General features: G+C 44.6%; 1 long non-coding RNA gene across 1 annotated transcript; it reads right to left on the bottom strand.

Moving 5' to 3' along the window:
- Positions 1–181047: 181047 nt before the first annotated feature.
- On the bottom strand, positions 181048–497016 carry LOC142246073 (uncharacterized). Its single transcript, XR_012724862.1, has 3 exons — positions 496929–497016; positions 257873–257982; positions 181048–181211 (listed from the first exon to the last, which is right to left on the bottom strand). It is a non-coding gene; the product is annotated as an uncharacterized LOC142246073 (long non-coding RNA).
- Positions 497017–576716: the final 79700 nt, after the last annotated feature.

Below are 576716 nucleotides of genomic sequence, written 5' to 3'. Positions count from 1 at the left end.
CCAGAAGTGATGCATCCATTAGATCCGCCAATCCTGGCGCTTCGCCCCAGGTCATCCCGTTGCCCTGATGCAGTGGCAAACTGGGTAATAAATGGGGTTGATACCAGATGTGTAATGTCACCTGACATCAAGCCCAGCAGTTGGTGATGTCATGGCGTCTATCAGATACCATCTGTCAGTAATAAAAGTAGAAAAAAATATAAACGACAAAAAAAATTGAAAAAACACTCTCCAAAACATTCCCTCTTTCACCAATTTATTGTAAAGAAAAAAAACCCCTCCTGTAATCCATTTTAGAAGTCCCACGATGACTCTGGATATTCTAGAATATGGGGGGCACGCTCAGGGAACGTGTCCCCCATTTTCTAGGAGTGCAGACCATCCATGTGAGGAGTGTGGGTGCAAAGAATCTGCACCTATTCTCCCCGGGTCACAGCAGCAGAGTGCATGCAGCCAGCGCAGCTCCACAGCCGTTCTCTGGCAACACAGGAAGCTAAGCTGAGTCTGACAGCCGCGCTCTGCGCATGCACTCAGCATTCATTGTAAAGGACAAGGGATGCGGGGGATCAGTGCTGTAAAAAGGTAAAAACAGGAGGGGAACACAGGGAGACACCGGTGGGGATGGGGGGACTTAGCTGGACCCGGGGAGTAGTTTTCTGTTGCATGTGTCATGGCATATGCGAGAGAAATCAGAGGAAGAGGATGAAAGCGTGTTAGTGTGTGTCCTGTCACCTTGGATGAATCGAGAAGGGGCAGAAATGCAGTGAGGCACCTTCTACAGGCTGTGCACATACTGTTTCTGCCTTTTCCCATCCATTTCATTTCATTTCATTTCCTTTTCCTCAGTCACCACAGGTCACCGACAGGTCCAACATGAGATTATTCTGGTTTCCCATAGACTTGCATTGGGCGTCGGATATTCGCGAATTCTCGAATAGCTGTGAGGTATTCGTTGGATATTCGGCAGAGCGAATAATAGGGTATTTGATCATCCCTATTTATGAAGCTAATATTTCTGCCACTTGACTAGCTGAGCAGAAAAGCAGTTTTAGCTGTTACATGCGGTAAGAGGGCTCCCAGCACAGCAGGCCTAAACCTCACTCACCCCCCACCTCATAATTTTAACTTAACTTGCAACCTGAAAATTCTGGACCAGACTCTGTTTAGTGCATGGCCCATGCCTCACTGCTGTGCAAAGACACTATGGGTACTAGGGCTGGACTGGAACTAAATTCAGCCCTGGCATTTGGGGGTGCACAGGCCCACTTTTTGCGTGGTGAATGTGTAATATCTTTGTGCACTTGTAGATTGTGTAACACGACCATATAACATGTAGTCACAGCTGCGTCCAGTATTACAGCTCAGGCCTATTAATTGCTCTTAGTAGCAGGACCTGGTGAAGCCGCTATTTTCCCTACAGAGCTGGGTCTCGCAGATAATGAAGAGGATGCTGCTCTCCATATAATGCTGCGGTCTCGTCACATGGCTGATGGGCAGTGATACAAAATCAGATTCCCCTGAACTAATATTGATGACCTATTCTGCAGATAGGTGATCAGGGAAGCTGTTATTGTCACTGGTGATAATTTTGGACGCATACCACTTAGGGAATGTGCAATGACAATTTTGGGGGACAGATCCCACCATGGAAACTACCATGAAAAATACTGGAATGACCATATGCATCTACTCGCTGTGCTCAGGTTCAGGATTTTGAGTATCTTTTACCCACTTCAGGCTTCTAAAACCACCAAGTGATTAAAAGAAGTGACCGCGCCATTCTTCTGGTGTTTTCCACTCGGAAAATACTCTGTATTTTACAATGCAGATCAAGGGGAAGGCTCGGAAGATGCCGGAATCTACAACTCCCAGCTTGTCCTTAATAATGGTAAGGAGATGCTGGGAGTTTTTGTTATCAGACTCCGGACCATACAGAAACCACAATACTGATAAGACGCAGGCAGGATCACAAATAATCATTACATCCATGTACCTTTATAAGTGGCATCTTCTGAGTCGATCACTTTTGTCTCCACGCAGTAGAGACGCCATGATGAGGTTTCGTGCCCACTGCTCGTCTCTGAAGACTTCCCTCTTTATTCTTCAGCAGCACTTCCCCACACAGCACCTTTAAAAATAGAAGTATCATTATACTGCCCCATAAATATAAATATCTTCCATGCTGTGCCCCTTAATAAATAATTGCTGTGGTTCCTTCACAAAATATCCCCCCACACTGCCCTTATCCAAAATACCTCCCACACTGCCTCTCTCCTTAATATACCCTCACGCTGCCTCTTTCCATAATGTCCCCACACACAGCTTTTCTCCATAAAGTCCCCTCCACACTGCTCTTTTTATAATATACCCCCACACTGGTCTCTTTATAAAAGTCTTGAGAAAACATTGTCCTGACCCTACAAGAGCAAGTCTCAGAAGAAGAAGAGGACTGAGATAGGGTGCAGCTGTGGGCTCCCGGAGACCATAGAAAGTGGCTAGTGACCTGCTTTCACTGCCAGCCAAAGAGATATGGCAGGCCTTAGACACAGAACTGACTCTACACACCCCATACCAGCCACAGAATAGAGGGAAGGTTGGGAGGATGGGGCAGTGTAGAAGGCAAGGACATGAGAGTCTTCCCCTTGTATTGTTCAGTGTCAGACACACCCCAGCAGGTTGAGACCCTATGAAATCCTGTTTAGAAGTAGCGCCAGATACTTCAACTAAGCTTGTTGTTTGTTTAAACATTTGCCTAATATGCGTTTTTGAGTTTTCTCCTCCAGATCCAACCAGATCTAGATTTTTCTCTCTTTTCTTTTTCTCTCTTCTCTTTTCCTCTCTTCTCAATCTTTCTCTCTCTTCCTCTCTTCTCAATCTTTCTCTCTCTTTCTCTCTTTCTCTCTTTTTCTTTCGGACGAAGATCCATGCATTCCACTACAAAGAGATGTTGGACCTGCCTGAGACCAGGAGATGGCTGTCTTCCCTCTTCTACCCGATACTTTGTGCCAGGACGATGATATCTAGGCCTGTGGACCAGAAGACGACTGTGCATCCCACCTTTGATGATGTCCCACCATTACCGCCTGAGGACTGAGGAGCATGAGACTTTGAGTGAAACCAACCCTGATAAATATTAGCCCATTAGAGGACTAGTGGGAAGATTCATCCACAAGGGATGGGGTATCTCGTATGTGAGTGAGGTAACCATCGGCATTAGGACAGATCAATAGACTCGGGAAAAGTAATGAAAGACTTTTTGGCTATCTCCAAAGGGGGGACTGTTATGGACAGTATTATGAATTATTATAAGTATATAAGAGTTACATGGAGATATCCATAAAGAACAGGATTTAAGATGGTGTTTGAACTGTACCCCACATATCTCTTGGCATAAGACTCAGACAGACAGTCTGGGCTATTCTTGTGACCAGTGAATCATGCTGACATTGCTTAATATAAATGAGGAACCAAGCACATTACAGTAAATTGTATATCACAGAATAAGCTGTTCTACTTTATCCAATAGGAAACGTGTTACGTATTCTTGGCACCTAGCCAATAAGATTATATATATCCGTACAACTTCCGTATTAAAGTCAGTCTTACTTTCTATTCATATCTGAGTATGTCTCTGGCGTGTGTGAAAGATAGTGGTTATGCATGCTACCACGAGTGACTCATAATTTGGACTGCAGACAGTTTAAGAGGGATGCATGATTAGATTGCATTAACCTAAATTATGGCCTTATCAACCCACCCACACGATACAATGCACCCCTGTTACCCCATCCCCCCACACAATAAAATGCACCCCCCATTACCCCTTACCACACACACACACACACAATACAATGCCCCTCCCCCATCACCCCATCCCCACACACACAATACAATGCATCTCCCATTACCCCATCCCCACACACAATACAATGCACCCTCCATTACCCCTCCCCTCGCACATACACAATACAATGCCTCTCCCCCATCACCCCATTCCCACACACACAATACAATGCACCCCCCATTACCTCTCCCCCCACACAATACAATGCACCCTATTGCCCCTCCCCCACACACAATACAATGCACCCCCCAATACCCCATCCCCCCACACAATACAATGCACCCCCCATTACTCCATCCCCCTACACAATATAATGCACCCTCCATTACACCTCCCCACACACACAGACAATAAAATGCACCCTCCATTACCCCCTCCCCAGACATGATACAATGCACCCCCCATCACCCCCTACACAAACAAAATACACTACCCCATCACTACACACTACTGCCTCCCCCCTCCCTAGACTTGTGCATGTTATTAAAGAAGCATTGACTTGTGCATGTTATTAAAGAAGCATTAATCTCTTCCTGGATCCATTGAGTCCTTGGCGCGGAATTAAGACCCTTCTTCTATCACTCTCTGTTATCAGCCAACTTTGGGACTGCTGCCTGGACCTGGATCTTATATATGCCTGTATAGTGGTTGTGACTGGCACAACCATTATAGGTGAGTGTGTTTTTATTACATATCTTCCTCCCTTTTTGGGGTAAGACCCTATTGCGCTTTTCTTTCCACAGTTTCTCATCCCCCCTCCCTCGGAATATAGTACTCCCCCTCTGCCTGTCACAAAGCTGTGTTCCTTCACAAATGTTCCCCATTATGTGTCCTCAGCTGCTCCTCACTCATCCCCATTAATTAAACTTTTCTCTTCGGCTCCTCCATGGAGCGCTTACCGCTGACCGATGTCTCCTGAGTGACGCCCGCAGCACTGTGATGATATAAGCAAGGTGCTGATCTCATCACGTTGCTGCACGTTGGGGGCGGGGCCCAGTCCCGCCGCACTGTTCAAATATATTTACGTCTGAAAGACGCAAATACATTTGAATAGGAAGGAGGAAGCTGCGGTCACTGGCACCGGCATCGCCGCGATCATCAGCAGTGTGTGCATGCCGGGCACAATTTAACTCAGCAGGGTTGGCACAGCACAGCACGCTGCCTCCTGGTCCTGCTGCAGCTAGTGTATGCATGCATATACAGCGGCCCACTACAGGTACCGGCCCATGTGGCATTTGCCAGAATTACCCTATGATCAGTCCGGGCCGTATGGGTACTCTGGGGCATTTGTTGAAAGTGTCCCAATGTCTGCCCTTAATTTTTGGAAATGTGGAGCCTCCAAGTTGGGTCTCCAAGTTGTGTCTTGTCTGTTGCGGCAGAGGAAAAGGTATACTCCTTTTTCTCAGCCACCTATTCATTTGAAAGCTCTAAATTCAGTACCAGACCCTGTCTGTTGTATGCCCCATGTCTCACTGTTGCGCCAAAAAACTATGAGTACTGTGGGGCAATTGGTGAAACTGTCCTGGTGTTTGCGCCTAATTTTTTTGAAATGTGGAGACTCCAAGTTGGATCTCAAAGTTGTGCTGCCTGTATTGGTAGGGGTCTCAGAGCAATAGGCCTACTCCTGTCACTCATCCACCTCTTTATTTGAAAGCTGCAAATTCTGTGCCAGAACCTGTATGTCCCTAATTTTTGGGAAATGGGGAAGGGGACTCCTAATTTTTTGTCCTTGTTGAGTGTTGCCTGTAGCAGTAGGGCTCCAAGACTGGAAGGCATGCAGCTACCTTTCACACATCTAACTCTTTTATTACCCTTAAATGGGTCTAGCAATAACAGTCTCTGAAGCTAATGTTGGGGCCACCTGAGTGTGACTGAGCAGAAATGCACTTTGAGTTGTTGCATGAGGTATGAGGCGTTAATAGTTTAGGAAGCTTATGGCTGTGCTACAACAGTGTGGCTGAACTTTAAAACAGTTTCAACTGTTTTGGCAGCATATGGGCTCCCCTAAAAGTGTACGTGAAAACAGCGGTCGATCGTTTCCATGGTAACCTGAGGCCATCATGATTTTACTGACAGGTATAATATATTATAACGCCGGTTCATTTCAATACATTATAACAACGATCAGCGTATTAATGGTTATTGTCCCATATTGGGACTAAGTTAAAATTTTTAAAAAGCTTAAGTATTTTAAAAGTTCAGAAAACAAAGAACAAAAAAAATGAAAAAATATTATACCAATAAATATTTATATTTGTGTAAAAACTAAAATGTCCCAAAAAAGTACGTACAAGAAACCGATTTAAAAAAAAAAACCAAACTGTGACACTAGTTAACCCTTTTAGTGAACACCATTAATAAAACAACATATTGCATTTTCATCATATAACTGACAAAAATGTTGAATAAAACGGGATCAAGTCATTTGTAAATAAAAATTGTTTAGCTGAAAACGTCATCTTGCCCTGCAAAAAAACAAAAACAATTTACCATACAGCGGTCACTGTTTTTATGGTGTTACAGTAATAAAACATAAAAAAATACAATATAAATGTGGTATCACTGTATTTGTAATGACCAGATGATTAATGCTGTGTTATCATTTTTACGACATGGTAAATGATGCACAAAAAAATCCAATTCCTGAACTGGTGTTTCTTTTTGATTCTGCCTCAGAAAAATAAGAATAAAAATCAATCAAACAATAATATATGGCATAAAACAGTATTAAAATAAACTCCAACTCATCCAGCAAAAACCAAGTCTTACACAACTATGTGAATTTTCACTCAGCAACAACCATTGATGCTTGTTTCTGGAAAACACCCATGGAGTCAAAATCTTTACTACGCCTGTATATAAATTCCTAGAGGGTTATAATTTCCAAAATGTGGTTACTTGTGAGAACGTTTGCTCTTCTGACACTTAGGGACTATCTACAAGTACATATCAATAAATTAGAATATCATTAAAAAGTTAATTTATTTCAGTAATACAATACAAAAATGGAAGCGCATATATTACATAGAGTCATTACAAACAGTGATGTATTTCAAGTGTTTATTTCTGTTAATGTTGATCATTATATCTTACAGGCAATGAAAACAAAATTCATTATCTCAGAAAATTAGATTAATTACCACAAAACACCTGGAAAGTTTTCCTAAGCATTTAAAATGGTCCCTTAAGGTGGTGTCACACATAGCGACGATGACAACGACGTCGCTGCTAAGTCACCATTTTCTGTGACGTAGCAGCGACGTCCTGTCGCTGTCGTATTGTGTAACATCCAGCAATGACCTGGCCCCAACTTTGAAATCGCCGGTCGTTGTTGAATGTCCTGCTTCATTTTTTGGACGTTGCTATCCCGCTGTAAAGCACACATCTCTGTGTGTGACAGCGAGAGAGCGACGAACTGAAGCGAGCAGGGAGCAGGAGCCGGCGTCTGGCAGCCTGCGGTAAGCTGTAACCAGAGTAAACATCGGGTAACCAAGAAGCCCTTTCCTTGCTTACCCGATATTTACCTTAGTTACTAGCATCCACCGCTCTCACGCTGCCAGTGCCGGCTCCCTGCTGCCTGCATATGTAGCTGGAGTACACATCGGGTAATTAACCCTATGTGTACTCTGGCTAGGAGTGCAGGGAACCAGCGCTAAGCGGTGTGCTCTCACGCTGCCAGTGCCGGCTCCCTGCTCCCTGCACACGTTGCTGGAGTACACATCAGGTAATTAACCCGATGTGTACTCTGGCTAGGAATGCAGGGAACAGGGAGCCGGCACTGGCAGCGTGAGAGCGGCGGACGCTAGTAACTAAGGTAAATATCGGGTAACCAAGAGAAGTGCTTTCCTTGGTTACCCGATATTTACCTTAGTTACGCTTCCACGCATCGCTGCTGGCTGGGGGCTGGTCACTGGTCGCTGGTGAGATCTGCCTGTTTGACAGCTCAACAGCGACCATGTAACGACGCAGCAGTGATCCTGATAAAGTCATATCGCTGGTCGTGATCGCTGCTGCGTCGCTATGTGTGACACCACCTTTAGTCTGGTTCAATAGGCTACACAATAATGGGGAAGACTGCTTACTAGAGATGAGAGAGCCTCTAAAGGCTCGAGTTCGGTTCGTCGAACGGAGGCCGCGTTCGAGTTGGCTCGATGAATCGTTTGACGAACCTCTCGAACCCCATTGAAAACAATGGGAGGCAAAAAAAAAATAAAAACACATTAAAAACACCTTCAAAGGTGTCCAAAAGGTGACAAACAACTCCCAAGACACCACAAACACATGGGAAAGTGACAAGGACATATACTGTTTTATGCAAAAACAAAACAGCTGGACAAGTTAAAAGAGGAGGAGACACAGATATAGGCATGTCCTGCCCTTCTAAAACTAAGTAAAACACAGTAAGGGGACTCCAAGCAGAGTCTCCCTTTTTTCCAAAAATTGGGCCCCACAGACATCCTTTCAGTGGCATCACTTGTGCCCCAGTTGCAAACTTGACAGGTAGATTTGCATCAAGCACATTCAAAAATACGCCATCCTTAACTGTCCCAAGGATGACACCGGGGTAGGTAGCAAAGTCTTTGCTGAACCATGACTTGTTCATCTTGGCTCGTTTTTAAAAATACAGCAAGGGTTACTCCAAGCAGAGTCTCCCTTTTTTTCAAAAATTGGGCCCCACAGACACCCCTTCAGTGGCATCACTTGTGCCCCAGTTGCAAACTTGACAGGTAGATTTGCATCAAGCACATTCCAAAATACGCCAGCCTTTACTCTCCCAAGGATGACACAGGGGTGGTAAAGTTCTTGCGGATCCATGACTTGTTCATCTTATGAACGTTAGTCTGTCCACATTGTCACTGGACAGAAGCGTGCACTTATCTGTCAGCACACAACCAGCAGCACTGAAGACATGTTCAGAGACAACGCTGGCTGCGGGACACGACAAGATCTCCAAGGCGTAAGTGGCGAGCTCAGGCCATTTTTCAAGATTGGAAGTCCAAAATGAGCAAGGCTCCAGTTGCAAAGTCATGGCATAAATTTTCATTTGGAGATACTCCTGTATCATCCTCTCCAGCCGTTTACTATGTGTCAGACTTCTTGTCTCTTGTGGCCTTGCATTGGATGGTCTAAAAATATTATGAAACGATTACATAAAATTGCTGTTACCAGCACCAGATACGGTGTTGCTGGTACGGTTTGACTGATAATGACAAGACAGTCCCATGTTTGTCAAGTTACAACTGGGAGATTCACTTCATGCACCACTGGTGTTTTGTGGAAAATCCAATCCCAGATTGGGTAACAGCTTCTGCTGATACTCCTGCATACGTACGTCCCTTTCTATGGCTGGAATTATTTCTCCAAATTTGGACTTATACCGGGGATCTAATAGTGTGGCAACCCAGTAGTTACGTTGTAGTTAGTACAGCAAGAAGGCGCTCATGTGTCTTGCGCATCTATGCGGACCAAGTCCTCGCTGTGTTTGTGGCGGCGAGGTGATAACCTTGCTTTCTTCCTCTGATCTCTCCCCCCAACCTCGTTCAACCGAAATTTGACCAGGGTCTCCCTCATCTGCTGAATCTTCCATGTCCATCGAGAGTTCATCCTACATTTCTTCCTGGGCTCCTGCACCTTCCTCAACATTTTGGCTGCTACCATGCACCCTTGTTAATACCTCTCCTCCACCATCCCATGCCTGCCACCTTGGTGATGCTGAACGTCTGGACCCTTTAGATGTTGGCATCCCTTGCGCATATGAATCCTCCTGTACTTCCTCCCTTTCTCTTGTCCTACCACCTGACTCCGAATACTATTTAGCGTGTGCTCCAGCATGTAAATGACTGGAATTGTCATGCTGATAATGGCATTTTCAGCGCTAAACATATTTGTCGCCATGTCGAAACTGTGCAGAAGAGTGCATAGGTCCTTGTTTTGAGACCACTCCAGCAGTGTGATCTTCCCCACCTCTGGTTCTCGTTTGCCCAGGCTATTGCACCAGGGCTCGGCGAGGCTGCCACAGTCGCTGCAACATGTGGAGAGTCGAATTCCAGCGTGTCGGCACATCGCATTTCAGGCGATGAACTGGCAGGCCGAAAGACTTCTGGAGTGATGCAAGTTGGTCAGCTGCGGCAGTCAAACGGCGGAAATGAACAGAGAGTGACCATGCCCTTTGCTGAAGCCCATTTAGGCCGAGATAGTGGGTTAAAAAATGTTGGACAACAAGGTTCAACAAGTGAGCCATACAAGTCACGTGTGTCACCTTGCCCCGACGAAGGGCTGCACCCAGGTTTGCAGCATTTTCGCACACGGCCTTCCCTGGCTGCAGGTTGAGTAGAGACAACCATTTACGAAACTCACTTGCAAGAGCTGACCACTCCTCCGCTGTGTGACTCTTATTTCCAAGACATTTCAAGGTTAAGACCACCTGATGGCGTTGAGCTCTGCTGCCAGCATAGTAAGGAGGTGTGCAAGATTCCTTGTGCACAGTTACAACGCTGGTGGCCTGACCAGGCAGGCTTGGGGTGGAGGTGGAGGACCCAGATGAGGTTGAGGAGGCAGAAGCAGTGGAGGAACTTCTACATACAGAGGATTGACGCACAAGTCGTGGGGACGGCAAGACTTGTTCAGCAGACTCTTCTCCATCTCTCACCATAGTTACCCAGTGCCCAGTCAGCGATTTGTAACGCCCCTGTCAATGCTTACTGGTCCAAGTATCGGTGGTGAAATGCACCCTGTCACACACTGAGTTTCTCAAGGAAGCGGTGATGTTCTGTGCCACATGCTGGTGTAGCGCAGGCACACCTTTATTGGAGAAGTGGTGGCGACTGGGCATCTGGTACTGGGGCACTGCCACTGACATAAGGTCTCAAAAATCCTTTGTGTCCACCAGGCGGAAAGGCAGTATTTCGGTAGCCAAGAGCTTACAGAGGGTGAAAGTCAACCTCTTAGCTTTATCATAGCTCAGAGGAAATGGCCTTTTATTGGTCCACATCTGAGGGACCAAGATCTGGCTGGTGTTTGGAGACGGTGTGGAGTATAATGTCCCTGGAAAACTGCAGGTCTGTGAGGAAAGTGCATGTGGAGACATGATGTTGCCTTCATCCAACGTTGGTGCTCTTGATGTCTGAGAGAGCTGTACACCAGCACTCGTTTCACCTTCCAAACCAACTGATGACCTGCTAAGCAAAGTGCCTGTTGCAGTTAAAGAGGTGGAAGTCTGCATGGAAAAACATGTGTAACAGCTTTCCCCACAGTCATAGAGGATGAAGAGCACGCGGATGCACTTGAAGGGGCAGACGGTGGTTGGCCCGCTCTGCTAGCCCGCATTGTATCATGGTGAGCTTCCCACTGGGACTTATGCTTGTTATTCATGTGATGATTCATGGAAGAAGTTGTCAAACTGGTGAGTTTTGGCCTCTACTTATAGATTGGCAACCAATCTTACAGACCACATGATTTGGGAGATCCTTTGTGATGTCAAAAAAGGACCAGGCTGGGCAAGGCTTGGAGCCCATGTGACCTTGAGAGCCAACCCGACTTGTGCTCAGAGGCAGAGTGGTGGCTGAGGATGCAGTTGTTGGCGTGCTACCAGTACTCAGACTCTGTCTAGGAAGGCGCAAGTTAACTTCGTCATCAGTCGCATTCTCCTCCCCCGCCTCTGGTGACCTCCTTGAGTGCCTGCCATCAAGCGTTGTGTTTGCACTTCCCTCGCCCTCAGACCTAACCTCTTCCTGCCCTGACTGAATAGTTAAGTTGTCATCCCAATCAGGTATCTGTGTCTCATCATCATCAGTATGTTCCTCATTGTCTCCACCAACAGGTGTTACAGTTTGGGAATGAGGGTCTACATTATGCTCAGAAACTTGGTCATCAGGGCCTAAATCTGAGTCATAAAGCTTATGGGCATCACTGCAGATCATTTCCTGGTCTGTACTCACTGTACCTTGGGAGCAGACCTCTGATTCCCAGGGTATAGTGTGACTGAACAGCTCTGCAGACTCAGCCATCTCTGTTACACCATACTCTGCAGAGCAGGTGGAGACTTGAGAGCTGGGAGAAAGCAAGTGCGATTGGGGTGACAACTCAGAGGACTGTTGTTTTTTGGATGTTGAAGTTGAGGTGGAGGAGAGGCCACTTGTTGGAGTACTTAACATCCATTCTAGCATGTTCTTTTTTGTGCATCATCTACCTTTGTTACAGTTGTGTGGTTCCGTAAAAAAGGTAGCACATCAGATTGTCCACGGAAAGTTGTAGACATCTTAATTTTGCTGGAAGATGGCCTTTCTTCAGCAGATGTTAATGTAGCTTTCCCACCTACCACACGGACACAAACCTTTTTTCCTTTTCCAACACGCCTGTTCCCCTTTCCACAAGCATCTGTCCTTTTGCCACTCATTTTGTTAGCAACAAGATTGGACAGATGTGGTAGCAAAAATGGAGAGGTCGTGTACAATGCAGAGGTGGTCTAGCTTTATTGACAGCTGAAGAACCAACACTGACTATCCCAGTCAAATTTAGTATGCCCCTAACAGTGGCAGCACATTTTGCTATGCAATTAGAATTGCGTAGCAAAATGGACAGGTGTGTAGAATGCACAGGTGCTGTACCGTGATTGCCAGCAAATGAACACTAAGGTAGTATTCCAGACACTTTTAGGATGGCAGAAAAAGAGTCAGCTCTTTGAGGAAATAAAATAGCGTGGCAAAAATGGGCAGGTGGGTAGAATGCCCGGGTGCTGTGGGTCAGTGGACAGCAAAGGAACACTAAGTTAGTATTCCAGACACTTTTAGGATGGCACAAAAAGTGTCAGCTCTTTGGGCAATTAAAATAGCGTGGAAACAATGGGCAGGTGGGTACAATGCGCAGGTGCTGTGGGTCAGTGGACAGCAAAGGAAGCCTCTATTTCTATCCCTGCTAATGCAAAAATGCAGCAAGGAATTTCCTGAGCTGAGGTAGCCAGACGCTGTTATCTAATACACAGCGTTTGCACGGACCTGCCTAGCAGCTATGGCTATGAACGCCTGTAAATCAGCCCTGAAAAGGGCTGAAATAACCAGCAGTCCCTAATCCCTAAAGCGTTGTTTAGATTGCACTGTATCTATATAGCGCACACAGTAGGAGCAGCAGCGTGAGTGGTGACTGTCACCCACACTCAGAAGACAGATAATGGCGGCGAAGGGGAAAATGGACATATTTATAATACAAGGACATGTGACAGGCACAGCCTGTGACACATGCCCTTGCTTGTCTGGCAAAAATCCACTTAGCTGTGTGTGTGTATGTGATTGGTTGATATCCTGGCCCGCCCCACTGCACGCGCGGTTAGGGAAACAAAAAATGGCAATCGGCATTATCTCAGCACTCAGCAGCAGTACAGCCCCATTCCCCCAGCACACTATACGCTGAAATTTGGTAATAGCGTGATTCACAGTGACTCACAGTATTACAGTGAAAAGCCAGCTAGTAACTAGCTAGGCTTTTTGTTGATCGAACCATTCTCGAACGTAACTCGAACTGTCGAGCTTTTAGCAAAAAGTTCGAGTTCGAGCTCGAACACCCCCCCAAAATCACTCGAATATGAAATTGGCGAACCTCGAACATCGCTCATCTCTACTGCTGACTTGACAGATGTCCAAAAGGCTTTCATTAACACACTCCACAAAAAGGGTAAGTCACAAAAGGTCATTCCTAAAGAAACTCTGTTTATAATGATCGTATAAAATATATGAGTTTCCTTTTGTATTGAATTACTGAAATAAATTAACTTTTTGATGATATTCTACGTTATTGAGATGCATTTGTATATGGAGTCCGCACACTATTGTATAAAAATTTGTTCTCTAGTAGTCAAATAGTGCTCCTTCCCTCCTGAGTCGTGTGATGTGGTTAAGCATTACTGTACAGCCACATATGGAATATTGCTATGTTCAGCAGAAATTGTGTGACAATTTCTTTTGCCCCTTTTATTACTTTTCTTGTGGGAAAATGGAAAATCTGGGGCTAAAACTATTTTTTTGAAGAAAAAATGTAATTATTTGATTACCACCCAGATCTATAACCTCTATGATGAAATCGATGAGACAAAGTAGCTGCCTGTCGTTGAAAGGTAACTTCATTTAAATAGATCCACCGCACACAGAGGAGCTGTCTTATAGGAATGGATTGTTTGAGTTGAGGAGGATGGGATGAAGAGAAATGCAACAATGAGTTCGTAGCTGTACTTTTACGAAAGATATCAGTCTGGAGAGATCCATCGATCAATTTACAAATGGATATACAGTATTTAGAAAATCAATGGATGTTTGACTGTACTTCCAAGTTAGTCTAATATTCCTGTCATTAACATTAAGAAGTTGCATAAAGTTCTCAAGCCAAGATGTGGAGCCCTGCCAAACAAACAGCCCATCGTCTATATAGCGCATCCACAAGATGATGTTCTCATGACCATTAGTTTCAAAGACAGTCTCCCTTTCCCACAGGCCCAGGAACAAGTTTGAATATGAGGGCGAGCAGGCTGCCCCCATAGCTGTTCCCTGGATCTGTAGGGAGGAGCGGTCCTTGAACACATAAAAATTTTGACCGAGAATGAAGCGGAGGAGGAGTACAATAAACTTCTTTAACTTAGGGTTAAGATTGGTCATGCTAAGAAAAAGTTCAACCGCAGAAATGCTCTGTGGATGGCCCATAGAGGTATAAAGGGACTCCATGTTGAAGCTCACCAGCCACATATCCTCCTCGAGAATTACCTCATCCAATCCCTTCAACATATCATTTGTGTCCTTTACAAAGGATGGTAAAGTTTGGACACATTGTTCGAGAAAGAAATCAACAAATTGACAAATAGGTTCACAAAGACCCCCAATGCCAGAGATAATGGGTCTCCCAGGTGGCATTCGAGGGTCCTTGTGAACCTTTGGCAGCAAATTAAAGGTTGGAATTACCGGATGGTCAGGAAACAGTGAGTCTGATTTTAGGAGTGATGGCATGGGATTCTACGCTATCATCAAGTAATGAATTGAGTTCCCGGGAAAAGACAGACAAAGGACAGTTGATCAACCATTTATAACAGAGTTTGTCATTCAACAGTCTGAGAGCTTCAGCCTCATACATCTGCACTGGCTAGAGTACAATATTTCCGCCCTTGTCTGCCAGATTGATAACTACATCACGCATTTGTAGTAAGGATCAAATAGCTTGTCTCTGAGCATGAGACAAATTATCATGACAAATACCAGTAGAAAAATGAGACCGTTCATCTTTGACAAGGCAGACAAAGATATCAATCTGTGAGCACCCATATTTGGGCAGAAAGTGTTGTGAATGGCGGTGCAGATGCATGGGGAGGGAAGTATTTAAATTCCCATCCTGTTCCTGAGACAATGTCTCCAAATCCCTCAGGGCCTGTAATTCCACCTCAGCGTTAAATAGGGGAGGATAAGTAGAAAAATTTTTCTTAAGGGTAAGCAGCTTCCTAGTAAAAAGCTGTTTACCCTACTAAAAAGCTGCTTAAAAGCATCAAAAAAGTAAAACACAGGTGAAATAGACAGACCCCGTGACAATACATCAATCTGAGGTTGTGTTCAAACATGGCTAGACAAGTTAATGGGTCCTTTTCCTTATAATGTATCTGTGTGGCTGAATTCTGTCTGCTGAAGTTTCTTGTAGGAATTCAGGACCATGTCCCTCTCCAGGGACAGATTGTTTTTCTAATAAACAGGTACTACATTCCTCAGAAACCGATGATGTACTAGAAACGAATTAAGAGCGCAGACTGTTTCTAATTTTTGACTTCCATCGGTATACTTAACATGCTTTATATATTTTGGCATGCTATTAAGGTGAGTTGGGAGTTCTTTCTTCTATTGTCACTAGAGATGAGCGAACCGGTCGCGGTTCGGCTCGAGTTCGGTTCGCCAAACGGAGGTCTCGTTCGAGTCTGGTTCGGCGAACCACTCGAACCGCATAGGAAACAATGGGAGGCAATCACAAACACATAAAAACACCTAGAAAACACCCTCAAAGGTGTCCAAAAGGTGACAAACAACTCGCAACACAACACAAACACATGGGAAAGTGACAAGAACATATACTCATGCGAAAACAAAAGAGCTGGACAAGGAAAAAGAGGAGGAGACACAGATATAGGCATGGCACACCCTTCTAAAATCATGTAAAACACCGCAAGGTGACTCCAAGCGGAGTCTCCTTTTTTCCAAAAATTGGGCCACACACACACCCCTTCAGTGGCAGCACTTGTGCCCCAGTTGTACACTTCACAGCTAGATTTGCATCAAGCACATTCAAAAATACGCCATACTTAACCGTTCCCAGGATGACCCCGGGGTAGGTAGCAAAGTCTTTCCTGATCCAAGCTCTGTGCATCTTGGATCATTTTAAAAAATAATGTAAGCAAGGGTTACTCCAAGCGGAGTCTCTCTTTTTTCCAAAAATTGGGCCACACACACACCCCTTCAGTGGCAGCACTTGTGCCCCAGTTGTACACTTCACAGCTAGATTTGCATCAAGCACATTCAAAAATACGCCATACTTAACAGTTCCCAGGATGACACCGGGGTAGGTAGCAAAGTCTTTCCTGATCCCAGCTCTGTTCATCTTGGATCATTTTTAAAAACACAGCAAGGGTTACTCCAAGAAGAGTCTCCCCTTTTTCCAAAAATTGGGCCACACAGACACCCCATCAGTGGCAGCACTTGTGCCCTAGTTGTACACTTCACAGCTAGATTTGCATCAAGCACATTCAAAATACACAAGCATTTACTCTCCCCAGGATGACACATGGGTAGTAAATTCCTTGTGGATCCATGACTTGTTCATTTTGATGAACGTTAGTCTGTCCACATTGTCACTGGACAGACGCGTGTGCTTATCTGTCAGCACACACCCAGCAGCACTGAAGACACATTCAGAGACAACGCTGGCAGCTGGACACGACAAAATCTCCAAGGCGTAAGTGGAGAGCTCTGGCCATTTTTCAAGATTTGAAGCCCAAAATGAGCAAGGCTCCATTTGCAAAGTAATGGCTTCGATGTTCATTTGGAGATACTCCTGTATCATCCGCTCCAGCAGTTGACTATGTGTCAGACTTGTTGTCTCTGGTGGCCTTGCAAAGGAGGGTCTAAAAAAATTATGAAAAGATTCCATAAAATTGCTGTTACCAGCACCAGATACGGTGCTACTGGTACGGGTAGACTGTTGAAGATGACGAGACCGTCCCATGTTTGTCAAGTTACAACTGGGAGATTCACTCCCTGCACCTGCACGGTTGTTTGGTGGAAAAGCCGAGCTAAGATCGAGTAACAGCTTCTGCTGATACTCCTGCATACGTGCGTCCCTTTCTATGGCTGGAATTATGTCACAAAATTTGGACATGTACCGGGGATCTAATAGTGTGGCAAGCCAGTAGTCATCATCACTTCTAATTTTGACAATACGAGGGTCATGTTGGAGGTAGTGCAGCAAGAAGGCACTCATGTGTCTTGCGCAGCTATGCAGGACCAAGTCCACGCTGTTTTTGTGGCATAGAGGTGCTAACCGTTCTTTTTTCCTCTGACATCTCCCCCCTACCTCTTTCAACTGAAATTTGACCAAGGTCTCCCTCATCCGCTGAGTCTTCCATGTCCATGGACAGTTCGTCCTCCATTTCTTCATGTTCTCCTGCACCTTCCTCAACATTTTGCTTGCTACCATGTGCCCTTGTTGATCCCTGTCCCTCATGGTCCCATGCCTGCCGCATTGGTGATGATGAACGTCTGGACCTTGGTGATGTTGTTGTGTCTTGCGCATATGAATCCTCCTGTAGTTCCTCCCCTTCCTGTTGTCCCACCCCCTGACTCCGAATAGTGTTTAGCGTGTGCTCCAGCATGGAAATGACTGGAATTGTCATGCTGATAATGGCATTGTCAGCGATAAACATATTCGTCGCCATGTCGAAACTGTGCAGAAGGGTGCATAGGTCCTTGATCTGAGACCACTCCATCAGGGTGATCTGCCCCACCTCTGCATCTCATTGGCCCAGGCTATACGTCATGACGTATTGCACCACGGCTCGGCGGTGCTGCCACAGTCGCTGTAACATGTGGAGAGTCGAATTCCAGCGAGTCGCCACATCGCATTTCAGGCGATGAACCGGCCGGCCGAAATACTTCTGGAGCGATGCAAGTCGCTCAGCAGCGGTGGTTGAACGGCGGAAGTGAGCAGACAGTTTTCGTGCCCTGTTCAGAAGGCCATCTAGGCCGGGATAGTGTGCTAAAAATTGCTGGACAACAAGGTTCAACACGTGAGCCATACAAGGCACGTGTGTCACCTTGCCCAAGCGAAGGGCCGCACCCAGGTTTGCAGCATTGTCGCACACGGCCTTACCAGGCTGCAGGTTGAGTGGAGACAACCATTTATTAAACTCAGTCTCTAGCGCTGCCCACAACTCAGCCGCTGTGTGACTCCTACTTCCAAGACATTTCAAGCTAAAGACCGCCTGATGCCGTTGCGCTCTGCTGCCAGCACAGTAATGAGGGGTGCGTGATTCCTTCTGCGCAGTGAGAATTTTTTTTTTTTTCTTTGGTTTCTCTTTGTCTCATGGCCAGTGTGAACATGGTCTCACAAGTTCCATGTATACCATCTCATACTCCGGCTCACTTTTTTGTTTTTATGCAGTGAGAATGCTGGTGGCCTGACCAGGCAGGCTTGGGGCGGAGATGGAGGACCCAGATGAGGTGGAGGAGGCAGAAGCAGTGGCGGAACTTGGACAGACAGAGGATTGACACACAAAACGTGGGGACGGCAAGACTTGTGCAGCAGACCCTTCACCATCTATCACCATAGTGCCCAGTCAGCGACATGTAACATCATGGTCCATGCTTACAGGTCCAAGTATCGGTGGTGAAATGCACCCGTTCACACACAGAGTTTCTCAAGGAAGCGGTGATGTTGTGTGCGACATGCTGGTGTAGCGCAGGCACACCTTTCTTAGAGAAGTAGTGGCGACTGGGCATCTGGTACTGGGGCACAGCGACAGACATAAGGTCTCTAAAATCCTGTGTGTCCACCAGGCGGAAAGGCAGCATTTCGGTAGCCAAGAGCTTACAGAGGGATAAAGTCAACCTCTTAGCTTTGTCATGGGTCGCAGGAAATGGCCTTTTATTTGTCCACATCTGAGGGACAGAGATCTGGCTGCTGTGTGTAGACGGTGTTGAGTAGGGTGTCCCTGGAAAAATGCAGGTTTGTGAGGAAAGTGCAGGCGTAGACATGATGTTGCCTTCATCCAACATTGGTGCTATCGATGTCTGAGAGAGCTGTACACACGCACTTGTTTCCCCTTCCAAACCAACTGACGACCAACCAAGCAAACTGCCTGTTGCGGTTACAGTGGTGGAAGTTGTGCGTGGAAAACCAGGTGTGACAGCTGTCCCCACAGTCCTAGAAGATGAAGAGCGCGCGGATGCACTGGAAGGGGCAGGCGGTGGATGGTTCGCTCCGCTAGGCCGCATTGCAGCACGGTGAGCTTCCCACTGGGATATATGATATTTATTCATGTGACTATTCATTAAAGAAGTTGTCAAACTGCTGAGGTTTTGCCCTCTACTAACAGAATCACGACAAATTTTACAGATCACATAATTTGGGCGATCTTTTGCTATGTCAAAAAAGGACCAGGCTAGGCAAGGCTTAGAGGGCATGCGACCTGCTGATCCACCCCGACTAGTGCTCAGAGGCACAGTGGTGGCTGATGATGCAGTTGTAGACGTGCTAAAAGTACTCTGACTCTGTCCAGGAAGGCGCAAGGTAACTTCATTGTCAGTTGCATCCTCCTCCACCGTCTCTGTTGACCTCCTCGAGGGCCTGACTGTGGGTTGACAGTAGGTGGGATCTAGAACTTCCTCATCAATTGTTGTGTTTGCACTCCCCTCACCCTCAGACTGAGCCTCTTCTTGCCCTGACCAAATATTAAAGTTGTCATCCCAATCTGGTAACTGCGTCTCATCGTCATCAGTATGTTCCTCATTGTCTATTACAACAGGTGTTTCAGTTTGTGAATAGGGGTCAACATTATGCTCAGGAACTTGGTAATCACGGCCTGAATCTGAGTCACAAAGGTTCTGGGCATCACTGCAGACCATTTCCTGGTCTGTACTCACTGTAGCTTGGGAGCAGACCTCTGATTCCCAGGCTATAGTGTGACTGAGCAGCTCTGCAAACTCAGCCATCTCAATTCCACCATACTGTGCAGGGCGGATGGAGACTTCAGAGCTGGGAGAAAGCAAGTGTGATTGGGATGACAACTCAGAAGACTGGTGTTTTTTGGATGCGGTAGTTGAGGTGGAGGAGAGGGCACTTGTTGGACCACTTGAGATCCATTCAAGCTTTTTCTTTTTTTGGCCATCATCTACCTTTGTTCCAGTTGTTCGTGTCCGTAAAAAAGAGAGCACATCGGATTGTCCATGGTAAGTAGTAGACATCTTACTTTTGCTGGAAGATGGTCTATCTTCAGCAGATGTTAATGGAGCTTTGCCACCTTCCCCACGGACAAATACTTTTTTTCCTTTTCCAACACGCCTCTTCCCGTTTCCACCAGCATCTGTCATTTTGCCACTAATTTTGATTGCAACAAGATTGTGCACTTAAAATGTGGTAGTAAAAATTGAGAGGTGGTGTAGATTGCAGCGGTGGTCTATCTTTATTCACAGCAGAATAAACAACAATAACTATCCCTGACAATGCAACTACGGCCCTTAAACTGGCAGCATAGTTTGCTAGTATAATGGCTTGGTAACAATGAGTTTGAGTGTGCAATGCAGTAGTACTGCAAATAGCTTTGCACCAGTGGGACACTAATGGAAGTCCAACAGCCACTTTTAGGATGCCATAAAGTTTACTCAGTTTTTGCTAGTATAATGGCTTAGTAACAATGAGTTTGAGTGTGCAATGCAGAAGTGCTGCACATAGGTTTGCACCAGTGGGACACTAATGGAAGTGAACAGCCACTTTTAGGATGACACTAGGTTTACTCAGTGTTTGCTAGTATAATGGCTTAGTAACAATGAGTTTGAGTGTGCAATGCGGTGGTGCTGCAAATAGCTTTGCACCAGTGGGACACTAATGGAAGTCCAACAGCCACTTTTAGGATGCCACTAAGTTTCCTCAGTGTTTGCTAGTATAATGGCTTAGTAACAATGAGTTTTAGTGTGCAATGCAGAGGTGTTGCACATAGATTTGCACCAGTGGGACACTAATGGAAGTCCAACAGCCATTTTTAGGATGCCACTAAGTTTATTCAGTGTTTGCTAGTATAATGGCTTAGTAACAATGAGTTTGAGTGTGCAATGCAGAGGTGCTGCACATAGGTTTGCACCAGTGGGACACTAATGGAAGTCCAACACCCACTTTTAGGATGCCACTAAATTTACTCAGTGTTTGCTAGTATAATGGCTTAGTAACAATGAGTTTGAGTGTGGAATGCAGTGGTGCTGCAAATAGATTTGCACCAGTGAGACACTAATGGAAGTCCAACAGCCACTTTTAGGATGCCACTAAGTTTACTCAGTGTTTGCTAGTATAATGGCTTAGTAACAATGAGCTGAGTTTGCAATGCAGAGGTGCTGCACATAGGTTTGCACCAGTGGGACACTAATGGAAGTCCAACAGCCACTTTTAGGATGCCACTAAGTTTACTCAGTGTTTGCTAGTATAATGGCTTAGTAACAATGAGTTTGAGTGTGCAATGCAGAGGTGCTGCACATAGGTTTGCACCAGTGGGACACTAATGGAAGTCCAACAGCCACTTTTGGGATGCCACTAAGTTTCCTCAGTGTTTGCTAGTATAATGGCTCAGTAACAATGAGTTTGAATGTGCAAAGGGCAGGAGGGTACAGTGGCAGGGTTGTGGGTCTGGGTAGAGGAAAGGAAGCCTCCTTTTCTATCCCTCCTAATGGGGAAATGCAGCGAGGAAATCCCTGACCTTAGCTACACAGACGCTGTCATCTTGTGTAGCTGTTAAAATCTGTTTTCACGGACCTGACTGTTACTTATGGCTCTGACCCTGCCGGTATTAGCCCTTACAAGGACTAATAGAAACTTCTATCCCTATTTTGTATAGCGCTGTGTATAGAGTGTACACAGCAGTATCGGAGACAGGAGCTACGCCAGCGGTGACTGACACCAAGACGCAGAAGGCAGATAATGGCGTGCTGGAGGAAAATGTCCGTTTTTATAATGCATGGACATGTGACATGGACATCCTATCACACATGCCGTTGCTTCTCTGGCTAAAAGTCCACTTAGCTGTGTGTGTGTCTGGGATTGGCTAACATGCTGGCCCGCCCCACTACACGCGCGCGCTTAGGGAAGGAAGACAAGGAAAAAAAAAAAAAAAATGCGATTGCCATTATCCAAACAGCAGTGATCTGAATGCGCTGTTCCCGCACACTATACGCTGAAATTTCATAATAGTGTGAGTCACAGAGTGACTTTCACTATTACAGCAGAAAGCCAGCTAGTAATTAGCCTGTCTTTTTGCTGCTAGAACCGTTCTCGAACGTATCTAGAACTATCGAGCTTTAGTAAAAAGCTCGAGTTCTAGTTCGATCTAGAACAGCCCCCAAAATCACTCGAGCCGCGAACTGGAGAACCTCGAACCGCGCTCAACTCTAATTGTCACCCTTTTTTCATGCCTATATCTTACATCATAGCTGGTGGGCCGATCCAGTATTTACATATATCTTTCTTTACTGCTTCACTGTTGATTAAATAGGGCGCTATTTTATGTGCCTCCAATCTTTGATGTTCCCCTCCGGCCCCCACCTCTATGTTCTATGCATATATTCTTGCATTGCGGTGGGTGGGATGGCATAGCATCTTTACATACTTCCCTGCCATGATGCGGATAATGGGGTTTTTCTATGTTACTGGGAGATGCTTTGTCCATCCCTTTTTTTGGTGACATGCTTTGTCCTTCGTGTCACAGTGGGTGGGACCATATTTCTGTACTGCTTCTTTCCAGCACAGATGAGCTGCGTGCATGCGCTGCTCACGTCTCCTGTGGTGGGGGCCTGGGATCGGTTACGGGCCAAATGTGGGGATGACGCACGTCCTCCTCTAGTTTGCACCCGGGGTGCTCTACGGGCTTCACCGCGGGAGGCGGGGCAGCATGACTTAGAGTGCACCGATTTGCTAGTTGGCCCCTGTATATTCATACATAAACCCCAGCACAATGAACTTTGGCCATGCTTCCTGATGAAGCCGTGCCCAGTGAAACGTGTGTCAAGGCCCTGTTCCGCCATCTGTCTTGGCTGCTGCATTGGCGTACATCATGTCTCAAGGTAATAATATGCTTATATGTTAATACCTGGTTAGGGATGAAGCACTTTTGGATTTGATCTTTATTCATTTATTTGTATATGACACCTTACTCTCCCCCTTGGCTTATGTGATAGCGAATTCTAAGCTGTACCTTGACCAGCAGCTGTTACTGATGCTGGTCAAGGTAACAAGTCTTGGCTTTGGCTTTCAATTAAAGCGCACCAATCACCAAGATTTTCCTATATAACCTAAAGCCAGTGCTATACTGGCACTATCAGGCTGATTCTATACATATCTTTAGTTGTCAGCTAGGATGTATAGGTTTTGAAACACAAACAAGTAAAGTTTGCAAAATGAGCAGCTTTTTGATTGGCAGCTGTCGATCAGCTGATAGCTGGGGTTGGTATTCATAGTGATTCCCGCTCCCTGCCTGTCTATCCTCCCCTGTTATTTATGCTAATTCATTATAGAATTGTTTTACTAAGTGACTAGAAGGACCTGTGCTGATTTCATACCCATGTGACCAGAAGGAGTGGGGCCTCAGCCAGCAGAAAAATAATGTTGATTCCTGGTATCAGCTATATTGGCTGTGGCTCCATCCCTTCTGGTCACATGGGTATAACATCAGCACAGGTCCTATTAGTCATTCATTAAAACGATTCTACAATAGATTTAACATAAATAACAGGGAGAGGATTGCCATACGGGGAGGGGGGGGGATAACTATGAATACCCACCCCAGCTATTAGCCGATTGGCAGCTGCTGCCACATAAAAACTTCTCATTTTTGAAACTTTACTTGCTTGTGTTTCAAAACCTATACATCTGAGCTGACAACTAAAGGTAGGTGTAGAATCAGCCTGATTGTGCCAGTATAGCAGTGGCTTTAGGTTCTATAGGAAAATCCTGGTGATTGGTGAGCTTTAAAATGAAAAATCCCTTTAACTTTCAGTCTGTTTCATAAACTGTTGTTTCATTTTTTTCTAGACAATTTGGTAGTGCAGTATCTGCTAAACAGTTCTAAATATATTGAAAAAAATCATCTAATTAAATGGTTAAACTAAGAAAAACTTTTCAATTTGTTTTTTCTTTTAATTACTGTGCTTATTGGAAAAAAAATATACACAACGTACTGTAAATATGCAATATTGGTTCTGTTCTTACATTAATGTAGGAATATTTTTTGTGACACTTTTAATTTTAGAATAGTCATTTTATGACTGTGTTAACTGTATTCTACATCTGTTAAACACAGGTGAAAGAGATTCAGGTCAAAGAGAAAAACAATAGAGGAAAAGTAAAATTCCCAATAGTTGCATTCCTGGCACTGTCAGCAGAATTCAAACACCAGAGGAGCTAATGTAAGCCCGTCAGCATAGTAAGACAACCCCTCTTCTCCCACCATCTGCAGAATGGAAGCGGAGCTAATTGACACCTGTAGTTTGCTGATGGCAGCAGGACAGCAAAGGAGGAAAAAATATCTTAGTTGTAAAAGTTGAAATGTGTGATATACAGTATGCAAACTTTAACACAATATAATGCCATGATATCTAAACATAGATTCATTAATCCAGTCATAGTTCTATTAAGTTACCCAGCAATTATCTGTACTCTATGGGGAAATACAGCAGTAAGAATCCAATTACAATGAGGTGCCACCATGGGGATAAATAAAATATCATATGTGTATGCACAGCTTAGGCTCCTTTCACACATCAGTTTTTTGCTGTCAATCACAATATGTCGATTTTTTAAAACGAACGGATCCGTTTTTTTCTCATCGACTTGTATTAGCAACGGATTGCGTCTGATTGCCTCACGTTTCATCCGTAGTTCGACGGCTCAGTCGAAAATTGTTTGTCCGGCGGACGGAAACAATGGACAAAGTAACGTTTTTTGTCTATTGTGAAAAATCGGACAGCGACTGATCCATTGCCATCCGTCGTTTAGTATAATGAAAGCCTATGGGTGCAGGATCCGTCGTAATCTGTCAAATGACGTAATTCAGCGACAGATTCCGTTTTTTTTAACTGTGCCTGCTCCAATTTATTTTATGTAGTATCAAATAGCCAGCCAGTCAGATCCGTTGAAAAACGGATCCATCGCATCAGTTTTTCCACAATCTGCGACGGATCCGTTGATCCATCGAACCAACTGATTGTGACTGACATCAAAAAACTGATATGTGAAAGGGGCCTTATTCACTTTACCACTCAACAATTGTCTGTTTTTCGTTTTTTCCTCCCCTTCTTCCAAGAGTTTTAACTTTTTTCATCTTTCTGTCAATTTAGCCATATGAGGGCTTGATTTTTGCTGGATGAGTTGTCCTTTTGAATGACAACATACATTCTGCCACATACTATACTGAAAAATAGGAAAAAAATTCCAACTTCGGTGAAATTGCAAAAAAAGTTCAATTCCACTATTGTTTTTTTTTAGGTTTTTCATTTACCATGTTTGCTATATGGTAAAACTGACCTGCGAGTATAAATCCCAAGGTCAGTACAACTTCGTAGATACCAAATATGCATATATTATTTTATTTAAATGATGAAAAAAGTCAGAAAAAAAGTTAAAATAAGAATTCTTGCTACTTACCGAGAACCGTAATATTCTCATTGTTCGAGATTTGGGTCTGTATAAAGGCTTATTTTTGCATCCTGAGCTGACATTTTTAATTAGACGATTTTTGTGTAGATATGATTTTTTTCATTGAATCTTATTGCATTTTATTGCTATGTTGCGGCAACCAAGAAAACATATTTCTGGAGTTTTTATTTCTTTTTCATTACATTGTTTACCAATCAGATTAATTTATTTTATATTTTGATATAGCTCAGGCATTTCTAAATGCAGCAAATCCAAATATGTGTTAGTTTGCTTTTGTATTGTTTTATTTTCAATGGAGATAACGAGAAGGGGGTGATTTCAACTTTTGTGTTTTTTAATTTTTTTAAACTTTTTTTTTCCACTTTTTACTGTTTTTACTAGTCCCCTTAGGGGACTTGAAGCCTGTATTGTCCAATCAATTCTGCTTCCTCAGCAGCACTCTGAAAAGCAGAAATGCTGGTCTCCTGTGAATGCAGCGCTCAGCTGGGGGTCAAAGTTTGAGTTGCATTATTGGAAAGTAAAAGAATTTAGGTACTACAATAGCTCAGCCAAGTGGCAGACTAATTAACATTACAGAGAGGAGTCATCGAGTGCTGAGTCTGAGTCATAATAAAGAGCTCACTGGAGTCTGATACACTGAAGTCATTGGGAGATATATGCCACTTATGCATCTTATCAGCTGTGTGAACCTCTATATGCCTCAAAAAAACTGTTACTCCAGTTGGGGACTGGAGTAACATTTCTGGCATGCAAAATGCTAGAGCTTTTGGTGAGCTTGACAAATGGGTATAACCATGTTTCAACCTCCTCTTCTCAGTTCATTTTGGCTGGACTGCTTCAAATTAGCATGAAAAAAAAACAAAAGTCACAACATCTTTCAACAACCCCGTGTTGCGCAAACACTTTGTGACTTCATAGTATATTATGCTAGTTTTGTGATGAATAAGTTGCATAGTGCAAAAAAGTTACTAACTCTCTGCTAAATAAATGACTGTAAAGATCCAAACATTTTATGGCCTTAACAACTACACAAAATCTTTGCACCGGTAGCTGCATGGCATAGATTTCCATGGCTGAGCAGCTGCCCACCAGTCTTATATCACAAAGCCCTAAACAAAGTATCTGATGGAGTACTGTTAGGCTCAGCACCACTAGACTCTGGAGGACTGAAAATGTGGAGGGACAAATCATGGTTCTCCATTTGGTAGTCTGATGGGCACTAAATAGTTAAATTGTTGTATCCTAGACTGTGGAGCAGGCACATTTAATAGCCAACAGGTTTTCTGCCCATGTGCAGCTCTGATTGGCTGGGTAGCTTTGGGGTAGTTCTCCTGCTAGCCCCTCTCCCCACTCAAAGCCAATTGGATTTAATTCCTACCCCATATACAACTTTGGCAAAAGAGACCACTTCCAAATTTTTATTTTTCAGATTTTTCTCTTTATAGGTATATTTTTGAGTAAAATATAAATTGTTCTTTTATTCTATAAACTACTGATAACATGTCTCCGAATTTCCAAGCAAAAAAATTTTGTATATATTTTTTGAAAATGAGAAATGGTCAAAATAACAAAAAATGCATTGCTTTCAGACACCTCAAATAATGCAAAGAAAACAAGTTCATAATCATTTAGAAACAACAATACTAATAATGTTTTAACTCAGGAAGAGTTCAGAAATCAATATTTTGTGGAAGAACCATGATTTTTAATCACAACTTTCATGCGTCTTGGCATGCTTTCCACCAGTCTTTCACGCTGCTTTTGGGTGACCTTATGCCACTCCAGGTGCAAAAATGTAAGCAGTCCTTTTATGTTTAATGGCTTGTGACTATCCATCTGCTTCTTGATTACATTCCAGAAGTTTTCAATGTGGTTCAGGTCTGGAGATTGGGCTGGCCATGACAGGGTTTTGATGTGGTGGTTCTTCATCCACACATTGATTGACCTAGCTGTGTGGCATTGTCCTGCTGGAAAATCAGTCCTCAGAGTTGGGGAACATTGCCTGAGCAGAAGCAAGCAATTATTTTTCCAGGATAACCTTGTATGCAGCTTGATTCATACGTCTTTCACAAAGAACCTGCCCAATTCTATCCTTGCTGAAGCATCCCCAGATCGTCACCAATCCTCCCCCAAATTTCACAGCCGGTGCAAATTACTGTGGCTTGTACACCTCTACAGATCTCCATCTAATGATTAGATGACAAGTTGTTGGGCAAAGCTGAAAATTAGGTAAAAAAAATTCAGCAAACATCTTTGCGAAGGACGTATGAATCAAGCTGCATACAAGGTTATCCTGGAAAAACAGTTGCTTCCTTCTGCTCAGTCAATGTTCCCCAACTCTGAGAAAACATCAAAACTTTTGCATGGCCAGCCCAATCTCCAGAACTGAACCTCACTGAATACTTCTGGAATGTAATCAAGAGGAAGATTAATAGTCACAGCCATCAAACAAAGAAGAACTGGTTACATTTTTGCATCAGGAGTGGCATAAGGTCACCCAAAAGCTGTGTGAAAGACTGATGGAAAGCATGTCAAGACGCATGAAAGCAGTATTTAAAAATCATTGTTATTCCACAAAATATTAATTTCTGAACTTTTCCTGAGTTAAAACATTATTAGTATTGTTGTTTCTAAATTATTTTAAACTTGTTTTCTTTGTATTATTTGAGGTGTCTGAAAGAAATGCATTTTTTTGTTATTTGAATCATTTCTCATTTGCAGAAAATAAATCAATTTTTTTTTGCTTGGAAATTTAGAGACATGTTGTCAGTAGTTAATAGAATAAAACAACAATTTACATTTTTCTCAAAAACATACATATAAAAAGAAAACCAGAAAAACTGAAAATTTGGAAGTGGTTTCTTAATTTTTGCCAGAGCTGTATATATATATATGGACATCAGAGGATCCACTTCCTCTTCTCCCAGTGTCCTTGGATCCGGTGACATCTCTCTCCCTAAGTTATGTTCATTTATCACTATGTGGTAACAATTTATATTTTATGATTATTTTATTCACAGATATTTGGGCAATTAAAGTTATAGTGGCATAATTGATAGTGAAATACCGGTTCCTGGAGAAATCCAGATCGGCTTGGTTCTTGGCATATCCTGGAATGATCGTGTATTAAGATTCGTTTACGCTTTCCTTGGTAAAAAAAGAGGAAAGCTGTGACCGATTTCCACCAAACAATTGGGTATTTTGTCATTATTTCTATATATATATGGGGCATTGATTTAGTAATAGTGAGTTATTGACAGCACAGTCTACGATTGACATATGCCATGAGAACATTACCTGCCTGACTGAATTGTGCAAAGTGTAAAAGTTTGGTGGAGGAGGAATAATGTTGTTTCTCAATAGTTTTGCTCATATAGTGAATTTGTAGTCAAAATTTCCAGGCATTTTTATTGATGAGAAGGAAAACAGATTACAGTTGAGTGAAAACTCTGCATTATTATAACGGATCCAGTTTAATACTATACATTACTTTTTATTTATTTCAATGTATTATAGTCTTGCTGACTCATACTGGTAAAGTAACTTAAACTGATTAACCCTGATGCATTTGGTGGCTTTCAGCCACTTCCTGAAAAGGTGTCATTGGTAGTCAACGCTGGACATATAAAAGAGCCAATTTATAATAAAAAAAAAAGAAAAAAATTACATTTTTGGTGCAGTTAAAAGCTTTTGGGATTATATTAGCAGTTACATATTTTATAAAAGTTGAAAGAAGAATCCACTATGCTTATTACATTCTTTTTTTCTCTTATGTATCTTTAACACTTTCTTCTCTCTACATTATGACATTTTCAACTTTAACATGCTGGATGTCCGGTATTTTGTGCTGGGGTCCTCCAGACCCCATAACAAAGTAAACGTGATCTGTAAGAGATTAAGAAATTCTTATATTCGCCTCACCGGCCCTTCTGCCATCCACTGTCACCTGTTAGGGCCTCATTGCATCTTCTAATCCCTGATGCTGTCATTGGCATTCCTGGGTCTCTCACAAGGATACAGAACTTACAGCTCTGACAAGATCTGAAAGTGTTCTGCATTAGCCTAGAACATGACATCTTCACAATGTCATGAGTTATATAAAAATAAATAAATAAAACATTTGGCGTAAGGTACACCCATACTATGATAGCCAGCACAGATAAAGCATATGGCTACATGCTGCAGCCCCCATCTGTGTGCTTATCTTGGCTATGTATCAAAATAGGAGAAACCGCATGAAGATTTTTAAAAGAATTGTTTAAATAGCACAGTGCCGTCCTCCCCAATTTTGATACCCAGCAATGATAAAGCCCGACAGATGGTGGCTGGTATTTTCAGGATAGGCAGTCCCATGCATATTGGGCCCACCAGTCTAAAATATTGTGAATGTCAGTTATGCTGTTGCTGCTGTGGGGCTCCCTCTTGTGGCCAGGAATGGTTTGACAGAGACCAGGTGTTCTTGAGCAATGGCCGTTTCCATTGCTAACTCTGCCTATTTAAGCTTTAGTCTCCTGGCTGTCTGGGCCGGTTATCACTTGTTCTGTGCTTCACCAGCCTTTTCATCTTGCTCCAGACCACTTCTACCCCAGATAAGTGCTTGTTTCTTTCTTATGTTGTTTTTGTTCTTTTGTTCTTATCTGGGTTGTCAATTATTGCAGTTATTGTCACTTTATTTGCATGCAGGAATCTTCCCTCTCTGTTGCTTTGCTGGGAAGCTCCCTGCAGCTATGTTTGGAGTATTGCTACTATAAGTCCATCTGTTTGTTGCTTCTTGAATTTGTAATTGTTCCTGTTATCTGTTCATTGGTTTGACGAGAGCGCCTGATATAGGACGGAGTGCAGATCGTGCGATCTGAGGACCTTTTTGTACTATCAGGTATTTGGTTTTTGTAGGGTTTTTCTCTGGCCACCATCAGCCCCTTTCCTATCCTTTCTTATTTAGTTAGTGGGGCCTCACCTTTGCTAATCCTATCCTCCATTTGTGTATTGTATTTTCCTTTATCAACGTAGTCTTTGAATGTGGGGGGGCTTGTTATACCTTTGACAGTCTATTTTTGAGGCAGAGAGTTATTTAACCTTCATTCCTTTAGGATAGCTAGTTCTCCGGCTGGGTTTGCTGTGCATAGGATGATAGTTCACCCCTCATTTACTTCTAGTGTTGATGGTTAGTAAGGGGATTGTGGCCATATTAGTATCCAATGCTCTTGTCACCTGTTTTGCTAATGATACATTGTGATCTTCCATGGTTCCAGATCATAACACTAAAAATAGCAGCCTGCAGCTGCCTGGAATTGCCACATCTATTAGATTTAACAGTCGTCGCGCTTTACCCGACTCTTCCTAATAAATCTGGTGTGGTGGCAATTGGGGTAAGAAAGGGATTAATAACAGCTCACAGCTGCAAATAAGCCCTAGATTAGTAAAATTCATGAAATGGGCTTGGGAGTGGGAGTCGTCTATTAGATCTCCCATTACTATTCTGTAAGTGAAAAGAAATGAAGAAAAACACAGAAAAAGTCTTTTATTTGAAATAAAATACAAAAGACCACCCTCTTTCATTCCTTTATTAACCCCAAAACACCCCTGCAGGTCCGATGTAATCTACATTCGCTCCCATGATGATTCCAGCTCTGCTCCATCTGAATTCACACTGAGCAGCCATGGAACATGACCACATGCTGAGAGGCTTAGGCAGAGACAGAATGAGCCACTTGTTAAGCAGTGATGTCACTCAGGTGATTTATGGTCACAGCTGGAGGTTATCACTGTCCTTCATCTGTGACTGCAAATAGCCTGAGTGATTTTACTGCTGATTGCATGGCTCATTAAGTCTCTGCCTGAACCTCTCAGTGGGCAGTCATATTCCATTATTGTGCTTTGTGACTTCAGTTATGTAGCAGAGCTAGAATCGTCATGGGACCTCGTGTGGCTTATGCCTGAACTCCAAGGGTGTTTTGGGGTTAATAAAGTGGGGAAAGAGGGTGCTATTTTGTCTTTTATCTCAAATAAAACATTTTTGAGGGTATTTGAGTAGAGATGAGCGAACCGGTCCCGGTTCGGCTCGAGGTCGGTTCGCCGAACGGAGGTCCCGTTCGAGTTCGGCTCGTCGAACGTTCGACGAATCGAACTCGAACTGCATAGGAAACAATGGCAGGCAATCACAAACACATAAAAACACCTAGAAAACACCCTCAAAGGTGTCCAAAAGGTGACAAACAACTCACAACACAACACAAACACATGGGAAAGTGACAAGGACATATACTCATGCGAAAACAAAACAGCTGGACAAGGAAAAAGAGGAGGACACACAGATATAGGCATGGCACGCCCTTCTAAAATCATGTAAAACACCGCAAGGTGACTCCAAGTGTAGTCTCCCTTTTTTTCCAAAAATTGGGCCCCACACACACCCACCCCTTCAGTGGCAGCAGTTGTGCCCCAGTTGTACAATTCACAGCTAGATTTGCATCAAGCACATTCAAAAATACGCCATTCTTATCCGTCCCCAGGATGACACCGGGGTAGGTAGCAAAGTCTTTCCTGATCCCAGCTCTGTTCATCTTGGCTTCTTTTAAAAACACAGCAAGCAAGGGTTACTCCAAGCGTAGTCTCCCTTTTTTCCAAAAATTGGGCCCCACACACACCCACCCCTTCAGTGGCAGCAGTTGTGCCCCAGTTGTACAATTCACAGCTAGATTTGCATCAAGCACATTCAAAAATACGCCATTCTTATCCGTCCCCAGGATGACACCGGGGTAGGTAGCAAAGTCTTTCCTGATCCCAGCTCTGTTCATCTTGGCTTCTTTTAAAAACACAGCAAGCAAGGGTTACTCCAAGCGGAGTCTCCCTTTTTTCCAAAAATTGGGCCCCACACACACCCACCCCTTCAGTGGCAGCAGTTGTGCCCCAGTTGTACAATTCACAGCTAGATTTGCATCAAGCACATTCAAAAATACGCCATTCTTATCCGTCCCCAGGATGACACCGGGGTAGGTAGCAAAGTCTTTCCTGATCCCAGCTCTGTTCATCTTGGCTTCTTTTAAAAACACAGCAAGCAAGGGTTACTCCAAGCGGAGTCTCCCTTTTTTCCAAAAATTGGGCCCCACACACACTCACCCCTTCAGTGGCAGCAGTTGTGCCCCAGTTGTACAATTCACAGCTAGATTTGCATCAAGCACATTCAAAAATACGCCATTCTTATCCGTCCCCAGGATGACACCGGGGTAGGTAGCAAAGTCTTTCCTGATCCCAGCTCTGTTCATCTTGGCTTCTTTTAAAAACACAGCAAGCAAGGGTTACTCCAAGCGGAGTCTCCCTTTTTTCCAAAAATTGGGCCACACAGACACCCCATCAGTGGCAGCACTTGTGCCCTAGTTGCAAACATGATGTTTTGATTTGCATCAAGAACATTCAAAAATACAGCCTAATTAACCGTCCCCAGGATGACACCAGAGTAGGTAGCAAAGTCTTTCCTGATCCCAGCTCTGTTCATCTTGGCTTCTTTTAAACACACAGCAAGCAAGGGTTACTCCAAGCGGAGTCTCCCTTTTTTCCAAAAATTGGGCCACACAGACACCCCATCAGTGGCAGCACTTGTGCCCTAGTTGCAAACATGATGTTTTGATTTGTATCAAGCACATTCAAAAATACGGCCTAATTAACCGTCCCCAGGATGACACCAGGGTAGGTAGCAAAGTTTTTCCTGATCCCAGCTCTGTTCATCTTGGCTTCTTTTAAAAACACAGCAAGCAAGGGTTACTCCAAGCGGAGTCTCCCTTTTTTCCAAAAATTGGGCCCAACACACACTCACCCCTTCAGTGGCAGCAGTTGTGCCCCAGTTGTACAATTCACAGCTAGATTTGCATCAAGCACATTCAAAAATACGCCATTCTTATCCGTCCCCAGGATGACACCGGGGTAGGTAGCAAAGTCTTTCCTGATCCCAGCTCTGTTCATCTTGGCTTCTTTTAAAAACACAGCAAGCAAGGGTTACTCCAAGCGGAGTCTCCCTTTTTTCCAAAAATTGGGCCCCACACACACCCACCCCTTCAGTGGCAGCACTTGTGCCCTAGTTGCAAACATGATGTTTTAATTTGCATCAAGCAAATTCAAAAATACGGCCTAATTACCCGTCCCCAGGATGACACCAGGGTAGGTAGCAAAGTCTTTCCTGATCCCAGCTCTGTTCATCTTGGCTTCTTTTAAAAACACAGCAAGCAAGGGTTACTCCAAGCGGAGTCTCCCTTTTTTCCAAAAATTGGGCCCCACACACACCCACCCCTTCAGTGGCAGCAGTTGTGCCCCAGTTGTACAATTCACAGCTAGATTTGCATCAAGCACATTCAAAAATACGGCCTAATTAACCGTCCCCAGGATGACACCAGGGTAGGTAGCAAAGTCTTTCCTGATCCGAGCTCTGTTCATCTTGGCTTCTTTTAAAAACACAGCAAGCAAGGGTTACTCCAAGCGGAGTCTCCCTTTTTTCCAAAAATTGGGCCCCACACACACCCACCCCTTCAGTGGCAGCAGTTGTGCCCCAGTTGTACAATTCACAGCTAGATTTGCATCAAGCACATTCAAAAATACGCCATTCTTATCCGTCCCCAGGATGACACCGGGGTAGGTAGCAAAGTCTTTCCTGATCCCAGCTCTGTTCATCTTGGCTTCTTTTAAAAACACAGCAAGCAAGGGTTACTCCATGCGGAGTCTCCCTTTTTTCCAAACATTGGGCCACACAGACACCCCATCAGTGGCAGCACTTGTGCCCTAGTTGTACACTTCACAGCTAGATTTGCATCAAGCACATTCCAAATCCACAAGCATTTACTCTCCCCAGGATGACACAGGGGTAGTAAATTCCTTCTGAATCCATGACTTGTTCATTTTGATGAACGTCAGTCTGTCCACATTGTCACTGGACAGACGCGTGCGCTTATCTGTCAGCACACACCCAGCAGCACTGAAGACACGTTCAGAGACAACGCTGGCAGCTGGACACGACAAAATCTCCAAGGCGTAAGTGGAGAGCTCTGGCCATGTTTCTAGATTTGAAGCCCAAAATGAGCAAGGCTCCATTTGCAAAGTCATGGCATCGATGTTCATTTGGAGATACTCCTGTATCATCCTCTCCAGCCGTTGACTATGTGTCAGACTTGTTGTCTCTGGTGGCCTTGCAAAGGAGGGTCTAAAAAAATTATGAAAAGATTCCATAAAATTGCTGTTACCAGCACCAGATACGGTCCTACTGGTACGGGTAGACTGTTGAAGATGACAAGACCGTCCCATGTTTGTCAAGTTACAACTGGGAGATTCACTCCCTGCACCTGCACGGTTGTTTGGTGGAAAAGCCGATCTAAGATCGAGTAACAGCTTCTGCTGATACTCCTGCATACGTGCGTCCCTTTCTATTATTATTATGTCACAAAATTTGGACTTGTACCGGGGATCTAATAGTGTGGCAAGCCAGTAGTCATCATCACTTCTAATTTTGACAATACGAGGGTCATGTTGGAGGTAGTGCAACAAGAAGGCACTCATGTGTCTTGCGCAGCCATGCGGACCAAGTCCACGCTGTGTTTGTGGCATAGAGGTGCTAACCGTTCTTTCTTCCTCTGACATCTCCCCCCAACCTCTTTCAACTGAAATTTGACCAAGGTCTCCCTCATCTGCTGAGACTTCCATGTCCATGGACAGTTCGTCCTCCACTTCTTCATGTTCTCCTGCACCTTCCTCAACATCTCGCCTGCTACCATGCGCCCTTGTTGATCCCTGTCCCCCATGGTCCCATGCCTGGCGCCTTGGTGATGATGAACGTCTGGACCTTGGTGATGTTGTTGTGTCTTGCGCATATGAATCCTCCTGTAGTTCATCTCCTTCCTGTTGTCCCACCCCCTGACTCCGAATAGTGTTTAGCGTGTGCTCCAGCATGTAAATGACTGGAATCGTCATGCTGATAATGGCATTGTCAGCGCTAAACATATTCGTCGCCATGTCGAAACTGTGCAGAAGGGTGCATAGGTCCTTGATCTGAGACCACTCCATCACGGTGATCTGCCCCACCTCTGCATCTCGTTGGCCCAGGCTATACGTCATGACATATTGCACCAGGGCTCGGCGATGCTGCCACAGTCGCTGTAACATGTGGAGAGTTGAATTCCAGCGTGTCGCCACATCGCATTTCAGGCGATGAACCGGCAGGCCGAAAGACTTCTGGAGCGATGCAAGTCGCTCAGCTGCGGCGCTTAAACGGCGGAAGTGAGCAGACAGTTTTCGTGCCCTGTTCAGAAGGCCATCTAGGCCGGGATATTGTGTTAAAAATTTCTGGACGACAAGGTTCAACACGTGAGCCACACAAGGTACATGTGTCACCTTGCCCAGGCGAAGGGCCGCACCCAGGTTTGCAGCATTGTCACACACGGCCTTACCAGGCTTCAGGTTGAGTGGAGACAACCATTTATTAAACTCGGACCGCAGAGCTGTCCACAACTCCTCAGCTGTGTGACTCTTATTCCCAAGACATGTCAAGCTAAAGACCGCCTGATGCCGTTGCGCTCTGCTGCCAGCATAGTAATGAGGGGTGCGTGATTCCTTCTGCGCAGTGATAACGCTGGTGGCCTGACCAGGCAGGCTTGGGGCGGAGGTGGAGGACCCAGATGAGGTGGAGGATGCAGAAGCAGTGGCGGAACTTGGACAGACAGAGGATTGACACACAAGTCGTGGGGACGGCAAGACTTGTGCAGCAGACCCTTCACCATCAATCACCATAGTTACCCAGTGCCCAGTCAGCGACATGTAACGTCCCTGTCCATGCTTACTGGTCCAAGTATCGGTGGTGAAATGCACCCGTTGACACACAGAGTTTCTCAAGGAAGCGGTGATGTTGTGTGCGACAAGCTGGTGTAGTGCGGGCACACCTTTCTTAGAGAAGTAGTGGCGACTAGGCATCTGGTACTGGGGCACAGCGACAGACATAAGGTCTCTAAAATCCTGTGTGTCCACTAGGCGGAAAGGCAGCATTTCGGTAGCCAACAGCTTACAGAGGGATAGAGTCAACCTCTTAGCTTTGTCATGGGTTGCAGGAAGTGGCCTTTTATTTGACCACATCTGAGGGACAGAGATCTGGCTGCTGTGTGTAGACGGAGTTGAGTAGGGTGTCCCTGGAAAAATGCAGGTTTGTGAGGAAAGTGCAGGCGGAGACATGATGTTGCCTTCATCCAACGTTGGTGCTATCGATGTCTGAGAGAGCTGTACACACTCACTTGTTTCCCCTTCCAAACCAACTGACGACCTACCAAGCAAACTGCCTGTTGTGGTTACAGTGGTGGAAGTTGTGGGTGGAAAAACAGGTGTGACAGCTGTCCCCACAGTCCTAGAAGATGACGAGCGCGCGGATGCACTGGAAGGGGCAGGCGGTGGATGGTTCGCTCCGCTAGGCCGCATTGCAGCACGGTGAGCTTCCCACCGGGCCATATGATATTTATTCATGTGACGATTCATGGAAGAAGTTGTCAAACTGCTGAGGTTTTGACCTCTACTAAGAGAACCATGACAAATTTTACAGATCACATAATTTGGGCGATCTTTTTCTATGTCAAAAAAGGACCAGGCTAGGCAAGGCTTAGAGGCCATGCGACCTGTTGATCCACCCCGAAAAAATGCTCAGAGGCAGAGTGGTGGCTGAGGATGCAGTTGTAGATGTGCTACCAGTAGTCCGACTGTGTCCAGGAAGGCGCAAGGTAACTTCGTCATCAGTTGCATCCTCCTCCACCACCTCTGTTGACCTCCTCGAGTGCCTGACTGTGGGTTGACAGTAGGTGGGATCTAGAACTTCATCATCAATTGTTGTGTTTGCACTCCCCTCCCCCTCAGACCGAGCCTCTTCTTGCCCTGACCGAATATTTAAGTTGTCATCCCAATCGGGTATCTGCGTCTCATCTTCATCAGTATGTTCCTCATTGTCTATAACCACAGGTGTTACAGTTTGTGACAAAGGGTCAACATTATGCTCAGAAACTTGGTCCTCAAGGCCTGAATCAGAGTCACAAAGGTTCTGGGCATCACTGCAGACCATTTCCTGTTCTGTACTCACTGTAGCTTGGGAGCAGACCTCTGATTCCCAGGCTATAGTGTGACTGAACATCTCTGCAGACTCAGCCATCTCAGTTCCACCACACTGTGCAGGGCTGATGGAGACTTCAGAGCTGGGAAAAAGCAAGTTTGATTGGGATGACAACTCAGAGGACTGGTGTTTTTTGGATGCGGTACTTGAAGTGGCTGAGAGGGCACTTGTTGGACCACTTGAGATCCATTCAAGCATTTTCCTTTTTTGGCCATCATCTACCTTTGTTCCTGTTGTTCGTGTCCGTAAAAAAGGGAGCACATCGGATTGTCCACGGTAAGTAGTAGACATCTTACTTTTGCTGGTAGATGGTCTATCTTCAGCAGATGATAATGGAGCTTTGCCACCTTCCCCACGGACAAACCCTTTTTTTCCTTTTCCACCACGCCTCTTCCCCTTTCCACCAGCATCTGTCATTTTGCCACTCATGTTGATTGCGACAAGATTGTGCACTGAAAATGTGGTAGTAAAAGTTGAGAGGTGGTGTAGATTGCAGTGGTGGTCTAGCTTTATTAACAGCAGAATAATAAAGAATAAATATCCCTGACAATGCAACTACGGCCCTTAAACTGGCAGCAAAAATTGCTAGTATAATGGCTTAGTTATAATGAGTTGGAGTGTGCAATGCAGGTAGAGGTGCTGCAAATGGCTTTTCACTAGTGTGACTAGACAACAGTCCAATAGCCACGTTTAGGATGCCACTAGGTACACTGAGTGTTTGCTAGTATAATGGCTTAGTTATAATGAGTTGGAGTGTGCAATGCAGGCAGAGGTGCTGCAAATGTCTTTGCACTAGTGTGACTAGACAACAGTCCAATAGCCACGTTTAGGATGCCACTAGGTACACTAAGTGTTTGCTAGTATAATGGCTAAGTTATAATGAGTTGGAGTGTGCAATGCAGGCAGAGGTGCTGCAAATGTCTTTGCACTAGTGTGACTAGACAAAAGTCCAATAGCCACGTTTAGGATGCCACTAGGTACACTGAGTGTTTGCTAGTATAATGGCTTAGTTATAATGAGTTGGAGTGTGCAATGCAGGCAGAGGTGCTGCAAATGTCTTTGCACTAGTGGGACTATAGCAAAGTCCAATAGCCACGTTTAGGATGCCACTAGGTACACTGAGTGTTTGCTAGTATAGTGGCTTAGTTATAATGAGTTGGAGTGTGCAATGCAGGCAGAGGTGCTGCAAATGTCTTTGCACTAGTGGGACTATAGCAAAGTCCAATAGCCACGTTTAGGATGCCACTAGGTACACTGAGTGTTTGCTAGTATAGTGGCTTAGTTATAATGAGTTGGAGTGTGCAATGCAGGCAGAGGTGCTGCAAATGTCTTTGCACTAGTGGGACTAGACAACAGTCCAATAGCCACGTTTAGGATGCCACTAGGTACACTGAGTGTTTGCTAGTATAATGGCTTAGTCATAATGAGTTGGAGTGTGCAATGCAGGCAGAGGTGCTGCAAATGTCTTTGCACTAGTGGGACTATAGCAAAGTCCAATAGCCACGTTTAGGATGCCACTAGGTACACTGAGTGTTTGCTAGTATAATGGCTTAGTTATAATGAGTTGGAGTGTGCAATGCAGGCAGACGCGCTCTGCAAATGTCTTTGCACTAGTGGGACTATAGCAAAGTCCAATAGCCACGTTTAGGATGCCACTAGGTACACTGAGTGTTTGCTAGTATAATGGCTTAGTTATAATGAGTTGGAGTGTGCAATGCAGGTAGAGGTGCTGAAAATGTCTTTGCACTAGTGTGACTAGACAACAGTCCAATAGCCACGTTTAGGATGCCACTAGGTACATTGAGTGTTTGCTAGTATAATGGCTTAGTTATAATGAGTTGGAGTGTGCAATGCAGGTAGAGGTGCTGCAAATGTCTTTGCACTAGTGTGACTAGACAACAGTCCAATAGCCACGTTTAGGATGCCACTAGGTGCACTGAGTGTTTGCTAGTATAATGGCTTAGTTATAATGAGTTGGAGTGTGCAATGCAGGCAGAGGTGCTGCAAATGTCTTTGCACTAGTGGGACTATAGCAAAGTCCAATAGCCACGTTTAGGATGCCACTAGGTACACTGAGTGTTTGCTAGTATAATGGCTTAGTTATAATGAGTTGGAGTGTGCAATGCAGGCAGAGGTGCTGCAAATGTCTTTGCACTAGTGTGACTAGACAACAGTCCAATAGCCACGTTTAGGATGCCACTAGGTACACTGAGTGTTTGCTAGTATAATGGCTTAGTTATAATGAGTTGGAGTGTGCAATGCAGGCAGAGGTGCTGCAAATGTCTTTGCACTAGTGGGACTATAGCAAAGTCCAATAGCCACGTTTAGGATGCCACTAGGTACACTGAGTATTTGCTAGTATAATGGCTTAGTTATAATAAGTTGGGATGTGCAATGCAGGTAGAGGTGCTGCAAATGTCTTTGCACTAGTGTGACTAGACAACAGTCCAATAGCCACGTTTAGGATGCCACTAGGTACACTGAGTGTTTGCTAGTATAATGGCTTAGTTATAATGAGTTGGAGTGTGCAATGCAGGCAGAGGTGCTGCAAATGTCTTTGCACTAGTGGGACTATAGCAAAGTCCAATAGCCACGTTTAGGATGCCACTAGGTACACTGAGTGTTTGCTAGTATAATGGCTTAGTTATAATGAGTTGGAGTGTGCAATGCAGGCAGAGGTGCTGCAAATGTCTTTGCACTAGTGGGACTATAGCAAAGTCAAATAGCCACGTTTAGGATGCCACTAGGTACACTGAGTGTTTGCTAGTATAATGGCTTAGTTATAATGAGTTGGAGTGTGCAATGCAGGCAGAGGTGCTGCAAATGTCTTTGCACTAGTGGGACTATAGCAAAGTCCAATAGCCACGTTTAGGATGCCACTAGGTACACTGAGTGTTTGCTAGTATAATGGCTTAGTTATAATGAGTTGGAGTGTGCAATGCAGGTAGAGGTGCTGAAAATGTCTTTGCACTAGTGTGACTAGACAACAGTCCAATAGCCACGTTTAGGATGCCACTAGGTACATTGAGTGTTTGCTAGTATAATGGCTTAGTTATAATGAGTTGGAGTGTGCAATGCAGGTAGAGGTGCTGCAAATGTCTTTGCACTAGTGTGACTAGACAACAGTCCAATAGCCACGTTTAGGATGCCACTAGGTACACTGAGTGTTTGCTAGTATAATGGCTTAGTTATAATGAGTTGGAGTGTGCAATGCAGGCAGAGGTGCTGCAAATGTCTTTGCACTAGTGGGACTATAGCAAAGTCCAATAGCCACGTTTAGGATGCCACTAGGTACACTGAGTGTTTGCTAGTATAATGGCTTAGTTATAATGAGTTGGAGTGTGCAATGCAGGCAGAGGTGCTGCAAATGTCTTTGCACTAGTGTGACTAGACAACAGTCCAATAGCCACGTTTAGGATGCCAATAGGTACACTGAGTGTTTGCTAGTATAATGGCTTAGTTATAATGAGTTGGAGTGTGCAATGCAGGCAGAGGTGCTGCAAATGTCTTTGCACTAGTGGGACTATAACAAAGTCCAATAGCCACGTTTAGGATGCCACTAGGTACACTGAGTGTTTGCTAGTATAATGGCTTAGTTATAATGAGTTGGAGTGTGCAATGCAGGTAGAGGTGCTGCAAATGTCTTTGCACTAGTGTGACTAGACAACAGTCCAATAGCCACGTTTAGGATGCCACTAGGTACATTGAGTGTTTGCTAGTATAATGGCTTAGTTATAATGAGTTGGAGTGTGCAATGCAGGTAGAGGTGCTGCAAATGTCTTTGCACTAGTGTGACTAGACAACAGTCCAATAGCCACGTTTAGGATGCCACTAGGTACACTGAGTGTTTGCTAGTATAATGGCTTAGTTATAATGAGTTGGAGTGTGCAATGCAGGCAGAGGTGCTGCAAATGTCTTTGCACTAGTGGGACTATAGCAAAGTCCAATAGTTACGTTTAGGATGCCACTAGGTACACTGAGTGTTTGCTAGTATAATGGCTTAGTTATAATGAGTTGGAGTGTGCAATGCAGGCAGAGGTGCTGCAAATGTCTTTGCACTAGTGTGACTAGACAACAGTCCAATAGCCACGTTTAGGATGCCAATAGGTACACTGAGTGTTTGCTAGTATAATGGCTTAGTTATAATGAGTTGGAGTGTGCAATGCAGGCAGAGGTGCTGCAAATGTCTTTGCACTAGTGGGACTATAGCAAAGTCCAATAGCCACGTTTAGGATGCCACTAGGTACACTGAGTGTTTGCTAGTATAATGGCTTAGTTATAATGAGTTGGAGTGTGCAATGCAGGTAGAGGTGCTGCAAATGTCTTTGCACTAGTGTGACTAGACAACAGTCCAATAGCCACGTTTAGGATGCCACTAGGTACACTGAGTGTTTGCTAGTATAATGGCTTAGTTATAATGAGTTGGAGTGTGCAATGCAGACAGAGGTGCTGCAAATGTCTTTGCACTAGTGGGACTATAGCAAAGTCCAATAGCCACGTTTAGGATGCCACTAGGTACACTGAGTGTTTGCTAGTATAATGGCTTAGTTATAATGAGTTGGAGTGTGCAATGCAGGCAGAGGTGCTGCAAATGTCTTTGCACTAGTGGGACTATAGCAAAGTCAAATAGCCACGTTTAGGATGCCACTAGGTACACTGAGTGTTTGCTAGTATAATGGCTTAGTTATAATGAGTTGGAGTGTGCAATGCAGGCAGAGGTGCTGCAAATGTCTTTGCACTAGTGGGACTATAGCAAAGTCCAATAGCCACGTTTAGGATGCCACTAGGTACACTGAGTGTTTGCTAGTATAATGGCTTAGTTATAATGAGTTGGAGTGTGCAATGCAGGCAGAGGTGCTGCAAATGTCTTTGCACTAGTGGGACTATAGCAAAGTCCAATAGCCACGTTTAGGATGCCACTAGGTACACTGAGTGTTTGCTAGTACAGTGGCTTAGTTATAATGAGTTGGAGTGTGCAATGCAGGCAGAGGTGCTGCAAATGTCTTTGCACTAGTGGGACTATAGCAAAGTCCAATAGCCACGTTTAGGATGCCACTAGGTACACTGAGTGTTTGCTAGTATAATGGCTTAGTTATAATAAGTTGGAGTGTGCAATCAGGTAGAGGTGCTGCAAATGTCTTTGCACTAGTGTGACTAGACAACAGTCCAATAGCCACGTTTAGGATGCCACTAGGTACACTGAGTGTTTGCTAGTATAATGGCTTAGTTATAATGAGTTGGAGTGTGCAATGCAGGCAGAGGTGCTGCAAATGTCTTTGCACTAGTGGGACTATAGCAAAGTCAAATAGCCACGTTTAGGATGCCACTAGGTACACTGAGTGTTTGCTAGTATAATGGCTTAGTTATAATGAGTTGGAGTGTGCAATGCAGGCAGAGGTGCTGCAAATGTCTTTGCACTAGTGGGACTATAGCAAAGTCCAATAGCCACGTTTATGATGCCACTAGGTACACTGAGTGTTTGCTAGTATAATGGCTTAGTTATAATGAGTTGGAGTGTGCAATGCAGGCAGAGGTGCTGCAAATGTCTTTGCACTAGTGGGACTATAGCAAAGTCCAATAGCCACGTTTAGGATGCCACTAGGTACACTGAGTGTTTGCTAGTATAGTGGCTTAGTTATAATGAGTTGGAGTGTGCAATGCAGGTAGAGGTGCTGCAAATGTCTTTGCACTAGTGTGACTAGACAACAGTCCAATAGCCACGTTTAGGATGCCACTAGGTACACTGAGTGTTTGCTAGTATAATGGCTTAGTTATAATGAGTTGGAGTGTGCAATGCAGGCAGAGGTGCTGCAAATGTCTTTGCAGTAGTGGGACTATAGCAAAGTCCAATAGCCACGTTTAGGATGCCACTAGGTACACTGAGTGTTTGCTAGTATAATGGCTTAGTTATAATGAGTTGGAGTGTGCAATGCAGGTAGAGGTGCTGCAAATGTCTTTGCACTAGTGTGACTAGACAACAGTCCAATAGCCACGTTTAGGATGCCACTAGGTACACTGAGTGTTTGCTAGTATAATGGCTTAGTTATAATGAGTTGGAGTGTGCAATGCAGGCAGAGGTGCTGCAAATGTCTTTGCACTAGTGGGACTATAGCAAAGTCCAATAGCCACGTTTAGAATGCCACTAGGTATACTGAGTGTTTGCTAGTATAATGGCTTAGTTATAATGAGTTGGAGTGTGCAGAGGACAGGAGGGTACAGTGCCAGGATTGTGGGGCTCTGGGTAGAGGAAAGGAAGCCTGCCTTTCTATTCCCTCCTAATGGGGAAATGCAGCGACGAAATCCCTGACCTTAGCTACACAGACGCTGTCGCTGTTTTCAGGACCTGTCACCTATGGCTCTGACCCTGCCGGTACGAGCCCTTAAAAGGACTGATGGAAAGTGCTATCCCTATGCTGTCCAGCGCTGTGTATGGAGCGCATACAGCTGTATCATCGATAGCACTCAGGACGGAGCTGCGCCAGTGATATCTGACACCAAGGACGCAGAAGAGATAATGGCGTCCTGGAGGAAAATGTCCGGTTTTATAATGCAGGGACATGTGACATGGACATCCTATCACACATGCCGTTGCTTCTCTGGCTAAAAGTCCACTTAGCTGTGTGTGTGTCTGGGATTGGCTGACATGCTGGCCCGCCCCACAAGACGCGCGCGCTTAGGGAAGGAAGACAAGGAAAAAAAAAAAAATGGCGATCGCCATTATACAAACAGCAGTGATCTGAAGGCGCTGTTCACGCACACTATACACTGAAATGTCATAATAGTGTGAGTCACAGAGTGACTTTCACTATTACAGAGGAAAGCCAGCTAGGAATTAGCTGTTTTTTTGCTGCTAGAACCGTTCTCGAACATTTCTAGAACTATCGAGCTTTTGCAAAAAGCTCGAGTTCTAGTTCGATCTAGAACAGGCCCCAAAATCACTCGAGCCTAGAACTGGAGAACCGCGAACCGCGCTCAACTCTATATTTGAGTTTTATCTCTTTTCTCTTGCAGATTAGTAATGAGGGGGTAACATAGATGACTCCCATTACTAATCTTAGAGCTTAGTGGCAACAGTGAGGTGCGATTAATCATTTATTACTCCAATTGCCACCGCACCATGGTAATCGGAAAGAGCAGGGTAAAGCGCTGTGGCTGCAGGCTGCTCTTTTTAGGCTGGGGTGGCCAAATAAGCATAGTTCTCCCCAGCCTGAGAATAAGAACCCCCAGCTGTCTGGCTTTATCATTGATAGGTATAAAAATTGGGGAGGATCGCACACTTTAAATTATTACACTATGTAACAAATTTGAATTTTTTTGTTTGTCCTTGTGTATCAAAGGTGTTTTCCCAATCACTAATGACTAAAGTGAAAGGAAAATGGCAAAAATTCCCCAAAACATTTGCTTTTGTGGTCAGAACATTGATAATTTGAAATCTATGTTTTCTCGAACATTCGCAAAACGTGCAGTGTTGTATAGATTGCAAGAAGCGGTTTCCTTCTTTTCTTTGCCTTTGGGACAGCCAAGACACCAATCAACACTATCACAGGCGGGACTGCCACAGAGGAATGAGTTTTCTTTGGGAAAGAATAATGTGAAGTGGGAGCCATTGGTGGGGATTGGAATCAACGGCACAGGTTTGCCTGAGCTTTCTGGGCCCCTCTGCTGCGAATTGCAGTCCGCAGCCTCCCCAGAAAATGGCGCTTTCATAGAAGTGCCATCTTCTGGCGCTGTATCCAACTCTTCCAGCTGCCCTGGTGACGGGTGCCTCACTGGGTAATAATAGGGTTAGGGCTAGCTGTATATTATGAACTGGCCCTAAGCCCGAAATTTATGGTGTCACGCCAATATTAGACATGACCACCATGAATTTCTAGTGCCGATAAAAAGAACCACAACACACAGAAAAATATTTTTATTATAAATAAAACACAACACAATAAGTGACACCAACTTTATTGAAATAAAGAACCCCCCTCCGCAGTAATCCTGGGTCAAGGGTCCCGTGCCGTCCAATCCGGATCCGATATCATCTGATCGATTTGCTGGAAGGCAAAGCGATCAGATGATGTGTCAGGTTCAAGGGCCTTTATCACATGACACAGCAGCTGATTGTATAAACGACTTTTATACAACCAGCTGATGCATCAGTGCAAAAAAAACCAAAACAAACTACACACTTCAGTCCGACAGCATCAGATGATAGTTTAGCCGGCCGGGTGGTAAAAAGCTGGCCTCACCGCTCAACTTATAGTGTCAGCTGATTCCGTCAGGTGACCGCATCAGCTGATCATCGCCAGGTCTGAGAAAGAGAGAGAGAGAAAGAAGAGAGAGAGAGAAAGAAGAGAAAGAGAGAGAAAGAGAGAAAGAAAAGAGAGAGAGAGAAAGGAGAGAGAGAAAGAAGAGAGAGAGAAAGAGAAAGAAGAGAGAGAGAGAAAGAAGCGAAAGAGGAGAAAGAAGAGAAAGAAGAGAAAGTAGAGAAAGAAGAGAAAGAAAGGAGAGAGAGAAAGAGAGAGAGAAAGAAAGGAGAGCGAGAGAGAGAAAGGAGAGAGAGAAAGAGATAGAGAGAAAGAAAGGAGAAAGAAAGGAGAGAGAAAGGAGAGAGAGAAAGAAGAGAGAGAAAGGAGAGAGAGAAAGGAGAGAAAGAAAAGAGAGAGAGAGAAAGGAGAGAGAGAGAAAGGAGAGAGAGAAAGGTGAGAAAGAAAAGGGAGAGAAAAGAGAGAGAAAGGAGAGAAAGAAAGGAGAGAGAAAGGAGAGACAAAGGAGAGAGAAAGGAGAGAGAGAAAGGAGAGAGAGAAAGGAGAGAGAAAGGAGAGAAAGAAAGGAGAGAGAGAAAGGAGAGAGAGAAAGGAGAGAGAGAAAGGAGAGAGAAAAAGGAGAGAGAGAAAGGAGAGAGAGAAAGGAGAGAAAGAAAGGAGAGAGAGAAAAGAGAGAAAGGAGAGAGAGAAAGAAAGGAGAGAGAGAGAAAGTTAGAGAAAGAGAAAGAGAGAGAGGGCTGATGCCCGGCTCCTTCCCTCAGTGCATAATTAAATTATAAATATATTATAAATATAATTTAAAATTAAAAATAATAATAAAAAAAAAACTTTACCAGGTCTAGAACTCACGACCTTATCCTTCTTAGGTGAGCGCTCTAGCCACTCAGCTATTGCCTCCAATGTGAAAGATAGGCAGATTTATTAATCTTGAAGTCTGGATTGCTGAAGTCTCATCTAACCACGTGATTCACTTGATTGCTACGTGGAGCTCATACAGAGCACACGTGTTCTGTAGCAGAGATGACAGTGTCGTGTGGATTACGTCGGACCTAGAGGGGTATTGGAGGATTTTAATAAAATGGTGAAACTGTGTTTTTTTGTCTTTTATTCCAAATAAAGGATTTTTCGCGGTGTGTGTTTATTTACTTTCACTTTATAAATAGATAATAATTATAATTTAAAAATAAAAAAAGAAAAATTAAATTCTTTACCGGGACTTGGACTCCCGATGTTATGCTTCTTAGTGGGCGCATTATCCACTAGTCTAGTGCTCTAATGATATAGGTAGGCAGATTTGGTGATCTTGAAGTCTGCAGTGCTGACTGAAGTCTCTGCTAACCGCGTGAGTCACTTCATTGCTACGGTGCCACTACATCTTCAGGGAGCAGATCTGACGGTGTCGTGTGGATTACTTCGGACCTGGAGGGGTATTTTTGTGATTAATAAAGGGGTGAACCAGGGTGTTTTTTGTCTTTTATTCCAAATAAAGGATTTTTCGCGGTGTGTGTTTCTTTACTTTAACTTTCAGTTTAATCATGAAAGGTATCTCGGGGAGATGCCTAGCATGATTAAACTCATTATTACCCCGATTGCCACCGCACCAGGGCAATTCGAGATGAGCTGGGTGGAATCCCCCGGGACTGTCGCACCTAATGGATGCGGCTATTCCGGGCGGCTGCTGGGTGATATTGTTAGGGTAGTGGGCTCCCGATAACATGGAGCTCTCCATCCTGACAACACAAGCCTCCAGCCGTGCGGCTTTATCCTGGCTGGTATCAAATATGGGGGAACCGCATTTTTTTTATTTATTTATTTATTTTACTGCACGATATAGACTCGCCCACCGGCGGCTGTGATTGGTTGCAGTGAGACAGCTGTCAATCAGCTTGGGGACGTGTCTGACTGCAACCAATTATAAGCGCCGGTGGGTGGGGAAAGCACGGAATAACTAATTGACTAATGAAGCGGCAGCCATTTTCTAAAGAGGAAAAGATGCAGCAGATTTATGACAGACATGGAGTGAGACGCACGTGATCGGTGAGTAGGAAAGGGAGAGGGATTGTGCTGAGGATGCAGGACGCATGCAGATAGCAACATGTGCACATAACCTTACTGTGAAAAGCCACGTTTTTGGTGATCGAACTGTTCTCAAACGTAACTCGAGCTGTCGAGCTTTTAGCAAAAAGCTTGAGTTCGAGTTCGATCTTGAGCACCCCCCAAAATCACTCAAACATGAAATTGGGGAACCTCGAACATTGCTCATCTCTAGTCATAATATGGGGGACCCTATGTCAAATGGTTTTATGTATTTATTTATTTTTTACCACGATAAACCCGCAGACAGTTCCTGTGATTGTTTGCATTGAGATACTGTCACATAGGCTGGGGACACATCTGACTGCAACCAGTCACAGACGCCAGGGTGTCCAGTGGGCAGGAAAAGCAGTACATATGAATGAGCAACAATGAGTGATACCAGAAGTGACTGAGCGGCTGCGGGAGCAGTTACAGCCTTGGTAACTATGAAGCGCTTGATTCATTTTTAATATCTTTATTTTTCCTTTATTTTATTTTACTTCTTGAGTGTGGAATCTGGATCATTAGCCAAAATTCCATGAGAATTCTGGGCCCAGGCCTGACACTCAGGCACATTTGAAACCGCGCGGATCCAGGTCTGCGCATCATTAGTCATGATGTGACTTGAGAAGTACCATTCCAGATCTCATCAGAACTGGCCTCAATGTGAGAAGCTCAAGAATTTCAGCTTGTGCGGCAGGGATCAGTAGATTTCTGACTATGAGAAATGGAGGGACTGTGAGGTGAGCGACAAGGTGAGTAAAAGGATGTTTTTTATTTTTTACATTTTCAATGGCCCATTATGATTAAGAAAAATACAAGTCACCATCTGCCATTTAGCTAAATCCCTACAGAATCAAGATTTTTAAAAATCTGCATTTTGTTGAATGCAGATTTTTTAAAATTTGAGTAGAATTTAATTCCACTCAGATTTATTTTCTCATCACTAGTCTTCACCTCATTTTGAATATAGTGGTGAATGAGATTTTACACTGGTGATCAAAATTAGAGAACAACACTCAATTTCCTAAATGTTAAGGTCATTGTGCAGTTCTATGTGATTATATCCTAAAATGAGTAAAATAGCAGTATTTTAAGCTTATTTGATACATTTAATTTATTGTAAAGCCCATAATAAAAATGTAAGTGAGATAAATGAAAAGAACACTGATTAAAATTAGAGAACCGTTTCAGATACCTGTAAATTATTGGTGTTAGTCTGCCACCTGGTGCTACTTTCCTTATTATCCAACTAACCCTATTTAACCAGCAGCCTAACTTTCCAGTTTCCACTGACTGAAAAAATTGGGTGCCTTTCCAGCTATAGCAAGAGAAGTTGGTCATTCATTCATTGCAAGTCTGTTATTTAGAGAATATTGTATCTTTTCAACATCACAAACTCTTTCAAATCTCCCAGGAAGGCTGGTCGCCCTTGAAAGACAAATGCAAGAGAGGACAGGATAATGTGAAGAATCACCATGCGTGACGTTTAAGAGCATTTGGACTAAAGCTCACTCGGCAGTAGCTAAATCACTCATTAGCAGAAAGAATCAAAAGGCTAGACTCACCTTTGGTAAGGACCATGTTGTGTTGGCAGAGGAGATATGGTCCACAGTTCATTTTAGTGATGAAAGCAAGCTTAATTTATTTGGGTCTGAAGGGAAACATTATGTTCATCAACAAACTGGGGAAAGACTGAACCCAAAGTACTTTAAGGAATCAGTGAAAGGGGATGGAGGAAGTGTCATGTTTTGGGGAATGTTTTCTGCAGCAGGAGTTGCACCGCTCATATAGCTACATGGCAGAGTGAATGCAAGAGTGTATCAGAACCTTCTTCAACAACATGTGGTTCCTTACTTGCATTCATCACTCAATCAGCCAGCAATTTTCAAGCAGGAAAATGCCCACTGTCACAAAGCAAAAGTGTAAAGCAGTTCCTTGAAACAGAAAACATTGAAACAATAACATGGCCAGCCCAGAGTCCTGATCTTAACCCAATGGAAAACTTCTGGAAAATCCTTGGTGACAAAGTTATGGCCAGGAATCCTACAACAGTCAAAGAACTGTGGTAGAGACTGGAAGAAGAGGGGGCCAAAGTCACACCGGAACAGTGTGAGAGACCAGTGATTATAAATGAGCAATTCTGCCAAGTATAGGATTGGTTAAGAATTGCTGATCACACCTGAGAATGCGATTGGATTAATGATCCTAGCTGATCCGATCATTGATCCTAGCCAAACCCATTAAATTCAATGGCAGGCAAAAGTGATGTGTGGTAAATTGTGTAGGGAGCTATAAAAGGAAGAAAATAAAAAAAGGGTTGAAACAATGCATACTTACCACGTCCCTGCAGCGCTACTTCCAGGTCTAACAATTATCATTAATGCATATTCACTGCTTTCCCCTACCACTTGAGTCTCTGATTGGCTGTTGTTGGACCATGCCCACACTTTGAGACATCTGTGATTAGTTGGAATCACACACACTGTCTTTGTCCTTAAGCTGGTGATAAATAAATAAACAATTGCTGTAGGGTCCCTTTATTGATAACAGTGCAGATAAAGCCACGGCTACAGGCTGCAGCCCTCAGTCATGTTCTTATCTTGGCTGTGTATCAAAACAAGAAGAACCCTATGCGGCATTAGTGATGACATTTTTTTGCCATGAGGTGTAGATTGGGTACAGGAATATGGTGTAAAAATTTGAGTCACAAATCTGCATCTCTTGCCAAAAAAATGCACAAAAACATTTTTTTCTTCAGGAGGTGCAAATTTAGTGCTTAAAAGTCTGCACTAGATTTCAGCTCCAAATTTGGACCTCCTGGAAGAAAACTGCACTACAACGGCATCAATACCGGTTTTGTGTATTTTTATGCCAAGAGATGCAGATTTGGTGCTGAAATGTTTACACCACATTCCTGTAACCAATCTGTACATCCTGACAAAAAATTGCATCACTACCGCATCATATCACAAGTGGCAGTAATGAATTTTTTGCCAGGTGTGAAAAAAACGTTCCCCATCACTAATCCAGGGCAATTTGGATGTGCCAGTGAAAAGTGCCAGGATTATCACATCTAATGGATGCGACAATCTTGGACGGCTGCATGCTGCTATTTTTAGGCTGGGGGCTCCCAATAAGCATGGGTCTTTGGAGCTTGAGAATTCCAGCTTCCAGCTGTCAGGCTTTATGTTTGCTGGGTATCATAATTGGGGAGGACCACACTTTATTTTTCATGAAATATTTATTTAAATATCTTTTTTTTAAGAAGCCACATGTAGTTCCTCTTATTTTAATATTTTAATACACAACCATGATAAGCGCATGACTGGGGCTGCAGCCTATAGCTGTAGCATTTATTTGTGTTGGTATCACTACAGGAAGGACCCTGCATTAAATATTTTGTTTATTTATTTATTTACGTATTTATCACCAGTATAAGGACACAGATAGTGTGTGTGATTCCAACCAATAGACGCTGTCTCAGAGGGTGGGGGTGTGGTCCAATGTCAGCCAATCAGAGACACCAGTGGAAGGGGAAGGGGAATGCAGTGAATAAGCATTAGTGATAATTGTCGGACCCTGAAGTAGCGCTATAAGTAACTGCTTTTACTTTATTTTTTTTTACAGTGGCCAATCACAACCTTGCCAATACATGACATGGCTGTGACGGGCAGGGAGAGGATGGTTTTTGCCATCCAATCATTTACCGATCCTTGGCAAGATCACTGACTTTTCCGGTAAATACTTAGATGTCCAAGCCTTATCCTATCCGGCCAAAGATCGTACAATTTTAACATTTTCTGACTAAACTTCAAATTTTGATCAATGTACTGTAGATTACATTATTTCTGAAAAAAGCAAGTGATCATACATTGTTCTCTAATTTTGATCTGCAGTGTATATTGAAGGCTCCAAATTTGAATAATATTAGTTCTTCCAAATGAAGAGAAGGCAAACAACTAGAGAGAAGACAAAATTCCTATTTAAAACTGAATCGTTTTTTGACATTTATTTAAAATAGTATGTTTTTGTATTAATGTATCTAATTATTCTATAAGTTTATAATTTGTATTGATGACTTTATTGTCATTATTTTGTAAGTAGGTCTGATAATAGCTGGTTAGTTTTTAAAAAAATGTGAATTGAGAAGAGTGAATGGATTCATAATGAATCACATTTGTCACTAATTTTTTAATTAGCTCTATTTTCCAGACTTTATTTGATTTTCATGAATCCAGCAAAATGGTAACCAGCTGGTCACCACTTTGCTGAATGACACATAGAATTGAGAAGTAGGTAAAAAAGGAAAAAGATTATATTTGCATGTCCTCAAATGTCCTAGGCATATCCTTAACTTGTCGTTATGCTGCAGCTCCTCTGATTGTTCTTTCTTCCAATCATTTCTTCCTATAATTTTTTTTCATTTATTTTAACAACTGTTACACAACATAATAAATGAACGCAAATTATACCAAAGTAGCTTACATTCTGAGAACTGCATGAAATGACTCTAATAATATATGTCTTTCAAATCTATATATATATAATTGCTTTATTCTGTCTGTCTGTCTCTCTGTCATGCTTCAAACTTGTGTCCTTACGGTGACACAAAGCTGATTGGCTGCTGGGCTCGCCATGGCCCCTCCCCCCCCCACGGATTGGCCTCTCGCCCCGACTCTCTGCAGGCCCCGCCCCCCTCACGCAATGCACGCTCGCTCTGGCCCAACTGACATGGAGCTCCGACTCCCAGGTGAGTACACACACACACATCAGATCACACTCACTCTCACACACACCTCACACATCACATCCACACACTCACAACATCCTGGGATATCGCTTGCTTCTACACCGGCTCCGTCACGATCCCAGCAGCGCCAGACATAACCTTGCGATGCTGGGATCTTGACGGAGCCCGTGAACGCTGGTAACCATTATACACATCGGGTAACTAAGGTCCCTTGGTTACCCGATGTGTATCATAGTTACCAGTGTACACCGGCTCCGTCACGATCCCAGCAGCGCCAGACATAACCTTGCGATGCTGGGATCTTGACGGAGCCCGTGAATGCTGGTAACCATTATACACATCGGGTAAGGTCCCTTGGTTACCCGATGTGTATCATAGTTACCAGTGTACACCGGCTCCGTCACGATCCCAGCAGCGCCAGACATAACCTTGCGATGCTGGGATCTTGACGGAGCCCGTGAACGCTGGTAACCATTATACACATCGGGTAACTAAGGTTCCTTGGTTACCCGATGTGTATCATAGTTACCAGTGTACACCGGCTCCGTCACGATCCCAGCAGCGCCAGACATAACTTTGCGATGCTGGGATCTTGACAGAGCCCGTGAACGCTGGTAACAATTATACACATCGGGTAACTAAGGTCCCTTAGTTACCCGATGTGTATCATAGTTACCAGTGTACACCGGCTCCCGGTACACATGTACAGGGAGCCGGCATTATACTCCTCTCCCCCCAGGACTACTCCTCTTATTACAGTCCTCCTATTATACTCCTCTCTGAGTATAATAGGAGAACTATTATAGCATGGGGGATGTAGCACGATGGGGGGTGCGCAGCATGGGGGATGTAGCACGATGGGGTGCGCAGCATGGGGGATGTAGCACGATGGGGAGTGCGAAGCATGGGGGATGTAGCACGATGGGGAGTGCGCAGCATGGGGGATGTAGCACGATGTAGAGTGCGCAGCATGGGGGATGTAGCACGATGGGGAGTGCGCAGCATGGGGGATGTAGCACGATGGGGAGTGTGCAGCATGGGGGATGTAGCACGATGGGGAGTGCGCAGCATGGGGGATGTAGCACGATGGGGAGTGCGCAGCATGGGGGATGTAGCACGATGGGGAGGTGTGCAGCATGGGGGATGTAGCACGATGGGGAGTGCGCAGCATGGGGGATGTAGCACGATGGGGAGTGCGCAGCATGGCGGATGGAGCACGATGGCGGGTGCGCAGCATGGGGGATGTAGCACGATGGGGAGTGCGCAGCATGGGGGATGTAGCACGATGGGGGATGTAGCACGATGGGGGATGTAGCATGATGGGGGTGCGCAGCATGGGGGATGTAGCACGATGGGGAGTGCGCAGCATGGGGGATGTAGCACGATGGGGAGTGCGCAGCATGGGGGATGTAGCACGATGGGGAGTGCGCAGCATGGGGGATGTAGCACGATGGGGAGTGCGCAGCATGGCGGATGTAGCACGATGGGGAGTGCGCAGCATGGCGGATGGAGCACGATGGCGGGTGCGCAGCATGGGGGATGTAGCACGATGGGGAGTGCGCAGCATGGGGGATGTAGCACGATGGGGGATGTAGCACGATAGGGGATGTAGCACGATGGGGGGGTGCGCAGCATGGGGGATGTAGCACGATGGGGAGTGCGCAGCATGGGGGATGTAGCACAATGGGGAGTGCGCAGCATGGGGGATGTAGCACGATGGGGGGTGCGCAGCATGGGGGATGTAGCACGATGGGGGGTGCGCAGCATGAGGGATGGAGCATGATGGGGAGTGCGCAGCATGGAGGATAGAGCACGATGGGGAGTGCTCAACATGGAGGATGGAGCACGATGGGGAGTGCGCAGCATGGGGGATGGAGCACGATGGGGGGTGCGCAGCATGGGGGATGGAGCACGATGGGGAATGCGCAGCATAGGGGATGGGGCATGATGGGGGGTGTGCAGCATGGGGGATGGAGCACGATGGGAGGTGCACACCTCCCCCCAACACACACACACACACACACACACAGGGAACCACAAACACCGCCATACACAGACACCCACACACACAGACAACGCTGCACACACACAACACCCAACACACAAACACCGCGGCATACATAAATATACGCACATACCGCACACTACACACATTGCACAAAACATACCTCCCCCCAAAACACACCACACCCACACAAACCGCGCAACACACACACACACAACGCGACAGACACACAGCGCTCCACAAACAACGCAACACACATACAACACCGCCCTCACCCCCCGCCACACTTAGACAACACCCAGAACATGTACAGCGCCCTACACAAACACTTGGTAACTACACACAACAACATCTATATATATATATATATATATATATATATCTATATCTATAACAAAAATCATACATGAACTACACAATACGTAAATTCTAGAATACCCGATGCGTAGAATCGGGCCACCTTCTAGTAATACATATAAATGTCATAATAGACATTTAGATATCCTGGATCCATCAATGGCTATATCAGGCATGTAGATTAACAACTACAAAAACACAACAGTAACCTAAAAACAAAAGCTACAACTGACTGCCGAGAAGGATTCGTAGTGGCAGACATATTCCTACTTGTAATGGGGGAGAACTAAAATCTTCCAATGCTCTTTAGATGCTCGGACTAGCTTGATGCGAGTAATGAGCATTATAGAAAGTCAATGATTGGCCTTTTCAGCCAGCCATAAACAGAGCATTTCCGGCAGGAAGGAGGGCAGGGTTTTTTATTTTTGTCCCTCTACACCAGAGAACCTTGTTATTTGCCCTGGGAGAGTCATTCAGAGACTGTGATTTGCTCTCCCTGGGGTGCCTGCACACGTCATGCAATCAAACAGCCTGTGATCATTGTTTTACAGGGATAATATCAGAGCACCCTTGATACTATGCCAAACTCTGCGTGTACCTGAGCTCCCCAATGCTCGATTGAGTAATGAGCAGTGAGGAGCACACATGCTCATCACTAATCCCTACTATTTACTCTTGAGTACTGGAAAAATCCATTAGGTCATAAGACTTAATTATCTCTACTTATTTGAATTATTTAGGTGGTTATAGGATTAATTAACTGGTGTATCTGTTTAGGGGTAAGGATTTCCAAACGTCCCAGACCTTGAAGAATTTCTGCAGATGGGCCATATTCTGGGTCATTATCCTCACATATGGGATAATTGTATTAACCATAACTATCCAGGACTGTAGAATTTTTACAGGCAAGTTAGATTTTTTTTCTTGAGGAAAATACTCATATGAAGATCTCTTGTTCCTTCCTCAAGAATGTCAGACAGATTATGGGATCAAGAGGGTGGGAATGGAAACCAAAGAGGAGAGCAAAGGCATTACTTCCTGCCAGAAAGAGAAAATATTTGTACATGCCCATATCATATGCCAAAAATTGCACTCATTTTGAGGTGGGTAGTTGTCCCATCCAAAATAACTTCAAAGAGGTCAATTATATTGGTGGATAATATAGAGCTGAATGATTTTATTATTAATGGCAGGAGAAACAAGAAAAGGAGATTCTGATGTCTCCTCCCACACCCTCATCCTGATTAGAAGGAATCAACAATTTCCATCTAGCTTTTTCCACCAGATGATTAAATGTGCTGTCAGTAGAAAGCATATAAGTATATAAAGAAGACATGAGACCTTGAGGGCCTTATGAATTGGAGGTGGAAATGTGACGCCCTGGCCAGCCAGGTAGTCACAAATAGGGCCCCGCATTACACCTGTGCCTCTTAGGTAACACACAGCCAAACACTAAAACCCTAATCACCCTCTCAGGGCTTGATGGACACACCAGGGGGCGGAACCAGTTGGTTGGAAGATGCCCACCTAGGAGTCTCAGACAGCCTGAGGCGGGAAAGTAAAGACAACAGTTTCAGAGTTCAAGTTGGAGAGGTGTGTGGGCTGGAGCTGTGTGCAGCTCCAGCAGAGGAGAGAAACCAATTTGAGCAGGTGCCAGGGTAGGAGCACTGGTACCTTTGGCTAGGAGGCAGACGGCGGTCTCCATCTGCAGGAGCCGGGAAGACGGCTCGGTGGAACCGAGGTGGACTGGGACAGGGTTGTAGCCCGCCGGTACCGACCCGGGGAACCAACCCGGAAACCGGAGCACAAAGGGGGGTACTTAGACCCTGAAGCTAGGTCCAGAAGCTACTCGGGGCTAGCTAATTAACTGATTGAGGCAAGGACTCGAGATCCTGTCCCACCCAAAGTCCCGACTGAAGACAACAGCCCAACGAGGGGGAAAGAAAGCCACCGCCACGGGCCAGCGCCTGCGGGCAAGGGCTCCTTATGCGGGCTTCACACGGTACGATCTATCGTGCGATTGCACGAGCGATCCTACCCACCCCCATTGTTAAGTCGTTAAACCCCCATCACACGTAATTACCTACTGAGCGACCTCGCTGTGGGCGGCGAACATCCACTTCGTGAAGGGAGAGGGACGTTCGGCATCACAGCGATGTCACATAGCGACCGGCCAATAGAAGCGGAGGGGCGGAGATGAGCGGGACGTAAACATCCCGTCCACCTCCTTCCTTCAGCATTGCCGACGGGAGCCGCGGAACGCATGTAAGCTGTGTTTATCGTTCCCGGGGTGTCACATGGAGTGATGTGTGCTGCCCCGGGTACGATGAACAACCGGTGCCATTAAAAATAAACAATTTTTTAAAAATAAGCGACAAGTACACGACTCACGATTTGTGAGCGGTTTTGTGTCGCTCGGAGGTGTCACACGAAACGACGTCGCAAGCAATGCCGGATGTGCATCACGAAAACCGTGACCCCGACGATGCATCACGCGATAGCTCATCTCGTGTGATGCCCGCATTAGGCGACCACAAGCCGGGAGTGGACTCCTGAAGTTTCAAGAACAGGCAGCTCACTATCACACACAGGTGCGGGAGAAAGACAGAGACCACCAGCCGGGTGGGGGACCAGACTGCAGCCGGCTGTGGGCACCGACCACCATCACCTTGGTTTACCAGAGACTCGTGTGTTTACTAATAGTGAGTACATCAGCACTTTCCGGTCTGCCATCTCCCAGCACCGCAAACCAAACCCAACGGGTCCCGGGGCCACCATCCCTGCCCACGAATGGGTTAACAACTTGCTGCTGAACATCTCTCCTGGGTGCCCCGTAACTGCAGCAGTGGTGTCCACCTTCACCACATCCCGTTGGTGGCGTCATGAACTTAACACGGCTCCGGCCGTACACCTACGTCCCCAAACAACAACCCCCTTTTTAGTCAAAGTGACCGCGAGACCCCCGGGTCCGGAGACCCTCGAGCCACCCACTGAAAGTCCGGATCCAAGCGGCTCAGCTGCCGAGCATGGGGTGATACAGAAACATTATGATTTGGGGGTGTTTTTCTGCTAAGGGCACAGGACTACTTAATCAATGGGACAATGGATGGAGCCATGTCCCGTAAAATCTTGAGTGACAACCTCCTTCCCTCTACTAGGACAATAGAAATGGGTCTTGGCTGGGTTTTCTAACATGACAATGATCCAAAACCTACAGCCAAAGCAACAAAGGAGTGGCTCAAAAAGAAGCATATTATGGAATGGCCAAGCCAGTCTCCAGACCTAAATCCAATAGAAAACTTATGGAGGGAGCTGAAGCTCCGAGTTGCCAAGTGACAGCTTCAAAAACTTAATGATTTAGTGATGATCTGCAAAGAGGAGTGGACCAAAATTCCTCTTGACATGTGTGCAAACCTCATCATCAACTACGGAAAATGTCTGACTGCTGTGCTTGCCAACAAGAGTTTTGCCACCAAGTATTAAGTCTTGTTTGCCATAGGGATCAAATACTTATTTTTTTTTAACAAATTCAAATAAATTTATATAATTTACACAATGTCATTTTCTGGATTTTATTTTGGATATTCTATCTCTCACTGTTAAAATTAACCTATCCTTAAAATTATAGACTGTTTATGTCTTTGTCAGTGGGCAAACTTACAAAATCAGCAAGGGATCAAATAATTATTTCCTTCACTGTAGCTGTTTCATATACAATACAAAGTTGAGGCAGGTAAATAAGTTAATAGGCAATGTTTCTGTCCTTAAATTTCCTCTTTACATCCAAAAATTGAGCCTTTTGATTCTGAAGATCCATGGAGAATTATGGGAACACCGAGACCATAGCATTTTTATAATTAGGAGAACCTTTTTGTCTAGCCAGATGAAGAGCAGTGTCTCTATCACTGCAATTTTGAAGTCATACCAGGAAGGGTTTGGGAGGGTAAGCTCTTGCTGAGACTCTGTGGGCTCTCTTTACCACAAACACACAGGAGAAAACGTCTCCCAGATTAAGCTTTAGCCAAGTCTACAGGATTTGTTCAGGTTGCTGGCCCTCTGTTCTTGTGGGTCCACCAATAATTCAAATGTTGTTGTAGTGAATCTGTGTTACAATTGAACCATAACACTCTCATGGGGACTTACAAACCAGGGAAAATGTAAATCCAGGAATTCACAGGTCCCAATAGAGGCTAGTACTTGTCCTTGACCTGACCCTAGTTTGTCCCTGCCTGACAGTGGAGGTTGACACTCTAGATCATACAATTGCACCCCCATTCATTGACGGCTGACCCTGAGTGTCTGTAACTGCATACTAAGCTATCAACAAAGTGTAACACAAAGCCAACAAAAAACATAAATAAAGTGAACACAATCAGAAGGTAAGACACAGTGTTAGGAATGTGCAACACAGTTGTTTAGGAACGGTGGAATAAATGAAACCAAGGAGAAAAACAGAATACTTGAAAACTCTCCCAAACTTAAATGAAACAAAATAGGACATAACTGGAAAGGGATTCCCACAAACAGGGAATAGCAATAGCAATATCTCAGTAAAAAAAACCCCTTCTAACATGCTGTATATAAGAGCCCAGGACACTGTGCCGCTGTGTAGAACATAAAAAACACTTTCTAATACTCACCTAGAGGGTCGCTCCAGTGCAGACTGGTCAAATGGGTGGTGCTGTTCTCCGGGACTGGCGCCTCCTCTTTCAGCCATCTTTGTTCTCCTTCTTCTGAATTCGGCGTGCATGACGCAACCTACGTCATACACACTCGCCGACACTGAGGTCCTGTGCACGCGCATTTTGATCTGCCCTGCTTTTGATTGTAGGACCTCAATACCGGCCTGTGTGCATGACGTAGGACACATCATGCACGCCGGCTTCAGAAGAAGGACGTCCAAGATGGCCGAAAGAGGAGGTGGCGGTCCCGGAGAACAGCGCCACCCATTTGAGCAGTCTGCAGCGGAGCGACCCCCTAGGTGAGAACTATAAAATGTTTTTTATGTTCTACACAGCGGCCTAGGCTGTTATATACAGCATGTTAGAATGCTATATGTAAGAGCCCAGTGATGGTGGCCGCAGCTTATAGGCCCCAAATCTGGTGACAGGTTCCCTTTAACTTAGGAGCAAATATATACCAACTTTGACTCCTCCAAAATGGATTCCAACCCTGAATCTGACTCCATTACTCCACCTCTGACTCCACAGCCCTGGTATTTATGCACCTGTGTGGCGCCCTGGACAAGCCGGGTCGTCACAGCACAGCACCTACACACCCCACACTCCCGGTCAGGCACACCGAAGTCAGACACAAACCCTTGTTGCCTTCCTCCAGGGGCTGATGTCCACACCAGGGGGTGGGCAAGGCGGTTGGCCCCGCCCACCGAGGAGTTCACAGTCCTGGAGGCGGGAAAGCCAGGCAGATAGAGTTTTGAGTAGAGGTGAGAGAGGAGTGAAGTGGCAGTTAAGCAGCCTGAAGTTGGTCCGGGTGTTTGGCCGGGACAGATCAGCAAGGTTGGCAGACAGTGGTGACCGTCTGCAGGAGTGGCCTATTGGAGATAACCGTGAGGACCGTGGATGGGCGGTGGCCCGGCGTTACCGGACCGGCACGCAAAGAGAAGCCAGCACCACCCGGCAGGGGCTTACTGACCCCGGCAAGGCTAGGAGTCACCGTGAATTTGCCAAATCCGTTAGCGAAGGGAACCTCCTGGGTTTCCCAGCAGCCAAGTCCCGTCAGAAGGCAAATGTCCAACCGAGAGAGGGAAACACAGTCACCGCCAAGGCTAAAGTTCCCAGGGCCAGAGCCTGCGGGCAAAAGGGGCTCCTTCAGCACCCATCCAAGCTGGGGAGCGGGTTACCGGTGGGAACCCATTGAAACCGTTACACTACATAGGCAGGGAAAGGCGGTCACCATCAACCTGCCGGGAGGAGAAACACTGCAGCCGTCTGTGGGACCCGCCCATCCAGCCTTGTGTTTTACCGAGAACTGTGTCCTCATCATTGGCTGAGTGAGTACCACCGTGCCGTGCGGCACAGCGCTGCCCCCGCGACCCTGCACCTCGCCAGGCCCCGTAACCCGCCTGCCATCCATCCTTCCCCCCTCACCGGGCCCCGGGACAACCAACCCCCCTACCCACGGAGGGGAGAACCAACATCCAAGCTGCTCCCTGTCATCGCTCCCAGGATCCCCGTCCAGAACAGCGGTGGTGTCACAACCTCACCACAACCGTGGGTGGCGTCACGGACAATATCCCTAAACCCAAACCACCCCCTTTCACTCACGGGCGAGAAACGCCGCTCGAGTCCCCGGGATCCGGCCCACCGCTCGAGCCACCACCGAGCAGCAGCAGCAGCCGGACTCGAGCAGTGGGAGAGCGCAGCGTCCCCTCCTCCGCCCGCCACACCTGGAATGACAAGATGCCAAAGTTCAATGCAAAGTTTCAGGAGAGGAAGTAGATTGTGGCTATATCTTACGTGTCCCAGATTTATGTGCTGTATAACATACACAAGACTTTCTGCACCCTACATAGGCTTTTCATAGGTCATCCAGCACTATATTCTTTATAATCAGACCCTTGAATGGAGGAATTTTTCCTACAAAGGGACAGAGCAGCAGTACTAGGATCCAGCTCCCAAAGAGTCCCACTGCCTTCACTCTCCACCTCTGAGAAGGCTGGAGGAATGCAGCATTACTCACTGCCCGATATTAAATTGTCTATTAAAGCTTTGGATAGTTTAACACTAGAAGTCCTAGGAATTTCGAGCTCCATAGGATTCCAATGGTAGAAATGTCAAATGACCCCTCTCTGGGACTTCTAGTGTTAATGGAGAGAAAATTGACCACAAGGGATCCACTCAAAGGCTCTCACCTCCCCTGTAATGTATCAGCTGGAAATCAAGATGGACACCCTTTCCTCCATGTGTATAACTGCCATTTTTATTATACCCTGTTTTGTTATATACTGTCTGATCATGTATTTTTCTCATTTCTCTTATTGTTGCAATGTGAATAGCTTTGCAACTTTATTTATGTGAGACTTATAGTTCCTTTAGATTTTATTCTTTCTATACATTTTCTTCAGAAAAGAATTCTACTTTTTTCTCTTGGTGCACCAGGGTTACCTATTATATATAACTTCCGGGAGAGGCACTGCACATATCAGACTGTAGCCTCTCTGTAGCAGCTCCTCTGAAGATGGGTAAGAACCATGATTCCTTAATATGCGCTGTAGTAAGATGGTCACCAAACTCTCTCTTCAGTTCTCCTCCGTCAGAATGATGTAAAAGCCGCGGTCATCCCGCAGCCCTCTGTCAGCTGGATCTCACTCTACCTCAGCAGCTCCTCTAAAGCCAGGTGTGAGGGCCGGGGAGGATTGGTAGGCCCAGGAGGTGGATCCTCTGGACCGAGCACCCCACCTGGAGGGCAGGGTACACGGTAGCCGGAGCATTAGCGTGGCAGGAATGGGAAGAACCAGGTCACCAGGGTCATGGAGCCCATAGGACAGTACAGGAACAGGTGCAGGTATCAGGAAGCAAAGACAGGACCAGGTCACTAGGGTCACAGCGTACTTTAAGGCAGTTATACAGGAAACAGGAACAAACGGACTCCAGCACCTATCTCACAAGACAAAGCAAAGAAAGACAAGTGATGATCAGGCCCCGCCCACATGGAAAGGCCAGTCTTATATACCCAGCACAGCCTCAGGTCATTTCCTGTTGCAGCATTGCTGGGCCTATAAGACCAGGTGAGTGGGCATGGACCGGTCCTATACAGAGGCATCAGTCAGAGTCAGACTCCTGAGACCTGGAACAGGACTCAGGGGAGCAAGACCGGGAGCGGCAGGCGTGACCGGTGGACGCATGGACTGGACCAGTGAGGAAGGAGCGGTGGTGCGCTGGCGAGGCTGGATCAGTGGGTACAGAGCAGTGGTGCGACACAGGTGCGACCGGATCAGTGGGTATGGAGCGGTGCCTGGATAGTGAAACCGGCTCAGTAGGTAAGTAGCACTGCTGGGACACCGGGAGCGTGACAGTACCCCACCTTGAAGCCCCCCCTCTCCGTGGCCGGGACATGAAGGCACGCCGAAGAGAGGCAGCAATGTACTTCTGGGACAACCAGGATCGGGCCTCAGGACCGCAATCCACCCAATCGACCAGGCAGGACTGCTTACCCCGGACCATTCTCATGGCCACTATATCCCTTATCGGGGAACCCATGTCAGCGGCAAGGGAGGCAACGGAAAGGGAAGGAAAGTCAGAAGCAGGACTGGAATCTTGGACGACCGGATCGAGCATCTCGGACCGGGTACAGGACAGTGTCTCATCCTCAGTAGCCGGTGGACTCAAAGTCTCAACTCCAGAAGGCAGTGAAATCAAAGTCTCAGATGCCTGGGGCGGTGGAACATCACTGGATAGCGTCGTCTCTTCTTCAGGATCCTGCAGCTTGACTGAGTCAAGTGCCAGGGACTGAGGAACAGGCTGCAAGCAGGTTTCGTGGCACAAGGGACTCCAGCGGGTAATCGCGCCAGAGCGACAAATAATAACAGGGTCATGGAGCTTCAGTCAGGGCAGGCTCAACAGGAGCTCAGGAGCAATCCTCGGGATCACATAGAAGGCAATGGTCTCTGTATGCGAAGTGCCAACCTGGAGGTTCACGGGCTCGGTTGTATACCGGACAGGCTCGTAGAGCGGTTTGCCATCTACGGAGGCGAACCAGAGGGGCTTCTTCAGTGGAGTGACAGGGACCTGGTATTTGTCTACCGTGGCCTGGTGGATAAAGTTGCCTGCTGCCCCGGAATCGATGTGGGCCTCTGCCGAAAACCGGGTCCCCTCTGTCGTCACCTGAACCATCTGTTTAACTGGGACTGAAGGGATTCCGGTGGCAAGGGTGGCGGTTCCCACCATCCCTTGGACCTGGGGTCTACCAGGTTTCTCAGGGCATGTTCGAAGCATATGTGACCCATCTCCACAATAGAAGCACAGGCCCCGGGCGAGCCGTTCTGCACGGCGTTGCTTGGCTTGGGTCAGACGGTCCACTTGCATGGGTTCTGGTGACGATTCGCGGAAAGGCAGGGACGAGGGTGCGGTAGGTTTCTGCGAGGGCAAGACGTGGCGAGGTGGTCGCTTCTCCTGGACTACCTACTGGGCATGCTCCAGAAAATGGAGGTCAATCCGGGTGGCCAGGGAAATCAAAGCATCCAAGGTGCATGGAACGTCACGGCCGGCGAGTTCGTCTTTAATACGACCAGAGAGACCCTCCCAAAAGGCCGCCATTAAGGCCTAATTGTTCCAGCCCAGCTACAAAGCGAGCGTGTGGAACTGTATGGCATACTGGCCGACTGTTTTGGTCCTTGGCGTAGCCGGAGGAGTGTAGAGGTCACTACGGTAGTTCGTCCAGGTTCGTCGAAGGTGCCCCGGAAGGCTCGTAGGAACTCCTGGATATCGGTGGTCATCGGGTCCTCGTTCTCCCACAGGGGGTTAATCCAGGCCAGGGCTTCACCTTCCAGGTGTGACATCAGGAACGCCACCTTGGCCTGGTCTGAGGCGAACAAGTGTGGGAGCAACTGGAAGTGCAAGGAGCACTGGTTCAGGAAGCCTCGGCAGGACTTGGGATCCCCTGCGTAGCGAGGCGGAGCAGCAAGGCAAAGTTGCGAGGCCGTGGAGACAACTGGTTCGGACCTGGAGACTAGTTGCTGCGTGGACTGAGACGTGGCGGCGGTCTGCAGCGCATATAACCGGTGGTCCACGGACGTCATGAACTTCAGTATCCAGTTCAGGGTTTCGCGCTGTTGCGCCAGCTCCTGGCGCAGCTCAGCCAGCTCTGATTTCTGTGCTTCAGCAGAATCCAGGGCCTGATCATACTGTGAGGGCCGGGGAAGATTGGTAGGCCCAGGAGATGGATCCACTGGACCGAGCACCCCACCTGGAGGGCAGGGTACACGGTAGCTGGAGCACTAGCATGGCAGGAACGGGAAGAACCAGGTCACCAGGGTCATGGAGTCCCATAGGACAGTACAGGAACAGGTGCAGGTATCAGGAAGCAAAGACAGGACCAAGTCACTAGGGTCACAGCGTACTTTAAGGCAGTAATACAGGAAGCAGGAACAAAAGGACCTGAGCACCTAGCTCACAAGACAAAGCAAAGAAACACGAGCGATGATCAGGCCCCGCCCACATGGAAAGGCCAGTCTTATATACCCAGCACAGCCTCAGGTCATTTCCTGTTGCAGCAGTGCTGGGCCTATAAGACCAGGTGAGTGGGCGCGGCCCGGTCCTATACAGAGGCATCAGTCAGAGTCAGACTCCTGAGACCTAGAACAGGACTCAGGGGAGCAAGAGCGGGAGCGGCAGGCGTGACCGGTGGACGCATGGACTGGACCAGTGAGGAAGGAGCGGTGGTGCGCTGGCTAGGCTGGATCAGTGGGTACAGAGCGGTGGTGCGATGCAGGTGCGACCGGATCAGTGGGTACGGAGCGGTGCCTGGATGGTGAAACCGGCTCAGTAGGTAAGGAGCGCTGCTGGGACACTGGGAGCGTGACACCAGGCATGTGCCCCACACATCCAAGATTATGATATGGGTCCGGGAGAACCATAGAAATGTGAGTGTGAAGATCAGACGTTGTGGGTTTTATCACTCTCTTAGGCAGGTTAACAATGCAACCATTTTTATTTCTTCACTACATGGTCTAACAGCAACCATAGTCCTTATGCCCCTCCAGATGATGAATATCACAACCGTTGGGCGTGTATCCAGCTTAAGCAGATAGAATTAGTACTTATGCATCTCCAGTTGATAGATATCATGACCATAGTGCATGTATCCAGCTCAAGCCAACAACAATAGTCCTTAGGATAGTTTCTAAATTCAGACAACGGATATCAAGATCGTATCATATTTATCCAGCTCCAAACTCTGTAGTTCATTCATGTGCACCAGGACCTATCTGCAACAACAGATCCTCTCCCCTCCATGTAACAGCACCATCTAATGACCACTAGGGATGAGTAGAACCCAAACTGTAATGTTCGAAGTTCATACCAAACACTGGGTATCCTGGTCTCGGACCTGAACATGAACTTTAAACTGTATGCCTGGTTCCTATTCAGGGTTGTCATCTGAATAAAGTTTGTTGAAAGGTTGCATATGAGCCTTTCAGCAAGTTTTTAAGTTGAAGGCACTTCCGGAGACATGTTAACCATGACAGTTATTGGCATGGCTCTGATTGGCTGGCGTACCATGTGACTTGGTCTGTATAAAGGCCGGATCATGGGCTGCACAGTAATTTTGCTGTGAATAGCGCAGGGATAGGATGCTGTTAGTGTGAGGGACAGTGTTAGGTTCCAGTGTGGCATGCTGTCTTAAAAGGCACTGTGTGGTGACTGTGCACCAGTTTTTGTGCGCCCAATCTCTGAAAAAGTTTATAGTGCACTGCACCAGGCCCTGCGTGGCTATTTATAACAAACTCTAATTGGCCAATGTGCCCCAGTTTCTGTGGGCTGAATATCCTAAAAAAAGCTATTGGTTTACACTGTGCCCAATTTTTTGTGGGCTCAATCTCAATTTTTTATCACACTGCACCAAACTCTGTGTGGTCAATCTAACAAGGACTTTTCTGATGTCATTGGTCACACAACCAAGTTCATCAGGCTACTGAATGCATTCAGAAACAAAAAGAGGTGTGGGAAAACAAAAGAGGTTGGGGCAAAAATTTGAAGAACAGCACTCCCTAAGATTTAACCCAATAAGTGCTTTCTGTGCTTTATTTTATAGAAAAATGAATGAATACTCCAACAACACTAGAATTTACAATAAATAGTAGCAGTACAAACCATTCATCACTAATTTATTAAAAGCTTGGAAAGCTTTTTTGGTTTTACCAATTTTCTACTGCAAATTTGCATGATATTTCTCTTGACTGATCTAATCAAAAAGTGTTCAGATGTTATACATTAAAAGCCAGAGAGATTGCAAGATTTTGCTATTATTAACTCTTTCATGGCATATGATGTATATTTACGTCACATGTCATGTCCCTTGCGAGCCCACATCTTTCCCGCAACATGACAGCTGATTTGATCAGTTGACATGTGCCCGTAAGAGCTGCGGGTGGTTTGGAGATCAGCTTTTAAGCAGTTAGATCCCGCTGTCAATCTCTGTAACGTCATCGTCAGCTGATTACCACTGCGTCTATCTTGATTATTATTTGGTGAACGTCTGCCGGAAATAGGAAATCATAATTTCTGCTATATAGAGCAGTGCTCATGCTGATGCCCTGCTCTGTACAGCACAAGCAATCAGGTGATCCCAGCTTCAAGTCCCCTAAGGGGACTAGTAAAAATAATAAAAAGTAAAAAAAAAATTAATATAAAAAACCCCCACAAAAGTTGAAATCTTTTGACCCACTAAAAATAAAACAATTAATAAAGACACGCCTTTGGTATTGCTACATTCATAAATGCCTAATATATAAATATATCAAATAAATAAATTTGATCAGTAAGCAGCATAACGAGAACAAAAAAATGTCTTTTTGGCCTCCGCAACATTATAATAAAATGCAATCAGAGGAGATCAAAATAGTGTATATACCTTAAAATGGTATCAATAAAAACGTCAGCTTATGGTGCAAAGAATGAGTCATCACACAACCAGAGATCCCAAAATTTGAGAACTTACCAGACCATGGAAATGGCAAGAAAAACAACTTTTTTTTGCAAATTTCTGAATTATATTTCACCAGTTAATGAAAAAAATGATATATGGTATCTACATACTTGTGCTAACCTGTAGAATCACACTGCCAGGTCAGTTTTATCATATTCTGAATATGTTTAATTGAATGGTGTCTTTGAAAAGTAAAACAACCTCTCATTCAGCTATATTACTGGAAAAATAAAAATGGTATTGCTCTTATGCGGGCGTCACACGAGACGATCTATCGTGCGATGCATCGTCGGGGTCACGGTTTTCGTGATGCACATCCGGCATTGTTTGCGACGTCATTTCGTGTGACACCTCCGAGCGACGCTGAATCGGTCACAAATCGTGAGTTGTGTACACGTCGCTTATTTTTAAAAAGTCATTTATTTTTCATGGTGCCGGTTGTTCATCGTACCCGGGGCAGCACACATTGCTCCGTGTGACACCCCGGGAACGATGAACACAGCTTACTTGCGTCCCGCGGCACCCGCCAGATATGCGGAAGGAAGGAGGTGGGCGGGATGTTTACGTCCCGCTCATCTCCGCCCCTCCGCTTCTATTGGCCGGCGGCTGTGTGATGTCGCTGTGATGCTGAGGATGTTCGCCGCCCACAGCGAGGTCGCTCAGTAGGTAAGTACATGTGACGGCGGTTTAACGACTTTGTGCGACACGGGCAGTGATTTGCCCGTGACGCACAAATGACGGGGGCGGGTACGATCGCTCATGCAATCGCACGGTAGATCGTACCGTGTGACGCCCATATTAGAAGAAGGAAAGGAAACAATAAAACAAAAAACGGAAAATGGCCACAGCATGAAGGACTGAAAAGGAGTTTTTTTCTCATCCTGTTTACTTTAGCCTGATCTGAAAAACTCCATTAAGATAAAGGTTGATGACCCTAAAATCGGTACAGAAAAGGATTATGACATCTGTAATCATGAATTTGTTGTTGCTAAAGTGGGCATTTGAGGAGTATAATTCTTCCCTGAAAGGTGGAAAACAAAATCCAAAAATAATAAGAAAAAATGAGTGGAACAAGTATTATAAATGAAAAAATACATATGGCTATAAGTGTAAGATGAAATAATAACCACCATTTAAACTAAGCATATATAGTAGTGACAAATTGTTCATAAATTGAGTCCTTGTCTTTTCATTTATGTATATCATTCATTTTATATCTAACTAATATCTAATCTGTATATATATATATATATATATATATATATATATATATATATATATATATATATATATATGTATATATATATATATATATATATATATATATATATATATATATATATATATATATATATATATATATATATATATATATATATTCCTTTGCAAGTTTGCGAACTGCTTTTGAAATTTAAAGCAAATTGTTTAGGGATAGTGCTGCCCCACATTTTTGGAGGTGTTTTTGTAGTTTCTTTCTGTTTCCAGTGAATGCAATTGTTTTAATGAACATTAGACCCATTTATACAGGTTTGCACTTCATGTTAGATATCCATGCTTAAAGACTGGTTTACAGTTGTATTTTTCACCTGGATTTTCAGCTGAAGGAATTTTTTCTTGTGGACCATAACAGCGCTGAGTTTAGCAGGATTGTCCTCCCCCATGCCGAGGATCACAGTCTTATAGTAGGGGTGAGCTGCTTGTTCATGTTTTTGCAAAACAAAATCAATGTCATCCTTGATTGGAAAGCTAAAGCTCTGAGGCGTACATAGAAATCATAGGTCCACAAAGCAAATGTCTGAATGCCCCCCCCCAAAAAAAATAATAATTTAAATAATCAGCAGCTGTTCTTTAATCCAAGCATGGATATATTAGACGCTAAAAATTGTCCAAGAAAGAGATTTCCTTGAAATAGAAGTTCCATAATATATTATGCCATGTGCCATTATACATCAAGCCATAATAAGTCGTGCTATTGTGACGCCCCAGGGGTGATGATCCTTTTCAGGGACGCCACAAGGTTTCTTCAATATGGCAACAGGTAATGTCAGTTTTGTTATATGTCGTGACGCCACTCACGGCTTGCGGTCAGTGATGTGAATGACCGCCGCTGCAGGTTTTAGGAGCGTCTGGGGCTGATGGGGTCTGCAGCCAGATGGTGTAGCCTCCCATGAGTGAGGCAGGCCCCAGGGGATCGGGTAAGCAGGGTAACGGGTCACGGAATAATTCAGGCTCAGTCTAAAAAGTCTTTCAACTGGTTTTTACTCACTTCAGTTGTTATGGTGAGCTGACCCGGGCGATGCTGCGATAAACCAGGTAGAACCAGGGCTCCTTCGGGTAGTCTGAGGGTAACCTATTTGTTCGCCTTCCAAGCACTTCTTTATTCAGATAATCCCTGACTTGAAGTACTATGGGGGTCTATCCAGAGAGTCTCAACTGCCTTTTCTCCCCTGTATTTGGCCCGTTTGCCAGCAGCGTATACCAAGAGAGATGGCTTCAGGCTCTGTCTCCTTATGGGTGCCTGCGTTGCTGCTGAGGCTCAGACTCTTAAAAGTTGGTGAGGTACTTGTAGTTCCCCTCACCGACAGGTTTAGCAGATAGTTAAACTGGAGTCTGCTCTAGGGACCTGTTCCCCGTACGTGCCTAGTCACCAGGAGCTCCATACTCTAACTACCAAGTGACCGCTCTCCTCCGCCAATGGTTACTACCCTCGTGCAGGGTCTGACTAGTGGCCGCGCGCATATCCCCTAGCGACCGCCGCTCACCACTACCAGACTGGCTCGCTCCACTCCTTTCCTGACAACCTCTGCACTTTAGCACCCAGCCTCTCCACTACACTTCTTGAAAAGAATTGAAGGCTAGCCCTCTCTGGAGACTACCCAAGGGTCCCCTCTAATGGTGTGGAAAAACTGGTTGCTATGTGTCTGTGCGTACACACCTCATTCTGGCCCTTAGGATTACCTGGAAGTACTTTCCCAGCATGGGTGCAGTACTCAGTGGCGACTGACCGGGTCAGGGGCACACACTATCTGACATAATATATTTTACCATGTGCCATAATAAAAAAGAAATAAACTATTATACTCACCTTGCTTCTGCTACTCGGTGCTCTCCTCTGATGCTGACCACTGACTTCAGCACATAAGTGGTGCAGCAAATGATATCACTGTCATGTGTACCCACTAACACCAATGTCAGCTGCAGGCATATTCACTGCTCCCCATGCCCCGGGTTATGGGCGTGGAGAGCATTGAATATTAATTCTCGTTAATAGCAGCACACATGATAAGCCAGCCACTGCAAAAACCCAGCTGCTGAGTGATCAGGTGTGCTGCTATTAAAGTAAAGAGAATGCATATTCACTGCTCCCCATGCCCATAGTCCTAATCACCTTTCAGCACCAGCTTCAGTGCAGTGAAGTGGGCGGGATTATGGGCGTGGGTAGAGGTGAATATCAATTTCTTTAAATGGTGGGCACATTTGCAGTGAAGGGATCCTACAGGTCTCTATGCTGTAATGCATTTCAGCTAAAAGCATGCCCTCAGATGTACATCCAGCTGAAGCAGGAGCTGGGCGATGAGCCACCCCACCTCACGGGATCCATACATATCAGTCACATGGCATGCCTCCATTGGCGGTATGCCACTGTTAAGGCTCATGAATATCAAGAACTACATACCAATAGCTTATTACTAAGAGGACTAACAGAGCTAAAAGAAACCCAGAAAGTGACAAACCGCTCTGCCCTTAAGTCTTTTAAATATGCAGCTCTCCAATTATTCAGCAAAAAACAGGTGATAATTTATCTTTATAATATAGTTCATGATTGGCTATGATAAATTTCTTTTTACTTTATAAGAAATACAACCCACTCAAGGGGCTGCAGCTGCATCTGAAATAAGCAAATGCAACTAAGTCTAAAATTTCCTCCAAACTCCTGTATTTTAAATTGGACAAAATAAATGATAACCTGTAGATCTCTGGAGTTTCACTGGGCCCTCAACTAATCTTTAGAATGGGTCTTGACAATGCCCCATTGAAATAACATGGTAAGAATAAATACATTCAGGTATAGACAATTTAGTGTTGCCTTCTTAATCGATGGGGTCTCAAAAGGGAGACCTCCAGGGTTCAGTTAGTCAGCACCAGTGTCGGGATGCACTTCTGACTCACATTTGGTTTCTGGGAATTATGTTGTCACAGTATTACATGGATTAATGCAGTAACATTACACTTACTGAGTCTCTATTTTATTATAAAAATAGAAAATACAATACCAAAGAACCAAAACAATCATACATAACCTGGAAGAAACAAAAATACAATAACATAATGCGTAGTAATAACTAATAAAACAAATTCCTTACCTGGCCATCTCCTTTCACACAGACCACAAAAGGTTATCCAATCCAATAGTTTCCCAGTGGGAAACTTTCAACCTTTCCATTCAGTAACTTCAGCCACTCCACAAACTCCCCAGCAGACCATACCTCAGCAGAGTGGACAAGAGGTAGTTATGATCAACCTGGTCAAAGGTTTTTGCCTGATCTAGCGACAGCATACACTCTTTCCACAGGCCTGCTCTACCCTGCTCCACAGCCTCCCGGACACCAAGAACAGTGAAAAAAGCACTACGGCCAGAAAGAGCATAGTACTGGGCCTCTGAAAGGGGTCAGAGAGTAAATTTCACAAGCCTGTTGAAAAGCACCTTAGCCAGAACCTTTCTGTCCATATTTAGAAGTGCTATGGGTCTCCAACTCTCAATGTGCGATGGATACTTAGCCTTTGACACAAGAATGAAAGCTGATCTCCTCATTGATTTCAGCTACGTTTCCAAGGAAAGACAGTCATTAAAAACTCGACTCAACAAAGAGACCAAAGAGTCCTTAAAGATTATAGAAATCGGATGTTTAACCATCCGGGCCAGGCGACTTTTTTACCTGAAGCCCATCTATTGCCATTCTCACTGCCACTTCTTTAGTCTCTTCCACCAAGACATCAAGCAAGTGGTGTACTCCTGGCCTAGGGGTGACCTTAGCCAGGAAAGCCAATATCTTTTCCAGATGCAAGCTCTTTCCTCCCCAAGAGATGAGCGTAATAGGATCTGACGATTTCCAGGATCCCTGATTTGGACCTCATCAGAGATTCTCTACCATTCTTCGGACCCATAACCATGTTACTACTCTCTGACAATCTTGCAGTTTCTGTAAAAGTCAGACGAATGGCACTTCCTGAAATCCCTCTGAAAAACTAAACATGTGTGCCTATTATACTGAGACCTCTTAAGTAAGGATTTCACTCTAAAGATTTCCGAACTGTCACCTTTAGCCTGGACAAAGTTTTGAGTTTCCTCCTCAGGTTCTGAAACATGTGTTCCTTATTCAGGCTCCTGAGGTTGGAGAGCTGTCGGAATAACTTTGCCACTAAGAGCTTAAACATCTCCTACACTCAGACGTGTTGTTGTTCCTGTCTGCGACCAGGAGGAAGAGCATCAACATAATAACAAGCCGTCCAGGATGGTGACAGTAGCTTCCATAGATGCGTCCCAGGTTCTCCCCTGTAAGACGTTTGTTTCCAAAGCAGAGAAGAAGCGAGTTCTTCTGTGGGGTCATTCCTCCAGGCTGGCTGGTCATGCTGGACAGAAGAAGTCCTCGCAGCTGATCGCACAGCATTATTGGTGGCCTACATTTCAACAAGTCATCAATGAGTTTGTTTTGGCCTGTCCTTCATGTGCCCACAACAAGATCCCAAAGAAGCTTCCTGCTGGGCCACTACTTCCTTTGCTGGTGCCGTCTGCCCCGTTGCACCATATTGGGATGGACTTTACTACTGTTCTGCTGAAGTCCCCTGGTTACACGGCCATATAGTTATTGGTAGATAGATTCTCAAAAATGGCCCATTTCACGCCACTGACCAGATTGCCCTCTGTGCCAGTCTTCACTGAGCACTTCTATCGAACACATCTTCTGGTTGCATGGTCTACCACTCCACATCATGTCTGACAGCGGTGTCCAGTTTACGTCTTGATTATCGAGAGTCACCTGTAAGCTGCTGGATGTCACCCTGGACTTCTCATCAGTCTATCATCCACAGTCCAACGGTCAAGTGGAATGGGTGAATCAGATTCTGGCAAACTTTCTGTAGCACTTCATCAATGAGCATCACAGTGATTAGGTCAAGATCCTTCTGTGGGCAAAGTTCTCGAACGACAATCACATGAGTGAATGCTCTGCCAAGTTCCTTTTTACATAGTATATGGACAATTACCTAGAATCCCTTTCCCAATGGCGTTCATCTCCAGCAATTCCCTAGTCAAGACATTTTCTTACATCTGGGTGGAGCAGTCTTCCATTTGTATGAAGAGGCACACGGACAAGAGATGCCTAGATCCTCCTTTGTTCCGGCCCAGAGACAAGGTATGAATCTCTTGTAGATGCATCTGTCTCAAGGTGCCTTCCTACAAGTTGGGTATCTGCTTTATTGGTCCCTTCCAGGTGCTCCAGCTGAATAAGTGAGGTGCTCTACAAATTGAAGTTCCCAGCCTCCCTACGCATCCCAACTCATTCCATGTGTCTCTCCCCAAACCTGTCATCCTAAGCTGTTATCATTGGGATCCTGATACCTCACATCCTCCAGTCAGCAATAAAGACAATTTGAGGAAAAAGCAATCCTTGCTCTAAAAAAGGTCAGCGGTAAAACCTACTACCTGGTAGACTGGAAGGTATTTGTCCCTGAGAAAAGGTCATGGGAGCCAGGAGAGAATATTAATGTATCTTATCTCCTTAAGAGATTCCAGGAAAAAGGAGGGCATAAGGAGACACTGTAACGCCTATACTGGAGTCCCCGCGCTGTCCTGCCCCTTCTCCCAGTGGGTATGTTGGTTCCCTCATCTGACTGGATGTCCCATCCCCTGGCCATGCTGCTGCCTCCCATAACCTTTGTGCACCTGACAGGCTTCTTGGTTATGCCTGAAGGGCGTGTGTGTGGCCACACACCTTTTCTTAAAGGACCAGAGTACCTTAACCCAGAAGTGCCTCTAAGGGGAACTGAGAGGTTGCTGATACTTAAGTCACCTTTCCCCTAAGAGAGGTGCATGGGCAATGAGTCAGATACCTTGCCACTTCTCAGGTCCAATAGCACTATTGCTGCTGTGTCTGCTGCTGCTGTAGTGCCCTATGTTCTGCTGCTGATCTGAGTCTGTTTCTCAGTGTGCTGCTGTTATCCCAAGTGTGCCACTGCTGCTACAATCTGTCACGCCAGCTGTCTACCACGATACCTGCTGTCATAAGTACCCTCACTGGCTGCTGCTGCCACATTCATCCATCCATCCATCCCAGTTAAAACCTTTACTCCTGCTGCCACTGTTACCAATCATCAGAGACTATATCTCCCATACCCCTGGGCCATCCGTCACAGCACCAGTCTTCCCAAGTGGCACCCGATTTCACACTTGCAGCGTAACATCCTCAACATTAGAGGTTCTGGTGAAAACCAGGTGTGGTTCCGCAGTCAAGCACTTCTGAGTTTTCTTTGTGCTGTGGCCCAGTGAGTCCACTAAATTCCCTGCTTGCCCTGCAAACATAACACTCAGATTGATAAGCATCTTTAAAATGAGGAATTTCTCTGTTTTTTGCAGAGAAAGGAAAAGACTGCATGGGTAACATTCGCATTAGTTGTAACTAATTTTTAAGGAAAATCAAGATAAGTTGGTGGAAATTCTCCACAAACATAGAAGAATCTTGGTTGTAACATGTTCTTAAAGATTAATTACTTATATTTGCATGTAGACTTTTTTCTCCAAAGATGAGGAACAGTGACCAAGGAGCAAGGAGAGAGATTTCACCAAGATATTGTGCCCAAGGGTAAAAAAATATCAAGCAAAATGAAATCCGTCAATGCTTGCAGAATACTATTGTACAAATATAAGAGGAGATCTGATGAAGGAGTATATCATGCAATTGGCGCTACCAGCCCGAGAGCAACAATGCCATCCCCCACTCACCTGTCCAGTTCCTGTCCTGCTCAAAGGCTCCCAGGTTTCCTCTATGGCTCTGTCAGCACCCCGCTGCCTCCTCTGCAGAAACGTTATCGGTCTGCTCCGTTGTCTCCTCCTCCATGCTTTCTTGCCTGTCATCTGGCTTACGGGGTCTGCACATGTGCAGTAGGGCTTTGCTGCGCTCCCTTCTCTATTCTTAAAGGCCAATCACCACTTTGACCCAGAAGGCCTTCCTATAGCCTTGAAAGATACTGAGTATTTAAGGCATCCTCTCCCATTAGTAGGTGCCTGTTCATTGTGTCCCTAGTCTGCCCACACTAGTTGTCAGGTTCCCATGCTCTAACCTGCATACTGCATTTCTCTGTGACTCCATTCCACCTATCAGTGCCCATGTACCCATCTGTGACCATTTTGTGTTCTCCAGACCCTCCAAGCTCCTACCACCTGCCTGTGACCTCCAGTGCCAGATTGCTCCGCACCACACCAGCCTTGATCACCTCCGCTCCAGCTACTGGTCTCCATTTTGTGGCGTCAATTGCTTATGTATTAGGGTCCCTGGGGCTGCCTCCTGGTGAACACTTACCAGCTTGTGTACCTACCTACACCTCCGATGGTAGTGGTGACAATTTGGTAATCGCCCAGGTTCGCTCCTCTAGGTCAGTGAAAAGTACCTAGGACCAGTGGACCCACTTCCTCCCAGTCTGGTACCAAGACGTGACAGTGTACAAGAGACAAGAAAAAAGAGCTATTACTGAATGAGGACCAATTTTTTTGTGCAATTTCTTTAACTGTTTATAATTTGTAATAGCGTTTAGACATGTTTTAGTTATTTAATTGTTGCTACGTTTTCTCTAAATAAATATCAGAAAATTGCATAACAAAATATTCTGTGCCTTTATGTTTGCAAAAATAATGTTTCAAAGAACTGAAACGTTTATGTATTAATTCTATGTAGCAATAAAAGGAAATCGCTTTAATACCATTGAAACAATAGCCAAGTAAACATTTTCATTGTCAGATTTGAATTCAGGAGGTCAAAATCATTAAGAAATGTCTCATTTTATAAATGACAACATTTGAAAATATGTAGAACCAAGTAATCCATTCTGTCTCTATTTTTTTTTTTGCTTGGGGTATCATGCAAATATGCGATAGGTAACTTTTTGTGACATTATATATGCTAATTTTGTCACATTAATGTTTGTCTATTTATGTATGTTCTGTCTGACTATTTTAAACTGAATCCAATAAAAGTATATGTTTTATTAGCACCTCCTTTTGGAAGTCCAGTTTTCTCCTTTGCTTCTTCACCAGTTTAGATAAATGCAGTTTTCTCCTCATGTTGGTGATATTTGGATTTCTGGTAACATTTATGGAAAATGCTAAAATTTCACGCTACAGTGATATTTTATGATGAGGGAATTTAAGTAGAAGCAAGCAATAATGATTTCCTAATCTCAAACAATTTATTGAAATAAAAGCAAAAACAAAAATAGTGGGTATACTCTCCCCACAATGTAAATGTCTAAATATCTTGTCATATGATCCTGTGCATTAATTACAGCTTGACAAGGACATCTCATGCTGTTCACAAGTCAAGTTAGTGTCTGCTGAGGCATGAAATCCTACTCTACTTGACAGGCTGCCATCTGATCATTGAGGTTCTGGGGTACATATTTCCGATCCTCTAAACGGTGACTCAGCTGATTACATAGGTTTTCTAAGGGATTCAGGTCTGGAGAAAGTGCATACCACTCCATTGAGGTATCCCAGTCTCCAGCAGATGTTCTCTAATGATGCAACGTCAATGAACTGGAGCATTTTCATCAATATAGATGAAATTACGCCTGTGTTGTTCAGGCATAATGACTGGTTATTCAAGTAGTAAGGGTTTGTCAATGTACCCTTCACAAGAGGTAGGGTAGTTATGTATTTTCTAGGAACACCTGATCACACTTTAACACCACCACCAACAAAGGCTCATCTGGCGACAACAGTGGCTGATGCATAGCATTCTCCTTGATGTCTTCAACATCATTGGTGGCCATCATTTCTGCTCAGAGTGTATTGTCTTTCATAAGGGAACAACACTGAAGCCCACTGTTCCCTGTCCAGCAAGATGCTGATGTCTGTGCCTAGAAGTGTGGTCAGGTACCCTTGTAGGTAAGCTAGCATGCAAAACCTGTTTTCACACAGACTGTGTCAGTGATTTGAGACTGGGACAGAGGTTCACCTTCCAAAAAGACAATAACCCAAAGCACACTGCTAAAGCACCACTAGAGTAGTTTAAGGGGAAACATGTAAATGTATTAGAATGGCCAAGTCAAAGCCCAAACCTTAATTCAATTGAGAACCTGTGGTCAGGCTTGAAAATTGCTGTTCACAATAGGAAACCATCCAACTTGAACAAGGTGGGGCAGTTTTACCTTGAGGAATGGGCAAAATCCCAGTTTTAGGATGTTGAAAGCTCATAGAGACTTATCCAAAGCGACTAGTATCTTTAATTGTCATAAAAGCAAACTCTACAAAGTACTGAATTTATGGGAGTGAATAGCTGTACACACTTAAGTTTTGAGTTATTTTGTCCTATTTGTTGTTTGCAACACAATCAAATCAAAAAACATATTTTCACAGTTCTTTACATGAAATGATGACAGGAAAAAAAAAGTGAAATTACAAGCTGTGAGTTAGCAAAACATGCAAAAATGCCATGGGGAAGGGGCTTTTAAGGCACTGTAGATGAAGGAAATATCATTTTTCATAAAGCATCTATCTGCGCCAATCTCTGCCTCTTAGCGGACAATTGACTATTTGCCATAATAAATAAAATACTCCTGTAGAACCCAGGGATATGGTGTACTCGGTTCTGTGCAGTATCTCTATTGGGATTGTCACTATGGTGGCCGTTACCCGGTTCCGTGCCCTGGGCCCTTTTTGTAATGAGGATATTTACAGGGGATTGGTGAATAAAGTTTATCCGTGATGCCACTTGCGGTGTTGCGGTTATATGTAGGGAGCCGCTGCTGCAAAATGTCTCTACTGGGGCTGATGGTATTAGCAGCTAGTATGGTAGTCCCTCCGCAAGTAGGGTATTGACCCAGAGGATGTATGGTGCAGTGGGTGTTGGAAGCAGGAGTCAAAACAGGTATTCAGTGCAACTGGTTTATTTACTTGGATGTTAACTGGTTGCCCAAATCCGGCTGGTTTCGCCTCCAGGTCCCTTTTCGTCCCAGTGCCAGTCTGGTTCTCTGGTACCTTCTGCCCCTGCACCTGTCTCTGGTAAGTGGGTCCCCATGGTAAGGAACACTGGGGGTCCCCGGTCTGTAGTTTGTCCATTTTTGTCCGCCTGACGGTAGCGTGAACCCTGTGGGATTGGAGTCTCTGGTCCTGTCTCTGGTTCTCCCTTTGCTATTGAGTCTTCTGATTCTTTAGGGTCAGCAAGGTCCTTGATGGTCCCCTATTGTGTGCAGGTGTTAACAGGTCGGCTTGAAACTCTTTCCTGTCCTAGGGTCCTGTACCCCGTCAGTGCGTTGTTCCAGAAGTACTCCACCGTACTCCACCGGCAACTTCATTCAAAGTCACTTCATTCTCCCCTTTACAACTCGGGTGTCAACTCTAGACTATTACTGACTACTCTCCACAGTCTGCCCCTACCACCTGGTCAACCAGTGGACTGGAGTCGCTCCACCTCTAGATGGCCACCCATTGGTCCCACCCTAGCTAGGTACCATTGTATGGGGGATTGTTGGGGAAAACTGGGATTACCTGGAATTTTGGTGTTACCGGCACTAGGGTTCTGGGTCCCTAAGGGGGTAGGTCCTGCATCCTTTGTGGGGATGCAGTATCTTGTAGCCCCCTGATGGCTTCAGGGGCGCTACACTCAACGCTAGCACTGTGCTGTTATACAAAGTGATTAACCAATCCTGAATGCATTTCTTACTATAAATATTTAGATAATTTTACACAAGAAATTTGGATTCACAGTTTTCTCTACCTTTTCCACAAATCAAGTTTATGGTCTGCAACCTTCAATGGCACATCCACATCTGGAGACCAGTTTCTTTCAATATCAGCAGACAACAGGATTATAAATGTGGTAAGACCTGCCCTGATTTTTTTCATGTTTATATATATATATATATTTCTTTATAGAACGTCATCAATGCTTTTCCCCAAATGCAGATTTTTGCCTTTAATATGGGCCTGCCCCTTTTTATCCTCCTCATGGCTTAGTGTATTTGTCCTTTATATTCCCATTTTCACTTCCAATTATATGTGTTTCTAAATTGGTATTGTTTTGGATATTAGTTGGATATTAATTGAGGTACAAAGGTAGCACTACACTTTTCTTAAAGAAACTTTAATTTTGGACAGAAAAACAATTGCTCTCTAGTGGATGGCTTACAGACTACCAATAATTAATCAATGGAGACCATTGATTAACACTGTTACATCAAACTGGAAAGTTGTATCTCATAGTATGGACTGTCTGGCTAAATTCCAAGGGTCTCACATTTGATTCTGAAGTACAATGGCAGTACAGCTGTTCTCTGTTTTTTTTGTCTGTTTTTTTTGTTATATTTATTTTTGTGTGGGGTTTTTTTCCATTCCTTTTCTGTGCTCTTTTTTTATTCTCTAATTCTTATTAAAGCCTGCAAACCAGTGTTTTGGAAAATGTTCCTTTACAGCATTCTCTTTGAGGATATGGGTTCTTTTATACAGTTCAGATGTTTTGTATTAGCCCTAGCATTTATTTCTGTAATGAAAAAAAAAAAAACAACAACTATATATATATATATATATATATATATATATATATATATATGTAAATATATATGAATATATACATATATATATATATATATATATAAATACAGGTATATATATATATATATATATACATATATATATGTATATATATATATATATATATATATATATATACACATACATATACATATATATATATATATATATATATATATATATATATATATATATATATATGTATATAATATATATACTCTTGGCTGTACCTTTTGAATTTGGATTCTTATATGTGAATGCTAATTCAAATTATAAAAACTTTAAATTCTTTGATTATTGGTTGTTTTTTCTTTACAAAAATGCTAAAACAACACCCCTCCCAAAAATAAATAGTAACTGTTCCTGATGTTTTTCTTTCTCTGGAAGTGTATCTGTGATTTACTTGAGGCTGAGAATCCTACATAATGCAAACGTGATTTGGGCACCCATATTAAAATTCTCTTTGACATTGTTTTATATTGAATAATCTTCTAAGATATATTGATAATGGAAACTCTTAAAGATATGGTAGGTATGTGTCATGCTGTACAAAGGGCTAGTAAGACATAGTACAGCGTATTCCCCACTAGGTGGTAGCAGAGTAGTGAAGGAGAGCCAAAGTAACACTGTAACAGAAAGGCAGCTGAAGTACAGCAGAGTAAATTCAGCAGGCAGTTCACAGGCGAACCACCAGGGGAGAGTAGAGTAGTCAAACAGTAAGGGTCAAGCCAGGAAAGTCAAGTCACTGCAAAGGGAGGATCAAGATCAAGTCAGAAACATAATCAAAGTCAGATGCCGACAGATCAGGTATGAAGAGGGAAACACAAAGGGTGCAGGGAATGGAAGACAAGACCGAAGGGTGAGGTGACACAAAGATGGGAAGAAGGATGAACCAAGATGGGTAAACAACTGAAACGAGCGGGAAGTCCGGGACTAGGACAGATGAATGAATGGAAGAGGGTACAGGTCAGGGCATGGTAACAAGGAGTCAGATCAAACAGGAGATCTCAAAAGAGCCAGTCACAGGCTGCAGAGCAAAACTATAACCAGCACAGGAATGCAGGTTCAGGGACCAGATATAGTGTCTCCTGAAACCAGAATGAGGCTAATGGGAGTTAACCTCTGACATGACCAGGACGGGTCTGGGAAACTCTGAAGAAGGGAATACCGGTCCTGGATAATGACAGTATGGTTGTATCTGTCTGTGGAATGTCTTTAAACTGTAACATTTAAACATCATTAAACTGATTAAAAACATCTCAAAGTTTGTCCAATGATTTAACTTCAGCTAAACAAATGGCTGCTATCCTCTTATGAACAGTTTAAGTACATACTCATTACTTAGTTGTTGGAGCCATTTTTATTTGTGAGATGGAGAGATATTCACTAATTTCATAAAGATTTATTTATCTCTATCAACAATCTCCTTTGAGATTAAAACTATTCTCAAAGCTTTCCTGAAATAATTTCAGGAACATAGTTAATCAAATGTAACAGTTCTGCTCTCTCCTACAAAAATGTGGCTTCTGGTCTAGGAAATCTGTTGACATGACAGTAATTACTGAAACATGGGCAAACAGCCAAAACTGCATCTTGCAGACACTGAACTAAAAGTGTCTGGGAGCTGTGGAGCAAAAATATATTACTTTTTGCCAGATTATGTGACAGCTGAGAATTCTGTTGGTGACAATTTGTTGTGCCATCTAAAAATATGTAAAGATTTTAGAGTTTAATCCCTGCTGGTATGATAGATTAAGATTAAAAGAAAGAGATGTTAACATCTCTATTATGGATTTGCTAATTAAAAAAATATTTATTTATTTAATTATTGGTTTTATTTATTTATTTGCATACTTATATGGATACAATGATAGTGGTATATAAAGTTGTCATGAAAATTATTTAATTCTTATTACAAGGACTAGGAGCGAAATTTACAAACTTTCTGCTGGTTGCAATAAACTAATATAACAAGGACTATTTAAATAACTCAACACAATAATAGATGTGATGTCTGCAAAGTCAATACAAAATGCCACTTTCACTGCCATTCCATAGTTATTCAATTCCTTCATGACAAACGTATTTAATAGTGATGAGCGAGTACTAAAAAGCTCGGGTGCTCGAAGCTCGGGCCGAGCCTCCCAAGATACTCGTGTACTCGGGCCGAGCAACGAGCCCAATGTTATCCTATGGGAGACCCGAGTATTTTTGTGAAATGACCCCCCGGCAGCATGTAGAAACCCTAAAAATGTCACAAAAGTCTCAGAAGAGTGCTCAAATGACATGGCAACAGCATGGGGAAGACCCCTTGAAGCATTTATCACTCAAAAGTCACAGCTGTGAACAATTTTGTCCGCGTTTCACGCCATTTTTACGGACTCACCAGAAAACCTTCCAAAATGACCCCAAAATGATTTTTCATGGCAGAAATGTTAAGGGCACATACCCAATAGTGAGATAGAGCTGGTGTATGTTACTTTTTGAGATTAATACATGAAAGATTTTACGTGAAAACATTGTGTGGCACTCCGATGTCCTTGAGAAGAGACGTACATGAAGGCCTCTTGAGTTTAATGTGCCCATTTTGAGGAAGTGAGTCTTTGTAGTATTTTCCTTTGCCAGGGCAGTCCAAAATTGTGAGGTTCACCAATGCCCCTGCATACAGACGTGCATGAGGGCCTGTAAACCTGAAGTGCCCATTGTAAGGAAGTGGGTCTACTGTAGTATAGCCCTTAGGCAGGGCAGCCAAAAATTGGGAGGCTCCACATTGTCCCTGGATAGAGACGTGCATGATGGCCTGTAAACCTGAAGTGCCCATTGTAAGGAAGTGGGTCTATTGTAGTATAGCCCTTAGGCAGGGCAGCCAAAAATTGGGAGGCTCCACGTTGTCCCTGGATAGAGACGTGCATGATGGCCTGTAAACCTGAAGTGCCCATTGTAAGGAAGTGGGTCTATTGTAGTATAGCCCTTAGGCAGGGCAGCCAAAAATTGGGAGGCTCCACATTGTCCCTGGATAGAGACGTGCATGATGGCCTGTAAACCTGAAGTGCCCATTGTAAGGAAGTGGGTCTATTGTAGTATAGCCCTTAGGCAGGGCAGCCAAAAATTGGGAGGCTCCACATTGTCCCTGGATAGAGACGTGCATGATGGCCTGTAAACCTGAAGTGTCCATTGTAAGGAAGTGGGTCTATTGTAGTATAGCCCTTAGGCAGGGCAGCCAAAAATTGGGAGGCTCCACGTTGTCCCTGGATAGAGACGTGCATGAGGGCCTCAAAACATTAAGTGTCCATTGTCAGGAAGTGGGTGTATTATATAGTATAGCCCTTACGCAGGGCAGCCAAAAATTGGGAGGCTCCACGTTGTCCCTGGATAGAGACGTGCATGATGCCTGTAAACCTGAAGTGCCCATTGTAAGGAAGTGGGTCTATTGTAGTATAGCCCTTAGGCAGGGCAGCCAAAAATTGGGAGGCTCCACGTTGTCCCTGGATAGAGACGTGCATGATGGCCTGTAAACCTGAAGTGCCCATTGTAAGGAAGTGGGTCTATTTTAGTATAGCCCTTAGGCAGGGCAGCCAAAAATTGGGAGGCTCCACGTTGTCCCTGGATAGAGACGTGCATGAGGGCCTGTAAACCTGAAGTGCCCATTGTAAGGAAGTGGGTCTATTTTAGTATAGCCCTTTGCCAGGGCAGCCAAAAATTGGGAGGCTCCACGTTGTCCCTGGATAGAGACGTGCATGATGGCCTGTAAACCTGAAGTGCCCATTGTAAGGAAGTGGGTCTATTTTAGTATAGCCCTTTGCCAGGGCAGCCAAAAATTTGGAGGCTCCACGTTGTCCCTGGATAGAGACATGCATGATGGCCTGTAAACCTGAAGTGCCCATTGTAAGGAAGTGGGTCTATTGTAGTATAGCCCTTAGGCAGGGCAGCCAAAAATTGGGGGGCTCCACGTTGTCCCTGGATAGAGACGTGCATGATGGCCTGTAAACCTGAAGTGCCCATTGTAAGGAAGTGGGTCTATTGTAGTATAGCCCTTAGGCAGGGCAGCCAAAAATTGGGAGGCTCCACATTGTCCCTGGATAGAGACGTGCATGATGGCCTGTAAACCTGAAGTGCCCATTGTAAGGAAGTGGGTCTATTGTAGTATAGCCCTTAGGCAGGGCAGCCAAAAATTGGGAGGCTCCACATTGTCCCTGGGTAGAGACGTGCATGAGGGCCTCAAAACATTAAGTGTCCATTGTCAGGAAGTGGGTGTATTATAGTATAGCCCTTAGGCAGGGCAGCCAAAAATTGGGAGGCTCCACGTTGTCCCTGGGTAGAGACGTGCATGAGGGCCTCAAAACATTAAGTGTCCATTGTCAGGAAGTGGGTGTATTATAGTATAGCCCTTAGGCAGGGCAGCCAAAAATTGGGAGGCTCCACATTGTCCCTGTGTAGAGATGTGCATGAGGGCCTCAAAACATTAAGTGTCCATTGTCAGGAAGTGGGTGTATTATAGTATAGCCCTTAGGCAGGGCAGCCAAAAATTGGGAGGCTCCACATTGTCCCTGGGTAGAGACGTGCATGAGGGCCTCAAAACATTAAGTGTCCATTGTCAGGAAGTGGGTGTATTATAGTATAGCCCTTAGGCAGGGCAGCCAAAAATTGGGAGGCTCCACATTGTCCCTGGGTAGAGACGTGCATGAGGGCCTCAAAACATTAAGTGTCCATTGACAGGAAGTGGGTGTATTATAGTATAGCCCTTAGGCAGGGCAGCCATAAATTGGGAGGCTCCACGTTGTCCCTGGGTAGAGACGTGCATGAGGGCCTCAAAACATTGTTCCCATTGCAAAGGAGCGGGTCTCCTGACGTTGTAATGTCCATTCTGCAAAGAATGGGCGAAAAAATTTACCACTGGGGGTATACCTGAAACAAAGGCCTAAGTATTGCAATTTGTAACGGTCATCATCATGGTGGCGCATGAGGAGAAGGAGGAGCAGTCCAGCGATTATCCAAAGTCCAGAAGTGTGTACCCATGGGTGAGTGGAGGTACATGGCAAACTTTAAATTCCACTCTCATTTGCTGGTGGTGTGGTGAAGTCTGGCCCAATCCAACCCTTGTTCATCTTGATCAGAGTCAGCCTGTCAGCATTTTCAGTTGACAGGCGGGTGCGTTTATCTGTAATGATTCCACCTGCGGCACTAAAAACACGCTCTGACAAAACGCTAGCAGCAGGGCAGGCCAGGACTTCCAAGGCGTAGAGAGCCAATTCATGCCACGTGTCCAGCTTGGATACCCAATAATTGTAAGGCACAGAGGAATGTCGGAGTACAGTTGTTCGATCTGCAAGGTACTCCTTCAGCATCTGGGCAAACTTAGGATTTCTTGTGGCACTACCCCGCACCTCAGGGGCTGTGGTACGTGAGGGGCTGAGAAAACTGTCCCACATCTTAAAGACTGTTCCCCTACCTCTGGCGGATTGGACTTGTGCCTCTCTCGGCTGTACGCCTCGGTTGTCCACTGATTCCTGACCTATGCCGCTAGCGTTTTGTGAGGGGAATGCTTTGCCTACTTCCGTGACTATGGCCTTCCGGAACTGCTGCATTTTGGTTGACCTCTCCTCCACGGGAATAAGAGACAAAAAGTTCTCCTTGTAGCGTGGGTCTAACAGTGTTACCAACCAGTAATGATTGTCGGCCAAGATGTTCTTAACGCGAGGGTCACGAGACAGGCAGCTTACCATAAAGTCAGCCATGTGCGCCAGACTCTTAACAGCCAGGACTTCAGTAGCCTGACCAACAAGATGACTGAACATGCTGTCCTCCTCCTCCTCCTCCTCCTCCTCCTCCTCATCTACCCTGTCCTCTGGCCAGCCACGCTGAACCGAGGATATGACTGGTGTGCATGTCATATCCTCAATTTGGCCGGAGAGTTGCTCCATGTCTTCATCCTCCTCCTCGTCATAGTCCTCCACTGCATGTTGTGATGAGACGAGGCTGGGCTGTGTGTTATCACCCACACCCACTACTGTTTCTTGCTGCAACTCATCGCGCTCCGCCTGCAATGCATCATGTTTGTTTTTCAGCAGAGACCGTTTTAGAAGGCAGAGTAGCGGTATGGTGACGCTAATAATGGCGTCATCACCACTCACCATCTTGGTGGAGTCCTCAAAGTTTTGGAGGATGGTACATAGGTCTGACATCCATCTCCACTCCTCAGGTGTTATGTGTGGAGTTTGACCCATTTCCCGACGGCTTAGGTGATGCAGGTACTCAACAACTGCCCTCTTCTGCTCACATATCCTGACCAACATGTGCAGAGTTGAATTCCAACGCGTGGGGACATCACACACCAGTCTGTGAGCCGGAAGATGCAAACGGCGCTGAAAGCCGGCAAGGCCGGCTGAAGCAGTAGGTGACTTTCGAAAATGTGCAGACAGGCGGCAAACTTTTACCAGCAGATCAGACAGCTCTGGGTATGACTTTAGAAACCGCTGAACCACGAGGTTGAGCACATGGGCCACGCATGGAACATGTGTCAGCTGGCCTCGCCTCAAAGCCGCCACCAGGTTCCGGCCATTGTCACACACGACCTTTCCTGGCTTTAGGTTCAGAGGTGTGAGCCAGTGATCTGCCTGCTGTTTCAGAGCTGTCCACAGCTCTTCTGCATTGTAGGGTTTGTCACCTATGCAGATTAGCTTCAGCACAGCCTGTTGCCGCTTCGCCGAGGCAGTGCTGCAGTGCTTCCAGCTTGTCACTGGTGTGGAGGGTACAGTGGATGAGGATGCGCAGGAGGAGGAGGAGGCTGAAGAGCATGACATTCCGGAGCTGTAGAGTGTGGGTGAAACACTGACTGAGGTAGGGCCTGCAAACCTTGGTGTGGGAAGGACGTGTTCCGTCCCTCGCTCAGACTGGGTCCCAGCTTCCACAATATTAACCCAGTGTGCCGTCAACGAGATGTAGCGGCCTTGCCCACAAGCACTTGTCCACGTGTCTGTGGTTAGGTGGACCTTGGGTGAAACAGCGTTGTTCAGGGCACGTGTGATGTTTTGTGACACGTGGTTATGCAACGCGGGGACGGCACACCGGGAGAAATAGTGGCGGCTGGGGACCGAGTAACGTGGGACAGCTGCCGCCATCAGGTCACGGAATGCTTCTGTCTCCACCAGCCTAAAAGGCAACATTTCCAGCGCAAGCAGTCGCGAAATGTTAGCATTTAGAACTGTGGCATGTGGGGTGTTGGCAGTGTATTTGCGCCTGCGTTCAAAGGTTTGCTGAATGGATAACTGAACGCTGCGCTGGGACAAGGACGTGCTTGATGATGGTGTTCTTTCTGCGTAGGCAACTGCAGGTGCAGGAGTGGAGGAGGCTTGTTCGCAGGCAGCATGGACAGGGGATTGGCTCGCATGCACAACCAGCGAAGACGTAGCAGTGACATCAGCAAGCACTGCTCCTCGACTCTGTTGTACTTCCCACAAAGTCGGGTGCTTGGCTGACATGTGCCTGATCATGCTGGTGGTGGTCAGGCTGCTAGTTTTGGTACCCCTGCTGATGCTGGCACGGCAGGTGTTGCAAATGGCCTTTTTTGAATCATCTGGATCCAACTTAAAAAACTGCCAGACTCGGGAAGACCTAACATTTGTACAGGCACCTTGTGTCGTCGTGTTGTTCCGGGGAACGGTTGCCTGACTTCTGCCTGGGGCCACCACCCTGCTTCTTACTGCCTGTTGTGATGCTACGCCTCCCTCCCCCTGTGCACTGCTGTCCTCGCTCTGCATATCCTCCTGCCAGGTTGGGTCAGTTACTGGATCATCCACCACGTCGTCTTCCTCTTCCGCACCCTGCTCCTCCTCCTGACTTCCTGACAATTGTGTCTCATCATCGTCCACCACTTGTTGAGACACGTTGCCAACTTCGTGAGAACGTGGCTGCTCAAATATTTGGCCATCTGTACAGACGATCTCCTCATGACCCACTTCAATATGAGCTGGCGAGAGGCCAGAATGTGTGAATGGAAACGTGAACAGCTCTTCTGAGTGTCCAAGTGTGGGATCATTAATGTCCGAGGAGGACGTGTACTCAGCCTGGTGGTAGGAAGGAGGATCAGGTTCAGAAATGTGCGGTGCAGTATCACGGCTACTGACACTTGACCGTGTGGAAGACAGAGTGTTTGTGGTGGTGCCAATCTGACTGGAAGCATTATCTGCTATCCAACTAACAACCTGTTGACACTGGTCTTGGTTCAAGAGCGGTGTACTGCTGCGGTCCCCAAGAATTTGGGACAGGACGTGCGAGCGACTAGATGTGGCCCTTTGTTGTGGCGAAATTAGAGCTTGCCCACGACCTCGGCCTCTGCCTGCACCACCATCACGTCCACTTCCTTGTTCCTTGCCAATGCCCTTGCGCATTTTGCAATGCTGTGCACTGCTGACGTGTATATTCACTACTTGTGCGTTATATCAAAGTTTCTGGAAATTGCACACAAGTGCACCTGTACGCTGCCACCAACAGGCACACACGTGCGGTTTTAAAAACCAAGCACGGACGCAATAAGAACCTAACAGGTTTTTTTGGGGAGCGACAATTACAGACAAGTCAGACACTATCTGGACTGTTTTACACTGTGTACACCAGCCCCAGATATGATGAAGGCTGGTATACGGTCACCACTACCCTGCCTGCCTGCCTGCCTGTATACTGGTACAATAGTCCTGACAAGGACTCTTTTGGTCACTAGCCTGTATTCAGACCTGGCTATACCCTGCCTGTATATAGCAACAATAGTCCTGAGAAGGACTCTGCTACTGTACTCCGACCTGGCTATACCCTGCCTGCCTGTATACAACTAGAATAGTCCTGAGAAGGACTTTTGGTCACACTGTTTGCAGCCCTGCAACTGAAAAAGCTATAAAGGGCCGCAAAGCTTTCCCTGAATCAGCGACACTCTCCCTGCACTCACTGTCTGGATAGCTGTGAGCAGAGCACAGCGCGCCGGCCGATATAAAGGCTCGGTCACGCTGTGCAGGCCGGCCAATCACTGCAATTCCACAACTAACAGGGCTGTGGCATTGCAGTGGTCTGCCAGCCAATCCCTGCATGAGGGCTGGCTCTCAAAAGAGCGCCAACATGCAGAAATGAAGACCACGAGTACAGCACGAGTATCGCGAGATTACTCGGTCCCCGCCGAGCAGCCAGAGTACAGCGATACTCGTGCGAGTACCGAGTAGTTACAAGCATGCTCGCTCATCACTAGTATTTAACACTTACTAGAGAACCCTTTGGCTGTTACGACCAGCTGCAAATATGATGCAGAGTCAGACACCAGCTTATGGCAGTGTTCTCTACCAACACTGAAAGTACAAGTTTGGGCCTCATTCACACATTGATGTGGAACAAATATGTGGTATCCATTTTTTTCACACATACCACAAAAATCCATTATAACCTACAGTACTAATCACAAGTCTGTGTTTTCAATGAACTGTGTTTCTCTGCAAAACATGGAGGCTTATTCTTTTTTTCTCAGGCATTAGAGAGGACAAGGGCCATAAAATTCTATGGGTCTGTGAAAAACATGTAGAGCACAAGGATAGCATCTATGTGCCATCTGTATGTCATCCATGTGAAATTTGTTTTTTAATTCATGTGCCCTGAACTTTATTTGAAACTAACTGTAGTAACCGGTCATTGCCCGGGATAGTAACTGTCTCTCTGTCTCTCTCCCAGTCTCTGTATGTGTGTCCCTGTCTGTCTGTCTCTCTGTCTGTCTCTTTCCTTGTCTGTCTGTGTCTATGTCTCTGTCTGTCTGTTTCTATCTCTCTGTCTGTATTTGTATCAGTCTATCTCCATCTCTGTGTCTGTCTCTATGTGTGTGTCTGTCTGTCTGTCTCTTTCCCCATCTGTCTCTTTCCCCATCTGTCTATTTTCCAGTCTGTCTCTTTGCCAATCTGTCTCTTTGCCCATCTGTTTCTTTGTCCGTCTGTCTCTTTCCAGGGCTGACTCTTTGCCCGGCTGTCTCTTTGCCCAGCTGTCTCTTTTCCCATCTGTCTCTTTGTCCGGCTGTCTTTTTGCCCAGCTGTCTCATTCTCCATCTGTCTCTTTCCAGGTCTGTCTATTTCCCCGTCTGATTCTTTCCCGGTCTGTCTCTTTCCCAGTCTGTCTATTTCCATGTCTGTCTATTTCCAGGTCTGTCTCTTTGCCCGTCTGTCTCTTTCCAGGGCTGTCTCTTTTGAGGGCTGTCTCTTTCTAGGTCTGTCTATTTGCCCGTCTGTCTCTTTGCCCATCTGTCTCTTTCCAGGTCTGTCTCTTTCCAGGTCTGTCTCTTTCCCCTTCTGTCTCTTTCCAGGTTTGTTTCTTTCCAGGTCTTTCTCTTTGCCCATCTGTCTCTTTCAAGGTCTGTCTCTTTCCAGGTCTGTCTCTTTGCCCATCTTTCTTTTTTCCCGTCTGTCTCTTTGCCCATCTGTCTATTTGCCTGTCTGTCTCTTTGCCCGTCTGTCTCTTTCCTTATCTGTCTCTTCCTTTTCTGTCTCTTTCCTTGCCTGTCTCTTTCCAGGTCTGTCTCTTTCCAGGTCTGTCTCTTTTCCTGTCTGTCTCTTTCCAGGGCTTTCTCTTTTTAGATCTGTCTCTTTGCCCGTCTGTCTCTTTACAGGGCTATCTCTTGCCAGAGCTGTCTCTTTTCAGGGCTGTCTCTTTCTCCGTCTATCTCTTTCCCCGTCTATCTCTTTCCAGGTCTGTCTATTTCCAGGTCTGTCTCTTTACCTGTCTGTCTCTTTGCCTGTGTGTCTCTTTGCCCATCTTTCTCTTTCCAGGGCTGTCTCTTTCCAGGTCTGTCTCTTTGTCCATCTTTCTCTTTGTCCGTCTTTCTCTTTGCCTGTCTGTCTCTTTCCCCATCTGTCTCTTTCCCCATCTGTCTCTTTCCAGGTCTGTCTCTTTCCAGGTTTGTCTCTTTCCAGGTCTGTCTCTTTGCCCGTCTGTCTCTTTCCCCATCTGTCTCTTTCCCCATCTGTCTCTTTCCCCATCTGTCTCTTTCCCCATCTGTCTCTTTCCAGGTCTGTCTCTTTTCAGGTTTGTCTCTTTCCAGGTCTTTCTCTTTGCCCGTCTGTCTCTTTCCCCATCTGTCTCTTTCCAGGTTTGTCTCTTTCCAGGTCTGTCTCTTTGCCAGTCTGTTTCTTTGCCCGTCTGTTTCTGTCTGTCTCTTTCCACTTGTCTCTCTGTCTTATCTGTCTCTCTGTCTGTCTCTATCTCTGTCTCTTTCCCCATCTGTCTCTGTCTGTCTGTGTCTTTTTTCTGTCTCTCTCTATCCGTCTCCCCATCAACAACTTATTACCTCACACATAAGCTTCTTATGCTAACAGTTTATTTTGTTCCTATAGCAACCACTGACAGTTGCTATTAATAACCTATAGCTCCCACCTCCATTCAGTTTAATGTAGGCAGGATTTTTGGAGAGTAACTGTAAAGCACGGGGTTACATTTTCCTGCCCAATCATAGTCTATGACATTCCCTGAGTCACATGGAGTGTGTGTGCAAAATTTCGTGATTGTAAAGGTGATGGTGCAGATTCCTTTATCGGACATACATACATACATACACCCATACACTCAGCTTTATACAGTATATTAGATTAGTTTATAAACTTGGGGTATATACTTCCTGTATGGAGAGTTGGAATTTGTGCAGGGCTGTCTCTTTGCCTGGCTGTCTCTTTGCCTGGCTGTCTTTTTGCCCGGCTGTCTCTTTCCAGGACTGTCTCTTTCCCCATCTGTCTCTTTCGAGGTCTGTCTCTTTCCCTGTCTGTTTCTTTCCCCGCCTGTTTCTTTCCTGATCTGTCTCTTTCCCGAGCTGTCTCTTTCCCGGTCTGCCTCTTTCCAGGTCTGTCTATTTCCAGGTCTGTCTATTTCCAGGTCTGTCTATTTCCAGGTCTGTCTCTTTACCCATCTGTCACTTTCCAGGGCTGTCTCTTTCCAGGGCTGTCTCTTTCTAGGTCTGTCTCTTTGCCCGTTTGTCTCTTTGCCCGTCTGTCTCTTTCCAGGTCTGTCTCTTTCCAGGTTTGTCTTTTTCTAGGTCTGTCTTTTTCCCCGTCTGTCTCTTTCCAGGTCTGTCTCGTTACCCGTCTGTCTATTTGCCCATCTGTCACTTTCCAGGTCTGTCTCTTTCCAGGTAAGTCTCTCTTTGCCCATATGTCTCTTTGACCGTCTGTCTCTTTGCCCGTCTGTCTCTTTCTAGGGCTGTATCTTTCCATGTCTGTCTCTTTCCAGGTCTGTCTCTTTGCCCGTCTGTCCATATGCCCGTCTGTCTCTTTGCAGGTCTGTCTCTTTCCAGGGCTGTATCTTTGCCCATCTGTCTCTTTCTTCATCTGTCTCTCCTTGTCTCTCTCTTTCCAGGTCTGTCTCTTTCCAGGTCTGTCTCTTCCCACGTTTGTCTCTTCCCACGTTTGTCTCTTTCCAGGTCTGTCTCTTTCCAGGTCTGTCGCTTTGCCCATCTGCCTCTTTCGAGGTCTGTCTATTTCCAAGTCTGTCTCTTTACCTGTCTGTCTCTTTGCCCGCTCATATCTTTGCCCCTCTGTCTCTTTGCCCATATTTTTCTTTCCAAGGCTGTCTGTTTCCAGGGCTGTCTGTTTCCAGGGCTGTCTCTTTGTCCATCTCTCTCTTTCCCCATCTGTCTCTTTCCCCATCTGTCTCTTTCCAGGTCTGCCTCTTTCCAGGTCTGTTTCTTTCCAGGTCTGTTTCTTTCCAGGTCTGTCTCTTTGCCCGTCTGTCTCTTTGCCCGTCTGTCTCTTTGCCCATCTGTCTTTTTGCCCGTCTGTTTCTGTCTGTCTCTTTACATGTCTGTCTCTGTCTGTGTCTCTGTCTGTCTGCGCCTTTTACTGTCTCTTTCTCTATCCGTCTCCCCACCGACATCTTAGTACCTCACACATAAGCTTCTTATACTAACAGTTTATTTTGTTCCTATAGCAACCACTGACAGTTGCTATTAATAACCTATAGCTCCCACCTCCATTCAGTTTAATGTAGGCAGGATTTTTGGAGAGTAACTGTAAAGCACGGGGTTAAAATTTCCTGCCCAAACATAGTCTATGACATTCCCTGAGTCACATGGAGTGTCTGTGCAAAATTTCGCGATTGTAAAGGTGATGGTGCAGATTCCTTTTGCGGACATACATACACACATACACACATACACTCAGCTTTATATATTAGATTTATAAACTTGGGGTATATACTTCCTGTATAGAGAGTTGGAATTTGTGCATGCACCATATGTGTTTTTTGGTGGGTCATCCTTTGTGTTTGCACCATGTGTGACGTGTTATGACTGATCCCTTCCACACAGATGGGGATCAACAAACCAGGGAACATTATAACCACAAGTCCCTACAAAAACTAGGAGTTTCCCAAACCTGACCCTGTTTTTTCCCTGCCTTACCACAGAGGTTGGCGCCCTAAAGTTATGCAATGGTGCTTCTACTCAACATCAGCTGTCCTTAAAAGGGGCTTAACATGCAGCGACATCGCTAGCGATGTCGCTGGTGAAAGAACCCGTCCCTGTCGTTTGTGTGTCATGGGCAAATTGCTGCCCGTGGCGCAAAACATCGTTAGAACCCGTCACACAGACTTACCTGCCTAGCAACGTTGCTGTTTTGTCGGCGAATCGCCTCTTTTCTAAGGGGGTGGTTCGTGCAGCGTCACAGCGACGTCACACGGCAGGCGGCAATAAAAGCGGAGGGGTGGAGAGCCGCCGCAGGAAAGTTACGCCCACCTCATTGCCGGCAGGACGCAGGTACGGTGGTGTTCGTCGTCCTTTGGGTGTCACACGTAGCGATGTGTGCTGCCTCAGGAACGATGAACAACCTGCATCCTGCACGAGCAATGACATTTGGGAAATGGACGACGTGTCAACAATCAACGATTTGGTGAGTATTTTACATCACTCGTACGTGTCACACACAACGACATCGCTAACAAGGCCGGATGTGCATCACAAATTCCGTGACCCCAACGACATCTCGTTAGCAATGTCGTTGCATGTAACGGGGCCTTTAGTGTCCTGTATTGTGCCATAACCTAATGTTAGGGTCATTTAACAACTCACAAGAATTATACAGTATGTAAAACAATAAAGACTGCAACTGACCCTTCCGGTACCTGTAGAGACTAAAGCCAACATCGCAGTCCCTAGTTGTTCTTATGTGAGCTGCAATAGCCATACCACAGATTAAACAATGGCAACTCAGGCCTATTCTGCCGGATCTGCTGTCAAATGTTTCACATTCCTCCCAAGGAACGGAGGCCAGACCCTATGCAAATTACCTAAAGAAGGAAATGTGTGTTGACGTAGAAGGTGATTTTAGAGTGAGTACAATATACAAGAAACGGTGTATATTGCTAATGCATATGACGCCAACTTACCAACAACAGATAAGTGCAGAGTAAAACACATAAACAGCCGAGAGAGGTATCCTAGCTGGTCTTCCATTGACTGGCATAAACAAACAGAAATATGGCTGTATATCAAGATGAGAATATCACTAGCAAGAAAAGAAAGCAGGGGGGAAGTATTTAAAGCAGCACCTTAAATTGGATTGGGAAAACAAATGAGTGAATTAATACAATTGTTACACTAGTAGAAATAAAGCAAAGACAACAGAAAGTAAATACCCAAAGAAAAGGTGTATCTGCTGTGGTCCACAGAGAGCCGACCACAGAGCACAGACTCAAAGGTTCAAATCCAGATGTAGGACAACTATAAACTAAAGCGGGCTTTACACGCTACAATATTTCTAGCAATTGCTAGCGATATCGTGCGCAAAAGCACCCGCCCCCATCAGGCATGCGATATCATGTGATCGCTGCCTCAGCGAACATTATCGCTATGGCAGCGTCACACGCACTTATCTTGTCGGCAGTGTCGCTGTGACTGCCGAACAATCCCTCCCTCAAGGGGGAGGTGCGTTCGCGTCAAGGAGATGTCACCGTGACATCACTAAGCGGCCAGCCAATCAATGTGGAGGGATGGAGATGAGCGGGACGAACATCCTGCCCACCTCCTTCCTTCCTCATTGCGGGCGGGACGCAGGTAAGATGAGGTTCCTCGCTCCTGCGGTGTCACACACAGTGTGCTGCCGCAGGAACGAGGAACAAGATCTATAAACAACCATTAACAATTTTTGGTTTTAGGACGACCTCTCCATGGTGAACGATTTTCACCATTTTGGAGGACGTTTAAGGTCACTGGTAAGTGTCACACACTGCGATACCGTTAAAGACGCCGGATGTGCGTCACTAACGACGTGAACCCAACGATAAAACATTAACGATATCGTAGCGTGTAAAGCCCCTAAAGTATAACACAAATTAACATAAGAGAAGTACATACAGCCAGAAGTTGAGACACAGGGCTAAAGACTAGTGATGAGCGAGTACTAAAAAGCTCGGGTGCTCGAGGCTCGGGCCGAGCAACCCAAGATACTCGTGTACTCGGCCCGAGCACCGAGCCCAATGTTATCCTATGGGAGACCCGAGTATTTTTGTGAAATGACCCCCGGCAGCATGTAGAAACCCTAAAAATGGCACAAAAGTCTCAGAAGAGTGCTCAAATGACATGGCAACAGCATGGGGAAGACCCCTTGAAGCATTTATCACTCAAAAGTCACAGCTGTGAACAATTTTGTCCGCGTTTTACGCCATTTTTACGGACTCACCAGAAAACCTTCCAAAATGACACCAAAATGAATTTTCATGGCGGAAATGTTAAGGGCACATACCCAATAGTGAGATAGAGCTAATGTATGTTACTTTTTGAGATTAATACATGAAAGATTTTACGTAAAACATTGTGTGGCACTCCGATGTCCCTGAGAAGAGACGTACATAAAGGCCTCTGAGTCTAATCTGCCCATTTTGAGGAAGTGAGTCTTTGTAGTATTTTCCTTTGCCAGGGCAGTCCAAAATTGTGAGGTTCACCAATGCCCCTGCATACAGACGTGCATGAGGGCCTCAAAACATTAAGTGTCCATTGTAAGGAAGTGGGTGTATTATAGTATAGCCCTTAGGCAGGGCAGCCAAAAATTGGGAGGCTCCACGTTGTCCCTGGATAGAGACATGCATGAGGGCCTCAAAACATTAAGTGTCCATTGTCAGGAAGTGGGTGTATTATAGTATAGCCCTTAGGCAGGGCAGCCAAAAATTGGGAGGCTCCACGTTGTCCCTGGATAGAGACGTGGATGAGGGCCTCAAAACATTAAGTGTCCATTGTCAGGAAGTGGGTCTATTGTAGTATAGCCCTTAGGCAGGGCAGCCAAAAATTGGGAGGCTCCACGTTGTCCCTGGATAGAGACGTGCATGATGGCCTGTAAACCTGAAGTGCCCATTGTAAGGAAGTGGGTCTATTGTAGTATACCCCTTAGGCAGGGCAGCCAAAAATTGGGAGGCTCCACGTTGTCCCTGGATAGAGACGTGCATGATGGCCTGTAAACCTGAAGTGCCCATTGTAAGGAAGTGGGTCTATTGTAGTATAGCCCTTAGGCAGGGCAGCCAAAAATTGGGAGGCTCCACGTTGTCCCTGGATAGAGACGTGCATGATGGCCTGTAAACCTGAAGTGCCCATTGTAAGGAAGTGGGTCTATTGTAGTATAGCCCTTAGGCAGGGCAGCCAAAAATTGGGAGGCTCCACGTTGTCCCTGGATAGAGACGTGCATGATGGCCTGTAAACCTGAAGTGCCCATTGTAAGGAAGTGGGTCTATTGTAGTATAGCCCTTTGGCAGGGCAGCCAAAAATTGGGAGGCTCCACGTTGTCCCTGGATAGAGACGTGCATGAGGGCCTGTAAACCTGAAGTGTCCATTGTAAGGAAGTGGGTCTATTGTAGTATAGCCCTTTGGCAGGGCAGCCAAAAATTGGGAGGCTCCATGTTGTCCCTGAATAGAGACGTGCATGAGGGCATGTAAACCTGAAGTGCCCATTGTAAGGAAGTGGGTCTATTGTAGTATAGCCCTTTGGCAGGGCAGCCAAAAATTGGGAGGCTCCACGTTGTCCCTGGATAGAGACGTGCATGAGGGCCTGTAAACCCGAAGTGCCTATTGTAAGGAAGTGGGTCTATTGTAGTATAGCCCTTTGGCAGGGCAGCCAAAAATTGGGAGGCTCCACGTTGTCCCTGGATAGAGACCTGTTAGGTTCTTAGTGCCTCCGTGCTTGCATTTAAAAACCGCACGTGTGTGCCTGTTGGTGGCAGCTTTCCGCTGCACTTGTGTGCGTTTTGCAAAAACTTGGATATAACGCACAAGTCTAGTTAATACACATCAGCACAGCATTGCAAAATGCGCAAGGCCGTTGTCAACGAACAAGGAAGTGGACGTGATGGTGGTGCAGGCAGAGACCGAGGTCGTGTGCAAGCTCTAATTTCGCCACAACAAAGGGCCACATCTACTCGCTCGCACGTCCTGTCCCAAATTCTTGGGGACCGCAGCAGTACACCGCTCTTGAACCAAGACCAGTGTCAACAGGTTGTTAGTTGGATAGCAGATAATGCTTCCAGTCAGATTGGCACCACCACAAACACTCTGTCTTCCACACGGTCAAGTGTCAGTAGCCATGATACTGCACCGCACATTTCAGAACCTGATCCTCCTTCCTACCACCAGGCCGAGTACACGTCCACGGACATTACTGATCCCACACTTGGACACTCGGAAGAGCTGTTCGTTCACGTTTCCATTCACACATTCTGGCCTCTCGCCAGCTCCTGTTGAAGTGGGCCATGACGAGATTGTATGTACAGATGCCCAAATATTTGAGCAGCCACGTTCTCACGAAGTTGGCAACGTGTCTCAACAAGGGGTGGACGATGATGAGACACAATTGTCAGGAAGTCAGGAGGAGGAGCAGGGTGCGGAAGAGGAAGACGACGTGGTGGATGATCCAGTAACTGACCCAACCTGGCAGGAGGATATGCAGAGTGAGGACAGCAGTGCACAGGGGGAGGGAGGCGTAGCATCCCAACAGGCAGTAAGAAGCACAATTACATAACGCACAAGTCTAGTGAATACACGTCAGCACAGCATTGCAAAATGCGCAAGGGCGTTGGCAAGGAACAAGGAAGTGGACGTGATGGTGGTGCAGGCAGAGGCCGAGGTCGTGGGCAAGCTCTAATTTCGCCACAACAAAGGGCCACATCTAGTCACTCGCACGTCCTGTCCCAAATTCTTGGGGACCGCAGCAGTACACCGCTCTTGAACCAAGACCAGTGTCAAAAGGTTGTTAGTTGGATAGCAGATAATGCTTCCAGTCAGATTGGCACCACCACAAACACTCTGTCTTCCACACGGTCAAGTGTCAGTAGCCGTGATACTGCACCGCACATTTCAGAACCTGATCCTCCTTCCTACCACAAGGCTGAGTACACGTCCTTGGACATTAATGATCCCACACTTGGACACTCGGAAGAGCTGTTCACGTTTCAATTCGCACATTCTGGCCTCTCGCCAGCTCATGTTGAAGTGGGTCATGAGGAGATCGTATGTACAGATGCCCAAATATTTGAGCAGCCACGTTCTCACGAAGTTGGCAACGTGTCTCAACAAGGGGTGACCGATGATGAGACACAATTGTCAGGAAGTCAGGAGGAGGAGCAGGGTGCTGAAGAGGAAGACGACGTGGTGGATGATCCAGTAACTGACCCAACCTGGCAGGAGGATATGCAGAGCGAGGACAGCAGTGCACAGGGGGTGGGAGGCGTAGCATCCCAACAGGCAGTAAGAAGCAGGGTGGTGGCCCCAGGCAGACGTCAGGCAACTTTTCCCCGGAACAACACGACACAAGGTGCCTGTACAAATGTTAGGTCTTCCCAAGTCTGGCAGTTTTTTAAGTTGGCTCCAGATGATTCTAAAAAGGCCATTTGCAACACCTGCCGTGCCAGCATAAGCAGGGGTACCAAAACTAGCAGCCTGACCACCACCAGCATGATCAGGCACATGTCAGCCAAGCACCCGACTTTGTGGGATGTACAACAGAGTCGAGGAGCAGTGCTTGCTGATGTCACTGCTACGTCTTCGCTTGTTGTGCATGCGAGCCAATCCCCTGTCCATGCTGCCCGCGAACAAGCCTCCTCCGGCCCTGCACCTGCAGTTGCCCACGCAGAAATAACACCATCATCAAGCACGTCCTTGTCCCAGCGCAGCGTTCAGTTATCCATTCAGCAAACCTTTGAACGCAGGCGCAAATACACTGCCAACGCCCCACATGCCACACTTCTAAATGCTAACATTTCGCGACTGCTTGCGCTGGAAATGTTGCCTTTTAGCCTGGTGGAGACAGAAGCATTCCGCAACCTGATGGCGGCAGCTGTCCCACGTTACTCGGTCCCCAGCCGCCACTATTTCTCCCGGTGTGCCATCCCCGCATTGCATAACCACGTGTCACAAAACATCACACGTGCCCTGAACAACGCTGTTTCAGCCAAAGTCCACCTAACCACAGACACATGGACAAGTGCATGTGGGCAAGGCCGCTACATCTCGTTGACGTCACACTGGGTTAATATTGTGGAAGCTGGGACCCAGTTTGGGCGAGGGACGGAACACATCCTTCACACACCAAGTTTTGCAGGCCCTACCTCAGTCAGGGTTTCACCCACACTCTACAGCTCCGGAATGTGATGCTCCTCAGCCTCCTCCTCCTCCTGCGCATCCTCATCCACTTTACCCTACACACCAGTCCCAAGCTGGAAGTGTCGCGGGCGGAGGAGGGGACGCTGCGCTCTCCCACTGCTCGGGTCCGGCTGCCGCTGCTCTACGGCTGCTGCTGCTCGGTGGCTCGAGCGATGGCCGGATCCCGGGGACTCGAGCGGCGCTCATCGCCCGTGAGTGAAAAGGGGTCGTTTGGGTTTTGGGGATATTGTCCGTGACGCCACCCACGGTTGTGGTGATTGTGTGGACACCACCGCTGCTCTGGACGGGGATCCCAGGAGCCTGTGACAGGGAGCAGCTTTGTTGGTATTTCTCCCCTCCGTGGGTAGGGGGGTTGGTTGTCCCAGGGCCCGGTGATGGGGTAGAGATGGATGACAGGCGGGTTGCGGGGCCTGATGAGGTGCAGGGTCGCAGGGGCAGCGCTGTGCCGCACGGCACGGAGGTACTCACTCAGCCCAATGATGATGACACAGTTCACAGTAAAACAAGTGGCTGGATGGACGGGTCCCTCGGACGGCTGCGGTTGTTCCTCCCTGCAGGTTAGTGATGACTGTCTCTCCCTGCACCTAAGTTCAGTGTTGGTAGTGATGGTTTCCCACCGGTAACCCACTCCCCGACCTGGATATGGGCCGGAGGAGCCCCTTTTGCCCACAGGCGCTGGCCCTGGGAGACGGTTGCCCTTGGCGGTGGCGGTGTCTCCCCTTCACGGTTGGACGGTTGCCTTCTATCGTGACTTGGCTGTTTGGAAACCCTGAGGTCCCCTTCACTAACGGATTTGGCAAATTCACGGCGACACCAAGCCTTGCCGGGATCCGAAAGGCCCCTGCCAATGGTGCTGACTTCTCTTTGTAAACCGGTCCGGTACGGCCGGGTCACCACCCATCCACGGTCCTTACGGCAGACTCCAATCGGCCTCCACTGCAAACGGTCACCACATCCTGCCAACCTTGCTGTCCTGTCCGGGCCACACACCCGGACAAACTTCAGGCTCTTTGCTGTCACTTTTCTCCTCTGTACTACTTTCCTCCTTCCACTTCCTTAGCTTAACTCTCACTGCCTGTGTTTTCCCTCCTCTTTGATGGGTGGAGACCAACCGCCTGGCTCCACCCCCTGGTGTGGACAACAGCCCCTGGGGAAGGCAACAAGCATTTTGTGTTTTGACTATGATATGCCTGCAGGGAGTGTGGGGTGTGTAAGTGTTGTGCTCTGTGGCCCCTGGCTTGTCCAGGGCGACACAGAAGCACTGCAGCACTGCCTCGGCAAAGCGGCAACAGGCTGTGCTGAAGCTAATCTGCATAGGTGAAAAACCCCACAATGCAGAAGAGGTGTGGACAGCTCTGAAACAGCAGGCAGATCACTGGCTCACACCTCTGAACCTAAAGCCAGGAAAGGTTGTGTGTGACAATGGCCAGAACCTGGTGGCGGCTTTGAGGCGAGGCCAGCTGACACATGTTCCATGCGTGGCCCATGTGCTCAACCTCGTGGTTCAGCGGTTTCTAAAGTCATACCCAGAGCTGTCTGATCTGCTGGTAAACGTTCGCCGCATGTCTGCACATTTTCGAAAGTCACCTACTGCTTCAGCCGGCCTTGCCGGCTTTCAGCGCCATTTGCATCTTCCGGCTCACAGACTGGTGTGTGATGTCCCCACGCGTTGGAATTCAACTCTGCACATGTTGGTCAGGATATGTGAGCAGAACAGGGCAGTTGTTGAGTACCTGCATCACCTAAGCCGTCGGGAAATGGGTCAAACTCCACACATAACACCTGAGGAGTGGAGATGGATGTCCGACCTATGTACCATCCGCCAAAACTTTGAGGACTCCACCAAGATGGTGAGCGGCGATGACAACATTATTAGCGTCACCATACCGCTTCTCTGCCTTCTAAAATGGTCTCTGCTCAAAAAACAACCATGATGCATTGCAGGCGGAGCGCGATGAGTTTGAGCAAGAAACAGTAGTGGGTGTGGGTGATAACACACAGCCCAGCCTCGTCTCATCACAACGTGCAGTGGAGGACTATGACGAGGAGGAGGATGAAGACATGGAGCAACTCTCTGGCCAAATTGAGGATATGACATGCAGTCATATCCTCGGTTCAGCGTGGCTGGCCAGAGGACAGGGTAGATGATGATGAGGAGGAGGAGGAGGAGGAGGAGGACAGCATGTTCAGTCATCGTGTTGGTCAGGATACTGAAGTGATGGCTGTTAAGAGTCTGGCACACATGGCTGACTTTATGGTAAGCTGCCTGTCTCATGACCCTCGCGTTAAGAACATCTTGGCCGACAATCATTACTGGTTGGTAACACTGTTAGACCCACGCTAAAAGGAGAACTTTATGTCTCTTATTCCCGAGGCGGAGAGGTCAGGAAAAATGCAGCAGTTCCAGAAGGCCATAGTCACGGAAGTAGGCAAAGCATTCCCCTCACAAAACGCTAGCGGCATAGGTCAGGAATCAGTGGACAACCAAGGCGTACAGCCGAGAGGGGCACAAGTCCAATCCGCCAGAGGTAGGGGAACAGTCTTTAAGATGTGGGACAGTTTTCTCAGCCCCTCACATACCACAGCCCCTGAGGTGCGGGGTAGTGCCACAAGAAATCCTAAGTTTGCCCAGATGCTCAAGGAGTACCTTGCAGATCAAACAACTGTACTCCGACATTCCTCTGTGCCTTACAATTAATGGTTATCCAAGCTGGACACGTGGCATGAATTGGCTCTCTACGCCTTGGAAGTCCTGGCCTACCCTGCCGCTAGCGTTTTGTCAAAGCGTGTTTTTAGTGCCGCAGGTGGAATCATTACAGATAAACGCACCTGCCTGTCAACTGTAAATGCTGACAGGCTGACTCTGATCAAGATGAACAAGGGTTGGATTTTGCCAGACTTCACCACACCACCAGCAAATGACAGCGGAATTTAAAGTTTGTAACGGGATGTTGCCATGTACCTCCACTCACCCATGGTAACACACTTCTGGACTTTGGCTAATCGCTGGACTGCTCCTCCTTCTCCTCATGTGCCATCATGATGACCGTTACAATAGTTAGGCCGTTGTTTCAGGTATACCCCCAGTGGTAATTTTTTTCGCCCATTCTTTCAGAATGGGCATTACAACGACAGGAGACCTGCTCCTTTGCAATGGGAACAATGTTTTGAGGCCCTCATGCACATCTCTATCCAGGGACAATATGGAGCCTGACGCTGCCACCGACAGGCACACACATGCGGTTTTTAAATGCAAGCACGGACGCAATAAGAACCTAACAGGTTTTTAGGAGCGACAATTACTGAGAAGTCTGACACTATCAGACATTGCTGACTGACATGTATTATTCACTAGACTTGTGCGTTATATAATAGTTTGTGCAAAACGTGCACCTGTACGCTGCCACCGACAGGCACACACGTGCGGTTTTTAAATGCAAGCACGGACGCAATAAGAACCTAACAGGTTTTTAGGAGCGACAATTACCGAGAAGTCTGACACTATTAGCCACTGCTGACTGACGTGTATTATACACTACACTTGTGCGTTATATAATAGTTTCTGAAAAATGCACACAAGTGCACCTGTACGCTGCCACCGACAGGCACACACATGCGATTTTTAAATGCAAGCACGGACGCAATAAGAACCTAACAGGTTTTTAGGAGCGACAATTACTGAGTAGTCTGACACTATCAGACACTGCTGACTTACGTGTATTATTCACTAGACTTGTGCGTTATATAATAGTTTGTGCAAAACGTGCACCTGTACGCTGCCACCGACAGGCACACACGTGCGGTTTTTAAATGCAAGCACGGACGCAATAAGAACCTAACAGGTTTTTAGGAGCGACAATTACTGAGAAGTCTGACACTATCTGGACTGTTTTAGACTGTGTACACCAGCCCCAGATATGATGAAGGCTGGTATACGGTCACCACTAGGAATGGCTATATACCCTGCCTGCCTGCCTGCTGCCTGCCTGTATACTGCTACAATAGTCCTGACAAGGACTCTTCTGGTCACTAGCCTGTATTCCGACCTGGCTATACCCTGCCTGTATATAGCAACAATAGTCCTGAGAAGGACTCTGCTACTGTACTCCGACCTGGCTATACCCTGCCTGCCTGTATACAACTAGAATAGTCCTGAGAAGGACTTCTGGTCACACTGTTTGCAGCCCTGCTCCGGAACTAACTATAAAGGGCCGCAAACCTTTCCCTGAAGCAGCGACCCTCTCCCTGCACTGACTGTCTGGATGGCTGTGAGCAGAGCACAGCGCGCCCGCCGGTATAAAGGCTCGGTCACGCTGTGCGGGCCGGCCAATCACTGCAATTCCACAACTAACAGGGCTGTGGCATTGCAGTGGTCTGCCAGCCAATCCCTGCATGAGGGCTGGCTCTCAAAAGAGCGCCAACATGCAGGGATGAAGACCACGAGTACAGCACGAGTATCGCGAGATTACTCGGTCCCCGCCGAGTAGCCCGAGTACAGTGATACTCGTGCGAGTACCGAGTAGTAACAAGCATGCTCGCTCATCACTACTAAAGACATGTTCACACAGTCGTATAAGAAAGACGGAAGAAACTGAAAGAAACTCAAAAAGGCTTATGAAACTAGTATAACTTTAAATTCCAAAAGAAACAAAATGGGAGAATAGTGGAAAGGGACACACAGAAAAAATTGCAGGTAAAAGCAAAAGCAGTTATTCAGCAAGATAATCCTAAACTGAGGTGCTGGGACTCACAAACATCCATCAACCTTGTAATATACAGCGTGGCTCATTTATATGGATACACCTAAATAAAATGGGAATGGTTGGTGATATCAACTTCCTGTTTGTTGCTAATTAGTATATGGGAGAGGGGAAACTTTTCAAGATGGGTGGTGACCATGACGGCCATTTTGAAGTCAGCCATTTTGGATCCAACTTTATTTTTTGCAATGGGAAATGGTCACGTAACCCATCAAACCTATTGAGAATTTCACAAGAAAAACAATGGTGTGCTTGGTTTAACGTAACGTTATTCATTCATTCATTAATTATTTTCAATTTTATGAACACTTATAAAATGTGTTCATAGTGCTGCTCATTGTGTTGTATTGTCAATGAAACCCTCTTCTCCCACTCTTGACACACTGATAGCAACACTGTAGAAGAAATGCTAGCACAGGCTTCCAGTATCCATTGTTTCAGATGCTGCACATCTTGTATCTTCACAGCATAGACAATTGCTTTCAGATTAAGATCCCAAAGATAAAAGTCTAAGGGGGTCAGATCAGAACACCTTGGTGGCCATAAAACCGGTCCATAATGACCAATCCACTTTCCAGGGCACTGTTCATGTAGGAATGCTCGGACCTGAAACTCATAATGTGGTGGTCCACAATGTGTTTATTTCTCCTTTAAGACTGGTCATTATTTTTCCAAATTATAAATTCACAGGGAAAATCTGTATTTAGTGAAGATAGATTTTGTGACAGTCGCTACTCATAAGATTTTATCTGCAGTACAGACCAAAGGTTTGGACACACCATCTCATTCAAAGAGTTTTCTTTATTTTCATGACTCTGAAAAATGTAGATTCCCATTGAAGGCATCAAAACTATGAATTAACACATGTGGAATGAAATGAAATACTTAACAAAAAAGTGTGAAAAAACTGAAAACATGTCTTATATTCTAGGTTCTTCAAAGTAGCCACCTTTTGCTTTGATTACTGCTTTGCACACTCTTGGCATTCTCTTGATTAGCTACAAGAGGTAGTCACCGGAAATGGTCTTCCAACAGTCTTAAAGGAGATACCAAAGAAGCTTAGTACTTGGCCCTTTTGCCTTCACTCTGCGGTCCAGCTCATTCCAAACCATCTCGATTGGGTTCAGGTCTGGTGACTGTGGAGGCCAGGTCATCTAGCGTAGCACCCCATTACTCTCCTTCTTAGTCAAATAGAACTTACACAGCCTGGAGGTGTGTTTGGGGTCATTGTCCTGTTGAAAAATAAATGATGGTCCAACTAAGCGCAAACCGGATGAAATAGCATGCCACTGCAAATACTGTGGTAGCCATGCTGGTTCAGTATGCCTTCAATTTTGAATAAATCCCCAACAGTGCCAACAGTGTCACCAGCAAAGCACCCCCACACCATCACACCTCCTCCTCCATGCTTCACGGTGGGAACTAGGCATGTAGAGTCCATCTGTTCATCTTTTCTTCATCGCACAAAGACACGGTGGTTGGATCCGAAGATCTCAAATTTGGACTCATCAGACCAAATCACAGATTTCCACTGGTCTAATGTACATTCCTTGTGTTCTTTAGCCCAAACAAGTCTTTTCTGCTTGTTGCCTGTCCTTAGCAGTTGTTTCCTCGCAGCTATTTGACCATGTAGGCCTGCTGCACAAAGTCTTCTCTTAACACTACCACTACTGGACTCGTGACACCTACTAGAACTACTGAATGTAGTCATTTTGACTACTACCGTGTTTTCGTTTATTTTTAGAGTTTCATTTGTGGTTATTTATTAATAATTATATTTTTTTAATGTATTATTATTGTGAGATCCAACAGTAATGCTTTGGAATGTTTTTTTTCTGATTTTTTTTCATATTTTTCTACAAATAACAAAAGTAAACTAAGCAAAACAATAATAATAGACGTTTTAAAATAATTTATTATTAAAGTGCACACATATAAATAACTACTCAAGAACAACAAGCAAAGAAAATATAAGTGAAGGAGAAGAAAAATGAAAATATGGCGCAGAATCTCAATAAAACCGACCAACCGTTATTATGAAGTACAACCGGTAACTTTCTAAACATTTTTTGATTCGCATTTCAGGCATCGTCTTTCAATTACAGTGGTACATTGCCCACACAAAGACTTATGGCAAGTCATACAATTTCCAACAGATCGATTATTTTTGCATTTTGCTTTTATCTGGCAACATTTTTTTTGAGACATCACATCTGAAGATGTAGCAACTTGGGACATGCCACCCTTTCCCCTAGATACAACATAGGGACCACTCAACTCTGTGACAAGCTTTTGCAAAAATGCCTTGCGTGACATTTGTCCGGTGGTCATCTCCTTGTATAATATCGAAGCATTTATACCCGCTAAGTCTAAGGTATTTTCAAATGCATGAAGCCATCTCCTAGTACCTGTTCTTGTGCTGTATTTGTGTGCCATCTGATCTACTACATCTACTCCATATTTTGTTTCATTATAAAACTTTACAGTTTCTGGAGTTTTTTTTGGAGATTCAGAAGCAACAAGAACATCAGGATGGACGGAACTCAGAATTATCACATTTTTGGTTGGCTTACCTTGATAGACGGTAAGTGTAAAATTATCTTCATTTTTATAGACTTTAGTACTGTACAACTTTTCTTTCATTAATTTTATTTCTTTGGGCACTTCTCATCTTATCTTGTTTAGCATTCCCACGATAGTCGTTCCCTGGCTTTCTAGCTGTTTGGCAAGTTTTACTGATGTAAAATAATTATCAGTGGTTACATTTCGACCTTTTTTCAAAAACAGCTGCAATAGTTTCATGACTACGTGGTCAGCTAAATAGTCATCAGCACGGCGTGAATCATCTTTACCCAGATAAGGGAAGCCATTTACAATATATTTACTATCCTTATCTACAGCTAGCCAAAATTTATGGCCATATTTATCTGGCTTGGAAGGTATAGGTATGAAAGGACACCTGGTTTTGCTTGGGAAAAGTTGTTCATCAACCGTAATGTATGAGCCAGGTTTGTAACAAGCAATGCAAAATAAACCTGTCCCACACAATAGAAAAGAGAGAAAATTTGTCGGTTTGCAGTCTCTGCGATCGATTGGATGTTCCATCAAATCTGAGGTAATGCATAATTTCTACAAAACGGTCCCTAGAAATTATCGCTTTGCATAATGGTATTCCCCAGTCATTTGACCATATAGTTGCAATAGAGTGATGGCTCGTGCCCGATAGTCCACGGACAGAAAATATTGCTAGAAATGCATCTAGCTCCTCATCAGAAAGAGTAAACTCTTCATTATTGTTCCGGCGTGCTTCTGCAATAGTACAGTTCTTTATGTGAGTCAAGATAAATGAATCAAAAAATAATCTCCATGTACTCAAAAGACTATCACTAATTATATTTCTTCTGGCGTATCCTGTAGGGCCGGGTGCTTCTCTAAGAATGTTTTGTTTTTCCCGCCTACCTGGTAAGTTTTCTCCAATCTCAAGAGGTTTCCATTGAATACCATCAGCTGAAACTAGTATTCCTGTAGATTCCCCTTCTGTGGTGTTGGTTGCATCGCCTTCGCCGCCATCGTCTTCTGTTGTGGATACATATCTGGGACGTTTTGCAGATTTTTTCTGTCCACGACCGGGAGGATGGTCGCGAGGCAACATCAACGCATGAGCCTGATCCCCAGTTGATGAGCTTGCAACGTCTGGAAAAAAAGTTTATGAATATTTAGAATTTTTGTTTAGTAACTCAGTGTGTGGAAGAACAAATAAATATACATAACTACTTACCTTCCAGATTTGTTTCTTCTGAGTCTTCAGATTCACTCGAAATGTTTTGAGGATTGAAATCTTCATCACTGTCCATATCAATTTGAGTATCCTGACATTCAGATTCTGATTCATCCTCTGGTATGGATTGCAAAATAGCCAGAATATCTTCAGGCTTTACCGCACGTCTTCTAGCCATATTAGTAAATTGGAGAAATTCCACTTGAGAGTTCACTGGTTCACTGCTGAAAAATAGAAATGAAATGAAAGCTATAAGAAATAATACATGTTCTGCCACCTTCAAACGTAGGTGGGTTGAATCAGTTGATAGACAGCTAAAGTCTTTCCTAAAATAATCAAATAATATGACAATAAAATGTTGTATATACCTGTAACAGTTTTCAGAGCTCTTATGTCTGCATCTGTTGTCTTTGTCTCTCCAAATGAAATGAAAGTAATTTAGTATCCAGACTTAGGCTATGTGCGCATGTGTGCGCTCTGCACCGCACCTAAAAGGTGCGCTTCAGAGTGCAGCTGAAAAGCTCCGTTCTGAAGCGCATGGTGCCGGCAGAGAACGTGCGCTCTGCATGCAGCTCCTGCCATAGACAGAGCAGGGGCTGCCGGCAAAGCGCACACAAGAAGTGACATATCACTTCTTAGAACGCGCACTTCGGGCAGCAGCCGAAGCGCTGCAATCTAAAATGCCACGTGCGCACGTCCCCTGCACAATCTCGATAGATTATGCAGGGGACGCAGGACGCATGCAGTTACGCTGCGCTACAAAGCGCAGCGTAACTGCATGTAATTACGCAACATGCGCACATAGCCTTACTGTCTACTGCTAGGACCAGAGAAAAACACCTCCCTTCGTTAGCATTAGAGATGAGCGAACTGGTCGTGGTTCGGCTCGAGTTCGGTTCGCCGAACGGAGGTCCCGTTCGAGTTCGGTTCGTCGAACGTTCGACGAACCGAACTCGAACTGCATAGGAAACAATGGCAGGCATTCACAAACACATAAAAACACCTAGAAAACACCCTCAAAGGTGTCCAAAAGGTGACAAACAACTCACAACACAACACAAGCACATGGGAAAGTGACATGGACATATACTCATGCGAAAACAAAAGAGCTGGACAAGGAAAAAGAGGAGGACACACAGATATATGAGTATATGCAAAAACGTCGATGCCATTACTGTGCAACTTGAGCCCTGCTCATTTTAGGCTTCCAATCTGGATAAACTGCCTGAGCTTGCCACGTACGCCTTGGGGATCTTGTCGTGTCCTGCAGCCAGCGTTCTCTCGGAACCTGTCTTCAGTGCTGCTTGGGGTCTGCTGGCAGATAAGCACACGTGTCTGTCCACTGACAATGTGGACATGGCTCTCAGAGGACTTTTCTTCCCCTGGGTCAGCCAGGGGAGGTGAAAGGCACACGTATTTTTGAGAGTGCTTCATGCAAAGCATCTTTTTCATTTTGAAAAGGGGGATCAAGTGATGCCAGTCAAGTGGGGTGTGTGTGGCCCAATTAGTGGCAACGAGGGAGACTGTGGTTGGAGTCCCCTCACTTTTGAAAAAAGAACCAAGATGAACAAGTCATGGCTCTCAGAGGACTTTTCTTCCCCTGGGTCATCCAGGGAACGTGAAAGGCATGCGTATTTTTGAGAGTGCTTCATGCAAAGCATCTTTTTCATTTTGAAAAGGGGGATCAAGTGATGCCAGTCACGTGGGGTGTGTGTGGCCCAATTAGTGGAAATGAGGGAGACTGTGGTTGGAGTCCCCTCGCTTTTAAAAAAAGAACCAAGATGAACAAGTCATGTCTCTCAGAGGACTTTTCTTCCCCTGGGTCATCCAGGGGACGTGAAAGGCACGCGTATTTTTGAGAGTGCTTCATGCAAAGCATCTTTTTCATTTTGAAAAGGGGGATCAAGTGATGCCAGTCAAGTGGGGTGTGTGTGGCCCAATTAGTGGAAACGAGGGAGACTGTGGTTGGAGTCCCCTCGCTTTTGAAAAAAGAACCAAGATCAACAAGTAATGGCTCTCAGAAGACTTTTCTTCCCCTGGGTCATCCAGGGGACGTGAAAGGCACGCGTATTTTTGAGAGTGCTTCATACAAAGCATCTTTTTCATTTTGAAAAGGGAGATCAAGTGATGCCAGTCAAGTGGGGTGTGTGTGGCCCAATTAGTGGAAACGAGGGAGACTGTGGTTGGAGTCCCCTCGCTTTTGAAAAAAGAACCAAGATGAACTAGTCATGGCTCTCAGAGGACTTTTCTTCCCCTGGGTCATCCAGGGGGACGTGAAAGGCACGCGTATTTTTGAGAGTGCTTCATGCAAAGCATCTTTTTCATTTTGAAAAGGGGGGTCAAGTGATGCCAGTCAAGTGGGGTGTGTGTGGCCCAATTAGTGGAAATGAGGGAGACTGTGGTTGGAGTCCCCTCGCTGTGTTTTACATGATTTTCGAAGGGCATGACATGACTAAGAGGTTGAGTTTCATCATCTGCAACTTGTTGGCAACAGAAAGGCTGCCTTTACACCCTTTTGAGACCAAGGATTTTCGAGACCTTATGCCCATTGCAGTGCCCCAAGAGCCGATGGCCAGTCGTCACTCCTTCTCCAAGAAAGGCATGCCCGCGCTACCACAGCAAGTTGCACACAACCTCACCGATTCCTTGAGAAACTCTGTGTGTGACAGGGTGCATTTCACCACAGATACTTGGACCAGTAAGCATGGACAGGGGAGTTATATGTTGCTGACTGGGCACTGGGCAACTATGGTGAGAGATGGAGAAGGGTTTGCTGTACAAGTCTTGCCGTCCCCACGACTTGTGTGTAATTCCTTCCTCTGTATGTACAAGTTCCTCCACTGCTTCTGCCTCCTCAACCTCGTGTGGGTCCTCCACCTCGGCCCAAACCCTGTGTGGTCAGTCCACCCTTCCTTGTAACTGCGCCCAAGGAATCCCACACACCTCCTTACTATGCTGGCAGCAGAGCTCAAGGCCATCAGGCGGTCAAATGTTTACTTTGAAATGTAGGGGAAATGTGAGACACCGCTGAGGAATTGTGGACGGTTAGCTCTGGAGAGTGAGACCGAGTTTCATCAATGGCTGTCTCCACTCAATCAGCAGCCAGGGAAGGTCGGGTGCGACAATGATGCAAACCAGTCTGCGACCCTTCTTCAGGGCAATGTGACACACGTGCCTTGTATGGCTCACGTGTTGAACCTGGTTCTCCAGCAATTTTTAAAACCCTATCCCGGCCTACATGGCCTTCTGACCAGGGCACGGTGTAACGCCTGCCTGGATCGACACACTCAGATGGGCTGTAAAGGATAGGTTAGAGGGAAGCCACTCACCAATCTGGACACCCAGAACCCTGAAACCCTTTAACCCCTATACAGTGATTTGGAATTACACAGGGCCCAAGTTGATCAATACCTGTGGAAGGCTGCAGTTCCAGAGAATAGTAGTCATGCAGGGTCAAAACATTAATTGAGGAAGAGGAACAGATTGGGATGGCCAGGACTTAATCAGAAAACAAGCAGAGGTGAAATGCGGATTGGCCAACGAGGTACATAAACAGCAAGCAGGAAAAGTAGTCACAGGTAACAAGCACACAAAATCATAAAACTGAACTGGGGGTAACAGTAACAAGAGGTTCATAGCTTTGTCTGGCAGTGGTTTGCAGACAGGAGGGGCCTAAAAAAGGGTGCGGTGTATTCCCATTGGTTGTAGCTGAATGATGGTACTTCATCTGTGAGATACCCACCACCTACATTCAGCCTGTGGTTCTGCATCTGTCAAGGTAACGCAGCCCAGTGGGTGAGCATAACCTGCATCCAGCTGCGCCGCTGGCATCGACTCCTTTCCCATCATCAGCACTATGCACGAAAGGAACACGTTGTCACCTGGCGACCGGAGTACAAATTGATTGAGTGGACTACGTTGGTGACTTAACAGCCGTGTGCGGCAATGATGCAAACCTGTCTGCTGCCCTTCGTCAGGGCAATGTGACACACGTGCCTTGTGTAGCTCACGTGTTCAGTCAGATTCTCCAGCAATTTTTAAAATACCATCCCGGCCTACATGGCCTTGTGCAGCGGGCACGCTGCTATGTGCTCACTTTCATCCTTCGCACCCAGCAGCTCAAGAACTTTCATCGCTCCTGAAGTCTTAGGGTCTGGCGGTTAAACGCCTGAAATGCGATGTTCCGACATACAGGAATTTGAATCTGCACATGTTGCAGCGTCTGTGGCAGCACCGCAGAGCCCTGCTGAAATACGGTCTGACGTATACCCTGGGCTAACTTGATCCAGAGGTGGTGCAGATCACGCTGCTGGAGTGGTGTCAGATCAAGGACCTATGCACCCTTCTACACAGTTTACAAATATCGACGTAGATCTTTAGCACTGGCGATGCCATTCTCAGCGTGACAATTCTGGTCATCTACAAGATGGAGCACACTGTATGCATTATTCGGAGTCAGGTGTTGGTCCAAGAGGAAGGGGAGGAAGTACAGGAGGAGTCATATGCAGAAGGGATAATAGGATCTACAAGGTCCAGACGGTGAGCGGCACCTAGGCGGAAGTCAAGGGACGGTGGGGGAGAGGGATTAACAAGGTCGCATAGTATCTGCAAAAATTGTTGAGGAAGGTGCAGGAGCCCATGAAGAAATGGAGGACGAACTGGCGATGGGCATGGAAGACTAAGCAGATGAGTGAGAACTTGCTCACATTTTGGTTGTGCGAGGTTGGGGGGAGAGGGCAGAGGAAGGAGGCACGATTCTCACCTCTCTGCCACCAACACACCAAGGACTTGGTCCTCCTGGATGCACAAGACACATGAGCGCCTTCTTGCTGCACTACCTACAACATGACCCTCGGATTGTACGAATTCGAAGTAATGCTAACTACTGGGTTGCCACACTGTTAGATCCCCGGTACAAGACAAAATTTGGTGAAATAATTCCTGCCATAGAAAGGGACACACGTATACAGGAGTATCTGCAGAAGGTGGTACGGATTCTTAGATCTGCTTTTCCAGTAAACACCAGTGCTGCACAGAGTGAATCTCAACTCTTTGTCATGGATAGGAGGAAATGGGCTTTTACTTGTCCACATCTGAGGGACCGAGGGCTGGCTGCTGTGCTGAGATGGCGTTGAGTACGGTGTCCCTGCAGAGTTGCACTTTTGGTCATATACCAAATGAGTTGAAAAAGGACAGATGCTGGTGGAAAGGGGAACAGGTGTGTTGGAAAGGGGAAAAAAGTTTGTTGGTTAAGCAAAAGTAACATTTGATGAAGAAACACCATCTGTTACGGTGTGACTGGCAGATTTGGATAAGGTGGTATATACTATGTTATCGCTATATAACGAAAATTAATAAGAAAAGAAAGAGAAAGGTATATATCCCCATCAGCAGTCAATGTCCACCGTGCTCCCAGATGGAAAAGGAGAGGTTGGCAACTGGAAGGTTAGATGGAGGATACAGATCTGTGTGGCTATGAAACTAATAGTTGCCTGAACCGAGTTAGACGCCACTTGGATCTGGAGACTGGGAGCCCTGTTAGCGTCACAGGGTCCACACGCCCACCCAGCCCAGGAACTCCCTGTTAACATCACAGGGGCCATTCAGTACGCTGACCGTGTGCATTGGGGCCACACCTGTGGACAGCAGGCGCATCAGCAGCAGCAGGCCTGTTAATGCCACTGGGCTGCACAGCAGGAATTGTAGGACAGGAGCTGGTCTTAACCGTTATGCGTTACCAACTGTGGTGGCGGCCTGCATCGACGCCCGATCCCTGCCTACCTCTGGCCTAAAGCCGCAATGGGTTCAACACATGGATGTGTACTCTTTCGGAGCATAATAGAAGACTGCGCACCTCCTTGTTGGCTCCAGCCCGTTTTATAACCTTGGTCCGCCCCAAACCAGGGTGGACCACAATGCACCTCCTGAAGACAAAAGCAGAGTGACACGTCATGAGTGGCATAACTAGCGTCCTATTTGGAACCGAAACTTCAATAATGACCTCATGGCTGCCACGACACAAACACCTCACCAGTCATCGTCTGACCATCAATAATGAGGTGACAAGTCATAGGGGCGGGCCTCTGCAAGCCATTTGGGAGTGGCCTAGCCACATCGTCAGGACACCTGATGCCCTGTGGTCTATATGGGTCCCCCACATCAGGGGCAGGGCCAAAGAGTTCATTACCGGACCTAGTCTCTGATGCAGTAAGTGCCTGAGCATGCTCAGTTGCATGAAATACAGTCTCTGAAAAAAGACTATCAGCTTTAGCATGGTGTCTATGCACAAAACAGGACTTAGACCCGGCACGGAATGCAAGTACCTGTGCAAAGAGGCTTTTCGCACTAAGTGTGGGAGCATGCGCTGTATCCTGAAATGAAGACTTAGCCTCAGGAATGGCACAGTCAGGCTGGGCATACTAACTAGGTGAAACACTGTAGTTAGGCTGCAGCTGGGGTAAATCGGCACACGCATGCGCACTAGCTGCCTCTCCACACTTAGATGTGGAGGAGAAATTGCTCTTCGGGTGTGGACTTGGAGATGCTGTCTATGAACCGAAGGAAAAGCTAAAGGAAGCATCACTTTCTATCCCTCCGAATTATCAAATGCAGCAATGAATTACCTGAGTTTTCTATAAAATTAGCGTAGCAAAATGTGCATGAGGGTGTCATGCAGAGGTGCTGCAAATAGATTTGCACAAGTGGGACACTAATGGAAGTCCAACAGGCAGTGCTATGATACCACTAAATGGCAGTATTTTTTGCTAACATTATAGCTTATTAAAAACAGAGCAGGAGGGTGTCCTGCACAGGTGCTAGAAATAGCTTGGCACCAGTGGGACAATAATGAAATACAACAGCCAGTTCTATGATGCCACTAAATGGCAGTATTTTTTGCTAACATTATAGCTTAGTAAAAACAGAGCAAGAGGGTGTCCTCACAGGTGCTAGAAATAGCTTGGCACCAGTGGGACAATAATGAAATACAACAGCCAGTTCTATGATGCCACTAAATGGCAGTATTTTTTGCTATCATTATAGCTTTTTAAAAACAGAGCAGGAGGGTGTCCTGCACAGGTGCTAGAAATAGCTTGGCACCAGTGGGACAATAATGAAATACAACAGCCAGTTCTATGATGCCACTAAATGGCAGTATTTTTTGCTATCATTATAGCTTTTTAAAAACAGAGCAGGAGGGTGTCCTGCACAGGTGCTAGAAATAGCTTGGCACCAGTGGGACAATAATGAAATACAACAGCCAGTTCTATGATGCCACTAAATGGCAGTATTTTTTGCTATCATTATAGCTTATTAAAAACAGAGCAGGAGGGTGTCCTGCACAGGTGCTAGAAATAGCTTGGCACCAGTGGGACAATAATGAAATACAACAGCCAGTTCTATGATGCCACTAAATGGCAGTATTTTTTGCTATCATTATAGCTTAATAAAAACAGAGCAGGAGGGTGTCCTGCACAGGTGCTAGAAATAGCTTGGCACCAGTGGGACAATAATGAAATACAACAGCCAGTTTTTGTATGCCACTAAATGGCAGCATTTTTTGCTTTCATTATAGCTTATTAAAAACAGAGCAGGAGGGTGTCATGCAGAGGTGCTGTAAATAGCTTGGCACCTGTGGGGCACAAATGGAGTACAACAGCCTTTTTTTGTATGCCACTAAGTTGCAGCAGTTTTTGCTATTATTATAGCTTTTAAAAACAGAGCAGGAGGTTGTCATGCAGAGGTGCTGTAAATAGCTTGGCACCTGTGGGGCACAAATGGAGTACCACAGCCACTTTTTGTATGCCACTAAGTTGCAGCAGTTTTTGCTATTATTATAGCTTTTAAAAACAGAGCAGGAGGGTGTCATGCAGAAGTGCTGTAAATAGCTTGGCACCAGTGGGGCACAAATGGAGTACAACAGCCACTTCTTGTATGCCACTAAGTTTACTCAATTTTTGGTATTATAATGTCTTAGTAACAATGAGTTTGAGTGTGCAATGCAGGCAGACGTGCTGCAAATATCTTTGCACTAGTGGGACAATACAGAAATCCAATAGCCACGTTTAGGATGCCACTAAGTTCACTCAGTGTTTGCTAGTATAATGGCTTAGTAACAATGAGTTTGAGTGTGCAATGCAGGTAGACGTGCTGCAAATATCTTTGCACTAGTGGGACAATACAGAAGTACAACAGCCACGTTTAGGATGCCACTAAGTTCACTCAGTGTTTGCTAGTATAATGGCTTAGTAACAATGAGTTTGAGTGTGCAAAGGGCAGGAGGGTACAGTGGCAGGGTTGTGGGTCTCTGGGTAGAGGAAAGGAAGCCTGCCTTTCTATCCCTCCTAATGGGGAAATGCAGCGAGGAAATCCCTGACCTTAGCTACACAGACGCTGTCATCTTGTGTAGCTGTTAAACTCTGTTTTCACGGACCTGTCACCTATGGCTCTGACCCTGCCGGTATGAGCCCTTAAAAGGACTGATAGAAAGTGCTATCCCTATTCTGTACAGCGCTGTGTATGGAGCGTACACAGCAGTATCGGCGATAGGAGCTGCGCCAGTGATGACTGACACCAAGGACGCAGAAGGCAGATAATGGCATGCTGGAGGAAAATGTCCGGTTTTATAATGTAGGGACATGTGACATGGACATCCTATCACACATGCCGTTGCTTCTCTGGCTAAAAGTCCACTTAGCTGTGTGTGTGTGTCTGGGATTGGCTGACATGCTGGCCCGCCCCACTACACGCGCGCGCTTAGGGAAAGAAGACAAGGAAAAAAAAACAAAAACATACAGCAGTGATCTGAATGCGCTGTTCCCGTACACTATACACTGAAATTTCATAATAGTGTGAGTCACAGAGTGACTTATACTATTACAGCGGAAAGCCATCTAGGAATTAGCTTGTCTTTTTGCTGCTAGAACCGTTCTCGAACGTATCTAGAACTATCGAGCTTTAGCAAAAAGCGAGTTCTAGTTTGATCTAGAACAGCCCCCAAAATCACTCGAGCCGCGAACTGGAGAACCTCGAACCGCGAACCGCGCTCAACTCTAGTTAGCATAAGATAAGATAAGAGCCTACAGTTTTGCAAAAAAGCTCTATTCAGATCAGCATTACACAGTAATACAACCAGGTAACACACTGAAAATGTGAAAAGTAAACATCTGAATTGAACTACATCTATATGAACATCAGGGTAAATAAAATACAGTGAAAAAATTATGCACAAAACTTTACAGCAACTTACAGCAACTTTTAGTGACAAAAGGACAGCAAAATATAGCAGGTAGTCAAAATGACTACCTTTAGTAGTTATAGGAGAATGTTGAAATAAATGCACAATTTTTGCACCTAAATTATTTATTGCCACAAAATTTTTTTTAACATCATATTTGAGGAAATGTCACCGAGTCTCAAGCCGGAATTCCAAAAAATGTAGTCACAGAGGTGAAATACATAGTGCGAAGTAGTCAAAATGACTACCTCAGTAGTTCTAGTGTTAACAGTTCTTCTAGAAATGTGTCTGCTGCTAGAACTCTGTGTGGCATTGACCTGGTCTCTAATCTGAGCTGCTGTTAACCTACGATTTCTGAGGCTGGTGATTTGGATAAACGTATCCTCAGCAGCAGAGGTGACTCTTGGTCTTCCTTTCCTGGGGCGGTCCTCATGTGAGCCAGTTTCTTTGTAGTGTTTGATAGTTTTTGCCACTGCACTTGGGGACACTTTCAAAGTTTTCAAAATATTTCAGACTGACTAACCTTCATTTCTTAAAGTAATGATGGCCACTCGTTTTTCTTTACTTAGCTGCATTTTTCTTGTCATAATACAAATTCTAACTGTCTATTCAGTAGGACTATCAGCTGTGTATCCACCACTGTGTACTACCTCTTCAAGCTCATCAAGAAAATGCTAAGAGTGTGCAAAGCAGTAATCAAAGCAAAAGGTGGCTACTTTAAAGAAGAATATAAGACATATTTTCAGTTGTTTCACACTTTTTTGTTAAGTATTTCATTTCACATGTATTAATTCATAGTTCTGATGCCTTCAATGTGAATCTACAATTTTCAGAGTCATGAAAATAAAGAAAACTTGTTGAATGAGAAGGTGTGTCCAAACTTTTGGTCTGTACTGTATAAGTTTGAGAGAGGAGAAGGAACTAGAGGCAAAGTTTATTTTACCTCTTCCACTTTCTCTTCAATATAAACTCTTATCTAGCTTATTTTATCTATCTTATCGATATATAATCTTCAAAAGACTGATTCTTTTTAATCTATTCATTAATGAGCTTGTGAATGGGATTGATAGTAATGTCAGTCTTTGTTGATGACATCAAATTATGTAGGATATTAAAGACTGACCTTAATAGTACAATACTACAAAACGATCTGAACAAGATGTCAGAATGGGCAGATGACACGACCAGCTACAGGGCCTGGGGGTATTTGGTACTGGGCCGGACTAGTCCAGTGATGTTGCGGCGGTGTGGCCCGGTTCCATGACTCTGGCAGTGTCTTTCTAAAACAAAGGGGATTATAATTATGAGGATTGGGGTTGTAATTAGGACTATAAGTTTGTGTCGCCTCCTGTGGTACGGCAGCTTTGTGGGTTGCCACTGGCTGTGTATTCCCTGGGGCAGATGTTGATGGACCTAGATCTTTTTTCAACCTATGTAACTAGCGTATTTTTCGCTTTATAAGATGCACCTGATTATAAGACGCACCCCCAAATTTGGTGAAGGAAAAGATAATTTTTTTTTGTTCAGTGTTAAATGGGGTCCGTTTTATAATGCCAGTGTCCGTCTAACAAATCATATAGGGTATATGTCCCTCATAGCCCTATCCTAAAATGATCCCCCTTAATCTAAATATTGCCCCCTTATATTGAATATAGCCTCCCTTGTGCTGGCACAAGTCCCTCAGTGATGTCACATGTCCCATATTGATGGCACACATCCCCTATTGCTGGCACATGTCCCCTATTGCTGGAACATGTCCCCTATTGCTGGCACATGTCTCCTATTGCTGGCACACGTCCCCTATTTATGGCACATGTCCCCCTGTGCTGGCACAGGTCTCCTATTGCTGGCACAAGTCTCCTATTTCTGGCACAGGTCTCCGATAGATGGCACACGTCTCCTACAACTGGCACAGGTCTCCTATGGATGGCACATGTCCCCCTGTGCTTCCCATGGCCCCCTATGACTGGCTTATGTCCCCCTGTGCTGCCCATGGCCCCCTATGGGTGGCTCACGTCCCACTGTGCTGTCCATGGCCCCTAAGCATGGCACAAATCCCCCTGTGCTGCCCATGGCCCCCTATGGATGGCACACATCCCCCGGTGTTTGATATGGCCCCCTATGGATGGCACACATTCCCCTGTGTTTGATATGGCCCCCATGCTGCTGTCCATAGTAAAATAAAAAACTTTTACTTATCTTCTCCAGCGCTGTTCTCCCTCGTGTCTCCCTCCATGCTACTGAGGTCCTGCACTTTCTGGTTCTCTGTGCCGGTCATGTGATTGGCACAGCAGAGTGACATCATCTTTGCGTGCCTGATCACAGGGGCAGCAGGGAGACCGGGGAGACACCGAGAGATCAGCGCTGGAGGAGGTAAGTAAAGAGTTTTTTATTTTAGGATGGGCAGCAGTATGGGGGCATATCTAACACAGGGGGGCATGTGCCATCAAAGGGGGGCACAGGCACATATAATATGTGCCGCTTCCCCAGCCCATCACCGCGGTGCGGTTTCAGCACCACTGTGATGGACAGCGGCAGTGCATATTATATGAGCAGGAGCAGCAGATCTCCCGCTGCCTCCTGCAGCCTTCACCAGGATCCACTAGCCTGCCTCAGCCTCCAGCACCGCTCCAGAGCAGCCTTCACCTCCCCTGGGCCCTGCAGTATATAAACCGAATATTCAAATTACAAGACGCACCCCCTACTTTCTTCCAAAATTTGGGGGAACTAAAGTGCATCTTATAAAGGGAAAAATACGGTATATATTTATGTTATCAGTAGCAACTGTTGTCTCTTACCTCAGTCATTGGTATGTTTGCCTTTACAGAATTCAGGTCAAATCAGTGAATATAGACCTTCAAAAATGAACAATTTGTCCAGAAGTTGAAAAAAGCAAATTTCTTCGACATACTGTATATTATAATGTTTGTTATTTTCTTGTGTGCAATTGATTTATGAAATAAAAATTAAAACTATGATTATACTTTAATAACTTGTTAAATATATGGATACTTTCTGTTGATTAGGATCTTTAAAAAAAATATTTTATATTTAACATTTTAAGTGTCAGCTGTCAAGGTTTAATTAATTTAAAACTGTTAAATTTAGTTAATCTCACACTGTACAAAGGCTAGTAAGACGTAGTACAGCATAATCACCACTAGGTGGCAGCAGAGTAGTGAAGGAGAGACAAAGAAACACTAACAGAAAAGCAGCTGAAGTACTGCAGAGGAACTTCAGGAGGCAGTTAACAGGCAAACCACCAGGGGGCAATAGAGTAGACACAGTCAGGGTCTAGCCAGGAAAGTTGAGTAACTGCAAAGGGAGGATCAATATCAAAGTCAGAAAACAGAACCGAGTTAGAAGCCAAGAGATCAGGTATGCAGAGGGAAACACAAACAAAAGACAGGAGCGGGAGGTCAGGGACTGGGACAGGCAGACTAACGGGGGAGGGTCAAAGTCAGGACACAATATCAGGGAGGCAGAACAGATTGGGAACACTCACCAGAGCCAGTATAAAAGCTGCAAGACAGAAATATCACTGGCACTGATCCATAGGTGAAGAGGCAAGGGAAGTTAACCCCTGACATGACCAGGCCAGAGCTGGATGTAACCAGCAGCAGGGAAAAGCGGGCCTGGATCATGACAGTTTTGTTAAAAAAGCTCAATACTACAAGTACATTTCTTCACTTTTTACCTAGATTCGAGTATTCTTTAGTTTTCAAAGTAACATGCAGCTATAGTTTTTATGCAGTTGTTTAAAGTTTATTGACTGCTACAGTTTGAGTAGAAACCGATGACTAATAAATATATCGGAAAATTATCCACAGTTGAGATCACTATTTTGCAAATGTAAAAATATGGTTTATGTACTAACATAAATCTTTGAAATAAGAAAAAATTATTGATATTTTATAGAATGCTGGAACACCTATGTATATTTATTTTCATGCAATACCGATTAACAGTCAATAAAAATCTGCATTATTTTTGTAGCCCCTTTAACTAATAAATGAGACAACATTGGACTTGAATTACATTATAGTTTAGTTTTTCTATTTTTTAGGAAAACAAAAAAGGAGCAACTATAAGAAACCAATCACACACATGACCTACACAAATAGTGTCAGATGGAACTGATGGTAATAAATGAGTCAATTTAGTTCCCACTAGGGTGTCTGTCATTGTAACTAGAGTTGAGCGCGGTTCGCGGTTCTCCAGTTTGCGGTTTGAGTGATTTTGGGGGCTGTTCTAGATCGAACTAGAACTCGAGCTTTTTGCTAAAGCTAGATAGTTCTAGTTACGTTCGAGAATGGTTCTAGCAGCAAAAAGCCAAGCTAATTACTAGCTGGCTTTCCGCTGTAATAGTGTAAGTCACTCTGTGACTCACACTATTATGAAATTTCAGCGTATAGTGTGAGGGAACAGCGCATTCAGATCATTGCGGCTGGGATAGCCATTTTTTTTTTTTTTTTTCATTGTCTTCCTTCCCTAAGCGCGCGCATGTAGTGGGGCGGGCCAGCATGTCAGCCAATCCCAGACACACACAGCTAAGTTGACTTTTAGCCAGAGAAGCAACGGCATGTGTGATAGGATGTCCATGTCACATGTCCCTGCATTATAAAAACGGGTAGCTGCCCGTCCGGACGCCATTATCTCTTCTGCGTCTGGGTGTCAGTCACCGCTGGCGTAGCTCCTGTCTCCAATACTGCTGTGTATGCTCTACACACAGCGCTATACAGAATAGGAATAGAAGTTTCTATTAGCCCTTGTAAGGGCTAAAACCAGCAGGCTAAGAGCCATAGGTGACAGTCAGGTCCGTGGAAACAGATTTTAACAGCTACAGATAACAGCGTCTGTGTAGCTAAGGTGAGGGACTTCCTTGCTGCATTTCCCCATTAGGAGGGATAGAAAGTGAGGCTTTCTTTCTTGTACACTGACCCACAACCCGGCCACTGTACTCTCCTGCCCTTTGCACACTCAAGCTCATTGTTACTAAGCCATTATACTAGCAAACACTGAATAAACTTAGTGGCATCCTAAAAGTGGCTGTTGGACTTACATTAGTGTCCCACTAGTGCAAATCTATTTGCAGTATCACTGCATTGCACACTCAAGCTCATTGTTACTAAGCCATTATACTAGCAAACACTGAGTAAACTTAGTGGCATCCTAAAAGTGGCTGTTGGACTTACATTAGTGTCCCACTAGTGCAAATCTATTTGCAGCACCTTTGCATTGCACACTCAAACTCATTGTTACTAAGCAAACTATGCTGCCCGTTTAAGGGCCGTAGTTGCATTGTCAGGGATAGTTATTGTTGTTTATTCTGCTGTTAATAAAGATAGACCACCGCTGCAATCTACACCACCTCTCAATTTTTACTACCACATTTTAAGTGCACAATCTTGTCGCAATCAAAATGAGTGGCAAAATGACAGATGCTGGTGGAAAGGGGAAGAAGCGTGTTGGAAAAGGATAAAAAGGGTTTGTCCGTGGCGAAGGTGGCAAAGCTCCATTAACATCTGCTGAAGATAGACCATCTTCCAGCAAAAGTAAGATGTCTACTACTTACCGTGGACAATCTGATGTGCGCCCTTTTTTACGGACACGAACAAGTGGAACAAAGGTAGATGATGGCCAAAAAAAGAAAATGCTTGAATGGATCTCAAGTTGTCCAACAAGTGCCCTCTCCGCCACCTCAACTAACGCATCCAAAAAACACCAGTCCATTGAGTTGTCATTCCAATCACACTTGTTTTCTCCCAGCTCTGAAGTCTCCATCCGCCCGGCACAGTATGGTGGAACTGAGATGGCTGAGTCTGCAGAGCTGTTCAGTCACAATATAGCCTGGGAATCAGAGGTCTGCTCCCAAGCTACAGTGAGTACAGACCAGGAAATGGTCTGCAGTGATGCCCAGAACCTTTGTGACTCTGATTCAGGCCGTGAGGACCAAGTTTCTGAGCATAATGTTGACCCTTATTCACAAACTGTAACACCTGTTGTTATAGACAATGAGGAACATACTGATGATGATGAGACGCAGATACCAGATTGGGATGACAACTTAAATATTGGTTCACGTCAGGAAGAGGTTCGGTCTGAGGGTGAGGGGAGTGCAAACACAACGCTTGATGAGGAAGTTCTAGATCCCACCTACTGTCAACCCACAGTCAGGCACTCGAGAAAGTCAACAGAGGCGGTGGAGGAGGATGCTACTGACGACGAAGTTACCTTGCCCCTTCCTGGACAGAGGAGTAGTACTGGTAAAACGTCTACAACTGCATCCTCAGCCACCACTCTGCCTCTGAGCACTAGTCGGGGGGGCTCAGCAGGTCGCATGCTCTCTAAGCCTTGCCTAGCCTGGACCTTTTTTGACATAGAAAAAGATCGCCCAAATCATGTGATATGTAAAATTTGTCATGATTCTGTTAGTAGAGGCAAAACCTCAGGAGTTTGACAACTTCTTCCATGAATCGTCACATGAATAAATATATGTCCCAGTGGGAAGCTCACCGTGCTGCAATGCGGTCTAGCGTAGCGAACCATCCACCGCCTGCTCCTTCAATTAAATCCGCGCGCTCTTCATCTTCTAGGACTGTGGGGACAGTTGTCATACCTGGTTTTCTACGCACAACTTCCACCACTGTAACCGCAACAGGCAGTTTGCTTGGTAGGTCATCATTTGGTTTGCAAGGGGAAACAAGTGCGTGTGTACAGCTCTCTCAGACATCGATAGCATCAACGTTGGATGAAGGCAACATCATGTCTATGCCTGCACTTTCCTCACAAACCTGCATTTTTTCACGGACACCCTACTCACCACCGTCTACACACAGCAGCCGGATCTCTGTCCCTCAGATGTGGACAAATAGAAGGCCATTTCCTGCGACCCATGACAAACCTCTTCCTGACGTGAACCAATATTTAAGTTGTCATCCCAATCTGGTATCTGCGTCTCATCGTCATCAGTATGTTCCTCATTGTCTATAACAACAGGTGTTACAGTTTGTGAATAAGGGTCAACATTACCCATGATCTCTGTAAGCTCTTGGCTACCGAAATGCTGTCTTTCCGCCTGGTGGACACACAGGATTTTCGAGACCTTATGTCTGTCGCTGTGCCCCAGTACCAGATGCCCAGTCGCCACTACTTCTCTAAGAAAGGTGTGCCTGCGCTACACCAGCATGTCGCACACAACATCACCGCTTCCTTGAGAAACTCTGTGTGTGAACGGGTGCATTTCACCACCGATACTTGGACCAATAAGCATGGACAGGGACGTTACATGTCACTGACTGGGCACTGGGTAACTATTGTGATAGATGGTGAAGGGTCTGCTGCACAAGTCTTGCCGTCCCCACGACTTGTGTGTCAATCCTCTGTCTGTCCAAGTTCCGCTACTGCTTCTGCCTCCTCCACCTCGTCTGGGTCCTCCACCTCCGCCCTAAGCCTGCCTGGTCAGGCCACCAGCATTGTAACTGCGCATAAGGAATCACGCACCCCTCATTACTATGCTGTCAGCAGAGCGCAACGGCATCAGGCGGTCTTTAGCTTGAAATGTCTTGGAAATAAGAGTCATACAGCGGCTGAGTTGTGGGCAGCTCTGGAGACTGAGTTTAATAAATGGTTGTCTCCACTCAACCTGCAGCCTGGTAAGGCCATGTGCGACAATGCTGCAAACCTGGGTGTGGCCCTTCGCCTGGGCAAGGTGACACACGTGCCTTGTATGGCTCCCGTGTTGAACCTTGTTGTCCAGCAATTTTTAACACACTATCCCAGCCTAGATGGCCTTCTGACCAGGGCACGAAATCTGTCTGCTCACTTCCACCGTTCAACCACCGCTGCTGAGCAACTTGCATCACTCCAGAAGTCTTTCGGCTTGCCGGTTCATCGCCTGAAATGTGATGTGCCGACAAGCTGGAATTCGACTCTCCATATGTTACAGCGACTGTGGCAGCACCGTCAAGCCCTGGTGCTATACGTCATGACGTATAGCCTGGGCCAACGAGATGGAGAGGTGGGGCAGATCACCCTGATGGAGTGGTCTCAGATCAAGGACCTATGCACCCTTCTGCACAGTTTCGACATGGCGACGAATATGTTTAGCGCTGACAATGCCATTCTCAGCATGACAATTCCAGTCATTTACATGCTGGAGCACACGCTAAACACTATTCGGAGACAGGGGGTGGGACAACAGGAATGGGAGGAACTACAGGAGGATTCATATGCGCAAGACACAACAGCATCACCAAGGTCCAGACGTTCATCATCACCAACGCGGCAGGCATGGGACCATGGGGGACAGTGATCTACAAGGGCGCATAGTAGCAGGCGAAATGTTGAGGAAGGTGCAGGAGAACATGAAGAAATGGAGGCCAAACTGTCCATGGACATGGAAGACTCAGCGGATGAGGGAAACCTTGGTCAAATTTCTGTTGAAAGAGGTTGGGGGAGATGTCATAGGAAGAAAGAACGGTTAGCACCTCTATGCCACAAACACAGCGTGGACTTGGTCCGCATGGCTGCGCAAGACACATGAGCGCCTTCTTGCTTCACTACCTCTAACATGACCCTCGTATTGTCAAAATTAGAAGTGATGATGAGTACTGGCTTGCCACACTATTAGATGCCCGGTACAAGTCCAAATTTTGCGACATAATTCCAGCCATAGAAAGGGACGCACGTATGCAGGAGTATCAGCAGAAGCTGTTACTCGATCTTAGCTCGGCTTTTCCATCAAACAACCGTGCAGGTGCAGGGAGTGAATCTCCCAGTTGTAACTTGACAAACATGGGACGGTCTCGTCATCTTCAACAGTCTACCCGTACCAGTAGCACCGTATCTGGTGCTGGTAACAGCAATTTTATTGAATCTTTTCATAATTTTTTTTGACCATCCTTTGCAAGGCCACCAGAGACAACAAGTCTGACACATAGTCAACGGCTGCAGAGGATGATACAGAAGTAGCTCCAAATGAACATCGATGCCATGACTTTGGAAATGGAGCCTTGCTCATTTTAGGCTTCAAATCTTGAAAAATGGCAAGAGCTCTCCACTTACGCCTTGGAGGAGATTTTGTCGTGTCCAGCTGCCAGCGTTGTCTCTGAACGTGTCTTCAGTGCTGCTGGGTGTATGCTGACAGATAAGCGCACGTGTCTGTCCAGTGACAATGTGGACAGACTAACGTTAATCAAAATGAACAAGTCATGGATCCACAAGGAATTTACTACCCCTGTGTAATCCTGGGGAGAGTAAATGCTTGTGGATTTTGAATGTGCTTGATGCAAATCTACCTGTGTAGTGTACAACTGGTGCACAAGTGCTGCCACTGAAGAGGTGGGTGTGTGTGGGGCCCAATTTTTGGAAAAAAGTGAGACTCCGCTTGGAGTAACCCTTGCTTACATTGTTTTTAAAAATGATCCAAGATGAACAGAGCTGGGATGAAGAAAGACTAAGCTACCTACCCGGTGTCATCCTGGGGACGGTTAAGGATGGCGTATTTTTGAATTTGCTTGATGTAAATCTACCTGTGACGTGTACAACTGGGGCACAAGTGCTGCCACTGAAGGGGTGGGTGTGTGTGGGGGCCCAATTTTTGGAAAAAAGGGAGACTCCGCTTGTAGTAACCCTTGCTTGCTGTGTTTTTTAAAAGGAGCAAAGATGAACAAGTCATGGTTCAGCAAAGACTTTGCTACCTACCCCGGGGTCATCCTGGGGACGGTTAAGGATGGTGTATTTTTGAATGTGCTTGATGCAAATCTAGCTGTGAAGTGTACAACTGGGGCATACGTGCTGCCACTGAAGGGGTGGGTGTGTGTGGGGCCCAATTTTTGGAAAAAAGGGAGACTCCGCTTGGAGTAACCCTTGCTTACATTGTTTTTAAAAATGATCCAAGATGAACAGAGCTGTGATCAGGAAAGACTTAGCTACCTACCCCGGTGTCATCCTGGGGACGGTTAAAGATGGCGTATTTTTGAATGTGCTTGATGCAAATCTAGCTGTGACCTGTACAACTGGGGCACAAGTGCTACCCCTGAAGGGGTGGGTGTGTGTGGGGCCCAATTTTTGGAAAAAAGGGAGACTCCGCTTGGAGTAACCCTTGCTTACATTGTTTTTAAAAATGATCCAAGATGAACAGAGCTGGGATCAGGAAAGACTTTACTACCTACCCCTGGGTCATCCTGGGGACGGTTTAGGATGGCGTATTTTTGAATGTGCTTGATGCAAATCTACCTGTGAAGTGTACAACTGGGGCACAAGTGCTGCCACTGAAGGGGTGGGTGCGTGTGTGGCCCTATTTTTGGAAAAAAGGGAGACTGTGCTTGGAGTAACCCTTGCTTGCTGTGTTTTTTAAAAGGAGCCAAGATAAACAATTCATGGTGTAGCAAAGACTTTGCTACCTACCCCAGGGTCATCCTGCGGACGGTTAAGGATGGCGTATTTTTGAATGTGCTTGATGCAAATCTACCTGTGAAGTGTACAACTGGGGCACAAGTGCTGCCACTGAAGGGGTGGGTGTGTGTGTGGCCCAATTTTTGGAAAAAAGGGAGACTCCGCTTGGAGTAACCTTGCAGTGTTTTACATGCTTTTAGAAGGGCATGCCATGCCTATATCTGTGTCTCCTCCTCTTTTTCCTCGTCCAGCTCTTTTGTTTTCGCATGAGTATATGTCCTTGTCACTTTCCCATGTGTTTGTGTTGTGTTGTGAGTTGTTTGTCACCTTTTGGACACCTTTGAGGGTTTTTTCTAGGTGTTTTTATGTGTTTGTGATTGCCTCCCATTGTTTCCTATGCGGTTTGAGTGGTTCGCCGAACCAAACTCGAACGAGACCTTCGTTCAGCGAACCGAACTCGAGCCGAACCGCGACCGGTTCGCTCATCTCTAATTGTAACAGAAAAAAGTGCAGAATACAACAATTTTTCTTCTGGAAAAAATGACGGCACTTGCGATGGAGATTCTCATTGGAGCAAAAAAACATTTGAGTGAACCTAGTCTAGCAGCCTTCTACAACCTTCCATTGGGCAGTACTGTAGCCATATATTACTACAATTTAATGCTAAATATAAATTTCTACTGCTGAATTCCATAAAATCAAATGGAAATTAAAAGCTGCTATGCGCCATCAAATTATGAAGATATCTTCTACTTGAAATACCTGAATTTTATTTTTTGATTGAAAAGAATGTAATTTGGACTAAAAAAAACTTTTTTACAATTGTGGTTTATGTTTAAAGATTTGCACAGCAAGAAAAACTATTTCCCAACTTTTGATATGACTTAATTTCAAATGACATTTTATTAACTTATGATATAGAGTTAAAGGGCACCTGTCCCCAGATTTTTACCTATTAAACTAAAAGAATCGCCTTCTGCAGCTCCTGTGCTGCATTCTATGAAGGTGCATCTTGCCTCTGACTCCCCTTCCAGATCCCAAAAATTACTTTATAAAACTTGGCCGTTATTTATGCTAATTACCTTAGTTGGCCAGATGGGTGGGCTCATTTTCTGCTCCTTCCCCTCCTACCGCTGATCACCTTCCTCCTTCCTTGGTTGACGGGATGACGCCCTCCGTCATCCTCCTTGTCACATTTTCAAATCTCGCGCCTGTGCAGTTAGGTCGACTCATGCAAGCGCAGTTCGCGCTGCCATATCGCGGCCAGAGCAGAAAACATAGCTGCCCTAGCTTGCGCTGGTGAGCTAAATGCGCAGGCGTGAATTTATTGGCGGGTACGAGCGTGGCGCTGGTGAGGTCATGCTGGCTTCCTTTTCTAATTCATTACACAATATTTAATTTTATTTAAATTAGATAATACAAAAATGAGTACACTTGAAAACAAAAATAATTACGTCTAAAATTTTGGATGACCTACATCATTTTTAAGGACATCATCAAGTCTTCTAAATATGGGATGAACAAGTTGGAGACATGTTGCAACATCTTTTTCCATTCTTCAAGAATGACCACTTTTAGAGTCTGCATGCTGGATGGAGAGTGATGCTCAAATTATGTTTCCAGAATTCTCAAGTGATGTTTGATTGGGTTCAGATTTGGAGACATACTTGGCCACTGAATAACTTTCACTCTGTTCTTCAGAAATGCAACAGTGGCCTTAAATGTGTATTTTAGATCATTGTCATGTTGGAAAAATTAATGACTAACAAGGCCATGGATTGATGATAGCATCTTCTTTTTCAATATTGAGCAGTACATCTTTGAATTCATGATACCAATAATGAAATGAAGCTCTCCAACAAGAGCTGTACGAATGCAGACTCCCCTAAAGACATTGCAACTGCCATTTATTACTGTAAGCACCATGCATTTTTCTTTTTGCTTCTCACTCTTGCAATGGTATACAAGTTTGAATCCAACAGTTTAAAAAACATTTTCTTAAGCTTATCACTACAGAGTATAGAGTCCCAGTAGAACATCAAAACATTCCTCTGTGGATAATATAAGGCATCCCCTAAGAAAATATGCAAAACCAAAAAAATAAGATTTTTCCCAGATGCTAAAGTAAATATGCTTTATTAGACATAAAATATACTGTGCAATACCATAGTAGTCGTAATTTAAATATAAAAAAATATTCAAAAGGGGTTAAAAAGATGGAATATCAGGGTAATATAATTTATTCTCAATATTATAGAGAAACAGGGGAGGAAGAGAAAGGTATAGTGGCAGGTATATCCAAGTGTAATCATATGGATGTCATAATAATCATAAAGAACAAATAATTACCATTTCTTTCAGATTATAAGACACACTTTTCCTCCCAAAAATTTGGGAGGAAAATGAGGGGTGTGTCTTAAAATTTGTATGTTGCTTACTGAGGGGTCAAAGGAGGCAGGAGCAATACTATGTGGTATGCTGCTATGTGCAGTGCTGTTCTGTGTGTCAGGCGGCTCTGCTCTGTGTGGCACGGCTCTGTGCAGCTTGGCCCTGTGCAGCTCTGCTCTGTACGGCGCGGCTCTGCTATGTACGGTGCGGCTCTGCTCTGTTCGGGGCTGCTCTGTGCATCAGGTGGTGAGGCAGCGGCCATTCTGAAGATATCAGCGGTGAGGGCTTCAAATAATAGCGCCTAGAGTCGGCACAAATACGCAGATGGAGCTCTCGCACGCGTCGACTCTGGCAGCCATTAATTGAAGCCCTTATTGCTGACATCTTCAGAATGGCCAGTGCCTCACTGCCCCCTGTACAGTTCAAAGAGAAGTGTAGAAGTGGTTAATGCTGTGCATCAGCCAAAATGAAACAATAGAAGAGTTGATGAATAATATCTTTCTTTTTATTTCATCAGTCTACGCATTTTGAGGTCAAAAACCTCTTTCTCAGGATCAGTACATCAACAAAAAGCATAGCATATATCCAGATAGAAGGTGTATATACAATTGGTATAACAAGAAGACCGCCTACTTATAAAAAAAAATCAGCAAGCAGGTACTCTGTCTGCATGACATAGCAAAAACTCATTGTACAACAAAGTAACAGAAAATAACATTTTTATATATATATATATATATATATATATATATAAACATACACAATTATAAATCTGTATGAAAAAGAATAGATTTTCTTATATATACTGTTATTAAAAAATGTGTATGTCCTTCCAGAGGTTAGAACCTCTAAATGGACGGAAAACATCCATTGTAATCATAGCCTTCAGTTAGCGGTAAGTGCCATCGCTCTAATTGTGAAGATGTCAAAGGAAAAAAAGAAAAAGTAAAAAGAAAAATGAAAAACAGAAAAAGGAAAAGAAAATGTGTACTGTGTAAAACAATAAAAATGAAATTCCCAGGAAGTGGATAGAACTTCTACGGTGAAGTGAACGCCTGAAAAGGGGCTATTGCCGCCTTAGTGATAAGCGTCACATAGAGAAATCCTCTATGTGTGATTGTGTGAAGATAAATTGGGAGAGTAAAATGTGTGCCAGGAGTAATGTTCCATTAAAAGTGAGTTATTAAAAATAAATCATAAAAAAGTGAATTGTGAAAAATCTCATATTACCATATGTGCAAAATTTAGAGAAAGTATGTCAGTGTAAAAAATCATTAAAGATCATTGAAACTGATGTAACTGTGTTGTGAAGACCGAGAAAAATTCTTTCGTAATATATTCAAATATATTTATTAAGAATGAATATATAAATAAAAAAAAGAATATATAACTAAAAAAAAATATTTTAATGTTAAAAACATATTAGATCCACAAAAGGAGCAATGTAGGACAATGTAGGGCAAAGTCCGTGTGTACTATGGGCTCAAGAGCAGAAACTGCAGTGGAGCACAGATGTAGAGAGGTCACATCAGTTCAGACCGTGGGGGAAAAAATGAGTACGCATGCGGTGCACAGGTAACTCGAGTACAAACCTCTATGCAGTGTCTTCAAAGGGCTAAATAGTGTTGGTGAGTAACCGAAAAGGACTCGTGTGTTAATACAAGTTGAAGTTATGACAGTCTGCAGTATATACCACTGCATGACCCAAACAATATATAAAGCAACGGTGAGTTCAAGATACACATAAATACATACCCTTTATGCCAAAAAAGAACGATGATTAATATTATTAATACAGTTTAAAAAAAATTGCTGTTTGGATGATAATTTTAAAATACATACTAAGATTTTATTTGATCGTTTTACAGAGAAGGACTACCCAAAAAAACTTTTAAGAAATGCTTTTAAAGAAACGAGAGATATTAAACAGGAATATTTAATTTTACCCACTAATAAAATTTTCCTTTTTCTTTTTTTCCTTTGACATCTTCACATTTCCAGCAATGGCGCTTACCGCTAAATGAAGACTATTATTACAATGGATGTTTTCCGTCCATTGAGAGGTTCTAGCCTCTGGAAAGACATACACATTTTTTAATAACAGTATATATAAGAAAATCTATTATTTTTCATACATATTTATATCTTTTTTTTAGGTACATATGAGTTATAATTGTGTATGTTTTTATATATATATATATATATATATATATATATATATATAAATATTATTTTCTGTTACTTTGCTGTACAATGAGTTTTTGCTATGTCATGCAGACAGAGTACCTGCTCGCTAATTTTTTTCTATCAGTAGGCGGTCTTCTTGTTATACCAATTGTATATATCTTCTATCTGGATCTCTGCTATGCTTTTTGTTGATGTACTGGTCCTGAGGAAGAGGTTTTTGACCTTGAAATGCGTAGACCGATGAAATAAAAAGAAAGATATTATTCATCAACTCTTCTACAGTTTCATTTTGGCTGATGCACGGCGTTAACCCCTTCTACACTTCTCTTTGAACGCTCATCCACGTGGGGCTGCAGCAGACGCCATTATCTCATGCTTGTCAGTAGTTGTGACTTTCACAACCAAACTAGGCGAGTGTATATCTCCTATATACTGCACTTGTTCATCTGGTGTTACACTAATAGCGCTTCTTAATTTTAGATTTGCCCCCTGTACAGAGCAGAGCCGGCCCACAGAGAGCAGAAATTGAAAAAAAATTGAAAAAAATCCAGCACTCAAAGCTTTTAAACTGAAATTATTTTTCTTTATTCATTGATTAGAACACAATTCTGTGTAATTATTAATTTTGACGTTTCGGTCATCCGACCTTCATCAGATTTACACTACAAAAGAGATACATAAAGAAATTTTTAAGTATACAGAAATGGCATTGTACAATCATGGTAACAGAAAAAGGCAGAAATTTTCACCTAAATAAAATACATTAATCATAGAATGTGACATGCAAAAAATGTCAACACAAAAAGATATGAAAAATAAAGAATCTGTCAGTTGAGCCGCTTCACTGGCAGATATAATATCCTCCTGGAGATACAAAAATTACAAGTAAAATACAATATATTGGAATCATTGAGAAAAGAACCAAGCAAAGACCAAAAAAAAGTATGTCCTGCTGATTCAGAATTTACTTAGCAAATAAATGAAAGAACAAAAGTAAATGCACTGAGACACTAATCCAATCAAAAAACAAATGATAAACAGAGATAACATGCAATAACACTCACCAGAAAGGGCTCTTGATATGATAAGTAGATTCTGAACAAAGGGAAACACTGCCCATCTGGGTCTGCCGTCTGTGTGATCTGACAGTCCAACACCCAGGTTTAAATAGACCGCTTAATTGGCACAAATCAAGATGCGGAGCGTCACTTCCGGTCCGAAGGCCGGAAGTGACGATCCTGGCTGGCAGTATGTAAATCTGAATGGTTGGCAAATATAGATACACGCAGACAGCCGCTCATCACCGCGGAACGTCACTTCCAGTCCGCAAACCGGAAGTGACGATCCCGGTTGGCAATATGTAAACCTGATGGTTGGCAAGCGCAAATTCGCGCTGACTGCCCACACCGCACACTACATAAGGAACAATGTCCCCTTATTATAAAAATAGAGATAATGGAACCCCACTGAAATTGTAATAGATAAGAAATGTTATTAATAATATGATATGGAAACAAATAATGAAAGGGAGAAGACTAAGGGAATGGTGTACGTATTTGGAATAAATGTATTAACAAATTAAAATTATTTACCAACTATAATTAACCCTAGTATAAAAAAGGGACATGTATACAGGAATTAAGGGATTTTATGAGAAGGGAAAACAAAAATGGGAGGGAGGGGGGGGAAAGAGAGGAGGGGGGGGAAGGGGAGGGAAGGGGGGAGGGAAAGGGGGGGGAAGGGGGGGAAGGAAAGGTGGGGATGGGGTTGGGATAAGGGGAGAATTGATATATAAAAGGGAAACACATAAGAACAGATAAAGACACTATAACTAGGGAAGAAAATAAAGAAATGTCATGTTACAGAAGGGGCAGAAAAAAAAGACTATACCTAAAGGGACCGGCCATCATCAAGTCAGTGATCAACTCTTCTGTGAAAAAAATGGAACATAAATAAATGCAGAGCTATAAAAAACTAGAGGTATCGAAATCACGATTAAGGCCTTTGGGCTCCAAAGTCTGAAGGGTAAAAATCCAATACGCCTCCCTTTGTTTCAATCTTTTAACCCTATCACCTCCTCTTCTATATGGTAAGACCTGTTCCAAAACCTGGAACCGTAATTGACTAACACTATGTCCCTGTTTGTGAAAATGAGATGGAAGTGGTAACGTCAATCTCTCACACCTAATGGTGGATTTATGTTGTGATATGCGTTCTTTTACAGTCTGAGTGGTCTCGCCTACATAAAGTAGGCCACAAGGACACTTAACTACATACACAACATAAGATGTTTCACAGGTAAAGAAGCCTCTAATTGGGTAACCCCGACCACTATAGGGATGCAGAACTTTGTCACCTTTCAACACATTACTGCATTGAGAACAACTTAAACATGGGAAAGTACCCCGTCTCTGAGTATATAGGTGAGTTTGAACGGGTCCAGTCGTACTGGTGCCCAGATCAGCTCTCACTAATTTATTGCTGAGATTAGACGGACGTCTAAAACAGGGAAGGAAAGGTGATTTAAATTCTTCCACCTCCGGATACCCTTTACGCAAAATGTTCCAATGGCTTCTGATAAACTTATGAATTTTATAAGAAAAAGGATGGTAAGTATGAACAAAAGCCAAACGTTTGTCTCTAGTCTTACCAATAGAGGATTCGGTGTTCACACTAGCACTGTTCAAAACCTCCTGCGGATAACCCCTCACAAGAAACTTAGTCCTCATCTCCTGTAATCTGGTATCTTTGATTTCTTGTTGATTAACAATCCTATGTACCCTAAGAAACTGGGACTTGGGTATAGAATTCTTCATGGCTTTAGGATGACAACTGTCATATGCAAGTAAGTTATTCCTGTCGGTGGACTTTATATACAGATCAGTTTGTAAATGTCCATTCTCCAATTTCGTGACAGTGACATCTAAAAAATTAATATGAGGTAAATCGTAGTGTATAACAAATTGAAGTTCAGGCCAAATGCTGTTAATGTAATTATGAAACTCCATGATGGAATCCAACGGGCCCACCCATATGCAAAAAACGTCGTCAATGAATCGCTTCCAACACCTACAGTGCTCCTGGAATCCCTTATGTGAATATATGAATGTGTCTTCAAAATGAGACATGTATGTATTTGCATATGGGGGTGCCACGTTAGACCCCATCGCGGTCCCCTGTTTTTGTATATAATAGATGTCCCGAAACAAAAAGAAATTTTCGGTTAGCACTATCTGTAATAAGTCCAGACAGAAATCACTTGTATCACTCGAAAAATTGTGTTGTAACAACAACTCTCGTACTGCTGACATACCCTTCTGATGTACAATAGACGTATATAAACTCGTCACATCCCAAGTCACAAGAAAGGCATCGGATGGAATAATATCAAGACCACGGATCACCTCTAAGAACTGACCAGTGTCCAAAAGAAATGAAGGAATATGTTTAGTCAAAGGAGTAATGATCTTCTCAAGTAAAATAGCCAAAGGGGAGAGGATAGAATCTTTGCCCGCCACTATAGGTCTACCAGGAGGATTCACCAAGGTCTTATGAATTTTGGGAAGTACATAAAAAACAGGAATGATCGGATTCTGCTTTTGTAAGAAGTCATATGTCTTCTGATCAATAACTCCCTTTTGTAGATAGTGGCTGGACACCGTTCTAATCCTATCACGGATCCTATTTGTCGGATTACTTGTCAATATCCCATAGACATTACTATCACCCGATTGTCTCAATATTTCCTGTAAATACATAGACTTATCCATAACTACCAGGGCTCCGCCTTTATCGGCTTGTTTGATAATAATGTCCTTATCCTGCATAAGAGATGTCAACGCAGTTTTATCCTTATTTGAAAAATTGGAAGGACAATGTAATGTTTTATTGGACAAATCCTTGAAAAATGACGTAACATCATGCTCCAATAAGCCTATGAACGTTTCCACTGGAGGGTAATTTTTAGGAGGCATGAAAGTGCTCCTAGTTTTAAGTCCCAATCCCTTGATGTTAATGGCAGCAATGGAAGTAGGTTGTGTCAAAGGTCTCAAGCCTATATCAGATAATGAAGAAAAATGGGCCTTAATGCGTAGATTTCGATAAAATCTTAATAAGTCCATTTGTAACTGGAACGTATTGAATTTATAAGAAGGGCAAAAAGATAAACCCTTCTGAAGAAGACTAATTTGATCCAGTAACAAATTCTTAGAAGAAATATTAACTACAATGGTATCCGGCGTACCTGGGATCTGGTGACCATCGTTGTTCTTGTTGATTCGGTGGCGTTGTCCCCCCCGCCTAGGTTTCCTCTTTGACCTCTGCGACTTCTTTGACCTAAAAAAAAGGGGTTTTGGTCGTCTGGTATAGGAAAATTCTGATTCCGAAGCCGAATTATCACTAGAGGAATATTGAAACCGTCTTGGAAACACTCTGGAGGATGTATCCCGCCACCGATAGACTCGGTTATTTTTATAGTCCTCAGTATCCCGTAGAAATTTTTCTCTCTTGATTTTTTGACTTACAATTTTATGGGTTTGTAGATCCCTTGTAACTTGATCTTTCATTTTCGCCAGATCTTCAGCAGAAGAGGTGGAGCTTAATTGTTGCTCAATCACAACAATCTCTTCACGTTTAGTAATAATAACTTGATTTAAATAATCCAAGGTCAAGGTCATTAAATCAAAAGAACATTTGTTAAGAATCTGTTCAAATCGATTACAAAAATCAGAGTTGTCACTGAAGATGGTCGGTCTTACACCAACCCGTAGTCCTCTTGGAATTCTTTGAACACGTACATATTCTGCAATAGTGGCACAGTGCAATTCCAAATTTTGTAGTTTTCTAGATTCCTTCTGAAAATCACAAGTTCGAAGCTCAGAAGTCGGAATATGCAGGAAATCACTCTGCACTGTGGTACGGCTCATAATATCTGCCATTTCATCAGCAGTATACGAAAACGCCACATTGGCCATTTTAATAGAAACATTTTTTATATAGTATTTCCACAGAGAGCAGAGCCACACTGCACAGAGCAGCCCTGCACAGAGCAGAGATGTGCCGCACAGAGTAGTCCCACACAGAGCAGAGCTGTGTCCACAGCCCCAGCACAGAGCAGCCCGCACTGAGCAGAGCAGAGCCGCACAACACAGAGCAGCCCTGCACAGATCAGTCCCGCACAGAGCAGAGGCGCGTCCACAACCCTGGCACAGAGCAGCGCCCACAGTAAGTAACTGAGCCCCCCTTTGTACCACTTGAAGGATCTTCATACTCCAGTACTGCCCCTGCCTACTGTGACCCCTGCTCTACTTCTGCCCCCCCCTGGTAAAACACTACTGGATTATTAAACGGACCCCATATTTTGTTTTACTCTTTTTTATTCAAAGTTGGGGTGCGTCTTATAATCTGGTGCGTCTTTTAAAGCAAAACATACGGTAAGTAGGAGATAATTGCATATATTGAAGAAAATATATTAGAGATCTACAGATCAGACCATATATAAAAATAGACAAAAATGTAATAAAATTAGTGGAAAATAATAATATATTCTGAACTAAAATATAAACGCATCATTTTTGTTTTTGTTCCCATTTTTCATGAGCTGAACTCAAAGATCTACAACTTTTTCTAAGTAGATAAAAGGGCTTTTTGTTTCAAATATTGTCTGCAAATTTGTTTATATGTATAGACACCATCACGTGTTTCTTAACCAGTGACACTAGAACAAGGCCCCCTGGGAAAATATGCAAAACAAAAAAACATATTCTTGTTTTGCATATTTTCCCAGGGGGCCTTGTTCTAGTATCACTGTGTTGAGAAACCAGTGATGGTGTCTCTGCAGTGTTGGATGTTGATCTCCCCGAGGTCAACCATCTTTACCTATATAGTCTTCTACTAGGCATTGCTCCCACTAGCTAGTTACCTACTCCACACTGATGAGGGGCAAATACCCAGAAAGAGCTGTCTGTGGATAGATACCATGTTTTGGTATATGCGGTTTCCTTGACTGGAGACTGCCCTTCCCGTGGTTGTTCCTTCCTGGTAAAAGACCTGGCTGTGATGGTGTCTCCGTGGCATTCTTGTTTTACTAACTGGTTTTCTGACCTCCCTGGATTCCCTAAAATACGGTAAAACTGCACATTTTAGAGTGGTCTTTTTTGTAGCCAGCCAAGACACACCTTTACAATAATCAGCATCTTGATATCTCAACAAAGCAAAAGTGATTACTGACACAGATTTAGACAAATTTGTAAAAAAATATTTAAGAGAAAAAAGCCTTTTGTGTACCTAGAAAAAGTTAGAGATCTTTGCGCTCATCTCATGAAAAATGGGAGCAAAAACAAATGTGTTGTATTTTCTAATTTTGTTCTGTATAATTCTTCATTGGATGATTATTAGTTTATTTTCTACACTGTACAGACCACCAAAATTGTGCTGGCTGATGCCACAGTTGAGTAAGCATCGGGGTGCTTGGGCACTCTTGATACTCGATTAAATATCACCATTCTCTAGTTCCCGCCGTGCATTTTTCATGGATTCTCACAGCCAATCAACATGTGGGATTGCATGCAATAGATGGTAATTCTGTAGCCATGTTGGCTACTGGCATTTCTGTGATTAGCGGGTCGCATCACGTAATCGGGTCTTATACTGTATATTGTAATGCTTGGCTCACTTTAGTTTAGGGTAAGTTGATGTAAAAATAAGAACTAAGAGTAGAGCAGGTATCTTTGCAGGACCTTATTGCAAAAACAGTTATTCTATACTTATACTGCTGCTAAAACCTAAAACCAAAATCAGGGCTTATTATTGTATTTTCTTGTAGTAAAACCGCTGTTAAATGTATTCACTGTAGGGATAATTTCTATAGGAGGGATAGTTTGGGATTAGAGCAGGCATATGTGCGCCCCCGTGTCAACAGCTGAGCTGCTCGGATCCAGATCTGCGGTGGCTCGAGGGGCGTCCGGACCCGGGGGTCTCGTGGCCACTTGAATGAAAGGGGGTATTTACAGGGGTTATGGTAAATTGAGAGTTTGTGATGCTACCCGTAGTGTGTGATAAGATGGAGTAGCACTGCTGCGGCTGGGAGTACCCGGTGTAGTGGAGTGGGCAGCCAGGTGTTTAACCCCTCCACGGGTAGGGGGAGGTAAGGGTCACTTGCATACTCAGTTCAAAAACGCTGACACCAACAACTTTAGTAAACCAAAGTTCTGGACATCACTGCCGCTGAGGGGGAGCACGTTTGGGTCCCGTCTCTGTTGGTGTTGTCTGTTGATCTGTGACCTTTTCCCGTGGCACCGTGTTTCTTTCTGGTTGGTCCCTGTAGCCTAAAACTTGTCGGGTCCCACTCCCCAGTATGGCTAGCTTGCTCTCAGGGTTCACGCTTGGGATTTCTTGGACTGTATTTGTGGAAAGTCCTATCCCTCTTGTTGCGCTAGTACCCCGATTTTGGAGCAGGTGGAGAGCGGATCTTGAAGGCTCCGTTTTTGTCGGGCGAATTGTCAGGTTGCCTGAAGCTATTCCCTGACCTAGGGTCCCGTCGTGCCCTGGTCCCAGCCCGGTGATGGTACAAGGCCGCCGGCTGTCCTCCACGACAATGCCATGCCCCTTGTTATGATCCCCTGTGACTGGGGGTCTAGCTCCTACCAGGCCCAGACCAACGTCTGCTACCTAGTAGTTCCAAGGAATCCAGCTCCTGACCTCCTCTCACTTTCACCTCCAACTCTACACTCTCCCTCTCAGACTGACTCCTGCCACTCCTGTCCTCCCCTTAACCAACCCCCCAAGTTGGCGACCCTATTCCACTCAGGCCGTCCACTGGTGTATCTGGTGGGTGTGGTGCAGAGTGTTCCTAGGATTTTGATTAGCTGGTTTTGGCAACACCATTTTTTAGGGACCCGTAACCAAGGAGGAGATGGATAGAAGGTGGATACAGATTACACAATACCCTGTAATGACGTGATAGGCCAGGGCGTCGCACATATAGGCAAGGTTTATTGCAAAATAGTCCTTATATATTTCGGTAAGGGAACACCTGGCGTGTGGCCCAACATAGAGGGACAACCAGGGAAGATGTAAAGGAAGGCCCTGGTAAAAGGGAGAGTGATCACCACCTAACACACACCTTTAGCTCATTCCTGCACTCCCTAATGTCCCTAGAAGGGTCCCTCACCCATATATCATCATGTGCCTAAGCCCTCACTGACTCTAAGCTTACCCTGACTAAGATGTTGGCTATTGGGAAACTAATCCCACTACTACAATAAAACAATACAAGGAAGCTAAGACAAATCAGTGGGGAAAGACACAACAAAGAAAACACCTTGTTTTCTACAGCAGAAAACTTTGCAACTTCCATTAAAATGACATCTCAGCTATGCAGAGATGAGCTCCTTCAATGTGATCAGTATAGAGAATATCTATCACCGGCATGGAGTAAAGCCAGGAGTGGGTATATATAGCAGAAGGCTGTGATGACAAAATTCTGCACTTGTGAATAAGGCGAAGAGTAATCTTAAACAGCAGTGAAATTGTCCTTCAGTATCAAAAGAAAACAAAGAAAGAAAACAAATCTACTCCAATAATAGGTGTAACCTGTGGAGGCAACACACTTGTTGCAGTACCTTCCCTTCTACAAGGTGCCTCTGGAACCTCAGGGCCAGCTTTGTCTGGAAGTGACATATGAGAGAAATGCAGCAACCTATTGGCATTAATGTCCAATGCTGGTACCCACATCCTTTCTTCCAGACCATAAATAGAAATGAACAGATCCATGGATATTTGGCTTTGCCGAGTCCAAAGGACTTAAAAGAAAATTTTGGTTTGAGAGCCTAATTTGACCTGAACTGACCCCAGACAAAAAAAACCCCAAAACATACAACTCAATGGGGATTAGAAGATCTGTGCTGTAAAATGGTCGTGGTAAGGGCTAGGGGGCTACAAAAGGAAGATGAATGGGGGTACAAGTTAGAGAATTAAACATACCATGATTCCTGGAAGGTAACAGTGCAATTAGACTCTTTTCCAGTCTCACTCCATAAGCTTCATGAATATTCACTGCTTTCTCTGCCCACCCTCTGTACCAGCGTCTGTGATTGGTTGCAGACTCCTATACATTCTCCCCACCCTCTGTGTCGGCGTTGGTGATTAGTTGCAGTCAGTTTCCTGTATGGCAGTGTAAAAATAAATAAATAATTAAATATAGTGTTGGCTCCCACCCTAGTTTAAATAACCAAGGAGCGATAAACAGATGGCAACAAGTTGCAGACCTGAGTTGTCAGCTTTACCTGGCTGGGTGATGCTAGTTGATTTTTTAAAATTGTTTAACCCTACAATGCTACCATAGAAATCTGCTATAGAAAACAAGTGACCTAGCAGGCCTGCGAGGCCCCAGGTGTGCGTTCTAGGGTTAAATATTAGGGATGATTGAATACTTCGATTATTTGGCTTGGCGAATATTTTCCGAATAGGTCGCCGCCATTTGACTATTCGCGAATATTCGATGTGCAATGTAAGTCTATGGGAAACCCGAATAACAACTATTCGGTAATATTTGGGCTTCCCATAGACTTACATTGCGCATCGAACAGCCCAATAGTATTCGGAAAATATTCGCGAAGCCGAATATTTGAGGTATTCGATCATCCCTATTAAATATATGAAAAAACTTCTTATGCCACCCCCACTTTTTTATATCCAGCCACGGTAAAACTGAAACATGAAGGCTGGTATTAAAGGCCACTTTACACATAGAGATAAATCTTTGGCAGATCTGTGGTTGCAGTGAAATCATGGACATATTGTTTCATTTGTACACAGCCACAAACCTGGCACTGATTGTCCACAATTTCACTGCAACCAGAGATCTGCCAAAGATTTATCTCTGTGTGTAAAGTAGTGGCCTTTACAGGCTTGAAAGATCCTTGGTATTGGTCCCTGTCAGCCAAAAAATACCAGCAGGCAGCTGCACCAGAATTGGTAATGAAAGGAAATGGAAATCCAGCAATCCAAACTTCATGAGATAACACATTTTGGATTGTGCAGGATCCTTAGTCATAGTGAATATGACTAAGGATCCTGTGTGATCCGAAACATGTTATGTCATGTACTTTTTAATTTTTTTTTTTCATTTGGATTTTAAATGGTGAAAGAAAGCTATTTTGAGGGGATTAATGGATTTCCATTTCCTTTCATTACCTTTGTTTCGTCCTATGGCCAGCTGAAGTCTCTTTCCATGCAATCTTCATTCACTGCTTGGATTGAATATGGGTGGTGGATCGACTGCTAAGTACCTTTTTATTTGTGTTTCCCAGAATTGGTGCATTCATAAGATTACTTGGCTCTTAACAATTGCCCTGGTGCAGTGGCAATCAGGATAATATATAAGATTGATATCCAGTCAGATTTGTGAAAAATAATAGCAGCCATTAAGCCCTATTTTATTAATGGGTAGTGGTCTATGATACACCCCATTAATACTCGTTTAAGTCAAAAGAATAAACGCAAACACAATAAAATACTTTATTTGAATAACATAATATATACAGACCCTCTTTTACCCCTTTATTAACCCCAAAAACTCCCCTGTAGGTCTGACGTAATCCACAAGATATCCCACAACAATCCCAACTCTGTTAGAGCCAGAAGCTCATTGTAGACTCCAGGAAACATTGACAGCTGTGGGCAACATTGCTATGAGGTGCGGTGATATCAGTTTGCTCACCGGCAGCCTCAGCTGAATTCTTATGGTACCAACTGTGACTGCCGGTGAACCCGTTAGCTGATTGCCGGACAATCCCACAGTTAGGTCACTGGAGATAACACTATGGGCACCTCTTCCGCCCTTAGTGAAAGTTGAACCTACTGTCAGATTGTGTCCCACAATCCAACAGTCCAGCAATTTGACAACAGGTTAAACTGATTATTGAAATAGCTACTAGACAGTATTCACTTAGTAGATAGGCAAATAGCAATGTGAATAAACCATAAATAACGTATTAAAAAGTACTTTTTAATAATGAATCGCTAAAAAAAGGTCAAATGAGGACCCTATGATAAAACAGACAAGGACAATTGTACATAAACAAGTCAATAAAGTAAGTGACCTCAAGTAATTGATCACTCCTTGGGTACAAGATCTGTTCATCACTATACAAATAAATGGCCCTATATGTAGTAAGGGACCACCTGCTGTCTATTATGAACAGGTACAATAGAAGGTAATAAGAAGGGAACAGTCTTACCCAGTCCGCCGTAATACCCCCTCTTTTTTGTAAGTGTACCAATGCTGGATGATATAGTTCAGTCAAAATCGGATAACCTGGTCCTCTTCCTTGTAACTCAGGATCCACAACGCCATACCACAATAAAACACACTGTCTCCCAACGTGTTTCCAAATTCATCAGGGAAGATATATAATTAGTGATTATGGTCAAACATGACCCCTATGTATGGCACATACTGTAAACAAAAACATGTAGATATCATGTCAAAAGTCCGTTCTAGCAGAGAATAGGTAATCATCCGGTGAACGTCACATCAACTTACTCTTCAAGACCGCAGGTATATACTGGGCAAAGCGCATCCACCATACCGCGGAATGTAGTTTTAAGTGTGCAAGTCACCCTGTGCGGCGTCTGGCGTCATATCTGCCTACTTCGAGGGACCCACCCCCAGGTCACATGATCACGGTCAGAACGAGTATGTCATAAGGTAAGGATTTCATTGTGTGCAGGACCACGCCTGCGCAAACACTGATATAATGTCCATAAGCAAATGGCTGCATGTAGTGCCGATCTAGGCACAATAAGCGCCGCAGTATTGGCTCATTAAGGACAATAAGCCATACCAAGGCTACACACTCAGGGTGTGAGCAGTCCAGATAGGATAGACAGATAATCATTTCCAGCAACAGAAATACAAGAGGGGTTACATGGTGAACCAGAGAATGTACATCCCAAAAGAAGGGGACAGAAAACAGTATACTGTCAGCCCAATGGTTAGCTATAATGTTAGTCAAACCATATCAGTATGAATATACCATAAAAACAGTCGGATCTGGAGAAGTGGAAAAAGATGGAGAAAAATATCCATATAAGAGTTGGAAAAAACCACCTATCCCTTAGTATTTCAAACAATGAGACCACGAGGGGAAAAGGTATAGAAAGGGGACCGCCACCAAAGCCCTAGATTTAAGGGTAGCCCTAATCAAATAGCAGTAACCCTACCTAGTTGTGTAGGTCGTCACCCTAGAACAGGACGGTGGATGGTGCCCCCACTCGGATGACGGCTCTCCCTCCTATATCTCCCTATCCTAATCTTCCAAAAAGGGTGCAAAGGAGAGGATGTCATTAAGACCTTGAGGTTTAACCGTTTTAAGCCAAAAAATCCACTTGGTCTCTTGTTTGAGGATCCTATTGTCCCAATTGCCACCTCTAGAAGAGGGTGCAATGACATCAATACCCTGAAAGCTGATTAGTCCAGAGTCTCCTGCATGTTTCTCCAAGACATGTCGGGCTAGAGGGGTGTCATTACCTAAGCGGATGTCACGGATGTGTTCGCCTATCCTCCTCCTGAGCTCCCTCTTAGTCTTTCCAATATACTCCTTGAGGCAGATGCAGGTCGCTTTATACATAGCACCCTTGGTCCTACAATTAATGAAGGACCAGATCTCATATCTCATATAACAGGTTAAACTGAGTGTGAACTCCAGTGACCAGTGACTTGATTGCCGGATTACGGGACATGGCGGCACTGGCAGTCAGGTCACTGGAGTTCACACTGGGGACTCCCTGTTGTCCTTAGTGAAGGTTGATCCCACTGATGGATTGCTGGACTAACGTATTGCAGGACACAGCCACAAATCAGTCCAGCAAGCCGGCAGTGGGTGCAACATTCAATGAGGACAGCGGTGAACTCCCAGCATGAATTCCGGTAATCTGATTGCCAGATTGTTGGACTGCTGTGCGGCCATGTCCAGCAATCTGGCAGTCAAGTCACCGGAGTTCACACTGAGCCTCCCCACTGCCTCATTGAGCTCTGTTGAATATGCTGCTGGATTACTGGACTGTCAAATTTTTGGACACGGCCTCACAGCAGTCCAGAATTTTGTCATTGGCTTAACCGATAGTCACAGTTGGTACCATGGAACCCAGCTGTGGCCTCCGGTGAACTCAGTGATGTCACAGCTTCCCACAACTGGGTCCATCGCAGCTGTCAGTGTTTCCCAGAGGCCATAGTGGGGTGTCATGTTTTCCATCACTGCAGACTATGCATGTAGCTGAGACCGGATCGTTGTGAGACATCGTGTAGATTACATCAGACCTGCAAGGGTGTTTTGGGAGTTAGTAAGAGGGTGAAAGAGGGTGTTTATTTCTTTTGATTTAAACGGTTAGCAATAAGGGTTTCTCATTGACCCTCTACTCATTACTAACTTAGGGCTTGATGGCAGCTGTGATTTTATGCAAGTCACAGCTTACACCAACCCCATATATTACCCAGATTGGAACTGCACCAGGGCAATTGGGAAGAGCCAGATAAAGCCTTAGAATTAGCACATCTTATTAATGCATCAATTCTGGGGTCGCTGCAAGATAGCATTTTAGACTGGGACAAGCCAATAATCATGTAACCCTGGCAATACCAGCCCCCAACCTGTCATTATTTATATAAATCGTTTGCATGGCAAGCTTGGATCCCCACTATTTTTATAACCAGCCACAGCAAAACTGACAGGTGAAAGTTGCAGCCTGTAGCTGTTGCTTTACCCGGACTTTTAATAAAAAAGTGGGCGGGATTTCACATCACTTTTTTTTTACAGTGGTGCACTTATCCATTTATAGCTATGCCAATACTTGACATGGCTGTGATGGGGTCGGAAAGTTCCCACAAGGAAAAGCTAGCTGATTGGCTGATTGACTGCTCTGCAAGCTTTATTCCAATGACAAACGTAACTAGGAACCGGACATACAGGTAAAAATCTGTATTCGTGTTTGAAAGCCAGACTCCTGGTGTTCGGTACGAACCCCTTTACAGTTATGTTTTGCTCATCCCTATTCCTAACCCTTACAGTGTACCAAGTATTGGAGAGAGCACAATCAAAAGGGGACTTAACAATCCGAGCCACCTGAAATTCTAGGTTATCGTCCACAATAACTGGAGGCGGCAGACACGGGGGAAGTTCAGAGGATGCAACATATTTCTAGAGCAATGACCTGTGGAATATATTATGTATTTTAAGTACTAGAGGTAACTCAATGTGAAAAGCCAAGAGGTTAATGATGGGGATAACTTTGTAAGGGCCATGAATCTAGGACCCAGTTTCCAAGAAGGAGCTTTTAAAGTAATATTTGTGATTGATAACCACGTGCAGTCATTCTATACAACGAGAAAGGAGAAAATTGTAGTCAGCTCACCTAATAATCCTGATCTCCTCATTTGACATTGCATGGATACTCAAGGCAGTGTGAGCAAATGCAAAATATAAGAAAACTTCCAGCGATGCAAGAATTCACTCATTCTAAAGAACTTCTTATAACTTCAAGTAAGAAAACTATTTATATACTGTAATGAAATAACCTTTAAGTTTTAAGAATTTCCTTGGTTTGGGCCGATTCTTGGCATCGCTGGAGGTTTCCTTATTTGTTGGAAATGTAGTCATTCACACAAAGGTCCGAACCTGGCAAATGTTTTTTTATCAGCCATGCATTTCAAAGTTATGAGAGACTCGTACGCAGTTTACGAAGTATAAGGAGTTGTAGAATGCGCGCAATTATTTCAGGTGGACAAAAAAAATCAACCACATCCTGATGCAACTCTGGTCACCAAAAACAAAGAGAAAGGTGGTCCAAAGTTGTTTAACTACTTGAGTGACCAGAAAGAACTCATTTATGATATTCACCTAATGTAATAAGATGCAAACTTAAAAGGCACAAATAATTTCCCCGTAGGACAGGCAACAGGTGCATCTTCATGGAGTGTGGCAACGGGGGCATCCCGCCGAACCTTCAACACCTATCATGTCAAACACACCTGTCCAAGTGATGCAGAGTTGATGGTACATATGGGGATAGGCTTCACTAGAATTCTACAAGGGAGAACATGAGTCTTGGACAAAATTAGCATGCATCATATTGGGCCCCACCCCACCATCCAAAAGAACAAAAACAATTTCAGTTTTCGTAGCTATAACAACTTGCGCAGCTAAGATAAACTTATGGGACGGCACGGTGGCTCAGTAATTAGCACTGCAGTCTTGCAGCGCTGGGGTCCTGGGTTCAATTCCCCCCAAGGACACCATCTGCAAGGAGTTTGTATGTTCTCCCAGTGTTTGTGTGGGTTTCCTCCAGGTACTCTGGTTTCCTCCCACATTACAAAAACATACAGATAGGGACCTTAGATTGTGAGCCCCAATGGGGACAGTGTTGCCAATGTATGTAAAGCACTGTGGAATTAATAGCGCTATATAAATGAACAAATATTATTATTATTATTATTCACTTGGAGGAGAAATATACTCCCAGGCTGTAATCCTTCACCCAGGCTGTAATCCTTCACACAGCCTAAGGTCAAATGTTTTTTAGATGGATTATTTTTTGTTTTTTTAACCAAAGGACAGGCACCAATGAAATTACCCTTTTTCTCCACAAAAGAAACAAACCTCCATCTTGCAATGGAGACCCTGACCGACACGAGACTGCCCCTATTTACATAGGTTCATCTGGAATCAAAGGTGGACTTTCACTTCCAGGGAGATCTACAGAAAAAGGGGTCAACACAGGTACTGTATTTCCCAAAAACCTCCAAAGACTCAGGTGCATCATATATAGTCACAACATTTTTTAGCCTTTCAAATAGGACCTGTTAAAAATGACTTCTAAGAGTGGGGTCATTCCACCTGGTGTCAGCGGCTCATCTACTGAACTCTGAACAAAATTCTTCTGCTGAACGACCCCCTGCCAAAGCCTATGTAGCATTTGGCTACAAAAAACTCATCTATTGACTGAAAGGACTGAAAACTGGTCAAAAGGGAGAAAGTCCTGACCCGAGTATAACAGCATGTATTGCTATGCAGCTGTCACACTCAGGTCTGGAATACAGGATTTGGCTCTTGAGCAGGGCAGTTCACAAAGGTAAAAATTGTTGTAATTTATCAATGATAGATTTTTTTGTATTTAATTTTTGCATTTTTTTATCAAAATTCTCAATTTTTTTTATACATAATTATTTTTTGTGTCAGGTGATGTTCCTTGTAGAAACCTGCATAGGCTTTAACTCCATCCAAGTACTGGGAACATAAAATGTGATGTAATGTTTCTTTACAGGTACCATAATCCCTGTTTTCACTATCAAGCATATTAAGTAGTTAGATTAGGGAACAGATGGATTGATCTTATTCACTGCTGTTGGATACATCTTCTGGAGCTAGCAACATTGAAGATTACCTTTCACAATGTTTAGCGTGTTAAACTGGTCATATTATGGAATAGTGATTGTAGACCTAAGTAAATTGTATCAGAGATATTAGCTTGTAAAGTTTAGGCTGTAATTTATCTATAATAGTTTAACTGTGTGTTACCAAAGATTTGTCTTTGGTGGTGTTACTTTTTTCCCTGCATGAAATTGGCGAATCATAAGAAGTTAGTGTTTTGTAGGGATCTCACTGATCTATGCAGCTATTGAGTAAAGTTACAGCAAAGCTGAGTTATGTATTATTACAAACCCTTCCAGATCTCATCTCACAGTCAGTTCTAGCCTACTCTCCACTCTTACTGCCATGAGATGACATCTGGAAGAGTTTGTAATAATAACCACAATGTCCACTCTTCGGAGTATAATGAGCAGTCCTGGTAATGTGTAATGCGTGCACTGGTACTGAGTCAGAATTCTGCAGTAATATTCAGTGACTGCAGACTTTTATCAGATGACCAGACAATCCCTTTAAGCTCTGAAGCTTCCCTGGTATTGGGTGCAGGCATACAGAATTTTACAACTGAACTCTACAAAATATGTATAGATCTTTAAGTTCTGTATCACAAAATGATTCTCAGATATCTGCACAAATATATTTATAAAGTAGTCAGCAGTGTATATTTGAATAGTATCTTTTTTTTTAAAAAAAAAAATGTTGCCCAAGATTGAATATTTAATCTTCTGATGCAATTTCTATAAACAGATTTGTAATAGATTGCTTTACAGTATGTGCACAGAACTATGTAAAACTATATGCAGAGATTAATTAGTTTAGACATGCAATGTGTCATCAAATAAAAGAAAACTAATAAGTTACGGTTGCTCTGTGTATTCCTTTCGCCATTAATCATATAAACACATATATTTTTCAAAGGCAAAAACCTGTTTCAAATTCTCCAATGATCAGGCCTAGATTTATGGAGAAGCACGGAGAGTTCTAGTGCCCTCATTTTAAATGCATCTTATGAATGTGAGATAAACTGTACATAAAATGTTACAAAATGAACCATAATACTAATACCTCTAGCCATATATTATGTAGGTACCTCTCATTGTTCCAAAACAATTCCTATGAAGGTGTGCTGTGGTATATGACTTTAGCAATAGATCCCTTTGGTCATGTACATTGCGAAAAAAAGTTCTTTATTAAACAAATTAAATTTTTCATCGTATTACACAGATATTCCATCAGAATGAGATCTTAGAGACAAGTCACTGCAGTGTTACTGTTTTGTTCTTGGTTTTTAAAACATTTTTTCATCCTGTATGTGTGATGGCCTGGACTATCAGGTCGTCACAGGGTATTGTGCAATCTGGCCTTCTGTGCAATATCCACCTCCTCCTTGGTTATGGGTCCCTAACAACATTGTGTTGCAACTACATTGTGTTGCCTACAACAGCTAATAAAATCCTAGGTACACACTGCACCACACCCACCAGACACACCAGTAGACAGCCTAAGTGGAATAGGGTCGCCCACTTGGGGGGTTGGTAAGGGAAGGTCAGGAGTATCAGGAGAGTGAGAAAAGAAGAGTGAAGTGTAGGGAGTAAAGGAGAGAGGAGGTCAGGATCCGGGCTCCTTGGAAGCAAGTAGGTGGCAGATGGTGGTCTGGGCCTAGTAGGAGCTGGACCCCCGGTCGCAGGGGATCATGACAAATGGCACGGAACTGTCGAGGAGGACAGCCGGCGGCCTTGTACCATCATCGGGCTGGGACCATGGCACGACGGGGTACGTGGACCCTAGGTTAGGGAGTAGCTTCAGGCAACCTGACAATTTACCCGACGAGAATGGAGCCTTCAAGATCCGCTCTCCACCTTCTCCAAAATCGGGGTACTAGCGCAACGAGGGGGATAGGACTTTCCACTAAAACGGTCCAGAAAATCCCAAGCGTGAACCCTGAGAGCAAGCTCCCACAGTTGGCCACACTGGGGAGCGGGACCCGACTAGTTCCATACTATCGGGACCAACTGACAAGTGAACTTAGTGCCAGGAGAGAGGTCACGGATCACCAGGCAGCACCATTGGGGACGAGACCCGAACTAGCTCCCCTCTCAGTGGCAGCGGTGTCAAGAACTTTGGTTTATCCAGTTGTCGATGTCAGCTTTATGGACTGAGTGAATACGCAAGTGAAGCCTTCACTCCCAACAGAACTCCCAAAACAACATCACCGAGTCCCGGGGAATTCCCCCTACCCATGGAGGGTTCCAACACCTAGCTGCCACACTCCATCGCCCCTGGGTACTCCCAACTGCAGCGGTGGTACTCCATATTACCACAAACCACAGGTGGCGTCACGAACACTAAATATAATCCCCTGTAAATACCCCCTTCATTTCAGTGGCCGCACGACCCCCGGGTCCGGACGCCCCTCAAGCCACCGCGGATCCGGATCCGAGCAGCCCGACTGCTGACATGGGAGCGGCACATATGCTTCAAATTACAACCTGATCTCACATTCCCTAATAGCTCATTATGTTGTTAGGTTGATTTCTAGGGTAAAAGTCACTGGTTTGAATCGAGGAGCAGCCATGAAGAAGATTTAGCAATAAAAGAGAAACAGCATCATTGTAACGTCTTTCTGAGGCCAAAGACTCCAAATGGTTACCTTGGACAGACTTGACACAAGTCACTACATTTGGAAGAATCCAGAGAAACCCTGGCAACCTTTAACCCCTATACAGGTATCTGGATTGACCACTTGATTCAGTGGACTGCTATGTATGGAAGGGCTGCTATCAGGAGGTTTGAACCAGAGGTAGGGAACAGTAGTCAGAGAGCTGGGTCAAAACCATGAAGGCAACAAGTTACAAAATAGGTTCAAAATCGTCAGGCTGGCGAAGGGTCAAATAACAACTGAGGTCAAAAGAAAAACATCAATTCCAACAAACACAGAGCATTCAAGGGAAGCACAAACTATTTCTATAGCTTCCAGTAGAAAGCTGGAAGCTTTAGTATTGTGTGGTACCTTCTAATAGGGGCTGATGACTTCAGCTGGACTGCACACACCCAATCTGTAAGATTGGAAAGTATTGCAGATCCAAGCCACTCTAACATTAGTGGAGGGACAGAACCTGTCAATAGATTCTGGTTCTTACATCTTCTCTATCACCAGCACTGCCCACTGAATGAATCCAGCAATGCCTGATGATAGAAGCCGACATTGCAAGACCAGGTTCTGTTGGAGATGTGATACTTATTCAGCTTATCGATATTAGTCTCTTGGCCAAGAAAATTGATAAACTACATCATGTAAGAGAGAAGTCAGTTGGAAGAATACTAAGTGAAGTCCATTTATACATTCAAAAGCCAAGAGATGGACATCCAGGCAAAATATCGGAATCAACAAAACAGCTTATGATATGGTCTATCAGTTCTGGCATAACAAACATGGCAATATAGGTGGCTTGTATGCTTTGTAATAGCGCGATCACAGACGTCCATGCAAACATAGTGTGACGCATGTTACACAAGTCTGGAATGCTACCCCGAAAAAAAGGTGAAGAAGTCTCGATTTCAATATTGTTATCAGAAACGTCGGCTTGAGTTTACCAAAAAATTCCAAAACCTAAAGAGTAGAAGATTGCAAATGAGTGATTTAGAGTGATTAGATGAAAGTCAACAGACTAGACTCTGATGGGTACTTGTAAGTTTGAAAGAAACAAGGGAAAAGGGGCTAACAGATCAAGAAATTGAAGGAACTGTGGAGGAAACTTAATTATATGGGGCTGTTTCTATTGTGATGTGACTACAGGTGTCATGCCAAGTAGGAGTGGTCTCAAGGGGAATCATGCAACACAGCAGGAACACCTTAGTAGTATTATGCTGGGAAGGGAAGGACCCCTTGTGAGCTACACAACAAAAAGGGAACACAATACAATGGCAATGCCTGGGGCTAAGGAAAGGGAAGCGGCGACACCTCTTAAAACTCCACTAAGGCTGATCAGTGCACTCGCTAATGTCCCTAGATGGGTCCTTGCCCTGTGCGCTGATCACATACCTAGGCCCTTGTTGGCCCTGAAATCACTCTGATTAGTGAAGATGCTAGTTTCACCACTGCAAATAAGACACTAGATAGGTAAGACAAACAGATGTGGAAAGCCACAACAAAGAGCACTCCAAGGTTTTCTCAACATAAACTTTGCGACTGTAAGGGAAACTTCTCACATAGCGAGATCGCTAGCGAGATCGCTGCTGAGTCACGATTTTTGTGACGCAGCAGTGACCTCATTCGCAATCTTGCTGTGTGTGACACTGAGCAGCAACCTGGCCCCTGCTGTGAGATCGCTGCGCGTTACACACAGTGCTGGTTCATTTTTTGGACGTTGCTTTCCCTCTGTGAACCACACATCGCTGTGTTTGACAGTGAGAGAGGAACGATCTGATTGTGCAGGGAGCAGGGAGCCGACGTCTGGCAGCCTGCGGTAAGCTGTAACCAAGGTAAAAATCGTGTAACCGAGCGAAGCCCTTTGCTTGGTTACCCAATATTTACCTTGGTTACTAGCGTACACCGCTCTCAGGCTGCCAGTGCCGGCTCCCTGCTCCCTGCACATGTAGCCGGAGTACACATCGGGTAAATAAGCAAAGCGGTTTGCTTATTAAAGCGATGTGTACTCTGGCTAGGAGTGCAGGGAGCCAGCGCTAAGCAGTGTGCGCTTGTAACCAAGGTAAATATCAGGTAGCAAAGCAAAGTGCTTTGCTTGGTTACCCGATATTTACCTTAGTTACCAAGCACAGCATCGCTTCCACGCGTCGCTGCTGGCTGGGGGCTGGTCACTGATCGCTGGTGAGATCTGCCTGATTGACAGCTCACCAGCGACCATGTGGTGACGCACCAGCGATCCTGACCAGGTCAGATCGTTGGTGGGATCGCTGGAGCTTCGCTAAAGTGTGACAGTACAGTACTATTGTTGAACTCTAAACAGAATTCCTCTTTGACCGATCCCCCTGCCAGAGCTTACATAGCTTGGACTCAGAGAGTGTCACTGGTGTGTTGTAGGTGGCCAAAAGTCCTGTCGTGTCTGGCTATAGAAAGTCCCAGCACTTGGCTGTGCAAACTGCTCTCTGACCTATTATTTCTGCTTGGTTTTCATCCCTTTCCCTTTAGGACCCTGCGGAATTCCTCAGCCATTCAACTGCTGTTCAATAGTACTTCCCTTATCTTTATATACCTTCACTTTATTACTTGGTGCTGGTGATACCTTATATGCAATTATCAAGTTTTTAGCGCAAGCAGTTGGCTTGCATATATTGGGAGAATCTTGGTGGTGGTTTCACTTTTCTCCCTGAGTCAACTGGAGATCAGCTTTTTGTTACTTTCCCTTGTTTGTTATCCCTGTGTGTCCTTAGCACCTAGTGGGGTTGACAAAGCTATCTAGGGCCTAGGTCAGTATAGAGCCAGATATCCAGCTCAGTGCATAGGTGCAGAACCTATGTATGCGGATGAGGGAACCTAAGGCCCAGTGTTAGGCTTTGTTAGGGGTCATGTGGACAGCGTACCCAATGGCCCCTGTGTTGTTAATAGGGAGTTCCTGGGCTGGGTGGGTCTGTGGACCCTGTGATGCTAACAGGGTTCCCAATCTCCAGATCCAAGTGTCGTCTAACTCGGTTCAGGCTACTATTAGGTTCAGAGCCACACAGCTCTGTATCCTCCGCCTAAACTTCGTGTTGCCAGCATCTCCTTTTCCATCTGTGAGCACGTTGGACCCTGACTGGAGATTGGGATATATACAACCTTATCCTAATCGGCCAGTCCCCCCGTTACAGATGGATTTTTCTTCAGCAAATGTTACTGTTGCTTAACCACCAAACCCACGAACACAAACTTTTTTCTACTTTCCAACACACCTGTTCCCCTTTCCACCAGTATATGGCCTTTTGCCACTCATTTTGTATATTTACTAATTTGCAACTCTGCAGGGACACCATAGTCAACGCCGTCTCAGCACAGCAGCCAGCCCTCGGTCCCTCAGATGTGGACAAGTAAAAGACCATTTCCTACTAGCCATGAAAAGCGTTGTTATTCACTCTGTGCAGCACTGGTGTTTAGTGGAAAAGCCGAGCTAAGATGGCGTACCGGCATCTGCTGATACTCCTGCATTCATGCGTCCCTTTGTATGGCAGGATTTATTTTGCCAAATTTTGTCTTGTACTGGGGATCTAACACTGTGGCAACCCACTAGTCAGCATTACTTCGAATTAGGACAATCAGAGGGTCATGTTGTAGGTAGTGCAGCAAGAAGGCGCTCATGTGTCTTGCGCATCAAGGAGGAACAGGTCTTTGCTGTGTTTGTGGCGGAGAGATGAGAATCATGCCTTCTTCCGCTGCCCTCTCCCCCCAACCTCGCACAACCGAAATGTGAGCAAGCTCTTCCTCATCTGTTGAGTCTTCCATGCCCATCGCCAGTTTGTCCTCTATTTTTTCATGGGCTCCTGCACCTTCCACAACAATTTTGCTGATACTATGAACCCTTGTTAATCCCTCTCCCCCACCGTCCCATGCCTGCCGCCTTGGTGCAGCTGACCGTCTGGACCTTGTAGATCTTTTTATCCCTTCCGCATATGACTCCTCCTGTACTTCTTCACCTTCCTCTTGTCCCAACACCTGACTCTGAATAATGCTTACAGTGTGCTCCATCATATAGATGACCAGAATTGTCACGCTGAGAATGGCATCGCGAGTGCTAAACATCTTCGTCGACATTTGTAAACTGTGAAGAAGGGTGCATAGGTCCTTGATCTGACACCACTCCAGCAGCGTGATCTGCTGCACCACCTCTGGATCTCTTTAGCCCAGGCTATACGTCATAACGTATTGCAGCAGAGCTCGCCGGTGCTAGCACAGACGCTGCAGCATATGCAGATTCAAATTCCAGCATGTCGGCACATCACATTTCAGGCAGTGAACCGTCAGACCGAAAGACTTCTGGAGCGATGCAAGTTGTTGAGCTGCTGGGTGTGAACGGTGGAAGTGAGCACATAGCAAGCGTGCCCGCTGCAGAGGGCCATGTAGGCCGGGATGGTGGTTTAAAAATTGCTGGACAAACAGGTTCAATACGTGAGCCATACAAGGCACATGTGTCACATTGCCCTGAAAAAGGTCCGCACCCAGGTTTGCATCATTGTCGCACACGGCTTTGAAGTCACCACCGGAGTCCGCTCCATCAATTTGTACTCCAGTCGCCAGGTGACAACGTGTTCCTTTCGTAGATAGTGATGATGGGAGAGGAGTCGATGCCAGCGGCGCCGGTGGCCGCAGGTTCCGCTCATCCACTGGACTGTGTTACCTTGAGATATGAAGAACCACAGGCTGACTGTAGGTGGTGGGTATCTCACAGCTGAAGTACCATCATTCAGTTACAACCAATGGGAAGACACCACACCCTTTTTTAGGCCCATCCTGTCTGCTGACCACTGCCAGACATAGCTCTGAACCTCTGGTTCCTGTTCTGCCCAGTTCTGTTTTGTGATTTTGTGTGCTGACTACAGCTTGTTTCCTGACTACGTCTCCTGCCTGCTGTTTATGTACCTCGTTGCCCGATCCGCAATTGATCTCTGCTTTTTTTCTGATTAAGTCCTGGCCGTCCCAATCTGTTCCTGTTCCTCAATTCATGTTTTGACCCTGCCTGACTACTACTCTCTCGGACTGCAGCCTTCCGCAGGTATTGATCACCTTGGGCCCTGTGTAATTCCAAATCCCTGTATAGGGGTTAAAGGGTTTCAGGGTTCTGGGGTCCTGCTTGGTGAGTGGCTTCCCTCTAGCCTATCCTTTACAGCCCGTCTGAGTGTGTGAATCCAGGCAGGCATTACACCATGCCCTCTGCAGAAGGCCATGTAGGCCGGGATAGTGGTTTAAAAATTGCTGGATAACCAGGTTGAACACGTGAGCCATACAAAACACGTGTGTCCCATTGTCACGGCGAAGGGCCGCACCAAGGTTTGCATCATTGTCGCACTTGGCCTTCCCTGGCTGCTGTTTGAGTGGAGACTACCATTGATGAAACTCGGTCTCACTCTCCAGAGCTTACCGTCCACAACTCCTCAACGATGTGACTCACATTTCCCAGACATTTCGAAGTAAAGAGTTGACCACCTGATGCCGTTGAGCTCTGCTGCCAGCATAGTAAGGAGGTGTGCGTGATTCCTTCTACACAGTTACAACGCCGGTGGCCTTACAATACAGATTTGAGCAGAGGTTGAGGACCTAGACGAGGTTGAGGAGGCAGAAGCAGTGGAGGAACTTCTACATACAGAGGAAGGATTGACACACAACTCGTGGGGACATAAAGACTTGTACAGAAGACCCTTCTCCATCTCTCACCATAGTTACCCATTGCCCAGTCAGCGACATGTAATGCCCCTATCCATGCTTACTGGTCCAAGTATCTGGGGTAAAATGCACCCTGTCACACACAGACTTTCTCAAGGAAGCGGTGATGTGTGCAACATGCTGGTGTAGCACTGGCAGGACTTTCTTGGAGAAGGAGTGGCGACTGGGCATCGGCTCTTGGGGCACTGCGATGAGCATAAGGTCTCGAAAATCCTCTGTAAAAATGGTTGGAAAGGCAGCATTTCTGTACCCAACCGTTTTCAGATGCTAAAAGTAAACCTCTAAGCCATGTCATGCCCTTTGAAAATCATGTAAAACACAGCAAAGGGACTCCAACCACAGTCTCCCTCATTTCCAAAAATTGAGTCACACACACACCACTTCACTATCATCAGTTGTCCCCCAGTTGCAATCTTAAAAAGATGCGTTGCATGAAGCACTCTCAAAAATACACCAGCCTTTTGCCTCCCCTGGATGAAACAGGGGTAGAGAAGTCCTCTGTGATCCATGACTTGTTCATCTTGGTTCTTTTTTCAAAAGCAAAGGGGACTCCAACCACAGTCTCCCTCGTTTCCAAAAATTGGGCCACACACACACACCACTTCACTAGCATCAGTTGTCCCCCAGTTGCAATCTTAAAAAGATGCTTTGCATGAAGCACTCTCAAAAATACACCAGCCTTTCGCCTCCCCTGGATGACACAGGTAGAAAAGTCCTCTGTGATCCATGACTTGTTCATCTTGGTTCTTTTTTCAAAAGCAAGGGGACTCCAACCACAGTCTCCCTCGTTTCCAAAAATTGGGCCACACACACACACCACTTCACTAGCATCAGTTGTCCCCCAGTTGCAATCTTAAAAAGATGCTTTGCATGAAGCACTCTCAAAAATACACCAGCCTTTCGCCTCCCCTGGATGACACAGGGGTAAAAAAGTCCTCTGTGATCCATGACTTGTTCATCTTGGTTCTTTTTTCAAAAGCAAGGGGACTCTAACCACAGTCTCCCTCGTTTCCAAAAATTGGGCCACACACACACCACTTCACTAGCATCAGTTGTCCCCAAGTTGCAATCTTAAAAAGATGCTTTGCATGAAGCACTCTCAAAAATACACCAGCCTTTCACCTCCCCTGGATGACACAGGGGTAGAAAAGTCCTCTGTGATCCATGACTTGTTCATCTTGATGACCGTTAGTCTGTCCACATTGTCACTGGACAGATGCGTGCGCTTATCTGTCAGCACACCCCCAGCAGCAATGAAGACACATTCCGAGAGAACGCTGGCTGCGGGACACGACAAGATCCCGAAAGGTGTACGTGGCGAACTCAGGCAATTTATCCAGATTGGAAGCCTAAAATGAGCAAGGCTCAAGTTACACAGTAATGGCATCAATGTTCACTTGCATATACTCATATATCTGTGTCTCCTCCTCTTTTTCCTCGTTCAGCTGTTTTGTTTTTGCATGAGTATATGTCCTTGTCACTTTCAAATGTGTTTGTGGTATCTTGGGAGTTGTCTGTCACTTTTTGGACACCTTTGAAGGTGTTTTCTATGTGTTTTTATGTGTTTTTGATTGCCTCCCATTGTTTTCTATGGGGTTCAAGAGGTTCGTCGAATGGCTCGCCGAACTGAATTCAAACACGGCCTCCGTTCGATGAACCGAACCGAACTTGAGCCTCTAGAGGCTCGTTCATCTCTACTTTAGATATATATACTATTATTATATGTAGACACCACCACTGGTTGCTTCACACTATTCAGATCCTTGCATTTTATTTATGCATACATTCATCATGTTGCATCTTATTTTATCCTCATTCATATCATATATATTTTGTGCCAAATACTTTCTATTGTGTTACACCATATTATACTCCTAGTAAACAGTGTGTCCACCCACATCCTGTCCACCGCCATTAACGTGAGAACGGCTCCAGCTATAGGCATAGAAGTGGTGTCTAGGTATAGTAAAGTAGCCATGTGCTATGCAATTAAACCACCTATAGCGCCACCTGGTGGAAAACAACGGAGTTAGCATTTTTATTTCAAAAACGAAACAGGGTAGAGAAAAAAGTGAATTAGAAAGTTTTAGGGCATCATCAATTCAATATAGATCGACACCTTGCATACAGAAATGCTATGATTAGAATGTGTAAAACTCACAAGGCTGCGGACGTGAAGCGATACCTCATAGAGTCCTTCCTACAAGTCATTGGGTATGGTGACTATGTGGAGTGGCCTCCGCGCTCACCTGACCTGACCCCATTGGACTTCTTTCGGTGAGGTCACATCAAATAGCAGGTGTGCGCAACCTCTCCACCAACATTGCAGGGCCTACGACGGCGTATTACAGATGCTTGTGTGTCACCCACAATATTGCACAACGTGCAGTAAGATACAGAATGCTGTCCAGAGTCCAGATGTGTATTGCAGCTGACGGTGGCCACTTTGAACAACAAAGTTAAATGAGCGCCATATGCATGACCAGCATTCATTGTTTTTGAGGGGTTATGAGTTTCATATCATAGCATTTCTGTATGCAAAGTGTCTTTCTCTATCTCATTCTGTTTTCGAAATAAAAATGCTAACTCCATTGTTTTCCACCATGTGACGCTATAGGTGGTTTCATTGCGTAGCACATGGCTACTTTACCATACCTAGACACCACTTCTATGCCAATAGCTGCCGCCATTCTCAAGTTAATGGCGGTGGACAGGATATGGGTGGACACACTGAATATTCTCTTTGCCAATTTCCTACTGGCAGCGATTGTATGCATACGCTGTTTTGTCTCCCTACAGCCTGTCCTGAGCATGTCTTTAACCAGCCAGGATCTGAGTAACGTGACATGTAATCAATTTCGTAATCCGCTCTCGTCACTCAGCTCTTCCTGTCGGGTGGCATGTATCATTTCAGCTGTAGTCTGACTGAACCGCACACGTGCGAAGCTTACTATCACAGCTTTTTATTGGGCAACCTAGGTAAATAATTCAGTCACTGCTAGAGTGAAGCCATGCCCCCTGACTAAGGCATCCACGCTGAAATGCGCGTCGGGACTCTGGCACCATTCCAGCTGTAAAAGAACATGCAAACTGGTTGGTCTTTTGTATCTTTTTGATATTTTCTGATATAGGTTTATGTAATCATTTAGTATATGTACTTGTTACATTATTTTGATTTATCATTTATAACCTGATCGCTTCATGTGTATTATAATGTGTTCCCCTCTACCGGTCTGAGGCACTTTTTCTTTAGTGCTCTCCTTGTTGACTCACTTTGTTTTATCCTCATTTTACAAGTATCTAATAAAATTATAATATTTTATTACTATCTAGCTTATTTGATTGACACTGAGGATTGTGGGTCCTTGTTCAATCAAGGCTTCGTCCACCTTCTACGGCAGTTCCTGTACCCCCTCTTTCTCCATCTCCAAATTGCAAACCATAACAATTGCAAGCTGTAAGCACTGCAAGACTGTCTTAGTAAAGCGGCAACAGGCTCTGCTGACATTAATTTATTTAGGTGACAAAAAGCACAGTGCCACAAAGTTGTTGAAAGGTAAAGCAGACCAGACAAATATGTGACTCTCACCACTGAACCTACAACCAATCATAGTCGTGTGGGATAATATTGGACTCTGATGATGGCTTTAAAGCTTGGAAAGCTCACAAATGTACCATGCCTGGTCCATGTGCTCAACTTAGTTGTTCAGTGCTTTTTGAAAACTTACCCAGATTTTCGTGAAGCTCGTTGTGAATATGCGCCACAAGTGTGCTTATATCTCCAGGTCAGCTATGGCTGCCACCGGTCTGACAGTGCTGCAATAGCACTTGCAAGTGCCAGCTCACTGACTGGTGTTTGATGTGATCACGCACTAAACTCCACATTACACATATTAGCAAGGCTTTGTGAGCAGCAAATGGACGAACTTGAATACCAGCTCCAACATGTCTATTGGTATTCCGGTCACCTCAGCACTTAGGAAAGGATGAGTGGACATAGATATCTGTGAGGTTCTACAAAACTTTAACAATTTAGCTAAAATAACTATTGCTATTTTACTTCTGTGTGTACTCAAACGCTTGCTGCTCACAATTAAAGAGGAAGCTTTGCTTGTTGACCAGTTGGAGATGGAGAAAGTACAAAGAGTGCTACATGCTTGCATGTACTGACTGCTTTCCCCTGAAATGTTAAGGTTAACACATGTGGACCCCAGGCTTTCTGTAAACTCATGGTGGCAGCTGTCCTGCGGTACTCGGTCCCCATCCATCAATATATTTCCATCCCTGCCTTACACCAGCATGTGTCCCATAACATCATTCATGACCTGACCAATGCAGTTAGGGTTCAGCAGCAGTATACATATAAAAGAACTGTAAAGCATAATACCCTGCCAATATGCCTGTAATCAAATACTATCCCTACTACAGCAGCTATCCTTACACTGAATGCACTTAAAAGCAGTATTTTTAGTCAATAAAATAGATGTAGGCCTAAAAAATACTTTTGGTTTTAGGTTGAAGAGGCAAAGACTGTAAGGCTAGCATCTCCGCCTACATGCCTCTAATACACTAGCCCTTCTCCAGCAGTTCTCCCCTCACTAACTGCAGCTAAGAGCAGTATTATTAGAAGATAGAATAGATTTGAATTAGCCATGAAAAGGACATTAGGGTTAACATAGCAGCAAGATTTGTAAGGTTAGAATCCCTGTCCACATTCCTCTAATACACTATCGCTTCTCCACCATCTTGCAATACACTTATTGCAGCTAAGAGCAGTATTATTAGACAATAGATAAGATTTGAATTAGCTCTGAAAAGGACTGTTGGTTGTATGTGGCATCACCAAAGACTGTAATGCAATGAACCCTACTTAAATGCCTCTAATATTCTATCCATACGCTAGCAGCTAACCCACTATACTAATTTCAGCTAAAAAGCAGTATTATATATATATATATATATATATATATATATATGGAAATCTATTTTAATTAGTCCTGAAAATAACTGTTGGTTGAATGTCACAACTGTAATGCTATAACACACTGTCCCTTCTCCAGCAGAAACTCTCCCTACATTATTTCCAGGTACATCCAGCATGGTGTCATTGATTCTTATACAGGCCCGATGACGCAATGCAGCCAGCCAATCAGTATAATTACAGTAGCCAACATGGCGTTACCATGATTGCCAACTAATTACCACATTTGTAGTGGCTGAAAATTAGCCTCAAAACATGCGAGGCGGGGACTTGAACATGGCACCCGAGTACTAGGATACTCGATTGAATATGAAACATCTTGAGCACCAAGAAGCTCGAACGAGTACCGAGCCGTTCAATTTGCTGGATTCGAGTACCAAACACCTGAGCATTTTAGTGCTCGCTCATCACTACTCATAACCTAAAGCTTTTAGGTTATGCGTAAGAAGGTTTTCTTTGAAATGCGTCAACCTCTACTGCCCCTTAATTTGTGGCTATATTTTTTAGGTGATGCATTTTTCCATGGCATGTTTTAAAACTGAAAAACTATGTTTTGCATTTTATGGATGCACTGAATCAATGATTGAATCTTTCACAGTTTGAGTATACAGACAGAGGCATAAGCGGAGAAATTTAACACTGTACCTCACTCAAGCAGTGTCCTGTCCCTTTGCTAGTGAGAGCAAGATGGCGGCGCCAATCATATTCCTGCGGTTATACAGGTCTGACACTTGGTTCACCAGCCAATCACATTCATTCCAATACTCGGCATGGTTATGATATCTGAGAAGATGACCACAGTTGAAAAGTTTGTTGATTGGCTGCGCTGCAGTCTTTCAACAAACTTTATTCGTCTTTGAACTCTGAACTCAACCACGGACTTCCATGAGAAGTCAGTGTTTGGATTTGATTGTAGTTGTCCGGTACGAACCCTGGACTTTACAGTTTACGTTAGTGAATCCCTAATTACAAGGTATTATAGAACTAATGTACAATTAGAGCTAATAAAAAAGCAACATATGATTTTTGTACAATCTTGATCTAACATCCCTACTTTAGTAGGAGAATTATGCAAAGACAATATTGACTTTATGTTTACTTATATGAATAAAATACAGCAATGTAAGTTGATAGGTATGTCTATGAAATGTTTTTCTTAAATATTTGCTATGAGAAAAAGTATCCATGATATATAACACTTTGATTAGAGGCTTACTTTGTCTGAAAAGTCAAGTATATCAGACCTGGGATTTCACCTCTGTTTTTAACCACAGGGTTCTGGTGCACACATTTATCTCTTCACTAAAGTCAGCTGGAATTATACAGTAAAAATTGACAATGTCAAGTTATATATACATAGTTTTTAGATTGTCAATGTATTTATGTCCTATCAGATTATCATTGGAAATTTTACATAAGTCAGTTTTGTAGAGAACATTTTAAGGAGGCATACAACTTTTCAGAATAAGATATAATCTGTGTACATAAGTAATACAAATTATAAAAAAAATATATGACAAAAATAATATAAGAGCAGGGTATCTATATATACAGTACAGACCAAAAGTTTGGACACACCTTCTCATTCAAAGAGTTTTCTTTATTTTCAGGACTCTGAAAAGTGTAGATTCACATTGAAGGCATCAAAACTATGAATTAAAACATGTGGAATGAAATACTTAAAAAAGTGTGAAACAACTGAAAATATGTCTTATATTCTAGGTTCTTCAAAGTAGCCACCTTTTGCTTTGATTACTGCTTTGCACACTCTTGGCATTTTCTTGACAAGCTTCAAGAGATAGTCACCGGAAATGGTTTTCCAACAGTCTTGAAGGAGTTCCCAGAGATGTTTAGCACTTGTTGGCCCTTTTGCCTTCACTCTGCGGTCCAGCTCACCCAAACTATCTCGATTGGTTTCAGGTTTGGTGATTGTGGAGACCAGGTCATCTGGCGTAGCAACCCATCACTCTCTTTCTTGGTCAAATAGCCCTTACACAGCCTGGGGGTGTGTTTGGGGTCATTGACCTGTTGAAAAATAAATGATGGTCCAACTAAACGCAAACCGGATGGAATAGCATGCCGCTGCAAGATGCTGTGGTAGGCATGCTGGTTCTGTATGAGTTCAATTTTGAATAAATCCCCAACAGTGTCACCAGCAAGGCACCCCCACACCATCACACCTCCTCCTCTGTGCTTCACGATGGGAACCATGCATGTAGAGTCCATCCGTTCATGTTTTCTACAAAGACACGGTGGTTGGAACCAAAGATCTCAAATTTGGACTCATCAGACCAAAGCACAGATTTCCACTGTTCTAATGTCCATTCCTTGTGTTCTTTAGCCCAAACAAGTCTCTTCTGCTTGTTGCCTGTCCTTAGCAGTTGTTTCCTAGCAGCTATTTTACCATGAAGGCCTGCTGCACAAAGTCTCCTCTTAACAGTTGTTCTAGAGATGAGAAGGTGTGTCCAAACATTTGGTCTGTACTGTATATATATATATATATATATATATATATATATATAATATATATGCGACTGGTCCCCCTATTTTGTCTTGTATTTATACACATCACCCAGTTGCGCACCTGTCCACATTGTAAAGGGGCTGCCAGTCCGGTTTGAAGTCAGGTTAGTACCAGCGTGGGTAACCAGCAAGGGAACCCCTGTTTCATTCTGTTTTTTTCCTATTGTATTATATATATATATATATATATATATATATGTATATATATATATACATATATATATATATATATATATATATATATATATACATATATTTCAAAAGTTAATGTGTTTCAGTGAAAGCAAGCCCCCTCATCAGATATTTATAGACCCTAAAAGGCAATGGTAAAAATGCAGATGTGAATAACAAGGAACCTGTGTCACAACATATACAGTGGATATAAAACATCTACACACCCTTGTCAACATGCCAGGCTATTTTCATGTCAAAAATCAAGCCAAGAAGAATCATTTCAGTACTTTCTCCACCTTTAATGGCACTATAATATGTACAATTAAAAAAAAACAAAACGGAATCTTTTCAGAAGGAAAAAAAAAGAATACGGATGGGCGAGTATTAAAATTCCCAAGTGCTCGGTATTTTAATTGAGCAGGTCAGATGGCTCAGGTGCTCGATTCAAATAAAGAGTATAATGGAGGTCAGTGGGAAACTAGAGCATTTTTCCAGCAGACCCTCCTAGAAGGTTTGGGATAGCCCTAAAATCTTTAAAATGGATGGCAACAGCGCAAAAATGGAATGTCAACAGTATGGCGATGATGCCTAGTTGCATCTCTGACTCCCAGGTCACTGCTGGGAACTATGTTGTCAGACTATTTCACCATTTTAGAGGACTAACAATAAAACATACAAAACTGACGAAAAAAATGATTTTACAGAACAAAAATTAAAGATAAAGAAACATTCTTTCCTTTATAATGACTGATATATAAGGCAAAATAAAAAGAAAAAAAAATGCCTCCTCCACTCCTTCATCAATGTTCAAACATAGCTTTATTGCTGCGTTTTTACTTTCAATGTTGAAAAAATGCTGCAAAAAGCTGCAAATACGCTGGAAAAATTGACATGCTGCTTCTTTCAAGAACACAGCAATTTTCTATTTTAGTCTGGGAGAAAAATAATGTGCAAGTCTCCTAGCTTTTGATGGTACTGTAAAAAATCAACTTTCAATTTGCATAAAACTCATGAAATAGACACTGCAAAAAAGGCAGCAAAAATGTAACATGTGAACATAGCTTTTATAGCCATTCCATCACTCATCTTATTTCCACTCCATGAATGACTACAATAGATAACTAGCGATGGGCCTAGCAAAAATTACAAAGTGGCATTGCAATAAAGCCATTAATAGACATAGACGGTTGTACTCTGGTTCTGTTCTGGTACCACTTTAAAAGCATTTCTGAATCAGAAACTGGGAAAACCTATGTACTCAGAGAGAGGCCTATGAGACAGGGAGCACCAAAAGAGGTGCATCTATGCTGCATGAAGTGCATGGTGAGTCTCTGTCCATTGCCATTTTCTCAGAGATTCATGTCCAGAGAGGAAATTTTAAAACCAGAGGAAATCTTACACTCCTGCACTTAGTGCAAGGCCTAGGAAAAATGTTAAGAGGGTTTGCAGTACACCCTGGAAGAGACTTAGAGGAGGGCTTCTGAAAACCATTGGCAAGCAGTGGAACTCCTAGACTGGTAAACTCTATACACTATGTGCAAGGGCTGCTAAAAATTAGAAGGAACTCTGATACACCCTGGAAGAGATATAGAGGAGGGCCTCTGTATATGTTTTTTTCCCCATTTGGAATGAGTGGGACTGGTAAACTGTGTGCACTGTGAGCAAAGGCTTCCTAATATTAGGAGGCACTCCACTATACCCTGGAAAAGATGTAGAGGAGGGCTTTGGGAAAACCTTTTTTTCCATTGGTAAGGAGTGGGACTCGTAGACTAGTAAAGCATATGCAGTATGTGCAAGGGCTGCCAAAAAATAGAAGGATGTACTCTGATATAGATTCACAGACTAAAAAACTCCTTTATTTTATAGAAATTAGTTTTATTAACAGAAGCAATTAGATACAAAATACTTCCACAATATATACCAAACAATATACTTAGTGCCAACTATACAATAGAAACATGTATCCCCCCTCCAATAATTCCTCTATATATTCCCCCTAAGTTCAGGAGCATATAAAAAATTCTATTCCTCAATAAGAAAGGGTTTTGATTAGTGATGAGCGAGTACTAAAAAGCTCGGGTGCTCGAAGCTCGGGCCGAGCATCCCAAGATACTCGTGTACTCGGGCCGAGCAACGAGCCCAATGTTATCCTATGGGAGACCCGAGTATTTTTGTGAAATGACCCCCCGGCAGCATGGAGAAACCCTAAAAATGTCACAAAAGTCTCAGAAGAGTGCTCAAATGACATGGCAACAGCATGGGGAAGACCCCTTGAAGCATTTATCACTGAAAAGTCACAGCTGTGAACAATTTTGTCCGCGTTTTACGCCATTTTTACGGACTCACCAGAAAACCTTCCAAAATGACCCCAAAATGATTTTTCATGGCAGAAATGTTAAGGGCACATACGCAATAGTGAGATAGAGCTGGTGTATGTTACTTTTTGAGATTAATACATGAAAGATTTTACGTGAAAACATTGTGTGGCACTCCGATGTCCCTGAGAAGAGACGTACATGAAGGCCTCTTGAGTCTAATGTGCCCATTTTGAGGAAGCGAGTCTTTGTAGTATTTTCCTTTGCCAGGGCAGTCCAAAATTGTGAGGTTCACCAATGCCCCTGGATAGAGACGTGCATGAGGGCCTGTAAACCTGAAGTGCCCATTGGAAGGAAGTGGGTGTATTGTAGTATAGCCCTTAGGCAGGGCAGCCAAAAATTGGGAGGCTCCACGTTGTCCCTGGATAGAGACGTGCATGAGGGCCTGTAAACCTGAAGTGCCCATTGGAAGGAAGTGGGTGTATTGTAGTATAGCCCTTAGGCAGGGCAGCCAAAAATTGGGAGGCTCCACGTTGTCCCTGGATAGAGACGTGCATGAGGGCCTGTAAACCTGAAGTGCCCATTGGAAGGAAGTGGGTGTATTGTAGTATAGCCCTTAGGCAGGGCAGCCAAAAATTGGGAGGCTCCACGTTGTCCCTGGATAGAGACGTGCATGAGGGCCTGTAAACCTGAAGAGCCCATTGGAAGGAAGTGGGTGTATTATAGTATAGCCCTTAGGCAGGGCAGCCAAAAATTGGGAGGCTCCACGTTGTCCCTGGATAGAGACGTGCATGAGGGCCTGTAAACCTGAAGTGCCCATTGGAAGGAAGTGGGTGTATTGTAGTATAGCCCTTAGGCAGGGCAGCCAAAAATTGGGAGGCTCCACGTTGTCCCTGGATAGAGACGTGCATGAGGGCATGTAAACCTGAAGTGCCCATTGGAAGGAAGTGGGTGTATTGTAGTATAGCCCTTAGGCAGGGCAGCCAAAAATTGGGAGGCTCCACGTTGTCCCTGGATAGAGACGTGCATGAGGGCCTGTAAACCTGAAGTGCCCATTGGAATGAAGTGGGTCTATTGTAGTATAGCCCTTAGGCAGGGCAGCCAAAAATTGGGAGGCTCCACGTTGTCCCTGGATAGAGACGTGCATGAGGGCCTGTAAACCTGAAGTGCCCATTGGAAGGAAGTGGGTGTATTATAGTATAGCCCTTAGGCAGGGCAGCCAAAAATTGGGAGGCTCCACGTTGTCCCTGGATAGAGACGTGCATGAGGGCCTGTAAACCTGAAGTGCCCATTGGAAGGAAGTGGGTGTATTGTAGTATAGCCCTTAGGCAGGGCAGCCAAAAATTGGGAGGCTCCACGTTGTCCCTGGATAGAGACGTGCATGAGGGCCTGTAAACCTGAAGTGCCCATTGGAAGGAAGTGGGTGTATTGTAGTATAGCCCTTAGGCAGGGCAGCCAAAAATTGGGAGGCTCCACGTTGTCCCTGGATAGAGACGTGCATGAGGGCCTGTAAACCTGAAGTGCCCATTGGAAGGAAGTGGGTGTATTGTAGTATAGCCCTTAGGCAGGGCAGCCAAAAATTGGGAGGCTCCACGTTGTCCCTGGATAGAGACGTGCATGAGGGCCTGTAAACCTGAAGTGCCCATTGGAAGGAAGTGGGTGTATTATAGTATAGCCCTTAGGCAGGGCAGCCAAAAATTGGGAGGCTCCACGTTGTCCCTGGAGAGAGACGTGCATGAGGGCCTGTAAACCTGAAGTGCCCATTGGAAGGAAGTGGGTGTATTGTAGTATAGCCCTTAGGCAGGGCAGCCAAAAATTGGGAGGCTCCACGTTGTCCCTGGATAGAGACGTGCATGAGGGCCTGTAAACCTGAAGTGCCCATTGGAAGGAAGTGGGTGTATTGTAGTATAGCCCTTAGGCAGGGCAGCCAAAAATTGGGAGGCTCCACGTTGTCCCTGGATAGAGACGTGCATGAGGGCCTGTAAACCTGAAGTGCCCATTGGAAGGAAGTGGGTGTATTGTAGTATAGCCCTTAGGCAGGGCAGCCAAAAATTGGGAGGCTCCACGTTGTCCCTGGATAGAGACGTGCATGAGGGCCTGTAAACCTGAAGTGCCCATTGGAAGGAAGTGGGTGTATTATAGTATAGCCCTTAGGCAGGGCAGCCAAAAATTGGGAGGCTCCACGTTGTCCCTGGATAGAGACGTGCATGAGGGCCTGTAAACCTGAAGTGCCCATTGGAAGGAAGTGGGTGTATTGTAGTATAGCCCTTAGGCAGGGCAGCCAAAAATTGGGAGGCTCCACGTTGTCCCTGGATAGAGACGTGCATGAGGGCCTGTAAACCTGAAGTGCCCATTGGAAGGAAGTGGGTGTATTGTAGTATAGCCCTTAGGCAGGGCAGCCAAAAATTGGGAGGCTCCACGTTGTCCCTGGATAGAGACGTGCATGAGGGCCTGTAAACCTGAAGTGCCCATTGGAAGGAAGTGGGTGTATTGTAGTATAGCCCTTAGGCAGGGCAGCCAAAAATTGGGAGGCTCCACGTTGTCCCTGGATAGAGACGTGCATGAGGGCCTGTAAACCTGAAGTGCCCTTTGGAAGGAAGTGGGTGTATTATAGTATAGCCCTTAGGCAGGGCAGCCAAAAATTGGGAGGCTCCACGTTGTCCCTGGATAGAGACGTGCATGAGGGCCTGTAAACCTGAAGTGCCCATTGGAAGGAAGTGGGTGTATTGTAGTATAGCCCTTAGGCAGGGCAGCCAAAAATTGGGAGGCTCCACGTTGTCCCTGGATAGAGACGTGCATGAGGGCCTGTAAACCTGAAGTGCCCATTGGAAGGAAGTGGGTGTATTGTAGTATAGCCCTTAGGCAGGGCAGCCAAAAATTGGGAGGCTCCACGTTGTCCCTGGATAGAGACGTGCATGAGGGCCTGTAAACCTGAAGTGCCCATTGGAAGGAAGTGGGTGTATTATAGTATAGCCCTTAGGCAGGGCAGCCAAAAATTGGGAGGCTCCACGTTGTCCCTGGATAGAGACGTGCATGAGGGCCTGTAAACCTGAAGTGCCCATTGGAAGGAAGTGGGTGTATTGTAGTATAGCCCTTAGGCAGGGCAGCCAAAAATTGGGAGGCTCCACGTTGTCCCTGGATAGAGACGTGCATGAGGGCCTGTAAACCTGAAGTGCCCATTGGAAGGAAGTGGGTGTATTATAGTATAGCCCTTAGGCAGGGCAGCCAAAAATTGGGAGGCTCCACGTTGTCCCTGGATAGAGACGTGCATGAGGGCCTGTAAACCTGAAGTGCCCATTGGAAGGAAGTGGGTGTATTGTAGTATAGCCCTTAGGCAGGGCAGCCAAAAATTGGGAGGCTCCACGTTGTCCCTGGATAGAGACGTGCATGAGGGCCTGTAAACCTGAAGTGCCCATTGGAAGGAAGTGGGTGTATTGTAGTATAGCCCTTAGGCAGGGCAGCCAAAAATTGGGAGGCTCCACGTTGTCCCTGGATAGAGACGTGCATGAGGGCCTGTAAACCTGAAGTGCCCATTGGAAGGAAGTGGGTGTATTATAGTATAGCCCTTAGGCAGGGCAGCCAAAAATTGGGAGGCTCCACGTTGTCCCTGGATAGAGACGTGCATGAGGGCCTGTAAACCTGAAGTGCCCATTGGAAGGAAGTGGGTGTATTGTAGTATAGCCCTTAGGCAGGGCAGCCAAAAATTGGGAGGCTCCACGTTGTCCCTGGATAGAGACGTGCATGAGGGCCTGTAAACCTGAAGTGCCCATTGGAAGGAAGTGGGTGTATTGTAGTATAGCCCTTAGGCAGGGCAGCCAAAAATTGGGAGGCTCCACGTTGTCCCTGGATAGAGACGTGCATGAGGGCCTGTAAACCTGAAGTGCCCATTGGAAGGAAGTGGGTGTATTGTAGTATAGCCCTTAGGCAGGGCAGCCAAAAATTGGGAGGCTCCACGTTGTCCCTGGATAGAGACGTGCATGAGGGCCTGTAAACCTGAAGTGCCCATTGGAAGGAAGTGGGTGTATTGTAGTATAGCCCTTAGGCAGGGCAGCCAAAAATTGGGAGGCTCCACGTTGTCCCTGGATAGAGACGTGCATGAGGGCCTGTAAACCTGAAGTGCCCATTGGAAGGAAGTGGGTGTATTGTAGTATAGCCCTTAGGCAGGGCAGCCAAAAATTGGGAGGCTCCACGTTGTCCCTGGATAGAGACGTGCATGAGGGCCTGTAAACCTGAAGTGCCCATTGGAAGGAAGTGGGTGTATTATAGTATAGCCCTTAGGCAGGGCAGCCAAAAATTGGGAGGCTCCACGTTGTCCCTGGATAGAGACGTGCATGAGGGCCTGTAAACCTGAAGTGCCCATTGGAAGGAAGTGGGTGTATTGTAGTATAGCCCTTAGGCAGGGCAGCCAAAAATTGGGAGGCTCCACGTTGTCCCTGGATAGAGACGTGCATGAGGGCCTGTAAACCTGAAGTGCCCATTGGAAGGAAGTGGGTGTATTATAGTATAGCCCTTAGGCAGGGCAGCCAAAAATTGGGAGGCTCCACGTTGTCCCTGGATAGAGACGTGCATGAGGGCCTGTAAACCTGAAGTGCCCATTGGAAGGAAGTGGGTCTATTGTAGTATAGCCCTTAGGCAGAGCAGCCAAAAATTGGGAGGCTCCACGTTGTCCCTGGATAGAGACGTGCATGAGGGCCTGTAAACCTGAAGTGCCCATTGGAAGGAAGTGGGTGTATTATAGTATAGCCCTTAGGCAGGGCAGCCAAAAATTGGGAGGCTCCACGTTGTCCCTGGATAGAGACCTGTTAGGTTCTTAGAGCCTCCGTGCTTGCATTTAAAAACCGCACGTGTGTGCCTGTTGGTGGCAGCTTTCCGCTGCATTTGTGTGAGTTTTGCAAAAACTTGGATATAACGCACAAGTCTAGTGAATAATACACATCAGCACAGCATTGCAAAATGCGCAAGGGCGTTGTCAACGAACAAGGAAGTGGACGTGATGGTGGTGCAGGCAGAGACCGAGGTTGTGTGCAAGCTCTAATTTCGCCACAACAAAGGGCCACATCTAGTCGCTCGCACGTCCTGTCCCAAATTCTTGGGGACCGCAGCAGTACACCGCTCTTGAACCAAGACCAGTGTCAACAGGTTGTTAGTTGGATAGCGGATAATGCTTCTAGTCAGATTGGCACCACCACAAACACTCTGTCTTCCACACGGTCAAGTGTCAGTAGCCGTGATACTGCACCGCACCTTTCAGAACCTGATCCTCCTTCCTACCACCAGGCCGAGTACACGTCCACGGACATTACTGATCCCACACTTGTACACTCGGAAGAGCTGTTCGTTCACGTTTCCATTCACAAATTCTGGCCTCTCGCCAGCTCCTGTTGAAGTGAGCCATGACGAGATTGTATGTACAGATGCCCAAATATTTGAGCAGCCACGTTCTCACGAAGTTGGCAACGTGTCTCAACAAGGGGTGGACGATGATGAGACACAATTGTCAGGAAGTCAGGAGGAGGAGCAGGGTGCGGAAGAGGAAGACGACGTGGTGGATGATCCAGTAACTGACCCAACCTGGCAGGAGGATATGCAGAGCGAGGACAGCAGTGCACAGGGGGAGGGAGGCGTAGCATCCCAACAGGCAGTAAGAAGCAGAGTGGTGGCCCCAGGCAGACGTCAGGCAACTGTTCCCCGGAACAACACGACACAAGGTGCCTGTACAAATGTTAGGTCTTCCCGAGTCTGGCTGTAATACTATTGTATGTATTGAGGATTTCGATTGCGTTAGGGCAATGACAACCAGAGACGAGTTCTTGGTGCAAGACGTTTATAATATGCAACCAGCAAATATGTACATAAACGGAACAAAAACACAGTAGAACATAAATACAGGAAATACCTTCCAGGGACGGAGCGAAAGGGAATTCCCGGGACCGCGCACCGGACTCCCCCAGGGAGACCACCAAGAGCGAACCCCTATACAGGGACTGTCTGGCAATCACCCCAGAAGCCCTAAATGCGCAGCAGCCGGGACACAAAAGGGCAATAGGTAAGTCCAAAAATGTCCGTACGTGATGTGAGTCCAGAGTGGTATTAAACGGAAGGAACCGGGCAGAAGTGCCGACCAAAGACGGCAAACGGAGTCCGGGCACAGCTAGATGATACCAGATGAAGTCCAGAGTCGGTGTCGGTTGTTTTCCAAGAGGATCCGAATAACAATCAGGAACCAAAAGCAGCAGGGCAGGAGCACACAGGAAGCAGTATACTCAGGCACTGGACTAAGTTTTAGGGGCGGCTTTTAAACAGATGGACAGGAAGTAGGGCAACAGAACAGAAAACTCCATGTTAACAAAGGGCAAGCTCTTTCAAAAGAAAACTGGAAAACCCGGAACTCTGACACTGGCAGTTTTTTAAGTTGGCTCCAGATGATTCTAAAAAGGCCATTTGCAACTCCTGCCATGCCAGCATCAGCAGGGGTACCAAAACTAGCAGCCTGACCACCACCAGCATGATCAGGCACATGTCAGCCAAGCACCCGACTTTGTGGGAAGTACAACAGAGTCGAGGAGCAGTGCTTGCTGATGTCACTGCTACGTCTTCGCTGGTTGTGCATGCGAGCCAATCCCCTGTCCATGCTGCCTGCGAACAAGCCTCCTCCACTCCTGCACCTGCAGTTGCCTACGCAGAAAGAACACCATCATCAAGCACGTCCTTGTCCCAGCGCAACGTTCAGTTATCCATTCAGCAAACCTTTGAACGCAGGCGCAAATACACTGCCAACACCCCACATGCCACAGTTCTAAATGCTAACATTTCGCGACTGCTTGCGCTGGAAATGTTGCCTTTTAGGCTGGTTGAGACAGAAGCATTCCGCGACCTGATGGTGGCAGCTGTCCCACGTTACTCGGTCCACAGCCGCCACTATTTCTCCCGGTGTGGCGTCCCCGCATTGCATAACCACCACGTGTCACAAAACATCACACGTGCCCTGAACAACGCTGTTTCAGCCAAAGTCCACCTAACCACAGACACGTGGACAAGTGCATGTGGGCAAGGCCGCTACATCTCGTTGACGTCACACTGGGTTAATATTGTGCAAGCTGGGACCCAGTCTGAGCGAGGGACGGAACACGTCCTTCACACACCAAGTTTTGCAGGCCCTACCTCAGTCAGGGTTTCACACACACTCTACAGCTCCGGAATGTCATGCTCCTCAGCCTCCTCCTCCTCCTGCGCATCCTCATCCACTTTACCCTCCACACCAGTCCCAAGCTGGAAGTGTCGCGGGCGGAGGAGGGGACGGTGCGCTCTCTCACTGCTCGGGTCCGGCTGACGCTGCTCTACGGCTGCTGCTATCGCTCGTTGGCTCGAGCGATGGCCGGATCCCGGGGACTCGAGCGGCGCTACTCGCCCGTGAGTGAAAAGGGGTGGTTTGGGTTTTGGGGATATTGTCCGTGACGCCACCCACGGTTGTGGTGATTGTGTGGACACCACCGCTGCTCTGGACGGGGATCCCGGGAGCCTGTGACAGGGAGCAGCTTTGTTGTTATTTCTCCCCTCCGTGGGTAGGGGGGTTGGTTGTCCCGGGGCCTGGTGATGGGGTAGAGATGGATGACAGGCGGGTTGCGGGGCCTGATGAGGTGCAGGGTCGCAGGGGCAGCGCTGTGCCGCACGGCATGGAGGTACTCACTCAGCCCAATGATGATGACACAGTTCACGGTAAAACAAGTGGCTGGATGGACGGGTCACTCGGACGGCTGCGGTTGTTCCTCCCTGCAGGTTAGTGATGACTGTCTCTCCCTGCACCTAAGTTAAGTGTTGGTAGTGATGGTTTCCCAACGGTAACCCGCTCCCCGACCTGGATATGGGCCGGAGGAGCCCCTTTTGCCCACAGGCGCTGGCCCTGGGAGACGGTTGCCCTTGGCGGTGGCGGTGTCTCCCCTTCACGGTTGTACGGTTGCCTTCTATCTGGACTTGGCTGTTTGGAAACCCTGAGGTTCCCTTCACTAACGGATTTGGCAAATTCACGGCGACACCAAGCCTTGCCGGGATCCGAAAGTCCTCTGCCAATGGTGCTGGCTTCTCTTTGTATACCGTTCCGGTACGGCCGGGTCACCACCCGTCCACGGTCCTTACGGCAGACTCCAATCGGCCTCAACTGCAGACGGTCACCACATCCTGCCAACCTTGCTGTCCTGTCCGGTCCACACACCCGGACCAACTTCAGGCTCTTTGCTGTCACTTTTCTCCTCTCTACTACTTTCCTCCTTCCACTTCCTTAGCTTAACTCTCACTGCCTGTGTTTTCCCTCCTCCTCGGTGGGTGGAGACCAACCGCCTGGCTCCACACCCTGGTGTGGACAACAGCCCCTGGGGAAGGCAACAAGGATTTTGTGTTTTGACTATGATATGCCTGCAGGGAGTGTGGGGTGTTTAAGTGTTGTGCTCTGTGGCCCCTGGCTTGTCCAGGGCGACACAGAAGCACTGCAGCACTGCCTCGGCGAAGCGGCAACAGGCAGTGCTGAAGCTAATCTGCATAGGTGACAAACCCCACAATGCAGAAGAGGTGTGGACAGCTCTGAAACAGCAGGCAGATCACTGGCTCACAACTCTGAACCTAAAGCCAGGAAAGGTCGTGTGTGACAATGGCCGGAACCTGGTGGCGGCTTTGAGGCGAGGCCAGCTGACACATGTTCCATGCATGGCCCATGTGCTCAACCTCGTCGTTCAGCGGTTTCTAAAGTCATACTCAGAGCTGTCTGATCTGCTGGTAAAAGTTCGCCGCCTGTCTGCACATTTTCGAAAGTCACCTACTGCTTCAGCCGGCCTTGCCGGCTTAAGACGCCGTTTGCATCTTCCGGCACACAGACTGGTGTGTGATGTCCCCACGCGTTGGAATTCAACTCTGCACAAGTTGGTCAGGATATGTGAGCAGAAGAGGGCAGTTGTTGAGTACCTGCATCACCTAAGCCGTCGGGAAATGGGTCAAACTACACACATAACACCTGAGGAGTGGAGATGGATGTCCGACCTATGCACCATTCGCCAAAACTTTGAGGACTCCACCAAGATGGTGAGCGGCGATGACGACATTATTAGCGTCACCATACCGCTTCTCTGCCTTCTAAAATGGTCTCTGCTCAAAAAACAACCATGATGCATTGCAGGCGGAGCGCGATGAGTTTGAGCAAGAAACAGTAGTGGGTGTGGGTGATGATAACACACAGCCCAGCCTTGTCTCATCACAACGTGCAGTGGAGGACTATGACGAGGAGGAGGATGAAGACATGGAGCAACTCTCTGGCCAAATTGAGGATATGACATGCAGTCATATCCTCGGTTCAGCGTGGCTGGCCAGAGGACAGGGTAGATGATGAGGAGGAGGAGGAGGAGGACAGCATGTTCAGTCATCGTGTTGGTCAGGATACTGAAGTGATGGCTGTTAAGAGTCTGGCACACATGGCTGACTTTATGGTAAGCTGCCTGTCTCGTGACCCTCGCGTTAAGAACATCTTGGCCGACAATCATTACTGGTTGGTAACACTGTTAGACCCACGCTAAAAGGAGAACTTTATGTCTCTTATTCCCGAGGCGGAGAGGTCAGGCAAAATGCAGCAGTTCCAGAAGGCCATAGTCACGGAAGTAGGCAAAGCATTCCCCTCACAAAACGCTAGCGGCATAGGTCATGAATCAGTGGACAACCGAGGCGTACAGCCGAGAGAGGCACAAGTCCAATCCGCCAGAGGTAGGGGAACAGTCTTTAAGATGTGGGACAGTTTTCTCAGCCCCTCACGTACCACAGCCCCTGAGGTGCGGGGTAGTGCCACAAGAAATCCTAAGTTTGCCCAGATGCTGAAGGAGTACCTTGCAGATCGAACAACTGTACTCCGACATTCCTCTGTGCCTTACAATTATTGGGTATCCAAGCTGGACACGTGACATGAATTGGCTCTCTACGCCTTGGAAGTCCTGGCCTGCCCTGCTGCTAGTGTTTTGTCAGAGCGTGTTTTTAGTGCCGCAGGTGGAATCATTACAGATAAACGCACCCGCCTGTCAACTGAAAATGCTGACAGGCTGACTCTGATCAAGATGAACAAGGGTTGGATTGGGCCAGACTTCACCACACCACCAGCAAATGACAGCGGAATTTAAAGTTTGCCATGTACCTCCACTCACCCATGGGTACACACTTCTGGACTTTGGATAATCGCTGGACTGCTCCTCCTTCTCCTCATGCGCCACCATGATGATGACCGTTACAAATTGCAATACTTAGGCCTTTGTTTCAGGTATACCCCCAGTGGTAAATTTTTTCGCCCATTCTTTGCAGAATGGACATTACAACGACAGGAGACCCGCTCCTTTGCAATGGGAACAATGTTTTGAGGCCCTCATGCACGTCTCTACCCAGGGACAACGTGGAGCCTCCCAACTTTTGGCTGCCCTGCCTAAGGGCTATACTACAATAGACCCACTTCCTTCCAATGGGCACTTCAGGTTTACAGGCCCTCATGCACGTCTCTACCCAGGGACAACGTGGAGCCTCCCAATTTTTGGCTGCCCTGCCTAAGGGCTATACTACAATAGACCCACTTCCTTCCAATGGGCACTTCAGGTTTACAGGCCCTCATGCACGTCTCTATCCAGGGACAACGTGGAGCCTCCCAATTTTTGGCTGCCCTGCCTAAGGGCTATACTACAATAGACCCACTTCCTTACAATGGGCACTTCATGTTTACAGGCCATCATGCACGTCTCTATCCAGGGACAATATGGAGCCTGACGCTGCCACCAACTGCAACACACGTGCTGTTTTTAAATGCAAGCACGGACGCAATAAGAACCTAACTGGTTTTTAGGAGCGACAATTACTGAGAAGTCTGACACTATCAGACACTGCTGACTGACGTGTATTATACACTAGACTTGTGCGTTATATAATAGTTTGTGCAAAACGCGCACCTGTCCCCTGCCACCGACTGCCACACACGTGCTGTTTTTAAATGCAAGCACGGACGCAATAAGAACCTAACTGGTTTTTAGGAGCGACAATTACTGAGAAGTCTGACACTATCAGACACTGCTGACTGACGTGTATTATTATACACTAGACTTGTGCGTTATATAATAGTTTGTGCAAAACGCGCACCTGTCCCCTGCCACCGACTGCCACACACGTGCTGTTTTTAAATGCAAGCACGGACGCAATAAGAACCTAACTGGTTTTTAGGAGCGACAATTACTGAGAAGTCTGACACTATCAGACACTGCTGACTGACGTGTATTATACACTAGACTTGTGCGTTATATAATAGTTTGTGCAAAACGCGCACCTGTCCCCTGCCACCGACTGCCACACACGTGCTGTTTTTAAATGCAAGCACGGACGCAATAAGAACCTAACTGGTTTTTAGGAGCGACAATTACTGAGAAGTCTGACACTATCAGACACTGCTGACTGACGTGTATTATACACTAGACTTGTGCGTTATATAATAGTTTGTGCAAAACGCGCACCTGTACGCTGCCACCGACTGCCACACACGTGCTGTTTTTAAATGCAAGCACGGACGCAATAAGAACCTAACTGGTTTTTAGGAGCGACAATTACTGAGAAGTCTGACACTATCAGACACTGCTGACTGACGTGTATTATACACTAGACTTGTGCGTTATATAATAGTTTGTGCAAAACGCGCACCTGTACGCTGCCACCGACTGCCACACACGTGCTGTTTTTAAATGCAAGCACGGACGCAATAAGAACCTAACTGGTTTTTAGGAGCGACAATTACTGAGAAGTCTGACACTATCTGGACTGTTTTACACTGTGTACACCAGCCCCAGATATGATGAAGGCTGGTATACGGTCACCACTAGGAATGGCTATATACCCTGCCTGCCTGCCTGTATACTGCTACAATAGTCCTGACAAGGACTCTTCTGGTCACTAGCCTGTATTCCGACCTGGCTATACCCTGCCTGTATATAGCAACAATAGTCCTGAGAAGGACTCTGCTACTGTACTCCGACCTGGCTATACCCTGCCTGCCTGTATACAACTAGAATAGTCCTGAGAAGGACTTCTGGTCACACTGTTTGCAGCCCTGCTCCGGAACTAACTATAAAGGGCCGCAAAGCTTTCCCTGAATCAGCGACACTCTCCCTACACTGAATGTCTGAATAGCTGTGAGCAGAGCACAGCGCGCTGGCCGATATAAAGGCTCGGTCACGCTGTGCGGGCCGGCCAATCACTGCAATTCCACAACTAACAGGGCTGTGGCATTGCAGTGGTCTGCCAGCCAATCCCTGCATGAGGGCTGGCTCTCAAAAGAGCGCCAACATGCAGAAATGAAGACCACGAGTACAGCACGAGTATCGCGAGATTACTCGGTCCCCGCCGAGCAGCCCGAGTACAGCGATACTCGTGCGAGTACCGAGTAGTGACAAGCATGCTCGCTCATCACTAGTTTTGATCATTGCTATAAGCACATCATAAGTCCACGAGGGGGACCTTAGTGATACTCAAGTGTCAATTAAGCATTACAGAAATATCCCTAATCAGTCCAATAGTCAAGAGTCCTACAGTCAAGGTCCCTAAGGGCAACACTTCACCATAACCTTTGATTCTACTTTGGGATATAATTCTGAAATTGTTGCTGATTACCATATACAAGAGGAGGTTGTAATATTGTCAACCTGTAAACCCCTAGTCGACCCGACGCATTTCCCCTCCCAACAGGAGGTTCTTTAGGGGCCATTCAAAAACAGAATGAAAACGGTATACAAATGATACATATACTATACAAATTATCCTCAAGCTATATAGCAAGAATAAATATGGTTTATGTAGTATCCTCTGGCTATATCATATCCTCAAATTCCAACGTTGCCAGGTGATGCAGAATTTCATAAGATACCAATATAGATGTTATGAGACAACTTATTTAATTCTAGTTATGTTGGTTATCACCTCGCCTGGAATAAAGTTGCAGATTCAGAATGGATGACGATGTCACCTATTTATGACATGTCCATTCATAATTCCTTTCTAAGTAAATTCTGACAATGCAGAGGATGAACTAAGGTCGCCTCCAGGAGATAATTAATGACTATGTCCGGTCTAATCAATTTCTAAAACCCGCATAATGTATACAGCCTGTAGCCCGGGCTCCTTGTGATGTTTGGAGCGTTCCCAGTCTCTGTAGAACCACGTGGAGGCAGCGTTCACTCTGATATACCCTGGAAGAGATAAAGAGGAGGGCCTTATGAAAACATTTTTTTAACATTGGTAAGGAGTGGGTTTCTATGTGCAAAGGCTGAAACATTTACATTTACACACCCTGGAAAATTTAAGAGGGAGGGTTTCATCATTTCCCTCTTGATATGGTGGGGGAGAAGGGGAAAAGCAGAAGGACACACAAAAAAGAAGAAAACAAGAACATTTTAGTTGACTTCATATTCAACGGCTGTCCTCCAGGGGGGTTGAGAAATCTTGGCAAATCTAGGACTTGTTATTTTTGATAAGAATCAGCCTGTCAGTTATTATGCCCCTGGCATCACTAAAAACCCACTCTGAAAAAAAATGCAAGCGACAGGGCAGAGCAGCACCTTCAAGGTGTAGAGGAACAGTTTATGCCTTTTATCCAGCTTGGATACTCAACAGTTATACGGTACAGCGGAATATTGGTGGATGGTGGTATGGTCAGCCAGATATTCCACCATATTCCAAAACGTTTTCCTCCATGTCAGAGTACCCCGCACATCAGGGCCTGGGTGCTGGGAGGGTCTAATTAAACTGTCCAAGACCTTTGATAGTGTTGCCCTGCCTTTCATGGTACTGGTGTGTGCATCCTCGGCCTCCATCATTGTCATTTGGGATTTTTTTTACAATTCTTCAGCTATGGCCTTCCAGTATTGCACCATTTAAGTAACCCTCTCAGCCACAGGAAGGAGAAGTGGAATGTTCTCCTTTTAGCATGGGTCGTGAAGTGTGATGTCTGGTTAAAAACTCACCAAGTGTCAGAACTATATCTAACACTGTTCACAATCTACACAATTACACAATAATGCTTTTGTGATGCACAGAAAGGTTCGGGCGTCCACCAGCTGTGCTCATACTAGTAATCGGGCTTGCAGGAGTTAATTTCTGCTAACCTGTGGATTGTAACTTTGAGATCAGCTAGGGCTGCCCTAGTCGGATGGTCATTTTAGGCTCTCCTATCCCTAGTGATCCCATCAGACCCCGTGATTTGTGAACAACAATTTAATTGTTGTTGGTCAAAATGCACATAACGCAAGAGTTACAGGAAATGCCGCAAAACATAAAATCAGCCATGTGTTCCAGACTCCCAACAGAGAAGAGTTCCCTGTCCCCACAAGGTGGATGACTCTTGATCTCCTCCTCCCACTCCTTCTCCTGCTTCTCCTCTTTAAGCCATCCATGCTGAACAGAAAACATGAAACTGGTGTGGGTAGTACAATCTGTAGTGCAAGTGTGGCGCCCCTGAGTCTTTCGTCACCACAGAGGTACTGCACCTCAGCCAAAGGTGTTGTATCCCATCCTGAGTAAGAAGGGGGTCATCTACCGGTTCACAGACAAAGCCTGCACACACCAATTGTTAGGTCACACACCGGGACAGGGTTTAAGGCAGGAACCCCATTAATACTGAGGAGCAGCGACCAGTATACCTGGTTATGGGGCCTTAAGTCCCATTCACTATCCTGGAGGGGTGGAGCCTGGCAGAGGGGAGTGTAGGAGGAGTCAGTGGGATAGTTAGGAAAACCGGTTAGTTCAAGTTTGAACGAGGCAGTCTGTCAGAGAAGGCTCATTGAGGGGTGCACTGGTACTCACCTTTGACCTGCTTGGGATCGGCGGAGGTCCGAAACAGTGAATCCCTGCTAGAGTTGAGCGATGTTTGAGTTGAACGGTTCACCAATTTCAAGTTCGAGTGATTTTGGGGGGTGTTCGAATCGTTCGACGAACTCGAAAGATTTGCTAAAAGTTCGGCAGTTCAAATTACCGTTCGAGAACGGTTCGATCACCAAAAGCGTGGCTTTTCACAGTTAGTATGTGCGCACATTGTATATCTGCATGCGTCCTGCTTCCCCAGCACAATCCCTCTCCCTTTCCTACTCACCGATCATGGGCGCCTCGCTGCACGGCTGTCACAAATCTCCGGCGACTTTTCTTCTTTTGAAAATGGCTGCTGCTTCATTATTCAATCAGGTATTCCGTGCCTTCCCCACCCACCGGCGCCCATGATTGGTTACAGTCAGACACGCCCCCACGATGAGTGATAGCTGTCTCACTGCAACCAATCACAGCCACTGGTTGGCAAATCTATATCGTGCAGTAAAATAAATAAATAAATAATTAAAAAAAAAATGCGGTTCCTCCAATTTTGATACTAGCCAGGATAAAGTCACACGGCTGGAGGCTGGTATTGTCAGGATGGGGAGCGCCACGTTATGGAAAGCTCACCACCCTAACAATATCAGCAGGCAGCCGCCCGGAATTGCCGCATCCATTAGATGCGGCAGTCCCAGGATTCTACCCAGCTCATCTCAAATTGGCCTGGTGCAGTGGCAATCAAGGTAATAACGGGGTTAATCAAGACAAGCGTCTCCCCGAGACACCTTCCATGATTAACCTGTAAGTGAAAGTAAAGAAACATACACAGCGAAAAATCCATTATTTGGAATAAAAGACAAAAAAACACCTTATTTACCTCTTTATTAATCCCCAAACAACAATCCAGGTCCGAAGTAATCCACACGATGCTTTCACCTCTGCTACATGAAGATGACAGGGAGCCCTGTAGAACACGAGCACTCTATGTCCTCTCCACGATGCACCTGAAGTGACCTGCGCTGTCACCAGAGACTTCACTTTGCAATGCAGAGGTCAAGATGACCAAAACGTCCTATGTTTCTCATTAGAGGCAGTGGCTCAATGGTTAGAGCTATTGCCTAGGGAACATTAGTTCATGAGTTCAAGTCCCAGCTGCCCTGGTAAAGAATTTCAATTAAAAACTATAAATATTATTTATGTATAATTATAATTTAATTAAATTTAATTATGCAGTGAAGGGAGGAGCCGGACATCAGCTGTGAGCCGCGTCCACACCTCTAAAATCGGAGCAGTTCACAGAATAAGGCTCTCCTCTCTCTCTTCTCTTTCTCTTCTCTTTCTCTTCTCTCTCTCTTTCTCTCTCTTGTTCTCTCTCTCTCTTGTTCTCTCTCTCTCTTGTTCTCTATTTCTCTCTCTTTCTCTCTCTTTTTCTCTCTTTCTCTTTCTTTTGCTGTCTTTTTCTCTCTTTCTCCCTCTCCTCTCTCTCTTCTCTCTCTTCTCTCTCTCTGTCTTCTCTCTCTCTTCACTCTCTCTCTTCTCTCCTCTTCTCCCCTCTTCTCTCTCTCTCCTCTCTCTCTTCTCTCTCCTCTATCACTTCTCTCTTCTTCTCTCTCTTCTCTCGTATTCTCTCTCTCCTCTCTTCTCTCTCTCCTCTCTCTCTCCCTCGCTCTTCTCTTTTCTCTCTCTTTTCTCTCTGTCTTCTCTCTCTGTCTTCTCTCTCTCTTCTCTCTCTCCTCTCTCTTCTCTCTCTTCTCTCCTCTTCTCTCCTCTCCTCTTCTCTCCTCTCCTCTCTCTCTTCTCTCTCCTCTCTCTCTTCTCTCTCTTCTCTCTCTCTTTCTCTCTCTTGTTCTCTCTCTCTCTTGTTCTCTCTCTCTCTTGTTCTCTATTTCTCTCTCTTTCTCTCTCTTTTTCTCTCTTTCTCTTTCTTTTGCTGTCTTTTTCTCTCTTTCTCCCTCTCCTCTCTCTCTTCTCTCTCTTCTCTCTCTCTCTCTCCTCTCTCTCTTCACTCTCTCCCTTCTCTCCTTTTCTCCCCTCTTCTCTCTCTCCTCTCTCTCTCCCCTCTCTCTTCTCTCCTCTTCTCTCCTCTTCTCTCTCTCTTCTCTCTCTTCTCTCTCTCCTCTCTCTCTTCTCTCTCTCCTCTCTCTCTTCTCTCTCCTCTATCTCTTCTCTCCTCTTCTCTCTCTCTCTTCTCTCCTCTTCTCTATCTCCCCTCTTCTCTCTCTCTCTCTCCCTCGCTCCTCTCTTTTCTCTCTTTTCTCTCTCTTTTCTCTCTCCCTTTTTCTCTTCTCTTTTCTCTCTTTTCTCTCTCTTTTCTCTCTCTCAGACCTGGCGATGATCAGCTGATGTGGTCATCTGACGGGATCAGCTGACACTAAAAGTCGAGCGGTGAGGCCGGCTTTTTACCGACCGGCCGGCTAAACTATCAGCTGCTGCTGTCAGACAGGAGTCTGCACAGAAGTGTGTAGTTTTTTTTTCACTAATGCATCAGCTGATTGTATAAAAGCCGTTTATACAATCAGCTGCTGTGTCATGTTATTCAGGCCCTTTAACCTGACACATCATCTGATCGCTTTGCCTTCCAGCAAACCGATCAGATGATATTGGATGTGGATTAGACAGCTCGGGACCCTTGATCCAGGATTACTGCGGAGGGAGGTTCTTTATTTCAATAAAGATAAAGTCACTAATTGTGTTGTGTTTTATTTCTAATAAAAATATTTTTGTGTGTGCTGTGTTTTTTTTTATCTGTACTAGAAATTCATGGTGGCCATGTCTAATATTGGCGTGACACCATGAATTTCAGGCTTAGGGCCAGTTGATAATATACAGCTAACCCTAACTCCATTATTACTCAGAGAGCCACCCGTCACCAGGGCAGCTGGAAGAGTTGGATACAGCGCCAGAAGATGGCACTTCTATGAAAGCGCCATTTTCTGGGGCGGCTGCGGACTGCAATTCTCAGCAGGGGTGCCCAGAAAGCTTGGGCACCCTGCGCTGCGGATTCCAATCCTTAGCTGCCTAGTTGTACCTGGTTGGACACAAAAATTGGGCGAAGCCCTCGTCATTTTTTTTTTAATTATTTCATGAAATTCATGAAATAATAATAAAAAAAGGACTTCCCTATATTTTTGGTTCATAGACGGGTACAAATAGGTAGCTGGGGTTTGGGGGCAGCCCGTAGCTGCCTGCTGTACCTGGCTAGCATACAAAAATATGGCGAAGCCCACGTAATTTTTTTGGGGGGGGGCAAAAAACTCCTGCATACAGTCCTGGATGGAGTATGCTGAGCCTTGTAGTTCTGCATCTGCTGTCTGTATGGAGGAGAGCAGACAGCAGCTGTAGAACTACAAGGCTCAGCATGCTCAATTCACTAGTGTATGCAGGAAAGCAGACAGCAGCTGCAGAACTACAGGGCTCAGCATGCTACATTCACTAGTGTATGCAGGAGAGCAGACAGCAGCTGCAGAACTACAAGGCTCAGCATACTCCATCCAGGACTGGATGCAGGAGTTTTTTGCCCCCCCCAAAAAATGACGTGTGCTTCACCATATTTTTGTATGCTAGCCAAGTACAGCAGGCAGGTACGGCTACCCCCAACCCCCAGCTGCCTATTTATACCCGGCTGGGAACTAAAAACATAGGGAAGAACTTTTTTTAATTATTTCATGAATTTCATTAATTAATTAAAAAAAAAATTGACATGGACTTCGCCATATTTTTGTGTCCAGTTAGGTACAACTAGGCAGCTGGGGATTGGAATCCACAGCACAGGTTGGCCCGAGCTTTCTGGGCCCCTCTGCTGCGAATTGCAGTCCGCAGCCGCCCCAGAAAATGGTGCTTTCATGGAAGTGCCATCATCTGGCGCTGTATCCAACTCCTCCAGCAGTCCTGAAGCCGGGTGGCTTCCTGGGTAATGATGGGTTAATACTAGTTTTGTTTTACTAGCTAGTATTAAGCCAGAGATTCTTAATGTCAGGTAAGTTTGACCTGGCCATTAAGAATCTCCAATAAAGGGTTACAAAAAAAGACACCACACAGAGAAAAAATACTTTAATAGAAATAAATACACAGACAGTCTTAGAGACTCCACGTTTATTACTCCCTCTCATAATTCCACGATCCTGGTCTTCTGTCTTCTTTATCCTTCAACCCATGCAGCTCTGCTACATCAGACAGTACTGCATGGGAGGAAGATGCTGCTGCTCCCCGTGCAGTCTAATCACTCAGTGAGAGTGAGCAGATGCTGCGGGCTATAAGCGGTGACGTCACCGCTGCCACCATTGCTAAAGTAATCTGACAGGCGGTTACTACAGCAACGATGCTCCGATAACGTGATTCCAATCCCGGTGCCGCAATTCACTGGCTGTGGCAGCCAGTCCGTGCATGTGGGCTGACTCTGTAAAGAGCGCCCACATGCAGGAACGGGGAAGCCGACCATGTGCCAGAGCATCTCGCCGGTACACGGAGATGCACAAATGAGCACCGCGTACCAGAGACATGCACTGACAGGACCTAGCATGACATCTAGCCATGTGACTAGTCTGTAGCCAATGAGATAATACACACGTGACTGGTCACATGCTATTTTGATGTCACGGAAGGTTCTATCATCAGTGCTGGTTACCGGAGGACGCAGTGATTATCGGAAGGAAAAACGGCTGGAGACAGAGTGCAGGACGTGTCATGGGGAATTGTGAGTGTAATGGCAATGTTTATTAACTGTATGTGTACATGTATAATGTGTTTTCATGTGTTTGTATTTGCCTGCCATTGTTTTCAATGTGGTTTGAAGGGGTTTATCGAACATTCAACGAACGTTCGCCGAACGGAGCCTCCGGTCAACGAACCGAACCGAACTCGAACTCTAGGGGGTTGCTTATCTCTAATCCCTGCATACCACGGGTAACCGGTCAGCGCAACTGTAAGACTAACAGTGAGTAAAACATCTTGACTGCAAGCCCTGTGTCATCTGCTTTGTCCTGCACCCCATCAACATCCACCATAGACTTTGCAAATGGTTGCCTCGGGGTACCCGCTCCACCTGTGGGGAGCAGAAACACCTAAGCTGCCACAACACCAGCCCCGGGAGTCCCGTCCAGCAGCCGCGGCTACAAAGCCGCAATCCACAGGTGGCGTCACGAATCCTATGCAAACTTTATTACCATCTCCCCCATACCACCATAATAATTGACTCCACCAGGGTCACGGGTTCGGGCCCCGCCACCGCTGACTACCCCGGACTAGTCCGGCCCGACACCGAGTCTCCTAAGGCCCTGGGGCGGGCGTGTCACAGGCAACCATCAGTTGTTTCTTCTACTCCTCACTAGAGTTGAGCGCGGTTCGCGGTTCGAGGTTCTCCAGTTCTAAGCTCGAGTGATTTTGGGGGCTGTTCGAGATTGAACTAGAACTCGAGCTTTTTGCAAAACCTCGATAGTTCTAGATCCGTTCGAGAACGGTTCTAGCAGCAAAAAGCAGGGCTTTTTACAGCTAGTGTGCAGGAGCCATCGCTGGCAGCCTGCCAGAAGCTGGTAACCAAGATAAACATCGGGTATCCAACCAAAGCGCTTTGGTTAGTAACCCGATGTTTATCCTAGTTACGTGCAGGAAGCCCACACTTCCCCGCTCAGCTCACTCTGCCCCCTCCTGCCCGCGGCATGTACACACACACACACACACTCACACACACTCATACACACACACACATACACATACACACACACACACACATGGTCCCGCTCGGCTTACCTGCGGTGATGAAGTCCCACCATCCCGACCTCAGCGCTGTCACTGTCCTCCATGGCCGCCGCTTGTCACATCACCTCTCGCTTCCGACCCGAGACTGACTAGCGGTGACGTCACGGGCCTCTCGCGATACTTGGTGTGAAGGCGCCGGTCATTGAGCTCAGTGACAGGGGCTGTCGGCAGTGCTGGAGATCAGCGCAGGTAATGTACCTCGCTGACAGCAGCACTTGTCATCCCCTGCAGTGACCTGGGCTGACCCATTGATGTTAGCTCAGGTCACTGCATTGCTCTCCTAGCCAATGGGGAACATCCTGCTCTTCATTGACTGGGACAGTGTGGATCGTCATGGCAACCCCTTGGATTACACCAGACCTGGATTTGTTTTTCATTCTAATAAATTGGTTAAAGAGGGAATGTTTTGGGGAGTGTTTTTTCAAATAAAAATGTGTTTGTCGTCTATTTTTTTTTATTACTGACTGGGTTGGTGATGTCGGGTATCTGATAGACGCCTGACCTCACCAACCCCAGGGCTTGATGCCAGGTGACTTACACATCTGGTATTAACCCCATATATTACCCCGTTTGCCACCGCACCAGGGCGCGGGATGAGCTGGGGCGAAGCACCAGGATTGGCGCATCTAATGGGTGCGCCACTTCTGGGGTGGCTGCGGCCTGCTATTTTTAGGCTGGGGAGAGTCCAATAACCATTGACCTCCCTAGTCTGAGAATATCAGGCCCCAGCTGTCTGCTTTACCTCTGCTGGTGATCCAATTTTGGGGGGACCCCTACGTGTTTTTTTTAAAAATTATTTATTTAATTTAAAATAACAGCGTGGGGTGCCCTCAGTTTTGGATTACCAGCCAAGGTGAGGTTGCCAGCTGTGAACTGTAGGCTGCAGCCGTCTGCTTTACCCTAGTTGGCTACAAAACTAGGGGGAATCCTACGTCATTTTTTTTTTCATTTTTTTGGCTAAATACAAAGCCATGGTGCCACATGAAAGGCACCAAAGGGTGCTCCATTTTTTCTCCACTTTTTCTCCATTTTTTCTCCACTTTTTCTACATTTTTTCTCCACTTTTTCTACATTTTTTTCTCCATTTTTTCTCCACTTTTTCTTCACTTTTTCTCCACTTTTATCCATTTTTTCTCCATTTTTTCTCCACTTTTTCTCCACTTTTTCTCCACTTTTTCTCCACTTTTTCTCCATTTTTTTCTCCAGTTTTTCTCCACTTATTCTCCACTTTTTCTCCACTTTTTCTCCACTTTTTCTCCATTTTTTCTCCACTTTTTCTCCACTTTTTCTCCACTTTTTCTCCACTTTTTCTCCACTTTTTCTCCATTTTTTCTCCACTTTTTCTCCACTTTTTCTCCATTTTTTTCTCCATTTTTTCTCCACTTATTCTCCACTTTTTCTCCACTTTTTCTCCACTTTTTCTCCATTTTTTCTCCACTTTTTCTCCACTTTTTCTCCATTTTTTTCTCCATTTTTTCTCCACTTATTCTCCACTTTTTCTCCACTTTTTCTCCACTTTTTCTCCACTTTTTCTCCATTTTTTCTCCACTTTTTCTCCATTTTTTTCTCCATTTTTTCTCCACTTATTCTTTACTTTTTCTCCATTTTTTTCTCCATTTTTTTCTCCACTTATTCTCCACTTTTTCTCTACTTTTTCTCCACTTTTTCTACATTTTTTTCTCCATTTTTTTCTCCATTTTTTCTCCACTTTTTTTCCACTTTTTCTCCACTTTTTCTACATTTTTTCTCCATTTTTTTCTCCATTTTTTTCTCCATTTTTTCTCCACTTATTCTCCACTTTTTCTCCACTTTTTCTCCACTTTTTCTCCATTTTTTCTCCACTTTTTCTCCACTTTTTCTCCATTTTTTTCTCCATTTTTTCTCCACTTATTCTCCACTTTTTCTCCACTTTTTCTCCACTTTTTCTACATGTTTTCTCCACTTTTTCTCCATTTTTTTCTCCATTTTTTCTTCACTTATTCTCCACTTTTTCTCCATTTTTTTCTCCATTTTTTTCTCCATTTTTTCTCCACTTTTTCTCCACTTTTTCTCCACTTTTTCTACATGTTTTCTCCACTTTTTCTCCATTTTTTTCTCCATTTTTTCTTCACTTATTCTCCACTTTTTCTCCATTTTTTTCTCCATTTTTTTCTCCACTTATTCTCCACTTTTTCTCCACTTTTTCTCCACTTTTTCTACATTTTTTTCTCCATTTTTTTCTCCATTTTTTCTCCACTTTTTCTCCACTTTTTCTCCACTTTTTCTCCATTTTTTCTCCACTTTTTCTCCATTTTTTTTCTCCATTTTTTCTTCACTTATTCTCCACTTTTTCTCCATTTTTTTCTCCATTTTTTCTCCACTTATTCTCCACTTTTTCTCCACTTTTTCTCCACTTTTTCTACATTTTTTTCTCCATTTTTTTCTCCATTTTTTCTCCACTTTTTCTCCACTTTTTCTTCACTTTTTCTCCATTTTTTCTCCATTTTTTTCTCCATTTTTTCTCCACTTATTCTCCACTTATTCTCCACTTTTTCTCCACTTTTTCTCCATTTTTTCTCCACTTTTTCTCCACTTTTTCTCCACTTTTTCTCCATTTTTTTCTCCATTTTTTTCCACTTATTCTCCACTTTTTCTATACTTTTTCTCCACTTTCTCTCCATTTTTTCTCCACTTTTTCTCCAATTTTTCTCCATTTTTTTCTCCACTTATTCTCCACTTTTTCTCCACTTTTTCTCCACTTTTTCTCCACTTTTTCTACATTTTTTCTCCACTTTTTCTCCACTTTTTCTCCATTTTTTTCTCCATTTTTTCTCCACTTATTCTCCACTTTTTCTCCACTTTTTCTCCACTTTTTCTCCACTTTTTCTCCACTTTTTCTCCATTTTTTTCTCCACTTATTCTCCACTTATTCTCCACTTTTTCTCCACTTTTTCTCCACTTTTTCTACATTTTTTCTCCACTTTTTCTCCTTTTTTTCTCCATTTTTTCTCCACTTATTCTCCTCTTTTTCTCCACTTTTTCTCCATTTTTTTCTCCACTTATTCTCCTCTTTTTCTCCACTTTTTCTCCATTTTTTTCTCCACTTATTCTCCACTTTTTCTCCACTTTCTGTCCAAGACCTTTGATAGTGTTGCCCTGCCTTTCATGGTACTGGTGTGTGCATCCTCGGCCTCCATCATTGTCATTTGGGATTTTTTTTACAATTCTTCAGCTATGGCCTTCCAGTATTGCACCATTTAAGTAACCCTCTCAGCCACAGGAAGGAGAAGTGTAATGTTCTCCTTTTAGCATGGGTCGTGAAGTGTGATGTCTGGTTAAAAACTCACCAAGTGTCAGAACTATATCTAACACTGTTCACAATCTACACAATTACACAATAATGCTTTTGTGATGCACAGAAAGGTTCGGGCGTCCACCAGCTGTGCTCATACTAGTAATCGGGCTTGCAGGAGTTAATTTCTGCTAACCTGTGGATTGTAACTTTGAGATCAGCTAGGGCTGCCCTAGTCGGATGGTCATTTTAGGCTCTCCTATCCCTAGTGATCCCATCAGACCCCGTGATTTGTGAACAACAATTTAATTGTTGATGGTCAAAATGCACATAACGCAAGAGTTACAGGAAATGCCGCAAAACATAAAATCAGCCATGTGTTCCAGACTCCCAACAGAGAAGAGTTCCCTGTCCCCACAAGGTGGATGACTCTTGATCTCCTCCTCCCACTCCTTCTCCTGCTTCTCCTCTTTAAGCCATCCATGCTGAACAGAAAACATGAAACTGGTGTGGGTAGTACAATCTGTAGTGCAAGTGTGGCGCCCCTGAGTCTTTCGTCACCACAGAGGTACTGCACCTCAGCCAAAGGTGTTGTATCCCATCCTGAGTAAGAAGGGGGTCATCTACCGGTTCACAGACAAAGCCTGCACACACCAATTGTTAGGTCACACACCGGGACAGGGTTTAAGGCAGGAACCCCATTAATACTGAGGAGCAGCGACCAGTATACCTGGTTATGGGGCCTTAAGTCCCATTCACTATCCTGGAGGGGTGGAGCCTGGCAGAGGGGAGTGTAGGAGGAGTCAGTGGGATAGTTAGGAAAACCGGTTAGTTCAAGTTTGAACGAGGCAGTCTGTCAGAGAAGTGACGGTTGACAGGAGTCAGTGAGGGAGTCTGTGACAGGAAGTCTAAGAGACAGGAGTGAAGAGACTTTGAGTTTTGTGGTGAAGACCCTGGGGCCCTGCTAGGCCCAGGTGACACCGAGGAAAAGGGTTCCAGAGTGCCACGGATGTGCAGCAGGCCTCCGTGGACTTGTTCCACCAAGAACAAAGAGGTGGAGGAATCTGGTCGCAATAACGGGGCTGGTCCCCAGGCTAAAGAAATAAAGACATTTCCTTTAGCAATCCGAGGGCTCGGGTGATTGCTGAAGGCAACTGAGGCCACAACCTGCCACCCATCCCCTGCAAGAGGGGGCAATAAAAGGACCGAGGTCAGCCACCCTTTGGACAGGGCTCGGTGGCAGAGGCGCAGGACAGTCCAGTGAAGGTCAGTGCTAGTGAGACAGCCAGGGAAGGCTCATTGAGGGGTGCACTGGTACTCACCTTTGACCTGCTCGGGATCGGCGGAGGTCCGAAACAGTGAATCCCTGCTAGAGTTGAGCGATGTTTGAGTTGAACGGTTCACCAATTTCAAGTTCGAGTGATTTTGGGGGGTGTTCGAATCGTTCGACGAACTCGAAAGATTTGCTAAAAGTTCGGCAGTTCGAATTACCGTTCGAGAACGGTTCGATCACCAAAAGCGTGGCTTTTCACAGTTAGTATGTGCGCACATTGTATATCTGCATGCGTCCTGCTTCCCCAGCACAATCCCTCTCCCTTTCCTACTCACCGATCATGGGCGCCTCGCTGCACGGCTGTCACAAATCTCCGGCGACTTTTCTTCTTTTGAAAATGGCTGCTGCTTCATTATTCAATCAGGTATTCCGTGCCTTCCCCACCCACCGGCGCCCATGATTGGTTACAGTCAGACACGCCCCCACGATGAGTGATAGCTGTCTCACTGCAACCAATCACAGCCACTGGTTGGCAAATCTATATCGTGCAGTAAAATAAATAAATAAATAATTAAAAAAAAAATGCGGTTCCTCCAATTTTGATACTAGCCAGGATAAAGTCACACGGCTGGAGGCTGGTATTGTCAGGATGGGGAGCGCCACGTTATGGAGAGCTCACCACCCTAACAATATCAGCAGGCAGCCGCCCGGAATTGCCGCATCCATTAGATGCGGCAGTCCCAGGATTCTACCCAGCTCATCTCAAATTGGCCTGGTGCAGTGGCAATCAAGGTAATAACGGGGTTAATCAAGACAAGCGTCTCCCCGAGACACCTTCCATGATTAACCTGTAAGTGAAAGTAAAGAAACATACACAGCGAAAAATCCATTATTTGGAATAAAAGACAAAAAAACACCTTATTTACCTCTTTATTAATCCCCAAACAACAATCCAGGTCCGAAGTAATCCACACGATGCTTTCACCTCTGCTACATGAAGATGACAGGGAGCCCTGTAGAACACGAGCACTCTATGTCCTCTCCACGATGCACCTGAAGTGACCTGCGCTGTCACCAGAGACTTCACTTTGCAATGCAGAGGTCAAGATGACCAAAACGTCCTATGTTTCTCATTAGAGGCAGTGGCTCAATGGTTAGAGCTATTGCCTAGGGAACATTAGTTCATGAGTTCAAGTCCCAGCTGCCCTGGTAAAGAATTTCAATTAAAAACTATAAATATTATTTATGTATAATTATAATTTAATTAAATTTAATTATGCAGTGAAGGGAGGAGCCGGACATCAGCTGTGAGCCGCGTCCACACCTCTAAAATCAGAGCAGTTCACAGAATAAGGCTCTCCTCTCTCTCTTCTCTTTCTCTTCTCTTTCTCTTCTCTCTCTCTTTCTCTCTCTTGTTCTCTCTCTCTCTTGTTCTCTCTCTCTCTTGTTCTCTATTTCTCTCTCTTTCTCTCTCTTTTTCTCTCTTTCTCTTTCTTTTGCTGTCTTTTTCTCTCTTTCTCTCTCTCCTCTCTCTCTTCTCTCTCTTCTCTCTCTCTGTCTTCTCTCTCTCTTCTCTCTCTCCTCTCTCTCTTCACTCTCTCTCTTCTCTCCTCTTCTCCCCTCTTCTCTCTCTCTCCTCTCTCTCTTCTCTCTCCTCTATCACTTCTCTCTTCTTCTCTCTCTTCTCTCTCTTCTCTCGTATTCTCTCTCTCTCCTCTCTTCTCTCTCTCCTCTCTCTCTCCCTCGCTCTTCTCTTTTCTCTCTCTTTTCTCTCTGTCTTCTCTCTCTGTCTTCTCTCTCTCTTCTCTCTCTCCTCTCTCTTCTCTCTCTTCTCTCCTCTTCTCTCCTCTCCTCTTCTCTCCTCTCCTCTCTCTTCTCTCTCCTCTCTCTCTCTTCTCTCTCTCCTCTCTCTCTTCACTCTCTCTCTTCTCTCCTCTTCTCCCCTCTTCTCTCTCTCCTCTCTCTCTCCCCTCTCTCCTCTCTCCTCTTCTCTCCTCTTCTCTCTCTCTTCTCTCTCTTCTCTCTCTCCTCTCTCTCTTCTCTCTCTCCTCTCTCTCTTCTCTCTCCTCTATCTCTTCTCTCCTCTTCTCTCTCTCTCTTCTCTCCTCTTCTCTATCTCCTCTCTTCTCTCTCTCTCTCTCCCTAGCTCCTCTCTTTTCTCTCTTTTCTCTCTCTTTTCTCTCTCCCTTTTTCTCTTCTCTTTTCTCTCTTTTCTCTCTCTTTTCTCTCTCTCAGACCTGGCGATGATCAGCTGATGTGGTCATCTGACGGGATCAGCTGACACTAAAAGTCGAGCGGTGAGGCCGGCTTTTTACCGACCGGCCGGCTAAACTATCAGCTGCTGCTGTCAGACAGGAGTCTGCACAGAAGTGTGTAGTTTTTTTTCACTAATGCATCAGCTGATTGTATAAAAGCCGTTTATACAATCAGCTGCTGTGTCATGTTATTCAGGCCCTTTAACCTGACACATCATCTGATCGCTTTGCCTTCCAGCAAACCGATCAGATGATATTGGATGTGGATTAGACAGCTCGGGACCCTTGATCCAGGATTACTGCGGAGGGAGGTTCTTTATTTCAATAAAGATAAAGTCACTAATTGTGTTGTGTTTTATTTCTAATAAAAATATTTTTGTGTGTGCTGTGTTTTTTTTATCTGTACTAGAAATTCATGGTGGCCATGTCTAATATTGGCGTGACACCATGAATTTCAGGCTTAGGGCCAGTTGATAATATACAGCTAACCCTAACTCCATTATTACTCAGAGAGCCACCCGTCACCAGGGCAGCTGGAAGAGTTGGATACAGCGCCAGAAGATGGAACTTCTATGAAAGCGCCATTTTCTGGGGCGGCTGCGGACTGCAATTCTCAGCAGGGGTGCCCAGAAAGCTTGGGCACCCTGCGCTGCGGATTCCAATCCTTAGCTGCCTAGTTGTACCTGGTTGGACACAAAAATTGGGCGAAGCCCTCGTCATTTTTTTTTTTAATTATTTCATGAAATTCATGAAATAATAATAAAAAAAGGACTTCCCTATATTTTTGGTTCATAGACGGGTACAAATAGGTAGCTGGGGTTTGGGGGCAGCCCGTAGCTGCCTGCTGTACCTGGCTAGCATACAAAAATATGGCGAAGCCCACGTAATTTTTTTGGGGGGGGGCAAAAAACTCCTGCATACAGTCCTGGATGGAGTATGCTGAGCCTTGTAGTTCTGCATCTGCTGTCTGTATGGAGGAGAGCAGACAGCAGCTGTAGAACTACAAGGCTCAGCATGCTCAATTCACTAGTGTATGCAGGAAAGCAGACAGCAGCTGCAGAACTACAGGGCTCAGCATGCTACATTCACTAGTGTATGCAGGAGAGCAGACAGCAGCTGCAGAACTACAAGGCTCAGCATACTCCATCAAGGACTGGATGCAGGAGTTTTTTGCCCCCCCAAAAAATGACGTGTGCTTCACCATATTTTTGTATGCTAGCCAAGTACAGCAGGCAGGTACGGCTACCCCCAACCCCCAGCTGCCTATTTATACCCGGCTGGGAACTAAAAACATAGGGAAGAACTTTTTTTAATTATTTCATGAATTTCATTAATTAATTAAAAAAAAAATTGACATGGACTTCGCCATATTTTTGTGTCCAGTTAGGTACAACTAGGCAGCTGGGGATTGGAATCCACAGCACAGGTTGGCCCGAGCTTTCTGGGCCCCTCTGCTGCAAATTGCAGTCCGCAGCCGCCCCAGAAAATGGTGCTTTCATGGAAGTGCCATCATCTGGCGCTGTATCCAACTCCTCCAGCAGTCCTGAAGCCGGGTGGCTTCCTGGGTAATGATGGGTTAATACTAGTTTTGTTTTACTAGCTAGTATTAAGCCAGAGATTCTTAATGTCAGGTAAGTTTGACCTGGCCATTAAGAATCTCCAATAAAGGGTTACAAAAAAAGACACCACACAGAGAAAAAATACTTTAATAGAAATAAATACACAGACAGTCTTAGAGACTCCACGTTTATTACTCCCTCTCATAATTCCACGATCCTGGTCTTCTGTCTTCTTTATCCTTCAACCCATGCAGCTCTGCTACATCAGACAGTACTGCATGGGAGGAAGATGCTGCTGCTCCCCGTGCAGTCTAATCACTCAGTGAGAGTGAGCAGATGCTGCGGGCTATAAGCGGTGACGTCACCGCTGCCACCATTGCTAAAGTAATCTGACAGGCGGTTACTACAGCAACGATGCTCCGATAACGTGATTCCAATCCCGGTGCCGCAATTCACCGGCTGTGGCAGCCAGTCCGTGCATGTGGGCTGACTCTGTAAAGAGTGCCCACATGCAGGAACGGGAAAGCCGACCATGTGCCAGAGCATCTCGCCGGTACACGGAGATGCACAAATGAGCACCGCGTACCAGAGACATGCACTGACAGGACCTAGCATGACATCTAGCCATGTGACTAGTCTGTAGCCAATGAGATAATACACATGTGACTGGTCACATGCTATTTTGATGTCACGGAAGGTTCTATCATCAGTGCTGGTTACCGGAGGACGCAGTGATTATCGGAAGGAAAAACGGCTGGAGACAGAGTGCAGGACGTGTCATGGGGAATTGTGAGTGTAATGGCAATGTTTATTAACTGTATGTGTACATGTATAATGTGTTTTCATGTGTTTGTATTTGCCTGCCATTGTTTTCAATGTGGTTTGAAGGGGTTTATCGAACATTCAACGAACGTTCGCCGAACGGAGCCTCCGGTCAACGAACCGAACCGAACTCGAACTCTAGGGGGTTGCTTATCTCTAATCCCTGCATACCACGGGTAACCGGTCAGCGCAACTGTAAGACTAACAGTGAGTAAAACATCTTGACTGCAAGCCCTGTGTCATCTGCTTTGTCCTGCACCCCATCAACATCCACCATAGACTTTGCAAATGGTTGCCTCGGGGTACCCGCTCCACCTGTGGGGAGCAGAAACACCTAAGCTGCCACAACACCAGCCCCGGGAGTCCCGTCCAGCAGCCGCGGCTACAAAGCCGCAATCCACAGGTGGCGTCACGAATCCTATGCAAACTTTATTACCATCTCCCCCATACCACCATAATAATTGACTCCACCAGGGTCACGGGTTCGGGCCCCGCCACCGCTGACTACCCCGGACTAGTCCGGCCCGACACCGAGTCTCCTAAGGCCCTGGGGCGGGCGTGTCACAGGCAACCATCAGTTGTTTCTTCTACTCCTCACTAGAGTTGAGCGCGGTTCGCGGTTCGAGGTTCTCCAGTTCTAAGCTCGAGTGATTTTGGGGGCTGTTCAAGATTGAACTAGAACTCGAGCTTTTTGCAAAACCTCGATAGTTCTAGATCCGTTCGAGAACGGTTCTAGCAGCAAAAAGCAGGGCTTTTTACAGCTAGTGTGCAGGAGCCATCGCTGGCAGCCTGCCAGAAGCTGGTAACCAAGATAAACATCGGGTATCCAACCAAAGCGCTTTGGTTAGTAACCCGATGTTTATCCTAGTTACGTGCAGGAAGCCCACACTTCCCCGCTCAGCTCACTCTGCCCCCTCCTGCCCGCGGCATGTACACACACACACACACACTCACACACACTTATACACACACACACATACACATACACACACACACACACATGGTCCCGCTCGGCTTACCTGCGGTGATGAAGTCCCACCATCCCGACCTCAGCGCTGTCACTGTCCTCCATGGCCGCCGCTTGTCACATCACCTCTCGCTTCCGACCCGAGACTGACTAGCGGTGACGTCACGGGCCTCTCGCGATACTTGGTGTGAAGGCGCCGGTCATTGAGCTCAGTGACAGGGGCTGTCGGCAGTGCTGGAGATCAGCGCAGGTAATGTACCTCGCTGACAGCAGCACTTGTCATCCCCTGCAGTGACCTGAGCTGACCCATTGATGTTAGCTCAGGTCACTGCATTGCTCTCCCAGCCAATGGGGAACATCCTGCTCTTCATTGACTGGGACAGTGTGGATCGTCATGGCAACCCCTTGGATTACACCAGACCTGGATTTGTTTTTCATTCTAATAAATTGGTTAAAGAGGGAATGTTTTGGGGAGTGTTTTTTCAAATAAAAATGTGTTTGTCGTCTATTTTTTTTTATTACTGACTGGGTTGGTGATGTCGGGTATCTGATAGACGCCTGACCTCACCAACCCCAGGGCTTGATGCCAGGTGACTTACACATCTGGTATTAACCCCATATATTACCCCGTTTGCCACCGCACCAGGGCGCGGGATGAGCTGGGGCGAAGCACCAGGATTGGCGCATCTAATGGATGCGCCACTTCTGGGGTGGCTGCGGACTGCTATTTTTAGGCTGGGGAGAGTCCAATAACCATTGACCTCCCTAGTCTGAGAATATCAGGCCCCAGCTGTCTGCTTTACCTTGGCTGGTGATCCAATTTTGGGGGGACCCCTACGTGTTTTTTTAAAAATTATTTATTTAATTTAAAATAACAGCGTGGGGTGCCCTCAGTTTTGGATTACCAGCCAAGGTGAGGTTGCCAGCTGTGAACTGTAGGCTGCAGCCGTCTGCTTTACCCTAGTTGGCTACAAAACTAGGGGGAATCCTACGTCATTTTTTTTTTCATTTTTTTGGCTAAATACAAAGCCATGGTGCCACATGAAAGGCACCAAAGGGTGCTCCATTTTTTCTCCACTTTTTCTCCATTTTTTCTCCACTTTTTCTACATTTTTTCTCCACTTTTTCTACATTTTTTTCTCCATTTTTTCTCCACTTTTTCTTCACTTTTTCTCCACTTTTATCCATTTTTTCTCCATTTTTTCTCCACTTTTTCTCCACTTTTTCTCCACTTTTTCTCCATTTTTTTCTCCAGTTTTTCTCCACTTATTCTCCACTTTTTCTCCACTTTTTCTCCACTTTTTCTCCATTTTTTCTCCACTTTTTCTCCACTTTTTCTCCACTTTTTCTCCACTTTTTCTCCATTTTTTCTCCACTTTTTCTCCACTTTTTCTCCATTTTTTTCTCCATTTTTTCTCCACTTATTCTCCACTTTTTCTCCACTTTTTCTCCACTTTTTCTCCATTTTTTCTCCACTTTTTCTCCATTTTTTTCTCCATTTTTTCTCCACTTATTCTCCACTTTTTCTCCACTTTTTCTCCACTTTTTCTCCACTTTTTCTCCATTTTTTCTCCACTTTTTCTCCATTTTTTTCTCCATTTTTTCTCCACTTTTTCTCCACTTTTTCTCCATTTTTTCTCCATTTTTTTCTCCACTTATTCTCCACTTTTTCTCTACTTTTTCTCCACTTTTTCTACATTTTTTTCTCCATTTTTTCTCCACTTTTTTTCCACTTTTTCTCCACTTTTTCTACATTTTTTCTCCATTTTTTTCTCCATTTTTTCTCCATTTTTTCTCCACTTATTCTCCACTTTTTCTCCACTTTTTCTCCACTTTTTCTCCATTTTTTCTCCACTTTTTCTCCACTTTTTCTCCATTTTTTTCTCCATTTTTTCTCCACTTATTCTCCACTTTTTCTCCACTTTTTCTCCACTTTTTCTACATGTTTTCTCCACTTTTTCTCCATTTTTTTCTCCATTTTTTCTTCACTTATTCTCCACTTTTTCTACATTTTTTTCTCCATTTTTTTCTCCACTTATTCTCCACTTTTTCTCCACTTTTTCTCCACTTTTTCTACATTTTTTTCTCTATTTTTTTCTCCATTTTTTCTCCACTTTTTCTCCACTTTTTCTCCACTTTTTCTCCACTTTTTCTACATGTTTTCTCCACTTTTTCTCCATTTTTTTCTCCATTTTTTCTTCACTTATTCTCCACTTTTTCTCCATTTTTTTCTCCATTTTTTTCTCCACTTATTCTCCACTTTTTCTCCACTTTTTCTCCACTTTTTCTACATTTTTTTCTCCATTTTTTTCTCCATTTTTTCTCCACTTTTTCTCCACTTTTTCTCCACTTTTTCTCCACTTTTTCTACATTTTTTCTCCACTTTTTCTCCATTTTTTTCTCCATTTTTTCTTCACTTATTCTCCACTTTTTCTCCATTTTTTTCTCCATTTTTTCTCCACTTATTCTCCACTTTTTCTCCACTTTTTCTCCACTTTTTCTACATTTTTTTCTCCATTTTTTTCTACATTTTTTCTCCACTTTTTCTCCACTTTTTCTCCACTTTTTCTCCATTTTTTCTCCACTTTTTTCTCCATTTTTTCTCCACTTATTCTCCACTTTTTCTCCACTTTTTCTCCACTTTTTCTCCACTTTTTCTCCACTTTTTCTCCATTTTTTCTCCACTTTTTCTCCACTTTTTCTCCACTTTTTCTCCACTTTTTCTCCATTTTTTTCTCCATTTTTTTCCACTTATTCTCCACTTTTTCTATACTTTTTCTCCACTTTCTCTCCATTTTTTCTCCACTTTTTCTCCAATTTTTCTCCATTTTTTTCTCCATTTTTTCTCCACTTATTCTCCACTTTTTCTCCACTTTTTCTCCACTTTTTCTCCACTTTTTCTACATTTTTTCTCCACTTTTTCTCCACTTTTTCTCCATTTTTTTCTCCATTTTTTCTCCACTTATTCTCCACTTTTTCTCCACTTTTTCTCCACTTTTTCTCCACTTTTTCTACATTTTTTCTCCACTTATTCTCCACTTTTTCTCCACTTTTTCTCCACTTTTTCTCCACTTTTTCTCCATTTTTTTCTCCATTTTTTCTCCACTTATTCTCCACTTTTTCTCCACTTTTTCTCCACTTTTTCTACATTTTTTCTCCACTTTTTCTCCACTTTTTCTCCATTTTTTTCTCCATTTTTTCTCCACTTATTCTCCACTTTTTCTCCACTTTTTCTCCACTTTTTCTCCACTTTTTCTACATTTTTTCTCCACTTATTCTCCACTTTTTCTCCACTTTTTCTCCACTTTTTCTCCACTTTTTCTCCATTTTTTTCTCCATTTTTTCTCCACTTATTCTCCACTTTTTCTCCACTTTTTCTCCACTTTTTCTACATTTTTTCTCCACTTTTTCTCCACTTTTTCTCCATTTTTTTCTCCATTTTTTCTCCACTTATTCTCCACTTTTTCTCCACTTTTTCTCCACTTTTTCTACATTTTTTCTCCACTTTTTCTCCACTTTTTCTCCATTTTTTCTCCACTTATTCTCCTCTTTTTCTCCACTTTTTCTCCATTTTTTTCTCCACTTATTCTCCTCTTTTTCTCCACTTTTTCTCCATTTTTTTCTCCACTTATTCTCCACTTTTTCTCCACTTTTTCTCCACTTTTTCTCCATTTTTTTCTCCATTTTTTCTTCACTTTTTCTCCACTTTTTCTCCACTTTTTCTCCACTTTTTCTACATTTTTTCTTCATTTTTTTCTCCATTTTTTCTCCACTTATTCTCCACTTTTTCTCCACTTTTTCTCCATTTTTTCTCCACTTTTTCTCCACTTTTTCTCCACTTTTTCTCCACTTTTTCTCCACTTTTTCTACATTTTTTCTCCACTTTTTCTCCACTTTTTCTCCATTTTTTCTCCACTTTTTCTCCACTTTTTCTACATTTTTTCTCCACTTTTTCTCCACTTTTTCTCCACTTTTTCTCCACCTTTTCTCCACTTTTTCTCCACTTTTTCTTCATTTTTTTCTCCACTTTTTCTCCACTTTTTCTCCATTTTTTTCTCCATTTTTTCTCCACTTATTCTCCACTTTTTCTCCACTTTTTCTCCACTTTTTCTCCATTTTTTTCTCCATTTTTTCTCCATTTATTCTCCACTTTTTCTCCACTTTTTCTCCACTTTTTCTCCACTTTTTCTACATTTTTTCTCCACTTTTTCTACATTTTTTCTCCACTTTTTCTACACTTTTTCTATGGTCGGTCTACCCATTAGCTCTGCCATGCATACTGTAGCTCTACACCTACTGCACATGTTACTTTATGATTGACATCTCTTTCGTACCAGAGCTGTCTAAGCCTACTCTGACCCCATATTTGTCATTAATATATTGTCCTTGTACTGTATTATGACATTTGTATCATGTGTTTCATTTCTTGCTGTGTTGCAATTTTTTTGCTGCATCCCAATTGTACCTCTACATTGTTCGAGTTTATGTTATTGTTCTCTCACTCTTATGTGATACTGATTATTGTCATTTTTCATGATTACATGCAGATAAGTCCAATCTGACGAAGGCTCAGGCCGAAACGTCATTTGTAACTTGTTTTGGACAAAAACATATATGCTTATGAAAAAAAATGTTTTTCTTAATACGGACCAATAAAGAGTGATTTTGCATTACTATCCGTTGTGACTTACTGACTTAGTCTGGGAGATTTAGAGTGCCGAGGTTACTCACTAATTTTATCTATTATTACCTCTGAGCACCTATATACCAGTGAGCAGAGCTTCCTCTACAGTAGTTCTCCTGATTAGGCATGCCCTTACCTCATGAGCAGGGCATTGCAGCTTTGGTAGCAACCATTACGACATGGACTCTGCTGCTGTGGACCCGAGAAGAGTGAGTGCAGATTCATTGCACCCACACTCCTCACATGAAGGGTCCGCACTCCTAGAAAATGGGGGATACGTTCCCTGAGTGTCTCCCCCCATATTCTAGACGGTCCAGAGTCGTCGTGGGACCCCTTTATTTTTTTTCTTACAATAAATTGGTGAAAGAGGAAATGTTTTGGTTACTGTTTTTTCAAATAAATTTCTTTTGTCGATTTTTTTTTTTGTTAGTACTGACAGTTTATGATGTTGGGTATCTAATAGACGCCATGACATCACAAACTGCTGGGCTTGATCTCAGGTGACTTTACAGCTAGTATCAACCCGATTTATTACCCCGTTTGCCACTGCACCAGGGCACGGGATGAGCTGGGGTGAAGCGCCAGGATTGGCGCATCTAGTGGATGCGCCACGTCTGGGGTGCATGCGGCCTGCTACTTTTAGGCTGTGAAGGCCCAATAACTATGGACCTTCCCACCCAGAGAATACCAGACCACAGCTGTCCGCTTTACCTTGGCTGGTGATCCAATTTGGGGGGGACCCTACTTTTATTGTGTAATTATTAATATTTATAAAATAATTATAAAAAAGAGCCTGAGGGGACCTCCACATTGGATCCCCAACCACGGAAAAGCTGCCAGCTGTTGTTTTCAGGCTACAGCCGTCTGCTTTGCCCTAGCTGGCTATCGAAAATGGGGGGACCCAACATCATTTTTTTTTTAACTATTTTTTAAATAGAAAAAATTAATGGGCTTCCCTGTATTTTGATTGCCAACCAAGGTAACGGCAGGCAGATGGGGGTGGCAACCCATAGCTGTCTGCTTTATCTGCGCTGAGAATCAAAAATACCGCGGAGCGCTACGTCATTTTTTTTAAAGATTTATTTTTACAGCACTGTGATGTCCAGCAATCAAAATACAGGGAAGCCCATTTTGTTTTTAGTTATTTAAATAAATAATTAAAAAAAATATATATGGGCTCCTGCTGCATTTTTTGTATTGCTAGCTAAGGGTAATCCAAGCAGCTACTGGCTGCTAACCCCCACTGCTTGATGTTACCTTCACTGGCAATGGAAAATCCAGGGAAGCATTTTTTTTTTTTTTGCCAAAAAACTACAAAAAAAGGACGTGAGCTTCGCCATATTTTTGTATGCTAGCCAGGTATAGCAGGCAGGTGTTGGAAGAGTTGGATACAGCGCCAGAAGATGGCGCTTCTATGAAAATGCCATTTTCTGAGGCGGCTGCAGACTGCAATTCGCAGCAGTGGGGCCCAGAAAGCTCAGGCCAACCTGTGCTGCGGATTCCAATCCCCAGCTGCCTAGTTGTGAAATTCATGAAATAATAAAAAAAGGGCTTCACTTTATTTTTGGTTCCCAGCCGGGTACAAATAGGCAACTGGGGGTTGGGGGCAGCCGTACCTGCCTGCTGTACCTGGCTAGCATACAAAAATATGGCGAAGCCCACATAATTTTTTCAGGGGGCTAAAAACTTCTGCATACAGTCCTGGATGGAGTATGCTGAGCCTTGTAGTTCTGCAGCTGCTGTCTGTCTGTCTGGAGAAGAGCAGACAGCAGCTGCAGAACTACAAGGCTCAGCATACTCCATCCAGGACTGTATGCAGAATTTTTTTGCCCACGAAAAAAAATGACGTGGGCTTCGCCATATTTTTGTATGCTAGCCAGGTACAGCAGGCAGCCACGGGCTGCCTCCAACCCCCAGTTGCCTATTTGTACCCGGCTGGGAACCAAAAATATAGGGAAACCCGTTTTTTTTTAATTATTTCACTTATTTCATGAAATAATTAAAAAACAAATGACGTGGGCTTCACCCCATTTTTGTGTCCAGCCGGGTACAACTAGGCAGCTGGGGATTGGAATCCTCAGCACAGGCTGGCCCGAGGTTTCTGGGCGCCTCTGCTGCGGATTTCAGTCCGCAGCCGTCCCAGAAAATGGCGCTCTCATAGAAGCGCCATCATCTGGCGCTGTATCCAACTCTTCCAACAGCCCTGGAGGCGGGTGGCTTGTTGGATAATCATGAGTTAATACTGGCTTTGTTTTACTAGCCAGTATTAAGCCAGAGATTCTTAATGTCAGGCACGTTTGACCCGGCCATTAAGAATCTCCAATAAAGGGTTAAAAAAAACACCACACAGAGAAAAAATACTTTAATAGAAATAAATACACAGACACATTAGAGACTCCATCTTTATTACCCCCTGACAGCCCTCCACGATCCTGCTCTTCTGTCTTCTTTCTAGTGTAGTAGTAGTGACGATTGTAGTGAGGAAGGATGAGGTTCACCAGCTCATCACTTGGGGCTGGGGAACCTCATCCTCACTACAATGCTCACTACAATCGTGCAGCCTTCACTCCGTGAGTGATCAGTGCTGGCTGTCAGCGGTAACAGCGGTAACGCTGACAGACGCGTTACCATAGCAATGGTGCTCTCGGAGCCGCGGTTAGCGGTGACGTCACCGCTAACTGCGTTGCTATGGCAACGGTGATCTCCGTTAATGACCGGCTGTGTCAGCCGGTCCCTAACGGAACGGGGAGTCGACCGTGTGCTAGAGCATGTCGCCGGTACACGGCGATACACATATGTGCACCGTGTACCGGAGAGATGCACTCGCAGGTCCTACATGACGCGTCATAGTCATGTGACCAGTCTGTAGCCAATGAGATAATAGCCACGTGACTGGTCACATGGCTATTTTGACGTCACGATAGGTCCTGCATCTCTGCTGGCAGTGCCGGTCGCCGGGAGGATTCAGCGATAATCGGATGGAATAGCGGCAGGAGACAGAGTGCAGAAGGGATCGCGGGGACCGGTAAGTGTTATGGCAATGTGTATTAACTGTTTGTGTACATTTATCATGCATTTTATGTGTTTGTTATTGCCTCCCATTATAGCCTATTGGTTCGAGTTCGGTTCGTCGAACGTTCGACGAACCGAACTCGAACGGGAGCTCCGTTCGGCGAACCGACCTCGAGCCGAACCGGGACCAGTTCGCTCATCTCTACTCCTCACCCTCCTCCTCCAATTAACAACTAATCCATGATGTGATGAGCGGAGGTTGTACTGGGGGTAGTATAACCCTGTGAGCTTTGTTCCTCTAGCTCCATCTGGTTAGTATGCAAAGCTGTTTCTGTAATTGTAAGCAGCAAACAATTGAATAGACACAGAAGCGGGAGGATTACGCTGATTATAGCATCATCACTGCTCACCATTTTGGTTGATTCCTCAAATCTTTGGAGAACCACACAGACATTCATGGCCAGTTGTCCATTTTTATGTGTGGATGCACATGGGCATGTTGCAGCTGGTATTCAACTAATGCCCTCTGATGGTCACAAAGCCTTGTGTCACAAGTGTCTCTCGCAAGTGAGAGATATGAGACAATTCTGTGATCTGAGCTTTACTCATTCTTGTGTGGATCAGCATATTAAACCTATTTGCTTTCTGTTGGCATTTCAGGAGTTAATGTTAGTTTTATCCTGCTAGCAGCTCCTATCAAAATCACCTCATGTGTAGTCAGTTTGTGACCCCTCCTAACTCCTTTAAATAGTCTCACCATGCTTCAGCTTCCGCCTGAAATAGAATCTTCTTTTTCTGACTACCCAGGTGACTGCACGTCTTTAGAAGCTACTGGATATCTGCTGGTTATATTACGTTTTTTGAGCCATGTTGTTTTAGCTTTTAAGTTTGTGTTGTGTCGTTGTTCCTCTGTCTATTTATCCGTATTATTTGTAGTGGTGGCACTAGTGCTCTCGCTGGCCTGCTCACTAGCCAGGGTGATTGCAGGGCTAGCTAAGGTATGAGGTATCCTATTTGACTACAGGTTGAAAGAACCTATATAGGGACATTAGGAGTTCAGGGTGCGGAGGTGGGGTTAGATGGTGTGCCCGCTCCCCTCTCCCTACAGCCAGGGTACTCCATTGTTACAGTGTCCCCAGTGTTCCTCTTGTTTGTTGAGTGTTGTGTAGTGCGCCAGACAACCATATGCCTGAGCACAACTGTCACATGGTGACTTTGGACACTAGCAACTGCGAGTATAACATTATTTCTGGCCATATAATCAATATGGCTCAGGGCCTGACTTTTGCACACCTTATGGAGACTCTTTCACAGGATGTGACGTACCTGCGATCCCAGGTGATGCAGAAGCTGCAAAATACAATAGGTCTTCTGGCTGTGGCTCATGTCCAGAATTAGCCAGTACCCAAAATTGGCCTCCTGGATACGTTTTCTTGGGATTGGAGCCAATTTGTTTCATTTAGGGAGGCTTGCAAGCTGTATTTCAAGCTTTTCCCTTGTTCCTCAGTGAGTGAGGAACAGCAAATGGGGATCATTGTCTCTTTGACACAGATAGATCCCTAGTCCTGGGCCTTCTCTCTGCTGACCAAGAGTCGGTCATTACAGTTGGTGGATGATTTTTTTGCAGCTTTGGCACTTGTATATGGTGACCTTGATGGCGTCTCCCTTGCACAGTATAAATGCCATAGGCTCCAGCAGAGGGCACTGCCGGCTGACGAGTACTGCTCGGAGTTTCAGAGATTAGCCACTGGCACTCTTTGGAAAGATCCTGCACTTAGGAGTAATTTCTGCAAGGGTTGTTAGTAGAGTTGAGCGCGGTTCACGATTCGAGGTTCTCCAGTTCGCGGCTCGAGTGATTTCGGGGGCTGTTCTAGATAGAACTAGAACTCGAGCTTTTTGCTAAAGCTCGATAGTTCTAGATACGTTCGAAAACGGTTCTAGCAGCAAAAAGACCAGCTAATTCCTAGCTGGCTTTCCGCTGTAATAGTGTAAGTCACTCTGTGACTCACACTATTATGAAATTTCAGCGTATAGTGTGCGGGAACAGCGCATTCAGATCACTGCTGTATGGATAATGGCGATCGCCATTTTTTTTTCTTTCCTTGTCTTCCTTCCCTAAGCGCGCGCGTGTAGTGGGGCGGGCCAGCATGTCAGCAAATCCCAGACACACACACACAGCTAAGTGGACTTTTAGCCAGAGAAGCAACGGCATGTGTGATAGGATGTCCATGTCACATGTCCCTGCATTATAAAAATGGACATTTTCCTCCAGCACGCCATTATCTGCCTTCTGCGTCCTTGGTGTCAGTCATCACTGGCGCAGCTCCTATCGCCGATACTGCTGTGTACGCTCCATACACAGCGCTGTACAGCATAGGGATAGCACTTTCTATCAGCCCTTTTAAGGGCTCATAAAGGCAGGGTCAGAGCCAGAGGTGACAGGTCCGTGAAAACAGAGTTTAACAGTTACACAAGATGACAGCGTCTGTGCAGCTAAGGTCAGGGATTTCCTCGCTGCATTTCCCCATTAGGAGGGATAGAAAGGCAGGCTTCCTTTCCTCTACCCAGAGACCCACAAACCTGCCACTGTACCCTCCTGCCCTTTGCACACTCAAACTCATTGTTACTAAGCCATTTTACTAGCAAACACTGAGTGAACTTAGTGGCATCCTAAACGTGGCTATTGGACTTCTGTATTGTCCCACTAGTGCAAAGATATTTGCAGCACGTCTGCCTGCATTGCACACTCAAACTCATTTTCACTAAGCCATTATACTAGCAAACACTGAGTGAACTTAGTGGCATCCTAAACGTGGCTATTGGACTTCTGTATAGTCCCAGTAGTGCAAAGATATTTGCAGCACGTCTGCCTGCATTGCACACTCAAACTCATTGTTACTAAGCCATTATACTAGCAAACACTGAGTGAACTTAGTGGCATCCTAAACGTGGCTGTTGGACTTCTGTATTGTCCCACAAGTGCAAAGATATTTGCAGCACGTCTGCCTGCATTGCAACTCAAACTCATTGTTACTAAGCCATTATACTAGAAAACACTGAGTGAACTTAGTGGCATCCTAAACGTGGCTGTTGGACTTCTGTATTGTCCCACAAGTGCAAAGATATTTGCAGCAAGTCTGCCTGCATTGCACACTCAAACTCATTGTTACTAAGCCATTATACTAGCAAACACTGATTGAACTTAGTGGCATCCTAAACGTGGCTGTTGGACTTATGTATTGTCCCACAAGTGCAAAGATATTTGCAGCACCTCTGCCTGCATTGCACACTCAAACTCATTGTTACTAAGCCATTATACTAGCAAACACTGAGTGAACTTAGTGGCATCCTAAACGTGGCTATTGGACTTCTGTATAGTCCCAGTAGTGCAAAGATATTTGCAGCACGTCTGCCTGCATTGCACACTCAAACTCATTGTTACTAAGCCATTATACTAGCAAACACTGAGTGAACTTAGTGGCATCCTAAACGTGGCTATTGGACTTCTGTATAGTCCCAGTAGTGCAAAGATATTTGCAGCACGTCTGCCTGCATTGCACACTCAAACTCATTGTTACTAAGCCATTATACTAGCAAACACTGAGTGAACTTAGTGGCATCCTAAACGTGGCTATTGGACTTCTGTATAGTCCCAGTAGTGCAAAGATATTTGCAGCACGTCTGCCTGCATTGCACACTTAAACTCATTGTTACTAAGCCATTATACTAGCAAACACTGAGTGAACTTAGTGGCATCCTAAAAGTGGCTGTTGGACTTCTGTATTCTCCCACTAGTGCAAAGATATTTGCAGCACCTCTGCTTGCATTGCACACTCAAACTCATTGTTACTAAGCCATTATACTAGCAAACACTGAGTGAACTTAGTGGCATCCTAAACGTGGCTGTTGAACTTCTGTATTGTCCCACAAGGGCAAAGATATTTGCAGCACATCTGCCTGCATTGCACACTCAAACTCATTGTTACTAAGCCATTATACTAGCAAACACTGATTGAACTTAGTGGCATCCTAAACGTGGCTGTTGAACTTCTGTATTGTCCCACAAGGGCAAAGATATTTGCAGCACGTCTGCCTGCATTGCACACTCAAACTCATTGTTACTAAGCCATTTTACTAGCAAACACTGAGTGAACTTAGTCGCATCCTAAACATGGCTATTGGACTTCTGTAAAGTCCCAGTAGTGCAAAGATATTTGCAGCACGTCTGCCTGCATTGCACACTCAAACTCATTGTTACTAAGCCATCATACTAGCAAACACTGAGTTAACTTAGTGGCATCCTAAACGTGGCTGATGGACTTTTGTATTGTCCCACAAGTGCAAAGATATTTGCAGCACGTCTGCCTGCATTTCACACTCAAACTCATTGTTACTAAGCCATTATACTAGCAAACACTGAGTAAACGTAGTGGCATCCTAAAAGTGGCTGTTGGATGTCTGTATTGTCCCACTAGTGCAAAGATATTTGCAGCACCTCTGCTTGCATTGCACACTTAAACTCATTGTTACTAAGCCATTATACTAGCAAACACTGAGTGAACTTAGTGGCATCCTAAACGTGGCTGTTGGACTTCTGTATTGTCCCACAAGTGCAAAGATATTTGCAGCACCTCTGCCTGCATTGCACACTCAAACTCATTGTTACTAAGCCATTATACTAGCAAACACTGAGTGAACTTAGTGGCATCCTAAACGTGGCTATTGGACTTCGGTATATTCCCAGTAGTGCAAAGATAATTGCAGCACATCTGCCTGCATTGCACACTCAAACTCATTGTTACTAAGTCATTATACTAGCAAACACTGAGTGAACTTAGTGGCATCCTAAACGTGGCTGTTGTACTTCTGTATTGTCCCACAAGTGCAAAGATATTTGCAGCACGTCTGCCTGCATTGCACACTCAAACTCATTGTTACTAAGCCATTATACTAGCAAACACTGAGTGAACTTAGTGGCATCCTAAACGTGGCTGTTGGACTTTTGTATCGTCCCATAAGTGCAAAGATATTTGCAGCACGTCTGCCTGCATTTCACATTCAAACTCATTGTTACTAAGCCATTATACTAGCAAACACTGAGTGAACTTAGTGGCATCCTAAACGTGGCTGTTGGACTTCTGTATTGTCCCACAAGTGCAAAGCTATTTGCAGCACCTCTGCCTGCATTGCACACTCAAACTCATTGTTACTAAGCTATTATACTAGCAAACACTGAGTGAACTTAGTGGCATCCTAAACGTGGCTGTTGGACTTCTGTATTGTCCCACAAGTTCAAAGATATTTGCAGCACCTCTGCCTGTATTGCACACTCAAACTCATTGTTGCTAAGCCATTATACTAGCAAACACTGAATGAACTTAGTGGCATCCTAAACGTGGCTATTGGACTTCGGTATATTCCCAGTAGTGCAAAGATATTTGCAGCACGTCTGCCTGCATTGCACACTCAAACTCATTGTTACTAAGTCAATATACTAGCAAACACTGAGTGAACTTAGTGGCATCCTAAACGTGGCTGTTGGACTTCTGTATTGTCCCACAAGTGCAAAGATATTTGCAGCACGTCTGCCTGCATTGCACACTGAAACTCATTGTTACTAAGCCATTATACTAGCAAACACTGAGTGAACTTAGTGGCATCCTAAACGTGGCTGTTGGACTTTTGTATCGTCCCACAAGTGCAAAGATATTTGCAGCACGTCTGCCTGCATTTCACACTCAAACTCATTGTTACTAAGCCATTATACTAGCAAACACTGAGTGAACTTAGTGGCATCCTAAACGTGGCTGTTGGACTTCTGTATTGTCCCACAAGTGCAAAGATATTTGCAGCACCTCTGCCTGCATTGCACACTCAAACTCATTGTTACTAAGCCATTATACTCGCAAACACTGAGTGAACTTAGTGGCATCCTAAACGTGGCTGTTGGACTTCTGTATTGTCCCACAAGTGCAAAGATATTTTCAGCACCTCTGCCTGCATTGCACACTCAAACTCATTGTTACTAAGCCATTATACTAGCAAACACTGCTGCCAGTTTAAGGGCCGTAGTTGCATTGTCAGTGATAATTATTGTTGTTTATTCTGCTGTTAATAAAGATAGACCACCGCTGCAATCTACACCACCTCTAAATTTTTACTACCACATTTTAAGTGCACAATCTTGTCGCAATCAGAATGAGTGGCAAAATGACAGATGCTGGTGGAAAGGGTAAGAGGCGTGTTGGAAAAGGAAAAAAAGGGTTTGTCCGTGGGGAAGGTGGCAAAGCTCCATTAACATCTGCTGCAGATAGACCATCTTCCAGCAAAAGTAAGATGTCTACTACTTACCGTGGACAATCCGATGTGCTCCCTTTTTTACGGACACAGACAACTGGAACAAAGGTAGATGATGGCCAAAAAAGGAAAATGCTTGAATGGATCTCAAGTGGTCCAACACGTGCCCTCTCCGCCACCTCAACTACCGCATCCAAAAAACACCAGTCCTCTAAATTTTCATCCCAATCAAACTTGCTTTCTCCCAGCTCTGAAGTCTCCATCCGCCCTGCACAGTATGGTGGAACTGAGATGGCTGAGTCTGCAGAGCTGTTCAGTCACACTATAGCCTGGGAATCAGAGGTCTGCTCCCAAGCTACAGTGAGTACAGACCAGGAAATGGTCTGCAGTGATGCCCAGAACCTTTGTGACTCTGATTCAGGCCGTGAGGAACAAGTTTCTGAGCATAATGTTGACCCTTTTTCACAAACTGTAACACCTGTTGTTATAGACAATGAGGAACATACTGATGACGATGAGACGCAGATACCAGATTGGGATGACAACTTAAAGGGGTGGTTCACCCATTTTTTTTATTTTCTGTAGGAGTTCTACTTACCTTTCTAGGCGTTTTCTCCATTTTCTTCTGTTTTCAGTTCTGGCACTGAGCGGTGCTATCCTGCACGCTCAGTGCCTGTCACATGACCCCTGGAGCTGTGGCCGCCAGCATCCTCTGACGTCCCGGCATTTCCGGGCTCTCAAACTCATCGGGTACGTCAGAGGAGGCTGGCACCACTCAGATTGAGTGACAGGGCTGTGAGCGGTGACTACCGCAAATCACAGCCCAGCATCGAGGGGAGGAGCCAGAGGACATCAGTGTGGAGCCGGCAAAGCGTCCTGCAGATGTTGAGGCACGGGGCGCCAATGTGCAGTACAGGGGGGGTTCTTCAGCTGAATCCCCCCCTGCACGTAAGTATCTGATCACACTCTCCACCCGCCCGCTCTGCTGCGATGTCAGGAGAGCGGCCGGTGTCGGGCAGTGTGATCATCTGCTCCTCCCAGCAGCACTGCAGGACACAGCAAGACACTGACAGGCATGTTACCGCTGTGCTCTGCCATCTGTTCTGCTGCATGGGACCAACTGTCTGCACTCTGTCACCTGTACCACAAGTCACAGAGTGGAGACAGTTGGTGACAGAGCACCTCTGCCCCCCCCTTTTTTCCCCACTCTCTTCTCTCCCCCCACTCTTCTCCCCCTCCCCTCTTCCCACTCTTTTCTGCCCCCTCTTATCCCTCTCTCCTCTCCTCGCTCTCTTCCCCCCTCACTCTCTTCCCCCCCCTCGCTCTCTTTCCCCCCTCGCTCTCTTCCCCCCCCTCGCTCTCTCCCTCCCTCGCTCTCTCCCCCCCCCTCGCTCTCTTCCCCCCTCGCTCTCTTCCCCCCCTCGCTCTCTTCCCCCCCTCGCTCTCTTCCCCCCTCACTCTCTCCCCCCTCGCTCTCTCCCCCTCGCTCTCTTCCCTCCCTCGCTCTCTTCCCCCCCTTGCTCTCTTTTCCGCCCCCCCTCACTCTTTTCCTCCCCCCTCGCTCTCTTTCCCTCCCCCCTCGCTCTTTTCCTCCCCCCGCGCTCTCTTTCCCCCCGCGCTCTCTTTCCCCTCCTCGCTCTCTTTTCCTCCCCCCCTCGCTCTCTTACCCCCCTCGCACTCTTCCCCCCTTGCTCTTTTCCTCCCCCCTCGCTCTTTTCCTCCCCCCCCCGCTCTCTCCCCCCCTCACTCTCCTCCCCCCCTCGCTCTCTTCCCCCCCTCGCTCTCTCCACCCTCGCTCTCCCCCCCCTCGCTCTCTTCCCTCCCTCGCACTCTCCCCCCTCGCTCTCTCCCCCCCTCGCTCTCTTCCCCCCCTCGCTCTCTTCCCCCCCTCGCTCTCTTTTCCTCCCCCCCTCACTCTCTTTTCCTCCCCCCCTCGCTCTTTCCCTCCCCCCTCGCTCTTTCCCTCCCCCCTCGCTCTTTTCCTCTCCCCTCGCTCTCTTCCTCCCCCCCTCGCTATCTTTTCCTCCCCCCGCGCTCTCTTTCCCCCCCGCGCTCTCTTTCACCCCGCGCTCTCTTTCCCCCCGCGCTCTCTTTTCCTCCCCCCTCGCTCTCTTCCTCCCCCCTTGCTATCTTTTCCTCCCCCCGCGCTCTCTTTCCCCCCCCGCACTCTATTTCCCCCCGCGCTCTCCTTCACCCCGCGCTCTCTTTCCCCCCCCGCGCTCTCTTTTCCTCCCCCCCGCGCTCTCTTTCCCCCCGTGCTCTCTTTCCCCCCCGCGCTCTCTTCCCCCCCGCGCTCTCTTTCCCCCCCACGCTCTCTTTCCCCCCGCGCTCTCTTTCCCCCGTGCTCTCTTTCCACCCGCTCTTTCTTTCCCCCCGCGCTCTCTTTCCCCCCTCGCTCTCTTCCCCCCTCGCTCTCTTCCCCCCCTTGCTCTCTTCCCCCCTCACTCTCTCCCCCCTTCGCTCTCTCCCCCCCTCGCTCTCTTCCCCCCCTCGCTCTCTTCCCCCACTCGCTCTCTTTTCCGTTCCCCCTCACTCTTTTCCTCCCCCCTCGCTGTCTTTCCCTCCCCCCTCGCTCTTTTCCTCCCCCCTCGCTCTTTTCCTCCCCCCTTGCTCTTTTCCTCCCCCCCGCGCTCTCTTTCCCCCCGCGCTCTCTTTCCCCCCCGCTGTCTTCCCCCCGCGCTCTCTTTCACCCCTGCGCTCTCTTTCCCCCCGCGCTCTCTTTCCCCTCCGCGCTCTTTCCCCCCGCGCTCTCTTTCCTCCCCGCGCTTTCTTCCCCCTCTCGCTCTTTTCCTCCCCCCCTCACTCTCTTACCCCCCCCTCACTCTCTTTTCCTCCCCTTCTCGCTCTCTTACCCCCCTCGCTCTCTTCCCCCCTTTCGCTCTTTTCCTCCCCCCCTCACTCTTTTCCTCCCCCCCTCGCTCTCTTACCCCCCTCGCTCTCACTCCCTCGCTCTCTCCCCCCTCTTGCTGTCTTCCCCCCCTCGCTCTCTTCCCCCCTCGCTCTCTTTTCCTCCCCCCTCGCTCTCTTTTCCTCCCCCCCTCGCTCTTTCCCTCCCCCCCTTGCTCTTTTCCTCCCCCCCTCGCTATCTTCCTCCCCCCCTCGCTCTCTTCCTCCCCCCCTCGCTTTCTTTTCCTCCCCCTCTCGCTCTCTTTCCCCCCGTGCTCTCTTTCCCCCCGCGCTCTCTTTTCCTCCCCCCTGCGCTCTCTTTTCCTCCTGTTCTCTCTTTCCCCCCCCGCGCTCTCTTTCCCCCCTCGCTCTCTTCCCCCTCTCGCTCTCTTCCCCCTCTCGCTCTCTTCCCCCCCTCGCTCTCTTCCCCCCTCGCTCTCTTCCTTCCCTCGCTCTCTTCCCCCCTCGCTCTCTTTTCCTCCCCCCTCGCTCTCTTTTCCTCCCCCCGCGCTCTCTTTTTCTTCCCCCCTTTCGCTCTCTTTTCCTCCCCCCTTTCGTTCTCTTTTCCTCCCCCCTTTCGCTCTCTTTTCCTCCCCTTCTCGCTCTCTTTTCCTCTCCCCTCGCTCTCTTTTCCTCCCTCCCTTGCTCTCTTCCCCTCCCCCCCTCGCTCTCTTCCCCCCTCGCTCTCTTCCCCCCTCGCTCTCTTCCCCCCTCACTCCCCCCCTCGCTCTCTTCCCCTCTCGCTCTCTTCCCCCCATCGCTCTCTTTTCCTCCCTCCCTCGCTCTCTTTTCCTCCCCCCGCGCTCTCTTTTCCTCCCCCCACGCTCTCTTTTCCTCCCCCCTCGCTCTCTTTTCCTCCCCCCTCGCTTTCTTTTCTTCCCCCCCTCGCTCTCTCTCTCTTTTCCCTCGCTCTCTCCTGGCATGGTCAGTACAGAAGCCTCTCCATCGTGGAGTGGTGAGAGGGAGTAATAAACATGGAGTCCCTACTGTGTCTGTGTATTTATTTCTAATAAAGTATTTTTCTCTGTGTGGTCTTTTTTTTTGTTTTTAAACCCTTTATTGGAGATTCTTAATGGCCAGGTCAAACTTGGCCTGACATTAAGAATCTCGGGCTTTATACCAGCTGGTAAAACATAGCTGGTATTAACCCCTTATTACCCAGCGTGCCACCTGCCACCAGGGCCACTGGAAGAGTTGCATACAGCGCCAGAAGATAGCGCTTCTATGAAAGCGCCATTTTCTGGGGCGGCTGTGGACTACAATTCGCAGTGGGGGGGCCAGAAAGTTTGGGCACCCTTCACTGCGGATTCCAATCCCCAGCTGCCTAGTTGTACCTGGCTGGACTCAAAAATTCGGCGAAGCCCATGTCATTTTTTTTTTTTTAATTATTTCATGAAATTCATGAAAAAAAAAGGGCTTTTCTATATTTTTGGTTCCCAGCCGGGTACAAATAGGCAGCTGGGGGTTGGGGGCAGTCCGTAGCTGCCTGCTGTACCTGGCTGGCATACAAAAATATGGCGAAGCCCACTTCATTTTTTTAAAAAAGTTTTCAGGCAAAAACCTTTATAAAAAAAATGCTTCCCTGGATTTCTATTGCCAGTGAAAGTAACACCAAGGTGCGGGGGTTAGCAGCCAGTAGCTGCTTGGGTTACCCTTAACAATAGAAAATGCAGCGGGAGCCCACAAACAATGTGATTTTTTTTTTTATTTTTTATTTTTAATGAATTTTTTAAAAAAAAAAAATCGACATGGGCTTCGCCCATCGAGCACCAGAGCATTTTACTGCTCAATTCATCCCAAGTAATCAGATGACTGCAGTGTCTGCCAATTACTTGTTCTGTGTCCCCCTGCATCCATTGCAGCGTGTACGGTGAGGTCAGTGGAGTTCACTCCAGCACTGGAGTCAGCTGATCTGAACTCAGCTGAACTTCAGCCTGCACACGCTGCGATGGATGCAGGGGGACATAGAACAAATAAGGTCTAAGCCACACGGCGAGAAAAACAGTGCAAGTGGAGTGCGATAAAACATCGCATTCCACTCGGACCAATATTAGCCTGTGTGTCAGCACACATGAGCGATTATTTTCTCCGCCCTAATTGGACCGAGAAAACAATCACAGCATGCTACAACTGTAATGCAAGACTCTCTCTTTTACCCATTCAAGTGTATGTGGTGAGAGAAAAATTACACTGCACTTGCGGTACACCGGTGTACTACGGAGGAGAGAGGAAGAGAAATCCCTCCCACCCCTCCTCAGTGCTGGGCCACCCCTCGAGTGCCGGTCCGCCCCCACTGCTGAGGTCTGCTCGCAGAGTCGGACCTCAGTCGCTGGGACACACGCATGACACTCAGCTCTGCTGTACTGAGCGTGAGCCGAGTGTAATGCGAGGGGATCGCAGTAATCCCCGTGTGGCCCCAGCCTAATCGGCCGACACTTGAGTCAGCTGATCTGAACTCAGCCGAACTCCTGTACACACAGCCCGTACACACAGCCCGCACACGGTCACATGTGATCGGCAGCAGGCAGCGACTGCTGTTAAGGCTACATTCACATGACCGTTCCGTTTTTGCGGGCCACAAAAAACGGTCCTTTTTTCATGGATGCATCCTAGTGGCATCCGTGTGACATCTGCGTGCCTTCCGTTTTTTTTGCGGACCGCAAAAAACGGAAGCAGCAAGAAAGATAAATAGATGAGTAGATATAGAGATGAATAGATAGATATAGAGACAGAGGGATAGAGGGATGAATGAATGAATAGAGGGCTGGATAGATAGATAGATAGATAGATAGATAAATAGAGGGATAGATAGATAGATAGATAAGAAATACATATATAATGTCCCACCCCCCTGCATATTCTAAGCTGGCACCCTTTTGTGACTTTCATGTGGCACTAAGGGGTGCTTAGCCTTGTATTTAGCCAAAAAAATAAATAAATAATAAAAAAAAATGACATGCGGTTCCCCTATCTTTTGTAGCCAACTAGGGTAAAGCAAACAGCTGCAGCCTGCAAACCACAGCTGCCAGCTTCACCTTGGCTGGTAATCCAAAACAGAGGGCACCCCACGCTGTTATTTTAAATTAAATAAATAATTTAAAACAAAAAACACAGGGTCCCCCAAAATTGGATCACCAGCCAAGGTAAAGCGGACAGCTGTGGTCTGGTATTCTCAGACTAGGGAGGTTCACAGTTATTGGACACTCCCCAGCCTAAAAATAGCAGGCTGCAGCCGCCCCAGAAGTAGCGCATCCACTAGATGTGCCAAATCCAGATCTGCTGTAATAAAAGGGGGTCCCACGATGATCCATACCATAGTCAATGTCCCAGTCAATGAAGAACAGAATGTTCCCTATTTGCTGGGAGAGCCGTGCAGTGACCTGAGCTAACATCAATAGGTCAGCCCAGGTCACTGCAGGGCATGACGAGTGCTGCTGTCAGGAATTTAGCAAAGTATATTACCTGCGATGATCACTGAACTCCTGACAGCAGCGCTGTCACCGAATTCAATGACCGCCGCCTTCACAAACCAAGTATCGCGAGCGGCCCTTGACGTCACAACTAGTCACAGTCTCGGGTCGACAGCGAGAGGTGATGTGACAAGCGGCGGGCATAGAAGGCAGTGACGACCACTAACGTCAGGAGGGCAGGACTTCATCACCGTAGGTAATGAACTTACTAACCTCCTGACGGTAGCGCTTGTCATCCCCGCGGCTGCTGACACTGCAGTGCGGGCTGCTGCTAACACTGCTGAGCGGGCAGCCGTGGGGCTGGGGCTGGAGCGGGACACTGACTGCACGGGCACCCAACGGAAGTCACACGGAAGTGCTTCCGTGTTGCTTCCGGGAATTTTGCGGACCCATTGACTTGTATTGAGTCACGGTTCGTTATTACGGAACAGAATAGGACATGTTCCATAATAACGGAGCGGACATACGGCATCCGATGTGGGTTTTTTTTTGTAGGATCGGATTCACATGGAAGTGCTACCGTGTACCATCCGATCCTACACAAAAGACATTAAAAAGATGGTCCTGTCTGTGGGGCCGCAAACAAACAGGAACTGACCAGGACAAACGTAACGGTCATGTGAATGAGCCCACCTGCAGCCATTGCAGCGTGTGCGGGCTGTGAGATCCAGCGCCGGCCGATAAATTCTGTGTAACGCTGCAGAAGGATCCGGTAAAATAATGGTTGCATGCGCTGCACATTTAATCCACAGGATCCGGTCACATGCGGTTTGCGGATGATACGGACGACACACAAACTAGGCAAGAGGGAAAAAAGCAATCTCATCACCCCGTCACTTTTTTTTCCCCAATTATTTTTTTCACATGTTGCGCAGACTAATAATCATAATTTCTGCACACACACACTGTATATACGCACACACACACTCACACACACACACACACTCACACACACTGTATATACACACACACATACTATATATACACACACACACTCACACACTGTATATACACACACACACTCACACACTATACACACACACACACACACACACACACACTCACACACACTGTATATACACACACACACACACACATACTGTATATACACACACACTCACACACTGTATATACACACACACTCACACACTATATACACACACACACACTGTATATACACACACACTCACACACTGTGTATACACACACACACTGTATATACACACACACACTGTATATACACACACACTCACACACTGTATATACACACACACACACTGTATACACATGCTCACACACTGTATATACACACACACACTGTATATACACACACACACACTGTATATACACACACACTGTATACACACACACACACACACTGTATACACACACACACACTGTATATACACACACACAAACACACACTGTATATGCACACACACTGTATATACACACACACACACACACACTGTATATACACACACACACTGTATACACACACACACATGTATATACACACACACACTGTATATACACACACACACTGTATACACACACACACACACTGTATACACACACACACACAAACTGTACACACACACACTGTATACACACACACACACTGTATATACACACACAAACTGTATACACACACACACACTCACACACTGTATACACACACACACACACTCACACACTGTATATACACACACACACTGTATATACACACACACACACACTGTATATACACACACACACTGTATATACACACACACTGTATATACACACACACACTGTATATACACACACACACTGTATATACACACACACTGTATACACACACACACACTGTATACACTTACACACGCACACTGTATATACACACACACACTGTATATACACACACTGTATATACACACACACACACTGTATATATACACACACACACTGTATACACACACACACACTGTATATACGCACACACAAACTGTATACACACACTCACACACACACTGTATATACACACACACACACTGTATATACACACACACTGTATATACGCACACACACACTGTATATACACACACACACACACTGTATATACGCGCACACACACTTTCTTCCCCTGGCTGTGCAGAGCTGCTGCTGTCTCTGTGATTTCTCTCAGTGCATCCACTGGGAAGAGGCAGGGAGGAGGGTTTGGGTGGAGAGCAGAGTGGGTGTATTAGACACAATGGGTGTGTTAGATAAGCTAGACACCGCCCTAGAGCCAAAAAGAATTCTGGGACTTGTAGGAACTGAACACAGGAAGTCAGAGGAGAGATTAACCCCATCCGAGCTGGTGCCAGCAATGAGCATGTGCTGCTGGTGCACAATAAAAGGTAATTTTGCTGAAAAAACATAATAGGTGTGTTGAGGGGCACATATTAGCAAGATTTATCAGAAAAAAAAAAATCAGTTTTGGTAACTGGACAACTTCTTTAAATATTCGGTCAGGGCAAGAAGAGGCTCGGTCTGAGGGTGAGGGGAGTGCAAACACAACAATTGATGAGGAAGTTCTAGATCCCACCTACTGTCAACCCACAGTCAGGCACTCGAGGAGGTCAACAGAGGTGGTGGAGGAGGATGCAACTGATGACAAAGTTACTTTGCGCCTTCCTGGACAGAGTCGGAGTAATGGTAGCACGTCTACAACTGCATCCTCAGCCACCACTCTGCCTCTGAGCACTAGTCGGGGTGGATCAGCAGGTCGCATGCCCTCTAAGCCTTGCCTAGCCTGGTCCTTTTTTGACATAGCAAAAGATCGCCCAAATTATGTGATCTGTAAAATTTGTCATGATTCTGTTAGTAGAGGTCAAAACCTCAGCAGTTTGACAACTTCTTCCATGAATCGTCACATGAATAAATATCATATGTCCCAGTGGGAAGCTCACCGTGCTGCAATGCGGCCTAGCGGAGCGAACCATCCACCGCCTGCCCCTTCTAGTGCATCCGCGCGCTCTTCATCTTCTAGGACTGTGGGGACAGCTGTCACACATGGCTTTCCATGCACAACTTCCACCACTGTAACCGCAACAGGCAGTTTGCTTGGTAGGTCGTCAGTTGGTTTGGAAGGGGAAACAAGTGTGTGTGTACAGCTCTCTCAGACATCGATAGCACCAACGTTGGATGAAGGCAACATCATGTCTGCGCCTGCACTTTCCTCACAAAGCTGAATTTTTCCAGGGACACCCTACTCAACACCGTCTACACACAGCAGCCAGATCTCTGTCCCTCAGATGTGGACAAATAAAAGGCCATTTCCTGCGACCCATGACAAAGCTAAGAGGTTGACTTTATCCCTCTGTAAGCTCTTGGCTACCGAAATGCTGCCTTTCCGCCTGGTGGACACACAGGATTTTAGAGACCTTATGTCTGTCGCTGTGCCCCAGTACCAGATGCCCAGTCGCCACTACTTCTCTAAGAAAGGTGTGCCCGCGCTACACCAGCATGTTGCACACAACATCACCGCTTCCTTGAGAAACTCTGTGTGTCAACGGGTGCATTTCACCACCGATACTTGGACCAGTAAGCATGGACAGGGACGTTACATGTCGCTGACTGGGCACTGGGTAACTATGGTGATAGATGGTGGAGGGTCTACTGCACAAGTCTTGCCGTCCCCACGACTTGTGTGTCAATCCTCTGTCTGTCCAAGTTCCGCCACTGCTTCTGCCTCCTCCACCTCATCTGGGTCCCCCACCTCCGCCCTAAGCCTGCCTTGTCAGGCCACCAGCATTCTCACTGCGCAGAAGGAATCACGCACCCCTCATTACTATGCTAGCAGCAGAGCGCAACGGCATCAGGCGGTCTTTAGCTTGACATGTCTTGGGAATAAGAGTCACACAGCTGAGGAGTTGTGGTCAGCTCTGCGGTCCGAGTTTAATAAATGGTTGTCTCCACTCAACCTGCAGCCTGGTAAGGCCGTGTGCGACAATGCTGCAAACCTGGCTGCGGCCCTTCGCCTGGGCAAGGTGACACACGTGCCTTGTATGGCTCACGTGTTGAACCTTGTTGTTCAGCAATTTTTAACACATACTATCCCAGCCTAGATGGCCTTCTGACCAAAGCACGAAAACTGTCTGCTCACTTCCGCCGTTCAACCGCCGCAGCTGAGCGACTTGCATCGCTCCAGAAGTCTTTAAGCCTGCCGGTTCATCGCCTGAAGTGCGATATGGCGACACGCTGGAATTCGACTCTCCACATGTTACAGCGTCTGTGGCAGCACTGCCGAGCCCTGGTGCAATACGTCATGATGTATAGCCTGGGCCAACAAGATGCAGAGGTGGGGCAGATCACCCTGATGGAGTGGTCTCAGATCAAGGACCTAAGCACCCTTCTGCACAGTTTCGACATGGCGACGAATATGTTTAGCGCTGACAATGCCATTATTAGCATGACAATTCCAGTCATTTACATGCTGGAGCACACGCTAAACACTATTCGGAGTCAGGGGGTGGGACAACAGGAAGGGGAGGAACTACAGGAGGATTCATATGCGCAAGGGACAACAACATCACCAAGGTCCAGACGTTCATCATCACCAACGCGGCGGGCATGGGACCATGGGGGACAGGGATCAACAAGGGCGCATGGTAGCAGGCGAAATGTTGAGGAAGGTGCAGGAGAACATGAAGAAATGGAGGACGAAGTGTCCATGGACATGGAAGACCCAGCGGATGAGGGAGACCTTGGTCAAATTTCAGTTGAAAGAGGTTGGGGGGAGATGTCAGAGGAAGAAAGAACGGTTAGCACATCTATGCCACAAACACAGCGTGGACTTGGTCCGCATGGCTGCGCAAGACACATGAGCGCCTTCTTGCTGCACTACCTCCAACATGACCCTCGTATTGTCAAAATTAGAAGTGATGATGACTACTGGCTTGCCACACTATTAGATCCCCGGTACAAGTCCAAATTTTGTGACATAATTCCAGCCATAGAAAGGGACGCACGTATGCAGGAGTATCAGCAGAAGCTGTTACTCAATCTTAGCTCGGCTTTTCCACCAAACAACCGTGCAGGTGCAGGAAGTCTCCAAATGAACATTGATGCCATGACTTTGCAAATGGAGCCTTGCTCATTTTGGGCTTCAAATCTTGAAAAATGGCCAGAGCTCTCCAGTTACGCCTTGGAGATTTTGTTGTGTCCAGCTGCCAGCGTTGTCTCTGAACGTGTCTTCAGTGCTGCTGGGTGTGTGCTGACAGATAAGCGCACGCGTCTGTCCAGTGACAATGTGGACAGACTAACGTTCATCCAAATGAACAAGTCATGGATCCACAAGGAATTTACTACCCCTGTGTCATCCTGGGGAGAGTAAATGCTTGTGGATTTGGAATGTGCTTGATGCAAATCAAAACATCCTGTTTGCAACTAGGGCACAAGTGCTGCCACTGATGGGGTGTCTGTGTGGCCCAATTTTTGGAAAAAAGGGAGACTCCGCTTGGAGTAACCCTTGCTTACAGTGTTTTTAAAAAGGAGCCAAGATGAACAGAGCTGGGATCAGGAAAGACTTTGCTACCTACCCCGGTGTCATCCTGGGGACGGTTAAGAATGGCGTATTTTTGAATGTGCTTGATGCAAATCTAGCTTTGAAGTGTAGAACTGGGGCACAACTGCTGCCACTGAAGGGGTGGGTGTGTGTGGGGCCCAATTTTTGGAAAAAAGGGAGACTCCGTTTGGAGTCACCTTGCGGTGTTTTACATGATTTTAGAAGGGCTTGCCATGCCTATATCTGTGTCTCCTCCTCTTTTTCCTTGTCCAGCTCTTTTGTTTTCGCATGAGTATATGTCCTTGTCACTTTCCCATGTGTTTGTGTTGTGTTGTGAGTTGTTTGTCACCTTTTGGACACCTTTGAGGGTGTTTTCTAGGTGTTTTTATGTGTTTGTGAATGCCTGCCATTGTTTCCTATGCGGTTTGAGCTCGGTTCGTCGATTGTTCGACGAACCGAACTCGAACGAGACCTCCGTTCGATGAACCGAACTCGAGCCGAACCACGACCGGTTCGCTCATCTCTAGTTATTAGGCAGGATGAGGGACTCTAGTGCAATATCAACAATCTCATAGTTACAAGTAGAGATGAGTGGAACTGTGGAAGTTCAGTTTGGTGGGTGCAGCAGGATATTAGATAAAGTTTAGTTTTGAACCCTGATTTGACTTGATCCCCGATGGAAGTAACTAATTGGACAGTTTGGTTCTCTGCTCACATGCATATTGCAAAAAACAGAACACCTCCAAGGGATGGTAAGCAGGGTTTTTTCATTTTTATTTTTTGGTGCACATTACATCTGAAAACGCTGATATTACCTTCAGTCCAAGCGATTCAAACAATGCATAGCAGCTTGCCCTGTGCTGGGCATTAACTTTACTCAAGCACAGTGATGCACATTCGAGTGGAAAGCATATGTAAAGCATCCGAACTCTGAACCCAAACTCTGTTTTTATGGTAAAGTCTGTGTTTGGTACGAACACAGAATACCAAACTTTTGGTTGGCTCATCTCTAGTTACAAGTCCATCTCCAAAGACCTTGTTGTTTCTTTGTCCACAATGCACAACATAATCAAGAAGTTTACAACCCATGGAACTATTGCTAATCTCCTTGAACATGGCCAGCAGAGAAAAATTGATGAAAGGTTGCAACGCAGGATAGTCCTGATGGTGGATAATCAACCCCAATAAAGTTCCTCAAAAATTCAAGCTGTCCTGCAGGCTCAAGGTGCATCAGTGTCAGAATGACCAATCCATTGAAATTTGAATTAATAGAAATGCTATGGCAGGAGACCTAGGAGGACTCCATTACTGACACAACAGAGAGATAAAAAGGCTAGACTGCAGTTTGCCAAAATGTATGTGAATAAGCAAAAATCAAACATCCTCCTTGGAAAGCATCTTGTGGACAGATGAGACCAAGACATAGCTTTTTTGTAAAGCACATCATTGTACTGTTTACAAAAAACTGACTGAGTCCTACAAAGAAAAAAAACACATTTCCCTACAGTCAAATGTACCGCCCCGCGTTCGGCCGCAGCCAAGCCACTCAGATCCGGGATCGTTGGTGGGTGGCTCAAGCGCCTCCGGACCCGGGGTCACTTCGCTCTGAAAGGGTGCTGGCGCTAAATAGCGGGTTGGTAGGTAGGTGTGCGGCCGAAGCCGTGTTTAAGTTCATGATGCCACCATGGGATTTGAGGAAGATGTAGACACCACTACTACAGTTACGGGGCACCCGGGGGAGATGGTTGTGCAGCAAGATGTTAACCCCTCCGTGGGCAGGGATGATGGCCCCGGGGCCCGTTGGGGAGAGCTGGGTGGTGCAGGGCGGTGCACGGCCGGATGGCACTGTTGTACTCACTGTTATTGACACACACAAGTCTCTGGTAAACAATGTTGATGGTGGTCGGTGCCCGCAGCTGGCTGCGTCTGGTCCCCCACCCGGTTCGGTGGTCTTTGCCTTTCTCCTGTACCGTGTAGTGTATGTGTAGACTGCCTGTGCTTCATCGATGGGAGTCTGCTCCCCGGCTGTGTATATGTCGGGAGAGCCCATTTGCCCGCAGACGCTGGCCCGTGCGATCTCTCTGCCTGTGCGGTGGCTTTCTAACCCCCTCGGTGGGCTGTTGTCTTTAGTCGGGACTTGGGTGGGAAAGGACCTATAGTCCAGACCACAATCAGTGAATTAACTCAGTCCAGTGGATTCTAGACCTCGTTTCAGGGTCTGAGTACCCCCCATGTGCTCCGGTTTCCAGTTGGTTCCCCGGGTCGGTACCGGCGGGCCACTACCCTGTTCTGGTCCACCACGGTTCCACTGAGCCATCTTCCTGGCTCCTGTAGGCTAGGCCACCGTATGCCTCCTAGCCAAAGTGTGCAAGCTACGACCCTCACACCTGTCAGTCTGACACAGGCCTGTACCACAGGCCTGGCACACAGTGTGTGAAAAATTGGTAAGTCCAGGTATTTATGCTTGAACAGAATTTCTTTATTTTACACCAATATTGTACTGCCCGCCCAACGTTGCGGCTCACGCAGGAGCCTTCACCAGGGGTCAAGAGCACTAAGACAGACATGATATACAAAGGAAAACAAACAGAAACAATATTTACAAAATGCATCATGACATTACATCAAGGAAAACATAAGAAAAATAACCTATAGGGGACTATGGGAATGACAAGAAACAATTGTCGTAGTGTGAGGGGTAACATGACAGAATCTAACCGCTAAGGAGAAAGTGGAGGAAGAGAATTTTGAGGGTATAGGGAGAGGAAAAAAAGAAGAGAACAAAGAAAAGGAAAGGAAGAAGATAAAGAAAGAACATGGGAGAATATAGTGGAAAGGAGAGGGAAACAGGGAAAAGAGAAAAGTAGAAGAGTATGCAGTAATCAAGAGGCAAAAAAAGGGGGGGGCAAAACATATTGAAGGACATACCGGGAAAAAGATTGTGGTAAAAAATCATGTAGGTACAATAGGACCTGTGAACAGGAGGAAAGAAAGAGAGGGGATATACATAAGATATCACATAGTATGACTCAGGAGGGAGGAGTGGTAAGACCAAGATTGACTTACTTAGTAAAGTCAGCTAAAGGGTTACTCCGGCAAGAGGAGATTGTTGCTACAAGTAAAGTAGACAAGGGAAACCCTAATGTGGAAACATATGGATATTATAAGTGGAAGGAGTTAAAGGGACAACAGAGAGGGGGATTGTATATAATGGTACATACCAATAAGGGGCTGGCATACAATATGAAGGGGCTCACACGGTAGACTAGGATACAAGGTGAATGCTGCCAAATGAAAACAGTGTCAGTAAAAGATAGTATGTTAAGAATGTTGGGGCAGGGTATAGGGATGAGAATACATACCAATAGGACATTGTCATATGTGTATTACAGTTATTGGTCATATGTAGTATGCCAAGTGAATGGTCAAGATGACGTCAGTGATGCTAGGGAAGAAAGGTAAAAATTGGCTATAATGGTATGTAAAAGTCAAAAAAGGGGAACAGGAGAGGGTAGGAACATACCTAGGAGCACTTTGGATAAGGGTGAGAGCACCAGGAAAAAGCCTGTAATGTCATCAGGAAATAAAAGTGAGTCACATGGAAAAGGAGATCAAAGTAGAGCATAGTAAAGCAGCATAGAGAAATTATCTTACCAAAATGGCGTGGTAGAGTGATCAAAGATCACTGCGTGGTGGGAGCCCAGGGACTGTGTTGGGAGTGAGCCTCTATATACAGGCACCTGTAATTCCATTGGTGGAGTGTGGGTCATTACTATCAGGTGTGGGGAAAGTCCATGGGTGTGTGCATGACGTGCGACCGACGCCTACCAATGGGCGGAGTATAGGCGGTCGGTGTATGCCTAGAGCCCACATGCAGTAGAGGCAGAGCAGGTGTGCGGGCGTGTGCGCGACGCGCGGCACCAGCCGCGCCCACCGGAGGGCGGGACATCGGCGGGCGCACGCGCGCCGGGCACACACACAGTGGGAGGTGTGTCAGGTGTGTCGGAGGGGGTGAGAGATGAGCGTATGTGTGACGCGCGGCGGCCGCCACGCCCCCGTGGGCGGGGTATAGGCGGGGGACGCGCGCCAGGCACACGCCCATAATTGTGATGGTAAATACATGACGCGATAATGACGTGCATGCGCATGCGCGTTGCACAGAACCCATACTACGCTCCAGTGTATAGAGCGTAGATGGGCGGCGTGAAACGGACGCATGCGCTGTGCAAGGAGTCAGTGATGAACAGCATTATCCGTAGTAACTCTTTGTGGGTGAGAAATCCAAGGTGAGACAGATAGGCAGCTGTGGAGCATGCTGAAGCGAAGACGGCCAGAGTGCATACTATAAGACTTGTGGAGGGTGTTCTAGGATATCTAAGAAAGAGGGATAGAAAATAACATTAGAAACATAAGTAAAATCACATACATGGAATTACATGAGAGATATGTTAAATAGGTACAGACATATTACTCTCAATTAACATTATAAACTGGTAAGATATAAACGAGTGAAATATAAAGGATATAATCATAGTACCAAAACTTGATACAGTATGCCATAAAGAAAATAATATAATACGAAGTATAGGATAATGTGATCATATAGAATATCAAAAATTGAAATGCAGAGCTGTAGAAAATACAAGGACGGATGAATACCATAACGTCAGGGATAGGTATCGTGGGTACGAAAGGACTCCTATAGAACCTCATAAAACATATAAAAAGCATAATGAGCAATAATAATTTCAGCAGACAATTTCATATTCCCTGTTGAGCCCCATGGGCTCCAGGGTTTTGAGTGTGTGGATCCAGAAGGCTTCTCGCAGTTTAAGTCTCTGGATCCGACTGCCACCTCTGCGAATGGGGGGGACATGTTCGATAACCTGGTACCGTAATTGGGCTATGGAATGGTTGTGTGAGATAAAGTGAGAAGGAATTGGTAGTAAGGTTTGTTTACAGCGGATTGTGGATTTATGTTTGCTTATGCGGTCTCGGATATGCTGGGTCGTCTCCCCAACATACCCGAGACCGCAGGGGCATTTGATAAGATAGACGACATGCGAAGAGTCGCATGTAAAATAACCTTTAATGGGAAATTGCTGACCGGTGTGTGGATGGGTGAAGGTGTGCCCCTTAATCACATTAGAGCATTGTGTACAGCCTAAACAGGGAAAAGTTCCATTCCTCTGTGTGGTCAAAGTGGACTGAAGATGAGAGGGTCTAGCAGAGCCGATGTCGGCTCTTACCAAATGGTCTCTTAGATTTTTGGATTTCTTGTGACAGAAGAGTGGAGAATGGCTAAATTCTGTAATAGATGGATACGACCGGGAGAGCAAAGGCCAATGTTGGCGAATAATATTACGAATGGGTGTCTTGAAAGGATGGTATGTTGACACAAAAGGAATCCTCGTAGGCATAGGGATTCTGGGAATGTTATCAATAGGTAGCACCTTCTGGTGGGATATATGTGGTGGATAACCACGCTCCTGAAATTTCAAGCTCATATCCACATGGCGAGTCTTTCTGGTCTCCGGGTCAGATACAATGCGGGCAATCCTATGGTGTTGGGAGAGGGGTAGGGAATTCTTCATGTGTTTGGGATGACTACTGGTGTAGTGTAAGAGGCTATTCCGGTCAGTGGGCTTGGTATATAAGTCAGTGATTATGTGACCATCTCTATCCAGTATTACAGTGGTGTCCAGGAAATTGATAGATATAGGATCATGATGTAATGAAAAGGTAAGGGTAGGGATACATACATTCAAGGAGTCAAAAAATGAAAGAAGTTCAGGAAGCTCACCGTGCCAGATGACAAATACGTCATCTATGTAGCGTTTCCAAGTCAGTACATGGGACTGAAATAGTGGAGAGTTGTAGACATGGCGGTCCTCGAACCAAGCCATAAAAATGTTGGCATAAGGGGGTGCCACATTTGACCCCATCGCAGTACCTTTCCGCTGGATGTAGTATTGGTCACCAAATAAGAAAAAGTTGTGTTCCAATACAATGCGTAAGAGGTCTTGGCAGAAAGTATGTTGCTGCTCAGAGAAAGGGCTGTACCGTTCGAGGAACCAGTCAACAGCCTCTATACCAAGGTGGTGGTCAATACTGGTATAGAGGCTGTTGACATCCATAGTCACTAGTAGGCAATTGGTGGGCAGTGTTCCGAAAGTATGTACATGGGATAAGAATTCTGTAGTATCCCTAAGATATGAGATGATGGAAGGAACCAGAGGGGACAAAATTTTATCAAGAGTGATGGCCAGAGGGGAAAGGATAGAATCGGTGGATGCAACAATGGGTCGTCCAGGGGGGCGGGTCAAATTTTTGTGGATCTTGGGTAAGATATAAAAGACTGGTGTAATGGGATTAGTCTTGTGGAGATACTCAGCTAGCTTTTTGTCAATAGTGCCGATCTGTAGATGATAGTCGACTGTGTCAGTAATAATACTTCGTATGTTGGAAGTGGGATCCCGTGAAATCGGGACGTAAGTATTGGCATCACTAAGCTGGCGAGTAATCTCAGAGAGATAGTAGGCTTTGTCCAAGACTACTATGGCCCCGCCCTTATCTGCAGGTTTGACAATAATGTGTGGATTATTCTTGAGACTAGAGATTGCACGTGTCTCATCAGGTGTGCAATTATGTTTAAGGTGATATGTGCCTCTGTGTATACTATCCACGAGATGGTTGATATCGTTAGAAACCAAGGAAATATATGTCTCCACTGGATGATGATTTTTAGGTGGAGAAAACGTACTGGGAATACGTAGACCCAAACCCTTTAAACAAAATGTGTCTGAGGACACAGGACTACTAGTATCCATGGGACTAGGTTGTAAGTTGTCAAAGTGCACCTTGAGGCGGAGGTTCCTGAAGAATCTCCTTGTCTCTTGATCTAAGGTGAAGGAATCGAAGGGTGGGGTGGGACAGAACGATAAACCCTTCTGGAGGACTGATGACTCGCTGGGGGACAGGGTGTATGAAGAAATGTTGAAGACCAGATTGGTCTTACCTGCGAGCGTGTCGTCACTGTTCTTGGAACGAATTCCCTTGCTCCGCCGCGTTTTCCTTTTTGCGGTCGTCGCTGACCTAAAAAAAGAGAAGAGTGAGCTTGATTTTGCTCGCTGTCTGAGCTGTTGGACGAGGTGTAATGTCCAGGGTAGGGTGGACGTCTTGGGTAGGTGTAGCTGGATGAACGCCATGTGTACACTTGGTTCTTAACGTAATCTTCTTGGTCTCGCTGGAATTTCGCTCGTTTGCGTATTTGTAGGTTTTTACGAAATTCAAGAATCGTGGATTCAGTTTTAGTTTTGATGAACGAAAACTCTGTGGATGAAAGGGTATTCTGAAGTTGTTGCTCAATGGTAGTAATGTTGGCACCAATATCAGTGATCTCCTTCTCTAAGAATTCTATGGTTAGTAATATAAGGTCCATAGAGCATTTGTTTAGAATGCTCTCGTATTTATCGCAGTAAGAGGTATTGTCCGAAAAAAGGGTCGGTCGTAGAGGGATGCGAAGTCCGCGAGGAATCCTCTTCGCCCTATGGTACTCAGCTAGAGTGATATAATGTAATTCCAAGGCGGTGTGTCGGCGTAACTCTTTCTCGTAGTCCTTGTTTCGAATCTCCTCAGTTGGGGTCACAAGAAATTGATTGGATACATGCACTTTAGATAATATAGCGGAAGTATCATCGTCATTATATGAAAATGTAGAAAACGACATATCCAGGAGAGTAGTGGAGAAGCAGGAGCAACAACCAAAAAATCAATGTAACAATAGAGTATGCACTCTGGCCGTCTTCGCTTCAGCATGCTCCACAGCTGCCTATCTGTCTCACCTTGGATTTCTCACCCACAAAGAGTTACTACGGATAATGCTGTTCATCACTGACTCCTTGCACAGCGCATGCGTCCGTTTCACGCCGCCCATCTACGCTCTATACACTGGAGCGTAGTATGGGTTCTGTGCAACGCGCATGCGCATGCACGTCATTATCGCGTCATGTATTTACCATCACAATTATGGGCGTGTGCCTGGCGCGCGTCCCCCGCCTATACCCCGCCCACGGGGGCGTGGCGGCCGCCGCGCGTCACACATATGCCCATCTCTCACCCCCTCCGACACACCTGACACACCTCCCACTGTGTGTGTGCCCGGCGCGCGCCGCCCGCCGATGTCCCGCCCTCCGGTGGGCGCGGCTGGTGCCGCGCGTCGCGCACACGCCCGCACACCTGCTCTGCCTCTACTGCATGTGGGCTCTAGGCATACACCGACCGCCTATACTCCGCCCATTGGTAGGCGTCGGTCGCACGTCATGCACACACCCATGGACTTTCCCCACACCTGATAGTAATGACCCACACTCCACCAATGGAATTACAGGTGCCTGTATATAGAGGCTCACTCCCAACACAGTCCCTGGGCTCCCACCACGCAGTGATCTTTGATCACTCTACCACGCCATTTTGGTAAGATAATTTCTCTATGCTGCTTTACTATGCTCTACTTTGATCTCCTTTTCCATGTGACTCACTTTTATTTCCTGATGACATTACAGGCTTTTTCCTGGTGCTCTCACCCTTATCCAAAGTGCTCCTAGGTATGTTCCTACCCTCTCCTGTTCCCCTTTTTTGACTTTTACATACCATTATAGTCAATTTTTACCTTTCTTCCCTAGCATCACTGACGTCATCTTGACCATTCACTTGGCATACTACATATGACCAATAACTGTAATACACATATGACAATGTCCTATTGGTATGTATTCTCATCCCTATACCCTGCCCCAACATTCTTAACATACTATCTTTTACTGACACTGTTTTCATTTGGCAGCATTCACCTTGTATCCTAGTCTACCGTGTGAGCCCCTTCATATTGTATGCCAGCCCCTTATTGGTATGTACCATTATATACAATCCCCCTCTCTGTTGTCCCTTTAACTCCTTCCACTTATAATATCCATATGTTTCCACATTAGGGTTTCCCTTGTCTACTTTACTTGTAGCAACAATCTCCTCTTGCCGGAGTAACCCTTTAGCTGACTTTACTAAGTAAGTCAATCTTGGTCTTACCACTCCTCCCTCCTGAGTCATACTATGTGATATCTTATGTATATCCCCTCTCTTTCTTTCCTCCTGTTCACAGGTCCTATTGTACCTACATGATTTTTTACCACAATCTTTTTCCCGGTATGTCCTTCAATATGTTTTGCCCCCCCTTTTTTTGCCTCTTGATTACTGCATACTCTTCTACTTTTCTCTTTTCCCTGTTTCCCTCTCCTTTCCACTATATTCTCCCATGTTCTTTCTTTATCTTCTTCCTTTCCTTTTCTTTGTTCTCTTCTTTTTTTCCTCTCCCTATACCCTCAAAATTCTCTTCCTCCACTTTCTCCTTAGCGGTTAGATTCTGTCATGTTACCCCTCACACTACGACAATTGTTTCTTGTCATTCCCATAGTCCCCTATAGGTTATTTTTCTTATGTTTTCCTTGATGTAATGTCATGATGCATTTTGTAAATATTGTTTCTGTTTGTTTTCCTTTGTATATCATGTCTGTCTTAGTGCTCTTGACCCCTGGTGAAGGCTCCTGCGTGAGCCGCAACGTTGGGCGGGCAGTACAATATTGGTGTAAAATTAAGAAATTCTGTTCAAGCATAAATACCTGGACTTACCAATTTTTCACACACTGTGTGCCGGGATTACCCTTCTCTATTGACTCTTTTTTTCCCGAGCACCAGGACTATAGCAGTGAGCACAACTTATTCTCTATTGTACCACAGGCCTGACCTCCTCCACTCACTGACTTAACTGACTTCTCAAACTGATCTGACAGTTTCCTGCCTCAGGCCCTCTGAACTCCTCGGTGGGCGTGCCAACTGCCTGGCTCCGCCCCCTGGTGTGTCCATAAAGCTCTGAGGGAGGTAACTAGGGTTTAATGTGGTATGGCTGGTGTTACCTTGTGTGGGACTGGTGTTGTGTGGGGCGCTATCTGTGACTACTTGGCTAGTCCAGGGCATCACACTCTCCTTTGGTTAACTACAGACCGTCCGCGGGCTGTCCGACCACCACCGTTTATTTTTCGGAACTGAAAAAGATAAAAACAGTGAACAAATATACTAACATATTTACAATCATGAAGGCTTCTGTTTCTTCCCTTGACAGGAGGCATGTCACTTGAACATTGCGAACATGTAAAACAACATTTTTATTAAACCGGGAATGGGACGGGACCGGGTCCTTTCAGTTGCCCACCCAAACAAACCTGAACCTTGATGCCGCCTCTAAAAACAGGTCAGCACCCCTTTTTTCCAGTTCAGGAATCGGGTTCGGGTCCGGGTGTTGCCCAACCGGGCTGGGTACAAAGTTCCATACCCGGCAGTCTCTCAGAGGCCCCACGTCCAGGGGACCCCTGACCTGAAGCGTAGTCACCGGTTGCAATGGTGATGGGACCTCGGCCTCCTCTGCCGCAGGCCCTTCCTCCAACCAGCCTTCCCGGGGGCTCCAGGACCTGAAAGGGTGGTCCGGGATTATTTACAAGCCCAAACGTTATTGGGTGGCCTGCAAGTTCTCGGCCATGTTCATTGTAAAACCCTTTACCGGTCTGCATCCACCTCTATCTTGGCCGGGCGGACTGCCGCGGCCTGGATCTCTTTGGGCATGGCCACTTCTGGGACTGATGGATCCACACCGGGAACGGGCATCTTCCGGGGGTGAATCTTCCACGGGAGTGGGATGGGCGCTGACCAGGTTACTGGCCGTCCTCGGACTGCTTCCATGGGCGGGTCCTCGCAGGCGGATTGTACGGGCTCCGCTGCCGGTGTCGGGGGAAACGGACCGAGCGGGGAGCGGCGGCAGCAGGTATGGGCGGTGAGGGAGGCAACATAGAGGGCAGGGGAAGACCGAGTCCCTTAGCCGTGTCGGCCGGTCCCTCGGGAACACAGGGGCGTGGGTCGCTTACCCGCTCCTCCAAAATTGCCTCCTCTTAATGTACCCGCATGGCCTCAGCTATCTCCTCCATCTCAGCCACCCACCGCTCCATCAGGAAGCGCACCTGGGCCTGCAGACGGCAACGCATCGATGTCATCCGGGCTTCCACCCACGCCGCTGTTCCGGGCGTTGGCTCCGGTGCTGCGGGCTTGCGGGATGGGTCAGCCATTGCGCCTTCATGGGGTCCAGGAACCAGAAGTGTGGCAGGGTCCTGGAGTCCCTGCCCTTTATCAGCTCGGTCACATGTTGCCGAATCTTCAGCCGCCCCCCTTGGTCTTTTCGCGGCACTTGCTTCTTCTGCTGGGCAGTTTCGCTTTCCGACCGCACACTTTGCTGCATGGCCGTGTTGCCAGGGGGCGGGGCTTTGGCTTTTCGCTCCCTTTCTGCGGGGAAGAAGACTCTGGCGGGAATGTTCGCGCCAAAAGATGTCGGATTGTGCAAATTTCGCAATGGATCACCGTTGACTTCAACTTCAAGGCGCACTTCACTAGGTAAGTGATTAGGTAACTATCCTGTTTTTGATGCCAGAAGAGTCGATGTGTACCGCCCCGCGCTCAGCCGCAGCCAAGCCGCTCGGATCCGGGCTCGTTGGTGGGTGGCTCGAGCACTTCCGGACCCAGGGTCACTTTGCTCTGAAAGGGTGCTGGCGCTATGTAGGGGGTTGGTAGGTAGGTGTACGGCCGGAGCCATATTTAAGTTTGTGACACCACCCACGGGATGTGGTGAAGATGTAGACAGCACTGCTGAAGTTACGGGGCACCTGGGGGAGATGGTTGTGCAGCAAGATGTTAACCCCTCCCTGGGCAGGGATGATGGCCCCGGGACCCGTTGGGGAGAGCTGGGCGGTGCAGGGCGGTGCGCGGCCGGATGGCATTGAGGGAGGTGACTAGGGTTTAATGCGGTTTGGCTGGTGTTACCTTGTGTGGGACTGGTGTTGTGTGGGGCGCTATCTGTGACTACATGACTAGTCCAGGGCGTCATACAAATATGGTGGAAGTTTAAAGATATTTTGGGGTTGTTCAGCTGCCTCTGGCATGAAATACCTTTACTCTGTGCAAGGCACTATGAAATCTGATTATCAAAGGATTTTGAGTCTCATGGTAGTGTCTAGTGTCAGAAAGTTGAGTTTGTGTCCCATGTCATGGATCTTCCAGCAGGAAAATGACACCAAACATACTTCAAGAAGCACCCAGAAATGGATGGAAAGAAAGCATTGGAGAGTTCTGAAGTGGCCAGCAATGAGTCTGCAACTAAATACCACTGAACACCTGTGGAAAAATTGTAAAATTGCTGTTGGGAGAAGGCACCTTTCAAATATGAGAGACCTGGAACAGTTTGCAAAAAATAGTGGTCCACAATTCCATTCCTGAGGTATAAGAAGCTTGTTGGTTTTTTTCGCTTTATAAGACGCACCGGAATATAAGACGCACCCCAAACTTAGACATAAAAAAAGGTAAAAAAAAGAAAAATGGGGTCCGTCTTATACTCCGGTGTTCTCTTACCGGAGGGGCGCAGCAGTGGTGGTGAAGCGGGGTCACAGGAGGCACAGGTTGTGCTGGCAGGCGCGGCAGGTCAGTGGCAGCGGGGTCCATGGTTGCAGGTGCCGTGGGGTCCGTGGTGGCGGCCGTGGCGGGTGAGCCGTGCAGCAGGCCGGTGCAGTGAGTGTCCGCGGTCCTGGTTCAGTGGTGGCGGCGACGGCTCAGTGGTGGGAGTGGCGGCGATGGCTCAGTGGTGGGAGCGGCGGCAACTGCTCAGTGGTGGCAGCGGCAGGGACTGCTCAGTGGTGGAGTGTGTCCGCGGTCCCGGTTCAGTGGTGGCAGCAGCGGCGACGGCTCAGTGGTGGGAACGGCGGCGACGGCTCAGTGGTCGAGTGTGTCCGCGGTCCCGATTCAAGTAATGGCGCCCGGAGCGACGCATGCGCAGATGGAGCTCTCATCCAAGGGCTCCATCTGCGCACGCGCTGACTCCCGGAGCAGCGCGTGCGCAGATGGAGCTCTCATCCAAGAGCTCCACCGGCGCCATCATTTGAAAGTGGGACCGCGGACAACTGGTAAGCTGCACAGCCGCCCGCCCCGCATGCACAGAGTGGCAGCCAGCAGGCTGCCCGCCCACCCTGCGTACAAGCCGCCGGGTACCTGTGCTTGCGTGCGGTGGCAGCCGGGTACCCATGGCTGTGTGCGGGCGGCAGCTGGGTGACTGTGTGAGGGCGGCAGCCGGCTGCCGCCCGCACGGGCACCCGACTGCCGCTCGCACACAGCACCCGGCTGCCGCCCGCACACAGCCATGGGTACCCGTCTGCCACCGCATGCAAGCACAGGTACCCGGCTGCCGACCCCACACAGCACCCGCTGCCGCCTGCACACAGCCACGGGTACCCGGCTGCCACTGCACGCAAGTACAGGTACCCGGCCGCTTGCATGCAGCCACAGGCACCCGGCCACCCGATCGCCTCAGACAGGACCCCCCCCCCTGCTACCGCTTTATAAGACGCACCCCCCATTTTCCTCCCAAAATTTGGGGAAGAAAAGTGCGTCTTATAAAGCGAAAAATACGGTATATAACCAGATTTCGAGCATCCACTTCAATTGCTAATGTCATAGAATATGATGAAAATGAAATACACTTTCACTTGTGTATATTTATAAAGCTCCCACTTTTTTATAATTTTGCTTTATACATATAAATTCCAGATGAGATAAATTATGTTATTCACAATAATTATCATGGCCTAAAAGCTTAACATCAGTTTTTGTATCAATAGCTATTAAAATAATCACCTTTTCATCTTGTTTGTTATTTTCTTCATTACAGGGATCTTGCCCTTTCTTCTCTTTTACTGCTAGCACGGAAGCACTTTGTTTAAATCAACCCTCATCAAATATCTGATTAGTAGAAATTGTTTTATCGATGGGACTTGCTAGGCATCTGTAAATTAGTTTAATTGGTAAAGCTAATAAATTACTATGTGTAGGAGTGTATTTATGGCACAAATGAAGTCACAAGTTATAGATTCTTTATTGTCACTTCTCACTGATTAATGCTCATTGAATTTGTGCACATTATGCAATTCTATATGTAATTCTAATATTACAGCCAATCAACAATATAATATAGTATATGCAATAACAAGAAACATGTAAATCTAATTAATAAACCTATTAAACAGATTAGGTCTACTTCAAACCATGTTTAGCTATACATTTTACAAAAAAAGCATGTTGATGGACAGTATGTAATCATACACAAATAAATGCCTCAAGGATTGAAGATAGCTACTCATCACTCCCATTAAATTACTACTCTAAAAAAATGTACAGATTTAAGCCTGCCATTGCCTACAGAGGTACGGTAAGGGTTAGCACACACGGTGAGTAATATGGAGCGAGTGAAATGTGATAAAAAAATCGCATTCCACTCTGACCAAAATTACTCTATGGGCCCTAATCAGGCCAAGAAAACAATGACAGCATGCTGCGGGTGGATTGCGATCCTGTTTCACTTGCACTCAAGTCTATGGGGGCGAGAGAAACATCGTACTGCCCTCGTATTACACTGGGGTGCAATGCGATTCTCGCATCCGCCAGCAAGGGATGAGATGAGGAGATAAACCCCTCCCTCTCCTCCACAGCGCCAGCCCTCCCCTCCGCAGCTGTGGTCTGATCCCAGGATTGGACCACTGTCACATGACACTCGGCTCCTGCTGTGCTACGAGCACTTGCACTAATCCCTGCTAGGCTGGAGTCACACGATCGTATGAAAAATCGGTACCACTCTCTTCCAGGAGAGTAGGTCTAGTGATATCCGTGTGCTAGTCCATATGTCATGCGAGTGTTATGTAAGTGGGTGCTTTTTTTCTCACTTGCCATCCATGTGCTGTCAGGGGGTGTGTTACGGTTGCTGCGAGCACTGGAGACTATGTCCAGATTTCTTGCTACTGCACATGTGCGAGCGCTGGAGACTAAGTCCAGATTTCTTGCTACTGCACATGTGCGAGCGCTGGAGACTAAGTCCAGATTTCTTGCTACTGCACATGTACGAGCGCCGGAGACTAAGTCCAATCTTGGAGCCATTGCACATGTGCGGGTGACATCATCGCTGACACGAGGTCACATGTCTCTGACACCTTCTATGCCGATTGGTCGCTGGTCATGTGCTTGTGACGTCTTGCTCGGTGATAGGCCAGCATGACGTCACTCCTGTCGTTCTGGCAGCGGATTGGCTCTGGTGTCCTCCATCTTGGATGAGGCACAGAGTCTATATAAGACCCTGACACACGCCGCATGGTGCTCAGTCCTCTTGGTTCATGCATATGAGTAGACGCTCTGTGCGCGTTCCTCTAGGCATTCCTCTGTCTATGCTAGGTGAGCGCTACCGGCAGGGTAGCGTTCTTATACCTTACAGCTTCGGCTGCTGTCCGTATCCTTACCTCTTAGGGGAGCGGACATAGGCAGGTGCCTGAGGCACATGGTCTGGCTGGGCCTTGTGATTCTACTCGTAGGTGGACGTTGCCGCTAGGGTAACGTTCCTTATACTGCGTCTGGCAGTTGTTCGTATCCTCGCACACTAGGGGAGCGAACAGAGGTAGGAGCTTTGTGCGGCTTACGCTGCTGTTCGTCTCTTTTGCACCACTAGAAGAGCGGACCTAGGCAGGTGCCATATCTAGTGGTTCGTGTCCTCGCACACTAGTGGAGCGAACGCAGGTAGGAGCTTTGTGCGGCTTACGCTGCTGTTCGTCTCTTTTGCACCACTAGAAGAGCGGACCTAGGTAGGTGCCATTTCGCACACATTGCCTTTGTCTCTGTGATTATTAACAGAGATCATTCCACACACCCTCCAAGTAAGGGAGGAATTGCTTTACTTTCTTATTATATCCTTCTGTGAGTTAACAGAGGTATTGCACTCTGCCATAGTCTGCAGCAAAGTCTTTGCACGGTGGACCCTGACTGTCTGATACTCCTTTCGGTTATTATCAGACAGCCCCCCGTAACAGGGTGTCAGTGTGCAATCAATTTTTTTTCACAGCAACTATTATTCATTTACAGTCATTTTCAGGACCATTTACAGTGTTTTTATTCTACATGATAGTAAAGTATCTATAAAAACAGACGCCACTAAGATGATCTGTGTGCTGTCCATGTGCTGTGCTTGTGGCGTCCATTTTTTTCTTACACCCGTCGACTTTATTGGTGAGTCTTGCATGATTCTGGCAATCTAGATGAGAATCTGGATGAGAAAAAAACTCACCATCTGCTCTCCTTCATTGAATAACATTGATCAGAGTGCAATGCGAGATTTTTTTGCACTGACCTCGTCCGAGTCATACGCTGGTGCGATTGTACCCTTAGGCTGGTGTCACATTAGCATATAGCTTCTGATGCGAGAGCAATGGATGTGATATGCTAATAAACCCTCTGCTCTCACTCTGCTGTGAGCGTGAGCCAAGAGTCATATGACTGTGATCTGATCTTGCGATTGGATCACAGCTGCGGAGGAATGGGAGGGATTAATCTCCCCATCTCCTCCATTGTCAGCCTGTGCGTATATACTATACAGTATATACTATATATATACTATATACATGACATCCGAGTGCAGTCCGATGTTTCTCTCGCACCCATAAACTTGTATGGGTACGAGTGACACGGCTCTCACAGACAGTCACAGCATGCTGTGATTTGTTCCTCAATCCCATTAGGGCGAAGGAAAATCTTGCAAATCTGAGCTGCAGCATTGTCTTAAATGGTGCCAAGTGCAATGCGAGATTTTCTCACATTGCACTCGTGTGAGTCATACGCCAGTGTGACTCTGCTCTTGACCATATAGAAGCGTATAGGGGCTGTATTGTAGATGCCTAGATACTTTTCTTTCCCTACATATAGTTAATATTATTGATAACCATGACGGGAAACAGTTCATGTTATAGTTCCAATCATTGGTGAATTTTACAGTAACCCATGATCCAGTTTGGTTACTCCACTACTGTGTTTCCCTGAAAATAAGGCTTCCCGCAAAAATAAGACCTAGCAGGAGTTTTCATGGAGATTTAAATATAAGACATTCCCCTAAAATAAGACCTAGTCACAGTTCAATAATGAAGTGTCCATGCAGCGGTAAAAAAGTTAAAGATACTGCAGGACACTTCATTATAGACAGCGGACACCCCCTAAGGAAAGAAGAAAGGAGAGAGAAGACCCCGCGATTATACTCATCAGATGCCGAGTGGGAGCATAGGAGCACATCAAGGCCCTGCGGTGGAACACACACACACACACACACACACATCAGATCACACACACACACAAGAACGAATACACACACACACTACAGATTGCATCCACACATTCACCACATCCACGATATCGCTTGCTTCTCAGCGCACGTAAGGACCTTGCTTCTCAGCGTGCGTAAGGATGCAATGCTGTGCACTGTGTAGTGAGCTTCCAGGACCTGCATCACATGGCCGGAAGCATGTGGTATCTCCGGATATTGTGAGTGTGTGCCCGTGATTGAACCGATTTGTTCGATTTCATGAGTGTTCTGATGTGTGAGTGTGTGTTCTGATGTGCGACTGTGTGTTATGATGTTTGAGTGTGTATTCTGATGTGTGAGTGTGTGATCTGATATGTGAGTGTGTGTTCTGATGTGGGAGTGTGTGCTCTGATATGTGAGTGTCTGTTCTGATGTGTGAGTGTCAGCCAGAGGCAGAGAAAGACGGCGTGCAGCACAGCTGCTGGGAGCGCCCACTGAAGGTCCACTGAAGGTCACAGGGAGGAATGATGTGGAATCTGATGTGTGTGTGTTTGTATGTGTATCTAATGTTGCCAATATGGCGGTGGCTGCAGCTGCAGCTGCAAATAGGCTGAGCTCAGCGGGCAGGATGGAGAGCAGCAGGCAGAGCCGAGTGGGCCCTGGAGGAGCGGTGAAGGTTCTGGAGTGTGGGGTTTGTGAAGATGTCTTCACTCTTCAAGGAGACAAGGTGCCACGTTTACTCCTGTGCGGCCACACGGTCTGCCATGACTGCCTGACCCGACTGCCTCTACACGGCAGAGCCATTCGTTGCCCGTTTGATCGGCAAGTTACAGAACTAGGAGACTCTGGAGTTTGGGGACTAAAGAAAAACTTTGCCCTCTTGGAACTGCTGGAACGACTGCAAAATGGTGCAAGTGGCCAGAGTGGAGCCTCGGAAGAGTCAGTGGGAGGCTATGGAGAGGAAGAAAGTCTGGAATCCATAACACAGCCCGGGCCCAGTGCTACGCCATCATTAATGCCGGAAACAGGGGAGGTAGTACATGAAGCGGCTAGCCCCTCATCCATGCCTATGCGGCTGCCTGCAAGACGAAGAGAATCATCCACTACCTCATGGTCAAGTGACCTGGTTGGCCTCTGCCAATCAATACTTGAGCAATATAATAGGCCAGTAATAAGCGGATTCTGCCACTTCCTGGACGATGAGCTCCGGAAGTTGAATGTTTCCCAAAGAGAACATGCCCAACGTATTATCATTGATGTATTACGGGCGGCCAAAGCTGGGCTCTTGACAGCCACGTCATCACTTGCTGTAGGGGAGCAGGCAGGGCCATGTTCTGGCTCCCATCAGGAGAATATCCATTTTTCCCCTCAAATTCCTACTAGCCTCACAGTGCCCACCAGCTTGCGAAGAGGCAGGTCTTCCCAGAGTGAAAAGCAAAAAATGGGAAGTTAACATGTGCATGGCTCATCAGCCAAATCATCTGAAGGGCCAAATTGAATTTATTTATTTTTCTTCCAAAATGAATTTGCAACCCAGCTGGGTATACTTTATTTTTGTATATTATGATTTGTGATTGTTAACATGTGATTTTAAATTTTTGATTTTTGGTGTGAAAAATAGTTTTTGTGTTCTTCATGTTTTGTAATAATGGTCACATGTATTAAAGGTCCTTGTCACGTTTCCAACTTGCAAGCACACACTGATGGTCCACATTTTCTCCTTGCGGCGGATCATTGTGGCCTTGTTCTTGCTGGGCGCTTTTAATAAGATGTCTTGCTCGATGTTCCAATAGATAGCGCCCCCCCTTCCTTTTTTTTTTTTTTTTTTTTTTAACCATCCCCTGTCCCGTGTTATTACTCTTGGCCAATGACACACTATATGATTTAAGCTAACACCAGGTCGGCAGTGGTCCCCACACATGCATTTGTCCCTTTTTGTCGTTTATTCAACGTTAACAACATATGTTTGCTGTGTGTGGCATGTGTGTTTCCAGGTCGCATTTTGACCTAATAGCAAGAAGAGAATGGCACTTCCTATATATGCGTCTAGGAGATATTGGGGTGCACTTCAGGTTCCAAAGCCAAACAGTGAGAGGTATGCAGGGCACTCCCAAGATGATTTGAGGAAATATTTATTCATGTGCGTAACAAAAACGTTTTCGGTCCTATGTGGACCTTCCTCAGTAGCACATATGTGAGGGAAAACGCTGTGTGGGCTGTCAGACGCGGAATCCACTGCTGTATGGGGGCTGCCATAGGTTGTTACGCACATGAATAAATATTTCTTCGGGTCATCTTGGGAGTGCCTTGTATACTTCTCGCATTTTGACCTAATGGCTGTGTCTGCCCATGAAGTTAAGAAAGTGTTTAACAAAGTCAACGTGTTTTTTTTATTGTTTGTGTGTGTGTTTTAAACAAGCCTAAAGGGGGCTTTACACGCTGCGACATCGCTAATGCGGAGTCGTTGGGGTCACGGAATTTGTGACGCACATCCGGCCACATTATCGATGTTGCTGCGTGTGACACCGATGAGCGATTTTGCATCGTTGCAAAATCGCTCATCGGTGACATGGGGGTCCATTCTTGATCATCGTTACTGCAGCAGTAACTATGTAGTTCGTCGCTCCTGCGGCAGCACACATCGCTATGTGTGACGCCGCAGGAACGAGGAACCTCTCCTTACCTGCCTCCCGGCCGCTATGCGGAAGGAAGGAGGTGGGCGGGATTTTACGTCCCGCTCAACTCCGCCCCTCCGCTGCTATTGGGCGGCTGCTCAGTGACGTCTCTGTGACGCTACACGGACCGCCCCCTTAGAAAGGAGGCGGTTCGTTGGTCACAGCGACGTCGCCAGGCAGGTAAGTATGTATGACGGGTCTGGGTGATGTTGTGCGGCACGGGCAGCGATTTGCCCGTGTCGCGCAACAGATGGGGGCGGGTACCCACGCTAGCGATATCGGGACCGATATCGCAGCGTGTAAAGTAGCCTTTAGTTAAACTTTCAAACATTTACATAGCTAAAACCAGTTGTGTCTTGCCGCACCAAGGCCCTCCATGTAACGACGAACAACATCCTTATGTTCTTGGGCTGCAGCCCTCAGCCTCCTTGTCGATGCCCACACATCATGGATTCTGGTGTATCCTGTAGATGGAATGGGATGGTTTAACCTTTTTAACATTTCTCAAACGGAAAACCTCAAAATTATCCCGTTTTTAAGGTACACTTACGAATGTGGGGACGGTCATGGTCCTCATCTGTATCGGAGGCTGAACTCCTCTCCCATCCTGCTTCCGTGGCCCCAAAGGCTAGGGGAACACAAAATCAGCCATATGTGAACACTGGGAATCAACCTTGACCAAACCATGTCGCAAGGATGATTACCACTGACAAGGTACTAAGCCGGCAACTCGCCTCGAGGAGAGCCTGCACCTATCTCCTGTATTGAGGCAGGTGAGTTACATTGTCCTGGAGAGGACCCACCTGTTCAGAAATGCCTACAATCTATAATGAACTCGCTGCCGCCCGACCACCGTGCGGAGCTGCCGCCCGACCACCGTGCGGAGCTGCCGCCCGACCACCGTGCGGAGCTGCCGCCCGACCACCGTGCGGAGCTGCCGCCTGACCTACACCCCACCTATTGTCTCCTCCCCATAATCCTATAGAATGTAAGCCCGCAAGGGCAGGGCCCTCTTCCCTCTGTACTAGTCTGTCTACTGTAACTTGTATATGTATTTTGTATGTAACCCCTTCTAATGTACAGCACCATGGAATTAATGGTGCTCTATAAATAAATAATAATAATAATAATAATGTCTGTGTGTTAGCCAGAGGCAGGGGAGGACGGCGTGCAGCACAGAGATCACAGGGAGGAATGGCGTGGAATCTGGTGTGTGTCTGAGTGTGTGTATATGAGTGTGTGATCTGATGTGTGTGTTGTGATGTGAGTGTCGGCCACATGCAGGGGAGGACAGCGTGCAGCATACCTGCTGGGACTGTCTGCTGTAGATCACAGGGAGATCTGGGAGCCACATAGACGGCCAGGGCTGGGAAGTATGACGATCCTGGGAAGGGGGGGTGTATCTGCTTTTTGTGGGGGTAAACCTACCCCCAACAATGTCTCCTTGAGAATAAGACACCCAGTAAAAATAAGACCTAGTGCCTTTTTCGAGGCAAAAAAAAAAAATAAGATAGTGTCTTATTTTCGGGGAAACGGGGCATATAGTCTGTCACCAGTCTGCATTGCTCATACAGATGCTGCAAAATATACAATGTCAAATTCCATGGGATTGCAACAATGCAAAAAAGGTGTTGCTCATGCAGACTGTTCTGTCCTTCTATAGCCAGGAAGGCTTGCTTTACTACCTAAGAACCGTTGTGGTGGGCAGAGAGTGTCCTAACCATAGGCAATTATTACTTTGTTAAAATATCATTACAAACATTATGTGGTGTAAAAAGTAACACAAAGGAAATACATTTTGAAAACTTTCCCAACAATCCAATATACCAATAGAAACAAATTCAAAATGTGTAAGAAGTCATGTGGTATATTAGTCAGTTATAAGAAACAAAATCAATCAGCAAAGTAAAAAAAAAATTGAATGGAGAAAAATACATGTGAAAAAGAAAAATATATTTATATATACAGCTCTGGAATAAATTAAGAGACCTCTGCAAATTTTTCAGTTTTTCTGAATTTTCTCTTTCTAGGTATATTTTTGAGTGAAATTTAAATTGTTCTTTTATTCTATAAACTACTAAAACATATCTCCAAATTTCCAAGCAAACAATTTTGCATTTATTTTCTGAAAATGAGAAATGGTCAAAATAACTAAAAAAATGTATTGCTTTCAGACCTCAAAAAGTGCAAAGAAAACAAGTCCATAATCATTTAGAAACAACAATACTAATGTTTTAACTCAAGAAAAGTTCAGAAATCAATATTTTGTGGAATAACCATTATTTTTAGTCACATCTTTCATGCATCTTGGCATGCTTTCCAACAGTCTTCACATTTCTTTTGGGTGAGCTTATTTATGCCACTCCTGGGGCAAAAATGTAAGCAGTTCTTCTTTATTTGATGGTTTGTGACTATGCATCTTCCTCTTGATTACATTCCAGAGGTTTTCAATGAGGTTAGGGTCTGGAGATTGGGCTGGCCATGACAGGGTTTTGATGTGGGGGTCCTGGCGCATTGACCTGCTGGAAAAAACAGTTCTCAGAGTTGGGGAACATTGCCTGAGCAGAAGGAAGCAACTGTTTTTCCAGGATAATCTTGTATGCGGCTTGACTCATACGTCCTTCGCAAAGTTTAATCTGCCAAATTCCTGCCCATTTTGTAGAGTAAGGACGGCGTCACATGCTACGATATATCGGGCGATATGTTCCCGGGGTCACGGATTCCGTGACGCACATCCGGTGTCATTAGACATATCGTAGCGTGTGACAGCTACGAACGACTGTGAACGAGTAAAAATACTCACCTTATCGTTGCTCGTTGACACATCGGTCATTTTCAATTTGTCGGTCCTCCTTCTGTGCTCCGGTTGTTCATCCTTCCTGAGGCATCGAACATCGCTCCGTGTGACACACCAGGAACAACAAACACAGCTTACCTGTGTCCCGCCGGCAATGCGGAAGGAAGGAGGTGGGCGGGATGTTATGTCCCGCTCATCTCCGCCCCTCTGCTTCTATTGGCCGGCCGCTGTGTGACGTCGCTGTGACGCCAAACGTCTCTCACCCTCCTAGAAGAGGATGTTTGCCACCCACAGCAACGTCGTCTGGGAGTTAAGTGCATGTGACAGGGGTTTAATGACTTTGTGCGCCACGGGCAACTAATTGCCCGTGAAGCACAAATGACGGGGGCGGGTATGATAGCTCGAGCGATCGCACGATAGATTGTACCATGTGACACCGCCCTAAGGTAATCTTCTCTGATTAGTCTACTTTTTAGCTGTGACCATCATCTGGTCGTCTAATGGTTAGACGGAGACCTGGAGAGGCGTACAAACTACAGTGTCTTGAACCCACTGTGAAATTTGGTGCAGGATCGGTGATGATCTGGGGATGCTTCTGTAAGTCTGGAATGAGTATAACTGTCATTGGTGATGAGAAATAAAATGTTTAACTGTGGATGAAATATGTTTTTTAGTTCCTTTATCTTTGGAAACATTTAAATGTTCAGTAAACATATTTTTAACTTCCGACTGGTACAACCATTAAAAAGCAACTGGAGAGAAATGCATCTAATGCGATATGTGCTATTTTTAGAATTACAATTCATACACTGACCAAAAATATAAATACAACACTTTTGTTTTTGCTCTCATTTTTCATGAGCTGAACTCAAAGATCTAAGACTTTTTCTATGTTCACAAAAGGACTTTTTTCTCTCAGATATTGTTCACAAATTTGTCTAAATATGTGTTGTTGAGCACTTCTCTTTTGCTAAGATAATCCATCCAACTCACAGGTGGGGTATATCAGGATGCTGATTAGACACCATGATTATTGCACAAGTGTGCCTTAGGCTGGGTTCACACATAGCGACAGCGACAACAACGTCGCTGTTACGTCACCATTTTCTGTGACGTAACAACGACCTTGTAAGTCGCTGTTATGATCGCTGCTTAGCTGTCAAACACAGCGACGCAGCAGCGATCATAACGTCGCTACATGCGCAGAGAGCAGAGAGCCACGCACACTGCTTAGCACTGGCTCCTTGCTCTCCTAGCTACAGTACACATCGGGTTAATTAACCCGATGTGTACTGCAGCTACATGTGCAGAGAGCAGGGAGCCGTGCACACTGCTTAGCGCTGGCTCCCTGCACTCCTAGCTACAGTACACATCGGGTTAATTACCCAATGTGTACTGCAGCTACATGTGCAGAGAGCAGGGAGCCGGCACTGGCAGCGAGAGCGGCGGAGGCTGGTAACGAAGGTAAATATCGGGTAACCAGGGAAAGGGCTTCCCTTGGTTACCCGATGTTTATCTTGGTTACAGCTTACCGCAGGCTGACAGATGACGGCTCCTGCTCCCTGCTCGCTTCATTTCGTCGCTCTCTTGCTGTCACACACAGCGATGTGTGCATCACAGCGGGAGGGCGCCTTTGAAGAAAACGAACCAGGGCTGTGTGTAACGAGCAGCGATCTCATAGCATGGGCAAGATCGCTGCTCAGTGTCACACACAGCGAGATCGCTAATGAGGTCACTGTTGCGTCACCAAAACCGTGACGTAGCAGCGATTTCGGTAGCAATCTCGCTATGTGTGAAGCACCCCTTAGGCTGGTCACAATAAAAGGTCACTCTAAAATGCCGATTTTTCACACACCATAATGCCACAGATGTTGCAAATTTGGAGGCAGCATGCAATTGGCATGATGACTGCAGGAACGTCCACCAGAGCTGTTGCCCATGAATTGAATGTTAATTTCTCTACCATAAGCCGTCTCCAAAGGCGTTTCAGAGAATTTGGTAGCACATATAGCCAGCATAACAATCCCAGACCACGTGTAACCGCACAATCCCGGGACCTCAACATCGAGCATTTTCACCTCCAAGATTGTCTGAAACAATTCACCTGGAGTGCTGCTGCAGCAATGCTTAACCAACAAATTTCTGCACAAAATGTCAGAAACTGTATCAAAGAAGCTCACCTGCATGATTGTTTCCCATATTAGGGTCTCCACCTGACTGTAGTTCGTCACAGTAACAGACTTGAGTGGGCAAATGCTCACATTTGATAGTGTATGGTATGTTTAAAAGGTATTCTCTTCATGGGTGAATCCCACTTTTCACTGTACAGAACAGATGGCCCACTGCATGTACGATGTTGTGTTGGTGCGCTCACCAATGCTCTCTTGTTTGCTGATATCAATGTTGTAAATCGAGTGGGCCATGGTGGTAGTGGGCTTACAGTATGGGCGGGCATATGATGTTGATAATGAACAGAGGTGCATTTTATTGATGCCATTTTGAATACACAGAGATACCATGATGATCATGATATCATGACATCATGATAATGCATGACCTCATGTTGCAAGGATCTTTATACAATTCCTGGTAAGGGAAAATATCCCAGTTCTTTTTTTTAGCCAGCATACTCACTGGACATGTCACCCATTGAGCATGTTTTGGATGCTCTGGATCAACGTATACAACAGCGTGTTCAAGTTCATGTAAATATCCAGAAACTTTACACATCAAATGAAGTAGAGTGGTCCAACACTCCACAGGCTACAGTCAGCAACCTGTAGAAGACGATGTGAAGGAGAGGTTTTCAACTGCATAAGGTTTTGGTTTCCCCAGATTCCCCCCAACACTGCTAAACTTCTTATTTTAGAGTAGTCTTTTATTGTGGCACACCTGTACAATAATCTTGCTGTCTAATCAGCATCTTGATATGCCACACCTGTGAGGTGGGTGGATTATCTCAGCAAAGTAGAAGTGCTTAACACAGATTTAGATACATTTGTGAACAGTATTTGAGAGATAAATGCCTTTTGTGTACACAGTAAATTAATTAGATCTTTGCCTTCAGCTCCAGAAAAATGGGAGCAAAACAAAAGTGCTGCATTTATATTTTTGTTCATTGTATACTGTTTAATTTGATAATCCTTCTACTTCCAATCCTAGTAGGACCTTGAATTTCCTGAACAATCATGTATTATATGCTTGGAGGATTTGCATGGTGTAAGAAATTCTCAAATAAATGAAGCAACCTATTTTCAATTAAAAAAAAATATTTTTTTGCCCACTCAATTTTGGATTTACAGTATGGCCAGGTTTCAGGATAAAGAGAACTCCAAACCCTTCATGTTTCCAAGATCATAAGTCATCCAGACCCAATTTAGCACCCGTATCACAAAATGAATTTTATGAATTGGGTCAAATGCATAATGTTATAAAAATGTCAGGTAAGGGATAGGAATAAGCGAAAACAAACTGTAAAGTTCAGGATTTGTACTGAACACCGGATGTTCGAGTCCCTCACCCAAAAACAGACTTTTAACTGTAAAAAGGAAGAAAAGTGGATTTATATTGCAAACATGCTAATATTTTTGTGTAAACATTATAACAACCAGTAAAAACAAATAGTGGATGATGGGCAGTACCCTGGACTTGAACCTTTACAAAACACACATAGAAAAGTTACATCAATATATAAAGGATTCAGAAACAATAAAGCTATCGATATTATAGACATAATGGTAATACATAGTTCCTTTTTGTCAAAATGATCCCAGATCAAATAATAATTGATTGTAAGTTTTCGAGCAGGGCCCTCATTCCAACTGTAGCTGTTGAATTATGTACTATTTTGTTTTGTATTTGTCTATACAACCCCCCATCGGATTGAAAGTGCTGCGGAATATGTTGGCACTATATAAATACATTTTTTTATTATTATTGTTATTATTATAATAAAGATAAAGTGCAACTACCCAAAAAAGGAGTAGGTATTTAGGGTGCAAAAAAGGTGCCAACAGTGCAGATGACAGACCCATCAAACGTTTATTCGCATTTTGCATGCTATATGATCAGCACTTCTCCAGATCAGGAGAAAGGTAATATCCGTTGTGATCTGCAAGGACTTTTAAGTTGTGCAAGTAACAGTCATGTGACTGGAGCAGTGGCCAATGAGTGGAGACTTCAAGGGTGCATGCGCGAATAGCGCAAGCACTCTCCACTCGTTCACTCCGGCATCAGGTGATGCGGGCATGATGGGGAGCTGGGATGCATTACCATGGCTCCCAGTCATGCACACACATAAAAGAGATGCTGTGGGGCAGCGGGGGCATCGTCACTTTCGATCAGGCATGCATCACCTGACGCTGGCATGGATTAGTGAGGTGTATAAGGACAGGAGTGAACACAGTTTTGGCGAAGTGACTCAGTTAACTTAAAGGTCCTTGCAGATTGCAATAGATGTTACCTTTTCCCCTGATCTGAAGAACTGTGCGATGGTATAGCAAGGGAAACGTGTGTAATCTTTTGACAAAACTGTGTTTACGTGGATTTTTGCCCTCTCCTTGTATATTACTTGATAGTTTCTCTGAACTGATGTACAGTTAAAATATCCCTTATGGATTTTGTGTATCACAGACTTTACCTGAAGGTTCAGTTTCTGTTCGATATTGTCATCGATCAAAGCTTGTTGAAAGCTGCAGAGCAGCCAATCAGCAAGCTTTTCTGGTTTGGGCACTTCAGGCCCCATTAAACCCATGTCAAATATTGACATGGCTTTCATAGGCTGGTGCACCACTGTGAAAAAAAAATCATTTTAAAAAAATGATGTGAGCTCCCACCCTGATTTTGATAGCCATCGAGGGTAAAACAGACTGCTGGGAGCTGCAAACCCAAGCAGTATGCTTTATCGTGGCTGGTTATCAAAAATAGTGGGGATCCCAACATGTTTATTTAATTACACTGTGTGCAGAATTATTAGGCAACTGAGTATTTTGATCACATGATAATTTTATACATGGTGTCCTACTCCAAGCTGTATAGGCTTGAGAGCCAACTACCAATTAAGTAAATCAGGTGATGTAAATCTCTGTAATGAGGAGGGGTGTGGTGAAATGACATCAACACCCAATATAAGGTGTGCTTAATTATTAGGCAACTTCCTTTCCTATGGCAAAATGGGTCAGCAGAGAGATTTGACTGGCTCTGAAAAGTCCAAAATTGTGAGATGTTTTGCAGAGGGATGGAGCAGTCTTGAAATTGCCAAACTTTTGAAGCGTGATCATCGAATAATCAAGCATTTCATGGCAAATAGCCAACAGGGTCGCAAGAAGCGTGTTGGGCAAAGAAGGCACAAAATAGCTGCCCATGAATTGAGGAAAATCAAGCGTGAAGCTGCCAAAATGCAATTTGCCATCAGTTTGGCCATATTTTAGAGCTGCAATGTTACTGGAGTATCAAAAAGCACAAGGTGTGCCATACTCAGGGACATGGCCAAGGTAAGGAAGGCTGAAAAACGACCACCTTTGAACAAGAAACATAAGATAAAACGTCAGTTCTGGACTAAGAAATATCTTAAGACTGATTTTTTAAAGGTTTTATGGACTGATGAAATGAGAATGACTCTTGATGGGCCAGATGTATGGGCCAGAGGCTAAATCAGTAGAGGGCAGAGAGCTCCACTCCGACTCAGACACCAGCAAGGTGGAGATGGGGTACTGGTATGGGCTGGTATCATAAAAGATGAACTTGAGGGACTTTTTCGGGTTGAGGATGGAGTGAAGCTGTGGTGGCTGCTGCACGCAATATTGATCATAAACAGATCAAGCAACTGACAGAATCTATGGATGGTAAGCTGTTGAGTCTCATCATAAAGAAAGGTGGCTATATTGGTCACTAATTTGGGGGGGGTTGTTTTTGCATGACAGAAATGTTTATTTCTAAATTTTGTGCAGTTATATTGGTTTACCTGGTGAAAATAAACAAGTGAGATGGGAATATATTTGGTTTTTATTAGGTTGCCTAATAATTCTGCACAGTAATACCGTGTTTCCCCGAAAGTAAGATAGTGTCTTACATTCTTTTTACCCCCAAAAGTCCCACTATGTCTTACTTTCGGGGTATGTCTTATATTGGAAAAAAAATCCCACAGCAATCGCAGCAAGTCTCCATGCAATGTACCGTATGGGGACTTGCCGCGATTGCTGCACATGAGGGCACTGAGGCTGCGTGTTTTTGTATGTTGTCCGTGATCCTGATGGACCACAGACAACATTACTGAAACATTTCTCGGAGGCCGAGCGTTCGGCTGAGCGCCTGACCGCTGGCATGTCACAGCTCTCAGCTGAGCGCTCGGCCGCCGGCATGTCAGGGCGCTCACCTGGGCGCGAGGCCGCCGGCATGTCAGGGCACTCAGCTGGGCGCTCGGCCGCCGGCATGTCAGGGCGCTCAGCTGAGCGCTCGGCCGCCGGCGTGTCAGGGCACTCAGCTGGGCGCTCGGCCGGTACTGTAAAGAAGAACTGGGTGCTCGGCCACCAGCATGTCAGGGCGCTCAGCTGAGCGCTCGGTCGCTGGCATGCCAGGGCGCTCAGCTGGGCTCTCGGCTACCAGCATGTCAGGGCGCTCGGCTGGGCGCCCGACCGCCGGCATGTGACGGCTCTCAGCTGGGCGCTCGGCCGCCGGCATGTCAGGGCGCTCGGCTGGGCGCCCGACCACCAGCATGTGACGGCTCTCAGCTGAGCACTCGGCCGCCGGCGTGTCAGGGCGCTCAGCTGAGCGCTCGGCCACCAGCATGTCAGGGCGCTCAGCTGAGCGCTCGGCCACCGACATGTCAGGGCGCTCAGCTGGGCGCTTGGCCGGTACTGTAAAGAAGAACTGGGCACTCGGCCGCCAGCATGTCAGGGCGCTCAGCTGAGCGCTCGGCCGCTGGCATGTCAGGGCGCTCAGCTGGGCGTTCGGCCACCAGAATGTGACAGCGCTCAGCTGGGCGCTTGGCCGGTACTGTAAAGAAGAACTGGGCGCCCGGCCGCCAGCATGTCAGGGCGCTCAGCTGAGCGCTCGGCCGCCGGCAAGTCAGGGCGCTCAGCTGGGCGCTCGGCCACCGGCATGTCAGGGCGCTCAGATGGGCGCCTGACCGCCGGCATGTGACGGCTCTCAGCTGGGCGCTCGGCCGCTGGCATGTCAGGGCACTCAGCTGAGCGCTTGGCCGCCGGCGTGTCAGGGCGCTCGGCTGGGCGCCCGACTGCCAGCATGTGACGGCTCTCAGCTGAGTGCTCGGCCACCGGCATGTCAGGGCGCTCAGCTGAGCGCTCGGCCGCCGGCATGTCAGGGCGCTCAGCTGGGCGCTCGGCCGGTACTGTAAAGAAGAAAAAAAAAAAAAAAAATAAATAACGCTTTCCGTTTACTATGTCTTACTTTCGGGGTACGTCTTACATTAGCCGACCCCCCCAAAACCCCCACTACGTCTTACTATCGGGGGTGTCTTACTATCGGGGAAACACAGTAGTTACCTGCACAAACAGATGTCCTCCTAAGATAGCCAAATCTAAAAATACCCCACTCCAACTTCCAAAAATATTAAGCTTTGATATTTATGAGTCTTTTGGGTTGATCAATATCTATTGTTGTTCCTAGAGCTGCCTGCTTTTTCACCAAAAGCTGGAACCTTTGTTTTTATTTGTCAGCCATTATTTGGATCCTCAACAACATGTAGACTTACAGGAATTAAGTTCTAAAAAAACCTTTACCACAACACCAATGAAAGTATTAACACATTTTTTATTGATATATAAACTACATAAAAAAAAATAAAAAGTGGGAAACCAACAGGTAGAAACAGGAGCGCATAACATGAATGATAATATATAATAATAATATTTATTCATTTATATAGCGCCATTAATTCCACAACGCTTTACAACACTGTACCCATTGGGGCTCACAATCTATATTCCCAATCAGTATGTCTTTGGAGTGTGGGAGGAAACCGGAGAACCCGGAGGAAACCCATTGAAACACAGGAAGAACATACAAACTCCTTTGAGATATTGTTATTGGTTGGATTTGAACTCAGGACCCCAGAGGTGGAAGACAATGTAATAAATTGAAAAAAATATCAATGTGATGTAGGAATACAGATATGTAAGAATACTATATCAACGTATTTTATAGCAAAAAGTGTAAGATAACTAAGCTTAGATCAAACAAAATGTATCTTACAGCAAAATAAAGAAGTTAAGCATCCATATAAAAGCTCCCAAGAGTGGGCTGCAATACCAAGACAGGTTATTAAACTTGGGGTTATTTAGTTTGGAAAAACGAAGGCTTAGGGGGATCTAATCACAATGTATAAATGTATGAGGGGACAGTACAGAGACCTTTCCAAAGATCTTTTTACACCTAGGCCTGCGACTGGAACACGGGGGCATCCGCTGCGTCTTGAGGAAAGAAGGTTTAATCATAATCACAGACGAGGATTCTTTACTGTACGAGCAGTGAGACTATGGTACTCTCTGCCGCATGATGTTGTAATGAGTGATTCACTACTAACATTTAAGCAGAGCCTGGACGCCTTTCTTGTAAAATATAATATTACCAGTTATGTATATTAGATTTTATGACAGGGTGTTGATCCAGGGAACTAGTCTGATTGCCGGATGTGGAGTCAGGAAGGAATTTTTTTCTCCATTGGAACTTATTTGCCACATTGTTTTTTTTGCCTTCCTCTGGATCAACATGTTAGGCTACGGGTTGAGCTAGATGGACTTAGAGTCTCCCTTCAACCTTAAAAACTATGATACTATGATACTATGAAATGAGGATGAAAAGTTTCTTATTTTTTACTATCTGGCAATAGGTCCCTGTCCCAGTACCACCAAATATATTGGACAGAACTGAAATTTGCTGTTGGGAAAAGTAGCGATACGAACATTCAAGAACTGGAAATAAAAGCATTGGGTAAGAATCTACCGGAAGACAAAAAATCTTAGTTTGCATTATTTGAGCAATGCTAAATGTAAGAAGACCCATAAATTGGGACATTCATGATCTCATATGATCTCATGTTGTGTGTATGGCTGATTTAAAGGGAACCTGTGACCAGATTTGGGGCCTGTAACCTGCGGCCACCAACAGTTGACTCTTATATACAGCATTTTAACATGCTGTATGTAAGAGCCCAGGCCGCTATGTAGAGCGTAAAAATCACTTTTTAATGCTTCCCTTAATGGTCACTGTGGTGTAGTTGGGTCATATGGGTGTTTCCGTTCTCTTTCGACCATCTTTGTCGTCTTTCTTCTGAAGCCGGGGTGCATGAAGTGCACTATGTCATCCACACTTGCCAACATTGAGGTCCTGCAGAAGCACACTCAGGTAAAAGTATTGTAGAGCGTCTGTGCAGGACCAGTGAGTGTGTATGACATAGGACGTGTCATGCACACAGGCTTCAGAAGGAGGACAAAGATGGCCGAAAGAGGAGGCGCCGTCACCGGAGAACGGAGACGCCCATATGGCCCAGCTCCACCGCAGTGACCATTTAGGTAAGTATTATAAAGTGATTTTTACGTTCTACAGAGCGGCCTGGGCTATTATATACAGCATGTTAGAATGCTGCATATAAGAGCCCACTGGTGGTGGCAGCAGCTTATAGGCCCCAAATCTGGTGACAGGTTCCCTTTAAATCCTCTGATAGGATGTTGGATTTTCATGACTTTTTGTCATTTCTAATTACTTGTAATAGGTTTACTGAATTTATATTTAAAGATTAATTGATAGTATTTGTTGTAAAAAAATCTTTTAATATTTTGGCTGCAAAGTTTGATCTTGATATTACGCAGTAAGGTAATTAAGACTAATTAATATAATACATGGAATTTCAATTTTACACAATATTTGCAAAGTTTGTTTTTGCTTTGCAAACATAAAATGAAACTATTAATGTGTTTTTAATGGGATTCTGGACTTACATTGCAGTAAATATAAAGTACCAGAAGGCAAACTAAACAATGTAGAAACTTTTTAAAAGCCAGAGGAAAAAAATAAACTAATGTATATTTACTATTAATAGCTTAGTGAATACTCTTTCCAGTTTTATACCAGTACTTACATCAGTTTTAACTATAATTTTGTGCACTGCATGTGATTTTATTGTGCAAATTTTAATTACATGCAAATGATATAGAATACATTTATGCAGATTTTGTATCCCCTTCTAATACAGTAATTAAGATGAAAGCATAGCACTTTAATGAGCTTGTTAAGATAGACATTTTCCTGATTATGTTATTCAAAACAAACCCCAAAATGCAAAAGTCATTGCACCTAATATTGTGATAAATACCAACAGAGACTTTTAAACTCATGGGATCTCCATGGGCTGCCTTATTTAAAAAGCATGTTAACTAATGTAATAACTGGCTGCATACAAATGAGTGTGATTCTAATGTACCTTGTGTGAGACGCAGTGTAAAACTTTAGTTTCGACTGCATGTAATTTTAATTTAATATATATTGTTTATATAATAATTTACATTGAGTGTCTATTGCCATTTTGTCTCACCTGAGGAAGTGGACTCTCAAAGTCCTTGGTCTGCTTGAGCAGTTGTTTAGCAGCATTCGCTGGTGATGTTGAGAAGCTGGAGAAATGGAGGCTGTAAAAGCTGGATAGCACTGTTTGGAGACCAAAAGGAAAGGTAAATACAGTTTGTACAAAGATCGAAATCAAAGTTTGGATAATGGCACAAACAAGAAGTCTTACAGGCCCAGTCACAAACAACGAGTTACCAGTGATCCCGACAACGATAAGACCTGACAAGCATCGCTGGTAAGTCGCTGGGAGGTCACTGGTGAGATGTCAAACAGTCAGACCTTACCAACGATGCAGTAATGATACAGGTCGCAGTGGCGACCTGTATAACGATCTCAGCAGTCATTGGGACCCTGTCACACAGCGTCAAACACAGTGATGTGTCCTGCCCAGTAGGACATCGCCTTTGAAGAAAATGGTCCGGATCATTGGTCAACGACTAGCGATCTCACGGAAGGGGCCTGATCGCTGGTAGGTGTCACACATAACGATATCGCTGATGAGATCGTTGCTGCGTCACAGAAACTGTAACTCAGCAACGATCTTGTTAGCGATTTCATTGTGTGTGACGGGGCCTTTATCCATGTAGTAAAGATAAGTAGGTCAGAAAACTAATGATAAAGATACAAGGGTGGCATGGTGGCTCAGTGGTTCAGAGTCCTGGGTTTAAATTCCACCAAGGACAGCATCTGCAAGGAGTTTGTATGTTCTCCCCATGTTTGCCTGGGTTTCTTCTAGGTTCTCCAGTTTCCTCCAGACTACAAAGATATACAGATAGGGACCTTACCGTATTTTTCGGACTATAAGACACACCGGACCATAAGACGCACCCTGGTTTTAGAGAAGGAAAATAGGAAAATAAAACTTTAAGCAAAAAATGTAGTCATGACACACTGTTATGGGGCGAGGATCTGCTGCTGACATTATTAAGGGGGTAATGTCCCCAAATTCTCTACTAAGGTACCCCATCCTGGCAATGATCCTCCTGCCTTGTGTATATATTTATGTCCCTCATCCTGGTATAGCCCCATCTTGCTATATACTGCCATCCTGGTATGTGCTCCCATCCTGCTATATACGCCATCATCCTGCTATATATGCCATCATCCTGCTCATATACCCCCATCATCATGCTCATAAACCCCCATCATCTGCTCATATACCCTCATCATCTTGCTCATATACCCCATTATCCTGCTCATATACCCTCATCATCCTGCTCATATACCCCCATCATTCTGCTCATATACCCCCATCATCCTGCTATATACCCCCATCATCCTGCTCATATACCCCCATCATCCTGCTCATATACCCCCATTCTGCAGCACACAAAAAAAAATAAATAAACGTTTACACTCACCTTTCCTCATTCCACGCAGCGTCGCTCCTCCTCCTCTCTGTGCTGGCAGCGCTGTGTGGAGCCTGCCACGTTCCCTGCAGCATCACGATGTCCTCCAGTCTGCCGGCGCGACTGTGTGGACACACGTGCGCACAGCGATGACATCATCGCTATGAGCCCCGCTAGTTTCCATACAGCCGCGGCCAGCAGACTGGAGGACATCGCAATGCTGCAGGGGAACGGTGAGTACATTCACTGCGCCCCGCGCTGATGATGATGCATGGGGGGCAGTGAATACAGTCGCACATGATCACTCCAGGCTGTAGTTGCCAGGGGTGATCACGGCCGGCTGTTAATTATGCGCGCTTCCCCGCCCATCACCCTGCCCACCTGTCAGTGCTGGCTTCAGCGCTGAGAGATGGGCGGGAGGATGGGTGTGCATATGTAATGAGCAGGCCCACGTGGTCACGGCAGGCGCTGCTGCAGCCTGCTCGTGCCCCTGATGACCCGCTCCACCGCAGCACTCTCATTCCCCGCAGCCATGCCCTACATTCAGACCATTAGACACAGCCCCCACTTTCCCCCAACATTTTGGGGGAAAAAAGTGCGTCTTATGGTTCGAAAAATACAGTAAATTGTAAGCCCCAATGGGGACAGTGTTGTTGATGTATGGAAAGCGCTATGGAAATATATAAATTAATAAATATTATTTATAATATAGCATTGTAGCATATCCCAGTGGTACAGCAGACCTGAGTATGTTAGTAGTCTTACAATTAGTGGTAAAGCAGAGTAGGGCATTGTAGCAGATTGGAACAACACAAAAGACCTGGATATATCAGGTGACTTACTTATAGTTGTGTATCGGAGCCTAGCAGTACAGCAGAGCTGTGTATGTTAGTAGGCTCACCAATAATGATGAAGCAGAGCTCGGCAACACAGAAGACCTGGATATATCAAGTGACTCATTTATAGTAATTCAGGAGATAGAGATGGTCAAATTCTAAAATATTTGGGTTTGTATTATTCATCTTGAATTTTTCATACCACTTGTGTATTTGTCATGAATAACAAATCTAATGCAAGTCAATGAGAAACTCAATTAATTTCCAGCGGACCTTTCGAGGATTTCAGGTGGGATTGTAAAAATGGGAAAATGGATGGAAGAGTGCTGAAATTGTATGGATACAGCATGGAGGAGATAGCAATACCATGCCCCCTAAAAACATGCAAACTGGAGAAGACATGTGTGAGAACCTCATTTGCCTATAGGGTAAGGAGAAGAAGTGGATTGCACATAGTGCTAGATAAGAATAGACCTTATGTAAATTTAAAATAAATAAAAAAAAGTGTTTTTCGAATACTGTTTTTAAAGGGATAGGGAAGGTATAAAAAACAATGATAGTAGCAGTATATTATCTACGTAGATTAAAAACTGTACTGGAAGTCCTTGGTGACCTGCACTGCCAGGTTGAAAAAGGTAATTTGTTAAAGCTGGAAAGAATAGAGGGTGAGTCAAAGTTCCACTGTGGGAGTACTTACAGTTCCGGTGTGAAGTCATATAGTTTATTCCACGGCTGCTTTGAGAGGAATGGTCTGTAATACAAGATCCAATGCAGATCAGGGATCCTGCATCTGATCTGTTTGGTGCACGCTGCAGGGAATGAGGATGCTCTTTCCGGCAGTGTTGCTTCAGACAAGCGAGGGTGATCCAAGGTAACTTTGGCATGGGATGTCACGGGGGTGCTGTGGTGGCCTGACAGATTCAAACTTCTGATGCGTTGTGAAGCATTAACCTTCTTCCCTAAGGAAGATTTGTCCGTATAACATAATGCCCTGGCCATGTAACAACCAGCTTCAGAGGGAGCTAACGGCTGCTGTTAAAGTCTTCCAGGGTTCCATGGCGCAGTTGGCCATTAGAAAACCTGAACCCACTGATATTTTGCTACTCTCTCCTTAAGCCACAGTCAGGCTCCCTGATACATTCTCTGGAGAGAATGAAAAGTTTCACTCCTTTAAGGAGAACTGTAAGTTACTTTTTTTCCCTCAGGTCCTGATCTTTGGGGAATGAAAGTCAATGGGTAGGGCTAATAATCTCCTTGCTCTGGGAGGGTCCTCAGACTTGGGCTTTCTCATGACAGTCCCTGAATGTACATCTGTGGATAGATTTTTTTGATGCCCTTGGAATTATCTATGATGAACTGGACAGAGTCATGGTGGTGGAGGACACGATTATGGAGCACTCCCAGGGTAGACACACGGCTGAATGATACTGTTCAGAGTTCAGCCAGTAGTCCACCCTGGTGTCCTGGAATGACTCGGCTTTGAGATGCCAGTTCAGGAGAGGACTATTTGACCACTCTGGCCCTTCATCCTCAACCTAGTTCTTTGGAATAGGCAATGACCCAGGCCACACATATGGATTGGAGTTTGTGGGAGAGTGGAGTGACCCAGAGAGATGCCACATTATGCCCAGCCAAGTCCGAAGTTGTTCAACATGTGGAACCCATGGAGGTCGATGCCACTGACTCCAAGGAGAAGGAGAGAAAACGACGACGAGATTGGAGGCTATATTCCTATTGTGGAGGCTCAGAATATTGGAGAAAGGACTGCTCCTCCTGCCCTCCCTGTTCCAAGCCATCGGGAAATGCCTAAGTCTGGGTATTAATCGAGGCGATCACCCAGGCTCTCAGGTATCCTTTTACTCATTCCAGAAAATTATGTTGAAGGTGGAACTTTGTGTGGGAAATTGTGGTGTTCCTGCTTTTGCTTTTGTGGACTGTGGATCCTCCATGAATTTCATTGACTCTAGTCTGGTGTCCAAAGCTAAGCTAGGGACAGTTAGGCTAGAGACTCCTATTTACCTCATTAATATTGATCACACACCATTGTCTCGGAATGTTGTTGAATTTGTTTCTGAAGATTTTCTCCTTAAAGTGGGGTCCCTGCTTCAGGAACATATCTCATGTCCCATCTTGGACAAACCTCCCAGCAGGACTGGTGCTGAGATTCCCCTGGTCACAGATGCATTACCCTGTTATTGATTAGGAATCTCGTGATATTGTCAAATGGGGTCCTAGCTGTTCTAATGGTTGTCTTTCTACTATACAAGTGTCTTTTACTAATCTGGAGAGTATTCTAGAGTACCTTAAAGATATCGAAGATGTGTTTTCTGAAAAAGAGGCTGATGTTTTGCCACCACATCGCCCCTATGATTGTACTATTAATCTGATTCCAGGAGCCCAATGCCCGTTTGTACAATATTTCTGGCCCAGAATGCACTGCTATGAAAAATTACATCTCTGGTAGTCTGCACAAAGGTCATATTCGTTCCTCTTTCTCGACGATTGTGGAGGGGTTCTTTTTCATTAAGAAAAAAAATATTGTGGCCTATGCCCATGCCTTGATTTTCGTGAACTGAATAAAATGTGGGCGGAGACACAAACTGCCCAATTACTGACTTCCATTGAGGTTCGGTTCAAGTCAAGGTCACAAACTAAACCTTATCTTAAGTTCAAGGCACTCACCGGTTCTTGCTGTGCAGGAATTTCTTTATTTACAAGTAGAGGTTACATTCTTGGGCTAGCGAGGAGGGGGAGAAACACCTGACAAGTCTGACGTGTTGGGTGTTTCTCCCCCTCCTCTCTAGCCCAAGAATGTAACCTCCAATTGTCAATAAAGAAATTTCTGCACAGCAAGAACCGGTGAGTGTCTTCATCTTTTTACATTTATTTGGATATACCCCTACTCTTGAACAAGCACACCGGAGTTGCAAGGAAATTGTCTGGTTACTGGATTAACTAGATACCGCATACAGTATATATTCAGCAGTATTTGTTCAGAGCAGTGCCCCAGGTTCTTTTCTTTCATGTGAAGTTATCTAAGGTTTGAATGTGCCCTGCGAACCAAACCTCCAAAGGTTCGCTAATCTCTAGTTACATTAAAACTTAAATTTTGCCTCCTATCTAATTTGCTATTTTTAATAGTTTTAATGTTACATTTTAGAGGCTTTTTATATATTGTATTTTTTCTCTTCTTTTGTCTCATGTTTTATTTTGATCTTTATGCTTGGTTTAATTGGGTAATTTTTTTCCACTGCACATCCTTTATTAATTTTGAGCTTCATGCTATGCCATTCATAACCTGAACTTTGGAAATGCCTGTTTGACAACAGATTCTTATGTCACTAGGAAACATCAACACATGTATATAAACTATTCACTGATTCACTGTTCACTATTCACTATTCATTTTCCTATTCTTGTTTCTTTCTATTTCCATATTATGGTATACTTATGTTTTGTTTTTGTTTTTCTACACTGTCACTTTATATTGCTTATTACATAATTCATTGTAATTTCTTCCACTAAATAGTTTCATACTTTGAAAATCTATGTATTTATAGTTTTAAGACTACTTATAAAATATATACTATTCACTGGTTCATGCACTGTCATTTTAATTTGATCTGTATATGCTTGCCATTCCCTCGGTTGTCTGTAGCACATGCACCCCTCTCTGCCGTGCATCCTCATGCTGCCTTTGACATCTAGTTTCTGTGTCGAGACTCCTAACAGAGGCTCCACAGACTTTTTTGATTTGCATATTTCCCAGGGGGCAATGCACCTAGGATTTCCCTGTGTTGAGCGCCCTTGTTGGCTGTTGGCAGTGTTTTCTCTGGCTGGTCTCCCCGAGATCAGTGATTGTTTTGTCTTGTTGGTTTACAAGGCATTGCTCCCACCTGGCCAGAATCCTACTCCACACTGATGAGGGGCAATACCCCGAAACAGCTGTATGTGGATGGATACCTGGCCTTGGTATTTCCCTTGTCATATCTTTAAACTTGTCAAAGAGTTGGATATTGACTAAAAGGACCACTTAATATGGTGGTTATGGTGGTCTCCTAAAAAGAGGCACTCCTTTGCCTAGGTCCTTCCCAGAGGGATATCTGGCTAGTTTCTGTGTCGAGACTCCTAACAGAGGCTCCACAGACTTTTTTGATCTGCATGGTTTGTGAGTGCACCTGATTGCCCTGGTGATACGACCTTGCACCGGCTGCACGCAGACTACATTTACACCACAGATGGTTTGGTTGGTGTGCTCTGCTTCATGTGCATGCGCCATTTACTCCAGCCCCATTGGTGGAAGCAGGGGTACATGTTCTGGCTCATTAGGGATACTATTAACCATCTTACAGTCATGTGACATGCAATTCAATAGCTCTTAAGGAACTGTGGGGCATTATGTGGCACCTCCCCTTGGAAGCAATGTTGTTAACACCCGAAACTCGTGTTTGGGCATTTTTCTGTTTCTCGCAGCTAGGGATTTGCATTTCTTATTATGTGTAATAACTACTATGTTACTTTATTTATGCACTTGGTAGACACCTGATATGATCAATGTGTGTCATTTTACTATACAGGATTGTCTTTCTGTGTTTCATATATCTTTTGCACTTTTTATGGAGATTATATATTGTTATATACTCATCTTAATTTACCATGATATTACCTGACTGCCAGTGTGCTGTGTCTCCTTTGAATCACAAATGTTTATGTTTATTTTAAGTGTACCTTAATAAAATATTTGTAGTTTTTAGCCATATGCTCTTTCTGGTCTCCTGTTTTTCCTGACTGCACACAGGGAGTGGCTTTTGGGTCTAAATGACTATCATTTACCTTGAATATATATGACCTGAGAACCTATTTAAAATGTGTCCTTTGGATTTTTTTTGCTTAGAATTTGCTCTGTTTCAATCACAGCTATTTTCAGGTCTAATATGAATTTTAGGGCCCAGGATGAGACGTGGCTCTCAAAAACTAATAAAGTGTTCAATGATGATTCCAGCATAGTTTTAGATATTAATACAAATGCACACACGTGGTGGTGCTACAATCAGGTTTAGAGACCTCTTGAAAAAGAAGACAAAGACATGGTGGACCCATGCTTTTTTTTAGACATATATATATTCAGAAAAGGTTAATACCTAGAGGTTTAAGGATTCAAATCTTTCCCTCATTTCCTATTGATGATGAGGTATTTTAAAGTAAATGGGAAGAACTAGCTAATGCATGCTCAACAGGATTCATGGAGTTGCTCATTAGTCTAAACCAGACTACTGTTAATGAGGTAGAGAAGCAAATTGATGAATTACAATTAAATCTTTAAAAAGACTTGCCTAATGATGGCTTTAGAAAAGCTCTAGGAGGAGGTGGAGCAGGATTTCCAAGGATGGGAAAAAAAAGTTCAAGAAAGCTAAATCTAAAATGTTTGAGTGACTTAAATGATAAACAGGCAAATCAGATGTATAAATGGAGGTCAATGACTGACCGGTCAAGCCAATCTTCCAATTTAGTTTTAAATCTTGTTCAAGATTAGTCTTTATTACATTATATACATCTGATGAGGACATACAACAGAATATGTCTAGATGAACTCTTGACCAATATAATGATAACCCTCATTCATATTGAAATAAGACTTTGCCAGTCCAAAAGTAAACACTTCTTCAACAATAAACAAGATGCAAGAGAGCTAAAAGTAGTCTAATTAATTTACACAGGAATACTTTAACTCAAACCCAAGAGGAGGTACTGAATAAGGGATTAATGTTTTCGCCTACTAACTCATTTAATCTCTTTTCAGCTATAAAGAATCTCTATTTGTTTTCACGAAAATTGATTTTGAAGAAACTGCATAACTGTCAAGTGTCTCACTGTGGTTGGAATAGTGAAGCTGAGTAGGAAGTATTATTGCCACTGGAAGAATTATTGAATGAACAAATGGTAGAGACCCAAGGTAGGGTTCCTAAAACCATTGTTCTTAGATCAACGAGTGTTCTCCTTTGTCCTTATGTTCAGCTTGGGAGTTCACCAAATTAGTGATTCAAGATTATAAATGGTCTCCACACTAGGAAAACATAGCAACGTAAGCCATGCACAAAGATGTGCTCTTAATGAATTACTGTCCTTAGTGATGTGGTATTCAAAGTTATGGACAAGGGGGGACATCATTAGTTGGTCAATAGATAAATATGAAAAGAAGCCTGACTCACTCACCCCAGGGCCTTAGGTGACTCGGTGTCGGGCCGGTCTAGTCCAGGGTAGTCAGCGTTGGCAGGGCCCGATTCTGTGACCCTGGTGGAGTCAATTAATGTGGCGGCAATATTGGGGAGAAGGTAATAAAGTTTATATATGATTTGTGACGCCACCTGTGGTAATTTGCAGCTATGGAGCCGCAGCTGCTGGAAGGGACCTCCAGGGCTGATGTTATGGCAGCTGAGGTGTTTCTTGCTCTCCACAGGTAGAGCGGGTACCCTGGGGCAACCTTTGGGTGCTTGGTAAAGTCTATGGTGTTTGTGGACAAGGTGCAGGATAAACCAGATGACACAGGGATGCAGTTAGGATGTTTTACTCACTGTTCAGTCTCAGTACTGCAGTTGACCGGTTACCCACTGAATGCCAGGATGCGCTTTCAGGGGCCGCCACCGATCCCAGATAGGTCATGGGTCAGTCCCGGTGTACCCCTTTTGGGTGTGTCCTTTTCTGACTGGCTTCCTAGCCTTCAACTGTTTTTTGCTGGTCTCAGGCCTCCACCACAGGGCCTGTACAAAGGGGGCTGACCGCAGTCGTCTCTTGCCCTCTTCACCGGGGGTCTGTGGTGGGAAGTGGCCCTGGGCGCTTGCAATGATCTCCCAGGCCTTCGGTTTTACTTTTGAGGAATTGTCTTTCTTCCCTCTGTCTAGGGACCGTCCCTGAATGCAGCCAGATCCCTCCACCCGATGTTGTCAGTGGAACAGGTCACGGGAAATTTGCCCTTCCGTGGCCCTGGAATGCCTTCTTCCTTTCTTTTGGTGTCACCTGGGCCTAGCAAGGCCCTAATATCTCCACCAGGAACCTCCTTCTGTTTCTGTCCTTTCTGCCACTGTCCTGTCCTAACAGCCCACCTCCTCACTCCTCTACTCCTTCTGACAGACTGCCCTGTCTTGCCTGACCTTGAACTTCCTAGTTCCCTTTTTCTTCTCTCTCTTTCTGACTCCTCCCACACACCCACTGACTAGGTCCCACACACAACATTGGGACCAGTGATGGGACTTACGGCCCCATGACTACATCTATGGGGATTGCTGCCACTATCCCTGACCTGGTGTATGCCTAGCAATTGGTGTGTGCAAGTTTTGTCTGTACACCGGCAGTTGACCCCATTCTTACCCGGGATGGGATACCACACCTCTGGCTGAGGTGCAATATCTTCTGTGACGACGGAAGCCTCAGGGGCGCCACAAGCCTACAATCAACTAAGGGGCAAAAATACATATGAGAGACTAAAATCTTGTCCTTTTTCTTCACTCTCTGCTCAACTTCACCTTATCCCCAGTGATGCATTGGGTCAGAGTATTATAACAAAACAAATTTTTGACGGTCTTATGACCAAATACTCTAGAGTACTTATCTTTTACCTACTCCTTAAAGTCCATAAGTATCCCTTTGATCCTCTAGCATGACTCAGTGTCTCAGGGGTTTGTAATCAGATATGTAGATTTATTAATTATTGCTGAAGCCACTGGTTAAGGACACAACTAATGTTCTAAATAGGATCACTATAGACAATGGTACTCTTTTGGTGGTTGAGAATATTAAAGCAGAAAGATGAATTTGAGGTGGTCTGCTTCTTTCTGGGGCTGAACAACGGGGATAGCCAAATTTGTGAGTTGATTCTTGAAATCCTAGCATATATTTTAACTTGTAACTTTTTTATTCAGGAACAAATTCTACTTACAAAAATGTGGAACAGCAATGGACACAGGCTGTGTGCCTTCATATGCAAACCTATTCCTTGGAGAATGGGAATGGATTATTTTCTGTGATGAAGACATACAGGTCATGGCTCAGTTCCAACTGTGCTTGAAATATATTGATGACCTGTTGATGATTTTGGCAAACAGTACTTACCTGACACCTCATAAATGGCATTCAGAAATTTGAAGGACATCCTAGTAAAAAGCCATTATGTTATACCTGTCTGGAACCTATTTTGATCAAAAGGTCCTATTAATGGTTGTTTTCCATGAGTCCAATGTCTCTCGCTGCTCTACTTTCAATACTGCCAGTGACAATCATCAATTCAAAATTACTAATTTCTTGTAATAGTTTCAATTTAATTTACTATGCCATATGTAGTTGTCCTAAAATCTGTATAGAACTTACCTCTAGATAATTGCGAGAATGATTGAGGGAGAATGTGAGGGACATTGTCGCGGCCAGGACAGTGACTGATGTTACTCAATTAAAAACAATACCACGCTATATTAGAACCAATCATTATTGCAAAGCTAGGACTTTCATGGTGCACTGAATTGATGTGGTTCAATGTGGCATTTATTGGGTGCAATGTAAAAAAAATTGTTTCAAAAAAAGGCAAAAATGGGTCACCATCTTGTCAATCATGGCTCCAGAGGGTTTAAATGAAACCTTACGTTTTGCCTCTTATCTCTTATTATTTGCCTTTTTTATTATATTAATATCACATTTTTAATGTTTGTGTTGTTAAATTGTCTTTTTTCTCTCCCCCCAACTTTTTTTGTCTCATGTTTTATTTTTATTTTTTTGTTTGATCTAGATGGGTAATTTTTTCCACTGCATATCCTTTATCATTTTTGAGCTTCATGCTATACTATTGATAACTCGAATTTTGGACATGCCTGTTTGACAATGGATTCTTATGTCACTATGAAACATCAACACAAGCATATACACTATTCACTATACTGTTTCTTTTTTTTTCATATTATGGTATACTTATTATTTATGTTTTGTTTTTGATTTGTTTGTTTTTTTCTGCACTGTCAATTTATATTGCTTATTACACAATTTGTAATTGATTTCAATTAATGTTTTCAATTTTTTGAAAATCTATTCTAGTTTCATGCTATTTAGAAAATATATACTATTCACTGGTTCATTCACTGCACTGACAATTTATACTATATAGGATCAGCTTCCTATGTTTCATATTTTTTGTAATTTTTATGATTATATATTGTAATTATATGTTGTAATATTCTCATCTTACTCTACCATGATATTACCTGACTCCCAGGGTGCTCTGTATCTCTTCTTTGAATCACTTGCTTGCTTAGTTCATGCTTAACTTATGTGTATTCTCATAAGATATGTAGCTTTTAGCAATATGCTCCTTCTGGTCTGTTTTTTCTGATTGTTCACTTGGAGTGGCTCTTGAGTCTCAATGGCTATCATTTAATTTCAGTATATATGACCTGAAGACGTATTTATTATGTGTCCCTTGAAATTTGTGTTGCCTTTAATTATCTTTTATAAATATATATATATATATATATATATATATATATATATATATATATATATATATATATATATGTGTACCCACCCCCTCTCCCCCAGGTAACCGTTTTCCAGCCCTTGCTTAGGCTCTAGTAGTCTAGGAGTCCCACTCCTTAAAAAATGGGGGGAAAAAAAATCTGATATCCTCCTCTATGTGTCTTACAGGGTGTATTGGAGTCTCTCCCTCTAATTATTTGCAGCCCTTGCACTTAGTGCATAGGCTTTATGAGGCAAGTAGTCCCAATACCTAACAATTTTAACAGAACGTGTATAAGGCCCTCCCTTATGACTAATACAGGATGTATTGAAGTCCCTCATCCTTTTAATTTATGGCAGTTCTTGCTTTGTCTGCATATGCTTTCTGAGCACTGGTGGACATGGACATAAAAGGGACCTTGTACAGGAAAAATATATGGGCCCTTTTCAGCCCAATAGCTCATCAAAAAGCACAATTCTAGCTGCTTTGGAAATAGAAATGGGCTCCTTTAGCTTGTGGGCCCCTGTGCGGTTGCACCGATTGCACCAATGAAATGTCTGCCCCAGTGAGTTTCACAGTTCCACCTTCATAAATTAAACAAGAAGTGTCTGACAATGTCTGACAATGTCACACACTTGTCATGGTCAGCTAAGGTAGAAAAATGTTAAAATTACATTTATCAGTGACTAACGGTAGGTGTAGTTTTATTTCCCCCACAATTATGTCACCTGCTGTGGTCAAAGGCGATGTGGAAATAGGGTGTGAGATGGCCCTTACCGACATATGATGTACTGGGTATGTAATGACAGTAAGTGCCTTAACAATATATGACATATGTTATAGCTGTGACCCAGCCCTCACTGCCTGGAGCGGTGTCTACACCGCTCCAGGCAGTTTAACCCTCCAGATGCTGCTGCAGCATTTGAAAGGCAGAGAGAGGATCACACTCCTCTCCCAAGTGATTGGATCCCTGTAATTGTGAGCCCGATCACTGCCAGGGTAACCCAGGGTCATCAACATGATGACCCTTGGGTTAGCCAGCATTGGAAAACCTCACACACCATGGCAGATGAATGACATAATCTACTGCAATGATCAAGCATATCTGTAGATTATATGAGTAATCAGATTCATAAAAAGTAATGTCCCATAATGGGAATAAGTAAAAAAAAAATGGTAAAAATATAACAAAAATCTGAAAAAAGAACAATAAGATAAAAAAGCTATTGCAATAAATATATAAATTTTTGCAACAAAAAATAAACAAAAAAGTACATACAAGAACACATATCTAGTATTTCCACATCCATAACAACCCAATCTATAAAACTGTTACACTAGTTAACCCCTTCAGTCAATATGGTAAAAAAAAAGCATGTAGCAAAACAAAAACTACAAGTGCTTATCAATAAATTAGAATATCAACAAAAAGTTAATTTATTTGAGTTATTCAATTCAAAAGTAAAACACATATTATATAGAGTCATTACAGAGTGATCGATTTTAAGGGATTATTTCTATTAATGTTGTTGATTATGGTTTACAGCCAATGAAAACTGAAAAGTCATTATCTCAGAAAATTAGAATAATTGACATAAAATACCTGCAAAGGCTTCCTAAACATTTAAAATGGTCCCATAGTCTGGTTCAGGATGCACAACAATCATGGAGAAGACTGCTGACTTGACGGATGTCCAGAAGGCAGTTATTGACACACGTCACAAGAAGGCTAAGCCACAAATGGTCATTGCTATAGAAACTGGCTGTTCACAGAGTGCTGTATCCAAGAATATTAATGGAAAGTTGAGAGGAAGGAAAAAGTGTGGCAGAAAAAGGTGCACAAGCAACCGGGATAACTGCAGCCTTGAATGGATTGTTAAGAAAAGGCCATTCTAAAATTTAATGGAGATTCACAAGGAGTGGACTGCTGCTGGAGACAGTGTTTCAGGAGCCACCACACACAGACGTATCCAGGAAATGGGCTACAAGTGTTGCATTCTTTGTGTCAAGCCACTGATAACCAACAGACAACATCAGAAGCATCTTATCTGGGTCAAGGAGTAAAAGAAATGGACTGTTGCTCAGTGGTCCAAGGTTTTATTTTCAGATGAAAGTAAACTTTGAATTTTATTTGGAAATCAAGGTCCCAGAGTCTGGAGAAAGAATGGAGAGGCCACAATCCAAGTTGCTTGAGGTCTAGTGTGAAGTTTCCACAATCAGTGATGGTTTGGGGAGCCATGTCATCTGCTGGTGTAGCTCCACTGTGTTGTTCAAGACCAAAGTCAGTGCAGCTGTCTACTAGGAAATTTTAGAGTACTTCATGCTTCCTTCTGCCGACAAGCTTTTTGGAGATGAAATTTTTATTTTCTAGTAAGACTTGGCACCTGTCCAAACTGCCAAAAATATCATTACCTGATTTAATAACCACAGTATCATTGTGCTTGATTGGCCAGCAAAGTTGCCTAACCTAAACCCATTGAGAATCTATGGGGTATTGTTAAGAGGAAGATGATTGACACCAGACCCAACAATGCATACAAGCTAAAGGCTGCTATCAAGGCATCCTGGGCTTCCATAACACCTCAGCAGTGCCACAGGCTGATCGCCTCCATGCCACGCCGCATTAATGCAGTAATTCATGCAAAAAGTGCCCCAACAAAGTATTGAGAGTATTGAGGCATTTACTGTACAGACTTTTCAGTAGGCCAACATTCCTGAGTTGAAAATAATTTTTTCAATTGGTCTTATAAAATATTCTAATGTTCTAACATAATGACTTTTGGGTTTTCATTGGCTGTAAGCCATAATCATCAACATTAACAGAAATAAACACTTGAAATAGAACACTCTGTTTGCAATGACTCTATATAATATATGCGTTTCACTCTTTGTACTGAATTACTGAAATAAGTTAACTTTTTGATGATATTCTAATTTATCAAGAAGCACTTGTTTGTCTTTTCATCATACAGCTGACAAATAAAGTGGAATAAAATGGGAACAAAAGTCATATATTAATATAAATGGTACTGCTGAAAACGTCATCTTATTCTGCAAAAAAACAAGCTGCCAAACAGCTCTGTCAGTGAAAATATAAAAAAGTTATAGCTCTAAGAATGCAGCAATGCAATAACTATTTTTTATAAAATTGGTTTTATGGTGTAAAAGCAGAAAAACACAAAAAAATTAAAAGAAAACTATAAATGTAGAACCACTGTAATCGTACTGACCTGAAGAACAAAGCAGTAATCACATTTCTGACAAAGTAAGCAGCATAAAAACCCAACAAATAACACTTCTTGATTTGCTGTTTCTTCATGTTTCTGCCTCACAAAAAGCAGAAGAAAAAGCAATAAAAAAAAATGATGGGGTCCAAAAAGAAATAAAAAAAAAGCTACAACTCATCCTGCAAAAAACAAGCCCTCACATGACTCTGTCAGCAGAAAAGTAAAAAAAATTTAGACTTCAAAATTCGATCATGCAAAAAATCTTTACTTCATTAACCCCTTCACCCCCGGCCACTAAAACACCCTAATGACCGGGCCATTTTTTGCAATTCTGACCAGTGTCACTTTGACAGGTTATAACTCTGGAACGCTTCAACGGATCCTGGCGATTCTCAGACTGTTTTTTCGTGTTTTATTGTACTTCATGTCAGTGGTAAGTTTAGGCCGATATTTTTTGCGTTAATTTGTGAAAATTTAGGAAATTTTGCGAACATTTTGAAAATTTCGCAATTTTCAAACTTTGAAAATTTATGCCCATAAATCTGAGAGATATGTCACACAAAATAGTTACTAAATAACATTTCCCACTTGTCTACTTTACATCAGCGCAATTTTCGAAACAAATGTTTTTTTCGTTAGGAAGTTAGAACGGGTCAAAGGTCATCAGCAATTTCTCATTTTTCCAACAAAATTTACATTTACAAAATAATTTTTTTTAGGGACCACATCACATTTGAAGTGACTTTGAGAGACCTAGGTGACAGAAAATACCCAAAAGTGACCCCATTCTAAAAACTGCACCCCTCACACTGCTCAAAACCACATCCAATAAGTTTATTAACCCTTTAGGTGCTTCACAGGAACCAAAGCAATGTGGAAGGAAAAAATGAAAATTTTACTTTTTAACACAAAAATGTTACTTTAGCCGTAAAATTTTCATTTTTACAAGGAAGAAAAGAGAAAGTGCACAATACAATTTATTGTGCATGTTCTCCTGAGTACGCTGATACCTCATATGTGGTAAAAATCAATTGTTTGGGTGCACGGCAGAGCTCGGAAGGGAAGGAGCGCCATTTGAATTTTTGAACGCAAAATTAGCTGCACTCATTAGCAGACGCCATGTCGGGTTTGAAGACCCCCTGAGGTTGAGCCATGAAAAGAAAAAAAATTTTTTTTACCACAAACCGGTTGCTTCAACTAGGTAGCTTTTTTTTCACAAGGGTAACAGGAAAAAATGCACCATAAAATGTATTGCGCATTTTCTCCTGAGTACGCAGATACCTCATATGTGGTGGAAATCAAATGTTTGGACACACGGCAGTGCTCGGAAGGCATGGAGCGCCATTTGAATTTTTGAGTGCAAAATTAGCTGCACCTGTTAGCGGACGCCATTTCGGGTTTGAAGACCCTCTGAGGTGTCTAAACAGTGGAGCTCCTCCACAAGTGACCCCATTTTGGAAACTAGAGCCCTCAAATAATTTATCTAGATGTTTGGTGAGCACTTTGAACACCTGGGGGCTTCACAGAAGTTTATAGCGTTGAGCCGTGAAAAGAAAAAATTGTTTTTTTACCACAAAACGGTTGCTTCAACTAGGTAGCTTTTTTTTCACAAGGCTATCAGGAAAAAATGCACCATAAAACGTATTGTGCAATTTTTCCTGAGTACGTAGATACCTCACATGTGGTGGAAAGTAATTGTTTGGGCAAATGGCGGGGCTCAGAAGAGAAGGAGCGCCATTTGACTTTTCAAACGCACAGACGCAGTGCACTGATCGGCCGCTGCAGGACGCACGGTCGGATGCGATACAAAAAGCGTCGGGGATACGTAAAAAAGTCACGCCAAAAATTGAGCAGGGATGCCGATCCGTTATGTGCATCCCTGATTAGCGCTCGGCGGGACGCACGGACGGATGCGATACAAAAAGCGTCGCAGATACGGAAAAAAGTCACGCCAAAAATTGAGCAAGGATGCCGATCCGTTATGTGCATCCCTGATTAGTGCTCGGCGGGATGCACGGACGGATGGGATACAAAAAGCGTTGCGGATACGGAAAAAAGTCACGCCAAAAATTGAGCAGGGAGGCAGATACGTTATGTGCATCCCTGATCAGCGCTCAGTGGGACGCACGGACGGATGCGATACAAAAAGCGTTGCGGATACGGAAAAAAGTCACGCCAAAAATTGAGCAGGGATGCTGATACGTTATCTGCATCCCTGATCAGCGCTTGGTGGGATGCACGGACAGATGCCATACAAAAAGTGTCGGGGATACAGAAAAAAAAGTCCCGCCAAAAATTGAGCAGGGATGCAGATACGTTATCTGCATCCCTGATCAGCGCTTGGCGGGACGCACGGACAGATGCCATACAAAAAGCGTCGGGGATACGGAAAAAAAAAGTCACGCCAAAAATTGAGCAGGGATGCAGATACGTTATCTGCATCCCTGATCAGCGCTCAGCGGGACGCACGGACAGATGAGGTGTAAAAATGGACAGGGGATACAGAAAAAAAAAAAAAAGTTATACTCCCAGTACCCAGAGGATCACTGACCAGAAGAGCTGCAGAGGAACAGATGGCAGAGAGATGGACAGCTTTACAGGAGCAGCAGGCAGATCAGCAGAATGCCCAGGAAGGACCCAGCGATGGAGGCAGATGTGATCGGGCCAGTGAAGACAGGTAAGAGGACGTCGGGGGAGAGCAGAGGGGGGAGAGCAGAGGGTGAGAGGGGGGGTGAGAGCAGGGGGGGGAGGAGAGCAGAGGGGGAGGGAGGAGAGCAGAGGGGGATACCGGAGAGGGAGCTGCAGAAGCAGATTAGAGATAATGGGGGAGGCAGTCATATCGCGGGGGAAGCAGATCGGGATGTCGGGGAAAGGGGGGGGCAGATCGGGATGTCGGGGGGGCAGATCGCAAGGGGGCACGGGCAGGGGCTAACACGGGAGCGCGCAGGGGCACCACGGGAGCGCGCACGGGCTGCAAGGTGAGCACAGTACTCACGTGCAGCAGGAGCGGTGACCTCAGCTACGGCGGCGGCAGCAGCAGCGGTGGCGTGGTACCACAAGTAACAGCCACTGCACGCTGCAGACATGTTGGGGGAGGGCGGGGAGGGCTCGCAGGCCAGCACAGGCCTGGGGAGGGCGGCCACCGGCAGATCAGACCACCCCACTGCACACTGATTGGAGCGATTGCTCGTCATAGCACGATCGCTCCAATGAGTGCTGCAGGGGCTGGGGGCGACATGTTTGAGGTCCACCTATGATATGCTGCAGCAGCTGAGGCATCTCATAGCTGGATCTCACAGTATCGCACTTTTTCCGGCATTATTTTTGCCGAAATTAGTGCGAACGATGTGGTTGGCGGTTCAGATTTGAACAGCCAATCACATCGATCGTCGATAGGGGGTGGCGATGCCGCCCCCCTGGGGTCAAGCAAAGGTCCCCTGCTGTAAGAAACAGCAGGGGACATCATTTGAAAGCCATTGCTATGGCCACGGCAATCAAATGAAGTTTAGGCAGTAAAATTACGTCCCTGGTCGTTAAGTCACGTTAAAATAGGACGTAATTTTACTGCCCGCGGTCGTAAAGGGGTTAAAAAGCATTTTTTAGTTTGATAGCAGCCAAACCTAAACAAAATACAAACCTGTAATCGTTGTAATCGTACTGACCTGAGGAATAATACCTCCTAATTATTTATACCGCAAGGTGAACTTAATAAAAAAATAAATAAATAAAACTAAGTCTTCAACTACTGTTATTTTGTTTATTGTGTCTCCCAAAGATTACAGTAAGGCGCTGCTCATATTTGTCCTTTACTCTACGCTGAGCAACTACACCAGGGATTACATGTAAATCTTTGAAAAACATGATTCAGACAAATTTCCCAACTGAACATTCCATGTAATCAAGCAGAGGGAGTCACTTTGCACTCCTTACTGGCCTGTGGTTCAACGGTGTCCATCTTTTTAGACAAGCAGAAAAGTGCGGTCATCAACAGTTTTGTTTAACTTTGAAGGGACAGAAATCACTGAACAGACGTGAAACAGAGTCTGGAGTAAATCTGCTGCCTAATTATAGTGAATGGATTCATTGGGGTTTCACTAAATCACGTATTTCGGAGATGTAGATGGGAGCCCCAATGGAAGTGCTCAGCATAGAGAACAGAAATAACAGGAACTGATTCAAAATGTTCTGTACCCCAAACAGTCATTAAATACCATTCAACTCAACCCACAAAAACACAAGACCCCACTTAGGTCCATCATCGGTTAATGGAAATATAGGAGGATTCCACGTTACTGGTAACACAAAGGCTTTGTAAAAATGCTATGGTTATTGCTCTCAGAAAAAGAAATCCAAAAAAATCTGGACTCCCAAATGAAAATGTCCGCTCCCTTCTGAGCACCACAATGACTACAGTTAGCATTTTCATGTTTAGCATTACTGTAGTGAGGAGAGCCCACTTAAGTTATGGTGCACCGGTCTCCTGAAGCACGAGCTGGGCACAATGTATGGGAACAACAATATACTGGACAAAATAAGGGGTTATTTTCAATTTTTAATTCTGCAACATTCACTGTGTTTGACACCATGAGTTTTTCCCAAAGGCTAAATCACTACACCCATAGGTGAATTCCCAGAGGAGTGTAATTTTCAAAATTTGGTCACTTGAGGGGATTTCTTCTGTTGGTTAGCCAGGGGCTCTACAAATAGAGTCCACAAACTATTATAGGAAAATGTGTGCACCAAAAATAAAATTGCATTTCTTCCCTCCCGAGTCCTGCAGTGCTGCCAAAAAGTAATGCACAGTAACATGTGACACATTCAGGACATATTGTGAAACTTTGGGGATTTTTTAACCTAATTGTGTTGTGAAACTTGGAAATTTGGGGTTAAAACAAAATTTTATTGGTTAAAATGTAATTATTTTTTTCTTTACCAGCCAATATTATAATAATTTGTGACACACCTGTGGCATCAATTTGCTCACTGCACCCGTAGCTGAATTCACTGAGAGGTATAGTTTGTAAAATTTGGTCAATTGTGGGGAGATTCTGCTGTTCTGGAACCTTAGGGGCACTGTCAATGTGGCATGGCACCCACAAACCATTCCAACTTAATGTGAACTTATATATGCTGCTCCTTCCCTTTGTCCCTTTGTCACTTTGCACAGTCCCTAAATGTTATTTTTGAACACATATGGGATATTGCCGTACCCAGGAGAAATAGCACAACAAATTGTATGGTGCATTATGCCCTGTTACTCTTGTGAAAGAGAAAAATTTGGGGGTTAAGGCACCCCTTTTGCGGATAAAATTTTATTTTTTCATTTTCTAGGATTAACGTTGTAGAATTCTTTGAAGCACCTGGGGGTTAATGTTGCCCATAAAATATCTTGGTATATTCCTTTAGGGTTCTAGTTTCCAAAGTAAGGTTACTTGTGGGGAATCTGCACTGTTTAGGAACTGCAGTGGAATTGCTAATGTGACATGGCAAACGCAAACCATTTCAAGTAAATCTGAACTCAAATATAAGAGTATTAAGCACTCAAGCATTTTAGTGCTCACTCTTAACTAGTGGGGAAGCTTTACTTCAGGGATATGGAAGCTGGACAGAATTAATGAGAAGATGAACTGTGCTAATTACAGGGCATTCCTGGATAGAAAACCTGTTAGAGACAATAAAAGGTTTGAAAGTGAGACACAGGTTCACCACTCAGTAGGCCAACTAAATATATTGGCAGACTTATAATGGAATAGTGTATATAAAAGCATAGTTAAGTATTTGAATCGCCAGTCACAATCCATACCCTAATCACATTGAGAATTTGTCATAATTAGTGAATTGAAACCAGCAAGGGAATACAAAATAATCAGTTTGGCAAGCGAGCTTGATGCCAAACTTAACCCCAAACAACGAACGCCATACAAGTCAATAGGGAGAACAAAAAAATGGTTGTAGTAAGAGCTAGCGGGCTGCAAAAGAAACCTTATGGGGTATGAGCATGATAATTGCCCTGCAAACAAATGTGGATAGGTACAGTTAGGTCCAGAAATATTTGGACAGTGACACAAGTTTTGTTATTTTAGCTGTTTACAAAAACATGTTCAGAAATACAATTATATATATAATATGGGCTGAAAGTGCACACTCCCAGCTGCAATATGAGAGTTTTCACATCCAAATCGGAGAAAGGGTTTAGGAATCATAGCTCTGTAATGCATAGCCTCCTCTTTTTCAAGGGACCAAAAGTAATTGGACAAGGGACTCTAAGGGCTGCAATTAACTCTGAAGGCGTCTCCCTCGTTAACTTGTAATCAATGAAGTAGTTAAAAGGTCTGGGGTTGATTACAGGTGTGTGGTTTTGCATTTGGAAGCTGTTGCTGTGACCAGACAACATGCGGTCTAAGGAACTATCAATTGAGGTGAAGCAGAACATCCTGAGGCTGAAAAAAAAGAAAAAATCCATCAGAGAGATAGCAGACATGCTTGGAGTAGCAAAATCAACAGTCAGGTACATTCTGAGAAAAAAGGAATTGACTGGTGAGCTTGGGAACTCAAAAAGGCCTGGGCGTCCACGGATGACAACAGTGGTGGATGATCGCCGCATACTTTCTTTGGTGAAGAAGAACCCATTCACAACATCAACTGAAGTCCAGAACACTCTCAGTGAAGTAGGTGTATCTGTCTCTAAGTCAACAGTAAAGAGAAGACTCCATGAAAGTAAATACAAAGGGTTCACATCTAGATGCAAACCATTCATCAATTTCAAAAATAGACAGGCCAGAGTTAAATTTGCTGAAAAACACCTCATGAAGCCAGCTCAGCTCTGGAAAAGTATTCTATGGACAGATGAGACAAAGATCAACCTGTACCAGAATGATGGGAAGAAAAAAGTTTGGAGAAGAAAGGGAACGGCACATGATCCAAGGCACACCACATCCTCTGTAAAACATGGTGGAGGCAACGTGATGGCATGGGCATGCATGGCTTTCAATGGCACTGGGTCACTTGTGTTTATTGATGACATAACAGCAGACAAGAGTAGCCGGATGAATTCTGAAGTGTACCGGGATATACTTTCAGCCCAGATTTAGCCAAATGCCACAAAGTTGATCGGACGGCGCTTCATAGTACAGATGGACAATGACCCCAAGCATACAGCCAAAGCTACCCAGGAGTTCATGAGTGCAAAAAAGTGGAACCTTCTGCAATGGCCAAGTCAATTACCAGATCTTAACCCAATTGAGCATACATTTCACTTGCTCAAATCCAGACTTAAGACGGAAAGACCCACAAACAAGCAAGACCTGAAGGCTGCGGCTGTAAAGGCCTGGCAAAGCATTAAGAAGGAGGAAACACAGCGTTTGGTGATGTCCATGGGTTCCAGACTTAAGGCAGTGATTGCCTCTAAAGGATTCGCAACAAAATATTGAAAATAAAAATATTTTGTTTGGGTTTGGTTTATTTGTCCAATTACTTTTGACCTCCTAAAATGTGGAGTGTTTGTAAAGAAATGTGTACAATTCCTACAATTTCTATCAGATATTTTTGTTCAAACCTTCAAATTAAACGTTACAATCTGCACTTGAATTCTGTTGTCGAGATTTCATTTCAAATCCAATGTGGTGGCATGCAGAGCCCAACTCGCGAAAATTGTGTCACTGTCCAAATATTTCTGGACCTAACTGTACATGATTTAAAGGGCTTCTGTCACGATAGTAATTATTGTTACATAGCAAATAATTTTTAAAAGTGACCCCACAAAGGTGCATTTCAGAGATTCTCCATAGACCAACAATTTAACAAAAGGCCCTGTATTTAACAGAGCATGTATTATCATTTCACTCACAGTCAAGATTGCCAGACTTGCCCTCATAAAGCAATAAGTTTAAAGAATGTCCCTATGAAGTCGGTATTCCCGGTTCACCCACACAGTTAACATTGCTAGTTTAACCACAGAGTGTAAATTTGTAATCTAGTCCACAACAGAGCCTCTTTAAACAACTTCCCCACACAACCAACTTTGCCAAGATTTAACCACAGAGCATAAGTTTAAAACGAAGGCCTCAACAGTCTCTTTAAACAGTTGCCCCACACAGTAAAGATTGTCAGACTTCCCCACAGAGCAAACAGTTTAACAAATTTGCCCTACTTAGCATGTATTCCAAGCTCCCCACAAAGCCAAGATTGACAGAGTTCCACCACAAACCACCAAAATGTAAAAAAGACTCCTAAACAGCCTCTTTACCACATTAACTCTTACAGACAAGATTGCCCAAGATCCAACACTCAGCACCCAATGTTAAAAAGGCACCTAAACAGTTTGTTTCCCTGGTCGACTCTCACAGCTCTCATTGCCCAAGATCCACATCCACAGTACCCAATTATAACAGAGATGGGTCAGAGAACCCTATCCAACAGAATGCTCTAAAAACAGATTTGCCAAGTGCCTGACTTGTTGAAGTTCACACTGCTTTGCTCATTTTCAAGGCGGTGATGTTGACGAAAGAAGCCCATGCTACTCAAGTTTCAAATCTGCGATTTCAGAAGAACACCGATTCTTTGACTGCCTGTTTTAACAGTTCCCACACAGGAGCCAATTCTCAACTCCAGTAGTGGACAGTCTAGTTGCTACATTTAACCCCATTACGACAGCCTTACGGAGATAAACAAAGAAAGGGGACTTATTCTGAAAAAAAAGTGAATAGCACCCCCAGCGTCAGAAAATCTCTGGGGTTTCAGCTAACAGGACTAGCTGAAATCCTGGAAATCATGATTTTGGCAGTTTTTTCCGGTCCCCGATCATGTGATCACCGTTCTACACCGTATATATATGGTCACATTACAGTAAATGGCGGCACTGGTAAAAAATGATTTATCTTCCATCTGTCATGATCAAACATGTCAGATGGGAGATACATTTTTTTCCCCGGTCCCCCGGTGTCACCAAAGTGGCCCCTCGACCCCTAAACTCCCTCCTGATAATCCAAGATGGCAGCACAGTTGTGTCGCGCTGGTCGCATTCATCCTCCTCCTCTGATTTCTGTTGCATGTGACATGACATATGCAACAAATAAAACCTCCCCAGGTCCAGCCAGGTCTCCCCTTATAACCCCCTTGGTTGTTCACTGGTGTTCCGATACCTTGTGCAGAATTGATCCCCCTCAATCCCTCCTCCACCTTCTCAAAAGATAGGGGCCGCATGCGCAGAGTGGCTTTCATCCAGCTTCCTGCGTTCAATGACACTGAGCTTACTGCAGCTCCCTCACACTGCTGTGCTGTGGACCCAGGGAGAGTGGGTGCAGTATTATCTGATCAGTGCACCCCCCCACTCCTCATATAGAGGGTCTGCACCTCCATAAAGTAGAGTATACGTCCTCTGAGTGTGTGCCCCATATTTTGGAATGAGGTTACTACAGGTCACTCTGCCCTAGGTTGTACCGGGCAGTGTGGCTGCATCATAGTCACTCAGATCACTGCATCCCCACTTCTCATATAGAGTGCCTGCACTTCCAGAAAATGAGGAATATGTTCCCTGTGCATGCCACCATATTCTGTAAGGTCCAGAGTCTTTGTGGGAGCTTGAAAATGTATTTCGGCAATTTTTTTTTATTCTCAATAAATTGGTGAAAGGGGGAATATGTTGTGGACTGTTTTTTCAAATAATTTTTTTTACGTCTTTTTTTTTTTTATTACTAACAGTTAGTGATGTCGAGTATCTGATAGACACCATATATATAATACATAAATAACCACTGGGCTTGAGGCCAGGTGACATTACAGCTGGTATCAACTCCATTTATTACCCCATTTGCCACCGCACCAGGGCAATGGGATGAGCTGGGATGAAGCGCCAGGGTTGACACATCTAATGGATGCGCCACTTCTGGGGTGGCTGCGGTCTGCTAGTTTTAGGTTGTAAAGGGCCAAATAACTATGGCCCTCCCCACCCTGAGAATACCAGATCACAGCTGTCTGCTTTACCTTGGCTGTTGATGTAATTTGGGGGACCACACGTTTTTTTTTTTTTTAAATTATTTAAAATAAAAAAATCAGCCTGAGGTGCCCTCTATTTAGGATTACCAGCCAAGGTGAAGCTGCCAGCGGCGGTCTTCAAGCTGCAGCCATCTGCTTTACCCTAGCTGGCTGTCCAAAATGGGGGGAGAACCAACGTTGTTTTTTTAAATTATTTATTTTTTTGCTAAATACAGAGCTAAACACCCTTTATTGCCACATGAAAGTCACTAAAGGGTGCCAGATTAGTGTAGGGGGATGGGATAGTGTGAGGCAAATCCTGGGATATGAAGAGGAATTATGATTTCCAGTCATAATCGCTGTCATCACTCCATGGCCGTGCCCTCCCTTCTTGTTCTCAATGTCCAACATCTTGGAAGGTGTCACATCCTAGCAACACATCCCATGGCCATCTCCTGTGATATGGAGATTAGATGATGTGGGAACAATGGACACAGGATGACTCCCTGCCGTGACCCTGTGGTAGGGGCTGCTATCTAATTAGCAAGGCTATGGAAGTATCCAGACAGGACGACTCCAGTAAAATATGGTTCATATCTCGCAAGCCATATTTCCGATAAATATGGCAACCATAAAAATGGTGTTTGCGCATGCGGACGATGCTGGCACACCTTTTTTATGGAAGTGGGAGCTTGGGAAGTACCCCAGGCGTGATATCAGCCAATGGGGAACTAGTAGACAAGTCATGAGTCCTCTCGTTCTGTAGCTAAATTCATAACTGTCACAATGAGAGCGTTGGCGTCCGTCTACGACGCTCCCAGGCAAAGTTATGGCCAATATCACCTTTCTGGATAATTCTGACTCAAAGCGGGGGGAGTGGCAGTGCTTCCCTGTGAGGTCACTAAGGTAGGAGGGGACCTGGATTTGCCCAGGTTGCTAACCCTACTTTGGCCATTTTCCAGTGTTCTTTCGCCGGGGGTCACGTGTAGGAAACATCTGTGGGAAGGATCCTAGAAACCTGGTCCACGGCGCCCCCCTGTGGCCAGACGCACAAGGTAACTGCTGGAACTGTGTATGCCTGTTTGTAAACCATGCTTTATCTGTAACTGTACTCTGACATATGTATATTCTGTAGATTCCCTATTGTATATATTGTAGTTTCTAGTGTGCTTTAGGCTGATTAAATTCTATAATTAATCTTGGGTTGTTCTGTTATCTCGATCTTGAACCCCACGCCTGTGTGTTCGGCTAATAGTTACCGTGAAGCGGTTGGTGGCAGCGAGTTGTGCCAAGGAGTATTGTGGGGAGGCCAGTGAGATTCGGGGAGGTTTTATATATTCCGCCCGCGGAGGTCGGGGGAATATATACCCTACTCTCACCGGGGACCCTTCAATAATCGGCATAAGTAGTATAGCGGCCTCCTTGCTTATTGTCGGGCAATTCCATAATTGGCCTGACTATAAGAGGGGCGCTAGAGAGCGCGTCACGTGCTCTGTCTGTCGGGAGGTATAAAGGAGGGGTGACCCCCACTTGTTACCCCCCGATTGTGACGTACTGGTAGCCAGCGCGGGGGATTTCTGAGTGACCCCCCCGGTGGTTCGTGACATATTGGTGGCAGCGGTGGGATCGAGATAATAGTGTGTGTGAGTGTGAGACCCATACTCCCAGACACTAAAGACTGCCTGCAGCAGCTGTGGCTGCTGGGGTCTTCAGACTAGCTCAACACTAGAGTGTCAGAGTGCAGATACTGTAAGGTGTGTGGGCGCATCAGGTGTCAGTTCTGTGTCAGTGACCAAAAGTCTGCAAGAATGGCTGATGGCACCAGGAGCAGAGCTATGCAACTGGCCAATGCTAAGGCAGGAGCCGAAGAGAGGGAGGACGGTGCTGTGGACAGCAATGAGGAGGTTGACCACGAGTCCTCCAGGAGCCCGACGCCAGAGAACCGTTCTGCAGAGGACAGCGCAAAACCTGGCAATTATGGACAAGATGAGGAGGAGCTCGCCCAAGGGTCCTCAACGAGCCAGATGCCAGTCCTCCGCTCTGAAAGGGACAGTGAATCGCCTAGCTCTGCAGCGTGCCGCAGATCACCACGGGCCATTCCACCGAGCCTGGGAGGCTCGGATAGCCTTCTTCAAATGGCTATGGCCCTACTCCAGGCTGGAGACCGGGAGGGCTACAAGGAACTCATGGCAGAGCGCAGGGCAGCGTGTGAGGCTGAGGCTGAGGCTGCGGAGCGGCAGGCAGAGCGTGAGGCTGCGGAGCGAGAGCGGCAGGCAGCGCGTGAAGAGCGAGAGCGACAGGCAGACCGTGACCACCAGCTGCATCTAGCCAAGCTCCAGCCCTCATCAGCCACACGTGACCTTCAAGACACCAAACTTCCAAAGGTCCGTGTTGAGGACTTCCCAGTGCTGGAGAAGGATGGAGACTTGGACTCTTTCCTGACTGCTTTTGAACGGACTTGCCTGCAGCACCATCTGGACAAGGAGCAGTGGGCCAAATACCTGACCCCCCGTCTAAGGGGTAAGGCCCTGGATATCCTTGGGGACTTGCCTGCTGAGGCAGATCAGGGCTACGACACCATCAAGCGGGCCCTGATCCAACAGTACAACCTCACTCTGGAGTCCTACCGCAAGAAGTTCCGGACCCTGCAAAAGGGACCAAAGGACTCCTGGGCTGACCACCGGCGGGCACTTGCCCGAGCTGCCGACCACTGGACCCAAGGCCTGCAGCTTTCCACCGGACCGGAGATCCTGGACTTGTTCATCACGGAGCAACTCTTGTGGAACTGCCCTGAGGATCTCCGCCAGTTCATCCGAGACCAGAAGCCAAAGGGGTCCACGGCTACAGCTGCCCTGGCCGATGACTACACCAACAATCGGGCTCCTGAGGCCAGGAGAGCAGCCACCAGCAGCACCTGGAGAGGGGGTAAGATGAACTCTGCGACTGCCCCACCTGCCCCTAGACTGCAGGGGGTGTCCCCCTCAACTCCCCTCTCCATGCCCGTGGCAGAACCAAGACGGTGCCACCAGTGCAACCTACCTGGACACTTCAAGGCCATGTGCCCTCAGCGTCCCAAGGCCCCGGCTCCGTCCCCGTCCCAAGGGCCGCCCAAGGTGTATTGTGTGGGTGGGGGTGGTGGTAGGTCCCTGGACAGCTTCCAACCTGTCACCGCCGGCCGGTCTGTGACCATAGGACTGCGAGACAGCGCCTCGGAGGTGACTCTGGTGCGGCCTGAGATGGTGTCCCCCCAAGACTTGATCCCTGGAAAAACCCTCGCTGTCTCCGGGATTGGAGGCATTGACCCGGCGCTGCCTGTTGCTGGCATTTATGTGGACTGGGGCGCAGGGCGAGGGGTGAGAGAGGTGGGGGTAACTGATCGGATCCCTGCAAACGTGCTACTTGGGACAGATTTGGGGCAGATAACCTCCCAGTTTGGGCCCCCCCAAGGGCTGAACCTTCAGCCAGTACTGACAGGCCTCCGGACAATGTTAATGTGTTATCTATGAATGATGTAAGGGAGGAGGGAGTGAACTCTGATACTTCTGCTTGCATAGACACCATAGACACACACACAGCTGCAGCTGTGACAGGGGAGGGGGTCAGAGAAAGGTGTGACCATGCCTCTACAAGTGATCAGCCAGTGAGCTGGGATCTGCTGCCCTCTGCAGGGATAAGCAGAGAGCAGGGTGCTGCAGGGGGAGGACCAGTGTGTGGGGTGGGGGCTACCACAGCCAATGTGGGGTCCCCAGAGATTTCACAGCGGGGTTCTGTTGCTGCAGGGGGGGAACAGGCAGGTGAGATTGGGGCCGGTCCAGGAGCGAAAGTGCTCCCAGGTAAGATCTTGGTACATGGTTCCCCCACAACCGGGGTGTCAAGAAGCCAGGTAGGTCTGCCTGAACCGGCGACTTGGTCAGGAACGGAGGAGGAGCAGGCGCGACCCACGGTCGCAGCGGCTGTGGCCGCTGTCACCCGCAGTGGGAGTGCTGGAAGCCAAGGGGCCTCCCGGAGGTCCGATAGCTCTTCCCCTTCTGACCAAGTGGCAGCCGAGTCAGGTGGAGGCCAGGACACAGGTCCGGGGTACTGACCGAAGATGTGACAGTCTCGTCGATTCTGGCCACATCTAGTCAGGGGTTTCAGGCAGCGTTAGAAGCTGACGACAGCCTGAAAGCTCTTAAGGAGCAGGCGGCACAGCCTCCCTCGGACTCGGACCCGGAGCGAGTGGTCTGGGACCAAGGACGGCTGTACCGGGTCACGGTCCAGCAGGGTTCACCGGAGGCGTGGCCCAGGGACCGACAGTTAGTGGTACCCTATCCGTTCCGGACGGAGTTGTTGCGGATCGCACATGAGATTCCGATGGCCGGACACCTAGGGATCGCTAAGACCAAGGCCAGGTTAAACCAGCATTTCTACTGGCCAAAAATGGGGGCCGATGGGGCTGCCTACTGCCGTTCGTGTGAAACCTGTCAGAGAGTGGGGAAGGCGGGGCCACACCCCAAAGCCCCACTGGTATCTCTGCCCATCATCGATGAGCCTTTCAGGAGGGTGGCTGTGGATCTGGTTGGCCCGCTGGCCATCCCCAGCAGCTCCGGGAAACGCTTCATACTGATGGTAGTGGACTATGCCACCCGGTACCCAGAAGCAGTGGCCTTGTCATCCATTCGGGCTGACAAGGTGGCCACCGCATTGCTGGAGATTTTCTCCCGAGTGGGTTTTCCCCAGGAAATGCTCACTGACCGGGGGACCCAATTCATGTCCCACCTGATGGAGGCCCTCTGTAAGCAAGTCCAGGTGCGACATCTGGTGGCCAGCCCGTACCATCCACAGACTAATGGCCTGTGCGAGCGGTTTAATGGCACCTTAAAGCAGATGCTTAAGATGTTGGTCGACTCCCATGGGCGTGACTGGGAGCGGTATCTCCCACACCTGTTATTTGCTTACCGGGAGGTTCCACAGGCCTCAACAGGATTCTCACCGTTTGAGCTCCTGTACGGGCGACGTGTGCGGGGCCCCCTGGCTCTGGTGAAAGAGGCTTGGGAAGGGGATTTGGCCACCCCTGGAGTGTCGGTTATCGAGTATGTCATGCGCTTCCGGGACAAAATGCAGGCCTTGACGCAACTGGTACACGACAATATGGCTCAAGCCCAGGCCGATCAGAAGCGTTGGTACGACCAGAACGCTTGTGAGAGGACCAACCAAGTGGGTCAAAAGGTGTGGGTACTGGTCCCCGTACCACAGGACAAGCTTCAGGCAGCCTGGGAAGGCCCATACCTCGTGTACCAGCAGCTCAACCCTGTCACGTACCTGGTCACCCTGGACCCTGCCCGTGGAAGGCGGAAGCCCTTCCATGTGAACATGATGAAGGCACATCATGAGCGGGAGGCATGTGCGCTCCCCGTGTGCAACCTGCCCGAGGAGGGAGAAGCGGAAACCCTCTTGGATATGCTAGCCCAGGTTAGGGCAGGCGGATCCATTGAGGATGTGGAGGTTGGCCACCAGCTCTTGGAGGACCAACGGTCCCAGCTGTGGGCCACCCTACACCCCTTCCGGGGGTTGTTTACCAACCAGCCCGGAAGGACTGACTTGGCTGTCCATCACGTGGACACTGGGGATCATCCCCCGATCCGGCGTTCAGCATATCGGGTCTCCCTGGAGGTGCAGCAACACATGCGCCAGGAGATTGACGAGATGCTGAAGCTGGGGGTGATCCAGGCATCCAACAGCGCTTGGGCCTCGCCTGTAGTCCTCGTCCCTAAGAAGGACCGAACCACTCGGTTCTGCGTGGACTACAGGGGGCTCAATGCTGTCACGGTCGCCGATGCGTACCCAATGCCACGCATCGATGACCTGCTCGATCAGTTGGCCGGGGCTCAGTACCTGACCATCATGGATCTGAGCCGGGGATATTGGCAGATCCCCCTGACTCGCAAGGCCAGGGAACGCTCTGCCTTTATTACCCCATTTGGACTGTACGAGTCCACGGTGATGCCATTTGGGATGAGGAATGCCCCTGCCACTTTCCAGCGGATGGTCAACACCCTGCTCAAGGGACTTGAAGGGTACGCGGCCGCGTACCTGGATGACATTGCCGTCTTCAGTCCCACCTGGGAAGATCACCTAGAGCATCTAGCACAGGTGCTCAGGCGGGTCCACTAGGCAGGTTTGACCATCAAGCCGGGAAAGTGTCAGCTGGCCATGAGCGAGGTCCAGTACCTCGGTCACCGGGTAGGCGGGAGAACACTGAAGCCCGAGCCTGAGAAAGTGGAGGCCATCGCATCCTGGCCCACCCCCAGGACCAAGAAGCAGGTGATGTCCTTCTTGGGGACCGCTGGGTACTATAGGAGGTTTGTTCCATGCTATAGTAGCCTGGCAAAGCCCTTGACGGACCTCACCAAGAAGAAGCTGCCCTCTGCAGTCGATTGGACAATGGACTGCGAGACAGCCTTCCGGGCCCTAAAGGATGCCCTGTCCAGCCCGCCCGTGCTACAGGCAGCCGACTTCACGCGGCCGTTTGTAGTACAGACCGACGCCAGTGACTTCGGCCTCGGTGCGGTGCTCAGCCAGGTGGACTCTGCGAGCCAAGAGCACCCAGTCTTGTACCTGAGCAGGAAGCTGTTACCGAGGGAAGTGGCCTATTCCACGATGGAAAAGGAATGCCTGGCCATAGTGTGGGCCCTGCAGCGTCTGCAACCCTATCTATACGGGCGCCACTTCATCGTGGAGACGGACCACAATCCCCTCAGCTGGTTGCACACTGTCTCTGGGACGAATGGACGGTTGTTGCGATGGAGCCTTGCGCTCCAGCAATACAACTTCACCATTCGCCACAATATATATTCCGCCCGCGGAGGTCGGGGGAATATATACCCTACTCTCACCGGGGACCCTTCAATAATCGGCATAAGTAGTATAGCGGCCTCCTTGCTTATTGTCGGGCAATTCCATAATTGGCCTGACTATAAGAGGGGCGCTAGAGAGCGCGTCACGTGCTCTGTCTGTCGGTCGGGAGGTATAAAGGAGGGGTGACCCCCACTTGTTACCCCCCGATTGTGACGTACTGGTAGCCAGCGCGGGGGATTTCTGAGTGACCCCCCCGGTGGTTCGTGACAGATAGTATATACTGTATGTGTCTGTCCATCCAACCATCCATCCATCCAACGTTTTTGGCTATGTGCCCATGATCAGGGTTTGCAAAGTTTTGATCAAATAGCAACAAGGGGTACTTCACAGAAAAGGACTAAAGACCTAAAACATAACTTTTAATAAAGTGGGCCTATCTGGTACATCAGGCACATCAAACCAAAACATCCCATAGTAAACACACTAAGACAGAATTTAGACAAAGTGGTTTAAAGAACCCCGCAACACCTAAAAGAAGGAACCGCCCTCATATATGATATATGGGTTAAACGTAATGGGACTCCATAACAGTTTAGACCAGACCTTTTCACACACCCAGGATACCACCCTTCAGTTTTGATAATGGATCCCGCTTTAAAAAGTAAGGAATGGTCTTAACGTGACTCAGTGGGCATATATAAAAAATATAGGTCAAGAGTTCTATGATGATGACCATCAATTAGACATAACAAATAACATAGAATAGCTCAAGATCCAATGTAATAAATCACTGTAGAAATCGCATCCTCCCAACGCGTTTCATATATTAATCATCAGGGGAGTCTTCATGAAAGATACTCTGCATCCCGTCACTCCCAGAAACTGACCATAAAAAAATAGATTGCCCCAAACAGACAAAGATGTCTAGCATAGACGGACGCCAAACAGAATGTGCCGCACTGTCAGCTTGAAAACAGAGCCCCTTTATACCATACGTGCATGCGCAGTAAGTCCACTTACGCTGATGATGCTTTTACCCAGCCTTTTCAGTAACGGACGTAATCACATCACCATAGTGACGGCGGCCGCATCATCCAAGATGCGCCGCCCACATCATCACAGGTGCCTGGAACGCAAGCTAAAAACTAGGGATTTTAAACAGAGTACATCCCCGTATTCAAAAGTTTTCATAGCGTTACAGCGCTACAGGGCTAATAATGGCATCAGGGTATAAAACCTCTGGTGACCGGTTATAGCAAAGCCTACAGCATAGCGTGCCTATCTCTTCATAAACGTGAACTCATAAGGCAACCATGCAAGAGAGGTAACCACCCTGATAGAAAAGTCTTCCTCATCAAACGAAATGTAACCAGAAATATACATACAGGCATGAGCATACAGGCATGAGCAAAACAATGAACTTAATTCTGATTTTAGGGAACCATAGAAGGAGGAGTCACACAAAAATGTCAGTACGTGTATCAGTCAGGAACAGAATGGGTAGCAGGTCAGAGCCATAACATATTAGCATAATTCCTCCTGGACTAACTACCAAATGTCAGCCACATTAAGAGAAAAGGTCATCCACATTATGGAAAAAAGTCAGCCACATTATGAAAAAAGAGGGGGGTATATTTCACATCCTAGGATCATTGGTAAGGAAAGAGATGAAATAAAAATAAAAACACTAAGTGCCCACTAACCTGAAACCTAACATAGTACTCTATGCCTTCCTAAACTGCGGTGGTTGGGACCCTAAAAAACCTACGCCAATGGCACCCCCACTCAACGTCGGCTGTCCCTCCTAGAAACACCCTACAAACTAAGGTGCATCTAAAAAAGGGGTGAAAGAGAAGTGTTCATTCAGACCAGTCAGAACCAGAGTGTTTAGGTTATAAATCCAAAAACACTCCTTTTGTAAAATTTGTTTATTCCAATTCCCACCCCTTAAAGGGGGTCTAATGTGATCAATACCCATGATCCTGATACAATTTTCATTACCCTCATGGTAGTTGTTCACATGTCTGGCTACAGGTGTATCATTATTTTTTCTGATGTCATTTTTGCGTTCTCCTACTCTCCTTCTCAATTCTTTGATGGTTTTTCCTACATATTGTTTGCCACAACAACAAATTACCCTATATATATTACTCCTTTCGTTTTATATGTTATATAGGATCTGATCTCAGATGAACCGGCAGGCCGAAAGACTTCTGCAGCGATGCAAGTTGCTCAGCTGCGGCGATTGAACGGCGGAAGTGAGCAGACAGTTTTTGTGCCCTGTTCAGAAGGCCATCTAGGCTGGGATAGTGTGTTAAAAATTGATGGACAACAAGGTTCAACACGTGAGCCATACAAGGCACGTGTGTCACCTTGCCCAGGCGAAGGGCCGCACCCAGGTTTGCAGCATTGTCGCACACGGCCTTACCAGACTGCAGGTTGAGTGGAGACAACCATTTACCAAACTCAGTCTCCAAAGCTGCCAACAACTTAGTTCCAAGACATTTCAAGACAAAGACCGCCTGATGCCGTTGCGCTATGCTGCCAGCATAGTAATGAGGGGTGCGTGATTCCTTCTGCGAAGTTACAACGCTGGTGGCCTGACCAGGCAGGCTTGGGGCGGAGGTGGAGGACCCAGACGAGGTTGAGGAGGCAGAAGCAGTGGAGGAACTTGGACAGACAGAAAATTGACACACAAGTCGTGGGGATGGCATTACTTGTGCAGCAGACCCTTCACCATCTATCACCGTAGTTACCCAGTGCCCAGTCAGCGACGTGTAACATCCCTGTCCATGCTTACTGATCCAAGTATCTGTGGTGAAATGCACCCGTTCACACACATATTTTCTCAAGAAAGCGGTGATGTTGTGTGCGATATGCTGGTGTAGCGCAGGCACACCTTTCTTAGAGAAGTAGTGGCGACTGGGCATCTGGTACTGGGGCACAGCGACAGACATAAGGTCTCTAAAATCCTGTGTGTCCACCAGGCGGAAAGGCAGCATTTCGGTAGCCAAGAGCTTACAGAGGGATAAAGTCAACCTCTTAGCTTTGTCATGGGTCGCAGGAAATGGCCTTTTATTTGTCCACATCTGAGGGACAGAGATCTGGCTGCTGTGTGTAGACGGTGATGAGTAGGGTGTCCCTGGAAAAAAGCAGGTTTGTGAGGAAAGTGCAGGCATAGACATGATGTTACCTTCATCCAACGTTGGTGCTATCGATGTCTGAGAGAGCTGTACACACGCACTTGTTTCCCCTTACAAACCAACTGACGACCTACCAAGCAAACTGCCTGTTGCGGTTACAGTGGTGGAAGTTGTGCGTGGAAAACCAGGTGTGACAGCTGTCCCCACAGTCGTAGAAGATGAAGAGCGCGCGGATGCACTGGAAGGGGCAGGCGGTGGATGGTCCGCTCCGCTAGGCCGCATTGCAGCACGGTGAGCTTCCCACTGGGACATATGATGTTTATTCATGTGACGATTCATGGAAGAAGTTGTCAAACTGCGGAGGTTTTGCCCTCTACTAACAGAATCACGACAAATTTTACATATCACATGATTTGGGCGATCTATTGCTATGTCAAAAAAGGACCAGACTAGGCAAGGCTTAGAGGGCATGCAACCTGCTGAGCCCCCCCGATTAGTGCTCAGAGGCAGAGAGGTGGCTGAGAATGAAGTTGTAGATGTGCTACCAGTACTCTGACTCTGTCCAGGAAGGCGCAAGGAAAGTTCGTCATCAGTTGCATCCTCCTCCACCGCCTCTGTTGACCTCTTCGAGTGCCTGACTGTGGGTTGACAGTCGGTGGTATCTAGAAGCTCTGTTCCACCATACTGTCCAGGGCGGATGGAGACTTGAAAGCTGGGAGAAAGCAAGTGTGATTGGGATGACAACTCAGAGGACTGGTGTTTTTTGGATGCGGTAGTTGAGGTGGAGGAGAGGGCACTTGTTGGAACACTTGAGATCCACTCAAGCATTTTCTTTTTTTGGGCAACATCTACCTTTGTTCCAGTTGTTCGTGTTCGTAGAAAAGGGAGCACATCCGATTGTCCACAGAAAGTACTAGACATCTTACTTTTGCTGGAAGATGGCCTATGGAAGCGGCGCTGGAGGTCCGTGGATTACGCCGGACATGGAGGGCTTTTTGGGGCTTATTAAATTGGTTGCGAGGGAATTGGTTTGTGTTTTTTATTTCTAATAAATGATTTTTTCAGGTGTATGTGTTTATTTACTGTAATTTACAGATTAATCATGGAAAGTTTCTTGGGGAGACGCCTGACATGATTAATCTAAAATTTAGTGGCAGCTACGGGCTGCCAATAACTCCTTATTACCCCGATTTGCCAACGCACCAGGGCAAATTGGGAAGAGCCGGGTACAGTCCCAGAACTGTCGCATCTAATGTATGCGGCAATTCTCGGCGGCTGCTGACTGATATTGTTAGGCTGGGGGGCTCCCCATAACGTGGAGCTCCCCATCCTGAGAATACCAGCCTTCAGCCGTATGGCTTTATCTGGCTGGTATTAAAATTGGGGGGACCGCACGCCGTTTTTTAAAATTATTTAATTATTTATTTCACTGCACAGTATACACACACCCACCGGCTGCTGTGATTGGGTGCAGTGAGATACCTGTCACTCGGCGTGGGGGCGTGTCTCACTCCAACTAATCATAGGCGCCGAAAAGCAGGAAAGCAGGGAATACGAGATTGTTTAATGAGCGGCCGGCTTTTTCAAAAGAGGAAAAGCCGCCGGAGTTTAGTGAACAGCTGTGCAGCGCAGCAGCAGTGATCGGGGAACGGTAAGTATGAGAGAGGGGGGAGACTGACCGACAGACTGTGAGAGGGGGACAGACAAGACAGAGAGAGACTGATAGACAGACAGAGAGACCGACCGACGGACTGAAGGAGATAGAATGAAAAAAAAAAAATGACCGACATCGCTAGTAAAAAGCACAAAACGTGCGTTTTGGACATCGGAGTGCCACACGATGTTTTCATGTAAAATCTTTCATGTAATCTCAAAAAGTAACATACACCAGCTCTATCTCACTATTGGGTATGTGCCCTTAACATTTCCGCCATGAAAATTCATTTTGGTGTCATTTTGGAATGTTTTCTGGTAACTCCGTAAAAATGGCGTAAAACTCGGACAAAATTGTTCACAGCTGTGACTTTTGAGTGATAAATGCTTCAAGGGGTCTTCCCCATGCTGTTGCCATGTCATTTGAGCACTCTTCTAAGACTTTTGTGACATTTTTAGGGTTTCTACATGCTGCCGGGGGGTCATTTCATAAAAATACTCAGGTCTCCCATAGGATAACATTGGGCTCGGTGCTCAGGCCGAGTACATGAGTATCTTGGGAAGCTCGGCCCGAGCCTCGAGCACCCGAGATTTTTGGTACTCACTCATCACTAGTTAAAACCTCTTTCCACGGACCTGACTGTCACCGATGGCACTGAGCCTGCTGTAATTAGCCCTTAGAAGGGCTGAAAGAAACTTCTATCCCTTTTCTGTATAGCGCTGTGGGTAGAGCGTACACAGCAGTATCAGAGACAGGAGCTGCACCCGCGGTGACTGACACCCAGACGCAGAAGGCAGATAATGGCGTCCAGACGGGCAGATGCCCGTATTTATAATGCAGGGACATGTGACATGGACATCCTATCACACATGCCGTTGCTTCACTGGCTAAAAGTCTACTTAGCTGTGTGTGTGTCTGGGATTGGCTGACATGCTGGCCCGCCCCAATACACGCGCGCTTAGATAGGGAAGGAAGAACAGAAAAAAAAATTTGGCGATCGCCATTATCCCAGCAGCAGTGATCTGAACGCGCTGTTCACGCAGACTATACGCTGAAATTTCATAATAGTGTGAGTCACAGAGTGACTTACAGTATTACAGCGGAAAGCCAGCTAGTAATTAGCTTGGCTTTTTGCTGCTAGAACCGTTCTCGAACGTAACTAGAACTATCGAGCTTTAGCAAAAAGGTAGAGTTCTAGTTCGATCTAGAACAGCCCCCAAAATCACTCGAACCACGAACTGGAGAACCACAAACCACGAACCGCGCTCAACTCTAGTTATTACCTCCAGTCTGAGTGTCGGATAACTCAGCATCCGTTGAGGAAACATCTGTTTCACTAGGTCTGACACCATGATCATTAGAGAAACATAGACTCTGTTGTCCTTAAAATCTTGCAAATCTCTAACATAGAATCTATGTTTTCTCTCTTTAAGTTTATATTGACACTTTTCAATGACTCCCTGTAATGTCAGCTCCTTATTTTGAAAATCCGCTTCACCAGAGAATTTCCTCATAGTATCAATATTCTCCTTCAGAGACTTTTCTAAACTAGCCAGGTTTTTCCTTTCTTCCTCCAGCAGCAACTTCATAAGTTTTAGTGAGCTGTCAGTCGCTTCCTTTTCCCACTTTGCAAGGAAGTCAGCATTTTTATATCTATACCCTGGTTGTAGGGTGATCCTTAGATTTCTTGGTACAATTTTGTCTTTAAGGTAACTTTCCAAAGTTTGTACTTCCCACCATGATATAATTCTCTCTTTATACAGTAGATCTTGGTAAGGTACTTAAAAGCCCCATTTAACGTTGGTGTATATTTTTTGAGTACCAAATTTCTATCAGAGGAAACCTTTCTGGCCTCATTGGCCCGCTGCCTGGTGTCCAGGTCAGAGGATAAGAAGCCCGTCATCTATCGGCATAAATAAATTTAAAAATTAGCAATAATACCTCATAAACCCCAACAAGGAGTAATAAACAAATAGCAACAAGGGGTACTTCACAGAAAAGGACTAAAGACCTAAAACATAACTTTTAATAAAGTGTTCATTAATAAGTGATAACTCACTGCATAAAACGGGAAATAAAAACTAAAATGGACCAATAGGCCTCCAAGCTCAAAATGGGCCTTTCTGGTACATCAGGCAAATCAAACCAAAACATCCCACAGTAAACATACTGAGACAGAATTTAGAAAAAGTGGTTTAAACAATCCCGCAACACCCAAAAGAAGGAACCGCCCTCATATATGGTGTATGGGTTAAGCGTAATGGGACGCCATAACAGTTTAGACCAGACCTTTTCAAACAACCAGGATACCACCCTTCAGTTTTGATAATGGATCCCGCTTTAAAAAGAAAGGAATGGTCTTACCGTGACTCGGTGGGCATATCTAAACCATATAGGTCAAGAGCTCTATGATGGTGACCATCAAGTGGACATAATAAATGCCAAAGAATACCTCAAGATCCAATGTAATAAATCATTGAAGAAATTGCATCCTTCCAACGCGTTTCATATATTAATCATCAGGGGAGTCTTCATGAAAGATGCTTTGCATCCCGTCAGTCTCAGAAACTGACCATCAAAAAATAGATTGCCGCAAACGGACAAAGATGTCCAGCATAGACGGACGCCAAACAGAATGTGCCACGCTGTCAGCTTGAAAACAGCGCTCATTTATACCATACGCGCATGCGCAGTCAGTCCACTAACGCTGATGATGCTTTTACCCAGCCTTTTTAGTACCGGACGTAATCGCGTCACCATAGTGACGGCGGCTGCGTCATCCAAGATGCGCCGCCCGCATCATCACAGGTGCCTGGAATGCAAGCTAAAACTAAAAACTAGGGATTTTAAACAGAGTACATCCCGTATTCAAAAGTTTTCATAGCATTACAGCGCTACAGGGCTAATAATGGCATCAGGGTATAAAACCTGTGGTGACCGGTATATAGCAAAGCCTACACCATAGAGGGCCTATCTCTTCGTAAACGTGCACTCATAAGGCAGCCATGACAGAGAGGTAACCACCCTGATAGAAAAGTCTTCCTCAACAAACGATTGGTAACCAGAAATATACATACAGGCATGAGCGAAACAATGAATTTATTTCTGATTTTAGGGAACCATAGATGGAGGAGTCACACAAAAAATGTCAGTACGTGTATCAGTCATGAACAGAATGGGTAGCAGGTCAGAGCCATAACATATTAGCATAATTGCCCCTGGACTAACTACCAAAAGTCAGCCACATTAAGAGAAAAGGTTAGCCACAAAAAGAAAAGGTCAGCACACAAAAAAAATAATATACATAAACATTAAATGGGGCTTTTAAGGACCTTACCAAGATCTATAAAGAGAGAATCATATCGTGGTGAGAAGTACAAACTTTGGAAAGCTACCTTAAAGACAAAAATTGTACCAAGAAATCTAAGGATTACCCTATAACCAGGGTACAGATATAAAAATGCTGATTTCCTTGCAAAGTAGGAAAAGGAAGCGGCTGAAAGCTCACTAAAACTTATGAAGTTGCTGCTGGAGGAAGAAAGGAAAAACCTGGCTAGTTTAGAAAAGTCTCTGAAGGAGAATATTGATACTACGAGGAAATTCTCTGGTGAAGCGGATTTTCAAAATAAGGAGCTGACATTACAGGGAGTCATTGAAAAGTGTCAATATAAACTTAAAGAGAGAAAACATAGATTCTATGTTAGAGATTTGTAAGATTTTAAGGACATTAGTGTCTATCAACAAAAGGGCCCCACAAATAATAAATTTGTCCTCTAAAGTATTAAACGAGAGTGAATTAAAAGTACTAAACAAAGGACTTTCCTTTGTACCGACCATGAACTTTGAGGAATTTAAAGCATTTAAGGATTTACATCTGTTTGCTAGACGTTTGAAATGGAAAATTTTTCATGGAAGAGAAGCTGGAAAAACTTGTAATGAATTGGGTATCCCTGAGGATTTGTTGCAGGATGTTCGCCTGCTTTTTCATCTGGATGATGTTAATCCTAATGATGCAGGGGAAGGCCCATTCACTAACTTAAAAAAATAAGAGCAGTAAAATGCCTCCTAACACCGCAGTCATTGACGTAGTTGATGTATTTGTCAACATGGTAGCGGATGATATAAGAAAAGGGTCAAAATCTTGGGCTATGCAATACAATCTAACAAGGGCAGAGGTTGAGAGCCTTCAAACTTTGGAGCGTGATTCCAGTGTCACCATAAAACCCTCTGACAAAGGGGGGAACGTGATGATACTGGACTCCCAGGCATACAAACAATTCTGTATGGATATACTCAATGATGAGGATTGCTATGCCCGACTAACCTGTAACCCAATTCCAACTTTCAAAAATGAATTGAAAACTTTATTGGAGGAAGCTCTTAATGACAACATCATTGATAAAAATGAATATGATTACCTTTTTCCAGCTTTTCCGGTACTAGCTACAGTCTATATTTTACCCAAAGTTTATAAGGGTTTAAATCCACTAAAAGGTCGTCCAATTGTTTCAGGTATGGGGAGTCTTACAGAGAGGTTAAGTATATATGTGGATAAGATCTTGCGCCCATTTGTAGTCTCTCTCAATTCCTATCCAGGGGATACTACAGATTTTTTGAAAAAGATAGATGATGTTTTTGTTAAAGAGGTTATGCTGCTTTGCAGCATTGACGTTGAGGCCCTCTATTCTTCTATTCCTCATAATGTTGGTTTGGAGGCTACAAAGTATTATTTGAACTCTAGGGGTAGTCAACTCTCTGGACATAGTGATTTTGTAATGAAAGCATTGCGTTTCTGCCTGACAAAAAATGTGTTTGTTTTTAACGGTAAGTACTTCCACCAGTGCAGGGGCACTGCGATGGGGAGTTGTTGTGCCCCATTGTATGCTAACCTGCTCCTGGGCTGGTGGGAGGAAACCGTGTTTTTTGGTGGACATCTTGATACTGATGACATTGTTTTGTGGATTAGATATATCGATAATGCCTTTGTGATCTGGAAAGGACATAAGGCGGGCTTTTTGAATTTTGTTGATACTCTAAATCACAATGACATCGGCCTTCGTTTTACTTTTGAGACAAACAGTGAAAGATTGGCTTTTCTTGATATTTTGGTGGAGAAAGGACAGGATGGTCGTCTAATTACGAGCACATTTAGGAAGGAGACCTTATTGAGGTGGGAAAGTGCACATCCTAACTCCCAGAAAAAGGGAATTCCCAAAAGCCAATTTGTCAGGATGAAATGCAATTGCTCAGAGGAATCAGGATTCAGAGAACAATCCTTAGACCTTATGGAAAGGTTAAATGAGAGGGTCTACCCTGATGGAGTAATAAGTGGTGTTTATGAAGCCGTATGCAAAATAAATCGAACGAGTGTTTTGAATCCCAGGCATCAGCGAAAGAATGACAATGATATTCTGAGATTTGTTGCCACTTTTAGCAACGATGCAATCAATTTGAGACGAACTCTGGCAAAGTATTGGCCTATTTTTAAAATGTACCCTGTTTTGGATAAGTGTATTCCTGAGCACCCTGCCATCACGTTCCGAAAAGCGAGATCCCTTAGAGACAGGTTGGTACATAGTCATTTTAGGGAAAATAGACCAACATGGCTGATGAGTAATATCAAGGGATGTTTCAGGTGCCAAGACTGTGTGAATTGCCAACTTATTGAGGAGGGTAAGGAGTTTAGTAATTCCATGAACAACAGGAAATTTGAGATCAGATCCTATATAACATATAAAACGAAAGGAGTAATATTTAGGGTAATGTGTTGTTGTGGCAAACAATATGTAGGAAAAACCATCAGAGAATTGAGAAGGAGAGTAGGATAATGCAAAAATGACATCAGAAAAAATAATGATACACCTGTAGCCAGACATGGGAACAGCTATCATGAGGGTAATGAAAATTGTATCAGGATCATGGGTATTTATCACATTAGACCGCTTTTAAGGGGGGGGGGAATTGGGATAAACTAATTTTACAAAAGGAGTGTTTTTTGATTTATAACCTAAACTTTCTGGTACCGACTGGTCTGAATGAACACTTCTATTTCACCCCTTTTTTAGATGCACCTTAGTTTGTAGGGTGTTTCTAGGAGGGACAGCCGACGTTGAGTGGGGGCGCCATTGGCGTAGGTTTTTTAGGGTGCCAACCTCTGCGGTTTAGAAAGGGATAGAGTACTAGAATAGGCTTCAGGTTAGTGGGCACTTAGTGTTTTTAATTTTATTTCATCTCTTTCCTGACCAATGATCCTAGGATGTGAAATATACCCCCCCTTTTTCATAATGTGGCTGACTTTTTTATATAATGTGGCTGGCCTTTTCTCTTAATGTGGCTGACTTTTGGTAGTTAGTCCAGGGGCAATTATGCTAATATGTTATGGCTCTGACCTGCTACCCATTCTGTTCATGACTGATACACGTACTGACATTTTTGTGTGACTCCTCCGTCTATGGTTCCCTGAAATCAGAAATAAATTCATTGTTTCGCTCGTACCTGTATGTATATTTCTGGTTACCATTCGTTTGTTGAGGAAGACTTTCTATCAGGGTGCCTTGCATGGCTGCCTTATGAGTGCACGTTTATGAAGAGTTAGGCCCGCTATGGTGTAGGCTTTGCTATATACCGGTCACCTGAGGTTTTATACACTGATGCCATTATTAGCCCTGTAGCGCTGTAACGCTATCAAAACTTTTGAATACGGGGATGTACTCTGTTTAAAATCCCTAGTTTTTAGTTTGCGTTCCAGGCACCTGTGATGATGCGGGCGGCGCATCTTGGATGACGCAGTCGCCGTCACTATGGTGATGCGATTACATCCAGTACTGAGAAGGCTGGGTAAAAGCGTTATCAGCGTAAGTGGACTGACTGCGCATGCGCGTATGGTATAAATGGGCGCTGTTTTCAAGCTGACAGCGCGGCACATTCTGTTTGGCTTCCGGCTATGCTAGACATCTTTGTCCATTTGGGGCAATCTATTTTTTGATGGTCAGTTTCTGAGACTCACAGGATGCAGAGCATCTTTCATGAAGACTCCCCTGATGATTAATATATGAAACGCGTTGGAAGGATGCAATTTCTTCAATGATTTATTACATTGGATCTTGAGCTATTCTTTGGCATTTATTATGTCCACTTGATGGTCACCATCATAGAGCTCTTGACCTATATGGTTTAGATATGCCCACCGAGTCACGGTAAGACCATTCCTTTCTTTTTAAAGCTGGATCCATTATCAAAACTGACGGGTGGTATTCTGGGTGTTTGAAAAGGTCTTGTCTAAACTCTTATGGAGTCCCATTACGTTTAACCCATACACCATATATGAGGATGGTTCCTTCTTTTGGGTGTTGCGGGGTTCTTTAAACCACTTTGTCTAAATTTTGTCTTAGTGTGTTTACTATGGGATGTTTTGGTTTGATTTGCCTGATGTACCAGATAGGCCCATTTTGAGCTTGGAGGCCTATTGGTAGAGATGAGCAAACCGGTCGCGGTTCGGCTCGAGGTCGGTTCGCCGAACGGAGCTCCCGTTCGAGTTCGGTTCGTCGAACGTTTGACGAACCGAACTCGAACTGCATAGGAAACAATGGCAGGCAATCACAAACACATAAAAACACCTAGAAAACACCCTCAAAGGTGTCCAAAAGGTGACAAACAACTCACAACACAACACAAACACATGGGAAAGTGACAAGGACAAATTCTCATGTGAAAACAAAACAGCGTTACGAGGAAAAAGAGGACGAGACACAGATATAGGCATGGCATGCCCTTCTAAAATCATGTAAAACACTGCAAGGTGACTTCAAGCGGAGTCTCCCTTTTTTCCAAAAATTGGGCCACACAGACACCCCTTCAGTGGCAGCACTTGTGCCCCAGTTGTACACTTCACAGCTAGATTTGCATCAAGCACATTCAAAAATACGCCATACTTAACCGTCCCCAGGAGGACACCGGGGTAGGTAGCTAAGTCTTTCCTGATCCCAGCTCTGTTCATCTTGGCTCCTTTTAAAAAACACAGCAAGCAAGGGTTACGCCAAGCGGAGTCTCCCTTTTTTCCAAAAATTGGGCCACACAGACACTAACCCCTTCAGTGGCAGCACTTGTGCCCTAGTTGTACACTTCACAGCTAGATTTGCATCAAGCACATTCAAAAATACGCCATACTTAACCGTCCCCAGGATGACACCGGGGTAGGTAGCAAAGTCTTTCCTGATCCCAGCTCTGTTCATCTTGGACCATTTTTAAAAATCACAGCAAGCAAGGGTTACTCCAACCGGAGTCTCCCTTTTTTTCCAAAAATTGTGCCCCACACACACCCACCCATTCAGTGGCAGCACTTGTGCCATAGTTGTACACTTCACAGCTAGATTTGCATCAAGCACATTCAAAAATACGCCATACTTAACCGTCCCCAGGATGACACCGGGGTAGGTAGCAAAGTCTTTCCTGATCCCAGCTGTATGCATCTTGGATCATTTTTTAAAACTATGTAAGCAAGGGTTATTCCAAGCGGAGTGTCCCTTTTTCCAAAAATTGTGCCCCACACACACCCTTCCATTCGGTGGCAGCACTTGTGCCCTAGTTGCACACTTCACAGCTAGATTTGCATCAAGCACATTCAAAATCCACAAGCATTTACTCTCCCCAGGATGACACAGGGGTAGTAAATTCCTGGTGAATCCATGACTTGTTCATTTTGATGAACGTTAGTCTGTCCACATTGTCACTGGACAGACGCGTGCGCTTATCTGTCAGCACACACCCAGCAGCACTGAAGACATGTTCAGAGACAACGCTGGCAGCTGGACACGACAAAATCTCCAAGGCGTAACTGGAGAGCTCTGGCCATTTTTCTAGATTTGAAGCCCAAAATGAGCAAGGCTCCATTTGCAAAGTCATGGCATCGATGTTCATTTGGAGATACTCCTGTATCATCCTCTCCAGCCATTGACTATGTGTCAGACTTGTTGTCTCTGGTGGCCTTGCAAAGGAGGGTCTAAAAAAATTATGAAGAGATTCCATAAAATTGCTGTTACCAGCACCAGATACAGTCCTACTGGTACGGGTAGACTGTTGAAGATGACGACACCGTCCCATGTTTGTCAAGTTACAACTGTGAGATTCACTCCCTGCACCTGCACGGTTGTTTGGTGGAAAAGCCGAGCTAAGATCGAGTAACAGCTTTTGCTGATACTCCTGCATACGTGCGTCCCTTTCTATGGCTGGAATTATGTCACAAAATTTAGACTTGTACCGGGGATCTAATAGTGTGGCAAGCCAGTAGTCATCATCACTTCTAATTTTGACAATACGAGGGTCATGTTGGAGGTAGTGCAACAAGAAGGCACTCATGTGTCTTGCGCAGCCATGCAGACCAAGTCCACGCTGTGTTTGTGGCATAGAGGTGCTACCCGTTCTTTCTTCCTCTGACATCTCCCCCCAACCTCTTTCAACTGAAATTTGACCAAGGTCTCCTTCATCCGCTGAGTCTTCCATGTCCATGGACAGTTTGTCCTCCATTTCTTCATGTTCTCCTGCACCTTCCTCAATGTTTCGCCTGCTACTATGCACCCTTGTTGATCCCTGTCCCCCATGGTCCCATGCCTGCCGCATTGGTGATGATGAACGTCTGGACCTTGGTGATGTTGTTGTCCCTTGCGCATATGAATCCTCCTGTAGTTCCTCCCCTTCCTGTTGTCCCACCCCCTGACTACGAATAGTGTTTAGCGTGTGCTCCAGCATGTAAATGACTGAGATTGTCATGCTGATAAGGGCATTGTCAGCGCTAAACATATTCGTCGCCATGTCGAAACTGTGCAGAAGGCTGTCCTTGATCTGAGACCACTCCATCAGGGTGATCTGCCCCACCTATGCATCTCGTTGGCCCAGGCTATACGTCATGACGTATTGCACCAGGGCTCTGCGGTGCTGCCACAGTCGCTGTAACATGTGGAGAGTCGAATTCCAGCGTGTCGGCACATCGCATTTCAGGCGATGAACCGGCAGGCCGAAAGACTTCTGGAGCGATGCAAGTCGCTCAGCTGCGGCGGTTGAACGGCGGAAGTGAGCAGACAAATTTCGTGCCCTGGTCAGAAGGCCATCTAGGCCGGGATAGTGTGTTAAAAATTGCTGGACAACAAGGTTCAACACGTGAGCCATACAAGGCACGTGTGTCACCTTGCCCAGGCGAAGGGCCGCACCGAGGTTTGCAGCATTGTCGCACACGGCCTTACCAGGCTGCAGGTTGAGTGGAGACAACCATTTATTAAACTCGGACCGCAAAGCTGACCACAACTCCTCAGCTGTGTGACTCCTATTACCAAGACATGCCAAGCTAAAGACCGCCTGATGCCGTTGCGCTCTGCTGCCAGCATAGTAATGAGGGGTGCGTGATTCCTGCTGCGCAGTGAGAACGCTGGTGGCCTGACCAGGCAGGCTTGGGGCGGAGGTGGAGGACCCAGATGAGGTGGAGGAGGCAGAAGCAGTGGCAGAACTTGGACAGACAGAGGATTGACACACAAGTCGTGGGGACGGCAAGACTTGTGCAGCAGACCCTTCACCATCTATCACCATAGTTACCCACTGCCCAGTCAGCGACATGTAACGTCCCTGTCCATGCTTACTGGTCCAAATATCGGTGGTGAAATGCACCCGTTCACACACAGAGTTTCTCAAGGAAGCGGTGATGTTGTGTGCGACATGCTGGTGTAGCACGGGCACACCTTTCTTAGATAAGTAGTGGCGACTAGGCATCTGGTACTGGGGCACAGCGACAGACATAAGGTCTCTAAAATCCTGTGTGTCCACTAGGCGGAAAGGCAGCATTTCGGTAGCCAAGAGCTTACAGAGGGATAGAGTCAACCTCTTAGCTTTGTCATGGGTCGCAGGAAATGGCCTTTTATTTGACCACATCTGAGGGACAGAGATCTGGCTGCTGTGTGTAGACGGTGTTGAGTAGGGTGTCCCTGGAAAAATGCAGGTTTGTGAGGAAAGTACAGGCAGAGACATGATGTTGCCTTCATCCAACGTTGGTGCTATCGATGTCTGAGAGAGCTGTACACACTCACTTGTTTCCCCTTCCAAACCAACTGGCGACCTACCAAGCAATCTGCCTGTTGCGGTTACAGTGGTGGAAGTTGTGCGTGGAAAACCAGGTGTGACAGCTGTCCCCACAGTCCTAGAAGAAGAAGAGCGTGCGGATGCACTAGAAGGGGCCAGCCGTGGATGGTTCGCTCCGCTAGGCCGCATTGCAGCACTGTGAACTTCCCACTGGGACCTATGATATTTATTCATGTGACGATTCATGGAAGAAGTTGTCAAACTGCTGAGGTTTTGACCTCTACTAACAGAATCACGACAAATTTTACACATCACATAATTTGGGCGATCATTTTCTATGTCAAAAAAGTACCAGGCTAGGCAAGGCTTAGAGGGCATGCGACCTGCTGAGCCCCCCCGATCAGTGCTCAGAGGCAGAGTGGTGGCTGATGATGCAGTTGTAGACGTGCTACCAGTGCTCCGACTCTGTCCAGGAAGGCGCAAGGTAACTTCGTCGCCGGTTGCATCCTCCTCCACCGCCTCTGTTGACCTCCTCGAGTGCCTGACTGGGGGTTGACAGTAGGTGGGATCTAGAACTTCATCATCAATTGTTGTGTTTGCACTCCCCTCCCCCTCAGACCGAGCCTCTTCTTGCCCTGACCGAATATTTAAGTTGTCATCCCAATCTTGTATCTGCGTCTCATCGTCATCAGTATGTTCCTCTTTGTCTATAACCACAGGTGTTACAGTTTGTGACAAAGGGTCAACATTATGCTCAGAAACTTGGTCCTCATGGCCTGAATCAGAGTCACAAAGGTTCTGGGCATCACTGCAGACCATTTCCTGGTCTGTACTCACTGTAGCTTGGGAGCAGACCTCTGATTCCCAGGCTATAGTGTGACTGAACAGCTCTGCAGACTCAGCCATCTCAGTTCCACCATACTTTGCAGGGCTGATGGAGACTTCAGAGCTGGGAGAAAGCAAGTTTGATTGGGATGACAACTCAGAGGACTGGTGTTTTTTGGATGCGGTACTTGAGGTGGCTGAGAGGGCACTTGTTGGACCACTTGAGATCCATTCAAGCATTTTCATTTTTTGGCCATCATCTACCTTTGTTCCTGTTGTTCGTGTCCGTAAAAAAGGGAGCACATCGGATTGTCCACGATAAGTAGTAGACATCTTACTTTTGCTGGTAGATGGTCTATCTTCAGCAGATGATAATGGAGCTTTGCCACCTTCCCCATGGACAAACCCTTTTTTTCCTTTTCCAGCATGCCTCTTCCCCTTTCCACCAGCATCTGTCATTTTGCCACTCATGTTGATTGCGACAAAATTGTGCACTGAAAATGTGGTAGTAAAAATTGAGAGGTGGTGTAGATTGCAGTGGTGGTCTAGCTTTATTAACAGCAGAATAATAAAGAATAAATATCCCTGACAATGCAACTACGGCCCTTAAACTGGCAGCAAAAATTGCTAGTATAATGGCTTAGTTATAATGAGTTTGAGTGTGCAATGCAGGCAGAGGTGCTGAAAATATCTGTGCACTACTGGGACTATACAGAAGTCCAATAGCCACGTTTAGGATGCCACTAAGTTCACTCAGTGTTTGCTAGTATAATGGCTTAGTTATAATGAGTTTGAGTGTGCAATGCAGGCAGACGTGCTGCAAATATCTTTGCACTACTGGGACTATACAGAAGTCCAATAGCCACGTTTAGGATGCCACTAAGTTCACTCAGTCTTAGCTAGTATAATGGCTTAGTTATAATGAGTTTGAGTGTGCAATGCAGGCAGACGTGCTGCAAATATCTTTGCACTTCTGGGACTATACAGACGTCCAATAGCCACGTTTAGGATGCCACTAAGTTCACTCAGTCTTTGCTAGTATAATGGCTTAGTTATAATGAGTTTGAGTGTGCAATGCAGGCAGACGTGCTGCAAATATCTTTGCACTTCTGGGACTATACAGACGTCCAATAGCCACGTTTAGGATGCCACTAAGTTCACTCAGTGTTTGCTAGTATAATGGCTTAGTTATAATGAGTTTGAGTGTGCAATGCAGGCAGACGTGCTGCAAATATCTGTGCACTACTGGGACTATACAGAAGTCCAATAGCCACGTTTAGGATGCCACTAGGTACACTCAGTGTTTGCTAGTATAATGGCTTAGTTATATTGAGTTTGAGTGTGCAATGCAGGCAGACGTGCTGCAAATATCTGTGCACTACTCGGACTATACAGAAGTCCAATAGCCATGTTTAGGATGCCACTAAGTTCACTCAGTGTTTGCTAGTATAATGGCTTAGTAACAATGAGTTGGAGTGTGCAAAGGGCAGGAGGGTACAGTGGCTCTGACGCTGTCATCTTGTGTAGCTGTTAAACTGTGTTTTCAGGACCTGTCACCTATGGCTCTGACCCTGCCGGTATGAGCCCTTAAAAGGACTGATAGAAGTTCTATCCCTATGCTGTCCAGCACTGTGTATGGAGCGTATACAGCTGTATCGGCGATAGGAGCTGCGCCAGTGATGTCTGACACCAAGGACGCAGAAGGCAGATAATGGCGTGCTGGAGGAAAATGTCCGTTTTTATAATGCAGGGACATGTGACATGGACATCCTATCACACATGCCGTTGCTTCTCTGGCTAAAAGTCCACTTAGCAGTGTGTGTGTCTGGGATTGGCTGACATGCTGGCCCTCCACACTACACGCGCGCGCTTAGGGAAGGAAGACAAGGAAAAAAAAAAAATGGCTATCGCCATTATCCAAAAAGCAGTGATCTGAATACGCTGTTCCCGCACACTATACACTGAAATGTCATAATAGTGTGAGTCACAGAGTGACTTACACTATTACAGCGGAAAGCCAGCTAGGAATTAGCTGGGTTTTTTGCTGCTAGAACCGTTCTCGAACGTATCTAGAACTATCGAGCTTTTTCAAAAAAGCTCGAGTTCTAGTTCGATCTAGAACAGCCCCCAAAATCACTCGAGCCGCGAACTGGAGAACCACGAACCGCGAACCGCGCTCAACTCTACCTATTGGTCCATTTTAGTTTGTATTTCCCGTTTTTATGCAGTAAGTCATCACTTATTAATGAACACTTTATTAAAAGTTATGTTTTAGGTCTTTAGTCCTTTTCTGTGAAGTTCCCCTTGTTGCTATTTGATCATTACTCCTTGTTGGGGTTTATGAGGTATTATTGCTAATTTTTGCAAAGTTTTGAACACAGAGTGTTTTTGCTGCATCTATAATGCTGCGTTGTGCAGTACAAGCGCAGTGGAAGGATTTTTAGAACTCTCCTGCTTCCTATGCTTAGTTTCTCCAAAAACATAAACTGACCTGCGGTGCACCTTCCTGAGCCATAGCATATCAATTTAAGCTGTGGAGATGAAAGTTTTCTCTGAGGGGAGAATAGAGCTAAAGTCCACAGTGGCCTGAACCCTGATCGTGGGCACAGGCAGCTGAATTCTCCAGATGGACAACACTTTAATCTCCACAGTAGGGCTGGCACTGCGTCCTAAACGCAGTATCGCCAGATTGTGTGCACATAGCCTAAAAGTGAGAAATTTAATGGTACAACAACATTTTTGGTAAGTACCTGTGGATTCAAAATCCTCACTAAACCCCTGATTACATTTTTTGAGTGGTATAATTTCCAAAATGGAGACATTTGTTGGGGTTTCTGCTGTATAGGTACCCTAGGCGCCCTGCAAATGCAACATGGTGCCCGCAATTTATTTAAACTTTTCCAATATTCAAATGGTGCTTCTTCTGTTCTGAGCCCTATAATTTGTCCACACAGAGGTCTTTGGCCCCATGTAGGGTATCTCTGCGCTCATAAGAAGTTGAAAAACAAACTATGCATTCCAATGTTGGGTGTTTCCTCTTGGGAAAGGGAAAAATTTGGTGCTAAAACAACATTTTTGTGAAAAAAATGAAAATTTTCAATATGATGACCTAAGGTTATCAAATTCTGGGAAGTACCTGTGGGTTCAAAATGCTCACTGTACCCCTGGATAAAATCCTTGATGAGTCTAGTTTCCAGAAAGGGGTCTCTTGTGGGAGTGTTTTGCTGTTTAGGTATCTTAAGGGCCCGGCAAATGCTACTTGGTGCTCGCAATCTATTTTAGCCAAAATTCAAATATTGCTCCTTCTGTTCCGGGTAATCCTATTTGTCCAAACAGTGGTTTTTGACCAAATGTGGGGTATCAGCGTACTCAGAAGAAATTGGGTAACAAATTTTGGGTTCCACTTTGTTGTGTTATTTCTTCTAAGTGAATAAACTGGGGCAAGATCAACATTTTCAGGTAAAATTATTTTTTTATTTTTTTTATTTTTTTCATTCTACATCGCTTTAGGTCCTTGGAAGCACCTGAAAGGTTAGTAAACTTCTTGGATTTGGTATTGAGTACTTTGAGAGGTACAGTTTTTAGAATGGTATCACTTTTGGTTATTTTCTGTTTCCTAGGCCTCTCAAACTCACTTCAAATGTGATGTGGTCCCTAAAAAAATGGTTTTGTATATTTTGTTGAAAAATTGGGAAATTGTTGATGAGCTTTCAACCCTTCTAAAGGGGGCTTTACACGCAATGATATCGCTAACGATATGTTGTTGGGGTCACAGAATTTGTGACGCACATCCGGCGTCGTTAGCGAGGTCGTTGCGTGTGACACCTATGAGCGAGTGTTAGCGATCATAATTACTCACCTAATTGTTGATCGTTGACACGACGTTCATTTCCCAAATATCATTGCTGGTGCAGGACGCATGTTGTTCATTGTTCCTGAGGCAGCACACATCGCTACGTGTGACACCCCGGGAACGATGAACAACAACGCAACGAGGTGGGCATGTCGTTAATGTGGCTGGTCTCGCCCCTCTGCTTCTATTGGTGGGCCGCTGTGTGACATCGCTGTGACAGCGAACGAACCTCCCCCTTAAAAAGAGGTTGTTCGCCGCCCACAGCGACGTCGCTAGGAATGTAAGTATGTGTGACGGGTACCAGGGATTTTGTCCACCACGGGCAGCGATTTGCCCGTGGCATTAAAGAGTTATAATCTGATAAAGGGATGTGATGCCCTGGCAAAACCAGGTAGTCAAACAATAGGCCCCCGCATAACACCTTCTCTCACCTAGGTTACATACAGCCGACCTGAAACCCTAGTCACCCCCCCTCAGGGAAAGACAGGCACACCAGTGGGTGGGACCAGGTGGTTAGGGAATGCCCACCTAGGGGTCTAGACAGCCCGGGGCGGGAAAACAAGGCATTAGATTATACCATAGTTCTATCATGGGGGGTATGGATGGAACAGGCTTTCCTCAGCTGACCCTAAAACTGGGGCCCCAGCGCTGTCACTTTTCTCAATGGTAGACTTGGTGGTAGTTGGCGTCAAGTCTCCAACATAGCTCTGTCTCCTGTCCAAATCCTGATACTACTTCCCCCCACCCAGGGAGTGGGCCGGACACCCAGTCATCAAAACCCCACAAATAATCACAGACAAGGGTAAACGAAAATTTTTGCACACTGCTCTCAAACACAAAGGAGGGACGATATGTGAACTGGGAAGTGACGAAAATGGGTAGGAAATAATAACACGACTGGAAAACTCACACACCATGCAGAACCGCAACTTGAAGATCACCATACACAGGATAACTCCAGGAACCAGGAAGCAAAGCTTTATCTGGCATAGAGCCCCAGTTTTCAGAAGCTTATAAAGAGTGATCGCAGCTGGTGGAAATAAGCAGCCTGTGCTCCCCGGAGATGATCACAAGCCAACAGGAATTAATTCCTGCTGTACTGGAAAGCACTGTGACCAGAACCAGCCTACGCCCAACACAGGCTGTGCACCTAAGTGAACTCAGGCTGTTTGTCAGACTCAGCAGTGTGTACAGAGAGCTAAGCTGCCATGAAACCAGATGAGTGCAATGCAGAAAACCGTACAAGTTCCCTATGAAGATGGTAATCAAAAAGTGGTTTAAATTAAGCACAAAAGTAACAATACTGTATCTAAAACTGGATGTAAAGTACAGACCAAACGTTTGGACACACCTTCTCATTCAAAGAGTTTTCTTTATTTTCATGACTCTGAAAATTGTAGATTCACATTGAAGGCATCAAAACTATGAATTAACACATGTGGAATGAAATACGTAACAAAAAATTGTGAAACAACTGAAAATATGTCTTATATTCTAGGTTCTTCAAAGTAGCCACCTTTTGCTTTGATAACTGCTTTGCACACTCTTGGCATTCTCTTGATGAGCTTCAAGAGGTAGTCACCGGAAATGGTTTTCACTTCACAGGTATACCCTGTCAGGTTTAATAAGTGGGCTTTCTTGCCTTATAAATGGGGTTGGCACCATCAGTTGTGTTGTGCAGAAGTCTGGTGGATACACAGCTGATAGTCCTACTGAATAAACTATTAGCTGCTTTTTTACTTGCCATAATAAAAATTCTAAGTAAAGAAAAATGAGTGGCCATAATTACTTTAAGAAATGACGGTCAGTCAGTCCGAAAAATTGGGAAAACTTTGAAAGTGTCCCCAAGTGCAGTGGCAAAAACCATCAAACGCTACAAGGAAACTGGCTCACATGAGGACCACCCACAGGAAAGGAAGACCAAGAGTCACCTCTGCTGCGGAGGATAAGTTTATCCGAGTCACCGGCCTCAGAAATCGCAGGTTAACAACAGCTCAGATTAGAGACCAGGTCAACGCCACACAGAGTTCTAGCAGCAGACACATATCTAGAACAACTGTTAAGAGGAGACTGTGCAGCAGGTCTTCATGGTAAAATAGCTGCTACGAAGCCACTGCTAAGGACAGGCAACAAGCAAAAGTGACTTGTTTGGGCTAAAGAACACGAGGAATGGACATTAGACCAGTGCAAATCTGTGCTTTGGTCTGATGAATCCAAATTTGAGACCTTTGAATCCAACCACCGTGTCTTTGTGCAACGCAGAAAAGGTGAACGCATGGACTCTAAATGCCTGGTTCCCACCGTGAAGCATGGAGGAAGAGGTGTGATGATGTGGGGTTGCTTTGCTGGTGACAAGGTTGGGGATTTATTCAAAATTGAAGGCATACTGAACCAGCATGGCTACCAGAGCATCTTGCAGTGGCATGCTATTCCATCCGGTTTGCGTTTAGTTGGACTATCATTTATTTTTCAACAGGACAATGAACCCAAACACACCTCCAGGCTATGTAAGGGCTATTTGACTAAGAAGGATAGTGATGGCATGCTACGCCAGATGACCTGGTCTCCACAGTCACCAGGCCTGAACCCAATCAAGATGGTTTGGGGGGAGCTGGACAGCAGAGTGAAGGCAAAAGGGCCAACAAGTGCTAAGCATCTCTGGGAACTCCTTCAAAACTGTTGGAAGACCATTTCTGGTGACTACCTCTTGAAGCTCATCAAGAGAATGCCAAGAGTGTGCAAAGCAGTAATCAAAGCAAAAGGTGGCTACTTTGAAGAACCTAGAATATAAGACATATTATCAGTTGTTTCACACTTTTTTCTTAAGTATTTCATTCCACATGTGTTAATTCATAGTTTTGATGCTTTCAATGTGAATCTACAATTTTCAGAGTTATGAAAATAAAGAAAATTATTTGAATGAGAAGGTGTTTCCAAACTTTTGGTCTGTACTGTACCTCAAAAATTTCTGAAAATACAAGAAGAAAATTGGTCTGGAAGGATGCCACAAGGCTTACAGCAATAATATATAAGCTTTAGTAATTTCTTCCATGCAATGGTTGTGTACGGAATATAACAAAAATCTGTAATTTTCTACATAATTCTAGCCTCTGACATAGGGTGGTAAGAAAGTAGCCCTTTCTTACAAAGGGAAACATCCAAGCTCAGCAATGTTTTTCTAAAACCCACATCAAGTAGGTGGTAGAATTTGTTATGATATGATGAGACCAAGATTGAGCTTTTTGGACATAATAATTACAAAAGCTGAGTTTGCTGCAAAGCCAACATTGCACATTGTAAATAGAACACTCTACCCACAGTGAAAAATGGTGGAGGAAGCATTAAGCTTTAGGGCATTTTTTTGTCAGCTGAAATTGTAGCTTTAATTAGGAGGAGTGAATTATGAAAAATTTCAAATATTCAATTTTGCAATAAAACCTTCAGGCCTCTTCAAAAAATCTTAAGACGATGAAGAATTTCACCTTTTAGCATAATGAACCTAAGCATACTGTACATCCAAATCAACAAAAGAACGGCTTTGCAAGAAGAGGATGAAAGTTTCTGAAAGGCCCAGCCAAGGTCTAGGCCAGAATCCAATTGAAAATCTATAAGTTAGCCTGAAGAGGCCTTTACAGAGGAATCATCCTTGCAGTCCAACAGGTTTGAAGTACTATTGCGGAGAAGAATGGCCAAAGACTGCTAATTTTATGTGCTATGCGGGTAGACTCCTACCCAAAAAGACTGAATGCTGTCATAAATGCAAAAGTAACTTAAAGTATTAATTTAATGGTGTGCATAATTATGCAAACATATTATTTTATTTATTTTAATAGATTATTTTTTAATTCAATAGTACAGATTATGGATGAGATTAAATATGGAAAAAGCTCTGAAATAATTCTTATTAGAAAGATTTTTTTTAATTAGAAAAAAAAACTTGACATATTTTCTCTTAACCCCAAAAAAAACTTGACATATTTTCTCTTTACCCCCTAGCCTGCTTTCATCTTTCTGACAAGGCCAATTCTGATCAGTGTCACTTTATGTGGTAATAAATCTGGACTGCTTCAAATATCGAGAATATCCTAGTGTTTCTGAGAATGTCTTTTCACGACACATTGAACTTTATATTAATGGGAAATTTTGGTTGAGAAACCAATTAGCAATTAGCAATTTCTCATTTTCCAACAAAATTTACATACTCAATTTTTTTAGGAACCACATCACATTTTAAGAGATTTTGAGGATCCTATGTGACAGAAAATACCCAAAACTGACATCATATTGAAATTTGCACCCCTCAAAGTGCTCAAAACCACATATAAACCCTTTAGGTGCTTTAAAGGAATTAAAGTAATGTGGGAGGAAAAATTAATTTTGCATTTTCCAATAAATATATAGCTTTAGCCCCATTTTTTTTTATTTTTCAATTTTTCCTGAGTATGCTGATACTCTATGTGTGTCGAAAAACTACACTTTGGGTACATAGTAGGGCTCAGAAAGGAAGGAGCACTATTAGTACTTTGGAGTGAAAAATTGGATGGAATGGATAGCAAATGCCATGTATTGTTTGTAGAGCCCTAGATATGCCAAAACAGCAACACTTCCCACATGTGACTCCACTTTGGAAACTATACTTCTGAAGAAATGTATGTAAAGGTGTAATGAGCACCTTGAACTCATAGATGCTTCCCAAAAAATTTTTAACATTGAGCTGTGGAAATGAGAAAATATATTTTTCCCACAAAAATGTTGCTTTAACCTCACATTTTTGATTTTCATAAGGGAATCAGGAGAAAATGGACCATAGAATTTATTGTGCAATTTCTTCTGAGTATGTTAATACTCTGTGTGATGAAAAACTGCTGTTTGGGCATACTGCAGGGCAGATTTTCAATTTTGGAATGCAAAATTGGGTAGAATAGATATTGGAGGCAATGATAACTTTGCAGAGCCCCTAATGTGCCTAAATAGTAGAAACTCCATATAAGTGACCATATTTTGGAAACTATAATCCTCAAGAAAGTTCTTGAAATGTGTGCTGAACAGCCTGAACCCACAAGGGCTTCACAGAAATGTATAATATTTACCTGTGAAAATGAGAAAAAATACTTTTCCCACAAAATTGTTGCTTTAGCTCTAAATTTTTTATTTTGAAAAGTATATCTAGAGAAAATGGACTGTGCAGTTTTTTGTGTGCAATTTCTACTGATTACACTGATACCCCATATGTTGTGGGAAAACTACTTTTTGAGAGCACAGTGGGACACAGAAGGGAAGGAGCGCTATTTGAATTTTGGATCTCCATTTTGGCTGGAATAGATTGCGGACACAATGTCACTTTTGAAGAGCCCTTGATATACCAAAACAACACAAACCCCACAAGTAAACCCATTTTGGAAAATACACCTTTGGATAAATTCTTCTAAGCATATAGTAAGCATTTTTAACCCACAGAAGATACACAGAATTGTATAATATTGGTTGAGTTAATGAAAAATTCCCATATTTTCCAATAAAATATTTCTTTATCCAAACGTTTTTCATTTTTAAACAAGGTATTAGGAGAAAACTAATGGTACAATTTGTTATGCAAGTGGTCCTGAGTATGCCACGATCACCACATGTAGTCGTAAACTACTTTAGAGGCACAGAGTACAGCTCAGAAGGGAAAAAGTGCCATATAGGAAAGCAGATTATGCTGGAATGGTTTGAGGATACAAGGTTACATTAGCTCAGCTCTTGCTATTTCAGAAAAGCAGATCCCTCTAATAAGTGACCCCACAATACAAACTACACTCCTCAATTAATTTATCTAGGCGATGCAGTGAGAACGTTGACAACACATGCCTCATACTATTGGGTCATGAAGAAAGAATAATTATGTTTTTACCACTAAAATGTTGTTTTAAAAGTAGTTTTTTTATTTTTTATTAAGGCTAATTCGAAGAAATGAACAGTAGAGTTTGTTGTACAATATCTCTTGAGTGAGCCAATACTGAACATGTAATATGGAGCTACTTTTCAGGCACACCAAAAAGCTCAGAAGGGAAGGAACACCATATTGGAGTGCAGATGTTGCTGTTATTTATGGTTTGAGGATACTATGTCATAATTTGAGAACCCCTAAAGTGCCAGAACAGCATAACCCATCACAACAGACCCCATTTTATATACTACATGTCTCAATAAATTAGTCTAGGAGTGCAGTAATCATATTGACACCACAGATGTGGCACAGAATGTTGTACCATGCGGGCGATGAAAAAAAAATATTCTTTAACACAAAAATTTCATTTTATCCCCAGATTTTACATTTTCACATGGTGAAATGGGTAAAAAAAAATGGCACCAATGTTTGTCAAACAATTTCTGCGGAATATGGCAATACCCAACAGTACTCTACAGTATTGCTTAGCCATACAGTAAAACTCAGAAGGAAAGAATTACTATTTGGCTCTTGGAGCACGGACTTTCCTAGAATAGTTTTCAGACTCCACATACAGAGCCTCTAATTGGCAGAAGAGCATAATCCCACAATTGACCCCATTTTGTAATTTACACCCCTATGGGAATTTAACTGTGTGTAGTGACGATTTTGACTCCATGGGTGTTTTCCAGAATCAAACAGCATTGAATGTTGCTAAGTGAAAAATGCAAATCTGTCATTGTAGTGCCCCTACTTTGTAGCACCCTTACAGTGTGCCAAGGTCATGCTTCTGGAGACATGCATACTGTAAATTAAGCAGGCTCTCCTCACTACAGTAATGACAAATATGTGGACGCTAAATGTAGATTACATGCACTGTGGGGCTAAAAATGAAGGCAGGACATTGGATTTTGGAGCACTGAATTTGCTTGATTTCTTTTGGGGGGAGCCATAGCACTTTTTCAGAGCCTAAAGGCTGCTTTACACCCAACGACAGCGCTAGCGATGTTGCTAGTGATAGCACCCACGCCCCTCGTTGTGTGTCATGGGCAAATTGCTGCCCGTGGCACACAACATCGCTAGGACCCGTCACACGTACTTACCTGCCTAGCGACATCGCTGTGGCTGGTGAATCGCCTTCTTTCTAAGGGGGCGGTTCATGCGGCATCACAGCAACGTCACACAGTAGCTGTCCAATAGAAGTAGGGGTGGAGAGCAGCCAAAAGAAAGTGACGCCCACCTCGTTGCCGGAGGACGTAGGTAAGGTGTTGTTAGTCGTTCCTGGGGTGTCACACGTAGCGATGTGTGATGCCTCAGGAACGACAAACAACCTGCGTCCTGCAACACCAACAATATTTGCTATTAGAACAACATGTCAACGATCAATGATTAGGTGAGTATTTTTGATCGTCAGCGGTCGTTCATATGTGTCACATGCAACGACGTCGCTAACGAGGCCGGATGTGCATCACGAATTCCGTGACCCCAACGACATCTTGTTAGTGATGTCGTTGCATGTAAAGCCCCCTTTAGTGTTAACAGGAAGGTGAAAATCCTTTATATTTCCATTGACAGATCATAGACCTGAGCGAGGGCTTGTTTTTTTGTAGATTGAATTGAAGCCTTTATTGGTAACATTGTACAAAAAATTTTGGACCAGATTTATCCTGGGTCTACACTGAGCCTTTACATTGTGGTTTCCATCTAAATCTCCAAATTACATGATTCAAATGAAACCCCCGAGGGATCTATTCACTATAATGAGGCAGTTTAGTTACTCTGGACCCTGTTTGGCTTCTGTTCACGGTTGTCAGGTTCAGAAATGAACAAAACTGGTTGACCACACTTTTATGCACCACTGAAAAGATGGACACTGCCAAATCATAGGTGAGATAGATTCTAAAATTACTGTCTCTGCCTCTGTATAGGGAACCTTCCATTGGGGGTTCTGCCTGAATCACATATATATGAGATTTACATGGAAATCCTGATGTCAGTGCTCAGCGTACAGCGAAGGATAAATGAGAGCCAAACCTTACTGAGATGTTTGGGAGGAAGAATGAACAAATCAATAGCAAGTCAAGAATTTTTATTTATTTTTTTTATGCTGTTCACCCTGCGGTATAAGTGATATGATGGCTTTTTTCTTTGGGTCAGTACAATTACAGTGATACCAGACTTATACAGTTTTATTATGTTTGACTACTATCGCACATAAAAAGATGTTTTGTTTTATACAAACAATGTGTTTTTAAAGCGATTCATTGAAAGCTATAATTTTTCTAGATTTCTGCCAACAGAGTCATGTGAGGGCTTGTTTTTTGCAGAATAAAATTACATTATCGCTACCATTTTTGGACACATTGTTATGATCATGTTATGATTGTTATTGTTTTGATCACTTCCTATTCCAATTTTTGTGAGGCAGAATGAACATAAAAAAGCAATTTAGGAATTGTTTTTTGATTTAATTTTTTTTACACGATTCACTGTTTGGTAAAAGTGATAAAAAAGGATAAGGTTTATTCTTCAGGTCAATATGATTACAGCAAACCCCATTTACATACACTTACATATAATTTTTTTGCTGTTTTTACACAACAAAATTTTATAAAAAAATAATTGTTTTTGCATTGCTCTATTCTGAGAACTGTAGCTTTTATTTTTACTCTGATGGAGCTAAATCGTTGCCTATTTTCTGGGAGACAAGATGATGGTTTTAGCGATGCCATTTTTATTGATATACAACCTTTCAAGCATATTTTATTCCACTTTTTTCAGCAGTATGATAATAAAGCATAGTTTTTGCAACATTTTTTCTTATCTGTTGTTTGTGGTATTTACTGAATGGATTAGCTAGTGTAACAGTTTTATAGATCAGGTTGTTCTAGACGCAGCAATACCAAATATGTCAAATTTGTTTATTTTTAGTTTTAAATAAATATTAAATAAAATAAAATTAATTTAATATTTTTTATTTTATTTATTTTAATAAATTAAAAATTAAATAAGCATTTATTGGTTTTATATTTTCATTTTTTTGCTATTTATTTTATGAATTTTTTAAAAAAATTTTTTACAATTATCTTAAACTTTTTTTTTTTTTAATTTTTTGGGTCTTTAACTTTTATTAGTGTGATTACTGGTATAATGCATAGCAATGTAACACCGGCAGAACATTTTTTAGAACATGCCCATGCCATGGTCTAACAGGCCACTTGAGCCAGCACGACGGAAATCATTATTTGACATCGAGTAGCAACAATCAACATCCAGCCATGACATTGCAGTTGTGCTGTTTGGGTTTCAGAGAGAGCTCACTCCCTCTCACTATTGATTGCAGCATTTAAGGTGTTAAACAGCCAGTAGCGGTGAAGGCGATCACTTAAGGCGAGCTCTCAGAGATGAGCTTTCAGGGACAGTCTATGTGCTTGGATAGTCACTGTAATGCCCTTACTGATGTCCCTGCACTGTCCTGTTCCCCTCACTCGGCAGGGACACTGGCACATTCCTGACCATTCAACGATGGCTGTTCCATCCCTGATCCCTGATGCCACTGTCTGGGGCCTGCACACACCACAAAGGTATCCTGCGAGGGCACATAGTGGGCACATGTGCACCTTGTCTTAAAGGGCCATTATGCCCTAACGCAGAAGTGCCTCTTAGCCTATGGCTGAAAGGCATCAGGTATTTAAGGCACTCTCCCCTTAAGGGAACTGGGCAACATGGTCTATACATTGCTAGTTCTCAGGTCCCTAAGTGATGCTGCTGTTTTGTGCTGTGTTCCATTTTGATAATACCATTCTGTATTCCCCCTGTCAACCAAATCTGCTATGCCAACCACTGCTATGTTGTACCCTATTGGCCAATAAGGCCATACTATCGGCTGCTGTTTCAATCCCCATTGGCCAATTCTGTTATACCAGCTGCTGCATCATACTTTATTGACTAAAGGGTACTTTACACGCTGCGACATCGCTAGCGATTGCTAGCGATGTCGAGCGCGATAGCACCCACCCTCGTCGTATGTGCGACATTTGGTGATCGCTGCCATAGCAAACTTTATCGCTACGGCAGCGTCAAATGCACATACCTGTGCAGCGGCGTTGCTGTGACCGCTGAACAATCCCTCCATCAAGGGAAAGGTGCGTTCGGCGTCACAGCAACGTCACCGTGACGTCACTAAGCGGCCGTCCAATAGAAGCAGAGAGGAGGAGATGAGCGGGACAAAACATCCTGCTCACCTCCTTCCTTACTCATTGCCGTGGACGCAGGTAAGGAGATTTTTGTCATTCCTGCAGTGCCACACATAGCAATTAGTGATGAGCGAGTATGCTTGTTACTACTCGATACTCGCACGAGTATCACTGTACTCGGGCTACTCGGCGGGTACCGAGTAATTTCGCGATACTCGTGCTGTACTCATGGTCTTCATCCCTGCATGTTGGCGCTCTTTTGAGAGCCAGCCCTCATGCAGGGATTGGCTGGCAGACCACTGCAATGCCACAGCCCTGTTAGTTGTGGAATTGCAGTGATTGGCCGGCCTGCACAGCGTGACCGAGCCTTTATACCGGCGGGCGCGCTGTGCTCTGCACACAGCCATCTCATATTCCATGCTTTCCACGCTCACAGGCACCTATGATTGGTTGCAGTGAGACACGCCCCCATGCTGAGTGACAGGTGTCTCACTGCACCCAATCACAGCAGCCGGTGGGCGTGTCTATACTGTGCAGTAAAATAAATAAATAAATAATTAAAAAAAAATGGCGTGCGGTCCCCCCAATTTTAATACCAGCCAGATAAAGCCATACAGCTGAAGGCTGGTATTCTCAGGATGGGGAGCCCCACGTTATGGGGAGCCCCCAACCCTAACAATATCAGTCAGCAGCCGCCCAGAATTGCCACATACATTAGATGCGACAGTTCTGGGACTGTACCCGGCTCTTCCCGATTTACCCTAGTGTGTTGGCAAATCGGGGTAATAAGGAGTTAATGGCAGCCCATAGCTGCCACTAAATCCTAGATTAATCATGTCAGGCGTCTCCCCGAGATTCCTTCCATGATTAATCTGTAAATTACAGTTAAAAAACACACACACCCGAAAAATCCTTTATTAGAAATAAAAAACACTAACAAAGTCCCTCATCACCAATTTATTAACCCCAACAAACCCTCCATGTCCGGCGTACTCCACAGTCCTCCAGCGTCGCATCCAGCTCTGCTACATTCAGGTGACAGGAGCTGCAGAATACACCGCCGCTCCGGTCAGCTTCACACAGCAACTGAGGTGAGTAGCGCGATCAGCTGAGCTGTCACTGAGGTTACCTGGATCCAGCGGTGGACCGCACGCCATTTTTTTTAATTATTTAATTATTTACTTCACTGCACAGTATACACACACACACCGGCTGCTGTGTTTGGGTGCAGTGAGACACCTGTCACTCAGCATGGGGGCGTGTCTCACTGCAACCAATCATAGGCGCCGAAAAGCAGGAAAGCAGGGAATACGAGATTGTTTAATCTCCGGCTTTTTCAAAAGAGGAAAAGCCACCGGAGTTTAGTGAACACAGCTGTGCAGCGCCGCGGCAGTGATCGGGGAACGGTAAGTAAGAGCGAGGGGGGAGAATGACCGACAGACTGTGAGAGGGGGACAGACAAGACAGAGAGAGACCGACAGAGCGAGACCGACCGACGGGAGATAGAATGAAAAAAAAATGACCGACATCGCTAGTAAAAAGCACAAAACGTGCGTTTTGGACATCGGAGTGCCACACAATGTTTTACGTAAAATCTTTCATGTATTAATCTCAAAAAGTAACATACACCAGCTCTATCTCACTATTGGGTATGTGCCCTTAACATTTCCGCCATGAAAATTCATTTTGGTGTCATTTTGGAAGGTTTTCTGGTGAGTCCGTAAAAATGGCGTAAAACGTCGACAAAATTGTTTACAGCTGTGACTTTTGAGTGATAAATGCTTCAAGGGGTCTTCCCCATGCTGTTGCCATGTCATTTGAGCACTCTTCTGAGACTTTTGTGACATTTTTAGGGTTTCTACATGCTGCCGGGGGTCATTTCAGAAAAATACTCGGGTCTCCCATAGGATAACATTGGGCTCGGTGCTCGGGCCGAGTACACGAGTATCTTGGGATGCTCGGCCCGAGCCTCGAGCACCCGAGCTTTTTAGTACTCGCTCATTACTAATAGCAATGTGTGCTGCCGCAGGAACGACAAACAACATTGTACCTGCAGCAGCAACGATATTAAGGAAAGGAACGACGTGTCAACGATCACCATTTTTGGACCATTTTGTGATCGTTGATCGTCGCTCCTTGATGTCACACCCTGTGATGTCGCTACCGGCTCCAGATGTGCGTCACTAACGACGTGACCCCGACGATATATCGGTAGCAATGTCACAGCGTGTAAAGCACCCTATCGGCCAAGTCTGCTATACCGGCTGTTGCTTCTTCGTATCCTATTGACCAAATCTGCTATACCAACCGCTGCTGCACTGCACCCTATAGGTCAAACCTGCTGTACTGGATGCTGCTGTATCATTCCATAATAGCTGAGCCTGCTGCATCAGCCATCCTGGCTACTCATACCATATCAGTGAATGTCCAAGTCCATACCCCTGGGGCCAGCTATTGCAGCACTAGTCTTCCTGAGTGGCATCTGGTTACTACCTGCAGCGCAACACCCTCACCTTTACAGGCTATTGTGAAAACCTGGTGAGATTATCATAGTCCAGCCCATATAGGTCTTTCTGTGTCCTATGGCCCAGTGGTTCCACTCCCTGCTTGCACCCTCAAGCATTACACTTTTCCCAGGTTATGGATCCTTCTGGATCCAGTGCTGTGTTGCTTACTGGCCTGCAGCAAGAGGTGGTTTGTCAACGAGAACAACATGACCAGATCCTGACTGATCTACAGTCACTGATTATCTGTTGTCAAGCCTTATCTTCTCCTGCTGCTGTACCAGCAGCAGTTTCTTCTCCTGCAGCAATTCTAGCTCCAAGCTCTGGTCCTCACTTGTCATCTCATCCATGGTTTAACGGTGATCCCCAAATATCCAGAGACTTCAAAGTGGCCTCAAAACTGTTGCACCTGACTGGTGAGGCCCTCTCTTGGATCAAGCCGCTGTGATAGAGGAATGATCCAATCATCCTCAACCTGCTAACCTTCCTAGAGACATTCTGCAAGGTGTTTGATGAGCTGGATTGAGTCTCCTCTTCTTACATTCCGCCAAAGCAGTCTTACTATGGGCCATTATGCTGTCTGTTTCTGCACCTTGTCCTCCACATTTGGCTGGAATAATGAAGCACAGGTGGCTGTATTCTGAGAAGGATTATCTGGAAGGATAAAGGACGAGTTGCCTGGTCGAGATATGCCATTTTCTCTGGATGACTTACTATCGCTGGCTATCAGCATTGACCTTCGGTCCCAAGAACGATCAAGATAGGTCATTGTGCCTGGCTCCTTTATTCCAGAAGCACATTATGCCGCTACCTGTAGCCACCACAACTCTTTCCTTTCTGAGCCCATGGAAGTGGATCAAGTGCATTCAGCAAAGCTCCACCATGAGGTCCATCGCACCAGGGAGGGGTTCTTCTACAGTGTAAGTCCTACGCAGCCAAGAAACTACTCTGCCTAGGGTCTGTAGGAGAGGCTACCCAAGGTGAGAGCAAGTCCTCTTCACCTCAATACATTACTGTGTCAGTAACTAGTGGTGACACCCGATTCACCAAAACGTATTTACTGGACTCTAGTTCCATCGGGAAATTAATACAGCGGGCCATACTGGATCAGTATTGGATTCCCATTCATCAGCTTCAAGCCCCTGTCCGAGGCTATCCAGTTCATCACTAAGCAAGTTAGCCTTCAGGTGGGTATCTTGCAAACAGAAAATATCGCTTTCCACGTATTATCGGGAATGTTGCCTCCACTGAGACTGAGTCTGCCCTGGCTTTGGAAGCATAAACTTGTTTTGGACTAGAGATCCGGAAACATGCTCAGGTGGGGTCACTATTGCCATGAAAGCGGTCTCATGTCCGTGCAACCTGCTCGGTCGTCAATGAGAACCTCTAAATTTCTAGATATGCTGTCTGCCTACTAGGCCTATGTAGATGTCATCAACAAGAAGGAGGCTGAGAATCTGCCATCATATAGGCTGTATGACTTACGTATCGACCTTCTTCCTGGTTCCACTCCTCTCTGCGGTTAGTATTTACCCCCTGTCGCAGGCTGAGACCCAAGCCATGTCTGAGTAATAAAGGAGAACCTAGCAAGAGGATTCATCCAAAAGTCCTACTGACTGTCCGGAGCGTCTTCGGATTTGTCTTTGTGAAGAAAAAGGACGATTCTCTTCTGCCTGTTATCGACTATAGAGGTATCAATCAAATCCCAGTAAAAAGTAAATAGCCGCTTCTGCTTATACCATACTTAACCACATCTGAAGTTCCAGGATCTTTTTCAAACTTGACCTATGTAGTGACTAAAACCTCATTTGGTTTCGGTCGAGAGATGAATGGAAGAAGGCCTTCAATACTCATGACAGCCACTATGAGTATTGGGTAATGCCATTCGGACTCTTGCAGGAGTTTGCCAACGATATATACTGACTGAGATCTGCTCTACTCATGCATGGTAGTGTGCCTAGACAATGTTGTAGTGTTCTATCTTGATCTACCTACACACAAGAGGAATATTCACCAGGTGCTACACGGACTTTGTGAGAATCGTCTCTATGCCAAATTTGTGACGTGTCTCTTCGAGTGGGATCCCTGCCTTTCCTAGGTTACATAATCTTGGACCCTGGATTGAGGATGGATCTGGTCAAGGTATCAGCAATGCTGAAGTTACCTTGGCCCGATGGATTAAAAGCAATCCAGCGGTTCCTCGATTTCATCAACTATTATAGGCAATTCATCTCACTATTCTCCTCCCGGATTCTCCTCATCTCGGCCTTGACCTTCAAGGGGACGAATACTAAAGTGTGGACTCCAAAAGTGGAGAGCAGGTTTATCACTCTTAAGCAGGCCTTCTATTCAGCTCCAGCACTGCATAGACAAGGAAATTAGTAGGCAGCTCCTTCTGGAAGTGGATGCTTAGTTCTCTGGTGCCTATACAGTGCTCATGCAGAAGTCAGCTGTTGATAAGATGGTAACCTGCGGTTTCTTTTCCACAAACCTTCTCTTTTGATGAGCGCAACTACTCAATTGGTGACTGAGAATTGTTGGCGCTGGTGGAGTGACAATACCTGCTGGAGGGAGCGATGCATTCAGTCATTCTTTACACTGACTACAAAAACTTGGCTTACCTACAGTCAGCCTGCTGTACAGGACGCTGCTGTATTGTTCTTTATCAGCTATGTCTGCCGCATAAGCAATCCAGCTGCTCCTGCCATATCAGTGACTGTCCATGTCCATACCGATGGGACTAGCTGTCACAGCACCAGTTCTCCTGAGTGGCACCTGGTTACCACCTGCAGTGCCACAACCTCATCTTTAAAGGCTCTGGTGAAAACCTGGTAGAAACCATAGTCAAGGACCTCAAGGTTTTCTGTGTGCTTTGGCCCTTTGGGTCCACTCCCCGCTTGCACCCACTCGCATTACAATCGTCTTGACGTACCCATACAGTATGTTATAGTTCAGGAACCCCTTCCAGGCCATAGCACATGGATATGTCAAAGGTCATGGAGGGATTAACAGGGTATGGCCTCCATTAAATGTCCATGTGGCACGTATGTGCGGAATTCATTTTTCACAGATATGACAAATACCAATTATAACCTATGGTGCTATTCACATGTCTGTTCATTGACTATATGTCCATGCAAAACACATGAATACATGTCAATTTTTTTTTCTTGCAGTATGGACAGCAAGCCATACAAGTCCATGGGTCCATGAAAAACATGTAAAGATGATATCAGTGTGTTGTATGTGATTAACATTGCAGAGTATAAGCTTTATAATTATTTAGTTAATAATCTATCTATGAAAAACATTGATGACATACTGATGGTAAAAACGGATATACAGACCATACACTGATGATACACTGATCCACAAAACACTGATGACACCGGTACCATTTTTACACTTACATTTTTAAACATGGACATTTGATTGAGGCCTTATGTGGACTATTTATATCAACTGTATACACTGTTTTAATTACTGTTAATTATTTTTTAATATATAATAAAAAAAATAACACCTCCAGTTTTGATACCCAGCCATGATAAAGCCTGACAGTTAGTATTCTCAGACTGGGGAGGACAATGGTTATTGGCCACCCCCTCCAGCCTAAAAACAGCAATCTGCAGCCACCTAGGAATGTCGCATTCATTAGATGTGACAAGCCTGACACTTTACCAGGCTTTTTCCATTGCACTGCTGCAGTGGCAATCGGGATAATAAGGGGTTAATAACAGCCCAGAGCTGCTAGTTAGGCCTAGAATAGTGATGGAAGGTGTCTATGAGACCCCCATCACTAATCTGTAAGTGAAAGTAAATAAACACAGACACTGAAAAATCCTTTATTTGGAATAAAATACCAAAGACACCCTCTTTCTCCACTTTTTTAACCCCCTAAACACCCCTGCAGGTCCGACATAATCCTCCTGCGGTGCCACGGTGATTCCAGCTCTGCTACATCTCAGTCCGAGTAGCGAGTGGCCATAGAGCATGACTGCTTGCTGTGAGCTCCAGGATATTTGTAGGAAACCGGGGATCCCCACCACGCTTGTGACCAATGACACTTAGTTGAACTTGTGGGTTGTCCTATGACGTGGACAACCCAAGGTATTTATACCCATGCATATGACTGTCTGTATATCTTCCTGCTTTATTAATATATACTGTCCTGAAGAAGGGGGCAGAGACCTCTGAAACGCGTAGACCTGTATATGCTCCTGAATAAATGGCTTGGTACAATAATTACTAAGTGTCATTGGTGACAAGCCCAGCAGTGATCCCCGGTTTCCTACAAAGATCCTATTCCACTATTTTGCGGGTCCGCTGCTGTCTCCACCAGCGATTATGCATTAATAGGTGTTGTGACTCTAACAACACTTTTAGGTGAGTGCACCTTGTAATTTCTTCATAATTATTTTTATCAGTTAAAGCCCTATGCACCTGTCTTTCCCTTACAGCTGCTGTGAAATCCAGGGAGAGAATGAATGAGCTGCGATGAGTGATGACTGGTTGCAGTCAGATGCTGTCAAACAGACTGGGGGCGCATCTGACTGCAACCAATAACAGAAGCCAGACAAGCCAACGGGCGGGGAAAGCAGGGAAAGCAGTATATGCATGAGCAATGCTGAGCGGCCCAGGGAGGCTGCAGGAGCAGCGATGGAGCCTTGGTATGTATGACACGCTTGCTTCATTTTTATTTTCTTTATTTTTCCTTTATTTTTTTTTTAATTTACTGAGTGCTAGATCCGGATCAAACACCCAGAATCCCAGGCCTGGCGCGCGGGCAACTTAGAAATTGAGCGGATCCAGACTTTTACAGTCCGGGTCCGCCCATCACTAGTCTTAATGCTTGTATGTCTTAACCATATTTTATATACATCTTAGAGTTATAGCAATAACTTCACAACATATCTTGTTTTTCTGACAAGAAAATATAATCTGGTTTACCATCATGAAGTTTTTTATCTCACTGCTTGTCAAATCTATTTTCCATAAGTGAAGTTAAAACATAAACTTTCTAATGGATCTACTATAACCCCTATCTCTATTATTTCTCAAGTGAAGTGTCATGCATTTTATTTACCTTTCATAGAGTATATTTTTCATGTAACTATAAACTGACAGCTACTATGGATTTTATTGTATTTATTATTATGATATCTGAATACTTTGCATACTCCTAGAATCCTGTTCATCATCAGCTGTTCATGATTAGCTTCTGCTTTAGCCATTACACTTCTGTCACAAACCCAGTAGAATTGACACGCCCTATTAAATCCACCATTGTTCCCATCTGTACTACTTTTACAGTGAAATGCTATCTATCTTTATTTACGTTCCATGTGTTTACTTGCATTTTATTCACCAAATTTGTAATGTTTGTATAAACTGAATGCTGCTATGGATTTTAATGTCATTTTTTTGAGTATTGGGAAATTTTAAATACTATTTTTGCATACCTACTTACCCTTATTATGCAAATTTGGGACTTTGATTCCTTTAGGGTATTTAAAACATATATGTCTGTTAAGTATCTTATATGTACAATCTAATAAAAATGAACTAGTCCAGGAAACATATTACTAAAAATCTAAATGATGGTAAATATTGTACTGCATAGCAGTATCTTCAATGATTATTCCATTTAATAAACAATGTAGATGTCGCGGGCGGGGAGGACGCCGTCGCTGCTGCGCTCTCGCTAACGCTCGGGTCCGGCGCTGCTGCGGCTGCTGCTGCTGCTCGGTGGCCCGAGCGGAGGGCCGTATCCGGGGACTCGAGCGGCGCTCCTCGCCCGTGAGTGAAAGAGGTGGTTGGTTTGGGGGATTTAGTCCGTGACGCCACCCACGGGTCGTGGTGAAGATAGGCACCACCGCTGCTGATGACGGGGTTCCCGGGAGCGATGGCAAGGAGCAGCTGGGATGTTGTTTTCCCCCTCCGTGGGTAGGGGTTGGTGGTCCCGGGGCCCAATGATGTGACAGGGAGGCAGGGTTGGTGAGGTGCAGGGTTGCAGGGACAGCGCGGCGCGGTGTCAGATGGCACGGGTGTACTCACTCAGCAAGAAAGGTACAAAGTCCTCGGTAAACCAAACGGCTGGATCGACGGGTCCCGCAGCTGGCTGCAGTGCTTCTCCCCGGACAGGTGATGGCGGCTGTCTTTCCCTGCACCTTAATGTTCTCTTTCTGACTACTATGGATTCCCAACGGTAGTCCGCTCCCCGGTGTATGGGTACCGGAGGAGCCCGTTTGCCCGCAGATGCTGGCCCTTGTGTCTCTAGCCTTAGGCGGTAGCTGTATACCCTCACGGTGTGGGCTGTTGCCTTCAATCGGGACTTTTGCTGTTGTGAAACCCCTGGGGTTCCAGTCACATTCGGATCTGACTATTGTCGGCGGCTCCAAGCCTGGTCGGGGTCCGATGGCCCTGCCTGTGTGTGCTGGCTTCACTTCACTCCCCGGTCGGTACCGACGGGCCATCGCCCATCCCTAGGCCTACAGTTCCGCGGTGCTCCACCACTCCTGCAGACGGCCACCACCATCTGCCAACCTTGCTGTCAGTGCCTGGGCCACAAACCCAGACACCCAAGTGCTTACTCCTCACTCTTCAAACTCCTACACTGTTCTGTCACTGTTCCCGCCTCCAAGCCTGTGAACTCCTCAGTGGGTGGGGCCAACTGCTTGGCTCCGCCCCACCTGGTGTGGACATCAGACACTAGAGGGAGGCAACAAGGGTTTTTGTTTGGCTGGTGTCCCTGTCCAGTGGAGGTGGGGGGCGCCTGTGTGTTATCTGTGACGACCTGGCTAGGCCAGGGCGCCACACAGACTCCTCTGAGTATCCAGCAATACCCTCAAGATGTTTTTTCCATAATATAATACTAATAGCTGGTAATTTACATTATTTAATGTGGCCTCTAGACGTTTAGGCTCTCATAACTGGCCATTTTTCATTTTTCCTGTTTATGTATATGCTGAGTTTTCTACGTCTATACAGGATATTTGAACTTATGGACAATTCCTTGCATTAGTCTGTTTTCCAGTTTGTTTTCCAGTCTGTTTTCTAGTCTGATTTCTAGTCTGTTATCCAGTCTATTCTCCAGTCTGTTTTCCAGGCTGTGATCCAGTCTAGTCTCAAGTCTGTGCTCCAATCTTTTCTCCAGTCTGTTGCCTAGTCTTTATGTTCTCCAGTCTACTAGAGGTGGGGAGACAAAAGGGTCTTACCCGGTATACCAGGGATAATAAGAAAGAAATAGGTACACTCACCTGATGGGGTTGTGCCAGTCACAACTCCTTAAAGCGCATGTGAGTGTCCGCGTGGTTCAAGAAGCAGCCCCGTAAATACGTGGTAAAAATATATATGCAAAGGTAAAACAGGTAAATGCCGCGCTTAAAAACCACTGAGGCAAAACTGATATAAACATTTCTTTTTAATTACGGCATTCCAACGCGTTTCAGAGACAAGGACTGTCTCCTTCAGCGAAAAAAGAAATCCAATCTTTTTTCCCTGAAGAAGGAGACGGTCCTTGTCTCTGAAACGCGTTGGAATGCTGTAATAAAAAATAAATTTTTATATCAGTTTTGCCTCAGTGGTTTTTAAGTGCGGCATTTACCCATTTTACCTTTGCATATATATTTTTACCATGTTCTCCAGTCTGTTATCCAGTCTGTTTTCCAGTCTGTTTTCCAGTCTGTTTTGCAGTCTGTTTTGCAGTCTGTTCTTCAGTCTGTTCTTCAGTCTGTTCTCTAGGCTTTTTGTTCTCCAGGTCTGTGCTCCATTTTGTGCTCCATTCTGTTCTCCAGTCTGTTTTCCAGTCTGTTTTCCAGTCTGCTCTTTAGTCTGTTCTTCAGTCTGTTCTTCAGTCTGTTCTCTAGGCTTTTTGTTCTCCAGGTCTGTGCTCCATTCTGTGCTCCATTCTGTTCTCCAGTCTGTTTTCCAGTCTGTTTTCCAGTCTGTTTTCAAGTCTGTTCTTCAGTTTGTTCTTCAGTCTGTTCTCTAGTCTTTCTGTTCTTCAGTCTGTGCTCCATTCTGCGCTCCAAACTGTTCTCTAGTCATCTGTTTTCCATTCTGTACTGTGTCTGGGGCAATATTTTTTTTGCAGATTGTAGCAAAATCATCAACACTCAGAACTAATGTGAGAATAAACTGTTTTACTTCGGACATGCAGTAATCATTATCTGCATGAGTACACACATGAAGGATTACAGGAAAAGAATTAAATGCACACAAAATATTGTGAGATCTTGGAAAATAGAAATTAGAAGATCTACAGTATATCTCGCAGCTGGCTATTTTCCTGTTTACGTATATGCTTGTATACAGGAGATTTGAACCCATGGACAATTCCTTGCATCATTCTGTTCGCTAGTTGTCTGTTTTCCAGTCATCTATCTGTGCGCCAGTCTGTTTGCCAGTCTGTTTTCTAATCTGTTTTGCAGTCTGTGCACCATTCTGCTTCCCAGTCTGTGCTCCAATCTTTGCTCCAGTCTGTTCTCCAGTCATCTGTTCTCCAGTCTATACTCTGTCTGAGTCCATAACATGTTGCAGATTTTAGAAGAACCATCAACGCTCAGAACTTATGGGAAAATTAACTGTTTTACTTGGGACACAAAGCAATCATTACACACATGGAGGATTAGAGGAAGAGAATTGAATGCACACAAAATATTGAGATCTTGCAAAATAGAAATTAGAGGATCTATATCCAAAAAAACTATTAAAGCTAACAGCGTCATCTTCTGCTATCTTCCTAACACTGTCTTTCCAAACATAAGATTAAAGGTGTTCTATATTGAAACAATAAAGGTACATGAATATGCAATGATTGTTACAATAATAAATTGCTCTTTTTCCAAATTATTACAGTGTTATTCCTGTTTTTTTCTAGTGTTTTTCTTTATTTTTGGTGCCTTCTTCTCATATATTTCCCCATTGAATTCTTTCTATTTTGGAGCACTGCTCAGTCTGTGAAGAAAGCTAAATTGATAAGCAGGATATGCTTTATATGGAAGGAGATGCTGTAATGCTTTAATATTATAAAGTGCCACAAAATGTAATGTCCTTCATTCTTGAGATATGAGAGTTGTAGACAGCGGCAGAATAAAAAGTACTTTTTTGAACAATTAAAGTATGTGCACATGATGTGTTTTTAGGCTATGTGCGCACGTTGCGTTCTCTGCAGTGCAGAAAAGAATGCACCCTCTGGCAGACTGGACACTGCATACAAAAAAATGCATCCACAACGCATGCATTTTGCATGCGTATTGGATGCATTTTTGACACTGGGTTCACCCGGCAATTCAGCTCTGCTACATGCTGGCTGACAGCAGACGCAGACAGAGTCACGCGATGAGAATGAACTGCGGTGAACTTCACCCGACTTCATTGTCATACCGCGGCTCTGTCTGTGTGTGTAGTCCTAATTAGCGGGCACCCGTGACGGACTCACCGGAGACCGCTAATCCCCTGAGTGACTGAAGTGAGCAGCGCGATTAGCGCTGCCGTCACCGCACACATCCAGACATGACCGCCCACATCACCGCACACATCCCGACAGTACCACCCACATCATCACCGCACACATCCAGACATGACCACCCACATCACCGTACACATCCCGACATTACCGCCTACATCATCGCACACATCCCGACATTACTGCCTACATCAGCGCATTCATCCCAACATTACCGCCTACATGACTGCACACATCCTGACACTACAGACCTGATCATCCCCGCACACATCCTGACACTACAGCCCTCATCATTCCCGCGCACATCCCGACACTACAGCCCTCATCTTCACCGCACACACACCGGCACTACCGCACCCATCATCCCCGCACATGCAGGCACTACCGCACCCATCATCGCCGCACACACGCACCGGCATTACCTCAGTGACGTCCCTGCTGACAGCGCAATTCACTTCAGTTGCTGCGTGAAGCTCACAGGAGCGGTGGTGTTCTACTGCCACTCTTGTCAGATTCATGTAGCAGAGCTGGATGCGTTGCGGGACCTTTGTGGATTACGTCGGACCTGGAGGGGTATATGAGGATTTTAATAAAGTGGTGAAAGAGGCTGTTTTTTTTGTCTTTTATTCAAAATAAAGGATTTTTTGGATGTGTGTGTTTATTTACTTTCACTTACAGGTTAATCATGAAAGGTATCTCGGGGAGACGCCTGTCATGATTAACCCCTTATTACCCCAATTGCCACCGCACCAGGGTAATTCGGGATGAGCCGGGTAAAGTCCCGGGACTCTTGCATCTAATGGATGCGGCAATTCCGGGCGACTCCTGGCTGATATTTTTAGGCTGGAGGGCTCTCCATAATGTGGCACTCCCCATCCTAAGAATACCAGCCTTCAGCTGTGTGGCTTTACTCTGGCTGGTATCAAAATTGGGGGGGGACGCACGTCGTTTTTTTTAAATTATTTATTTATTTATTTTACTGCACAATATAGACCCGCCCACCTGCGGCTGTGATTGGTTGCAGTGAGACAGATGTCACTTAGCTTGGGGGTGTGTCTGACTGCAACCAATCATAGGCGCCGGTGGGCGGGGAAAGAAGGGAATAACAGATTGAATAATGAGCGGCCGGCATTTTCAAAAGAGGAAAAGCCACCGGAGCAGTGTGACAGCTGTGCAGCGCCGCGCTGGTGATCGTGGATCGGTCAGTATGAGAGAGGGGGAGAGACTGACCGACGGACAGAGAGAGGGACAGACAGAGAGAGAGACCGACCGACAGAGAGAGAGAGAGACAGACAGAGCGACCAACTGACAGAGGGAGATTCACTGACATCCAGAGACAGAAATTGACCGACATTGACAGAGACTGAAAAGACCTGCATTCTGCATGTCAAAAAAGCATGTGGTACGCCACAAAAATGCAGTCCAAGTGCATTTTGTTGCGTTTTGACCCACATCATTGATTTCAATGGGTGGAGAACGCAGCTACAACGCACAAAAGAAGTGACATGCTGCTTTTTTTTTCCACAGCGATTTTGGGCATCCAAAACGTTGTGTTTACAAACACAGCGTGTGCATTGATTTTTCGGCTTTCTCATGGACTTTGCTGGGGAAGCTGAATGCATGCAATAACGCTGCAGTTCAAAATGCAGCGTTTCCGCGGAAAAAAACACAACATGCGCACATAGCCTTATGCATTTTCAGAGCAGATTTGTCACAAAATCTGAAGGGTCTTCTGATACCTGCAAAATGAATGAGAATCCTGAAGCATCATGCACACATTGAGCATTATCTGCTTGCAGATTTGGTGTGGATTTAATCTGCACCATGTTAATTTCCTCAAATTTCACCCATACTATTGAACGCAGAAAATTTACACCAAATATGTGCAGTGAAAATGGAGCAAGAATGAGTATTTTGGTGCTGCATTTTTTTTGCTAATAGACATAGAAATGGTCCCGAAATTTTTGAACCAAATATTTTATGTTTGTGCGTGCCCTTAAAGGGAATGTTTATTTTGAAAACAACTTACTTTGTAAATCAGGTGTTTATGTTAAATGTTTTATTACACATTTTTTGTTAATGTTTTATTTTTCATATCACTATCTGTATGCAATTTTGCTATTTTCATTCTGGCCACAGGAGCTATTTAAAGCGGGCTTTACACGCTGCGACATCGCTAGCCGATGCTAGCGATAGCAAGCGTGAAAGCACCCGCCCCTATCATTATGGCGATATTTGGTGATCACTGCCGCAGCAAACATTATCGCTATGGCAGCGTCACACGCACTTACCTGGTCGGCAGTGTTGCTGTGACTGCCGAACAATCCCTCCCTCAAGGGGCATCATAGCGACATCACCACAACGTCACTACGCGGCCAGCCAATCAAAGCGGAGGGGCGGAGGTGAGCGGGACGAACATCCCGCTCACCTCTTTCATTCCTCATTGCTGGCGTGTGGCAGGTAGAGAGAGGTTCCTCATTCCTGCGGCGTCACACGTACCGATGTGTGCTGCCACAGGGACGAGGAACAACTTCGCCCATGCGACAGCAGCAATATTTGAGAATGGACCCCTATGTCAACGAGGAGCGATTTTGGATGTTTTTGCAACGATCCAAAATCGCTCCTAGGAGTCACACACAACGAGATCGCTACAGCGGCCGGATGTGCATCACAAAATCCGTGACCCCAACGAGATCGCTGTAGTGATCTCGTAGCATGTAAAGCCCGCTTAAGACTTGTGATTTTTGTTCTTCCTCAATCAGGAGACAATTTGCATATTTCCCAGAGGAGCATTGCAGCTGTTGGTCTCCTCGCTGTGCAACTGCAACCCATATTTGCTGTAAGTAATACTTAATTTTTGGAGGATATTTATTCCTCTTCTTGTTGCTTTTTTTATATTTAGTGTAGGGACCTACAAGCATGCGGTTCCCATGACGAGGGTTGTAGGCGTCCGTTTTATGGCCATAATACCAACTAAAACCTCATATTTTTTTGTACAGGATACAGCCAGGCCCCTTTCTGTTAGGTCTTGTATATTAGAGTTCCTATCCCTGTATGGTGCACAGATTGAATATGGCTTGGCAGCCTGCCTGATCTAATAGTATGGGCGTCACCTAATAGGATGAGGGCTTGTGACTGTGCATCTGCATGTGTGAACAGCGCTCTATGCAAGCTATCAGTGTGCAGTTTTATCATTTAGCTATCGCCCCCTCCATTTTTTGGAAGTGTGCGTGGGATTTGTTCCTCCTGCACCTGTCATGCCTCCACTCAGTGCGAGTTTAGCTGTATCCTGCTAGAGTATTAGTTTTTGGCTCGGGCGATGTACAACTACATCTCATCTTTGCTGTAAGTAATACTTATTTTTTGGAGGATATTTATTCTTCTTTTTGTTGCTATTTTAGATAGGTCTTCTTACTGGCAGTCAGAATGGTTTATCAGTCTCCGCAAGGAGTCCATCATAGCTTCTCATACAGCCATATCAGATCTCATACTTTGCACCAATGAGAGACAATTACACCGAAACACTATGTTACGCATCTCCCGAGGTCCTCTGAGCAGATGGTAAAGCAACAGAAGGACAGGTGGCCAGAAGGCACAGCTTCAGAGAAATAAGAAAATAAAAAACACAATCGGCGATGTTAGCTGCACAAACACCGAAAGCAGGACCTCTCATGTTAGCTGCACAAAGAATCCTGAGGGTGACTGTCCATGCACATACGGGGCACACCAAGACAAAAGGTGCAGCTCAGTTAGCACCACTGAGCTGCCACTAAAGGACTGGAGTAGTAGAAAAGAAGTGGAGAGACTGACCCTATCAGTACATCACCACAGAATCTTGGCATGATGGGTACAGCCGCCTAATCCTGCCTACCGTTTCCAGATATGAATGGCACAAAGCTGCACTGCTCTGTATCATGCCACAAAGCATATGTGACGCACGTGCAGCCATGTACATTGTCCGTGATTTTTTAAAGACTAAGCACTGCCCAAGCCAAGCACCATATGGCAATGGCGCTGGCAGCGGCTAACTAGAGACCGCCACATCACCAGTGATGTCAGCAGCGGACAATGCGGGACCGCCATGTCACCAATAACGTCATTGACGGCCAATCAGCGGCCGCCGTGTCACCGGTGATGTCGGCGACGGCCAATCAGAAGCCGCCGTGTCACTGGAGATGTCATGTGCAAGCGCAGTAGTGCAAATTACGCACTTAGAGCCAGGAGAGGCAGCGGGAACCTGCACATGCGCGGTAGGGCAAAACAGGGGCTTAGCCTCAGAACTCACAAAGACCCTGGATATTTGAAACCTAGCAGCCAGGCGCTTGGAGCAGCAGACAAGTGGCGCAGGAGAACCAGCCGGCACCAAAGCAGGGGATGACATCAGATCAGGGGCAGTTCGAGGCTCAAGAGAACCCCAAACCGTAACACACTCTGTCTGCAAATTGAGGTTCTGATCTGGCATAAAGTCATATGACAAGGCTCGTTCAAGGGTCACTTTTGACTTTTAGTATTGGGACTTCCAATAGGTGGCACTACAGTTCACCTCTTTCTTCCCTAAAGAGACAATTTGTTCTGCAGGAAATACACATATATGTATTTTGGCTGCAATAGACTGACTCAAACTTTATCAATTTGTATAAATGTTTGTAATGTGCAGTGTAATTGTAAAGTGAAGGAATCAGTGACAAATTGAGACATTACCTCTTGAGAATGGTGGATTCAGTGTTAGCTCAGAATAAAAGAGTTATCTCTATCTGTATCCCTGTCTGTAATGATAATGAGATTGCTGAAAACCATTCCTGAATGAAGAAGAAATAGGAGTCTAAAATAGCCAAAAATGAGCAGTTTAAATATTGGAAGATTTTTGTATTTTTTAATATAGTTTATGATGTGAAATATAAATATTGCAAAAAAGAAAAAGAGAACATTAAACCCAAAATCAATAGTAGAATTTTTTAATGATAACATCTGTGAAAAATCAGAGGTCCATCCTCCATTGTGAGATTGATACCAACTATACGGAGTTCTGTATGAAAGCTTTATTAAATTAGCTCCTATATAACATTAGTTATCAGCATATCTTCAGCATAAGTTGTGATTTCAAAGATGTTTACTAGATATATTGACAGCATAAACATTTGTGATTTTACCTTGATTTTCTCGTTATTCTTTTTGCATTTAATGAAATAAATCAAACATTTTTATTCTTTCTCCCTCTGTTTTCTCATGCAGATTAGAATGGAAATCAAACATTGGCATGTTACTAGTGATACACGTGGATCTCTTAATTGATTATTTTATTCTTAAGCTGGTGTCACACTAAGCGACAGCGACAACGACGTCGCTGTTACGTCACCATTTTCGGTGACGTAACAGCGACCTTGTAAGTCGCTGTTATGATCGCTGCTTAGCTGTCAAACACAGCAGAAGCAGCGATCATAACGTCGCTGTGCTACATGTGCAGAGAGCAGGGAGCCGCGCTTAGCGCTGGCTCCTTGCTCTCCTAGGTACAGTACACATCGGGTTAATTAACCCGATGTGTGCTGCAGCTACATGTCACAGTGCAGAGAGCAAGGAGCCGCGCACACTGCTTAGCGCTGGCTCCTTGCTCTCCTTGCTACAGTATACATCGGGTTAATTACCCGATGCATACTGCAGCCACATGTCACAGTGCAGAGAGCAAGGAGCCGCGCACACTGCTTAGCGCTGGCTCCTTGCTCTCCTAGCTACAGTATGCATCGGGTTAATTACCCGATGCATACTGCAGCCACATGTCACAGTGCAGGAGCCGGCACTGGCAGCAAGAGCGGAGGCTGGTAACCAGCGTAAACATCGGGTAACCAGGGAAAGGTCTTCCCTTGGTTACCCGATGTTTACGCTGGTTACAGCTTACCGCAGCTGCCAGTGCCGGCTCCTGATCGCTTCATTTCGTCGCTCTCTCGCTGTCACACACAGCGATGTGTGTGTCACAGCGGGAGAGTGACGACCAAAAAATGAAGCTGGACATTCAGCAACGACCGGCGACCTCACAGCAGGGGCCAGGTCGTTGCTGGATGTCACACACAGCGACAGCGACGGGACGTCGCTGCAACGTCACAGAAAATGGTGACGTAGCAGCGACGTCGTTGTCGTCGTCGTTATGTGTGACACCAGCTTTAGACTTTACCTCATGGTAAGTGATCCTCATGAAATGCAGCTATAAATAAACTACAGTATCTATTATTTTAACATACAGAAACCAGTGACAGGAGCAGCTGTCTTTGAGAAAATAAGATGAGACATGTCTTAATGTAGTAAGAATAAAGCTGAGTTTGGCTATTATGTATCATTATCAGTCACAAAATGCTGATGGGAGAAGATATTCAGTAAATGCACAGGCTGTCTTCAATGCACAAAAAAATACATGCTGTTTTTCAGTTATAAGATAATAAAAATACACTACCACTAACCTGTACTGTTTATGCTCTAATTATCCCTTATCTGAGCTTTATCACCCAAAGAAAAAAAAGATAATTTTAAACAGAACATCTATGACAAGTACACTGGAGATCAAAATTAGAGAACAACACACAATTTCCTAAATGTTAAGGTAATTGTGTATTCCTATGTGATGATATTCTAACATGAGTAAACTAGCAGTATTTTAAGGTTATTTTATAAATTGAATTTATTGTAAATCACATAATAAAAATGTAAATTATATAAATGAAAACGAACGCTGATCAAAATTAGAGAACACTTTCAGATATTTGCAGGTTATTGGGGTTAATTCCTTAATTATCTTACAAACCCTATTTAACTGGCAGCCTAACTTTCCAGTTTGCACTAACTTTGAAAAAATGGTCTGCCATTCGAAAGTGACTGCATCTTTACAACATCAAAAACTCTTTGAATTCCCCTAAAGAAGGCTGGCTGCCCTGAAAAGACAAATGCAAGAGAGGACAGGATAATTTGGAAAATCTGAATGGTAATGGTTTCAACACTGCAGCTGGAATTGCTCACCAGTTCAGCACTGAACAGGGTAAGGATCTGTCTCATCATACAGTGTCACAGCGTTTAAGAGCATTTAGACTGAAAACCCACTCTGCAGTGAGCAAACCTCTAATTAGCAGAGAGAATCAAAAGGCTAGACTCACCTGTGGTGAAGGACAGAGGACAAGTGGTCCACAGTTCATTTTAGTGATGAAAGCAAGTTCCATTTATTTCAGTCTGATGGAAAACATTATGTTTGTCGACAAACTAGGGAAAGAATGAAACCAAAGTGTGTGAAGAAGTCAGTGAAAGTCAGTGAAAGGTGGTGGAGGAAGTATCATGGTTTAGGGAATGTTTTCTGCAGGAGTTGGACCTCTCATACAGCTACATGGCAAAATGAATGCAAGTGTGTATGAGAACCTTCTTCAACAACATGTGGTTTCTTACTTGTCTTAATCACTCAATCAGTCAGCAATTTTCATGCAGAATAATACCCCCTGTCACACAGCACAATGGGTAAAGCAATTCCTTGAAACAGAAAACATTGAAACAATGAACTGGCCGCCCAAAGTCCTGATCTAATCCCAATACGAAGCCTTTGGAAAATTCTTGGTGACAAAGTTATGTCCAAGAAGCCCACAACAGTCAAAGAACTGTGAAAGAGACTGGAAGAATAGTGGACCAAAATCACACCAGAGCAATGTGAGAGACTAGTGATGTCTTGTGGCCGCATATGTGCTGCAGTCATTGAAAGCAAAGGCCTGTGCACTCCCTAATGATTGGTGACTGTTGTTACTGTCAGAAAGTTTAATTATAATCTTTCTCTGTGCTACAGTTATTGTTGTTCATTAATTATGACCATCACATTTTGGGCAAAATAAAGGGTTTATGGTGATAAACTTTGAATATTTGTAAAACACTGTTCTAGTGGCATGGTGAACCCCTTACAAAACCTTCAAATGTTGATTAATGTATATTACATTATTTCTGAAAAAAGCAAGTAATCATACATTGTTCTCTAATTTTGATCTCCAGTGTAGGTATATTTTCATTCTGTTCCTTCCTCTTTCTTTAATTATATATGTATTTTTATGTGCTTGAAGCGAATATTGTATTATGCTAAGTTCATATACATTTGCTGTGAATTTAATGTTCTCTATTATGTTTTGGGGTCTCTCCAGAGACCTCAGAGAGATTCTAGATACTGCAGATTTTTGTAACATGATAGGAGAATTTAATTTCTTATGAATACATTTGCTCATCTCTAAAGATGTACAGATCAGGTCCCCCAACTTTCCCTGTGAAGACGCAATTGCAAAACACGCATCATGTGAAGAACGTCTGGCTGGGTGGTCCGCACATGGATAAGTAGGTGACAACCTATGCAGATTTCTACCTACTGCTGATTAGAGTTGAGCGCGGTTCGTGGTTCGTGGTTCTCCAGTTCGCGGCTCGAGTGATTTTGGGGCATGTTCTAGATCGAACTAGAACTCGAGCTTTTTGCAAAAGCTCGGTAGTTCTAGAAACGTTCGAGAACGGTTCTAGCAGCCAAAAAACAGCTAAATCATAGCTTGGTTTCTGCTGTAATAGTGTAAGTCACTCTGTGAATCAAACTATTATCACATTTCAGTGTATAGTGTGCGTGAACAGCGCCTTCAGATCACTGCTGTTTCTATAATGGCGATCGCCATTTTTTTTTTTTTTTTTCTTGTCTTCCTTCCCTAAGCGCGCGCGTCTTGTGGGGCGGGCCAGCATGTCAGCCAATCCCAGACACACACACAGCTAAGTGGACTTTGAGCCAGAGAAGCAACGGCATGTGTGATAGGATCTGCATGTCACATGTCCCTGCATTATAAAACCGGACATTTTCTTCACGGACGCCATTATCTGCCTTCTGCGTCTTTGGTGTCAGACATCACTGTCGCAGCTCCGTCTTCCTGAGTCCTATAGCCGATACAGCTGTATGCGCTGCATACACAGCGTTAGACAGCTTAGGGAGAGCACTTTATAGCAGTCCTTTTAAGGGCTCCAACCGGCAGGGTCAGAGAGCCATAGGTGACAGGTCCTGCAAACAGCAACAGCGTCTGTGTAGCCCAGGTCAGGGATTTCCTACCTGCATTTCACCATTAGGAGGGAATAGAAAGGCAGGCTTCCATTCCTCTACCCAGAGCACCACAATCCTGCCACTGTACCCTCTTGTCCTCTGCACACTCCAACTGATAACTAAGCCATTATACTAGCAAACACTCAGTGTACCTAGTGGCATCCTATACGTGGCTATTGGACTTTGCTATAGTCCCACTAGTGCAAAGACATTTGCAGAGCGCGTCTGCCTGCATTGCACACTACAACTCATTCTAACCAAGCCATTATACTAGCAAACACTCAGTGTACCTAGTGGCATCCTATACGTGGCTATTGGACTTTGGTATAGTCCCACTAGTGCAAAGACATTTGCAGAGCGCGTCTGCCTGCATTGCACACTACAACTCATTCTAACCAAGCCATTATACTAGCAAACACTCAGTGTACCTAGTGGCATCCTATACGTGGCTATTGGACTTTGCTATAGTCCCACTAGTGCAAAGACATTTGCAGAGCGCGTCTGCCTGCATTGCACACTCCAACTCATTAAAACCAAGCCATTATACTAGCAAACACTCAGTGTACCTAGTGGCATCCTATACGTGGCTATTGGACTTTGCTATAGTCCCACTAGTGCAAAGACATTTGCATAGCGCGTCTGCCGGCATTGCACACTCAAACTCATTTTAACTAAGCCATTATACTAGCAAACACTCAGTGTACCTAGTGGCATCCTATACGTGGCTATTGGACTTTGCTATAGTCCCACTAGTGCAAAGACATTAGCAGAGCGCATCTGCCTGCATTGCACACTACAACTCATTCTAACCAAGCCATTATACTAGCAAACACTCAGTGTACCTAGTGGCATCCTATACGTGGCTATTGGACTTTGCTATAGTCCCACTAGTGCAAAGACATTAGCAGAGCACATCTGCCTGCATTGCACACTACAACTCATTCTAACCAAGCCATTATACTAGCAAACACTCAGTGTACCTAGTGGCATCCTATACGTGGCTATTGGACTTTGCTATAGTCCCACTAGTGCAAAGACATTTGCAGAGCGCGTCTGCCTGCATTGCACACTCCAACTCATTAAAACCAAGCCATTATACTAGCAAACACTCAGTGTACCTAGTGGCATCCTATACGTGGCTATTGGACTTTTGTCTATTCACAGTATTGGAACGATATTTGCAGCACGTCTGCCTGCATTGCACACTCTAACTTTTTTAAACTCAGCCATTATACTAGCAAACACTCAGTGTACCTAGTGGCATCCTATACGTGGCTATTGGACTTTGCTATAGTCCCACTAGTGCAAAGACATTAGCAGAGCACATCTGCCTGCATTGCACACTACAACTCATTCTAACCAAGCCATTATACTAGCAAACACTCAGTGTACCTAGTGGCATCCTATACGTGGCTATTGGACTTTGCTATAGTCCCACTAGTGCAAAGACATTTGCAGAGCGCGTCTGCCTGCATTGCACACTCCAACTCATTAAAACCAAGCCATTATACTAGCAAACACTCAGTGTACCTAGTGGCATCCTATACGTGGCTATTGGACTTTGCTATAGTCCCACTAGTGCAAAGACATTTGCATAGCGCGTCTGCCTGCATTGCACACTCAAACTCATTTTAACTAAGCCATTATACTAGCAAACACTCAGTGTACCTAGTGGCATCCTATACGTGGCTATTGGACTTTGCTATAGTCCCACTAGTGCAAAGATATTAGCAGAGCACATCTGCCTGCATTGCACACTCCAACTTTTTTAAACTAAGCAATTTTACTAGCAAACACTCAGTGTACCTAGTGGCATCCTAAACGTGGCTATTGGACTTTGCTATAGTCCCACTAGTGCAAAGACATTTGCAGAGCACGTCTGCCTGCATTGCACACTACAACTCATTGTTACTAAGCCATTATACTAGCAAACACTCAGTGTACCTAGTTGTATCCTAAACGTGGCTATTGTACTTTTGTCTATTCACAGTATTGGAACGATATTTGCAGCACGTCTGCCTGCATTGCACACTCTAACTTTTTTAAACTCAGCCATTTATAGTAGCAAACACTCAGTGTACCTAGTTGTATCCTAAACGTGGCTATTGTACTTTTGTCTATTCACAGTATTGGAACGATATTTGCAGCACGTCTGCCTGCATTGCACACTCTAACTTTTTTAAACTCAGCCATTATACTAGCAAACACTCAGTGTACCTAGTTGTATCCTAAACGTGGCTATTGTACTTTTGTCAATTCACAGTATTGGAACGTTATTTGCAGCACGTCTGCCTGCATTGCACACTCAAACTTTTTTAAACTCAGCCATTTATAGTAGCAAACACTCAGTGTACCTAGTTGTATCCTAAACGTGGCTATTGTACTTTTGTCAATTCACAGTATTGGAACGTTATTTGCAGCACGTCTGCCTGCATTGCACACTCAAACTTTTTTAAACTCAGCCATTTATAGTAGCAAACACTCAGTGTACCTAGTTGTATCCTAAACGTGGCTATTGTACTTTTGTCTATTCACAGTATTGGAACGTTATTTGCAGCACGTCTGCCTGCATTGCACACTCTAACTTTTTTAAACTCAGCCATTATACTAGCAAACACTCAGTGTACCTAGTTGTATCCTAAACGTGGCTATTTTACTTTTGTCTATTCACAGTATTGGAACGATATTTGCAGCACGTCTGCCTGCATTGCACACTCTAACTTTTTTAAACTCAGCCATTATACTAGCAAACACTCACTGTACCTAGTTGTATCCTAAACGTGGCTATTGTACTTTTGTCAATTCACAGTATTGGAACGTTATTTGCAGCACGTCTGCCTGCATTGCACACTCAAACTTTTTTAAACTCAGCCATTTATAGTAGCAAACACTCAGTGTACCTAGTTGTATCCTAAACGTGGCTATTGTACTTTTGTCAATTCACAGTATTGGAACGTTATTTGCAGCACGTCTGCCTGCATTGCACACTCAAACTTTTTTAAACTCAGCCATTTATAGTAGCAAACACTCAGTGTACCTAGTTGTATCCTAAACGTGGCTATTGTACTTTTGTCTATTCACAGTATTGGAACGTTATTTGCAGCACGTCTGCCTGCATTGCACACTCTAACTTTTTTAAACTCAGCCATTATACTAGCAAACACTCACTGTACCTAGTTGTATCCTAAACGTGGCTATTGTACTTTTGTCAATTCACAGTATTGGAACGTTATTTGCAGCACGTCTGCCTGCATTGCACACTCAAACTTTTTTAAACTCAGCCATTATACTAGCAAACACTCACTGTACCTAGTTGTATCCTAAACGTGGCTATTGTACTTTTGTCAATTCACAGTATTGGAACGTTATTTGCAGCACGTCTGCCTGCATTGCACACTCTAACTTTTTTAAACTCAGCCATTATACTAGCAAACACTCACTGTACCTAGTTGTATCCTAAACGTGGCTATTGTACTTTTGTCAATTCACAGTATTGGAACGTTATTTGCAGCACGTCTGCCTGCATTGCACACTCAAACTTTTTTAAACTCAGCCATTATACTAGCAAACACTCACTGTACCTAGTTGTATCCTAAACGTGGCTATTGTACTTTTGTCAATTCACAGTATTGGAACGTTATTTGCAGCACGTCTGCCTGCATTGCACACTCAAACTTTTTTAAACTCAGCCATTATACTAGCAAACACTCACTGTACCTAGTTGTATCCTAAACGTGGCTATTGTACTTTTGTCAATTCACAGTATTGGAACGTTATTTGCAGCACGTCTGCCTGCATTGCACACTCAAACTTTTTTAAACTCAGCCATTATACTAGCAAACACTCACTGTACCTAGTTGTATCCTAAACGTGGCTATTGTACTTTTGTCAATTCACAGTATTGGAACGTTATTTGCAGCACGTCTGCCTGCATTGCACACTCAAACTTTTTTAAACTCAGCCATTTATAGTAGCAAACACTCAGTGTACCTAGTTGTATCCTAAACGTGGCTATTGTACTTTTGTCTATTCACAGTATTGGAACGTTATTTGCAGCACGTCTGCCTGCATTGCACACTCAAACTTTTTTAAACTCAGCCATTATACTAGCAAACACTCACTGTACCTAGTTGTATCCTAAACGTGGCTATTGTACTTTTGTCAATTCACAGTATTGGAACGATATTTGCAGGACATCTGCCTGCATTGCACACTCAAACTTTTTTAAACTCAGCCATTATACTAGCAAACACTCACTGTACCTAGTTGTATCCTAAACGTGGCTATTGTACTTTTGTCTATTCACACTACTGCAAATCTATGTGCAGCACCTCTGCATGACAACCTCGTGCTCTGTTTTTAATAAGCTATAATGATAGCACAAAATACTGCCATTTTGTGGCATCATAGAACTGGCTGTTGTATTCCATTAGTGCCCCACTGGTGACAAGCTATTTCTAGCACCTCTACATCACACCCTCATGCACATTTAGCTACGCTAATGTTATAGCAAACTCATGGAATTCATTGCTGCATTTCATAATTCGGAGGGATAGAAAGTCAGGCTTCCTTTAGCTTTTCCTTCTGTTCATAGACAGCATCTCCAAGACAAATTTCCCCTCCACGTCTAAGTGTGGAGAGGCAGCTAGTGCGCATGCGTGTGCCGATGTACCCCAGCTGCAGCATAATTACAGTGTTTCGCCTAGTGAGTATGCTCAGCCTGACTGTGCCATTCCTGACGCTAAGTCTTCATTTCGGGATACAGCGCATGCTCCCACACTAAGTGTGAAAAGCCTCTTTGCACAGGTGCTTGCATTCTGTGCCGGGTCTAAGTCCTGTTTTGTGCCTAGACACCATGCTAAAGCTGATAGTCTTTTTTCAGAGACTGTATTTCATGCTACTGAGCATGCTCAGGCACTTCCTGCATCAGAGACTAGGTCCGGTAATGAACTCTTTGGCCCTGGCCCTGATGTGGGGGTCCCATATAGACCACAGGGCATCAGGTGTCCTCCCAAATGGCTTGCAGAGGCCCACACCTATGACTTGTCACCGCATTATTGATGGTCAGACGATGACTGGTGAGGTGTTTGGGTCATGGCAGCCATGAGGTCATCATTGAAGTTGCGTTTCCAAATAGGACGCTAGTTATGCCACTCATGACGTGTCACTCTGCTTTTGTCTCCAGGAGGTGCATTGTGGTTCACCCTGGTTTGGGGCGGACCCAGGTTTTAAAAGGGGCTGGAGCCAACAAGGAGGTGCGCAGTCTTCTATTATGCTCCGAAAGAGCACACCTCCATGTGTTGAACCCATTGCGGCTTTAGGCCAGAGGTAGGCAGGGATAGGGTGGTGGATGCAGGCCACCACCACAGTTGGTAACGCAGAACGGTTAAGACCAGCTCCTGTCCTAACAGTCCTGCTTGTGCAGCCCAGTGGCATTAACAGGCCTGCTGCTGCTGATGCGCCTGCTGTCCACAGGTGTGGCCCCTACGCACACGGTCAGCGTACTCAATGGCCCCTGTGTTGTTAACAGGGAGTTCCTGGGCTGGGTGGGCATGTGGACCCTGTGACGCTAACAGGGCTCACAGTCTCCAGATCCGAATGGCGTCTAACTCGGTTCAGGCTACTATTAGTTTCATAGCCACACAGCTCTGTATCCTCCACCAAACCTTCAAGTTGCCAACCTCTCCTTTTCCAACTGGGAGCACGGTGGACACTGACTGCTGAAGGTGATATATACCTTTCTCTTTCTTTTCTTATTAATTTTTGTTATATAGCGGTCACAGATTATATACCACTTTATCCAAATCTGCCAGTCCCACTGTAACAGATGTTGTTTCTTCAGCAAATGTTACAGTTGTTTAACCACCAAATCCACGGACCAAAATTTTTTTCCCCTTTCCAACACACCTGTTCCCCTTTCCAACAGCATCTGTCCTTTTTCAACTCATTTTGGGATATGACCAAAAGTGCAACTGTGCAGGGACACCGTACTCAACGCCATCTCAGCACAGCAGCCATCCCTCGGTCCCTCCGATGTGGACAAGTAAAAGACCATTTCCTCCTATCCATGACAAAGTGTTGAGATTCACTCTGTGCAGCACTGGTGTTTAGTGGAAAAGTAGATCTAAGATTGCGTACCACATTCTGCAGATACTCCTGTATACGTGCGTCTATTTCTATGGCAGGAATTAGTTCGCCAAATTTTGTCTTGTACCGGGGATCTAACAGTGTGGCAACCCAGTATTCAGGATTACTTCAAATTCATACAATCCGAGGGTCATGTAGGTAGTGCAGCAAGAAGGCGCTCATGTGTCTTGTGCATCCAGGAGGACCAAGTCCTTGGTGTGTTGGTGGCAGAGAGGTGAGAATCGTGCATCCTTCCTCTGCCCTCTACCCACAACCTCGCACAACCGAAATGTGAGCAAGCTCTCACTCATCTGCTGAGTCTTCCATGCCCATCGCCAGTTCGTCCTCCATTTCTTCATGGGCTCCTGCACTTTCATCAACACTTTTTGCTGATACTATGCGCCCTTGTTAATCCCTCTCCCTCACCATGACTGCCGCATAGGTGCCGCTGACCATCTGGACCTCGTAGATCTTGTTATCCCTTCCGCATATGACTCCTCCTGTACTTCCTCCCCTTCCTCTTGTCCCAACACCTGACTCCGAATAATAATTACAGTGTGCTCCATCATGTAGATGACCAGAATTGTCACGCTGAGAATGACATTGCCAGTGCTAAACATCTTCGTCGACATTTCAAAACTGTGTAGCAGGGTGCATAGGTCCTTGATCTGACACCACTCCAGCAGCGTGATCTGCACCACCTCTGGATCAACTTATCCCAGGCTATATGTCTTACCGTATTTCAGCAGGGCTCTGCGGTGCTGCCACACACGCTGCAACATGTGCAGATTCCAATTCCTGCGTGTCGGAACATCGCATTTCCGGCGTTTAACTGCCAGACCCTAAGACTTCCGGAGTGATGAAAGTTGTTGAGCTGCTGTGTGCGCACGATGGAAGTGAGCACATAGCGAGCGTGCCCGCTGCACAAGGCCATGTAGGCCGTGATGGTGTTTTAAAAATTGCTGGAGAATTCGGATCAACACGTGAGCCATAAAAGGCACGTGTGTCACATTGCCCTGAGGATGGCCCGCAGCCAGGTTTGCATCATTGCCGCACACGGCTGTTAAGTCACCAACGGAGTCCGCTCCGTCAATTTGTACTCCGGTCGCCAGGTGACAACGTGTTCCTTTCATGAATAGTGCTGATGATGGGAGAGTAGTCGATGCCAGCGGCGCAGGTGGACGCAGGTTATGCTCACCCACTGGGCTGCATTACCTTGACAGATGCAGAATCTCTGGCTGAATGTAGCTGGTGGGTATCTCACAGATGAAATACCATCATTCAGCTACAACCAATGGGAAGACACCACACCCTTTTTTATGCCCATCCTGTCTGCAGACCACTGCCAGACATAGCTATGAACCTCTGGTTAATTTTACCCCCAGTTCAGTTTTATGATTTTGTGTGCTTGTTACCTGACTACTTTTCCTGCTTGCTGTTTATGTACCTTGTTGGCCGATACGCATTTCACCTCTGCTTGTTTTCTGATTAAGTCCTGGCCGTCCCATTCTGTTCCTGTTCCTCAATTAATGTTTTGACCCTGCCTGACTACTATTCTCTGTAATAGCGGTGTGACTCACATTTCCCATACATTTCAAAGTAAAACTTTGACCGCCTGATGGCATTGAGCTCTGCTGCCAGCATAGTAAGGAGGTGTGTGGTAGTCCTTGTGCGCAGTTGCAAGGAAGGGTGGCCTGACCACACAGGGTTTGCGCAAAGGTAGAGGACCCACACGAGGTTGAAGAGGCAGAAGCAGTGTATTAACTTCTACATACAGAACAAGGATTGAAACAACTCGTGGGGACGGCAAGACTTGTACAGCAGACCCTTCTCCATCTCTCACCATAGTTTGCCAGTGCCCAGTCAGTGACATGTAATGACCCTGTCTATGCTTACTGGTCCAAGTATCTGTGTTGAAATGCACCCTGTCGCACACAGATTTTCTCAAGGAAGTGGTGATGTTGTGTGCGACATGCCGGTGTAGCGCGGGCATGCTTTTCTTGGAGAAGCAGTGGTGATTGGGCATCTGGTACTGGGGCACAGCGACAGACATAAGGTCTGTAAAATCCTGTGTGTCCACTACGCGTAAAGGCAGCATTTCGGTAGCCAACAGCTTACAGAGGGATAGAGTCAACCACTTAGCTTTGTCATGGGTCGCAGTAAGTGGCCTTTTATTTGACCACATCTGAGGGACAGAGATCTGGCTGCTGTCTGTAGACGGTGTTGAGTAGGGTGTCCCTGGAAAAATGCAGGTTTGTGAGAAAAGTGCAGGCGGAGACATGATGTTGGCTTCATCTTGCCTTCAGATCTGTTCATCTTGTATCATTTTTAAAAAACACAGCAAGCAAGGGTTACTCCAAGCGGAGTCTCCCTTTTTTTCCAAAAATTGGGCCCCACACAGACACCTTATCAGTGGCAGCACTTGTGCCCTAGTTGCAAACAGGATGTTTTGATTTGCATCAAGCACATTCCAAATCCACAAGCATTTACTCTCCCCAGGATGACACAGGGGTAGTAAATTCCTTCTGGATCCATGACTTGTTCATTTTGATGAACGTCAGTCTGTCCACATTGTCACTGGACAGACGCGTGCGCTTATCTGTCAGCACACACCCAGCAGCACTGAAGACACGTTCAGAGACAACGCTGGCAGCTGGACACGACAAAATCTTCGAGGCGTAACTGGAGAGCTCTTGACATTTTTCTAGATTTGAAGCACAAAAGGAGCAAGGCTCCATTTGCAAAGTCATTGCATCGATGTTCATTTGGAGATACTCCTGTATCATCCTCTCCATCCGTTGACTATGTGTCAGACTTGTTGTCTCTGGTGGCCTTGCAAAGGAGGGTCTAAAAAAATTATGAAAAGATTCCATAAAATTGCTGTTACCAGCACCAGATACGGTCCTACTGGTACGGGTAGACTGTTGAAGATGACGAGGCCGTCCCATGTTTGTCAAGTTACAACTGGGAGAATCACTCCCTTCACCTGCACGGTTGTTTGGTGGAAAAGCCGAGCTAAGATCGAGTAACAGCTTCTGCTGATACTCCTGCATACGTGCGTCCCTTTCTATGGGTGGAATTATGTCACAAAATTTGGACTTGTCCCGGGGATCTAATAGTGTGGCAAGCCAGTAGTCATCATCACTTCTAATTTTGACAATACGAGGGTCATGTTGGAGGTAGTGCAACAAGAAGGCACTCATGTGTCTTGCGCAGCCATGCGCACCAAGTCCACGCTGTGTTTGTGGCATAGAGGTGCTAACCGTTCTTTCTTCCTCTGTCATCTCCCCCCAACCTCTTTCAACTGAAATTTGACCAAGGTCCCCCTCATCTGCTGAGTCTTCCATGTCCATGGACAGTTCGTCCTCCATATCTTCATGTCCTCCTGCACCTTCCTCAACATCTCACCTGCTACCATGCGCCCTTGTTGATCCCTGTCCCCCATGGTCCCATGCCTGCCGCGTTGGTGATGATGAACGTCTGGACCTTGGTGATGTTGTTGTGTCTTGCGCATATGAATCCTCCTGTAGTTCCTCCCCTTCCTGTTGTCCCACCCCCTGACTACGAATAGTGTTTAGCGTGTGCTCCAGCATGTAAATGACTGTAATCGTCATGCTGATAATGGCATTGTCAGCGCTAAACATATTCGTCGCCATGTCGAAACTGTGCAGAAGGGTGCATAGGTCCTTGATCTGAGATCACTCCATCAGGGTGATCTGCCCCACTTCTGCATCTCGTTGGCCCAGGCTATACATCATGACGTATTGCACCAGGGCTCGCCGGTGCTGCCACAGTCGCTGTAACATGTGGAGAGTTGAATTCCAGCGTGTCGCCACATCGCATTTCAGGCGATGAACCGGCAGGCCGAAAGACTTCTGGAGCGATGCAAGTCGCTCAGGTGCGGCGGTTGAACGGCGGAAGTGAGCACTGCAGACAGTTTCCGTGCCCTGGTCAGAAGGCCATCTAGGCCGGGATAGTGTGTTAAAAATTGCTGGACAACAAGGTTAAACACGTGAGCCATACAAGGCACGTGTGTCACCTTGCCCAGGCGAAGGGCCGCACCCAGGTTTGCAGCATTGTCGCACACGGCCTTACCAGGCTGCAGGTTGAGTGGAGACAACCATTTATCAAAATCAGTCTCCAGAGCTGCCCACAACTCAGTCGCTGTGTGACTCCTATTTCAAAGACATGTCAAGCTAAAGACCGCCTGATGCCGTTGCGCTCTGCTACCAGCATAGTAATGAGGGGTGCGTGATTCCTTCTGCGCAGTGAGAACGCTGGTGGCCTGACCAGGCAGGCTTGGGGCGGAGGTGGAGGACCCAGATGAGGTGGAGGATGCAGAAGCAGTGGCGGAACTTGGACAGACAGAGGATTGACACACAAGTCGTGGGGACGGCAAGACTTGTGCAGCAGACCCTTCACCATCTATCACCATAGTTACCCAGTGGCCAGTCAGCGACATGTAACGTCCCTGTCCATGCTTACTGGTCCAAGTATCGGTGGTGAAATGCACCCGTTCACACACAGAGTTTCTCAAGGAAGCGGTGATGTTGTGTGCGACATGCTGGTGTAGCGCGGGCACACCTTTCTTAGAGAAGTAGTGGCGACTAGGCATCTGGTACTGGGGCACAGCGACAGACATAAGGTCTCTAAAATCCTGTGTGTCCACTAGGCGGAAAGGCAGCATTTCTGTAGTCAACAGCTTACAGAGGGATAGAGTCAACCTCTTCGCTTTGTCATGGGTCGCAGGAAGTGGCCTTTTATTTGACCACATCTGAGGGACAGAGATCTGGCTGCTGTGTGTAGACGGTGTTGAGTCGGGTGTCCCTGGAAAAATGCAGCTTTGTGAGGAAAGTGCAGGCGGAGACATGATGTTGCCTTCATCCAAAGTTGGTGCTATCGATGTCTGAGAGAGCTGTACACACTCACTTGTTTCCCCTTCCAAACCAACTGACGACCTACCAAGCAAACTGCCTGTTGCGGTTACAGTGGTGGAAGTTGTGGGTGGAAAAACAGGTGTGACAGCTGTCCCCACAGTCCTAGAAGATGACGAGCGCGCGGATGCACTGGAAGGGGCAGGCGGTGGATGGTTCGCTCCGCTAGGCCGCATTGCAGCACGGTGAGCTTCCCATCGGGCCATATGATATTTATTCATGTGACGATTCATGGAAGAAGTTGTCAAACTGCTGAGGTTTTGACCTCTACTAAGAGAACCATGACAAATTTTACAGATCACATAATTTGGGCGATCTTTTTCTATGTCAAAAAAGGACCTGGCTAGGCAAGGCTTAGAGGCCATGCGACCTGTTGATCCACCCCGAATAATGCTCAGAGGCAGAGTGGTGGCTGAGGATGCAGTTGTAGACGTGCTACCAGTGCTCCGACTGTGTCCAGGAAGGCGCCAGGTTACTTCGACGTCGGTTGCATCCTCCTCCACCGCCTCTGTTGACCTCCTCGAGTGTCTGACTGTGGGTTGACAGTAGGTGTGATCTAGAACTTAATCATCAATTGTTGTGTTTGCACTCCCCTACCCCTCAGACCGAGTTTCTTCTTGCCCTGACCGAATATTTAAGTTGTCATCCCAATCGGGTATCTGCGTCTCATCTTCATCAGTATGTTCCTCATTGCCTATAACCACAGTTGTTGGAAAGGCAGCATTTTGGTAGCCAACAGTTTGCATATGATGAAAGTCAACCTCCAAGCCATTTCATGCCCTTCTAAAAGCATGTAAAACACAGCGAGGGGACTCCAACCACAGTCTCCCTCGTTGCCACTAACTGGGCCACACACACCCCACTTGACTGGCATCGGTTGAGCCCCCTTTTGAAAAAGAAAAAGATGCTTTGCATGAAGCACTCTCAAAAATACGCGTGCCTTTCCCGTCCCCTGGCTGACCCAGGGGAAGAAAAGTCCTCTGAGAGCCATGACTTGTTCATCTTGGTTCTTTTAGAGACACAGCGAGGGGACTCCAACCACAGTCTCCCTCGTTGCCACTAACTGGGCCACACACACCCCACTTGACTGGCATCGGTTGAGCCCCCTTTTGAAAAAGAAAAAGATGCTTTGCATGAAGCACTCTCAAAAATACGCGTGCCTTTCCCGTCCCCTGGCTGACCCAGGGGAAGAAAAGTCCTCTGAGAGCCATGACTTGTTCATCTTGGTTCTTTTAGAGACACAGCGAGGGGACTCCAACCACAGTCTCCCTCGTTGCCACTAACTGGGCCACACACACCCCACTTGACTGGCATCGGTTGACCCCCCCTTTTGACAAAGAAAAAGATGCTTTGCATGAAGCACTCTCAAAAATACGCGTGCCTTTCCCGTCCCCTGGCTGACCCAGGGGAAGAAAAGTCCTCTGAGAGCCATGACTTGTTCATCTTGGTTCTTTTAGAGACACAGCGAGGGGACTCCAACCACAGTCTCCCTCGTTGCCACTAACTGGGCCACACACACCCCACTTGACTGGCATCGGTTGAGCCCCCTTTTGAAAAAGAAAAAGATGCTTTGCATGAAGCACTCTCAAAAATACGCGTGCCTTTCCCGTCCCCTGGCTGACCCAGGGGAAGAAAAGTCCTCTGAGAGCCATGACTTGTTCATCTTGGTTCTTTTAGAGACACAGCGAGGGGACTCCAACCACAGTCTCCCTCGTTGCCACTAACTGGGCCACACACACCCCACTTGACTGGCATCGGTTGACCCCCCCTTTTGACAAAGAAAAAGATGCTTTGCATGAAGCACTCTCAAAAATACGCGTGCCTTTCCCGTCCCCTGGCTGACCCAGGGGAAGAAAAGTCCTCTGAGAGCCATGACTTGTTCATCTTGGTTCTTTTAGAGACACAGCGAGGGGACTCCAACCACAGTCTCCCTCGTTGCCACTAACTGGGCCACACACACCCCACTTGACTGGCATCGGTTGAGCCCCCTTTTGAAAAAGAAAAAGATGCTTTGCATGAAGCACTCTCAAAAATACGCGTGCCTTTCCCGTCCCCTGGCTGACCCAGGGGAAGAAAAGTCCTCTGAGAGCCATGACTTGTTCATCTTGGTTCTTTTAGAGACACAGCGAGGGGACTCCAACCACAGTCTCCCTCGTTGCCACTAACTGGGCCACACACACCCCACTTGACTGGCATCGGTTGACCCCCCCTTTTGACAAAGAAAAAGATGCTTTGCATGAAGCACTCTCAAAAATACGCGTGCCTTTCCCGTCCCCTGGCTGACCCAGGGGAAGAAAAGTCCTCTGAGAGCCATGACTTGTTCATCTTGGTTCTTTTAGAGACACAGCGAGGGGACTCCAACCACAGTCTCCCTCGTTGCCACTAACTGGGCCACACACACCCCACTTGACTGGCATCGGTTGACCCCCCCTTTTGACAAAGAAAAAGATGCTTTTCATGAAGCACTCTCAAAAATACGCGTGCCTTTCCCGTCCCCTGGCTGACCCAGGGGAAGAAAAGTCCTCTGAGAGCCATGACTTGTTCATCTTGGTTCTTTTAGAGACACAGCGAGGGGACTCCAACCACAGTCTCCCTCGTTGCCACTAACTGGGCCACACACACCCCACTTGACTGGCATCGGTTGACCCCCCCTTTTGACAAAGAAAAAGATGCTTTGCATGAAGCACTCTCAAAAATACGCGTGCCTTTCCCGTCCCCTGGCTGACCCAGGGGAAGAAAAGTCCTCTGAGAGCCATGACTTGTTCATCTTGGTTCTTTTAGAGACACAGCGAGGGGACTCCAACCACAGTCTCCCTCGTTGCCACTAACTGGGCCACACACACCCCACTTGACTGGCATCGGTTGACCCCCCCTTTTGACAAAGAAAAAGATGCTTTGCATGAAGCACTCTCAAAAATACGCGTGCCTTTCCCGTCCCCTGGCTGACCCAGGGGAAGAAAAGTCCTCTGAGAGCCATGACTTGTTCATCTTGGTTCTTTTAGAGACACAGCGAGGGGACTCCAACCACAGTCTCCCTCGTTGCCACTAACTGGGCCACACACACCCCACTTGACTGGCATCGGTTGACCCCCCCTTTTGACAAAGAAAAAGATGCTTTGCATGAAGCACTCTCAAAAATACGCGTGCCTTTCCCGTCCCCTGGCTGACCCAGGGGAAGAAAAGTCCTCTGAGAGCCATGACTTGTTCATCTTGGTTCTTTTAGAGACACAGCGAGGGGACTCCAACCACAGTCTCCCTCGTTGCCACTAACTGGGCCACACACACCCCACTTGACTGGCATCGGTTGAGCCCCCTTTTGAAAAAGAAAAAGATGCTTTGCATGAAGCACTCTCAAAAATACGCGTGCCTTTCCCGTCCCCTGGCTGACCCAGGGGAAGAAAAGTCCTCTGAGAGCCATGACTTGTTCATCTTGGTTCTTTTAGAGACACAGCGAGGGGACTCCAACCACAGTCTCCCTCGTTGCCACTAACTGGGCCACACACACCCCACTTGACTGGCATCGGTTGAGCCCCCCTTTTGACAAAGAAAAAGATGCTTTGCATGAAGCACTCTCAAAAATACGCGTGCCTTTCGCCTCCCCTGGCTGACCCAGGGGAAGAAAAGTCCTCTGAGAGCCAGGTCCACATTGTCAGTGGACAGACACGTGTGCTTATCTGCCAGCAGACCCCCAGCAGCACTGAAGACAGGTTCCGAGAGAACGCTGGCTGCAGGACACGACAAGATCCTCAAGGCGTACGTGGCGAGCTCAGGCAATTTATCCAGATTGGAAGCCTAAAATGAGCAGGGCTCAAGTTGCACAATAATGGAATCGATGTTTCTTTGCATATACTCATATATCTGTGTGTCTCCCTCTTTTTCCTTGTCCAGCTGTTTTGTTTTCACATGAGTATATGTCCTTGTCACTTTCCCATGTGTTTGTGTTATGTTGTGAGTTGTTTGTCACCTTTTGGACACCTTTCAGGGTGTTTTCTAGGTGTTTTACTGTGTTTGTGATTGCCTGCCATTGTTTCCTATGGGCTCGAGTTCGGTTCGTCGAACGTTCGACGAGCCGAACTCGAGCCAGACCCCCCGTTCGGCGAACCGCCTCGAGCCGAACCGGGACCGGTTCGCTCATCTCTACTGCTGATACTTCCCTTTTTAATGATACGTTTACAAAGGTTTGATGATATCCAGTTTATCATTTAACCTACATAGCAGAATTTTCCCTAAATTACCCTCCTCATGTTTGTTACAGGACCCAATGTTTCTTAAGTGCAGTGTCAACATATATCTCCTGCCATTTTCATTTTGGGAGTGTACTTTTCTACATAAGTTGTTCACAAGCGTAATGCACCTTATAATATTTATTCATTCTTGGAGTGATATTCTGTTCCACAGTGGTCCTAAATATACTGTTATTCCAGAATCACACTTGCTAGTGCCTCGCGTGTAACTCGCGTGAGTCTCTCATGGTAGAACCCGGCATGGCCGCACACTATGCATACAGGAGCGTCTGAGCTGCATAGAGATACATGCAACCGACCCGCTCCTGTCAGGAGAGTGTGCGGCCATGCCGGGTTCTACCATGAGATACTCGCGCGAGTTACACGCGAGGCACTAGCAAGTGTGATTCTGGCCTTACATGTAGTTTTACACAATCATGGCCGACTGTCATGGCAGCGTCGGGCTCTGTTCACATTTAAGATTCTGACACTCTGCCCGATGCTTTTTCTGGTGTCTCAGATCAACACAGGCACACTTGGGTGTCGACCTGCTGTGTCCTGAATCATAGACAGGCTAGCAAGAGTTAATCTGTGCTAGTATGTTTGTTAGGTTCCTTTGATCACATATTGTGGGGAGGCCAATCACATCTGATCACCTTCTATATAACCTGAATGAAATCTTCCACCCATGCCAACTATAGTTTCTATTTTGTCCTTTGGGGTGTGGTGTCCCAGATTCTCTGATAGAAATGGGCTATTTGTTGGTGTGGTTGGGTTGTAGAGTTTACCCCCATTCTTTTGTAGCTTCCTTTCTTCTCTTGTGTTTCCTTCACATCTCTTATTGTCTTTACCTATGTGTATGTGCTGTGTGCTGTGTGAAAGTTTTGTTTTCTCCCTTGTCAGTCTATATCTGTGACTTTCATTACACTCCTGTCCCATCTCTCCCTTGGTGGAACGGTAAATAGATCAGGACTGGTCAGGAGTAGGGCCAGGAAGGAGACTAAGGCATCTCCACCATTAATAGTATGTCTGAGAATAGGGATAGCATAGGGCACCCTAGCTTGAGGGACAGTTTAGGAGCCCCAATTCCCCCCAATCCCAGAGTCATTGTGACATATCGATTCACCACTCAGTGACATATATTGTAGCCCTGTGTATGATTTTCTTGCCACCTGCACTGATTATATTCTGTATTTTTTTCACATATTCTATATTGTGCATACCTCTTATCCTACAGTTTCCTTTATATTAGACATTCTTTGACTACATTTTTAGCACAATTTTACTCTATTTTCAATAAAGTATATATTTTATATCACAATATTTTCTGTCACATTTATGTTTTTGCCAGATTAACAATATTCTGGATTGTGGTAGTTCATTTTGCATTAAAGTGCTTCTCATTACATACTCCGACAATCATGGGAATAACTTTAATTATGAATGTATTTTCCATATTCTGGAAGGGAATGTTGTGCTATGCCAACTTCATATATATTTGCTGTGAATTGAATGGTCCTTATTATGTTTTGGGCTCTCCAGAGATCTCATAGAGAGAGTACAGATTTTTGTAAAATTTGAGGAGAATCAAATTTCACTCAAATAAGTTAGCGGATCTGTACACATGAGTAGATCAGGCAATATTTTAATTTGCTTGGTTATACAATTGATAATTTGCTCTGGGTCCCTCCAGACTGTAGAGCATAGAACTTATAATATGTGAAAAATTGAAACATTTTTATACTCAACTCACCTCTCCAGCCCCTTTTCTCCCTGCTGCCACCTGTCCGGTCCTCATCACATCTTCGGAATGGCATTGGGAGCGTTGAAATCATTGGGGGTTGGATTGCTTGGTCAAGACCTTTGAGTTTGCTAATCCAGGGAGAGCTGTGTGCATGCACCCACAAAGGTTTCGGAGCACGCCATGATGTCATCTGCCATACACGCTTGGAAACAACAAGGATTTCAGCAATGCCGATGCTGATCCGAACATGCGACAACCCTGAATTAGGTGGCGGTGAGTACCGGAGGGGACAAAGAAGTAACTATAACGTTTTCTTTTAATTTTATATGTCCATGGCCTTTTATGGTTCAGCAAAATTGCAGCTGCCATCTTGTTGAATTCTTACTGAAGCTTCTTACAAACATTTTTTGCCAAAATGCAGACTTTTGAAGAATTCGAGAAGAAACGAATGCCAGTCAAATTTATTCACTCATCTGTATTCATCTCTAGTGTATATATTTATTGTATTGCATGTTACAAAATGGTACATAATGCCTATTCAGAATCCATTCATGAGAAATGGGCAATTGAAATGATATGCAAATTAAACTAAAGAGCTTTTAGAAATGGGAAGTGCCTGCAACTCCAGCTCTATTTTCAACCCAGTACCGACTGTTTCTGCTTGTATACTGAGTGGTTTCAGGCAAACATGTGGTCAGTCAACCGGGAGGAGATGGCACTGCCAAGAAATAGAGTTAGAGTATCAGAGGCTCCAGATCTACCACCTCAATTACATATTAATTCAAATGCTGTTGTCTCAAAAAAGGATTGCCCTGTGAAAGTATTGCAGGACTGGTGTTTGAATGATCTATATGACCATAAATAAATAAATAAATAGTTTGGAATGTGAAATCATGCTGATATATCTCCTTTAATTGATAGAATAGTAAGGCCATATGCCCACCAGAGTAACGAACTGCGGACTTTTCTGCAGGTATTTTCGCAGGTTCACGCAGCAACTAACCGGAATCCGCATATCCATTGCTGCAGTATTTCTACAGAATTGTTGCGGTAAACTTGCGTAAACAGTGCGGACTTCGTCCGGAATTCCTGCAAAATTCCCGATTTGTATCTCCATAGTGGAAAGTCAGGAATTCCACAGATAATTCTGCATGAATAATTGATATGTAGTTACGTGTGGCTATGGGAAATCCGCAGCATTTTCTGCAACCGCAAATGCCGCAGCATTGATACAGCACTCCCCAAATCCCATAGGATAACATGAGGATTGTCTGTACTTGCATAAACCTGCAGATTTATCTGGAAAATCTAGAAAACCCGCGGGTTTTCCATGGCAAAATCCGCAGTTAGTTTCTCCCATGGGCACAGGGCCTAAAAGAACTACCAAATGGCTGAAGTGGGCAGCAGTGGCCCTATTGATTATCTGAGCCATCATTGCCTGTGTGAAGTTCTAGGAATTAGTCACCAGAATGGGACCTGTGAAGCATAATTTGGGAGAGGCACTAAATCATTGAGATGGATATCACTTCCTTTTTATATGATTATGACTATTAAAAATTCCCTTTTAAAATTCTTAGGATCTGTCTTAATACCTACTGGTATTTGATAAGGATATACCCATTATAAAGAAAAAGCAAATATTGACAGAAAAATATTAGATTGCACCATCTTGCACATTCATATGCCGAACTTTATATCTCTGTTAAGTTCTTCTTTCCATTTTAGAATGGATTGTAAAATTCATACATTTTTCTAACTTTACCACTATATATTTAGGTCTAAAACATAAACAGCTTAGATTTTAAACCATAGTAAACCACAAAGATCCTCCAACACAAATGTTACTTTATTGTGCACATTTTCTCTACTAGATATTGTATGACTTGAGGGCTTTATTATGAGTGCAATGTGGGTCTTTATTGTTCCTTGATGCCTTAGGTGGTGGCTACAGTAAATAGTTAACTGCACACAAAACATATAAATAATGCATGAAAGCATTGAAAGCACATATTGAATAATGTATAAACAGGCATTGATCTGCCGTAAATTACCTGCCAGCTATTCATGATGGGCAATGTAGTTAAATAATGACATCTTTTAAGGAAAAAGTTACTGTTTCTCGTGTCTGGGGTTTAGACTCCGCCTTTTCTCGTAAGTCAGTTGAGTGCAGTTTTCGTGCAGCCTAAATCATAAGAAAACATGGAAACCTTATGCTAACTAGAAGCATGGGTGTAGCTATAGAGGCCTAGTAAAAAGCTTACAAATTTCACAAAAGAGCCACATTTGATTGGTTATCTGAGGATTCTTTGGCTTGTGAAGTAAAGGGTGGAAGAGCAACACATGGAAACCTTCCAACTTTAAATAGTTTGTGCTTTACTTTCATATTTATATCCTATCCGTAGTGGTGAACATAAAAATCATAGTGCCCCATAACAAAAGTACTAATTGCCCCCCATTGTAAGTAGGTGTGCAGATGCAGCAGCACAGAGAACACAGACTCAGTGATAACAATAGAACAAGATTGTGAATTATTAACTATTTACAATTTCATTGGTCAAAATACAATATCAAGTAGATGACAATTGACAACTAACAAAATGTTAAATTGATGTGCAATACAAATCTAAATCAGAGATTTTAGCTATAGGATTCACTGTTCATTCTTTGTTGATCAAAGTCTGTATCATAAATACTAGGGCCACTACCTGAACCTCACACAATCAATACCGCTAACTGCGACAAGCTCTAATGGAAGTAAGCTCTGTTTCCCCATTAGGCTGCATTTTCTGCACTACCTTCTACTGTTAGTTACCTGCACCCCTGAGATATCTCGGCTGCCTCTCATTGAAGTTACCTCTTGGCTGCCTCTCATTCAGCAATGCTCAAGTCCCTTTCTTACCGCTATCTAGATCTCTGGACCTCCAGTTGTTTTGATTACCTGTTCCTTTAAGTAGGCCCCCTGGCCCTTCAGCTAGTACAATCAACTTTCACTTAAATTAGAGCTTCTAGCCTTACTGCTCTCCTGAGTGCTAACTGTCCTTTAAATGGGCCTTCATGGCCTTGCTTATCTCCTAAGCACTAACCATCAATTTAATTAGGCTTTTCTGGACTTCCGCAACCTCAGCAATTCCCCGTTCCCGTATAGACTTCTATACCTAGGCTAAGAACCTCATGCTCATCCATCAACATTCCAATTAACTAGATCTCCTGACCCTTCAGCTCACATAATCAACTTTCCCTTTAATTAGGCCGCCTAGCCTTGCTGCTCTCCTGAGTTGTATCTGTCCATTTAATTTTGCATTTCTGGCCTTGCTGATCTCCTGAGCACTTATCGTCCCTCTAATTAGACCTTTTTGGCCACGCTGCTCTCCTGAGCACTAACCATCCCTTTAACTGAGCTTTACTGGCTTTGCTGATAACTGTCCCTTTAATTGGGCCTCCCTGGCCTCGCTATTCTCCTGAGCATTGACTGTCAATTTAATTGGGCCTACTTGGTCTCGCTGCTTTCCTGAGCTCTAACCATCCCTTTAATTTTGCTTAATGACCTCTCTGCTCTCCCCAGCACTAACTGTCCCTTTATTTGGGCCTTCCCAAACTCACTGCATCCTGAGCACTTCTGTTTAATTGGGCTTTCTGGCCTTCTACTAACATAAGCGATTCTTTCTTCTGCTCTGCTGTTGGGCTGTACTGGCCTTGGCTGAAGACCTTGTCTTGCTGCACTCTTATATGCTCAATTCACTCTGCATGTCCGATTTGATACAAGTCTGGCCAATGACTCTTGCTCTGCCATGGCATTGGGATTTTATATTTTCTAACTGCATAAGAGATGATCACATGTCCATGGGCATTCCACTCACTACTGCCCTGGGAAGCGATTTTTTTGAGTTAGTGTATGTATGATTCTTTGTTTGATTCTTTATCTCTGGCCAGTAGATGGCAGTTCATTTACACAAGCTCCTCTGTGCATGTCTAGTGTATGAATCATCACACAAGTCTTTCTGAGGACTTCTCTCGCAGCCTTCCCCAAAGAAAAAAAAACTACCGTTGTGCTGGCATTTCTGTTTGGTTGCCCTCACAGTAGCTGTCTGTCTGCCCGAGTGAAGGGTAAAAATAAATAAATAATTGAAAAAATGGCACACAGCCCTCTGTATACCAGCACAGATAAAGCAAAGACCTATAAGCGGCAACTTCCAACTGTGAGCAATATCTTCGCTGTGTATCAAAATAAGAGGGACCCCATGCGGCTTTTTAAAAATTATTTAAATAAATGATAATAAAAACCAGCATTAGGTGTCTTCAAAGAGATGTGCAGTGTTAAGCGGGCTTTACACGCTGCAATCTCGCTAATGAGATCGCAAGCGATCGTACCCGCCCCAGTAGGTTGTGCGACGAGGGCAAATCGCTGCCCGTGCCGCACAACCTCACTTACCCCCGTCACATGGACTTACCTGCCCTGCGACGTCGCTCTGGCCGGCGAACCGCCTCCTTTCTAAGGGGGCGGGTCTTGCGGCGTCACAGTGATGTCACACCGCAGGCGTCCAATAGAAGCGGAGGGGCAGAGATGAGCGGTACGTAACATCCCGCCCACCTCCTTCCTTCCACGTTGCCGGTGGACGCAGATAAGGAGATGTTTGTCACTCCTGCGGTGTCACACGCAGCAATGTGTGGTGCCGCAGGAACGAGGAACAACATTGCTAATAAGTAGAGAACGATTTTTTGTTTCAGGACGACCTCTCCGCGGCAAACGATTTTGATCGCTTTTGCGATCGTTTAAGGTCGCTCATAAGTGTTACACACTGCGATATCGTTAAAAAAGCCGGATGTGCGTCACAAACACCGTTACCCTGACGATAATTCATTAACGATATCGTAGCGTGTAAAGCCCGCTTTAGTTTTCCACCATACAGTTAGGTCCAGAAATATTTGGACAGTGACACAAGTTTTGTTATTTTAGCTGTTTACAAAAATATGTTCAGAAATACAATTATATATATATAATATGGGCTGAAAGTGCACACTCACAGCTGCAATATGAGAGTTTTCACATCCAAATCGGAGAAAGGGTTTAGGAATCATAGCTCTGTAATGCATAGCCTCCTCTTTTTAAAAGGACCAAAAGTAATTGGACAAGGGACTCTAAGGGCTGCAATTAACTCTGAAGGCGTCTCCCTCGTTAAACTGTAATCAATGAAGTAGTTAAAAGGTCTGGTGTTGATTACAGGTGTGTGGTTTTGCATTTGGAAGCTGTTGCTGTGACCAGACAACATGCGGTCTAAGGAACTCTCAATTGAGGTGAAGTAGAACATCCTGAGGCTGAAAAAAAGACAAAATCCATCAGAGAGATAGCAGACATGCTTGGAATAGCAAAATCAACAGTCGGGTACATTCTGAGAAAAAAGAAATTGACTGGTGAGCTTGGGAACTCAAAAAGGCCTGGGCGTCCACGGATGACAACAGTGGTGGATGATCGCCGCATACTTTCTTTGGTGAAGAAGAATCCGTTCACAACATCAACTGAAGTCCAGAACATTGTCAGTGAAGTAGGTGTATCTGTCTCTAAGTCAACAGTAAAGAGAAGACTCCATGAAAGTAAATACAAAGGGTTCACATCTAGATGCAAACCATTCATCAATTCCAAAAATAGACAGGCCAGAGTTAAATTTGCTGAAAAACACCTCATGAAGCCAGCTCAGTTCTGGAAAAGTATTTTATGGACAGATGAGACCAAGATCAACCTGTACCAGAATGATGGGAAGAAAAAAGTTTGGAGAAGAAAGGGAAGGGCACATGATCCAAGGCACACCACATCCTCTGTAAAACATGGTGGAGGCAACGTGATGGCATGGGCATGCATGGCTTTCAATGGCACTGGGTCACTTGTGTTTATTGATGACATAACAGCAGACAAGAGTAGCCGGATGAATTCTGAAGTGTACCGGGATATACTTTCAGCCCAGATTCAGCCAAATGCCGCAAAGTTGATCGGACAGCGCTTCATAGTACAGATGGACAATGACCCCAAGCATACAGCCAAAGCTACCCAGGAGTTCATGAGTGCAAAAAAGTGGAACATTCTGCAATGGCCAAGTCAATCACCAAATCTTAACCCAATTGAGCATGCATTTCACTTGCTCAAATCCAGACTTAAGACGGAAAGACCCACAAACAAGCAAGACCTGAAGGCTGCGGCTGTAAAGGCCTGGCAAAGCATTAAGAAGGAGGAAACCCAGCGTTTGGTGATGTCCATGGGTTCCAGACTTAAGGCAGTGATTGCCTCCAAAGGATTCGCAACAAAATATTGAAAATAAAAATATTTTGTTTGGGTTTGGTTTATTTGTCCAATTACTTTTGACCTCCTAAAATGTGGAGTGTTTGTAAAGAAATGTGTACAATTCCTACAATTTCTATCAGATATTTTTGTTCAAACCTTCAAATTAAACGTTACAATCTGCACTTGAATTCTGTTGTAGAGGTTTCATTTCAAATCCAATGTGGTGGCATGCAGAGCCCAACTCGCGAAAATTGTGTCACTGTCCAAATATTTCTGGACCTAACTGTACATAGTGTTTTGCATGTAGCCCAAAAGTTCTACTCTGGTCTCATCTGACTAGAGCACTTTCTTCCAAATGCCAGGAGGGAACATAAATAGAAAATTCTTGCTACTTAACCCCTTCATGATCGGCTAATTTTGTGGTGTCCGTCTTCTCCCGATAGACGTAACTTTTTTATTTTTCAGTCAATATGGTCATGTGAGGGCTTGATTTTTGTGGAATTATGAGTTTTACCATACAGTATACTGGAAAATGGCAAAAAATGTACAAATGCGGAAAAAATTGCAAAAACAAAAGTGTGATAGCACTATTGTTTTTGAGATATTTTATTCACTCTGTTCACTATATGTTAAAACTGATGTGTTCGTATATTACCTGAGGTCAGTGCGAGTTCATAGACACCAAACATGAATAAGTTTACTTTTATCTAAAGGGTTAAAAAATCAGAAATTTTTCAGAAAATTGGCATACCTTTTGCGCCATTTTCCACGACCCGTAGCATTCTCATTTTTTGGGATCTATGGCTCAGTGACAGCTTATTTTTTGCATCTTGAGCTGACATTTTTAACAGTACCAGTACTATGTTTTGATCACCTGTTTGCGCAAAATTTTTGGCAACCAAAAAAGGTAATTTTGACGTTTGAAATTTTTTTGCCGCTACGCCATTAACCCATCAGGTTAATTGATTTTATATTTTGATATATCGGGCATTTCTGAACTCAGAAATACCAAATGTGTGTGTGTATATTTTTTATTTTTTAACCCTTTAATTTTCAATGGAGCGAAAAGGGGGTGATTTGAACTTTTAGGCTTTTGTTTTTTTTTTACTTTTTCAAAACTTTTTCTTTATTTTACTAGGTCCCCCTAGGGGGCGATATCGATCAGCTGTCTGATTCCTCACTCATTTCTCCCAATCAGAACAGCACCGCTCAGACCGAGAGAAATGATCATCTCTTGCAACAGCCAATACTTGGCTGTTTCTTACAGGACCTGAGTCATGTGAGTACAGGAGTCATCACATGACCCTGTGCTACCATGACAATCACCGGATCCAAGTGATTACGTCACGTTACTTTCGGTGGAGGCCTGTGAGTAAAGTTATAGAGCGATTGCTATTACAATGGCGCTGTCACATATTGACAGCGCTATTTAAGGGGTTAAAAGGCACGGGCGGAACACGATTCCACTCATGCTTGGCAGGCACACATGTCAGCTGTACAAATCAGCTGACATGTACGCTGATCACCGCAGGCTACTTGCAGCAGCCTGCACGGATTAACACTATGACCACAAGGATGTAAGTTTACCGCCCGCAGTCATTAAGGGGTTAATGTTGGTATGTCACATACCATCTCAATAAAATACTTTTAACCCTAGAACGCATGACGTTAAAAATATACATATTAACGTATTGGGGGCCTTTTAGGCCCCCATGCACATAATGTAGAAAAACACACTTAAATAACTTTCACAAGTTTATTTCAAAATTGCTCAATAAAATATGAATAGTGGACAAAATTTTAATTATAATTTTTAACAGAAAACACCAAAAAATCTTTTTTTTTCCCAAATTTCACGCAAAGACACACAGAAACGCATAGAAATCTATATCAAACTAGCTGCAGCTACATTTTTATTCTAACTTTCTTTTCTATTATATTAGTCTTCCAAACAATTCTAACATGTTATTTTTTCAGAAGAGTGCTCTTTGCAAACAGTTTCCTTACAAGTGGAACAATATCGCTCAGTTTTCCTCTCTATGTTTCTTGGACATATGAAGCAACCCTTTCGTTTTCTTTCTCCTGGCTCTGGAATAATCTGAAACTGTTCGCCACACCGTTTCATTGCTTATTTAGTTTGCATTGGCAAGCATTTCAAGTCGCTTTGCTCTATCATGTGAGGCATTACAAGGTCATGACAAAGGTCCTTCAAGAATATGTGTCTCCTGTCCTTCCTCTGTGTATGAAATTCCAGATGAGTTTCTGTATAAATAATGAATGAATTTAGGGCTGCTACATCAAGCATATTTAAAAATAGTACTACAGGCCATCGTTTTGTTTGCCTCTTACATGAATATTCTCCCACCATCTCATCCATTTTATCTACACCTCCTTTTGTTGCATTGTAATGCAGGATGATTTCTGGTTTCAATTTTTGGTTATTGCTGTCAACACTGCAATCGTGATGCATGGCACTGAGTAAAATTACGGATTTCTCCTTCTTCACCTTGTAAGATACCAAAGTCGCTTTGTTATTGAATCCAAAGACATTCTCATAAACTCCTCGCTGACGATTGTGTTTGAGTGCTGCTGGAATTTCTCGTCTGTTTTGCTTTATAGTACCAACAAGTGTAATAGCTTTTGCAAGCAGAAAATTGCCTAGTTCAACATTGATGAAATAATTGTCCATGGTGATGTTTCTACCTGAATTGAATATTGGAACAGCAAGAGTTTTGACTATTTCAGATCCCAGGTCCTTCTGTACTGGTGCACCAACCTCTTTGCCACAGTAGATTACGCCATTTATGCCATAATAATTTGCAGAATCACACATCCGGAAGATTTTTATTCCATACTTGGCTGGCTTGCTGGGCATGTATTGTATGAATTTGCAGCGTCCTCTGAACGGTACAAGTTGCTCATCTACAGTAACATTAGTACTAGGATTGTAAAGTTTTGTGCAATTTTTGATAAATATGTTCCAGATATAACTGATAGGGGCTAATTGGTCTGTTTCAAACCTCGCTGCACGAGTTCGCTTATCATCAAAGCAAATGATTCTTCTAATTTCCCCATATCTGCCCACTGACATTGTCGCCTTATAGTGTGGATCAGAAAGTGGGTCCAGAAATAATTCTCGTATTGGGACATTATACGATTTTTGACTCCCTGCCAGCAGTAAAAGTCCAATATATGCATAACGTTCCTCTTTTGAGATATTTTTCCAGGACTTATTTTTTGCAGAAGTGATACATCTTCCTTCTTGGTTTGAACATAATAGGACCTCTTCTGCAATATTGTCAGAAAAATAAGTACAGAATATATCTTTAGGGGTAAAGTAACTGGGACTTCCCACAGCTCCTTGAGCCTGTCTCACTCAATATTGTGTATTGGAGTACGTCCGACTAATGTAGGATTTCTGTCCCAAAAAACATTAGTTTTGGATGTTCTACTTATCACTTCTTGAGGATCCACTAGATTCACTTCATCATCAGAAGAATCACTGGATGAGGATGTTTGATTAGCTGGTGGAAGATATTCTTCATCAGACAAAGATAGTTCACTTTCATCATCGCTTTGAAAAGTAATCGCTTCAGTCTCTTGGTCAGTCAGACACTTGGAGGAAAACTGTGCCATTGCTGACTAGATGTTAGCAAACTAAAAGAAAAAACAATGAACACAATCAGAGTTGTCCACTCTTTGCTTGTGTGTGACACACTGTAATTGTAATGTCCCCCCTTCTTCTTCCTCTCACCCTCAGTAGCTCTTACCTTTTATACTTTTAGGTGGTGTATAATTCTCTGGATTTTTGTGGCTCACAAGCTCTAGCTTTTGCAAGCTTCTAAAGGCCACTTCACACATAACGAGATCGTACAACGAGATCGTTACTACGTCACAGTTTCTGTGACGCAAGAACGACTTCAATTGCGATCTCGTCATGTTTGACACGTACCAACGATTCACCCCCTGCTGCGAAATCGCTGATCGATGCCGAACAGCTTGGGCCATTTTTGGCTCGTTGGAGTCCTGCTGGGCTGCATGAATCTGTATGTTTGACACCCTATTTACGATTTCGTTGACGACCTAGATGAGATGCACGAAGGCGTGTTGTTGCGTCCCCGTTTCCACGCCCCTTCTGCGCCCATTGGTTGGCGCTGAGAACAATAGTGTTTAGTTACGTCGCCATTGGGATTGGAATCGTTAACATAGTAGCTGTGTGACAGGGTCCTTATCAATCAGAGCGGAGGGGGTGGAAAAGGCGACGCCCGCCCGGCCGCCCAATCAGAACGCAGTATTGGCCGCCAAAGAAAGCGGAGGAGGGTATGGAAAAGGCGACGCAAATGCACGCCTACGTGACTCACTGCATAATGGGATTGGAATCGTTAACATAGTAGCTGTGTGACAGGGTCCCAGCGATTTCAAAGATCGTTATACGGGACGCATGCTCGTTCATAAACTCGTTATGTGTGACACCCAACATGCGATTTCAACAACGACTCATAAACGATCCAGAAAGTGTGACGTAGTAGCGATCTCGTTCACGATCTCGTTATGTGTGACTGGACCTTTAGAAACAGAAACTGAAAAGGAATCAGATTTCCTCTCAACAGCTTATCTTATCACAGGTCCTTCAGCTTATCTTATCACAGTGTATACTGTCCCCAGTACTCTATACACAGCTCATTACTGTGTTCAGAGGACCTGAGGTGATGTCATGGCCTTATCACTCCCTCCAAAAATCACATGACATCCTCACATGTTATTATCCACACCCTGGCCCCTCCACCAGCATTACTGAGTACAAATAAAGTAACTTGAGACAAAAACACTTCTGAGAACATGATAAAAACAGCGGGGGCCTAAAAGGCCCCCAATTCGTACAGATGTAGTTTTCACCAAACAAGCATTGTTACACCATAATGCCTATGAAAAAAATTATATGAACAACTGGATATTATCAACAACGACATACTTGAGGAATACCTGGCGTTTCAAAATTCTAACTAAAGTAATTTTGCAGATACAGTAATAGCCAAAATGTAGGCATGAGGGCCTAAAAGACCCCCAATATGCATTCTAGGGTTAAGCTTGCAAGTGTAATATGATTATGAATAGGAATATATATATATATATATATATATATATATATATATATATATATATATAGTACATTATATAAAGCTCAGTGTATGTATGTGTGTGTGTGTGTATGTGTGTGTGGGTGTGTGGGTATGTGTGTGTGTGTGTGTGGGTGTGGGTGTGTATGTCCACTAAAGAAATCCGCACCGTCGCATTTACAATCATGAAATTTTGCACAGACACTCCATGTGACCCAGGGAACGTCATAAACTATGTTTTGATGGGAAAAATTAACCACGCGCTTTACAGTTACTCTCAAAAATCCTGCCTCCATTAATCTGAATGGAGCTGGGAGATACGGGCTATTAAGAGCAACTGTCAGGGTTGATATAGGAACAAAATAAACTGTTAGTATACTAAGCATGTGTGAGTGAGAGACAGAAAAAGACAGACAGACAGAGACAGACAAGGAAAGAGACAGAGAGATAGAGACAGACGGGCAAAGAGACAAAAGGGCAAAGAGACAGACCTGGAAAGAAACAGCCGGGCAAAGAGACGGCCCTGGAAAGAGACAGCCCTGGAAAGAGACAGCCGGGCAAGGAGACAGACGGGCAAAGAGACAGCCTTGGAAAGAGACAGACGGGCAAAGAGACAGACCGGGCAAAGAGACAGACCTGGAAGAGACAGCCGGGCAAAGAGACAGACAGGCAAAGAGACAGCCCTGGAAAGAGACAGCCAGGCAAAGAGACAGCTGGGCAAAGAAACAGCCGGGCAAAGAGACAGAAGGGGAAAGAGACAGATGGTGAAAGAGACAGATGGTGAAAGAGACAGATGGTGAAAGAGACAGCCCTGGAAAGAGACAGCCAGGCAAAGAGACAGCTGGGCAAAGAAACAGCTGGGCAAAGAGACAGAAGGGGAAAGAGACAGATGGTGAAAGAGACAGCCTGGGAAAGAGACAGCACTGGAAAGAGACAGCCAGGCAAAGAGACAGCTGGGCAAAGAGACAGCCGGGCAAAGAGACAGAAGGGGGAAAAGACAGATGGTGAAAGAGACAGATGGTGAAAGAAACAGACGGTGAAAAAGACAGATGGTAAAAGAGACAGCCCTGGAAAGAGACAGCCCTGGAAAGAGACAGCCCTAGAAAGAAACAGATGGGCAAAGAGACAGCCAGGCAAAGAGACAGCCGGGCAAAGAGACAGCCCTGGAAAGAGACAGCCCTGGAAAGAGACAGCCTTGGAAAGAAATAGACGGGCAAAGAGACAGCCGGGCAAAGAGACAGACAAGCAAAGAGACAGACCTGGAAAGAGACAGCCCTGGAAGAGACAGACGGGCAAAGAGACAGATGGGGAAAGAGACAGCCCTGAAAAGAGACAGCCCTGGAAAGAGACAGCTGGGCAAAGAGACAGCCGGGCAAAGAGACAGCCGGGCAAAGAGACAGACTGGAAAAGAGACAGACGGGGAAAGAGACCGATGGGGAAAGAGAAAGACGGGGAAAGAGACAGACCTGTAAAGAGGCAGCCGTGCAAAGAGACAGATGCGCAAAGAGACAGATGGGAAAAGAGACAGCCCTGGAAAAAGAGACAGCCCTGGAAAGAGACAGCCCTGGAAAGAGACAGCCCAGGCAAAGAGACAGACAGGCAAAGAGACAGACCTGGAAAGAGACAGACCTGGAAAGAGACAGACCTGGAAAGAGACAGACGGGGAAAGAGACAGACGGGGAAAGAGACAGCCCTGGAAGGAGACAGACGGGGAACGAGACACAGATAGAGAGAGACAGACACAGACAGACACAGAGAAAGAGAGATACACAGAGATAGAGACACAGAGATAGGGAGAGACAGGCAGAGAGACTGATAAAGAGACAGACAGAGGAACTGATACAGACAGAGAAAGACACACAGAGACAGAGACAGACAGAAACTCGAAGAGAGATGGTTTCTATCCCGGGCAACACCCGGGTACTACAGCTAATATATATATATATATATATATATATATATATATACACTAGAAGGTGGCCCGATTCAAACGTATCGGGTAGTCTAGAATGTGTATGTAGGTTAGCAAATTGAATAATAATATAATCAGCAAGTCTTGAATAATAATGGTTCATTTTTTGCTCATTGGTCTCCCACTGTGCAGCACGCATCGGCGTGTTTGACAGTGGGAGACTATCGTTCTGAATGGGCAGGGAGCCGGCGTACACTGGTAACCATGTTACACAATCGGGTAACTATGCAAAGCGCTTTGCTTAGTTACCCGATGTGTACCATGGTTACCAGCGTACGCCGGCTCAAGCACACGTGTGCCGGGAGCCGGGGGTAAGGTGGTAACCATGGTACAGATTGGGTAACTAACAAAAGCGCTTTCCATAGTTACAGGATTGTGTACGATTTGTTACCAGCGTACATCGGTAAGCTGATAACCATGGTGCATATTGGGTAACTATGCAAAGCGACAGTGCTGGTTTATTTTTTGCTTGTTGGTCTCCTGCTGTGCAGCACGCATCGGCGTGTTTGACAGTGGGAGACCAACGATCTGAATGGGCAGGGAGCCGGGGTAAGCTAGTAACCATGGTTCACATCGGGTAACTATGCAAAGCAGTTTCCATAGTTACCCAATGTGTACACTGGTTAACAGCGTACGCCGGCTCCGGCACACGTGTGCTGGGAGCTGGGGTAAGCTAGTGGTTTCACACATCTGGCTTTTCTCCACTTTGTCGGATCCGGCGAGCTGCCGTAGGCTGATTTCAAACGTCCGTGTTTTAGGTACGTGTGACATGCGTTTTGTAACACGGATGTCACACGTACCCATGTTATTCTATGATGTGCCTCACACGTCCGTGTTTGCACACGGACCGTGTGACTTTTCATGAGCTCGCACGCACACACGCAGGCATCTTCGACAACACGGAAGTCACACGGATCACACCTTGATGTGATCCGTGCGACATCAGTGTAAAACATACCAGAGAAAATATGGGTCTTTTTAATAAAAATATTTTCTATATTTACTTCTCTCCAGAGATGCTGTCTCCAGCTCTGCTGCCTCCCGCTCCTTATCGCCGCTCATTATACTCACTGAATATTCAGTGCCCTGTGGAGCTGGAAGTGGGAACAGCGCTTGGGACTTCAGTGCCGGGGACCGCATCGCTGGGTGAGTATACAGCAGAGTATGTGTGTGTGTCTATACATGCATGTGCGCTATGTGTGTATGCGCTCGGTGTATCCATGTGGGGCTGCTGTGTGTGTGTGTGTATATGCATGCATGTGCGCTATGTGTTCATGCGCATGGTGTATCCATGTGTGTCTGCTATGTGTGTGTGTATACATGCATGTGCGCTATGTGTGTATGCGCTCGGTGTATCCATGTGTGTCTGCTATGTGTGTATATGTGCTCAGTGTGTGTGTATACATGCATGTGCGCTATGTGTGTATGCGCTCGGTGTATCCATGTGTGTCTGCTATGTGTGTATATGTGCTCAGTGTGTGTGTACACATGCATGTGCGCTATCTGTGTATGTGCACGGTGTATCCATGTGTGTCTGTTATGTGTGTATATGTGCTCATTGTGTGTGTGTATACATGCATGTGCGCTATGTGTGTATGCGCTCGGTGTATCCATGTGTGTCTGCTATGTGTGTGTATACATGCATGTGCGCTATGTGTGTATGCGCTCGGTGTATCCATGTGTGTCTGCTATGTGTGTGTGTATACATGCATGTGCGCTATGTGTGTATGCGCTCGGTGTATCCATGTGTGTCTGCTATGTGTGTATATGTGCTCAGTGTGTGTGTATACATGCATGTGCGCTATGTGTGTATGCGCTCGGTGTATCCATGTGTGTCTGCTATGTGTGTATATGTGCTCAGTGTGTGTATACATGCATGTGCGCTATGTGTGTATGCGCTCGGTGTATCCATGTGTGTCTGCTATGTGTGTATATGTGCTCAGTGTGTGTGTATACATGCATGTGCGCTATCTGTGTATGTGCACGGTGCATCCATGTGTGTCTGTTATGTGTGTATATGTGCTCAGTGTGTGTGTGTGTACATGCATGTGTGTAGGCGCTCGGTGTATCCATCTGTGTCTGTTATGTGTATATATGTGCTCAGTGTGTGTGTGTATGCATGCGCACGGTGAATCCATGTGTGTCCGCTATGTGTGTGTGTATACATGCATGTGCGCTATGTGTGTATGCGCCCGGTGTATCCATGTGTGTCTGCTATGTGTGTATATGTGCTCAATGTGTGTGTATACATGCATGTGCGCTATGTGTATATGCACTCGGTGTATCCATATGTGTCTGTTATGTGTGTATATGTGCTCAGTGTGTGTGTGTATACATGCATGTGCGCTATGTGTGTATGCGCACAGTGTATCCATGTGTGTCTGTTATGTGTGTATGTGTGCTCTGTGTGTGTGTGTGTGTATACATGCATGTGCGCTATGTGTGTATGTTCATGGTGTATCCATGTGTGTCTGCTATGTGTGTGTATACATGCATGTGTGCTATGTGTGTATGCGCTTGGTGTATCCATGTGTGTCTGCTATGTGTGTGTGTGTATACATGCATGTGCATTATGTGTGTATGCGCTCGGTGTATCCATGTGTGTCTGCTATGTGTGTATATGTGCTCAATGTGTGTGTATACATGCATGTGCGCTATGTGTATATGCGCTCGGTGTATCCATATGTGTCTGTTATGTGTGTATATGTGCTCTGTGTGTGTGTATATACATGAATGTGCGCTATGTGTGTATGCGCTCGGTGTATCCATGTGTGTCTGCTATGTGTTTGTGTGTGTGTATATACATGCATGTGTGCTATGTGTTACACGGACGTGTGAAGGCAGCCATACACTGTGTACAGGACAGTGGCTGTGCCGCAACTTCCTGGTCACATCACAACACGTGATCGGAGCTTGTTGCGCGGCAACTGTAGTGTACACAGTGCACGGGAGCGCGCCGGATCCGACAAAGTGGAGAAAAGGTAAGCGACAGTGCTGTTGTGTGCCGGGAGCCGGGGTAAGCTAGTAACCATGTTACACATCAGGTAACTAAGGAAAGCAGTTTATATAGTTACCCAATGTGTACTATGGATACCAGCCTATGCCGGCTCCGGCACACGTGTGCCAAGAGGCGGGGTAAGCTAATGGCTTTTCTCCACTTTGTCTTGCCGGTGGGGGCTTCCGGTGCTGCAGCAGTCACCTGGGAGTCGGGCGTCTCCGTGTGGGTTCAGGGAATGTGTGCGGGGGGCAGGGCCAGGGCGAGCATTCAATGCGTGTGGGGGCAAGGCCTGGCCGAGCGGCCAATGCGTGCAGGGGGCCGGGGCGAGTGGCCAATCCGTGTGGGGGGCGGGGCCAGGGTGAGCTGAGCGGCCAATCCGTGCAGGGGGCGGGGCCATGCCGAGCCCAGCGACCAATCCACTGGTTGTCACTGTAACGACACAATTATCACTGTAGCAACACAATTTTGGAGCAAGACAGACAGACAGACAGACAGAATAAGGCAATTATATTTATATATATAGATATATACTATATATATACTGGGTTGAACTATATCTCTCAACTGTAATAAACCAGAAGGCCATTTATTATTAGGAGCATAATTCCCCTTCTTCTAGTGGCCGATGGCTGATGTCGACATGCTCGTTGCAAATCATGCATGACATTTTGGTCATGCTCCGTCTACCTCCCTGTACTAGTTATTTAGGTGGAAAAGGGCATTGCTTGTTGGATAGCACCAGGAGGTGGAACATTATTACAAGAAGGGGCCAGTATGAGAGATTATTATAAATAGATTGGAGACTAGAGATGAGCGAACCGGTCCCGGTTCGGCTCGAGGTCGGTTCGCCGAACGGAGGTTCCGTTCGAGTTCGGTTCGTCGAACGTTCGACGAACCGAACTCGAACTGCATAGGAAACAATGGCAGGCAATCACAAACACATAAAAACACCTAGAAAACACTCTCAAAGGTGTCCAAAAGGTGACAAACAACTCACAACACAACACAAACACATGGGAAAGTGACAAGGACAAATTCTCATGTGAAAACAAAACAGCGTTATGAGGAAAAAGAGGACGAGACACAGATATAGGCATGGCACGCCCTTCTAAAATCATGTAAAACACCGCAAGGTGACTCCAAGCGGTGTCTTCCTTTTTTCCAAAAATTGGGTCACACACACACCCACCCATTCAGTGGCAGCAGTTGTGCCCCAGTTGTACAATTCACAGCTAGATTTGCATCAAGCACATTCAAAAATACGCCATAATTAACCGTCCCCAGGATGACACCAGGGTAGGTAGCAAAGTCTTTCCTGATCCCAGCTCTGTTCATCTTGGCTCCTTTTAAAAAACACAGCAAGCAAGGTGACTCCAAGCGGAGTCTCCCTTTTTTCCAAAAATTGGACCCCACACACACCCACCCCTTCAGTGGCAGCAGTTGTGCCCCAGTTGTACATTTCACAGCTAGATTTGCATCAAGCACATTCAAAAATACGCCATAATTAACCGTCCCCAGGATGACACCAGGGTAGGTAGCAAAGTCTTTCCTGATCCCAGCTCTGTTCATCTTGGCTCCTTTTAAAAAACACAGCAAGCAAGGTGACTCCAAGCGGAGTCTCCCTTTTTTCCAAAAATTGGGCCCCACACACACCCACCCCTTCAGTGGCAGCAGTTGTGCCCCAGTTGTACACTTCACAGCTAGATTTGCATCAAGCACATTCAAAAATACACCATACTTAACCGTCCCCAGCATGACACCGGGGTAGGTAGATAAAGTCTTTGCTGAACCATGACTTGTTCATCTTGGCTCCTTTTAAAAAACACAGCAAGCAAGGTGACTCCAAGCGGAGTCTCCCTTTTTTCCAAAAATTGGGCCCCACACACACCCACCCCTTCAGTGGCAGCAGTTGTGCCCCAGTTGTACACTTCACAGCTAGATTTGCATCAAGCACATTCAAAAATATGCCATAATTAACCGTCCTCAGGATGACACCGGGGTAGGTAGCAAAGTCTTTCCTGATCCCAGCTCTGTTCATCTTAGCTCCTTTTAAAAAACACAGCAAGCAAGGGTTAATCCAAGCGGAGTCTCCCTTTTTTCCAAAAATTGGGCCCCACACACACTCACCCCTTCAGTGGCAGCAGTTGTGCCCCAGTTGTACACTTCACAGCTAGATTTGCATCAAGCACATTCAAAAATACGCCATAATTAACCGTCCCCAGGATGACACCGGGGTAAGTAGCAAAGTCTCCTGATCCCAGCTCTGTTCATCTTGGCTCCTTTTAAGAAACACAGCAAGCAAGGGTTACTCCAAGCGGAGTCTCCCTTTTTTCCAAAAATTGGGCCCCACACACACCCACCCCTTCAGTGGCAGCAGTTGTGCCCCAGTTGTACACTTCACAGCTAGATTTGCATCAAGCACATTCAAAAATACGCCATAATTAACCGTCCCCAGGATGACACCAGGGTAGGTAGCAAAGTCTTTCCTGATCCCAGCTCTGTTCATCTTGGCTCCTTTTAAAAAACACAGCAAGCAAGGTGACTCCAAGTGGAGTCTCCCTTTTTTCCAAAAATTGGGCCCCACACACACCCACCCCTTCAGTGGCAGCAGTTGTGCCCCAGTTGTACACTTCACAGCTAGATTTGCATCAAGCACATTCAAAAATACACCATACTTAACCGTCCCCAGCATGACACCGGGGTAGGTAGATAAAGTCTTTGCTGAACCATGACTTGTTCATCTTGGCTCCTTTTAAAAAACACAGCAAGCAAGGTGACTCCAAGCGGAGTCTCCCTTTTTTCCAAAAATTGGGCCCCACACACACCCACCCCTTCAGTGGCAGCAGTTGTGCCCCAGTTGTACACTTCACAGCTAGATTTGCATCAAGCACATTCAAAAATATGCCATAATTAACCGTCCTCAGGATGACACCGGGGTAGGTAGCAAAGTCTTTCCTGATCCCAGCTCTGTTCATCTTAGCTCCTTTTAAAAAACACAGCAAGCAAGGGTTAATCCAAGCGGAGTCTCCCTTTTTTCCAAAAATTGGGCCCCACACACACCCACCCCTTCAGTGGCAGCAGTTGTGCCCCAGTTGTACACTTCACAGCTAGATTTGCATCAAGCACATTCAAAAATACGCCATAATTAACCGTCCCCAGGATGACACCGGGGTAAGTAGCAAAGTCTCCTGATCCCAGCTCTGTTCATCTTGGCTCCTTTTAAGAAACACAGCAAGCAAGGGTTACTCCAAGCGGAGTCTCCCTTTTTTCCAAAAATTGGGCCCCACACACACCCACCCCTTCAGTGGCAGCAGTTGTGCCCCAGTTGTACACTTCACAGCTAGATTTGCATCAAGCACATTCAAAAATACGCCATAATTAACCGTCCCCAGGATGACACCGGGGTAGGTAGCAAAGTCTTTCCTGATCCCAGCTCTGTTCATCTTGGCTCCTTTTAAAAAACACAGCAAGCAAGGGTTACTCCAAGCGGAGTCTCCCTTTTTTCCAAAAATTGGGCCCCACACACACCCACCCCTTCAGTGGCAGCAGTTGTGCCCCAGTTGTACACTTCACAGCTAGATTTGCATCAAGCACATTCAAAAATACGCCATAATTAACCGTCCCCAGCATGACACCGGGGTAGGTAGATAAAGTCTTTGCTGAACCATGACTTGTTCATCTTGGCTCCTTTTAAAAAACACAGCAAGCAAGGTGACTCCAAGCGGAGTCTCCCTTTTTTCCAAAAATTGGGCCCCACACACACCCACCCCTTCAGTGGCAGCAGTTGTGCCCTAGTTGCAAACAGGATGTTTTGATTTGCATCAAGCACATTCCAAATCCACAAGCATTTACTCTCCCCAGGATGACACAGGGGTAGTAAATTCCTTCTGGATCCATGACTTGTTCATTTTGATGAACGTCAGTCTGTCCACATTGTCACTGGACAGACGCGTGCGCTTATCTGTCAGCACACACCCAGCAGCACTGAAGACACGTTCAGAGACAACGCTGGCAGCTGGACACGACAAAATCTCCAAGGCGTAACTGGAGAGCTCTGGCCATTTTTCTAGATTTGAAGCCCAAAAGGAGCAAGGCTCCATTTGCAAAGTCATGGCATCGATGTTCATTTGGAGATACTCCTGTATCATCCTCTCCAGCCGTTGACTATGTGTCAGAGTTGTTGTCTCTGGTGGACTTGCAAAAGAGGGTCTAAAAAAATTATGAAAAGATTCCATAAAATTGCTGTTACCAGCACCAGATACGGTCCTACTGGTACGGGTAGACTGTTGAAGATGACGAGACCATCCCATGTTTGGCAAGTTACAACTGGGAGAATCACTCCCTGCACCTGCACGGTTGTTTGGTGGAAAAGCCGAGCTAAGATCGAGTAACAGCTTCTGCTGATACTCCTGCATACATGCGTCCCTTTCTATGGCTGGAATTATGTCACAAAATTTGGACTTGTACCGGGGATCTAATAGTGTGGCAAGCCAGTAGTCATCATCACTTCTAATTTTGACAATACGAGGGTCATGTTGGAGGTAGTGCAACAAGAAGGCACTCATGTGTCTTGCGCAGCCATGCGGACCAAGTCCACGCTGTGTTTGTGGCATAGAGGTGCTAACCGTTCTTTTTTCCTCTGACATCTCCCCCCTACCTCTTTCAACTGAAATTTGACCAAGGTCTCCCTCATCCGCTGAGTCTTCCATGTCCATGGACAGTTCGTCCTCCATTTCTTCATGTTCTCCTGCACCTTCCTCAACATTTTGCTTGCTACCATGTGCCCTTGTTGATCCCTGTCCCTCATGGTCCCATGCCTGCCGCGTTGGTGATGATGAACGTCTGGACCTTGGTGATGTTGTTGTGTCTTGCGCATATGAATCCTCCTGTAGTTCCTCCCCTTCCTGTTGTCCCACCCCCTGACTCCGAATAGTGTTTAGCATGTGCTCCAGCATGTAAATGACTGGAATCGTCATGCTGATAATGGCATTGTCAGCGCTAAACATATTCGTCGCCATGTCGAAACTGTGCAGAAGGGTGCATAGGTCCTTGATCTGAGACCACTCCATCAGGGTGATCTGACCCACCTCTGCATCTCGTTGGCCCAGGCTATACGTCATGGCGTATTGCACCAGGGCTTGGCGGTGCTGCCACAGTCGCTGTAACATGTGGAGAGTTGAATTCCAGCGTGTCGCCACATCGCAATTCAGGCGATGAACCGGCAGGCCGAAAGACTTCTGGAGCGATGCAAGTCGCTCAGCTGCGGCGCTTGAACGGCGGAAGTGAGCAGACAGTTTTCGTGCCCTGTTCAGAAGGCCATCTAGGCCGGGATAGTGTGTTAAAAATTGCTGAACGACAAGGTTCAACACGTGAGCCATACAAGGTACGTGTGTCACCTTGCCCAGGCGAAGGGCCGCACCCAGGTTTGCAGCATTGTCGCACACGGCCTTACCAGGCTGCAGGTTGAGTGGAGACAACCATTTATTAAACTCGGACTGCAGAGCTGACCACAACTCCTCAGCTGTGTGACTCTTATTCCCAAGACATGTCAAGCTAAAGACCGCCTGATGCCGTTGCGCTCTGCTGCCAGCATAGTAATGAGGGGTGCGTGATTCCTTCTGCGCAGTGAGAACGCTGGTGGCCTGACCAGGCAGGCTTGGGGCGGAGGTGGAAGACCCAGATGAGGTGGAGGATGCAGAAGCAGTGGCGAAACTTGGACAGACAGAGGATTGACACACATGTTGTGGGGACGGCAAGACTTGTGCAGCAGACCCTTCACCATCTATCACCATAGTTACCCAGTGCCCAGTCAGTGACATGTAACGTCCCTGTCCATGCTTACTGGTCCAAGTATCGGTGGTGAAATGCACCCGTTCACACACAGAGTTTCACAAGGAAGCGGTGATGTTGTGTGCGACATGCTGGTGTAGCGCGGGCACACCTTTCTTAGAGAAGTAGTGGCGACTAGGCATCTGGTACTGGGGCACAGCGACAGACATAAGGTCTCTAAAATCCTGTGTGTCCACTAGGCGGAAAGGCAGCATTTCGGTAGCCAACAGCTTACAGAGGGATAGAGTCAACCTCTTAGCTTTCTCATGGGTCGCAGGAAGTGGCCTTTTATTTGACCACATCTGAGGGACAGAGATCGGGCTGCTGTGTGTAGACGGTGTTGAGTAGGGTGTCCCTGGAAAAATGCAGGAAAGTGCAGGCGGAGACATGATGTTGCCTTCATCCAACGTTGGTGCTATCGATGTCTGAGAGAGCTGTACACACTCACTTTTTTCCCCTTCCAAACCAACTGACGACCTACCAAGCAAACTGCCTGTTGCGGTTACAGTGGTGGAAGTTGTGGGTTGAAAAACAGGTGTGACAGCTGTCCCCACAGTCCTAGAAGATGACGAGCGCGCAGATGCACTGGAAGGGGCAGGCGGTGGATGGTTCTCTCCGCTAGGCCGCATTGCAGCACGGTGAGCTTCCCACCGGGCCATATGATATTTATTCATGTGACGATTCATGGAAGAAGTTGTCAAACTGCTGAGCTTTTGACCTCTACTAAGAGAACCATGACAAATTTTACAGATCACATAATTTGGGCGATCTTTTTCTATGTCAAAAAAGGACCAGGCTAGGCAAGGCTTAGAGGCCATGCGACCTGTTGATCCACCCCGAATAATGCTCAGAGGCAGAGTGGTGGCTGAGGATGCAGTTGTAGATGTGCTACCAGTACTCCGACTGTGTCCAGGAGGGCGCAAGGTAACTTCGTCATCAGTTGCATCCTCCTCCACCACCTCTGTTGACCTCCTCGAGTGCCTGACTGTGGGTTGACAGTAGGTGGGATCTAGAACTTCATCATCAATTGTTGTGTTTGCACTCCCCTCCCCCTCAGACCGAGCCTCTTCTTGCCCTGACTGAATATTTAAGTTGTCATCCCAATCGGGTATCTGCGTCTCATCTTCATCAGTATGTTCCTCATTGTCTATAACCACAGGTGTTACAGTTTGTGACAAAGGGTCAACATTATGCTCAGAAACTTGGTCCTCACGGCCTGAATCAGAGTCACAAAGGTTCTGGGCATCACTGCAGACCATTTCCTGTTCTGTACTCACTGTAGCTTGGGAGCAGACCTCTGATTCCCAGGCTATAGTGTGACTGAACAGCTCTGCAGACTCAGCCATCTCAGTTCCACCATACTGTGCAGGGCTGATGGAGACTTCAGAGCTGGGAGAAAGCAACTTTGATTGGGATGACAACTCAGAGGACTGGTGTTTTTTGGATGCAGTACTTAAAGTGGCTGAGAGGGCACTTGTTGGACCACTTGAGATCCATTCAAGCATTTTCCTTTTTTGGCCATCATCTACCTTTGTTCCTGTTGTTCGTGTCCGTAAAAAAGGGAGCACATCGGATTGTCCACGGTAAGTAGTAGACATCTTACTTTTGCTGGTAGATGGTCTATCTTCAGCAGATGATAATGGAGCTCTGCCACCTTCCCCACGGACAAACCCTTTTTTTCCTTTTCCACCATGCCTCTTGATTGCGACAAGATTGTGCACTGAAAATGTGGTAGTAAAAATTGAGAGGTGGTGTAGATTGCAGCGGTGGTCTAGCTTTATTAACAGCAGAATAATAAAGAATAAATATCCTTGACAATGCAACTACGGCCCTTAAACTGGCAGCATCAATTGCTAGTATAATGGCTTAGTTATAAGGAGTTGGAGTGTGCAATGCAGGCAGAGGTGCTGCAAATGTCTTTGCACTAGTGTGACTAGACAAAAGTCCAATAGCCACGTTTAGGATGCCACTAGGTACACTGAGTGTTTGCTAGTATAATGGCTTAGTTATAATGAGTTGGAGTGTGCAATGCAGGCAAAGGTGCTGCAAATATCTTTGCACTAGTGGGACTATAGCAAAGTCCAATAGCCACGTTTAGGATGGCACTAGGTACACTGAGTGTTTGCTAGTATAATGGCTTAGTTAAAATAAGTTGGAGTGTGCAATGCAGGCAGAGGTGCTGCAAATGTCTTTGCACTAGTGTGACTAAACAAAAGTCCAATAGCCACGTTTAGGATGCCACTAGGTACACTGAGGGTTTGCTAGTATAATGGCTTAGTTATAATAAGTTGGAGTGTGCAATGCAGGCAGAGGTGCTACAAATGTCTTTGCACTAGTGTGACTAGACAAAAGTCCAATAGCCATGTTTAGGATGCCACTAGGTACAGTGAGTGTTTGCTAGTATAATGGCTTAGTTATAATGAGTTGGAATGTGCAATGCAGGCAGAGGTGCTGCAAATGTCTTTGCACTAGTGTGACTAGACAAAAGTCCAATAGCCACGTTTAGGATGCCCCTAGGTACACTGAGTGTTTGCTAGTATAATGGCTTAGTTATAATGAGTTGGAGTGTGCAATGCAGGCAGAGGTGCTGCAAATGTCTTTGCACTAGTGTGACTAGACAAAAGTCCAATAGCCACGTTTAGGATGCCACTAGGTACACTGAGTGTTTGCTAGTATAATGGCTTAGTTATAATGAGCTGGAGTGTGCAATGCAGGCAGAGGTGCTGCAAATGTCTTTGCACTAGTGTGACAAGACAAAAGTCCAATAGCCACGTTTAGGATGCCACTAGGTACACTGAGTGTTTGCTAGTATAATGGCTTAGTTATAATGAGTTGGAGTGTGCAATGCAGGCAGAGGTGCTGAAATGTCTTTGCACTAGTGTGACTAGACAAAAGTCCAATAGCCACGTTTAGGATGCCACTAGGTACACTGAGTGTTTGCTAGTATAATGGCTTAGTTATAATGGATTGGAGTGTGCAATGCAGGCAGAGGTGCTGCAAATATCTTTGCACTAGTGGGACTATAGCAAAGTCCAATAGCCACGTTTAGGATGCCACTAGGTACACTGAGTGTTTGCTAGTATAATGGCTTAGTTATAATGAGTTGGAGTGTGCAATGCAGGCAGCGGTGCTGCAAATGTCTTTGCACTAGTGTGACTAGAAGAAAGTCCAATAGCCACGTTTAGGATGCCACTAGGTACACTGAGTGTTTGCTAGTATAATGGCTTAGTTATAATGAGTTGGAGTGTGCAATGCAGGCAGAGGTGCTGCAAATGTCTTTGCACTAGTGTGACTAGACAAAAGTCCAATAGCCACGTTTAGGATGCCACTAGGTACACTGAGTGTTTGCTAGTATAATGGCTTAGTTATAATGAGTTGGAGTGTGCAATGCAGGTAGAGGTGCTGCAAATATCTTTGCACTAGTGGGACTATAGCAAAGTCCAATAGCCACGTTTAGGATGCCACTAGGTACACTGAGTGTTTGCTAGTATAATGGCTTAGTTATAATGAGTTAGAGTGTGCAATGCAGGCAGAGGTGCTGCAAATATCTTTGCACTAGTGGGACTAGACAAAAGTCCAATAGCCACGTTTAGGATGCCACTAGGTACACTGAGTGTTTGCTAGTATAATGGCTTAGCTATAATGAGTTGGAGTGTGCAGTGCAGGCAGAGGTGCTGCAAATGTCTTTGCACTAGTGTGACTAGACAAAAGTCCAATAGCCACGTTTAGGATGCCACTAGGTACACTGAGTGTTTGCTAGTATAATGGCTTAGTTATAATGAGTTGGAGTGTGCAATGCAGGCAGAGGTGCTGCAAATGTCTTTGCACTAGTGTGACTAGACAAAAGTCCAATAGCCACGTTTAGGATGCCACTAGGTACACTGAGTGTTTGCTAGTATAATGGCTTAGTTATAATGAGTTGGAGTGTGCAATGCAGGCAGAGGTGCTGCAAATGTCTTTGCACTAGTGTGACTAGACAAAAGTCCAATAGCCACGTTTAGGATGCCACTAGGTACACTGAGTGTTTGCTAGTATAATGGCTTAGTTATAATGAGTTGGAGTGTGCAATGCAGGCAGAGGTGCTGCAAATGTCTTTGCACTAGTGTGACTAGACAAAAGTCCAATAGCCACGTTTAGGATGCCACTAGGTACACTGAGTGTTTGCTAGTATAATGGCTTAGTTATAAAGAGTTGGAGTGTGCAATGCAGGCAGAGGTGCTGCAAATGTCTTTGCACTAGTGTGACAAGACAAAAGTCCAATAGCCACGTTTAGGATGCCACTAGGTACACTGAGTGTTTGCTAGTATAATGGCTTAGTTATAATGAGTTGGAGTGTGCAATGCAGGCAGAGGTGCTGAAATGTCTTTGCACTAGTGTGACTAGACAAAAGTCCAATAGCCACGTTTAGGATGCCACTAGGTACACTGAGTGTTTGCTAGTATAATGGCTTAGTTATAATGGATTGGAGTGTGCAATGCAGGCAGAGGTGCTGCAAATATCTTTGCACTAGTGGGACTATAGCAAAGTCCAATAGCCACGTTTAGGATGCCACTAGGTACACTGAGTGTTTGCTAGTATAATGGCTTAGTTATAATGAGTTGGAGTGTGCAATGCAGGCAGAGGTGCTGCAAATGTCTTTGCACTAGTGTGACTAGAAGAAAGTCCAATAGCCACGTTTAGGATGCCACTAGGTACACTGAGTGTTTGCTAGTATAATGGCTTAGTTATAATGAGTTGGAGTGTGCAATGCAGGCAGAGGTGCTGCAAATGTCTTTGCACTAGTGTGACTAGACAAAAGTCCAATAGCCACGTTTAGGATGCCACTAGGTACACTGAGTGTTTGCTAGTATAATGGCTTAGTTATAATGAGTTGGAGTGTGCAATGCAGGTAGAGGTGCTGCAAATATCTTTGCACTAGTGGGACTATAGCAAAGTCCAATAGCCACGTTTAGGATGCCACTAGGTACACTGAGTGTTTGCTAGTATAATGGCTTAGTTATAATGAGTTGGAGTGTGCAATGCAGGCAGAGGTGCTGCAAATATCTTTGCACTAGTGGGACTAGACAAAAGTCCAATAGCCACGTTTAGGATGCCACTAGGTACACTGAGTGTTTGCTAGTATAATGGCTTAGCTATAATGAGTTGGAGTGTGCAATGCAGGCAGAGGTGCTGCAAATGTCTTTGCACTAGTGTGACTAGACAAAAGTCCAATAGCCACGTTTAGGATGCCACTAGGTACACTGAGTGTTTGCTAGTATAATGGCTTAGTTAAAATAAGTTGGAGTGTGCAATGCAGGCAGAGGTGCTGCAAATGTCTTTGCACTAGTGTGACTAGACAAAAGTCCAATAGCCACGTTTAGGATGCCACTAGGTAAACTGAGGGTTTGCTAGTATAATGGCTTAGTTATAATAAGTTGGAGTGTGCAATGCAGGCAGAGGTGCTGCAAATGTCTTTGCACTAGTGTGACTAGACAAAAGTCCAATAGCCATGTTTAGGATGGCACTAGGTACACTGAGTGTTTGCTAGTAAAATGGCTTAGTTAAAATAAGTTGGAGTGTGCAATGCAGGCAGAGGTGCTGCAAATGTCTTTGCACTAGTGTGACTAGACAAAAGTCCAATAGCCACGTTTAGGATGCCACTAGGTAAACTGAGGGTTTGCTAGTATAATGGCTTAGTTATAATAAGTTGGAGTGTGCAATGCAGGCAGAGGTGCTGCAAATGTCTTTGCACTAGTGTGACTAGACAAAAGTCCAATAGCCATGTTTAGGATGCCACTAGGTACAGTGAGTGTTTGCTAGTATAATGGCTTAGTTATAATGAGTTGGAGTGTGCAATGCAGGCAGAGGTGCTGCAAATGTCTTTGCACTAGTGTGACTAGACAAAAGTCCAATAGCCACGTTTAGGATGCCACTAGGTACACTGAGTGTTTGCTAGTATAATGGCTTAGTTATAATGAGTTGGAGTGTGCAATGCAGGCAGAGGTGCTGCAAATATCTTTGCGCTAGTGGGACTATAGCAAAGTCCAATAGCCACGTTTAGGATGCCACTAGGTACACTGAGTGTTTGCTAGCATAATGGCTTAGTTATAATGAGTTGGAGTGTGCAATGCAGGCAGAGGTGCTGAAATGTCTTTGCACTAGTGTGACTAGACAAAAGTCCAATATCCACGTTTAGGATGCCACTAGGTACACTGAGTGTTTGCTAGTATAATGGCTTAGTTATAATGGATTGGAGTGTGCAATGCAGGCAGAGGTGCTGCAAATATCTTTGCACTAGTGGGACTATAGCAAAGTCCAATAGCCACGATTAGGATGCCACTAGGTACACTGAGTGTTTGCTAGTATAAAGGCTTAGTTATAATGAGTTGGAGTGTGCAATGCAGGCAAAGGTGCTGCAAATATCTTTGCACTAGTGGGACTATAGCAAAGTCCAATAGCCACGTTTAGGATGGCACTAGGTACACTGAGTGTTTGCTAGTATAATGGCTTAGTTAAAATAAGTTGGAGTGTGCAATGCAGGCAGAGGTGCTGCAAATGTCTTTGCACTAGTGTGACTAGACAAAAGTCCAATAGCCACGTTTAGGATGCCACTAGGTACACTGAGGGTTTGCTAGTATAATGGCTTAGTTATAATAAGTTGGAGTGTGCAATGCAGGCAGAGGTGCTGCAAATGTCTTTGCACTAGTGTGACTAGACAAAAGTCCAATAGCCATGTTTAGGATGCCACTAGGTACAGTGAGTGTTTGCTAGTATAATGGCTTAGTTATAATGAGTTGGAGTGTGCAATGCAGGCAGAGGTGCTGCAAATGTCTTTGCACTAGTGTGACTAGACAAAAGTCCAATAGCCACGTTTAGGATGCCACTAGGTACACTGAGTGTTTGCTAGTATAATGGCTTAGTTATAATGAGTTGGAGTGTGCAATGCAGGCAGAGGTGCTGCAAATGTCTTTGCACTAGTGTGACTAGACAAAAGTCCAATAGCCACGTTTAGGATGCCACTAGGTACACTGAGTGTTTGCTAGTATAATGGCTTAGTTATAATGAGTTGGAGTGTGCAATGCAGGCAGAGGTGCTGCAAATGTCTTTGCACTAGTGTGACAAGACAAAAGTCCAATAGCCACGTTTAGGATGCCACTAGGTACACTGAGTGTTTGCTAGTATAATGGCTTAGTTATAATGAGTTGGAGTGTGCAATGCAGGCAGAGGTGCTGAAATGTCTTTGCACTAGTGTGACTAGACAAAAGTCCAATAGCCACGTTTAGGATGCCACTAGGTACACTGAGTGTTTGCTAGTATAATGGCTTAGTTATAATGGATTGGAGTGTGCAATGCAGGCAGAGGTGCTGCAAATATCTTTTCACTAGTGGGACTATAGCAAAGTCCAATAGCCACGTTTAGGATGCCACTAGGTACACTGAGTGTTTGCTAGTATAATGGCTTAGTTATAATGAGTTGGAGTGTGCAATGCAGGCAGAGGTGCTGCAAATATCTTTGCACTAGTGGGACTATAGCAAAGTCCAATAGCCACGTTTAGGATGCCACTAGGTACACTGAGTGTTTGCTAGTATAATGGCTTAGTTATAATGAGTTGGAGTGTGCAATGCTGGCAGAGGTGCTGCAAATATCTTTGCACTAGTGGGACTAGACAAAAGTCCAATAGCCACGTTTAGGATACCACTAGGTACACTGAGTGTTTGCTAGTATAATGGCTTAGCTATAATGAGTTGGAGTGTGCAATGCAGGCAGAGGTGCTTCAAATGTCTTTGCACTAGTGTGACTAGACAAAAGTCCAATAGCCACGTTTAGGATGCCACTAGGTACACTGAGTGTTTGCTAGTATAATGGCTTAGTTATAATGAGTTGGAGTGTGCAATGCAGGCAGAGGTGCTGCAAATGTCTTTGCACTAGTGTGACTAGACAAAAGTTCAATAGCCACGTTTAGAATGCCACTAGGAACACTGAGTGTTTGCTAGTATAATGGCTTAGTTATAATGAGTAGGAGTGTGCAATGCAGGCAGAGGTGCTGCAAATGTCTTTGCACTAGTGTGACTAGACAAAAGTCCAATAGCCACGTTTAGGATGCCACTAGGTACACTGAGTGTTTGCTAGTATAATGGCTTAGTTATAATGAGTTGGAGTGTGCAATGCAGGCAGAGGTGCTGCAAATATCTTTGCGCTAGTGGGACTATAGCAAAGTCCAATAGCCACGTTTAGGATGCCACTAGGTACACTGAGTGTTTGCTAGCATAATGGCTTAGTTATAATGAGTTGGAGTGTGCAATGCAGGCAGAGGTGCTGAAATGTCTTTGCACTAGTGTGACTAGACAAAAGTCCAATATCCACGTTTAGGATGCCACTAGGTACACTAAGTGTTTGCTAGTATAATGGCTTAGTTATAATGAGTTGGAGTGTGCAATGCAGGCAGAGGTGCTGCAAATATCTTTGCGCTAGTGGGACTATAGCAAAGTCCAATAGCCACGTTTAGGATGCCACTAGGTACACTGAGTGTTTGCTAGCATAATGGCTTAGTTATAATGAGTTGGAGTGTGCAATGCAGGCAGAGGTGCTGAAATGTCTTTGCACTAGTGTGACTAGACAAAAGTCCAATATCCACGTTTAGGATGCCACTAGGTACACTGAGTGTTTGCTAGTATAATGGCTTAGTTATAATGGATTGGAGTGTGCAATGCAGGCAGAGGTGCTGCAAATATCTTTGCACTAGTGGGACTATAGCAAAGTCCAATAGCCACGATTAGGATGCCACTAGGTACACTGAGTGTTTGCTAGTATAATGGCTTAGTTATAATGAGTTGGAGTGTGCAATGCAGGCAGAGGTGCTGCAAATGTCTTTGCACTAGTGTGACTAGACAAAAGTCCAATAGCCACGTTTAGGATGCCACTAGGTACACTGAGTGTTTGCTAGTATAATGGATTAGTTATAATGAGTTGGAGTGTGCAATGCAGGCAGAGGTGCTGCAAATGTCTTTGCACTAGTGTGACTAGACAAAAGTCCAATAGCCACGTTTAGGATGCCACTAGGTACACTGAGTGTTTGCTAGTATAATGGCTTAGTTATAATGAGTTGGAGTGTGCAATGCAGGCAGAGGTGCTGCAAATGTCTTTGCACTAGTGTGACTAGACAAAAGTCCAATAGCCACGTTTAGGATGCCACTAGGTACACTGAGTGTTTGCTAGTATAATGGCTTAGTTATAATGAGTTGGAGTGTGCAATGCAGGCAGAGGTGCTGCAAATATCTTTGCACTAGTGGGACTATAGCAAAGTCCAATAGCCACGTTTAGGATGCCACTAGGTACACTGAGTGTTTGCTAGTATAATGGCTTAGTTATAATGAGTTGGAGTGTGCAATGCAGGCAGAGGTGCTGCAAATGTCTTTGCACTAGTGTGACTAGACAAAAGTCCAATAGCCACGTTTAGGATGCCACTAGGTACACTGAGTGTTTGCTAGTATAATGGCTTAGTTATAATGAGTTGGAGTGTGCAATGCAGGCAGAGGTGCTGCAAATGTCTTTGCACTAGTGTGACTAGACAAAAGTCCAATAGCCACGTTTAGGATGCCACTAGGTACACTGAGTGTTTGCTAGTATAATGGCTTAGTTATAATGAGTTGGAGTGTGCAATGCAGGCAGAGGTGCTGCAAATATCTTTGCGCTAGTGGGACTATAGCAAAGTCCAATAGCCACGTTTAGGATGCCACTAGGTACACTGAGTGTTTGCTAGCATAATGGCTTAGTTATAATGAGTTGGAGTGTGCAATGCAGGCAGAGGTGCTGCAAATATCTTTGCACTAGTGGGACTATAGCAAAGTCCAATAGCCACGTTTAGGATGCCACTAGGTACACTGAGTGTTTGCTAGTATAATGGCTTAGTTATAATGAGTTGGAGTGTGCAATGCAGGCAGAGGTGCTGCAAATGTCTTTGCACTAGTGTGACTAGACAAAAGTCCAATAACCACGTTTAGGATGCCACTAGGTACACTGAGTGTTTGCTAGTATAATGGCTTAGTTATAATGAATTGGAGTGTGCAATGCTGGCAGAGGTGCTGCAAATGTCTTTGCACTAGTGTGAGTAGACAAAAGTCCAATAGCCACGTTTAGGATGCCACTAGGTACACTGAGTGTTTGCTAGTATAATGGCTTAGTTATAATGAGTTGGATTGTGCAATGCAGGCAGAGGTGCTGCAAATGTCTTTGCACTAGTGTGACTAGACAAAAGTCCAATAGCCACGTTTAGGATGCCACTAGGTACACTGAGTGTTTGCTAGTATAATGGCTTAGTTATAATGAGTTGGAGTGTGCAATGCAGGCAGAGGTGCTGCAAATATCTTTGCGCTAGTGGGACTATAGCAAAGTCCAATAGCCACGTTTAGGATGCCACTAGGTACACTGAGTGTTTGCTAGCATAATGGCTTAGTTATAATGAGTTGGAGTGTGCAATGCAGGCAGAGGTGCTGCAAATATCTTTGCACTAGTGGGACTATAGCAAAGTCCAATAGCCACGTTTAGGATGCCACTAGGTACACTGAGTGTTTGCTAGTATAATGGCTTAGTTATAATGAGTTGGAGTGTGCAATGCAGGCAGAGGTGCTGCAAGTATCTTTGCACTAGTGGGACTATAGCAAAGTCCAATAGCCACGTTTAGGATGCCACTAGGTACACTGAGTGTTTGCTAGTATAATGGCTTAGTTATAATGAGTTGGAGTGTGCAATGCAGGCAGAGGTGCTGCAAATATCTTTGCACTAGTGGGGCTATAGCAAAGTCCAATAGCCACGTTTAGGATGCCACTAGGTACACTGAGTGTTTGCTAGTATAATGGCTTAGTTATAATGAGTTGGAGTGTGCAATGCAGGCAGAGGTGCTGCAAATGTCTTTGCACTAGTGTGACTAGACAAAAGTCCAATAGCCACGTTTAGGATGCCACTAGGTGCACTGAGTGTTTGCTAGTATAATGGCTTAGTTATAATGAGTTGGAGTGTGCAATGCAGGCAGAGGTGCTGCAAATGTCTTTGCACTAGTGTGACTAGACAAAAGTCCAGTAGCCACGTTTAGGATGCCACTAGGTACACTGAGTGTTTGCTAGTATAATTTCTTAGTTATAATGAGTTGGAGTGTGCAATGCATGCAGAGGTGCTGCAAATATCTTTGCACTAATGGGACTATAGCAAAGTCCAATAGCCACGTTTAGGATGCCACTAGGTACACTGAGTGTTTGCTAGTATAATGGCTTAGTTATAATGAGTTGGAGTGTGCAATGCAGGCAGAGGTGCTGCAAATGTCTTTGCACTAGTGTGACTAGACAAAAGTCCAATAGCCACGTTTAGGATGCCACTAGGTACACTGAGTGTTTGCTAGTATAGTGGCTTAGTTATAATGAGTTGGAGTGTGCAATGCAGGCAGAGGTGCTGCAAATGTCTTTGCACTAGTGTGACAAGACAAAAGTCCAATAGCCACGTTTAGGATGCCACTAGGTACACTGAGTGTTTACTAATATAATGGCTTAGTTATAATGAGTTGGAGTGTGCAATGCAGGCAGAGGTGCTGCAAATATCTTTGCACTAGTGGGACTATAGCAAAGTCCAATAGCCACGTTTAGGATGCCACTAGGTACACTGAGTGTTTGCTAGTATAATGGCTTAGTTATAATGAGTTGGAGTGTGCAATGCAGGCAGAGGTGCTGCAAGTATCTTTGCACTAGTGGGACTATAGCAAAGTCCAATAGCCACGTTTAGGATGCCACTAGGTACACTGAGTGTTTGCTAGTATAATGGCTTAGTTATAATGAGTTGGAGTGTGCAATGCAGGCAGAGGTGCTGCAAATATCTTTGCACTAGTGGGACTATAGCAAAGTCCAATAGCCACGTTTATGATGCCACTAGGTACACTGAGTGTTTGCTAGTATAATGGCTTAGTTATAATGAGTTGGAGTGTGCAATGCAGGTAGAGGTGCTGCAAATGTCTTTGCACTAGTGTGACTAGACAAAAGTCCAATAGCCACGTTTAGGATGCCACTAGGTGCACTGAGTGTTTGCTAGTATAATGGCTTAGTTATAATGAGTTGGAGTGTGCAATGCAGGCAGAGGTGCTGCAAATATCTTTGCACTAATGGGACTATAGCAAAGTCCAATAGCCACGTTTAGGATGCCACTAGGTACACTGAGTGTTTGCTAGTATAATGGCTTAGTTATAATGAGTTGGAGTGTGCAATGCAGGCAGAGGTGCTGCAAATATCTTTGCACTAGTGGGACTATAGCAAAGTCCAAAAGCCACGTTTAGGATGCCACTAGGTACACTGAGTGTTTGCTAGTATAATGGCTTAGTTATAATGAGTTGGAGTGTGCAATGCAGGCAGAGGTGCTGCAAATGTCTTTGCACTAGTGTGACAAGACAAAAGTCCAATAGCCACGTTTAGGATGCCACTAGGTACACTGAGTGTTTACTAGTATAATGGCTTAGTTATAATGAGTTGGAGTGTGCAATGCAGGCAGAGGTGCTGCAAATATCTTTGCACTAGTGGGACTATAGCAAAGTCCAATAGCCACGTTTAGGATGCCACTAGGTACACTGAGTGTTTGCTAGTATAATGGCTTAGTTATAATGAGTTGGAGTGTGCAATGCAGGCAGAGGTGCTGCAAGTATCTTTGCACTAGTGGGACTATAGCAAAGTCCAATAGCCACGTTTAGGATGCCACTAGGTACACTGAGTGTTTGCTAGTATAATGGCTTAGTTATAATGAGTTGGAGTGTGCAATGCAGGCAGAGGTGCTGCAAATATCTTTGCACTAGTGGGACTATAGCAAAGTCCAATAGCCACGTTTAGGATGCCACTAGGTACACTGAGTGTTTGCTAGTATAATGGCTTAGTTATAATGAGTTGGAGTGTGCAATGCAGGTAGAGGTGCTGCAAATGTCTTTGCACTAGTGTGACTAGACAAAAGTCCAATAGCCACGTTTAGGATGCCACTAGGTGCACTGAGTGTCTGCTAGTATAATGGCTTAGTTATAATGAGTTGGAGTGTGCAATGCAGGCAGAGGTGCTGCAAATGTCTTTGCACTAGTGTGACTAGACAAAAGTCCAGTAGCCACGTTTAGGATGCCACTAGGTACACTGAGTGTTTGCTAGTATAATGGCTTAGTTATAATGAGTTGGAGTGTGCAATGCAGGCAGAGGTGCTGCAAATATCTTTGCACTAATGGGACTATAGCAAAGTCCAATAGCCACGTTTAGGATGCCACTAGGTACACTGAGTGTTTGCTAGTATAATGGCTTAGTTATAATGAGTTGGAGTGTGCAATGCAGGCAGAGGTGCTGCAAATATCTTTGCACTAGTGGGACTATAGCAAAGTTCAAAAGCCACGTTTAGGATGCCACTAGGTACACTGAGTGTTTGCTAGTATAATGGCTTAGTTATAATGAGTTGGAGTGTGCAATGCAGGCAGAGGTGCTGCAAATGTCTTTGCACTAGTGTGACTAGACAAAAGTCCAATAGCCACGTTTAGGATGCCACTAGGTACACTGAGTGTTTGCTAGTATAATGGCTTAGTTATAATGAGTTGGAGTGTGCAATGCAGGCAGAGGTGCTGCAAATGTCTTTGCACTAGTGTGACAAGACAAAAGTCCAATAGCCACGTTTAGGATGCCACTAGGTACACTGAGTGTTTACTAGTATAATGGCTTAGTTATAATGAGTTGGAGTGTGCAATGCAGGCAGAGGTGCTGCAAATATCTTTGCACTAGTGGGACTATAGCAAAGTCCAATAGCCACGTTTAGGATGCCACTAGGTACACTGAGTGTTTGCTAGTATAATGGCTTAGTTATAATGAGTTGGAGTGTGCAATGCAGGCAGAGGTGCTGCAAATGTCTTTGCACTAGTGTGACTAGACAAAAGTCCAATAGCCACGTTTAGGATGCCACTAGGTACACTGAGTGTTTGCTAGTATAATGGCTTAGTTATAATGAGTTGGAGTGTGCAATGCAGGCAGAGGTGCTGCAAATGTCTTTGCACTAGTGTGACAAGACAAAAGTCCAATAGCCACGTTTAGGATGCCACTAGGTACACTGAGTGTTTACTAGTATAATGGCTTAGTTATAATGAGTTGGAGTGTGCAATGCAGGCAGAGGTGCTGCAAATATCTTTGCACTAGTGGGACTATAGCAAAGTCCAATAGCCACGTTTAGGATGCCACTAGGTACACTGAGTGTTTACTAGTATAATGGCTTAGTTATAATGAGTTGGAGTGTGCAATGCAGGCAGAGGTGCTGCAAGTATCTTTGCACTAGTGGGACTATAGCAAAGTCCAATAGCCACGTTTAGGATGCCACTAGGTACACTGAGTGTTTGCTAGTATAATGGCTTAGTTATAATGAGTTGGAGTGTGCAATGCAGGCAGAGGTGCTGCAAATATCTTTGCACTAGTGGGACTATAGCAAAGTCCAATAGCCACGTTTAGGATGCCACTAGGTACACTGAGTGTTTGCTAGTATAATGGCTTAGTTATAATGAGTTGGAGTGTGCAATGCAGGTAGAGGTGCAGCAAATGTCTTTGCACTAGTGTGACTAGACAAAAGTCCAATAGCCACGTTTAGGATGCCACTAGGTGCACTGAGTGTTTGCTAGTATAATGGCTTAGTTATAATGAGTTGGAGTGTGCAATGCAGGCAGAGGTGCTGCAAATGTCTTTGCACTAGTGTGACTAGACAAAAGTCCAGTAGCCACGTTTAGGATGCCACTAGGTACACTGAGTGTTTGCTAGTATAATGGCTTAGTTATAATGAGTTGGAGTGTGCAATGCAGGCAGAGGTGCTGCAAATATCTTTGCACTAATGGGACTATAGCAAAGTCCAATAGCCACGTTTAGGATGCCACTAGGTACACTGAGTGTTTGCTAGTATAATGGCTTAGTTATAATGAGTTGGAGTGTGCAATGCAGGCAGAGGTGCTGCAAATATCTTTGCACTAGTGGGACTATAGCAAAGTCCAAAAGCCACGTTTAGGATGCCACTAGGTACACTGAGTGTTTGCTAGTATAATGGCTTAGTTATAATGAGTTGGAGTGTGCAATGCAGGCAGAAGTGCTGCAAATATCTTTGCACTAGTGGGACTATAGCAAAGTCCAATAGCCACGTTTAGGATGCCACTAGGTACACTGAGTGTTTGCTAGTATAATGGCTTAGTTATAATGAGTTGGAGTGTGCAATGCAGGCAGAGGTGCTGCAAATGTCTTTGCACTAGTGTGACTAGACAAAAGTCCAATACCACGTTTAGGATGCCACTAGGTACACTGAGTGTTTGCTAGTATAATGGCTTAGTTATAATGAGTTGGAGTGTGCAATGCAGGCAGAGGTGCTGCAAATGTCTTTGCACTAGTGTGACTAGACAAAAGTCCAATACCACGTTTAGGATGCCACTAGGTACACTGAGTGTTTGCTAGTATAATGGCTTAGTTATAATGAGTTGGAGTGTGCAATGCAGGCAGAGGTGCTGCAAATATCTTTGCACTAGTGGGACTATAGCAAAGTCCATTAGCCACGTTTAGGATGCCACTAGGTACACTGAGTGTTTGCTAGTATAATGGCTTAGTTATAATGAGTTGGAGTGTGCAATGCAGGCAGAGGTGCTGCAAATGTCTTTGCACTAGTGTGACTAGACAAAAGTCCAATAGCCACGTTTAGGATGCCACTAGGTACACTGAGTGTTTGCTAGTATAATGGCTTTGTTGTAATGAGTTGGAGTGTGCAGAGGACAGGAGGGTACAGTGCCAGGATTGTGGGGCTCTGGGTAGAGGAAAGGAAGCCTGCCTTTCTATTCCCTCCTAATGGGTAAATGCAGCGACGAAATCCCTGACCTTAGCTACACAGACGCTGGCGCTGTTTTCAGGACCTGTCACCTATGGCTCTGACCCTGCCGGTACGAGCCCTTAAAAGGACTGATGGAAAGTGCTATCCCTATGCTGTTCAGCGCTGTGTATGGAGCGCATACAGCTGTATCAGCGATAGGACTCAGGACGGAGCTGCGACAGTGATGTCTGACACCAAGGACGCAGAAGGCAGATAATGGCGTGCTGGAGGAAAATGTCCGGTTTTATAATGCAGGGACATGTGACATGGACATCCTATCACACATGCCGTTGCTTCTCTGGCTAAAAGTCCACTTAGCTGTGTGTGTCTGGGATTGGCTGACATGCTGGCCCGCCCCACAAGACGCGCGCGCTTAGGGAAGGAAGACAAGGGAAAAAAAAAAAATGGCGATCGCCATTATACAAACAGCAGTGATCTGAAGGCACTGTTCCCGCACACTATACACTGAAATGTCATAATAGTGTGAGTCACAGAGTGACTTACACTATTACAGCGGAAAGCCAGCTAGAAATTAGCTGTTTTTTTGCTGCTAGAACCGTTCTCGAACGTTTCTAGAACTATCGAGCTTTTGCAAAAAGCTCGAGTTCTAGTTCGATCTAGAACAGGCCCCAAAATCACTCGAGCCTAGAACTGGAGAACCTCGAACCGCGCTCCACTCTATTGGAGACATTATCATTGGAAATCCCAGTATGGAGGAAATTGTTATAGGAGAGGGCAAGGGTGGGGGACATTATTTCAGGAAGGGGCCAGTATGGGAGACATTATTACAGGACGGGGGCCATTATTATGGAATGGAGGCAATTTTACAATATTGGGCCAGGAGGTGAGGTATTATTACAGGAAGAGGCCGGTATAGGGGACAATATTATAGGAAGAGGCTCAGTATGGAGCATATTATTACTGGACAGGGCCAGTAAACGCAACATTATTATAGGACAAAGTGCATTATTACAAGATAGGGAGCATTATTTAAGGATGGGGGCATAAATAAACTGCTTTTCCTGGACTGTTTTTTTTTTTTTTTATGAGGCTAAGAACGGAGAGCTAGGTGGTTGCTAACTATCTGCCTTTTATGCCTAGTGCTGGCTCATAGCGGTTATGGATCACTCCTGCTGGTGACTTCATTTGACCTCATGCCAAAAGGGCAGCTCTTCATCTTCTCAGGACTGCTATGTTAACGGGTGTGAATGCCAAAGTCATGCAGTTAGTGAGCAGGTAAATGGCTGTCAATCAGCACAATATTGTCAGTAACCCCCTGTTATCAAAGCAGAGCATTGCAGAAGAGGAGTCATCTCGACGTGATGTCACCGGAAGCAAGATAATCACTGGCAGGAGCAGTCTGAGCTGACAGAGATTGATGACGGGCACAACAGGTAAGTAGCTAGCAATTACCTGCCTGTATGTTTTTAGGCCCATAAAAATATAAAGTTTAAGATACCCCTTTAAATAAAGAGCAAAGGCCCAGGCCTTTATTATGGAGTGGGGGACATTATTAAATTAAGGGCCCAACATAGGGGCCCTTATTACAAGATGGGGCCCAGGTTTAAGTACATTTTTAAAGGATAGGTGACATTATTACAGGATGGGAGACATTATGGTATGACAAGAATTATTATTACAGGACGGAGAAAATTACTACAGGATAAGGGCCAGGACGGAGGACATAATTACAGGGGTCCCTATAAATGACAAACATGTTGGTGGGAATATGGACTAAATTGGCACCTGGTCCCATCGGACTTCTATTACGCTATGGTCAATTATGGTATGTAATTTATGTCACAATTCAAACTCCTTATTGTTCTCACTGATACCTCTTTTATGGCTATAATAATGTATACAGTATTATAGAGTATGATGCTCCTAAACATGCCCCCATCCACACACCAAGTATGGTATCACCACAATGAATCACCCATACAATTTCTTCCTATACATACAGTATAGAATGTGATGACTCCTTATCACAGTATAATACACCCACTGTCATGCGGTATTCAGGTCCACACTCGTGGGGGCCGTGGCGGTGTCAGACTATGTTCATATTGCAGAGTCCGACAGACAACCTGATCTATCCAAGTTGCTCAGCTTCAGCCGGGCATCAGCTGAGTCTTTTCCACTGCTTTCCGGTCTAGCAGGAGTTAATTCCTGTGGGGTGGTTGTGTTTACTTGAGACACAGGTTGCTAATACCCATTCAGCTGTCTCCTCCCTATGTAAGGTTTGGGAGTCTGTTTGTTGCTGTGGTAATAGCTTCAGCTTATGCTCCTGTGATTCCGGTCTTTGTGGCAAACCTATTCTTGGTGACCAGTAGTTTGCTGTTTGAGTGTTGCGGAAGTTTACCCATTGTACGTGACTTCCTTCCTTATACTTTAATCCCTCCCATGCATGTATACACTGTGTGCAGAATTATTTTGATAACATGATACTTTTTATACATGTTGTACTACTCCAAGCTGTATAGGCTTGAGAGCCAACTACCAATTAAGTAAATCAGGTGATGTGCATCTCTGTAATGAGGAGGGGTGTGGTATAATGACATCAACACCGTATATAAGGTGTGCTTAATTATTAGGCAACTTCCTTTCCTTTGGCAAAATGGGTCCAAAGAGAGATTTGAAGGGCTCAAAATTGTGAGATGCTTTGCAGAGGCTTGCAGCAGTCTTGAAATTGCCAAACTTTTGAAGCGTGATCACTGAACAATCAAGGGTTTCATGGCAAATAGCCAACAGGGTCGCAAGAAGCGTTTTGGGCAAAAAAGGTGCAAAATAACTGCCCATGAATTGAGGAAAATCAATTGTGAAGCTGCCAAGATGCCATTTGCCACCAGTTTGGCCATATTTCAGAGCTGCAATGCTACTGGAGTATCAAAAAGCACAAGGTGTGCCATACTCAGGGACATGCCCAAGGTAAGGAAGGCTGAAAAACGTCCACCTTTGAACAAGAAATATAAGATAAAACGTCAAGACTGGACCAAGAAATATCTTAAGGCTGATTTTTCAAAGGTTTTATGGACTGATGAAATGAGAGTAACTTTTGATGGGCTAGATGGATGGGCCAGAGGATGGATCAGTAAAGGGCAGAGAGCTCCACTCCAACTCAGACACCAGCAAGGTGGAGGTGGGGTACTGGTATGGGCTGGTATCATCAAAGATGAACTTGTTCGGGTTGAGGATGGAGTGAAGCTCAAATCCCAGACCTAATGTCAGTTTCTGGAAGACAACTTCTTCAAGCAGTGGTACAGGAAGAAGTTGGTATCGTTCAAGAAAAACATGATTTTCATGCAGGACAATGCTCCATTACATGCATCCAACTAATCCCCAGTTTGGCTGGCCAGTATTGGTCTAAAAGATGAAAAAATAATCACATGGCCCCCTTGTTCACCTAATCTGAACCCCATAGAGAACCTGTGATCCCTCATAAAATGATCTACAGGGAGGGAAAACAGTACACCTCTCGAAACAGTTTCTGGGAGGCTGTGGTGGCTGCTGCATGCAATGTTGATCGTAAACAGTAGAGATGAGCGCGGTTCGTGGTTCTCCAGTTCGTGGTTCGAGTGATTTTGGGGGCTGTTCTAGATCGAACTAGAACTCGAGCTTTTTGCAAAAGCTCGATAGTTCTAGTTACGTTCGAGAACGGTTCTAGCAGCAAAAAGCCAAGCTAATTACTAGCTGGCTTTCCGCTGTAATAGTGTAAGTCATTCAGTGACTCACACTATTATGAAATTTTAGTGTATAGTGTGCGGGAACAGCGCATTCAGATCACTGCTGCTGGGATAATGGCGATCGCCATTTTTTTTTTTCCTTGTCTTCCTTCCTCAAGCGCACACGTGTAGTGGGGCGGGCCAGCATGTCAGCCAATCCCAGACACACACACAGCTAAGTGTACTTTTAGCCAGAGAAGCAACGGCATGTGTGATAGGATGTCCATGTCACATGTCCCTGCATTATAAAAACGGGTATCTGCATGTCAGGACGCCATTATCTGCCTTCTGCGTCTGGGTGTCAGTCACCGCTGGCGTAGCTCCTGTGTCCGATACTGCTGTGTACGCTCTACACACAGCGCTATACAGAATAGGAATAGACGTTTCTTTTAGCCCTTGTAAGGGCTAATAACAGCAGGCTCAGAGCCATAGGTGACAGTCAGGTCCGTGGAAACAGAATTTAACAGCTATAAATAACAGCGTCTGTGTAGCTAAGGTCAGGGACTTCCTCGCTGCATTTCCCCATTAGGAAGGATATAAAGTGAGGCTTCCTTTCATCTACACAGACCCACAACCCTGCCACTGTACCCTCCTGCCCTTTGCACACTTAGTGGCATCCTAAAAGTGGCTGTTGGACTTCATTATTGTCCCACTGGTGCAAAGCTATTTGCAGCACCACTGCATTGCACACTCAAACTCATTGTTACTAAGCCAATATACTAGCAAACATTGAGTAAACTTAGTGGCATCCTAAAAGTGGTTGTTGGACTTCCATTAGTGTCCCACTAGTGCAAATCTATTTGCAGTACCTCTGCATTGCACATGCAAGCTCATTGTAACAAAGCCATTATACTAGCAAACACTGAGGGAACTTAGTGGCATCCTAAAAGTGGTTGTTGGACTTCCATTAGTGTCCCACTAGTGAAAATCTATTTGCAGCACCTCTGCATTGCACACTCAAGCTCATTGTTACTAAGCCATTATACTAGCAAACACTGGGGAATATTAGTGGCATCCTAAAAGTGGCTGTTGGACTTCATTATTGTCCCACTGGTGCAAAGCTATTTGCAGCACCACTGAATTGCACACTCAAACTCATTGTTACTAAGCCAATATACTAGCAAACACTGAGTAAACTTAGTGGCATCCTAAAAGTGGTTGTTGGACTTCCATTAGTGGCCCACTAGTGCAAGACTATTTGCAGCACCTCTGCATTGCACATGCAAGCTCATTGTAACAAAGCCATTATACTAGCAAACACTGAGGGAACTTAGTAGCATCCTAAAAGTGGCTGTTGGACTTTATTATTGTCCCACTGGTGCAAAGCTATTTGCAGCACCACTGCATTGCACACTCAAACTCATTGTTACTAAGCCAATATACTAGCAAACACTGAGTAAACTTAGTGGCATCCTAAAAGTGGTTGTTGGACTTCATTATTGTCCCACTGGTGCAAAGCTATTTGCAGCACCACTGCATTGCACACTCAAACTCATTGTTACGAAGCCAATATACTAGCAAACACTGAGTAAACTTAGTGGCATCCTAAAAGTGGTTGTTGGACTTCCATTAGTGTCCCACTAGTGCAAATCTATTTGCAGCACCTCTGCATTGCACATGCAAGCTCATTGTAACAAAGCCATTATACTAGCAAACACTGAGGGAACTTAGTGGCATCCTAAAAGTGGCTGTTGGACTTCATTATTGTCCCACTGGTGCAAATCTATTTGGAGCACCACTGCATTGCACACTCAAACTCATTGTTACTAAGCCAATATACTAGCAAACACTGAGTAAACTTAGTGGCTTCCTAAAAGTGGCTGTTGGACTTCCATTAGTGTCCCACTAGTGAAAATCTATTTGCAGCACCTCTGCATTGCACACTCAAGCTCATTGTTACTAAGCCATTATACTAGCAAACACTGAGTAAACTTAGTGGCATCCTAAAAGTGGCTGTTGGTCTTCCATTAGTGTCCCACTAGTGAAAATCTATTTGCAGCACCTCTGCATTGCACACTCAAGCTAATTGTTACTAAGCCATTATACTAGCGAACACTGAGTAAACTTAGTGGCATCCTAAAAGTGGCTGTTGGGCTTCCATTAGTGACCCACTAGTGCAAATCTATTTGCAGCACCTCTGCATTGCACACTCAAACTCATTATTACTAAGCCATTATACTAGCAAACACTGAGTAAACTTAGTGGCATCCTAAAAGTGGCTGTTGGTCTTCCATTAGTGTCCCACTAGTGCAAAACTATTTGCAGCACCTCTGCATTGCACACTCAAGCTTATTGTTACCAAGCCATTATACTAGCAAACACTGAGGAAACTTAGTGGCATCCTAAAACTGGCTGTTGACTTCATTATTGTCCCACTGGTGCAAAGCTATTTGCAGCACCACTGCATTGCACACTCAAACTCATTTTTACTAAGCTATTATACTAGCAAACACTGAGTAAACTTAGTGACATCCTAAAAGTGGCTGTTGGACTTCCATTAGTGTCCCACTAGTGCAAATCTATTTGCAGCACCTTTGCATTGCACACTCAAGCTCATTGTTACTAAGATATTATACTAGCAAACACTGAGGAAACTTAGTGGCATCCTAAAACTGGCTGTTGGACTTCATTATTGTCCCACTGGTGCAAAGCTATTTGCAGCACCACTGCATTGCACACTCAAACTTATTTTTACTAAGCTATTATACTAGCAAACACTGAGTAAACTTAGTGACATCCTAAAAGTGGCTGTTGGACTTCCATTAGTGTCCCACTAGTGCAAATCTATTTGCAGCACCACTGCATTGGACACTCAAACTCATTGTTACTAAGCCATTATACTAGCAAACACTGAGTAAACTTAGTGGCATCCTAAAAGTGGCTGTTGGACCTCCATTATTGACCCACTGGTGCAAAGATATTTGCGGCACCTCTGCATTGCACACTGAAACTCATTGTTACTAAGCCTTTCTAACAGCAAACTATGCTGCCAGTTTAAGGGCCGTAGTTGCATTGTCAGGGATATTTATTGTTGTTTATTCTGCTGTTAATAAAACTAGGCCACCGCTGCAATCTACACCACCTCTCAATTTTTACTACCACATTATAAGTGCACAATCTTGTTGCAATCAAAATGAGTGGAAAAATGACAAATGCTGGTGGAAAGGGGAAGAGGCGTGTTGGAAAAGGAAAAAAAGGGTTTGTCCGTGGGGAAGGTGGCAAAGCTCCATTAACATCTGCTGAAGGTAGACCATCTTCCAGCAAAAGTAAGATGTCTACTACTTACCGTGGACAATCTGATGTGCTCCCTTTTTTACGGACACAAGCAACTGGAACAAAGGTTAATGATGGCCAAAAAAAGAAAATGCTTGGTTGGATCTCAAGTGGTCCAACAATTGCCCTCTCCGCCACCTCAACTACCGCATCCAAAAAACACCAGTCCTCTGAGTTGTCATCCCAAGCACACTTGCTTTCTCCCAGCTCTGAAGTCTCCATCCGCCCTGCACATTATGGTGGAACTGAGATGGCTGAGTCAGGCACTCGAGGAGGTCAACAGAGGCGGTGGAGGAGGATGCTACTGATGATGAAGTTACTTGGCGCCTTCCTGGACAGAGGAGTAATACTGGTAGCATGTCTACAACTGCATTCTCAGCCACCACTCTTCCTCTGAGCACTAGTCGGGGGGGCTCAGCAGTTCGCATGCCCTCTAAGCCTTTCCTAGCCTGGACCTTTCTAGACATAGCAAAAGATCGCCCAAATCATGTGATATGTAAAATTTGTCGTGATTCTGTTAGTAGAGGGCAAACCCTCAGGAATTTGACAACTTCTTCCATGAATCGTCACATGAATAAATATCATATGTCCCAGTGGGAAGCTCATTTTGCTGCAATGCGGTCTGGCGGAGCGAACCATCCACCGCCTGCCCCTTCAAGTGTGTCCGCGCGCTCTTCATCTTCTAAGACTGTGGGTACAGCTGTCACACCTGGTTTTCCACGCACAACTTCCACCACTGTAACCGCAACAGGCAGTTTGCTTGGTAAGTCGTCAGTTGGTTTGAAAGGGGAAACAAGTGCGTGTGTACAGCTCTCTCAGACATCGATAGCATTAACATTGGAGGAAGGCAACATCATGTCTATGCCTGCACTTTCCTCACAAACCTGCATTTTTTCAGGGACACCCTACTCACCACCGTCTACACACAGCAGCCATATCTCTGTCCCTCAGATGTGGACAAATAAAAGGCCATTTCCTGCACCCATGACAAAGCTAAGAGGTTGACTTTATCCCTCTGTAAGCTCTTGGGTACCGAAATGCTGCCTTTCCGCCTGGTGGACACACAGGATTTTAGAGACCTTATGTCTGTCGCTGTGCCCCAGTACCAGATGCCCAGTCGCCACTACTTCTCTAAGAAAGGTGTGCCTGCGCTACACCAGCATGTCGCACACAACATCACCGCTTCCTTGAGAAACTCTGTGTGTGAACGGGTGCATTTCACCACCGATACTTGGACCAGTAAGCATGGACAGGGATGTTACATGTCGCTGACTGGGCACTGGGTAACTATGGTGATAGATGGTGAAGGGTCTGCTGCACAAGTCTTGCCGTCCCCACGACTTGTGTGTCAATCCCCTGTCTGTCCAAGTTCCTCCACTGCTTCTGCCTCCTCCACCTCGTCTGTGTCCTCCACCTCCGCCCCAAGCCTGCCTGGTCAGACCACCAGCGTTCTAACTGCGCAGAAGGAATCACGCACCCCTCATTACTATGCTGGCAGCAGAGCGCAACGGCATCAGGCGGTCTTTGGCTTGAAATGTCTTGGAAATAAGTCACACAGCGGCTGAGTTGTGGGCAGCTCTGGAGACTGAGTTTAATAAATGGTTGTCTCCACTCAACCTGCAGCCTGGTAAGGCCGTGTGCGACAATGCTGCAAACCTGGGTGTGGCTTTTCGCCTGGGCAAGGTGACACACGTGCCTTGTATGGCTCACGTGTTGAACCTTGTTGTCCAGCAATTTTTAACACACTATACCGGCCTAAATGGCATTCTGAACAGGGCACGAAAACTGTCTGCTCACTTCCGCCATTCAACCACCGCTGCTGAGCGACTTGCATCGCTCCAGAAGTCTTTCGGTCTGCCGGTTCTTTGCCTGAAATGCGATGTGCTGACACGCTGGAATTCGACTCTCCACATGTTACAGCAACTGTGGTAGCACCGTCGAGCCATGGTGCAATACGTCATGACGTATAGCCTGGGCCAACAAGATGCAGAGGTGGGGCAGATCACCCTGATGGAGTGGTCTCAGATCAAGGATCTATGCACCCTTATACACAGTTTCGACATGGCGACGAATATGTTTAGCGCTGACAATGCCATTATCAGCATGACAATTCCAGTCATTTACATGCTGGAGCACACGCTAAACACTATTCGGAGTCAGGGGGTGGGACAACAGGAAGGGGAGGAACTACAGGAGGATTCATATGCGCAAGAGACAACAACATCACCAAGGTCCAGACGTTCATCATCACCAATGCGGCAGGCATGGGACCATGGGGGACAGGGATCAACAAGGGTGCATGATAGCAGGTGAAATGTTGAGGAAGGTGCAGGAGAACATGAAAAAATGGAGGATGAACTGTCCATGGACATGGAAGACTCAGCGGATGAGGGAGATCTTGGTCAAATTTCAGTTGAAAGAGGTTGGGGGATGATGTCAGAGGAAGAAAGAACGGTTAGCACCTCTATGCCACAAACAAAGCGTGGACTTGTTCCGCATGCCTGCGCAAGACACATGAGCGCCTTCTTGCTGCACTACCTCAAACATGACCCTCGTATTGTCAAAATTAGAAGTGATGATGACTACTGGCTTGCCACACTATTAGATCCGCGGTACAATTCCAAATTTTGTGACATAATTCCAGCCATAGAAAGGGACGCACGTATGCAGGAGAATCAGCAAATGCTGTTACTCGATCTTAGCTCGGCTTTTCCACCAAACAACCGTGGTGCAGGGAGTGAATCTCCCAGTTGTAACTTGACAAACATGAGATGGTCTCGTCATCTTCAACAGTCTACCCATACCAGTAGCACCGTATCTGGTGCTGGTAACAGCAATTTTATTGAATCTTTTCATAATTTTTTTAGACCATCCTTTGCAAGGCCACCAGAGACAACAAGTCTGACACATAGTCAGCGGCTGGAGAGGATGATACAGGAGTATCTCCAAATGAACATCGATGCCATGACTTTGCAAATGGAGCCTTGCTCATTTTGGGCTTCAAATCTTGAAAAATGGCCAGAGCTCTCCCCTTACGCCTTGGAGATTTTGTCGTGTCCAGCTGCCAGCGTTGTCTCTGAACGTGTCTTCAGTGCTGCTGGGTGTGTGCTGACAAATAAGTGCACGGGTCTGTCCAGTGACAATGTGGACAGACTAACGTTCATCAAAATGAACAAGTCATGGATCCACAAGGAATTTACTACCCCTGTGTCATCCTGGGGAGAGTAAATGCTTGTGGATTTTGAATGCGCTTGGTGCAAATCTACCTGTGAAGTGTACTACTGGGGCACAAGTGCTGCCACTGAAGGGGTATCTGTGTGGCCCAATTTTTGGAAAAAAGAGAGACTCCACTTGGAGTAACCCTTGCTTGCCGTGTTTTTAAAAAGGAGCCAAGATGAACAAGTCATGGTTCAGCAAAGACTTTGCTACCTACCCCGGTTTCATCCTGGGGACGGTTAAGTATGGCATATTTTTGAATGTGGTTGATGCAAATCTACCTGTGAAGTGTACAACTGGGGCACAAGTGCTGCCACTGAAGGGATGGGTGTGTGTGTGGCCCAATTTTTGGAAAAAAGGGAGACTCCACTTGGAGTAACTCTTGCTTGCTGTGTTTTTTAAAAGGAGCCAAGATGAACAAGTCATGGTTCAGCAAAGACTTAGCTACCTACCCCGGTGTCATCCTGGGGACAGTTAAGGATGGCGTATTTTTGAATGTGCTTGATGCAAATCTACCTGTGAAGTGTACAACTGGGGCACAAGTGCTGCCACTGAAGGGGTGGGAGTGTGTGTGGCCCAATTTTTTGGAAAAAAGGGAGACTCCGCTTGGAGTAACCCTTGCTTACACTGTTTCTAAAAATGATCCAAGATGAACAGATGTGGGATCAGCAAAGACTTTGCTACTTACCCCGGTGTCATCCTGGGGACAGTTAAGTATGGTGTATTTTTTAATGTGCTTGATGCAAATCTACCTTTGAAGTGTACAACTGGGGCACAAGTGCTGCCACTGAAGGTGTGGGTGTCTGTGTGGCCCAATTTTTAGAAAAAAAGGGAGACTCCACTTGGAGTAACCCTTGCGGTGTTTTGCATGATTTTAGAAGGGCATGCCATGCCTATATCTGTGTCTCGTCCTCTTTTTCCTCTTCAAGCTGTTTTGTTTTCGCATGAGAATTTGTTCTTGTCACTTTCCCATGTGTTTGTGTTGTGTTGTAAGTTGTTTGTCACCTTTTGGACACCTTTGAGGGTGTTTTCTAGGTGTTTTTATGTGTTTGTTATTGCCTCCCATTGTTTCCTATGCAGTTCGATTGGTTCACCGAACCGGTTCACCGAACTCGAACAAGACCTCCGTTCGGCAAACCGAACTCGATCCGAACCACGGCCGGTTCGCTCATCCCTAGTAAACAGAGCAAGCAACTGACAGAATCTATGGATGGTAGGCTCTTGAGTGTCATCATAAAGAAAGGTGGCCATATTGGTCACTAATTTTTGGGGTTTTGTTTTTGCATGTCAGAAATGTTTATTTCTAAATTTTTTGCAGTTATATTGGTTTACCTGGTGAAATTAAACAAGTGAGATGGGAATATATTTGTTTTTTATTAAGTTGCCTAATAATTCTGCACAGTAATAGTTACCTGCACAAACATATTCCTCCTAAGATAGCCAAATCTAAAAATACCCCACTCCAACTTCCAAAAAATATTAAACTTTGATATTTACGAGTCTTTTGGGTTCATTGAGAACATAGTTGTTGATCAATAATAAAAAAATTCTCTAAACTACAACTTGCCCGATAATTCTGCACACAGTGTAGTCTCTCATTTATGTTTCTGTGCAGTGTGCATGAGTTTTGTTTTTTCCCCTGTCTATGTCATTTTGTGGGGTTCTCAAACTGTTACCAAAAATGTATTAAAAATGTTTCTGCCACTGCCAGACCTGTGACCAATATTCCAAAGAAAGGGATGGACTTCTCTGACTGGTCTGAGAGGGCTGTGCTTGCATTTGAGTGTCTGAAAAAGTGTTTTGCGTCAGCACCAATACTTTCCCCATATGCTTTTTTTTTTTCAGGAAATTGTTGTCGGCCAAGCGTAACGTTTACATAGCTAATAGGGAATTACTTGCCATCAAGTTTGCATTTGTTGAATGACGACACTTCCTGAAGGGAACTACGTTTCTGGTGTCACATTCCACAAGAACCTCCTGTATCTCGAGATTGTTCAGCGCCGCTCACCGAGACAAGCACTGTGGTCCTTGTTTTATTTAACAGGTTTAACTTTTTGTCACCTACCGCTCGGTTTTTCAGAACACCAAGGCAGATACTTTTTCCACGTGTTTTCCTGGGAGGGATCATCAGGAGGAACTGGTGCCCATTCTACAGAAAGGGGTAGTTGTTTCAGCACTCTGAGGTGGAGTCTGAGATTGCTGAGGTGCAGGATGAGGCACCAGCAGGAGTTCCAGCAAATAAGTAATTTATTCTCCTGAATAGCGATGAGCGAGTACTAAAAAGCTCGGGTGCTCGAGGCTCGGGCCGAGCATCCGAAGATACTCGTGTACTCGGCCCGAGCACCGAGCCCAATGTTATCCTATGGGAGACCCGAGTATTTTTATGAAATGACCCCCGGCAGCATGTAGAAACCCTAAAAATGTCACAAAAGTCTCAGAAGAGTGCTCAAATGACATGGCAACAGCATGGGGAAGACCCCTTGAAGCATTTATCACTCAAAAGACAATTTTGTCCGCGTTTTACGCCATTTTTACGGACTCACCAGAAAACCTTCCAAAATGACACCAAAATGAATTTTCATGGCGGAAATGTTAAGGGCACATACCCAATAGTGAGATAGAGCTGGTGTATATTACTTTTTGAGATTAATACATGAAAGATTTTACGTAAAACATTGTGTGGCACTCCGATGTCCAAAACGCACGTTTTGTGCTTTTTACTAGCGATGTCGGTCATTTTTTTTTTCATTCTATCTCCCGTCGGTCGGTCTCGCTCTGTCGGTCTCTCTCTGTCTTGTCTGTCCCCCTCTCACAGTCTGTCGGTCATTCTCCCCCCTCTCTCTTACTTACCGTTCCCCGATCACTGCCGCGGCGCTGCACGGCTGTTCACTAAACTCCGGCGGCTTTTCCTCTTTTGAAAAAGCCGGCCGCTCATTAAACAATCTCGTATTCCCTACTTTCCTGCTATTCGGCGCCTATGATTGGTTGCAGTGAGACATGCCCCCACGGTGAGTGACAGGTGTCTCACTGCACCCAAACACAGCAGCCGGTGTGTGTGTGTATACTGTGCAGTGAAATAAATAATTAAATAATTAAAAAAAACGGCGTGCGGTCCCCCCAATTTTAATACCAGCCAGATAAAGCCATACGGCTGAAGGCTGGTATTCTCAGGATGGGGAGCTCCACGTTATGGGGAGCCCCCCAGCCTAACAATATCAGTCAGCAGCCGCCCAGAATTGCCGCATACATTAGATGCGACAGTTCTGGGACTGTACCCGGCTCTTCCCGATTTGCCCTGGTGCGTTGGCAAATCGGGGTAATAAGGAGTTATTGGCAGCCCATAGCTGCCACTAAATCCTAGATTAATCATGTCAGGCGTCTCCCCGAGATTCCTTCCATGATTAATCTGTAAATTACAGTTAAAAAACACACACACCCGAAAAATCCTTTATTAGAAATAAAAAACACTAACAAAGTCCCTCATCACCAATTTATTAACCCCCGACAAACCCTCCATGTCCGGCGTAATCCACGGACCTCCAGCGTCGCGTCTAGCTGTGCTGCATGAAGGTGACAGGAGCTGCAGAATACACCGCCGCTCCGGTCAGCTTCACACAGCAACTGAGGTGAGTATAGTGATCAGCTGAGCTGTCACTGAGGTTACCTGGATGCAGCGGTGGCCGCGGGTAACCTCAGTGACAGCTCAGCTGATCGCGCTACTCACCGCCGCTCCGGTCAGCTCCATGCAGCAACTGAGGTGAGTATAGCGATCAGCTGCTGTCACTGAGGTTACCCGCGGCCACCGCTGGATCCAGCGGTGGCCGTGAGTTACCTGACTGACAGCAGCTGATCGCGCTACTCACCTCAGTTGCTGTGTGAAGCTGACAGAAGCGGCGGTGTATTCTGCAGCTCCTGTCACCTGAATGTAGCAGAGCTGGACGCGACGCTGGAGGACTGTGGATTACGCCGGACATGGAGGGTTTGTCGGGGTTAATAAATTGGTGATGAGGGACTTTGTTATTGTTTTTTATTTCTAATAAAGGATTTTTTCAGGTGTGTGTGTTTTTTAACTGTAATTTACAGATTAATCATGGAAGGTTTCTCGGGGAGACGCCTGACATGATTAATCTAGGATTTAGTGGCAGCTATGGGCTGCCATTAACTCCTTATTACCCCGCTTTGCCAACGCACTAGGGTAAATCGGGAAGAGCCGGGTAGAGTCCCAGAACTGTCGCATCTAATGTGTGCGGCAATTCTGGGCGGCTGCTGACTGATATTGTTAGGCTGGGGGGCTCCCCATAACGTGGAGCTCCCCATCCTGAGAATACCAGCCTTCAGCCGTATGGCTTTATCTGGCTGGTATTAAAATTGGGGGGGACCGCACGCCGTTTTTTTAATTATTTATTTATTTATTTTACTGCACAGTATAGACACGCCCACCGGCTGCTGTGATTGGGTGCAGTGAGACCCCTGTCACTCAGCGTGGGGGCGTGTCTCACTGCAACCAATCATAGGCGCCTGTGGGCGTGGAAAGCAGGGAATATGAGATGGCTGTGTACAGAGCACAGCGCGCCCGCCGGTATAAAGGCTCGGTCACGCTGTGCAGGCCGGCCAATCAGTGCAATTCCACAACTAACAGGGCTGTGGCATTGCAGTGGTCTGCCAGCCAATCCCTGCATGAGGGCTGGCTCTCAAAAGAGCGCCAACATGCTGGGATGAAGACCACGAGTACAGCACGAGTATCGCGAGATTACTCAGTCCCCGCCGAGTAGCCCGAGTACAGTGATACTAGTGCGAGTACCGAGTAGTAACAAGCATACTCGCTCATCACTACTCCTGAACCTTCAACTTAAGATTTTAGGGATACATCATTAACCGGTTCTTGCTTTTCACCCTGGGGTGAAAATACATTACATCTTCTACTGCATCAATTTTCGTGGCCTAAGATCTTCATGTATGTGTGTTTCCTATGTGCCCACGTGTACTATCTGTGCATGGTCCAAACCTTTGTACTCCTGTCAATCTGGGTGTTTTATACCATTAAGTATGCCTAGCAAGCCCTGGATGGACATATCCATGGATTTTATTATGGAACTGTCCCCGTCTGCTGGCAACACAGTTATGTTAGTTTTGGTTGACAGGTTCTCAAAAATGACTTACTTTGTTGCCCTACCATCTCTACCTAATGCCAAGATGCTAGCCCAGGTTTTTATTTGTTAAGTTGTCAAACTCCATTGAGTTCCATCTGACATAATATCAGATAGGGGTACGCAGTTCATCACAAACTTTTGGAAAGCATTCTGCTCTCGGTTGGGGATCAAATTGTCGCTCTCTTCAGCTTTTTACTCACAGTCCAATAGTCAGACGGAGGGTATAAATCCAAACCTAGAACAGTATTTACTCTCTCTTTTATCCGATAATCAGTAGGAGTGGTTGGCATTCCGCCTTTTGGCAGAATTTGCAATCAATAACACCGTCATGGGTCCTCTGGTGTATTATGTCTTTTTGTATTTATGGTCAACATCCTCAGTTTTGTACATTACGTTGGAGTCACTCTTCTGGGGTACCAAGGAGTATCATGCAGGGTCCATCTTATCCTCTACATGGAGTAATAATGTTCAGTGGCACTTACATAGCATGAGCTCTAGATATAAGCGCGTGGATGACTGTGGACGTATGTCTTATCTGGACCTGAGTGTGATTGGGTGTGGTTATTCACAAAAAAATTAAACTTAAGGTACCTTCTCTTAAATTGGGTCCTCATTTCATTGGTCCATTCAAAATCTCCACCATTATCAATCTGCTGGCCTATCAGTTGGATTTGCCAGAGGTGTACACAAGGTGATACATAAATCTCTTTTTAAAGAGATTTGTGTGTCCAGGAACCCCACCGCCTGCCCCTCTTTCTCATATTTTGGTTGACGAGATGCTGGGGTTTGAGGTGTCCAGAATTATTGATTCTCGGATAGTGCATCGTTCCCTTCAATATCGGGTACAGTAGTGGGGCTATGATATCGAGGAGAGGACTTGGGTGCCAGCATCTTACGTTCATCTGGATCACCTGGTCAGATTCTTCCATAGTAGACATTCATCCAGAGAGACCTAGGTCAATTGGGCCTGAGGGTCCAGATGCACCTCGTAGAGGGAGGCATACTGTCATGCAGTGTTCAGGTCCACACTCGCGGGGTGCCATGGTTGTGTCGGACTCTGTTCATATTGCAGAGTCCGAAAGACAGTTTGATCTCTCCTAGTTGCTCAATCTCAGCTGGGCATTGGCTGAGTCTTTTCCACTGATTTCCAGTCTGACAGGAGTTAATTCTTGTGGTGGGGTGTGCATCTCATTGAGACTCAGGTTGCTAATTCCTATTCAGCTGTCTCCTCCCTATTTAAGGTTTGGGAGTCTGTTGCTGCCCATAATAGCTTCAACTTATGCTCCTGCGATTCTGGCCTCTGTGGTGAACCTATTCTTGGTGACCAGTAATTTGCTATTTGAGTGGTGTGAAAGTATCTCCGTTGTGTGCTACTTCCTTCCTTATACTTTATTCCCTCCTGTACACATATAGTTTCTCATTTGTGTTTGTGGGCAGTACGTACGAGTTTTGGTTTGGCCCCTGTCTGTGTCATTTGTTGGGGTTTGTTATAGTGTATCCAGCCCACCCCAAGGGTGAGGGAGAGGGGGAGTAATAACAGGGTTCGTACATTAGTCAGGGTCATGCTGGGGGCTCAGACCTCGCTACCATCAAGCGTAAATGTGAGATAAGGGACAGCACAGGGACTTCATTCTGATGACCAGTATAGGTGTCCCTATTTAGTCATTTCATACCCCATGATACCCACAGCATGATGCACCTAAATTGCCCCCCTTTTAGTATATTATCAGCATAGTCCAATAGTCACATATATGATATCATGGCCACCACATAATATGATGGCCTGTCAGTATGATGTCCTAACATCCCCCCACTCAGTATCAGGGTGCTCACAGTCCCCTACACAGTATGGAGGCCACCACAGGCCCCTACTCATCATGAAGACCGCTAAAATAATGCTCCATCACCACCACATACAGTATGAGAGCCCTTACCGATTCACACAAAATAAGGGGCCCCACAGTCTCTGACTCAATATGTTGGCACTAAAAAACCCAACTTAATATGGGGACTTTCAGTCTCACACTGCCTCTCACAAGGTATTATGGCACTGACCAGCCCCTTACTTAGTATTAGAACCCCCACAGCCCCTCACAAGCCTGCAACTCAATTTTATGGCACCCAAAAGAAACCCACCAAGTACAATGCCACCCACAGAACCTCACTCAGTCTGATGGCCTGCACAGCCCTTCACTCAGTATTATGGTTTCCATCAGTCCTCACTCTGTATTATGGCCCCTACCAGTGCCCATTCAATATGATTGGCTCCAACAGTGTCCAATTTAGTATGCTTGGCCCCGACAGGCAGCGTATTCCGTATTCTGGCCTCCATAATTACTGACCTAAAAAAAACTACTTACTGCGCCAAGTTCCCCTATGTGCCACTCTATCTCTGGGCAGTGTGAGTACTCAAACTTCAGCACAGCAGGCACAATATAGAGACGTCATCACATTTGCGGTGCAGAGTCTCAGACTCACCAGTGCTGGCTGAATGGTGGATCACAGAACCATCAGCTCCTTGATCTACCATTCTATTCAACGGTATCCACTTCCAGAGGACACTGAAACTCTGATGATGAGGGGAAGAGAGGGGGCCCATTGTCAAGCCGCACTTGGCCCCCCTCGACTACTGGGCCATATAGTTGTGGCGTATGCTGCTAGTATGGACAGTTTGACCTGTATATTCCTATCCCTATGGATTGGCACCCAGAAAATCAGTTGTTTTCAACTTTTGAGCTAGCTGGATATAGCAAATAATTTCATATCTCACTGTTTAGTGGCTGCTGTGGACTACTGTGGCCACCTGACATCAGCTGCAATTCTATTTTTGAGACTTGACAACAGAAACACAATTGTCTTCACCAATGTCAGGTGTATAGTTTATAGCTTGCAAACCAATGATAAATGAAGTATTTGGCTAATACTGTTTTTTCATGAAATGCTTGTTAGTAGTAGAGATGATAAAATAATTTCAAGTAGAATTTAACTTTAATTGAATTTTCCAAAAATCCTCATTTTGAAATTTGCTTCAACATTTTTCTGACCCTTAGAGACCATAAAAAGTTTCCAGGGATTTCAGATTTGTCGACAGTGGAGAGGCCAGCAACAAGAGTAGTGAGGTGAATATAAAGATTTTTATAATTTTTTTAGATAGTGGGTTTACAAAGACCCAGAGCATAATAAGGGACATTAAACAGAGAACAACCTCACTGAAAATTAAATTTTCTTGGAAAAAAGGCCAACAGAGGAATAACTATCTGAAACTCGTTTGAAAGGCAATAACTTGACAACAGGGTCTGTTAGACCCCTTTACACGTCTGTGATTCCGGAATGTATGACGTCCATTTTCATATGTACCGGAGACATGGACACACACAGACTCACTAAAATCAATGGGTCTGTGCACACATCCCTGTTTTTTATAGACGTGTGTCCATGTAGAGCACATGCATATTCGTGTGCTCCACACTGCGACATGTCCTTTTTTATCTGACAGCATGGGTGTCACATGGATCACACACTGATGTATTCTGTGTGACATCAGTGTGACACATACCGGAGAAAGCACATGTCTTTGAAATAAAATGATTTTCTATACTCACCTGTCTCCAGCCTTGCTGTCTTCGGTGCTGCTGTCACTTGCTTCCAGGCCCACTCATTATGCTCATGCATATTCACTGTACTGCGGGCCCAGAAGCAGCTGCAGTGCTGGAGACAGGTGAGTATAGAAGTTTCTTCTAGACTCGCATGAGTACAGTATCTGTTACTACCTTAACCACTGAAAGGCAGCACAACGGTGACCCAGGTACTACCAGAAACCGCAGTGACTTCACAGAGGCCAATAACCCACATACACTGTATGGAGAAGATAAACTGACAGTGTTCCCACCACACTGACAGACACCAGGGCAGATAACCGGACTGTCACTAGAACTGGTCACTTGCCCTATACAGACACCGAGTAGCCTGTCTGGTGTGCCCCTAGGTGAGCTAGCCCAGAAGTATCTATTTAGATATAAATCATTTAAACATGGGCAACCCACCTAGATTTATGCATACTCTGGTGTCTCTTACCTGATGTGTGGGTTCCTACAAAGTGGCAAGCATGTGCTAAAAGTAATCAACATTTTTAGGAAGCCCAGTGAATTTATATGTATAAGATTCTCCCTATTTTTAGAGGAATTAACTGGTCGCTGACTTGTATGCTTAAAACTTTTGATTTTTGCTGTCATTAAATGAATTATCTGCAATACTAGTTTTAATGTTTTCCTGTTATCTAATTATTTCTAAAGAGGGTTATAAACTGTGAGCTAACTTGTTTATTTCAAACCTGCAGAGAAAGGAGCCATCACACTACAGTATATACGAAAATTCTTTTGTCTGATGAAGCCATGATGGAAAGAAAGCATCTTTCATGACATTGCTGCATCTCAGGAAAAACCCTAATTAGGAATATGCCCTCCAGGACATCTCTTAATACAGTACTTCAAAGAAAAATGATTTGACCTGTAAATTCTGCAGAAGGTGGACAAGCGTTTTGACATATATTTTAGGATCTTCTAAGCCGTGCTTTGATTAAATGTTTAAGGTTTGTGTTAAAACAAAAATAAACTTTATTTTTAAACACTCTTTTTATTTATTTAAATTATAATTTTAATGCAGGGGTGAACAATTAATTTTTCCGAGAGACCACATGAAAGAGACCATGTGTGGTGGACCAATAGGCTAAAAACGCTCAAATTAATTCTGTTAAATATTAATAATAACATATTAATTGTATTTTTTATTTTATATTAATATTAATTGTAACACTCAATATTGAGCAGAATTAATTATGCTGACGTCCCCCTATATACAATATGAGCCCACACACGAAACCTATATACAATATGAGTCCAGACACAGCCCCCTATCCCCCCTATATACACCTTGAGCCCTCACATAACTCCCTACATAAAGGATGAGCCTTCACACAGCCCCTATACAGTTAGGTCCAGAAATATTTGGACAGTGACACAATTTTCGCGAGTTGGGCTCTGCATGCCACCACATTGGATTTGAAATGAAACCTCTACAACAGAATTCAAGTGCAGATTGTAACGTTTAATTTGAAGGTTTGAACAAAAATATCTGATAGAAATTGTAGGAATTGTACACATTTCTTTACAAACACTCCACATTTTAGGAGGTCAAAAGTAATTGGACAAATAAACCAAACCCAAACAAAATATTTTTATTTTCAATATTTTGTTGCGAATCCTTTTGGAGGCAATCACTGCCTTAAGTCTGGAACCCATGGACATTACCAAACGCTGGGTTTCCTCCTGCTTAATGCTTTGCCAGGCCTTTACAGCCACAGCCTTCAGGTCTTGCTTGTTTGTGGCTCTTTCCATCTTAAGTCTGGATTTGAGCAAGTGAAATGCATGCTCAATTGGGTTAAAATCTGGTGATTGACTTGGCTATTGCAGAATGTTCCACTTTTTTGCACTCATGAACTCCTGGGTAGCTTTGGCTGTATGCTTGGGTTCATTGTCCATCTGTACTATGAAGCGCCGTCCGATCAACTTTGCGGCATTTGGCTGAATCTGGGCTGAAAGTATATCCCGGTACACTTCAGAATTCATCCGGCTACTCTTGTCTGCTGTTATGTCATCAATAAACACAAGTGACCCAGTGCCATTGAAAGCCATGCATGCCCATGCCATCACGTTGCCTCCACCATGTTTTACAGAGGATGTGGTGTGCCTTGGATCATGTGCCATTCCCTTTCTTCTCCAAACTTTTTTCTTCCCATCATTCTGGTACAGGTTGATCTTTGTCTCATCTGTCCATAGAATACTTTTCCAGAACTGAGCTGGCTTCATGAGGTGTTTTTCAGCAAATTTAACTCTGGCCTGTCTATTTTTGGAATTGATGAATGGTTTGCATCTAGATGTGAACCCTTTGTATTTACTTTCATGGAGTCTTCTCTTTACTGTTGACTTAGAGACAGATACACCTACTTCACTGAGAGTGTTCTGGACTTCAGTTGATGTTGTGAACAGGTTCTTCTTCACCAAAGAAAGTATGCGGCAATCATCCACCACTGTTGTCATCCGTGGACGCCCAGGCCTTTTTGAGTTCCCAAGCTCACCAGTCAATTCCTTTTTTCTCAGAATGTACCCGACTGTTGATTTTGCTACTCCAAGCATGTCTGCTATCTCTCTGATGGATTTTTTCTTTTTTTCAGCCTCAGGATGTTCTGCTTCACCTCAATTGAGAGTTCCTTAGACCGCATGTTGTCTGGTCACAGCAACAGCTTCCAAATGCAAAACCACACACCTGTAATCAACCCCAGACCTTTTAACTACTTTATTGATTACAGGTTAACGAGGGAGACGCCTTCAGAGTTAATTGCAGCCCTTAGAGTCCCTTGTCCAATTACTTTTGGTCCCTTTAAAAAGAGGAGGCTATGCATTACAGAGCTATGATTCCTAAACCCTTTCTCCGATTTGGATGTGAAAACTCTCATATTGCAGCTGGGAGTGTGCACTTTCAGCCCATATTATATATATAATTGTATTTCTGAACATGTTTTTGTAAACAGCTAAAATAACAAAACTTGTGTCACTGTCCAAATATTTCTGGACCTAACTGTATACCGTACGATCCCACACATAGCCCCCTATATACAGTATGAGCCTCGACATAGCCCCTTACATACAGTATGATCCCCGCAAAGCCTCTATATACAGGATGAACCCCCATATAGCGTTTTTTACCAGTTCCCCCATACAGTAAAGATTGTTAGATTAACCATAGAGCAACAATTTTCAGAAAGGACCCAACATAGGTTGTTCTTCCTGTTCATTTACACAGTCAAGATTGTTAGTTCCCCCACAGAGGAACAAGTCTCAGAAAGGCTCCTATATATCCTGGTTTCCCAATTCACTCACATAGTCAAGATGGTTAGAATTCACTCACAGAGCAACTATTCTCAAAAAGGCCCCCAGACAGCCTGCTTTCAGAGTTTCCCCACACAGTAAAGATAGTTAGAGTTCCCCCACAGAGCAAAAATTCTCTTAAAAGGGCTCTAGAAAGCATGTTTTCCAAGTTATCTTACACAACCAAAATCATTATAGTTCCCCCAAACAGCAAGAATTCTCAAAAAGGCCCCTACATAGCCTGTTTTCAGAGTTTACCCACACAGCCACGATTGTTAGAATTCACCACCAGTTCAACAATTCTCCAATTCTCATAAAGGCCCGTACACAGCCTGTTTTCCAAGAGCATTATCCAAGAGGCAATTATTCCAATTGTCCCTCCAGTGAGGATGGACACAAACTCTAGCACCACCTATTGGAAATAGCAATCCTAAAAGTCAAAAGTGGCTTTTTAAACAAGCCTTTTCATAAGACTTAGATCAAGCAATAACACAAATAATTTGATTAATTATTAATTAATAATTAGAATGAGATTATTTGTGTCATTGCTTGATATGCTGAGGAAGGTGGCTGCGACCTCCAAAACGTGTTGACCTGACCCTTGCAATCTAATGAAGACATAGAATAATTTTATCCACTTCATTTGATTGTTGATAGTGTGGCAAGATACCCAATTTCTTCCTATATATCCAAATTGAATCCTTCAGGGCTGCAGCTGGTTCACCTGTAGACTATGCGAGAATAGGAGTTGTGACTTTCACAACCACTATAGTTGAGTTTACCTACACTCTAGTGCTTAAAGTTTTATCTGGTAAGGTCCTATTGCACTACTCTCCACAGTTCTAATCTCCTAAAAAAAAGACCCCCAGAGTTTAACTAAACAGCCAAGAGTGTTAGAGTTCCCCCACAGTGCAACAATTCTCAAAATGGCCCCTACATAGCTTGTTTTTAGAGTTTACCCACAAGGCCAAGATTGTTAGAGTTCCCCCAAAGAGCAATATATCACAAAAAGGCTACAACAGAGCCTGTTTTCCCAGTTCACCTGCACAGTCAAGATTGTTATACTTGCCCCACAGAGCAACTATTCTCAAAAAGGCCCCCAGACAGTCTATTTTTAGAGTTTACCCAAACAGCCAAGAGTGTTAAAGTTCCCCCACAGTGCAAAAATTCTCAAAATGGCCTTTACATTGCCTGTTTTTAGAGTTTACCTACAAGGCCAAGATTGTTAGAGTTCTCTCAAAGAACAACAAATCATAAACAGGCCAAAACACAGCCTGCTTTTCCAGTTCACCCAAACAGTTAAAATTATTAGAGTTCTCCCAGAAAACTTTCAAAAAGGCTCCTACGGAGTCTATTTTTCCAGTTTACCCATGCCATCAAGATAATTAGAGTTCCCCAATGGAGCAACAACTCTCAAAAAGGCCCCCACATAACCTATTTTCAGAGTATATTCAAACAGCCAAGATGGTTAAGCGGGGTTTATAACGCAACGACATCGCTAAAAAGATGTCGTTGGGGTCACGGAATTCGTGATGCACATCCGGCCTCGTTAGCGACGTCGTTGCATGTAAAATGCACGAACGCCCGTTAATGATCAAAATTACTCACCTAATCGTTGATAATTGACCAGTAGTTGTAATCCCGATTATCGTTGCTGTTGCAGGACGCAGGTTGTTCATTGGAAGGAAGGAGGTGGGCGGGATGTTCCGCCAGCTCATCTCCGCCCCTCCGCTTCGATTGGGTGGCCGCTTAGTGACGCCGCTGTGACGCTGAACGAACCGCCCCCTTAGAAAGGAGGCGGTTCGCCGGCCACAGCAATGTCGCTAAGCAGGTAAGTAAGTGTGACGGGTGTAAGCGATGTTGTGTGCCACGGGCAGCGATTTGCCCGTGACGCACAACCGACGGGGGCGGGTGTTTTCACCAGCGACATCGCTAGCGATGTCGCTGTGTGTAAAGCCCGCTTTAGAGTTATCCCCACAAAACAACAATTCTCAAAAAGTCTCCTATGTAGCCTATTTACAGATTTTTTCCACACAGCCAAGATTGATAGTTTCCCCACAGAGCAACAATTCTCAAAAATTCTCCTATGCATCCTATTTTCAGAGCTTACCCACACAGCCAAGATTGTATTAGTTTTCACAGAGAACAACAATTCTTAAAAAGGCTGCTACATAGCCTTTTTTCCCAGTTCACCCACACAGTAAAGATTGTTAGAGCTCCCCTACAGAGCAACAATTCTCAAAAAAGCCAAAGGAGGGGAGGAGGAAAGGTATACCAATATGGGATCACCACAAAAATATATAAAGAATATATATTTTATTGATACACGCAGAAACAAGAAACCACATGTCTCCACACTTGGAGTATGGGCACACAATAATACAATTAAAAACACTTAAAAAGCCAAAGGCATGGACACCATACACGCCAGGAAGGATGACATATAAACAATACAATGTCAATACAATAAAGGTACTCTATAGAATATTGCACGAAGCCCGGTCCCAGAATCGGTCTATTTATAATGGTGATAAAGCAGAAACTGTATGATATGATAATGAATGGGATGCAGAATTGAAAAATCACTGTACAGATACAGATATGTCAACACCTGAATATAAAGGATCACACGTGTTGCAATAAATTACCCCTATATGTGGTGACCACGGAGGTCAATAAGTCATATAGTAGAGACCTAGTGGTATACCATATACATAGCTGATCAGGGTAAGGGCAGCACACGGCAGGTATGTATGGAGGTTTAGACTAGATCCGCAGAATATTTGGTATAGTACAGGTGCATCAACAACAAACACCACATACAGTCAATATCTCCAGTATAAAGGGATATACACCCGGAAGTTCAATTAGAGTCTCTCCAACATGTCCCCACCATCCCACTATGGGGTACAATATCGGCTCGTTTATGTGTCAATGGGTCCGTGGATCCTCCATATGAATATTGTAGTGAAAAGTCCAAAGTGAGACCCTTGTTGTTTAAAGATGGTAGATTTTCAAAGAAGGCCTTTTGTTCCCCATTCTTGTCCTCTTCGTCCTCTCTTCAAATTCTCTTCTTGCCTCCCATTAAATATAGACAAAATATCTAAATGGAAGAAAAAGAGATGGACTTAGAGGATAGAAACAGAATTTATCAGATGACATTGTAGAACCCAGTGTAAAGTAATTCTTCATTGAGACCATGAGGGGCTAAACTCTTAAGCGTGTAGATCCATCTGGCCTCCTTTTTCAACAACTGCTTAGTGGCATTTCCACCCCTAATGTTCGGCTTGATTGAATCCACAATAAGCACCTTAATTGTGGAATACCGGCCTCCATGAGATGTGAGGAAGTGGGAAGCCACCGAAGTGAGAGCTTTACCTTTCTTCAGATCCATTTCTGCTGTATTTATGTTTGAGAAATGTTGCTGCACCCTCCTCCTCACCTCTTGGGTGGTTTCGCCAACGTAGATTTTAGGACAGTCGCAAACGAGGATATAGATGGCATTTCTTGTGCGGCAATTGTAGTAGGATCCACAGGTGATTCTCCTAGGGAAGATTGGCAGAGAGATGTGATCACTGGACAACATGTAAGGACAAATTGTACAGGCCCCACATGGGAATGTTCCTTTAAGTTTTACACCTGTTCCCAAGCTCTGCATTGGTCTCTTAAAATGGCTCTTGGAGAGAATACCCCTAAGGTTCTGAGCCCTTCTCGCTACCAGATTGGGTTTCTCACTGATAAAAGGGATCAGTTTTTTATCGCTTGATAAGATATCCCAATTTGCCTGGAGGAGTCTGTACAGGTCTTGCCATTGGTTGTGAAAAGGAGTAATGATACTCACTGTGGCTTGTTTGTTCCGTATCCTCGGCTGTAACAGGGTTTGCCGTGTCATAATTCTGCAAGCCTGCAGAGCCCCGGAGACCACTTGCTTTGGGTATCCTCTCCTACGAAATCTGTTGGTTAGATCAGAGGCATAGTTCTCAAAATCAGAGTCTTCACTGCAGTTCCCCCTGACCCTCATGAACTGGCCCTTGGGTATCCCATTCTTAACATGGATAGGGTGGAAGCTGTTGTAATGCAGAAGGCTATTAGTGGCCGTTGGTTTACGGTACAAGGTGGTGGTGATGTTCTCGCCTACCCTGGAGATTCAGAGGTCCAAAAACTCTACCGTCTCAGTGGCTATGTTAGAAGTTAGCCTGATGTTAAGAGTGTTGTCGTTGAGGGTAGTAATAAAGTCCTCACAGTCCCCCAGGGACCCGGACCAGAAGAATAGAATGTATCATCTATATACCAAAACCAACGAATCACGCTGGCTTTATACCGCTCTAGGGTGTACACCTGTGTCTCCTCCCACCACCCCAAGAAGCTGTTAGCATAGGGTGGCGCACAGCATGCCCCCATAGCGGTCACGGACGTCTGCCTATAGTATGTTCTGTCAAAGACAAAGTAATTCCTATCCAGTATCAGATGAAGGAGATCCAGGATAAAGGAATCATGTCTTCTGTTGCCGGTAGTTCTGTGGTCCAGGTAGTGTGATACTGCCCGTAGCCCTGCCTCATGATTGATGGAGATATAAAGAGCCTCAACATCTAGTGTCACCAACAGAGTATTGGAAGGGACTCTGAGTTTGGTCATCTGCTCAATTAGATGGGTGGAATCCCTCACATAGGACGGTGAGGATTGCGCTAGAGGTTGAAGATAGAAATCCACATAGATACACGGCCTTTCGAACAGGCCACCAATCCCTGAAACTATAGGCCTACCCGGAGGTTCCGGGCGGCCCTTATGAATTTTGGGGAGCATATAAAATGTTGGTATAACTGGGTATTTAGTTGTTAAAAAATTATTTTCTTTTAGGGAAATGATGCCATGCTCGTGGGCCGTAGATAGAAATCCATCCAGATTTCGTTTAAAGGTGCTAGTGGGGTCCGAAGGCAGTACCGCATAGCATTCTCTGCTAGAGAGTTGTCTCCTAGCTTCTCTAACGTACATCTCCACTGGCCACAGTACAACATTCCCCCCTTTATCAGCCTCCTTAATGAGAAATTCCTGGTTTAGACAAAATCTGTCTTTCACCTACTGTAAGGTTATTACCCCTGTTGTTATCAGGTTTGAGTTTTTCAATGTCCTTACAGACTTTGTTGAAAAAAATTTCTACAGCAGGGCAGAGGCTGAGGGAGGGTGTGGCCTGTGACAAAAGCCGTCCCGTGAATGGTATTTTCTTACCGGTGTCTCTCTCGTTTTCCTCCAATAAATCCAGGAGATCATTAAATCTTGGGCCCTATTCTCACAGGCTTGGCTTATATTTCTTTCTTGCTGGGGATAATTGTTGCATGAGATATACTTTTTTTACAATCATTGGTCCTATATTGATACTGACTGTGTTGCCCTTCACTGATATACTTGCAACATGCTAGATATATTGCGCAGGTTTTAAACCTCTATGTGTACCTGCAGTTTTTTTGCATACACTATATTAACTATATACTGGTCTATATTGCACATGCTGCATTAACAGGTTTATTATAGGGGTAAGAGGCATGGTGTATATCCCTTTATACTGGAGATATTGACTGTATGTGGTGTTTGTTGTTGATGCACCTGTACTATACCAAATATTCTGCGGATCTAGTCTAAACCTCCATACATACCTGCCGTGTGCTGCCCTTACCCTGATCAGATATGTATATGGTATACCACTAGGTCTCTACTATATGACTTATTGACCTCCGTGGTCACCACATATAGGGGTAATTTATTGCAACACGTGTGATCTTTTATATTCAGGTGTTGACATATCTGTATCTGTACAGTGATTTTTCAATTCTGCATCCCATTCATTATCATATCATACAGTTTCTGCTTTATCACCATTATAAATAGACCGATTCTGGGACCGGGCTTCGTGCAATATTCTATAGAGTACCTTTATTGTATCGACATTGTATTGTTTATATGTCATCCTTCCTGGCGTGTATGGTGTCCATGCCTTTGGCTTTTTAAGTGTTTTTAATTGTGTTATTGTGTGCCCATACTCCAAGTGTGGAGACATGTGGTTTCTTGTTTCTGCGTGTATCAATAAAATATTTATTCTTTATATATTTTTGTGGTGATCCCATATTGGTATACCTTTCCTCCTCCCCTCCTTCAGTACGTGTTTAGTATACCAGGAGATCCCACTAGGTGGTGCCCTTCCTCTTTTTCTTGTAATTCTCAAAAAAGCCCTTACACAACCTGTTTTCAGAATTTTCACAAACAGCCACAATTGTTAGAGTTTTCCCACACCGTACATTTCTCAAAAAGCTACATACCCTGTTTTCCCATCTACTCACACAGTCAAGATTGATAGAGTTCCCCCACAGAGCAACAATTGTCAAACAGGCCCATACACAGCCTGTTTTTAGAGATTACACAAACAAGATTGTTAAAATTCTCCTGCAGAGCAGCAATTCACAAAAAGGCCCTTACATAGCCTGTTTTCAAAGTTTACCCACACAGTTAAGATTGTTTCCCACATAGCAACAGTTCTCAAAAAGATCCCTATATAGCCTGCTTTCCCAGTAAACCCACGCAGTCAAGATTGTTAGAGTTCCACACAGAGGAACAATTCTGAAAAAGGCCCCTACATTGCTTGTTTTCTCAGTTCACTCACATATTCAAGATTGTTATAGTTCCCACAGTGAGGAACAATTCTTAAAAAGGCCCCGACACTGTTCTCCTTAGAGAGCTTACATTTCAACTCCAGTAGTGTACACTAATCCTGTTTCAATTAAAAAGCTCAATGATGAATTTGGGATTGAGCTGAGGTTCCACCAAATGTTGTTCAAAGCAGGCAGCCACGGCTGAATAATACAGTTAGTAATAATGGAATTAGACTCTGTTTCTATTTTGTTTCTTGGGGCCATGATTTAGAGGTAAGCAAGTGGATGCCGAAGCAAAGGAACTGAAACGTGGCGAAGCAGCTCAAGAAATTGCAATTTTTTGCCAAAAATCTCAAAAATTTTTTTATAATAAGTACAGTTTGGAATGTTTAGTGCTGTAGTGCACATTTGGTGCTGGCTTTTTGTTTGTTTTTTCTTCATTGAATTGGTCGGTGGTTGACCTCCACCTTGCTATGCACCCCAATTTGGGATGTGTTCCATCTGTCTGGATTTTGGCGGTTGGTGACTGTTCACATTAAGTTATCAGGCTTTGTCCACAGGCTATTTACTTTATGCAGCATTTGCTTGGACCTGTCCCGCCCACAGCCATGACTCAGTCATGGGTACGGGATTGAAATAGACCAGGTGAGTGCTGCTAAGAGCAGTTCTACTATTCATATGTGAGGCCGTATGGCACATTTTATAAAAATATTTTAGTGTAGGACTGCTTCAAATGAGATTTGCCGTGACGTGGCGAAGCAGCTCAAGAAATTGCAATTTTTTGCCAAAAATCTCAAAAAAATTTTTTATAATAAGTACAGTTTGGAATGTTTAGTGCTGTAGTGCACATTTGGTGCTGGCTTTTTGTTTGTTTTTTCTTCATTGAATTGGTCGGTGGTTGACCTCCACCTTGCTATGCACCCCAATTTGGGATGTATTCCATCTGTCTGGATTTTGGCGGTTGGTGACTGTTCACATTAAGTCATCAGGCTTTGTCCACAGGCTATTTACTTTATGCAGCATTTGCTTGGACCTGTCCCGCCCACAGCCATGACTCAGTCATGGGTACGGGATTGAAATAGACCAGGTGAGTGCTGCTAAGAGCAGTTCTACTATTCATATGTGAGGCCGTATGGCACATTTTATAAAAATATTTTAGTGTAGGACTGCTTCAAATGAGATTTGCCGTGACGTGGCGAAGCAGCTCAAGAAATTGCAATTTTTTGCCAAAAATCTCAAAAAAATTTTTTATAATAAGTACAGTTTGGAATGTTTAGTGCTGTAGTGCACATTTGGTGCTGGCTTTTTGTTTGTTTTTTCTTCATTGAATTGGTCGGTGGTTGACCTCCACCTTGCTATGCACCCCAATTTGGGATGTATTCCATCTGTCTGGATTTTGGCGGTTGGTGACTGTTCACATTAAGTCATCAGGCTTTGTCCACAGGCTATTTACTTTATGCAGCATTTGCTTGGACCTGTCCCGCCCACAGCCATGACTCAGTCATGGGTACGAGATTGAAATAGACCAGGTGAGTGCTGCTAAGAGCAGTTCTACTATTCATATGTGAGGCCGTATGGCACATTTTATAAAAATATTTTAGTGTAGGACTGCTTCAAATGAGATTTGCCGTGACGTGGCGAAGCAGCTCAAGAAATTGCAATTTTTTGCCAAAAATCTCAAAAATTTTTTTTATAATAAGTACAGTTTGGAATGTTTAGTGCTGTAGTGCACATTTGGTGCTGGCTTTTTGTTTGTTTTTTCTTCATTGAATTGGTCGGTGGTTGACCTCCACCTTGCTATGCACCCCAATTTGGGATGTATTCCATCTGTCTGGATTTTGGCGGTTGGTGACTGTTCACATTAAGTCATCAGGCTTTGTCCACAGGCTATTTACTTTATGCAGCATTTGCTTGGACCTGTCCCGCCCACAGCCATGACTCAGTCATGGGTACGGGATTGAAATAGACCAGGTGAGTGCTGCTAAGAGCAGTTCTACTATTCATATGTGAGGCCGTATGGCACATTTTATAAAAATATTTTAGTGTAGGACTGCTTCAAATGAGATTTGCCGTGACGTGGCGAAGCAGCTCAAGAAATTGCAATTTTTTGCCAAAAATCTCAAAAAAATTTTTTATAATAAGTACAGTTTGGAATGTTTAGTGCTGTAGTGCACATTTGGTGCTGGCTTTTTGTTTGTTTTTTCTTCATTGAATTGGTCGGTGGTTGACCTCCACCTTGCTATGCACCCCAATTTGGGATGTATTCCATCTGTCTGGATTTTGGCGGTTGGTGACTGTTCACATTAAGTCATCAGGCTTTGTCCACAGGCTATTTACTTTATGCAGCATTTGCTTGGACCTGTCCCGCCCACAGCCATGACTCAGTCATGGGTACGGGATTGAAATAGAGCAGGTGAGTGCTGCTAAGAGCAGTTCTACTATTCATATGTGAGGCCGTATGGCACATTTTATAAAAATATTTTAGTGTAGGACTGCTTCAAATGAGATTTGCCGTGACGTGGCGAAGCAGCTCAAGAAATTGCAATTTTTTGCCAAAAATCTCAAAAAAATTTTTTATAATAAGTACAGTTTGGAATGTTTAGTGCTGTAGTGCACATTTGGTGCTGGCTTTTTGTTTGTTTTTTCTTCATTGAATTGGTCGGTGGTTGACCTCCACCTTGCTATGCACCCCAATTTGGGATGTATTCCATCTGTCTGGATTTTGGCGGTTGGTGACTGTTCACATTAAGTCATCAGGCTTTGTCCACAGGCTATTTACTTTATGCAGCATTTGCTTGGACCTGTCCCGCCCACAGCCATGACTCAGTCATGGGTACGGGATTGAAATAGACCAGGTGAGTGCTGCTAAGAGCAGTTCTACTATTCATATGTGAGGCCGTATGGCACATTTTATAAAAATATTTTAGTGTAGGACTGCTTCAAATGAGATTTGCCGTGACGTGGCGAAGCAGCTCAAGAAATTGCAATTTTTTGCCAAAAATCTCAAAAAAATTTTTTATAATAAGTACAGTTTGGAATGTTTAGTGCTGTAGTGCACATTTGGTGCTGGCTTTTTGTTTGTTTTTTCTTCATTGAATTGGTCGGTGGTTGACCTCCACCTTGCTATGCACCCCAATTTGGGATGTATTCCATCTGTCTGGATTTTGGCGGTTGGTGACTGTTCACATTAAGTCATCAGGCTTTGTCCACAGGCTATTTACTTTATGCAGCATTTGCTTGGACCTGTCCCGCCCACAGCCATGACTCAGTCATGGGTACGGGATTGAAATAGACCAGGTGAGTGCTGCTAAGAGCAGTTCTACTATTCATATGTGAGGCCGTATGGCACATTTTATAAAAATATTTTAGTGTAGGACTGCTTCAAATGAGATTTGCCGTGACGTGGCGAAGCAGCTCAAGAAATTGCAATTTTTTGCCAAAAATCTCAAAAAAATTTTTTATAATAAGTACAGTTTGGAATGTTTAGTGCTGTAGTGCACATTTGGTGCTGGCTTTTTGTTTGTTTTTTCTTCATTGAATTGGTCGGTGGTTGACCTCCACCTTGCTATGCACCCCAATTTGGGATGTATTCCATCTGTCTGGATTTTGGCGGTTGGTGACTGTTCACATTAAGTCATCAGGCTTTGTCCACAGGCTATTTACTTTATGCAGCATTTGCTTGGACCTGTCCCGCCCACAGCCATGACTCAGTCATGGGTACGGGATTGAAATAGACCAGGTGAGTGCTGCTAAGAGCAGTTCTACTATTCATATGTGAGGCCGTATGGCACATTTTATAAAAATATTTTAGTGTAGGACTGCTTCAAATGAGATTTGCCATGATGTGACGAAGCAGCTCAAGAAATTGCAATTTTTTGCCAAAAATCTCAAAAATTTTTTTTATAATAAGTACAGTTTGGAATGTTTAGTGCTGTAGTGCACATTTGGTGCTGGCTTTTTGTTTGTTTTTTCTTCCACCATGTTGTTGAAACACTGCTTCCTGTTAAGGCTGCTTTCACATCAGCGTTTTTTGCCGGTCGGCATAAAAAAAACACAAACTGCATATGACTGGATCCTGTTTATTGAATGTGCAACGCATGCAACCGCAATTGAAATTTTACCAGATCCTTCTGCAGCGGGACACAGAATTTATCGGCCAGTACTGGAGTCGGCTGATCGGGAGTTAGCTGACTCCTGATCTCACAGCCTGCACAAGCTGTGGATGGAAGTTAACAGCAGTCACTGCCTGCTGCCGATCACGTGTGACTGCGTGCAGGCTGTGTGGTCTGGAGTACAGCTGAGTTCAGATCAGCTGACTCCAGTGTCAGCCGATTACTTGTTCTGTGTCCCGTGCATACATCGCAGCGTGTGCGGGCTGTGAGGTCAGCTGAGTTCGGCTGGCACTGGAGTCAGCTGATCTGAATTTAGCTGACCTCAGCCAGCAGAACAAGTAATCAGATCAGCTGACTCCAGTGTCTGCCGATTACTTGTTCTGTGTTCCCCTGCATCTATTGCAGCATGTGCGGGCAGGAGTTCAAATCAGCGGACTCCAGTGTTGGCCGAACTCAGCTGACCTCACAGCCCACACACACAGCAATTATGCAGGGGGACACAGAACAAGGAATCGGCTGACACTGGAGTCAGCTGATCTGATTACTTGTTCTGCTGGCTGTGGGGTCAGGAGTAGGGATGAGTGAGCAGTAAGATGCTCGATGGGCGAAGCCCATGTCTATTTTTTTTGTTTAATTCTTTTAAAAATAAAAACAAACAAACCCCAAACACATAACCCTAACCCTAGGGTTAGGGGTAAAAAAAATGTGTGGGCCCCCGCTGCATTTTCTATTGCTAAATGTAACCCAAGCGGCTACTGGCTGCTAACCCCCACTGCTTGGTGTTACCTTCACTGGCAATGGAAAATCCAGGGAAGCCCTTTTTTTTCTGCCCAAAAACTAAAAAAAAAAAAAAAAAAGACGTGGGCTTGGACGTATTTTTGTATGCTGGCCAGGTACAGCAAGCAGGTATGGGCTGAACCCAACCTCCAGCTGCCTATTTGTACCTCGCTGGAAACCTAAAATATTGGGAAGCCTTTTTTTAATTACTCCATGAAATAATTTAAAAAAAAAAAAAGGATGTGGGCTTTTTTCAATTTTTGTGTCCAGCCAGGTATAACTAGGCAGCTAAGGATTGGGATCCACAGTGCAGGGTAGTCCAAGATTTCTGCCCCCCCGCTGCGAATTGCAGTCCGCAGCAACCCCAGAAAATTGCGCTTTCATAGAAGCGCCATCTTCTGGCACTGTATCCATCTCCCCCAGTGGCCCTGGTGCCGGGTGGCACGCTGGGCAATAAGGGGTTAATACTGGCTTTGTTTTACCAGCTGATATAAAGCCCGAGATTCCTAATGTAAGGCCAAGTTTGACCCAGCCATTAAGAATCTACAATAAAGGGTTAAAAAAAGATATCACACAGAGAAAAAATATTTTATTAGAAATAAATACACAGACACACTTAGAGACTCTATATTTATCACTCCCTCTCACCCCTCCATGATCCTGGTCTTCTGTCTGATTTCTTCTGTCTTCTTTCTTCAACTGATGCAGCTCCACTATATCAGAAAACACGGGGGAGGAACTACTTTCTGGGCATGCTCAGTACTGAAAACCGGATTCTGCCTACCAGAATGCGATGACTTCCGGTAGAGCAAGATCCGGCTAATTGAAAAGAATTGCAGGTACCGCCGCAATATGAAAGATCCGGTGAGATGCAGTATTTTGTCGGAGGTCAAAAACGCTACAAGTAGCGATTTCGAAAAAAGATAAAATACTGAATCTCACCGGATCCAGTGTGTGCCGCACGCAACCGCAAGTGACCGCATATTGCTGTGATTCCATTGCAAATGAATTGAAATAATAACACATTGGTAAAGGATTCAGTCATATGCGGTTTGCGTTTTTTTGCCGACCGCCAAAAAAAAGCTGATGTGAAAGCAGCCTAATATGGAGCATATCAGATTGTACTGCTGGCTATTGTGGAGTGCTGAGGAAGGTCTTTAATTTGAGTGTGTTGAAGACACAGATTGACCATGTCCTCTCCCTGCAGCAGCTCCACTTCCAACACCAACAGCAGCACCATGGGCACATCCTCTAATTAATGGTGTCCACACTCTTTGCATCCCAAAAAAGTGCAGAGTATTACATGGTCAATATACAGAGAGAGAGAGAGTTCCCTTCAGATTATTACACTGCCTGTTTTAACAGTTCCCCCACAAAATCAAAATTTCAGCTCCAGTACTTTACACTAGAGCTGTTACGGTTTAAAAGCTGTTTTTAAGATCTTGGGTCTAGCTGGTGGTGCAGGGTGAGTCTTGGAAGTGTTCCCCCACAGAGCAGCAATTTTCAAAAATTCCCTTACAGAGCCTATTTTCAAAGGTCTTCCAGACAGACAAAATGGGAAGAATTCCCCCACAGAGAAATAATTTTCAAAAAACCCTTACAGAGCTTGTTTTCAGAGTTGACCCACACAACCAACCTTGGTAGTGTTTACTCACAGAACCACAGATTTACAAAAAAGACACTTTCAGAGTCTGTTTTCACAGTTGATCCACAGAGCACCCAAAACCCCTTTAAAATAGCATAGTAGAAATAAATTGAACCAGGACGTGGAAGTCCAAGTGAAGGTGGACGTAGCAGTGTAGGTGGAAGGGGCAGAGGAGGTAGCTAACACTGTTGGTTTTTTTTCTGTTTTTTTCCCTTTTGTTTAGGAAAATGACTGAAACTAAGATAGAGTAAAAAAAAAAAAATCTTGAACTAGATGAGGATGAGGTGTTTTCATGTACGGAGTGGGATGTGTCCGTATACACAGCGTTACAGTTGCATTGAGACCTTCGGATGTCTGGTGCACAACAAAACACTCAACATACAATGAAAACATCGGGGACAGTTTAACAATGAAGGGGCCGGGCGCTAGAGAGGGGGGAAGATGGGACACCTCCTGCACTCACCTGCAGCTGTACCCTGACCTCCCTTTTCAGCCCTATATGAGGTATTTCACTCTGTCGCATGGTAGGACGGGTAAAACATTTCAGATTCGGGGCTTTTATACATGCGAAAGTACGTTTGTGGTATACTATATAAAGTGTCTGTGCGGTCTCGGATATGTTGGGGAGACCACCCAGCATATCTGGGACCGTATAAGTCGACACAAGTCGGACATCAGATGTGGAAATACCCTATTGCCCATACCCCATCATTTCCACACAGCAGTACTTCAAATCTCCCAACTGAAATTTCAGGTAATTGACCAAGTTGATGGTATGCAGAGAGGTGGAACTACTTGACCGGGAGGCATGGTGGATACACACCTTAGGCACACTAGAACCGCACGGTCTGAATCGTAAATATGAGACATTGTTTTAGATAATTCCAACTATTTTTTTTCCCTTCTAATTATGGTGTCTGAGGTTGGCTCTGATATTGAAGGCTATTACTTTACACCTATGTGCATCTAGATACCCATTCTGTCTATATATTGTACTATGAACTGGATACCTGTATATTATCCTAATTTCGCCTTTGATATACTTTAGTACTCATATATTACTTATATTTTCCCTTTTGGTTACCCCTGACTAATGAATTTCATCCTATGATGTTGTTACTTATATCACTATTGGGGGTTCTCGATATATCCCTATATACTAATATGATTTTCTCTTCTTTACAGAAACGCTAATTACCACAGAATATGAGCACTTGCCAGCACCTCTACAAATAACTACAACACTATTTATAAACGGTTATGGCACTCTGGATTATGGCAGTGGCTCCCACTCACCTCCAAGCATGTATATAGTGGCCTCTTTAATCACTATTCATTGGTCAATCCACACCACGTGATCGCTACCTCCGTGACGCCCAGATTTATTGTTGGATGTGGAACGCGTGCTGCGCATGCGCAGCGTGCGCTCCACTTTCCTAACTTCCTGCGTTCCATATGCAGGAAGTAAACTAAGTAATCCCTCCCACACTTCCTTAATAAACCCTTGCACGCTGGATACAGCTCACTGCACAGGAGCGCACACATAAAGAACGCACGTCCAGCAGCGGCGAGGTTAGTAACGGCAACCGACCTACTGTTCTTTTCTAAACTTCATGACTTCAGCTCTCACCTATTAATCTATGGTACCTATGCTATTATTTCTCACCATAATTGGACCTGGGCCTTAAGTTCCTCCAGTGCTACCGGCTACATTAATCTATTGGCCATCTTCATAGGTAATACCCTGCTTACAAACCTCTTGAGCCTGTATCATTCTAATTTCAGTGACCCTTAACATATGTTGTATACTTTCTTTGAGGTTCCTGGACCCTATAACATATTCTCCACCGGCATATCTCATAAATACGCCTATCACTATAATACTGTACTCCTGACAGTGTCATACCAGCAAGCTCTCTTGTACAGGTACACAATTTCCTCATATACACCCTGCCATTCAGCAGTAATCCCCTTGATGACATATTGTTTGTGTTATGCAGTTCTCTAACATATGGTCTTTTTTGTAGCGCAATTCATGACAGACGCTATCATCTTGTCCCCTCCAGCTCCTTTGTGCCTAGATACTGAAGTACCTGCACAGTGGCATACCAGCGAGCTCTCTTACACAGGTACATAATTTCTTCATGTACACCCTGCCATTCACCTTGATGACATATTGTTGTGATATGTAGTTCTCTAACATATGGTCTTTTTCGTAGCACAATTCTTGACAGACACTTGTCCCCTCCAGCTTCTTTGTGCTTAGATACTGTAGTACCTGTATGGTACTCCTATCACGGTGCTACCCTTCCTCATATAAGTCACTGAACTACAGGTATTTAACGGTATTTGACACCGACACATACATACCAGTATGACTTATTTATACATTATTCTTATGTATTTTATCCCTTAACATATATGTCTCCTTTTATAGTGATGAGCACAACAATATAAACTACGTTATATTATCTGGCTCTCTTGGCTGACATATTTGCCACAATTGTATTGTATTGGTGAGTGATCCATACTTCTTGCCTGCCTACCATATTTTCTTTTGTCTTTCCACCTTCTTCTCCCCCTTTTCTCACTATTCTTTTACATTTTCCACTTTTCTCCTTCCTTGTTTTCCCCTTTTTTCTATGGTCGGTCTACCCATCAGCTCTGCCACTAGTATTTTATCACTCCACGTTTTTACACATGATCCTATGTGGTTACTATCCTTACCGTAAAAACTATGACTTATTCACCTTGACCCCCAATGTGTGATATTATTGTACTTGATTTATCCCATGTGATGTTATCAGAATTATATGCGTTGTATCTGTCCGAATGTTGTATCTTTGACATGTCACTATATTGTTGGATATTATACTATGGTCCTTCCATCTATGTGTGATATTGATTATTGTTATTTTTTTATTATATTCCGAAAAGTCCAGTCTGACGAAGGCCGAAGGCCGAAACGTCAACTTGTTTTGGACAGAACATATATGCATATTTGATTCAAAAAACGCACTAATAAAGAGTGAATTTGCATATCAAATTATTGCAATTTGTGATCTTTTTTTGGGAGTTGTAGTGTGCCAGGGTTACCCTATATCTATTTGTTGTTTTACCTCTGAGCACCTATTCATCAGTGAAGCAGAGCTTCCTCTATATTGGTGCACAACAAAACACTCAACATACAATGAAAACATCGGGGACAGTTTAACAATGGTGGGCCCGGATGCTAGGGAGGGGGGAAGATGGGACACCTCCTGCACTCACCTGCAGCTGTACCCTGACCTCTTTTTCAACCCTATATGAGGTATTTCACTCTGTCGCAGAGAAAGATACCTAATTACTTTGCTAGCCCTTTTCTTGCCCTCACTAGTGAGCTGGCCATCGAGAAACACCAGGCCCACCGCTGCACTAATACAACATGAAAAAAAGGAAAACATACAGGGGGGAAAAGGATACCAGCTGAAAACTCTGGGGCTACAGATGGATGGGCACCAGTCAGAACCCCAGCAGCTCCAATCACTCAGGTGGCCAGAGCACAACATTTATGAGTAAAAGGCTGATGGCTATTGCAATTACTTGACGGTGATGGGGATGATCAGAGCAACTGCACCTGAAATTAACTGCAAGAAAGCTGCTGGAAACAAAAATGACATTAAGCCCTCATGCACCACAGGAAATAAAAACACATTTATTAAGAGTGTCAGAGCACTGTGACTCTCAGGGCCAAAGTCACAAGTTTCTTAATGCTGAGAGACTACCGTGACAGTACGTACGCCCCTTTTAACGAGTGATGTTAGGACCCTCAAGACTGGAATTATCCATAAAACACATTTGAACTGAGCAGTCCAACCTATTATAGCGTTCACATCTAATGTGAACTAACCTCCAAGGTTACCAATAATGCACTCTGGTGATAGTGGTAATGATGTAGGCTTTGGAGACACAACACATCTCCAGAGTGACGACCTGTGAACAATGTTATAATCATTTAGCACTGAGAGGTAGCTCCAGCCGAATGGCTGTAGGGTTAACAATGTCTGCTACACGATATGGACCAAGGAATCTTGAGCCTAGAGCTCCAGATGCACACTTCCACTTGATGTTTTTTGCAGACACCCACACAAAGCCATTCACACACATGTCCGGATTTGAACGATTATTGTCATGCATGTGCACATTGGAAACAGATAACCTCCCAGAAGGACCGACAACAGAGGAATCACCACAAGACTGCACAACCATAAACTCAGATACACCACCCTCCAACCAGTTTTCCTTGAGGGATTCCAAGGCCTAGTAAAAACCTTAGAAATGGGAAGGTTAGCACTTTTCTAACTAGCCCTAAAGATGTCAGTAGGAAAAACGGGTGTTATGGAAGACATATATTCAACCTTACACTCAGGAATAATGACCACCCCCTTCGACCACTTCTCCAAGGAGGATACTAAGGTCTAGAATTAACCTGAGGAGTGAGAAGGTTAACACTACTTCTCTCCTTATAGACTTCAGTAGAAAAGATGGGTGTTACAGAGGAAATATACATGATGACCAGGGAAATGCAACTTTTTTAAAGATGTTACTTGTTTGGGTATGGATGTACAAACCCCAATATAATGACTCATAAGCCCCCATCCCATGGCAAACCTCAAGTGATGTAGTAGGAGGGGAGACCCCCCCCCCAACTGAATGGGTTCATCAAGATGCACCAGTGAAGGGACCTCTTCCTGCAAAAGAACTACAGGAAACCAGGTCACAGTTGGTCTCTCCCTGAAGCGTCTATCCACTCTGATAGCAAGGGGCATGGTGGCCTCCAGTGATTTTGGAGCAGCACACTGAACCAGAGAATCTGTCAGCCTAGCAAACAGACCCTGACAGAAATTACTCCTGAGAGCAAAATCTCCTGAGAGCAGAGTTTCTGTGGCCCATCTCCATAACTCAGAACAGTACTCCTCAGCTGGCTGTGCACCCTTTTAGAACCTACAGAGTTTGGATTTTGCAAGGGAGACACCATCAGGGCCAAAGCCACAAAAATCTTGTTCACTGAGAGTAAAGCCAGTGAATCAGTCAGCAGAGAGAAGGCCCAGGACTGGGGATCTCCCCGCAACAGGGAGACTACTATCTGAAGTTGCTGTTCCTCAATCCCTGAGGAACAAGGCCAGAGTTTGAAGTGTAACCTACACGTTTCCCTGAAAGTAATGAGTTTTTCTCTCACTCCAGAAAACCTGTCTGGGAGGGCTATCATTGGATCTGGCTGTGTCTGGGCGTGAGCCGAGACCAGAAACCCAGCAACTTGTTGCAGTTGGTGAACCATCTGAAAACGCAGATTCAAAACCTCCTGCAAGAGGGTCTGCATCAAGTGTGCAATAGCTGCAGCCTGAGTCATACTGACACAGGGAAAGTTAAGCAACTAACGGGTGATAAAACTGACATTAACCCTTCATACACTAAAGGAAAGGAAAACATTTAATATTAAGAGTCTCAGAGCACTGTGAGACACCAGGCCCAAACCTATCATAGGTCTCTGCTGAGATACCATGACAGGTGCTGTGGGTGAAAGAGGCGGAAAACAAGGTAAGCAACCCTTTTTTTTATTTGTTTATTTATTTAGTTTATTTATTTTTCATTATTATTATTATTATTATTATTATTATTATTATTAGGAAAAGTCCTGTGTGATCCACAGCTCATTTATTTTAATGAATCAGCTGTAATAATAATAATAATAATAATAATAATAATAATAATAATAATAATAATCAGCTTGCCCACGTTGACTGTGGACAAGCAAATGCGCCTGTCTGTGATCATACCCCTTTCCATGCAAGTACACTTGCTGCAAGGCAGGCCAGCTCCTCTAAGGACTAAAGGGCATGATCAGGCCATGTGTCCAATTTTACTTAGTAATAACCTATAAAGGACTCAGGAATCATAGATTATGATATTGAAACAGTAGATTTTTATTTATATAAAGTGCTCGTGCAAAAAATACATAAAAATGTCATCATACATAGGATAACAGTTTTGGAATATAGGGAGGGATGTCAAGCCGCAATATCAGGAGTGGTGCAATGTTTGCAGTAACTGCATCTACCCGTATAAAATGACTAGTATAAATTATAGATGGACATACATGTCTATCTTGTGTCCACAGGGATGGACCCAGCAGGGCATGATTTAAATAGATATGGTACTAAATAACATAGCTCTAATAATGTATAGAGGTATAGGCATTTAGTTTTACCACCATATAAACTGGCAGAAAGACACCATGGTTCATGTAGTGTTAAATATTGAACAAGTACTAAACGTGCCTATATCCCTGCCTCCACTTATATATTAGCCCTTCAAGTCAGTCCAAATACCTGTGGCCATCAGTAAAAGGTACGTGTCCTATGCAGCACCGCAGATTGCACCTGCTCCAACCTCGACGTGCGTTTCACCGCACTATATGGTGGTAAAACTAAATTTGATATTGTTATGTTTCTGTATTTTCAGACGCCTCAACCATTAAATTTATGGATTATAAAAAGCGTGATAAGACATGGATTAATCAGATAGGATCCCTTTTTGGTGAAGGAGGTGCCGTAGAACAGGACACATGTAATATTAGGGACCTGAAGCTCAAGGTAAAAGATTTGCTTAAAAAGCGTACCCGCCTTTGGTGGAATAAGGTGTCACTAGAAAATTATCTTCAGAAAAACATCATTCCCCGAGGGCTTAGAATACAAGTTTTCCCCACCACAGAAATTTCGGACTCACTTTTTATAGAGAGATGGGAAGAAGCATTAACCAAATGCTCTCGTACACTTATTGAGCTACTAATTGGGCTTGATAAAAAATCTATAGAAGTAGTGGAAAAAGAAATTGACAACTATAAGGTTCAGATTCGATTCAAGAAAATCTCACTACTGAGGAACATTCTAAGTTTGATAAAGAAATAGATCTTGAGATTAATAAATGTGAGAAGGAAGTACAGGAGAGAAAAATTAAAAAATACCAGTGAGATCAATTGGACTAACGTAACCATAAGATCTATAGGTAGTACAACAATAATCAGAGAAATAAAAATAAAACCGGACGGAATTCACGTTCATCATCTATAACATCAAGTATCTCCGAAGAGGCATGTGGCGAGCATTTTTTAGCCAGGCGGCAAGGGAGGGGAGATGGTTGCACCACTCCTTATAGTGTGGCTTGACATCCCTCCCTATATTCCAAAACTGTTATCCTATGTATGATGAAAATTTTATGTATTTTTTGCACGAGCACTTTATATAAATAAAAATCTACTGTTTCAATATCATAATCTATGATTCCTGAGTCCTTTATAGGTTATTACTAAGTATGATTGGAATCTATTCCTGAACATTGAGAGGCCTTATATAGGTAATTTGACATGTGTCCAATTTGTAAGAAATTAAATGGGGAAGATCCATCACTTAGTATGGATAGACATAGGGATGACAAAGACCAGAAAATGTTAAAATCGTACGATCTATGGCTGTATCGGATCGGGATCGGACATCGGAATATTTACCACAAAAAATGGCATTCTTGCCAAGGGTCAGTAAATAATCGGATGGCAAAAAACATATACTCCCTACTCATCACAGTGATGTCAAGTGTTGGCATGGCTTTGATTTGCCACTGTAAAAAAGGAAGCAAAAGGGATAAAGTGGGACATCCCCGAGGCTGCAGCACTACTTTCATAGCCAATAATTATCTCTCTTCCATATTCACTGCTTTCTCTGGCCACTGGCAGCTCTGATTGGCTGTAGTCAGACTCAGCCTCAGACACTGTCTGTGAATGGTTGGAATCACAGACCCTGTCTGCGGGTCTCTATCATAGTATAAAATAATAAGTAAATAAAACAATTGTTGTGGGGTTTCTTCATCTATTAATATCAGCACAGATAAAGCCCATGGCCACAGGCTGCAGCCCCCCGCTATATGCTTATCTTGGCTATGTATCAAAATAGGAGCAACCACATCTGGCTTTTTTTAATTATTTAAATAAATTTTTTTTATAAAACGGCTTGTGGCCCCTCCTAATTTTTATTCCCAGCCATGATAAAGCCCAAAACCTGGGGTCTGGTATTCTCACGCTGGAGAGATCCATGTTTATTGAGCTCCCCTAGCCTAAAAATAGCAGCCTTCAAGTGCCCAGGATTGCCGCATCCATTAGATGCAACAATCCCAGAACTTTACCCATCTCTTCCCAATTGCCTTTGTGCGGTGGCAATTGGAGGAATATGGGGTTAATCGCAGCTCACAGTTTTCACTAAGCCTCAAATTAGTAATGGAAGGCATCTATGAGACCCCCACTGCTAATCTGTAAGTGAAAGTACATAAACACAAACAATGAAAAAATCCTTTATTTGAAATAAAATACAAAAAAAACCCTTCCTTCACCACTTTATTAACCCCCAAAGGACCCATGTTTGACATATTTCACACAACGTGACACAACGATTCCAGCTCTGCTACATCTGAACTAACAGCATGCGGCAATAAAACATGTCCGCATGCTGTAACTTCAAGCAGAGACTGAGCTGCAGCAAAGTGCAGTGACCTCCCTCAGGTTATTTGCGGTCACAGCTGGAAGTTTCCATGGCCCTCCACCTGTAACCACAGGTAACCTGTTCTCAGGGAACCTCATTGAACTGTCATTGAGTTCACAGACCTGCATCTACTGGCATAAAACTGTGTTTTTTGCCAAGAGATGCAGATTTGGTATTAAAGTATTTACACCATATTCCTGCATAAAATCTGCACCTGCTGGTAAAAAAACCCCGCATCACTACCGCATGAAAAATTTAAAAAAAACAGTTTTGATGCTGTTTGGTGCAGATTTCTTCCAGGAGGTGCAAATTTAGTGCTGTGGACGCAACTAACATGAGTGACATCACCGTTGATTGCTGGGGCTCAAGCTCCCCTTGAAGCTCACAGTGTTCGATTATGGCCGCTCGCTGTTAGGTCAGTAATGTAGCAGAGCTGGAATCGTTGTAGGACCTCGTAGTGTGGATTACATTGGACCTGGCTGTTCGGGGGGGGGGGTAATAAATAGGATAAAGATAGAGTTTTTTATTTTTATTTTTGTTCTTCATTTTTCTGTTAGTTTTTTTTTTTTTCTCTTTTATTTCTTTGTAATTATAGGATTAGTGGTGGGGGGGTCTCATAAACCCCTACCCATCACTAATCCAGGGCTTATTGGGAGCTGTGAGTTGACATTAACACCTTATTGCCCCAATTACCACCACACCAGTGGTAAAGTGGCAGGATCATCACATCTAATGGATGCAGGAATCCTGGGAAGCTGCAGACTTCTATTTTTAGGCAAGTGAAGCCAAATAAGCGGAGGTCTCCCCAGCCTGAAAATACCAGCCCACAGCCAAGATAAGAGCATGTCTGGGGGCAAACAGCATTTGCGATTCCAACTAATCACAGACGCTGTCCTAGAGGGTGGGGTCATGGTCCAACGGCAGCCAATCAGAGATGGCGGTGTAAGGGGAAAGCAGTGAATGTGGATGTGGGATAATTGTCAACCTCCAAAGTAGCATTGCAGCTTCAGAGAGACTAGGTAAGTATGTACTGCTTTAACTCTTTTTTTATTTTCTTTCTTTTACAGTCACCCCTACACCATTTTACAACATATTACTTTTTCCTCCTATTGAACTTAATGGGTTCAGCTAGGATTGACAATTGGATCGTCTAGGATTGCCAATCTGATCTTATTATCCTCCAAAACTGTCCCATAGCTGTAAATTTTTATACATGCCCACTGTCGATACAGGAACCCACCCTCAGAGCAATGTATGAATGACAGCCCTAATATTGGTGTGATTATTCCTTGTTCCTCCTTTAGTACCACCACCTCATCTATCATGGCCTCAAGCAGTTTTTCAAGCAGGCATAGGAGCTAGATAGTAAGGCTGATAAAGGCATGTTCATTGCTGGCTATGTTAGTGAAGTACTTAAAGCAGCACAACACGGCACACAGGTCCTGCATGGAGGTCCACTCATTGGTGGTGAAGTGGTGTTGTTCTGCAGACCGACTCACCTCTGCTTGCTGCACCTGAAATCCTTTTATTGCCTGCTGCTGCTCGCACAGTCTCCCCAGCATATGCAAGGTAGAGATTCATCTTGTTGGTACGTCACGAATGAGGTGGTGAGTGGGAAGGCTGAAATGATGCTGCAGCATGCACAGGCGAGCATTAGCATGGTGAGATCGCCAAAAATTCAGAGTCTCAAGCACTTTCAGCAGCAGCTCTGACATATATGGGTAATTTTTAAGAAATCTCTGCACCACCAAATTCAGCAGGTAAGGGATGTGCATCAAACTACCATAGCCAAGAGCTTCTACAAGATTTTGCATGTTATGGCTCACCACCAGACTGGGCTTGAGGTTTGCGGTCAGCAACCACTCATTTGTTTGTTGTTTGATCCTCATCCAGGAATGGCCTGTCTGGAAAATTAGTGGCAGCTGGGAACAACTATGGGACAGCCACCGACATCAGTTTTTAAAACGGTTTGTCTCCTTAAATCAACAGTATCCCATGCACCACTCATGCTGCTTGGTGCTGCACTCCACCAGCTGCACCATTGGAAGGACTCCAAAAATTTCAAAGGCACTGAGAAGCTCCTCTCTGTTTATAAATCTTTATTTGTTCCAACTTACAGAAGAAAAAAGTGCAAAAAAACATTTCGGCAGACAAAGTGGCTTTTTCAAGCCATAAAAATTACATACACACATTACAAAACTCGATGTTCTTATATGGAGGTTTGATTGCAGACCACTCCCTTCCTTCCTTCCTCCCACAGGGTTGGTCTCTGCAACCATAGCAACACTATATACAAATTAAAATACTGTACAATTAAAAACACAACATTAGACATTGAACATAACATTACATTAAATATTTTAATAAAAACATATAAATTATGTAACCTGGGTCACATAATTCATCTTCTTATCATAAATCCAACCTGGACATAGTGTCAGATCAATCAGACGTTACATCATCCTCACATCCATGGCCTCCAGCAATTTCCCACCCACATGGACAAATGTTATAAAAAAGATAGATATATCAGGAAAAAAAACACAAAAAAACCTTTATTTATAATCTGTATTGGAGCAGTATTGTACCAGGCATAATTAGAAGTGTTTGCACCAGGCGGAATTAGAGCAGTATTACACCAGGTAATATTAGAGTTGTTTGCCCCAGACAGTAATAAAAATGTTTGCACAATGAGGTATTACAGTTGTTTGCAGCAGGAGGTATTAGGACAGTGGGCCCAAGGCTATTTTAGAGCTGTTACACCAGGCCATATTAGAGCAATACTACACCAAGTGGTATTGGATCATGTCACGCTTCCCGGTCCCCTGGCCCTGCTCTCCGGTCCCCGTGGCCCGCTCCCCGCTCCCCGCTGGCATCCCCTGCTCACCACTCCGGTCCCGGCCTCCTCATCCCCGCCTGCGGTCTCCATGCGTCCAGCTCCCCGCTCCCGGCGCTCCTCTGCGACGTGGGACTCCCAGCCGGGCACCCCTGCTTCCTCTGCACCGCTCCCTGGACTGGCTTCTGGTACTCGGGCCTCGCGCATGCGCATTAGGGCGCGCGTGCGGTCATTGATCCTTTCTTAAAGGGCCAGCACCTAGAAACAGGAAATTGCTTAGACAGGTACAGGGTATATTAAGATTCACTTTCCTGGTGGGCGGGGCCTGTTCTACGTGTTTAGCAAGCTAGTGTTCAGGTCCCCGTATTGCTTTGCCCTGTGCTTTGCCTTGCATTAACCCTGTCTGTCTCGCAGAGCCTGCCCTGCCACGCCAGTCGCTCCGAACCAAGTTCATCCCTGGACCCTGACAGTGACTTTGGCGGATGTTCCACCACCTCTGCAGCTCCGCCAGTCTCCAGTCCCTGGCTCTGTTCGGTGACCCGTTCCATCGCTCAGCCGCTTCCGGATTCCGCCTGACCCTACAACCCGGCCTCGGACCCTGAGCCTCGTCACCCGGGCTACCGTCCAGAACTTTGCGTGCTCTGCGCCATCCACCTTTCCTGCTCCTCTACGGACTGTCCAGCTACCAATTGTGCTTCGGCTGCCGTGCATCAGGACCCTCTGGCGGGGTGACCGGCCTGGCTGCCTCCTCAGGGGAGATCGGTGTACGGTCCAGTGTTTCCACCACCCGGACGTAACAGATCATTTTGCACCAGGTAGTATTAGAGCTCTTTGCACCAGGCTATATTAGAATTTGTTCTAGGCACTGTTATAGATATTTGCTTCAGGTGGCATTAAAACAGTATTGCACCAGGCTATATTACAGCTGTTTGCCCCAGGCAGTATTTGAGGAGTAGTGCACTAGGTTATATTAGAGCTGTTTTCACCAGGTGGTATAGGAGCTGTTTACCCAAGGCAGTATTGCAGCTGTTTTCACCAGGAGGTTTGGGAAAGTGTGCACCAGGCTAATTTAGAACAGTTTCAACCAGGCTGTATAAGAGCAGTTTTGCACCAGGCACAATTAGAACTGTTTGCACCAGGCGGAATTAGAGCACTATTGCACAAGGCTATATTAGAGCTGTTTGCACCAAACAGTATTAAAAATGGTTGCACAATGAGGTACTACAGCTATTTGCTGCAGGAAGTTCGAGGACAGTGTGCTCAAGGATAGTTTAGAGCTGTTTGCACAGCTGTTATTAGAGCTGATTACACCTGTTTACACCAGGCCTTATTAGAGCAATATTGCACCAAGTGGTATTAGAGCTGTAGAACTGTTTACACCAGGCGGTATTGGAGCATTATTGCACCCGACTATATTGGAGAAAATGCCTGGATGCATCTCTGATTCCCAGATCACTGATGGGAACAATGTTGCAATTAGGCCTTAGACCACTTTTATGGATATTATGGTCACTCTTATGACCAGAATACTGACGAGTATGTTGTGGCTTTCCATCATGTGTAATGTGGGGTTCCAGAGTATTTGCAAGTTACATACTACTCGGTGAGCTGGTAGTTGTAATTATTGCTGGAGCACCACCAGAATACCGGCAGCTAAAGCTGACTTGCGCAAATAGGCGCACAAGTGCCATACCTTTACAAGTTGCTCAGGCAAATATTAGTAGGTTTTCAGAAACCACTTAACCACTAAGTTGAGGATGTGGGAAAGGCATGGTACTTGTGTGAGTTTGACAAGCCCAGAGCCATCACCAAGTTATGGCCTTTATCACACATGATCTGTCTGGTTTGTTAGATCTTTAAACAACCCTGTGGCGGTGTGCTATTTGTCATCTAAAGAAATGAATTTCGGCTGTGTGCTTTCAGCTTGACACTATTATAGATAACAATTCAGAGATATAGATTTAGGAGGAGGGAGTGCATGAATTAGTGTGGGTGTGGGAAACCCTAATTGAAGTAGGGCCTGACATCTTAGGCTAAGTTCACACTTCCGTTGTTTTGTATCAGTCACAATCCGTAGCCTTGAGGAATAAAATATTTTGCAGGAATCCTGTTTTTCCCCATAGGCTTCTATTAGTGACAGATTGTGACTGATGATGCTGCGTTGCATCCGCTGCGTCGTGGTCAGTCATTTTTTAACTGACCGCCGGGCGGGAGCAACGCAGCATGTAACGTTTTTTTGAGCAGCGCGATCCGTAGGATTTCGCTGCGCATGCGCTCCCCGCCCCCGTAACCAGGATAAACATTGGGTAACCAAGCAATGCGCTTTGGTTAGTTACCCGATATTTACAGTGGTTACGGGTGCAGGGAGCCCACGCTGAGCTGGTATCCAAGATAAATATCGGGTAACCAAGCAAAAAGTGCTTTGCTTATACCCGATATTTATCCTGGATACAGTGTGCAAGAGGCCGACACTTCACCACTCGGCTCCGCCCCCTCCCGCACTTCGCATGTGTACACTCAGACACACACTCACACTCACACACACACTCACTTGTCCCCAGCCCTGCAGTCCCCGCGGCACTGACGTCCTCAGCTCCACGACCCCGTTCGGTTCCGCCCCCTCGCGCTCCGCCCCCTCCCACACTCCGAATGTACACACGTATGTAGACACACACACACACAAACAAACAAACACATATATATACACACACACACACACACACACATACACACACACACTCTCACCTGTCCCCAGCCATGCAGACCGCGGCACTGATGTCCTCAGCTCCGCCCCCGAACTCCGCCCCCCGAACTCCGCCCCCTGAACTCCGCCTCCTGAACTCCGCCCCCCGCACACAACGGAGTCTGACAAAGAAATTCTTTTCTTTGTCACCGTTGTCATCCGTTGTACAACGCATCAGTCACATGCGTCAAGCAACGCATGTGACTGATGCAAAACAACGGAAATGTGAACTTAGCCTTAGCTGTCGGTAGCATGTGAGCTGTTTGCGAGTTTGTCTCTTTCCAGACCTTCACAAGTTTCAACCAATGTGCTATCAGGAAAATGTACTGTCCCTGGATATAAGCACCTTTCCACATGTTGGTGGTTAAGTGGACTTTCCCAGTAACTATGTGGGTCAGTTCATGGGTGATGTTATGGGACACGTCCTTCTGAAGGAGGGGACAGCACAAATGGAGAAATAATGGTAGCTGAGGATGGAGTACTAAGGGACAGTCACTGCCTTGAGGTTGTGGAAAGTCTCAGTGCTCACAAGCCCAAGCGGACACATTTCTAGGGCAAGCAGTAATTTGGGCCAATTTTAAAGGAGCCATTATAATACAACCTGGAAGTCATGTGGAAAAGGGCCTCAGAATACATTTTTTGTCAATTTTAAAAAAGTGGAAGTCCTACATTGGTAAAACCTATGCACTAAGTGCAAGCCTTGCAAAAATTTAAAGGAGGGATTACAATACACCCTAGAAGACATGCAAAAGAGGGCGTCAGAATACATTTTTGGACAATTTTAAAAGTGAGTGAGACTCCTACAGTGATAAAGCATATGCACTAATTGCAATTGTTTAGTGTTTGGGCCTGTGTGTGGGTGGCTGTGTATTTACGCTTGTGTTCCAAGGCTGAGGATAGAGACAGCTGCATGCTACTCTAGGTTAAGAGAACAGACATTGTTGCTGATGGTTCTTGCAAATGTGCAATGAAGGTACAGGATGGGAGGCAAAAGAGACTGGCTAGTTGGTATTGGCAGGCAGGTACTCGCTGGTAGGCTGGTACTTCCGACAGATACTAGTACACAGGTACAGGCTAGTGGCACAGGATACGAGCACAGGGTATGGGACCTAACAATTAGCAACTATGCATCAAGTGAATTAACACGTTGCTCAGGCACCTCCCTACATTGCTGAGAGAAACTTCCATGTTAGGGCACATTGGCCCTTTAAGAGATGGAAGGAGCACTTACACCAACAGTAAGCACACTCCCAGGAGATGTACACTGCCTGCTCATGCCGTGGGAGCAGGAGGCAGTGAGTTGGACAGGATCAACTAATGAGTGGCAGGGAAGGTGAGTGCACCACTGTCCCCAGCCTGAGAATACCAGGCCCCAGCTTTTGGAATTTATCTTGGCTGGGTATCAAAATGGGGTAGGAACATGTGCCTTTTTTTAATTATTTATTTAAATAATTAAAAAAGTTGCATGTGGTTCCTCCTATTTTGATACACAGCCAAGATAAGTGCACAGCTGCAGGCTTTAGCCTGTAGCTATGGGCTTTATCTGTTCTTATATCAATACTGGGGGAACCTACAGCAATTTTATTGATTTTATTTTATACTATGATAGAGACCCACACATATCATCTGTGATTCCAACTAATCACAGACGCTTTCTGAGGGTGCGGTCTGACTGCAGCCAATTAGTGATGCTGGTGGGCAGGGAAAGCAGTAAATATGGATGAGGGATAATTATTGGCCCCGGAAGTAGCACTGCAGGCGCAGGGAGACTCGGTAAGTATGTACTGTTTTAACCCTTTTGCTTCCTTTTTTTCAGTGGCCAATCACAGTCATGCCAATACTTGACATGGCTGTGATGTGAAGGGAGAGGATGGTTTTTGCCATCCGAACATTTACCAATCCTTGGCAAGATTGCCGACTTGTGCGGTAAATGTTCAGATGTCAGATCCCGATCCAATCCGGCCAAATATCATACTATTTTAACCTTTTTCGATCTTCGCTAATTAGGATCGCTCATTCAGATTCAGGATGACTCAATAATTCGGGTGTTTCCACAGGATATGGATACTGACAGAGTCAGAGCCGAGAGAAGTTGTTTTCGCCTAGGGTGGACTCTTTAATCAATCCTAGGCTTGAGAGTTTCCTGGCTCCATGGGACAGGAGCAGACATGTTCAGGACTCCTACAGTAGAATCACCTCCCTTCAGAGTGAAGGGCCTCCTAGTGATGTTCAGCAAGCTTCTCGTGATCCACTTGAACTGGTTTGGAAGGAATTGTTGGAGATGAAGATAGCAGAATAATTGTCATATGGAATGACGGAGCCAGATGCATCAACCTCTTATCTTGGTCCACCTCTCTAGTATGTTCCTGAAATCTGAGGTCAATCTGGATAGCCAAAGACACCCGGTGGTCTAATGAGATGAGAATACCATGACTAGCAAGCTCATCCTTAATTTTCGCAGTCAGACCCTCCTAGAAAGATGCTACCAGCACCTCATTATTCCATCTGAGTTCTGGCGACAAGGTGCGGAAATTAACGGCATACTGACCTAAGGTAAGACTTTCCTGGTGCAGTCTTTGGAGAGAAGATGCTCTAGAGGTGGCACAGCTCAGCTTTTCAAAAACATTGAGGAATGTCTGCAGAAAGGTTTTCAGGTTCAACATTATGAGATCCTGTCTCTCCCATACGGGACTGAGCCACACAATGGCAATTGATGGACCAGCAGTTCAAAGTGAAGCACAAACTGATTGATGAGCAAATGGCATTGCTTGGGGTCGCCATCAAACCTCGAGCCTACAAGCCGGATAGCTAGCAACAGAAATAACTGGATGTGCTGGAGGTGCAAGCTGGGCTGATGCATGTGAAGCAGTTGGTGCCAAAAAGTTCAATTGTTGTTCACGGACCACAGAAAGGTCAGGATATGATCACGCTGTTCCTGCTGGCAGTCTTTGCTGATACAACTCCAGAAGCATTTGGAATCCAGGGTCAGTGGAGTCCATCACCTTAGCAAACTGTCACGCTGGTGGGAGTAGATCAACAGCACCATGGGATCGGGCTCACCCTGGAAGGGCATTACTAAGCGACTACCTCGTATACACTAGAACCTCTGATGGTGAGGTGAAGCTTGGGCTTGTAGGTAGCCACCAGGTAAACTCTCGGCACTGTCACAGTTAACCCCTGGGGTCAGGTAGGTATGTACAGACTCAGATGCATAGCTGGTTCTGGCAGGTAGGCTGGTAATGGCAGTCAGGTACTGGCAGCCAAGTACTGGCAGGCAGGCTTGTACTCCAGATAGGTACTGGAACACAGGTATAGGTTAGCGGACACAGAATACAGAATATGGAGCCTGACAACTAGCAACCATGCATCAAGTGAATGAACACGTTGCCCAGGCACCTCTCAAAGGGGAAGAAGACCTTAAATACCAAGTGCTTCTCAGCCATAGGCTAAGATGTACATCCAGGTAGGGCATGCTGGATCTTTGAGAGATGGAAGGAGGATTCGCACATCCAATAAGCAGTGTGTGCAGGCCCTAGGAGCAGGAGGCAATGAGGGGACAGAATCCACTGAGCAGCTGGGAGGGTGAGTGCGCTGTCGTTCCTGCATGAGGAAGAAGCGAGATAGTGCCGAGACGGCGGTGCCAGAATTATAATAATATTTAATTAGTGTTTGAAAAGCTACCATTTTTAACATGGTAAAGAAAAATCTCTTAATACTATTACTCACCAAACAGGGATCATTTTTGCACGACCACATGTGAGAAAACATAGCTTGTTCCATATGTATTGCTTGTCTATAAACCCCAGCAAGGCATCTGATTACCCCAAAATTAATTTTTGGACCATTTTTTAATTTAAATAGTCTAAAACTTTTATTACAGGCATGTGTTCTTAAATGTAGTGCTGTTTACTACCAGTTACCATATGTTTTTCCCTAGCCAGAAAGAAATGTCCAAGTGACCTAAATTTAGGACTTTGTTTATGATAAAGAGCTTTAAAGGCTTTAAAAACTGTCCTTGGAGTCCTCAGAGTGATATAGGCATCTTTTCTGTACAATTCAAAGATTTGCGGTATTGAGATTTGCTCCAAATTGAATTTTTGTGGAAAACTTACAAAGCTGACAAATTCAAATTTCAAAAGATTTGCTCATCTATAATACGAATACCATAATATCTAACTACTAACAGCAATAAAGCATCAAAAATACAACATGAAAGTGAAAAAAATCTTTACAATAATTACTCCATTAAAAAATATATTTTGATTATTGTGTATTTGCAGAAATAAACAATATCCATGCTATCCTGTTAAGAAAACAGAGGTTGCTAGTACCAAGATCGAGTCCGCCAGGAAAACAGGCAGCTTTGTTTTTTATTTGATTTGGCCTTCAGAGTCACAGATACCGTGTTACACTTGAGTGGTAGAACTGATTAAATACAGATCAAGGCACAAATTACATCTAAGCTCACAAAGCATAGGCCATTGCAATTTTGACATAAGTGGGAAAGCAGGAACAAAATATTATTACAAGAAATAGTTGAGATTGATAAAAAGCCAAACAGCACTATCCTTATTTAAAAAAAAAATGATTTTCTGTGGTGTTAAAATATACTGACTATATATGCGTGATATTCACCAGAAAATTACCATTAAAATGTATTAGAATTTAAAATTAGGAATAAAGAGCCAAACACACTTTTTAATGAAAAATTTAACCTATCACATGGTTCTTGCTGACCAAACAACTCCCTTCAGAGTTGTTTGGTCAGCAAGAACCATGTGATAGGTTAAATTTGACCTGTAAGTGTAATGGCAATGTTTATTAACTGTATGTGTACATGTATAATGTGTTTTTATGTGTTTGTGTTTGCCTGCCATTGTTTTCAATGGGGTTCGAAGGGGTTTGTCAAATGTTCGACGAACAATCACCGATCGGAGCCTCCGTTCGACGAACCGAACTCGAAATCTAGGGGGGTGGCTCATCTCTAGACCTTATGCCACTCCTGGTGCAAAAATGTAAGCAGTTTTTCTTTGTTTGATAGCTCGTGACTACAGTATCCATCTTCCTCTTGATTAGAGTTGAGTGCGGTTCATGGTTCGTGGTTCTCCAGTTCACGGTTCGACTGATTTTGGGGGCTGTTCTAGATCAAACTAGAACTCGAGCTTTTTGCTAAAACTCGATAGTTCTAGTTACGTTCGAGAACGGTTCTAGCAGCAAAAAGCCAAGCTAATTACTAGCTGGCTTTCCGCTGTAATAGTGTAAGTCTTTTAGCCAGAGAAGTAACGGCATGTGTGATAGGATGTCCATGTCACATGTCCCTGCATTATAAAAATGGGTATCTGCCCGTCAGGACGCCATTATCTGCCTTCTGCGTCTGGGTGTCAGTCACCGCTGGCGTAGCTCCTGTCTCCGATACTGCTGTGTCTGCTCTACACACAGCACTATACAGAATAGGGATAGAAGTTTCTTTTAGCCCTTGTAAGGGCTAATAACAGCAGGCTCAGAGCCATAGGTAACAGTCAGGTCCGTGGAAACAGATTTTAACAGCTACAGAAGATAACAGCGTCTGTGTAGCTAAGCTCAGGGACTTCCTCGCTGCATTTCCCTATAAGAAGGGATAGAAAGTGAGGCTTCCTTTCCTCTACACAGACCCACAACCCTGTCACTGTACCCTCCTGCCATTTGCACACTCACGCTCATTGTTACTAAGCCATTATACTAGCAAACACTGAGGAAATTTAGTGGCATCCTAAAAGTGGCTGTTGGACTTCTATTAGTGTCCCACTAGTGCAAATCTATTTGCAGCACCTCTGCATTGCACACTCAAGCTCATTTTTACTAAGCCATTATACTAGCAAACACTGAGGAAACTTAGTGGCATCCAAAAAGTGGCTGTTGTACTCCATTTGTGCCCCACTGGTGCCAAGCTATTTCCAGCACCTCTGCATGACACCCTCCTGCTCTGTTTCTAATAAGCTATAATAATAGCAAAAAATGCTGCCAGTTAGTGGCATCCAAAAAGTGGCTGTTGTACTCCATTTGTGCCCCACTGGTGCCAAGCTATTTCTAGCACCTCTGCATGACACCCTCCTGCTCTGTTTTTAATAAGCTATTATAATAGCAAAAAATGCTGCCAGTTAGCGGCATCCAAAAAGTGGCTGTTGTACTCCATTTGTGCCCCACTGGTGCCAAGCTATTTCTAGCACCTCTGCATTACACCCTCCTGCTCTGTTTTTAATAAGCTATAATAATAGCAAAAAATGCTGCCAGTTAGTGACATCCAAAAAGTGGCTGTTGTACTCCATTTGTGCCCCACTGGTGCCAAGCTATTTCTAGCACCTCTGCATGACACCCTCCTGCTCTGTTTTTAATAAGCTATAATAATAGCAAAAAATGCTGCCAGTTAGTGGCATCCAAAAATCCAAAAAGTGGTTGTTGTACTCCATTTGTGCAACACTGGTGCCAAGCTATTTCTAGCACCTCTGCATTACACCCTCCTGCTCTGTTTTTAATAAGCTATAATAATTGCAAAAAATGCTACCAGTTAGTGGCATCCAAAAAGTGGCTGTTGTACTCCATTTGTGCCACACTGGTGCCAAGCTATTTCTAGCACCTCTGCATTACACCATCCTGCACATTTTTGTAAAGCTATTTTAATTTAAAAGAGTGCTGCCAGTTAGTGGCATCCAAAAAGTGTCTGTTGTACTCCATTTGTGCCACACTGGTGCCAAGCTATTTCCAGCACCTCTGCATTACACCCTCCTGCTCATTTTGCTACGCAAGTTTTATAGAAAACTATAAAACTATATAACTATAGCCAACAAGAAGGTGCCCAGTCTTCTATTATGCCCTGAAAGAGCACACCTCCATGTGTTGAACCCATTGCAGCTTTAGGCCAGAGGTAGGCAGGGAGAGGGCATCGATGCAGGCCGCCACCACAGTTGGTAACGCAGAACGTTTAAGAACAGCTCCTGTCCTACCAGTCCTGCTAGTGCAGCCCAGTGGCATAAACAGGCCTGTTGCTGCTGATGCGCCTGCTGTCCACAGGTGTGTCCCCTACGCACACGGACAGCGTAACCAATGGCCCCTGTGTTGTTAACAGGGAGTTCCGGGGCTGGGTGGTCGTGTGGACCCTGTCACGCTAACAGGGCTCCAAGTCTCCAGATCTGAGTGGCATCTAAGGCTATGTGCGCACATTGCGTTTTTTTCAGCGCGGAAAAAAACGCACCCTTTGGCAGAGGGGAGAATTGTAAACAATGCGTTTTGGAACAAACGCATCAAAAACGCATGCGTTTTTCGTGCGTTTTCCATGCGAACGCAGCTGCCCATCACCACGATTTGGGTTCAGGCTGCTGTGGAGCTCTATGCTACCTGCAGAGAACACTCTTGTCTCCGCAGCATAAATTGACATGCTGAGGTTCGAGAAGCTGCACCACAGGTCAGTGTATGCTGCGGAGAAGAGAAGCACAGTGGGCATGGGATTTCTAAAAATCCTTCCACTGTGCTTCTACTGCACAACACAGCGTTATGGACGCAGGGAAAACACTCTGCGCCCATAACGCTGCAAACCCTGATTGTGGGCACACAGCCTAAAATGTGTGAATGGATGTCAAACATATATATAACGTCCCACCCCCCCTGCATATTCTAAGCTGGCGCCCTTTAGTGCCTTTCATGGGGCACTAAAGGGTGCCTAGCCTTGTATTTAGCCCAAAAAAAAAAAATAAAATAAATGACGTGGGGTCCCCCCTATTTTTGATAGCCAGTCAGGGTAAAGCAGACAGCTGTAGCCTGCAAACCATAGCTGACAGCTTCATCTTGTCTGGTGATCAATTTGGAGGGCTCCCCAAGCTGTTTTTTTTTTTTATTTATAAAAAATTAAAAAAAAAAAACAAAAAACGTGGGGTCCCCCCCAAATTAGATCACCAGCCAAGGTGAAGCTGACAGCTGGGGTCTGGTATTCTCAGGATGGGAAGAGCCATGGTTATTGGACTCTTCCCAGCCTAAAAATAGCAGGCCACAGCCGCCCCAGAAGTAGCGCATCCATTAGATGCGCCAATCCTGGAGCTTCGCCCCAACTCATCCCGCGCCCTGGTGCGGTGGCAAACGGGGTAATATATGGGGTTGATACCAGATGTGTAATGTCACCTGGCATCAAGCCCAGCAATTAGTGATGTCACGGCGTCTATTTGATACCAGACATAACTAATTGATAGTAATAGCAAAAAAAAATTGACAACCAAAAAAAAATTTATTTGAAAAAATACTCCCCAAAACCTTTCCTCTTTCACCAAATTATTGAAAAGAAAAAAAATTGGGTCCGCAGTATCCATTTTTGACGTCCCAAGTCGCCTCTGGACCTTCTAGAATATGGGGGGCACGCTCAGGGAACGTGTACCCTATTTTCTACTAGTGCAGACCCTCCATTTGAGGAGAGTGGGTGCAAAGAATCTGCACCCACTCTCCCCGGGTCACAGCTGTAGTGTGCCGAGCAGCCAGCACAGCTCTCTGAACACAGGAAGCTGTCAGCTGCTCGGCACATGTGACCGGCGCGCACTGTGAAGGAGGGGGCCGCAGGGGATCAGCACTGTGACAGGTACGGGGGTTACCGGGGGACACCGGAGGACACCGGTAGGAATAGGGGGTGACCTGGTAGGGCCTGGGGAGCAGTTTTCTGTTGCATGTGTTATTGCACATGCTACAGAAACAGAGGAGTAGGGCGGCCGGTGCGCTGCTGTGCGCGCGACCATTTTAGTTTTTCTGAGGGGGGTCGGGGGTCGGGGCGGGCACTTTGGCGACACTGGGGGCTTTCCTAAACTTTGCCAGGAAGTGAGGTCAACAGGAAACCTCTTGACCTCACATCCAGGTAAATGCCTGCGTTGTGGCATGCCGACAAAGCCCGCGGACCGCAACAAAAAAGCAGCTCACTGCGTTGTAGCTGCATTCTGACACGCATCATTCATTTCAATGGGGGAGAGAACGCAGCGACAACGCACAAAAGAAGTGACATGCTGCTTTTCTTTCCGTACTGATTTTTGGCATCCAAAACGCTGCGTTTAGAAACGCAGCGTGTGCACTGATTTTTCGGCTTTCTCATACACTTTGCTGGTAAAGCTGAACGCATGCAATTTGACACTGAAACGCTGCGGTTCTAAGCGCAGCGTTTCCGCGGTAAAAAACGCAATGTGTGCACACAGCCTAACTCGGTTAAGGCCACTATTTGTTTCAGAGTCAACCTGCTCTGTATCCTCCACCTAATCTTCCAGTTGCCAACCTCTCCTTTTCCATCTGTGAGCACAGTGAACACCGAATGGCGATTGGGATATCTACCTTTCTCTTTCTTTTCTTCTTAATATTTTTTATATAGCGGTAACATAGTATATTCCACCTTATCCAAATCTGCCAGTCCCACCATAACAGATGTTGTTTCTTCAGCAAATGTTAATGTTGCTTAACCACTAGTGATGAGCGAGTACTAAAAAGCTCGGGTGCTCGAAGCTCGGGCCGAGCCTCCCAAGATACTCGTGTACTCGGCCCGAGCAACGAGCCCAATGTTATCCTATGGGAGACCCGAGTATTTTTGTGAAATGACCCCCCGGCAGCATGTAGAAACCCTAAAAATGTCACAAAAGTCTCAGAAGAGTGCTCAAATGACATGGCAACAGCATGGGGAAGACCCCTTGAAGCATTTATCACTCAAAAGTCACAGCTGTGAACAATTTTGTCCGCGTTTCACGCCATTTTTATGGACTCACCAGAAAACCTTCCAAAATGACCCCAAAATGATTTTTCATGGCAGAAATGTTAAGGGCACATACCCAATAGTGAGATAGAGCTGGTGTATGTTACTTTTTGAGATTAATACATGAAAGATTTTACGTGAAAACATTGTGTGGCACTCCGATGTCCCTGAGAAGAGACGTACATGAAAACCTCTTGAGTCTAATGTGCCCATTTTGAGGAAGTGAGTCTTTGTAGTTTTTTTCTTTGCCAGGGCAGTCCAAAATTGTGAGGTTCACCAATGCCCCTGCATACAGACGTGCATGAGGGCCTGTAAACCTGAAGTGCCCATTGTAAGGAAGTGGGTCTATTGTAGTATAGCCCTTAGGCAGGGCAGCCAAAAATTGGGAGGCTCCACATTGTCCCTGGATAGAGACGTGCATGATGGCCTGTAAACCTGAAGTGCCCATTGTCAGGAAGTGGGTGTATTATAGTATAGCCCTTAGGCAGGGCAGCCAAAAATTGGGAGGCTCCACATTGTCCCTGGATAGAGACGTGCATGATGGCCTGTAAACCTGAAGTGCCCATTGGAAGGAAGTGGGTCTATTGTAGTATAGCCCTTAGGCAGGGCAGCCAAAAATTGGGAGGCTCCACGTTGTCCCTGGATAGAGACGTGCATGAGGGCCTGTAAACCTGAAGTGCCCATTGGAAGGAAGTGGGTCTATTGTAGTATAGCCCTTAGGCAGGGCAGCCAAAAATTGGGAGGCTCCACGTTGTCCCTGGATAGAGACGTGCATGAGGGCCTGTAAACCTGAAGTGCCCATTGTCAGGAAGTGGGTGTATTATAGTATAGCCCTTAGGCAGGGCAGCCAAAAATTGGGAGGCTCCACATTGTCCCTGGATAGAGACGTGCATGATGGCCTGTAAACCTGAAGTGCCCATTGTAAGGAAGTGGGTCTATTGTAGTATAGCCCTTAGGCAGGGCAGCCAAAATTTGGGAGGCTTCACGTTGTCCCTGGATAGAGACGTGCATGAGGGCCTGTAAACCTGAAGTGCCCATTGGAAGGAAGTGGGTCTATTGTAGTATAGCCCTTAGGCAGGGCAGCCAAAAATTGGGAGGCTCCACGTTGTCCCTGGATAGAGACCTGTTAGGTTCTTAGTGCCTCCGTGCTTGCATTTAAAAACCGCACGTGTGTGTCTGTTGGTGGCAGCTTTCCGCTGCATTTGTGTGAGTTTTGCAAAAACTTGGATATAACGCACAAGTCTAGTGAATACACATCAGCACAGCATTGCAAAATGCGCAAGGGCGTTGTCAACGAACAAGGAAGTGGACGTGATGGTGGTGCAGGCAGAGACCGAGGTTGTGTGCAAGCTCTAATTTCGCCACAACAAAGGGCCACATCTAGTCGCTCGCACGTCCTGTCCCAAATTCTTGGGGACCGCAGCAGTACACCGCTCTTGAACCAAGACCAGTGTCAACAGGTTGTTAGTTGGATAGCGGATAATGCTTCCAGTCAGATTGGCACCACCACAAACACTCTGTCTTCCACACGGTCAAGTGTCAGTAGCCGTGATACTGCACCGCACATTTCAGAACCTGATCCTCCTTCCTACCACCAGGCCGAGTACACGTCCACGGACATTACTGATCCCACACTTGGACACTCGGAAGAGCTGTTCGTTCACATTTCCATTCACAAATTCTGGCCTCTCGCCAGCTCCTGTTGAAGTGGGCCATGACGAGATTGTATGTACAGATGCCCAAATATTTGAGCAGCCACGTTCTCACGAAGTTGGCAACGTGTCTCAACAAGGGGTGGACGATGATGAGACACAATTGTCAGGAAGTCAGGAGGAGGAGCAGGGTGCGGAAGAGGAAGACGACGTGGTGGATGATCCAGTAACTGACCCAACCTGGCAGGAGGATATGCAGAGTGAGGACAGCAGTGCACAGGGGGAGGGAGGCGTAGCATCCCAACAGGCAGTAAGAAGCAGAGTGGTGGCCACAGGCAGACGTCAGGCAACTGTTCCCCGGAACAACACGACACAAGGTGCCTGTACAAATGTTAGGTCTTCCCGAGTCTGGCTGTAATACTATTGTATGTATTGAGGATTTCGATTGCGTTAGGGCAATGACAACCAGAGACGAGTTCTTGGTGCAAGACGTTTATAATATGCAACCAGCAAATATGTACATAAACGGAACAAAAACACAGTAGAACATAAATACAGGAAATACCTTCCAGGGACGGAGCGAAAGGGAATTCCCGGGACCGCGCACCGGACTCCCCCAGGGAGACCACCAAGAGCGAACCCCTATACAGGGACTGTCTGGCAATCACCCCAGAAGCCCTAAATGCGCAGCAGCCGGGACACAAAAGGGCAATAGGTATGTCCAAAAATGTCCGTACGTGATGTGAGTCCAGAGTGGTATTAAACGGAAGGAACCGGGCAGAAGTGCCGACCAAAGACGGCAAACGGAGTACGGGCACAGCTAGATGATACCAGATGAAGTCCAGAGTCGGTGTCGGTTGTTTTCCAAGAGGATCCGAATAACAATCAGGAACCAAAAGCAGCAGGGCAGGAGCACACAGGAAGCAGTATACTCAGGCACTGGACTAAGCTTTAGGGGCGGCTTTTAAACAGATGGACAGGAAGTAGGGCAACAGAACAGAAAACTCCATGTTAACAAAGGGCAAGCTCTTTCAAAAGAAAACTGGAAAACCCGGAACTCTGACACTGGCAGTTTTTTAAGTTGGCTCCAGATGATTCTAAAAAGGCCATTTGCAACACCTGCCATGCCAGCATCAGCAGGGGTACCAAAACTAGCAGCCTGACCACCACCAGCATGATCAGGCACATGTCAGCCAAGCACCCGACTTTGTGGGAAGTACAGAGCAGTGCTTGCTGATGTCACTGCTACGTCTTCGCTGGTTGTGCATGCGAGCCAATCCCCTGTCCATGCTGCCTGCGAACAAGCCTCCTCCACTCCTGCACCTGCAGTTGCCTACGCAGAAAGAACACCATCATCAAGCACGTCCTTGTCCCAGCGCAGCGTTCAGTTATCCATTCAGCAAACCTTTGAACGCAGGCGCAAATACACTGCCAACACCCCACATGCCACAGTTCTAAATGCTAACATTTCGCGACTGCTTGCGCTGGAAATGTTGCCTTTTAGGCTGGTTGAGACAGAAGCATTCCGCGACCTGATGGTGGCAGCTGTCCCACGTTACTCGGTCCACAGCCGCCACTATTTCTCCCGGTGTGCCGTCCCCGCATTGCATAACCACGTGTCACAAAACATCACACGTGCCCTGAACAACGCTGTTTCAGCCAAAGTCCACCTAACCACAGACACGTGGACAAGTGCATGTGGGCAAGGCCGCTACATCTCGTTGACGTCACACTGGGTTAATATTGTGCAAGCTGGGACCCAGTCTGAGCGAGGGACGGAACACGTCCTTCACACACCAAGTTTTGCAGGCCCTACCTCAGTCAGGGTTTCACACACACTCTACAGCTCCGGAATGTCATGCTCCTCAGCCTCCTCCTCCTCCTGCGCATCCTGATCCACTTTACCCTCCACACCAGTCCCAAGCTGGAAGTGTCGCGGGCGGAGGAGGGGACGGTGCGCTCTCCCACTGCTCGGGTCTGGCTGACGCTGCTCTACGGCTGCTGCTGCTCGTTGGCTCGAGCGATGGCCGGATCCCGGGGACTCGAGTGGCGCTACTCGCCCGTGAGTGAAAAGGGGTGGTTTGGGTTTTGGGGATATTGTCCGTGACGCCACCCACGGTTGTGGTGATTGTGTGGACACCACCGCTGCTCTGGACGGGGATCCCGGGAGCCTGTGACAGGGAGCAGCTTTGTTGTTATTTCTCCCCTCCGTGGGTAGGGGGGTTGGTTGTCCCGGGGCCTGGTGATGGGGTAGAGATGGATGACAGGCGGGTTGCGGGGCCTGATGAGGTGCAGGGTCGCAGGGGCAGCGCTGTGCCGCACGGCACGGAGGTACTCACTCAGCCCAATGATGATGACACAGTTCACGGTAAAACAAGTGGCTGGATGGACGGGCCACTCGGACGGCTGCGGTTGTTCCTCCCTGCAGGTTAGTGATGACTGTCTCTCCCTGCACCTAAGTTAAGTGTTGGTAGTGATGGTTTCCCAACGGTAACCCGCTCCCCGACCTGGATATGGGCCGGAGGAGCCCCTTTTGCCCACAGGCGCTGGCCCTGGGAGACGGTTGCCCTTGGCGGTGGCGGTGTCTCCCCTTCACGGGTGTACGGTTGCCTTCTATCTGGACTTGGCTGTTTGGAAACCCTGAGGTTCCCTTCACTAACGGATTTGGCAAATTCACAGCGACACCAAGCCTTGCCGGGATCCGAAAGTCCTCTGCCAATGGTGCTGGCTTCTCTTTGTATACCGGTCCAGTACGGCCGGGTCACCACCCGTCCACGGTCCTTACGGCAGACTCCAATCGGCCTCCACTGCAGACGGTCACCACATCCTGCCAACCTTGCTGTCCTGTCCGGGCCACACATCCGGACCAACTTCAGGCTCTTTGCTGTCACTTTTCTCCTCTCTACTACTTTCCTCCTTCCACTTCCTTAGCTTAACTCTCACTGCCTGTGTTTTCCCTCCTCCTCGGTGGGTGGAGAACAACCGCCTGGCTCCACACCCTGGTGTGGACAACAGCCCCTGGGGAAGGCAACAAGGATTTTGTGTTTTGACTATGATATGCCTGCAGGGAGTGTGGGGTGTTTAAGTGTTGTGCTCTGTGGCCCCTGGCTTGTCCAGGGCGACACAGAAGCACTGCAGCACTGCCTCGGCGAAGCGGCAACAGGCAGTGCTGAAGCTAATCTGCATAGGTGACAAACCCCACAATGCAGAAGAGGTGTGGACAGCTCTGAAACAGCAGGCAGATAACTGGCTCACAACTCTGAACCTAAAGCCAGCAAAGGTCGTGTGTGACAATGGCCGGAACCTGGTGGCGGCTTTGAGGCGAGGCCAGCTGACACATGTTCCATGCGTGGCCCATGTGCTCAACCTCGTGGTTCAGCGGTTTCTAAAGTCATACTCAGAGCTGTCTGATCTGCTGGTAAAAGTTCGCCGCCTGTCTGCACATTTTCGAAAGTCACCTACTGCTTCAGCCGGCCTTGCCGGCTTAAGACGCCGTTTGCATCTTCCGGCACACAGACTGGTGTGTGATGTCCCCACGCGTTGGAATTCAACTCTTCACAAGTTGGTCAGGATATGTGAGCAGAAGAGGGCAGTTGTTGAGTACCTGCATCACCTAAGCCGTCGGGAAATGGGTCAAACTCCACACATAACACCTGAGGAGTGGAGATGGATGTCCGACCTATGCACCATCCGCCAAAACTTTGAGGACTCCACCAAGATGGTGAGCGGCGATGACGACATTATTAGCGTCACCATACCGCTTCTCTGCCTTCTAAAATGGTCTCTGCTCAAAAAACAACCATGATGCATTGCAGGCGGAGCTCGATGAGTTTGAGCAAGAAACAGTAGTGGGTGTGGGTGATGATAACACACAGCCCAGCCTTGTCTCATCACAACGTGCAGTGGAGGACTATGACGAGGAGGAGGATGAAGACATGGAGCAACTCTCTGGCCAAATTGAGGATATGACATGCAGTCATATCCTCGGTTCAGCGTGGCTGGCCAGAGGACAGGGTAGATGATGAGGAGGAGGAGGAGGAGGAGGACAGCATGTTCAGTCATCGTGTTGGTCAGGATACTGAAGTGATGGCTGTTAAGAGTCTGGCACACATGGCTGACTTTATGGTAAGCTGCCTGTCTCGTGACCCTCGCGTTAAGAACATCTTGGCCGACAATCATTACTGGTTGGTAACACTGTTAGACCCACGCTAAAAGGAGAACTTTATGTCTCTTATTCCCGAGGCGGAGAGGTCAGGCAAAATGCAGCAGTTCCAGAAGGCCATAGTCACGGAAGTAGGCAAAGCATTCCCCTCACAAAACGCTAGCGGCATAGGTCAGGAATCAGTGGACAACCAAGGCGTACAGCCGAGAGGGGCACAAGTCCAATCCGCCAGAGGTAGGGGAACAGTCTTTAAGATGTGGGACAGTTTTCTCAGCCCCTCACATACCACAGCCCCTGAGGTGAGGGGTAGTGCCACAAGAAATCCTAAGTTTGGCCAGATGCTCAAGGAGTACCTTGCAGATCAAACAACTGTACTCCGACATTCCTCTGTGCCTTACAATTATTGGGTATCCAAGCTGGACACGTGGCATGAATTGGCTCTCTACGCCTTGGAAGTCCTGGCCTGCCCTGCCGCTAGCGTTTTGTCAGAGCGTGTTTTTAGTGCCGCAGGTGGAATCATTACAGATAAACGCACCCGCCTGTCAACTGTAAATGCTGACAGGCTGACTCTGATCAAGATGAACAAGGGTTGGATTTGGCCAGACTTCACCACACACACCAACAGCAAATTACAGCGGAATTTAAAGTTTGTAACGGGAATTTGCCATGTACCTCCACTCACCCATGGTAACACACTTCTGGACTTTGGCTAATCGCTGGACTGCTCCTCCTTCTCCTCATGCGCCATCATGGTGACCGTTACAATAGTTAAGCCGTTGTTTCAGGTATACCCCCAGTGGTAAATTTTTTCGCCCATTCTTTCTGAATGGGCATTACAACGACAGGAGACCCGCTCCTTTGCAATGGGAACAATGTTTTGAGGCCCTTATGCACATCTCTATCCAGGGACAATGTGGAGCCTCCAAATATTTGGCTGCCCTGCCTAAGGGCTATACTACAATAGACCCACTTCCTTACAATGGGCACTTCATGTTTACAGGCATCATGCACGTCTCTATCCAGGGACAATATGGAGCCTGACGCTGCCACCGACTGCCACACACATGCTGTTTTTAAATGCAAGCACGGACGCAATAAGAACCTAACTGGTTTTTAGGAGCGACAATTACTGAGAAGTCTGACACTATCAGACACTGCTGACTGACGTGTATTATACACTAGACTTGTGCGTTATATAATAGTTTGTGCAAAACGCGCACCTGTACGCTGCCACCGACAGACACACACGTGCTGTTTTTAAATGCAAGCACGGACGCAATAAGAACCTAACTGGTTTTTAGGAGCGACAATTACTGAGAAGTCTGACACTATCAGACACTGCTGACTGACGTGTATTATACACTAGACTTGTGCGTTATATAATAGTTTGTGCAAAACGCGCACCTGTACGCTGCCACCGACAGACACACACGTGCTGTTTTTAAATGCAAGCACGGACGCAATAAGAACCTAACTGGTTTTTAGGAGCGACAATTACTGAGAAGTCTGACACTATCAGACACTGCTGACTGACGTGTATTATACACTAGACTTGTGCGTTATATAATAGTTTGTGCAAAACGCGCACCTGTACGCTGCCACCGACAGACACACACGTGCTGTTTTTAAATGCAAGCACGGACGCAATAAGAACCTAACTGGTTTTTAGGAGCGACAATTACTGAGAAGTCTGACACTATCAGACACTGCTGACTGACGTGTATTATACACTAGACTTGTGCGTTATATAATAGTTTGTGCAAAACGCGCACCTGTACGCTGCCACCGACAGACACACACATGCTGTTTTTAAATGCAAGCACGGACGCAATAAGAACCTAACTGGTTTTTAGGAGCGACAATTACTGAGAAGTCTGACACTATCAGACACTGCTGACTGACGTGTATTATACACTAGACTTGTGCGTTATATAATAGTTTGTGCAAAACGCGCACCTGTACGCTGCCACCGACAGACACACACGTGCTGTTTTTAAATGCAAGCACGGACGCAATAAGAACCTAACTGGTTTTTAGGAGCGACAATTACTGAGAAGTCTGACACTATCTGGACTGTTTTAGACTGTGTACACCAGCCCCAGATATGATGAAGGCTGGTATACGGTCACCACTAGGAATGGCTATATACCCTGCCTGCCTGCCTGCCTGCCTGTATACTGCTACAATAGTCCTGACAAGGACTCTTCTGGTCACTAGCCTGTATTCCGACCTGGCTATACCCTGCCTGTATATAGCAACAATAGTCCTGAGAAGGACTCTGCTACTGTACTCCGACCTGGCTATACCCTGCATGCCTGTATACAACTAGAATAGTCCTGAGAAGGACTTTTGGTCACACTGTTTGCAGCCCTGCAACTGAAAAAGCTATAAAGGGCCGCAAAGCTTTCCCTGAATCAGCGACACTCTCCCTGCACTGACTGTCTGGATAGCTGTGAGCAGAGCTCAGCGCGCCGGCCGGTATAAAGGCTCGGTCACGCTGTGCAGGCCGGCCAATCACTGCAATTCCACAACTAACAGGGCTGTGGCATTGCAGTGGTCTTCCAGCCAATCCCTGCATGAGGGCTGGCTCTCAAAAGAGCGCCAACATGCAGAAATGAAGACCACGAGTACAGCACGAGTATCGCGAGATTACTCGGTCCCCGCCGAGCAGCCCGAGTACAGCGATACTCGTGCGAGTACCGAGTAGTTACAAGCATGCTCGCTCATCACTATTAACCACCAAACCCATGGACACAAACTTTTTTACCCTTTCCAACACACCTGTTCCCCTTTCCACCAGCATCTGTCCTTTTTCAACTCAGTTTGTGCATGACCAAAAATGCAACTCTGCAGAGACACCGTACTCAACGCCGTCTCAGCACAGCAGCCAGCCCTCGGTCCTTCAGATGTGGACAAGTAAGACCATTTCCTCCTATCGATGAAAAAGCATTGAGATTCACTCTGTGCACCACTGGTGTTTAGTGGAAAAGCAGATGTAAGATTGCGTAACACCTTCTACTGATAGTCCTGCATACGTGCATCCCTTTCTATGGCTGGAGTTATTTCGCAAACTTTTGTGTTCTACCGGGGATCTAACAGTGTGGCAACCCAGTAGTCAGCATGACTTGGAATTCGTACAATCCAAGGGTCATGTTGTAGGTAGTGCAGCAAGAAGGCGCTCATGTGTCTTGAGCATCCAGGAGGACCAAGTCCTTGGTGTGTTGGTGGCAGAGAGGTGAGAATCGTGCCTCCTTCCTCTGCCCTCTCCCCACAACCTCGCACAACCGAAATGTGAGCAAGCTCTCACTAATCTGCTGAGTCTTCCATGCCCATCGCCAGTTCGTCCTCCATTTCTTCCTGGGCTCCTGCACCTTCCTCAACTGTTTTGCTGATACTATGCGCCCTTGATAATCCCTCTCCCCCACCGTACCATGACTGCCGCCAAGGTGCCGCTGACCGTCTGGACCTTGTAGATCTTGTTATCCCTTCCGCATATGACTCCTCCAGTACTTCCTCCCTTCCTCTTGGACCAACACCTGACTCCGAATAATGCTTACAGTGTGCTCCATCATGTAGATGACCAAAATTGTCCCGCTGAGAATGGCATCGCCAGTGTTAAACATCTTCGTCGACATTTGTAAACTGTGTAGAAGGGTGCATAGGTATTTGATCTGACACCACTCCAGCAGCGTGATCTGCATTACCTCTGGATCAAGTTAGCCAAAGGTATACATCATAACGTATTTAAGCTGGGCTCTGCGGTGCTGCCACAGACGCTGCAGATTCCAATTCCTGCGTGTCGGAACATCGCATTTCAGGCGTTTAACCGCCAGACCTTAAGACTTCAGGATCGATGAAAGTTGTTGAGCTGCTGGATGCGAACGATAGAAGTGAGTACATAGCGAGCATGCCCGCTGTATGAGGCCATATAAGCCGGGATGTTGTTTTAAAAATTGCTGGAGAATCAGATTAAACACATGAGCCATACAAGTCACGTGTGTCACATTGCTCTGACGAAGGCCCGCAGACATGTTTGCATCATTGCCGCACACGGCTGTTAAGTCACCAACGGAGTCTGCTACGTCAATTTGTACTCCTGTCGCAAGGTGACAACGTGTTCATTTCATGCATAGTGATGATGATGGGAGAGGAGTTGACGCCAGCGTCGCAGATGGACGCAGGTTATGATCACCCACTGGGCTGCGTTACCTTGACAGATGCAGAACCAATGGCTGAATGCAGATGGTGGGTATCTCACAGATGAAGTACCATCATTCAGCTGCAACCAATGGGAAGACACCACACCCTTTTTTAGGCCGCTCCTATCTGCAGACCACTGCCAGACATAGCTAAGAACCTCTGTTTACTGTTACCCCCAGTTCAGTTTTATGATTTTGTGTGCTTGTTACCTGACTACTTTTCCTGCTTACTGTTTATGTACCTCGTTGGCCGATTCGCATTTTACCTTTGCTTGTTTTCTGATTAAGTCCTGTCCCTCCCATTCTGTTCCTCTTCGTCAATTAATGTTTTGACCCTGCATGTCTACTATTCTCTGGAACTGCAGCCTTCCACAGGTATTGATCAACTTGGGCCCTGTGTCATTCAAAATCACTGTATAGGGGTTAAAGGCTTTCAGGGTTCTGGGGGTCCAGCTTGGTGAGTGGCTTTCCTCTAGCCTATCCTTTACAGCCCATCTGAGTTGTCGACCCAGGCAGGCGTTACACCGTGCCCTCTGCAGAAGGCCATGTAGGCCGGGATAGTGTTTTAATTTAAAAATTGCTGGACAACCAGGTTCAACACGTGAGCCATGCAAGGTACGTGTGTCACAATGCCCGAAGAAGGGCCGCAGACGGGTTTGCATCATTGTTGCACCCGGCATTCCCTGGCTGCTGGTTGAATGGAGACAACCATTGATGAAACTCGGTCTCACTCTACAGAGCTAACCGTCCACAACTACTCAGCGGTGTCTCACATTTCCCCTACATTTCACAGTAAACATTTGACCGCCTGATGGCCTTGAGCTCTGCTGCCAGCATAGTAAGGCGGTGTGTGGGATTCCTTGGGCTCAGTTACAACGCAGGTGGCCTGACCACACAGGGTTTGGGCTGAGGTGCAGGACCAACACGAGGTTGATGAGGCAGAAGCAGTGGAGGAACTTGTACATACAGAGGAAGGATTGACGCAAAACTCATGGGGACGGAAAGACTTGTACAGCAGACCCTTCTCCATCTCTCACCATAGTTACCCATTGCCCAATTAGCAACATGTAACTCCCCTGTCCATGCTTACTGGTCCAAGTATCTGTGGTGAAATGCACCCTGTCACACACAGAGTTTCTCAAGGAATCGGTGATGTTGTGTGCGACCTGCTGTGGTAGCGCGGGCACCCCTTTCTTGGAGAAGGAGTGGTAAATGGCCATCGGCTGCATAAGGTCTCAAAAATCCTTGGTGACAAAAGGGTGTAAAGTACTTGTAGCCAACAAGTTTGAGATGCTGAAACTAAACTTCTTAGGCATGTCATGCACTTCGAAAATCATGTAAAAAACAGCGGGGGGACTCCAACCACAGTCTCCCGCATTTCCACTAATTGGGCCACACACACCTCACTTGACTGGCATCAGTTGACCCCCAATTTCAAGATGAAAAAGATGCTTTGCATGAAGCACTTTCAAAAATACGCGTTCCTTTTGCCTCCCCTGGATGAGCCAGGGGAAGAGAAGTCCTTTGAGAGCCATGACTTGTTCATCTTGGTTCTTTTTTCAAAAGCGAGGGGACTCCAACCACAGTCTCCCTTGTTTCCACTAATTGGGCCACACACACCCCACTTGACTGGCATCAGTTGACCCCCCTTTTCAAAATAAAAAAGATGCTTTGCATGAAGCACGCTCAAAAATACGCGTGCCTTTCGCCTCCCCTGGATGACCCAGAGGAAGAAACGTCCTCTGAGAGCCATGACTTGTTCATCTTGGTTCTTTGAGAAACACAGCGAGGGGACTCCAACCACAGTCTCCCTCGTTTCCACTAATTGGGCCACACACACCCCACTTGACTGGCATCAGTTGACGCCCCTTTTCAAAATGAAAAAGATGCTTTGCATGAAACATTCTCAAAAATACACATGCCTTTCACCTCCCCTGGATGACCCAGGGGAAGAAAAGTCCTCTGTGAGGCATGACTTGTTCATCTTGGTTTGGAGAGCTATGTCCACATTGTCAGTGGACAGACACGTGTGCTTATCTGTCAGCAGACCCCCCAGCAGCACCGAACACAGGTTCCGAGAGAACGCTGGCTGCAGTACACGACAAGATCCCCAAGGCATACGTGGCGAGCTCAGGCAATTTATCCAGATTGGAAGCCTAAAATGAGCAAGGCTCAAGTTGCACAGTAATGGCATCGATGTTCCCTTGCATATTCTCATATATCTGTGTCTCCTCCTCTTTTTCATCGTAACGCAGTGCTTGTTTTCGCATGAGAATTTGTTCTTGTCACTTTCCCATGTGTTTGTGTTTTGTTGTGAATTGTTTGTCACCTTTTGGACACCTTTGAGGGTGTTTTCTAGGTGTTTTTATGTGTTTGTGATTGCCTCCCATTGTTTTCTATGCGGTTCAAGCGGTTCGCCGAACCGGTTCGCCGCACCGAAGTCGAACGAGACCTCCGTTCAGCGAACCGAACTCAAGCCGAACCACGGCCGGTTCGCTCATCTTTACTCTTGATTACATTCCAGAGGTTTTAAATGGGGTTACAGTTACCAAAACAGCCTATACAGAGTCCATCCACAGCTCCAACTCGATGGGGAACATCAACACAAACTGCTAAGTCTCAGAAATGCCTGCTGTTGTTCCCCCCTAGCTGTGCTGAGCTGAGGTTGGTTGTGCAGGTGTTACACTGACCAGATGAGGAAGAGGTGAACGAAGAGGAGTAGTGGTAGGAAACGGACAGAGAAATATGCACCAATCCTCGGTTGTATTAGGACATGGACTAAAACGATTTCTTCCTAAGGTGCAACTCACATTACATTACACCCTGCTGACTCCTTTTTCACATTTCACTATCACAGCCAAGATTAGAAAGGTACCAACATTTTTTTAAGACAACACCAAGAGAGCGTGTTTACCAAGTTCAGCCTAATTTTCAGCTCCTGTTGCATTTAATATAGCTGTTGCAGTTACAAAGTTTGTAGATGGATTTGTGATTGAGCTTACGGTCCACCAGGTAAACTTGCTCTTGCTAGTCCTAACCATTTATACTTAAAGCAGCTCACCCATTAAGCTCAGTATCTATTGCGGGAATCTAAAGCATTTATTTTGAAAAAAAATATTGTTCAAAGCAGCCAGCTATGTTTGAATATGACAGCTTTGGATAATGAAATAAAATTCTGTTTCTATTTTTGGGTTTGGTAATACTGTAGCGACTAATAAATTACAATGTCTGTATGCTAAGCTTTTGGACTGCTACACAAAGCTGCATAATGCAATGCAGTATGAGCTGTCAGACAATGCAAAGAAATTGGAGGCACTGTTAGCCATATCATCTAAAATCGCCTCAACATATTCTGGCCTCACCATTCATGCAGCAGTTCTCGTGCCTAAGAAATGAAAAGACTAGCCTCGGCCAGGCTACAGCAGAGGGTGGTGCTTCAGTTTGGAGTGTAGCAGGCACAGATCTACCATGTCCTCCCCCTAAAGCATCCACACCATCAGCAGCACCATCACAGCCATGTACCTCATTACATGTGCTCCACATTCTTTGGCACATAAACAGGATCAGATTGATAGATAGTCTGCATACAGAGAACGATTATAGCGAAACTGTGTTCAGCTGTTTTTGACCTCTACACAAAGCTGTGGGATGCCACACAGTAAAAGGTTTCAGAGATATTCCCACAGCACGGCATCTACATGTCAGCTTACAGTGGGAACATAATGAGCCAACTATGTGGCTCCAGTGAAAGTCAAACACACTCAACAAGGGTCAACTTTTACAAAGTATTCCTGGCACAGCTAATATCATATTCAAACAATCAGCAATGGTCATAGCATCAATATAGACTTTAATAATAATTTAAAGCACTACCTGCTGAGTTTGACTTGAAAACGCAATCAATTGCTACAGTCAACTATCCGCTAGCTTCCATATGTGGAGGAAAATGTATCCGATGTGGAGATTAATAATTAAATGCATTAATACAATGGATTTCGGCTTTTACAGTTAAGCATTTATCAGGTTTAATAATAAAAAGATTGTTAAGAAATTTATATTGTATATACATCCCTTTAGCGCTATACATCTTAAAGACTTAATTGTAAAACCCAAAATAAATTTCATTGCAAATTTCCAGATGGGATGCATTTGATTTCACATATGGAGTATCACCTGTGAAGAGTTGTCTGTGAAAATTGATTCTTCAGAAACCGAGGGCGTTGTTGGATACTCTCGTTGTTTACTGGACAAAAGGGGCTTTAAATTCTTACCTTTTCAACATAATATTCTCTGCGAAGCAAATTTAAATCCACTCTTCCTGTTGGAATTATATGGTAAATTAGTGTGATAGTGGTTTTAAATAACTATCATGGTTCCCAAGGAACCCCAAGCGAATATGAACAAATAGAGGTTTTAGTTGAAAAACATTTCAGCAATATAACAAATATTAATATTTTTTACAAAAGATAAGCAATTCGATTTCATAAAAATTAAATTTTTCCAAATTGTTGGGAATTTGCTAAACCTGGTGAATTAGAACAATTAGCAATTTGCTTTGAAGAAATCAAATGACCATTGCAATCTTACACATTGAAGAAGATTGCGTCAGATAGAGAAGGATCACATGACTTTAGATGTGGCTAAGTCTCCTCCTAATGTCCTGCAGCTATTACATTACATGGTATAGTGCAGTAAATCATGAGGCACAATCAGATCCTGTATAAAAGCCCAAGCAGCAAATGCAACAGTCATTTTAAGAGGAATGATAGAGAGAGGACTTCAGAGCTCAGCAATAGAGATAGGGAGAGGAAGTCTACAAATAGAAATTATTGGAGCGATCTGTGGATTCAAGTGTCCCTGCAAATTCAAACAATCTTTAACTCAACTCACAAGGATTGTAAAAAACACAAATCCCAGTGCCATTTCACAGACTACTGAATACACAAAGAATGGGCCAGTGACATTACATGCAGCAGCCGGGATTCCTCACAATATCTTGAAGAAATCACATTATATGACTTAGTGCAGCTCATAAGGGAGGATATGACAGAGACTACAAAGGAACAAGCAAATTCAAATATCAAACGACCTCCCCCAACTCCACCTAAAATAATGGGAAGACTACTCAAAAGAATGAGTTGTACAATTGCAGCATTGAAAAAGATAATTGTAGCTGTATGTGCTATATTATAGAGGTTTATTTAATAGGGGTAAAGAGCGATAGGAAAGGTTCCTGCAGCAGCAGTGCCAGAAAGTGATTGATGAGTGATATAATACATCTGGTATTTCTCTTGTTGCATTTAAAATACACATTTTTTTCATTCTAAATGCACTAAAAAGAAACAAAAATCTAGCTCAATATATTGACAGAAAAAAAATAAAATCAATATCAGTCATACAAGAGAAGGGAATAGAAGGTGTGCTTGCTTCTCGGAGTGGCTGAGATTTTTTTTTACATTTTTTTGTGCAATCCTGTTATGAATCATTGTTTATTTAACCCCTTAAGGATCAAGCCAGTTTTGTTCTTAATGACCAGGCCATTTTTTGCGATTTTGACCAGTGTAATTTTATGAGGTTATAACTCTGGAACACTTCAGCGGACGGCAGTGATTCTTACATTGTTCTTCCATCAAGACAAAACAATCAATGATCTCGGGGAGACCAGCCAGAGAAAATGCTGCCGACAGCCAACAAAGGCGCTCAACACAGTGAAATCCTACGTGCATTGCCCCCTGGGAAGTATGCAAATCAAAAAAGGTCCATGGAGCCTCTGTTAGGAGTCTCAACACAGAAAATAGCCAGATATCTCTCCGGGAAAGACCTAGCCAAGGAGTGGCTCTTTTTAGGAGACCACCATAACCATCATATTAAGTGGCCCTTTTAGTCAATATGAAACTCTTTGACGAGTTTAAAGATATGAAAAGCGAAATACCAAGGCCAGGTATCCATCCACAGACAGCTGTTTCGGGGTGTTGCCCCTCATCAGTGTGGAGTAGGATTCTGGCTAGGTAGGAGCAATGCCTAGGAGACCAGCAAGACAAAACAATCACTGATCTCGGGGAGACCAGCCAGAGAAAACACTGCCGGCAGCCAACAAAGGCGCTCAACACAGTGAAATCCTAGGGGCAGTGAAATCCTTGGCTAGGTCCTTCCTGGAGACATATCTGGCTATTTTATGTGTCAAGACTCCTAAAGGCCGCTTTACACGCTGCGATTTATCTGACGATATGTCGTCGGGGTCACGGATTTCGTGACGCACTTTCGTCATCAGTAGCGACATCGTTGCGTTTGACACCTATGTGCGACTCTGAACGATCTCAAATAGAGTGAAAATCATTGATCGTTGACAAGTTGCTTAGTTTCAAAATATTGTTCGTCATTTGGAATGCAGCAGACATATTGCTACGTTTAACACTCTGCCAACGACGAACAACATCCACCCGACCACCTTGGTCAAACAATATATCGCTGAACGATGTAGCGTCGTTTGTGAAATGTGTATGTGTGACCGCTACAAAATGACCTATGAGCGATCTTGGCAAATCGTAACAACGATCTGGGCGTGTCACATCGCTAACAAGATCGCTAGTTATATCGTTGTGTGTAAAGCAGCCTTAACAGAGGCTCCACAGACTTTTTTTGATTTGCATTGTTTTTTGTGATATATTATACTTCATGATAGTGGTAAATTTAGGACAATATTTTTTGCTTTTATTTGTGAAAAAAAATGGAACTTTTATGAAAATTTTGAAAATTTTGCAATTTTCAAACTTTTAATTATTATGCTCTTAACCAGAGAGTTATGTTACACAAAATAGTTAATAAATAACATTTCCCACATGTATACTTTACACCAGTGCAATTTTTGAAACGTTTTGGGTTTAGGAAGTTAGAAGGGTCCAAAGTTCATCAGCAGTTTCTAATTTTTTCAACAAAATTTACAAAATCATTTTTTAGGGACCATATCACAATTGAAGTAACTTTGAGAGGCCTAGGTGACATAAAATACCCAAAAGGGACACCAATCTAAAAACTGCACCACTCGAAATACTCAAAATCACATCCAAGAAGTTTTTTAACCCTTCAGGTGCTTCACAGGACTTAAAGCAATGTGGAATAAAAAAAAATATAATTTTACCTAAAAATGTTGCTTTAGACCCAATTTATTCACATTTAGAAGAAATAACACAACAAAATGCACCCCAATTTTTTTTTACCCAGTTTCTTTTGAGCCCGCTGATATCCCACATGTGGTCATAAACCTCTGTTTGTACAAATGCAAGGGCTCAGAACAGAAGGAGCAATATTTTAATTTTGGAATGCAAATTCGGCTGAAATAGATTGCAGGCATCCTGTTGCATTTGTATGGCCCCTACGGTACCTAAACAGCAGAAACCTCCCACAAGTGACCCTATTCTGGAAACTAAACCCCTCAAGGATTTTATCTAAGGGTATAGTGAGAATTTTGAACCAACAGGTACTTCACGGAATTTTATAACATTAGGCCATCATATTGAAAATTTTCATTTTTTTTCATAAAAATGTTGCTTTAGCACCAAATTTCTCACTTTTTCAAGTGGACCCTACAATTTGTTATTCACTTTCATATGAGCGTGGTGATACCCTACATGTAGTCAGAAAGTTCTGTATGAAGAAATAGGAAGGCTCTGAACAGAAAGAGCAATATTTGAATTTTGGAAAGCAAGTTTGGCTGAAAAAGATTGTGGGTACCATGTTGCATTTGTAGTGCGCCTATCGGACCTAAACAGCAGAACCCCCCCAAAAATGAAACTATTTAGGAAACCAGACCCCACAATAAATGTATCTAGTTGTTTGGTGAGCACCTTGAAGCCCGAATTCTTCACAAAATTTTATAAGCGAAGGAGCTGTGGACAAACAAGCGCAAAGAGGGTCTTACCCTAATATGTGTAGGGTGGGGATGGGGGAGTAATACTACTCACCGAATGTAGTTGTGTGAGAGTCACAACTACTATATTTGCATGTACAGATCGATCCACGGCTGCAGCCACCCAGTGGCAGAAAACAGAAAGCAGTAGAGAAGGGTGTTTAATTGCCGCCCCAACAAATCACTCGTTCAGATGATCAGACCAATGTCACTTTATTTTCATACAGGTCTACGCATTTCAGGAGCACCTGCTCCCTTCCTCAGGACCGTCAGGTTACAAATAACATCAAATCACTTCCTGAGGAAGGGAGCAGGTGCTCCTGAAACGCGTAGACCTGTATGCAAATAAAGTGACATTGGTCTGATCATCTGAACGAGTGATCTGTTGGCGCGGCAATTGAACACCCTTCTCTACTGCTTCAAGTTTTCACAAAATTTTATAACATTGATCTGTGAAAATAAATAACAGAAAGCAGTAGAGAAGGGTGTTTAATTGCCGCGCCAACAAATCACTCGTTCAGATGATCAGACCAATGTCACTTTATTTTCATACAGGTCTACGCGTTTCAGGAGCACCTGCTCCTTTCCTCAGGACCGTCAGGTTACAAATAACATCAAATCACTTCCTGAGGAAGGGAGCAGGTGCTCCTGAAACGCGTAGACCTGTATGCAAATAAAGTGACATTGGTCTGATCATCTGAACGAGTGATCTGTTGGCGCGGCAATTGAACACCCTTCTCTACTGCTTCAAGTTTTCACAAAATTTTATAACATTGATCTCTGAAAATAAAAAAATACATTTTTACCACAAAATTGTCACTTCAACCAGATAGCTTTTTTTTTCACAAGGGCAACAGAAAAAATGAACCATAAAATTTATCTTGCAATTTCTCCTGAGTATGCAAATACCTTATATGTGGGGAAAATTAACTGTTTGGGCACACATTAGAGCTAAGAATGGAAGGAATGCCATATGATTGCAAAATTGGCTGGAATCATTAGCAGACGCCATGTCACGTTTGGAGAGCCCCTAAAGTGCCTAAACAGTAGAGCTCCCCCACAAGTGACCCTATTCTGGAAATTAGACCCCTCAAGGATTTTATCTAGGGGTATAGTGAGCATTTTAATTCCACAGATACTTCAAAGAATTTGATAACCTTAGACCGCTATACTGAAAATTTTCTTTTTTCTTTACAAAAATGTTGGTTTAGCGCCACATTTTCAAGAAGCAACACCAAAAATTGGACTCCACAGTTTGTTATGCAATTTCTTATGAGCACAGAGTTACCCTACATGTGGTCAAAAAACTTTGGACAAACAGAAGGGCTTGGAATGGAAGGAGCACCATTTGAATTTTGGAAAACTTGAAATAAATTGTGGCCACCATGTCACATTTGCAGATCCCCTATACAGCAGAAAGCTCCCACAAGTGACCCCATTTTGCAAACTAAATCCCTCAATGATTTTGTTCAGGGGTATAGTGAGCATTTTAAATTCACAGTTACTTGGCAAAAATGTTTCTGTATCAGCAAATTTCTCACTTTTAGACTATGTGCCTACAACTCGGTGACACTGCGTTTAGGACTCAGTGTCAGCTTCCTTGCAGATATGTGTGCGTTGTCCACGGGAGAATGCAGCTGCCTATTCCCATGATCCAGTTTCAGGCTGCTGCGTACTTTAGCTCTATTTTCCCCACAGAAAACAGTCTCTGCAGCAAACAATTCACAAGTTGCAGCTCAGGAAGCTGCACCGCAGGTCAGTTTATGCTACAGAGAAAAGAAGCACAATGGGCATGGGATTTCTAAAATAACTTCTACTGCGCTTGTACTGCACAATGCAGCATTTTGTTTGGATACAGTGAAAACACTCTGCATCCAAAAAGCTGCAAATCCTGATCATGGACACAGTCTAAAAAGCTAGGATGGATGGATGGATAGATAGACAGAGGTAAAACACATATATAATGTCCCACCCCCTGCATATTCTAAGCTGGCACCCTTCAGTGCCTTTCATATGGCACTAAAGGGTGTTTATCTTTTGTATTTAGCAAAAAAACAAATAAATAATTAAAAAATCAATGTGGGGTCCCTTCTCTTTTTTGATAGCCAGCTAGGGTAAAGCAGACAGGTGCAGCCTGCAGACCAAAGCTGACACCTTTACCATGGCTGGTAATCCAAAATGGAGGGCACCCTACACTGTTTTTTTAATTATATATAAATAAATAATTTAAATGAAAATATGGGTTCCCCCCAAATTGGATTACCAGCCAAAGTAAAGTGGACAGTTGGGGTCTGGTATTCACAGGGGGAGATGGGCCATGGTTATTTGGCCCTTCCCAGCCTAAAAATAGCAGGTCTCAGCCACCCAGGAAGTGGCACTTGCATTAGATGTGCCAATCATAGTGCTTCATGGTGCTCATCCCGTTGCCCTGGTGCAGTGACAAATGGGGTATTATAAGGGGTTGATACCAGCTGTAATGTCACCTGTGGTTTATAATATTGAGGCGTCTATCAAATAACCAACATTATGAACCCAGTCAGTAATAAAAAATAAAGGTGTAAAAAAAAAAATATTTGAAAAATTACTCCCCAAAACATTCTTTCTTTCACCAATTTATTGAAAAGAAAAAAAAAATCCAGTCCATGGTAATCCATTTTGGAGATCCCATGACGACTCTGGACCTTCTAGAACATGAGGGCATGCTCAACGAATCCCCCAATTTCTGGAAGTGCAGCACTCCATTTGAGAAGGGGGAATGCAGTGGTCTGAATGAGAATACTGCAGTCACACTGCATGGGTCTACACCACTGCAGTGTGAGCTGCACTAACCTTAGTATTACTGGGTACAGGGAGCCATCTGAAAGCCAGCGCTCTGCGGAAGCGGTCGACATTTCTTCTCAAGACAAGGAGAAGGAAGGGTTGCGGGAGATCTATTCTGCAGCAGGTACCGAGATAACCGGGGGACACCGTGGGTGACCTGACTGGACCTAGGGAGGACGTTTCTGCCTCATGTGACATGTCAGATGAGGTAGAAATCCGAGGAGGAAAATGGGTGCAGCGGGCACGCCACTAATGCAGCCTGCCGTATTAGAAAAGGGTGAGGGGCCTGCAATGGGGACAATGGGTGAGGGACACTTGGGCCACACCGAGAACAGGGGAGGAGATTTATCTCCCATCTAACATGCTTGATCATGCCAGGTGGGAAATAAATAATTTTTTACCGACGTTTAAATTTTCTGCAACGTAATCACCCTTATATGTTGAATACTGGTGATCATGTGACCAGGTACTGGAAAAAAACGGCTCGAATCATGATCTGCAGGGTCTCAGTTACCTCCGGTAGCTGAAATCCAGGAAATTTTCAGATGTTGGAGGGCGCTATTTACTTTTTTCTTGCTGCCGTTTTAAATCATGGAATAAGTACCCTTTCCTGCCGCCATTTTAATCCATGCGGCCGTTGTAAAGGGGTTAGGATAGAAGAAATCTTTAATGCCAGAAATGTAACAAATTAAGGAATATCCCCCACCAAACCCTTTATTATCTAAAGCAATGTAAATGTATATTTAGTGTAATGTGTGTTGATATACTCACCGCTCCCCATCTTCCAGGTTTACAGCTGTGCTCAATAGTGACAGTGGCATCAATCTGCTGTAGAGGGAGGTATCCCTCTTTGCTCCGTCCGATCGGCACAGGGTGATTGTCATTGTGATCACATTGTGTGGATAGTCTCCATGGTGATATCAGACTGAATATTGGATGTGGGTCAAGCAGGTACAGTGGCCTATGAGGTCCTGTCTTGAGGAGGACGTGACACACCTTTTGGCTTTGTGCGAGGCTCATATCCAATGCCTTGCAATGTAAATCCATTGCAGAGTTTTAGATCAGTGATCAGGACAGTTAGAGTTGATAGGACATCCTAGGGCTAGACAAAAAGTAAATAAAAGTTTTTTATTTTTTTATTTAGAAGAAAATCATAAATTTAAGAAATAAAAAATGAAAAAATATTGTACCAAAAAATACAGAAATTTCAGTTAACACACAAAGAAGTATACATATTTGGTATTGTCTCATCCAGAATAAACCGCTCTATAAAAATGTCACAATACACTAGTTAACCCCTTTGTTGAACAAAGTAAAGCAAAATAAATGGCAAAATGGTGCTTTTTCATCAGACCACTGGAAAACAAGTGGAATAAAATACGATGAAAAAGTTTCATGTAGATAAAAATGCCATTGCAGAAAACATCTTGTTCCTCAAAAAGTAAGCTTTATCTTCAGAAAAATAAAGAAAGCTTTAACTCTCAGAATATAGAGATGCAAAAACAATTATTTTATTCTATATAATAATTGTTATTGTGTAAAAGTGGCAAAACAGAAAAAACAACATAAATATGATATTGCTGTTGTTGTACTAACCTCAAGAATAAAGCTGTCTTTTTAATTTGGCCTCAAGGTGAGCAACGTAAAAAACAATTCCTGAATTCCTTTTTTATGTTCATTCTGCCGCCCAAAAAATGGAATAGAAAACAATTAAAAAATGTTAAGTGACCATAAATGGTACCAATAAAAATGTCAACCATCCCACAAAAAAAAGCCCTCACATGATTCTGTCAGCAGAAGTACAGAATTATTAGCTCTCAAAATATAGCAATGCAAAAACTTTTTTTGCAAAGAAAAACAATGTTTTTTTTCAGTGTGTGATAGTAGCCAAACAAAAGAAAACTATATAATCATGCCAATGCAAAGAATGAAGCTTCTAAATTAATTATACTTCATGGTGAGAGGCATAAAAAAACAATTCTTGACCTGCTGGTGATTTATTCTTTCTTTCTCTAACAGATTGCAGTATGGCTTTGCTCACATTTATCCCATACTCCAAGGGGAGCACTTACATTGCGGTTTACATGTAAATCTCGTAAACATGTGATTGAGATGGACCCTACACGGAATATTCCATATAATGGGCAGATGGAATCATCTTGGACTAAAGGGGGCTTTAAACGCAACGACATCGGTAACGAGATGTCGTTGGGGTCACAGAATTCGTGACGCACATCCGGCCTCATTCGCAACGTCGTTGCGTGTCAAACGTACGAACGACCGCTAACGATCAAAAATACTCACCTAATCGTTGATCGTTGTCGTTCTAATCCCAAATATCGTTGCTGTTGCAGGACGCAGGTTGTTCGTCGTTCCTGAGGCAGCACACATCGCTACATGTGACACCCCAGGAATGAGGAACAACACCTTACCTGCATCCTCCGGCAACGAGGTGGGCGTCACTTTCTTTCGGCTGCTCTCCGCCCCTGTGCTTCTATTGGACGGCTGCCGTGTGACGTTGCTGTGACGCCGCATGAACCACCCCCCTTAGAAAGGAGGCGCTTCGCCGGCCACAGCGACGTCGCTAGGCAGGTAAGTACGTGTGATGGGTCCTAGCGATGTTGTGCACCACGGGCAGCAATTTGCCCGTGACGCATAACCGACGGAGGCAACATTTCAATGATACATAAAAGGGCAGTCGACAACAGTTTTGTGCACTCCAGAAAAGGATAATGCTGAACAAAGTCCATAGTAATGTGGATGCCTCATTACAGTGAACGGATCCATCTGTCAGCTGAATACCGTCATTCAGAGATTTAGATGGAAACCCAATGTAAGTGCTCAGAGTAAAACACGGGAAAAATGTAATTCAAAATTTTATGTAAAATGTGCCCAATAAAAGCTTCAACTCAATCCACAAAAAACGTAGTCCCCACACTGGTCCATCATCTGTAAATGGAAATATACCATGTTACGGATAGCACAAAGGCTCTGAAAAAGTGCTATGACTATCCCCCCTGCAGAAAAGGCTGGAGTCACATGATCGTATGAAAAAACAGTCCCTTTCTCTTCCAGGAGAGTCGGACGAGTGATATCCGTGTGGTGGTCCATGTGTACTGCAAGTGCTATGTGAGTGGGTACTTTTTTCCTCACTTGTCATCCGTTTGCTGTAAGTTTGCTGTCTGTGTGCAATCTGTTTTTTTCTCAGCACCTATTATTCATTTACAGTCATTTACAGGACCATTTACAGTTTTCTGTGTTACATGATAGTAATGTATCCATAAAAACAGACGTCACTAGGATGGTCTGTGTGCCGTCTGTGTGGTGTCCGTTTTTTTTCTCTCATCCACTGACTTGTATTGGCAAGTCTCACAGGATTTTGGCAACCAATCACAGCATGTTGTGACTTTTTGCTCATCCAGAATCTGGATGCGAAAAAAGCTGAGCATCTGCTCTCCCTCACTGACTGACATTGGTCTGAGTGCAATACAAGATTTTCTCACATTGCAGTCACGCGAGTCATATACACGTGTCAGCAAACCCTAAACCATGTACACTGGAGATCAAAATTAGAGAACAATATATGATCATTTGCTTTTTTCAAAAACAATGTAATCTACATTGATCAACATTTGAAGATTTTTTGTAAGGGTTATGCAATGCCACTAGAACTGTGTTTTACAAAAGACCCAAAAATAATCAACATAAAACCTTTACTTTATGATGTGATGATCATAATTAGAGAACAGGAAAGACTGTAGCACAGAGAAATAGTAAATTTTCTGAAGGTAATAACAATCACCAATCACTAGGACGTGTACAGGCTTTTGCTTTGAATTACTTCAGCCCATCTACAGCCACAGGACATCACTAGTCTCTCACATTGCTCTGGTGTGTTTTTTGTCCTCTCTTCTTCCAGTCTCTACCAATAGTTCTTTGACTGTTGTGGGTTTCCTGGTCATAACTTTGTCACCAAGGATTTTCCAGAGGTTTCCTATTGGGTTTGGATCAGGACTCTGGGCTGGCCATATCATTGTTTCAATTTTTTCTGTTTCAAGGAACTGCTTTACCCAATTTGCGGTGTGAGAGGTGGCATAGTCCCAAATGAAATTTGCTGGCTGATTGAGTGAGGAACACAAGTAAGGAACCACGTGTTGTTGTAGAAGGTTCTGATACACTCTTGCATTCACTCTGCAATGTAGCTGTATGAGTGGTCTAACTTCTGCTGCAGAAAACATTCCTCAAATCATGACACTTCCTCCACCACCTTTCACTGACTTCTTAACACACTTTGGGTTCAGTCTTTATCCAGTTTGTTGACAAACATAATGTTTCCCATCAAACCCAAATAAATTAAACTTGCTTTCATCACTAAAATGAACTGTGGACCACTTCTCTGTCCAGACGACATGCTCCTCACCAAAGATGAGTCTAGCCTTTTGATTCTTTCAGCTAATGAGAGGTTTGGTCACTGCAGATTGGGATTTCAGTCTAAATGCTCTTCAAAGTCATGACACTGTATGAGGCGTCTTTCAGACGTCCGTACCTCCGGTACGTATATGGACAGTTTTCTCACGTAACGGAGACACGGGCACACATTGACATATGTTTTCCTTTAGTTTCGGGCACACGTAAGTATTTTTGCATGGAACGTGTTTCCGTTCCGTACTTACGTGTGTCCGTGTGCTCCACACGCCGACATGTCCGTTTTTCTCCGGCATCACGGGTGTCACACGGAACGCAAATGTGTCACACATAACACACACGGACCACACGGATGTGTTCCGTGGGACACGCACCAGAGAAAAGGCATGTGTATATTAAAAATAACAAATCTTTACTCACCTTCTCCAGCCATACAGTCCCCACCGCTGCTGTCACTTGCTGCCGACCGCCGCTCATTATGTTCATTTAATATTCGTTTCACTGCGGCCGGAAGCAGCAGCAGTAGGGAGTCCGCAGGAATGGAGACCGAAGATCAGCACCACGGACAGCGACGCAAGGGACAGGTGAGTAGAAAGTTCCTGTTCTCCGTGTGTTATCATGGGTAACACACGGAGAACACACGTGTGCCATACACACGGCACACCGAGGGCAATACGCATCTTTGACACTTCCGTGAAAGACGTGCGTGATTTTCACAGGCATGTGAAAGTGGCCTGACTAGAAGATAATACCATGTTCAGTGCTGGATTGTCAAGCATTTCCAGCTGCAATGTTGAAACGATTACCCATGGAGATTCTCCGCATTATTCTGTCCTCTCTTGTGCAGGCGACCAACCTTCTTAGTTGATTTGAAAGAGTTTGTGATGTTGTAAAGATGCAATATTTTCTAAATCACAGAGGTGGAATGACCAACTTCTCTTGCTATGGCTGATAGGGTCACCCCTTTGGCCTTCATCTGGACAACCTGCTGCCAGAGAGTTTCAGTGTCTTTGGAATAGAACACCATTTTTTAAAAGTCTGTGCAAACTGGAAAGTTAAGGCCCTGTCACACACAGAGATAAATCTGCGGCAGATCTGTGGTTGCAGTGAAATTGTGGACAATCAGTGCCAGGTTTGTGGCTGTGTACAAATGGAACAATATGTCCATGATTTCACTGCAACCACAGATCGGCCAAAGATTTATCTCTGTGTGTGACGGGGCCTTCAGGCTGCAGTTAAATAGGGTTTGTCAGATAATTAATGAAGTTAGTGTCAGGTGCCAGATTAACACCAATAACTTGCAGGTATTTGAAAGTGTTCTCTAATTTTGATCAGTGTTCTTTTACATTTATCTCATATATATTTTATTATGTGCTTTTGAATAGTTTCAATTTATTAAATAAGCTTAAAGTACTGCAAGTTTACTCATGTTAGGATATGATCACATAGGAATACACAATGACCTTAACATTTAGGAAATTGTGTGTTGTTCTCTAATTTTGATGTACAGTGTATAGTTTCTTCATTATTGGCATTTCAGTACTGAGGAAGAATACTTAAAGGGAACCTGTCACTAGAATTTCCGCTATTAAACTAAAAGAATCCCCTTCTGCAGCTCCTGGGCTGCATTCTATAAAGGTTATTTTTCCTACTGGCCTCCCTTTCAGACCTAAATAAACAGTTTATAAAATCTTACCTTTTTGTATGCTAATGAGCTTTGCAGGCCACGGGGACGGGCTGTACTGCGTCCGTTATTCCTCCTCTGCCACTGTTCGCCATCCCCAGTGTTGATTGACATACATGAGGCCGCCGCCCTCATGTTACTCAGTGCTCCTGAAGTCTCGCGCATGCTCAGTGGCACTATCGCGGGGCTGAACACTGTTCAAATAGCGAGTGCCGGTGATCTTATTGCGCAGGCACGAGATTATGGGTGGTTACTTGGATGACGCTGGTGATGACATTGTCATCACAAGCGTCATCCAAATAGCCACCCATAATCTCGCGCATGCGCAGTGGCACTATTGCTGGACAGCACTATTTTCAAATTGTGAGCGCCGGTGATGTTATTGCGCATGCGCGAGATTATGGGTGGATAACGGACGCAATACAGCCCGCCCCGGTGGCCTGCAAAGCTCATTAATGTACCAAAAGGTAAGATTTGATAAAGTGTTTATTTATGTCTGAAAGGGAGGCCAGTAGGAAGATGAACCTTTCTAGAATGCAGCCCAGGAGCTGCAGAAGGGGATTCTTTTAGTTTCATAGCAAAAATTTTAGTGACAAGTCCCGTTTAATTTTCGGGGTGCATGTCTTCAGAAGAATAAGCTAGGCACAATGTACTGGCATTATAATGTACTGGGTACAGCATATTACTGGTCACTACAATGTACTGGCACTACAATGGACATGTACAGTACATGTGATGAAGGGGTTAAAGGCTTATTTAAAAGCAGTAGCCTCTATGGCTATGTTTACATATTGTATAAATACTGTGTTTTTTCTTTTCTGCAGGTTTCCACAGAAAGTTACTGCTCAAGTCACCCTCATGCCACCATTATAGCTTAGTAGATCAGTCTTTATCACTCAAGCTGAGTTTGGCTGTTTATAACGCAATGCCTGGATTTACCATGGGTCTCCTGATCTGAACACAATAGTTTAGTATTGGGAGGCTGCTGATTTTGGGCAGGAGACCCGGAGTCAGTTCGAATATTGTGATCCTAAGGGTACAATCACATGAGCGTCAAAATCAGACGAGTGCAATGCGAGAAAATCTGGCATTGCACTCTGAAGAATTTTAGTCAATGAGGGAGAGCAGTTAGTCAGGTTTTCTAGCATCCAGATTATGGGTGCGAGAAAAGCGGCAGCATGTTGCAATTTTCTGCTACAGCTGTATCCCTCGTACCCATTCAAGTGAATGGGTGAGAGAGATACATCAGACTGCACTCGGATGTTATCCCAGTGCAGTGCGATATACGCACAGGCTGTCAATAGAGGAGATGGGGGATTAACCCCTCCCTCTCCTCCGCAGCACCCGCCCTCAGCTTCACAGCTGTGACCTGATTGCAGGATTGGGTCACAGTCGCATGACACTCAGCTCACAGCAGAGCCTGAGCCGGGGGTTATTAGCATATCACATCCGAAGCTGTCGCATCGGATGCCATACGATCGTCGGAGTCCAGCCTAAGATGAACTGTGAAATGCTTCCTCATACAAACACTTTCATGCACACATTTTTGATGTACATATGCTGTATGTGTATTTCACACAAAGAACACTGTTTTTCTGTTAATAAAATAATAAACTTTGCTTTCGATTCATTGATCAAAATTTCAAATACTCTTTGTTTTTGAAAAAAATTCTAGACAGCACATCGACACAATCCACATACAATCCATTTTTTTACATTTTAAGGCTACATACTAACAGGCATTTTAATATACCATTACATCTGAAAATTGCAGATGTGGATTGCTAATTATGGAGCCATTTTCTATCCGTCCAGATAGTAGTTTCATGCAGCAGCTGCCTTTAATAAATATGCTCTAGTCTAGAACCAAGCATCAAGTGGAAACTAGCCCATGTGAACTACCACATAGGCTATCAATGGTATGTGTGCTGCACATTTCCCACACATCCATGTTCCATTTCAACATAATAGGAAAAAGAAGCTTTGTGATTCTTTTTGGCATATGAATAACTGTTGGTAAAAATAAACACACAGATCAAATACTGATGAAAATTTGTTGGATTTTTCATGTACAAGAAATAAAACAAACTTTTTAATGATGCCTAAGAAAACTCCCATTTCCACACTTTGCATTAACACTAGAAGTCCCAGAAATTTCGAGCTCCCCCTGAAGTCCCGAAAGAGGGTCAAATGACCCTAAGGGTATGACCGCACTTTGCGATTCCACCTGCGTTTCAGCTGCTTTTTAGGTCCGTTTTGAACTGCAGCGTTTTCATGCCAAAAGGCATGCGTTTTGCTTTTCCATATGGAAAATGTAGATTTCTAGACCGCACTTTGCGTTTTATAACGCTGCGCTTAATTTGCATAATTTGGGGTAAAAACCATGCGTTCAAAGAAGCAGCATGTCAATTGCTTTTGCCATTTCTACAGAGTTTTGCTAATATTGAAGTCAAAGAGAAGTAGCGAAATGCAACCAACATCAAAATTCCAGTGTTTTACCTGCTTTTTAGCTGCAGAAACACTGCGTTTTGGAATTCCAAAAAGCATGCTTTTCTGACATTAAAAAAATGGAAAAATATGTCCCTTTACACACACACATAGTCCGACAATTAAATCAATGAAAAATATAAATATATTGCTATTTTACCGCTAAATAGTATAAAACCGCTAAAAATATATGAAATATAACTATTTTCTTTATTATTTCAATAATTATGTGTTCTTTTTTTTTCCTTTTTTCATTGTGTTTGACTGTTTAAACTTTATTTAGCAGTGTCTTTATGTTCAAAACGCATCTTTCAAAACACAATGGAAAAGAATGTAAAAAGCGCTGAAAACGCGGCTAAAACGCGATAAATACGCATGCGTTTTTAACGCTAAATTTCTGGAAAAGGCAACTTTGGCTAAATCAATTAAGGCAAATACGTGCATTTAGAACTGAAAGTAGGACGACGCAAAGTGCAAACTGATTAGAACTAACTAGAAACTAAATGGCTAAACTCAATGGAAAACAACAACCTCCTGTGGTGCGACAGTAATGGCCTTAATTACAGAACAAAAGAAGGTGATTATAGGATGTTAGCTAATATCCTTCAGGTCATTTGACCCGTCTCTGGGTTCCAAAGGTATTAATGGTAAATGACCCCTCTCTGGGACTTCTAGTGTTAAACGGGATAGACATTTTATCTTTATTTTAACAGATCTGTTGAGGGCATGATTTTGTGCACACTTTTTATATAGGTATGAAAGTTTGCTCTTTTGCACTTGCTTCAGCTTTCCACAAAGGCAGTGGATGGAGGAGCATGTGACCAGATTAGTCCATTAGCTTCCTCTAATTGAATAGCAGCTTTCCTATGTGTAGTAATTTTTAATTAGATGAGACTGAAATGTCATATCCATCTAATAGCATGTGCACACAAAATCATGTCCCCAACACTTTCAATAAAATAAAAGTAAAGTGGACAATCCCATTTTTTAGAAACCATGGAAAAACCTGAAAAAAAAAACAAAAAGAAAAAACAACCAGATACTGTCAAATATCATTCCACACAATTGGAAAATCTAACCCATTTACCACACAGCCTGTTTTCACCTTCATTGGAAGAAAAAAAAAGGAAACAAAGACACTGCACATGGAAAGAGGAACAAACCAAATCAATACAATATGTACAAAAAAACCTTTATTCAGTATCAGAAATACATTAGAAACAATTAAAAGTGCATGCAACAACAGTAACTCACATGTAGCAACACGGATAATGGTTCCCTGATGAAGCCGCTCTTGTGGCTATATGCGTGGGGCTTCCCATCCTGAGCTATTTATCCCCATGAGCACTATCTAACCATAATCCGTGCTGCTACATGTGAGCTAGTCTGCTAGACTATTTGTGTTTTTCTCAAATTAACGCTTTATTCCTTCTTGCCTGCTTTGTAATGCATGTAAATGGGCGTGCTGCCATTACATGTGAGCTACTTTGCTTGATTATTGGATGTTTCCTAATACTACTGCTTTATTTTTCTTGCATGTTGTGCAGTGAATGCACAAGTGCTATTTATTTTCTCCACCTACCTACATGGACATCACCTCACCATGATCTGTACCCCCATTGCATGTGAATTGTTCTGCTAGGTCATTTAAGGGTAATTTACATGCTGCGATATTGGTACCAATATCGCTAGCGACCGTACCCGCCGGTTGTGCGACACGGGCAAATTGCTGCCCGTGGCGCACATCATCGCTAACACCCATCACACGGACTTATCTTCCCTGCGACGTCGCTCTGGCCGGCGATCCGCCTCCTTTCTAACGGGGCGGTTCGTGCAGCGCCACAGCGATGTCACATGGCAGCTGTCCAATAGCAGAGGAGGGGCGGAGATGAGCGGCCGGAACATGTCACCCACCTCCTTCCTTCCTCATTGCCGGTGGACGCAGGTAAGGAGATGTTCTTCGTTCCTGTCATGTCAAACACAGCGATGTGTGCTGCCGCAGGAACGTCGAACAACATCGTACCTGCAGCAGCAACGATATTTGGGAAAGGAGCAACGTGTCAACGAGCAACGATTTTTCACATTTTTGCGCTCGTTGATCGTCACTCCTTGGTGTCACATGCTGCTATGTCGCTAACGGTGCCGGATGTGCATCACTAACGATGTGACCCCGACGATATATCGTTAGCAATGTCGCAGAGTGTAAAGCACCCTTTAGACTTTCTACCCTGTTGTGGCCCTGCTCACATATATGCTGTATTTTTATTATTTATTTTATGGTGTTCCATACTTGCCGCACAATTGACCTATTGTTGGGTGGATTCATGTCCTTTGGCATTTGTATCACAAACATGGATTCTGATATGTGTTATTCTATGTAGTGTATTTATTTATGATTGCGTATTTTCATGGTGTTTATTGCTCTCATGTGTTTTTGCTTGTGTTTTTAATTGTTTTTAATGTACTTTTGATGCTGAATAATGGATTTTTGCACATATTGTACTGATTTTGTGTGCTCCTCTTTCCATGTGAAGGGTCTTTGTTTCCTTTTTTTCCCATTGGTTATTCCACAGCACTAGGGAGCACCCAACATTTATTCATTTTTAAGTATCGCAGTGGTGAGCTCAATTTTCTTGTTTTTGTGTTCACTTTCATGACTCGGCCAATTTTTTCAATTCTGACCACTGTGAATTTATGAGCTTTTAAGTCTGGAACACTTCAATTTGTACCAGTCATTCCCCCCAAAAAAAATGTGAGACATATTGTTCTTTATGTTAGTGGTAAATTTAGGAAAATATAATATATTTTTTGTTTATTTGCGTAAAAATGAAAATTTTGCAATTTTCAATTTTTTAATTTTTATACCCTTGAACCAGAAAGTTATATCTCACAAAAGAGTTAATAAATAACATTTATCACGTCTACTTTATATCAGCACAATTTGTGGAACATTATGTTTTTTTGTTAGGAAGGTAGAAGCATACAAAGTTCATCAGCAATTTCTCATTTTTTTAAACAAAATTTACAAAAACCATTTCTTCAAGGACCACATCACATTTGAAAAGACTTTGAGAGGCCTAGGTGACAGAAAATACCCAACAATTACACCATTCTAAAAAATGCACCCCTATCAATACTCAAAATTATGCCAAAGAAGTTTATTTGCTGTTTAGGTGGTTCACAAGAACTAAAGCAATGTGTAAGCAAAAAAATAAAATTTTACTTTCACCCACATAAATGTTACTTGAGTGTCAAATTTTGCATTTTCAGAAGAGTAACAAGAAAAATGTACCATACAGTTTGTTGTGCAATTTCTCTTAACTACTCCAATACCCCGAATGTGGTGAACATCTACTGTTTGAAAGCATGGCAGGGCTCAAAAGTGAAGAAGCGCCAATTGAATTTTAGAGTGCACAATTGTCTGGGATAGATAGCGGATGCTATGTTGCATTTGGAGAGCATCCGACATACCTAAACAGATGAGATCCTTCACAAGTGACCCGTTTTAGAAATTAGACCCCTCAAGGAATTTATCTAGATTTTTGGTGAGCATCTTGAACCCTCAGGTGTACCACAGAATTTCATAATGTTGAGCTGGGGAAAAAAATATTTTTTTACCATAAAAATGTTGCTTTAACCACAAATCTTTAATTTTCACAAGGATAATAGGAGAAAATGCAATATACAATTTATTGAGCAATTTCTCTTGACTACACTGATACTTTATAAGTTGTGAAAACCTACTGTTTGGGTACACAGCAGTGCTCGTAAGAAGGAGTGCTATTTGACTTTTTGAACCCAAAATTGGCTGAAATCTTTAGTGGACACCATGTCGCATTTAGAGTGCCCTTGATGTGACTTAACACTGGAGTTCCCCCACAAGTGACCCTATTTTGGAAACTAGAACCCTCAGGGAATTTATATATATATATGTGTGGTAAGCAACTTGAACCCCCCCAGGTGCTTCACAGAATTTTATAACGTTGAGCAGTGAAAATGAAAAAATACATTTTTAACCATAAAAATATTACTATAACCTCAAATTTTTGGATAATTTGATGTGCAATTTTTCCTGACTATGCCAATACTCCATATGTTGTTGAAAACTACTTTTTTAGGCATGGTACAAAGAGAAGAAGGGAACAAGCCCATTATTTGAGTTTATATTTAGTTGGAATAGTTTGCGGGTGACCTGTCACATTAGGATAGCCCCAAAAGTTCCATAACATCAGAAGCCCCCCACATGTGACCCCATTTTACAAACTGCACCCTCAATGAATTATTTTAGGGGTGCAGAAAGCATATTGACACTATAAATATGTCACACAATTTTATACTATTGGACGATGAACAAAAAATAATTACATTTTTACCTCTAAAATTATGTTTTAACCCCAGATTTCCAATGTTCCCAGTGGGAAAAGGTCCATAATGTGTTACACAATTTCTCCTGAATGTGGCAATACATGTAACTGTAAAGTAGTGTTTGGCTGCACTAATTTCAAAATTCAAATAGAGCTCCTTCCCTTCCAAGCCTTATCACAAACTGTAGTTGTCCACATACGCGGTATTAGTGTACTCAGAGAAATTATTTAACAAATTATATGGCCCATTTTCTCCTGTTACCCTTATAAAAATGAAAAATATGAAACAAAAGAAATACTTCATGTGGGAAAAAGTAAAATTGCAATTTTTAATATTCACATTGCTTTAGTTGTTGTGAAGCACTTAAAGGTTAATAAACTTATTGAATGTAGTTTGAGCACTTTGAGGAGAGAGGTTTTTTTTAAATATCACGTTTTGGCATTTTCTGTCACATTAAGGCCCCGTTATACGCAACGACATCGCTAACGAGATATTGTTGGGGTCACGGAATTCGTGACGCACATCCAGCCTCGTTAGTGACGTCGTTGCATGTGACACAAACGAGCGACCACTAACGATCAAAAATAGTCACCTAATCGTTGATCGTTGACACGTCGTTCATATCCCAAATATTGTTGCTGGTGCTGGACACAGGCTGTTCGTCGTTTCTGAGGCAGCACACATCGCTACGTGTGACACCCCGGGAACGACGAACAACAACGTACCTGTCTCCTGCCGACAACAAGGTGCGCGTTTCGTTAATGCCGCTGGTCTCCGCCCCCCCGCTTCTATTGGCGGGCCGCTGTGTGACGTGATTTGCCCGTGATGCACAAACTACGGGGTCGGGTGCTTTCATGAGGGACATCGCTAGCGATGTCGCTACGTGTAAAGCAGCCTTAAGACCCTGAAAGTCACTTCAAATTTGATGTGGTCCTAAAAATTTTGTTTTTGCATATTTTGCTGGAAAAATCAGAATTGATAATAAACGTTTAACCTTTCTAATGTTATAACAAAAAATGTTTAAAATGGTGCTTATATAAACTTGATATTTTGCAATATTATCAGAGTTGGAAAATTTAGCATGGTCAGGAAGGTGAAAACAGACTTGGGAGAGAAGCAATAAAGTGTAGTTATGTATTAGGGAAGTTCCATGTACAGTGTATACAGTCATATGAAAAAGTTTGGGTACCCCTATTAATATTAACCTTTTTTCTTTATAACAATTTGGGGTTTTGCAACAGCTATTTCAGTTTCATATATCTAATAACTGATGGACTCAGTAATATTTCTGGATTAAAATGAGGTTTATTGTACTAACAGAAAATGTGCAATCCGCATTTAAACAAAATTTGACCGGTGCAAAAGTATGGGCACCTCAACATAAAAGGTACATTAATATTTTGTAGATCCTCCATTTGCAAAAATAACAGCCTCTAGTCACTTCCTGTAGCTTTTAATGAGTTCCTGGATCCTGGATGAAGGTATATTTGACCATTCCTGTTTACAAAACAATTCCAGTTCAGTTAAGTTTGATGGTCGCCAAGCATGGACAGCACGCTTCAAATCCTCGCACAGATTTTCAATGATATTCAGGTCTGGGGACTGGGATGGCCATTCCAGAACATTGTAATTGTTCCTCTGCATGAATGCCTGAGTAAATTTGGCGTGGTGATTTGGATCATTGTCTTGCTGAAATATCCATCCCCTGCGTAACTTTAACTTCATCACTGATTCTTGCACATTATTGTCAAGAATCTGCTGATACTGAATTGAATCCATGCGACCCTCAACTTCAACAAGATTCCCCGTGCCGGCATTGGCCACACAGCCCCAAAGCATGATGGAACCTCCACCAAATTTTACTGTGGGTAGCAAGTGCTTTTCTTGGAATTCCATGTTTTTTTGCCTCCATGCATAACGCCTTTTTGTATGACCAAACAACTCAATCTTTGTTTCATCAGTCCACAGGACCTTCTTCCAAAATGTAACTGGCTTGTCCAAATGTGCTTTTGCATACCTCAGGCGACTCTGTTTGTGGCGTGTTTGCAGAAACGGCTTCCTTCGCATCCCTCTCCCTTACAGCTTCTCCTTGTGCAACGTGCGCTGTATTGTTGACCGATGCACATTGACACCATCTGCAGCAAGATGAAGCTGCAGGTCTTTGGAGGTGGTCTGTGGATTGTCCTTGACTGTTCTCACCATTCTTCTTCTCTGCCTTTCTGATATTTTTCTTGGCCTGCCACTTCTGGGCTTAACAAGAACTGTACCTGTGTTCTTCCATTTCCTTACTATGTTCCTCACAGTGGAAACTGACAGTTTAAATCTCTGAGACAACTTTTTGTATCCTTCCCCTGAACAACTATGTTGAATAATCTTTGTTTTCAGATCATTTGAGAGTTGTTTTGAGGAGCCCATGATGCCACTCTTCATAGGAGATTCAAATAGGAGAACAAACTGCAAGTGGCCACCTTAAATACCTTTTCTCATGATTGGATACACCTTCCTATGAAGATCAAAGCTCAATGATGTTACAAAACCAATTTAGTGCTTTAGTAAGTCAGTAAAAAGTAGTTAGGAGTGTTCAAATCAAGAAATTGATAAGGGTGCCCATTCTTTTGCACCGGTCAAATTTTGTTTAAATGCGGAATGCACATTTTCTGTTAGTACAATAAACCTCATTTCAATCCAGAAATATTACTGAGTCCATCAGTTATTAGTTATATGAAACTGATATAGCTGTTGCAAAAACCCAAATTGTTATAAAGAAAAAAGGTTAACATTAATAGGGGTGCCCAAACTTTTTCATATGACTGTAGTTGTGTTTTCAGTGAAGAATTTGCAGCTTATTTAGATTTTTGTTTGCACCAAAATGGCTAGTTTTTGTCTGTCATTTTAGGGCTCCCAATATTGAAATTTTTATGTTCATTCATTTTGCACTCAGGGTAATTTTGCAGATCAGCCTAAGGGCTTATGCGCACGTCGCGTAATTGCATGCATTTTCACTGCGTAATGCACTGCAGCATAAATGCATGCATCCTGCGTCCCCTACACAATCTATGTAGATTGTGCATGAGATGTGCGTACAATGCTTTTATGAACGCAGCGATTTGGGTGCTAAAATTTTGACTCAAATCCGTGCGTTCCTAAAAGCAGCATATCAATTATTTCTGCATTCTGGATGCAGCTCCCACTCTGTCTATGGTTGGGCAGCAGCCAAAGCGCATGAAATCGGCTTTTTTAACAAAAAAACTGCATTCATTATGCAGTCTTTCTGTAGCGATTTGACACGCACATGTGCTGTCAAATCGCTGCAGAAGATTATGCAGTTACGTGCACATGAGCCTTAAAGATGAATCCCATGGCAATCCAGTGTGTAATTTCCTTTTGGTAAAGGCCATAAAAATTACCATACTGAACACGCAGACAAAGAAAGGCCCATATTTCTAGAACTGCTTGGCCAACTTAAAAAAGAAAATAGAATACTCGGGGTGAAACAGGACAAAAATACCAGCAAAAACTCGCCATTTTTGACATGTTGAGAGGTCCAGACTATTTTCCTGTTTTGTCATTCAATTTTTTTTATCATGCAATATAATAAAAACAAGGAAAAAAAACCTTTGTGGGATGGAACAGTAAATAAAAAAAAACATTTTTTGAGCTAGCTACAGTGAAGGAAATAATTATTTGATCCCTTGCTGATTTTTTAAGTTTGCCCATTGACAAAGACATGAGCAGTCTAGAGTTTTAAGGGTAAGTAAATTTTAATAGTGAGTGATGGAATATCCAAAATAAAATCCAGAAAATCACATTGTATAAATTATAGAAATTTATTTGTATTTTGCTGAGAGAAATAAGTATTTGGTCCCCTACCAACCATTAGGAGTTCTGGCTCCTACAGACCAGTCATACGCTCCTAATCAACTCGTTACCTGCATTACAGACACCTGTCTTAAATTGTTACCTGTATAAAAGTCTCCTGTCCACAGACTCAATTAATCAGTCAGACTCTAACCTCTACAACATGGGCAAGACCAAAGAGCTTTCCAAGGATGTCAGGGACAAGATCATAGACCTGCACAAGGCTGGAATGGGCTACAAAACCATAAGCAAAATGCTGGGTGAGAAGGAGACAACTGATGTGAAATAGTAAGAAAATGGAAGAAATACAAAATGAGTGTCAATCAACATCGATCAGGGGACCATGCAAAATCTCACCTTAATCTCACCAGGATCTCAATCACTTCAATCTCACCAGGATCATGAGGAAGTTGCGATATCAGCCTAAAACTACATGGTGGAACTTGTTAATGATCTCAAGGCAGCTGGGCCCACTATCACCAAGAAAACCATTGGTAACACATTACGTCATAATGGATTAATATGCTGCAGTGCCACAAAGTTCTACTGCTCAAGAAGGCACATGAGCAGCCAGCCTGTCTAAAGTTTTCCAAGGAACACCTGGATGCTTCTGAGAGTAATTGGGAGAAGGTGCTGTGGTCAGATGAGACAAAAATTGAGCTCTTTGGCCTTAACCCAACTCGCCGTGTTTGGAGGAAAAGAAATGCTGTCTATGACCCAAAGAACACCATCCCCACTATCAAGCATGGAGGTGGAAACATTATGTTTTGAGGGTGTTTCTCTGCTAAGGGCAAAGGACTACGTCACAGCATCAATGGGACAATGGATGGAGCCATGTACCATAAACTCCTGAGTGACAACGTCCTTCCCTTCCAGGACATTAAAAATGGGCCGTGACTGGGTCTTCAAGCATGACAATGACCCAAAACATGCAGCCAAGGAAACAAAAGAGTGGATAAAAAAAGCACATTAAGGTCATAGAGTGCCCTAGCCATTCTCCAGACCTTAATCCAATAGACAAATTATGAAAGGAGATGAAGCTCCGAGTTTACAGCCTCAAAATCTTAATGATTTAGAGATGATCTGCAAATAGGAGTGGACCAAAATTCCTCCTGACATGTGCTCAAACCTCATCATCAACTACAAAAAACATCTGACTGCTATGCTTGCCAACAAGGATTTTGCCACCAAGTATTAAGTCTTGTTAGCCAGAGGGATCAAATACTTATTTCTCTCAGCAAAATGCAAATAAATGTATATAATTTATATAATATGATTTCCTGGATTTTATTTTGGATATTCTATCTCCCACTGTTCAAATTAACCTCCCCTTAAAATTATAGACTGTTCATGACTCTGTCAGTGTTCAAACATACAAAACCAGCAAGGGATCAAATAATTATTTCCTTCACTATATATTAGCCATAGCTTCAGGATAGGTTCATTGTTATAATATAGTTTATACCGTGTATGGCGATTCTGAGCTCACTCCATTGATCCCTCCATTGTTCCTGAAGAATAACAATTTTTTTTTCTCTTTATGGCCATTTCGATTGGGGTTTAAATGCAGCAAAAAGATACGCTATGGACAACCTTCATAAAATTTTGTACAGCACTTTGCCTTTTGGTGTTTTTTTTCAGTTTGAAGGTAACTATAATGTTTAACTAAACACAGTAAGGAAAATGTATGTATACATTGCTATAAAACAACCACAAAGATGCATAAAGAAGGTGGAATGGGTATTATTTTTTTAAATGCATTTTAAAAATCGGAAAAATTTTGAGTGAGGGGAAAATCAATGCTTTAACCTACCACTGTTTCAGTCCCATGAACTGAAACAATATACTTTTTGCCTGTTCATAGAGTCATTTCTATGTGCTATTTTCTACTTGTTGGAAAAAAGCAATAACAATATTATATTTTTTCTTTACAGAGATAGAACATATGTTAAAAAGTCATTTGTACAAGTGCAGTGTTGCTGGAGGTAGGACCTATAGGGACAGAACATGACTTCAAACTTTGAATCATTTAGTTTGTGTCCATTGTACATCCTTTGCATAAGGCTCAGGTTTTGACCCTGATAGAGCTTAATCAGACCAATATTGAATGGGCACCAGAACAGAAACTTACATATAATATTGTGATTGGAGATGAACGCACCCAAACTTTAAATTATGATAGGACCTTTAGAAGTGCCACATTAGTGCGAAATGGTCACTGTTGTCCGAGGCTTCGGTTCCCCCTCCATGCACTACATGTCACCCGTGTTTGCACAATAAAGAAGACTTGATCTCATCCCTCGGTGAGTTGCTGCTTTTTTCTTTTTTCCTGTGTTGGATCTGAATTTTTGCACTGCTGTCTGATTTTGATCGTGCAGCACCGGGGCAGGTGTCCCATGCCCACCATAGTGGTCTTGTTCCTTAGACCAGTGTGAAGCTGATTATTGCTCATCTGTGGTTCCCAGTTTTTTCTCTCCATATTAGAACCTTATATATATAATTTTGTGATTTGAGATGAACAAACCCGAACTGTAAAATATAATATTTGTACTGAACATGGACTTTACAATAAAATCAGTGTTCGAGTTTGAAATTAGAGGGCTTTATATATGCAAACTATTTGAGTGAGCATTGCTGTGCTCGGGTACACTAGGTGTTTGGCCCATTACAAGCCGCTTGCAATATTTGAATGGATTGCACTGGGGGTAAAATCAGTATTATCGAATGTAATGTGCACAAAGAAAAAAAATGAAAAAGCCCTTCCCTTCCCCGGAAATGATATGTTTATGGCTGGTTGTATGTGGGCGGAGACCTAAACTGCCCAATCAGTGACTTCCAATGATATTCAGGTCATGTTCGAGTCCAGAACATAACTTTATCTAAAGTCAGGCTGAACGGGCACAACCTGAATTTCCACAGGTCCGCTCATTTCTAGGTGTGATCTGATGTCTTTGATGCAGAAACTTATGCAGGTAGAAAATGATCCCGCTGCAAAGAAAGGGATCCATTCCTCCCATCAGTTTCCATGTGTCACTCTTGTAACACACTGTATAGACTTGATGCAGCTTTGGTTATAAATGAACCCGCTTAAGTCATGCTCAATGCTCTCCTCACAGTCTCTGCACTAAATATAACACATTCTACCAGATTCTCATGAACCTTTCTACTAAGCTATTATAAATATCAATAATGCCTTGAAATCTCCATATTAGAAAGCATTTGTTTAAGGTAATGTGCCAATATGTTGTATTGCATATGTTATACATGTAATACCGAAGACGACAAGTGTTGAATTTCATGATTACACTATAATTTTCTTTACAGTTATAATTTGTAACATGTAAATTGTTATTTTTTTTCTTTAAAAAAACTTGTATTGTTAACCATTGAACATTTTGTACTTCTGGGTATAATGATTCAGATAATTCTGTGGAAATAATAAGAAACATACTATGGCAGACTTTACTGTTCTATTAAGTAAAAAGTCCATAACAAGAAATCAGTTCAATTTACTATTAAGGTCTCAAGGATTTTAAGCCCTGCAGCCGATAGCTGTCTATATATAGCATTCCTCATCCAAATGTATGGTATTTGCTATGTATACGTTTTCAGCTGAAGCTGTAAATTACCTGGAATTGTACTGCAGTGACCACAGGGAATCCTGAGCAATCTTCATCTTCTGATGGTTGAAAATGTCCAAATTACTTGTGTACAGTAGGTGTCTGCACTGCAGTAGGAATGGCTGCAGTGCAGATACATTTTCCACAGGATAGCACCAACCATGGAGAGAATAAAACTGGTCACTTTTCATTGTCATTAAAAGGAAATAAACACCGCTTGCCGTCTAAATGGTATATGGACAGCTCTGCCTGTTGATTCACATATTGAGATTTCACTTGTGCATTTGATCATAAATATAATGATAACTGCTATTTATTTTTCTGTTTTATGTGGGATATTAACTATTTTACTTTTCCTTACTGTTTAGCTTTTTTTCTGCTTTTAGAAATACAAAGTGAGCAGAAATATAATTAATTAATTTTGTGTTGAAGCCACATAAGTATAAATTATAAATCCCAAATAATCTTTTGTCTATTACACAGCGATTTTGGTGACAACAATGTCTGAACAGTTTTATGTTAAGTTTATGGTGCTGATTAAGAATATGACTTTGATTTTGCCAGATTGGCTCTAATTTTTGAGATATTTAATACTTAAAGGGAACCTGTCAGGTGCAATATGCACCCAGAGCCACGAGCAGTTCTAGGTGCATATTGCCATTCCCTGCCTAACCGTCCCTGTATACACTAGCATAGATAAAGAGATCTTTAGAAATAGTATTTCTAAAGATCTTATATCTCATGCTAATGAGCGTGGGGACTAGTTCCGAGAGTGTTATATCCCCCAACTAGTCCACCCTCTTAGCATGTTAGTACGCCCACAGGGGCATACTAACATGCTATTCAATTCAGCATCACTAGTGGTGATGTGCATACCTGTGTTTGCTGTGACTGGGATTCTGAATGCCCAGCACTTCCAGTCATGCACAGTATGAAGCCGGGTGAATATGTCCTGGCTTCAAAGAGGTCTACTCATCAAGACTGGAACTGCCAGGCATTCAGAAGCACCGTCACAGCGAACACAGGTACGCGCTGGTGATGCTAAATTGAATAGCATGTTAGTACACCCCTGTGAGCATACTAACATGCTAAGAGGGTGGACTAGTCGGGAGATATACCCTTGGGACTAGTCTCCGCACTCATTAGCATAAAATAAAAGATCTTTAGAAATACTTTTTCTAAAGATCTCTTTATCTATGCTAGTGTATACAGGGATTTTAAAGCAGGGATTAGCAATATTATATTAGATTTTATGACAGGGTGTTGATCCAGGGAACTAGTCTGATTGCCGTATGTGGAGTCAGGAAGGAATTTTTTTCCCCATTGGAGCTTATTTGACACATTGGGGTTTTTTTGCCTTCCTCTGGATCAACATGTTAGGCTACGGGTTGAACTAGATGGACTTAGAGTCTCCCTTCAACCTTAAAAACTATGAAACTATGAAACTATGAATATACACCCAGAACTGCTCATGGTTCTGGGTGCATATTGCACCTGACAGGCTCCCTTTATTTAATAAATTAATGCAACATGATTGAAAAGCATTCAGAGTTGCAAACATATTATTTTTTATTACAGCTAGTAAGTAAACAGTCTAAAATCATAAAAATAAAATAGATTACAAATATTTAACACTGGCAGGAAAAAGTTATGAATGATGTCATTAATTGATACAACATTAATTAGTTTATTGTCATTAATGTCAATGCTTCAAAAAATGCTGTTCATGCAATTTCCTCCTATGTGTGTCATCAGGACAATCACATTGGAGATGCCACAGTAGTCTGCCATCATGTGTGTGTCCTGTTGTCATCATGTGTGTGTCCCATCTGCCATCATGTCTGTGTCTCATCTGCCATCATGTGTGTGTCCCATCTTCCATTATGTGTATGTCCCATTGCCATCATGTGTGTGTTCCATCTTCTTTGAAGTCTGTCCTCCACCTTCATATCCTGGTGGAACCTCTCGCCTTGTTCCTCGCTGATGTCTCCCAGATTTTCTGGAGATCTGTTTCAGTGGCTATGGAGATAGTGCATCTTTATGCTTTATACTCCTAACTTTCTGAAATTAATGATCATATCTTACACCAATTCTTCATAATTGTCTGCTTTGTGATTACCCAAATAGTTCTTCACAACAGAGACAAATTTCTTTCAGGCCAAAACCTCAGTGTAATTCATGGTCAAATTGGAATCGTTCATGTCCTGCCTGATAATTCAGGAATCGTGGCGTAAAATTTTCCAAATTCATAACCACAGCACGGGGCTGACAATCACATGCTTTCCGCAGATTGGTCTCTTGTCCATGATCCCCAGAGATCAAGCAAGGTCTTCTCCGTCATTTTGTTGCCGCAACCAGAGCAATCATCCCAAGAAAGTGGAAGTCGGGCGTAACCCCGAAAATTCTGGAGTGGTTGACGGAAATGGATCACATTTGCAGGATGGAGAAACTATTCTCCCTCTCTGAGCTCCAGCTGAGCAAGTTTTTCAGCTCTTGGATGTCGTGGCTTCTATTTAGAGAATTCGCTGATTTCGAGGTAATCCTTTCCTCTTAGGAACCAATCGCTTAATTTTTGCTCGGTTCATGCTGAGAGGTGGAGTGTAGACCTCCTTAAATCAGTTGTGTTCCAAGGGAGACCAAAAGTCCCTCCTTCTGCCCCCCCTTCTGTCCCCCCCTTTTCTTCTCTTTCTTTTTCTGATTTGTATTTCCTCTCATTTGAATTCTTTTTTGCTTCTTTTTAACATTCTTTTCTCTTTCCAGTTTTTATTAATCTAAATTTAGTGCTTCAGAAATCAACGTTCTTATTGCCATTGACTCATTACCTAAGTCCACATGGAGAATTGTGTGCACTTGATCTCTTATTGCGATTGTCTTTATTTACTCAATATGTGGAAATATTCATGCACAAACTGAAAATATGCCACTATATAGAGTTACTTATACTTGATTTTGTATATTTTCTCCTTTTCAATAAACATTTTTTAAAAAAAATTGGAATCGTTCATTAGTTTACAAATATGAGGACCATAAAAGATTCCAAATTTTAGTTTTTCAGTGCTTAGTCCAGGGAATGATCTACAAATGTACTTAAAGTAATTAACCGATTTGTCAAAGCCCTAACACCAATCAACCACTGATGTTCATGATAACAAATTTCTGTAATAACATTTTACATTTCCATATTCTCCTTTAAGTTTTGTTGAGTGAGCAATAGAAAAAGATGCATAAGGGTTAACAATGTGCAAGACAACACATTTCAAGTTCCTAAAGGACCTGCCTATAAAAACTGCCAGTCCTCATGTCAATATTCCATTGGTCCCATTTGAAGTACAATTCCTGGGATATCATTGTACAAGTTTTCCTCTTGGTTGAAATATACGAGAAGTACAAAAAATAAGCCCTCATATGGCAAGATGGATGGAAAAATAAAAAAGTTACGGCTCTCAGAAGAAGGGAAGCAAAAAAAATGAAAAAAATGGAAAATCGCACAGGGTGACGGGGTTAAGCGGAAGCAGATGATACAGTATTCTTATGGGTGCTTTACACGCTGCGACATCGCTAACGATATATCGTCGTGGTCACGGTGTTTGTGAAACACATCCGGCGCTGTTAGCGACATCGCAGTGTGTGACTCCAAGGAGCAACGAACAACGATCGCAAAAGTGTTAAAAATCGTTGATCGTTGACACGTCGCTCCTTTCCATAATATCGTTGCTGCTGCAGGTACGATGTTGTTCGTTGTTCCTGCGGCACCACACATTGCTATGTGTGACACCGTAGGAACGACGAACATCTCCTTACCTGCGTCCACCGGCAATGAGGAAGGAAGGAGGTGGGCGGGATGTTACGTCCCGCTCATCTTCGCCCCTCCTCTGCTATTGGGCGGCCGCTTAGTGACGCCGCAGTGACGTCGCTATGACGCCGAACACATCTCCCTCTTGAAGGAGGGAGTGTTCGGCGGTCACAGCGATGTTGCTGACAAGGTATGTGTGTGTGACGCTGCTGTAGCGATAATGTTCGCTACGGCAGCGATCACCAAATGTCGCAAGAACGACGGGGGTGGGTGCTATCGCGCACGACATGGCTAGCTATCACTAGCGATGTCACAGCATGTAAAGCACTCTTTAGAGTTTGTTAACCTTTGCAGTTACGTAGTTTGCACTGAATAACCTGTCTTGTTCTGTTTCTCCAATAATCCTCCATGTTGTAATGATGAACATTGTTCCAAGTAATACAGTTCCCTCTATGGCAGAGATTTATCAATCTAAATGTACGAGAATTCTGGGGTATTTTGCACCAAATACTTGGTGCACCATATTTATTATGTCAGGTTACTTTGGGAACATCTGCGTGACAAGATGGTGTGGGCCCCACTGAAAATGGTCATTATTTAAAAAAAAAAAAGAAAAAAAATTAGAGTAGCCTAAAACCTAACATCCATATGGAAAAAAAACACCTGAATTGTGATACATAGTTATGTCACACAGTAAGACAACTAAAAGCTGCTGTGAACATACCCTACAAAGACTAAAACATACTCCAGATTTATCAAACAGCATAAACCACCATGATAAATCTGGAGCATTATTGTAGTGTCTACTCTATGTTTGTATTGTGTAAGACTTAGCATTGATAAATTTACCAGATTGTCAGACTGATGATGTATATACTGAAATAAATATATATATATATATATATATATATATATATATATATAAAAATATATACTGTATATACAGTATGTGTGTATATACAAAAACATTATTGTAAAATAGTCCAAGATAATTATTTTGAGGGTTCAGAAATTATTTATTTTTCACATGAAATATAAAGGTTTTTTCCTTTCTCTGATTATTGTGTTTATGAACTTTATGTATCCATGATAACTTTGTGTCTAAGTGCAAAGTCAATTTAAAGACAATTATAAGCCATGAAATGCTCCTCTGAGAATTGAAAAACGCATATGATTTCTTCGTAGAGAAAGATGACAGGAGCTCTAGTGCTATCTATTTGTCTATTGGCTCTAAGGCTATGTTCATACGTTGCATTATTGCTGCATTTTAATGCACTTTTTTGCATGTTTTTTTTTTTTTTCATTTTATGGAAATGAATGCAAATAAAAAGCTTCTTTTTACAGTACCTGTAAAAGCTATGAGAGTTAAGAATCTCATGCACAGACACAACTGTTTTTTTCCTGCGATTTTTACAGAAGCTGCATGTCAATTCTTTAGCATTTTTGCTGCTTTTTCCACCATTAAAAGCAATGAGAGTGCAAAAATGCAGATGCGTTTTTAGCAGCATTTCTGGTGCTTTTCTGGTGATGAAACTAACTTTATTTAAACACTTACTGTACACAAATGACACAGTAAAAAACAGCAAAAAATGCAGCAAAAAAATGAAGCAAAAAAGCAGCAAAAACACAGCTTTTTTTACTGCCAATACAGCAGGTTTTGTTGCAGAAAATAAAATCCAGCAAAAATGCAACATGTGATCCAATCTTGTGATAACATCACAGTTGCGGAGGAGTGGGGGAAGGAGCACTTTTTCCCTCTCTTCTATGGCCTGTCTCTGCGTACATTGCACTGCGATCAGATGACATGCGAGTGCAGTGCAATGTTTCACACGCACCCATAGATTTGTATGGGGGAGCGTGAGCCAAGAATTGCTGCCAAATGCAGCATGCTGCAATTCATTGCTCAGACCGATATTGCATGAGATATCAATGTCAGATGGACACTGCCCCATAGTTTTGCATTTGTGCAAGTGTTTTATTGGAATTCAATCGTCCATGCAAAACTCAAGTGGAACCAAGGCCTAAGGATTGCTATCTCGAGGAAATAGCAGTACAGTTCCTGTCCTCTTTTTCTATGAAGAAGCTATTTAAATGTTCAAATTCCCAATGAAGCATTAAATGGCTTACAAGCCTCCTAATGCATAACTGGCAGTCTCCATAGCAAGAAACTTTATTCCTTAGACCTCTTGTTAGAGGCTTCTCACCCAGCTAAATCAAATCACCTGCTTTGGTAAGGGGCAAAAAACACAAAACACATGTTTGCAAATTTAGTTTTTGGCTTCGCTTTTGTGGCAAAGCTTGTTCAAGCGTCGATATTGACTTTTAGGATTCTGACTTTCAATAGATGGTGCTAGAATTAGTGTCCTTTTTCTCTCTGAAGTGGCTACTTGCATACTAGAGATCAGGGAATTTTTAACAACTATTTTATTGAATATCCAAAATGTAAATCTCCCTGATTCAGTAAATATTTTAGTTGGCCAACAGAGCTTATATGATTTATTAGTGACAGATTAAATTGTAGAGTTCATGTACTTATACTATGTACTTATATTACAGTACATCTTAGGATAAAATAAATGTGTAATTACTATGTGAAAACTGTTTTGTTAATTTTTTATGAGGTGCTACTATGGACTAATAATTTATTATATTATTCAGCTGCTTTGAGGACAATGCCGTGATGGTTCTTTAATTAAGGAGTACTATGGGGTTACTGTCATATAGTGATCGTGTATTAGCGCTTCTGCATACCTAATAGTATAATATGACTGTTATATATTAAATTTTTGCAATAAAAGAGACATAAATTATGTGTAATAATGAGAAATTAAACAGCAAAAAAGTATTGACCAGATGCCAAAGCAGAGGAGTAAAATGACATGGAAAGTCATGACAGCAAGTGAAATCTATCAATAGTTAGAAAGCAATCCTGCCACTTTAAATAATATCATCTGGTTCAACTGAAGGCCTCATTACCAAGGTGCCACACAACAAACATCTCATGATGGGTATTACTAGTGAGTTGCCTCAAGATCTTCGCAACCTTATTTTTCAAAACACACTGATGGTATTGGTTACAAAAAAATGTCTAAACTATTGAAGATTTCAGTTAGCATTATTGTGGCCATAAATTGAAAGATGAAACAACATCATTTCACCAAAAACAAAACAAGAGCAGGTGCTCCCCACAATATTTCAGACACAGGAGTGAAAATATTTATAAATATTTCTGTCTTAGAGCCAAGGATTCCTTGTGGAGAGCTGCTGAAAGACCTGGAATCAGCAGGTATCATTGTTTCATAATAAGCATAATTAATGGACTCAACCTCCCTGGCCTTTATGCATGCTCACCATGCAATACTCCATTGATAAACAAAGGAAACATTCTTTGCAAGGATAATGTAAGGACCAGGAGGCACTTGCTAGGGGTGAAAGAAAGGGGATTAAAGTAGGTAAATAGAAAAGGTTCTTTACTCTTAGAGCAGTCAGACTGTGGAATGCTCTACCTCATAAGGTAATAATTGCAGACACAATAACAGCTTTTAAAAAGGGCTTGACAATTTCCTAAGTGCACCTAACATTGTGGGTTATTGAAATTTTAGTGAACATTAATATAAAATTCAGGGAGGTAGGAAGAATTAGATGGACATAGTTTTTTTTTCAACCTATGTAACTATATATGTAACCATATGTATAAACTCATTTAAAATTTGGTCAACAACATTTAGATGAGCCTGTGAAACACTGAGAGATTATAGTCTGGTAAGGTGGGACCAAAATTGAACTCATTCCATGCACAGGCAGCATGTGTGACATCCCGGGAACGATGAACACAGCTTACCTGCGTCCCGGCGGCAATGCTGAAGGAAGAAGGTGGGCGGGATGTTTACGTCCCACTCATCTCCGTCCCTCCGCTTCTATTGGCCGTCGCTGTGACGCCGAACGTATCTCCCCCTTTAGGAAGTGGATGTTCGCCACCCACAACGAGGCCGTTTGGAAGGTAAGTACGTGTGACGGGGGGTTACACCATTGTGCGACATGGGCAAAAAATTGCCCGTACCGCACAAACGATGGGGGCGGGTGCGATCGCAAATGCGATCACACGACATATTGAAACGTGTAAAGCAGGGTTTAAATTGCAATCCAACGAGGGCAGGCACAATGAATTCACTATGGCCATCAACATAGTGATAGTGGATTTGCCAACTGAGGAAGGCATAGTTATTACTAGAAAGTGACTTATTTACTTGTATCTTACAGCTGTGCTTGTCTCTAATTTACTAGTTCATAGTTGTTTGCAATGGAAACATAGTCAAACTTTTTTTTTGTTTATTTTTGATTGGCTATTTTATTTATTTCCTGCTGCTTATATAGCAACTAACCAATTTTGTTTTCTATTTTATTATACTTATGTATTCTATTAATAGTATAGGTGAATATAAAACTTTATTTGGCCGTATTTGGGTACACATGACACCAAGAAGAGCCCAACAAGCATGAAGACAAGAGAGGAGTGGATAATTTGAATTTGAATTTTCAAAGTTTTGTTACAAATAATCGATTCACAATGAATTTGTTCTTGGCAAATATCAGGTATTCAAATTGGTGAAAGAGACAGAAGGAAAGCGCGAAATGCGCCGGATATGCAGCTACTACTCTACCCTTCTCCCTATTAATTGAAACATTATATTGTAGACTACTACTCTCACCATGTTGCCATTGCTCTACATATTATTGAATAGAATATTTTAGTTCAATATTTACTGTAACTTCTATTCTTTTCAGAATTAGATTAGTTAAAAAACAGTTTTCTTTGATAGGTTACATTCTATTAAAATAAACAGCTTTAGCAAAATGTACAAAAGCAACAACATAAATATTTATAGACATTATATGATTGAGCTATATTACCATATTGTACATTATAAAGCTGCATTTTCTATGAGAAGCATAGGATCCGCGCGTCACAGAATGGTGTCTTGCATATTGCCTTACTCAGTTCAAAATGTATATTAATTAGAAACTGGGGAAATGTTTCCTAAGAAATGTACCATTTTCCTTTACACTTGACTGACTCTTCCTCACCATATTCTATCAAATGTTATCAATTATTTTTTTTTTCTTAACAGTCTAAACAACAAGCAGTGTTTACCCAACATTTCTTATCGGTTACTCGGCTCGATCTTACTGCTCATTAAAAGCCTCTCCATTTATCTGTGCTATGTTACAGTCCTTAACTTTGGCACCATACAAAACAAGAAAGCCAATTTTACTTTTCCCTGTGGTGTTAATTGGTAGCACATGCTGCCTGCTTCTTCATTAATTATGTCAATGTGTATGAAAGTTCCATATTCATGGTGGAGAATTAACAAGGTTTCAAAATGGGACTGACAAAAAGCCAACATCCTTCTTACTTAAGACGCGGCTAATGAAAGTGTCTTGCAACAGCAAAACTGTAATTATTCCATGTGGGCTCGGCCCTTATGTTATTTGGAAATCATTGTCACCTTTATTGCTATCACCTTAATGTAAATACAATATGCAATTGAGTAACTATAGAGTGAAACATCAAGTCACTCATTTACCGGCGGTGCCTTTGCTAAGCACACGAGAATCTCATGCCCTGACATAGAGGAGATCTGATTTCCACAGAGTTCACTGATCTTTTCATTGTTATAACAGGTTACATTTCCTGTCTATAATGCAGGGAAATATGTATGCCACCATTCAACTCTGAATTTTTTAGATTACTAGTATATTGCATATCAACTGTACACGAAGAGCAAAATCTGGTAAAACAGTGACACCTAGCTTTTTTCCTCTGCTAACTTGCAATTGAAACAAGCATGAAATATATGAAACAGCAATCTCTGAATAGAGCTGTATTATTCATATAAAACTCTTCTGGACTTTTTCGTATTCCATTGTGTAACAATATAAAATTATAGTAGATATAATTATGCTTTGACACTGATCAAAAGAAAAGAATGTCTACAAATTGTTCTACGATTGCCAAATGCCTCACTCTAAAATACCAATCGTAGGACATATCTACGAGGTATATAAGGACTCACAGAATGATTATTTTTTGCAATAAATGTTTTTCAGCTTGTATTTGGAGTAAAATAACTGATAAGGCAACATCCAATAAAAAAGTGGATGAGGTCAGAAGAGCGTATGAAAAATCATCCATTTTTCATAAAGAAAAAATAGACTATTTTCATTGATATTGTCATTTATATTCCATCCGTTTGCCTGTTTTTCCATCCTTATGACATCAATTTTAAACAAAAACATATTACCTCCAGGAAGGACACATGACTACTTGGGATGATCGAATACCTCAAATATTCGGCAACGCCCATATTCGCCGAATAGGTCGCCACTATTCGACTATTTGCGAATAGCAATTATTCGGGCTTCCCATAGATTTACATTGCACATCGAATATTCGCATAGCGGCGACCTATTTGTTGGATATTCACGAATCCGAATATTGCTAAATATTTGTGATATTCGATCATCCCTAATAACTACAAACATTAATGTTCTCATTCTATAGTTTGGAAAACCTTGAGATTTTTGTTTAGCAACACATTTTTTTTGTGTGACTTTAAATAATGCCAAAGTGAAGGCAATAAAGAATTTCTGATCCATTGAAATGACAGAACCAACATGATTTTTTTTTTGTGATTGGCTATAACAATTCTTCATGATAAAAAAATAATTATCTCTTTAAAAATCCCATGACTAAAAACACAAGCAAAATGCCCGAAGTGCTATTCAGAAAAAAAAGCAATCTTAACATATTTTACAATTATATTGTAAGATATCCCTCCTGCAGCACCAACAGCAAACAAATAATGAATTCACAAAAAGACAACTAACACTTGAAATAGCATGGTGTTAATGTTGAAGAACTGCATAGTTTATTAGATGAGGATACATATTCCGAGGCCTACAGCTGTGGGAAATGAGTTTACCCTCCATATTTGATGGCTGAAAAGGCATGTAAAAGGACTGTTGGGAGTGACCCGCCCAAGGGCCATGGGGTACTCGGTTCTGGGCGTTGGTTAATGGGATTATGTCACGGGGGCCTGTGCCCAGTTCCGTGGCCCTGATGATTGCTGAAAGTAAGTAAATAATAAATAAAAAAAATAAATAAATAAAATAAAATAATAAATAAATAAAAGTATTTTGTGACGCCACCTACGGTTCCAGTATGGTTAATGGGGCTGCAGGTCAGACCTCTGATAGTTAGGTAGCCAGTTGTTTACGCTTCCTGTAGGTGAAGCGAGATCCCCAGGGCCATTTTAGTAGTCTTTACATAGATATAGCAGTTTTTCTTCACAGCTTTCTCAACTGTCACTTTAGTGCAGCAGCCTATAGCTCCTCAGATGAGAAAAATAAAGTATGTCACACCAATTCATTAACTCTGACCTGGTTTTACTTGCAGGTTTTATTAAAAGGGGTGCAGTTTCTGATGTGACAATTTTTTGTGATCTGAGAACAGTTCAGGATCTCTACACCAGGTGGGTTGTGAGGCCTCCCTGCTGCGCTGTGTCTCTCCTTGGTCCTATATACGGATAAGGCTGCACATCAAACTTAGATAATAGTATAATGCCTCAAGCATATGGACAAATATTGGAATATACAATGAAAAATGCTACTTGCTAATTTGAACATGTGAATAATGAATTGCATACCTGCCATGAATGTTAGGAAAAAGGAGATATTTAGCAATCGCATTGATCAATGTAACTGAGCCCCAAGGCCTCGTCAAGGCATATCTCTATATTGGGGTCCCTAGCTCTGTGACCCTAACTGTGTGTCATCTCATTGCAATTAAAAACTGCTATGGGTGGAGAGGGGTAACTAAGGACTTTCTTATATAGGAGATGGAAAAAACATGGCCGAAAGGGGCGGAGCTGTGTTCACATTCAGAAAAAAACTACATATAACTGAATAGGATAACTGAAGTGAGCACTAATATATATATTTTATGAGTGCAAGCCAAAAATTACATACTATATACGGATAAGGCTGCACATCAAACTTAGATAATAGTATAATGCCTCAAGCATATGGACAAATATTGGAATATACAATGAAAAATGCTACTTGCTAATTTGAACATGTGAATAATGAATTGCATACCTGCCATGAATATTAGGAAAAAGGAGATATTTAGCAATCGCATTGATCAATCTAACTGAGCCCCAAGGCCTCGTCAAGGCATATCTCTATATTGGGGTCCCTAGCTCTGTGACCCTAACTGTGTGTCATCTCATTGCAATTAAAAACTGCTATGGGTGGAGAGGGGTAACTAAGGACTTTCTTATATAGGAGATGGAAAAAACATGGCCGAAAGGGGCGGAGCTGTGTTCACATTCAGAAAAAAACTACATATAACTGAATAGGATAACTGAAGTGAGCACTAATATATATATTTTATGAGTGCAAGCCAAAAATTACATACTATATACGGATAAGGCTGCACATCTCCTTGGTCCTAGGCTGCCTTGAGCTATACCTTGACCATCTCTTTCTGTCTTCACCTGTATGGCAGATAGCGGGAGCTTCTCTAAAGGGTGCTTTACATGCTGCGACAACGCTAGCGATTGCTAGCGATGTCGCGAGCGATAGCACCCGCCCCCGTTGTTGGTGCAATATGTGGTGATCGCTGCCGTAGCAAACATTATCGCAATGGCAGAGTCACGCGCACATACCTGTTCTGCGACGTCGCTGTTGCTGCCGAACAATCCCTCCTTCAAGGGGGAGTTGCGTTTGGCGTCACAGCGACGTCACAAAATGGCCGTCCAATAGAAGAGGAGGGGAGGAGATGAGAGGCCGGAACAGCCCACCCACTTCCTTCCTTCCTCATTGCCGGTGGACGCAGGTAAGGAGATGTTCATCGTTCCTGCGGTGTCACACATAGCGATGTGTGATGCCTCAGGAACGACGAACAACCAGCGGCATGCACTACCAATGATATTATGAAAAGGAGCGACGTGTCAACGATCAATGATTTTTGCCATTTTTGCGTTCGTTGATCGTCGCTCCTAGCTGTCACATACTGCATTGTCTCTAACGACGCCGGATGTGCGTCACAAACACTGTGACCACGACGATATATCGTTAGCGATGTCGCTGCGTGTAAAGCACCCTTATGGGGCACTGCTCTACTCACTGCGGTCTCTAAGTTCTGTGAAGCGGCTTTGCCTTCAGGTGCTGCTGCAGCCAGGAGATCTGTAGTCTCCCTGGCCTCCGGTCTTTATTGCTGGGCAGATTAGATCCCTCACAATCTCGGTTGCCGGTGTCCGGTAGTCAGCGCTGTTCCTCGGAGATGAACCGGTCTGGCTCCACCTCCCCGGTCACTCCTCTTTTGCCTCACTCCTGGATCCCTCAGTCTGTCTCACAGCTCACACGTATGGGCTTAGCACAGCCCTCTCCATCTTGATGTCATCACTCTCCTCGTTCGAGCTCAACTCTGCACTGTCCTCTCTCCTGCTCAACTGTCAACTGTCAAGTCACTTATCCCGCCTCCAGACCTGGATTTAAAGGGGACTTCACCTGAGCTTGGTTTGTAGAGCTCCCCCTCCAGGCTTGGAGTGGAAGTGCTGTTTGTGGGATTACCTGATGTGGAGATCCTTCTCTGCTCCAGGTACAGGGATATCTGTGGCAACCGAACCCTGGGGTGCCACAGGGGAACAGAGGAGAAAGGATGGCATAATCAGGACCAGAGTTCTGTGGACCAAATGAAGGTTACTAGATAAAGAGCATGACTATGCAGAGCTCCATGTATTGAAGGTTGGCCCATAGTATGAAATGTGATTAACTGTTGGAGCAGATAGAACAGGAGCAGTGAGGATATAAATAATGTCGTCTGTGTAAACCCAACTCCCCAAAACTGTGATGCTTGGATTATTGGGTGTTGTCTCTGCTTTGTAGTCTTAAATTTTCAGGAATTTTGCATAAATATGTCCCTCATTATGTTTCTTCAACATCTTCTTCAGCATTGCCGCCGTATATATTGTACCACTTGAATGTGAATCTCAGTGGCTACTATGGGTTATTCCCATTTCTTCAACCCATAGAAAGTGCACCTGCTCTTTAGTATTATCTTTGCAAGGAATGTGCTTTTTGTTTATCAATGGAGTCGTGCATGATGAACATGCATAAAGGCCAGGGAGGTTTACTGCATTACTTATTTATAACCAACAATGTTATATGTACTGAGAAAATCATCCAGCCCTTTTTCAAAAGATGTTATAGTGTCTGCCCTTACTACCTCTTGTGGTAGGGCATTCCACAGTCTGACTGCTCTAATTGTAAAGAAGCATTCCTTAGTTAGGGCAGTGAGTGCAAACTGGTTCTTAGTATTGACTTTGAGTCATGTGCCAGTCCTTTTTATTGACTACACATGTATTTATACATCTAAATCAGATCTCCTCTGAGATGTCTTTTTTCTAAGCTAAACAAATCCAACTTTTTCAACCTGTCATCATATGGGAGGCCTTCCATTATCTGTAATAATCTAATTACCACTTTTGAACTGACTCTAACTTCTGAATGTCTTTTTCAAAATGTGGAGCCCAAAACTGGATCCCATATTCCAGATGTGGCCTTACAAGTGATTTATAGAGGGGTAACAATACGTTGGGATCACGGGATCTAATCTCTCTTTTTATACACCCTAAAATCTTGTTTGCTTTTGCAGCTGCGGCTTGACATTGAGTGCTGCGGCTCAGCTTACTTGTAAACAGAATACCCAATTCCTTCTCCTGTTCTGTAATCCCGAGTTTACTTACATTTAATGTATACGCAGCTAGAGGATTTCTCCGTCCTAGGTACATTACTTTACATTTATCAACATTAAGCCTCATTTGCCAAGTGTCTGCCCATTCAGATCGTTTCATAATATTGTACTATCAAAGTCAGTTTTTGAAATCCTATATAGTTTGGTGTTGTCAAGAAAGACTGACATTTTTTTCTGAATACCATCCACAAGGTTATTATTAAAGAGATTAAAAAGAATTGTTCCTTGCACAGATCCCTGCGGTACCCCACTGCTGACTATATCCCATTTAGAGAATGTACCATTTATAACTACTCTTTGTTTCCTATCTCTTAACCAATTCCTTACCTATCTGCATATAGTTTCCCCTAGCCCCTGCTTCTGGAGCTTCATTATAACACTGTTAAGTGGTACAGTATCAAATGCATTTGCAACTAGTGATGAGTGAATGTATCCGTTACTATTCGCTATTCGCATAATAGTACGGCATTCGGGCTATTCGTTATATTGCAAGTAATGGTGTATTCGCCTCGCCATATTCACATGTCCTGCCCTGCCGTTTTGGCACCAAATTTGCAGCCAATAAACATGCTGGGCTTCTTAAGCAATCACAGTAATGCCACAGCCATCTTGATTGTGGCATTACTGTGATTGGCAGGCCATGGAGTGACATAGGGTCTATAATAGACCTTCTGACACCATTTTGGGATATTGCAGCCGAAGCCTGCGTTGTATCAGCATAGGGATAAAGTGAGCCACTCCTAGGCAGAGTGTAGGCCTCATAATTAATAACACAAAAAGCCCTTTTCAGGGCTGCCTGCAGCGTAGGTCACTGTAGCGTTCAGAGGGACAGTGTTTAAGGCTTCTTTCACATGTCCGTGATAATCACACACATTTTTCACGGATGTGTCAAAGGTGCGTATTGCCCTCCATGTACCGTGTGTATGGCACACGTGTATTCTCCGTGTGCTATCTATGATACATGGAAAACAGGAACTTTCGGCTCACCTGTCCCTGACTTTGCTGTCCGTGATGCTGATCTATGGTCTCCATTCCTGCCGTCTCCCCGCTGCTGCTGCTTCCCCTCCAGCCCGCAGTGGAGTGAATATGTGATGAGCATAATGAGTGTGGGTTGGAAGCAAGTGACAGCAGTGGCAGAGACAGCAGTGATGGAGAAGGTGAATATAGAAATTCCTTTTAATTCACAGACACGTGTGTTTTCTCCGGTGCGTGTCACATGAATCACATCTGTGAGGTCCGTGTGATACCCGTGATGCTGGAGAAAAACAGACATGTCTACGTGTGGAGCACACGGGCACACATATGCTCCACACGGACACACTGTCCATGGCAAAACACCCATGTGAGCGCAGACCCATTGATTTTCATGGGTCTACACATGCCCATGTCTCCGGCACGTGAGGAAACGGACCAAACGCGTACTGGAGAGACGGACGTTTGAAAGAGGCCTAAAGCAGTGTGTGTCACTACCTCCATAGTACCATCCAGAAACTCTTTTAAGAGCTGATAGCACTGATCAAAGTCACAGCAGGGAGGGAAAGATTGTAAATTAAGTAGGGAATCGGGACCTGTTTCTACAATATTTAGGAGTTAACAGCCTAACTTGTGGCATCCAGATCACTTACATTACTACGTTGCTAGTGGCTTTTGCAAATAATTACAAAGCAGTACTCTAGCATTTACTGCTGACTGATACAGTAAGCACCGTTCCTGTTCCACAATATTTAGGGGTTCACAGCCTGACTTGTGCCGTCCGCCCACATCAACCACATTAATATGTTGCTAATGGCTTTTGCAAATAATTACAAAGCAGTACTCCAGCATTTACTGGTGCCTGATACAGTAAAGCACCGATTCTGTTTCCACAATATTTAGGGGTTCACAGTCTGCCCTATGGCATCCAGATCACCAACATTAATACGTTGCTAGTGGCTTTTGGAAATAATTACAAAGCAGTACTCTGGCAATCAGTGATCCCTGGTACAAAGTACTCACTTGTACTTTCCCCACAATATTTTTGGGTTCAAAGTTTGCTTGATTTGGACTGTCAACATCTGCAAATATGTCAGCAAACCCCAAAATAACAAAACGGGCAGTTGTTAAGGGACAGGGACATGGACGTGGGCATAGTGTTGCCAGTGGTGGGCGGCAAGGCACTGAAGCTTGATGCATCCACTATATTTCTCGCCAAATTTCCCGGTCTGGAACGAAAACGTGTGTGGAAGCCAGAAGAGCGAGAGCAGATGCTGTCTTGAATTGCAGACAAGGCCTCTTCGCATTTGTCAAGCAGCAACCAATCTTCCATGACCACACAGTCTACTGTGGATACACAAAAGGCTGGTCCATCCAATCCTCAACCTTGTCCTCTTTCCTCCTGCCTTCATCAGTCACAGGAGTCATATGACCCCCAAGCTTAGCCACTCTGAGGATCTGTTTTGTATGTATCCTTTGGTTGGCTCTGGTCTCTCGTTTTGCACCATTGAAGGGGGACTTGAGGAGGTGGCATGCATTGATGTGCAAGTATTTGAGGACCTACGGCCAGAAGAAAGCCACTTGAGGAACATGATGTACTGTCTCCAGAGGTGGAGACTGATTATGATGAGACACAGTTGCGATCAGGTCAGCCTACAATCTCACGTAGGAAGGAGGAGAGATGGAAGACAAGGTGGTCGATGATGAGTCCACTGATCCAACCTGTACCGTTAACATGCATAGCCAGCACATCAACACAGAGGAAGATGGATATGTAGTGACAACACAAGCACCAAGTGGTAGTGGCTTGCTCAGAGTGAGAACTGAGTCAACTGTTCCAAAGAGCACTCCCACTTTGGCCAAAGTCAGGGCAAGGGGGCGTTGAGCCGCTGTCTGGAAGTTTTTTTCTGATAGTCAGTCAGAGAAAAACATTGCAATCTGTAGCATCTGCCATACGAAGTTGAGTAGAGGCCAGGGCAAAGGCAACCTGAGCATCACCAGTATGCGGAACCACATGGCAGCCAAGCACCCCAGTAGGTAGACAAGGTACCAAATTTGTGTCTGTGGGTCAAACCTCTGCCATGTCGCCTGTGCTACGTCCTTCCCAATCTGCTGTCTAGGAAGCAGGCATTCGTACATCCTGCCCTCAAGGTGAAATTGGTCAGTGAGCCCATGATGTCACTGCTAGTCACAGTTTTGAGCCGCCCTCGAGATGTGAGAACGCAGCATCATGTAAGTCACTGACAAGAGCTGATGTCATAAGTTCAACGGAGATCATCACAGCAGGTAATGATCTGAGCTAACTTCCTGACAGCAGCACTCATCATCCCCACAGCTGCTCGCACACTGCTGTGTGAGTCACTGCGGGGCTAGCCAGGGTAGTGTGACATACACTGCAGGGGCATGGATAGACTGAAGCCACACGGAAGTCCTTCCATGTGGCTTCAGGTGATCCAAGAAACCATATGTGACTACATAGGTAAGGATGGTTGACCTCTGGGAGATCAACATCCAACACCGCGGAGACACCATCATGTGTTTCTCAACGCAGTGACACTAGAACAAGGCCCCCTGGGAAAATATGCAAAACAAGAATGCCGCAGAGACACCATCACATGTTTCTCAACACTGGCAGGAAACGTGCCAGCGTTGAGAAACATGTTATGGTGTCTCCACGACATTCTTGTTTTGCATAGAAACCATATGTTGGTCAGAAATACATGCAGTCATATTCTCCAGGCTCTCCCTATTCAGTTTCATCACTTTCCCATCCATTTCAGCCTTTTCCTCAGGCCTCCAGACCTCTTTGTTGGGTTCAGCAGAAAATTACTTGCATTTCCCATTGACTTCCACAGTACTCACTATTTGGAACGAATATGCGAGTATTACAAAGTACTTGTTACGAGTGTAGCTATTAAAAATATTACAGTACTAGCTCAACTCTTTTTGCAACGTCTAAATAGATCAAATCATCTGCATTATCAATATCTAGATTTGCACTTATCCCTTCATAGAAAGCCACCATGTTCATTAGACACAACTAATTTTTCATGTATAAATGCTGGTTTTCAATTATCATATTATTCTCTCTAATATATCATTGCATGTCATCTCTTAAAATAACCTCAAAAACCTTGCACACTATGAATGTCAGACGTACCGGATGGTAGTTGCCTGGATACACCCTCTTACCTTTCATAAATATTGGTACCATGTCAGCCATTCTCCAATCCTGGGGTACCAACCCTGTTACAAGAGTGTAAAAGAATACAGCAGTCTGTCAATTACTGAGCTTAATTCCCTCAATATCTGTGGATGACTGGCATGGGCCTGGGGGATTTGTCAATGTTTAATTTCTTCATACATACAGACCAAAAGTTTGGACACACCTTCTCATTCAAAGAGTTTACTTTATTTTCATAACTCTGAGAATTGTAGATTCACATTGAAGGCATCAAAACCATGAATTAACACATGTGGAATGAGATACTTAACAAAAAAGTGTGAAACAACTGAAAATAGGTCTTTATTCTAGGTTCTTTAAAGTAGCCACCTTTTACTTTGATTATTGCTTTGCACACTCTTGGTATTCTCTTGATGGGCTTCAAGAGGTAGTCACCGGAAATGGTCCTCCAACAGTCTTGAAGGAGTTCCCAGAGATGCTTAGCACTTGTTGGCCCTTTTGCCTTCACTCTGCGGTCCAGCTCACCCCAAACCATCTCAATTGGGTTCAGGTCTCGTGACTGTGGAGGCCAGGTCATCTGGCATAGCACCCCATCACTATCCTTCTTAGTCAAATAGCCCTTACACAGCCTGGAGGTGTGTTTGGGGTCATTGTCCTGTTGAAAAATATATGATGGTCCAACTAAACGCAAATCGGATGAAATAGCATGCCGCTGCAAAACGCTGTGGTAGCCATGCTGGTTCAGTATGCCTTCAATTTTGAATAAATACCCAACAGTGTCACCAGCAAAGCACCCCAATACCATCACACCTCCTCCTCAATGCTTCAGGGTGGGAACCAGACATGTAGAGTCCATCTGTTCACCTTTTCTGCGTCGCACAAAAACACGTGGTTGGATCCAAAGATAAGATAAGATAAGTTTATCCGAGTTAACAGCCCCAGAAATCGCAGGTTAACAGCAGCTCAGTTTAGAGATCAGTTCAATGCCACACAGAGTTCTAGCAGCAGACACATCTCTAGAATAACTGTTAAGAGGAGACTTTCTGCAGCAAGCCTTCATGGTAAAATAGCTGCTAGGAAACCATTGCTAAGGACAGGCAACAAGCAGAAGAGACTTGTTTGGGCTAAAGAACACAAGGAATGGACATTAGACCAGTGAAAATCTGTGCTTTGGTCTGATGAGTCCAAATTTGAGATCTTTGGATCCAACCACCGTGTCTTTGTAGAAAAGGTGAACGGATGGACTCTACATGGCTGGTTCCCACCGTGAAGCATGGAGGAGGAGGTGTGATGGTGCGGGGGTGCTTTGCTGGTGATACTGTTGGGGATTTATTCAAAATTGAAGGCATACTGAACCAGCATGGCTATCACAGCATCTTGAAGCGGAGTGCTATTCCATCCGGTTTTGCGTTTAGTTGGACCATTGTTTGTTTTTCGACAGGACAATGACCCCAAACACACCTCCAGGCTGTGTAAGGGTTATTTGACAAAGAAGGAGAGTGATGTGGTGCTACGCCAGATGACCTGGTCTCCACAGTCACCAGACCTGAACCCAATCGAGATGGTTTGGGGTGAGCTGGACCGCAGAGTGAAGGCAAAAGGGCCAACAAGTGCTAAGCATCTCTGGGAACTCCTTCAAGACTGTTGGAAAACCATTTCCGGTGACTACCTCTTGAAGCTCATCAAGAGAATGCCAAGAGAGTGCAAAGTAGTAATGAAAGCAAAAGGTGGCTACTTTGAAAAACCTAGAATATAAGACATATTTTCAGTTGTTTCACATTTTTGTTAAGTATTTCATTCCATATGTTTTAATTCATAGTTTTGATACCTTCAATGTGAATCTACAATTTTCAGAGTCCTGAAAATAAAGAAAACTCTTTGAATGAGAAGGTGTATCCAAACTTGTGGTCTGCACTGTATAATAACTATAATTGTCCTGTTTTTTAAACAGCTACATGTTGTCTTCCATATGATGGTTATCTTTAAATTCTATTCTCTTCTCTGGCTCTTTGAGGAATAGTTTTCTTGACACATAACCATTTTTGTGCATTATGCTATTTATAGATTACTACTTTTGATCACCTGAGGATATCTGTTTGTCACCTCATGTTGTTTTTATATATGTATGTTTTTAAAGAAATGTTGCAATAAAGATATATATTTTTTAGCTATTTGGCTCATTTACTTATAACTCTTTATAGGTTTTGAGAGGCGAGTCTTAGTTTTCCTTTCCATGCTATTTCTGTATTCTCAATCTTCAAGATTTTGAATGATCTTTCTTTTTGTTTTATTTTTTCATTGGACATTTTATTATCAAAGGGTATGTTTTCCAGAAGATTCTAGTAGTATATCCATAAACTTGCCCCATTTATGTTTGGTATCCCTGGTTACCTTAATTTGCTGAAATCAGCTTTGCTAAACTTTAAGGTTTTATCATTTCCCCTTTGAAATTTTTTATTGAATATTACATTGAAACTTACCATATTATGATCGCTGGTGCCCAAGTGCTCCTGGACCTGTATATCTGAAATTGTATCTGGTTTATTTGACAGGACCAAATCCAGCAAATTATATGCCCTGGTAAGTTCATCTACCAACTGGGAGAGGTATTTGCCTTAAATTGTGATAAGAACGTACAGCTTTTAACACAAACAGAAGATTCTATGTCCAATTGAAAGTCTAGATAATTGAAATCCCCATAACAAGGTCCAGAATATTATTATTATTAATATTTGCTGCCTTTTTAATTTGTGGCAGCATTTCACCCTCTACCTGTACAGCTGTTTGGAGGCTCATAGCACTCTCCAATTAGCAGCTTTCCATTATTGCCCCCTCCATGTACATTTATCCATACTGACTCAACATTGTCACAGGTCCCCCCCCCCCTCAATTCCATAATTGAGCACGGGTTTTAAAATAAATTTAACAAATATACAAACCGCTTTACCTTTTTGTCCTTCCTGTCCTTTCTGAATGTGATGTGCATGTTGCACTTTGAATTAATAGCCCAGCAGTTATTTTTTCTGACCGGCCAAAGTGGCATTCCTGATGTCGCACCTTGGTGGGGAGGCTCTTGTCTTGGTCAACCCCGATGGTATAGAAGTGACCCGGTTACTTCTAACGTTCTGAACTTCCTGGAGGCCTTCCAGTAGATGAGCTTTGGCTGCATCCAGTTGAATCAAAGAGTGCAGACAAGTGATCAGTGTGTGGTTCAATTCTGTACCCTCTCCTCAGCACTGGGATAGAATAATGAGGCTCTAGTAGCTGCCTTTTGGGGAGGTCTATCCAGTAGGATTAAGAATGAAAGGGCAGGTTGTGACATTACCACTACATTAGATAATCCGATTTCCTTGGCTTACTGGGTCAATCATACATTCCAGGGATGATCCATAGAGGTGTCACTTGAAAGTAAGCATACAGTATGTGCCTGGCTCCATCCCTCCAGTGGCTGCTAGTTTACCAATTTTAATTTCCCACTCTAGCTCCTGCGCAAATGCAAGTTGATTGTATCAAGAAGTCAAGAACATCGCTGAGCCATGGGTCTGTGTTTCCACTGTAGAGGAGCAGAACACTTCATACATGCTTCTCATTTCAGTCCGGGACCTTCTTGCCTTGGGCTGGTAAGAGTAGCCACCCTCTGGATCTGCTGGAAGTGTCATACAACAAGCTGGGGCAGATTGAAACCAAATTCCCATATGACACCTTCTGAATCCTTTTTCAGTATTGTATATCAATGAAGTACTCTTGAACGAACTCATACACATCGTTTCTGAACCTGTGGAACTACATGTGGGAACTTTACATTTGGAGGGGATCTTCTTCCTGGTGCTTCCAAACTTGTCTTGCCAGTTTATCCTTGGTCTGCCTTGGCTCCATACTCATGAACCTCATTTGGACTGAAAATCTGGATAGATTCTCTTTTGGGGGCAGAAATGCTACAAAAGTGTCTGATTAGTGTTCATCCGCCCAGGCCTTCTAAAGTACCACCTAGCAATCCGGTTTTGATTCCTGCCTGTTGACTTGCAGCTGGGACATCATCAATAAGAGGAGAGAAAAATCCCAATGTATCCCTGAATCCTCAAAGATAACTACTTTGGAATCTGGATCTGTCTGCCATTCAGGGGCTGGGAAAAAGCCTTGAAAGCAGCTGTTGTGATGCCCTGGACTAGTCAGGTCGTCCCAGGTAGTCTCATGCACACACACACCCCTCCCCTTAGAAAGGTGACAGCAGCCAAACTACAAACCTTTGTCACCACCCTCCGGGTTTGATGTTCACACCAGGGGGCGAAGCCAGGTGGTTGGCCCCACCCACCGAGGAGTTCACAAGCCCAGAGCTGGGAAAACAGTACATGAGTTTTAGCTTTGACAGTAGAAGGAATTGAAGTCAAGTTCAAGGGCAGACCTGTGCTCAGGCCTGCCAAAGTCAACACCAGGTGTCTGGGTTGGAGCCCAGTCACCTCTGGCAAAGAGGCAGACGGTGGTGGCCGCCTGCAGGAGCTGGAATTACAGCCGATGGAACCGTTGGGACTGGGTACGGGCAATGGCCCGCCGGTACCGAACCGGGGGGAACCGATTGGAAACCGGAGCACCAGGAGGGGTACTCAGACCCAGTACGTGGCCCAGAAACAACTAGGCTAAGTCAAATTAACTGATTGAGGACTGAACTTTAGGACCTTTCCCACACAAGACCCGACTGAAGACAACAGCCCAACCATTAGGGTAAAGCCACCGCCAAGGCATAGAGACCCAAGGGGCCAGCGTCTGCGGGCAAACAGGGCTCTCCCGACACATAGCAAGCCGGGGAGCAGACTACCGTTGCTTAGGCATAAAAGTCATAACGTTTACACTAAAGAGGTGCAGGAAAAAGGCAGAAACCACCAACCTGTTAAGGGGAAGCTGCAGCCGGCTGCGGGCAACGTTCATCATCCTGTTTGGTTTACCAGAAACTCAAGCGTGTTTTATCATAGTGAGTACACCAGTGCCTTCAGGCCGCGCACCGCGCCGCACCGCACCAGCACCCCAGCACGCATCCATCCCCGTGCCTCAGCACCTCCCTCGGGCCCCCGGGACCATCATCCCCCTACCCACAGAGGGGGTCAACACCAAGCTGCGCAACACTGTCCCCGGGAGCCTAGTCAACGGGAGCGGTGGTGTCCATCCATTCACCACAACCCGTGGGTGGCGTCACGAATTTAAATCCCCTGCAAACCACTGGCTCCAAACATGGATCTCCCCACCGAAGTCCCTACGTGTAGCGCCAACCCCCTTTCACAGCAATATGACGCCCGGGTCCGTAGAGAGCTCGAGCCACCCACCGACGAGCATGGATGCGAGTGGCTCGGCAGCTGGCCGAGCCCCGGGACGGTACCCATCGACTCTTCTGGCGTCACGAACAGGATTGAACCCATCCACTTACCTGTGGAAGTGCGCCTTGAAGTTATCGTCAGCGGAGTCCCCGTTGAAAGAATTGCAGAATCCGCCATTTTGTCACCTTCCTGTGGCATGAAGTTTCCCGCCCAAGCCGTCTTCTCCAAGCAAAAAGGACGAGAAAGTGAAGCTCCGCCCCTGAAAGCGGAACGGTGCAAAAAGCAAGCGAAGTGCCCCGAAAAAAACAAGGGGAGGCGGGTGAATATCCTGCCTCATGTGACTGAGAGGATAAAGGGCAGGGACTCCAGGACTCTGCCACCCGTCTGGTTCCTGGAAGTGCAAGCTGCAACATGTCTGCCCCGTCCGGAGAGCCAGAATTTCCCGAGCCCGCGCCTGGAACAGTGGCGTGGGTGGAAGCCCGGACAACGATGATGTGCTGCTGTCTCCAAGCCCAGGTACACTTCCTCATGGAGCGATGGGCGGCCAAGATAGAGGAGATAGCCGCTGCCGTGCGGGCCCGTGAAGTGATGACAGTTTTGGAGGAAAGGGTACGCGACCCACGCCCCTGTGTCCTAGAGGGACCGGCCGCTGCGGCTGAGGGACCCGGTCTGCTCCCGTCCTCCATACTGCCTCCCCCACTGCCCGCACTGGTCACCGCTACCTTTCCGCTTGGATGCCCACCCCCGTCACCGGTGGCAGAGTCCGTCCTTTACGCCTATGAGGAGCCACCTGCGGCTGCAGCATGCGGACAGCCACCCACGCGGTCTGCACCCCCCCCCTCCCGTGGAAGGCCAATTCCCGGAAGGTGCCTGTGCTTGACGGGATCCCGCCAGTCCTGGATGAGCCTGTCCCTGAGGAGAACCTGGCCCCGGTGCCCTCCACCAGGGAGGAGAAGGGTGCTGCCTGTAAGAAGGCCCAGTAGGTGAAGCTGGTTGTCTCCGGGTCTTAGACCTTGGCTGAGGTTCCACGGGGTGGCTGCTGTAAAGCAGCAGGGCTGGCTGTGACACAGCGGGGTTCCCCACGGAGGATGTCGGTCGCCGCCGGCACCAGGGAGCACCAACTGGGCCAGACTCCCGCATCGAGAGACCCTGGGCAGGTAGACGCCCCGTACTGGGAGCGGCCGCCAAACCAGCTTGGCCGGGAAATCGAGGCCTGGGAGAAGAGGAAAGCCGAGATCCTGGCCCGTACCATCCGGGAAAAGGACAATCTAAGAAGCGCCACCTACCGGGTGTGGGGCCCGAAGTACAAGGGCCAGGTCCGGCGATTTGACCCTGACCGTGGATGGGGCTTTATATACGAGTTCGGCCTGGAGGCTGAAGTCTTTCTGTCCCGTCGGAACGTGTACCCACATCTACCTATGGGTCACTCGGACCGTGACCTGGCACCCGGCGAACTGGTCAGCTACACCCACCATTGCGGGGAAAGGGGCTGGTTGCCCTTGACGTACAGAGAAGGGCACACCAAGAAGGCCAGAGGCACTCCTGGTCCCCTCCCCCACCGTACAGCACAGAGATTAACGTGGAGGAGGAGTATGAAGAGGATGAAAGATAAAGGCAGCGGATCCCAGCAGCCAAGTTGAACACAGTCCCCGTTGGGACCCTACTGCCCGTCCCCGTTGGGACTTTGTTTTGCCCCGTTTAAAGAGACAAGGCTGAGAACTTGCAGGCCACCCAAAAAGTTTTGGGTTTGTAAATAGTCCCTTGACCGGCCTGTCCCGTTTCACAACCTTTGGAGAGGCAGACTGGAGGATGGGCTTGTGGGAAAAAGATGGCCGAGGCCCGCCACCATTGCAACCGGTGGCAATCCTCTGGGTCAGGGGCCCCCTGGATGTGGGGCCTCTGAAAGACAAGCAGGTGTGAAACCCTGCACCCGTCCCATATAACAACACCTGAGCCCGTTCCCGGACTGGGGAAAAGGGGTGCTGCCCATTTCTTAGGGGCAGCATCAAGGCTAGGTTTGTTTGGGTGGGTGACAGAAGGACCCGTTCCCATTCCCGCATTAATAAAAATGTTATGGTTTGCAACGTTTAAGTATGTGCCTCCCGCAAGGGAAGAATTGAGACAAATCTTTGAAGTTTATACAAATGTTAGTATACTTGTAATATGTTTCAAATTTTTTACAGTTATAAAGAAAATAAACCAATGGTGGATGGGCAGCCCGCGGACGGTCTGCATTAAACCAAGGGGGAATGTGATGCCCTGGACTAGTCAGGTCGTCCCAGGTAGTCTCATGCACACACACACACCTCTCCCCTTAGAAAGGTGACAGCAGCCAAACTACAAAGCTTTGTCACCACCCTCCGGGTTTGATGTTCACACCAGAGGGCAGGGCCAGGTGGTTGGCTCCACCAGCCGAGGAGTTCACAAGCCCGAAGGCGGGAAAAACAGTAGATGAGTTTTAGCTTTGACAGTAGAAGGAAGTGAATTCAAGTTCAAGGGCAGACCTGTGCTCAGGCCTGCCAAAGTCAACACCAGGTGTCTGGGTTGGAGCCCAGTCACCTCTGGCAAAGAGGCAGACGGTGGTAGCCGCCTGCAGGAGCTGGGATTACAGCCGATGGAACCGTAGGGACTGGGGACGGGCGATGGCCCAATGATACCGAACCGTGGGGAACCGATTGGAAACCAGAGACCCAGGAAAGGTACTCAGACCCAGTATGAGGCCCAGAAACAACTAGGCTAAGTCAAATCATCTGATTGAGGACTGGACTTTAGGACCTTTCCCACACAAGACCTGACTAAAGACAACAGCCCAACCATTAGGGTAAAGCCACCGCCAAGGCATAGAGACCCAAGGAGCCAGCGTCTGCGGGCAAACAGGGCTCTCCCGACACATAGCAAGCCGGGGAGCGGACTACCGTTGCTTAGGCATAAGAGTCATAATGTTTACCCTAAAGAGGTGCAGGAAGAAGGCAGAAACCACCAACCTATTAAGGGGAAGCTGCAGCCGGCTGCGGGCACCAATCATCATCTTGTTTGGTTTACCAGAGACTCCAGCGTGTTTTATCATAGTGACTACACCAGTGCCTTCGGGCCGCGCACCGCACCAGCACCCCAGCACGCATCCATCCCCGTGCCTCAGCAGCTCCCTTGGGCCCCTGGGACCATCATCACCCTACCCACGGAGGGGGTCAACACCAAGTTGCGCAACACCGTCCCCGGGAGCCTCATAAACGGCAGCGGTGGTGTCCATCTATTCACCACAACCCATGGGTGGCGTCATGAACTTAAATCCCCTGCAAACCACCGCGGCTCCGGCCGTGGACCTCCCCACCAAAGTCCCTACGTGTAGCGCCAACCCCCTTTCAGAGCGACGTGACCCCTGGGTCCGTGGAGAGCTCGAGCCACCCACCGACGAGCACAGATCCGAGCGGCTCGGCAGCCGGCCGAGCCCCGGAGCGGTACACTGCCATTCATCCTTCCTTTTCCACTGGCTATACCTACACCTATCAATTCCATCAACATTGTTCTGGAGAAAAAAGTTCTTTCAGGTCTGGTGAATAGGGGGAATAAGAGCGGAATAATGTAGCACCAGTGTCCTTGCATGGCCTTGTATCTCTGCTGAAGCAGAGATGCAGACTCACTTACTGCCGCAGCCAGACCACACTCTTCCTTGCCTCCCCATGGCTCTCCACATGCTATCCTCCTGCTTCCTACTCCTGAGGCTTCTGCATGCCACAAAGGTCCCCCAGGAGTGTGCTCATGGCATGCATGCTCTCACCGTACTCATAGCTGGAAGTGTCTTTCAGCCTATGGTTGAGAGGCACCAAGTACATAAGGCATCCTCCCATTAGGGGAGGTGTCAGAGAAATGTGGTTAGTTTTTTCAGTTTACTGTCTGCTACCCAACTAATTGTCAGGTCCTATGTATCCTTTTCCTGTTATATGTCCCTGTACCTGCCTGCCATACCTGTCAGTATCTGCCATACCCTTCCTACCTCAGCCATCTAGGCTGTATCACGCATCCTGCCTGGAAGCTCTACTCATCCATACCTGAGCCTGTCCCTGCTTTGGGGGTCAGATGCCACAATCCCAGACACTGCCCTGGGAGTGGTACCTTCAGTCTACCGGCTGCCAAACCCATCTTCACCATCTGTGGCTTTATAGTATACCCAGTAGGTGCTTAGTTAAGCCCCTCCCATGTTACAGTAAGCCTGAGTTCCCCCTGTGGTCCAGTGGGTCCCCTGCTGCATGCCACCTCAACAACAGCAAGCTTTACATCTTGAAAGTGTCTGGATATATTCAGTCATAGGAAATCTAAATAAAATAGTAGTACATTTCTAGTAAAAAAAAAAACAACTGCAGAAAGTACTCACCACTTTTGGGTCCATCACTTCTCGTATTTATGTGCTTTAGCTGCAGTTATGACTTCATGTTGACAGTGTGGATCAGAACTGCAGCCAAACACTGATCTGGATGACTTGTTGCTGACTAGATCAGAAAAACAGATGTAACTACAGTAAAAATATCACTTCACTTTAAGATGCAAAAAGGCCTGCAGTAAACTGGTATTTTAAATATGTATTTTCAAGTAAGGTCTTTTCTGACAGCACACATCCAATACATTTTTGTATGGCCGTACAACTTAGACAAATTTGATTAGGCAACACATCACTATAACATTTTGCTCACACAGCAATTATGCCTGTTAAACAATTGCCTCCATACAGCATTCTGCCAGCATAGTAGTCTTTATAAGGCAAGTTGACCTTACATCAAAGTGCTATGCGGTAGAATGATTCCCTCTTAGTAGAAATGTCATAATATTAATTGCATCCTATATGGGAAAAAAAATATATACATATTAAAATAAACTGTTATCTCTGCGCAGTAAATTGCTTATTAGTATTTAAAAACAGTTTTAGATGTACATTAGAAGAGAAAGTAATGTAAAGATAACCTCATATATGAAGAAATAAAGTTAAAGAAGTTGATAAGAATACACTATTGTCCAACGATTAGCATGACAAATGCTTCGGTATTTCTCAATCCAAAGACTATATACAATACACCACGAAAAACAGCATAGTTTAACAAGTAGTAGATTGAACTTTTAGTGACTAATGCTACATTTTTCTCATCAGTTATTATTAACTGATTTTCAACACGTCTGGCTTCAGCCTATGGAGAGTTCAGCAAATTCACCAAAAATCTAATTTGGTAGATTCATTTCAATTTGGCCAGAACATTTTAAGATATTTATTCTGCTCTGAGATCCCCCAGACCCCAAAGCATAATAAATGTATGGTTAAAATAATATGTATAATATATCAACTCGGCTCTCGCTTATCCCACTGTACAGCTCCCTCTGGGTCTGATCATTCTTCCAGTCTCCATTGCGAGTCCAACTCTGACAAGGCCCCAAAATGTCATGACGTTATAAGGCGATGCACTATATGACATTGTGTGAGACATATTGGCCTCAATCTACATCATGACTAGCGATAATTAATGTAACATAATCATCCAAGAAATTGTAAGTTATATGACAGCACTTCAAAATACTATGTAACCCTTCATTCAATTAGGATACAGATTGAAAAAAAACAAAAGTGACCAAGTTATGAGATAAAAGACTACATTTTATTGTTATATTAACAAATAGAAAAAAAATAGAATAAAATAAAAAGCAATACGTCATGAAAATGTAAATAAATATATGTATCAGGGACACGGACTAACACAGAATAATAAAAGCAGGTATGATGCACATCATTATATATCCAAAATAGAGATGACAAGACACTCACAATAGGATAGCTGTTTAATCCAGCAAAAAGTTACATATGTAGGCTTGTGAGGGAGGGTGGGGGAACACAGCACAGTAGAGACCACTGTCTCGCACCTGCGCTTGGTGCTTCTACGAGTTCTTGGATTCACGAGCAATTTTCTCAAAAGTCGGCAAAGATCATTTTTTTTCCATAACTGTTCCCAGTTGCACAAATGCTTTTCATCTACCTTATTATCACTTTAGAAATAACCAAAGAGACATCCTGGAAATTCAAAAAGGTACCAGTAATCTTTATTAAATAACAAAAAAATATTTAACACAAAAGAGCAGCAGAATAAACACAGATGGTACAAAGGGGCTTGATAAAAAAACACGCAAAAATCCCCATAAATATAAAAACCCAACAAAAGTTGCGGTCCATAAAAACTAGTGTAATAGATCAAGAATTATTCCCTAATAAAGATGTAAACTATACCAAAATTCATGAAAAATATGTGATACAAAAATACCTATAAAGTGCTGTGTGCAATTAATAAAGCAGGAGGGAAAAGAGAAAATTTTGAAAGAAACAACATTTGTACAAAAATACCGTAATTGAAATGCAACCACACATAAAAAGGGCTATGTGCAATAAATATATATACCATACTTCATTGGTACATGCAGCCAACAGAACTATGATTACTGTTCCTAATTGGGACATGTATCCCTAACTTTAATCAGTTTCAATGCATGTAAAAAAAAAATAGATAGTTATTACCAGTGCAGCCACCTCAGGAAGAAGCAAAAGCGAAATGGGCGTCAATGGACCCAATAAAACCCTATGAGAAGGGGGGGGTAATTGATGCTACACTACTGCTGTCTGCCTGAAAGATTTTTAAATATTTCTGTAGAGTTTTAAAATTCAAATGCCAGGCAACAACATTATGTGTGTAAACCATTGCAATTAGGTAGTGGTTACATTAATATGCATAAAAGAAAGCAGTAACACAGCTGCAGAGTTGTGGAACACTATCCAGGCCGAGCATGATAAATGGCTGTCTCCAGAAACCTAGAGCTAAAGAAGGCTATGTGCGATTATGGTGCAAGACTAGTGGCAACTAGAGATGAGCGATGTTCGAGGCTCGAAGTTTGCCAATTTTATGTTCGAGTGATTTTGGGGGGTGTTCGAGTCATTCGACGACCTCGAGCCTTTTGCTATAAGTTCGGCAGTTCGAGTTACGTTCAAGAACGGTTCGAACACCAAAAGTGTGGCTTTTCACAGTAAGTATGTGCGCACCTTTCATATCTGCATGTGTCCTGCATCCCCAGCACCATCCCTCTCTCTTTCCAACTCACCAATCACGGGTGTCTCGCTGCACGGCTGTCAAAAATTTCCAGCAGCATTTCCTCTTTTCAAAATGGCTGCCGCTTCATTATTCAATTAGTTATTCTGTGCTTTCCCTGCCCACCGGCGCCCATGATTGGTTGCAGTCAGACACGTCCCCACAATGAGTGACAGCTGTCTCACTGCAACCAATCACAGCCGCCGGCAGGCGTGTCTATATCGTGCAGTAAAATAAATTAAAGAAAAAAATGCGGTTTCCCCCATATTTGATACCAGCCAGGATAAATCCACAAGGCTGGAGGCTGGTATTGTCAGGATAGGGAGCGCCACATTATGGGGAGCCTACCACCCTAGCAATATCACCCAGCAGCCGCCCGGAATTGCCGCATCCATTAGATGCGATAGTCCCGGGACTCCACCCAGCTCATCCCGAATTGCCCTGGTGCGGTGGCAATCAGGGTAATAAGAGGTTAATCATGCCAGGCGTCTCCCCGAGATACCTTCCATGATCAACCTGAAAGTGAAAGTAAAGAAACACACACAACGAAAAATCCTTTATTTGGAATAAAACACAAAAAAACACCTCATTTACCTTTTTATTAAAATCCCAAAACAACAATCTAGGTCTGAAGTAATCCACACGACACTGTCAGCTCTGCTACATGAAGATGACAGGGAGCAATCTGTGTTCTCTCCAGCAGCACCTAAAGTGAGCCGCGCTGTCGCCGGGACTTCAGTCTTCAATGTAGAAGTCAAGATAACCAAATCTGCCTATGTTTCTCATTGAAGGCAGTGGCTTAATAGATAGAGCTCCAGTCTAAGAAGCAGTACTTCACGAGTTTGCGTCCCGGTAAAATGTTTTATTTATTTTTAATTTTAAATTGTAATTATTATTTATTTATAATTATAATTTAATTTAATTATGCACTTAGGGGAGGAGCCGGACATCAGCTGTGAGCCGCGGGACACACCTCTAAAATCGGAGCAGTTCACGGAATTAGGTTGCATTGCTCTCTCCTCTGTCTCTTCTCTCTCTCACTCTCTCTTCTCTCTTTCTCTCTCTTTCTCTCTCTTATTCTCTCTTTCTCTCTTTCTTTCTCTCTCTCACTTTCTCTCTCTCACTTTCTCTCTCTCTTTCTCTCTCTTTCTCTCTTTCTCTATCTTTCTCTCTCTCCTCTCTCTCCTCTCTCCTCTATCTCCTCTCTCTTCTCTCTCTTCTCTCTCTCTTCTCTCACCTCTCTCTTCTCTCTCTCCCTCTCTCTTCTCTCCCTCTTTTCTCTCTCTTTTCTCTATCTTCTCTCTCTTGTCTCTCTCTCAGACCTGGCGATGATCAGCTGATGCGGTCACCTGACGGATCAGCTGACACTATACGTCGAGTGGTGAGGCCGGCTTTTTACAGCCGTTTATACAATCAGCTGCTGTGTCATATGATTCAGGCCCTTGAACCTGACACATCATCTGATCGCTTTGCCTTTCAGCAAACCGATCAGATGATATTGGAACCGGATTGGACGGAACAGGACCCTTGACCCAGGATTACTGCAGAGGGGGGTTCTTTATTTCAATAAAGATGGAGTCACTAATTGTGTTGTGTTTTATTTCTAATAAAAATATTTTTCTGTGTGTTGTGTTTTTTTTTATCAGTACTAGAAATTCATGGTGGCCATGTCTAATATTGGTGTGACACCATGAATTTCGGGCTTAGGGCCAGTTGACAATATACAGCTAGCCCTAACCCCATTATTAGCCAGCGAGCCACCCGTCACTAGGGCAGCTGAAGAGTTGGATACAGCGCCAGAAGATGGTGTTTTTATGAAGGCGCCATTTTCTGAGGCAGCTGCGGACTGCAATTCCCAGCAGGGGTGCCCAAGCTTGGGCACCCTGAGCTGCGGATTCCAATCCCCAGCTGCCTAGTTGTACCTGGCTAGACGCAAAAATTGGGCGAAGCCCATGTCATTTTATTTTTTTAATTATTTCATGAAATTCATGAAATAATTAAAAAAAAAAAGGGCTTCCCTATATTTTTGGTTCCCAGCCGGGTACAAATAGGCAGCTGGGGGTTGGGGACAGCCTGTAGCTGCCTGCTGTACCTGGCTAGCATTCAAAAACATGGCGAAGCCCACGAAATTTTTTGGGGGGGCAAAAAACTCCTGCATACAGTCCTGGATGGAGTATGCTGAGCCTTGTAGTTCTGCAGCTGCTGTCTGCTGTCTGTCTGTATGGAGGAGAGCAGAGAGCAGCTGCAGAACTACAAGGCTCAGCATGCTACATTCACTAGTGTATGCAGGAGAGCAGACAGCAGCTGCAGAACTACAAGACTCAGCATACTCCATCCAGGACTGTATGGAGGAGTTTTTTGCGCCCCCAAAAAATGATGTGGGCTTCGCCATATTTTTGTGTGCTAGCCAGGTACAGCAGGCAGGTACAGCTGCCCCCAACCCCCAGCTGCCTATTTGTACCCATCTGGGAACAAAAAAAATAGGGAAGCCCTTTTTTTAATTATTTCATGAATTTCATGAAATAATTAAAAAAAATCGACATAGGCATCGCCCTATTTTTGTGTCCAGCCAGGTACAACTAGGCAGCTGTGGACTGGAATCCGCAGCACAGGTTGGCCCAAGCTTTCTGGGCGCCTCTTCTCCGAATTGCAGTCCGCAGCCGCCCCAGAAAATGGCGCTTTCATAAAAGCGCCATCATCTGGCGCTGTATCCAACTCTTCCAGCAGCCCTGAAGCCGGGTGGCTTGCTGGGTAATAATGAGTTAATACTAGCTTTGTTTTACTAGCTAGTATTAAGCCAGAGATTCTTAATGTCAGGCAAGTTTGACCCGGCCATTAAGAATCTCCCATAAAGGGTTAAAAAAAAGACACCACACAGAGAAAAATACTTTAATAGAAATAAATACACAGACATATTAGAGACTCCATGTTCATTACTCATTGTCAGCCCTAAACGATCCTGCTCTTCTGTCTTCTTTCTCTTTCAACCCATGCAGCTGTGCTACATCAGACAGCACTGCATGGGAGGAAGAATGCTGCTGCTCCCGTGCAGTCTATTCACTCAGTGAGTAAGCAACAGCTGCATGTTGTAAGCGGTGACGTCACCGCTGACAGGCGGGTTACCATAGCAACGGTGCTCCAATCACATGATTCCCGGTGCCACGCTTTACCAGCTGTGACATCCAGTCCTTGCATGTGGGCTGACTCTGTAAAGAGCGCCCCATGCAGAAACGGGGAGTCGACCATGTGCAAGAGCATCTCGCCGATACACGGACATGCACAAAGAAGCACCGCGTACCGGAGAGATGCACTGACAGGACCTAGCAATGACATCTAGCCGTGTGACCAGTCTGTAGCCAATGAGATAATATACACGTGACTGGTCACATGCTATTTTGACATCACGATAGGTCCTATCATCAGTGCAAGTTACTGGGAGGACGCAGCGATTATTGGAAGGAAAAGCGTCGGGAGACAGAGTGCAGGACGCGTCACGGGGACCTGTAAGTGTTATGGCAATGTTTTTTAACTGTATGTGTACATTTATAATGTGTTTTTATGTGTTTGTGTTTGCTTGCCATTGCTTTCAATGGGGTTCGAGAGGTTCGTCGAACGGTTCGTCGAACGGTTCTCGAACGGGACCTCCGTTTGACCAACCAAACCGAACTCGAGCCTTCAGAGGCTCGCTCATCTCTAGTGGCAATACTACAGCATGGCAACACTACGCCTGGGCAACATCATATATGCACTGCATGGATCAGCCTGGTTGTACAGCACTTTTTAGGGCAGCCTAATGTCCTGGATGTGCTGCTGCAGAAGGCACAGTCCCTGTGTGCTCACTTTTTAAAGTTGAAATGCCAGACCAAAGCCTGTGTGTTGCTTGGACCATTCTTCCCAGCTATTTTAATGCCCTATGGGGAGGGGGCAATCAATTGATGCTACTGTACCGCTATCTGCTTGAAAAGATTTGAATGTCAAGACTTGAAAATGGGTCTCAAAGTTGTGTCTTGTGAGTAGTTCCAGGCTTCTGGAAGAAACAGGCCTACACCAACAACTCAGGAATGTCTTCATTTTTAAAATTAAAATGCCGGGCCACAGACTGTATGTTGCATGGACTGTCCTTCCCTGCTCTTTTAATGCCCTATGGGGAGAGGGTGCAATTGATGCTACTATACTGCTTTCTGCCTGAAAGGATTTGAATGTCGAGACTTCAAAATGGGTCTCAAAGTTGTGTGAATAGTCAGGAGAGAGGAAAAGGAGTAGATCCAGCACCAAAAATGTATATATAAAATAAACAAACTTTTATTCCATTATTACAAAAAAAATAATAAAAAAGGACACTACATATAAAAAACTGCAGGCATGGAAATATCTGACGCGTTTCGGAGAAATAATTCAAAAAATGTCCTTATTTATAGGATGTTTTTTAAATTGTTTGTCTGAAACGCGTCAGGTGTTTCCATGCTTGCAGTTTTTTATATGTAGTGCCCTTTTTTGATTTTTTTTTGTAATAATAATGAAATAAAATATTGTTTAATTTATATATACATTTTTTTGTGTTGGGTCTACTCCTTTTGCTCTCTGCTGTGTGTTTGCCATACCGGACCTGGCCTGTCTGGAAAAATCTGTGCACCACTCTGAAGCCCTGAGACACCCGCAACAGGTAAGCTGAAAATGTTCATTTTTTGCACAGGTCTTGTGAATAGTGCCAGGCTTGTGGAAGGAATAGGCCTACACCTGCCACTTAGGCATGTGTTCATTTTGCAAATTAAAATGTCAGGCCACAACCTGTGTGTTCCATGGACCGTACCTCCCTGATCTTTTAATACCCTATAGAGAGGGGGCAACTGATACTAGTGTACTGCTGTTTGCCTGAAAGAATTTTAAATGTCAAGACTACTAGATAGATCTCAAAGTTGTCTCTTGTCTGTAGTGGCAGAGGTATGGGAGCACCAGCCTACCCCTGTCTCTCATCCACCTCTATATTTCTTATATCAATAGTCTAGGAAGCTAATGGCAATGCCAAAACATTGTTGCTGCACTGTAAACATATATTTGCTGTTTTGGAAGCTTTTCTCTGCCTTACGTTTGGCCTCCCTTTGAATTCAATGGAGTTCACAAAGGTGCGATAAAGGTTCAAAATTCGGTTCGATAAAGGATCGATGAAAACACCACTTGTTGGGTTGGGCTTGAGAGGTTCTCTCATCTCTAATTAGACGTATCATGCCATCGTATTTTGACTCCTTTTATAAGTCACTTGAAAGGCCGCATCTGGAATATGGGATGCAGTTTTGGGCTCCACATTTTAAAAAAGATATTAAGAAGTTAGTCAGTTCAAAAGCGGGCAACTAGATTATTGCAAGGAATGGAAGGCCTTCCATATGATGAGAGGTTGAAAACGTTGGATTTGTTTAGCTTAGTTAAAATACATCTCAGAGGAGATCTCATTTACATATATAAATACATGTGTGGTCAATATAAAGTACTGGTATGACTTATTCCTTCCAAAGACAATACTAAGGACCAGGGGGCACTCACTGCGAGTGGAAGAAAAGAGATTCCAGCAGCTAAATAGGAAAGGGTTCTATACAGTTAGAGCAGTCACACTGTGGAATGCCCTAACACAAGAGGTAGTAATGGCTGACATTATAACAACTTTTAAAAAAGGGTTGGATGATTTTCTCAGTACACACAGCATTGTCATTTATAGATGATTTAGTAACAGAATATATAATTAGTGGAGGAAGGTTGAACTAGATGGACCTAAGTATTTTTTCAACCTATGTAACTATGTAAAAAATAAAAATATGAGTATCATGTGATGGAAATGAGTATTCCATCTGGTCACATACAGTAAATTTCTTCAACAGTCTACAAGATGATGGCTTCTTTCCATGCATTTATTGACAGATTCAGTCTGTTTGTAAAACTCACAATATTTTAACACTTGTCAAATAATTTATTATGAGACAGTCCTCTATGTGTCTTCCAGGGCGGATTACATTCCCTCCCTTTAAGTTTGACTGGTCTTGCACTTTGTGCATAGGATTTATGAATAGGCTTTATTACTATAGGGATAGCTGCTGGGAAAGGGATTAGTTTACCATTATAGGCATATAGGCAAGGTTTCTTTCTTTGCAGTCCATACTGCTGACCCTAAAACTGAATTAATTTTTCCAGGATACGTGTATTAATTTCACAGCGCTTTACAGATGTGATTGTCACTGTCCCCATTGGGGCACACAATGTAAATTTCCTTTCAGTTTGCCTTTGAAATATGAGAGGAAACCAGAGTACCTAGAGGAAACCCATGCAAACACAGTGATAACATACAAATTACTTGTGGATGTTGTTCTTAGATTATATTTCCCATTTATACCATGGTTAGCTGCATATTTAACTTAATACAGTATGTGCAAGGAATGCGGTAAGGGATGGGAATGTGGACATGCTTCTAATCCCGGAAGCAGAGGCCGAGGTCTTGTGCCAGGTGAAAATGTGCCTGCTGCGTAACCACAAAAATTATGCTCATCCAAGACACTTAGCTTCCCATGTTAAAGAGGGCACAAGATACTACTCCTAAAAACTGGACAGAGCAAACAGAATCCAGTCTCTTATTCAGAATATATTTAAAATGGTACTATAATTAAATCACAGTCCCCACTATCCATTTCTTCCAGGGTATGCTGCAATGCTGCCTTCTAATTTTAGCTAGGCTTCGCACTGACTGCATTGGTTTTCCTAGTTTTGGAGTCAGAATGTTTTTAAAACATCTCTTTCTGGCTGTATTGCAATTCATCCTCATCATTATAGCTTACTGAGTGCATAGACTTTCTGAGTATGGAGTCAGAATATTTTTAAAACTGTACCAGACTTTAATCACAGTCACTCCTTTAAGGGGGACTTTACACGTTGTGACATCGCTCCCTAAATATCGTCGGAGTCACGTCGTTAGTGACGCACATCCGGCGCCGGTAACGACATCGCAACTGTAAAACCTAGATGCGCCGATAAGCGATTGCAAAAGCATTGAAAATCGGTGATCTGTGTAGCATCGCTCATTTTCATAATGTCAGGTCAACCGCAGGTACGATGTTGTTTGTCTCTCCTGCGGCAGCACACATCACTGTGTGTAAACCCACAGGAGCGACAAACATCTTCTTACCTGCGTCCCGACGGCAATGCGGAAGGGAGAAGGTGGGCAGGATGTTATGTCCCACTCATCTCCGCCCCTCTGCTTCTATTTGCCGGCCGATTAGTGACGTCGCAGTGACGTCGCTGTGACACGGAATGCACCTCCCCCTTGAAGGAGGGATAGTTCAGCAGTCACAGCAACGTCGCCGAGCAGGTATGTGTGTGTAAAGCTGCTGTAGCGATAATGTACGCTACGGCAGCAATCACCACATATCGCATGTGCGAAAGGGGCGGGTACTATCGCGCTCAGCATTGCTAGCTGATGTTAGCGATGTCATAACGTGTAAAGTACCCCTTAGTCTCTTCCACGGTGGACTGGAATGCCTCCTAGTAATTTTAGCTAGGCTTCTACCAGTATTGAAGCACGGTCCCTCCTCTACATCTTTTGCTGGCTGTATTTTAATCCCTCCTTGTCAATATAGCAAGGCTTCTCACTGAGTACATAGGCTTTTCCAGTTTGGGAGTCAGAATGGTTTTAAAATTGTGCCAGAATTGAATCAGTCTCTCCTTTGCGTCTCTTGCTGGCTTTATTGCATTCCCTCATTGTCATTTTTGCTATGCCTCCCTCTAATTGCATAGGATATCCAAGTCTGGGAGTCAGAAAGTTTTTGAAATTGTACCAGAATTGAATCCCAGTCCCTCCTCTATGTCTCTTTCAAGGTGTACTTCAGCAGCTCTTTGTAATTTTAGCAAGGTCTCACACTGATTGCATAAGCTTTCCCAGTTAGGAAGTCAGAATATTTTTAAAATGGTACCAGAATTGAATTACAGTCCCTCCTCTATGTCTTTTCCAGGGTGTACTGCAATGCCTCCTTCTAATTTTATCTAGAACTCGCACTGTTTATATGCTTTTCCAGTTTTTGAGTCAGAATGTTTTTAAAACTCTGCTAGATTTAAATCAGAATCTCCCCTCTACCTCTTTTCTTGGCTGTATTGCAAACCCTCCCTGTCATTTTATCTAGACCTCTCAGTGAGTGCATAGGATTCCCCAGTCAGAATGTGTTTAGAATTGTACCAGAATTAAATCATAGTTCTTCCTCTACATCTCTCTCAAGGTGTACTGTAATAACTCATTGTAATTTTACCTAAGCCTCACACTGGGTGCATAAGCTTTCCCAGTTTGGTAGCCAGAATGCTTTTAAAATTGTACTAGAATTGAATTACAGTTCCTCATTTATATCTCTTGCTAGCTGAATTGCAATCCCTCTTTGAAATTTTAGATAGGCCTCTCACTGAGTGCATGGGCTCTCTCAGTTCAGGAGTCAGAATATTTTTAGAATTTCTCCAGAAATAAATCTCAGTTTCTACTCTACATATCTTCCAGGATGTACTACAATGTGCCCTTATAATTTTAGCTAAGACTCGCCAGCATAGGCTTTTCTAGTTTGGGAGTCAAAATGTTTTTAAAATTGTGCCAGAATTAAATCACTTTCCCTCCTATATCTTTTTTTCAGAGTGTACTACAATGCCTCTATTTAATTTTATCCAGGCATCCCACTAAGTGTATAGGTTTTCACAGATTTGGAGTCAGAATGTTTTTAAAATGATACCAGAATTGACTCACAGTCCTTCTTCTACGTCTCTTCCAAGGTGTACTGCAATGCCTCCTTCTAGTTTTATCTATGCCATGCACTGAGTTTATAGGTTTTCCAGTTTGTGAGTCAGAATATTGTTGAAATTGTGCCAGAAAAGAATCAGAGTCCCTCCTCTATGTCACTTTCTGACTGTATTTCAATCCTTGCTTGTCATTTTAGATAGGCCTCTTTCTAAGTGCATTGGCTCTCCCAGTTTGGGAGTCAAAATGTTTTTAAATTGTACCAGAAGTTAAACAGAATCTCTCCTCCATGTCTCTTGCTGGCTGTATTGCAATCTCCCATTATAATTGTGGGCAGCACTTTCTCATAGTGCATAGGCTTTGCTAGTGTAGGAGTCCCACTTCTTAATAATGGGAAAAAAATATATTCTGAGGCCCTCCTCTGTGTCTTCCAGGGTGTATTGCAGTCCTCCATTGTAATTTTTGAATACTCTAGCACTTAGTGTATAGCTCTTAAAGCACAAAAATGCAGCAAAAATGCTATGTGGGAACATTGCATATGGGGTGGAGAGGGCTTATTTTCCTTTTTTTTTTTTAAATCTGGCTTATTTACAAGTCTATCTTGATTGTGTGGATTTGATATGTTATTTTGTTAACCTTATTTTAATAAAAAATATATGAAAACAAGTCATTTTACAGAAAAGAATGTTTCCTGACATTTTTTCCTATATCTATTTTACCTTCCATTTTGTATGCTTTATTTTCAGTCCATAAAGTGGTGTTATTTTCTAACAACGTTGTTCCCAGCAGCAAGCTAGGAGTCAAGGATGCAGTCAGGCATCTTTCCCATGCTGTTTCATTCCATTTGAGAGCAGTTTTCATCCATTTCAGTGATTTTTATGCCCCCTTTAAACGTCCTGGGAGTGTCTTTCGGAAAAATGCTTGAAATTCCCATTGACTTTCATTATGCTTGTTACTTGAGACGAGCAAACAAGCATTCCTATTTCCTTGATACGAGTACCGAACACGCAAGCATTTTAGTGCTCATTCATCACTACTATTAACCAGATAAACATTTTAAAAGCGTAAATGTACCAATCATTAAATTTTTAGTATTTTGTACCATTAATTGATAATTGTGCATAAAACAGGATTTATCTTGATTTTGTTTATCTACAGGATAACAAAAGAAAAAAGCATAATTTCTTGTCATTCACATCCTATAGTCATATGAAAAAGTTTGGGCACCCCTATTAATGTTAACCTTTTTTCTTTATAACAATTTGGGTTTTTGCAACAGCTATTTCAGTTTCATATATCTAATAACTGATGGACTGAGTAATATTTCTGGATTGAAATGAGGTTTATTGTACTAACAGAAAATGTGCAATCCGTATTTAAACAAAATTTGACCGGTGCAAAAGTATGGGCACCTCAACATAAAAGTGACATTAATATTTTGCAGATGCTCCTTTTGCAAAAATAACAGCCTCTAGTCGCTTCCTGTAGCTTTTAATGAGTTCCTGGATCCTCGATGAAGGTATATTTCACCATTACTGTTTACAAAACAATTCCAGTTCATGGTCGCCAAGCATGGACAGCACACTTCAAATCATCCCACAGATTTTCAATGATTTTCAGGTCTGGGAACTGGGATGGCCATTTCAGAACATTGTAATTGTTCCTCTGCATGAATGCCTGAGTAGATTTGGAGCGGTGTTTTGGATCATTGTCTTGCTGAAATATCCATCCCCTGCGTAACTTCAACTTCGTCACTGATTCTTGCACATTATTGTTAAGAATCTGCTGATACTGAGTTGAATCCATGCGACCCTCAACTTTAACAAGATTCTCGGTGCCGGCATTGGCCACACAGCCCCAAAGCATGATGGAACCTCCACCAAATTTTACTGTGGGTAGCAAGTGCTTTTCTTGGAATGCCGTGTTTTTTTGCCTCCATTCATAACGCCTTTTTGTATGACCAAACAACTCAATCTTTGTTTCATCAGTCCACAGGACCTTCTTCCAAAATGTAACTGGCTTGTCCAAATGTGCTTTTGCATACCTCAGGAGACTCTGTTTTTGGCGTGCTTGCAGAAACGGCTTCTTTCGCATCCCTCTCCCATTCAGCTTCTCCTTGTGCAACGTGCACTGTATTGTTGACCGATGCACATTGACACCATCTGCAGCAAGATGATGCTGCAGGTCTTTGGAGGTGGTCTGTGGATTGTCCTTGACTGTTCTCACCATTGTTCTTCTCTGCCTTTCTGATATTTTTCTTGGCCTGCCACTTCTGGCCTTAACAAGAACTGTACCTGTGTTCTTCCATTTCCTTACTATGTTCCTCACAGTGAAAACCGACAGTTTAAATCTCCGAGACAACTTTTTGTATCCTTCCCCTGAACAACTATGTTGAATAATCTTTGTTTTCAGATCATTTGAGAGTTGTTTTGAGGAGCCCATGATGCCACTCTTCATAGGAGATTCAAATAGGAGAACAACTTGCAAGTGGCCACCTTAAATACCTTTCCTCATGATTGGATACACCTGCCTATGAAGTTCAAAGCTCAATGAGGTTTCAAAACCAATTTAGTACTTTAGTAAGTCAGTAAAAAGTAGTTAGGAGGGTTCAAATCAAGAAATTGATAAGGGTGCCTATACTTTTGCATCGGACAAATTTTGTTTAAATACGGATTGCACATTTTCTGTTAGTACAATAAACCTCATTTCAATCCAGAAATATTACTCAGTCCATCAGTTATTAGATATATGAAACTGAAATAGCTGTTGCAAAAACCCAAATTGTTATAAAGAAAAAAGGTTAACATTAATAGGGGTGCCCAAACTTTTTCATATGACTGTATGTTAAGGACAAATTTGCTACCCCACCACCCACAAAAAAAAAGTGTAACGAGATACAAAACAAGATATGACCAGAGCATTATTTACAATTTCTATATTTCTGTTGAATTTTACTTGTTTGACATTTCTTGTTTAAAACCTCTACATTGCAGGTGTTGTCTGCTTTTCTTTTTTTTTTAATGATAAAAAGAGAAATCCCAGAAAAAAATAGAATAGAAATGTTTTCTTTCATAAAAGAGTATTTTTGTGCACGGGGAAAGAAAATGCAGAAAGAATGGATGAACTACCTAGAATTCTCTTACTAATCAGGTAGTGACTGTCATAAAGACAGATGGGGTCATTTCAGTCCCTAGAAACAGCTTAGTTAACGCATACCAGCATATCTGCATGGTATTTTCATAAGGCTGCTGAAATCAACTGGACATAGAATGAGATTAAGATGAGCCACACAGGGATGATCTGGCTCAGAAAACTCATAAAATCCTGTGAACTGTCAATGAACCAGTACAATACTAAAATAAATTAACTACCACCACCATTGAAAGTAGAGGTAATTGTATGAAGCATGGCTAGTTGTAATTATGCAAGTGACTATATACATTTAACTGCACTAATAAATTTGATCACATGTTGCAATGTTTTTTGTCAGCAAAATGCATGCCTGCAATTACAATTATAATTTGGCAACAATATTGTACTCACTTCTTGTGCCAAATATCATTCAATATGTTCTAGACTAGTTCCTCTCTTCGTTGAATGAGTTGAATTACAAGTAAAGCAGTCTAAAAACAACATCTAATATTTTAGACTTTGAAATTTTGTGAATATTGCAATTTATCAAAGAACTCTCTGAATTTCTGGTTAAAAAAAATAATTGACTATATTTTCCCTAACATTAATTATATTTAATTCTATTTGATTTCTTCATCCAATGTCAATAGATTCCCCTTTCAGTAGTTTATAAATAGTTCACTTGGAAATGGAAAACATTATTTCTCACTTGAAGCATTATTAAATTAATTAAGTAATCAATAAAATACATTACATGAAATATAATGTAGTTATAATTTATATCATAATGATAATGACTGCTGAGAAAATTGATGACATTAACACGTCCATAATACATGCATCAAAATAAAAGAATTTTATCCTGTGACTGATAAACATTAAGACCTCAAACTCGACACACCTTCTCATTCAAAGAGTTTTCTTTATTTTCTTGACTCTGAAAACTGTAGATTCACATTGAAGGCATCAAAACTATGAATTAAAACATGTGTAATGAAATACTTAACAAAAAAGTGTGAAACAACTGAAAATATGTCTTATATTCTAGGTTCTTCAAAGTAGCCACCTTTTGCTTTGATTACTGCTTTGCACACTCTTGGCATTCTCTTGATGAGCTTCAAGAGGTAGTCACCGGAAATGGTCTTTCAACAGTCTTGAAGGAGTTCCCAGAGATGCTTAGCACTTGTTGGCCCTTTTGCCTTCACTCTGTGGTCCAGCTCACCACAAACTGTTACGAACTGGCGCCGCCATAGCTGCAAGCAGCCTGCTGCGGTTCCTGTTGCGCCCAGGCGCTGGCTGCCGTTCTTGTCCGTGCCTAGGGTCGTCCAGTTGGCTGCTTCTTCCACCACGTCTAAGTGTGGAGAGGCAGCTAGTGCGCATGTGTGCGCCGATTTACCCCAGCCAGAGTCTGTCTGGTGTTTTGCCTACTGAGCATGCTCAGCCTGATTGTGTCATTTCTGAGACTAAGTCCTCAGTTCAGGCTACTGAGCATGCTCCCACAATTAATCCTAACAGCCTCTTTGCACAGGTACTTGGACTTCGTGCTGTGTCTAAGTTCTGGGATGTTCCTACTGAGCATGCTCAGGCAGATAGTCTGATTTCTGAGTCTGTTGTTCAGGCTACTGAGCATGCTCAGGCACTTGATGCATCAGAGGCTAGGTCTGGTAAGAACCTCACTGAGCATGTCCGTGAGGTGGCAGGCCCTGATAGGGCAGAGGGTAACCGGTGTCCTGATGACGTGGCTACTCCGGACTGGCTCGCAGAGGCCCGCCCCATAATCTGGCACCTTACCATTGGTCGTCAGACGATGACTGGTGAAGTGTTTGGGGCGTGGCTGCCATGAGGTCATCAATGACGTGGCGGTTCCGGATAGGTCACTGGTGACGTTGCTGCTGACATGGCACTCTGCTATTGGACCTTGGTGGTTCCACCCTAGGTTTGGGGAGAACCCAGGTTATAAAAGGGGCTGGAGACAACATGGAGGTGCGCATTCTTCATTTAGAGTTCATGGTGGCATAAGCTTTGTTGGAAGCAGTAGGTAGGGCTAGGCGAACGGTGCCTGTCACGCCAAGATTCGTGGCTCGGCACATCAGGGTCAGGCGCCGTGCTTCCTTGTAATTGTGCTATAGCAGTCCAGTGGCATTAACTGGACTGCGGCTGCTGTGTCACCTGTCCGTTTGTGCCTCCTACCCACACGGACAGCATACCTGTTGCGTTACTTGTCCAGTTGTGTTCTTTACGCACACGGACAGCATACCTGCTGTGTCACCTGTCCGTTTGTGCCCTCTACGCGCAAGGACAGCGTATTCCAGAGTCCCTGTGGAGTTAACAGGGTGTTCCTGGATTGGGTGTGTGAACCCTATTTCTCTCCTCGGCTTCCCAGTCAAATGCTACTGGTGTGACTACGTGGTCTGACGTGTCCTTCACACACGTGGCCAGTCGAGTGGTGACTAGAAACGCTAATCGAAGGACCGCTCGGCCTGACGTGTTCCCTACACACGTTGTCGGAGTAGCGCCCACTCCACCGAAACGCTAACTGGGTTGTCCTCCGGTTTGACGAGTCCCTACACACGTGACCGGTTACCAGGTCTCCTGGGTTATCTCTGAGTCATCAGCTCTATAGTCTCCACCTAACCCACAGGGTGCCAGCAGCTCCATTGCCATATGGAGCACGGTGGGCCCCGAAAGGTGATTGGGATATATACCCCCTGGTCCTAATCTGCCAGTCCCCCCGTCCACACAAACCATCTCGATTGGGTTCAGGTCTAGTGACTGTGGAGGCCAGGTCATCTGGCGTAGCACCCCATCACTCTCCTTCTTAATCAAATATCCCTTAGAAAGCCTGGAGGTGTGTTTGGGGTCATTGTCCTGTTGAAAAATAAATGATGGTCCAACTAAACACAAACCGGATGGAAAAGCATGCCGCTGCAAGATGCTGTGGTAGCCATGCTGGTTAAGAATGCCTTCAATTTTGAATAAATCACCAACAGTGTCACCAGCAAAGCGCCCCCACACCATCACACCTCCTCCTCCATGCTTCACGGTGGGAACCAGGCATGTAGAGTCCATCTGTTCACCTTTTCTGCATCACACAAAGACACGATGGTTGGATCCAAAGATCTCAAATTTGGATTCATCAGACCAAATCACAGATTTCCACTTTAGCCCAAACAAGTTTCTTCTGCTTGTTGCCTGTCCTTAGCAGTGGTTTCCTAGCAGCTATTTTACCATGAAGACCTGCTGCACAAAGTCTCCTCTTAACACTTGTTCTAGAGATGTGTCTGCTGCTAGAACTCTGTGTGGCATTGATCTGGTCTTTAATCTGAGCTGCTGTTAACCTGCGATTTCTGAGGCTAGTGGCTCGGATAAACTTATCCTCCACAGCTGAGGTGACTCTTGGTCTTCCTTTCCTGGGGCGGTCCTCATGTGAGCCAGTTTCTTTGTAGCGTTTGATGGTTTTTTCCACTGCACTTGTTGACACTTTCAAAGTTTTCCCAAGTTTTCGGACTAACTGACCTTCATTTCTTAAAGTAATGATGGCCACTCATTTTTCTTTACTTAGCTGTTTTTTTCTTGCCATAATACAATTTCTAACAGTCTATTCAGTAGGACCATCAGCTGTGCATCCACCAGACTTCTGCACAACACAACTGATGGTCTCCACCCCATTTATAAGGCAAGAAATCCCACTTATTAAATCTGTCAGGGCACACCTGTGAAGTGAAAACCATTTCCACTGACTACCTCTTGAAGCTCATCAAGAGTGTGCGAAGTAGTAATCAAAGCAAAAGGTGGCTACTTTGAAGAACCTAGAATATAAGAAATACTTTCAGTTGTTTCACACTTTTTTGTTAAGAATTTAATTCATAGTTCTGATGTCTTCAATGTGAATCTACAATTTTCAGAGGCATGAAAATAAAGAAAACTCTTTGAATGAGAAGATGTGTTCAAAGTTTTGGTCTGTACTGTATATATATATATATATATATATATATATATATATATATATATATATCTAATATATAAAGCTGAATGTGTGTGTGGGTGTGTGTGTGTGTGTGTGTGTGTGTGTGTGTGTCCGGGATTGGCATCTGCACCGTCGCAGCTACAGCCACAAAATTTTTCACACTCACACTTCTGGACCCCGAGAGCGTCATAGGCTATGTTTTGAGGGGAAATTTTAACCCCGCGCTTTACAGTTATTCAGCTGGGAGCCACAGTGCAGCCAGAACTTCAGAAGAATGCGCAGCCACGCCCTTAACTGGAATGTTTGCGTGTCACAATGCAGCCAGGGAAAGAGACAGACACAGACAGGGAAAGAGGCAGACACAGACAGGGTAAGAAACAGACATAGACAGGGTAAGAAATAAATACGGAATAACGTTTGGAACACCATTCTAAGTCCGAACTGGGTGCAAAAACCTAAAAAAACATCACTATGGGGAGATAAGGTATGCACACCAGTGACTATGTTTTTGCACCCAGTTCGGACTTAGAATGGTGTTCCAAACGTTATTCCTTATTTGTTAGTAGTTTTTCGTTTGTGAACCCTCCCCAACCACACCTATTGCCAATCCGTATCATACGCATAAATACCTGGGTCTCAGCTTCCCATACACGGTAAGTTTTTTAACTGCATGAGAGGACACACACAAGCTAGGGACCCCAACGTAGAGAAATACTTTGGCGTAGTGTTGGGGCTCTATTGCATTGATCAATTCAGTAGCTAAATTTCTCTTGATTCATATGTTCATGGCAGTAATGCAGATTCCATTTTTCACATTTTCACTCTTGCATATAGCTATTGGATTTTTCAAGTCAGTATTCACACAGCAGTTTCTGCTATTTCATGTATTCCCCTTACATAGTCACTGGTGTGCATACCTTATCTCCCCATAGTGATTTTTTTTAGGTTTTTGCACCCAGTTCGGACTTAGAATGGTGTTCCAAACGTTATTCCTTATTTGTTAGTAGTTTTTCGTTTGTGAACCCTCCCCAACCACACCTATTGCCAATCCGTATCATACGCATAAATACCTGGGTCTCAGCTTCCCATACACGGTAAGTTTTTTAACTGCATGAGAGGACACACACAAGCTAGGGACCCCAACGTAGAGAAATACTTTGGCGTAGTGTTGGGGCTCTATTGCATTGATCAATTCAGTAGCTAAATTTCTCTTGATTCATATGTTCATGGCAGTAATGCAGATTCCATTTTTCACATATTCACTCTTGCATATAGCTATTGGATTTTTCAAGTCAGTATTCACACAGCAGTTTCTGCTATTTCATGTATTCCCCTTACATAGTCACTGGTGTGCATACCTTATCTCCCCATAGTGTCTGTTTCCCTGTGTCTGTCTCTGTCTCTTTGTCTGTGTCTAAAAGGTCCGTGGAGCCTCTGTTAGGAGTCTCAACACAGAAACCAGCCAGATATCCCTCCAGGGAGGGCCCAGCCAAGCGGTGACTCTCTATTTCTCTTTTCATATCTTTAAACTTGTCAAAGAGTTTGATATTGACTATAAGGGCCACTTAATATGGTGGTTATGGTGGTCTCCTAAAAAGAGTCACCCCTTGGCTGGGCCCTTCCCGGAGGGATATCAGGCTGGTTTCTGTGTTGAGACTCCTAACAGAGGTTCCACAGACTTTTTTGATTTGCATATTTCCCAGGGGGCAATGTACCTAGGATTTCAATGTCTTGAGCGCCCTCGCTGGCTGCCGGCAGTGTTTTCTCTGGCTGGTCTCCCCGAGATCAGTGATTGTTTTGTCTTTGTCTGTGTCTGTCTCTTAACCTGTCTCTCTCTTTCCCTGTCTATCTCTTTCCCTGCCAGTCTGTCTCTTTGTCTGTGTTTGTCTCTTTGTGTCTGTCTCTTACCCTGTCTATATGGGGAGATAAGGTATGCACACCAGTGACTATGTAAGGGGAATACATGAAATAGCAGAAACTGCTGTGTGAATACTGACTTGAAAAATCCAATAGCTATATGCAAGAGTGAAAATGTGAAAAATGGAATCTGCATTACTGCCATGAACATATGAATCAAGAGAAATTTAGCTACTGAATTGATCAATGCAATAGAGCCCCAACACTACGCCAAAGTATTTCTCTACGTTGGGGTCCATAGCTTGTGTGTGTCCTCTCATGCAGTTAAAAAACTTACCGTGTATGGGAAGCTGAGACCCAGGCTATTTATGCGTATGATATGGATTGGCAATAGGTGTGGTTGGGGAGGGTTCACAAACGAAAAACTACTAACAAATAAGGAATAACGTTTGGAACACCATTCTAAGTCCGAACTGGGTGCAAAAACTTAAAAAAACATCACTATGGGGAGATAAGGTATGCACACCAGTGACTATGTAAGGGGAATACATGAAATAGCAGAAACTGCTGTGTGAATACTGACTTGAAAAATCCAATAGCTATATGCAAGAGTGAAAATGTGAAAAATGGAATCTGCATTACTGCCATGAACATATGAATCAAGAGAAATTTAGCTACTGAATTGATCAATGCAATAGAGCCCCAACACTACGCCAAAGTATTTCTCTACGTTGGGGTCCCTAGCTTGTGTGTGTCCTCTCATGCAGTTAAAAAACTTACCGTGTATGGGAAGCTGAGACCCAGGCTATTTCTGCGTATGATATGGATTGGCAATAGGGAAACAGGGAAACAGACAGACAGGGAAAGAGAGGGAAAGAGACAGACAGGGTAAGAGACAGACAAAGACAGATAAAGAGACAGACAAAGAGACAGACACTGGGAAAGAGACAGAGGGAAAGAGACAGACAGGAAAAGAGAGGGAAAGAGACAGACAGGGAAAGAGATAGATAGACAGACAGGGAAAGAGATTGAGACAGACGGAGAAAGAGACAGAGATAGTCAGAGACAGACAGGGAAAGAGACAGACAGACAAAGAGATAGAGAGAGAGACAGAGAGATATATACAGATGGGGAGACAGACATTATAATTACATTTATATCTATTTGTTTTGTGGTTTTTGTGCGCAGAATACATTTTTGGTAATACATTCTATTTTGTTAACAGCAGTTATCAACCCGGGCGAAGTCGGGTAGTACAGCTAATATATATATATATATATATATAGCTATATATATATATATATATATATATATATATATATATATATATATATAATGTACATATTTTAGACCTTAATATTTCTTTTTCAATTGTTTCAATTTTAATATGGAAAGAAAGATAGGTAAAGTTTCTGCAGCAAGTATACATTTAGTCTGATTGATCAGTGATATGTTCTAGACGTCATTTGTTCTGCAGCATGTTTACAACAATTATACATATTTTTTTCACTTTTATAGGGAACCTGTCACTCAAGTGATGCTGCTCATACTAAGTACAGAATGAATCAGAACATGGCTGCAAGATTCAGCTAAATATATTTTCTCAGAAATGCTCTAATTTGAAGTTACATTCGTGGACTATTGCTAGAAAGGAAACTAATTCTGTGCCACCACAAACCAGCTTCTTCTCCTGCCCCTCTAGGTGATTGGGAGGTCTCTCATATTTGTATACATAGTTAAATATACATACACTAGGCATCTGTCATAAGTGTGAAATGTCTTGATGTTACCTTTGAGAGATCTGGGGTCAGAAGGTCTCAGTGTTTAATCAATCACAGGTCCTCTGTAGAACTCACTTAACTGTTGTCTTATTTTCTTTTCTATGCTGAAGAAATTAAGGACCCCCTCACTGCCGGAATGAATTCTCTTAGCCCTTTTCCCAGCTAAAGCTTATGATTACCTTCCCTTCCACTATATTTACCCTCCCTGGGCTTCACTTCATGCCGGATATAGAATTTCTGGTCTGACTACAGTGGACGAGTTTCTGTTAAGTGGAGGTGCTCTTACAAGCCATTTTTGTCTGGGTCTGTCAGAAAGGCTGAGATGTACATTGCTACTTTATGAAACTTCTCTGTCATTAGAAGCTGCTATGGCCATAGCCATAAGGATTGATAGACTACTCAGTGATAGGCCTGTGATGACTCCACCCCCTGTTGCTCTCCCAAGGACTGAAATTCCTCATGTATGCACTGATAAGCCCATGCAGTTTGGGGCAGCCTCTCCTTAGTGTGAGTCTTTTGCAGTTTAACGTAGGATGTGGGTATTTCTTCTGTGGTGGTGGGATCATTTTATTGAGATTTGTCTTTACATACCTAAACAAAAGAGACCACAGGTTGTGTGGAGGATTAAAAGCTTGACTTATGAAGCTTTCCTTCTTATGTACATCTCAGTTAATCTTAACTGCTGAGATTTTTGGAATGAAAACTAAGACCATTTCTGTCCTTTTGGATAGTGGGGCTTGAGTCAATATGATGGATTGTCAGTTTTCTCAGACCCTTGGTCTCTCCTGTAGTAAGTTCTTGAAGGGAAGTCTATCCCTATATTTGTTATTGACTCTGCACCTTTTGGTCAGAGAAGGTTTACACAAATTGTGCATAATGTGAACCGTCACATAGTGGCTCTTTACAGAGTTCCTTTCCTACTATATCTTGGAAGGTTTTCTTTCTCCTATTTTTTTGGGCCTTCCTTGGTTATTTATGCAAAAAACTTGTTATTGACTGACAGTCCTGGGAGTTTAAGTGGAGTGATTTATGCAAGAACAATTGTTTAAGTATGATTATCTCTACCATCTCCATTAAAACTGTATCGTCTTTTTGTCTGAATTTGTAAATGTATTCTTGGAAAAGGAGTGCCACGAAACCACTACTGATCATGCATATGTGGCTCTCAAAGTTGGATCTCATGGGAGCTTATAATCTGATTAGAACCATAGAGAGGGATGAGTGGAAAATGGCTTTTAATACTCTTGAAAGGCATTATGAAAATCTTGTCATGCCGTTTGGTCTAACTAATGCTCCTGACAGTATTCAGCATTTTGTTAATGACATTTCTCATCACCTGATCGGTAGGTTTGTGGTGGTATGATAAAGACACATCAGATACACATCTGGCAAGTATTGAAGATTGTATGGGATAATGTACTGTATGCCAAACTTGAAAAATGTTTATTTAACATTCAGGAGGTTCACTTTTAGGGTTTTCTGGTGTCATCTTTGGGTTTCTTGATGGATTCAGATAAGGTTCGCGAAGTGCTGGAATGTGATCCTCTTCAAAATCTTAAAGCAGTGCAATGCTTTCTGGAGATTGCCAACTACTATCAGAAGTTTATCCAGAAGTTCTCGTTGATTACCAAACCTCTCACTGATATGACAAAAAAGGTATGGACTTTTTCTAGGTGGTCAGACCACGTTCAATTGGCATCTTCTTCCCTAAAGAATTGTTTTGTCATTGATCCTGTTGTCACTTAACTGGTTCTTTGTCAGCAATTTATTGTTGAGGTGGATGTGTCTGGAGTTGTGGTTGGGGCTGTCTCGGGGGTCATCCCCTGAAAAGGACTATAATATTGGCAAAAGTTAACTTTTAGTTATTAAGTATGCTTTTCAGGAGTAGCATCATTTTTTTGAGGGGGGGCAATTCATCCTGTCACAATAACTGATTATAAAAATCTGCTATACCTTGAATCTGTAAATGTCTTAATCCTATGAAAGCCAAGTGTTGTTTAGCTTTTATCAGGTTTAAGTTTGCAGTCACTTACCATACTTGGGTTAAAAACATTAAAGCAGATGGTTTGTCCCTAGGGGAGGTTATTCTGAAGACTCTGTTCCTATTTCATAGGAAGGGGTGGTCGTCTCCATTGCTTCTCGCCCTCAGGGAAATGGTTCTTGCGAGTCAATGAGGTATTAAAGCAACCTTGGACCTCCTTTCTCATTGATTTTCGTGGCCATGGTTTCAGCAGAATGTGGTTGAGTTTGAGTCTACCTGTAATGTTTGTGCGCATTCTAAGACCCTGCATTATCGTCTTCCCGGGTCCCTAATACAGTTAGCTATACCTGACAAACAATGGAAAGATAAATCCATGGATTTTATTACTTATTTTATAGGTTTAATACAATGGCACACTTCTTTGCCTTACCAGTTCTTCCAAATACTGTAACCTTAGTTCAAGTGTTTGTCTCTGAGATTGTCAAGCTCCATGGGGTTTGTTAAAATGTGGTTCCTGATTGGGGGACCCAGTTTGTTTCTAAAGTTAGGAAATCAATCTGTTCTCATCTGGGGGTACATCTTTCCTTTTTTTGGCTTTCCATCCTTAATTGAACGTCCAGACTGAATGCCTGAACCAAGGCCTGGAGACATACCTTATATGTTTTGTGTCAGATAATCAGGATGATTAGTCATCCTATTTACTCTTGGCTGAGTTTGTGCTAAACAATTGTCACAATACGGCTATGTGCGCACAGTGCGTTTTTCGCGGCGTTTTTGCGCGTTTTTCGGGTGCGTTTTTGGCCTCAAAACTGCAGGACTTTGCTTCCCCAGCAAAATCTATGAGTTTTCATTTTACTGTCCGCACACATCTGTTTTTTTTACCTGCGTTTTTGAGTTAAAAAAAAAAATGGACATGTCAGTTCTTTCCTGCATTTTTCTGCGTTTTCCGCCCATGCAATGCATTGGAAAAACGCAGCAAAACGCAGAGATCAAAAACGCAGCAAAACGCAGCCAAAAACGCACCAAATCGCGGCAAAAACGCATGCGGTTTTGATGCGTTTTTTCGACGCAGGTGCGTTTTTGTGCGTTTTTAGCGGCCAAAAACGCACAAAAACGCAGCGTCAAAAAGACGCAGTGTGCGAACCTAACCTAAGGCTATGTCCGCACGTTGCTTTTTACCTGCTTTTTACCTGCTTTTTTGCTGCTTTTTCAACTGCAGCGTTTAATGCCAAAATGGTTGTGTTCTGCTTTTCAAGCAAAGTCTATGGGAATTTGGGTTTCTTGTCCGCACTATGCAGTTCAAACTGCAGCCTTTTTGTTGCAGAACTTTGGTCAAAAACTCAGCTTTGCAGTGCAAAACCCAAATGGCAAAAACAATTGACAGGTCAATTGTTTTTGCCATTTGGGTTTTGCCCTGCAAAGCTGAGTTTTTGACCAAAGTTCTGCAACAAAAAGGCTGCAGTTTGAACTGCATAGTGCGGACAAGAAACCCAAATTCCCATAGACTTTGCTTGAAAAGCAGAACACAACCATTTTGGCATTAAACGCTGCAGTTGAAAAAGCAGCAAAAAAGCAGGTAAAAAGCAACGTGCGGACATAGCCTTAGTCCACTGGTAAATCACCATTTTTGTTGCATATGTCTTTCACCCTCTGTGCTTTTAGTAGAGATAAGTCCTCAGAGGTTCCTGAAGGGGAACAATTTTATTTGTTGCTCTCTTCTGGCAAAGAGTACACAACATCCTAAAAGTTATGAATCACAGATACAGATGTATGGTTGATAAAATGTTAGTCAGGTCTGAAACTGTATGTGACTGATTATATATGGCTGACCACAAATATTAAGTGGGAGATTCCTTCTTGGAAATTAGTCCATAGGTTCATTGGCCCATACAAGGTGGTCACTGTTATTAACCCTGTAACTTTTTTTGTCTAGAGCTGCCTCAAGCGCTTAAAATTCATAATGCTTTTTACAGGTCATTGCTCAAGAAATATGTTGCATTTTCTGTTGATGGTTGTTTAGAGTTTCAGGTGGCAAGAATAGTGAATTCTCACTTTGTTTATCACTCTCTTAATTAATATTATTATTTTGGGAAAAAAACTACCATAATTATATAGCAGGAGAAAACAAGATGTCCAGCAATCACATCCAGGTTATATTAAAAGTAAAAATTCTTTTTTTATTCCATATTAAAATAAATTAGTCCATCCGGGAATTAAAAGAAAAAAAATCCATTGAACAATAGAGTAGAGGAACTAGTTTCAGATTACATGTCCTTATTCACTCCTAGTCATAATTATATAGCAGTATTAATTCCACAGTACTTTACAGATATGATTATCACTGTTTCCATTGGGGCTCACTCACTAAATTCCTTATCAGTATGTCTTTGGAGTGTGGGAGGAAATTGGAGAAAACCCACACAAACACGGGGAGAACATAAAAACTCCTTGCAGATATTGTGCTTGGTGGTATTTGAACCTAAGACCCCAGTGCTGCAAGTCTGCAGTGCTAACCACTGAGCCACCATGCTGCCTCATTCTGCCGTTATTTTCTGTATCGTAAATGTATCTTACCGCAAGATATAAAAAAAATTACTTTTATTGTAAGAGTTAGTACAAAACAGCATGGGCGTACCCAGGATCAAAACTAGAGAGGGGCAAGCCATGGTCGGTCAAGTACACATTACTGGAGGACACTGAGGGAGGCTATACACATTATTGGGAGACGCTGGGGGACTGTGGGATCTAAAAATAACTGGAGGACATTGAGGGAGGCCATATACATTATTGGGAGACGCTGGGGGCCTGTGGGATATAAACATTACTGAGGGACAATGGGGGGCATACACATTACTGGCTAATGTTGGGAGGCATGCACATTACTGGAGGCTGGGGGGAATACACATTACTGAGGAATGCTGGGAGGCATGCACATTATCTACTGTACCCTCACCCATGCCCCTCACCCCACTATACCAGTGCACGACCAGCTCTGCCATCATCTACTGTACCCTGCCTCACCCATCCCCCTCACCCCACTATACTGCTGCACAGCCCATCAGCCTCACTTCACTATACATATAGAATTATATACAGAAATTTTCAAGGAAAAAAAGAGGGGCAGGATGCCCACAGCAGAGGGGCAGGAGGCCCACAGCAGAGGGACAGGAGGCCCACAGCAGAGGGGCAGGAGGACCACAGCAGAGGGGCAGGAGGACCACAGCAGAGGGGCATGAGACCACGGGCCGGAGGTTTCCCACCCCTGATCTAGCTGAAGCAAGGCAGGGGTCAGCAGACCTGCAGTCGGGGGGCCTGTGGTCGGCGGGCTTGCGGTCAGCGGGGCTTGTGGTTGGTGGGTCTGCGGGCTTGCGGTCGGTGAGGCCTTTGGTTGGTGGGTCTGCGATCCGGCAGTCGACGGGTCTGCGGGCGGCCCCAGGCAGAGCTTAGCGTGCCCCCCTCACGCTGGAATCGGCACCTCACCACCCCGACGATCATCTTCAGCTTACAGCGCTTACCTGTCCCCGTTGGATGCCAGGTCCTCGCCACCTCTGCGTTGTACGCAGCACTGTCAAGAGGCGCAGAGTGATGACCTCATCACAGTGCTATGTGATGACGCACCGTCTCCCTGCGCTACTCGCTTCCGGCCACATGGCTAATTTGCATGCGATGTCCTAGAAGGGCTTCCCCTGCAATTTAGCCATGTGTGCAGTGGAAGAAACGACACGGCCGGGCCCCTCTGCTGCGCCTGTGACTGAGGCCCGGTGAAGAGAAGGGGCCCATCCTGCCTGGGGCTTAACAAATGCAAGTAATTACCCCACCAGGCACAGTAGTAATGCCGTGATGGTGGCCCTGCCCTGCTTCTGGGGGGGAGAGCTCCCCCCCCCTGTGCCAGCGTGGGTACGCCCATGCAAAACAGTGATAATATAATCAATCAAGTATTTATTTTATTTTTTTCTACTACTTTTTCACATTAATAGAAAATCTCAGGAATATTTTTTTTAGAGCGTAGCATTCCAATAGCCTTAATCTGTTCATCACTAAGAGATAAGAGTGTTTGTTTTTTCTTTTTCAAAATGACTCATATTTACAAATATCTAAAAAAATATATAAAAATGGTTGCATTTAAATTGTTTCAATTTAATTATTAATTATTAAAATTCTTACAGGTGTTTATAAACTCTTGGCTTAAAATGTAGCCATTAATATTCCGCGATTATGATGGGTGAGGATGGAGTCAAAAAGGGAGCACTATTATCCAGTCTAAACATCTGGATGCTATGAGTGATATTGAACACGATATCTAAGGCTAGTTTCACATCTCCGGTATTTTGCCGGAAGCCAGATCCATCGCACATGCAGTATAGATACATTCATTTACAATGGAAGCGTGACACCATGAGGAGACATGCGGTTGTGTATGAAGCATGTGTCCGCATGGTGTTGAGCTTCCATTACAAATGAATGTGACTGTACTGCATGTGTGCTGGATCCGGCTTCCGGCAAAATACCGGAGATGTGAAACCAGCCGAAGGGGTCAAGACAGCAGTGCCAGCCTGTTTGGGGTGTAGTGTGACCTTTACTGTGCAGAAGGCACTGGTACACTTTTTAGTCAGTATCATTTACGTTTAGAGAGAACGTTTTCAATGTACAATGTACGATGAGTGAGCATTTTACAAATGTCTAAGGATCCACAGGTTTTTTTAAAATTTTACTTATGTTACGAATCAGCGCCGCCATAGCCGCAAGCAGCCTTCTGCGGTTCCAGTTGCGCCCAGGTGCTGGCTGACATTTTTGGCAGTGCCTCAGGTTGTAAAGCTGGCTGCTTCCTCCTCCATGTCTAAGTGTGGAGATGTGGCTAGTGCGCATGTGCGTGACAATTTACCCCAGCCAGAGCCAAAGTCCAGTGTTTCGCCCAGTGAGCATGCTCAACCTGACTGTGCCATTCCTGAGGCTAAGTCCTCAGTTCGGGCTACTGAGCATGCTCCTACACCTGCAAAAAGCCTCTTTGCACAGGTACTTGGACATCGTGGTATGTCTAAGTCCTGTGTTGTGCCTACTGAGCATGCTCGGGTCTGATTTCTGAGACTGTTGTTCAGGCTACTGAGCATGCTCAGGCACTTAGTGCATCTGAGGCAAGGTCCGGTAAGGACCAAACTGGGCATGTCCGTGAGGTGGCAGGCTCTGATAGGCCGACACACATCAGGTGTCCTGATGTGGCCACTCCGGACTGGCACACGGAGGCCTTCCCCTATGACACGGCACCTCACCATTGGTCGTCAGACGATGACTGGTGAGGTGTTTGGGGCATGGCAGCCATGAGGTCATCAGTGACGTGGCGGTTCCAGATAGGCCGCTGGTGATGTCACTGATGACGTGGCACTCCGCTATTGGACCCTGGGGGTGCCATTGTGGTCCACCCTGGGTTTAAGGTGGACCCAGGTTATAAAAGGTGCTGGAGACAACATGGAGGGGCACAGTCTTCTCATATGTTTGTTGTGAGCACACGTCCATATATAGAGCCCATTGCAGCTACAGCCAGTTTGATTAGAAGCAGTAAGGTAGGGATAGGCATCTGGTGCCAGTCAGGTCAAGACACCTGTGGCTGGGCACGATGGGGTCAGGTGCCGCGCTTCTCCCTTACTATCCAGTCCTGCTAGTGCACCTCAGTGGAGTTAACTGGGCTGCGGCTGCTGTGCCACCTGTCTGGTTGTTCCCCCTACGCGCACGGACAGCATAACCCAGGACCTCTGTGGCATTAACAGGGACTTCCTGGGCTGGCTGTGTGGAACCTGTTCTCTTCATATCAGCTTCCCAGTCAGCGCTACCGGTGTGACCACCTGGCTTGACGTGTCCTGTACACACGTGGCTAGTTGAGAGCCCTGATGGCCAGAAACACTAATCGGGGGACCGCTCGGTCTGACGTGTCATACACATGTGGCCAACACAGCGCTTTTGCGGCGGTCTTCCGGTCAACGCTACTTAGTCACCACCTGGCCTGACATGTTCCCTGCACACGTGGTCGGTGTAAGTACACCGAAATGCTAACTGGGTTGTTGTCCGGTCTGACGTGTCCCTACACACGTGACCGGTTCCCAGGTCTCCAGTGTTATTTCAGAGCCATCCAGCTCTGTATTCACTGCCTAACCTTTGGGTTGCCAGCAGCTCCTTTGTCACCTGGAGCACGGTGGACCCCGACTGGCAACTGGGATATATATCATCATATCCTAATCTGCCAGTCCCCCCATAACAACTTGGCTAGTTGTATAATAATAATAATAATAATAATAATAATAATAATAATAATTTTATATAATATTTATTCATTTATATAGCGCTATTAATTCCACAGCTTGTTACATACATTGCCAACATTGTAACCATTGGGGCTCACAATCTAAAATTCCTTATCAGTATGTGTTTTTTTGTTTGTCATATATTTTTTTTTTGGGTCATATAATGGTCATATATTTTAGGAAATATCAAATATTAAGCTCTTAACACTCAACCTGCCCCATTGTTTAAATTCTTTGTGTGTTGGGTAATTAAAAACTTCTGTTTTTGAAGATTTTATAATGTGGAGACCTTAATTTCTCATTTAATGCAATCTTCAATAACTCTTCTACGTTAACAGACAAATTATCATCAAAATTGAAAGGTGAAATATGTCAAGCTATGTGCTAATTAAGCATAACAGATTGCTGGAGGGAATATAATGACCTTGTTAAAGGACACACATACTTATCCCCAGATCATCACCAACATACAAAGATTTATTGGATCATTGCCTCCACTCCACACACTTAATCCTGTCCCTATTATATAGCTGGCGTGCCATGTGCTTGGTCAGATCACAACCTCATAGTAGAATTCATCTACCCAGCACGGCGCCTGTACACATGGTGACTAGATGAACCTTTCCTAACCAACCTACTCATTACATGACATACTGCAACTGTCCCAAAGGACAACTAAGCCCATCAGTAAATGTTGTCACTCACAAATTAATAGTTAAAATGGCTATTTTTGCTGAAGCATCCAGACTAAGAAAAATATGTCAGGTGCAATATAATTTGGAAAATAAAATGTTCAAGTTGTAATTTTCAAATCAGAAACAGCCCATTTTGATTTTTAAATGTGTTTTTTCAGGATCCCATCTTCAGAAGTTTGATGCTGACTTGCATTTTGGCATTCTGCTTGTCCAGATGACAATGTTTTCTTGATGATTGACAGCTCAGGCCAATGGCATGGTTAAGCTACTAGGCCAAATTGTGGCTCCTAAATTCTACTAGTAGAGGAATATGCCTCTGTAGCACCTGAGTAGTGCAGTGATACTAATACTGATCAGATTTTGCGGTATTAGAGAAGAGGCGACTTGGATGTATACATATACATCCAAGGTCGGGAAGGGGTTAATATTACAAAAATTGAATTAAAAAGTTGAAATGATTGAATTTATGAATAACAAATCAAATTTGTTATCAAATCTTTGGCATAAAGCAAGCAGCATTGTGGCCAACTGTCTTATTTTGTCGGTTGGGAAAGGGTTCAAATAACAGCATACGTTATACATACCTGTTCAAGACCAGCATCCTTATGTCACCTTCATAGATACAACTGCTCTCTAGTGTGGAGAGAGAACACAAGAATCTTTTTTTCAAAGCAATTGGAAGAATTTCTTTAAAGAACAATTTTAATAGAACTGAATCAAATCTACAGGGTTAAAAGAGCATAGCTGACCTAAAACACGTTTCGATAGATTCACTCATCTCTAGTAATGGGCGTATATTTTGATATTTGAATTAATAAAGTTTGCCAAACTTTCCCTTAAAATTTGAATTGCAGTGAATACATTTTAAAGAATATCAATATTGGAAATCTTGTACTAGATAAGGAAATACATGTTGAAGAGAAAAAATAAAAGAGAAAGAGAATCCATCTGGTAATCAGATCTTACACTTTACAGGAGAGGGAGAAAGAGAGGAGAGGAAGAGAGCGCGAAATAGAGATAGAGAGAAAAGACTATGCTGACCATAACAGCTTATACTCTACAAGCAAGAGAGAGCGAGAACCCCACTGACCATAAGTGTCTATGTAGTGGCCCAGTCCAGATTGTGTTTGTTTCTTTAAGTACATTCTCTTATATGTAATATCATGTTATATGTTATAAGTAAAGCATTTCTCATTTGTTATGTTCTAGCACCATCTACTGGTGAAAACTGTAAGAATCTGACGTCTGCATTGGGTGTTATCCTATTGGCCAGTTCTTGGTCACATGGATCAATAGGTGGAGCTATTCTCCAGCATCTGTCTGGAAACAACTGGAATGTTGGGGTGCTAGCTGAGTCTCCTCTGAGGGGAGACATTATGTGGAGTTTCTCTTCACTACAAGACTCCTACTGGGCCGAGGCCTAGAATTTCATCATTTCCTGACTTTTACAGCCGATATGCTGAAGGCTTCCTATCCTGAATCCTCACTGGCCAGATATACATTGTGCATCTCTTCAGACAGTAGGGCATACTGGTTATATACAAGACCCTACTGCACGCAGATTGGGAAGTTTGAGGGTCTCCCGCCCCACTGCAATATTAGTGGCTTTCATGCCATTGTCCACGCATCAGCAGTCCGGTCCCCGTAGCGCGCTGGGCATCTATCTACATTTGCTTACATGTACTGCACATGTCTGAACTAGTGACATTAGTGAAATTAACCCCAGGACTCCAGGTCAGTACAATCTTATTATATCTACCCTGTAAACTCAAGAGACTCTGAACCTGCTTCTAAAGGCATACCAGTATTAAATTTGAAGTAAATCGTGCTCTTAAAGCTACAGAACCCTAATTACACTTCAGCATTCAACACCAAGCTGTATTTGCTGTGGCCTACCCACAAAAGACCATGAAACATACTGTATATTCCGTGTTGTTTTTCTTTGTTCCTGCTGTATTAAAGCAACTGTTATCCCCGAGACCGTGTCTGTGGACTGTCCATCAGCTGTGGATACCGTGTGGGGGTGGATAGCAGGGAACATCAGAGCCTTGTTGACCACCCAGGGAACACGGCCCCTGCACCCTTGTGCCAGAACAGCAACTGTGACATATAGAACATTTGAGGTCCTCTGTCCCTGGGCCCTTACATCTACACTCTACAGAAAGGAGATGGCGAGGACCCCACTGACCATAAGAGCTTACACTTTACAGGCAAAAGAAAGAGGACCCTGCTGATCATAAGAGCTTAAACCTTATAGAGGAGAGAGGACCCCTATGACCACAAGAGCTTACACTCTAAAGGAGAGAGAGACTCACTCTTAAAATGGAAAAGGACTCTGCCTTTGAATTAGTGATCTCAGATGCCCCAGGTATTGGCCACCACTGTACAAGTATGATAACCTTCTAGATATCATAGCTGCAGGGCATAATGGGAAAGCCTGTGTGGCAATGCATAATAACTAGGGATGATCAAATACCTCAAATATTCGGCAACGCCCATATTCGCCAAATTGGTCGCCGCTTTTCGACTATTTGCAAATATTCGATGCGCAATGTAAGTCTAGGGGAAACCCGAATAGTTGCCGAATAGCAACTATTCGTGCCTCCCATGGAATTACATTGCGCATCGAATATTCGCATAGCGGAGACCTATTAATCGGATATTCGCGAAGCCAAATAATGACGAATATTTGTGATATTCGATCATCCCTAATAATGACGTTAGCGTGCTCTCTCATGCTTAATCATCGTGGCAATTTTTTTTTATTTATTTTTTTTTAAGAAATGCAAATCTCAAAATATTTCAATTCAGTAATGTTATCATTTCTAGCCAAACTTCAGAAAATTTAACTCAAGCTCAATTCATTATGAATTGGTGAGCTAATCGCTATTAAAAAAAAAGAAATACAAAATAAAAAGGTGATAAAAATTAAGGTGTAATAAATCTAAGTATTTACAGAACGTATGTAGAGTATTTTTTTAACAGCTGTTTTTTATTATTTTGTAAATGAATTATTAGTCCGTGGCCATTTTGTGTGCTGCTAGCATGAGACTGCAACAAACAATTGATATAATCACAAATGAATACAATTTTGCTTTATTTCATATACTTAAATGGAAGACACACTGATATTGTGGGTTTGGTTCAAATTAAGTTTCTAAATTAAGATATAGTTCACACAGATGTTTTATCACATAATTATTACTATTGCTTTTGAATGCCATTATTATTTAGTTGACATTTATGTTTATTATAAAGATCCTTTTTTCAGCAATAGATGTATCGTACCACTACTGACCTTTTAGAAGGCATGAGTAGAAAAATTATGAAGTTAGATTATATAGTCTTAGTATACAATGGTTTCCGGACAAGTTGAGTAGATGAGACAAACACATGTTATTAAAATACATAAACAGTCAACACAAATGGCATCATTTATCATATTGCTGATCACCGATATACATTAAGGCTATCCTGACAACAATAAATTAAAATTATACTAGAACAATGAGACAAGAGTGGAGGGTGTAGAGGGAATAGTCACGGTCATTAATGGACAAAACAATTTATCATTACAATTATACATGAATCGTGTAACACATACATATTATATGTGCGAGTACTGTTATATTTATATAGAAAAAGGTCGTACATTACCAGAGAAAGCTACTTCTAATGGGATAACGCACCTCAGCTGGACGTCAATGCCTAAATAGGACCAAAACAGTTAGGTTACCAAAGGTCTATGCAAATGAAATACAACAATTAAAGACATAACATTCTGTAGCTAAGTTTTAGAAATAAGATACCATTTTAAAGTACGAGTTGTCAGTATTATTTTATTCTGTTTGTTTCTATTCCTTTCAATAAACGTATATATTTATTCATCTAGGTTCATAAAGGTTTATGGATAAATATATGAAATATGCGATTCTGTTGTTACAATTGTTGCCAACGGAATCTCTATACAATGATTCGGTCTTGTACTCCCTTCTATTCATGATGTTGAGCCTGAGCTGTAACCCTTTGTTGTTTCAATTTTCCAATCCTATTGTGTTGTTTTTTGGCTTTTGTTAAAATCAATAAACTGTTTAAATACTAAATAGGCGATTCATCCATTCACAAGGAAAATAAAGACAAGTTCAAATTCTCAACATTTTTTTTTAAAATATATGAAAACATGTTTGGCAATAGGATAGAAAAATTAACAATACTGCAAAGCTTCCAATTGCCTTAACATCTGATCCAGCCCTAATGACTGTATCCAACACCTGTAAAGCTCTGCAACAAAAACACAGAATTCATATAGTCAAATATAATACCATATATATATATATATATATATATATATATATATATATATACTAGAAGGTGGCCCGATTCTACTCATCGGGTATTCTAGAATTTACGTATTGTGTAGTTAATGTATGATTTTTGTTATATATATATATATATATAGATGTTGTTGTGTGTAGTTACCAAGTGTTTGTTTAGGGCGCTGTACAAGTTCTGGGTGTTGTCTGGGTGTGGCAGGGGGGATGAGAGCGGTGTTGTTTGTGTGTTGCGTTGTTTGTAGAGCGCTGTGTGTCTGTAGCGTTGTGTGTGTGTGTTGCGCGGTTTGTGTGGGTGTGAGGTGTGTCTGTGTGTTTTGGGGGGAGGTATGTTTTGTGCAATGTGTGTGTTGTGCGGTATGTGCGTATATTTGTGTGTGCCGTGGTGTTTGTGTGTTGGGTGTTGTGTGTGTGTGCGGCGTTGTCTGTGTGTGTGGGTGTCTGTGTAGGGCAGTGTTTGTGGTTCCCAGTGTGTGTGTGGTGTGTTGTGCAGTGCGTGTGTGGCGGTGTGTGTGTGTTTTGGGGGGAGGTGTGCACCCCCCATCGTGCTCCATGCTGTACACTCCCCATTGTGCTCTATCCCCCATGCTGCGCACTCCCCATCGTGCTCCATCCCCCATGCTGCGCACTCCCCATCGTGCTCCATGCTGCGCACTCCCCATTGTGCTCCATCCCCCATGCTGCGCACTCCCCATCGTGCTCCATCCCCCATGCTGCGCACTCCCCATTGTGCTCCATGCTGCGCACTCCCCATCGTGCTTTATCCCCCATGCTGCGCATTCCCCATCGTGCTCCATCTCCCATGATGCGCACTCCCCATCATGCTCCATCCCCCATGCTGCGCACTCCCCATCGTGCTCCATCCCCCATGCTGCGCACTCCCCATCGTGCTCCATGCTGCGCCCTCCCCATCGTGCTCTATCCCCCATGCTGCGCACTCCCCATTGTGCTCCATCCCCCATGCTGTGCACTCCCCATCGTGCTCCACAGTCACACATCAGACATTATACACGCTCACATCTGATCACATACACTCACACACACACACCCCACTTCTCCCTGTGCCCACCGGTGGGTGGTCCCAGCAGCTGTGCTGCACGCCGTGCTCCTCTGCCGACACTCACAGATCCGATCGCATACACTCACACACACACATTCACACATCAGAACACACTCACACACATCTGATCGCATACACACACACACACACACATTCACACATCAGAACACACTCACACACATCCGATCGCATACACGCACACACACACTGATGATGTCGCACAGTGCTCACACAATCACAACATCCGGAGATACCACATGCTTCTGGCCATGTGATCCTCCGGCAGGTCCTGGAAGATCACTGCACGCACAGGATCGCCGCCGAGAAACAAGTGATATCACGGGATGTTGTGAGTGTGTGGATGCGATCTGATGTGTGTGTGAGGTGTGTGTGAGAGTGAGTGTGATCTGATGTGTGTGTGTCTGTTCTTATGTGTGTGCGTGTGTGTGTGTTCCGCCGCTGCAGGACCTTGATGCGCTCACCTGGGAGCTGGTGTACGCTGGTAACCATGCTACAATATTACATGGTTACCAGCGTACCCCGCCCCCGCTCGCACGGGAGTCCACACCAGCGTACGCCGGTGTACGCTGATGTGGGCTCCCGGGGGTACAGTACTCACCTGGGAGTCGGTTCGGGGAATGCGTTCGGGGGGCGAGGCCAGAGCGAGCGTGCAATGCGTGAGGGGGGTGGGGCGTGGCCGAGTTGCCAATGCGTGCAGGGGCCGGGGCGAGAGGCCAATCCGTGCGAGGGGGCGGAGCCGAGGCGAGGCGAGCGGCCAATCCGTGCAGGGGGCGGGGCCATGGCGAGCCCAGTGGCCAATCCGCTATTTGTCACCGTAAGGACACAATTTTGGAGCAAGACAGACAGACAGACAGACAGACAGAATAAGGCAATTATATGTATATATATATATATATATATATATATACCATATATATAATACCATACTTATAGAAATCTGATACTGCATTTCTCCAAAAATAAGATACTGTGTTATATTTTTTTTGCCCCAAAAAATGTGTTAGGGCTTATTTTTAGGAAAGGGATTATTTCTGGAAAACATGGGGTTGGGGTAGGTTTAGTGTTGTGACAGAATATACTTATTAACTGTTAATAAAATTAACTTTTTATTAATATACATTAATTAAACTCAAAACAAAAAAAACAAAACAGAAAACTATTTCACAGGGTGAAAAGTTACCGGAATATCGGTTTCTTCATCAAATTGGTTGAGGCATTTAAGAGATAGAGAGTGTGCGACCATATTCGTCAAATGTCTCAAGCCGTCAATACGGAAAAAGGCACAAGGGGAGGAGTTGGTTAACCTTACCTTAGTCTTACCCTATCAGGGTGTATTCCTGCCTACCAATCAATTATAATTCAGAGGCCTCTTAAAAAACCTTTACAGCGGCAACCAAAGGTTCTTTAAGAGGCCTCTGAATTATAATTGAAAAGGGAGAGTTAGGAAAAGGAAAAGGGAGAGCCGCCGAAGAATGGGGGCATCGGTCAACTAAGGATGTGCTCCATTGGTAGGAAGAATACACCCTGATATGGTAAGAATAAGGAAAGGTTAACCAACTCCTCCCCTTGTGCCTTTTTCCATATTGACGGCTTGAGACATTTGATGAATAAGGTCGCACACTCTCTATCTCTTAAATGCCTCAACAAATTTGATGAAGAAACCGATACTCCTGTAACTTTTCACCCTGTGAAATATTTTTCAGTTTTTGTTTTTTTATTTTGAGTTCAATTAATGAATATTAATAAAAAGTAAATTTTATTAACAGTTAATAGGTAAATTCTGTCACAACGCTGAGTTCTGGATACTTGTCTTAATTTTTTTTTCTCTTCTGAATTATGTTGGGGTAAGTTTATCCATCAAGAAAGTCAGATATCACCCAGGAGAATCATACTTACCAGGCCCCGGACATCTGCGCCACTCCCAGGTCCTTCTACGATCCTCCTGCGATCCACAGAGCACTCCCAATAGGTCCTTGTGTGCACCACAGTGGTCCTCTCCTTCTTCCGGCAGGCACTCACACACATATATCAGACTGTATAATCAAAAACTGCATTATATGTCACTAGAATGAAATGATAGACCTTATAATCCCTCCCCCGAGTGTCGGCATAGAACCCGTGTAGAGAAAAAGTGACCAAAAAGCAATAAATATGAGATATCAAATTATTATTTTTATTAAATTCATTATTTAAAAAAACATATAATAACATACAGGAATGATAAAAGTGCAGGGAGATTCCCAGATGATAGCAGCAAGATAAATCCAAAGTGACAGTGCAAACAACGGACCCAAAGTATTGCCAAAATCTTATACTAATATTATATAACATGTAATAAACGTTCTGAATAGTGCTGTGCAAATTTTGCAATACGAGGAAAGATATGGCCAAGGTGCTAGAAAATGATATGCTGAACCATAGTATAATGGATAACATATAGACCCCAGGACATATACATGGTAAGAACAAAGTAAAATAGTCGCGGGTCTCAGTGAGCAATGTCTGCAGATATAATGAAAGATCACTAGGTAAAGCAAAGAATCATATACCTTGGTTATAGGGTCTGTTAGGTCCAAGTGGTCAGTATGTCTGCTGCAGACCCCGAAACGTGTTTTGTGACTTCCTCAGGGGGTGCTGGGTGAAGATGTTGGTGATTGTGTCATCTTTTAAAGGTGGAATCCGGTTTGTAAATGAATTTGCTGGGGAATCCAGAAGTGTCAGTGCACGAGTCACATGACTTCAACTGCATCATGTGACTTCCGGCCACCGGACTGTGGAACTCAAGCTCACCCCACCGTCGTGGTAATAGACAGCGGAGTGCGCCAAGGTGTCCTATTGCCGGCAGTACACGGAAATCAGCGGTGCAATATGATTCTCATGCACACATCCAGATAATGGAAGAATGTTACAGACATTGTGAGTAGTTAAGAAGTAATCAACAAGTGAGAAGGATGGAAAATATGAAGGAGAAGTGTCTACATAAAATAAGATAAATATACAGTACAGTCATGGCCAAAAGTTTTGAGAATGACACCAAAATTGTATTTTCCCATGATCTGTTGCCCTCTGGTTTTTAATTGTGTTTGTCTGATGTTTACATCACATACATAAATATAATTGCAATCATATTATGAGTACCAAAAGGTTATATTGACAGTTAGAATGAGTTAATGCAGCAAGTCAATATTTGCAGTGTTGACCCTTCTTCTTCAGGATCACTGAAATTCTCCCTGGCATGCTCTCTATCAACTTCTGGACCAAATCCTGACATAGCTGTCCATTCTTGCATAAGCAATGCAATGCTTGAATCTTGCCAGAATTTGTTGGTTTTTGTTTGTCCACCCGTCTCTTGATGATTGCCCACAAGTTCCCAAAATCTTTATGTTTTGTTCCATGAGCCATTTAGTGATCACCTTTGTTTTATGGCAAGGTGCTCCATCATGCTGGAAAAGGCATTGTTGGGCGCCAAACTGCTCTTGGACAGTTGGGAGAAGTTGCTCTTGGAGGACATTCTGATACCATTCTGATACCATGAATAACATGGCTGTGTTTTTAGGCAAGACTGTGAGTGAGCCGATTCCCTTGGCTGAGAAGCAACTCCACACATGAATCATTTCAGGATGCTTAACAGTTGGCATGAGACAAGACTGGTGGTAGCGCTCACCTCTTCTTCTCCTAATAAGCCATTTTCCAGATGTCCCAAACAATCGAAAAGGGGATTCATCTGAGAAAATGACTTTACCCCAGTCCTCAGCAGTCCACTCCCTGTACCTTTTGCAGAATATCAATCGGTCCCTGATGTTTTTTCTGGAGAGAAGTGGCTTCTTTGCTGCCCCCCTTGAAACCAGGCCTTGCTCAAGCAGTCTCCGCCTCACAGTGCGTGCAGAAGCACTCACAGCAGCCTGCTGCCATTGCTGAGCTAGCTCGGCACTGCTGGTAGTCCGATCCCGGAGCTGAAACAGTTTTAAGATACGGTCCTGGCGTTTGCTAGTCCTTCTTGGGCGACCTGGAGCCTTTTTGGCAACAATGGAAGCTCTCTCCTTGAAGTTCTTGATGATGCGATAGATTGTTGACTAAGGTGCAATCTTTGTAGCTGCGATACTCTTCCCTGTTAGGCCATTTTTGTGCAGAGCAATGATGGCTGCACGTGTTTCTTTAGAGATAACCATGGTTAACTGAAGAGAAACAATGATACCAAGCACCAGCCTCCTTTTAAAGTGTCCAGTGGTGTCATTCTTACATAATCATGACTGATTGATCACCAGCCCTGTCCTCATCAACACCCACACCTGTGTTAATGGAACAATCACTAAAACAATGTTAGCTGCTCCTTTTAAGGCAGGAATGCAATGATGTTGAAATGTGTTTTTGGGGTTGAAGTTCGTTTTCTTAGTCAATATTGACTTTGCAAGTAATTGCTGTTAAGCTGATCACTCTTTATGACATTCTGGAGTATATGCAAATTGCCATTAGAAAAACTTAAGCAGTAGACTTTGTAACAATTAATATTTGTAGCATTCTCAAAACTTTTGGCCATGACTGTATATGAATTTGAAAATGTTTTTAACAAGTGAATGAATATATTAGTGAAAAGATGAATTATGAAAGGTAAAAAGTGGGTAAAAATGTGGCGATGTGATAGGGAATGAACAACAATATAATGCCACTGTTACTATGGATTTCTCTTGCTCCTATCATCTGAGAATATCCCTGCCCTTTTATCATATAATGAATTTAATAAAATAATCATTTTATATCTCTTATTTATTGCTTTTTTGGTCGCTTTTCTTCTCCTCGGGTTATATGCCGACACTCAGTGGAGGGATTTTAAGTCTAAAATATCAGACTGCGGGAACATCATACACACATAAACAGAAAAATCCTGTGTGTAGTTTCCACACTGAAGTCCTCGCGCTGTCCTCCCCCTCCCCCATCGGGGACCCATTCGTCCCTCCTGCGGTGGCCGTTCCGTTTCCGTCCCATAATACCATCTCCCATAGGCTGCATTCTCATGGCAGAACATCCTTCTCTGCTCTAAAGCCCACTTTACACGTTGCAATTAGTTGTACAATCGCATTTGCGATGTGACACGCCCAGGTTGCATACGGGATCTTATGAGATTTCACGTTGGTCGTTCATTTGCTGTCACACGAGCGTTAGTAGTCTATGTTAAATTGGTCAATTTTGTGTGCGATCCTTTAGATCATGTGTTCTGTGACGTATGCATTGGGCACCTTTTTTTTTTTCTATATATTGACTTGCCAAGCGTGTGTAATGTGTAGGGATGTGTTTTTACTATGTCATCTGCCATTCAGCTCTGCTACATGGCCGCTAACAGCAGACACAGACAGCCATGTAGCAGAGCTGAATGGCAGATGACAGCAGACACATACAGAGCCGCACTGTCAGAATGAACTCGGGTGAACTTCACCCGACTTCACGGTCATGCTGCGGCTCTGTCTGTGTCGCGCCCTGATTAGCGGTCACCAGTGAAGGACTCACCGGTGACCGCTAATCTCCTAAGTTACTGAAGTTAGCAGCCCTCTCTCATACTCACCGATCCCCGATCCCCGGCGCTGCACGGCATTCACACTGCTCCGGCGGCTTTTACTGTTTTGAAAAAGCCGGCCGCCCATTAAACAATTTCGTATTCCCTGCTTTCCCCGCCCACCGGCGCCTATGATTGGTTACAGTGAGACACGCCCCCACTCTGAGTGACAGGTGTCACACTGCACCCAATCACAGCAGCCGGTGGGCGGGTCTATACTGTGTAGTGAAATAAATAATTAAATAATTAAAAAAACGGCGTGCGGTTCCCCCCAATTTTAAAACCAGCCAGATAAAGCCATACGGCTGAAGGCTGGTATTCTCAGGATGGGGAGCTCCACGTTATGGGGAGCCCCCCAACCTAACAATATCAGCCAACAGCCGCCCAGAATTGCCGCATACATTATATGCGACAGTTCTGGGACTGTACCCGGCTCTTCCCGATTTGCCCTGGTGCGTTGGCAAATCGGGGTAATAAGGAGTTATTGGCAGCCCATAGCTGCCAATAAGTCCTAGATTAATCATGTCAGGCGTCTGAGACACCCTCCATGATTAATCTGTAAATTACAGTAAATAAACACACACACCCGAAAAAATCCTTTATTAGAAATAAAAAACACAAACATATACCCTGGTTCACCACTTTAATCAGCCCCAAAAAGCCCTCCATGTCCGGCGTACTCCAGGATGGTCCAGCGTCGCTTCCAGTGCTGCTGCATGGAGGTGACCGGAGCTGCAGCAGACACAGCCGCTCCGGTCACCTCCACGCAGGTAATGAAAACAGCCGCGCGATCAGCTGCTGTCACTGAGGTTACCCGCTGTCACTGGATCCAGCGGTGGCCGCGGGTACCTCAGTGACAGCTCAGGTGATCGCGCAACTCACCTCAGTTGCTGCGTGGAGGTGATGGGAGCGGCGGTGAGTAGCGCGATCAGCTGAGCTGTCACTGAGGTTACCCGCGGCCACCGCTGGATCCAGTGACAGCGGGTAACCTCAGTGACAGCAGCTGATCGCGCGGCTGTCTTCATTAGCTGCGTGGAGGTGACCGGAGCGGCGGTGTCTTCTGCAGCTCCGGTCACCTCCATGCAGCAGCGCTGGAAGCGACGCTGGAGCATCCTGGATTACGCCGGACATGGAGGGCTTTTTGGGGCTGATTAAAGTGGTTAACCAGGGTATATGTTTGTGTTTTTTATTTCTAATAAAGGATTTTTTCGGGTGTGTGTGTTTATTTACTGTAATTTACAGATTAATCATGGAGGGTGTCTCATAGACGCCTGACATGATTAATCTAGGACTTATTGGCAGCTATGGGCTGACAATAACTCCTTATTACCCCGATTTGCCAACGCACCAGGGCAAATCGGGAAGAGCCGGGTACAGTCCCAGAACTGTCGCATATAATGTATGCGGCAATTCTGGGCGGCTGTTGGCTGATATTGTTAGGCTGGGGGGCTCCCCATAACGTGGAGCTCCCCATCCTGAGAATACCAGCCTTCAGCCGTATGGCTTTATCTTGCTGGTTTTAAAATTGGGGGGAACCGCACGCCGTTTTTTTTAATTATTTAATTATTTATTTCACTACACAGTATAGACACGCCCACCGGCTGCTGTGATTGGGTGCAGTGTGACACCTGTCACTCAGCGTGGGGGCGTGTCTCACTGTAACCAATCATAGGCGCCGGTGGGCGGGGAAAGCAGGGAATACGAGATTGTTTAATGGGCGGCCGGCTTTTTCAAAACAGTAAAAGCCGCCGGAGCAGTGTGAACGCCGTGCAGCGCCGCGCCGGGGATCGGGGATCGGTGAGTATATGAGAGAGGGGGATAGACTGACATGGACAGAGAGTGAGAGACAGAGATAGTGACCGACTGACAGAGATTAGTGAATGACAGACATTGTGAGGCGCTTCAGAACGCAGCTTTTCAGCTGCGCTCTGAAGCGGACCTTTTTTAAGCTGCGGTGCAGAGCGCACACCTGCGCACATAGCATCAGACACCAAAATCGTATGAGGGATGTCACACGTTACAATTGACTAGGTTCGTGCAACAAAACGCTCAATTCTAGAGAATGATACGATGTGTTTGCGATCAACGGTTTTGCGTTCAATCCTGATCGCAAGTAGATGTCACACGCAGATACCTCACAAACGATGCCGGATGTGCGTCACTTACAACTTGACCCCAACGACGGATTGTGAGATATATTGAAGCGTGTGTAGCGGGCTTAAGGGATTGCGCATGGCCACGCCCTGTTGTTTAAAAAGGCCAGCGCACCTTTAACCCAAAAGTACCTCTCAGGTTAGCTGAGAGGCTGCATGTATATAAGGTGCTTCCTCCCTGTAGAACGTGCCTGGGCAACAAATCTAATATGTTGCTAGTTGTCAGGTCCCCTACCACTGTGCTTCTGCCGCTGTTGTATTGTGCTAGTACCGCTGCTGACAGTTGTTTGTATTCCTGCTGCTGCCATACTTCCTGCCGCTGCTGCTACAAGCTGCCATGAATTCTCACTAAAATCATCAGCAAACAGTACATAAAGTGCAGTGCAATAATGTGCAAAATACAACATACAATTAGCATAGATCTCACCTGATCCTTCTCCACAAGCAGACAATACACCACCGCATAGAATGATTCACACAGGGTGAAATAGGGTCAACCAATCCAGGGTCGATTATATTTACACCTTACCCCTGTCGTGAATTCAACCTGCAGTGGCAGGTATGTACACAAGCGCATAAAGTCTATCATGCGCGCTTGCAGCCAGTGGTTCCAGTCCCCCCTTCTCCCCTGATGAAGTCTCTGACCTAACCTGAGAGGGAAACACTTTGGGAGGGCCTGTTCTTTATTGGGGTAGCTACCATACTTGAGTGCTGCTCTTGTAAGGGCGGAAGCAATTACTTGGGTTGTCGCGGGCGGAGGGGACGCGCTCGCCACGCTCGGGTCCGAGGCTTCTGCTGCTGCTGCTTGGTGGCTCGAGTGGTGGACCGGACGCAGAGACTCGAGCAGCGCTCCTCACCCGTGAGTGAAATGGGGATGGTATGTTTAGGGAGATTGTTCGTGACGCCACCCACGGGACGTGGTGATGATGGCACCACCACTGCTGGTAACGGGGTTCCCGGGAGAGATGGTAGGGTTCAGCTAGAATGTTGTCCCCTTCATGGGTAGGGGGGTTGGTGATCCCGGGGCCCGGTGCTGTAACGGGGAGGCTGGACGGTTGGGGTGCAGAGTTGCAGGGACAGCGCGGCACGGTGCCGGACTGCACTGGTGTACTCACTCAGACAATCCCTGACAAAGTCTCTGATAAACCAAAACGGCCAGATGGACGTGTCCCGCAGCCAGCTGCAGTGTTGTTGTTGTGCTCTCCCCGGATGGCTGATGGTGGCTGTCTTTCCCTGCACCTGTGATGTTCTTGACTCCTGTGGTTTCCCACCAGTAGTCCGCTCCCCGGCGTATGGGTGCCGTAGGAGCCCGTTTTGCCCGCAGGCGCTGGTCCTTGGATCTCTAGCCTCTGGCGGTGGCTGTTTTTTTGTCCTCACGGTGTGAGCGGTTGCCTTCTGTCCGGACTTGGTTGTTGGGAAACCCCTGGGGTTCCTGTCACACTCGGATTTGACTATTGACGGCGGCTCCAAGCCTGGTCGGGGTCCGATGGCCCTGCCTGTGTGCTTAACTTCACTCCGTTCCCCGGTCTGGTACCGGCGGGCCAACACCCAACCCCGGTCCTTACGGCTCTGCGGAGTTACACCAACTCCTGCAGACGGCCACCACCGTCTGCCAACCTTGCTGTCAGTGTCTGGGCTCCAACCCAGACACCAAGTGTTCACTCCTCTCACTTTCACCTCCAAGACTCAACTCACACTTTTCCCCCCCTCCAGGCCTGTGTACTCCTCGGTGGGTGGGGCCAACCGCTTGGCTCCGCCCCACCTGGTTTGGACATCAGACTCTGGAGGGAGGCAACAAGAATTTTTGTCTGACTGTTGTTACTGTCTAGGGTGGGGGGGGTGTATGTTGGTATGTATGTGACTACCTGGCTAGTCCAGGGCGTCACAGGGGCATGACAGGGGTAAGGATTAAATATAATCGGACCCTGGATTGGTTGACTCTATTTCCGCCCTGTGTGAATCATTCTATCTGGTGGTGTATGCTCTGCTCGTGGACAAGTATCGAGTGAGATCTATGCTAATTGTATTTTGTATATTGCACATAATTGCACTGCACTCTATGTACTGTTTGTTGATGATTTTAGTGAGAATTCATTAATAGTTATATTTTAGTCCTTGCTCTGTAGCTAATAAATCTCAGGACTTGTAGGCATTATCTTTTTCTGCGTGGCAGAATTTTGCTTTTATGTACAAGCCGCCACGCAAGTCTCGATACCTGCTGCCACAAAGTTTCCTAACTAGCTACTGCCGCCGCATCCCTCCATCCGTCCATCCATCCATCCATCCATCCATCCACCTATCGTGGGTGGAACCTCTAAACCTGCTGCCACTGTTGCATATCGCCTGTGACTGTCACTCCCATACCACTGGGGCCAGAACACAGCACCAATTGTCCTGAATGGCACCAGGACTAACACCTGTAGCATAACACCCTCACCATCAGGAATACTGGAGAAAACCAGGTGTGGGTTCGTAGTCAAGCCCCTCTGAATTTTCTGTGTGCTGTTGCCCAGTAGGTTCGCTAAAATCTCTGTGGTACAGTACTACTTCTCATTGATTGCGCTGTGGAACATGAGGACATGTGCTGGAATGCATGGAGGACCTGCAGTGGAGTGCATGGTTGCATTCCCCCACAGGTCCTTGATACATTGCACTGCATAGCCTTGCAGTCCACTGCATTTCAGGTCCTCAAAATAGTAAAGTATCACCGTGTGAGTGTTTGTGTGTATGTGTGTGTATGTGTGTGTGTGTGCTTTTCACAGCAGATCCTCAATGTGTTCCATCGCAGGTCCTCGCATTCCACAGCCTCCCATTTGGGGTCTGGTAAGTATGATTGTGTAAGACCTGTTAACATTTATATATATATAGGTTAAAAGACTGTTTGGTGGACTTCCTTGTGTTATGCTGCCACCTGAAGTCAAAACAGAGAACAGCGGGCAAAAGTCCTGCTGCTCGAGTGACTTGGTTCAGTCTGGAAGAGGAGGAGGAGGAGTCTACATGTGGCTGTTTTTGCAGAGAGGAGTGGGCTCGAGTGGGCTGTAAGATAGAAGGCCTCAGTCTGCCCTTTTTTCCGAGGTCCAAGTACCTTAGAGTGTTGCGTGGTGTCCCCCCCAAGACACAGATCCAAAGAGGCTGGATGTGGAGCGAGGGGCCAGACAGCACGTGCAAATTACAGATCCAAAGAGGCTGGATGTGGTGCGAGGAGCCAGGCAGCACGTGCAAGTTACAGATCCGGGACAAAGACTGAACTTTAGAGGTGTCTGCCGGCGGAATACGGGCCCCAACGGTGACGAGGTACCCCACGCTAAAATCTGCAGTTAAGTGTGCACACTACTTTAGTTAGGGACAGATAAGGAAAGACTCTGCACTGTGTTATACGAGTAAGATAACAAGGACTCTGCGTTTTTTTGTTTAATAAGGATTTCCTGTGTTTTGCTTTTGGGAGTACAATCTGAGGCTTCCTACCTTTGACAAGTTATTCAAAGTAGTTGTATGTATATTGCATTATCTCTACTGCTGTGCACCTTCCCGCTTTTCTCCCCTTCCTCTTCACTTTTCCTCCACCTGTGTTGTGCAATACATTATTAAATTTGCATTGATTAGCCCCCGTGGTTCCGTGCAGTCCTTGCGTATCCCGTTACCTGCAGGTTATTACAATTGCAGGGTCTGCCTTCTTTCTTTTTGGGATGTCTGCTTTATTTATTGAAGTGTCCTGCAGTTTTTTTTACTTTTTTAACTGCATGGACACTTCATTATCGAACCACAAATTTGGCTTATTTTCAGGGTTAGCAATATTTCTAAGCCTTACTCTGAAAAGGCAGAAAAATCCTGGTAGGGCTTATTTTCAGGGTAGGGCTTATTTTCTTGGAAAGATGCAGTAACCAACAGGTTACTTAAGGAAGGCAACCTATTATTTATTTTTTATTAAATGTGTGCATATATATATGGGGTATAGTGTTTGTGTATTATTATACTGTGCTGTCTCTTGAATCTAGCACCATTCTGCTCCTCTTCTTAGTGATATCTCTTTAACAATGTAAAGGCCACGTCACACTAAGCAACATCGCTAGCAACATCGCTGCTCAGGAACAATTTTTGTGACGTAGCGGCGATGTTGCTAGCGATGTTGCTGTGAGTGACATCCAGCAACAACCTGGCCCCTGCTGTGAGGTCGCTGGTTGTTGCTGAATGTCCTGGGCCATTTTTTAGTTGTTGCTCCCCCGCTGTGAAGCACAGATCGCTGTGTGTGACAGCGACAGAGCAACAACTAAATGTGAAGGCAGCAGGAGCCGGCTTCTGCGGACGCTGGTAACCACGGTAAACATCGGGTAACCAAGAAGCCCTTACCTTGGTTATCCGATATTTACCTTCGTTACCAGCGTCCGCCGCTCTCATGCTGTCAGTGCCGGCTCGCTGCTCTCTGCACACGTAGCCACAGTACACATCTGGTAATTAACCCGATGTGTACTGTGGCTAGGTGTGCAGGGAGCCAGCGTTAAGCGGTGTGCGCTCGTAACCAAGGTAAATATTGGGTTGGTTACCTGATATTTACCTTAGTTACCAAGCGCAGCATCGCTTCCATGCGGCGCTGCTGGCTGGGGGCTGGTCACTGGTTGCTGGTGAGATCTGCCTGTGTGACAGCTCACCAGCAACCCGTGTAGCGACGCTCCAGCGATCCCTGCCAGGTCAGGTTGCTGGTGGGATCGCTGGAGCGTCGCTTAGTGTGACATCTCACCAGCAACCTCCTAGCAACTTACTAGCGATCCCTATCAGGTTGTATCGTTGTTGGGATCGCTGGTAAGTTGTTTAGTGTGACTGGGCCTTAAGTCTGACTCTCCATAGATAAATGTCACTTCCAGGTCACACAGAGTGCAGTGTGATCTAGAGAGTCTGAAGAGGAGTGACATCATTATACAGAAAATACAGAAAAGAACTCTTCTGGTTCCGGGAAAGATCAGCAGTAGGTGAATATATTAATACATTCACATTACGCACTGTACACTTATACATGTATTTAATGAAACAAACAATAATGAGAGTGATTCTTTAATAAATCAGCTAGAGATGATATCTTTTAACATTCATATTCATCAAATCATTGATTTTTTTTCTCCAAAAATTGATTTACAGATATTGCATTTCAGAGAAACCTTACTTTGTAAAGTCCACCAGAGACTATGGTTTTGATTCATTAAGAGAGGCATTTTGTACTCCCATCTTAATGAGGGGCATGCAAAAATAAGATGCACCAAATTAATTATCAGGCCCACATCACTTAAGAGGAGAGATTGTGCAGCAGGCCTTCATCATTGTGGCTGGTGTTTAGGGTGTGCAGATATTTTTTGAGACTTTTCAAAAAACTTACAAAATTTGTTGCAATTGTATTCTGGTCTCCACCTAAAGTAATATTATTTATGCTAGATTTTATGTCACAATTAAATTGTGTAAATTGTTTTGCGACACATGCAAGCTTTTTTGTGTTAAAAATCAAAAATAGATTACAGTTCTAAAGAAAAAACATTTTCGGCTTTGTGCAAAATTCATGAACCATGTGAACTATTTTGAATAACTTTGTTCAACAAATGACATTGAATAAGACAACACAAAAAAGAAAAGTGACTTTAAAAAAATTGCAAATGATGAGTCTGGGCTCTGGTCCCTGGTCAGCTTTTCAAAATATGTTTTCTCTGAAGTTCTCAATAATCCTATCTATGGCCTGGGCAGTATAAATCAGATAACAAGATACCTTTAAAAGATAATTTGAATAAAAAAAAATGCTTTAAAGAAGCAGTCACATCAAAATGTTTTTCATGTTTATATATATTGTAATAATCATATTACATAGCAATTGTACTTACAATTGCTCATTTTGACTTTCTACTCAGTTAATTCTTATCTTTTGTCTGCTCTATGTGAAAACAGAAAGTCTCTTGTCCATGCATAACTCTTTCTCCCCATCAACTTCTGACCCATCTGCTCCACTCCTCTCTCCTGTCATTGACTTTTGCAGTGATGACTCATGCAGGAAAAATACACTTCTTTATACTACACAGAGCATTGAAGGATTTGGCTAGTCCGTTTTTAATCACTTGATGTCTTAGACTCAATGGAAAACAGAAGAATTAAAAGTATAGAAGGGCAAAATTAGCAATTTTAAGTACACAGTGCTATGGAATATGAGATATATATATATATATATATATATATATATATATACAGTTAAGTCCAGAAATATTTGGACAGTGACACAATTTTCGCGAGTTGGGCTCTGCATGCCACCACATTGGATTTGAAATGAAACCTCTACAACAGAATTCAAGTGCAGATTGTAACGTTTAATTTGAAGGTTTGAACAAAAATATTTGATAGAAATTGTAGGAATTGTACACATTTCTTTACAAACACTCCACATTTTAGGAGGTCAAAAGTAATTGGACAAATAAACCAAACTCAAACAAAATATTTGTATTTTCAATATTTTGTTGCGAATCCTTTGGAGGCAATCACTGCCTTAAGTCTGGAACCCATGGACATCACCAAACGCTGGGTTTCCTCCTTCTTAATGCTTTGCCAGGCCTTTACAGCCGCAGCCTTCAGGTCTTGCTTGTTTGTGGGTCTTTCCGTCTTAAGTCTGGATTTGAGCAAGTGAAATGCATGCTCAATTGGGTTAAGATCTGGTGATTGACTTGGCCATTGCAGAATGTTCCACTTTTTTGCACTCATGAATTCCTGGGTAGCTTTGGCTGTATGCTTGGGGTCATTGTCCATCTGTACTATGAAGCGCCATCCGATCAACTTTGCGGCATTTGGCTGAATCTGGGCTGAAAGTATATCCCAGTACACTTCAGAATTCATCCGGCTACTCTTGTCTGCTGTTATGTCATCAATAAACACAAGTAACCCAGTGCCATTGAAAGCCATGCATGCCCATGCCATCACGTTGCCTTCAGAGTTAATTGCAGCCCTTAGAGTCCCTTGTCCAATTACTTTTGGTCCCTTGAAAAAGAGGAGGCTATGCATTACAGAGCTATGATTCCTAAACC

The sequence above is a fragment of the Anomaloglossus baeobatrachus genome, chromosome 7 (assembly GCF_048569485.1).
Source record: "Anomaloglossus baeobatrachus isolate aAnoBae1 chromosome 7, aAnoBae1.hap1, whole genome shotgun sequence".
Taxonomy (NCBI): Eukaryota; Metazoa; Chordata; class Amphibia; order Anura; family Aromobatidae; genus Anomaloglossus; species Anomaloglossus baeobatrachus.
Note: the sequence above shows the minus strand (reverse complement) of the source record. Positions and strands in the feature narration are given on the sequence as shown.